The sequence below is a fragment of the Anas platyrhynchos genome, chromosome 2, assembly GCF_047663525.1.
Source record: "Anas platyrhynchos isolate ZD024472 breed Pekin duck chromosome 2, IASCAAS_PekinDuck_T2T, whole genome shotgun sequence".
Taxonomy (NCBI): Eukaryota; Metazoa; Chordata; class Aves; order Anseriformes; family Anatidae; genus Anas; species Anas platyrhynchos.
In genome coordinates, this window is record NC_092588.1 from 93,086,680 (window position 1) to 93,567,230 (window position 480,551).

At 38.6% G+C, this 480,551-nt stretch overlaps 9 protein-coding genes and 3 long non-coding RNA genes across 76 annotated transcripts; 4 read left to right on the plus strand and 8 right to left on the minus strand.

Annotated features, from left to right (window-relative positions):
• Nucleotides 1-750: 750 nt before the first annotated feature.
• On the minus strand, nt 751-50,289 carry TRANK1 (tetratricopeptide repeat and ankyrin repeat containing 1). Of its 2 annotated transcripts, XM_038174567.1 has the most exons (25): nt 50,042-50,289; nt 47,691-47,760; nt 38,048-38,182; nt 36,388-36,511; nt 35,644-35,794; nt 34,494-34,612; nt 31,817-31,900; nt 29,840-29,978; nt 29,117-29,248; nt 27,023-27,193; nt 23,943-24,095; nt 23,316-23,567; nt 22,367-22,543; nt 18,004-20,871; nt 17,251-17,450; nt 16,727-16,864; nt 13,738-13,881; nt 12,951-13,107; nt 12,281-12,369; nt 10,594-10,697; nt 10,097-10,229; nt 8,998-9,143; nt 4,142-7,215; nt 2,870-2,968; nt 751-1,655 (listed from the first exon to the last, which is right to left on the minus strand). In XM_038174567.1, the coding sequence occupies exons 3-25, from the start codon at nt 38,179-38,181 to the stop codon at nt 1,543-1,545; spliced, it is 8,901 nt and encodes a 2,966-aa protein (XP_038030495.1). In that variant the 5' UTR covers nt 38,182; nt 47,691-47,760; nt 50,042-50,289; the 3' UTR covers nt 751-1,542. The 2 variants fall into 2 exon arrangements, with proteins under 2 accessions (XP_038030495.1, XP_038030493.1); XM_038174565.2 differs by lacking the exon at nt 47,691-47,760.
• An 11,290-nt stretch (nt 50,290-61,579) lies between these two features.
• TRIP13 (thyroid hormone receptor interactor 13) lies at nt 61,580-77,446 on the minus strand. 2 transcript variants are annotated; one of them, XM_027451534.3, is made up of 14 exons: nt 77,307-77,446; nt 76,780-76,882; nt 74,861-75,026; nt 73,942-74,071; nt 72,019-72,074; nt 69,231-69,321; nt 67,355-67,427; nt 66,441-66,504; nt 66,082-66,168; nt 65,186-65,292; nt 63,959-64,112; nt 63,616-63,728; nt 62,385-62,454; nt 61,580-61,847 (listed from the first exon to the last, which is right to left on the minus strand). In XM_027451534.3, exons 2-14 carry the CDS (start codon nt 76,869-76,871, stop codon nt 61,752-61,754), a joined length of 1,299 nt encoding a protein of 432 aa, XP_027307335.1. In that variant the 5' UTR covers nt 76,872-76,882; nt 77,307-77,446; the 3' UTR covers nt 61,580-61,751. The 2 variants fall into 2 exon arrangements, with proteins under 2 accessions (XP_027307335.1, XP_038030346.1); XM_038174418.2 differs by having other exon boundaries at nt 77,146-77,391.
• On the plus strand, nt 77,407-103,815 carry BRD9 (bromodomain containing 9). 5 transcript variants are annotated; one of them, XR_011806799.1, is made up of 17 exons: nt 77,407-77,568; nt 78,503-78,723; nt 80,448-80,580; nt 82,341-82,401; nt 83,334-83,478; nt 84,625-84,735; nt 85,497-85,672; nt 88,703-88,835; nt 91,048-91,123; nt 92,898-92,993; nt 93,829-93,961; nt 94,712-94,823; nt 96,480-96,518; nt 97,133-97,212; nt 98,878-98,980; nt 100,516-100,683; nt 102,311-103,815. XR_011806799.1 is itself a non-coding variant. In XM_013102504.5 (17 exons), exons 1-17 carry the CDS (start codon nt 77,496-77,498, stop codon nt 102,409-102,411), a joined length of 1,953 nt encoding a protein of 650 aa, XP_012957958.1. In that variant the 5' UTR covers nt 77,407-77,495; the 3' UTR covers nt 102,412-103,815. The 5 variants fall into 5 exon arrangements, 4 of the variants coding, with proteins under 4 accessions (XP_012957958.1, XP_012957959.1, XP_012957960.1 ...); XM_013102504.5 differs by having other exon boundaries at nt 97,133-97,204; XM_013102505.5 differs by having other exon boundaries at nt 85,557-85,672; nt 97,133-97,204.
• Nucleotides 103,816-112,700: 8,885 nt separating this feature from the next.
• Nucleotides 112,701-180,443, plus strand: TPPP (tubulin polymerization promoting protein). Of its 2 annotated transcripts, XM_038174420.2 has the most exons (5): nt 112,701-113,000; nt 122,581-122,638; nt 135,378-135,692; nt 162,878-163,031; nt 171,342-180,443. In XM_038174420.2, exons 3-5 carry the CDS (start codon nt 135,382-135,384, stop codon nt 171,534-171,536), a joined length of 660 nt encoding a protein of 219 aa, XP_038030348.1. In that variant the 5' UTR covers nt 112,701-113,000; nt 122,581-122,638; nt 135,378-135,381; the 3' UTR covers nt 171,537-180,443. The 2 variants fall into 2 exon arrangements, with proteins under 2 accessions (XP_038030348.1, XP_038030347.1); XM_038174419.2 differs by lacking the exon at nt 122,581-122,638 and having other exon boundaries at nt 112,708-113,000.
• LOC119715799 (uncharacterized) lies at nt 145,691-199,141 on the minus strand. Of its 4 annotated transcripts, none has more exons than XM_072033188.1 (4): nt 193,486-199,141; nt 180,796-180,937; nt 175,483-175,540; nt 145,691-148,720 (listed from the first exon to the last, which is right to left on the minus strand). In XM_072033188.1, exons 1-4 carry the CDS (start codon nt 193,605-193,607, stop codon nt 148,641-148,643), a joined length of 402 nt encoding a protein of 133 aa, XP_071889289.1. In that variant the 5' UTR covers nt 193,608-199,141; the 3' UTR covers nt 145,691-148,640. The 4 variants fall into 4 exon arrangements, with proteins under 4 accessions (XP_071889289.1, XP_071889290.1, XP_071889292.1 ...); XM_072033189.1 differs by lacking the exon at nt 145,691-148,720 and adding an exon at nt 163,025-167,808; XM_072033191.1 differs by lacking the exon at nt 145,691-148,720 and adding an exon at nt 172,806-172,943.
• LOC140001529 (uncharacterized) lies at nt 187,274-199,370 on the minus strand. Of its 7 annotated transcripts, none has more exons than XM_072033186.1 (2): nt 199,233-199,370; nt 187,274-193,769 (listed from the first exon to the last, which is right to left on the minus strand). In XM_072033186.1, exon 2 carries the CDS (start codon nt 192,169-192,171, stop codon nt 190,951-190,953), a length of 1,221 nt encoding a protein of 406 aa, XP_071889287.1. In that variant the 5' UTR covers nt 192,172-193,769; nt 199,233-199,370; the 3' UTR covers nt 187,274-190,950. The 7 variants fall into 7 exon arrangements, with proteins under 7 accessions (XP_071889287.1, XP_071889286.1, XP_071889285.1 ...); XM_072033185.1 differs by having other exon boundaries at nt 187,274-194,140; XM_072033184.1 differs by having other exon boundaries at nt 187,274-196,325; nt 199,233-199,361.
• Nucleotides 199,140-369,676, plus strand: CLASP2 (cytoplasmic linker associated protein 2). Of its 41 annotated transcripts, XM_072033162.1 has the most exons (44): nt 199,225-199,428; nt 208,252-208,501; nt 217,390-217,638; nt 239,233-239,311; nt 244,642-244,745; nt 248,480-248,571; nt 248,889-248,964; nt 250,119-250,216; nt 256,428-256,498; nt 274,198-274,344; nt 292,636-292,715; nt 298,561-298,653; nt 299,420-299,565; nt 301,442-301,577; nt 303,850-303,920; nt 305,912-305,971; nt 308,160-308,237; nt 308,840-309,007; nt 310,907-310,962; nt 312,069-312,239; nt 317,188-317,211; nt 320,075-320,092; nt 322,061-322,162; nt 322,309-322,335; nt 327,324-327,494; nt 328,408-328,515; nt 332,562-332,624; nt 333,336-333,442; nt 336,031-336,054; nt 336,502-336,746; nt 337,386-337,449; nt 343,396-343,559; nt 345,996-346,074; nt 346,215-346,265; nt 350,859-351,002; nt 354,263-354,406; nt 354,853-354,959; nt 355,638-355,791; nt 356,547-356,775; nt 361,754-361,947; nt 362,514-362,642; nt 363,672-363,878; nt 364,879-364,995; nt 366,109-369,676. In XM_072033162.1, exons 3-44 carry the CDS (start codon nt 217,612-217,614, stop codon nt 366,193-366,195), a joined length of 4,512 nt encoding a protein of 1,503 aa, XP_071889263.1. In that variant the 5' UTR covers nt 199,225-199,428; nt 208,252-208,501; nt 217,390-217,611; the 3' UTR covers nt 366,196-369,676. The 41 variants fall into 41 exon arrangements, with proteins under 41 accessions (XP_071889264.1, XP_071889263.1, XP_071889248.1 ...); XM_072033163.1 differs by lacking the exon at nt 208,252-208,501 and having other exon boundaries at nt 199,140-199,428; nt 217,530-217,638; XM_072033147.1 differs by lacking the exons at nt 199,225-199,428; nt 208,252-208,501; nt 217,390-217,638 and adding an exon at nt 232,653-232,970.
• On the minus strand, nt 254,123-259,534 carry LOC140001530 (uncharacterized). Its single transcript, XR_011806801.1, has 3 exons — nt 259,300-259,534; nt 257,459-257,619; nt 254,123-254,304 (listed from the first exon to the last, which is right to left on the minus strand). It is a non-coding gene; the product is annotated as an uncharacterized lncRNA (long non-coding RNA).
• On the plus strand, nt 366,911-419,937 carry UBP1 (upstream binding protein 1). Of its 5 annotated transcripts, none has more exons than XM_038174527.2 (17): nt 366,911-367,051; nt 375,877-375,990; nt 391,524-391,675; nt 398,212-398,288; nt 400,952-401,057; nt 401,653-401,759; nt 403,399-403,551; nt 403,703-403,813; nt 404,352-404,459; nt 411,434-411,537; nt 412,285-412,339; nt 412,566-412,659; nt 413,744-413,834; nt 414,421-414,530; nt 415,145-415,287; nt 415,833-415,884; nt 418,078-419,937. In XM_038174527.2, exons 1-17 carry the CDS (start codon nt 366,972-366,974, stop codon nt 418,113-418,115), a joined length of 1,695 nt encoding a protein of 564 aa, XP_038030455.1. In that variant the 5' UTR covers nt 366,911-366,971; the 3' UTR covers nt 418,116-419,937. The 5 variants fall into 5 exon arrangements, with proteins under 5 accessions (XP_038030455.1, XP_038030456.1, XP_038030457.1 ...); XM_038174528.2 differs by having other exon boundaries at nt 412,569-412,659; XM_038174529.2 differs by lacking the exon at nt 404,352-404,459.
• LOC140001531 (uncharacterized) lies at nt 378,768-381,329 on the minus strand. Its single transcript, XR_011806802.1, has 3 exons — nt 380,849-381,329; nt 379,195-379,253; nt 378,768-378,922 (listed from the first exon to the last, which is right to left on the minus strand). It is a non-coding gene; the product is annotated as an uncharacterized lncRNA (long non-coding RNA).
• Nucleotides 391,934-397,031, minus strand: LOC106015396 (uncharacterized). Its single transcript, XR_002399683.4, has 2 exons — nt 394,978-397,031; nt 391,934-394,893 (listed from the first exon to the last, which is right to left on the minus strand). It is a non-coding gene; the product is annotated as an uncharacterized lncRNA (long non-coding RNA).
• Nucleotides 419,938-420,135: 198 nt separating the features above from the next.
• Nucleotides 420,136-473,601, minus strand: FBXL2 (F-box and leucine rich repeat protein 2). Of its 5 annotated transcripts, none has more exons than XM_038174531.2 (15): nt 473,469-473,601; nt 460,266-460,327; nt 449,819-449,873; nt 448,252-448,326; nt 444,752-444,846; nt 441,651-441,719; nt 441,469-441,564; nt 441,021-441,147; nt 440,750-440,824; nt 436,062-436,192; nt 429,376-429,436; nt 427,836-427,880; nt 427,173-427,229; nt 422,876-423,088; nt 420,136-422,079 (listed from the first exon to the last, which is right to left on the minus strand). In XM_038174531.2, exons 1-15 carry the CDS (start codon nt 473,469-473,471, stop codon nt 421,972-421,974), a joined length of 1,272 nt encoding a protein of 423 aa, XP_038030459.2. In that variant the 5' UTR covers nt 473,472-473,601; the 3' UTR covers nt 420,136-421,971. The 5 variants fall into 5 exon arrangements, 4 of the variants coding, with proteins under 4 accessions (XP_038030459.2, XP_021124533.1, XP_038030463.1 ...); XM_072033179.1 differs by having other exon boundaries at nt 421,914-422,079; nt 422,817-423,088; XR_003495402.3 differs by lacking the exon at nt 420,136-422,079 and adding an exon at nt 423,660-423,862 and having other exon boundaries at nt 423,029-423,088.
• Nucleotides 473,602-480,551: the final 6,950 nt, after the last annotated feature.

A 480,551-nucleotide genomic window follows, 5' to 3' on the forward strand; every position in this document is an offset into this window, starting at 1 on the left:
CTCCCACGCGAGGGCCTCTAGGTCCTGGTGGTTCCTGCAGCTGCTCTGAGTGGCTTCAATGCCGCAAAAAAGCTCTGCCCGCCTCGATTTCCCGCTCCGAGAATACTCAAATACTCAAGTCAAGGAATTTCTCAGAAAAGTTTCCAGGAGTAATTTCAAATGCAAAATACACATCATTATAGAAAATATAACCAATTAAGGTACATCAACGCTCTAACTTTCCTAATCCTTGATTTTTATGCAATGCAAGTGACTAGCACTGCATTTTATCAATGTATATTTTTAAACCGTTTTATAGGTGATTGCTTAAGCAACAAGACTTCTTTAATAAGCAGCACTTAGTAAGAGTCTTCTGGCAGACAACAGCAATTACAATGCAATATATAACCATTACTGCTGCCCACGTTGCTCTGTTCTGCAGCAGAATTTCATTTTTATCCATAGAAAGTGTCCCACTTCCAAACCATTGAGCATACTAACACGTTACTAAGGTTTTGGCAAAAGGTAATTATTATAACAGTTTGTTATGTATACAAAGCAGTTCCCTTTTCAAGGCAAACTATTTCAACAAGTAAATAGTATACTAACTACGTTGCTAAACGAGACTAGAGTATGCTGGAGATACTGAAGTCCCAGAAGTAAAATAGTGCCAGTATGAACTGGTACTCTGGCCCAACTTGTAACCCTACTCATGTAATCAGTCACCTGTGGCTTTCATTAAAAACATTCAAAATAAGACAAAAAGTCACATTACTTTAAACATCTTACAAATTTTATAAAGTGTTATTATACATTACAAAAAGGCTTTCATCAATTAAAATCTATAAAACACAATGTATAATACTCTTTAAATAAAGATTATCTATATTTCAATCTGTACAGGTAACAGCTTATATCAAAACTTTATCAAATAGAAGAAAGCTCATAATTTTCATACCTATCTAATTATAAGTATGTACATTGTCACAAAAACATTTGTGTGTTTAGAAATGACTATTCTTGTCTACAGAAATATAAAGAGATACTCCAAGTACCTCCCCTGATGACTCAAAGAGTTGCTGACTCAGGAGAGAGTAGGTTTACAATGGTAATTTAAAAACACCAATTAAAACCTCTTAAAATCAGAGAAACCGTGTTCTTATTTTTCTGAGTATTCCAGCTCAGAAGAATGACAATGTAAATTAACAGGGAAAAAGAAAATGAAGACTGGATAGAAAAATATCCCTGAGATAAGGCATAAACACAATTACTCTTCCTACTTGCTTGTTTCTTTGGCTTTTGATTACTTTCAAGATACCACGTAGTTTGAAAGGAAGTTTGTCCTGTCATAGGTTTTATCAATTACACCATCACAAGACTGGTAATTATTCTGACACAATACAAGTGATGAAAAACAATAGCATAAGTTCCTCTTTTTCTTCACCCTTTTCCCATTTGACCCCATCCCTTTATTCTTCTTAATAATTGTAGAATTTTATTCTAAAATTAGACAGCTAGAGGATAGAAGAGCTACCTGCATATTATTTCTAATTTCCCATATCTTTACAATTTCCCGTATCTTCCTTTTTTTCTTGATATTTTTTTCCAGGCAAGTTCTTCAAAAGCCATTCTTTCATCTTCTACTTCATCTTCCAAGTCTCTATCATGTACAAAGTCTGTACAAAAAAACCCAAGAAATTAATGCCAAATTGAAAAATGTGACATCTTGTTCTCTTAACAGCAGAACAAGCTACATCACTACAATTTTATATTTCAGTGTAATATCTTCATATGTGTATAATCATGTTTAAGAAGCATTAGGTGTATCATTAATTAATATACTTAGGAACACTGCTAGAAAGGAGTGACTCCTAAGCCCCTTGCTGCATTACATTGCCCTTGTTACATTGAACATCTGTTTCTATTGTCACGGTTTTTGATTTTTTATTTTTTTTAAGAACGTCTTCCTCTCTCAAGGTTCAATTTCAGCACACAATACATTTGCTTATTGACTTCAGAAGAGGGAAAGAGCATACAGTTACTTGTAAGACTGTGAGAGCACTCCCATGCAGTCTTAACTATGTCTTTCTTGGAATAGGAAGGTGTTAACACTTTTTATGCAATTTTTGCAATTCTATACCACTTAAATATGTGCTAAACCTTAAATATACTGGAGGGCAAAATGAAGCTTTAAACTTGTCCTCAAAGAATGTAATAGATTGCACCCAAGTATGTTGCTTTGTTTTACACCAAAAGTGAAATGACTAAAAAAAAAAGAAATCCAACAGCATGTATTATTATTATTATTATTATTATTATTATTATTATTATTATTATTATTATTATTATTATTATTATTATTATTATTATTTATCCTCCACATAAATCTTAAAAAGCAAGTTAGTTTTATTAGGAAGCTGATTTTCAAGAACTTGGGACCACAATGTTAACTGCCAATAAATGCACTCTTGCAGCATAGTTGGGGAACAGCACTAACTTACTAGGAAAGATGAAGATAGCTTCTCTTCTGTTCCCTGGCCAAGTTTCTATCCTGAAGACTGCACCTGAACCATAGGTACATGTACCTCTGTATGCACACACACATGCACATACTTCGTGCACACTCAGATCCGCTGTGTGCCAGGAGAGGGGGCTTGCTCCATTTGGGCCACCCTGCAGCCAGGTGTAAGTCTCCTACTCTTTTATAAAGAGCTGCTGAGGGAAGTCCAGATAACTCGTGTCTTTGCAGAGTTCACCTATGAAGTCTCTTGTTGCCTAGAGGGTGAACATTCACAACACCGCTGACCCGGAGATTAAAGTGATGCTAAGAGACCATTACCAAACAGTGACCTCTAGGGGGCACAGAAGTCTGTGTAATTTGAAAACATACCTTCCTTAATCCTATGCAAATCCATTTTCTTCAGCCATTTATGAGCCTCATCAATTACAGCAAACAATTTGTTGGCACGTTTGGTTATTATTTCTTCAGCTGAAATGAAGCAAAGTTAGCATTCTGTAGGAACACTAGCTGAGAGATTGACAGCCAAACATGGTGACACAGAGACATGCATGATGCTGATGCAAAGCTAGAAGTCCCAGGTTCCAGTGATTTCATGTACAGAAAAAATTCACTACCATGCATAAAGATGCATGGCACTCCCCAAAATAATCAACATTAATAGCACTATAAGGATGGAGAGATGAGCTTCTCCTGTCATGCTGTCCCTTTTTGGGGAAATAAAATTCCTGGCTTTCATTATCCTTCTGAAATTCCACATGTCAAAGAAACACAAGGACCCAAGATGTTGCAATCCTTTTTCAACAGCACCATTAAGGACATGAAAAGCACTCTTTATAAAATGAGGGAAAACTAGTCTCAATGGCAAATCATTTCTGTAAATATACTTCTACTGAGTGGAAAAACAAGGCAGCATTCAAAGAACTGTCATAAAGAAATCAACTATTACTCAATTCAATCTACTACATCCATTATATCATCCATTATACCAGTGAACTGCCATGGTTCACTGAGCAGAAACCTAGCTAAGTAATAAGAAAACTTTATTCATATAAAAAACCCTGTCCATTAGGAGTAAAGAGAAAGCTTGAACATTAATGTAAAGACCACAACTTAATGGTCAGTTACAAACATAACATATTGCACTGATCAGAGCTGAAGAATATTAAATACTCTAGTTTTTCATTACTGTCAGCCATCATGGGCAACGTGACAACTTGACAGGGTTGGTGGATTTCTACAACTAAAGCCAGTAACAATATTTTGATTTAAGATGTCACTTTCCCACAGCAAGCACCCTAAACAATTCTGCTCCTAGGCTACTCATTCAGTGATTCAATTTCACTTGAAAAAATTATCATAGAATAATGCTTTCAGCATGTGAGAAAGAAATCATATATCAAAATAATGATAAATAAATACAATATATGTATTTGCTAAGTACCATAACTTACTGAACTTAGTAACACTAGTTTTTCCTTTTAAATATTTTCTTACGGTCTCAGTACCTTTCCCCCTCAGCTACCTGACATAGCACTTTCTTGTTTCTTTCTACCACATGAAGATTTTTGAATGGAGCTTTGTCTAAAAGGCTGGCCACAGATGGCATATTAAATTGTTTAAAAGAAAACTGATAAATCCTACCTTCAGCCCAGGCTTTTCTCTCATAGATTTCCTCTACCGCATCTGAAATCATCTTAATATTCTCTTTTATTTTTCTCTGGTGTAATTTGGGGCCTTCTTTATATGCTAGATGTTCTTGGGTACAAGCCTTTTCTGTAATGGCCTCTACTATTTCCAGTCCATCTTGTATTTTTGGATCTATTTCTCTTCTGAAAAAGTCAGCATAGTTTCTGTAGGCAGTGCTATTATTTTTGTGTGCATCCGTGTTTCTGTGCTCTATATAACTTTCACTGGCCACGATAACTGCATTTCTCTCCACCTGCAACTTTTCTTCCCCGCTGATGTCTGTTGGTGTCACGCTTCCAGGAGCGTCTGCTTCCATGTTTTCTGTTTGGCTGAAGTAGTTCTCAGCGCTCTGGATAAATCTGACTCCACAGAGGTCACACTGGGTTTGGTCAATATCTGCTTTTCTGAAGACTGCTGATAGAAAATTCTCTCTTCCCATGGCAACAGGCTCAGCTTTGGAGCAGGCCTTCCTTTTCCACTTCATGTACATAGACACAAAATGGAAAACATGGCGCAGCTGGCGCTGAGCAGATGCTTTCTGCTCTTGCTTCTGTTGCTTGCTGAGTGCAATCACTTCCAGGGGATCCTTTTGGTCATCTAAGCACTGATTGCTTTCAAGTTCCTTTTCTATCTCATCAGCATATTCTGTCTTATCCAAAGAGGTTATAAACCTGTCAAGGTTTACAGTTTCATACAGAATACCTCGTGTGGGTGGATGCCCCTGAGCGTACACAGAGTCCCACTTCCATCGGCAGTCAACTAAGTACTCTTCATCTCGCTCTGTCAGAAGCTCTTGCAGGCCTACAGCAATTTCTCTTACATGTGTAGCACCAGCCACTTGTTCCACTACTTTTAGCAATCTTTTAGGCACTTTAGAGGGAAAGTTTTTTCTCATTGATTTCAGCATTTTCTTTATTTCAGGGAAGTGTTGGTATAAGAGATATTTACACGTAGAATTCTGCACCTGGTCAGCATTCAGTATCATCACTAAGCACAGCACTATAGTTCGCTCAGCTTCCCCTGAAGTTATGCACTCAGGATCCTCAAAAGCATCCAGAATGACATGGAACCTCCCATGAACTCCACATAAAATTTTTGCTAGATAACAGAGATGAAATCTGAAATCCTGTTCAGCTGTATATATGTCCTTTGGTCTATACTCTTGTATAATGGAAAATGTCTCTGTAAATTCTTTTTTATAGTCCTTGCTTCTGAACAAAAAATCCCAGTAATGAATAAGAGCAATGTAACTCTTTGGAAAGCACAGAGTAACGTTCTTGTTGAGACGCATCAGGACAGCACAACAGAGAATGTACTGGAACTCCAACATCATCACCGTATTTCCTATGCTTGGAATCAGGAATCTTGTGCATTTCTTGACCAGGACATTCATAAAACGGAAAAACAGTCTTTTACAGTTTTCTGGGTTCTTATGAACATAAAATTGCTCAAATGAATTTTCAAGAAGTCTAATGAAGCACAAGTGTGTTCCTGTATTTTCTGTATTTTTGTCAGGTAGCAACATTCCATGTCTGCCATCTATTCCTTTGATCTCTCCTCTGTGATGTTTGCACTTTGGGGAGTCTTTTGCCTTTGACAAAGCAAGGTTTAGCTCTCTGTTATAATCATCCTCTTCCTCAAAAAGAAGTTTCTCAAATTCTTCAGGATATCCTGAAGATAAGAGAAAAACCTTCATGGCACTTAACCACAAGTCACTTGACTCTCTTCTTGCCCTTGCATCTTCATTTTGAAATTTAAATGTAATATACTCATTCAACACTGCTCTACAGGGTTTGGAAACAATGTTACTGAACACCAGTATTTCTTTGCATGCCTTTGGGTTTTCTGACAGTATTCTCAAATGAAAATGATTAGGAAAAAACATTTCTAGGAGGGCTTTACATGATGCATATTTGTCAGGAGTCAAAAAGTCGAAGCTTTTGCACTGACTCAGTAGCTCTTCAGGGAAAGTGCGTGTGGCTTCCAAGAGCAGTCCATTTATTGCTGCCAGATGCATTTTACATTGAAATACTGTCCTTGCTTCATGGCGCAACAAGGGCGTATGTAAATCCTCACAGGTTTCACCTTCACAGTTCAAGCCAACAATGAACTTGCTACAAATACCAGGGTAATGCTTCTTCCGTAACTCACGGATGATAGAACACAACCTGCTTAGCAAGTGCTGCTTCAAAGCTGATTTTACATCCTCTGTGCTTACTGAGAAATTACCTTTTGTCTTCCTCTCTTTTAGACTTGACTTGTCTGACAAAAACTTTAGGATGGGTTCACCTTCATTTTGAGACACCTGGCAACAACTGTCACCTGTTGGAACAATCCCAAAATAGGCGAAGCATGATTTCACCATATCTTTCTCTGCATTGGTGGCTGCTTTCTTCAAACTTTTAACCAGACCTAGAAGAGCTATTAAGCCACGTGTTGCCTTAAAGAGGATGTCCTGACTTGGAGCATTGCAGCGAGATAACACAAAGAGAACTTCAACTGCACCAGCAGAATGATTCAGAGATAGAAACTGACAGTATGCGCTGTTCAGCTTTGCAAAGTCTCCCTTCAGAGCTCCCTGCAAAAATACAGCTTCAGCAATCCCAGACTTCTGCTTAGTTTCTTCACAAAGCTCAAGGGCTTCTCTTAGCATGCCCTCTCTGTCTGCCATGTCCAATTCCGAACAGTGAGTCATATCAGCACGGGCTGCAGCAAGCAAGCAAGATGCACGGAACTCTTTTATAGTTGTGAGGTTGGCTGCTTCCCGAGCAAACCCGTGTTGTTTCATTAGCTTTGCAGCTTCTTCCTGCCGACCTTCTCTTTTCAGTAAGTCTGCTGTTTGGCGCAAGCATCCACGAGATTTCAGAAACTCAAGCTGATCCTCTATATCAAGTTTTGAGAGGACCCGCATCATTTCCTCAGTTTTGTTCATACTTAGGTACTTTGCAGCTGCTTCCAAATACAGCTGGTTTGCTGTACATGGAAGTTTGGAAACCATTTGTCCTCTTGTATTCAAGATCTCTTCATATCTGAAATAAAACATACATCAATTTACTACCATGGATGATGAACCTAGAATGATTAACCTAGGTTAGACACGGAATAACTATTATTTTTTATTTTTTTGTTAAGTCCCCCAAACATGAAACAAATAGCTGTCCCAAGAAGCCCTTCTTTTTTAAAAGGCCAACTATTTCAAGCACCATGCCTGTCAAGCAAAAACCAATCACATCATCCTAAAAGACCTACAAAAAGAATTTAGTGACAACATAAGGATGCCTGAAACAAGATCATTAAAATTTCTGGTATGACCAAGATTGCAAGGTTTACAGCATTAGTGAATCTTTATCCATGCTGTCATAATACTACTTCCAATTATTTTAACCACATTTTGCCAGTGATAATCTTCCATTTGTTAAAGTAAGCTTCAATGTTGAGTTGTTCTTTGTATGAATAGAAGCCAGAATTAAATAAAACAGAATATCAATAAATTCTCCACAGGCCAACATAGATAATACCCTGTAAAACTTACATAAACCAGTCAGTTTAGAGAACTGTTTCAATTTTGTTGTATGTCGCTACATATACTTTGCTACCTACCCAGTGCCTGTACAGAGTACCTAGCTGCATCTTTCAAAACATACACTTTAAAGCACTCAGCTATTAATTATTTTTGTCTGAAGCCAAATTATTAAGATACACCCTAAGCCACTCTTTCAAAAGGGTTCTCTCCTGCATGCTGAGAATGAGTAATTTTTTCCTCATGGGTAAGTAAATTGTTATAAGCCTATAATTACTATTTTCTGATGATAGTGATGGGAGTGCAGATTTTAGTACCTTTACTGATAAATTTGCATGAATGATTTGGGGAGGATGATTTTAAAAAATCATTAGTTGGTAAGGTGAGTTTAATGCTTGAAGTTTTGGACCAAACTATCTCTACATATTAAACTAGCTTTAGTCCTCTAAAAAAAGTTGCCATAGCATAGGAATTATTAAATATACATCACAAAGGATCTCAGTGAATGTGTGTACTTATTGTAGGCCTTGCTGAAAGTCTAACTGGTGTATATATTAGTAAAATGTCATCAAGTTATTTGTAATGAAACGTGTGGCCAATTAATGAACTGTTTGCATAAGAGTGTTCCAATGAGGTCACAAGGATGCTGCCAGATGCAAAGTTCTGTCAAAAAGATACTAATAAAATCAGTTTATCACGAACAGTGTGAAATGGTTCTTAATTGTCCTGAGTGACCATGGCAGAGTTGGTAGCTCATCCCAGAGACTGCAACCGACATTCATCTTAGAGAGGCAGTATGAGTTGGTCATTTACTTCTTTGCTCTAAGTTAAAAGATTTTGAGAAGCAAATAGCTCAATTGCCACAATGACTACTGTATTACATACCACATATCTAATGGTTATACACCTGCAGAAGTCAGCGACAAAGTGACTAAGTCCATGAAGTATTAGAAAAGTAGTATTTAATTTCTGTTAAACATTTTGATATACTTAAAAAAAGGACTGGCCAAAAAAATGTGCATGACTAGTAATACAGAATTGGAAAAATAGTGTAGTTTTCCTACGAGGCTAGGAAAATTAAGCTAGTCACTGCTCAAGCAGTGACTATAGTGGAATGCTTTGCCCATGTTATCAGGACCCCAGTGAGAATTCAGACAAAGTTAATTTAACTTCATACGAAACCAATCACCAGCCAAAACTCTTATTAAAATTTTATGGAAAGCCAGCTGCATTATGCCGAAGTTGGAGATAGAAGATAGAGAATTATTTTCAATGCAGTCTTGAAAGGTACCTTTCAACTGCCTTTGCTGCTTCTTCATAGAGCTCCTCCTGACAATACATCTTAATTGCCAGACCAAACTCCTCAATTTGTTCATAACATTCAGACGCTTCTTTGTAGCACTGGATTTTCTGATAGTATACTGCAGCTTCTTTCATCTGCAATGCAGAAGTCAATAAGGAAACTGAAGTACTCGAAATATCCAAAACTACACAGATAGAATAAATTTAGTAATTCCATCATGTAGGTGTTTTATACAAAAGCACACTCTAATAAAATGTACTCTAAGTTTTTAATGTAATCAAATACTTAAAGTAACCATTATTAAAACTGAACAGATTTGAAAAAAGCCTTCAAAATAATTGTGTTGGAAAAACTAGAACATAAAATTAAATATATTACAGGATTTCCAAAGTACTTGCTATCCTCTGCCTGCTATTAAAAAAAACACTACACATGCTTCTGTTGACTTGCAAATTGCTCAAAATTCAACAGTATTAAATTAAAACAGTTCTATCTGCAGAAAGGGAACCTTCATCTTGCATCTCAAATATTTTGGAAAAATTACTTTATATTACACTTTGTCTTTTGGTGGAAATGCACTGCAGACAGAAAAATTTAAATACCCGCACAAGCTTAGAAAATTTTTGTGAGTACATTGCTTAACCCTTGCAAGTTTCAGGGTTTCATTTAGGTGGCTGTAATCAGCATAGCTACAATATCAGAGTATTATATGAATGAAGTAGCAGGTAAAATTTCATGAATCAATCCGTAATCGGCTTTCAACTGCAAAGCAGAAATGACTGGTGACATTTGAGGAAAGCCAAAGAAATAAACTTAGACTATATAATTGCATCATCCTCCGATTCATTGCTATTACAGCTGTTCCATGACAAATGCTTCCTTCTTGAACATGTTTCTCTTGAATGGCCCAGCTTAAAGAGATGTTTTAGTTCTACTACCATACCACAGAAAGATGCTATTATCTTATGAATTCTGAAAGAGATCACCTTTACAAATTCTATAAACATGTACAAATGCCAAATCGGAGGGAAAAGATCTGTAGCAAAATGAAAAGGGATAAGGAGAGGATAGGGTAAGGATTTAATACCTTTCCTAACTTTTTACACAGTTCTGCACAAAGTCGGAACTCCTTCGACTGAAGCAGGCATTTTAGTGATAGCTTTGGTTCTCCACACTCCAAATAAGTTTTTGCCAATGTTATATATTCCATCTGCTTTTCCCTGCAGAAAGTAAAAAAAGAAGTTAGTTACAGTAATTTTAAATGATATTTAAAAAATACGGGACCTGTCACTGAATCTAACCATATAACCATTCTATCATCATATGTTTTTCCCACTTAAACTGAGGAGGTAAAGCAAATAAGCAGTGGGATTAACTGGAGTTGAGCACTGCTGATGGCATATGCTATCCTATCTATATCCAAGAAAAAAAGCCTCTTGAGGTAAAGCAAATCATGTTGCATCTCTCTGACATAACCAGAGAGCTGACATAACCACAGGACATCTTTTCCCTGGGTATCTTCCCCCCACGCACCCATGAGGTGGCACCTTAGAATGACACCCACTGACATGCATTTATACTTACCTGGGGCTGCTTTTCTTCAAATGCACTTTGAGAACAGCATCATGTGCCAGGGCCAGCTTTGACTTCTCCGATGCTCCTCCCTTTTGGTAACATTTGGCTGCCACCTGGGTGAGATCATACACAGCATTCACACACGTGCATCCAACTCATGGCTTATCACATATATGCAACACTTAATTTTACAGTCACTGTAACAGAAAACAAAGACTGGCAGAGTGCCTAGAAGAAGGAAAAGGAAAAAGGTAGCAGAATATTTTTAGGACAAAAGGAAAAGCTATGAAGTCAGTCCACATGTGGCTATATCATAATTAGAGTTTTAATTAAAATGTTTTATGAAGTGATAAAAACAAAATACCTGGTAGGCTGATGGCACAAATAGTGGTTTGGACAATTATCCAAAATGCATGTTGCATGTGTGCTAACTGGTAAGTCACTAGGCACACCTGCCACGTAACAGTATTAATAAAAGCTAGGAAAACCAATGCATGCAAGGTTAAATCAGAGAACGTGGAAAATTTACTCATGTTTTTAGCTTACCATGCCCCTTCTGTAATACATTAAAGAGAATCACTGAAAGTTAGCCAGGTTCCAAGCAACCACTGCTTAATTATCATCTTCCTCATTTTGCCACACTGTATTTCTTTATTGTATCCGTTAATTTCATACTTCTATTTGGAAATCCCATATTGCAAGCCACTCTTACAGCAGCAAAATTCCCCAGATTATTTCTTTTTATGTAGCAATGATACACAAAGATCAGATTATGAAGAAAACAGAACAGCAGATAATATAGCTACTACATTTCAGTTTTTTTTTTCAATTGTGTGCTTATTATCTAAACCACTTTCTGTCCACATAGGAAACTTTCCCTCCCATCCCCCCCAAGGAGAGAAAAAGACTGTCTGTATAGTGGCAACTCAATAATCTTTGCCTTCTTATAAATATTTTCCGTAGAAAAAAAATGTGCTGCTTACATCAAAAAAAGGAATCTTTCCTTTTGCTATCAAAAATAGTATCCAAAAATTTTATTTGCTTCCACTCCATTAGCTATCATGCCAAATTTGGACTGCATAAACTACAAAGTCAGCAAATAAAAGTGTGTAAAATATCAATGTTCTTTAAGTAATAAGGGAATTAAACATAATTTTGCTACACATTGTCCATAATTCTTAATGTAGCAAACTCCCTCGGTCTTACATGCTGTTCCTTAGTAAGTGTTTTGTATCCATCCCTAATTACCGACCAAAAAAACACAGAAGGCTCTGAGATCGTCACCCAAGTCAATATACTTCAAATAGATGCCTATGGTAATGTGTAATGGTAGTGCCAAGAATGTGGTTTAAATTCACAAGTTCCAGTCAATTCATATTGTTGCCAATAACTGTTTTTCCCAGTCATCTTTGATCTGTACATATTAAAACTTTTTCTCCCTCACAGGACTGCAAATTTCTGGGTTGTGAATTTAGGATTACAGACAATAGCCTTGCTCTCCCCACTTCTTCCAAGTTGTTTCCAGGTTGTCTGTAGATACCTACAGAACTATAAGCCACAAAATACAAAAATAATAGAAAAGCTTGCTACAGAGCCAGTAAAGATTTACAGACAGTGTTATAGAAGTAAAGAAAATAAGAAGGTTTCAAAATAGGCAAGAATCCTTATTTCAGCATATGCTATCACATGTTCCTACCTCCCAGAACTGATGTTTAGCATAGTAGTCTCCCTGTGCAATCCATTCTTCTGGGGATGAAGTTTTAGCAAACATGCTGTCATCTAAGTCTAGGACAGTGGAGGAAATCATTTTATGTTAGAATAGATAGAAAACAGTAACCACCTGCTATGGACAGAAGCTAAGCATCAATATCTCCTAATATTCCAAATTCTGTATGGTTTGTGCTCACACCAGTAATGGTAACTGTGAGTACATCTTATACCTCCCAACCAGCACTGGAAATAAACAAGTTAGGTCTAGTTTTGAAAAGCCTCTAAAAACAGTGTTTATTTTTTGGACAAAACTTTTGAGTAAATCCACTGTCTTTCTAGAAACCAAGTCCTCTTATTTGATTAAACCCCCTTCAGCTGGCATGGTATGACAAGAACCACCTTTATTACTGTGAAGGAAAAAAAAAAAATCAATGAATTAGCAATGAATTTATTTATTAACATATACAATTAATCTTCAGAGCCCAAACAAATAAAACCCACTAAAACAAGTGGAAATTTGCAAGCGTGTTATCAATGCATACTGTTAGAAGGACCAAAGAGCTTAACATTCTTTATTACACAGCCTGAAATCAAGACAGCATTCAGTAGGTTGTCCTGTTTCAGAGTCTTTTAAGGAAGTTTTATGATGCCTTTACCTTTATTTTCATCTGTTTTGACAACCTGAACAAGTCCCCTTTTGATGAAGTACTTAAAAGCTGGAGCCCGTTTTTCACTATTTTCGTCAAATATCCAAAGATTGACCCTGGCTCTTGTAATGGCAGTATACAATTGCTTCAGTTCTCCATTCAGCATCTGAAGCAGAACAAGAACAACAAAATCAAAATAAAGTAGAATAAATACCAGATGAGTTAAATTATTAGAAAGCGACACACTTTGCAGTTTTAAGAAAACAGCGAATATATACAGTGAATAACAAAAAATGTATCTTTAAGCAAGTCTAAATATTAAATATGTGACTTTTAAACTACATAAGCAATTGTCCAGATAATTTGCAAACTACTGCTACAGCAAACCTAGCAGCAGTAGGTCTGACTGTCCATCTTGTTTTGAATCACTTGCACATGCAATCACTTTTTTTTTTATTTTACATTACAATTCTGAAAATATCTGACTCAATTGATCCTAAAAAGTTTCCTTAATTTTAAGGGGATGACAGTGATCTGAAACCAAACTAAAATAATAATAAATAGCAAACCAGCTTGTCATTGTTTAACTATGGTAAAAATACCTAAAAGTCTAATGAGTTGACTTCGTTTCTTAACAAATTACATTCACAAAAAAGATCTTTCAAAAAAATCTTTAAACTACCGAAAAGATAAAACAACCTCAATAAACATGTAAATACAGGATGAAAGTATTTCTTGAAGAAATATCTCTATTTCTAGGAGTAGATTCCTATTCACCATGTTATGAAAAACTCACCTTGTACATTTTTACATTAAAAGGAGAAGGTCTCTTTTGCAAATCAGTAGCATCCTCTAAAGGCACTTCAATTAGCAATTTGCTTCCTACTTGCATATCTGAATCCGGAACATAAGAAGAAATGATCTTCCATTCTTTGCCAGCCTAAAATGTTAAAAGAACTAGATTACTTGTATACAGTAATCACTACTGCCCATATATGCAAAAGACAAGGTCATACATAGGTTGTGACCGACAAACACAGCCCCAGCTTAAAAATGGCTTAAAGGAGACAAGCAAGAAAAATTAATGATCTCAGGGAAGAACCTAAAGAAAGACCATCAACTGCCATCAAGAAGGCTAACTTCATAACTTTTGAGATACAAATCTGTACCAGGTGGCCATCAGGCTGAAAACACAGAACAAATTAAGAAGAGGTACATCTGGGACTTTATCTTCGGCAAACAAATCATCACTAGTGTTCGTGTAAATGATGATAGGGTGGAGCCCATAAACAAAACAAAGGGGTTGAAGCTGTGGAGGTGGATCTATCAGTATGACACACAGGCCTATTTCTCACCACGACTGTAAACCGGCAAGAGAGCTCATCAGTTATATGATTAATTTATTGAGCTCACAGTGCAACAGCAGTGGTCAGTAGTGCTGGTCTGAGCCAGGGGGTAGAGTATAACTGACCAACACACACTGCTACTTATAAGAAGGCCCAGAAATGACCAAAAAAATATTTGTGTGGGATAAAAGAGCCTGGTCATACTGCATTGGACTCCAGCATATGTATCTGTGAGTAATATCTCTGGAAGTGCACAAACATGCTTAAATGTTTCAGTGTGGTAGCAGATTTGTGTTGTACACTCTCAAGCCATGCAACAAGCATCAGCTCCTAATCACACCTTTCTGAAGGTTTCTGATCCCCCCACAAAACTAACAACACAGAAAATTCTAAGTACATTTTAAATTGTTATGCTAATTTTATTCCCTTTCAGACATTTTATGGAAAAATGATTACAAAGTGCCAAGTTTGTGCCAGAAACTGAAAAATACTCTTATTACGGCTAAATAAGCTATTTTTTACCCCTGTAGTTCAGAGACTCAAGCAACCCGATACAAGTTAGTCTTCTTTGTGAGAAAAAATACAGAAAACTTGCAAAGTGTATTTTGCAGTTCTGATTGCAATAAATCATCAAAACATTCCTAAGCCTGTTATGGATTACAAAAAGATCAATTTGGTCAATGGTTTGCTGGATTTTAAGGATTTGGCATTTTTTCTTTTTAGTTTCTTCATTGAAATTTGTCTCTTAAAACAAGACTCATTCTAAACCTCATTTCAAACCCAATAAAGACCAAATCAAATGAGTTACAAAAAGCTACGTATGCTGTCTTTACAACAGTTCAGAGATTCTCCTCCTCAAACCAGAAAACTTCAGTGTGAGCGTCTTCCTTGCCTGCTTGTTTGACTCCTCAAATCAACTCATTAACTCATGACTCACATGAGGATGGAAGATTTATATGAAAGTATTTCTCCAGGCTTGGCATGTATTAGCCTAGCTAAGTTAAAATACTCAACACACTTAACTCTGTTTTCTGCTATTAGTTCATTGTTTTTCTGAGCACAGCTCGCATCACCAAAAACACATCGACTTTGAGAAATCTATCATGACAACCAGTATTGCACTGTGCCTGAATCACAGTAAGCCACATTCAGTGTCACTTAAAGCAAGCACCTTCATTGTCCCTTCACCTCACTGTGTCTACTAGCCTCTATGAAAAGCCACCAGCAATTTGCTCTAGTTTTCTTTTATACAACTGTGGTTTTCAGTTGCTGAAAGCCACATCCGAGACACTGTTTTGAGGGCTAGAGGCAGAGGGCACCTGCAAGAGATGTTCACACTAAATGTGAAGTTACCCAACAAGGCAATTGTGGGAGTGTACAAGTCTCTGTAGGCATGCTCAGTAAGGATACTGCCTATTACCTGGCCAGGATGGGTCAGTGATGATCCAGCAACACTGGGGCTGCTGTGCCTGACAGCTCTTTGTGAGAAGCCTTGAGGACTGTATTCCCCCTGACTGACCACTCTCTCAGACATATGTTTTGATTTTTGGGTGTTCCTGCGGGGAGGCAGGAGTTGAATTCAGTCCTTGTTGGTCCCTTCCAACTCAGGATATTCTATGATTCTATGATCCCCACCAGTTCCAGAGCTACCTCAACCTCCGGAGGGGCAGGGTCTGAGCTACCTGGAGAACTACAAAGGGGGAAAAGGGAATAGATAAAAGCGACAACACCTCCAGGAAGGAAAGCCTTCTTCATTCAAGGTCATACTAGGGAAGATGGTCTCTGTCATAGACTCTGAGACCCTTCCAAGTTTCCTAACAACTCCTGAGCTAGACCAGAGTGAGTTTTCTGGAATTAAGCTGTGTATGGCTATAGAGCATGCTTCCCTCATCACACACATGCACACACTACTTGCTTCTAAACATAGTTGTTTTACTAAGCTTTTAATTTAAAAAAAAAATCCATTTCAACTTATCTGGGGCTGGCAAATGATTTCAAGTCTACACACTAAAAAAACTGCACTGTGAACATGCAAAGCAGGGGGTCTAAGGTGATTTTTTCAGGACCCAGCACCCCAGTATAAGGTAAAAAGTATGCAAGAATGGTGGACTGTCACACTTATTTCTCTGACCTGAACAGAGACCAGGAGGGACATGTTGCAAGCTAACAGAATATGTGGCAGAAGTATGCATGCACACCTGCTGTTCTGTGAACCCCAAGGCTCTCCCTGAATTGGCAAGAGACAATCTGAAGGAAAATGTAGCACTAAGGGAAGACAGGTTCTCACTTCATAAACCTATGAACTATATTTTTTACTGTGATGAAGCCACCTGCCTTAAGAGGAAACTGAATCCTTTTCCAGCGGGAAAGACAATTAGATCACATGTAAAATCAACACATTAAGGAAAAAAATGTAGAATATGGATAAGAATTAAATACCTCTGAGTCTGTGAAAAAGTTGTAAAGGAGTACGTCATCAAATTCCAAGCCCTTGGCTTCATAAACTGTCAGTACAAGTGCTAAACTGAGTTCCTTCGGTATTTTCTCCTTTGCTGTTTCGTTTGCAACTAATATTACCTAACATAAAATATATTAATAAAAGGATGTGTTAGAAAGCAAAAAATAACAGCCACAGGCAGAAAAAATAAATATGTCAAGATAAAGCAAGAGGTTTCTCAAAACCAGACAGGATTTAACACAGACATTTCAGCACACTACGCAAAGCTGCCCCTAGAAGACTGACAAATGCATGGTACAATGGGACAGATGCAGATCTGGTGTATGAAAATTTGGAGTTAGATAAGAATTGGACCAAAAAAATCATCTGATGCAATGAAGAGCAGGAAGAGCACGCATTAAGAAAGAATATATAGGACTGTCCATAATGTCTTTTAAAGTGATCATTTAATTAGCAACAGAGCTAGAAGAATCTGCGAAAAGCTGTATACCTAAGAAAACCAAACCTGATGTGCTCCAAATTCAATCGGTTGTGTTTTCCTTTTATTGCCCCTCAGCAGAATTGCTAGGTCACTAAAACTGCAGGACTCCAACACTGTAGGTTTGGGTCCATCAAAGAGACCACAGTCCTTTGGAAGCCGATCAAAAGATTCTGGGAAATAGCACTGAAGCAAATCAACCACTCCAGATGCTAGACGGAGAATACCTACAACAAGCAGAATATAGATTTTAAACTTCAGTCAGGCTGCCTCATACTCACTTGCAAACACACTAAAAAGACTGTTAGATTTTTGAAAATCAAGAAATATGACAAAAAACTACTAGTCAGAGAAAAAAGAAGCTGTAAGGTCCACCTTGTTTCTACTTAGGCCTGCATAGATCTAAAACATGCTACAAATACTTAGCAGTGTCCTCAATAAAACGAAGGTCATAAACAAAACTAATATGAAAAACAGAAGTAGCTCAATCCTGCAAGATCTAGCAACTTGAGGATGGAGCCAAAAAAGCATGCATGATTACTTTCTGTTAGGTTTTCATTTACATCAGATATAGACAAAACATGCAGTAAGCATGAGTGTTTGAGAAGTTACTATTTTTCAAGTGTTCATTTTTGGTTTTCCAGTTGAGATGTCACAAAAAGCTAATCATCTAAAAAAAAAAAAGCCCGCTTAAAGATGCTTTGAATTAGCCAGTAGAAAACTTCAATAATTTGTGACATCTGAAAAGCACTGGCTGAGATAATAAATTTGTTACTCTACCTGAATGGGACCTGTAGTTCTGGTACAATTGATATATCCTTTTTGGTTTTCTAACACGCTGCTTCTTGTTTATGGAGTTCTTGCTTGCATAATGGAACAGTGACCTCAGATCACTAAAACGAAAAGCAACTCCTTTCATTATGCTCTGGGCAGTGTCACCAGTTAGAAACATGGCATTAGGATCATTGATGCATTTCATTAACAGCACTAGCTCAGCTTGGGTGAAATCCTGAATCTCATCACCATAAAACTCATGGATGGACCATGGCAGCTCACTGAGCTTTGACAGTCTTTGAGATAAATTATATAGCAAGTCTTCTTCATCAAAGTAGCTTCTCTGAGACCTTATTTGCTGATAAAGATCGAAGAGGCGATAGATTTCACTCCTGTCTTCTGTGAAGTTTGGTGATCTCTTCAGACCTAGCTTTTTGTACCCCTCCTCAGTGAGCTTACCCCCAGTGCAATTCAGCGCCTCAAAAGAGCCTTTCAGAAATGATTTTATTTCTTTCCAAACCAGTGCAGGATTGTACAAGCTTTTACCTTTCACCATTTTTGGCCATATTTCATTTGCAAATACATCGTAAGTCACAAAAGTACGAGGGTCACTTTCCCTAGAGTGTGCATCTGCAGCTCCTTCCTCATCACCATGTTCCACTTCAGCATTACCTTCTTCATTCTCATCTTGCCAATTTGGCACCACCAACTCTTCCTGGGGACTCCAACCAACAATGGTTCTTTTAAGGCTTCCATCTTCATTCCTTGGAAAAAATGGGTCAGGCATGGATGCATCCAGTAACAGCAACAACTGCTTGGAGGTGACAAACAGTGGGAAATTTTCATCTTTAATATCTTGTAGCCTATGAACACTTGGTTCCAGAGGCCTGAAATGACTGGTTATCTTAGATGATTTGCTAAGTTCAATGAAATTCTTCTGAACTTCCTGGCACAAGACAGGATTTTTTGTCACAAAGATCTGGTGCAGGTGCTCCAGGCTGTTCAGTGTTTCTGCACTACACACATGGTCTTCATGGTCATCACATAGATTTGTGTCTCCACCAGTTGTGTCCACAGGAACCTTTTCATCCTCACTGCCTTGCACATCACTCACCTGCTCCTCACTGGAATCATCACTGTCTTGTTTTTCTCCATGCTCTTCCTTCTCTAACCTCACTTTTTCAGCTTCACTGCACTGCTTCTGCCGCCAAGTTTGCCTTGCCAGCAGAGGACTATTTGCCATGGTGGATCTTTCCCAGTACAAATAGAATTTCTTCCAAAGCCTATACAAGCAGCAAGTTGTTTTCCCTGTCCCACTTCGCCCAATTAAAATGATTGGTTCTATGGGCTTTGGATTGAGGTTAATCACTGCATGCTCCAATTCCCCCACTCGGAATGGGTATTCAACAGCAAAATGTACATCATTTATAATGTTAAGTGCCATGTTAGTACTGAAGCTGTGGAATTTCATTATATTGTATTCCATTTCTGCAGCACTGGCTGGAGGGAAATATTCAGGGAAAGTATGTTCTTTTGATTTTTCTGCTTCCAGATCTTCAATGTAACAACGCGGAACATGCTTTTTTACTGTCCTGTTGTAGCTCTGATGTCCTTTATTGATGCCCTTGAGCTTCTTCCTTAAGATGCAGGATAAACCCCGATTGTAGGATATACATATGTTATCTAAGACACGTTTCAGCTTGCAGTGGTCAAGAACAATGGCCCAAATTCTGATAATTTCTGTGTAAACTCTTCCTGATTTTTCTGGAAGACCTTTTGTCTGTTCTGTCTCCATAATCTTTTCTGCACTCTCACTGCAACGAGGAGAAAAGTCAATCGCAAGTTCCCATAGCATTCTTGCACCTTTGCCCAATTTGGCTTCATAGAGCTGGATATCAGCTTTCAAATGTTTCAGTGGCTTCTGAAGAACCTTAGTCCATTCCCCATTGCCAAGATGCTTAATCGTCATTATAGTTTTAGTTTTCAGATAAGGAGGTACAGCTTTGCTGCTCAACGTCTTCAACGTTTCAGGAGTGCACTCTATTTCCCAGGTCATGTTATCAAACTCCTGCACATGTGCCTCTATATCCAGAATATCTCCTTCCTCTTCCTCTGGTTCTTCCTTCTCTCCATTAGAGAGGTCCATACTAAATTCTTGTGTTTCCATCTTTTTCTTCCAGTCATCCCCTTTTCCTTCAGGATTAATCACATTTCCACAAGGTTGTGATGATTCCTTTTTTCCCTCTTCCATAGTAGTCTGGGCTGAAAATGGCTTTTGTAACAGAGAATTATTGTTTCTCAATGTGTCACCTAATTTTAATTGCTGAATTAAAGCTCTGATTTCCTGCACTAGACTTTCCTGCAGAGTTAAGGGGTTCTTTATTTTTTCCATTTCCTGCTTCACCAACTGATCATTTTTTGTCTTTACAGAACATGAGGTTTTCACATCGTTATGTGTTGTGTTTCCAGATGGTGCTTTTAATAATGACCCAGATGAAGAACGTCCTGAGCTCTTCGTCTGTGATATGTCAGAGACAGGAGCAGACTTAGGTGTTTTAACTGACTGTCCTGCTATATTCTGCCGGTACTTCTTCTCTGACACAGCAGTTTTCCAAGCAAGTAGCAGTGGGTCATTTTTTTTAATTCTGTGCCTCACATCTCTTCCTAGTTTGTTTTTTATATTGAAGTTAATATCAAATTTTGCCAATGAATCCATTATTTTCTTAGTTTGCTTTAAAAATCCTCTCTGAAAAATAACATGCATCACTGTATCCCCATTCTTATCTTGTATGTTTGGATTAAGATATGGAAAGTCAGAAGGTCTTGAAGCAAAGAGATCAAGCAGATAGTTCAGAATGTTTAAACCAATGACATCTGGAAATGACAAAAAAAAAACAACAGTTGCTTTACAATGCTGCTTTGTAGGCCAACAAATTTTAATACCTTTTTTTTTCCTACAGTTACTAAACAAAAATCAATTTGCTTTCAAAATACAAATTCTACATTATATGTTTGTAAAATGTACCTGGTTGAAATATCTCAAAACAGCTTTTTCAATATTCAGGAAAAACAATACAGTGGCAGCAAAGCTCTAAAAATCTCTAGTGTTGCAACTGCTCCTGTAGCATCAGTCAATTTAATTCCTTATTCTAACATCCAGGTGCAGACATTCATTCATCTTCCAGCATCAGTTACCAAAAGCTGGTGGTTGTGGTCATGTAGACAAGCGGAAGCTCTGTGTACTGCTCTGGGGTCATCTGGTTCACTTTAATATGCTACCCTGAAGGAATCTGAAGCAGATAGCTTAGAGTTACTAAACTAACCTGTGGCAAATCCCAACTATTTCCTGATATCTGAGGGTCCCAGTGCAATTTCCTACAGGATAGAATTAGTCCAATAACTCCCTGAATAAAAAAATAAAGAATTCTACAGCTTTCTGATTATCATCCAGATAATATAAGTTATTTAATCCTGATAATACATGTGAAACATTTCTTTCCTAATAAAATTAGTGACTCAAAATCACTAGAGGAATTTCACCTCAACTCTGCACAATAAAAAAAATTAAAAGATACCACGTTTAGACTTCTAACTCTTCTGATTTAAAATCTATAGTTGGCAGTACCTACGTTTTCAATCTCTCTGAGGCCATTTAAATGAAATGTGTTTAAAAGTGAACAAATAGTGTTTTAAAATTTAAAATGCCTTTTTTCTTAACTTAAAGAAAAATCAAACCTGACTTTGGGGCTTAATTTGACAGTCGCTCTGAATTTCTTACATTTACATGTAAGCCCTACAGTTCTGCCACTCACTCCTCTGAACAAAACTTTGCTTGAATTACAACTGAAAAAACGGGAAAGAATTTCAGATATCACTGTCAGATTTCCTTCAAGGTACGCTGCCATCACCCTGCCTTTATATCCTAGATCCTTCATATTTACATCATTCTCACCTAGAACAAATTTTACAGGGTTTCAAAGAATTGTCTTTTCAAAATCAGCTCAAGTAAACAAGAATACAGTCACAAAAAAACAGTAAGTGATTACATTACAGCTGTCTGAATCCCACTGGTCACCTGAGCTGCCATTAACTTTCCTCATAGCCCCAGCCCCAGCAAACAAAATGTAGAACATCAGATTAATAAAGACTGGTGCGTATCCTCTGGTCTGCAAAGTTTGGGGGCTGAGACATGGCCAAACAGCCTGGTCTGCTGCCTCTACTATCACATCAAAAAAAAAAGCAGTGAAAGTGGCAGTGGACTAGACAGGGAAGAAATAAGATGTCTTCAACAGTTGTTGTGAAAAAAAGAATGATGCAAATCTGCTCGAGACATTTGTGTGCCCTAGACCCAGGCACACAAAAGCCTTACCTTTTTTATCAAAATAAATGTAAACTGCAGCATGCAAGGGAGTATCTCCTTGTGCAATGGAGATATTCTTAGGATCTGCACCCTTAATCAACAGCAAATGCACCAGTTCAAAATAATTCTTTTCCAGGCATATTTGCAATGGTATTTCAGAGTTGGCTCCAATCCCATCTGGCAGAGCTGGTATGAAGGACATGAAAATATCAGGGGTTAAATCTGATACAACAGATCTGCAAACTACAGAACATGCTAATCAGAAGATACATACTGATTGCAGAGCAGGCTTTTTTTTTTTTTAACATCAACCTTTTATGTGTGTCTGTTAAAGAGCTTTTGTCTATGAAAGTCTTCAAACCTCTGATCTTCCAATAATCTGAGCAACCAGTCCTTCCATTGCAATAGGAAGACAGACAGGCCAGAACATATCTTCAAGAAAGTCAGTGACTGAGTCAAACAAAGAGCTTCTTTGCAACTTCAGCCACTCACAAGGCTGTAGCAGGAATGTATGCCTGCAATTTATGGCTAGCATGAAGTTGAAGTGAAAGAGGGCAGAGTAATCCTAGAAATAAGCCTCAGGCAAAACAAGAAAAACGATGGCCACACTGACTACAAAAAAGTTATCTGATCATGCCCCCTAAATAACTGAAGTAGCCAATTACTTGTAACATGACAATGGACTGAACCCAAAGACCGTGGCTCACAGTTTCTACCAGGATAATATTGTGGCTTAAGACAGGGAAATTAAAACCCAAGAGAACTACAAGAAAAATGACCAACAATAATCCTTGGCCTTTTTACTTCCAAATCCAACTCTGACAGCCAAATTTCACTCGAAAAACAGGTTAACACTTATACAGAGCCACAAAACCATGCCTTTGTAGTTCTGGAACTATGTTGCTTCAAACATGCATAACAAAATATCTTTTAAGACATTAGTATTGCAGCTTTTCACCTCCATTTTCGATCAAGCATCTTATGAGGTATATTTGCTCATTCAATCCATCACACTGCTGGATAACGCTGCCAATGTCAACGTCTGAAAGACTGCAGGTTTTGAAGAGTCCTCCACCTAAGGTCTCTTCCCCACTGGCTTTCCCTGTTAGCAACAGCAAAACTTCATGCCACATTTGCTTCTTCAACAACTGTTTTATAAAGCTGTTAGCACAGGCTTGGGAGATGTTGCAAACCGCTCCTTTAGGGATTTCTGCAAGACAGTCAAGACAACATAACTTGGTTAAAACCTGACAAAATACATATCCACGTAAACAAATTTCAGATGATGAGCTCATTAAATTCAAAGCACACAATAGCAAAATTCTACATTCGCATCCTTTTGTCTTGATGCTAACAGACAAGTAAGTTTGAACACTTTGATTCATGATACTCATTTTTTTGTGCATATTCTGGTGGGTTTTAGATGTGAAACACAACAGTAAAAATAAGGAAATGCATATTGTTCCAGTAATATCAGTTGCATAAACAGGGAAGCAAAGGAAGAGTAACAACAGAACCTGCACATTAGCATCAAATACATTTTTCACAACAATGAAAGAAGGGGAGAAATGGGAACTCACTGTACCTTTCACAGAAGAAAGCAGTTTCAGAAATCCCTGAACCTCATCTTTCTTCAATACATTTGTGTTATGTATCCCATTTTCACAACTGCAGAACTTGACAAACTGTTCAAGAGCATCCAGGAACGAGTCAACTACAGCTCTGCTTTTATCTTCTTCTGCAAAACATTACAGAAATTGAAAACATGGTTCCTTGATGTCATGTGTTTAGCAGAGGACTGTAATACATTATTATACTTCATATCCCAAAGCATATTTGATACACTCAAATACTCTTTACATTAGTACCTCAGGCTGAAAATTGCAATAGTTCCTAAGTTGACCTGCATGCAGGCAAGACATTGCTACCTCACAGTGGCAAGACTTTTTAAAGTGACTAAGAACAGTGGCTTTCCAGCATACAATTTTGATCAGATGTCCTGAATTTGTCTGAATCCTTGCTGGCATTTAAGAAATAAGGCCAAAAAATAATTTGCCCATTTAATACTCAAAAAAACAAACAACTAAACAACAACAACACACAAACACACAGCAGAATGACAGCTATAAGTTTAAGAGATACTGAGATACTCAGGTAATGGACAATGGCAGATTTTAACACACATCTTAATAATAACAGTCCTCTTAAATGAAAACTAAGACTTGGTTTGACTTTCCTAAAATCTCTGAGGAATGTAGGTACATCAAAGATCAAACAAAACAGTAGCTTTACGCCTTAGAGCAAAAAAATAAACAGGGCTGGTCATCTTTTTAGCAACCAGGATTAACCCCTGGTGTAAAGCAGCACTTCATTCTCCAGCCTCTTGCTTTGCTTTAAGACCTACAAAGCTCCTGGGAGCTGTGCACTGCAGAAAGTAAATTGACCACAAAAGACACGCAGAGCTACCCAGAACACCAACTAAAGCAGTTACCACCACAGCAGCAGCAGCAATGCAAACTTCCTGAGAACCACTACGCTAGGACCTTCTCCAGGAAAAGGACAAGAGACCTCTACAGTAAAGAAACAAGAACTGTGGGAATCTGCTTGCCAGGCTCCTGAAGGTTCAAGTGCAATGAAATCCAGTGCTTTCAAGTGTATTTTGCACATAAGCCTACTGCAAACCAGAGAGATGGTCTAAAAGCTTTGCTTTTAGACAAGTTTGACCTGCCTGTGCAGTCTTTTGCTCCACTTGACATCTGCACAATAGGAGGAAGTTCTAGTTTGAAAAGGTTACGCTTTGGGCTAACACAGTAGAGTCCTGCTAATACAGATATTACTTTAAAGCTCTGGTTGGCTACTGCCAGGGAAAAAAAGATCAGGCACCAAGCCATCTCAGAAAGGTTATACTGAAGAAATGGTTTCAAGATGAACAAACATCTTGCTTGGGACTTACAGACCTTGTTTTAAACTGAAGTCTAAACCAGGACTTATCAAGGTCAGCTGCAGGACCTGCCTCCTGTTTCTGAACCTGAAACTCCTGCAGGAACATCTTGTCTAACTGGCAAGTCAGTTCTCACGTGGATGCTCACAAGTGCTTCTCCAAACAGCCTCCTAGAACTGGATCCTCTGCTGGAAATGTCTGTGGCACAAATACAGTCTCTTTTAGAGTTGTAAGAATCTACCAAGCTATAGTGCCATACTGCTAAGAAAGCACCTTCTTTCTGCAGGGACCCTTCATCCTTTGGGTAAGGAGTTCCTCATCTCCCATCTCAAAACAGGTCAGCATTTTTTCATACATGTTCATCATTTCAGGGCTTCTCTTTTTGGTCAGCATTTTAAAATATACTACAAATACTTTTACCAAGTGTTTCATTTGCCAAAAACTAAGGTGAAAAGGTCAAAACGGAAAAAGCATCAAAAAGATGAAGTTTCTATCAGAATCACAGAATCATCAAAGTTGCAGAAGACCTCCAAGATCATCTGGGAGGTCCAACCACCTTACCATCCCCCATTCCCCTACCGCCAATATCACCCACTAAGCCATGTCCCTAAGCACCATGTCCAACCATTCCTTGAACACCTCCAGGTATGGTGATGCCACCATCTCCCCGGGCAGCCCGTTCCAATGACTACTCTTTCTGAGAAGATGTGTCTCAGAATTTCCAACCTCATTTCTGTCCTGGTTTCAGCTAGGACAGAGTTAATTTTCCTCCTAGTAGCTGGTATGGTGTTATGTTTGGGATTTAGGACGAGAATAACGTTGACACCACACTGATGTTTTAGTTGTTGCAGACCAGTGCTTACACCAAGTCAAGGACTTTCAGCTTCTCCCACTGTCCTGCCAGCAGGCAGGCTGGGGGTGCAGCAGCTGGGAGGGGACAGAACCGGGACAATTTCCTCCCCTGGTGCAACTTGAAGCCATTCCCTCTAGTCCTATTATTAGTTATCTGCGAGAAGAAGCCAACCCCAGCTCCCCACATCTTCCTTTCAGGTAGTTGTAGAGAGCAATAAGGTCTCCTCCCTGAGCACCCTCTTCTCCAGACTAAACAACCCCCGTTCCCTCAGAGGTTCCTCACAGGACTTGTGTTCCAGGCCCTTCACTAGCTTCATAGTTCTTCTCTGGATACATTCTGGGGCCTCGATGCTCTTCTTATAGTGAGAAAGGGGGACGATCACCTCTCTGGTCCTGCTGGCTCCACTATTCCAGAAACAAGCCAGGATGCAACTGGTCTTCTTGGCCTCCTGGCACTGCCAGCTCATGTTCAGCACCCCCAGATACTTTTCCTCTGCACAGCTTTCCATCCACTGCCCCAAGCCTGCAGCATTGCATGAGGTTGCTGTGATCAAAGTGCAGGACCTGGCACTTAGCCATGGGGGGGGAGGGAGGTGGAGCCTTGTGCTAAGGGAAAAAAAACACCAGCAGCTTATAGATACTTGATACAACTTGTAGTTAGTTACTTATTACATGACTGCATGGTAAGTAAAGAACATAGTTGGACAGCAGACACCTTCAGACAAGGACAAAGTGTTCACCATTGACTTAGTGTGATGACTCATACAGAGGGTTACATAAAACCCACCTGATATTACCAATTACAAATGAAACAATTTTGTACCTAAAACACATAATTTAAAAACAGGAAAAGTACAGAATCCATGCAGTACCTTCCAATTCCACAGAGGAAGAAGTGTGTTTCTCAGTGTGATCTCTGACTGCTTTGACAGCATTAAAGTTTTTATTCTTTTTCAAGATATCTATGACGTATCTTGACCGTGCATCTGGAATGGTAGGATCAACCCCAAAGCTCAGGAGCATGAGCACATCTTCTGTTTGACCTAAAATTAAAAGGAAAAGCATTAGAAGAGTAACTCCCATTGTTCGGGTTCTTTGTTTGTTTTAAAGACCATGACATAGTTACAACATAATTTTATTTAAAAAATAGTTATCTTATTTTTTCCAGTGTCATAAGAATGTTATGTAGGTATTATCCACAAAAGTATTGTTAGGTATTGTCCCAAGAAGAAACCAAAGAGCTGTTAAAAAAAATCGAAACCCTATCTTCATTAGCGTAAGTTGGGAAAAGGGAACAAAAACAAAGCAACTTGATCCCTCAAGAGCATATCACGGGCCAGAGGCAGCAGGTGGAATACATCTCCTCCCTTTATGCCCCAGTCCTGTTCTCCAGTCTCTAGGCAAACTGCTTGGTATATAAATAAATAAATAAGGAGGATTTTCTATTGGTTATAAGATAACTTAACAAAACAAAGTCTCTTACATATTCATGTTTGAATATATATAGCTAGGTACTGATTCTCTTTCCTTTGCAGCATGAAACACATTTTTGTGGTAATAAAGCCTTGTAACAAAGCTTTCTACTTTGACTAGGCAGGTACCATTGTTTTCAATGGAAATTACTATACTTGTTTTGAAACTGATTACAGATAAAACATATATACAGTACATATAACAGTGATTTAAGGTCTTGACACAGTATTTAATATTCTGGAAGATGACATGCTCTCTTACTGTGTCACACTGCACTATCAGGGGCGCTTCACAGCTCTGCAAGCAGTTGCCTGTATTCATCTCAAAGAGCTGCTTATTTGCTATAAGCCATGCCAACAGAACAGCTGAAGGAGCACAGGAACACCAAAATACCAAGTCATGCAGGAGAATGCTGAGCAATGCTGCACAAAGAAGTGTTAGACCACTACGCTTCCCCCAGGCACAGCACCACAACACATAGTCTGTTATATGTGCTGAAAGCAAGACCTGGATAAGAGTGATGCAAGCTAACACAACTGTTGTGCTTTGTGTGTCTAAGGCAGACCATTCAAGCTACTTTAGGGGTTATTTTTTGTAAGTGGAGGGATGCAAGTGTTTTTTTTTAATTGTTTTTGTTTGTTTGTTTTTTATGTATCTATAAATATATATATATATGGTTTCTTCTGGAAACACGGGAGTCTTATAGCAACAGATGGAACTGCTGTAATAGAAGTGTGGCTCCTTTCTAGTAAAGGTAATTAATTAGATATAGGCTGTGTGCATCTCATTCATACTATAAAGAGAACCACCAGAATTTCATTGCATTCAGTGACTGTGAAGCGTGGAGTTATCTTGGTTCTGATGCTTGTTTCCTCTTGCCAACCTAGTGTACAGAGTAAGAAATACAAGGAAAAAAGCCAGGCTAAGTTAGAAGTAGTATCACAGAAAATGTGAACAAAAAAGCATTTCATTTTTCACCTCTGATAATGTGCACTGCTAATTAGATATTAAAGTTTCACCTAGCTAAAACAAACAAAAACAAACAAACAAACAAACAAACAAAAACAAAAAAAAAAAAAAAAACAAAAACAAAAACAAAAAAAAACACCAAGAACCAACACTCAGGACAGGTTTCCTAAAGGCCTCATATGATTTTACAGGCACATCAAGATTTAAAAGGTAACTAAAAACTAAAGCATACTTATGGGAAAAATCAAAACGAGTCAAATCAAGGAGCAAAGCAGGTGGTCACCAAATCAGGTATACAGCTTTAGAAGGGAATTGCTGAAATGTTTAATCATTGGTTACTACTATAAAAGTCTGTATCTAGATAACAGGGCTGTCTCGTTTTCTTCCCTAGCCCAAAATAGTAAACACTACAGTCTGAAGTTTTCTTCTGTTCTTCACTTTTCCATATGAAAACAAACACACCAATACAAAAAAAAAAATATATATATATATATCACTAATAGGAATAAAAAGAAGGTATTTACTGTGTTTCCGGGAGTATTCACTGGAAGATGCCACAATATGCAGGAGGGTGCATCCGTCTCTGTCTTGCTGGTTTATTGTATCCCTCAAGTCTGGCTTCTGAGTCAATAACCACCTAAAAATATGGTTCCTTCCTGAAATAATCAAGAAAATTATTCTTTATAAGTAGTAGACAGATATAACAGAATTAGATTTTTTTGGTTTTTACACCTCCCCCCCACTGTAAAGTGGGAAGATGCACCTGTATGAAACCTTTTCTCAAGCATTGTAAGAGACAAGAATACATAAAAGAAATCATGGTAACAGCCAGTTGCACTATGGGAGACACGATGCTCCACTCTCACTGACTCGCAGCATGTGCCACTCAGGAAGACTTATGACCTTAGCACATAGAGAAATTGTTGCTCCACACTGAGATGGCAAGAAGAAATACTGTATTTTCATCAAAGCTGACACATTTAGGTTCTGGAAGACCCATATCAAGCACTCTTACAATCCAAACCACAAAAGAGAACATCCATATTAAATTTGTATCACTATCAAGCACAGATGATCAAGAGTAGTTTAAAACACTTTAAGAATGTGTTTCATTGATACATGCAAGGTCATACCGATATGATCTGATCTCATTAGATTTACTTTTTAAAACAAACAAAAACAAAACAAAAAAACCCCTGTCACTTCTCTGAAGATAACACTTGACTTTAACAGTGGATGTAACTTACTTGCTTTGATACATAGTCTGATAACAGCATGAAGAGGATAAACTCCAATGGTTTCAACTTTTGCCCCAATGGAAATTAGCCATTTGACTAATTCTGCTACGTCTTGCATCTTCCCATCACATCCATATGACTCAAAAGTCTGATTAAGAGAATAACAACACATTATTTTACATATCCAGAAGACAGTGTTTTTTTAAATCGTATTTCCATGTTTTTTTATAGACAGGAATAGGCGGAAGAGTAACAACCATACCATATCCGTTGTTAAAATCAAGCATTTATTACATATGTACAGTTTCAGTAGAAGCTCAAAACAAGTATGTTTCTCCTATGACATGTTCACGAGTTTTGAAAGAATCTTGTCATGCTCTGAAAAGCACTGAAACTGAAGTCTATTTTATAATACCTATTTCTGTTTTTCTTCAGTGCAGTTGAGAGTAACTTTCTGCCTTATACAGCTATTGAATGTTACTGCATCTCACTGTACCTGTTGTTGTAACTAGGAATTGCACTTTCTTAGCTCAGATGAGGCAGCTTATGAAGACAGTTACCCTAAAGCAAGAAAAGACTGAAGAAATACATGAAACTGGAAAAAGGGAGCAATTGTCTGAGAGAAGGAGGCATAGGGAATTCAGGTAACGTCTCCATATACGGGTCAGGAGCACCATGGATGGAAAAAACAGGACAAGGCACTGCTCTCTCATCCAGCTCAGGAATCATCTAGACATTAAGATCATTAAGACAGCAATGATAGTATGATTGCTCACATAAAGAAAAGGTGTTAAGCCTTTAGGAGACAGATTTTAGGCCAAATACATCCCTAGAAGGTGATCTGATAGAAGTATAGATTTTACAGGAGAATTTATACACCAAGATCAAGAGCACAGACTGAGCAGAAGGCAGCTGAACCAAAAAAAAAAAAAGAGTGTTTCAGCAAGGACTTAATGAACACGAAGTATAGTCTACAAGCAAGGGGGGCTGCAATACAGGAGCTCTGGAGGTAGGCAGAGGAAGCTCAGAGGGGAATTGAGACAATATACCAGAAGGATCTAGACACGAGGGGGTGCTCAAAAAACAGTATTCAGACAATTTCTCCATTTGTGCATTTTACTGCTACAGATGCCATCTGCTCCTGCACACGCACAAGGCAAGCACAGCCAGGCAGCAGCAACAGTTAAAAGACACATAAGCGTGGCAGTTTCTGACAGCTGGAAGGTTTTCTTTCAACACTACCCCTTCCTCCCTCCATAACAACAGAAAGCTTTGGAGGTTCCCAAACGTCACAGAACAAGAGGAATCACAACATAAACTAAAGCAAGAAAGATGGAATTCCACTGCAGATGTCGTCACCTCAGCAAAACGCATTACAAGTCTACTTGGTCTATGAGGACTTGTTTCTGTCTTGCCCAGGTTCCCTAAATCATCTGGGAAGTGTCAAAACCTTCAGCAAGACAGTTCAGCAGGTGCTGCCTGCATCTAAGCAGTGTACCAAAAATCTGCGGCACCAAAAGAAGAGAAAATTCCAACAGTACCGAGCTCAGTCTCCCGTAATCATACTCAGCATCATGAAGTGGGCCAGAGGCAGGCTGGCAAAGCATGGTAATACTCTATCCCAGGAATACTGGGGGCTATCCTGGTTGGAAAACAAACCAACTTAACAGATGTTAAACACTTTTTCTACTTTAAATGTAGTGTCAGGTTCCAGGTCTGACATGAATGTATTTTGCTGTATTTGAGAGGAAGACGTCTTGTGATTAATTAAATGAAATATTAAATTACCTAGAGAAGCTATACAAATTAAGGATTTTTTTTAATGATTAAATGAAAACAGACAAAAGAGATGATTTAATATAATGAAGTCCATATATTAGTTTCCATATTATTTTCCTTTCTTCTGTTTTACAAGCCTTGCCCACAAGATGGAAAATCTTTTACTCTAAAGAAAGAAGAAACAAGAAAAAAAGGATGATACATTACCTCTAAGAGATTTTTCAGTGATAACTGGTTGACTCTGAGATTGGCGGGTAATTCTTTCTTCTTGGACAACAATAATAAAAAAGACTAGAAAAAAAATGTGATCTTATAAGCACATTTAGAAACTTTATTTTCCACTGCCTCACTGGACGTCATAGGAGAGCAAAACAAGGACTAACAACATTTCAGATTTTTTTTTTTTTAAGATAAATGGAAAGGGAGATCGAGCAATACATTATCAAATGAATTAATGTAATACACATTATTTAATGTAATATACAAATTAAAACAATATAGTAGTCTGTGGGAAGCTATGATCAATGAAAATTTAATCAGAAATAGAAACTACATAGAAAGATCAGATGCTAAAAGTCTCTCCAGTACACTTCCAGTAAAGACCCTTTTCAAGAAGGGTGAGAAAGTTGACCTTGGTAATCACAGGCCTGTCAGACTCACTTCAGTGCCTGGTCAAATTAAGGAAAAGATTATTCTGGGAGTTATTGGAAAACATCTGAAGGACAACGAGGTCACTGGTCATAGACAACACGGGCTCATGACAGAAAAGTTCCATTTAACTAGATTAATTTCCTTTTATGACAAGCTTACCCATCTAGTTGACCAAGGGAATTTGATGTAATCTTTTTGGATTTCAGCAAAGCTTTCGATACTGTCTCTGGACAAAACGTCCAGCATACAGCTAGACAAGAAAATAATACGATGAACAACTGGCTGACAGGTTTGGCTCAAAGGGTTATAGTAAATGGGGTTACATCTGGTCAGTAGCCAGTCATTAGTGGGGTTCCCTAAGGCTCCATTTTAGGGCCAATTCTCTTCAATGTTTTAATCAGTGATCTGCATGCAGTACTAAATGCATACTAAGTAAGCTTGTAGATGATACTAAATTAAAAGGAGCTGCTGACTTCCTTGAAGGCAGAGAGGCCTTGCAGAGAGATCTCCACAAGTTAGAGGACTGGGCAATTACCAACAATTGGAAGTTTAACAAGTGCTGAACTCTGCACCTGTGATGGGGGAACCCTTTTGGTGTACACGAAGTACAGCACCACTAGCTGGTTGAAGGAAGTGACTGTCCCACTCTGATCTGTGCTGGTGTGGCCTCAGCTCAAGTACTGTGTGCAGTTTTGGGCACCACAATGTAAGAAACACATAAAACTACAGAGAGTGTCCAAAGAAGGGCTACAAAGATAGTGAAGGGTCTAGAGGGCAAGATGTATGAGGAGCAGCTTAAGTCAATTGGATTGTTCAGCTTGGAGAAAAACAGACTGAGGGGAGGCCTCATGGCAGCCTGCAGCTCCCTCATGATGGGAGCAGAGGGGATGGCGCTGAGCTCTGCTCTCTGGGGACAGCAACAGGACCCAAGGGGACAGCATGGAGCTGGGACAGGAGAGGTGTTAGGAAAAGGTTCTGCACCAAGAGGTGGTTGGGCATTGGAACAGGCTCCCCGGGGAAGCAGTCACAGCTCTGAGCCTGTTGGGAGTTCAAGAAACATTTGGACAATGCTCTCAGACATAAGGTTTGATTTTGGGGTGGTCGTGCAAAGAGTCAGGAGCTGAACTTGATCATCCTTGTGGGTCCTGACAATTTGGAATATTCTATGATTCTATAATTCTATGCTGTGATTTGGTTTGGCAAATGACCTTTAACGTTCATGGGGATGAGACTCCCCGTGTATACCAACCTCCTGAACAGAAAGCAAGAAATGGCCATGCAACATTTTGCCCTTTCTTAGCTAAGTTTCCCCAACATGTCCAGCCATGGCTGCTGGGCCCTGCTGTGTCCTGTCTGCAGTCAGACAATCAGAGTTGGCTAGAACTGACTGTGTCTGCACAGAACTGCCCCAGCCTTGTCTCATCACAGGAGCCCAGCAGCCCCCTGACAGCACCTCACCAATACCTCATAATTGTGATGATGATCCATTTTTCATACAGACATACGTAATGGTCAAAGTTGGAAGGGATCTCTGAAGGATCATCTAGAGCACATTGCACAGGATAGCATCCAGGCAGGTTTTGAATACCTCTAGAGAAGGAGACTCCGCAACCTCTCTGGGCAACTTGTACCAGTGCTCTGTCACCCCCACATTGAAGAAATACCCTCTCATATTGAGCCAGAATCTCCCGTGCTTCAATTTGTGCCCCTTGCCTCTCATCCCCTCACTAGGCACAACTAAAAAGAGACTGGCTATATCCTCTTGAGACAGTCAATACAAGATAATAGGATTAAAATAAATTATCCTTCTGATTTTCTTAAATACTCTGGCTTTAACAACTGTATACTTCCACTGAGATGCTCCTCTATTTGTAGGTCTTTCACAGGCAGCTTCAAAAATCCACCTAGCCACACAACAAAAGGACACCACTAATAAACACATATTTCTCCCCTTAACATCTTTCAAGAATAAACACCCCTAGATAGCACAATTACATAGACAACAGCAAGAGATGAGCAGGACCCTTGGTTAATTTATCCTTTTGAGAAATTATTTTCAGGAGTTATTTAGCACTAGGAGTATTTCTGAAGTCTAAAAATCAAGCATTTGAATGAGGAAATACTTTTTTTTCTTTTCAATTTAAAAGTAACACAAGCTTACCCTGAACAGGTACCAAATGAGTGCCTATTACACAGCAATACATAACACTTGTTTTCACAGGGACAGACTTACCCGCCACTTTCCTTTCTGGGCCAACTTTTCCATCACTGCTTGCCAAATCAGTGCATTAAACCTTGCACTGAAAATATAATCATATGCATGGTGAAAAGTTGGTGGAAAGACTCGTTCATCTGCAAGAAGAAGCATTTATGGAAAGTTTTTAATATATACACAGCTTTTAAAGTTGCTGTCTACAACTAAATTAGTTCGCTGCACGTGGACAGTTTTAGTACTGATTAGTGCCCAGAAGAATGCCAATAGGGAACACAAATCTGACTTATTTAACACTACATGCCTTGGCGACTCAACTGAAATGGTGCCTTGTTACCAGCAGCTGGTCTTCATTAAACACAGAAAAAAATAAAACCTGCCCTCAAGAAACACCCCTAAGTTCCACAACATTGTAAACTTCATGGTGATATTGCCACTAGTAGATGCTGCTAAGCTAATCAACATCCTTAATATGGGGCTGAGTTCAGGTGAATGCAGCACAGGCACAACACAAAACCTTTTGGCACACCTCCAGGTCCCATCAAACAAAGCTTGCAAGCCAAACAAAAAAAAGCAAACAAGAAGAAACTGAGGAGAGAAGGGAGACATACAGCAAACATTACTTGAAAAAAAGCACATAATGGCAGAGAAAGGTCAAATTCTGTCTTCCCATTGGTGTCCTTTATTAGCTGAGGGACAGTCCCCCACAGGAATACACTACAATATGAGCTTAAATTTAAGCTATCTTCTAATTATTTTCAAATCTACTTAGCTAAAAGGAAAAGCAGAATGGTTTGCAGAAAAACTAAATGAACAGAAAATTCACTAAAGCCTTAGAGATCTGGAGCTCCGCATACCCAGCTTTGGCTCCCTGGCTCTGAATTTTAACCTTTTCTAACTGCTCTACAACTGATGTCTTCATGCAAGTTAACACATTTTCCCGCACAGTGATTTGGAATCACTGATATTTGCTGTATGCAAATGTAACAAGTTTATTCCATCCTTTTAATTAAGCTACTCAACATATTCATAATTTCCAAGCAGACCTGTGGTGCTGAGGGCCAATTAAATGATCAACAAGGATGCTCTACAAAGGACTTGTGTTGTCCCCACCACTACTGAAAGGCTTAAAGTTTTAGGCTCTAAGATGAAGGTTTTAACCAGAGCTTACCGTTGACACTTGTGAATATTCCTGCTATAAAATCAGCAACCTGAGATTGATCTACAGAAGCATTCAGAAGTATCAAACCCTTATGAAACATAGAAATTGCCTCAAAAGAGTTTGACAACATGATCAATGAGTGGCCAGCTCTGTAATAAGCCTGAGGGGAAAAAAAAAAAGAAAACCACACCACTGTTAGGAAAATACTCAGATCTTGATCACATTAGATCAAGAATGTTCAATTCAATTATTCAATATTGAATAATAATAATAATTCAATAATTACGCTATAAAATGGCATGTACTACTATTTTCACAGCTTCTCAAACATATCCAAAAAATGCAATCAAATCCCTTGTAATTCACCATCTGCTATTGATGTCATTGCAAATACTACAAAAATGATAAATATTATCTATTATATCTAGATAAATATTATTTACTATACCTAGATAACTAGAGTAATAGAAAAATTGGAAAATAACTAAAAGATGAGAAGATATACTATTAGCAATTATGGACTTTTTTGTTGGGATCCAGAAAGAAACAGCAAGCAAAAGAGAGCTGCTTCATTTTATTAGAAGTACTACTACATTAATAATTCTGATGTTCACGTGGCAGAGCCACACACTGATTCTATGATTTTATGCTGTATTTGCTTAGCACATCTTAAAAACAAAACAAGAAGCAGATACTGACACTTGTTTTAAAATGTAAGGCAGGCAAAAAAAGACAGCTTAAACATCTGAATACCTTAACATACTCTGGATTCCAGCGTAAGCTCTCAAAAGCTGAAAACATTGCTTCTCTCCATTTACCAAGATTGTACAAGGCAGTTGATTTGTTGCAGTATAACACAGCTATGTCCTCAGAACACCTGAAAATACGTTACCAGCATAACTGCTTATTCAATTAAAAAAGGATGCAAGACACTTTACAGATAGCAACAAGAAATAAAACCATCACCCACCTAACAAAATTGGAGAGAAAAAACAGCTGTAGCAAGTAAAGATCATTTGAACATCAGCTATAAAATCTTAGTGACATTCTAAATGATATTTAAGCGATACCCTGGTCCCCTTTGAAGCAGAAGACCAACCCACTGAAATACCACAGTATAAGCTGAACTCAATGATCCATGTGCATACCTTCCAACATGGTATATTCTATGTTTCTAGAAGGATTTAGAGACAGCTTAGACCATCTAGATATACCTAGATACTCTGTTAGGTTTGTGGCCAAGAATAGGAGAAAACAGACATACGAAAGGTAGAACAAATGCTAAATATAGTTAGATCCAACAAAATACAAAAGCTATTTTACTGTATCAGAAGCTGATGAAGTTAACAGAACTATTTACATTTATGCCAGTTAACAAAATAAATGTATTTTGGAGAACAGAATATACTAAAGTACATGCATTTGAATGCGAGAGAGTTTCTGGAAACAGCTGCCCAAAACTTACAGAACTACAGACCACAGGGTACTGGGAAGCCTGAGAAGCCTATCTTGCCTGAACTTAAAACAGTATGTAGCATGGTGCTGCATCCTCCACGTTATTCTTATCTACTAACATGCACTCAAAAAAGTTGTTTCAACTTCACCAGACATGTTCAGAGCACACTCCCGCACATGAGTAAATCCAGCCAAAGCAACCTATGGCAAAGAGAAGCCCAGGAGCAAAACATGCGAGAAGACAAGTTATTGCTTCTTGGAAAGTGGAGATGGCTTCCTAAGCTCTGTCCTTGCTTGGTCCCACTCCCCCCATACGCTCTAGGCTGTGTTTTACCACCCTGAATCTAAGGGCAAACAGTCAAACTGGCTGGTGTTAAATAGGATAAACATCAGTGCTAATACATGGCAGCAATGAATATTTAATAGTTAACAATACGCAGTTATTTAACCACTAATAATGTTAGCAACTGATGTTTACTGATGACAACAAGCACTTACCATTTGGAAAGAAACATCCAAAGAACTCTTTGGCTAAAAAGTTTGAACAGATCTTAGAATACTAAGAAAGTCCAAACAAAAAAGTAACCTGCATTAATTGTTTTAAAAATAATTCATGACCCGTGGACATGACCAGTACCTCGTAGAACAACAGCAACATCAATCCACAATATCAGCTTCAAACAGAAGTAATTTAACACAAACCAACAAGGATATGGAAAATTAATTTGAGTTTTAATTATACTCATTTATAATTAACATTTATATAAAAGCATTCAGATATTGCTAACTTATCTACCACATACACATCAAAAACAATTCCTCTTTAATGATAAAACTGCAATACCAAAGAGTGTGACAAAAAATACAAGAACGTCAAGTGTCAGGGGAAAGGAACGGTTTTCAGTTAATTGTAGTACTGTACCCAATGGTTCACATCTGGTAATCAAAGAATACTTACAGGATCCATTGCCTTATCTGAATAAGCATATGCAGAGCTTGATCATACTTTCTGATGGCCAAAGAGTAACTTCCATTTTTAAAATCCTCGTTCCCAGCTTTTTTCATAAACTGTGCATATTGCATGGCATCCATGCTAATTGTGAAAGAGAAAAAAAATAAAATCAAACAGCATTGATTTGAGACACTTCTGTTCCCAAAATCCATTTAAACTTTTGCCTTAGGAATTGCATATTTGAAAAGGAAGACAAAAAAAACAACTTTTTGTTGCAGTTGGAATAATAAAACGCAACTCATGTGCTAACCTCATCTTCGCTGTTGATATCAATTTCCCAGCTATTTTTTAAACAACGTCAGGCAACCAAATCTATTACTGGAACACATTTTTTTTTTTTTTTGTTTAAGTCTTGCGCTCTTTTTAAAATTAAGATTCAAAATTATTTACGTGTGTAAATATACGTTAAATGCTGGAGGAAGAATCTGAGATAGAGTTCATATATTTCAGAAACATATGAAGCTATGTAAGTTATTTACTTTTTATTTATCTTTATGAGTTTTCCTTTGTCTGGCCTCTCTGCCTAGACATTTAATAATCCAGTCCATACAAGACTGCTTTGAAACTTGATTACTACAATATATATTAATAGTGCATGAAGACCTTCAATCGAATTTTAAAAAGTTATTAATAGAACCTGGAGAAATTAAAGGTCGGAACACGCATCAACTGCAACTGACTGAGAAAAATATTTCATAATTAAAATTGTAATGCCAGGTTCCTCATAAAAGTAATCACATTTTCCAGTAGCTGGGTAAACAAATACAAATGGAAAAGTAGCTACATGTATGTGGAGAAAACGTCAAGAAAACAGGTGATAAAATAGAATGCTAAGGCCTTGAATAGAATCATTTGTCACAACTGGATTTTATGTTTAAACGCCACTTCCATTACCTTTGAATGGCTCTATTAATCTCACAAATCTCAGTATTAGCAAGTAAGATTAAATCCCCAAGAAGGAATGCACAGGTTTATTTATTATCCAAGTACTAACAGGTGCAGAACAAAACCAGTATCAATCTGTAAACCACTAACAGAACCTGTAAAATCTCTTCATGTAAACCAAACTAGACGTGTCTTAATATATGAGCCTGTAGACAAACCAAAAAATAATACTGACATTTTCTCTACAGCACTTCTCAATGAAGTGAATGAGGACACAGAATCCAGGATAGTCGAGACCTGGAGACCTTTTATTGTTCCAATCCCGATCTTATATAGCTTCTGACCCAGCTACACGTGCTGCACGTGGCTAGCACGCATTGTTACAAACTTCTGATTGGTGCATTCCTTTTGATCACGCGTAGCCCACTATACGCCTGTCCGAGCCTAGCAACTTCTTCTTATTGGTTCCCACTCCCTCTCATTCTGCCTGGTTACCACTCTATGCCCTTGAGTAACCTTCTTCTTAACCCTTAGTGCACCGCCATATCAATCAGCTCCAGGTTATCATCCAATGGGTCACCCATAATTCCCCCTTTTTTTTTGTTTCTACAAGCCAAATCGTGCACAACAAGTCATTAATCATTTTTTTCAAACAGTGCAACAGGCATGGTATAACTAGTATAACTGCAACAAATAAGATAAGCAAAATAATCGCACCTTTTACCAACTCCGTTAGCCACCTGGTTATTCCTAATCCCTTTAGCCAGGACTCTAGTCCCAGTGAGCTTGTTGTTAGCTTATCAGACAACTCATTCATTTTTTTACTGTTGACCAAAGCTACAAGCTTTGTTTGTTTGTAATTTATCTGGTAACAGAATCCCAACCAAGCAGGTCATGAACAGATTGTCTGTGCTGGCCATCGAGAGACACATGTGGTCCTGTCCCATCATGTTGGCAAGGGTGACCCAAATGTTTCATCTGAGCTGGATTGAGACCCAAGAGGCATCAAAACTGCAGAGCTGAAGGAGGGCAGTGATCTCAACCAAGGCCACACACCACGGGCTGGCACCCATCATGATCACTGTCTTGTAGAGGCACAAGCATAAGCTTATCCCCAAGTTATTAGGTGGTATGGTTCTTCCCCCCCCCCGCTATCCAAGTTCGCATCATAACCATCACCTTTCATGTTTTAACTGATGTTAGTTCTGATTCCATTGTTTTAAAATGCTTAATAAGGGGTGGTACATCTTCATGTTGAAACATAGATTACTTTAGCTAACTTATTCTGTGGTGTCTCTTGAGTCTCCCCATTTTTGTTTTGCTAGCAGGTCCTTTATCGTGCTGTGGACTCATTCTACTATGGCTTGTCCTGTGGGTGAGTGTGGGATACCTGTCTTGTGCATGATACCCCAAGTGTGGAAAAACACCGTTGTAGAGTGGCTGACATATGCAGGTCCCTTATCTGTTTTTATTTCTTTTGGGATGCCAAGGGCAGCAAAGGCTGCACAAAAATGTGCTTGGATGTGACAGCCAGTCTTGCCTGCTGTTGCTGTGGCCCAGGTTGCATGTGAAGAGGTGTCTATGGATACGTGAACATATTTTAACCTTCTGAATTCAGGAATGTGATTAACGTCAGTTTGCCAAATCTATAGGGAGGAGAGGCCCCTAGGATTCATGGTAGTCAGTGGGCCTGTCTGCCATTGACAATCTGGGCAGGTTTGGACTATGAGTTTTGCCTTTCCTATAGGGATGGCAAATTGTCTGTACAATACTTTCACTGCCTGGTGAAAGAATTGATGTGACAAACAAGCCTGAGATAGTGTATTTGGTACTGGTACTTACAATGCTATATTAGCTAGCTGGTCGGCTCAGGCATTCCCCTTACACCCGGTAAAATGGTGTGACTCCTAATATGAATTATGCAGTATGGATAGGCACATTGCTCAACAAGGAATAGCATTTCCTTGAATGCTGCAAATAATGCTTCATTCTGAATGTTCCTAATTTAAGATTAATTCATTGTAACATTCCCACCGCATATTGTGAATCTAACACAATATTCACTGGGAGCCGATGCCATTGTTTAAATGCCAATATTAGTGCATGTAATTCTACTATTTGTGGGAAGCCTTGAATGTTTTCTATTACGTGATTCGTCTGGCCCCCTTGTTCCCATGTAACTACAGCTTTTCCATTTGCCCCAACCCATTAGTGAAAAGAGTTTGTCCTTGGACAGGGTGCCATCTATATAGGGGTTTAACCTCGAGTTGTACATTGTTATAAAAGGTGAACATTTTATGAGATGGGAGGTGCATATCTAATTGACCATCAAAACCCGAAAGGGCTGCTTGCAGCTCAATGCTATTCTGGAGGCACCATTTGAGGCAGTCCTTAACTATCAGAATAACAATGCTTTTTGGTTCCTCTCCAGCTATCTCTACGGTACATTCTCTGCCCTTCTTAATTAAGGCTGCAAACATTTCAATATAAGTTGTGAACGTCTTAGTAGGTTGATGAGGTAAGAACACCCATTCTAGTAACAATAGTGGATTCACTGCAGCAGGATCCCATTGCATGATGATAGCTAAAGGTTGTGGATTCTGGTTGTATATGTAGAACTGAATGGGTAAATTTTCTGCATGTGCTTGGCATTGTTGGGCTGAAAATTTTCCTCAACGTTGCTTAAAGCTATTCTGGCCACATTAGTCATCTTTCGGGGCACATTAGTGTCCATATCCCCCTTCAAAAGTTCAAACAATGGTGCTAAGATTTGATTATATAATTGGTCTGTATTTCCTATAAGCTTCTGGACATCATTCAGCATGCGGATTTTCACTGTGATGGCTACATTTTGGGGTTTAATACTCTGTTGTAATATCTTCCAGCCTAAATATTTCCAAGGCGCCTCCATCTGGATTTTTTCTGGCACAATTTGTAACCTTCTTTGTTGCAACTTCTGCTGTAGAACAAGCAGCACTTCTTGCACTAAGCTCTCGGATGGGCCAGAGAGCAATGTATCATCCATATAGTGATAAATGTACACGTGAGGGAATTGCCTTCACACAGGGCTCAAAGCTTCTGCAACGTATGTCTGGCATATAGTTGGGGACTTTTTCATCCCGTGGGGTAGTACAGTCCAACAATATCTGTCCATGGGTTCACTCATGTTGATTTTCAGGACTGAAAAAGCAAATCAGGGAGCATCTTCAGAGTGAAGTGGTATAGTAAAAAAAAAAAAACAATCCTTTAAGTCAATAATTAGTATATTCCAATTTCGAGGGAGCATAGTAAGTGAAGGCAATCCAGGCTGGAGAGCTCCCACATCTTCCATGACATTGTTTATCTGGCACAGGTCATGGAGCAGTCGCCATTTCCCACTTTTCTTTTTGATCACAAATAGTGGTGAGTTCCAAGGACTAGTTGTGTGGGTGATATGTCCTAATTCCAATTGCTCTCTAATAAGCTCTTGGAGTGTAGTGACCTCTTCTGCTGAAAATGGCCATTGATCCACCCACACTGGCTTCTCAGTTTTCCAGGTGAGTTTCATGAGTGGTCACTTGTCAACAGCCGCTATTGAAAATTTTCCGGAAAGCTCAGGGTGAAATTGCCCTGCCCCCTCACATCTCTTCCCAGGAGGCTGACAAGTATTGGGGCAGCATATGGCTGAACATGGTATGCCAAGCCTTGGTGAGACTTAATGGTAAGCATATATTTACTCTGTTAAGTTTTGGAAACACCACCCACCCCCATTAAGGCCTTTTGGGGTTGAATCCAATGACCATCCAGTGGGCCAGTCCTTTAGGGCTATTACTGTTACATCTGCCCCTGTAACCATTAACACCATGACTGGGGCACCTGGGGGGGGTTGGCAGTCGGGTAATGTAGCATTACTGCCAATATAGGTCTTTTAGTGGCAATGGTTGAGGCCTCTGTTGACCCAAAGCCCCCATCACATTGCTTGCACTGTTCTGCTTAGGGAACAGTTGCTTTAAATATTAACTGGTCGATTCTGGTACCCTTTGGCACAAGCACCGGTGGCAAGGGAGTCCACGCCATGGCTTGTATGACCCCCTCATAATCAACATCAATAACTCCAGGCAGTACAAAAAGTCCTGTTAAGGTGGTGCTTGACCGTCCCCACAGGAGCACGCTATATCCTTTACCTATTGGTCCCGTAACATTCAGCATTATTTTGCACATCCGAGTGTCTCAAAGGATGCAGTTCTCTACTGTGGAGACATCCAAACTGGCACTTCCTTGGGTTTTGACAGTGAGGTAGTCCACTGTAATATATTCGGCAAGGCCACTGGAGTGGTGCTCTGCTGTTGTTGTGGTCCGGGTGTCATCATTACTTGAGGCGGGTCCCATGAAGGCAGCCCACCCACAGCTGAGGACCAGGGCACTTGTGTCATTGCATGGCCCTGCCCCGCACTCCGCCTCCCGTTTCCCTGCCACAGTTGCAGGGACTGTCTGAGCCTAGCAACTTCTTATTGGTTCCCACTCCCTCTAATTCCACTGGTTACCACTCTATGCCCTTGAGTAACCTTCTTAACCCTTAGTGCACCGCTGTATCAACCAGCTGTGTTGTGTTTTTTTATTTTTTAAATCACCAAACGGGTCACCCATACCTCAAGAAGAACCTGAAGCATTGCAAATCACTACTGTATCGTTAACACAGAGGTATTAAGAGGCGTTCTGTGGATGACACTGCCTCATCTGCACATCTGCTCAGCTGGATGAAATACACTACAATTAGGGGAAAAGCAGCACACACCTCTGAAGAGGCAACAGCAGAAGAACCATGTGCTGTGCCAAAGCTCAAATCAAGATTGCTTCAGGAAAAAGGTCAGTCAGAAGTTAGATCTTGCTATTTAAAGAAACAAATACTCTGTGATGATGTCTGCAATGCAAACATTTTTGCATTTACATTACTAAATTTCCAAGGAAGCAGGAAAAACTGAGGAAAATTAAATACACAAATCAAATAATCACCTCATTGAGCAATGCACATGCAATACCTAGTTTAAAAATATTACTTATTGAGACAGCAAATTGAGTGTACTCAACTGTACCTGTCCAACCCATCAGCTGCCAGTTTCTCCAGGAGAATACCGTGGGAGACTGTGCTAAATGCCTTGCTGAAGTCTAGGTAGACTACAACAGGCTTTCCTTCATCTACCAGGCAGGTCACCCAGTCATAGGAGATGAGGTTGGTCAGTCAGGACTTGCCTTCCATGAATCCATGCTGACTGAGCCTGATCCCCCAGTTGTCCCATATACACTGCATGATTGCATTAAAGGCAACCTGCTCCATCACCTTTCCTGAAACCAAGGTTAGGCTGACAGGTCTGTAGTTCCCTGGGTACTCTTTACAAACCTTCTTATAGATGGGCATCACATTAGCAAGTCTCCAGTCATCTGGGACCTCTCCCCATTATTTTTTTATTTGTTTTTTAAATCATAGTTGAATTTCAACCCTGTTCTTTCAAGAAAAGTTATGCTCCTCCTTAGGGTAAGGTTTGTTGTTTTGTTTTTTTTTTTTTAAACCTAGAATTATATTTAAGTAGACGATAAAGAAAAGCAAGATAAAGAACAATTAAAAATAAAAAGGTATCTAAAGGAAATTTAAAGGATTCTTTTCTCCACAATACAGCAAAAAGGCCCCCAGTTGCAATACACATTTTAAAAGGCCTTTTAAAGGCTTCATGCGATGAGACATTTTGGATCTGAGCTCCACGTTTTGATTCAGGAGGTCAAATTCCCCCCAGCCCCTCCCATGTGGAGCAGCAGGATTTCCAGATCACAAATTCCTGTGCTTTTCCAACATTAGTTTGCCAGCCAAAACCTGAAACCATAAGTCATTTAAATAACCAGGATGCCTACTGTAGGCTTTAGCAACTACAGCTAATTTTGCAGACCCAAGAGATATACAGGTAAGCAAGTCTGACATCTAAATTAATTATCCAAAAGAATCACTGTACTGATTAGCACAGCATGACTTGCTGTTGCCTAACATCTTCCTGTAGCGTAAACATTTTTAATCCCAAATCCCAAACCAGTATACTAAGTAAGACCTATTACATTAAAGTCTGTTGAATGTGGCCAGCATTAAAAAACACATGACCTATTACTCTGCCTTCAGTTGGTACAAGGTCAACTGCCCAGACCACAAGTCCATCTGAATATAACAGATACATATATTTTGTGTGTGTATGTGAACACACATGAATAACAGATATTTTGAAAAAAATCAGACAAGATTATCTACTTTGTTGACTTATTTTTACAGCTCCTGAAGCCACCAGCACAACTCTGGCAGCAAAATGAAGCACATCCATTTATACCTGAAGAATTACAACACAAGATTATGCAGTTAAGTCAGAAACACTCTATTCTAGTTCATATTGCTATGTCCTGGTTTTGGCTGGGATAAAGTTAATTGTCTTCCCAGTAACTGGTCTGGTGATGTTTTCTGGACTTAGGATGAGAACAACACTGATAACACAACAGTCTTGCAGTTGCTGCAGAACAGTGCTTGCACAGAGCAAGGAGTTTCAGTTTCTGGTGTTGTCCTGCCAGTGAGGAGGCTAGGGGTACACCAGGCAGGGATGCAACCAGGACAGCTGGCACATACTGCCCACAGGTATGTCCCACACCATACTACATTGCTGTGCTCAGCAGTAAAACTGGGGGGTGGCTGCCACTGCTCAGGGAATGACTGGGCATCAGTGTAGTTTTTCAACTACCTGCTGACTGAGCATCATTTGCTTTGTTTATTTTTTTTCCTTCCCCTCATTCCTGGAGTGTGTGGGGGGGGGGGTTAGTAAATATCTGTCATGTTTTGCTGCCTCCTGGGTTAAACCACAAAATGTTGCCAGTGGGCAAAATTCCTATGTACTTCAGGTGCTGCCAACTCTTAAGTTATTGCAATGGTTGGTGTTCCAAACTGGTTCGGTCAGACTGCCCTCACAAGCAGGACAATTCCAGGGGGTTACAATGCTACTCTTTGAGTCTCATTGATTCAGCTGATAAGCTTGAAAACCCAAATAGAGACTGCCCACAATCCCATGCCATTTTCGAAAAACACTGTGCTCTGTACACCAATCATCGATCCCAAGAGGCAAGCTTGTGCTTTCTGAACATCTGAAGTTGACAATACTGAAAACTTCATAAAACTGAGAGCAAACCTGAGCAGACTGTTTGTTTTATCTGTGTCCAGTTAATGTACTTTAATAAAGAAACTACATAAAGCCTCTGTAAGCCCCCTTCTCTCCCTTTTTACTGCTGAGCCTGATGTGGTATGGCATGGTATCTGTTTCAGGTCACCTGCCTGCTTGTGTCCCCTCCCAAGTTCTTGCACACCTCCAGTCTATTGGCTGGGAAGGGGCAGAGTGAGAAACAGAGACGGCCTTGAGGCTTTGCAAACATTGCTCAGCAAAGGCTAAAACATCAGTTTGTTATCAGAATTGTTTTGGTCACAAATCTAAAACACAGCACCATGCAGTTGTTACAAATCCCAACCAGACCCAGGATAACTGCTTGTTCCCAGAGAAGGAGCTAGGGTTGTTACATAGCCTTACAGCTTAGCTTTCAGTATCAACAACAAAAGTCTGGCTTCAATCCTGTGGCATTACCCAATGGTAGAATAACAGTTTTATTGTTGAGGAACAGTAGCTTTCCATAATGGAAGCAAAAAGTGAAATAATGCTATCTGGGGAGTTCTGCATCTGAATTAAAGTAGTGGTTAAAAAGAGCATCCTTTCTTTTCTAGGAAACCCAACTTCTAAAGACTGTGCATTCCTCTTTTAGTAATGCAGAGGAATAAATGATTCTTACTCTTTCCACCCTAACCTAACAGGCAGACACTACCAACTGGCAACAGGCAGGGAGGAAAAAAAGAGGGGAAAAAAGACCAGCAGTAAAGCAAACAAGCTAGATTTATGTGATAAGCATTCGGTTTATTCATGTTTTCTCAACAGGCCTTGGGGCTCACATTAGCTATTACCTGACAAGAGCAGGCTGGCTGTGAGAGCACAGTGCCACCACGAAGGCATCGCCATGTCACACTTTACTGCCACATGCCCACGACTGACACTCTATGTCCAAGTGTCCATCACCCAGATAAAGGATGACACATACACTATGTCCTGGTATAGATGCATGCAAATGTCAGGGCAGGCCCCCCCAAAAAAGAAGAAAAACAAAGGGTGAGAAGGCTATACCTTGAGAAGTCTATGCTCTACCTGCTTGCCAGTTTTATTAACCTTTCTGACAACAGCAGCTACCAAATCCATATTTACAGAAATTTCCCATGAACACATACAGGCATAAACCCAACAGTGAAAAGCAGAAAAAAAAAAATATATACTTCTTACAGGATCTTCCATTTTTCATCAGATGCAGAAGCGATGCACAAAAAAACATCTTGAAACTGCCTGTGCTTTGAGAAGAGGCCTTGAAAGAATGGCAGATAAAAGAATACAATTTCTGCAATCAGTATGAATGGGTTAGTGCTGACCAGCCATAACTTGACATGTTAAAGAGACCTCATGCAGAAGGAGGGAAAGAAGTTGAGATTTTTAGCATTGCCATCCTCAAGTATCCGTTTGGTCTGGAGAAGTCATACTGATGCTTGTGAATATCCAAATATGTTAATATGCCTCACAAAGACTGTTTTAAACTCTTGCAGCATACATCGGCTCACCTTGGAGAAGCTGGTCATCCACAAACCAAAAGCCTATCAATAAGAAAGCAAAGCGCTTCCTCATTCTGCCCTGCAAAACAACAACAAAAACTTGTGACTCATTACCTTTACAGATCACCATCAGTTCTGGAGGAACCCTACCACCTTTCCATCCTTCCAGCAGCCACGAGCACAACACAGTACTGAGCCCTATACCAAGCCAGGGCATACCACAGGACAAAACACGTCTTGCTCAGGGACCCAATTTCACATCCCACACCCAAGTGCTGCACCTGTGGTTGAAAAGTCAGCTGTAAGACTTCTCACTTCTGTGGTTTTGCTTACTAGAAACACACAAAGCGGCTGAAAAGATGAAACGTCTGACTGTGCTCTAGCTGAGCTTTCTCCTGGAAACCAGCACAGTAGTAAAGCGCTGGCTGCAGGGCACAGGCATGGTCAGAAACAAGACATCCTAATTGACATTCAGCACACACTCCCCACATACCATTCAAGATATTAACAGAGCATTGAGGCTCCTGAGCTAATCATATCCTGGTACGTACAAGGCAGATAAGGAGATGTACAGTCTGGGTGAAACAAGTGGAGCAAGTGTAATACAAGCACGGGAAAACTCCCGCTGTGACCAAGGGCCCTTCTCTGGGCAGGGTTGGCCTAAATGACCTCCTCAGGTCCTCCTTGTCCAGATAACCACCATGCACTGGTTTCTATTTAAGCAAGCTATTATAAAGCAATTATTACTCATAACTACACCCAGCTGCCTGACATCCCCAACCCCTCACACACCAAACACACATGTAGCTGACCCCGCCTAGCAGCCCAGTTCCTCTTCAGAGGATGACCAGTAACAAGATAACAGAAGTGGGACCCAAGTCCAGTCAGTAGCACTGGGTCAGCCCTGTCAGCTTGCAGCAATCCAAGAAAAACCTCAAGACAAGGATGCCACTAAAACATTACCAATAAATCCTCCAGAGGATGGATCTGTGGTCATTTTGCCTGCAGATGAGGTGCTAAGGCCAGGAAGCAATATGGCAAGGCAATGGAAATCATAAGCACGTCACAAGAACAAGACAAACTTCCCAGATCCCATCCCAGGGAAGGAAAGCAGTGCGCACATGCCAAGACAGCAGCATGGTACCTGCTTTAGACCCTGAGCGCCCACTGTGAAACCATAGCTTTACACCCATGAGCTGTGCAATAGAAACCTGAAAGACTGGATTGTTACAGACTCCTCGGAACTTCCCGAGCTCATCCTTCATTACATAGGGTGCCTTCATGTCATCGAGACTACATCCCATTTTGGTAAGGCTCTCTGGAAAAGCTACAAGAAAAAATAACACTACTGAAAGATGGAGAATCACAGCTCCCTGTTTATAGGCAAGACCTCAATGCATCACTAATCAATTCAGTTTCACAGGTCCTGAGAAAAGGCCATGATACACCATCCTGGATTTAACGTACTATCTCTTAACACCCTTCCTCCTTCCCTTGCAGGCTGAAGTCACACCCAGCACATGGGGATTTGCTTTCCTTGAAGACTGCTCCACATCTTGTACTGGCAACAGTTTTGGCCTTGCTCCCCAGCATATCCTGTTTTGCTAAGGGAAAATAAACAAGCTGTTTCTTTCAGTTTCAAATTACCTTCCCCTCTTTGGAACATATCAGTAAGAAGGTACACCTCAGGGAAACAATGGTCAAAGCAAGTATGGAGTTATATTTTCAAGAAAAACATTGTGTAAGCATACGTGTACTTACAAAGCAGCACCGCTTCTTTATGAAACGTAAAAAGGACTGGCATCTCCCATTTTGTGGGGGAGAAAAAGTGATGCAAAGGAAACATGTTCAAGATTCTATCTAGAAAGTGCCATTACTAGTTTATAAAAAATAAAAGTCACCACCACAAACCCCTCACAAAACAGCAGAAACTGTTAATCCTGCTTCCTATCACCTGAACCAACAATGGTCTTGAAATCCCTCATCTAGCTGAGCAGTCCAAACCCTAACCCCTATCCCAGCAAGATGTATTTACACTGCTGCAGCTGTTTACTCATCCTGTCAAGGCTCCTGTCATCAAACAGCAGTGACCCTATAAGAAAGCAAAGGGAACAAGTAGTCTCAGTATTTGCTTTGTATAGGTTAGCTCAGGATGATGTGACATCTGGAATAGAGAATTTTAAAAAAAAAAAAAGGATCTCCTAACACCAATGTTTCCAAGCTCATGCACAGACTGCAGCCACCACTTGCCAAGTTTTGCTGCATGCAGGTATGAACAGCAGTAAGAAACACTGCTTTTTGCACGTTTTCCCTGAAAACGCAAAGCCCCTTCCCAGGCGAGTTAAACCCATTCTACCAACCTGAAACTCATCTCCCGCGAACCAAGCGATAAACGCAGCAGCTGAGAAAGCTCTTCTTCCCTCGGCAGCACGCCCAGCCCCCTTTTCCAACACAGAAACCTGGCAGCAACCCTGCTTTGCAGGGCGAGGGGAGCAGCTCATCCCAGCTCCCTTCCACTGCTCGGGCACCGCCGTACGGCACCGTGCCCGCAATGCCCCCCAGCGTAATAGCGCTCCACCGCCCGCTTCTAAGCGCAATGGCTCCGCCCGCGACCCCGCCCTGCAGCGTCACCCGGCGCAGGCCGAGCGGAGTCCAGGCCTCACCCCCGTGCTGCCCCTTCCAAGGCCTGGCTGCCCTCTCTGTGAGGAAATCCTGACACCCAGCCCAACCCCCCTGATGCAGCCCGGGGCTGTCACCTCGCGTCCTGTCGCTTGTCATCTGAGCACGGAGAGCGACACACTGCTCCTGGCTGCAGCCTCCTGTCAGGCAGCTATGGAGAGCAGGGAGCTCTGCCCTCAGCCTCCCTCCCCTCCAGACCGAACAGCCCCAGGTCCCCCAGCCGCTCCTCACACCTCTTGTATTCTCACCTCTTGTATTTCTCACCTGGGGGGGGCGGAAACGGCCACACTGAGCACAGTACTCAAGGTGCAGCCTCACCAGAGATCAGTCAATAATTCACTTTCCTGTGTAACCAAGTGTCACAACTCCTTAAATAACACTACAGCCACAGTTGCTGTTTCAGAGCTGCATGGGTATGGGGTGGGAAAACTGCATGCTCCCCAGCATTGCTTACTGACCGACCTAACACCAAGCCCACTGGTAGGATTTTGCAGCTTTTGCCCAGGCAAAGGCGTTTGCACGAGTCAGAGGAATACAAATGTTGGGAGAGACAACTGATTGATGGTCACCAAAGCAGCCAGCATTTCCCTTAACCCCCAACCTCCCTCTGGTTGTTATCAAGGGGACATTTTGCTTCAGAAAGCATAGAGGGCCAGCCCTCCCCCCCCCCCCCCCCCCTCCCCCACCTAGTTCTGCTGCAAAAAGACAGAAACCCTGCTTTTCAGCTCAGGAGGGTCTCTGGTCGAAACGCTCTCACAACAAACAGCCATGGTGACGTCTGTTTGCCTGCCATGGGCGTGTTTTGTCAACATCGTCACAAGACAGAAATCGAAACTTGGGTTTTTAAACTCAGCTGTAGAAACGAAACTTGGCAGCTTGTAAGCTTTCTCCCGTGTGCACTGGGGTGTTTTCCTTCTGTGAAGAGCAAAGTAACTTCCCAAAGCTGCATCCCTGCCATGTACACACATTGCCAACAAGCATCTGAGTCAGAAAATTATGGCATTTCCTGATTCTGCATAAGCATGGAAGGAATAGAAACTAGAGAGTGTGGTCCTATTTTGGGAGGCAATTTTGTATATCTGAGTGCGCAGGCACTTGGGCATGGATGCTATTAGGCATACAGCATGATACAGGTGCTTCAGCACAGAACAGGGTGCTCTGGGTGGAGGTGCTCATGAAGTACTGCAAGGCAGTGTGTAATGATGTGTAAAGCTTTTTCTACCCAGCTTCTACACCCCTTCTGTTGCAGTTGTAGAAAAGCATCAGTGTGGGGACATTTCCAAGGGAAAACATTTCTTTTGTCATTTCTTTTGGGACAGTGAGTAACGGATCACTCCACAAATCACTCTTGACACGGCAGATCTCACGACAGAGATGCATGCAATGCATGGAAAGGATGGGCCTCAGCACAAGCCTTCTGAGCCTGAGCTTGAAGAAGGTTGTGCTGACACCCACAGCACTTGGGGCTTGTGCTGATAACCCCCAGCACTTGCTTTCCTGAGGGCATCTCCTGGCTCCTAAGAGCACTGTGCCACGCCTGGGGTAGATGTTACTGCATCTTACCAAAGATCTGCACCTGGATTGAACTCCCAGCAGCAATCACTGCGTTCGCTGTAGTGGCAACATGCACCTGCCACTGGTACAACCTCAGCTGGTAAATTGATATTGTTCCTGTTTTGAATGTGTTTTATCCTCCTCTGGACCAGCAAATTAGACCACATGTCAGGGCACTAGGGATGCCAATTATGGATACTGTCTGGGGATGCCCCTGCTCAGCCTGTCCCGTGAGGATCCCCCATGTTACCCCATCCCACCCACACCCACAGAAACGGTTGCTTTTCCTGGTGTTTTTCTAGTGCCCCACACTAGAGGCTTCCATCAGCGAAAGGACACAAAAAAGGTCATAAATGATGTCTCTGGTTATTGCAACTATGAGGGCAAAGGTTTGCAGCGTAGGTGCAGTTTCCTGAAGATATCCATGCTGCAGCTTCGATCAGTGGGACTGTTTCAGGATGTTTGGGGTGCTTGTTCGACTTTACAATAATATCTTCAAACTAACATAGCAATACTCCTGATGAACTTGTGTGTACCCTATTTTATTTATGAGGTCAAGAAATTTTTCCCAGAGAAATCAGGTACTTCAGAGTAATAGCATTACAAGAACTTTTACTGGAATCTTATGCACATAATCAATAAAGGAAAATGCAACACAGACAATGGCAAAAACAATATATTTAATTGCTTTGCTTCTAGTTGGCCTAATGCTGAAAAATCTCTTCAAATCAAGGCTCTCTAATGTTACTTACCTATTATTTTCCTATTCTTTTCCTCTGCTACTCCATCTCATAAAGGCCTGAATGGTTAACATAACCTGTGTCATTATCACTAAGCCTAAGCCTAAGCCTAAACCTAACCCTAACCCTAACCCTAACCCTAACCATAACCATAACCATAACAGCCATAAACCCTAACACTAACAACAGTGGCCATAACAATAACCCAAATCCTAAAGACCCTAACCCTAATGGCTCTAAACTATAACCCTAATGGTTCTAAACACTAACTTTAACTCTAACCCCAATAGCCCTAACCCTGACACAAACTCTAACTCTAACAGCCCTAATCCTAACAGCCCTAACCTTAACCTGAACCCAAACCCTAACCCTTGCAAACTGTCTGAAAGTGTACTAAGGCACCAAGACCTCTTGGTTTATGTTACTGTGTAAGCAGTTGTCTATGATCCACACACAGTTGCACTTTGCACGACAAGACTTTTTGTTCCTCCCTGTGTGTGCCACAGCCCACAGCAATTTCCTGGTTATTCTTTATACACGTAAAACAGTTGTGGCACAGCATGTCCCGAGTTAGGACTAGAGTCCTGTAACAGCAAAAACTGTGTATCTTGTTAAGAAAGCAATATAATCTCTACACCAATGCCTGTTGTACATGGAAAGACTTCTCTAGAGATGTCTTTTAGCTGGACTTTAGCCTGGATATTAATAGCATCATTAAAACCACTGCAGCATAAAACTCATAAAAGCATAAAGTATCACAAAAATAGTTATCTAATAGATATATTATTTCCTTCACTGATGTTTTTTGTTTGTTTGTTTGTTTGTTTTTGTTTTTGTTTTTGTTTTTGTTTTTGTTTTGAGAGAGAGAGAGAGAGAATCTCCTTTTATGGCTGCTAAATGATCTGGAACACCCTATGTGGGAATATAAATGTTGTTTTTGCAGAGTTACATTGTTTAGAAGGAGGGAATGTGGTACTGAGATATGCTTACAGTGATAAGAAAGTTTAGCAGGCAATCTAGTAAAATGCAGACAACCAGACTCCTTAGGACAATTAGGTGAAAATCACGGTGTCAAGTCAAGTCAGATAAGTGAAGAAACATTACCACTTCAAGCAGTAAAAATGTCAAAAGAAATTTGAAATTTAACAAGCTGGCAACTGAAGGCCATGCATTGTTTGTGAAGCATCAGATAGATTGTGAACCTGGATTACCCACTCAGTGGGGAAACAGGGGAGGGTCCTGTCATCAAAAAGTATATAAACTGTGTTTTGGAACTAGTAGATGCGCTCTCTCCTGCTTGTGGGGCGCCCGCCATTGCAATCGCGAATAAATTACTACTTCACTGAGATCCTCGCCTGAGCCTAAGTTATTGGCTACGGAGTGTTTCTCACACCTAGCATGGTCAAGAGTGTTTACATGAAGTATGGTCACTCCTGTCCGTGCTCAGACTGATTATTAGGAAAAGGTTCTTCACTGAGAGGGTGGTTGGGCACTGGGACAAACTTCCCGGGGAAGTGGACATGGCAATAAGCTTGTCAGAGTTCTGAGAGGAGGCTGAAAGAATTTTAGTAGATAAGATAGGCTAATGAACATGTGAAAGGAAGCCAAAAGGATTTCAGTAAATAAGACAGGTAAAGGAAAACCTTCTGGTACCTATTGTGCATGTGATATACGCCATAATAATTCATGTCAAGAAGATGGTTGATATTAATAAAAAAGAGAGAGATGTGGGAGTGTGGCCATGGGGGTCGGCAAGCCCCGTGGTTGATGATAACATCAGGCTCTTAACGATGAGGCCATCAGGAATGTAAAAGAGTTTAGAGGGAACAAAGAAGGGTGATTCAGGAGACTCCATGCAGTCTGGGGTTGCTTGTTCTCCAGATGGTTCTCTTGTTCTCCAGCTGTTAAGGCATGGATGTTTCTGGGTGTTTGCTGCTGTTGTTACATTCAAAGTTGTTTGACCAATGAAAAGTTGTTTTGAAAAGAACTGCTGTGGAGAGAAGGTATAAGAGGGGAGCCTGCCCTCAAGAAAGGAGAAGAAAAGAAAAAGAAAAAGAAAAAGAAAAAGAAAGAAAAAGAAAAAGAAAAAGAAAAAGAAAAAGAAAAGGAAAAGGAAAAGGAAAAGGAAAAGGAAAAGGAAAAGGAAAAGGAAAAGGAAAAGGAAAAGGAAAAGGAAAAGGAAAAGGAAAAGGAAAAGGAAAAGGAAAAGGAAAAGGAAAAAGAAAAAGAAAAAGAAAAAGAAAAAGAAAAAGAAAAAGAAAAAGAAAAAGAAAAAAAAAGGCAACACGATGAAATTACATCAATAAAGAAGCAGGAAAAAGGAGTGAAGAGGAACAGGCTGGCAGAATGGAGATCAGGACGGGAACAGGCACATTGAATGCCTCATGAGGATAGGTTCGGCCAAACTCAGCAAACCGCTCAGAGATGTGATTAAGGAGGTATTGGGGAGTCAAGGACAATCCCCAGACAAGGACTGTATATCTCAAAACAAGACACTGGAACTCATGATAAGGAAGCGGCAGACAGACAGAGAAACAAATGTAAGGACTATAAATCTCAAAACTGGACATTGGAATTCATTATAAAGATACAACAAATGGAAGAATTAGCAACAACCAGCTCTTGCAATTAAGAAACATGCCAACTCAGCAGATTCCTGGCCAAAGGTGAAAAGAACACTGTGAGTAAGACTTGGGGTCTTCCTCCCAAAGACCCCTGCCCACGTCCCAAAGACCCCTGCCCACAATTCTTGGGAGGCTGTACGCAGGCGCAAGGTGCCAAAAGGCTAATTAGCATGAGAAGCGAGGGAAGGCGGGGATAGGTAATGAATATGTATAGGCGCTTGTAGAATATTGATAGATTGATTGTATAAATTCAAGACTGCTTTCCGCTTTGGGTATGCACGATAGGTGGAGAGATCCCCCGTGCATCCAGTGCTGCAATAAAGATTATACTACTTAAAGGAATTTCGGTTTCGATCTTTGAATCAGAAGCTCGTACAGAAAGTCACTGGAAATGGGCGCACTGGAGCTGGAAAGAAGCTCAAGCTGAGAGAAGCGGACCTGTGCACACAACTGCCTCTCGCTGGTAAGCAGTTGCGCATTATGAAGAATCATACGTCCTTAGGAACAAAGACTGTCCTGGTAACCTTACAGTTCATTCTCCTTCTTAACAATCGGACAGTTTATGAGCCTCAAATATGGGACCAAACTGAGGTCCAGGTGTGGGACTCTGCAACTAAAAACGACAAGGTTGCAGTGGGATTGCTTGGCACCTGGAGAGCAATCTCTGAGGCCTTAAAGAGCCATGTGGAGCCACAATCACAAATCACAGAATCACAGAATTTCTAGGTTGGAAGAGACCTCAAGATCATCGAGTCCAACCTCTGACCTAACACGAACAGTCCCCACTAAACCATATCCCTAAGCTCTACATCTAAACGTCTTTTAAAGACATCCAGGGATGGTGACTCCACCACTTCCCTGGGCAGCCTATTCCAGTGTCTAACAACCCTTTCAGTAAAGAAGTTCTTCCTAACATCTAACCTAAAACTCCCCTGGCGCAACTTAAGCCCAGTCCCCCTTGTCCTGTCACCAGGCACGGGGGAGAAGAGACCAACCCCCACCTCACTACAGCCTACTTTAGTGAGGGAGCTACGGGCTCCTTTACTGATCCTTCGGCTACGCCATCGGCCCCCCCACCGCTACAGCCATCACAGGCCTTTGCTGTTACGCCCCCTGGTGACCTGGACGTGCCTTTTGACCCAGGCCTATTGGCCTTGAAAAGGAGATGGATATGCTTTTCTTCCACCTGGGAAGAATGGGATATGTAAGGCCCAAAGACCGAGTTGCTTGACAACTTAAAGCGAGACATACTGTTCAAAAGGAATGGAAAATGGAGACTTGTTAGTAATCAAGAAAAGGAATGAAAAATGGAGACTGTTAAGTCATGGAACTTAAAGGATTGTTTGTTACCTTTCCTGATTGTACATATGTATAGGTGTACTCTGGTTTAGTATGTAAAGCAATGTTCTGTATATTTAGAATGTTTGATGTTTGTGTGTGCGTGTTCGTGGAGCGTAGACTCCCCGCTCACCCAGCGCTGTTTACTTGCCTTTAATACCTTTTATAGCTTTTATACCTTTTAGAAATGTCTGTTTTATAAATATTACAAAATTCAGATTGAGTTGAGACCTCATTTATAACAAAAACTTGTTTTTGAAAAGGACTGCTATGGGGTGAAGGGTATAAGAGGGGAACCTGTCCTCAAGATAAAAAGGCAACACAATATAATGAAGTTATGTCATCAATAAAGAAGTAGAAAGAAGGAATGAAAAGGAACAGGTTAGCAGAACAGAGACCAGGATGGAAACAGGCACATTGATCGCCTCATGAAGATAGGTTCAGCCAAACTCAGCAAACTGCTCAGAGAAGCTGATACAGAAAATCACTGGAAACAGGCGCACCGGAGCTGGGAAGAAGCTCAACCTGAGAGAAGCGGACCTGTGCACACAACTGCCTCTCGCTGGTAAGCAGTTGTGCATTATGGGGAATCATAAGTCCTTAGAAACAAAGACTGTCCTGGTAACCTTACAGCTTATTCTCCTCATTAACAATCCATCAGTTTATGGGAGCAAATTGAGGTCAAGGTGTAGGACTCTGCAACTAAAAACAACAAGGTTGCGGTGGGATTGCTCAGCACCTGGCGAGCAATCTCTGAGGCCTTAAAAAGCCATGTGGGACCACAGTCAGAAACATGTGGCTTGCCAGATAGTGAGGGAGCTGCAGGTTCGTCCACTGATCCTTCTGCTACACCATTGGCCCTCCCGCCGCTACAGCCATCGCAGACCTTTGCTTTTATGCCCCCTGGTGACCTGGATGTGCCTTTTGACCCAGGTCCTATTGGCCTTGAAAAGGAGATGGATATGCTTTTCTTTGATCTGGGAAGAACGGGATACATAAGGCCTGAAGGCTGAGTTGCTTAACAGCTTGAAGCGAGGGATATTGTTCCCACGACTAGCCCTGGAACTCTCCAGTGTTTGTAGTCAAGAAAAGGAATGGAAAATGGAGACTGTTATATTATCTGAGAAAAATTAATGAAGCCATGGAAGATATGGGAGCACTTCAACCAGAATTCCCAACTCCATCTATGCTCCCCCAGTCATGGACATTAATAGTAGTAGACTTAAAGGATTGTTTGTTAGTTAAACACTTGCCAGAATTTGGAAAACTTAGCCATATTTACCTTTTCTGATTGTACATATGTATAGAATCATAGAATCATAGAATATCCTGAGTTGGAAGGGACCCTTAAGGATCATCAAGTCCAACTCTTGACACCGCACAGGTCTACCCAAAAGTTCAGACCATGTGACTAAGCGCACAGTCCAATCTCTTCTTAAATTCAGTCAGGCTCGGTAGGCATACTCTGGTTTAATATGTAAAAGCAATGTTCTGTATATTTAGAAAGTTCGATGTTAGTGTGTGTGTGGTGGTAGAGCATACACTCCCTGCACACCCAGCACTGTTTACTTGCTTTTTATGAATAATACTAAATTCATATTGAGTTGTATCTTCATTTATAACAATCCCCAAGTCTCCCTCGGGCACCCACTCCCCGCAGCCATTCCCCATCCTTCTGTCCTCTCCCATCTGCAGCTGACATCCCCAAACGAAATTGTAGAGTGGCAGTGGACTGCATTCAGCCCCCTCCATATGATGTCACACCAATGACTGCAGGCAGAGGCTTTGAAAAATAATACAGTAATTTATTAACAATAATTGTGGTTGCCGCCACCAGCCCGGCCCCAGGTGTATTTTGGCCAATATTTGGGTCCATGGATGTGAGAAACACTCCGTAGCCAACAACTTAGGCTCAGGCGAGGATCTCAGTGAAGTAGTAATTTATTCGCGATTGCAATGGCAGGCGCCCCACAAGCATCTACTAGTTCCAAAACACAGTTTATATACTTTTTGATGACAGGACCCTCCCCTGTTTCCCCACTGAGTGGGTAATCCAGGTTCACAATCTACCTGATGCTTCACAAACAATGCGTGGCCTTCAGTTGCCAGCTTGTTAAATTTCAAATTTCTTTTGACATTTTTACTGCTTGAAGTGGTAATGTTTCTTCACTTACCTGACTTAACACCGCGATTTTCACCTAATTGTCCTAAGGAGTCTGGTTGTCTGCATTTTATAAGGTCGCCTGCTAAGCTTTCTTACCACTGTAAGCATATCTCAGTACCACATTCCTTCCTTCTAAACAATGTAACTCTGCAAAAACAACATTTATATTCCCACACTGGACACTGTTGGTGCACTTCTGACAGTTTCCCAGCCCTCCCTCACCACACCTTAAAGGCACTCATGGTGTAAGTCATAGGCAACCTTGTTTTTCATCACATAAACTTACAGTGACATAGATCTCAGGTTTTTCAAGACCTACCTCCCTGTGAATGAGATGCTTAAACTTCCATACCAAGTAACTTCTGCCATGTTGGGTAAACTTTTTCAACTTTGAATGAAGTTCTGCAACAACTTATTTTCATCAAAATTCTGTAATTACAGTGCTTTTATGGGCATTTTTTGAAACATTCTATAACCCATTGAGACAGGGAACAAGATAAAGGATGTTGATTCTGTAGGTCTTAGCTACTGTAATTGTATGTTAACCACAAGGACAGGATGACTCCAAAGATAAGGGAGTAAAAGACTATATGCATAGATAATGGAACCAGCAAGAATTGGCTTGACTGCTGAAGTCTATCAAAGACAGGAAAGGTCAGAAGATTAGCAGTGAGGAAGACTTCTGGCCTTCAACAAAAAAAACACCAGAGTGTGCCGGAAGACCACCCAAAAACTCCAGTATGCATGCAAATAGGGGTGAGAACCTATGTTAATGATACTTCAGAGACCTTATAAATATGCAAGAGACTTACAGGAAATTTGTCCTACTAATATAAGCACACTGCCAGTAACCCTTGGTGTGTGTGTTAGGCATAATGATTCCCCTCTCCTACCCCCAGCACCCTAATAAAGAATACCTGCTTAATAACTTCGGTTATTGAGTTTTCACTGCGTCACCATAATATCCCTTTCTCTAAGGCTAAGTCTAAAGATTTAAGTTGTTACAATACATTAAAATTACCACTTTAAATATGATATTTTCACTGCAGCCAGCTCTTGCTCATTTTGGCTTTTAAGAGTTTCAGTCAGCATTTAGATGACTGCTAAAATTTAAGGATTCATGCTTTGCCATCTAGTGTCCTTAAGATTTAGAAGCAAGCTCTCTATATAGGATCATAGAATCCTAATCATTAAGGTTCAGAAAGACCTCCAAGATCATCTGGTCCAGCCCTCCCCCTACCACCAATATCACCACTAAACTGATACTAAGTCAGAAGAACATAAGGTTCTTGATGCACTGAAAACTCAATGAAAATAGCTCATGACCAAATCTTTCATCTTATAAAAGTATACTGTAACATTGACTTTAAAAGATATAAAAGTAAGGAAACATAGCATCATTAGAATATTTCTAATACTAATGGTTAGGAGGTGTGCATTAACTGCATAGCATCTACTTAAACCTCACTATTTTATCTCTGTTTAAAGGAAATTCAGCTACTACTCTGGAAACTCCCTTCCATTTCATTCTTTCAACTGACTGAAGATGAAATGCTTATAATAGTAAAAGAAAATGAAGAATTGTCAGTTTTGTAATCAGTATTATATATGATATGTAATTACTACATAAAAGTTGTCTCTGGCCCTTTAGAGACTAGATACTTTTTTTTCCCACTACAAACTATTTACTACTCCACAGACAATTTGTAACTTTTGATATTGTATAAACTCACTTTAGGATAGAATAAATCTTGTGGTTAAAAATTAATGAGAACAAAATATACAACATCTTGTTATCTGTCGACCTTCTGTTATGTTAAGCATCTTGTTAATTGAAACATCCCGTGATCTGTTGACCCTCAGTTAGGCTGAAACTTGAGATAACTTCAGCCAACTTGGCATTCTTTAGCAAAAGGTGAAAAGTACATCATGAGGACATAGGGCTTCCTCCCAAAGACCACTGCCCACATCCCGAAGACCCCGGCCCACAGTTCTTGGGAGGCTTTGCGCAAGCGCAAGGACTGATAAGCTAATTAGCATATGAAGTGAGAGTAAGTGGGTTTAGGTAATGAATATGTATAGGTGTTAATAGAATATTCATTGTTTTGCTGTATAAATATGAGATAGTTTGTTACTTCAGACATGCACATTAGGTGGAAGGATCCCCCGTGCATCCAGCACTGACAATAAAGGATACTTCATCACTTAGAAATTTCGGCTTCGATCTTTGAATAACTTTGATGTCATATCTACATTTTAAAAAAAAACAAACAAACCAAGCAAACAAAAAAGAACCTTCATTCATTTAGAAGAAACTTTGTTACACATTTTAGCTGCCTTTCAGTGAGTGATGGTCTATTTGCCCCAACACAAAAAAGCAGTATTGTAAAAATCCAGTTAAATGATCTCTTGAGCTTAAACTTCTGAAGCCGGTATAAATAATAATAATTAAAACAAACAAACAAACAAACAAAAAAAACACTTGATATATTAAGTTTCAGGGTAAAAACACGCCAGTATAAAAGGGCTGGACTACCAAGTGAGCACTTCAGGTTTTTTCTAGTTTCATTATTATTTCAGTAGTAATTATCAGTGCATTAGTGCACACATCAAACACTGAATTTCTGTTCTTTTAGAATTTGAAATAAACTGGAAATAAAAGAACTGATGCACGCACAGAAAGTTAAGAAATGAGAAACGGAATTCTGCTCACTTTTAATAACTGCAAGTAACATAACAACTCTTCCTGAAAGTCAGCCTCCAACTGTCTCACTGCATTTGAAATAAAAGTGCAAAGTGTGCTGTAAAAATTGTTTATTAATGAATGTTTTGAAAAACTAGATTAGGCATTCCAGTTTTTTTAAGGTGTTGACAATCTGTTTTACATATGCATAACAACTGCACTGTTTCTTTGTAATAAGTATGTACATTTCAAAGGTAATAATGCAGAAAAGTATAGAACACTGAACTATCACACAGAGTCTGTAAGTTTCCTTCTTTCGTCAAATTGCTTGTCTACTACAAGTGAAAGAGCCTGAAGAAATGTTTTCATTGTAACACTGGGGGACTGGAAAACAAAACAAAACAAGACACATTCTGTTAGACCCACCACAGCAATAGGAATGCATAAAAATTTACATACAAAGCACAGCATTTGAAAGGGAACTATTTGACTTCCATGGTACAAAATGCTCAAATTTTTAAAAAATAAAAACCTGAAGTTTTGTTTTAAACCAGCTAGCATTCTACAAAGTCAAGCTATGCAAAGTCCTGAGTCAATCAATATTACTGTGGATTTACCTCTAATGTTTGAACAAATATCCATTATTTATGAAGACAGGGTTTTATTTTAGTAACAAAGCCTCAGAGAAGAAATATCAGTGTACTATCACAACATATCAGTTGTGAAATCAGTCTTCTTTGATCTCCTTTTAAATTATGGGCTGCACAAACTATTTCATTCTAGAACTTGGTAGAAATAGTGTCCTTTAGATTAGCAAAATGTTTTAGGACCAATCTTTTACTTCAGACTAGTGTCCAAAGGTCTTCCCACCTGCCTCCAAATCAAACCCAAAACAAGATATACAGAGTAGAATAGACTTACTTGAATATAAAGTGCATGTGCTAGGAAAGGAAGTTTTCTCAGGACACGGCCACTAAGACCTTCACTTCTTCTATAATAAAACAGACACAAGCACTGCTTAAATGCTACATATCTACTCTTAAAAGATGAAGTTTCCTTTATTTGTGCTTGCCCCATAAGTTCCTCTAAATAAACTCAAATCAAAATACCTAGTAATAAGGAGCTCGATTGCAGGTTTTTTAGCAGAAGCTGGACATGAACAGACAAACGTGTGGGAGGCCACATTGTACAAAGAAGCAAACAAGGATAGAGAAATATCCTTTATTTGCCTGCCTAAAGCTTACATCATAGTGATGGGAAAAGCATGATGTATCTCATGAATATGGGGGGGAATATCTACACTGAAAGCGTATAGTATAGATATAACCTTCCATACACACTCGGAAAGACTTGATAAATTTATTTTAAAGGTTGGACCTCACTGCTAATGCAGTCCATTGATTCCCACAATTTACATACACGTTCTACTTCACCTACTTGATATAAGTCTCAAGTCTCTCTCCTCCTAGCACCCCTCTGTGTATGTAGAACCCAATTTAAGTAGAAATTACACATACTTCAGGAATAGAAAGGGGAAGAACAAAAACAATTTTTGACTTGAATGTTATTTTACTTGGTTCACAGAGACCAGCACTTTGGAAAAAAATATTGCTCAATATTGTGAATATAGTTTTATAGTTTCAAGAATTGCTATGCTGCAGAGAAAACATTTGCTTTACTAGCATACTCAGATAACTGTAACACTCTCTGCTTACACTTCATTCCCTTTTTTTCTGACCACTTAAATCTTGCTGCCTACTGGATTGCAAGGTATTCCAAGACACTTTCTTGGCAGGAAATAAGGCCAAGGCTATTTCCAATAAATTGCATTACAAATCACAATATCCACCAAAACCTCAGGAATCTCATTAATTCAGGCAGCAATTTAAAGAACTTAAAGAGTAGAGCAGAAATCAGAAGCAGCACTAAGTCAAGCCAGGTTTGAGGCCAAAAAATGTTTGCCAATCCTGATTGCTTTCACTTATTGTCTGCTGGAAGTTTTTTCTAACCCCCAAAATATTAAAAATAAATAAATAAATAAACCACAACTGAGATGTTTCAGAAATCTAGCTATTATCTAATTCAATTATTTTGAGATATAATTCCACAACTCCTTTATATATATATCAAGCAGAATTTCAAAAAATATTACCTTGAGATTTCTTTTAGTAGAAGGCTTAACCTTGACACATTATTTTCTACGAAGCCAATCATCTCTAACTCTCTGAGCGTCAAGAGCTGCTGTCTAGGGTATATTATTTGACACTAGAAAACAAAATTACACACTGTTGTTTTTTTATTTATATATATATATATATATATATATATTTTTTTTTTTTTTTTTACTTTAAAATACATTCATAATTAAATTCTACAATAAGAGTGGTAATACAGAGAAGGAATCATTTTTTTGTGGTTTTGTTATTAGGAAGGTTGATGCATATATTAACTTTACCAAAATATGATGTTTTACAGTTCTGCTTTCAAAATATTACCTTCATCAGCTCTTCCAAGCAAGAAAGATATATTCTGAATATTGCTGCAGTGGATGGAGGGCCAATATATTGCTTTATGTCAGCCCTGTCTACAAAGGCCATGTCAATTTTCTCCGTAATATTTGAAGTAGTCAGGATAACTACATTGGGATACCTTCAAGATAAAAGCAGATTTTTAGGTTACATGCTCAATAATTATCTCCTCTTGGCACTGGCAAATTGATGCCATCCTTCTTACAACTCAAGCCATCTCGTGCAATAAGCAGTCACATCACTTTTGTCAGCAAGCAATTACATTAAATGATACAATGGTCTCAAGTCAGTCACTAATCTATTTCAATGCATTGTCTCTTTCTTTCAGCTATTTCTCAAGCATCCATAGTTTTTAACCTTGCTTTAGAAGTGATATAACTATTAGTGATAGAACTATTTATTATGAAGAGAGTCTACCAGTATAGTTTCTGCCATGAATAGGTTCACAAAACAAAGGCTTGTAAATTTGAATCTCTTATCTATATGTTCTTGATTTCAATTCAGTAGAAAGTATTTAGTTTAACGGCTAACGTGATACATTCTACTGTGTATGACGTTAGAATGAGCTTCAACTGAAGTAACAACTCACTCTAACAAATACCGAAACAAAAATTTTAATCACAGCTATATTCAGATGAAGCCTGTGAACTGTATGGCTGAATAAGCCACTTGCTTTTAATTAGCAGCAAGACAGGGCAAAAAATACCAGGGCACCTTTCTTTCTGCAAACAGAGCCAAGTATGCCCACGAAGTAAAGGAAGTGGCAGGAAAAAAACAAGAGATGTGCTGCACTAAATCCAGCACATGAAGTGGACCAAGTACCGTTAGTGATTGATTCTAAGCCAAATGCTGTACACATCTGCTTGAGACTAACATCTAGGAGCTGTTACTGATGAATACATTTTTCATTGATCTTATTCTTATCCCTCCGAAGCAGTTACTATGACCATCTGTGCTATATCTCTCCCCAGCTTTAATGGAATTATATTATCTGCAGATTATCAAATCCACATTTGTTCACCTATTCACATGCAAAATATTCTAGTGGATTACTCTAATTTCTTTTCATAATTAGCACCATTAACGAATTGTTTCATTAACCAATTAGGATTAGTATTCTAACTGGAAATTAAGATTTAGCAGGAATCATGAAGTTGTCAGTTACCTTTTGCTGTTGTAATAACATAAATTTACCTTTTAATCTGATCTATTTGTGTCAGTACAGCATTCACCACACGAATAGCATCTGAAGGCTCTGTGCCAGCCTTGAAGGCACTGCGAGCTGCTGTGAGGCTTTCCACCTACAAAACCAAAACAAACAAAAAAAAGCACCCACACAAAACATTGCGTATCTGGAATGCTGGCAGCAATCAAATAATACAATACATCTCCAGGTTCTTGAAAATAGTATCTGAAATTTTGCCTTCAAAATCTTTTGTTAAGTAGGAATTTAGGGAAAGAGAGAAAAGAATGTCAAGGAAGAAAAATGTAGTAAGTGAAATCCCTGTTCTGATAGCAAGGTCTGTTTCAGTAAATTAAGTAAATGAAAAATTAGTTTTCAGCAATTTAATTTCTGGGAAATAAAAAGAACAAAACAAATAAATCAAATTTAAAACAAGCTTCCCCATAGGAACTCCAACACAAAAAAGCTAATAAAGTACACATAAGCAATTTAATACATAAGTACAAGACCGTGCAGAGAAATGAGACAATTAACTGAAATCAAATGAATTCTTTTTAGAACTTCACAACTCTAGTAAGTGCACTGTTAATACAAATCCAAGCTATTTAGAAGCTTAAAACAATATTCAATTTATAAAGACACAGCAGCAAGATAAATGGCACCAAAAAAGGTTTTGCTTAATTTTCAACTGGAATTTGTCTGTTAAATCACATCATGTCCTTCCCAAATCTCTCAAATCCGCCAGCTGAGATTAAAATTTACCCCTCTGCACAAAATTATGTAACTTATTTAAAAAAAAAAAAAGCCTAAATATGATTTTATTACACTTCGAGAATTATCACACTTTCCTTCCCATAATTTACTTTCTGCTAAGTTTTAGTGTACGTCAATACTATTAGAATCATACCTCATCGATTAGTACAAATACAAGAGCATCTTTGTCATCAATTAACTCTTGAATCTTCTGGAACATCTTGGTTACGAGCTTGCCACTCTAGAAAGAGACCATATACATATGTTTAACTAATCCCATACCACATCACTTTCCAAGTCTTTCCAAATTTAAGAATGGAAAACTCTGTAGGCTTTTTATTATTGTTCTTCTAAGTAAGACACTATCATAGCTTCTATTTAAGTGTTTTCAAACACATTAAGTATCCCGAATAACTTCTGGTGCAAAAACCTATTTTACGAACCAAACTCAACAGATTACAGTGTAGCTTATAATAAAACAGAGTCCACTTAATACGCTAAATCAATACCTACCTCAGAAAACCATTTAGAGAAAAGGCTATGGCTGTTTATCTCAATTAACTGTCCATACTTATACCTAAATTAGGAAGGCAAAAAGAAGCATCAATTCTGTTGCATTGTAAATAAAAGTCAGTGATATCAGTAACTTCTGTAAGTCTCACTCTCTCCATTTCAAGTCTGGAATTTTGTGAATTAGTAGTTTAAATTACTTAGTTCTAAAAACATAACACCCGTTTTGTTTTTAATTATAACTTCCAGAAACATGTCGCACTAGAATTTTTCACATTAAACTGCTATCGGGATTCCTTCATTAGAAGGGTTTTGGTTGCTATTTCCATATAGTTTAGGAAACCATTTCCATGTTACTGGCATCATTCTTGTAAGATTTTGTTTAGTATAGCAAGTAAGAGCATGTATAAAAGCATGAAACTTATTTACCATGTGAAGCATTTTTATTTAGCTATTCGTTGCAAAGAAGCTTACGGTTAACTACTCTACTTGTCTGATATATAGACTGACCTCTGCTGACTGTGGCATTCAGACAGTTCAAGTATGAAACAAACTGGCACCAAAATCACTACCTATTAAAATCAAGTTTTATTAATCGTGAAGATTCAAATAGCAGGCATAATAACCTGTGATCCTTTATTCTTCACAAATGTACAATACTAGCATGAAGAAATTACAATACTGCCATTTGAATTTGTTTTTTCTAACTTGGCTCAAATAATTGGACATTTTAAAAGGATTTATAACCCCATAGATAGTCTTTTTTTTATATCAGATTAATTTTATTGCCAAGCTAGAGCTACGAACCTTAGCACTTGGCACCAGTTACTTGAAATCAAGTATTAAGCATCTTTGGGCTATTAAAAAATAACATTTAAAAACAATAAATTAAAGTGAAGAATTTCCAAAAAGATCACCTGTACGACAATCGTATTGTCAGCTTCTGAGCCAATGCTTTACAGAGAGAGGTCTTGCCAGTTCCAGGAGGGCCTGAATTCAAATCAAATTCATATAATATATTACACAGAATCTGCAACAGGTTATTAATGACACCTAACATCTTTTTAATTACTGTATTTCATTACAACACTAATTGCAGCATTACCGGAGACAGGATTGGGAACATCAGGGTCTTTTGAGAACTTTGCTTACTCACTACAATTTTAGAGCTGTGCTCCGTTGTCAGCTTTTAATTTTTATGTTGTAAATTATGATTATGTATAACATGCTATGTATATGATATGTATAACACCTTGTACACAGACACCATAGAATTAAAATAATCAAATTCTACAAGAGAAAAGTGTTTCACCCTAGCAAGGCTTATGCTTATTAACATTCTCAAAAAATCTGTGCTTTGCTTAAACTTCCTAAAACATACCCTTCTAACATGCAAAAACAGAAATTCACTATGCCCAGTTTGATCAGCTGTTCACTTTACCAGAATCTACATACTGGGGTAGCCCAGAGCATCTTAGGAAGTGTGCTACAGGACAAACCTTTTGGATATAGCTTGAGGCCCTATAGAAGAGCCATACAGATTTCTCCAAGCAGACAAACATATTTAAACAGAACATGAATGTATGGAGATTGATTTGTGGATGCTAAACAAATGGATGACAGCAACCAGCTGACAGTATTTCCATTCAAAGTCAGTAACACCATTATATCATAAATGTTGTATTTTGCACTACAAGAGTTTTAGGTTTCCCAGTATTAACTTCTTTGTGATCACAATAAAGAGCTCATTACCAACATTAAATATATCTATTATAGATATATTGTCAACAGTCTAAAATAAATAGCTTTCCAAACAAAGACATCCTGCATCTTCTAAATTAATAAATAACCAAGGAAGAAAATCTTGATTTTAAATAGTTCATTGAACTAGATGTGTTAAATATTATAACTTAAGTAGAATTACAACAAATACACTCATAAACAAATACACTCATAACAAACATTTCCACTATGACCTTTAGTTTTTTGAATACCAGTCTGGATGACAAAATTGCAATTAATCATAGAATCATAGAATATCCTGAGTTGGAAGGGACCCTTAAGGATCATCAAGTCCAACTCTTGACACCGCACAGGTCTACCCAAGTTCAGACCATGTGACTAAGTGCACAGTCCAATCTCTTCTTAAATTCAGTCAGGCCCGGTGCAGTGACCACTTCCCTGGGGAGCCTGTTCAATAACATGCTGCAATTTGCAACAAAATGAATTCAGCTGATGTCCATCTCATTTATGGTATCACTTCCACAGTAAAGTAGGAGTGATTGAACACTACAACTTAAATAGTGCTAACGAAATAAGTGAAGGTACTGCCTTTATACTGGACAATATAATATACTGTTAGAACACTTGGATCAATGTTGCAGTTTCCTCAAAAGTATTTGTAATAAAGCCATAATTAATGAATTTTAATATTGCGGAAGAACTGTAACTACACTTGTTCCTAATGTGCTCAGTAGCTACAACATTTTTTGCACTTTATACAAAAGCAGTAGTAACACTTAAAAATAAAAATTAAAAACATGAACTATAAAATTTATAATGTGTCAACGAAGTTCCTGCAAAACCTAGTAGATGTGAATACTAATTTGATTATGACATCACTTTTCTTCTAAATTTGTACTGCATTATAATGCATCTAAAAGCACAGCTGCTATAACACAAGAACACGTATATAATTTTGCTAAACATAAGAACTGCTATACAAGTTCTTCAGAAGGAAAATATAAACAGATGGCCAATGAATCAACTTGTTTTAAGACAGATAATTCTTACCATGCAGCAAAACAACTCTGTTCCATGATATCAGGTTGCTGTCAACATTTCTGTCAGAAAATAGTAATGTTGTTGTCACATAATCAAGTAACTAATTGAAGACCAGGGTTGGGGGGGGGAAAAAAAGACACAAATTAGAGATGTGTCAGCAAATACAATTACAAAAGGACAGTCTCCTAGTTATCTCTATCATGTACTCAAACAGAAACAAAAACAACACAAAACAAAACAAAAATAATTCATTGAGTTTAAATCTCTCAGACCAAGTCCCAGTTTCCTTCTGCGAAGGTTGGAAATTCATTTCCTCCATGCCCTTGTGAAAAAGAATAGCATTTACTGAGCACAAATGGAGTCTAGAGATTTTACATGAATAAATTAAATGCTTTTATAGAAGTTAAATTATTTTCATTTTCCACTCTCCCACTTCAAGTGTGTGCTTAATTCACGAGCTGCCCAAGCACAGAGGGTAAGAGAATCAGACTCTGGTTTCTGTTTAACTTTTATTACAGGTACACATCTGTTTAGTGTGCTGTAGTCTACCCATCAAACAAAGCATTTGCTGTCAAATTTAGTTGCTTTCTATTGAAGCATTTGTATCAGCTACTGTAAGTAATGTGTAGATTGGTTTGTAGGTTCTAAAAAAGCAAAGTTGCATGTACCTTCCTTGAATGTTTATTTCTAAATACAAAATTACTTCATTATCTACAGTAAGCCAGTAGAGAGCTCTTTCCATTAAATGAACATGAACCTGAGGTGTGAATGAATACTGATTATTACCTCTAACACCTGATATCATTTTATTTTGTATTATCATTACCTGTATTGTGCTCCATTTAACATACATAAGACAATAAATAGTATTCCTGAAATAACCCATGCCACAGAATGGAACAATTAAGGAGCAGAAACAAAACAAAACAACAACCAAAAACACCCTGAACTTCACTCAGCATATTTGCCAATAGCATCAATCTGTCAATGTAATTTAAAATGTCAATTTAAAACCTAACAGGAATCATTTCAGTCTGCAAAGTCCAACCATAACCAGCCAGTTCCACAGTTTAAGTGACAATTCATCACAGCAACTTCTACAGAAGTTAACTAGTTCCAGTTTTAGTCATTGAAAACTAGCACTTCTTGTTCTACCAACATACCCTTACAGTCAGTGTTCTACTCAGTTATTTATTACATCAGTAAGTCTATAGAGTCTTGTCATTTCTCAGATGAATTGGAAAGCAGTTCCATAAATCAGACAAACGCTGATATGTTCATTGATGTTTACCTTACAAATGAACAAGCACTAAAATGTTTTGTTACAGAGTTTATGATTATAAAGCTTTAAGTGAAAATACTGTATCTGTGGTATTATAAACAAGCTAATAAATTAGTTACATGTGTCCAAAAACTTGACATAGAAGCATTTTTTTCTTTTAAATAGGCATAATAAACAATTTATGAAATGCTGTCATAAGAGCAACTGAATCACTTGTGACTTTTACTCACATCACAATTATTTAATTTCAGGTTACAGTTCTACAAATTCTTGTAGTTATCATCACAACCTCTAATGAAAGCACAGAATCTTCAAGCTAGAAAATGACCCCACGGAACAGTTTTGTTTCTTCTGGATCCCTTACCACCACTCGAATGGGAGTACACTCGCTCTAGTCAAATCATTCAATGTGCATTTGTATGAACAGTAACACTGCAGATTCACATTACAACTAAACCAATCGGCTCGCTGCTGCCAGAAGCACACAGACGAACTCCCATTTTCCTCCACCTAACTGCACCTACCAGTTTTGTTGCACTGAAACAATTCCTGGGACAAAAACAGGTGGCAATCAGCCCATCACACAGTAAGTTGGACGTTTTGTGTTTGTGTTTCCTCAATTAGTTAACTCCAAGGGTAACAAGAATGCCAGTAGAAGGGAAGCACCAAGAATATAGCTGAGAGAAACACTATTCCCTTTTAGTGATAGCAAGCCACCAAATTTCCTTATCATTAAAAAACTCACACCTGTTATACAACAGATCTCTTAGGACCTTCACAATACAGAACTGATTTCAAAGAATGCTGCATACGTTTTTCTAGGCCTCTTTGGAGTTAATTTTTCCACCAATTTTCTTCTCCCCTTCTAGGAAAGCATACGATTAATCAGCCTTTTGAAAATGTGCAGTATTATAATCAAGTGAATTTCTACTCCCATTACAGAGAACATTCATTACTTTCTTCGAGGCAGGATGCTTAACATGTCTAAAGCAAAAGTGAAATTATTCTAAGAATTTGTAAGTAGCTACCAAAACAACACCTCCAGAGGTTAAACTTCTGATTTTAACTGTTTTGTTTTGTTTTAAATAAGCTAACATATCTGAAGAAGTTAATTCTAATTTGTGTAATGGCCTTCACTGAAGCTTTTAACATGGAAACTGAGAATATTTTTTTTTGCAAAGCAGACTTTACAGTCATACCTACTCATACACCTCTTGAGATATGATGTTTAGTCTCAAAACATCAGTTCCATCTTCCTTTGTTAAGGATACATCAGAAAAGCACGGAAGTACCAAAAACTACACAGAAATTTTTGACAACAATGTAAAGCTTTGCAAAATGGCTAACACTACACTACCCTTCATAATGTAGAACTGTAATAAGCAGACATAAGAAATCTTTCTCAAGTTTGCTATTTCCAAATAACTTTTCTAAAGAATGTAACAACTTCAGTCTACACTTAAACTCTTATTTCTTATTTCAAGCAATTTTAATTGTTATTAATTTTCAACTTACATGTGATTTTACTTCAGTGTCATATATAAGACTTTCCCAAAGGCCATGAAATTCAGCTGTGGAAGCAATACATTACACATCCGTTTAAGGTAAATCAATCCAAAAACTTGTAATCTATCATTGCAGCGCAAAGCAGTTTTCAAATTATTCTCAGCTAAAATTAAGGATCAAGAACAGATCTATGAGAACAACGAAAGTATATGGAAAAAAATGTATGTATGATTTTTCTCAAAAAGCAAACTCTACTTTTTAACAGACAAATTGAGCTTGTAGTTCCTTGAATACTGTAGTTCCTTGAATAATTGTGAATGGAAATTATTCTTCTTCAACCTTCTATCAGTTTTCTATAAAACCTTGACAAGAAAGAAAAAAATCAGTATTTCATTTTGTCTATTCAAATATTTATTTCCATCCTGAACTGGAGAGGTAGCTGGCTATATTTTCCCAAGTTAAAGAGCTGCAAAAAGTTGGGCTGGGAGAAGGTTTTACTCCCAAAGTTATACTCAGCTATTTATTTATGTATTTTACATGAGCATGTAAAGGAAGAAAATAAAGAAGCACGTAGTTGAATAATGTATAAAAAATTAGTTGTGATTTTGGGGTATTAATCATTTCTAGCAATTCGCTAGAAATTTGTTTTCTTCTTACAGCAGCATTTGTTTTCTTACCTTACAGCAGAAGAAAACAAAAAAAAAAAAGACCATGATGAATTATAAACCACAATAATATGAGAATTATGTCAAAGTACCAGACAGAATTCTTCCCAAAGAGAAACATTCTGAATACTTTGGCTATCCACAACATAAAAGGAGCAAGAAATGTCACAGAATCACTCCTCGAACTCAAGCTCACACTTGTACTTCTCTTTCCGGATACAGAAGGCAACTTGCCCAAGCATCAGGCAGCACTAAAAGGCAGGCCATGCTTTGTTGCAGTGGAAGGCCTTATTCTTCTTTCCAGAAAACACTTCGAGGACTCTAAATCTCTTCAGCTTCTTTGTTCCTATCTAGGGGAAAAGCATACTTCATATACGTGAAGTAAGCTTCACGTTTCCCTCTCTAGGAAAGTTATTTTCTTTAGGGACAGAGAAAAATAATCTGCAAATTTACTGAAAACATGATACAGTTGCTGACAGTAGCACCAACAGTATTAGGATAACTACATATCTAAACAAAAACTTGTGATTTTCATTGCAATAGGTTGATAGTATGAAACTTTATGAACAGTTGTATTAAGTTCTCAAAAGAAATTCAAGATAGTATTATTTGTTTAAAAGCTCAGGTTTTTTCCCCAGACTACATGGTTTTCAATACAAGCACATAGAAAGCACACTAAAATTATTTCAAACATCAATTTTCACAGGGGGGAAAAAAAAAAAAAAAAAAAAGAAAAGCAATAGATGAAAGAATCAGACACCTGGAAAGAATCAAGTTCAAAGTCACTTCCATTCCTGTGCCTGTTCTGTTGCGTTTCCAGTACAGCTTTTGTACAGACACTGAAGTCTGAAAATTTAAGAGCATCACTGTCTTGGAGGCTGGAAGCCTGTAATGGGCTTTGGAAAGCCAGTATTTAAAATTAGGAGTTTCTTGCAGGTATACAAATGAAAGTTTGGAATGCTGCCCATAGGGGCATCTGCATGCTTGTGATTTTGACTGTATGTTTTCAGGATTTATTTCACAAGATCAGTGACTTCCAACCACAAATATTGCATAATTGACATTTTGTGGAACCACCTGTAGCTCAGTCAAAACCATAAAAAAAGAAAGGCCATATTTATCGGCTCCACCCATAAAGGAAAAAGTTACTACAGCTGATACACATAATACCTTTAAATGGTAGCCCTATAAACACTTTTAGCCTTTCCAAGATTTTATTTCATTGTAATTTCTCTGGACCTTCCAGAATTATCAGATGGGTGGGTACCTGCAGGTAGCACCCAGTGGTTAGCTGCAATGATATCTTCATTATCTTCTTCCAGGTTTTCAGAGCTTGGCCCTTCTTCATTCAGATGAAAAATGTGAATGGAAAGACTGCTTTTGCTCAAGTCAATAGGCTAGAATAGATATAAAAAGACTTTTAATAAAATCATATTACTGTGTTCAGCTGAGTTCATACTGTGTTCACCATAAGGACATGGACTTGTTCAAGAAAGTCCAGAGGGTCATGAGGATGATGAGAGCTGGAGCACCTCTGCTATGAAGACAGGCTGAAGATGTTGGGTTTGTTCAGCCTGGAGAAGAGGAGGCTCCAGGGAGAACTTATAATGGCCTTCCAGTACCTAAGAGTGTCTTATAGGAAAGCTAGAGAAGGATTCTTTATCAGGGGGTGTAGTGTTAGGACAAGGAATAACAGCTTTAAACTAAGAAGAAATTCTTTACTCAGAGGGTGTTGAGGCACTGAAACAGGTTGCCCAGGGAAGCTGTGGATATTTCATCCTGGGAAGTATTAAAGGTCAGGCTGGATAGGTCTTTGAGAAGCCTAGTCTAGAAGATGTCCCTGCCCATGGCAGGAGGGTTGGAACCAGGTGATCGTTAAGGGCTGCTTACGACCCAAACCATTCTATGATTCCACAATTGTATGATATTTCTCACTTCAAAGTGAATTAGAACATAAATTAACAGTACTCAGCTGGCATTCAGCTTTGAAGCCTATTGTTTCTTCCTACTATGGGGTGTAAGCCAAAAAACATAGCTACTTTTTCCCATTTATACCTGTTGGTCTAGTAAAAGATATTCTTCCTACAGACCTTGCTTATGGAATATGACCTTGCTTAGACAATCACAAGTCTACCTACCATTTCACATACCTATGAACAAGGCTGTACATTCTTGATTGTAAATACCTGTCTTTCTTTTAGCTTCAGCTCTGTATCCACAATCGACACAGACTGCACATTGCTGTTAAGGAAACCATCATCAAACTCTGTCCACTTGTAATCCCCAAACACGATGTTATGTCTGTTCAACAGTTTTAGGACACTCATTCTGATATCTTCTTTCTTTGCCGTGCTAATAAGAAAGAAACAGCATTATTTATAACACTGACATTTATAAGGCAACTAATATCACAATGCTTTATTTATTAGTTTATTTAATAAACTAAGCCTACACAGAAAACAGCCTCCATTTAAAAACAAACACCCACCACTATAACAGAAACAAATTATCAGATTCAGTTTGTTTGCACAAGCAATGAGCTTGATACCTTTGCATTAAAAGGCACATGCGAGGGAAGAGTATTTGATCTGCTTGCAATCATATCAAGGGACCTGGAATGACAAAACTAAAAGCTTTCGAGAACAGAAATCAGTTACACTGACTGTGTAACTAGGTATACACTAGGGTGTATACACTAGGTATACACTGACTGTGTATTAGGAATAATACTGAAACTCATAGCCAAGCTACTAGACTGAGCTTAGTTAGCTTTCACTTCTAAGGACAACTCTGGGTGCTATATGAAGAACTCCAGTAAAACTAAGGGAAAAGGCATAGCATCTTAAGATTCCAGAACGATGTTACGTTTGCAGCTTCAATGCAATATCTTGTCTTTTCAAGCCTGATGATAGTGGATATTTTATACCTTGACCTTTACAAGGCCTTCAACATACTCACCCATAGTATCCTGATAGCCAAATTAGTAAGATAAGGAGAGGATGAATGGATAACAAGGTGGTTGGACTGTCCTGCTCGGAACAATTAGTAGTCCAAGAGAAGCTGCAAGTAAGTATGTGAGGCAGGAAGGGAGTGAGGTAATTAGGACCAACACTGTTTTCACATCTTCGATAACACCCTGGACAACAGGATAGAATGCAGCTGAAACAAGTTTATGGGTGACACCAGAGCAGGAAGGACTATCAATATGCAAGAGATCAAGGCTGCCATTCAGATAGAGACTTCTGCAGGCTGACGTAATGGCTTGGCACAAACCTCTTGAAGTTCAACAAAAATATATGTGAAATTCTGCCTCTGTATCTATCACCCAGACAGAGGCCAGAACAGAACAGAGGCCAAAGAGATGAAAAGTAGCTTTGCACAAAAGACATGTAGGCACTAGGGGCAACACGTTGGTAGCGAGTCAGTGGTAAACACCTGCCACAAAGAAGGCCAACCTTATTTTAAAACGTTGTGCTACCAAGAGTGCAGACTAAATATTAAGGGAAGAGATTCTTTCCTTCTCTTCGTCTGTCTGTGAGACCGCATCTAGATACAGTGTCTAGTTTTGGGGTCTAATCGTAAAGTAGATAAATATTCTGGAGCAAGTCCAAATAATGGCCACCAACACAACTGTAAGACTTGATCACACGATACACAAAGAAAAGCTGAGAGAAACGGGTTTGTTCAACCTCCAGCTATCTCAGCTGTGGGGAAACTCATGATTGCGTAAAGGGAACACAAAGCAAGACTCTTGTAGGTGCACAGCACAATGACAAAAGGCAACAGACACAAGCTGCAGCAAGCAAAGTTCTAATCAGACAAGAAAATATTCTTCCCAGCATGAGGGAGGTGGGTCAAACACTGGACCAGATGTCAAGAGAGACTGTGTAATCTCAAAACATGATTAACCAAGTCCCTGTATAATCTGATCTAATTGGCCCTGCCTTCAGCAGTAAGCTGGAAAGACAATTTCAGAGATCCTTTCCAACATAGTTCATTCCATTTCAATGTTTCCTTTGCTGTTTTTATGTGCACAGCCTTTTTCCACTACGATTCAAACTAAAAATTCACTATAGGTTGCCAGAGACTAAAGGGCAACAGAGACCTGATTGAATTTTGATGAACTTCCACATGTATTTGAATGTTATCGCACGTGTTTGGGAGCTCTTGTTTCAGATCCCCAGCAGTTTCATCCATCCTTCCCACTCCTAAGGAAAAACAACAAACACAAAAAGCAGACTTTTAGTGACCATTATACGACCAGCGGCACCAGCAGCCCTTCCTCGCACGGGAACACGGTGACTCAACCACGCATCCCCCAGCCCACCGCGGTGACCAGCACCCACAGTCACCAGCACCTCCCTCCGTCTTTCGGCAGATGCCGGTACCGGCCAGGGGACATAAGACACGTCGCGGGCGCAGGCTCCTGCTCCTCCCTTGGCTAGCGTTACAAGCGGGGAAAGGAAATCACCTCACGTCAGGCGGGACCCCGAAAACGGTGCGCTACAGGCAGGGAATATGAGGTCGCAAGAGGAGCAAGAGGACTAAACAGTTTCTCTAGCCCCTCCGTGAGCAGGCCGCTGTGAGGGCTGCGCTTTTGCCACACAAAGAGCAACAGAGCAGAGTACTCACAGAAGAAAAAAACCCGACACGCCAGGCCACCACTACCGCCTTTTTTCAAAACGGCGGGCTAGCGAAAGGAGCTCCGCCTCCTTCCCCTTGACCGGGATCTTCCTTCGCAGAAAGGGGAGGGGGAGAACCCTTCCGCCTCGAGTGCTTCCGGGCAGAAAGGAACCTGCGGTTGGTGGGGTCGGCTCTGCTATGGGCAAGAAGCACAAGAAGCACAAGGCGGAGAAGGCGGAATGGCGCTCGGCCTCTGCCACCACGTACAGCGGTAACAATTCGGGGGGGCGAGGGGGAGCGGTCGAGAGAGGGGGGCGCCCCCTTGTGCTCGAGGACGTGTCTCTGTCCCCGTGGCTGTCGGCAGGGTTCGGCATCCCTTCGTGGGCTGGGTCGCAGCGGAGAAGCCTTCGTTTGCGTGGGTGAGCGCTCCGGGGGCGAGCCGCCGGGCGTGGAGAAACGGCAGTGCTGCGTGGAGCGCTTCCCTGAGAGCAGGGACTCCCCTCAGCGGGAGAGACAGGGCTGAAGCAGATGGCGGCTCGGGAGACGAGCTGAGGACACAGAGCAGGCGCTGGGACACTGGCGTGAAGTGTCACGGTGTGTTTGAGCCCGGGTGTCTTCGTGGTTTGCACGGCTTTTGTTGAGGGATTTTCGTTACTATATCAGTGTTCGAGTGATACGAGTTCTCACCTTGCTCTGACAAGCGTTTGTCATGCTGCGCAACTCAAGGAACATTTTTAGATGTATTTGGGAATCTCGTGCAGCAATTGAAGTTTTACTCTATGGGAGGACGTGTTGAAAGACTAGTCATTTAGCAGATACAAGAAATGCTTCTAGAAAACAGTTCAAATGTTGTCAGGAAAAAAAATCAGTGACATAATTACTATTACTGTTGGTTGTGGCTTCGAAACAGTTTGTGTTTTGCAAGCACTAACACTTGTACTTATAGTAGGATGCCAGAACTACACTTGTATATATGATATTTTTATGGAGAGCCAAGGAGCTAGTTCCTTGTATTTTCTGAGTTTTTGGAAGTCAAGATATTAAATGTATGAACAGCAGCTGCTTAATGCTAGCCTTTGCAATTGCATTTATCTCTGAACGTATTGCATGCTTTTTCAAACCAAAGCAGAGTCTTGTAAACAGCACTTCCAGAAGAAGCATCCCTAATAAGATTTTTCTTTTTCTTTTCTTTTTCTTTTTTTTAGATTACGTGGACAAGCCTTTGGAAAAACCTTTAAAACTGGTACTTAAAGTTGGAGGCAGTGAAGTGACTGAACTTTCTGGGTCAGGGCATGATTCTAGTTACTATGATGACAGATCAGATCATGAGCGAGAACGACATAAAGAGAAGAAGAAAAAAAAGAAAAAAAAGTCTGAGAAAGAAAAGGAAAAGCATCTTGATGATGAAGAAAGAAGAAAGAGAAAGGTAGGCTGTTACTTCTAGAATTCATATATACCTGGATTCAGACATGCTTGCTTATCAGATGTAAAATCTGGTTCAGTGTACAGAAACACTTCTTTTTCTTTTTTTTTTTTTTTTAATTGGTATTGTAGGAAGGTCATTGTTTGGAAACTTCTTCAACCAAAATTAAATCAAAAAATGTTCACACTTCACAACTATAGAAAACCCCTGTATGGGACTTTGTGCATGTCTTCCATTTGGAAGAGTAGTATCTATGTGATGACTTGTTGAATAATGTAAAAGCTTGTTTCTTTTAACTGCTTTTTCTCCTATCCATTTGTTTTCTCTCTAGTTATAAATATTTCTGTTCTTAAATCTGATGTTTCATATTTCACCCAGGTCAGAAACATGCTTTGCTACCCTTTGAAGAGGGTATTTTTGTTCTTTCAAATAAATCCAGAATGAACTTCTGTCCCTAAGATGTTACAAGATATTGGACATTGAAACTTATGTTTACTCAAAACAGCTTTTTAAAATGTGCTCTGTTGAGTACTGTAATACAATAGTCTTACCATCTCTTCTTCAGAATAACTTCTGCATTTGTGGCTTTGGGGCTTTGTTAGTAGAAATTGTGATCGCCTTAGTGATGTCTAAGGACACGATTCATGTTGAGGAGTGAGGTTGAAATTGGCAAGAAGGCACTGACACTACAGTTTTGTTTTAATAATACTGATTTTGTTTACTAATCGTACTTTGACCTCTTTGCTTTCCGAGTTCTATGCTGTCATCTTATTCTCATCTGACAGTTTTTCTGTACTCCTTTGTGTGTGTTTATGGCGAAAGTGTTTTTCAAATTGATTTGTTGGGCTCGGTTTACTTGAAGGTGATGTATTTTTTAGGATTGTTCAGAAGCTCTTGAACACAGCACAGAGAGAGGAGAATGTAATTTGTAGAAATGTTTTCAAATGTTTCAGTTACGTGTAGGTCTGGGAGTTGAAATGTACCAAAAGAACCATGTTTAATGCAAGGGCATTGTGCTTTTTCTTGGGTGTGTGTTTTTGGTGTGTGTGTATGTGTTTTTTATGTTTGTTTGTTTGTTTTGTTGTTTGTTTTTTTTTTTCTCCAGAACTTCATTACTGGTGCATACAAAAGAAACTAATGGTAGATCAGTAATAACACTGTAGTCTAAACAAGGTTAATCAAAGTATGCTTTTCTATGCAAACATGAGTAGTTACTGTAAGAATTACTTGAGCATGTCTTTGCTTTGAAGCTCAGGAAGAGATCAGCAATTGCCACCCCTGCCAGAGCATTTCTTTTGGATCTTTTGTACTGTTACTGAATTATTGCCTATTTTATTGATTCCTGTTTAATGCATCAAGCAACAAAACACACAGATGTGCAGACTGTTCTTTACTGGATCAGCAATTGGCGTTGTTTACTCTATGATGTGGGTATTAACAAGCAGTTTTGCATGGAAATAGCTTCAGAGTTTAACATTCTTTTTTGGAACTAATGAGAGAACAGTAGTGCATTAAATACAAAGAGGAAAAAGGTAAACACTATTGCATAATCAGAGAAATAAAAATTGACAAGAGGCAGTGGAAGTGACACTATTGTTCAAACAGTATTATTACATGCTACGGGTCAGATATACCTTGAATATTCCAAATGAAAAAATACTGTCTTTATCTTCTTTTGTGTATATAGCACATTCCAAGTATATTCTATTTTCTTCTTTCTGTACTAGGAAGAGAAAAAGAGAAAAAGGGAGAAAGAACAGTGTGACACGGAAGGAGAAACTGATGACTTTGATCCTGGAAAAAAAGTGGAGGTTGAACCTCCTCCAGATCGTCCTGTAAGAGCATGCAGAAATCAGCCAGGTGAGCAGTGTGAAAACTTAAATCATCTTGAGTGCTTTTAAAAACGCCAACAACAGAGTAATCAAGCCTTTGCCAAGGTACCAGCATGTAAAATTTCCATGAGAATTTTCTGAACTCTAGAGACTTAACAGAAACTTCTGAATGTTGAAAACACTGCCTGAAAAATCAATATTCCTCTTGATGCTGGTGCATTTTAGTAGGTATGCTTTCATAGATTGAACATGCTGAATACATCTGTTTCAGGCTCCTGTTACTTACGTGGAATAAAGTGTCATTGTGTTCCACAATTCCTCCCCCTTAGCATTTCCTTGGGGTTTGCAGAGCAATGGTCATAATGTCTAAAATTAAGCTTTGCTCAGTTCAAGAGAAAAATCTTGTAGACTGTTTAGCTGTTGTTATAGTCTTTTTTTTATAGTCTATGTGGAGTTTTAAGCATCAAAGTATATTAATATAGTATGTAAGTGTATAAGTATTTAAGTTTTGAACATTACTTTTTTCATCAAAAGTATGGCAGATAAGTTGTGATAGGATGTCTCTAAAGACCATAGTCCCTACAACTCCATACCAGTTTTAAGTCTCATCACTGGCCAACATTTATATCAGTTGCATATGGTAATTACTGCATGTTTAATCCCTTCGGGTTTTCAACACTATTCAGTGGAAGCTTTTTCTTAGAAAGAATGTTCAGGTATATCATGATCTTAGTACATATCTGCCTTGAATTGGGACTTAATAGTAAATGTTATGTCTAGGAATGTATTATTTTGAAAACACTGCCCATTAATAGGTCAAGCCATTTGTTGAGGAATTTTTAATTATGGCTATTACAATTATGACTACTTATAATGACCTCTAATATTAAATTAGGAATTTGTCCATCAAATGTAAAGGTGCCCTGATAGGGGTTACTGACACTTTCTGATCAAAGCTTTATGTCTCTGGATAGTCTCAAGTCTTGAAAAGCTGTCAGGCTAGAAGCTGCCACCTACATTAACTAGGGTTCTCTTTTCATCTGCTCGGAAAAAGACAGGTGTGAAAGCATATAAATTGTCTTAGCTGTTTTGGTTAAGAAGGGAAATGTTTCTCCATTTTAATGATGAAGTCATGATGAAGAGTTGGAGCTGTAATTCTAGATTTCAGGATGCTTCTTTAATTTTTCAAACTTCACACGAGAACCAGTCTCTCTTAAGCATATACATAGACCAGGTAGCTAACATCTGTAGCATTTATCATTTAATCTGTACATTAAGTAATATCTTAATCTATACCTATCTTTCCCGAAAGTCTGCATCTGTGTGTCACTCTTCTTTTTGACTGAAATATTAGACTGAATCTCAGATGTGCTAATTGCATTGGTGTTATGGCAAAGGAGCTATTAAAATTTTACTGGTAAAGCATCAGAATGTGGATTTCCCAAGTGCGCTACTTGAGCAGCAAAGTTTTTTTTCTTTTCTGTAAAAATAGGTAACACCTTATGTTCACTTAATAAAATTTCTTAAAACTAATAAATAGACTTAGCATTGCATCTAATTTAATATCTACTAGTTTTTAATTTATTATGTTTAAAATTGATTAAGCAATAAAGATGAATAAATCATTACTGTATGCTTATAAATAGATTATCTGATGTGATGTATCTTGTTTATCTCTAAACCAGAACAAGTTGCACTTGTAATTACAATTTTGTCTGGCTTTTTTTATTATTATTATTGTTTTCTTTATTTCATTGCACTTATCAATGTTTCCATCTCAAACTGCAGCTGAAAATGAGAGCACACCAATCCAGCAATTACTAGAACACTTCCTTCGCCAGCTTCAAAGGTACTAAGTATATTGTATCTCTAGTTATATTGACAGTGCATAGCACATATGTGTTACTTTAAAACTTATCCTGGTTTTCTGTTTGCAAATAATGCCTAAATGACTGTAGTAGCTATAATATGTTTGGTAACTTGCAACTGCATCAGACTTGTTAGTTTTTAAAGATTAGTTGCTGAATATTGTTACCAACAATGCCTCGGGTTAAACATGGTACGTTTTGGGTGTAGGGTATGTTGCAACTGAAGATTTAGTAAATATTGAGGACAGAATTTAGGGAATTAAAAAAAACAGTTCTGAGTTGTAATAGCTTAAAGATTGAACTGTTCTTAAGAAGTTGTGTTTTATTCTACGTCCTCTGACAAATGCCAGAGCAAATATGTTTTTGATATATTGCTTGCTTGATAATCTTCTGATTTAGAGAAGCTTTTTATTTTATTGTTTGTATGGTTTTTTTTCTTATGTTAACCCTATAGCTCATATTCTGAAAAGAAAATTTAAAAAAAATCTTTGATTTTGCTTTTTTTAATTAAATAGCAAGAAGCTGAGTTTAGAACTAATGTAAAACTGTAAGCACTGCAATTATTTGTAGAGGATCTTATGAACAAGAAGATTGAAGGAGGTGAAGCCTCTTCACACAGTGAATCCAAAAGACCCATTTGGAGTGTAGATAGAGATAGAGAAAGCATGCAAGAAATAATTACGTAATTCAAGAACTAGATGAATCTCTTTCAGAAAGTCTGTGCATGCATAATCAAAATTTTCTCCTGCATCAGGGACCTTTTCAGGTATTTTTCTGTTTTGGGAGAGTGTTTTCAGTCATTTTTAAAAAGACTGCCCATTTTATGCCATTAACATAGTATAGAAACAATGACCATTTTGTTTGCTTATATAAATCCAAAAGTTTTTTGTTTTGTTTTGTTTTTCCCTTTTAGGAAAGATCCTCATGGGTTTTTTGCTTTTCCAGTCACGGATGCCATTGCTCCTGGATATTCCATGATAATAAAGCACCCCATGGATTTTGGTACTATGAAGGAAAAAATTGCAGCAAACGAATACAAATCAGTCACTGAATTCAAGGTGAATTGGTAGAGATTTAGTTATTTCAGAACACGTCAGGGAGAAATTGAAGATTAACTTTAGAGGCCTTTCTTAAATTATTTTATCATGCATATGTTCAGAACTCGGTATATTTTTTGTATTAGACTGGGTTTGTTTTATTTATCACTGTGGAAGTTCTCTATTTCCTAGTTTCCTATTCTACTACAGTCTACTGCAAATTACGGTGGAAACCAAGTACGTATTCTGAAGTTACATAGAATTCATGCTTCTAGATATAAACATGAGTAAGAATATTACAAAGGATTAAGTTGCTTTAAGGAATCTGTAGCTGATCCTTCTCTCTCTCCTCTTTTTCCTTTTCAATTGGGTTAGATTGAATAAATGGCAATTTAAACATCTGCAGGAAAACTGGAGATACTGAAGCATTTTGTGTTAGATACAATAGCAGCTGTGTATTTGCATATAGTTTTCCATATAACTTCATTTGGAATGGTGTTTTGGCAGAACTTGTGTGGCAAAGTTATTGGCAACTTGTCTTAGCTATGTTGGGTATCGGCATTGCTGTAATACTTTATTGAATGCATTGTTGTTTTACAGACAGTACAGTTTGATTATTTGTTTTTTTCATGATGTCAGCTCTTGGAAGGAAAGTTTTATTTAAGCAGTTCATGAAATTCCATCAGCTGCCTTCAATGTTGTTACATCAATACCACTCTAGAAAATAATAGCCTTGGCTGTGAACATGGGCTTGTTTTTCTTTTTTTTTTTTTTTTTCTTCCTTAGAAAAATCCAGCAAAGTGAGTAAAACATGGCTTAGATTTCCTATGAGTGATTTGACAAATAGTAGTTCTTTTACATTTTGTCCGTTTGATATGTCTTTATTAGGAGGAAACATTACATTTGATGTATAGGCAAAACTTGTTTATACACAAAGAAAAACAATTCCAGACAAATCTGAGCATTCTGAGTAAGGGAAAAGAGAAAAAGAGAAAAACATTTACAATTCAGTCTTCCCTTTTGGCTTTCCATGAGTCTTCTGCTTTTGGTGCTAGAATGTTATTGTGGTTAAAGTTTTTGACAGAGCTGCCTTGATGAAATAGTAACTTCCAGTCATTTAACAAAGGAGCTTGAAATTTTAACAGCTTTTCTTTTTGCATTCTACAGGCAGATTTTAAACTTATGTGTGATAATGCAATGACGTACAACAGACCAGATACTGTTTACTACAAGCTAGCCAAGAAGATACTGCACACAGGCTTTAAGATGATGAGCAAAGTAAGAGACCTATTAAAAACAAAGCAGAAATATTTTGTTTTGGGGTTGTTGGTTTTTCAGTCATTCTAAAAAAAAGAACATAATTAATAACAGTGTTGTTATTTCATCCATCTGCCATTAATTGTAGCAGTACCTATTTATGCTGCTGTATTTAGAGGCTTTACAGCATTTGTATTATAAATACACCTTTATTTATCAGCCTCATCTGCACCACTGAAGTCTGTAGGAGTTTATTCCACAAGCGTCAGTGGAAGTGCCTCAAGTCCAACTATAAAACATTGCTTATGGGTTCAGCTTTGAAAATAAGATATTATTTAAGTTTTATTTCTGCCTTTCTTTTTTAAAGGTGGTGGGTGTATGGGAGGTTTCAGGTATTTCACAGATCTGCATGTGCAAACCCACGCATTTTTTTATTCAAATGCAGTTTTTAGTCTGTAAAATTGAATTATTTTTCTGAGCTCCTTTTTGTGTGTGCGTGTGTGTGAACATGTTTGTGTTGCAGGTCTGTTATGGTAAGAATTGTGTAAAATAGGCAGCTGCCTTTGCACATGCATGGGTTTTTGTTTGTTTCCCTCTTGATAGTTGGGCTGCAGAAATTCTGATGCCATGCTACCATGACCAAATCATGTTGCATCACCATTGGAAACGAGGCATTAAGAACAAAATAAGGCCATGGCCATTCCCATCCCATCCCATTATCATAGCATCTTGGCTATGAGGGAAAGGTTAAGTCCCTGCTGCTCTGTCCTTTCTGATTCTAGGAACGGCTGTTAGCTTTGAAGCGCAGCATGTCGTTCATGCAGGACATGGATTTTTCTCAGCAGGCAGCTCTTTTGGGTGATGAAGACGCATCAGTTGAGGAACCTGTCCCTGAAGTTGTTCCTGTACAAGTAGAGACTACCAAGAAATCTAAAAAGCAAAATAAAGAAGTTATTAGGTAAAGGTTTTAACGGGCATGCTTACTGGTCTGTTGCAGTTTTTGTAGTATCAGATAGCAGCAAAGAATTGAGAACAGACTCCTTGTGTCCTTTTTCCTTGTGGTCCGTGGGATAAATGAGCAATTTAATTTATTTATTATTTCTTAGAGGTAGTTTAATAATCCCGTATATTCCAACTTGAAACAAGCAACTCAAAGAATTATTGCATATTCTTTTGAACACTAGCTTACAGTTAATGTGTATATATTCATATTTTATCCTTCTTTACATCTGCAGTAAATAAGTAGGGTTTTTAACATAGACACAAATCTTTCATGTTTTGTCGTAACTTTGATTTTTTTAATTTGATCTTGTGGTATATGTCAAACTTGATGGAAAATCACTGTGTTCATTTTAAAAAGAAAAAAGTGTTGGTGTGTATCAAAATCTAAACAGTAGCTTTGTGAGAGGGAAAGTGGACCAGATCAGTAAATGATTTGTATTTAAAAATGATTTTATTTTAGTTTTTTTCTGGCAGGATACAAGTGTACAAAAGACTATTTCTACAGCAGATGATAACCTCTTCCCAGTGAAATCTTACTAAGCTTCTTTGTAAAATACATTGGTAGTGTAAATAACTGTCTTCTAGCAACAGGTATCTCCTTGTCACAAAATCATGTCTTTACTGCTAAAACCTAATTTTGGACAAATTTAATAGGTTTTTATTTTCTATTTTATGAGGAGATTGTACCAGAAACCCCGATTTAGAAGGAAATTATCTTATCGTTCATCAGATGAATGTCATCTTACGTAGATGTCCTAGGATAGATTGCAGAGCTTTTAGAGATTGATTTTTATACAATTTGTCAATTAAATTCCAGTTGATGGAATCTACAAACTGTAACAGAGCACTGCTAATTATGTAACAAATAATTTGATTATGGAGATATGTCCTGCAGTTGTCTCTCTCAGACATCCATAGGAAAAAAAGTAGTTTCTTACTTCAACTTGATGCTCTCACATTTTTGTTAAAAAGAAGTTCTAGAGTTCTAAACAGTCACATGTTTAGTGTGACAAGAACATTTTTGTAATCCTATTTAATATCTGAGGGAATAAAAGTATTTTGTGGCAATAGGAGACGGCAATATGTATCTCTCAAAATATTTTTAAACTGAGTAATTCTGGGGCTATTCTGAGGTCAGCATACAGGAACACACCTGCTGCTGTATAACAGGCAATGATCAAAGCGTATTGTGTTTAATAGATTACATACAGGAATTAATCGAATGTACCTTTCTGTAAAATGGGACCTCCTACAGATGTGTTGTGTTTTTTTTTTTTATACCATTATTTGGTTTGTATGATACCCAGAACAATAGGTTTCCTTTTCTGATTAGTTCTTCAGTAAACTACCTTATAGAAGTACATTTGTATTTTGCCACTTTTTGTGTGCTTGTCTTCAAATAAAGAGAACTAACAGAAAAGGAAATTGAGACTGCCAAGCAACACTGTACTGCTTTGTCTTTAAAATCAACCTTAATGTGCAATCACATAGTCAAGAATATGTGAAATACATGACTGAATTGTATACTGCTTTCCAGTTTCTTTGGGATCAGATTTGCTATAAATTTACTTTCCTGTTCTTTTCAGTGTTTATGTAATTTTAGTACTCAGAACTATTTCTCTGCTAATTAATTTGACCTTTAAACCAATTGTATTTTGGCATCAGTGTGATAAATATTCTTTTTGATGTACAATAAGAACTTTGGGTAGTGAATCAGACATAGGAGGAGATATTTTTGCCTTCACAATTCACAGCTCAAAGAGCTGAAATCAATGTTTTCAAAATGTGTTAGTTTAGACTTCTGTGCTGTAGTTTAGAACGTGACTTGATTATCTTAATATCTAAACTTTTTTTGAAAATTTTGTCCAGTGTACCTGCCTAACATTCACTTAAAATTCTTGTCCATTATGTGTTCTGTAGAGTGATAGAAAGTATCTGTTCTCGAGGAGTTTCCTGCTGTATGCACCATTTCCTTAAGTTTCAATGGAACAAAAAGCTTTAACACATTTTTCTTATGACCCTATGATCTTTTCACTGTCTTTAATAGCAAAGCTTTCTGTGTATTAGATCTGAATCTCTATACAGAAAGAAAAATCTTAACTAAGCAAATAGAAGAAGGTAACCCGGCACAAGGAAATGGATCTTGTGTAGAGGTGCTCTACATTCACTTACCTAGTACCTAAGGTGTTTGGCCCTTAGTGTGTAATCTCTACGTAATACCCTAAAAGATTTTGATGTGCAAAGGTTTACTTATATATTTAATGAAGACTGCCACATCCTACTGGTACTTCTGCATTCCCTCGTGCAATATTGCCTTTCTCTATTTTTATGTAATAGTGAAGATACTATGTCCTTTTCCATTTAAGGTGTGCTTATTTGTTACGTTTTATTGTCTAGTGCTGTAATGAAGAGTGATCTACTAAAAGATAAACAGGAATGGTGTGACTGAGTATGAACACAGATTGTCAATATTAACAAACGTAGGAGTTAAAAGGAATCTCTGTTTGACTGGGAGCAATGTCCTATTCTTTCTGGGAACTACATGACATAATCCACATAATTGCAGTCTGTTGGTTTTTTTGTTTGTTTGTTTGTATGTTTTCCCCACAGAATTGCAGATTGTCCTTTCCCTCATCATGTAATTTCTTTTCTGCATCTTTCTGTTTGGCATTTGTGGTAATAACATATTTGTCTATGTGGGAGACCAGGGATGCATATAACATTTTTACCTTGTAGTAATGTAAAAAAAATTAATCTCAATTTATGTCTTATGTTCTTCCTTTATTTTCATCAAGGTAGAGAAACAGTTAATAAGCTAGCTTCTGCTGAAAAACTTCGGTTTCATAGTATGATTATAATTCTACAGAAATGCTAAAGTAGACTCTCACTGGGAAAGGAGCGGGACTAATCTGTTTAGCAAACTCAGAATTTTAACCCTTTGTTTTATCTTTTAATTTCTACAACTACTACTCTTTTCTCTCTTTAGTTGCATATTTGAACCTGAGGGAAATGCGTGCAGCCTGACAGACAGCACTGCTGAAGAACATGTCCTGGCACTAGTGGAACATGCAGCAGATGAGGCTCGGGATAGGATCAATCGATATCTTCCCAACAGCAAGGTCTATTTCATGACCAACTTCACTATTCCATGATATGCCTAATTGCATTGTTGCATCTTGGAAAATAGGCTTTAGTGCTGCGGTGAGACTGTAGCATCTAGGAAGGGTAACGTATGCCATGTGTGATTTGTCTATCACTTAATTCCCACTGAAGCCCATTTTAGGGCGTCCTAAACGGATCTCAAGTTGTATCATGCTTCGAACGTCTTTAAAAATTTACCTGCAGAAAGCAGTGAACATTGGTCAGTCTTTGATCTGGTTTCCTTAATTGCAACCTGTAGTATTGAAAGTGATTAAAATAACATGGCACTCTCTTAATGCTGCAACATCAGAAGGAACAGACTTTAGCATAGGTTAAAGGTTTATTAAGATTCCTCCCTGATCCTAACAGAGTTAAGAAGTATTTAAGTATGAACTTGCTGTTTTCAGTGAGAAGTCTGGAACCTCTTTTAGTCTTGTACTTACCGGTAGTGGCTGTCAACTATCACACATTCTTGTGTGATTACAAATACAGACATCCTTCAGTGACCAGGAGAAAATAGCAGTGGGTTATCTGGGTGGGAATTTTGGACAGTGCTTACCACAAGCTTGATCATCTTGGACATAATGCTGTTACCATTCAAAGTATTTGATTTTTTTATGCTATTCCAGGAACTAATAGGAAAAGCTCAGTGATTGTTAGTACGTTTTCTTTAGCACGATCTGTGTATTTTTTCTTATTTTTTCTATATTTTTCTTAGCTGTGTGGTTTTGTTTGTTACTGCCTGCTAGGGTTTGGAGTGAATGCTGAAGGCATTCCCTACATGTCTGTGTTGAGATGTATATGTTACCTTGTCTCCATTACATCATGTGGAGTCTTATTAACACCATTATACTTTGGCCAGATTTCTCATTGTCACATACAGTAGTGACCACTGTGATCAAAAAAAAAAAAAAAAAAAAGGATTCAGGATGCTGCTAAATCCTGCATTTTCAACCTGATCTTTTAACTACTGTTGCATTGAAGCATTAGTGATAGTAATGTGTTTTCCAACTTAAATGTATTTCTTGAACCACGGCTCTTGACTGTAGTCACTGTAGGCTCAGCTGGATTAGGAAGTGAAGCCTCACAGAACAGTGGGAGAAAGTTTAGCTTCTTTAGTGTATTTCTGAAGCTAGGAAGAAGACTCACTAGGACTGAAGGCTATTTGGAAACCTCTAAAGTGAGAGTGGTTCTTCTTTGTTAAAAATAAATAATTAAAATTAAATAATTATAATTATGTATATAATATATATAATTATAATTATAAATTATATATAATATATATAAATAATAATAATTAATTAAAAAAAAAAAAAACAAAAACCAAAAAACAACCCACAATCTTCTGCTACTTGCTACCATTACCAAAAATGCCTTTCATGAAGCAGTCACCTTTGAAGAGAGCAAGCCAGTGCTGTTCAAGGAAGGTATGCAGCTCTTCATATCTGGGCTGTTGATCAGCTAGACAACACACTGCAGACCCCAGTAGGCAACACTGACACATACTTGAAGTTCACCTGTTAACTTTTGCCGTCACTTGAAGGTATTACTCTTGTTCATACCTCCAGCATTGTTGCTTCTTTTTTCTTAAATTCCATCATTAGCTTTGGCATTGTGTACGGACAGAGTTTTCAGCTTTTTAGAGGAAGCAAAAAATTAAAATAAACAAAAAAAAAACCAGCAGAGGTATATTGTTAAACTTAATTGGAAATATTTAAGTAGAATATACATTTCTTTTTGTCTACACTGAGAAGTTACAATATTTTTTGCATGGTTCACGCTTAGTTTGTTGCCTCATTTGTGGCAACAAACAGACCTGTGATCTCACTGACCTGTGATGTTTACAGGTCAGTGTGTTCTATCATCTTTCAGATAGATCTCTTTCTGTCTTCTTACCGTCACGTGTGTGCCCTGATAGGCCTGTCACAGCGCTTCTTCCTTTTTAGGAATTGGATAGTGTGCTCACGATAGTACTTCTTTAATTAGAGAAAGTTGTGGGTGAGATGCATTAAGAAGTATTTCAGTCTAGATTAGAAAATAAGAAGTAAAGTAGACTGCAGATAAAACACTTCTGCAGGATCCGAATACAGCTAAAAATGCTTCTTAAAATTTTCTGTGTAAGCAGGCATCTCCTTTGAGTTTGGGCTGTTTTGAATGATCACATCTATGTCTTTGTGGTTGTATTTACAGATTGGTTATCTAAAAAAAAGAGGAGATGGAACTTTATTATTTAGTGTAGTAAATTCATCTGATCCAGAAGCAGAAGGTAAATGCTGTAATCTTCTAAGCAAACCTTTCTAATATTGAATGTTATAGTAGATTTTGTAGTCTTAAATGTATGTACAGATCCTGTGCAGTACAGATTAATTGTTTTTTTGTTTGTTTCTTTTGTTGTTGGGTTTTGTTTTTGTTTTTAGTAAATTTGTACTCCCATAACAGTTTTCCCCAGCAGCTTACTTTGGAGGTACTAAATTAGAGATGTTTCTCTTTACCTGTCAGGTTTTCGGATGCTCTGTTTTAATGATGCTAACAGTTGGTACAACTTTACAGAGAACTTGGAAGACAGGCTTTTGCTCCAAGTAGCTAGAGTATTAACATAGACAAAATGTGAATGAAAGCACTATACTGGTACATGAATGTGCTATGCACAGATTCAAAACAGGAAAAAGATGATTCAGTATATGCATTTCTGTTCTAAAATATTGGTTTAATTTCTGTTTTAAGTTAATTAAGTTTTGCTATTTTTTTTCTGTAGTTCCTTAATCTTTTCTATGCTTTTTGTTTGTGTTACTACCACAAATTATTTATATTATCTTACACTTTCCACTCTTTTTAGTTTTGAGCTCAAAATACAGAAGTCTTCAAAGTTTGTAATGAATGACATAGCATTGTCTTAATGCTGCCACGTCATGTTGATTTTAGTACTCCTTACTCTGTACATTTTGAGATTGGAATTGATTTACATCTTACCTGTATCAGGAATGCATGAACCCTTTTGGGTAGTCACATTTCAGTTGATTTTTTGATAAGGAGATGCAAACCTGTATTTCCTTTACTGTCTGCATTCTTTTTCATTTGGGATTAAATTGTTTTGGAATGAAATTGAGCATTTTGGCTGCCATCATGCACAAATTTCTGAACAAATGAAATAAAATGAATGGGATTAATACCTCTGAAATCATGCTACTGAAAATTTAGGTAGCGATGGTAATTTTTGGAGAGCAAGTGTTCATTGTGTACTATAAAGTACTGTACTGCTTCCTGATGTTTTTATGTTCCATAGTCTTTCTTGATTGTAGAGTTAATAGTAGTTACACTTAATTTACAGCTAATACTATAATCTGAATTTTTATTGTAGTTTATTTTTTTCTATCCTGCTACGGTTCTAGTGATAAATTTGCTTTCTGTTATTCAGTAACTGAGTATAATTACTGCTCAATTTCATAACATAGTCAGTGAGATTTTAAAGTAACTGGAAGGGTCCTAAATACAAATTAGTTGGTTTTGTTTTATTTATTTATTTATCATGAAAACATATTTCAAATTATTTTAGCCATTTTAATTAAGTAGTTCTCAGAACCTTAGAAAAAAGAATATTGCTGTAGCCATAGTGGTAGTTACGTTAGCAAGGTTTTTTATATTATTTTGGTTTCTATAGGCAAACTACTGATTCATAGTTGCTCTTATTTTATATGTTGTTTTTTATTGCTTTCATAAAATCTGGATGTAGGATGCTTATGAATCAGCTGGCAAAAGAACTTCAGATGATGCTATATGCTTTACAAGTAAAATAACAAGATCTTTGGCTTACTTAGTTAAGTAGGAGATAAAAACATATTTCGCACGTATCTGAAATTTAAATGGAGAACCTAAATTATTCTATGTATGTTTAATAAAAACATAAATCTTAAATGATAATTTTGCTTTTACAGTAACTACAACTTTTTAAAATAGCAACAGCGAAATGTTCACCATAAGTAAGTTTTAAACACGAGATTTAAAAAAAAAATAAATTATCTTCTTTTTAATCAAATTGTTAGAGGAGGAGACTCACCCAGTGGATCTGAGTTCACTGTCAAGCAAATTATTACCTGGCTTCACTACACTGGGCTTTAAAGATGAACGAAGAAACAAAGGTAAATGCCAAAGAATGTTTTGACTTTGTGATGGTTTAGTTGAGCAATTTCTAGATAAAAGATAATTTCAGATTATACCTGTCTTTGAGGGAAAAGTTCACTCAGATATTTGTATAATATATAATTATTCCATTTGCAGCGGAATGCAGTTTTAATTATAATGACTTTTTTGCATATTTAAACATAACTTACTTAAGAGATTATTGATTAATGAAAGTACGATAGAAGCTTTTTTATTAAGGTACACCATTTTCTGTGGAGGAAAACATTTTCTTCCTGAGCAACAGCATTTAGAGCTGAGAAAGAAGATTTTGGCCATTTGCTTTGTTGTATCATATGGCAAGAATTTCACAAACAAGAGCGCTGATCAACTCAAATGTGCATTTTTTTTCCAGCACTGACGTTTCTAATAGTTCCTAACTCACTGTTTTTTAGCACTCTAGTGTCACATAAACCATGCAAGCATTGTTTTTTAAATTTCCTGGGTAAATCTTGATTGAAAAAAATTGCTGAAGAAAAACTTCAGTATTTTTTCAGTGACTTTGCTCTTTTGAAGTGCAGGAATATAAAATTTGGTAAAATTGGGGTTGCTGGTATTAGGGGAAAGAGAGGGACTCAGTTAACTTTTTTATTTTTTAGTGGTAATATGTGCATTTGTTCATTTGGTTAAAATTATTTGTAGAGTTTCCTTTGGATATTGCAGTTGATTTCTGTTGGAAGAAAAAAGCACTGCAATACACTTTTCTGTATGTTTCAGGAAAAAGATGATCTCCTTTTCAAGTAATCTCTTATACTTGCATTAATCATTTATCATCTCTTATTTCTACCTGTCTAGTTACCTTTCTTACCAGTGCTAGTACAGCCCTTTCCATGCAAAACAACTCTGTTTTTCATGATTTGAAATCAGATGAAATGGAACTCCTATACACAGCATATGGTGATGAAACTGGGATACAGTGTGCCTTAAGGTAAACACTTCTTACTAAGAGGTCTAACATTTGAGAGCAATTTTATGACTAAAAGCATTTTGGACTAAATGTGATCGGTGAGCCTCCAAATCCTCTTCCTCTTCTAGCTGTTATCTTTTTTTTATTTTTTTTTGGGGGGGGGGGGATGTTCTAGTATTTTTTACTTATTTTGTAATTTGCACATTTATTTTAAGACTGTTCCAGATCTTGTTGTTATGGGTCTTTGACCACAGGATGTTATTGGTTGCTAGTTGTTTGGCCGTTTGCTTTATACCCAGGAGTAACTGGTTTTGGATATGTAAGTAGTAGATTTCAATGAATTTTAAAAACAAATTACATATTTCTTGTCTCTCCAGGAAGTTTCAAAACAGTCAGAGCTCCCTGAAAAGGAAAATGCCACTTTTCATAAATTGTCAGCCTTGGAGGGAGAGAATTAATCTGAAGTTCGTTTTGTTTTCTTAGATTTTTTGCTGCTGTTGCTGTTTCTTTTTTAAAGGAAGGACATAAATATCTAAACTTGTTTTTCACAATTACCAGCAAATTTTCTCTTGAAATATTATTGGTATTGAGTGGGTTTAAAAAAAAAAAACAAACAACTTGAATGCCTGAATTGCTTTTCTAAAGAAGCATGATTGAGTAAAAGAAGAAGGAAAATGTATGTGTAATGCACCATAGGTTGAGGAAAAACTTACAAGTTACCTTTTATGAAAGTAAACATTTTCTGTAATGATGTATCTCCATTCCTACTAGCTTACAAGAATTTGTGAAGGACGCTGGAAATTACAGCAAGAAAATAGTAGATGATCTTCTGGACCAGATCACTAATGGAGATCATTCCAAAACCGTTTATCAGCTAAAGCAGGTGTGTCCTTGATGCACAGAAATGTCACGGGTTCATGAAAACAAGGATGGGCCTGTATCTGTTTTTTAATATTCTTTTGAGTGGCATTGTTTCCCAGTGTCAATTTAAGCAGTGCAGGCTCAGATGTTCATAGAACCACGTGGTGAACCAAATTACTAACTGAATTAATCAGTAGAGAAGTAATCTTCCTCTACCTTTTCCTCAGCTAGATCAATTCTCCAGTGTGGTTCACCAGGTGACTGCAGAAGGGAGCGAGCAGGGCAGCATAGTGTTGGGGGGCAGACCAACAAACTGAGGCTGTGTGCAGCCTGTCACACAATGTCATGACTTAAGTTTCTGCTTCTGAGTTGTAATGCAAAGGTTTTTTTAAGGATTTTTTTTTTTTTTCATTTACATGCAAAATGTATTCTTTGTGGAAGGGTTAATAATTTGAAGTATTAGAGAATGTATTAATACCACTGTACTGATACCTATTACCTAACAGTGCTAACTTTTAAATTTGCATAGTATGTCTAAAAGAAAAACTTTTAGCTTTTTTCCAAAAGCACTTTACCGTAAAGATCCATACTAAAACTGAAGAGAAAAGTTTCTCAGATACGTGTATAATATCAGTGGAAATACTTGCATTTGGGGATGTTAGTAGGAATGCTAGTCTAAGACAAAATAAACTACAAGAAATTGCAGAATCTTGTTTCATCTTATCTTCACTCATAAAACCACTCTTATTTTGAAATAAATGCCTGCTGGTTAAAATGACAACACTTTGATTCTAGAAGTAAAGAATGGAGAAGGGGAGGAGAGGTGGAAGATATTCAAACTTCCTGACATGGTGAAAATAAAGTTATGGTAAACCTTTGTAACCTTAGAATATAGGATAGGGTGGTTAATTTGGGGGTACAAGGAAAACATAGAAAATATAATGAAAAATATGGAACACCCATCAGCATTTTCTGGGTATTTTTTTTTCAGTACAGACTGGAAAAAAAAGTTTGTATATGAAACCTCCCTAGCAGGAAAAAAAAAAGTAAAGTATTAGTTCAAAAAAAGTCTTCTAAAATAATATTTTAAATATTCTTCTACATGTGGAAACGTGTGTATACAAAGTATGCAACTTTGCTGTAAAATAAAACACACACCTTACCATTTTTGCTACCTTGTTGTATGAATATTGAAAGAATAAATTTTCTGTTAAGAAATTTCAAACAACTGGTCAGTGGCTCTTCACACTAAGAAATACTGTCCAGTTGTGTTGTGAATATGAGGAGGTTTTGTGCAATTAAATGTGTTTCAATAGCAACATGCCATGGTATTTTATGCTTGAGTATTTTGTGCTGCTACATATAATGATTATCTCTGAAAGCGCAGTATTAAGTGATCTGGAATCAGAAGTTACTGAAGTAATGACTAAAATGCTGCACTTGAATATGAAGTTAACAGATAGAAGAAATAGCATAAGGGGACTCCAGGATTGGTTAAAATGCATAATACTAAAATATGTCAAAACAATAAAAGTTATGCTGTAATTTCATTACAGATACTTGAAATACTTGATTCTCACACAAAATAAAGCTAGAAATTTGAATATGCTTGAAGTTGTACAAAAGAGAAGCTTTTGTCTTATGTTGAATAAAAGTTATTCTTGCTATTTCTCTCCAGAGACGAAACATCCCAATAAAACCACTGGATGAAGTTAAAGTAAGTTATACTGATGCCTTTTTTTAATTTAAAAAAATGTCTTGGTCTTTGACGTAGAGAACATGATATTGTCTGGGCTGTGAACATTCGAATTTATTTAATATTCATCTATTCTGTGTAATATAACACTCCATTTATTTCACTCAGTGGGTGCCAAGGCACTGGAACACGTTGCCCATAGAAGTTGTGGATGCCCCATCCTTGGAGGTATTCAAGAACAGGTTGGATGAGGCCCTGGGCAACCTGATCTAGTGGGTAGCATTCCTGCCTATGGCAGGGGGCTTGGAACTAGGTGATCTTTAGGGTCCCTTCCAATCCAAGCCCTTCTATGACCCTTTTTTGTATTGTGAGGAAAAAATGGTCTGTTAGAATCCTGGCTAGTTCTAAATTGTTCACGTGAATGTGTGTGGTCATCCATTAGAGAAGGGCTAGTCTTTATTTATTAATTTCTTTTAGTGGATCTATCCAAACATCACAAAGCAAGACAGTGTTCTGTGTTGTTTTAGGATCTGATTGTGGTAAACCAGTCAATTACACAAGCTAGGAATATTCTTAGGAAACATAAGTATAACCTGTAAAATGCTAAGATCTAAAGTGATTTGGTTTTTTTTTAGGTTCTGCCAGTTCTCATAAAAGAAGAACACAAGTTGCGTAATACCTGCCCAGATTCTTCCAAACAGATCATGGTAAAATGGTTTGTAGAAAATGGGGAGTACAGAGTACATTCATTGTGCTTCAGTGGAAGAACGTGCATGCTCTGAGGTAGAGGTTTAAAATTTCAGTATCTAGAATAAGCTCAGTACTTAAAAAGGATTATCTGACACTGTTTACTTTAGTTAGTGTGTTAGTCCAATTTTTCTCTATTCTCTTGTTAATTAAACAAACACAGTACACATAGCTAAATCCCAATGTCAGAAAGATCACTTAGGAATCCGAAAGATAGTTGATCTGCTGATGATGAATGTTTGAGGTTCAACCTGCCATTAAACTGGAAAAAAAGCAGTATTTATCAATTTTGCCCAATCCATTGAAAATGTAAGTTGGAAAGTAAGGGAAAATAAAGCATATCCTAGGCTATAACAGCTACTAATCAATAAATATTTCTTTAAGTGGTGCTAATGTACTTTCAGTGGTACTAATAGCTCTCTATAAGTACATTAAAGGAGGCTGTAGTGAGGTGGGGTTGGTCTATTCTCCACATGCCTGGTGACAGGACGAGGGGGAATGGGCTAAAGTTGTGCCAGGGGTTTTTGAGGTTGGATATTAGGAAGAACTTCTTTACCAAAAGGGTTGTTAGACATTGGAACGGGCTGCCCAGGGAAGTGGTGGAGTGGTGGAGGTCTTTAAAAGACGTTTAGATGTAGAGCTTAGTGATATGGTTTAGTGGAGGACTTGTTAGTGTTAGGTCAGAGGTTGGACTCGATGATCTTGAGGTCTCTTCCAACCTAGACAATTCTGTGATTCTGTAATTTTATCTTGCAAATTATTTGTAACAACATAAGATATGCATCATATTCCGTGGCAATTCATATTTAAATGATATGGATTACATTATAAGGACTAGTGAAACTTAAGTTTTATGGAAGGGTTTTTATTTATCTAGAAGGTGACTGGCTAGGTTAATTCATAAAACTACTATGTTATCTTTTCTAGAAATACAAAAAGGAAATACCAGGTCGTATATATACCTGCATGTCCTATTCCTCCTGCTGGACCAGGCAACCTCGAAGAATTCTGATGAAATGTATTTTGAAGCTTAATGAGTTTCTTACTTCGATCTCTTGCTTTTTGCCATGTAATAGCAAATAGAAGTCTTGCAGTTGAAACAAAATGCAGGCTCTGTTTCATTATCCAAAAGCATGGAGTGTCCAGCACCAGCTGATACTGTCTAGAATAGAGAGGCATACCTTACAGATTGTATTAGTTAATAAAATTTTCAGTACATCCAGTGTTGCATTGAGGGAAAAGGGGTTCTGGGAGTTGTTTGTGAGGGAGTGGTTCCCCCGGTGTTCTTTTGTGGGACAGGGATGAATTTGGCAAGAAATTCAGTTTGAGATGATCTGATAATACTAGTTTCAACGGTCCTTGATGTTGAGATGAAAGATATTTGAGCTGCCTTGGAGGTTGCTTTCTGGACCTTTTGTGAGGTGTGATTCATTGGACAGGGCCTGTCCTGGTGGTACGTTTGGCTTGTGATGTGAAAGTTTGCCAAGATGGTTATAGAAGTTCCAGTTTCAAGTGTTGATGGTGCACGCTTCTGAGAGTATGGATTAATCTTAAACTCTTAGTTGTTATGAAACTTATCATTACTGTTAGCCTTTTTCATGGTTTTTTTTGTTTGTTTTGTTTTTTAAATTAGGTTGGAGAATCTGCTGGAGATGGTAACACTTCTGACTTGGACTTTCTCTCTATGAAACCATATTCAGATGTATCTCTTGATATTTCCATGTTAAGTTCATTAGGTAAGTAATTAAATATAAGCCATCTATTATGGTTTAGTTGTGCCGTTTAGGCAAAATAACAGCTGGATTTGCTAAGAAGAAAAAGTGCTCTAAAAGTAGTAATAAATCTACAGTTAATGTAGCTAAAAGCCTAGGGCTGGTACAACATAAATGAAACCTTAGTCTGTTTTTCCTTTGAGACATTCATGTGCTAGCAAAGGTGACTTTTCTTGTACCACTGAAGGAAACAAAGTATTTGTACCTCCACATTTTGATAGCTTTACCTGTGGTTTATGTGTGCATAGTAACCAAGTATTGGGAATTAATGTGGAGTTTTGGCTCAGAAAGGTTATTGCTTCAGATGCTGTCTTTTGAAATAACTTCAGAGACAGGTAAGTAAATATACAAGGCTCAAAAATATCACCACTTGGAATGTCCACAAACAAACAAACAAACAAAAAAAACCCTCCAGGTATTGGAAAGACTTTAGCTTCAAATAAGGTGACTATATAAAGTATTAGGATATGATGTCAAATCCGCATATGGCATAGGCATCCTACTTTAAATGCTACTACAAATAATGTTCCCATTTCTGCAGGCTACTGAGGTGGCCAAATGTCTTCAAGAATTTAATCAAAGATAACTTTTGCAGTATGTGAAAGATGTTAAACTACCTATTACAAATCATAAGAAAGGGGATTGAAAGATAAAGGCTACAGATCTGCAGTAGTCTTTGAAAAGCAATAGTAAGCTCGGATTATGTTGTCACACACTAATACTACTGCACTTCAGAAACACAAATAAATACCTGTTTTATAGGTAATGTTTAGGGGTGTCCATTTTGCTATGAATCTCCTGCTGCATTGAAACCTGCTGCTTTAGTCTTTCTTTAAATAATTAAACTTCTTGAGTAAGTAGTTCCTGGAGAGAGATTGACGTATTCTATTTCACATAATTCTTGCAATGTTAGGCAAGGTCTGTGTTGAAGACAGTCCAAAGAGAAGAGAGACTTTATTTTTTAAGTCTTCAGATGAATAGCATGTTTTCTTCATCATAGTTTTCTTTGGCGTCCTGTAAAATGAGTGCAACTGGAGAAGATACCATCCTTAAAACTTTCTGCGATGGGGATTTCTTCACCTCCTTGAATCATTTTCTATTTTAACTGTATTTTAGGTTAAATATTTAAGTTAATCGTACTGGCTTCCCTTCCTTTGGAGCATACTAGATCTATTACTTCCTGTCTGGAGTTTAACAGATCACAAAGACAAATTTAACTCTTAAAGCTGTTTAAATACTAGGAATCACTTCAATTTCCCATGGTTCTTTCCTTCATCCTCCAATATCTCCAAAAGCATTTCAACATGTATGTCTTGAAACTGAAAACTGCAGCTGATGCCTTTTAGAAGTACAGAGGAAAATGCAATATTCAGGTATTTGTGTAATGGAGAACACTTGCATTAGCTTACTTTAGAATTTATTTAGAATGACTTAGTAATTCATGAGTCAGTCCACGTATGCTAATTACAGGTTTTTGGTTGGTAACTGATGGCCCTTAGGGAAAGTGAAGAAGGAACTTGACCATGATGATAACCCTTTACACCTGGATGAAACAACTAAGCTGCTGCAGGACCTTCATGAGGCTCAAGCTGACAGAGTGGGATCTCGGCCTTCATCCAATTTGAGTTCTCTCTCCAATACCTCTGAAAGAGACCAGCATCATCTTGGTAAAGTTAACTGTGTCATAGAAGTTACAGTATTTCTATTATAATTTAAACTAGTTAAAACTTGCCTTTGAATTTACATAGGTCTTTATCATGAAACTACTCTGATAAAATAAAGCGTGCAGACTGCAGGGTAACTTTTTTCTTTTTTTTTTTTTTTTTAAATACGCATGGCAAAGGCAACTGAGAAGACATAGTTCTGGTCTGTAGAATTAAGCACAATAGTTGTAGTTACTTATTTTAGACTTATACTAAGCATGATGGAAATAGTTATGAAGTGTGGTGGCTTAACCTTGGCTGGTTGCCACCTACCTACCAAACTTGTCTCTTTCTCCTTCCTGAGCAGGATGAGGAGAAAACTATGATGAAAGAAACACATTGGTCAAGATACGGACAGGGAGATCACTCAGTAATTACAGTAACAGGCAAAACAGTTGACTCAGTTGAGGAAGGGTAATATTAATTTATTTCCAATTAATAAAAGAGTTGGATAGTGAGAAATAAAACGAAACCTCCCTTTCCCTCTTCTTCAGGGTCAGCTTCACCACCAGTTTTTCCTCATCCCTGCAGAATGGCGTAGGGGGATGGGGAATGGGGGCTGTGGTCAGTCCATGTCTCTGATGCTCCTTTCTCCTCAACTCTTTCCCGTCTTCAGTGCAGAGTCCCTCCCATGAGATACAGTCTTCCAGAAACTGCTCCGACATGGGTCCCTCTCATGGACTGCAGTTCTTCAAGAACTGCTCCAGTGTGGGTCTTTTCCAGGAATCCCCCATGGGCTGCAGTTCCATGCTGGAGCAGGTTTTCTGGCAGGGCTGCAGCTCCTGACAGGAAGGTGCTCTTCTGTGGGACCTTCACAGACTGCAGCTTTCTTCAGGGCATATTCACCTGCTGTGTTGTTGGGTCCTCCATGGCCTGCAGAGGGTCTGGTTCACCATTATCATCTCCTTAGGCTACAGAGGAATCTCTGCTCCAATGCCTGGAGCACCTCCTCCCTCTGCTTCTTCACAGATCTTGATTTCTGAATATCTTTTTTTTTTTCCACATTTTTCTCACTCCTTTCTTCTACAGCTTTTGCACCGCTTTTTTTGCACAGCTACCAAAACCTAGCCACATAAACATAGTATATGAAACAAATTGATGCTGACTGGCAGATGACAATATGCCCTTGCATTTTATGCTCTTAGGAAATACTAATGAATATGTTATATAGTTATATAAATTTATAATGTATAATAAACATAACTGTGGCATATCTATATGCAACAAGTCACAGGTAGGATTTTGCAATAGCCTTCTGTTGTCAACTGAATAATGTAACGATAAGACTATAGGGTAACATACAACAATTTGGTGTCACTTCTAAGAAAGTATGCAACGTAATTTAGTATATCCAAATAACATCTTGTGTAATTCTTCAACTCAAAGTAGTAATAATTGTTTTTTCAAAAAGAATCTAAATTACTAAAGAATCTTGTGGTTTCTTTTTAAAATCTCCCTTTTTAAGTGTCATCTAAATGTCTGTGTTGCTTTAAAAGACTGAAGGCAACATACTAAATAACCATGCTATTTGTTTATGTCATTTTTCTGTACTTCTAAAGGTTTAGATTTTTTTTTTCCCCATTTGCTTCAGGAAGTCCTTCTCATCTGAGTGTTGGAGAACAACAAGACATGGTTCACGATCCTTATGAATTTCTTCAGTCTCCAGAAACCTCAAATGCTACTACTAACTGATCAGTTTTATGTTTTATATATATATATATATAAATATATGTATGTATGTATGAATATTGTTTTTTAATTGTATTATGTTATCATAAAGTTTTTGTACATGGCAGAAACCTCAATTTTGTCCTCTTTCATGTGAGGATTCCTGTATGAAGTTGCCATATATGCTGAATCTTGGTTGAAAAACAGTAAGTAATGTGTTATGGAATTTGTGTTTTATAGAAACTAAACAGCGATCATCATGACAACAATCATGAAATGTTTCCCTTTGAATCATGTACCAGTTTCTGTTCAGGTCTTAAATATTTCTCTTTGAGGATGTTTAAGTTTATTTCAGCAGTGACAAAGCTGAATGAATTGTGATAATTATTAACATTTCCCATTTTCTAACCATAATAATCTGTGGAAGTGGTTTCTGTTTCCCCATATTTGTAAATTCTTGTTTCATGCTTCATTACCCTAGAGAATACTTGATATGAGAGTAACAATACTTGCAGTTGCGTGAAAATGCCCACTACATTAATTCTGGAATTACCCTGGATCTAAAAAAGGTGGATGTTTCTGTGATCCCTTGTGTCTTAAAACTGAAGAAAATATAATACTCATCTTATAATTCAATATTTGCTTGGATGAAAAAAAATACCTGATGAGAAGTGCTTTTTCACTAGTCCTAAAGTAAAACCTTTAGAATTCAGTACTGATGCATTGGAGGGGTTGTACCACTGGTATCTGCAAGCTGGACAAATGCTACAGATTTAAAATGGTTTGTAAATATTAATACAAAAACACATTTTGTTTGCAAATATACGTGGTGAGAATTTGATTCCTCATCTTTCATAAGTCTGAAATACTAGGAGCTTCTGGTCTGAATTTTTGTGCTGTTTTAAAAAGTGTATTTCATGATGCAAAATACAGTTGTAATCAAAATCAACTGTGAGAGCCACTGAGGAAATTTGTCAGGTAGCTGAAATCAAAGCCTTGATAAAGTTTTTATTTAGGAAGGTTTGTTCACTCAAACCAGGATGTCTGTGGTTGGGACTGTTTCCTTTCCCTCTTGATCTCCCTCTGAGATGCCTCCTCCACCCCTTCTGCCATCCTGCTCCTTAGGGATACGTGTTTTCTGTTTGAACATAACACTTAATATTATGTTCAATTTATTACAACTTAAAGGACTTTTGTTACAATTCCTTGTGTAAGGAATTATGGCATTTTCCCCTTTATGGATTAGTAGCATGCTCTTTCTGTTGCCATGAGTCATTTGTGGACTACCATCTGAATTGAATCAAAGACATAATCAATTCTTTTTTGCCCCTCCCCCAGTCAGTTTGGCACAATATTCAAGGGAACAATGTTCTACTTAAAGATTAGAAATAAAAAGTGAGAGTCAGAAAACAGAACTCTCAAAATCAACGTTGTCTGTGAAGCCTTTTCTGTCTTCGTCAGTTATTTTATGAACTCTTGATTGCCGAAGTTCTGACACCTACGATTCTCTGAGTGCAGATCTGCAGCGTACTCGTCACACACAGTGCCAGTGCATTTTTCTGGTGTCTTACCTTAATACTGAAAGGAATCGCTAAGACTGATAAGATATTCACCTGATTTATCAAAGTATCTTACCTAAGTAATTCTTTGGTATAAATATCTTATTTTTGTAATTCATCATGATGTCAAAAGTTTTGGTACCATAGAATGTTTGCTGGCTAATAGCACTATTTATCTGTTAAAATTCAAAAGGTCTGCAAGCTCTTTGACTTCTACAGAGTGCATATATTGTGTTGGACAAAAAAAAGTTGGCATCACAACAGCTAGAATGGGTGGGAGGAGAACAGTTAGAGGTCATATCAGTAACTTGTGATAAATATATTCTCATCTCTGAGGGAAATGATTGTATTTGAGTATATAGTAAACATGTTCCAAAAAGCATGTTTGGTGGGGGAGGATTTATTTTTTCTAACTCAGACAATAGATTTGATATAAAACAATTTGTGGGATGTTTTTGGAAAGTCAAATGAAATGCAAATGTTAATGTATGGTAGGCTTTAAGTAGTAATGGAGATTCAGGTTTGTGAGAAATGTTTTAATTATTAATAATTGGTTATCTTTCAAACACCATCTGTTGTTCACTGTTATGTTACTAGAAGTAACCTATGCCACCAGTCTGATTCCTGGCTTGTGTTATTTAAAAATATTATAGCAAGAAATAAGGAGAATATGAATTCAGCTAATAACATCTTTTGAAGCCAACAGGACCACATTTTACAAGTAGATGATTTCTATCACAATTTCATATTCTTATACCATTTTAAAATTAATTCTTGATTAGCAATAACCTCAGAGAGGAGTATTTAAAAAAAAAAAAAAACTAGCCAAGCTTTTATATATAAACAAACACAATGAGAAATTACATGATCTCCCATTACATGCTGTATTGAGAAAAATTCCTAAGTCTTACCACAAAATCACAAGATGGTATATGTTGCAAGGGACCTCTGGAAGTCATCTGGTCCAGCCAGGGACACCTAGAACTGCTTGTTCAGGACTATGTCCAGATTGCTTTTGAGTAGATCAGAGGAGGGAGACTCCACAACTTCTTTTGGCAACCTGTACGAGTGCCTCCTGATGTTCAGAGGGAACTTCCCATGTTTCAGTCTGTGCCCATTGCCTCTTGTCCTATCACTGGGCACTGCTAAAAAGAGCTTGGTTCTATCCTGTTTGTACCCTCCCTTAAGGTATTCAAATACATTGGCAAAATTCTCCTTTCAGCCTTCTTTTCTCCTGGCTGAATAGCTCTGGGTCTCTCAGCTTTTTCTCACAGAAGCGATGCTCCAGTGGTTTCATGATCTTTGTGGTCCTTCATTGTACTCTCTCCAGTAGTTCCATGTCTTGTACCGGGTAGCCTAGAACAGGAGAAAGTACTCTAGGTGTACCTTCACCAGGACTGAGTAGAGGGGAAGGATCTCTTCCCTCACCTTGCTAGCAATGTGTGCTAATGCAGTGCAGGTTACTCCTGCAGTTTTTTCAAGCAGTAGCACTTTGCTGACTTGTATTCAATTTGGTGTCCACCAGGACATCCAGGTTCTTTTCTGCCAATCTGTTTTCCAGCTGTGTTGGCCATCAGCCTGGGGTTGTTCCTCCCCAGTTGCAGGACTTTGCACTTTTCATTGAAGTGCATGAGACTTGTCAGCCCATTTCTCCGGCCTATCGGATGTCCCTCCAGATGGTAGTATGGAGCACTAGCCATTCCTCCCAGTCACCTTGCAAAGTTCTGGAGGAGCCTGTCATCAGATTACTAATCATTCAGATTACTAATGAAGAAGTTGAAGAGGACTCAGTCAATACTGGGACTCAGTATTGACTAGTATACCACTAGTTACTGACTTCCAACTAGACTTTGATGACAAATATGTTCACAAAAGTGGTTTTTGTTTTTGGTAAAATATACACAGCTGGCAAGAGTTTTTTTGTTGTTTTTGTTTTTGCCACTAAAAAATAAGCTGCAAGAATAAGCACTCAGGCCAAAGCTAATGTGTGGACAAAAGCAGTATCTGAATTATGGAACTGGGATTCGGTGTTTTCTCTACAAGTCAAAATGCTTTCTGTGACTCCACAATGCAAGTTGTATAAAGCCTGAGTAGGCAACCTATTGGATAGGAACCTGATCTGATGCATAACCAGAACTCAGGTACTGTATGTAATACATCACTACTTTTTCTTTCTTTCTCTCTCTCTCTCTTTCTCTCTCTCTCTCTCTTTCTCTCTTTAAGGGAATGAGTGCTACATGAATTAATCTTCTACAGAGACAAAAACGTCTCCCATAAATAATGTTAAATGTTGGTGAGTGGACACAGACTCTTGTGGGATTGCATAGATCTTCACTCTGTTTTACTGTCCAAGTGACATGATCTTATCTCAGAATTTACATCTGCACTATTATAGAAAGTTTTGTTATTGTATTTAAGCTCTTCTTTACACCCACTCCCCCAAATATCTCTGAATACAATATCCTTAACATAGTCGCCTTCTTCAATCAATGTCCCTTTAGTCTACAAACCACACAGGCTGAAAACGGGAGAGTCAGGGTCCTAAGGCCTAGCTTTCCTTTTCCAGAAAGCTGGAAGACCAGAGGTTGCCTGGTTGCCTCTTTTTTTTTTCCTTTTTTTTTTTTTTCTCTCCCAGAAAGTAATTTTTGTTGTATTTGAAACACCTTCAGAACTGCAGAAGGAAAGCTTGAAGTTGGGCCTAGATTCAGTATTGCCATTAACATGCCCCTGTGACATGGTTGTCAGGATAACTGCACTCCCTATTGTCCAGTCAATGGGCACAAATTAGAAGAATCCGTCTCCCTCTTCACTCTGTTCATTAGGTTTTTATACACATTGCTAAGACCACAACCACCCGCCCGAGACATCTTCTCCTCAACCTGGGAACCTCAACCTACCCTAATTATCTTTGTGGCTCTGTGCTAGAATCACTCTAGTAAGACTGTATATCTCCTGTACTGAGGAGCCCAGAATGATACTTCAGCTGTAGCTTCACCAAAGCTTAATAGAGAGGAAGGATCACCTCTCCTGATCTTCTAGCAAAGCTATCCTGAATGCAGCCCAGAATAATAATGGCCGCTTTTGATGAAAGGGTGTATCTTGTGGTTAACTTGGTATCAACCAGGATGCCAAGGGCTTTCACTGCAGAGCTTCTTTCCATCTAGTGGGCTCCCAGCATATAATACTACATGGGGTTGTTCCTCCCCAGGTGCATGACTTTGTTCTTTTTCTTGGAGAATATCATGAGTTTCCTTTCTGCCCATTTCTCTAGCCTGTCCAGATCCCTCTGAATGGCAGGACACTTACCTGGTCTGGCACTCACTCCTCTCATTTTTGTAGCATCTGCAGGCTCTGCTGCATTTTCCAGATCATTAATGAAGATGCTGAACAGCATTGGATCCATCGTTTAGCCCTGAGGTACCATAAGTAACTTGCTTACAACTGGATTTAGCGCCACTGAACATAAACATCTGCTTAGGCCCAGACCTTCAGCCAGTTCTCAGTCCATCTCACTGTCTGCTAAGTATTTGTCGTTGCTCAGGACCCCATTCAAACTCATTCTTCTTATGGGTTACTTGGTAGAGCGGGTTTACAATCAGACTGTAATTTGGAATGTGCATTCTCCAAAACCCCAAAACACCTAGGAAAGTTTGTGTTTCATTTTTGCTAATTGGTAGAGACATAGCTGTTAATTTGGTCCCATGTACCAGGATCATAAGCTGTCCGATTGTTAAGAAGGAGAATAAGCTGTAAGGTTACCAGGACAGTCTTTGTTCCTAAGGACATATGATTCCCCATAATGCGCAACTGCTTACCAGTGAGGGGCAGTTGTGTGCACAGGTCCGCTTCTCTCAGCTCGAGCTTCTTCCCAGCTCCGGTGCGCCTATTTCCAGCAACTTTCTGTATGAGCTTCTCTGAGCAGTTTGCTGAGTTTGGCCGAACCCATCTTCATGAGGCGATCAATGCTCCTGTTCCCGTCCTGGTCTCCATTCTGCTAGCCTGTTCCTTTTCATTCCTTCTTTCTGCTTCTTTATTGATGACATAACTTCATCACATCGCATTGCCTTTTTTTTTTTTATCTTGAGGGCAGGCTCCCCTCTTATACCCTTCTCTCCACAGCAGTTCTTTTCAAAACAACGTTTCATTGATCAAACAACTTTGAATATAACAACTACAGTAAACACCCAGAAGCATCCATGCCTTAACAGCTGGAGAACAAGAGAACCATCTGGAGAACAAGCATGGAGTCTCCTGAATCACCCTTCTTTGTTCTCTCTAAACTCTTTTACATTCCTGATGGCCTTATCATTAAGAGTCTAATGTTATCTCAACCACGGAGCCTTCCAACCCCCGTGGCCACACTCCCAAATCTCCCCCTTCTTTATTAATATCAACCATTTTCTCGTCACGAATTACCACTCCATATATAACAGGCTTAAAAATACAAAACAAAACAAACAAACAAAACACCTTGAACTTTTAAGGGTCATGAAAAAAGTCTGTCAGGTACAAAGCATATCTTACATGAAAGTATTCTCATTGTGCATAACCTCAATATATACTCCATAATCCATCTAACAGTGCTGGAAGGAAATGAGTTCTGAGCAGCTGTTGTCCAACATTTGATTCTACTTGCTAGATTGTCTTGCTGCTACTCCCCGAGACTGCAAGAAGGTAGGGCAGAATGAAGTTCCTCCTCTACATGTTTGAAACAAACAAAACTAGAAAGGGGAAGCATGCATCTCAACAGCTGCCCATTCATGTCCACATCTCTCTACTCACATTTCAGGCTATCTGGACATCTACGTAAAAAACAAAAACAGGGTATCCCTATGCTTCCATTTTGTGCTTGGACTGCGTTCAGCACTATATTGCAGGAGTAACATATGACAATTCAGATACGCTGCCACTATTACTAGGGATTTTTATTACTGGGAATAGAAAACAATGAAACATTCTTTGTACTTAGTGGTTTGTCTTACAAAGAAGCTGAATTATAAGACTGGAGGCTAATTTTGCAGGAGAAAAAGCCTCAGAAGCAGTCTTATGAAGATCAGGATGTCCAGCTCTCTATATGCTTATGAGATGAACTGGACACCTGTTCAATGCATGTGCAGCCAGTTTCTTCAGTGGAATACTGTGGGGAACAATATCAAATGTTTTACTGCAATCCAGGTAGACAACATCTACAGTCTTTACTGAGTCATCTTGTCATAGAAGGAGGTGAAGTTAGTCAGGAAGAACTAACCCATCATAAATCCATGCTGGCTGCATCTGATCAATTGATTTTCCTGTATGTATTGCGTGATGACGTTCAAGCTGATCGATAAGCTTCCCTGGTACTGAGGTCAGACTGACAAGCCCATGGTTCCCTAAATCCTCCTTTCTACTCTTCTTGTAGAGTGGTGTCACATTCACTAACCTCCAGTCAACTGGGACCTCTCCGGTTAGCCAGGACTGTTGGTAAATTATTGAAAGTGGCTTGGTGAGCACTTCTGCCAGCTCCTTCAATACCCTCAAATGAATGCTGTCAGGCCCCATAGACTTGTGAAGGTTCAGATGGTGTAATACGTCACTTCTATATTCCTGTTGGATTGTAGGAGCTTCATCTCATTCCCTGTCACCACCTTCCAACTCGGGGGGCTGTGTACCCTGAGAACAATTGGCCATACTAATAAATACTGAGGCAAAAAAGGCATTTCGTTCCTCAGCCTTATCCTCAGCTTTCATCCCAATCTTTCCCCTCACATCCAATAAAAAGGATGTAGATTCTTCTTGTTCCTCCTTTTGCTGTTAATGTATTTATGAAATGTATGTGGTAATGTGTAAATGTTTAATGTATAATCTACAAAAGCATTTTTGTTGTCTTCTACTGCAGTAGACAAATTGAATTCTAGCTGATCTTTGGACCTCCTAATTCTCTCGCTACACAAGGTGAAGGAGAAAAATCATGGAACTGTAAAAGCATGGCTTTTGTTTGTTTTTAACAGAAAGAACTTCTTTTCCATATTTAAGTTATTATTAAAATGATCTTTGTTAATCTGCTAGTTGTACTCTGTCATAAGACTTTCCTGTGATCAGTTCTATTTTTTTTTGTCGTAGCGTAATAATAATAAAAATACTTTGTCAAATTATATTTCAGTCCAGAAATTAAAGATTTTAGAGCCTCTAGTTGCTGACAGAATTGATGGAGTGCATCAATGAGTTTTAATTTTGTTGATTATACAGTACAGGAGCATTTCAAGATTCTTTAAGGTTTCCTTGCTACACTGCTAGCTATATCTGGGGCTGATATAGACAAATTCTTAAGAAAATAACTTCCAAACAATAAAATGACAATCAATTTAGGTGGGGTGGCAAAAGTCATGATGGATGCTAAGAATCTCACGTAAATGTGTAGCTATAGGTCTTAAGTTAGCATTTCTAATGAAAAGAGATATAGCTAGTAATAAGTTTGCATACAACTGCTTTTAACTTATTAACTTAGTGTTTCACTAATCCTTAAATGAATGAGATTTTGAAATTTGAAAATGAAAGGGAAGGGGAAATTTTTAAAAACTTATACTCATGAATTTCAGAGTATTTTTGCTTTAAGCATTTTCCAGAAAGTAGAAAAAAAGTCCTTGTTCAACTTTAATTTTAGATCAACTACGTTATGTTATTTGACTTAAAAATATTTAGGTATGTTTTAGATAACATTAAGGTCTGCTGTTTATATTTAAATAAAAATGTCAACTTAAAGCAAAGTTCACATTTTATGAATTGTTCTGTCACTCCATTTTCCATCAAATGAAATGCCAGTCTTTTAAACAAATATGCTCCTTCTCTCATTCCCTTAAATTATCAGTTTTCTAAGGTCTAACAGTGAGAAAACTCTATATTTTTCCTGAAGCTCTAGATGGGGAAAGTTGATTTTCCTTGTAGAAATGGTGGAATTTTTGTGAAGTGATAATTTTTAAAATCATTTTTAGATTGTGACACTCTATTACTGTAGTTAAGATTTACAACATGTTTTACCATGAAAATAATTTGTTTTCAAAGCTTGACAAAGGATATGGAGCTTAGCTTTTTTTAATATATATATATTTTTTCTTTAAACTGTGTGCTAAAGGAAAAAGTTATCCCTTAGGAACAAGTAATCTGTATTTTCTTTCTTTTAACCAATGCTGTATTTTGAAAGGAACCCGGTAGGAAACATAATAACTTTGCACAAAACAATAAAGCAATACGTATTTGTAGTAAGATCAGAAAAGTTAATGTGTAAGTTCCTCTCCTTTCCCTGATTTTTTTTCTTTTCCTTTTTTTTTTTTTTTCTTTTTTTTTTCCTTCTTTATCCTGCTGCTATCATGATTCTGAGAAAACTCTAATCAAATCTAATCTATCACAATCAAATTTGGGTAATTCTGATTCTGCATGTCTTCTGCTACTAGAAAGGAACATGGGCTGTGATGAAAAATTCTGTTAAGAGAAACATTATTACAGTCTACACTCTATGAGGTAGGGGAAATACTTGAAAATATTGTAGCATCAGCCGCATATTAAACATTAGGTGAGTATTCTCCACTGGGCTACTTACTACCCCTCATTTTTTGTTAATCTGGATTGCATTCATTTTTGCATTCAAAACTAGTCTCATTTAAAACCGTACCTTTCTTAATCTGTTTTTCAGTTGCAGGGTAGGGAATCTTTCTGAGGCAGCTCAAGTTTCATAAAGGTTAGATTTCCTGTGTCCTCATGGTGAAAGAGAAAACTTGGGATAAAACAACAACAACATGATTTTGGTTTGCCCTCTCAAAAGAGATTACAAATGCCATACCCTACTATAAAACCTATACCTGTACTGCAGCCAAACCCAATCCTAATGTGAAGAGGCCTTACAGCATTTATGCAGTGGTGGGTCATGCCTTAGGATACCAAAATAATGATATAAACTAGTTTAAAAATTATTATTCCAGTGTCTTAATGCAAATGTATACATAGACTTTTAAAAAGTCAGCTATATAACTATCTTGCATTTGAAAGATTGAGGCACCACTGCTCATTAATTCAATCTTATTTCTTTTCTTCCTCATCTCTGCAGAAGGATTATTTTATTTCCAGTACTTTAGCACAGCAATTACCAAGTTATGGTCCACTTAGATATGGTGGACTCTGGTCTGATTGGACTCTGGTTATAAATTCAGAAGTGAGGATGCATGACAGTTCATTAGACTTCTGCCAACTCCTGAGCAGTCTCTTTTTAAATATTTCTGAGTAGATTTCTCACTGGTGCATCTCTACTGTGTCAACCCTAGACCTGGTCCTAACCAGATAGTGAGGTGGGAGACGCAGGGTTTTGTGGAACACCTACTCCACTGCACAATCCAGCCCATTCCTTTCTAGTTAATTATTTTTAATTGTTTATTATTTGTCAACAAGCACAATTTATGACAAAATGGGCAGCCAGGATCAGAAGGATCAGAACCTTACAGAGCCTGGCAGGACACAAGTAACTGATGCTCCTTGGTTTCTTAATTTCCCTCCTGAAGGGAGCATAGGATACGAGGAATGGCAGAAACTGCTACACCTGGCCTCAACTCTCGTACTACCCGATGCAGGTTAACGCACGCACGCCCCCACCCCGTCTCCCTTAGCTCCTAGCCGTGGGAGCGGTAAGGAAGTTACCTCCTCCCGCTCGCGCGGCCTCCTCCCACCTCTCCCTGGCCACCTGCTGCTGAGCACTGGGTAATAAGCAGGGAGGAGAAGAGAAACCCTGCTGGCAATAACCAGCCATTTAAGGCAGCAAAGGCAGAGGCTGCCCCTAGGCTGATTCATTACCTCACGCTTCGGGGAAGGCGCGAGCGGCTGCCAGCTAGACAGCCTGCCTGGCCTATGGAAGAGAGCGGCAGAGGGGGTCGGGCAGGCGGTGCCGAGCGCTCGCCAATGCCTGGACAGCGAGGGCGGGCGTTTGGCTGAGCCGCCGCGCCGGCTTGAGACTGGCTCCCAGTAGCGCCTGAGCCAGGGAGAGAGTTAGGTTAGGCTGGCAGGACTTGCTGCTGCCTCGGAGAGCCGGTGGTAAGTACGTGCTTCTTGCGGGTGAAACAGTCCGGTTCCTCAGCCCTTTCTCCCTCCCCCCTTCTTCTTTTGAGCAGGGATGTTTCTTGCCCCCCACCCCCTGTTCAGCTTGCTGGCTAATTAATTTGCATTCGGTTAATGAGGACCCAAGGGGAGGAGGCGGGAACGCTGGCGTAGCTGCCCAGCGCTGTCTCTTATCGGTGGTGCCGTGGTGGGATCAGAGTCTCTCCCAATAAGGCAGGGGTGCGCAGCCCTGTGCTCCGTGCTGTCGTTATGTAACAGCCTCGGGGGGCCGCGGGCAAGGCGGCGGTTGCTTCTTTCTGCAGTAGCCGCTCCCCCTCTTCTATTTCGTTCATTTTATTTATCAATTCATTTATTTTTCCCACGCGACCCATGTGGAGGGGAGAGGGGCTCTGTGCAAAGCTGCTTTCGTTCCCCTGGCCCGCCGGTCGGGATGCGGCCCCCAGTATCTGGCCGCAGTGGGTTCCTCCCGCTGCGAAGAGACGCGCGATCGCAACCTGTGCGGGGGAGAAAGGGGTTGCTTTCCTGCTCCTCAGGACATTGCAGTAACAGATTAGTGGGTGGGTTGTGCGCGACTGGCTAGCCCAGGTCTAGGTGAAGGTTTCTCCCAAAGAAAAATCCACCTTGCGTGCAGACTAAATAAATTAATGTCTACCTGTGCTTTGGAGCCGATATTCTGTTTTTGGTTATAATTTGGAGACGACAATAAAACCTTAGCCCCTGCAGAGCTACCTTATTGCGTTCTTGTGCAGAGCAAGCAGTCAGTCCCCTTTTGTGAAGATGGATGGGTGGAGAAGCTTTTTTTTTTTTTCTCCCCTGAAATGCCCAAGGGGCTTTGCCAATTAGAACCGCCCCTATATGACGTCCTCCATGAAAACTAGAATCTGGTATCAAAGAGTATTTACGGATTGCAGTATAACACCTGCAGGTATAAAGCTGAGAGCAGTACTCTGGGGTGAAAAACTGGATGAAACAAAATATTGTGAATTAATTGGTTCTCCCCGATCCTGGCTAACTAGTTTGAAAACCAGTAAAAACAAAAACACCAAGTCATCACTGGTTACTAGTATGTCTTAGATTCTGGGTAAAAGCTCTGGTATTCTGGTTGAATTCTTCATTAGTGAAATTGGGTATCTTCTGCAAGATGTCAAATACACAAGTGGAAAATGTGTGTCTGAAACATTGACAGCTTTATATATATTGACAGCAGCAGTAGATGCTGCTGACAAGCATCTTACCTGTTAATGTTTTGCAGGGTCTACATAGACAGGTGTGTGTGTGGTGGGAAGGGGGTGAAATTCTTGCTGATTTTTACAAAGGCTTGTATAACTGCTTATGTCTGTTTAGAAAGAAAAGAAAGGGCCTGGCCCGAAATGAAACACATGATATGAGACCATATGTGTCTATTTTGACTGATTTTTTTTTTTTTTTTTTTTGTCTTCACACTATTTTCTCAACTGGTATCATTAAATAGAATCCTTTAGAAAACTGACAACTGTTAGCATGCTGAACAAGCATTAACATTTGGGGAATTTTTCTGCTAGAGCTGTGAAAACCTGGGGGAAAAATTGAAAGATACGCTTTCAAAGTCTTGGGCTTAAATTAGCATGACTGTTTACCAAATATGTTGAATATATACCATGTATTTATTTTCAGAATAGAAACAGACATTATTAAAATCCTTTAGTGATGTATTGAATGCTTTTGTACCTCTCCTGTGTCACAGTCATATACTTTTAAAAAGTCCATTATTTATAACTGCTGAAGCATGCATCTGTTATTAAGTCATAGTACAGTTCAGTGCTTAGACGGCATGCCATGCAAAGATAAAATTACAGATAAAGTTCATGTGAGAATCTCCTGCAGTGTTTGCACTTGACCCTCGTAAATGTAAGAAAAGGTTTTTATAAAATAAATGGAAACTTAATAATAAATACACATAGTATTTATAATAAATTTAAAATAAAAAATATTACAAAATATACATCCAGCAGGTAATTGTTTCTGCTTGCCTCATTTAAGCTGTGGTTTTTCTATGGTGAAAAATAATGTCTTATTTTTTAATCACAAGTATTAATGCCATTTACTTTCTGTAATCAGCTGTATGTCGGAAATTGTTTTTACATGTACCTTGAGATTGACTGGGGGGGAAAGAAAGGCTCTCAGGAAGGAGAGAGGCAGGCAAGCAGCACTGTCAGTTTGTGTTTTTAAAAAAAAGGTATTCTTAGAATATGTAGAGACAATGAGTTCCATTTGATATTGTATCTAGGAGTGCTTTAGAGAATAAACCATATAATTTTTAAATGTTATCCTGTTTTCCCAGGGCACTCTTGGAGAGACCTGTGACTAATGCTTTGATTTTGGAGGGGATTGTTTTTATTTTTATTTTTTTTAACTAACTGGACTAAATACTGAAGCGTTGAAACAAAAAAAGATCTACAAGATCTACACTGACCCAAAATAAAACATTCTATCTTCTGGCAACTTATGTTTTTATTCTTCCTTAAATTTAAGATCCAGAGTCCCTTTTGTTTTAAAAACTGAATATTCATTTCAGCGCCAAAGAGTGACTTTTTACAGGTATATGACCGTGACCCAGGGAGGTACAAAAGCATTTAATACAGCACATTATTTCAGTTCTGGGGAGAGGAGGAATGTGTGGGGAAAGGATCTGTAAAAACAATTTGAAAAAAAAAGCGACTCATCACTAAAGGCACACCCAAACCTACAAAAACTGTGGAGTAACAAATACACTTCCAACAGAAATAACTTGTCCATACGCAGAAGTGCTGAAAGAATTTCCCGCTGATGTGTAGTCTGAATCCTGGAATGCTTTGACATAGTAGTGAAAGTGGCTGTACTTTGAGAGAATGGTACTGGTAAAATACCCCAATTTAAATACACAGGGCTTGTACACACAGTACAGGTCAAGTATGTGTAGACTGATTAGGTTTCAGGACAGCTTTTCTGACTTTTTCTCAGGTTCTGGATGGAGTAACACAGTCTGATTTTTGTGCTGGTCATTTTTCTTGGGTTGCAGTGATAAATTACATCAACAGATGGGAAATCTTTCTTTTTTGTTAGTTGTTATTTGTTCTGGGTGAGCAATTGAGTTTGCTTCTGCTAAGTGTGTATCTTATCTATGTCAGGGCTCTAAAGTGGAAGTGGAGAAGCCTACGTTTTTCCCTTTGCCAGTTGTCTTAAGGTTCCCTCTTCTATTCTCCTTTGTCTCCTGCCTCATGGTTTTCTTGAGTACGTAATAGGAATTTTACTTTTTCTGGATTAATGCTAGCAACTGAGAGTACACAGATCAAAACTTCATAGCATTAAGTTGCAACAAAAAGATTATTTTTTTAATCTGCAGTACAGCTGGTTTAAATAACCTTAAGAAGTTGGACATTTCACTCAAGTGATTTCAATCACCTGACAAATTACATTGATGGAACTCATTAAATCTCTCAATTTAAAATGTCTTTGTTTGTGGGTTTTGTAGCTCTTATAACATCTCCCCTTCTTGATCATAGGTGATGTTTTTTTGACTTTTAAGTCTTAGAATGCTTTCAAGCCCTGTAAAGTCTCTTAGCTTAATTTTTCTCTGATCAAATGTTATCCTTCTCAATAGCGTCAGCTTGGTTCTCTTGATATTTTTACTTAATGTTACACAAAGCTCCCTGTCTTACTAATGATTGCAATGATCTCCTTGGGATGATGCTTAATGTTGTGGTTTAACCTGGCAGGCAGCTAAGCACCACAGTTACCTTTGCTCACTTCCCCCTTCCCAGTGAGATGGGGGAGACAATTGGGGGTGGGAGGAGGGGAGTACTTGGAGGTTGAAATAAAGATAGTTTAATGGGACAGAAAAGGAAGGGAAATAATAAAGGTAAAGGAATATACAAAACAAGTGATGCACAATGCAATCGCTTATAACCTGCTGACTGATGATGCCCAGCCAGACCCTGTGCAGCACCACCCTGTACTCTCACCCCAGCAAACCACCCCAATTTATTGTTCCACATGACATCATATGGTATGGGATATCCCTTTGACCAGTTTGTGTCAGCTGTCCTGGTTCTGCCCTCTCCCATCTTCTTGCACATCCCCAGTCTCCTTGCTGGATGGGAGGTATGAGAAGCTGAAAAATCCTTGACTTAATGTATGCACTTCTGTGCAACAACTAAAACATTAGTGCGTTATTAGCATTATTCTCATCCTAAATGCAAAGTGCAGCACCATACCAGCAACCCCACAACAGAAGGGTCCTCTGAGAGACCAGGCAAGGTAGACCCCTGTTTAATTTTCTCTTTCTCCAAGGCAGCTATGCCCACCCTTTTACGTCCTTGAAATATCCTCTCCTGAGATAGTCTATGCCAAGGATGCATGGAGCCTTTGGGCCAGTCATAATGGGTTCTCTTCCATTCATTCCCAGTTAGACTCACTTCAGCCTCCAATACAAATAGCTGTTGGGATCCCCCTGTCACTCCAGGGGCTATACAGATGGCATTAGGGTACACTGCACTGGTGTCCACTAGAACCTTATAGCCCTATAGGTCTGATGTGTACTAGGCCACTGAATCCACACAGTCCAATAAATCTGATTGTCCCTTTCCTCCACCAGGCTGGAGGCAGGGCCCCTCTAGTCCTGGTCATAGTATTCATTAGTCTGGAATACTGCCCACTGGAAACTGGAGCAACAATTTTCCTACAAAAAAAAAACCTTTTGTGATTGTTTTTCCTTGCAACTCATGGACTCGTGCCTCCAGGATCAAGGTATTCTATACTTTCTTTGTTTTGGAGTTGGCCAGACAATCCATCATGTGTTCCTCTCTGTCTGTCCAGGTCATTACTGCCAATGAGTTGGCATATGATGATGTTTGGTGCACTCCATACATGTATAGTTGTCTGCCACATGGGTGTCATGTGCATTTGACTTCATCTGGATTTTTGGATATCTGGTCATTGTCTAGGTCATCATGAATCACCTCCAGTGCTAATTCCTTTAGGAACTGGATATCTGTCTCTATGGTCATCCACTGGTCTGGGTGACATATAAAATCTTCTTTGAGAAGGGATACCTTTCCTTCATGCCTGACAGGAGTCACTTCCAGAGGATGAGGGCTTGTGCCCCTTTTGCAATCACTTCGTCAATAACCCCTTCCCTAGAGAGGGATCCTAGCTGCTTAGCTTGCCTGCCCTCTTATTCCATACTGTTGGTCTTGTTATCCCAGCACTGGAGCTGCCAGTTGACAGTGTGCTTACCTGGATGGCAGCTCAAATCTTTTCATGTATCTTGCAGCTCACCCAGGGATGGGGATTGGGTGGTTACTACTGCATTTACAAGTTCTGCCTCTTCATCCTCCTGTTCCTGTGATGGCCCTGCTTTGGAGTAGCCTGCCTCGTCCTCTTCTTCCTCCTTCCCCTTCTTAGCAGAGTTTCTTTCCTTACCAAATAAGTTGATTTTCTTATTCATTGCTTATTCTCTCATTATAGGGGTGACTGATACCTGCGCAAGTTGGTTCAGTGGTCCAGCTGCAGGGCCTATCATGGGGGTTGGAGTAGTGTTGAGTGTAGCTTGTTAGGCATGGGCCAAGCCCCAGCACATTGCAGTGATTTGTGACTCTGGGATTGCCAGGGTTACAGAAGATTTTTTCCAAATATTGTACTAGTTTTTCAAGATTCTGTATTTGTTCAGGGCTGAAGTCCCAAAACTCTGAAGGTGCCCATTGTCCTAGGTACTTGCCCATATCCTCCTAAACACTCCCTGCCACTTGTAGCTATCCTGCCTTAGGACAGACCTCTGGTGGTATTCTTAAATAGTTGTTTAACTGTAAACAAAACCAAAAACACATTTGGGAGACATAGCAAAAGGATATTCAAAATTCTCAAGTGCTCTTGTGGCTAGCTTGGAGGGGAAGAGGATGGTGAAGGAGAAAGGGAAGGTAAAGGAGCAGGGGAAAGTGTCCACCCTTATATTCCCCATTCATCGTCAGTAAGGTTAACTCTCCAAGGAGAAAAGGATGGGGGGGAAAAGGGTAAAACTTGTGGGATGAGATAAAGGCAGTTTAATAGGACAGAGAAGGAAAAGAAAATAATTATAATAATGACGGTAAAGGAATACACAAAACAAGTGATGCACAATGCAGTTTCTTAGCACCCTCTGTCTGATGCCCATCTAGGCTCCGATCAGCGTCCCCCTGCCAACCATCCGGTTTATTATTTCATGTGATGTATGGAGCCAGTTTGTGTCAGCTGTTCTGGTTGTACATGTATTCCATCGCAGCTTCTTGTGTATCCCCAGCCTCCTTGCTGGTAGGGAGGTTCAAGAAGCTGTAAAGTCCTTGACTCAGTGCATGTACTTCTGTGCAACAACTAAAACATTAGTGTGTTATCAGCATTATTCTCATCCCAAATGCAAAGCACAGCACCATACCTTCAACTAGGAAGAAAATTAATCCCATCCCAGCCAAAACCAGAATAAGTATTTAAAGAAATCTGTGGATAGTACATTAAGCTAGATCTATAAATTAATATTTCAAATCAGCCAACTTGCACCTACTTAATCCTACAGTGATAATAGGCCCAGAATGTTATCTGAAAGTTGTATAGCTATTGCAGAAGCAGGTATTGTCTTCCAGTCTTTTTGGATATGTGATTCCCTACTCTTTTCTTGATATGTCATGAAAAACTATTTTATCTAAACAGTTGAGGCTCTTTTGTTATGCTTTAGTCAGCCTGAGTATCTTTATCCCTTTTGAAAAGTGTCATATTTACTCTGTTTGAAGGGTGTTCTAGAGACCATCTTGTATCCTTGCGTGTACATGGAATTGCTGAATATTTGTATACATTTGTGTCCTTATTATTTCTTTGATACCAGTGGCAGTCCAGCAGGACTCAGAGTGAATGTAAGCAGGATTCTCAAATAGAATAGAGTCACATAATGGGGGGGAAAAAAAGGTGTAATAGGTCTCACCAGTGCATAAATATCTGGTGGATGCCTGCACTGATGCTGCTGTAGTTGAAATTTGTGCAAAGTATGTGGTGGTGCTACAAGAGGTCGTAGAACTAGTTAAAGAGTTACTTAGGTAGAGAAAGAATTTTTATGTAGTAGTAAGAGTTATCAGGTGAAACGTGTTCATTAAAAAGAAAAGTTCTAATAGAACTGTTGCTGATAAGGGTATATATATATGCATATACATACTTTATAAATAAAGAGGTGATATATTGTGAAGTGATTCTTTGGAATGGAGAAATGTAGTTTACTAAGAGCAAAACATTGTTTTGTCTCTACATGGTTTTGTAGCAGCAACTATGGAAGTGAGTAGTGATTGTTTTTAGAAATAGAATAGTAACAGGTCAGCAGTGAAAATAATCTCTTCGCTTGATAATGTGTTTTCTAAAGTTGTTTATTTCATGGAATGTATAGCTTCATTGGTGTCTGACATGTTGATTCACTACGGAAAAAGACTGGACAACTTGAATAACCAACTTTTGGTTACTCTTTGTGTTTCCAGCTGAAGAGCTGCTGTTTTCAGACTAATGCAGTTGGATGATGTAGCCAGCTTTACCATTGTCCATAGTGCTAGATACACGTATTTTATTATAGAGAAGTCATGGATTAGCCATGCAGTTCCTCATGAAGCCTGTGAAAGGATTTAATTAAGTAAAGATAGGTAAAAATGTTGATAGGGTTATGTTAGTTATACTTGGTCTGTAGTGTTTGCTGTTTGTTTTTCTTTTTTATGATAGAGAAAATGTCTGTCTCATTATCACATGTGAAGAACATATACCCAGAGCAGAACTCAGAAGAAGAATGTCTTAATTCTGATTGCTACTGATAGCTATAGCTGTGAAGGAAGTTTAAGCCTTAAGAGCATTGTGAAAAACATTACATTTCATTAAGAGGAGCTGCATTTCTCCAGCTGTTCATCCTTTCTTGCGGCTTGAATGTTCATGCAAAGATGTGGGAAAAAGATTCCAGCTGTGGTACTTTGTTTGCTGGATTTATTTGGCATAAATAATTCCAGACAAGAAATAAATGAGAATGCCCTTTACCTGCAATTCCATAACACTTTTAAAATATAGGGGAGATAGATCTAATACTAAAATAGAACAGATGCAAAAATCAGATGCTTTGCAGAGTTTGATAAATGTTTGTGAATCCAATTCACACATAAGCAAATCTAATGCTCTGAAAAATGGCTTTCTTTTTTGCTTGGTTTGGATGGAAGGTTTTAAATTGTAGATGGTACCTATTTATGGTGCACTGTAACTTTCACCAGGGTTGCACAAACAGATTCTGATGAAAAGTATGCCTGAAATAATCATGTTTACCAATTCTTGGTGTGCAGGAAGGATTAGCAGAACTATGGAAGGTAAAAAGAGGTAACAATTAACAGCTCCTAGGTTATGTGCTTGTGGGCAGAATTCTTTGTAATATGTCTGTTTGCTAAAAAAAACAATGGCCTTTCAGGTTTAGGACCATCTAAGAAGTATCTTAGGGAAGGCTAACAGCTTTGCTAGGCCCAGGAGCTTAGAATGTGGGTGTGGAGAAGCTGAGACTCATTTGTAAGAGAATGGGGCAGAAATAGGAAGCTTACTTTCAGGTTGAAACTTAAGTAAAATTGTTAATGTTATGAACGTACAGTTCTTTGTGTTTGTATGTAATTCCATACTTATTTCAACTTTGTGGCTGTGTGAACTGCATTGCAAGGGATCCACCATCTCTATCCTTTTCCCTACTCTATTGTCTTGTTTTCAATAAAATCATCAGACTTCAGCCACTGTTTTCTTGAGTATTTACTCAAATGTTTAATGTAATCAAATACATAAGAAATGCTATGATTGAATGTAGAATCTATTTTTCTTGGCCAAATAAATTGAAAGTTTTCCTTAGTTTGCAGGACTTTTGAAATCATCTAAACCAATTTTTGGTTGGTAAATATTCTAAATAACAAAAAGTTTTGAAGTGTCACTTTAACTGGATTGTTCTTGGGACTGTAATAAGTATCTACTGTAGTTTACAAGTCTTCTGTGTTGTCTTAGACAATACAGTCTTACTCATTTCTGTATCAGTTCATGCTGCAACAAGACTTCCATTAAATTTGTTTTTGTAATACTTGCTGCAAATGAAAATAATTCAACTTACATCAGGTAAGAATGTTCTTAGCAAGCTAGAGTCCAGATGGATAAGCAGATAGGTATATGGCATAGCTATGCACTCTTACTTCTGATAGTTTCCTGTTGATTTTTTTTTTTTTGAAAAGCATTTCTTGGTATGGAGATCGTAAACTGGGTAAACATGTTTCCAGCTAGTGTGACTGTGTATTTCCTCCACAGAGTCAATGAACATTAATTTTTCAGAGCATTCTATACAATCATGTCCCTGCTTTATGTGGCCTAACAATCAGTATGGAGTATGGGACCCAGGGTCCTCATTATGTTCATAACTCTGCCAGTAGAACAGGCATTTTTCTTCATCCCTCTCCTATAGTTTCACTACCTATGACATAGCAGTGATACTAACTCTGTTATAAATACTAAGCTGTCTGCATTTACTGAGCAGATCAACCACTTCTCAGGAACAGAACAGGGAAGATGCCATTGTGAATTCTGAAGTCCAGGTAGGTAGTATGTATAGTTATTCCATAGAGTTGCATAAGCTACTGAAATTGTTGTCAAAAATACTCTGGGTTTTACTAATTCTTTCAGACTGCCTCATTGGTACTTGGAGATGAATCCCTGATAATAGCAGTTCCCTGAAATCTACATCAAAGCTATACTTGTATTCCTGCAATATGTTGCATCCTGGAGACGATGTAGATTAGTGAGAGAGTGTAAATTTACGTAAATCTTTCAGTAGAATTGACGGTTGATCAGTACGGAGGCACTGGGTTTATGTATACATACTTGGTATTCATACAGCTATACAGAATCAGTTGACTGGAATTCACAAAGACAACTATTGGTCCCATGATTTTTGGAAGACTTCAGATCAATAACTGGGTTTTTCTAGAGTTCTCCCAGTTGTCTCTCTGCAGATGACTATGTATTGTAGTCTCTTACCGGCAAAAAGTTTGATGATATGAGAGAAGTTTTTCTAGTGTGTTATAAACGAAGTCTCAACTCAATCTGAATTTAGTAATATTTATAAAAGGCAAGTAAATAGTGCTGGGTGTGCGAGGAGTCTACACTCCACCAACAGGCACACACGAACATCAAACTTTCCAAATATACAGGACATTGCTTTTACATACTAAACCCGAGTACACCCATACATATGTATGCCTATACATATGTACAATCAGAACAATCCTTTTAAGTCTATTACTATCAATGTCCATGTCTGTGGGAGCATAGTTGGAGTTGGTAATCCCGATTGAAGTGTTCCCATATCTTCCATGACTTCACAGTCTCCATTTTCCATTCCTTTTCTTAATTACAAACACCAGAGAATTCCAGGGCTACTCGTGGGAACAATATGTCTCGCTTTAAGTTGTCAAGCAACTCGGCCTTTGGGCCTTATGTATCCTATTCTTCCTGTATCGAAGGGAAACATATCCATCTCCTTTTCAAGGCCAATAGGGCCTGGGTCAAAAGGCACATTCAGATCACCAGGGGGCATAACAGCAAAGGCTTGTGATGGCAGTAGTGGCAGGAGGGCCAATGGAGTAATAATTAATGTCAATAAAATGGTCGATATTAACAAAGAAGGGGGAGATATGGGAGTGTGGCCATGGGGGTCGGCAAGCCCCATGGTTGGTGATAACATCAGACTCTTTAATGATGAGGCTATCAGGAATGTAAGAGACTTTAGAGGGAACAAAGAAGGGTGATTCAGGAGACTCCATGCAGTCTTGGGTTGCTTGTTCTCCAGATGGTAAGGCATGGAAGTTGCTGGGGGGTTTCCTGGTTGGAACTGTTAAAATTTGTTGTTTAATGTTATATGATAATCATATTATTAGTGTGGTTTCAAGGGTTAACGAAACATGGGAAAAGCAATCACATTTTGTTGCTTTCGGGAACCTTGTGGAGGGCAGAGCATGTGCAGAAGAAGAGGGAGGCAGTCGAAGCTACCCTTGCAGTCTGGACAAGATCCAGTAACAAAAGGTTGCTAGTGGTGATTGGGGGGGGGGAACCGTGAGCCTTCATCCCCAGGACCCCGAACTACCACCACAGAGAATTCTAATACGAAGCGGGGATAGGTTATACGTATGTATAGGCGTACTCGGGTTTCTTATGAATATGTAAAAGCAATGTTCTATTTATATTTGGAAAGTTCGACTGTTGAGTGTGCGTATTGGTAGAGCATAGACTCCCCATGCACCCAGCACTATTTACTCACCTTTTATAAATATTACTAAATTCAGATTGAATTGTATCTTCATTTATAACAAATTGGTGACCCCGACGTGATCTTCTTGGAATTTGGATCTGTGACTGGTAAAGGGATGTGCCCCACCTAGTGGCACTTGCCGATAGCGGTGCTAGAGTCCAACAAGATTTTGAATGTAAGAGGCAAGTAAAGAACCAAGAGCTCTCCCTCCGTGACCTGTAATTCTGCCCATGAAGACCCGAACAAAGAGGATTTGTGAGTATACCGTTCAGTTGGGGTGGGATTTGGTTGTGTGACTGTGTGTAAGGGTATGACTGAGACGGAACTTAGTTCCGAAGCGAGTGCGGAGGTCTTCTAACCATGGTTCCGATCTCCTGCGAGGGACTCGGCTGGTGAAGGACCGAAACGATTGGTCTAGGAATTCATGGGTGGGTTAACCACTTGCAAGATACCTCCAGACACAGGCACAGCCAGGGATTCGGAACCTCTTTGAGGGTTCCAGGGATTCAGAATTTATTTGAAGGTTCCAGGATGGGTCAGGAGGAAAGTAGATTCTCAGACCTGAGAGGCTCAAAGAGCCTGGACATTCCACCAGAAAGCCCATTAGGGGTAATGTTAAAATATTGGGATGATTAGGAATTGAGGAAAGGAAAAAAAGAGAAAACGGCTCAATTTTGTATGATAAAATGGCCAAAGGAACCTTTAAGGCCACATGTTTTTTGTCCAGTTTTTGGATCCTTTGTGGATTGGGTATGTCAGGCATTGAACCTCTATGTTAACTCTAAGGAGCCTTTTAACCAAGAAGAAAATGATTATGCGGCTCTACGGATAGGAGCCTCAAACTCATTTCCCCCAACCCAAGTATTGGCTTTAAATATGAGAACTGACAGGGGAATGGAAGAATGGGAGCCTCTGGATAATATACCCCCTCCCTATTCATGGCAACCAGAACCACCACCTGTTGAAAGTTGATTGCCATGGCCCCTGTTCACTCTCCCTCTCCTCCTGCGCAAAGGACTAGAAATAAAAGCCACAGAGAGGGAGGAAAGTGAAACACGAGGTTGGACTGATGATTTAGGAGGTCTTTACACTTTGAGGGAGGTACCCCTTGAGGGGAGTCAGAGGGGAATAGGGTTTGTAGCAGTTCCTTTGAACAGGTCAGATGTAAGAAATTTTAAGAAGGAAATGGGAAGCCTTTTAGATGACCGTTTAGGAATTGCTGAAAGATTAGACCAGTTCTTAGGTCAGAACACTTTTCCATAATTTCCGTCTTACCATCATTTATCAACAGTCCTGGCTATCGGGGGAGGTCCCAGTCGACTGGCGACTAGCAAACATGACGCCCATCTACAAGAAGGGCCAGAGGGTAGACCCGGGGAACTATAGGCCTGTCAGTTTGACCTCAGTGCTAGGGAAGCTCATGGAGGAGATTATCTTGAGAGTCATCACGCAGCACTTGCAGGGCAAGCAGGTGATCAGGCCCAGTCAGCATGGGTTTATGAAAGGCAGGTCCTGCTTGACAAACCTGATCTCCTTCCATGACAAGGTGACGCGCTTAGTGGATGAGGGAAAGGCTGTGGATGTGGTCTACCTTGACTTTGGTAAGGCTTTTGACACTGTTTCCCACAGCATTCTCCTCGAGAAACTATCTGCTCGTGGCTTGGACTGGCGTACGCTTTGTTGGGTTAAAAACTGGCTGGATAGCTGGGCCCAAAGAGTTGTGGTGAATGGAGTCAAATCCAGCTGGAGGATTGGATGACACCAAGTTAGGTGTGTGTGTCGATCTGCTCAAGGGTAGGAAGGCTCTGCAGGAGGATCTGGATAGGCTGGACCGATGGGCTGAGGCCAACTGAATGAAGTTCAACAAGGCCAAGTGCCAGGTCCTGCACCTGGGGCACAATAACCCCAAGCAGAGCTACAGGCTGGGAGAGGAATGGTTGGAGAGCTGCCAGGCAGAGAAGGACCTGGGAGTACTGGTTGATAGTCGGCTGAATATGAGCCAGCAGTGTGCTCAGGTGGCCAAGAAGGCCAACAGCATCCTGTCTTGTATAAGAAGCGGTGTGGCCAGCAGGACTAGGGAAGTGATCGTCCCCCTGTACTCAGCTCTGGTGAGGCCGCACCTCAAGTACTGTGTTCAGTTTTGGGCCCCTCGCTACAAGAAGGACATCAAGGTGCTCGAGCAAGTCCTGAGAAGGGTGACCAAGCTGGTGAGGGGCCTGGAGAACAAGTCTTATGAGGAGTGGCTGAGGGAGCTGGGCTTGTTCAGCCTGGAGGAGAGGAGGCTCAGGGGTGACCTTATCGCTCTCTATAGGTACATTAAGGGAGGCTGTAGTGAGGTGGGGATGGGTCTATTCTCCCATGTGCCTGGTGATAGGACAAGGGAGAACAGGCTAAAGTTGGGCAAGAGGGTAGTTAGGCATTGGAATGGGCTGCCCAGGGAAGTAGTGGAGTCACCATCCCTGGAGGTCTTTAAAAGACGTTTAAATGTAGAGCTTAGTGATATGGTTTAGTGGAGGACTTGTTAGTGTTAGGTCAGAGGTTGGACTAGGTGATCGTGGAGGTCTTTTCCAACCTAGACAATTCTGTTATTCTGTCACATGTATACCTTGGAAGAAATGCAGTCCATATTAGGGATCCTCTTCACTACGGAAGAAAGAGGAATGATCAGGCAAGCAGGAATGAGACTGTGGGAAAAACAAAATCAGGGAGGTCCTCTGGGGGATGTGAAATGGACAAATACCAACCCTAACTGGAATCATCAGGCTGCTCAGGGGAGGAAAATATGGGAGATCTTAGGACCATAATGATACAAGGGATAAAGGAATCAGTTCCAAGGGGACAAAATATAAATAAAGCTTTTAACGAGTATCAGTGTAGAGACAAATCTCCAACGGAATGGTAAGAAAGACTGAGAAAATCCTTCAGATTCAGATGTACTCAGGGATGGATCCTGATTCCCCTGCAGGAGGGGCACAGTTGAGAACCCAGTTTGTAGCAAAATCCTTGGAAGACATCCAAAAGAAATTGGAGAAAATTGATGATTCACATGAATCAAAGGATTAGAATTATTGAGGGAAGTGCCAATGGTCTATGTGAGGAGAGATGGGGGAAAAACAGAAGGCAAAAGCAAAGATTTTTGTGGCAGCAATAAAGGAAAGTCAAAAACCAAGTGGACGGGAAAGCAGGAAAAGATCAGGAAAAAAACAGGGTGAAAGAGAACCAAAGGATTAATGGAAAGGACAACAAGATGGAATCCCTATCTGTTACTATTCTGGCAAAAAGGGTCATCTTCAGAGGAATTGTAGAAAAAAGAAACAGGATGAAGAAATGTTTAAGGAAGAATAGGGGTGTCAGGGGCTATATCATTTGATGACCTGAACATCAAATGAACCCTTGATAAAATTATTAATAGGTCCACAGAGGGAAAAAGTGTATTTTTTCGTAGATACTAGGGCAGAGAAAGAAATCAACTATTAGAAAAGTACCAAAAGAGGTGAAGGAAGGAAGGAGGAATACCATGGTAGTAGGAGTAAAAGGGGAGCCCTTTAAGGTTCCTATATTGGAAAAATATAGAAATAGAATCAGAAAAGAAACTGTCTTAATGACCTATTGCTGGTGCATGAGGCTGCGCACAATCAATTAGGAAGGGACTTAATAATAAGATCAGGGTTGGAAATCAAGAGCCAGAGGGGAGAATTAAAAATTCAGCTGTATACCCTAACCCAAGAAGATGAGGGAGAAATAGACCCTCAGGTATGGTTATCAAGAGGGAGATTCAGGAAAATTAAATATGGAACCCTTGGTAGTAGAAGTAATGGATCCGCAACAGCAAATAAGGATTAGGCAATATTCTATCCCATTGGAGGGAAGAAGAGGACTCAAAGCAGTTCTTAAAAAAAACTTGAAGTATATTGGGGCATAGCTATCCTTTGGATGCTAGTTGTATGTATATTAAAACTTGTATTGATCAGAATATTAGCAATCATTGGAAACTCATATAAAGGCCCTAATGGAAGGTTTTGGGGACCCCAAAGCCCCACAGGGGGAGTGCCACCTCTGGTAGAAATACCCGTGACATCTTACCTTGGTCCTGAAAATTTAAAATAATAAGTGGGAAAACTTACCTAGAGGATTGCTTATCTGCATTGAATCAAGCCCCCACTAACTCATGGAAAAGTTGAATGCAAATAGGAGAACCATCGGGTGTGTAAGCCTGGACCATTTCCTAAGAAGCATCAGGGAGAGGGCAAGACTGGAGAAGGGACTAGTACTGCGGCTCAAGAAGGTTTACCAATGGCTACAACCTTGCAGTCTGGGGTTTCTTGTTCTCCAGATGGTAAGGCAGGAGAACGTGTTTGCTGTTGCCAGGCAAAGTTGTTTGACCAATGAGAAGTTGTTTTTGAAAAGGATTGCTGTGGAGAGAAGGGTATAAGAGGGGAGCCTGCCCTCAAGATAAAAAAAAAAAAAAAAAGGCAACGCGATGTGATGAAGTTATGTCATCAATAAAGAAGTGGGGGGGGGGGGAGGGGGGAAAGAAACAGGCTAGCAGAATGGAGACCAGGATGGGAACAGGTACATTGATTGCCTCATGAAGATAGGTTCAGCCAAACTCATAAAACTGCTCAGAGAAGTTCATAGAGAAAGTTGCTGGAAATGGGCGCACTGGAGCTGGGAAGAAGCTCGAGCTGAGAGAAGGGGACCTGTGCACACAACTGCCCCTTGCTGGTAAGCAGCTGTGCATTATGGGGAATCATACGTCCTTAGAAACAAAGACTGTCCTGGTAACCTTACAGCTTATTCTCCTTATTAACAATCGGACAGCTTATGATCCTGGTACATGGGACCAAACTGACTGAGGTCAAGGTGTGGGACTCTGCAACTAGAAACGACAAGGTTGCAGTGGGATTGCTCAGCACCTGGCAAGCAATCTCTGAGGCCGTAAAGAGCCCTGTGCAACCACAGTCAGAAACGTGTGGTTTGCCAGACAGTGAGGGAGCTGTGGGCTCCTTTACTGACCCGACTGCTACGCAATCGGCCCCCCCACCACTACTGCCTTTGCTGTTACACCCCCTGGTGACCTGGACATGCCTTTTGATCCAGGCCTCATTGGCCTTGAAAAGGAGATGGATGTGCTTTTCTTCGATGCGGGAAGAACAGGATACCTAAGGCCTGAAGACCAAGTTGCTTGACAACTTAAAGCAAGGCATATTATTCAAAAGGAATGGAAAATGGAGTCTGTTAAGTCATGGAACTTAAAGGATTGTTTGTTACCTTTCCTGATTGTATGTATGTATAGGCGTACTCAAGTTTAGTATGTAAAGCAATGTTCTGTATATTTAGAATGTTTGATGTTTGTGTGTGCGTGTTGGTGGAGTGTGGACTCCCCGCACCCCCAGTGCAGTTTACTTACCTTTTATAACTTTTCTATCTTCTGTAAGTATAAATATTACTAAATTCAGATTGAGACTTCATTTATAACAGTCCAGAAAATGTGAGCCCTTTCAAGTGTATAGTGTGATTCAGCTTTTTTTTTTTTTTTATTAAAGAAACTAATGATTTCAAATAAGGAGTTGAAAAGCATTTCTTAAGCAAGGATTTTGTTCATGAGGCATTTAAAAATGTAGGCATGCAGTTAGTTTCTGATTTCAAGTAACAGAGTGGCACATTTTTTGTTTATGGTTTGTAAGCTGTACATTTGATGTATTGTTAATTTATTTGTACTGATTATGGCTCCTTAACAGAATTGCTAAGAACAAGAACGATTTATACCTGAAAATCTCTTGGAAGGTTTAAGTGGTGAAAGATAAAATAACAAAATGGTATGATATATCTTATAATATTGATTCTCCATCTTTTTAGTCCTCTTGCTTATGGAGGTAACTGTCTTTTAATATCTGTGGGAGTGTGTCCGTGGGTGTCGACAAGCCCCACGGTTGGTGATAACATCGGACTCTTAACGATGAGGCCAGGAGGAATGTAAAGTGCTTAGAAGGAACAAAGAAGGGTGATTCAGGAGACACCTTGCTGTTTCGGGTTGCTTGTTCTCCAGTCGTTAAAACGTGGAAGTTGCCGGTCGTTTGTGGTTGGCCGGCAAAGTTATTTGAGAAACACTCTGTAGCCAATAACTTAGGCTCAGGCAAGGATCTCAGTGAAGTAGCAATTTTATTTCCGATTGAGTGGCAGGCGTTCTGCAGGCATGAGCACACCTACTAGTCACACAGTAGTGTTTATATACTTTAGTTCTCGATGACTGGGACCCTCTCGTTTCCCCATTGACTGGGTAATCCAGGTTCACAACCTATCTGGTACTTCACAGACAATACATGGCCTTCAGTTGCTGGCCTGTTAAATTTCAATATTCTTTTGACTCTTTTACTGTTTGAAGTGGTAACGTTTCTTTACTTATCTGACTTGACGCTGTGATTTTCACTTAATTGTTCTAAGGAGTCAGGTTGTCTGCATTTTTACAAGGTCGCCTGCTAAACTTTCTTATCACTGCAAACATATCTCAATACCAGATTATTTACCTATAAACGATGTAACTCTGCAAAAAAAATAAATATACTTTTATTCCCACACAATGAGTAGTTACTGGAAAAGTACTGCTGTAGAGCAAATGGCATAAGAAGGGAGCCTGTCCTCAATAAGAGTGAGTTGAAGTTATATCATCAATAAAGAAGTATCAGTTATTGATCCTAAAAGAATCCTGGTGTCTGTGTGGTTGTTACACCACAAATGGTGCTCGAACAGGGATGTGAAGAAGATTGCAACACAAATATCCTATGCAGCCACTAAAATGTAGATTTTGCTTTTTGCTGGTGTGTACTCTCTAGCCACTTAGTGCTATGTTAGAAACATTCTGATTTAAGTTTCCAGCTCCAGTAGATCTGAAATGGTGCAAACTTGGAGGAGACTTCTACTTTTGAAAGTAAAGCTTTCTAGAGGACAGAAATGGATCATAGATCTTCATGATCTGATTTTTAATGTTGCTCTTTTCAAGCATAGTGTGTTATAAATGAAGTCTCAACTCAATCTGAATTTAGTAATATTTATAAAAGACAAGTAAACACTGCTGGTTGTGCGGGGAGTCTATGCTCTACCAACATGCACACACAAACATCAAACTTTATATACAGAACATTGCTTTTACATACTAAACTTAAGAACGCCTATATATATGTACAATCAGAAAAGGTAACAAACAATACTATCAATGTCCGTGTGTGGGGGAGCATAGTTGGAGTTGGTAATCCTGATTGAAGTGCTCCCATATCTTCCATGACTTCAATAATTTCTCTCATGTCATATAACAGTCTCCATTTTCCATTCCTTTTCTTGATTACAAACACTGGAGAATTCCAGGGCTACTCGTGGGAACAATATGTCTCGCTTTAAGTTGTCAAGCAACTCGGTCTTTGGGCCTTATGTATCCTCTTCTTCCCGGATGGAAGGGAAACACATCCATCTCCTTTTCACTGCCAATAGGGCCTGGGTCAAAAGGCATATCCAGGTCAGCAGGGGGCATAAAAGCAAAGGCCTGTGATGGCAGTAGCGGCAGGAGGGCCAATGGTGTAGCAGAAGGATCGGTGGATGAACCCGCAGCTCCCTCACTATCTGGCAAGCCACACGTTTCTGACTGTGGTCGCACATGACTCTTTAAAGCCTCAGAGATTGTTTGCCAGGTGCTGAGCAATCCCACTGCAACCTTGTCGTTTCTAGTTGCAGAGTCCCACACCTTGACCTCAGTCAGTTTGGTCCCATGTACCAGGATCATAAGCTGTCCGATTGTTAAGAAGGAGAATAAGCTGTAAGGTTACCAGGACAGTCTTTGTTCCTAAGGACATATGATTCTCCATAATGCACAACTGCTTACCAGCGAGAGGCAGTTGTGTGCACAGGTCCCCTTCTCTCAGCTCGAGCTTCTTCCCAGCTCCAGTGCGCCCATTTCCAGCAACTTTCTCTATGAACTTCTCTGAGTAGTTTTATGAGTTTTGCCGAAACGATCTTCATGAGGCAATCAATGTACCTGTTCCCATCCTGGTCTCCATTCTGCTAGCCTGTTCCTTTTCATTCCTTCTTTATTGATGACATAACTTCATCACATCGCGTTGCCTTTTTTTTTTTTTTTTTTATCTTGAGGGCAGGCTCCCCTCTTATACCCTTCTCTCCACAACAGTGGAGAACAGTTGTTCTTTTCAAAACAACTTTTCATTGGTCAAACAATTTTGAATATAACAACAACAGCAAACACACAGAAACTTCCATGCCTTAACGGCTGGAGAACAAGCAACCCCAGACTGCATGGAGTCTCCTGAATCACCCTTCTTTGTTCCCTCTAAACTCTTTTACGTTCCTGGTGGCCTCATCGTTAAGAGCCTGATGTTATCACCAACCATGGGGCTTGCCGAACCCCATGGCCACACTCCCACATCTCCCCCTTCTTTCTTAGTATCAACCATCTTCTTGACACAGATTTACTCCATATATCACAGAGTGTCTCAAGTGTTTTGTTTTCTTCTTATGCATCTACTCTTTTGGTAGCAAAAGAATCTGTGCAGCCTGTTGAAGCAGAGAGTTTAGACTGATCTAGGTATGGTTTTATTGAAAACTTATGCATCTGTAATCGTTGTGCTAGTTTACATTTTAGTCTATATAAATTAATTTATAGTTTCAATAGTGGGAGACTTTCAGAAAAGGTTGAGGTAAAATTACTGTTCTTTGGAGATCAGGCAGGGCACAAAGGAAATAGAAATGGGAAAGAGTTAAACGCTTAGCTTTCCAATGAGCTTTAACACCCTCCCAACCCCTTCCCGCAGTGCATACTTTCATGCATTTCTTTTTATTATTTCAGAGGTACACCTATAGGTCTCAGGTTGGAGTTATTTCTGTCATTAATTTTTAATTTACCATCTGATTTTGTTTGCCAGAATTTTTGTGGACAGTGGAAAAAAAAAAAAGGATCCCCGTGGTTAAGATATAACTAGGTTTTTAAGCATTAACTTGAACATATTCAAAACATGCAGTATTGCTTTGGCCATGTTGCATTTGCTGAAGTTTAAAGGTCAAAGGTCCTTTAACGTAGCTTTAATTAAAAGATTGTTTCTAATCATGACTTATAAGTCTGTTTTCCAGAAATTCAGAATGCTTATCAGACTGTTGTCATTCCTATTTTCATCATAGTTTTCTTTTCAATATAAGTTGATCTTACTTCCTCAAATATGGGTTTATGGCTGTTGCGAATACTGCCAATACAATACTTGTGCTCCCTGAAATTTCTCTGGTCCAGTACCAGTGCTTTATTTTAAATGTGAGTTCTTAAAATGGAGAATGTACCATTGTCAGATTGGAGAGAACATAATAATAGTTTGCTAGAAACTGAATTAAGACAGACTGTTCAAAGAAATATTTGTTATATTCTAGAAAAAATAACAGATCTAAAGGAATTGGATTGGGTTGTTGGAGTTATTGCTTCAAAATTTGGGTTTTGTTTTCTTGTGCATAATGTATGAAACTGACTTGTAGTGTGATGCTTTGGTGTTCAGTATGGATTTTTGTATAGTCCGATCATTTCAAGTTAAAGCCAAAGATTACGAATGTGGAGATTTCTACTTTAGGAGCCTAGTTGCTTCATGCTTAATAAGGTTGGCTTCATGCTTAATAATAAATGCTGCATAGCAAGTATTTATGGTTGGTTCTGCAGTGTGAAGAAAAGGGTATGCCTTGGTTGTTCAAGTAACAGAGGTTACTGGAACGTATATTGGATATGAGGATATATTGGATATGGATATTGAACATGTGATATAAGATATTGGAAGAGGTAGAAGTCTAAAATTGTTTCAGTTGCTGAGGAATTTGTGTCAAAATACAGCATATAAGCCAAAATAAATTCCCATCTGATGCAGAAATTAAACCTTAACTAGAAATATATACCAATCTTTGCGTATATTAGCTGTCTACCATGTACAGCTGTGATTTCAGAAGCATGACAAGGTAAGTATGGAGGGTTTTCTAGCCATTACACCAGTATTTGCCAAAGTTCTGATATCTGAAGCAGCTCCTTATGGATTAAAATTTGTAGCAGCACCACAGATGTGTATCTGAGCAAAAGTCTGCATGTAGTTGTTGGGACAGGCACACTGTGTGTAGACTTTTCAGGATCTCTTCTGTCAAGCTAAGAGTGGATGGGCAGAAGGCACAGACTTCTATGTCATGCTTCTGGTATGTTAGTGGGCTGTAGTGTATATTTCCTTTTTTTACTTGATGACTCCTGAAAATAACCTTATTGTGCTGTTGCTCAGCTTAAAGTTTCTTTTAAAAGGCAAACATATCCCACATGAATATGATGTAATCTGGGTTGTTCTGTGCAGTAGTAACATCTCTTCTCCTTACTCCTGCATCCTGGATGTATTCTTTGTAAAGGAATTCCATAGCTATTGTTCTTTGCACATGAACTTGAGCAATAAGTGGTTTTGTTAACAGGAGAATTTTGTCCAAGAATTTGTGAGGCTTCCTTACTTGTTAGCCCTTTGAAACAGTAACGTTTTTGCTGCATTTTCAAAATACTTAATTTTTCAATTAAAAAAAAAGGAGGTCTGGACTGTGGCTTTTTATTTTTATTTTTTTACTTAAAAATTAAATGTAAATAGTACTGCCTACAATATAAAGGGCATACCTTTATTCAAGTGCAACTGTGATGAATTCAGCTTGTGATTAAGAAAAAAAGGAAACAGTAAGTGTTCTCTTATTATCTGATGGCATGATGGTGAAATTAATTTTGTGTCCCATATTGGAATATTGGTTTCCTGCTTTTTTATAATAGTAGATTTTTTATTTTGATTTTTTTTGGATGGATATAAAGTTACATAGTTCTATGTGTAGACTTGTCTGATGGAGGGTACCAAGTTCTTGCACACTTCCTGGACCACTTACTATTAGTATGTTGTGACATGGACTGTATCCTTTAGTTTTATGCAAAGTAAACTATAGTGTAAAGTAATATAATGAATTTACCCTTCTCTTTCTTGTAGCACAATGGCTGACAGTAAAGCAAAGTCGACCAAACCTGCAAATAAGACTCCTCCAAAATCTCCTTCTGATCCAGCAAAGGACCGAGCAGCAAAAAGGTTATCCTGTGATTCAAACAGCTCCCATGAGGGAGCTGTGGCAGGAGACTTGAGTGCTCTGGAAGAGGCCTTTAGAAAGTTTGCCATACATGGTGATACAAGAGCCACAGGAAAAGAAATGCATGGGAAGAACTGGTCAAAACTGTGCAAGGACTGTCATGTAATAGATGGGAAAAATGTGACAGTCACAGATGTTGACATTGTCTTCAGTAAAATCAAGTAAGTTCCTTTTTGCCATCATTTCTTTGTCTCTCCAATATATTTTGTAGATACCATCTAAATTTATCTTCTGTTGCTCAAGGAGTTTGTAAGCCACTATGCCTTTGTCCCGATTGATATCTTTCAATGTTCCTTTGTGAAACTGTTGCTTTTAGCTTGTGCCTTGCTATATTAAACTGACAGGTGTTACTGTTGTTATGGAGTGCAAAGAGGTATGATATAATCAAGATGGATGCAGGTTATTCCAGGAAACTTCTTTTTGACTGCAGTAAATGCTGTGAATATTTTCTTTAAAAATATCTGGAAAAAGTCAGGATGTAGTCTGGCATCTTGCCAGATGTCAGCCTCAAAGGACTGAGACTAAGGTGGAATATATATTAAGCCACTGTTCTATACACAGTCCTGATGTCCAGCACAACACCTGCTCAAGTTTCAAGTGTAGGGTACTGGCCACACCAAACTGATGGCAAATTTGTGATGCACTGGCTGTGAGTAGTTGATTATTATTATTTCAGTGGCCTCAGTTTATTCTTGTTGAGAAAGTGGAGTTTTACTAAAAGTTTTTCTCCAAATTGATCAAGCATGGCTTTATCCAGAAACTGCTAAAATCAAAGGGAGGAGGACATTCAGCTATTCCAATATATTCTGTATGAAATGCCAAGTGATTTTTTGTTCTCACTTTTTATCTCCCTTTCCCCTTTTGTCTGAATTGGGTCATTTTCATCTTCGTAGGTCCTAATATGGGATCTGATAACCTTGTCTTATCTGTTTTTTGTTACCATAGTGACTATTTAAATTCTCTCACACCTCATTGCATTTAGGGATATGTATTAAAGAAGGTCCCTTTATCATACTTGTAGCTTATGGCAACTTCTATTTAGTTTGTGCTCTCCGCTGTCATGGTGTAATGCTGGAGAGAGGGCATGCAAACTGAGTTGCTTAAAAGAATAGTTGGGAACACTTGCTAGAAGCCCTGACATTTCAGAGTGCATCAAAGCACAAAGTCAGAGAATAAAAGGACCTTCATCTTTACAGGTTGTTCAGTGTAATACGCACAGCTAGCATGACATTACTTTTTATATTTTTCTTATTTTCCTTCTTTAATGAAGGGTCTTATGTGGGTAATTGAAAACACTATATATTGGAATACACCAACCTTCTCATTCTCATGTTAGTCCACTTTTTCTTTGAGGCCCTGTGTGTATTTTTTGGAAGCTGCATGTACTATCAGTGAACTAGCTTATTTGAAATGGATGTTGAGCTTTGAGGGTTGTTTATTTCTTTCTTGACCCGTAATGAACAATGATGGCATTTATTTTCAAGTTCTCTTTGGCTTTCACCAGCTTAAAAATTTCTCTTTCATCACAGAAAATAAATCCTCATTCAAATTTCTTAAACTGATGTCTGGGAAAGGTAGTGATAGTGTAACTCTGTGGTACGTGTTTAAAAAAAATAATTGTGCAAGATTAGCTGATTTAAAGAAGTATTAATTTTGATGTCTGCTGGGGTAGAATGAATCCAATTCAATTCTGCAGGAGTGAATTGTGAGGTGGTAGGGACCTGAGGGTGAAGGGTAATCTCAGTGTATCCCTTTGCCTTTGTTCAGATTTCTCTGCTTAGCTCAGAGGTTCTTGTCTTTGCCTCTGTGCGATATGCCTTTTCAGCAGTTTTTCAGAATCATAGAATCATAGAATATCTGGAGTTGGAAGGGACCCATAAGGATCATCAAGTCCAACTCCTGGCACCACATAGGTCTGCCCAAAAGTTCAGAGCATGTGACTAAGTGCACAGTCCAATCATTTTTTAAATTCAGACAGGGTTGGTGCAGTGACTACGTCCCTGGGGAGCCTGTTCCAGTGTGCAAGCACCCTCTTGGTGAAGAACCTCTTCCTGATGTCCAGCCTAAACTTCCCCTGCCTCAGCTTAACACCATTCCTGTGGGTCCTATCATTGGTGTTTACAGAGAATAGGTCACTTGCCTCTCCACTCCTCCACACGAGGAAGTTGTAGACCGCGATGAGATTCCCCTCAGCCTCCTCTTCTGCAGGCTGAACAGGCCCAGTGCCCTCAGCCGCTCCTCATGTGTCTTTCCTTCTAGTCCCTTCACCATCTTTGTAGCCCTCCTGTGGACACTCTCCAACAGTTTTACATCCTTTTTGTACTGTGGTGCCCAGAACTGCACACAGTACTCGAGGTGAGGCCGCACCAGCGCAGTTTAGATTGGGACAAGCACCTCCCTTGACTGTCTAGCGATGCTGTGCTTGATGCATTCCAGGATATGGTTGGCCTTCCTGGCTGCCATATTTGACTGCTGGCTCATATTCAACTTGCTGCCAACCACAACCCTCAGTTCTCTCTCTGCAGGGCTGCTCTCCAGTGTCTCCTCACCCAGTCTGTACATATAGCCAGGGTTGCCCCGTCCCAGGTGCAGGACCCAGCACTTGCCTTTGTTAAACTTCATGCGGTTGGTGATCACACAGCTCTCCAATCTGTCCAGATCTGTCTGCAAGGCCTTGCCACCCTCATCAGAGTCCACAGCTCCTCCAAGTTTGGTGTCATTGGCAAATTTGCTGAAAACACCTTCTAGTCCTACATGCAAATCATTTATAAAGACATTGAAGAGGACTGGCCCTAAAATGGAGCCTTGAAGGACCCCACTAGTGACCATCCACCAGCCTGATGTGGCCCCATTTACCACAACCCTTTGAGCCCTGCCTGTCAGCCAATTGCTCACCCATTGTATGATGTTTTTTTAAGTTGCATGCTGGACATTTTGTCCAGTAGGATCCTATGGGAAACCGTGTCAAAGAACTTTCTTCAGTGATAACTGTGAAGAGCTGACATTTCTGTCAGAAGAAATATGCTATCTTTTCCTCTCTCCATTCCAGTTAGAAAATAAAAATGCTTTTTCATTTACCTTAATTCTTTATTAATTACTTCTTCTTTCCTTATATGTACACTTACATGTATCAAGTAACTTATATACTTTTATATACTTATATACTTTTTTTTTTAAAAATGAATATTGCATTACTGATCAATGGGGAAGCTGACAATATCTGAGATTTGCTGTATTTGTTAGGATCGTCTCTCTTTTGTTCTTTTTTAAAATTTATGTTCTTAAGAGCATATGTTGGCAATCCTTACTTGAGACCATTTTTTTCCCCATATAGTATTTTAAGTTTTATAAAGGAAAGATTAAATGGATTTAGTTGCTCAAGCAGTGATTAATATGCTGTAACTTAGATGGCTTATAACTATACGCTGAGTATACAGGGTTTCTTGAGAATGCTCAGACAACTACTCTTCTTTTCTTACTCTTTGGCTTCATGTTTAACCCTAAGGTAAAGGATTTTTGGAGTTCATGTTGTGAGCAGGCCTTTTTTGATAAACTCCTTACTTCCATTATGCAAGGTTCTTTTCCACAGCAGAGTACTAGTTTTTTGTTTTGTTTTGTTTTGCTGTTCTTGTTTTCCTTTTGATTTTTTTTTTGACTACACAAGTTGTTTTTTTTTTTTTCTTTTTAACCATCCATGTTGAATGGAGAGCATTAAACATTGTAAAAGAATTTCCAACACGCCAGAAAGGACAGAGTACTGCTTCTCTGCGTCATTAAAATTTATGCTTATGGGTATCTGAAGGTTTTGTGTTTCACTGCTGCTTTTTAGGTTTGTTAGCTACGCTGCATCTGCCAAGATAGACTTTGACCTAGGATTTTTATAGTCAACTGTAGTGGTTCAGTGAGATGATGGTTGTGGATCTTGAAAGTTGTAATCTGGCCAGAGAACACAGTCCATAGATGAGAAGAAATGTTTTGTTATACTAAATTGCTATCTAGCATATGGTAGAATTTCCAAACAGGTTTTCTGTTGGGTCTTAGACTGGGAAAGCAGTGCATTTAGCAGGGCTTATTTTCTAGCCAGCTATAGCTGTAGTGCATGACAGTGACGCATTTTCTTTGAACACTACAAAATAATTAATGTAGTAAAATTTTTCTTTGGATTTATGAAGTACTGTGACTATGTATAAAGCCCCTGTTTGTCATCTTTCTAACTTCCCCAGGCTTAATGTATTATTCTGCTGGCAAAGTAATCGGTAGGAAGAATGTGTTTCTGATAGTGAGGGTAAAGATTATTTCTGGAAATTAGTAACTAATAAGTTTACGTAAGAGTTCCTGAAAGATGTTTTATTCACTAATTGGTAACTTTCTCTGCTGCTGGAGAGATTTTATCAGTTCAGTCCTGAGAAGTAAGGAACATTTTAGCAGATTCAATACCCTGTTCCCCACGACCTGCAAAATAGGTGAAGAAAACTTCTGAAAGTTATCACAAGTCTGTGGTAATACTGTGGTATTTCTGCAAATCTGAGACTGAGTGTCTGTCTTTCAGAACTTAGTTCAATTAAGGTTAAGTTTATATTGTTATAAAGGTTGAGGAAATTCTAATTAATCTTTCTAACAAGTAAGGAAATGAGTGTAGAGTGCTGTTTTCCCTCTGCATGAGCATGTCAGGTCAGAATAAGGTATAATTTGTGTATTTATCTTCCATAAAAGGTCCACCAGAGGCCTTCATATAAGCGCAACATTTGTATATACTTTAGGATAAGAAGAAGGAATGGTCTGGTGCAAAAAATGCAGAATAGTAAACATGAAAGAAAATTTTCTAGAAATGTTGTTTGGTAAGAAGTCAACTGGGTGTAGTTCTGTTTTTTTTCTTCCCCCTAAGTATTTTTGTTTAACAGTAATTTCTATGTTCTTAAGGAACTCAAAAATCCTTCCAGTTTAATGAATTTTAATATAAATTGCTGTGTTTAAAATTGCTTTCAATATATATCTTTTATATCTCCTTCTGCATTTCTGCTTTTTTTTGTTTGTTTGTTTGGTGTTCTATTTTAAAAACTTACTATTGTCAGCTTATAAAACACAAGAAATATTAAGCAGCAGTGAATTTTGCAGTGGAATTACTTGAAGTGAAAAGCCAAAGCCCACTTCAGAGAGTCACCACATGGAAGAATATTTATAAATTGCATTTGTAGAGTTCAGAAGGAAAACACCTATATCTACGTCAAATATTTGGACTGTATTAGTACAGCTGGGGTAATTGCTGTTGTTTAACCCGACAAGCAGCTAAGCATCACATAGCCTTTCACTTACTTCTCCCTTGCAGTGGGCTGGTGGACAGAATTGGGAGGGAGGAAGGAGGGGAGAAGTAAAACTCCTGTGTTGAGATAAAAACAGTTTAATAGGACAGAGAAGGAAGGGAAAATAATAACAACAATAACAAAATAATATACAAACGAGTGATATGCAACAAGTGATACACAATTCAACTGCTCACTGCCCTGACCAACCACTCCCTGCACAGTGGCAGCCCTCCTCCCTGACCAACTCCCCCTACTTTTATTGTTCAACATGATGTCATATGGTATGGAATGGAATATTCCTTTGGCCAGTTTGTGTCAGCTGTCCTGGCTGTGTCCTCTCCCTGCTTCTTGTGCACCCTCAGCTTCATTGCTGGCAGGGAGGTGTGAGAAGCTATAAAGTCCTTGAGTGTAAGAACTGCTTCGCAACAAGTAAAACTTCAGCATGTTATCAGCATTACTCTCATCCTAATGCAAACCACAGCACCATACCAGCAAGTAGGAAGAAAATTAACTATTGTCCTAGTTTTGGCTGGAATGGAATTTGCCTTTTCTATAAGAACTGGAAAACTAGATTATTATTATTAAGGTTATAAAAACATATGATAAAGACATCTCATTGTATAACAGTATTACTTTTCTGTGCATGTTGAACATGCAAAAGCAGAAGAAATTGTGAGGAGTGAATTACAAAGTTTTATTTTGTATAATGGGATGAAATATATTATAGATGCTGCAACAAGAATTTGCATGAATGTAAATACTACTGTGCAGTAAGCTTTCCTCACTGTGTTTTATAGTTTTGTAATCAAAACTTGAGTTGTTGGACTCTTTCTTCGTATGTACATTTGACTGCATAAAACACCAATAGTATGGTTGCAGGCTACATTTCCATTTCAAAGCTATCTTCTTGCTTATGCAAAAGTCTTTTTTGCTGTTTTGTATCAGGATAGTTTTTTAAATGGCAAAAATGAAGTAGCCCCTCTTCTGAGAAACCTGCTCATTAAGAAAAAAAAGCATTAAAATATAGCAAGTAATCTTTTAAAAGGTCTCTAACTTCACTGCCATACATGAAGACAAGAATAATTCACATTCATATTCTATTAGAAGGAAACATTTTACAGATTACTGGATGTGAAATTTTAATGACAGGACCAAAAATAATATTTCACCCTTTTTGTAATGATAACTGCAATTTCCCTATAGATGAGGCTTCTGCAACAATGTATTATAAATATTTTAGTAGTATTAGCGTACTCCAAGCATGCATTTTTCCACATATGTTCATGTCTGAACTTTACATAGAAATCTATTCTTTTTAGTTGGCATATTTGGAGTGATAATGTGATCTGGGTATACTGAATTTGGAGACACAACTCGCAGATATACAGTACCATTTAGAAGTGGATGTTTTTCATGGGAATGGTAATTCCACAATTATTTTTATAGTAGATGAAACTATTCCTGCTATCTTGGAAAATTTCTTCATTAATTGACTGTTTCTTTTATGCTTCTGTTCCAGAGTTGCAAAAGCTTGTAGTCCATGCTTCTTGTAGTGTGCTTGCAATATGGGTTTAGTGAACCTTGGTGCCTAAGAGAAAGCAAGTTCATTGGTGACACAGAAGGACACAGAAAACATCTGCATTTGGTATGAACAACATGTGTCTGCACTCTTGTTAATCTAGCGAGACAGTGAGACACAACACAACAATCTAGGATTTATTTTATTTATTTTATTTTAAGGAAATCAGAATATTCAAGCAGAATAGATGTTACTGATCTCTGACAAGCATTCTAGCATGTTGCTTTAGGAACTTAAATTTCTTTGTTGGTGTCAACAACTGCTCTGGGGAGTTTGGTATGTTAGCTATGCCATACACATATTCCACTTACTGGATGTAGTTAATATGGTAATAGCTATTATATAAATGCCTCTGCTCTTATTTTAGAAGTGTTACCACTCAGCACTGCAAAAAATGGTTTAAGCACTGCATTAAAACTACTAATTCTATGACACTATTAGATAGAAAAATCAAAATATTTCTGTTTATACTGGTATGTTACTATGGTTGCAGGCAGGCCTGGGTGACGTCATTCCTTGGATCCTTTGTGAGCATTTATTTAGGTAGATGTCTCCATGGAAACATTTGTTTGTTTTGATGTTACTATGTGTTAAATCTTAAACAATTTTTTTTTTTAATTTCTGTACTGGATTGTTATTGAAGGTTGGTTAATCTACAGAAGCTCTACAAATATACCTTACTCCCCACCCTCGAAAAATATCTTCAGTAAAAGATCAAGTGGAAGCATAATTGTCCTCTTAGATTCCATTTATAGTTTCTTAGGTTGCTTTGATATGTTTTCTTGTTGCTGAGGAAGCCATGTGTTCTAAAGTCCAGAAAACACTCCTCCATCTTTTTCAGAAAGGAAGTGTTTGTTCCCATGGAGAATCTTCACAACACATTTTATTGTGACCTGACTTCTGAACAGTCCCACCCACATTCTGTGCTTAGTACATCTTGGACAGTCAGCTGTTCGGTCTAGTTCCCACAGTCTGGATCTGTCAGGTCTCTACAGGAGTGCTTCAACCTGAGATCTGTTGAGTCTTAATCAGCAGGAGTTCACCATTGCTGCAAGGCTATAGAAGAATTAATATGGATAACGTTGGCACTAAGCAGATGGCAAGATAACTGTTGGCAAAAATATGTACATACTCCACCATTTGTTGACTATAATATTGTTATATAGCTAATATAATTAATTGTCTCTGTATTTAATGGTGCTGATAATGGTACTGCTTTCTTCACATATTTAAAAGAACTACTACTTGGCACATGCACTCACTCAAAGCAAGTGTCTCTCCTAAAGTAATCTGTATTTAACAGAGATTTTTGATGCCCATTTAAAAAATTATATGTAAATACGTGTGAATTCGTCTTTATATGTAGATGAAGCACATTATAGTTGTAAGTTTTTTTACTGCCATACTGGAAAGATTATTTTAATACTGACGAAGAATCTAAATTGTGTCAGAAGTAGGCAGAATGGTTAACTTGTGTACTGTAAAAGGCCTGCATCAGGAAATAATTTTTAAGTCGCTACAGAATGGTATGCAGAACATTATCCATGCTAATAAATCTCTCCCTTCCAACCAAATTGTGAAGTAATGCAGTTATAAGTAGAAAAATAGGTATGCTACAATAGAAAACAATCTTAACCACATCATTGTATTTTCTTTGTAATTAACATTCAATTTCCTTCTTGTCCAAGAAGCCACAAGTAATGTTGCCTTTTGCAGTTTATCCTTGAGAAGCTTCTTTTAATTTAAAAGCAAAACAGCAGTTCTGCTCCCCCGCCCCAAGAGACATATATTCTGAAAATAGTGATCACTTATAAGAATAAAGAGATGGATTTAGGTTGACTTGTCATTATGCAGCCTTACTATGTGCATGGAAAATGGGTAAGTTTTGTAGACATACTGTTGTATGCTGATAATGATTTTAAGAACACTCTTATGTGTGAGTATATATCACAAGAAAGCCTACAGATACACTAGAGATCTCCTGCTCTACCTGTACTGTCACAAGTCCATGGGGTTATATTGGATCCATCCGAGGGTGATGAGGGAGCTAGCGGACGTGATTGCTGAGCCACTTTGCATCATCTATCAGCAGCTGTGGTCGACTGGAGAGGTCCTGGATGACTGGAGACTTGGTAATGTGATGCCCATCTATAAGAAGTGTAGTAAGGAGGACCTGGGGAACTACAGGCCTGTCACTCTGACCTTGGTGCCAGGAAAGGGGATGGAACAGGCCATCTTGAATGCAATCACACAGCATACATGTATGCGGGATAACCAGGGATCAGGCCTAGTCAACCTGGCTTCATGAAAAGCAAGTCCTGCCTGACCAGCCACATCTCCTTCTATGACTACCTAGACTTCAGCAAAATCTTTGACATGGTCTCCCACATTATTCTTCAGGGCAAGCTGGCAGCCCATGGTTTGGGCAGGTGTACTCTTTGCTGGGTTAAAAACTGGCTGGACAGATAGGCCCAGAGTGGCAGTGAACGGAGTGAAATCCAACCAATGACCGGTCATGAGTGGTGTTCCCCAGCTGTCAGTGTTAGGGCATATCCTCATTAATATCTTTATTGATCGTTTGGATGAGGGAGGTGAATGCACCCTCATTAAGTTTGCAGATGACACCAAGTTGTGGGTAAGTGTCAATCAACCCGAGCGTAGGAAGGCCCTGCAGAGGGATCTGAACGGTCTTGATCAATGGGCAGAGGCCAATGGGATGAGGTTCAACATGGCTAAGTGCCAGGTCCTGCACTTTGGTCACAACAACCCCATGCAATGCTACAGGCTTGGGGCAGAGTGGCTGGAAAACTGTACAGAGGAAAAGGATCTGGGTGTGCTGGTCGATGCTCACCTTAACATGAGACAGCGGTATGCCCAGGTGTCCAAGAAGGCCAGTGGTATCCTGGCTTGTATCAGGAATAGTATAACCAGCAGGACCAGGGAGGTGTTTGTCCTCCTGTACTCTGCTCTAGCGAGGCCACACCTTAAATACTGTATTCAGTTTTGGGCCTATTGCTACAAGAAAGACATTGAGGCCCTAGACCTTGTTCAGAAAAGGACAGCAAAGCTGGTAAAGGGTCTGGGCCATAAGTCTAACAAGGAGCAGCTGAGGGACCTGGGGTTGTTTAGTCTGGAGAAGAGGAGGCTCAGGGGAGACCTTATTGCTCTCTACAACTACCTGAAAGGAAGTTGTGTGGAGCTGGGGGGTTGGCCTCTTCTTCCAGGTAACTAGCAATAGGACAAAAGGGCATGGCCTCAAGTTGCGCCAGGGGAGGTTTAGGTTGGACATTCTGAGACATTTCTTCTCAGAAGGAGTAGTCAGGCATTGGAATGTGTTGCCCAGAGAGGTGATTGAAGGTGTTGGAAGTTGGGGATGTTTAAGGATGTGGTACACAGAGACATGGTTTAGTGGGTGATGTGTAGTAGGGGCAGGGGAATGGTTGGACCAGATCATTTTGGAGGTCTATTCCAAACTTTATATTTTTATGACTAGAGGTGATTCATTTCCAGTTGATACAGAATACTGTGTCATACACAGTGTCATATAGCTACAGTGTGATGCACAGTACCATACAGCTTCATATCTTGTAAAGCAGTTTTAATACATTTATTGCATATGCTAATTGTGAATGACAGAGATTTTTTATTGGTTTAGTGTAGAAGTAGGTCCACACAATTAGGTCCCATTTTGTGGTTGTTTTTTTTTTTCTTTTTTTTCTTCTTGTTTTTGCTAGTCAGACATATTTTAATATGTACTTACAAATGATGGTACAATATATCTGTTACTCACTTATAAAAACAGTTACATGAAATCTGTTAGATACAAAATTAACATCTGTTAGATACAAATTAACATTAGCAAGCAAACATTTACTAGATTGTTAAACATCAGTATAGACTTGTTCTCTTGTTTTCCATGCATTGAAGTAGAAGTTTAAGATGTAAGAGCTGAGACGGCCATTGCTGCAGTAACCAGTTAACCAGAAATTTTAATAACCTGGGAGGAGTGGGCAACATGAACAGCAAAATTACAATCTTGGACTTCAGCAGAAAGGTTTCTGACCTGTTCAGTTTCCTACAGGAAACTGCCCTGCAGGGCAAAGGGGCCCAAGAAAGATGGTTGGTCTTCAAGATTGCTTCCTCAGAGCACAGGAATGGTTCATTCCAATGTGAGGCAACTGAGGAAGCATGGCAACTGGTCAGCATGGATGCATACGGAACTTGTGACTGAGCTCAGACACAGAAAGGAAGTGCACAGGAGGTGGAAGGAGGGAGAGGCTATGTGGGATGAATATAGACTGTGCATGAAGGAATGTGGTGAGGAAAAACAGTTAGCTCTCTATTGTCTTCAGAAGGCCATGGAGACCGGGGGAGGCTTCAATGACTAGAAAAAGACAAAAGTCACACACATCCTCAAGAAAAGCAAGCAGGTAACTGCATCCAGATAACTATAGGCCAGTCAGCATAACCTCAGTCCCTGTGGAGGCTGTGAAACAAATCTTTCTAAACCCACAAAGGACAAGAGGATGATTTGCAGCAGCTAATGTGGCAAGGCCATACTTGCTAAGGGCAAGTCAATGGCTGATTGACCTTGTTGCTTTTTGTGATGAAAGCAATGACTAGCACTGTGGACAAGAGGTGTAGTGTACCCTGATGTTATCGGCAAGGCACAAGGCCTTGGAGCCAGTCTCCTTATCACCAAACTAGGGAGATACAGGCTAGATAAGTGGCCCCTAAGGTGTGTGGGAAATAGGCTGGACTGTTGGGCTCAGGGATGTGATCAGTGGTTCAAAGTCCAGCTGTCAGCCAGTAACTAGTGGTGTCCCCCCAGGAAGGTGGGACAAAGTGCTCTCTCAACGAGTTTGAGACTGATGGATGCCAAACTGGGAGGTGTGGTCAATATACTGGATGACAGAGGTACTATTCAGAGGGACCTTGTCAGACTATAGAAACAGGCAAGAAACAAGCCTTGTGCAGTTGAGCAGAAGTAAATGTGAAGTCCTGGATCTCAGATGGAATAACCCTGTGCAACACAACAGACCAGGGTTTAATAGGCTCTGAAGCAGCTCTGCAGGAAAAGATCTAGAGGTTATGATGGACAGCCAATTGAACAAGAGTCAGCAGCAGTCCTTGCAGCAAGTGAGATTTTGTAGCAAGGAAGGGCAGGTGCATCTTGGGCTGCCTGAGTAAGTGGTATAGCCAGCTGGTCCGTGGAAGTGATTCTTCTCTTCTATTCGTCACTTGTGAGACCGTATCTGGAGTGCTGTGTCCAGTCTGGAGCTCCCTGGTGCAAGAACGTGATTGATATCCTGGAACCGGCCCAGCACAGGGCCACCACAATGGTCAGGGGCCTGGAGCACCTGATACATGAGGAGAGGTGGAGAGAAATGGGCCTGTTCAGCTTGGAGAAAACTACGGGAAGATATTATTGCAGTCTATAGCCACCTGCTTGGAGGATGTGCAGAGTCTGACTCCATCTTTAAGTTGTTGGTTGTTGTGGTGGTTTTGCTCAGCTGTGCAGCTGAGCTCCACCACCACCGCTCTCTTACTCCCCCTCCTCAAAGGGAAAAGGGGAGAAAACATGATGAAAAGGGGCTCAAGAGTTGAGATAAGGACAGGGAGATCACTCAACAATTGTCGTCATGGGCAAAACAGACTCAGCGTAGGGAGCACAATAAAACCAATTGCTAATAAGCTAGAGCAGTGAGGAACAACCAAACAAAAACAAACAAACAAAAAACTTCCCTCCACCCACCCTCTTCCACCTCTTCCCCCTGAGTGGTGCAAGGGAACAAAGGAATGGAGGCTGCAGTCAGTCCATAACACTTTGTTCCTGCTGCTCCTTCATGGTCACTCTCCCCCAGTTCCAACATAGGGTCCCTCCCTCGGGATGCTGTCCTTCCTGAACTGGTCCTCCCACTGGGCTTCCCACAGGCAGCAGGTTTTCAAGAACTGCTCCAGATATGGGTCTATACCACAGGGTCCATCCACCAGGAGCAAACTGCTTCAGCGTGGTTCCCCTCAGTGGGGGGGACTCTCCACAGGCCACAGCTTCCTTCAGGTCAGATCCACATTCTCCACTGTGGGCTCCTCCACAGGCTGCAGCATGAAACTCTGCTCCACCGTGGTGCACCATGGGCTGCAGGGGGACAACCTGCTCTACCATGGTTCTCTTCACAAGCTGCGGGGGAACTTCTGCTCTGGTGCCTGGACCACCTCTTCCTTCTTCACTGACCTTGTCTGCAAGGCTGTTTTTCACTCCTCTTTCCCAGCTGCTGTTGAATGGCATTTCCCATTCTTAAAAATGCTGTCATGGAGGCACAAACAATGTTGCTTATTGGCTTGGCTCTGGGCAGCAGCGGGTCCTGTTTAGAGCCTTATCTATCACAGGGCAGCTTCTGGATTCTTCTAACAGAGGCCACCCCTGCAGCCCTGAACTACCAAAACCTTGCTACATAAACCAAATACATTTGTGGTGGTTGTTTTTACCCTGTGTGTACCGAAATACTGGAATAAGTTGCCCAGAGAGGTGATGGAATCTGCATCTTTGGAAGTGTTCAGGAGTTGACTGGAGAAGTATCTGAGCAAAAGTATCATTAGAGCTTTGCTGTGAGTGAGGGTTTGCACTGGATACAGGCTCATATGCAAATGTTCCTTCCAACTTGAATCGTTGTGTGAATTTATGAATATGAATAAATCGAGCACTGGGCTGTGCTGTAAGAAATCTGATAGTGATTACCTTGTGGGCACAGAATAGGCCTGACTCTGAGCAGGTATCTTGGCTCTCTATTTTGTTGTTGTTTTCTGTGAGATCACTTGTTGTCTAAAGCATTAATTGTTCTGTAGATAAACATGAGTAACTTCCCTATTTAGAAAAGGGAAAATCTTTGCATTGATGTCTCTACTGAAACTGTACAGTAGAATTTCTGGCAGTGGTCATCAGTGTCAATAGGCTGCATGTGATTATTGATTTATTGTTATTATCAATGGACTGTTTATTGCACTTGTATCTAATGTGAACATCCCTGAAAAACTGCTGCTAAAGAAAATTGTATGTAACAATATGGTGGTACAATGTGTATAATGCCGCAATAGACTGTGGCAGCAGAAAATACGTACATTATTTCACGTTCCTGCATAGATGATAGAAATTAACAGCTGTTCTGAAGTTAGAGGGCAAATTTTATGGAAACAAGGTATGTGTGCACGTTTGGCTCATAAAATAAGGACATTAGCTAGAAGTTCTCCATCTCTTAAAGCAGACGAATATACTGTTACTGTTGCAATTAGTACATATTTAATCTGCCTATGTGCCTAAAGCTCCTAAAGGAATTAAGACGTTGTTTGCTTAGGTCAAAGGAGAATGTGATTCTTGTGAAGCATGCAGAATTCAATGTAATTTGTCATCGTCCTTCAACTTTTTTTTTTCTTTTCTCTCTTTTTTTTTTTTTTAGGTTAGTTAATATTATTTTCTAAGCAATGGGCTGACTTAGAAGAGCCCAGTCTTGTGCTTATCTTGAGCTTTAAGGGAACTGTTTTGCAACTGAACTGGAACAAGTCTCATTAGAGACTGGGGAGGAGGATTCACCAACAGCAGAAAAAAAAAAGATTAAAAAAAAAAAGCAGAAAAAGCTTTTTGGGAATGATGACATGTTTGGAACAGTGCTTCGTGGTACCTAATGAGAGTTTGCCACAGACTGTGCTGGTTCTAGAAATGGAAGCAATACAGTTATAATTGTGTGATGTTTCACTGACCTTTTTGTGCAGCCTGTTACATTGTGTCAGGTGAATGCTGCAGGTTTCTTGGTGCATTAGCTGGGTGTTTACATTTCATGCTTAGTTAGAGGGAAATGTTGATAGAAAATGAAGTACACTACATTAGTAGCACTGGGTTTTCCTCCCCCTCCTTTTGCCTCGACCTTATTTTGGTAGGAGGAGTCTTAAATGTATGATATTTTAGTTTTATGCTAAAGTCTTACCTCCTTTCATGTTTGTAGCGCAAACTTCTCAGGATGCTTCTAAGCCTTTGATACCAAAGTTGAGGTAGAAGTCCTGTTGAATTCAGAAAATTCATGCTCCCTTTGCTTTGTTGAAGCATTTTTTCTGTCACAAACAGGCCAAGCCTGTGCAGCAGCATGACTTTCAGTATATGCATTTTTCTTCAGCAAACAGCTATACTCTGTTCTGCAGAAATATTGAGGGAATGTATGTTCTTGATTGTGTGTGTTTGTGCGTGTGCATGTCACTGTTGCCTTTTAACTAGAGTTCTTTTTTGTCTCAGGTATTCTGTTTCTTGAGTGTACTTATGTACCTCATTATCAAAACAGAAGAAATTAATTGTTTAGCCCTTTGAAGTGCTCCTTGCTCTATAAACTGTTCTTTGATTTATCTGTTATCTTGATGTTAGAGGAAAAAAAATTGCCAGAGGTGGCAGACTTTCATAAGAAAGGAGGAATCTTGTTCTCTAGTTAAGCATGTCAGGGTTTAAAAGACTACAGTTTTCACTTCCTGTGTTTGTTCTGAGGGCTGTTATTTTTCCAGGGGAATGGAAATCTGCTGAACGTCAGTAAGATTCTCTGATTGGGTCTCCTTATAGGAGAAGATTCAAGCACTTTGAATATCCTAAGCCCATAAAAGTTATGTATTCTCAAGAAGCCAGAGGAAACCTTTTTCTTATTATCTGCAGGTGTATGTACTTCCAAAAGTCTTCTGGAGTGTTCCTTCCACAGATATAAAAGTAAAAGACTATAGAGTTGGGTAAGCCACCATCACTTGGTGAGAAGAGTTAATCCGGTTGACCTTCTCTTTGTGACTGCTCATATAGCAGTGCATTGTGCCATTTGTGATCATGAGCACCAGCAGCTGCAGAACAGTGGTGATGTTTGGCACCAGGCTGTGACTCTCATGACACATGACAGCACTTGCTTCGTGGCCCAGATGGGTCTTTATTCTGTGCCCTTCAGCTGCAAATATTGTTTAAAAAAAAAAAAAAAGAAAGCTAATGACTGGAGTAGTTGTGCTGTCACTGGCTGTATTTTTAATGCTATGCAAAAGATACAACTGATAGCTTTTATATGATCATAACAAGGATACGTTGTTTTTCTATCAGCTAGCAACAGCTGACACTATAACATGATAGTAGCTCATTCACTGCAACTGAGAAATTGGTATAAGAGACCAAGATAAGACTACAATCAATAAGCACTGACCTAAGTTATATAAGATCTCCAGATAGACTCATTACAATGTACCAGTTAACCCTGGATTTATCTGTATCATGGTATTTGAGGTATTTACTACTTAGTGTGGGGCATTGTTTGTTGAGCTTCTGAAGGGAACTGGCAGCGCTGAGAATGGAGCTTTTAGCTGACTGTGAGACCTAGAGCAGTGTGGGAGTAATATGAGAAGATACTGAAGTGAGGATCAATAGAAGAGACAGTAGGCACTTCATACTCATTGTCACATGCAATTTGTATTTCACAAAAAAGTGTTGTACATTCAAGTCTGTAAGAATGATGCTCTGTGGTATGAGGTGATGAAAAGTGGTGACAACATTGTTTACCACCCTGTCCGATCATTCCCCCTCATGTAATTACTAGTACTGCTGCATGCCAAACTAATTTGTGGTACTAGGAGAACATAATGAACCCTATTTTGATACTCCTTATGCTCAATCTACCATGTGTCTGTTTGGTAGCCTTGACCTTTCTTCCAAATTTAAGCTATTGACATGTTCTTCCTGTGATGGATGCTGTGAGGAAGCAGGTGACGGGACACTTGTAAGCTGGAATCATAGAATCATAGAATGTCCCAAGTTGGAAGGGACCCATAAGGATCATCAAGTCCAACTCCTGGCACCACACAGGTCTATCCAAACATTTAGACCATGTTACCAAGTGCACAGTCCATTCGCTTTTTAAATTCAGACAGGGTTGGTGCAGTGACTATGTCCCTGGGGAGCCTGTTCCAGAGTGCAAGCACCCTCTTGGTGAAGAACCTCTTCCTGATGTCCAGCCTAAACTTCCCCTGCCTCACCTTAACACCATTCCTGTGGGTCCTATCATTGGTGTTTACAGAGAATAGGTCACCTGCGTCTCCAGCTAGATGGAGATCAGTGTGCTGTTGTGGGAAAATGAGTCATACTATTCTCAGTGTGGTGTCAATGGAAGGTTTGGCAGGTTTGTGAGCAGTATGCATAGATTAACATTTACAGCTCTGCACTAGTCTCTAGGAAGAAGGTTATAAGTGGTTCCAAATACATGTTTACAGCCATCTGAAGCATACCTCTATTTCTGGTCTGTGTACTCCTGGGAATTAGGTGATGTGGTATTCTTGAAAGAGATTATAGATATACAAAGGAAGAAGAAAGGGAGTAATTTGGCATATCAGGGGTCTTGTTTTCTTTGTTGTTGTTGTTTTTATCTCAAGCGTTTTGTAAATTAATAGATAAGAGTTTCAAATCTAAGAAAACAATGATAGTTGGACAGGAAGGAGAATGTAGGAAAAGCTGCTGTGGTGAAAGAAAATATGTACCCTATGTGATAGCTGATAGCCACTCTATTATCCACCCTGTTATTATACTTATGCATATCCAAAAGTAAAAAGTTCTGGTACTTTTCAAGCATTTTATTAAAAATAGGTGTTTGATGAAAATGGTGGTGGACTGTTTGTGTTTTTAGTTTAGGTCATTTTTACTGTAACAAACAAAATGATTGGTGTGCGTGCAAATCTGAGAATAATGACTATAATCTAATTAAAAGTTTTTTGCTCCCAATAAGCTGGTACTGTTTTAAAATGAACAGTGAAACATATTCAGTTTAGTATTTCCTTGAAAGGACCAATACGTTTGCCACATATTCTAGCAGGCCATCATTTGTTTACATAGCCACAAATAGCACGATTGGTTTTCTCAGCTTTCATAGTAAAAATAAAGAGAAATTATTTCATTAATTTTTCAGGAGAGCTGAAACTGTGGTATTCTCTTCTAAACAGGTAGTTTTTTCTTTCATCACTTCACCTCAGATCAGAGGAATGGGAAAGCTTCACATTATGCTGAAGTTGGACAGTGTATCTGGCAAATCTGTTGAATCAAAATGTGCAGTCTTAGCTTGATCATATTTTCTGACAACAGACTGCAGCCTATTAGTTCTCTACTAGCCAAATAACGAAAGCTTATAGAAAGGATACTGAGCAGTCAGTTACAGAAGTTGTTCAATTTTCATCCTGTTGTGTTATGAATTCTACTTGCTGATTTAATAGTCCGGTTTTCAGTTTGACTTACAAATCCAACTTGAATCAACACTGGCCATTTTGAATGAATGGAGTTTGTCTGATTTTAATACTTTCTTTTCTGATTTAGTCCTGTGTTTTGTAACCAACACTACAGTAGTAATTCATGAACGCTTGGGAGATTTCTTGGTTCATTTCCTTTTCAGGTGCTACACTGTGTCAACCAGGACATTGCCTTTCCTAGAGTTCTAGCAATACTAAGTAGTAATCCTTCAAATGCATAGTGGGGATGGATATCTGATGTGAAACAATAAATGTTTCAATACTGACTAACGTTTAACAGCTTTGAGTTTGCTGTCATATGCTGTTATTAAAGAAAATGAGGATCAAAAATTGCCTTATTTGCTCACTCCTGAAAGAATTCTGTCCAGCATTTCTGCTCATTATTCTCATTGAGCTCAAATTGAAAATCTGTGAGGCTTTTTGGGACTCTGAAGAGGGTGAGGATTTGATTTTTAATGCCTCTGAAGGGGTGGACACCCTACAAGATAGAAAGGCACAAAAAAATACTATTTTTTTCTGTGGTCACATGGGGCTATTTTGACCTGTGGGGCTAGGAGGTATAGATAAGGTCTTTAGTAGCGCATAAAGCTTGTTTTGGTTTTCTACCCTACCAGACTTTGTTTAGTAGTTGAAGTAGAGCATTAACCTGAAGCAGTTGCTGGCTTTGCTGTGAGAAATTAACTGTAATTACATGGATCAAATGCACTAATTTTAAATTAACTAGTTATATAAACATACCTAAAATAGAGTTTTGAGGATAAAACAGGCTACCATGTAATCCTGTAAAGATGTTCATCCATTGCTTGTAATGGGAGGTTTCCACACTAGATATGCATGGGGCAACAAAGATGGTAAAGGGTTGAGAGGGGAAGACATGCGAGGAGTGGCTGAAGTCACTTGGATTGTTCAGCCTGGAAGAGACTGAGGGGAGATCTCATCACAGTCTACAACTTCCTCATGAGGTGGAGCAGAGAGGTGTAGGCGCTGATCTCTTCTCTCTGAAGACCAGCGATAGGACCCAAGGAAACAAATTGAAGTTGCGACAGGGGAGGTTCAGGCTGGCTATCAAGAAAAGGCTCTTCACTGAGAAGGTGGTTGGGCACTGGAACCAGGCTCCCCTGGGAAGTGGTCATGGCACTGAATCTGCTAGAATCCAAGAAGCACATGGACCATGCTCTCAGACATATGATTTGATTTTTTTGGGGGGATGGAGGGGTGGGGAGGGAGGAACATAGGAGTTAGACTTGATGATCCTTGTGGGCCCCTTCCAACTCAGATATTCTGTAATTCTGTGGTATATACTGTGCAGTACATAGAGATTTACATTGCTATATATATGCGGCATGGTATTAATTCATTGTTTTTATGTTGTACTGTTTTCTTGCAAGAGTCAATTTGCAGTTCTGTTATATAGGTTGTGAGGATATACTCAACTTACTTCTAAAACAGCAATTTACCCTACAGCTGGTGCTAGCAGACTGTGAGAGACTAGATGTTGAATTGGCTTTCATGGAAAATTATCAGCAGTCTTCACTGAGAAGATTTTTGTGTCCTAAATAAATATGTATATAAAAAATATATAAGTAAGATTCTATTCATCTTGCACTGGAATAAGAGCAAAGAATTCCAATATTAAATACACAATTAACTGGCCACAATTTAGAAAATTTAGCCTTATACCAAACACTGCATTTATGGATATTAGCATATTGAACATCACTCTTGCCCTGAGATACCATGTTGTCAGCAAGTGACAGTTTGGAGAAGTACTTACTTTTTGCTTCAACTGGTAAAATCAGTGGCGTCAAGCAAAATGTCAGCATCGTAACTGTGATAGTAATTCAGGAAAAAATGTGTAAAGACTAATTTTTTGAGTATAAAAAAAAAAAGAGTTGCTAGATATTGCTAATGTAAAGATGTAATGATTTGTATTTGGAAATCAAACAGAAAGGGCCTTTTTGTATAAAGCTGTAATCAAGAGGGCAGTACATATTTAGTAGTTTGTACTCAAAAACTGGAGAGTTATAACCTGACAAAAAGGGGAAAAGAAATGCAAAAAAAGGGATTTTATATTCCTTTTCCAGAAGGTTTTTGATTTTCAGTATAGCTTGTTATGTCGCAAGTTTGTTTTGGAAGTACAAACTTCTAAGGTGTTTCACCTTATTAAACACTGCTAACTGCTTAGTGGTATCTGATCACAGAAACATCATTCAACTAGACTTGTCTAAAGAGAGTTTCAGTTTCATCCTGGCATCCAGGGGGGTTCTGTGCCCTGATGGATTTTGCAGCAGATACAAGAGGCTAAATTTGACAGAAATTTCTCCTCATAGTTCAGTAAACACTGAACTATTAAGTTACTTCGGAAAACTCCAAAATTGTAGGAACCTTCCCACCACTGGCTTGTTATCTTCCTTCAGTAGCTGCTGTGAGAATTAAAATTGTGTTTTTGCAGTGGAAAATTCCACTGACCTTGCATATTCAAAAGTGATTATGCAGGCATAACAGTAGGGGAGGGTGGTATGTTAAGCAGATACGGGGATAGTGGAAGGCTCCACTGTCCCAAAATAAGGAGGGTGGAAAACAAGACAAGCAGTTGTGGAATCAGAAAAAAAAAAAATAATAATAATCATGGGCCCCTCCAGTCACAAGAGAAGAAGAAAAATGGGGCAAAAGGAGAAATTAAAGGTTGGTGAAATAAAATTGTACATATATGGTATAGTAACAAGCATTGAGTAGGTTGTATACCTGTAACACTCAGCCAATGAGAAAGCATGTATTCCCTCATGATGGTATCTTCCCTGACATACCCTCTCAGGCCAATTTATATTATTTTCTATCTCTGCCTTATGTTTGTCTCACTCAGTAATGAGATATATAGCACCTGGAGGGGAATTGGCACTTCCAGATTCAGTTCCTGGATAAATGATGTGTGTTCTCTGTTGTCTGAAAAAGTAAATCCTTTTACCTGGGTGCAATAAGCCAGTTCAGGAGAAGGGACTGCTTTTATTCAGGCCTGGGTGCTCGGTAAAAGTCAAACACACCCATTGCCAGCTTCTACATTACATTTATACAGTAAATTCATGCATCCTCTACTACATAAATGATACTTTATTATAAGGATGCTCAATTAAACATAGACAATAACACTTCTCTTCCAAGGGAGAGTTTGTTACAACTATCTCCCCCCTTTTTGAGGCTTAATCATGGTTTTTCTTTAAAAAACCCTAAGTCTCAAGCCAGTCCTTCACATCTCCTTGGGATGGAAAGAGGTATACATTCAACCAAGCAACAGGTAATCATCAAGATGACTTGTGGTGTCTTGATGTCAACATGACCATTTCAGTATCTAAGTTCTGCCCCTTGATTGGGTAGGAGTCTCTGATGCAGGGTGATACCTCAAGTTTTCTCTTCTCTATTGTTTCTTTTACTACCACCTTTCTTTGGAGGTATTAGATAGTACTGTTCAAAGAACCTAATAGAGTTGTATTGCAGTATCTTTCCTTCTCCCCTCACCTTCAGCTATATTTTTGTCAAATTTTTACAAAGTCCCTGCTTGGGGTTAGATATGCACTATTTATATTTTCTCAGGAAACTGTCTTCTCTTCTTGGAAGTTTTCTGCATTCTATGTCTTAAATTTCACAATTTCATTCTTGAATGAAACTTGGCAATATAAATAAATAAATAAATAAATAAGTAAATCTTCACAGGATATGCAATTATTCCCATTAGATTGCAGGATTCCAGCAGCCTGGTTAACCTATCTGAGGACCTCACTTTAGTTTGGGATTTTTTTTGGTTGTGACTTGGGGGTCTAAATACTGAACTGTTTAGCCCAAAGAGGGATGAAAGTGAAAATTGTAAACCATCGTAAACCATCTTGGAAATGCAAATGTTTCCCTTTAGCAGAGGTTAGTACAAACCTTTGTTACTTCAAGCAAGTTTTGTGTGGTACCTTTTTGCTGTCAACCTATACCACACAAATATCTCTAACCATTGCTATTAATGTACATTATGTTCACAGACTACATCAATAAGACTTTGTGTATTATTACAAGAGGTAAGAAAAGAAATGTCAGTTTTACTAAATGAACAGGAGGAATTAGTGATTTGGGAAATACTACAGTAATGATGATAAAGCTGCTGCTGTTATTGAAGTTATATTTGCAAATTGAAAATTCTATTGATAAATGAAAATTAAGGAGCTTTAGCTGTAGTGAGTTTACAGTGTAGCAGACTGCTACTTAAAAAAAAATCCGTGTGTGTTTTTTTAATGTTAAAAGAAATAAATGTTTTAGAAGAAACATCTCTCTCTCTCACTCTTTCTCTTGCTCTCTCATTATGGTATTGTTTGTTAAACAGCCACACGTTTCTCACTTCAAAATTTATATTATTTTTTGTGTTTAATATAGAGCAGAAACAGACAAAGTTTGAAGTCAGAACTTTACTTGACTCTTACATGGGTGTGAGAGCAGGAGTGGCAAAACAGAAGTTGCCTGAGTAACTGTACTGTGCCAGTAAGTCAAAAACCATGGCAGATAAGCCACTCAGGCATTCTGTTACCAGATCAATCCTTCATTTTTGTCTTCTGAATGTGTGAAAATTTTTTGGAGGAAAGTAAATATAGGGAGTATTCAAAATTGAGGTTGTTCTGATATACAAGAGAGAATGTGGTCAAGTTTTAAGTGACATCTAGGTTGACTGAGACACCCAAGTCCATGGGAATTTAGAGCAAATAAACCTTACAAACAAAATTTATCAGACAAGAGTTTAAGCAAAACCGTTTGTTGGGCTCCAACCTCTAGTTATGTTGCCAGATCAAAACTTTTGGTAAGATCACAACTTCCACTGCAAAACAGTCTTGGTTAGTTTATACGGATGTAATCCCTCCTGGAATGCTAGCAAGAATAGAAGCTTCTCTGACTGTTTTTACATTACCTTTCACCTCTTCAATCTAAAAAAATTGAAAAGAAATGTGACCATTGGAACAGGATGATTTTGGGTAACTCAGAGATTAAGACAGAAAACGATTACGTCGGAGGCTATGCTGTGTTAACACAACTGTGTTAACAGTGCTATGGAGAAAAAGATTTCTAATATTGTTCAAGAATGTTGTGTATACATTATGTGGAGTGTATTTGTCTATTTTTTTTAGCTAAATTTATAGAAAATTGTTAGTCCAAATAGTATACAAGTCCAAATAATATAGAAGTACTCATTTGCAGCATTAAGTTTTCACATTGCACTGTTCTAATCTTGTGATCACAAGACAATGTTAATGGTACTACTTGCAAATGAATACTTTATTACTTGCTATTACAATTTGCTTTAGGCTAGAACTTGTTCTTTTATACTTTTTATATTCATTATGCTGATGTTCAGGTACAGAACTGATGATGCTTTCACATATGTGAACCTGGGTTCCAAAGAGCAAACTGAGGAATGAAAGCTTGAGTTCAGAATCTTCCCGCTTTGTAGTGGTCACATGTGAAGTGACCCATCAAGGAAGGAGAAGTGATGGGAAGCTTCCAAATATTTTTCTGAGTATCATCAATCTGTTCCCAAAGGTAGAGATAGATAGAAGCAAAATTTCATGTGTACCACTTCAGTTTCTTCCACTGAGGATGATGCATTTGAGTAATTATGTTTGTTGTGATAAACATGGCTTAAAACAAATGTAAGGCCGTATAGTTCCTAAAGGTTTCTTAACCATAAAAGTTATAATAAAGCATGGGGCTTTAAAATATATTATTAATGCTTCTCATACATATTTTTCTCTTTTCATTGAGGTAGCCACCCTTATGACATGTGTCTTAATAAAAGCCTTCTTTTTCCGCATTCCCTCTATTGTTACTGTTTTCCATTCCTCCCACCCCCATTCCTGTTTAATTTCAGGTACTTTTATGCGGGATATAGCTCAAAAAATCATGTAATGGCAATCGTACTTTTAGTTTTACTCTAATTACCATTTTTGCTGGTGAAGAATAGCTGCCATGGTGCACATTTCTTTTTCTCTTGTGTCTACCAGCAATAGAGCATTGCTTACATATGTATCAAATTTGTGTTTATACCTTAAATTGGAGGGAGAAAAACTCATCCCCTTTCCCCACATTGTTGTGACAAGGAAAAGAACAAATGTGAGAGGCAGGAATAGCCATGTCTCATGTGGGGAGGGCAGAGGTGGGAAAGATAATCACAGAATCACAGAATTGTCTAGGTTGGAAGAGACCTCAAGATCATCAAGTCCAGCCTCTGACCTAACACTAACAAGTCCTCCACTAAACCATATACCGAAGTTCAACATCTAAACGTCTTTTAAAGACCTCCAGGGATGGTGACTCAACCACTTCCCTTGGCAGCCTATTCCAATGCCTCACAACCCTTTCAGTAAAGAAGTTCTTCCTAATATCCAACCTAATACACCCCTGGCCCAACTTCAGCCCATTCCCCTTTGTCCTATCACCAGGCACATGGGAGAATAGACCAATCCCCACCTCACTACAGCCTCCCTTAATGTACCTATAGAGAGCTCCAGATGAGCTTTGGCCTTTCTAATTTTGTCTCTGCACAGCCTCACAACATCCTTATAGTCCTCCTGAGTGGCCCACCCTCTTTTCCAAAGATCATAAACCCTCTTTTTTTCTCCTAAGCTCAAGCTCAATTCTTTGTTCAGCCAGGCCGGTCTTCTTCCACGCTGGCTTGTCTTTGGGCACATGGGGACAGACCGCTCCTGTGCCATTAAGATTTCCTTCTTGAAGAGTCCCAGCCTTCCCGGACTCCTCTGCCCTTCCAAACTGCCTCCCAAGGGACTCTACCAACCAGTGTCCTGAACAGCTCAAAGTCAGCCCTCCGGAAGTTCAATACAGCAGTTTTACTGGTCCCCTTCCTGGCTTCGCCAAAAATAGAGAACTCTACCATTTTGTGGTCACTCTGCCCAAGACAGATCCCAACCACCACATCTCCCACCAGTCCTTCTCTGTTTGTGAAGAGAAGGTCTAGTGGGGCACCTCCCCTGGTAGGCTCACTAACCAGCTACGTGAGGAAGCTATCTTCCACACTCTCCAGAAACCTCCTAGACTGCTTTCTCTGGGCTGTGTTGTGCTTCCAGGATATGTCTGGGAAGTTGAAGGCCCCCCACGAGAACAAGCGCTGATGTTTTTGCAGCTTCTGTCAGCTGCCTGTAGAACTCCTCATCCGAAAATAAATGTCTATATTCTATCTTATAAGTGCAAACGCAAACCCAAATGTTTTAAATGGGTTAATAAAAGAGCTGGTAGTGTGAGGGAGGGACAGAAAAACAAACATGACAACAGTGACAACAATGAAAACAGTACACTTGCATATAATGCTTTTGGTAAGGAGTCATTGTTAACTACAAAAGTTTCTGCTGGAATTGGTAAGGCTTTTCCCATTGTGGTCCTGAATGATGATCCAAGTTAAACTGTAGCAGTCCTGATTGGAGACTACCAGGTAACCACTATGCTTCAGAAAAACCCATTTGAAAGGTCTGTATGTTAGATTTGACTGTGAGTCTATACTGAACAAGGGCCTTATTGTGGTCTTGGGCTGAATCTTTATGATGATTGTCAGTGCAATGTTTTTTTAAATGAGAGGCAAATCAAAATGCAGTCTTGACCTCTTGAGCTAGTTAAAAATCCTTGGACATGTTTTATCAGAAGAGGGATGTTAATCCTACTAATGAGAGTCCTGGACAACTTCCAAGTAGTTAATTGCAGTATGTGTGATGTGTTTTTCTGTTTAATGAAAAGTTGGATTATATTCTTCACTTCCATTGTCACCGTGTTTTTCTACTAGCTAATTCCATAACAAACTCCCACATATGCTTCACCTAAAAGTGACAAGTAGTCACAGACAGCAAAATTTGGTCAAAATAAAAAGTTTATTTTTGGTTAAAATTGGGAGAGCGATGGATGTAAGGATTTCCTACATGTTGGACCGTGGTGGAGACAGAGTATGCTAGTAATGAACTGGTATGTAGAGGGTTGTGTTTGTGTTGACATTTTGTTGTGAATAACCAATTTCTACTTGTTTTAAAACATTAAGATGCAACTTCGTTTCACATTTAGTCAATTGACATAGGATTCACTTCCTAACTGTTGGTGCCTAAAACAGAGAGATCTTGCATCCTCCTTTTGTTAGTGGAGGCACTTTAAAATTTGAGTGTGATTTGACTTCTGAACATGTCTAAGATGAGATCAAAGACAGATAACTTACACTTAGCAGTGGCTTTCTGAGGTACCTGAAGTCAAATTCAATTTCTATGTGTAACTTTTTTTTTCTAGTCAGAAGTCTCTGTTGTCTTAATGTCTCTGTGCTTGGATCTATCATTTTTTTTCCTCTGTAAACAACTGTCACTGTCAAAAGGACTGGTCTTTTTTTTTTTTTTTTTTTTTTTTCTGATTTACTAGAGACACTATTTAAATAAGAAGAAATGCTTAGGCTGCAAACAGAACTAATGTAGTAGCATGCTTCTCAGCAAACAACAGGGCTCAAATGTTTGTTTATTTTATTAATTAATTTATTTGTTTTTAGTTTGAGGTTTTCCTAATGGAAACAATCAAAACCATCTTCTATTACTCTGGTGCAACCCTAATTAGTACTATGTTTAATGTCAGAGCATCTTTTTGGAAGGTTTTCTATTGAATTTTAGTTTTAAACTTATGCCCACATTTTAGTGTGTAAATTCCTGTTCTAAAGATCAACAACACTGTAAAGAAAAGGTGTGTTAGCAAAAATCTTTACCACTCGAAGTAAACATAAGTAAATACTGACCTATGAATAGCATGTCATAACCAGTTATTCGAAGAGGAATAAAAAATAACAAAACACCAAGGCTCTTCTACTCCTGTGTTTTATGGATGCAGGCTTTATGGGTGATCAACCACGTGAGACTATATCTTGCACAGACCTAAAGATGTTTTGATAGCAGGACAGTTTCCACTAGTTCCTCTTTATTTCTTAACCTTCATCCAGGAAAGTTTCTTAAGAAATTGATGTTTTAATGGGCTGGGAAATGTTTTCATCGGGTGAATGGCTTTCTTTCCTGTTATGGTTTTCTGTTGTTCACTGTGGCAAACTAAAAACTTTCTGCTATTCTTGGAATGCTTGTTGTGCTCTCTTGTAATTTCTTTCAATTTCTGTGTGTTTTGACAGGGGAAAGTCTTCTAGAACTATTACTTTTGACCAGTTTAAAGAAGCTCTTCAGGAACTCTCCAAGAAACGATTTAAAGACAAGAGTGATGAAGAAGCAGTTCAAGAAATATATAAACTAATTGAAGGAAAAGCCCCAGTTATATCTGGAGTAACGGTATGTTACTGGTAGATTTAAAGGATGGATTGTTCTAGCTGTCTTTTGTTCTATCCCAGTGTTGTTATATTCATCTGCTTCCTTCTACAATCCACAAATCCAAGTAGTATGCTTCCGGGGCTGGAGGCAACAACGGTGCTAAATGAAAGATTATGCAACACCTGAATATTGCACTACTGTGTATGCTTGGGTGGCAGTGTCATTGCTTCTCTTGGGAATTGTAGTACCACCTAGCAGGGTGGTCAGAAAAAATGAACAAGATAGTGTGTGACTGAAATACAGAAATGTTTATTAAGAGCAGTATACTCAAACAAAAAATAGTGAATTTAGAACTTCATCAAACAGTTCTAAGGTGATGTGTGAAATACCACAAAGACTGAAGTAAAGAAATCTTAAAATCTACTATGTGAATACAAGAAATCTGGAAATAATTATCAAGTAGTCTGATCTTTGGTTTCTGTTTTTTCCAAGTCTGTCAGAACTATAATGTTTGTTTTGTCCTTGGTTTGGTTATTGATTTTGTGTTGTTTTGTTTGTTTTTTTAATGTTGGCAGGGTATTATTAAAGTTTATATATGAAAAAGAAGTTATAATGCCTAGTGTATTTAGGTTTGGTCGTCCTTTTCAAATGGGCAGCTCGGACAAGTTTTTACCATGTAGTTCAGTAGTTACTGGAGCATTCAGCATGAACTTAAATACTCTTGTCAATTTAGTTCCTCTGCTTAAAGTTTGCGGTCTCCCTGAGTTTACTCTGTAGAGCTGTGAATGAAAATCTAATTTCCAGAAAACTAATCTTTCCAGAAATTGGTCTTGTACAAATGAACAGTGGAAAATTCAAGTGGATAAATCTCTTTTGAGTTGTATAGTTTGATAGATTTGTACAAGATTTCATTCTACTGACTCTTGTGCTTTCATTTGAAAGAAGTGGTAGTTTTATTACAGGCTTAAAATGATGAGCCTTTCTTTTTGTCCTGTCCATCTGTCCAGGGTTTCTCCCTTGGAATTATGCATATTCTTTTAGGCCTCGCTTCTGATTCCTATATATTTTTGGTATTTCAGCACACAGGTACTGAACTGATCAACAGCTGCTAATGGGGAAAGTCTCCATATGTGTGAAAGGCAGGGTGTTGAGAGCTTTGCAGCTGCATGGAAGTATTGTGTAGGTGCTGCAAATGTATATGAATGTGACTGCAGCACAGGGAGAGTAATAGAGTGGGAATATAAACTCATGGAATCTTTTAGGTTGAAAAAGACCTTCAAGTCCAGCTGTCAAACTGATCTAGTGAATCCTATAACTAAACCATGTCCCTTAGTGCCATGTCTGCATGTCCAGGTGTGTCCATGTCCACAAATACCTCCAGTCCTTACCTGAGCAACCCATTCCAATGCTTGACCACCCTCTCCATGAAGAAATTCTCCCTATTTATTTAAACCTCCCCTGGCACAACTTGAGACCATTTGCTCATGTCCTATCACCTGTCACTTGAGAGAAGGGACCGAACCATCCTCGCAGCAACCTCCTTTTAAGGAGTAGTAGACAGCAATGACATCATGTTTTCTAGTCCCTTCACCAATTTCATTGCTCTTCTCTGCACACTCTTGAGCAACTTAGTAACCCTGTAGGGAGGGGCCCAAAACTGAACTCAGTACTCTAGGTGTGGTCACACCAGTGCCACATAGAAAGGAACAACTGCTTCGCTAGTATAATTGGCCACACTATTTCTGATGGAGGTCAGGATGCCATTGGCCTTCTTGGACACTGTTGCATTAAAGGCTAAAGAAGTTTGGCAGGATCTAAACACCTTGCGTGCCAGCTTGTCCTCAGATATCAGAGGGGCTGAAGGCAGCTGGGCTTAGATTCTGGGTGATGCCCAATTCAGCACTAGAGTCTGGTAACATTCAATATACTGAATTACCAAAATCACAAATGCACAAATAGTGCAATATACCTTCAGTCTAGTAGATTAATGACTGGTGTAGCGTTTTGAAGCAACAGCAATACAGGTTCTTTTAGACTGCTGGTGATAAATACAGTCTGAAAAGCGTGTGCAAATACCAAGAATATGACTAATACAACTAACTACATATAAGTTAATTTATGAAACAACTCTATAGAGAATGTTAGGTTTTCTGGGGAAGCACTCAGTATAACCAAGAGTTCAAATCTCACTCAATAGTTCTCCCTATGGGGGGGAAAGAGAGGCTCAGTCTGTCAGCTGATCCCAGAAGTCAGTGATGTCCTCCTGACTTGTCAGCAATGGTGTCTTCCCTAACATTTTTCGTCTCTTGAGCCGTTTTTATACTATTTTCTTATTTTTAGATGGAGCTTGAGTGACTAGTCATACATACATGTATCTTTGTTATGATTGGTATAAAATTTTCTTTTATTTACTTTAAAGGTATAAGCTCAGAGAAATTCAGAGTGCATACTCAGTGAGGAGTGGTTGCACTTTGGAGATGGGTAGCCCTTGGGATGGAGGTGTGTTTTGGTGTTATAATGAGATTATAACGAGCAAAGTTCACTCAGAGGACATAATTTGTTTATTGGTTTGATCCAGGGCTGGCTGTGAAGTCTATCAGTTCTGTAGTTACCAGTTACCTCCCTCTGCGGTGATATTGCAGAGTCTGGCCATGGTGTCTCCACTCCATCCCAACGCTCCATGCTATTTCTCTAAGAGTCAGCTCACCAAGCTCCCCTGGTGTCGTCTAAGGTTGCAGGCTATGTTGCCAAGGGGACTAACATGGAACAGATTCCTTGCATATATGCCACATCTCACCCTGGAAGTTTCTTCAATGCTGAACCTTCTCTTAATGTGGACATACCTTTATTCTCAATAAGCAACTCCATCCACTATGATACTTCAAATCCAGTCATCCTGCCAGTTTTTCAGTAAGTGATCTGGACACCTGTTCAAGCCATGAGCAGCGAGTTTCTCCAGTAGAATACTGTGAGAAACAGTGTCAAATGTTTTACTGCAATACAGGTAGACAAAATTTACAGTCTTTCCCTCATTTACTAACTGAGTCATCTTGTCATAGAAGGAGGTGAAGTTGGTCAGGAAGAACTAACCCATCGTAAATCCATGCTGGCTGCATCTGATTAATTGAACTCCTGTATGTATTGCGTGATGACGTTCAAGCTGATCGATAAGCTTCCCTGGTACTGAGGTCAGACTGACAAGCCCATGGTTCCCTAAATCCTCCTTTCTACTCTTCTTGTACAGTGGTGTCACATTCACTAACCTCCAGTCAACTGGGACCTCCCCAGTTAGCCAGGACTGATGGCAAATTATTGAAAGTGGCTTGGTGAAAATATTGTTGAAAAATAGCTAATAGCTAATATTGTAGAAAATAGCTAATATTACAGGGGAGAAAAAAAGGGTCGTTTGTAAATGCCCTCACAGAGGCCACCCCTGCAGCCCTGAACTACCAAAACCTTGCTACATAAACCAAATACATTTGTGGTGGTTGTTTTTACCCTGTGTGTACCGAAATACTGGAATAAGTTGCCCAGAGAGGTGATGGAATCTGCATCTTTGGAAGTGTTCAGGAGTTGACTGGAGAAGTATCTGAGCAAAAGTATCATTAGAGCTTTGCTGTGAGTGAGGGTTTGCACTGGATACAGGCTCATATGCAAATGTTCCTTCCAACTTGAATCGTTGTGTGAATTTATGAATATGAATAAATCGAGCACTGGGCTGTGCTGTAAGAAATCTGATAGTGATTACCTTGTGGGCACAGAATAGGCCTGACTCTGAGCAGGTATCTTGGCTCTCTATTTTGTTGTTGTTTTCTGTGAGATCACTTGTTGTCTAAAGCATTAATTGTTCTGTAGATAAACATGAGTAACTTCCCTATTTAGAAAAGGGAAAATCTTTGCATTGATGTCTCTACTGAAACTGTACAGTAGAATTTCTGGCAGTGGTCATCAGTGTCAATAGGCTGCATGTGATTATTGATTTATTGTTATTATCAATGGACTGTTTATTGCACTTGTATCTAATGTGAACATCCCTGAAAAACTGCTGCTAAAGAAAATTGTATGTAACAATATGGTGGTACAATGTGTATAATGCCGCAATAGACTGTGGCAGCAGAAAATACGTACATTATTTCACGTTCCTGCATAGATGATAGAAATTAACAGCTGTTCTGAAGTTAGAGGGCAAATTTTATGGAAACAAGGTATGTGTGCACGTTTGGCTCATAAAATAAGGACATTAGCTAGAAGTTCTCCATCTCTTAAAGCAGACGAATATACTGTTACTGTTGCAATTAGTACATATTTAATCTGCCTATGTGCCTAAAGCTCCTAAAGGAATTAAGACGTTGTTTGCTTAGGTCAAAGGAGAATGTGATTCTTGTGAAGCATGCAGAATTCAATGTAATTTGTCATCGTCCTTCAACTTTTTTTTTTCTTTTCTCTCTTTTTTTTTTTTTTAGGTTAGTTAATATTATTTTCTAAGCAATGGGCTGACTTAGAAGAGCCCAGTCTTGTGCTTATCTTGAGCTTTAAGGGAACTGTTTTGCAACTGAACTGGAGCAAGTCTCATTAGAGACTGGGGAGGAGGATTCACCAAAAGCCCATCTTGGAACAAAAACAAACAAAAACAATGAGAGTGTGTACTGTTTCATCTTTATCCCCAATACGACTGTAGAGCTCTTTCTCAGAGAAGTGCTGGCACATAGTTTTTGACGTTGTCATGGTAATCAGGCTACTAGATCCCACAGTTTGTGGACGCTTGGAGTCTTGAAATCGTTGGGAGCTGGAGCTAGAGCTAATATTACAGGGGAGGAAAAAAGGTCATGTGTAAATGCTGAGTATGCAACATATGATTTGCTCCTTAAGTTGGGCACTATACAATCTTACATTGAGGTTGCTAGATCTGGGCCAAGCAGGTACTGTTTAACTTGAAATTGTTCGTGGAGGTGATGTCACAAACAAGGTACCTTCCTTAATGAATTTTGGTGAAGTTCTAGTGGGAATACTAATCAGTGGGAAGTTGGGGGTGATCTGTATAGAGTTAAGACTTGTGGTATTAGAACACCCAACTGGTGTTAACTGGGGATTATTCCTTCAAAAGTTCTCACCCTGACTTTATTAAAATGGTGTTACTACTGTCTGGCTCTATTGGAGTTAGTTACCACTTTCTTTTCTTTTTGTGTGCTAAGCAGAAGCAGCACGAGTGAAATCCAAATTTTTTGTTCAAGTTTGATCTGTGTTCCTGACTTCCAGCATTTATTTGTTTTTAACACATATGCATGCTTTCCCATGAATTGAAACAGCGCGCACACACACACACACATCAAGAAACATCTTTTTCTCCCCAGTATGCACTTGCAAACTGGCTCTGTTTTCTTCTAGAACCTCCTCCCCCCCATGCACACTTTGGGGCTCAACAAATCCTCTTCTCTCAGCTTCTCACTGCGTATGCCACATGTTCCAAGCTCCTTACTATCTTAGAAGCTCTTCTCTATAGACACTGACACAAAGGGGTAAAAAGTAGCAAGTTTGTACATGATCGTTTCAAATCAGTAAATCTACTGGTATAAAAACAATTCCTTTTTACTTCCTCTAGCTTTTTCTGAGACTGTGGCCTGTTCTGATCTTCTCAGTGAGGTTTTAGTGTGAGCGGAGATTCAGTTGAAGGGGTGGGGGGGCAGGGCATGCATATCTTTTCTGACTCCTCTAAGATGTTTCCACCAACCTGGAGGTCAGGTAACCACATCTTTGGGTTGGAGGCCCATAGTTAAGAAGCAATATATCATGTGATTAGTTATGTACTGTTATTTTTATATATCCATACATATTAATTTATTAAGGAGAGAACAATGTTCCAGGAAAATACCAGTAAAAATATTGGTGAATGAACAGGTCCATTGTCAGTAATCTTCCCTATTATGCTTCTGGCTTGTGTTAATGAAAACAACTGAGTAAATGGGAGAACAGCCAGCCTTGGAGGGCAGAAGTTTTGGTATTTTGGAAAATACCATTGGCTGATTCATCTGGTGTTCCCAACCAGTTTATACATTCATTATATTTAAGTCTCTTTTGCAAAGTAAAACTTTTCTCATAATGATAGGTTTAAAAAAAAAGGGGGGGGTAAAAAGCCAAGTTCATGTGGATCTTCTGTGATATGCACACTTTTTGGTTAGCTGTATTTCCAGACAGAGAAGAAAAATTGAGGCTTCTGTGAGTTCACAGAAAGGAAAGAAGAAAGTTGCTCCAAGTGGTTTGCTGCCTCTAGAAAAATATAAGTAGGCAGGTATAGCTCAGTCTATAGTAGGTAGATAAGTAGTAGGTATAACTTATCGCAGATAGTAAGCAGTCAAGCACTTGGAGATTGGAAGCAGAATTACTGTATGGCAAGAGAGAAAATTTGTCTGTGATGCACTGTTAAAAAGAAGGTGGAGTGCTTACTTGCTTTTAGATGGGAATTGTCCTGATTTAGCTCTTTGTGCAGTTCACAGTATTTCTTCTTGCATTTTTCCTGCTGATGAGGGGTAGTCAGCTCTTTCCCTTCCCACTTTTTTTTTTTCCCTTTTTTTCCCCCCCTGTGAAATTGGTAATGAACACCTAGGTGGCACAGAAGAAGGAGCTCCCAGCTACTGTGTTAAATTGTGTTGCCCTTTTCTCTGTTGACAGTTTAGTCTCTGGTTACAAATATTCAGGATGTTACCAGCAAATAATTAAAACCAACCAAACAAACAACAAGAACAAAAACAACAATGAAAAAAACCTTGCAAAGATTACTAATTGGTACTGTGTCTGAAATCTCCCAGAACATCTTGGCTACGTAAACAAATCTATGTGGCAAACTTTTCTAGGGAGAAATGGCATTAAATACTATAAGGGCGTGCTTGAGGGAGCAAATAAAGCCATTCAGTTTCAATGAAGAATTAAAGAAGGATGATTACAGTTGACAGTTACTGTAGCCTGGTAGACCATTGCAAAAAATGTGTCCTGTTTGAGTAAGGAGTAATATTTGCATCTTACCTAACAGTCCTCATTTGAGCATTTTCAGCAGCATTAACCACTCCCAGTGCTCTGATTCTCTTCTATGCAGAAATACTGTTACTGAGTTACTGCTGAGTTACTGGTTATTTTGAAGAGCAATACTGTTTCTTGAATAGCCAGCACTGCCTTTTGCAGCTCTCCCATCAGAGAATCAGTAACTTACCAGGAGTTGAGAAAAGATGTCTGATTTCAAAAAGAAGTACTGTGGAGGATGTGGCTTCCATGGTGGACGGGCCTCAGTTACAGCATTCATTCCCATTCTTTTGGTACAGATTCGAGTATGTTTTCCAAGTATAGCATGAGAAGATATTCAAGCTACACTGTTGTGTAGAAGAGCTTCGTGTAACTCTGAAAGCCTGTTTGTTAGGTGTCATTAATAAGTGCTTGTTTAATCCAAAGATGGGTAGAGATGGAATGACGTTTTTGATGGAAGATGCTTTGGGAAACTTTTTTACTTCACTACAGGGAAGTCATTTTTGTCTCTAAAATACACCCTAACATATGGTAGCATGCATAATGACACCCAAAGTGCATCAATATTCGTTCATGTCATCATCATTTCCACTAGGACACAAATATCTTGTTTTATTTTTTTCTTTTAGTGCCCTTTTTCTCCTGATTTTCAAATGTAAACTTAATTTTTCTCACTCCAATCATGCAGGTTGGCATGTTCCTGTATTGTTCTGTGACATACTGTTTTCATTCCATTTGCATAGTGACATTTTCTCAATGATCGTAAAACTTTAAGTAGCCTTATATGACTCAGTGGAAATAATTTAGGAGAAAGTTTTTGCACAAAGCCATAGATGACTAATTTGGTAACAATGAAAGTAACTTTCAATTCTTATAGTTTTTTACTTCTATCTTAATTCTAGTGTTTAGAATAAATTTTAGTCTCTCGTACTAAGGAATTCTACTTGTATTGGTTTGCTGGTGGAGGAATTGGAGTAATTGGTTACATTGGTGGAGCTGGGCTTTTATGTTTGGATGTTGAGCTAACAGGTTTTGAACATGGCAATTCCTGTCTTTGGTGTTTAAAACTTGATTGTTAATCAAAAGTATCTCATATTGAAAGTCTCTTGAAAAACTTTTGATATAAGTTGCACTTTTTTATTCTTGGCTATATTATTATTGTAATTCTATGTAATGGCAAAGAACAAATTTTTCCTTTTGCTGAAAGCGAGTAGATATTTACATAGTATCCATCATTAGCATCAGTACCATGTACAATGCCTGTACTGAAAGTAACATTTCTGATGTGTGTTTTTGTATGTCTTTTCTTTCTTCCAATAGAAAGCCATTTCATCTCCAACTGTATCACGCCTTACAGATACATCAAAATTCACGGGTTCTCACAAAGAGAGGTTTGATCCCAGTGGGAAAGGAAAAGGCAGAGCTGGCCGAGAAGATCTGGTGGATGCTTCAGGATATGTATCTGGCTATAAGCATGCAGGCACATATGATCATAAAGTACAAGGAAGCAAGTAAGACTGAGGGTTTACAACACAGATGGAGAAAGAGAGGGGGAAAGAGAATATATTTTTAAGAATGACATAGATGAGTCCTATGTTTCAGTTGTTGTGAATGCTGAGGCTATGTTGTCAAGAAGTTTTCAGGAACTGGAACTGATTTCAACATCTGATGAGCTACTTGCAGCACAATGCCACTTCATTACATTCCTCATGCACACATTGGCAAAAATAACTGTATCAGTTAAAAAAAAAGACATCATTATGTTCAGCGCTTTAGACAAAAAAAGTCAAGAGCTGTTATATTACTCTTCGTCAATTTGAGCAAAAAATTTCAAACATTCCTAAATGTCCTGAGGATGTAGAAGAAAACCTCCTGAAAAGAGGCTCTTTCATAGCAGCATTTCTGAAAAATATCCCATTATTTATGCAGATTGATTTGACTACTGTTTGTGGGCTTTTTCAAAAATGTCTTATGTGCAATCTGGAACTTTCCTTAAAAGATTCAGCAGTGTATTACTGCGGAATAATTAGTTGTAATATACAGGGTGCTACCATGTAAATTTCACACAACATTTATGAAAAATTAAATTAAGAAAAAAGATCTACTCTGGGACAATACAAGTTCTAACATATTTATGTCAGCAGAAAAAGGTGGAGAATACCAACCCCTTACTTTCCTCCTGTCTATACTTTTTGCTTTGTTATTGTGTGTACTGTGTAGCATGGTATGCCTAGCTGATTTGTATGAAGCTAATTTACTAACCTGAGAGGTGAGGAACAAGACGTTACTAAGAAAGTCTACTAAAGCTTTTTGTAGTCCATTTTCAAGTTTGTACTCCCTCACATTTGAAATGAAGGGGGCATTAAAATAATAATGCTTTAAAATATTGATTTTGACTAAACCTTGCAAATCAGCGCTAATAAGTGAATGTTATTATGCACATATCCCATTTAAGCTATAACATATGTAAGGAAGGTTATGACCCCCTTTATTAAGGACATTTAATATTAATATTCATGTAACTAATTGCAACTTGCACAGAAGAATATACTATTATACTTGTGCTACATGTTCTGTTAGTTTTGTTTGAAGCCAAAGGACTTGATTCTCTGTTTAGTTGTGCCGCCTTATTTGGGAGTAATTTTATTGATGGGAATGGCTTTCTGTTGCTATAGAAGAACCAATTCCACATGTTTAAGGTACAGGCAGCTGAATGTGACCTGCCTGTGGCCCAGATCGCCCAAACAGGTTAATAAGAATAAAAGTCACTCTTTTTTATTTTTATTTTTATTTTATTTTATTTTATTTTGTAATATATATATGTATACATACACACATACATGCACTGGTTAAAAGGGAGAGAAAAGGCTGGTCCACTTTTCCACAAGAGCTGAAGAAGTACTCTAATGTATTACTCTGGTCCTATAAAATTATGAAAGACAATTTTTTGAGTGTTTAAATGCAGCTCCTAACTGCTTTGCTTTGCTTTCTTTTTAAAAAAGCTCAAGCACTCATTTTAATGTTTGTCTGTGGATAAAGGTTAATAACTTCACTGTTTTCTTCCTAGCATTATCAGCATCAGCATCCCACTCAGAGTACATAAAATTCAGTGAGCTTCATGGTCTGTCACATGCCATGCGGGCTAACAGTCTGTATTTGGCCCATGTCCAAAAACAGAGAGCTGGTTTTCAGTCCTTTCACATTTTGTGTTTTCCTTTTCTGACACTGAATGGCCTTTCTTGTAACTTTGCCTCAAATGACCCTTTAAGCCCATACATCAGCCTGAAACCACAACAATAACACATAAAGGCAAGGAGTTCATCATAGATTTGAAGATTTTTATTTGTTTGTTTATAACTTGTATTGGTTTTTATTTTGAGGAGGGAGAGAAGTTTACTAAAACTTAGTACATGTTCTTGTCAGGTTTTAAGTATCTTTTTGCTGTGATTAGCTCTGGTTATCTGGGAAGACTTTTGATATATCCAGGGATGCTCAGGTTGAGAAGCCTTCACCTTTGTGTGAGTCTTTCCAAGATTTACTCTTTGTTCTTGAAGACAAATTTACAGGGAATGAAGGATTATACAATCCTTTCTTGCATTGGTGACCTGTCACACTGAGGCAGCAAGTAGCATACTGTGATACAAGCAATGGCTAAATTATTCCAGCATGGCAGTAAACTGGCTAACTGCAGAGAACCCTCTTCTTTATGATATATCACTGGTGCCTGTGCACCTGAAGGTTAGTATTTTTTATTTTGTTATTTTATTATTTTATTTTATTTTATTTTATTTTATTTTATTTTATTTTATTTTATTTTATTTATTTTATTTTATTTTTTTATTTTATTTTATTTTATTTTATTTTATTTTATTTTATTTTATTTTATTTTATTTTATTTTATTTTATTTTATTTTATTTTATTTTATTTTATTTTATTTTATTTTATTTTATTCTCCTTATAAACAAAATGGCTAAGCCTCCCTTGACAAATCCTTAGCTAAGTTAAAGGCAAGATTAATGTCCCTGTTCTTCTCATTGACTTTAAGACTTGTCTGATAGCTCACTGGTAGCTGAAAAGATCTGGACCCTGCCTGAATGAAAGGTAAAATGAAAGTCCAGTCTAATGAAAAGATGAACGAAAGTTCAGTCTATTGTAGAGCCCTTCCAACACTTTGTTAATCTTGCCATTTGTTGCTAGCTAGTGGTCTTGTCTGGCATACTAGGTGATGCCTAACCTAAAGTTACCAAGTGAAGGCTTTCTGAAGTATGCAAATACTGAGTGCAAGTAATGATATAATAGAGTAATGGTATAATGGAGTAATGTTTGGTTAGGAAGTTTTTAAGGTCATATTAAGTTTTAAGTTGCTAGTCCACAGCATGAGAGAGATCAGCACACTCATAAGCCAGAAGGCATGCAAAATAATTGTGAATGGGGACAGATCCAGGCTGACACTGACAAGAAATGGTGAAGAAGAAACTACACCAACTTTGCATTACAGTATGAAACCTGTGCCAGAACTAAAGCACTTTGTACAGACCTGATTCAAAGTTGTATAAAATGTTCAGTGACATAGTAAACTTTGGATCAGGGCCTGAAAAGATGCTTTAGATAGCAATATTTTATTTTGAGGAACATTCTTTGTTTCTTCTTCTGCTTTGCAGTTGGATAGTTTAAAAACACAATCATACAAATGCATGAAAAGAAATCATTCTGATATGACAGTGAAAAATGGAAGTTGTGGCTGGAAAGGTAATACTTCGGAAGGATTTTTCCCTTTTACTACACTTGATATGGAAGACATGGAAGATAGAAGTTATGAACAAAAGCACCACATACATTTTTGTATCAGTGGTTCAGCCACTTACTGAAGCTCTTACTTTCTCACTCATTTCTGTGGGAAATTAAAAGCCTAAATACTAGCTTGTTAACCATAATGTTAATTAATTAATTAAATACTAGCTTGTTAACCATATTTCTAAAAGTTCAGGCCTGTTTGGGAATGAGGCAAAGTGGTGTAACCACTTCTGTTGTTTGTTCACCTGCTGTTCTCAGGAAATCAAGTACAGCTTGTAACTCAGAGATGATGGAAAGGGATATCTTGGGAGGTGGCGTAGAGGATATATACTCATCGTGTATACCACTACTCTACATAAATGGCATGCCTGAAGTGAGGACATGGTGTGTACCCAATAAGGTTTATACTCATCTCTGGTTTTTGGCCATCTAAACTCATTCCATCAGACTTTCCAGTCTGATTTCTCATCTGCAATGCTCTTGTCTATAAAAACCTATTATTCCTAATTACCTTTGCTTTCAGTGAACATACTGTTGAGGTAAATGTGATCAGAAAGTTCATGTAGCTTTTAGCAATAATTACCTATAAGAACAAACTCCAATTTGTTCTTTTCACTGTTCATTTAAAATTAAACCCTTAAATACTATGACAGTACCCAGTCTTACCTGCATCTCCAGTCTGACTGTCGAACCTTTGCAAGATTGAGGACAAGAAACAAAAATCCTAAGGCAGAAGAATAATCTTATTAAATATATATATATAATTCAAAATGTGCAGAAGAAAAATGAGGTTTATTATCAGTGCTTGTTTAATAAATTTATTACTCTCTGTGCTTTAGTTACTTGTTGAGAGTTTTCCAACAATCATATCTATATGGAAATTTCAGGAAAAAATATTGTCCTGCTCTTCGTGGCTATCAAAGCTATCACAATAGTGTTACTGAATAACAGACATTAAATAATATATCTTTTTCAACAGTCCTATATGAACAGTTGTGACTAGTTGTAATAAAGTATTTGGAAGACCAAAAGAAAAGCTGAACATTGGACAATGGACAATGTCTGGCCTGTTTGTGTTTTTGCATGTGTGTGTATGTGTGTTACGTTTTTAAAAACACACCGTATTTCTTACCAATGACACGAGTATCTTTTTTACTTTAGGGAAAGGAGAGGGAAATTTCCAACCTACTCATATGTCACACTTTGTGTTTTTCATCACTATAGAGACTCTCCTTCAAAGATACTTTGGATTAAAATGTGATATTTCCCCTGTATTTTACTGACTTTACCTGAATTAAAAATTCCTCTGGCAACTTTTTGAAATTATAGAATTCATGGGTTACCATTTCAGTCATGTTTTTCCTCTGTTGGCTGAGTTAATATAATTTTCATGGCAGATGGAATTTGTTGGTAAGCCAGAACTAAACGGTAAATGACTACTATGGATTTGCAAGTGGGAGGTATAGAGAGAAAGTGCTTGTGTTTCCTTCTCCAAAACCAAAACTTTAAAGTAACTGTAATTGTGTTATTTTTTTAAGTGATGTCAGTTAAAATAAACTTTCTTTGTGCCTGCTTGTATGATAATTATCAGCTGTTCAAAATATAACCTTACCTTACAGTAATGCATGTATATTGGGGGCATGTGTTTGTCATCCATAAGAATTATGTTTGCACTCACCAAGTAACAAACCATTTACTTTCATGATAAAATGTAATGTGTTGCACTAGTACATATCCTTTAAACTCTGACTGTTGGCCTTGTGTGTGTGCTAAAATGATTGCACCTTTGTGTATATTTTTTGTACTGTGAATATTATGTTCTGTCTGTTAGTTGGTAGTTGGTAATGTAATACATAGGACTTGTGCTGGTTTGTGTGTGTGTGTGCACATAATTTTTGAATCCAGCTAAGTAATTAAACCATGTAAGTGCTGGCTTAAACCTTAAATCTTAAAAGGCAAAGCTCTAGTCCTGCAGCCTGAGCTATTCAGCATGGCCAGTAGTTGGTAATGCTGCCATTCTACCTCCATAGTACAAGAGTAGAGATCTAGAATTTTCATGTTTTGACACATATGTCTATTCTGTTCCTATTTCTGGAGGAAAACACTCTCCAGTGATTCAAGCATGGATTTATAATGGCAAAAAGAGTTCCTCCTTAGTGAGCAAGTAGAAAAGAAAGAGTCAACAGTTTCTCTGAGTGCTCCCAGGAGATAATTTAAAATTATGCCCTGTGTGGGCCCTGTATTTTATTTTGCCCCAACTTTGTGAAGCAAGTTGACACTTACAATGTATGCACGCAGTTCTTCATTAGTCAGGTAAGCACAAAATCATGGTATAGTGGGGGCAAGAACAGGGAACAGGAGACTGTCTTACAATGCCTGTGAACTTTTACAAAATGAAATACCTGAAGCATAATGACAAAATCTCAAACTTGTGTGAAATTCTCAGTTTGGAGTGCATCAACTTGATACATGTGTACCTCCTATATTTGGAGTTTTGCCCATAAAATAACATTTAGACATTAAGTTATTAATTTTGTGCACCCAAGTGCCCATCTAGCTACCAGATATAAGCTGGAAATGAAGGACTGAGCTATTCCTTTTAAGTGTTCAGAGTCCTAAAACTAGTGAGAGACCTTTAGTTGCATTCCTGCTTGCTCATTAAACTCAAAAACAGTGCTTTGTCTCAACTAAGAATGGTGCCTCAGGAGACTAAAGAATATTGCAGGTAGATGCTCCAAATCTTAACTGTCTGAGCAATTTGTTTTTCCACATACAAATAATTGTTATATGCTTTTTTTTTTTTTTTAGTACTATTTATTTAATGTTTTTCAGTATATTACCTGAGCTATATTGTTTCAAAATCTGTATAGAGATGGTGGATTTCACAAGTTTTAAGATATAGCTGTTTTCTTATATTTCTCAGAAAACATTTAAATTTAGTTGTTTCATTCAAACTAACTGATCTAATTGATCACCCACTGTAGGTAGACTTTGGCAAGAGCAAACCTGATAATAAACAAAAGGAAAAAAAAAAAAACACAAACCAACACGGTGTATTTGCTGAGTATTCTTGAAAGAGATTTACAATACTGATTGTCTGAAATGACTTTAAAAAAAAAAAATCTCCTTTGTAATCATGCGTGTGCAAATGTCCACTACTTTGAGGCATGTGAGACTACAGAAGAGATTTTTTGTTTTGTTGGTTTGAGATTCTTCTATACTTTACATTTGCAAATTGACATTGAAGTGCCCCATGCGCAAACCTGACCTGATCTGGAAAAGTATTAAACACCTACCACATTCCATTGCAGGTAACGATACAATTAATTAATTTTCAAATATATTTATAAAGCTTCTCTTTTGTGAGTAAAGTTTCTGACACTTGAACAAAGTGTTTTTTTGTTGTAAGCAATTTTAGAGGCCTGCAAGATAACCTTCACTAAAGGTAGTTTGCCCTTACCTTCAAATATCTTTATGCAATATTTTTCTATGACTTTACACATTTTTCAGTACAGGTCACAAACTTGAATAAAGTCACATCCAAGTTAATTAAAAATATAGTCTTAAAAATATACCCATATGCTTCATCCATCTTTACATTTTAATCAGAAGCTATGTTGTTGTTGATCAACACAAAGAAGAATAAAGGAAGAATGACAATCTGCATCCCAACAATCGTGAATCGTTTTAAGCTCCAGTTTACATCAGATGAGTTTCTGCATGGTTGCATTTGCTCAAATGTTATTTTTAAACAAAGCAATGAAACAATGCAGCCTGTGGTCTGTTGAGTTACGTTAATGCAACAGTAAAATGCCGTGTATCAGTAATATTCATGCTAAATACACACTACTTCTTTACAAAGGCTTTGTGAAAGGACAGTTAACGTACAAACTATAAAAATCTGTTGGCAAACTACTTTTGTTAGTACTATATTGCATGAAATGGCCAGGTCATCAACAAAAACAAGTTACCGGATGCAATTAGTGTATTTGTCTTTGTGCTGGGCTTAGAATTATCAGCTTTGGCAAACTATTGCAGTACAGATGTCTGTATAATGCTTATAATACAAAGTAATTGTCTTTATATTCTGTAAATCAGAGAAATAGTTGATGTTGCGTAAGTATATTGATGTTTATTCTTTGCAAGGTTTTATACATCAGATTTAAATGTTGGAGGAGAAATTTATTTATACAGAAGTATAATTTTTGAATCTTCAAAGTTGGTTTTCTTCAGCCATGAACCATTTATTTATGCACATCATGCTTTATTCCTTTGCTAGATTGTTTATCTCTATGTGTTCCAACATACATTTCTTTTTTTGCTTTAGACAGTTTGATTCTTTATTTGGACAAATGTGGGTGTGCATGCTGTCAGGACCTGATCATAAAGTGGAGAGGTGAAAGAAACTGTTTTGTCTTTGATTACCTAGATCACTAAAAAATCTAACTGTTAAATAGTTGATATGAAGGTGGATCTTGACATAGTCTTCCTTGGAGCACTATCCAGCATGATAAAAACCTTCAGTGAATTTTACTATTTCTTGCTTATTTTGATTTGTCTTTCATCTTGGGCCCCAAAAAACAGGAAGCTGCTGTGTGCTAATAGTTACCTGCAATATTTATAACTGTCAACATTGAAAACATTAATGTTCAGCTGTACTAGCATACTGTGAAATTTTAACACAATTAAAACTTTACAAGATCATTTAACCTTACAAGTTTACTTTTTTCTTACTAATTTATCACTGAACCTTTTTTCATTATCACAAATGGACAACTTCAGCATAGAATTTCTTAATCTTAACTGTAATAGGTCAACATATGCTAAGCAAATATTTTTAACCACTTGATGAAGGGGTCACAGAATTACAGAATTAGGGATTGGAAGGAACCTTGAAAGGTCATCTAGTCCAATCTCCCTGCTGGAGCAGGGTCCAGGCACTGTCCAGTGTAAAGAACACTGGGTAAAATTTTATCCCCACTGCAGTCACTGCTGGAATTCTAACTGGCATTAGCAAAAAGGGAGTCACCATTCTGAAGGGGTTAATAGGCCTTGTAAACATGACAAGAAGTTATGGGGGGAGCACAACATTGATTCTCCATTTCCATACCTTTGTTTCTGTTAATTTAAAACTACTACTATACAATCTTTAAAATAAATAAAAGAAACTTGAAAGGAGATCATATACTACTAGCCTGTACTAGTTTTTTGTTTTGTTTTTGAGGAAAGGGAAACAAATTTTTATATATATATATATATATATGCAATATATTTTTACACTATTAATGCTAAAAAGTATTAAATGTATCACATTATCAGTATGAGTGTTAATGGCAATGTTCTGGACGTTTTAAACTTTTCAAAGTTGTGTTAAATTCTAAAAAAAAAATAACAATGGAAAAGGTACTTTGTCTACTATGTTATTGTCAAAGTTTAAAGGAAAAAGTTAAAGTACAGCAGTTATTTGAATAGCACTGTAAAAGCTTGGCTTGAAAAGCTATAGTGAAATCTGTATTGTAAACACCATTTTTTAAAGCATAGCTTCTCATAAAGTATGGTACTGCTGTTGACTGTAAAAATTTGTATGTTTAATTGGCAAAGTAATCAATAAATGTGTTACTACATCAGTTTCTGGTTTCCTCCAAGTAAATGGTGTTTGCAGTTAAACTCTGTTGCCAACAATTATTTTACAGTTTAGCTGATAAGCAAATGGCTAATGAATGTATTAATTACATTAAAATGCTCTCCGAAAAGCCCATTCTCTGGCTCTGAACAGAATAGGTTTATTTTTTACAATTTCTTTTCCTACTTTTGAGTAAAGCTAGCCTTTACCATCATGGCTACACAGCAATCATACTAGAGTTCTCAAAATGTAAAAGTGATCCACCAAATGAAAATTGTCAGCAACTAAACAATTTCTTCTTAGGTAGCTGTGTAACATAAATTGGACTTCGATCTCAAAAGCTTGAGCTCACTCACATTCTGAATGTTCCAACACCTTTCCAGGGACAGAGGTGAGACTGGCCTGTAGTTTCCCGGATCCTCCTTCTTGCCCTTCATGAAGACTGGAGTGACATTGGCTATCCTTGAGTCTTCAAGCACCTCTCCTGTTCTCCAAGACCTTTCAAAGATGATAGAGAGCAGTTCGGCAATCACCTCTGCTAACTCCCTCAGCACACGTGGATGCATCCCATTGGGGCCCATGGATTAATGTGCGTTGATCCCACTCAGATGCTCCTGAACCACTCCCTCATCAACCGGGGGAAGATATCCATTTCCCAGACTCTGGCCTCCAGGGTCCAGGAGTCCCGGTGGTAGGGGGGTGTCTTTGAAGCAAAGAAGGCATTCAGTATCTCTGCCTTCTCCGCATCCCCTGTTACCAGGACACCTGCCTTGTTCAGCAGGGGACCCACATTATTTTTAGTCTTCCTTTTACTGTTTACATACTTGAAAAAAACTTTTTATTATCCTTTATCTCTTTTGCAAGCTTCATCTCCAGGTGGGCTTTAGCCTTCCTCATTGCATCCCTGCAAACACTCCTATACTCCCAGGAGGACAGGCCCTTTTTCCACATTTCATAGCCCTTCCTCTTCTTTTGATCTTGTTGATGAGCTCCTTGCTCATCCATGCAGGTCTCCTGCCCGCCCTTCCCCGATTTCCTACTCTTAGGGATGCACCGATCCTGAGCTTGGAAGAAGTGCTGTTTAAATGTTGCTCAGCTCTCACAAGCACCCTTGCCTTCTAACAATCTAGCCCATGAGATACCTTTAAGTAGATCCTGGAAGAGGTTGAAGTTGGCTCTCCAAAAATCCAGGGTAGCTATCCTACTTTTTGCCTTACTTCTTCCACCAAGTTCCATCTTGAACTCCACCATCTCATGGTCACTGCATCCCAAGCTGCCCCAACCATCACATTGCTAACAAGCCCATCCCTGTTGGTAAGAGCAAGGTCCAGAAACACCCCCCCGCCTCATTAGCTCCTCCATCACGTGTCAGAAAATTATCTTTGGTTATCTTCAGCGCATTGAAGGAACCATTTGGACTGCGTGTGCTTGACCAAGTTGGTTACTCAACAGATGTCTGGATAATTGAAGTCCCCCATGAGAACCAGTACCTAGGATCACAAGGCTACTTCCCTCTGCTTGTGGAAGGCCTCGTTGACCTCCTCCTCCTGATATGGTGACCTGTACTACACCCCCACAACAGTATCACCCATACCAGCCCACTCCTTAATTCTCACCCACAAGCTCTCCACTCCTTCTTCACTGTCCCCCAGGTGGAGCTGGGTACATTCTAGTTGCTCCCTCACATAAAGGGCATCTCCTCCCCCTCACTTCCCCAGACTGTCTTTCCTAAAAAGGACATAGCCCTCCATGAGAGTGTTCCAGTCATGTGCACTGTCTCACCAATGTGTTTTCAGGTATTTGGTGACAATACGCATTTTCATGTGTGTTCAGGCATCTTGTGATGAAATGCATTTTCACGTTTTCAGTCATACCATGACAACATGCGTGTTAATGCATGCTCTCATGTCTTGTGACAAAAAACATTTTCAAGCATTTTCAGGCATTTTGTTACTACATGCATGGTCACGCCTGGTCATCCATAATCACATGTGTTGTGACAAAACACATTTTCACACACTTTCAGGCATAGGATGAAAACATGTGCGTTCATGTGTGTTCACCCGTGCTTAGCTATGTTGTGAAGAAACACATTTAAATGCATTTTCAGGAATTTGGAGACAACATGTGTGTTCACCTGTGTTACAAAAAGCATTTACAAGCGTTTTTGGTTGTAAGGTGATATCATGGCATGGTCACAAGTGCTAATGTGTTTGGTGAGAAAATGCATTTCCACACGTTCTTTAGATATTCACGTGTGTTCATGCTTCCAGATACAAAACGCATTTTCAGGTGTTTTCAGGTATTGGGTGACAACACGCATGTTCACGTGTTTGGTGACAAAACCATGTCTTTCAGGTATTGGCTGACAACATGCGTGTTCACATGTGTGGTGACGAAACATATTTCCACATGTTTTTCAGGTATTGGTTGACAAAATGCATGTTCGTGTGTTTGGTGATGAAAGGCATTTCCACAAGCACTTCGGGTATTGGGTGACAACACATGTCTTCACGTGTGTGGTGACGAAACGCATTTCCACACGTTTTTCAGGAATTGGGTGACAACACGCGTGTCCATGCATATTCACGTTTGTTGCAGAAATGCATTTCCACGTGTTTTTCAGGTACTGGGAGACAACAAGCATGTTCAAGCGTGTTCATGTGTTTGTTAACTATATGCATTTCCACATGCTTTTCAGGTATTGGGTGACAACACGCATCTTCACTTGTATTCATGTTTTCTGAGGAAATGCATTCCCACGTGCCTTTCAGGTATTGGCTGACAACATGCATGTTCACTTGCTTGTTGACGAAACGCACTTCCACGTGTTTTCCGGGTATTGGGTGACAACACTCCTGTTCATACATGTTCACGTGTTTCATGACAAAATTCATTTCCATGTGCTTTTCAGTTATTGGGTGACAACACGCATGGTCACATGTTTGGTGAGGAAACGCATTTCCATGTGCTTGTCAGGTATTGGGTGTCAACACACTTCTTCACGTGTGTTTACGTGTGTGGTGACGAAACACATTTCCAAGTGTTTTTCAGGTATTGGTTGACAACACGCGTGTTCAGGCATCTTCACGTGTTGTAGAAACGCATTTACACATGTTTTTCAGGTATTGGGTGACAACACCCGTGTTTACTTGTGTTCAGCCGCGCTATGATGAACCGCATTTTGAAGCGTTTTCAGTAATTGTTGGCCACACATGTGTTCACCCGTGTTCAGGTATGTTATGAAAAAATGCATTTGAATGTGTGTTCAGGCACCTGGGGACAACACACGTATTCAAGTATTTGGTGACGAAATGCATTTTCACGCACTTTCAGGCATTTGGTGACAACATGTGTTCACGTGTGGTGATGAAAGGCATTTCTAAGCGTTTTCAGTCATAATGTTACAACACTTGTGCTCAAAAATGTTCACGTCTGTGGTGACAAAATGCATTTTATGCCAGCTTAGCTATTGTGATTAATCACATTTTCACATTTTTTAGTGATTTTGCTTCAAAACGTGTGTTCATGCATATTCAACCGTGTTCAGATGAAATGCATTTCAAGCACTTTCTGTCATATGCTGACAACACGTGTGTTCAGACATGTTGACAAAATGCATTTAACCTCCTGTTCAGGAAAGTTGTGACGAAAAGCATCCTCAGGTGTTTTCAGGTATTGGGTGACAACACATGTGTTCACGTGTCTGGTGATGAAAGGCATTTCCACGCATTTTTCAGAAACTGGGTGACAACACGTGTGTCCATGCATATTCGCATGTTTGTTGCAGAAACACATTTCCACGTGTTTTTCAGGTGCTGGGAGACAACACGTGTGTTCAAGCATGTTCATGTGTTTGTTAACTAAAGGCATTTCCACATGTTTTTCAGGTATTGGGTGACAACATGCGTGTTCATGTGTTTAGTAACGAATTGCATCTCCAGGTGTTTTTTAGGTATTGGCAGACAACATGCATTTTCACGTGTTCGGTGAGGAAACGCTATTCCACGTGTTTTTCAGGTATTGTTTGACACCACACATGTTCAGGCGTGTTCACGTGTCTGGTGACAAAACACATTTCCACGTGCTTTTCAGGTATTGGGTGACAAAACACATGTTCCTGTGTTTGGTGATGAAATGCATTTCCACAAGCACTTCAGGTATTGTGTGACAACATGTGTGTTCACATGTTTGCTGACAAAACGCATTTCCACGTTTTTTCCAGGTGTTGGGTGATAACATGTGTGTTTACGTGTTTGATGACTAAAATGCATTTCCACATGTTTTTCAGGTATTGGTTGACAAAACGCATGTTCATGTGTTTGGTGATGAAATGCATTTCCACAAGCACTTCGAGTACTGGGTAACAACACGCGTCTTCAGGAGTGTTCACGTATTTGCTGACAAAGCACATTTCTACCTGTTTTTCAGGTATTGGGTGACAACACACGTCTTCATGTGTGTTCATGTGCTTGCTGAGGAAACTTATTTCCATGTGTCTTTCAGGTACTGAGTGACAACACGCGTGTTCTTGCATTTCATAATGAAACGCATTTCCACGTGTCTTTCAGGTACTGAGTGACAACGCATGTGTTCTTGCGTTTCATAATGAAACGCATTTCCACGTGTCTTTCAGGTACTGAGTGACAACGCATGTGTTCTTGCGTTTCATAATGAAACGCATTTCCACATGTTTTCTGGTATTGGTTGACAACACGCATGTTCATGTGTTTGGTGTTGAAAGGCATTTCCACGCATTTTTCAGGAATTGGGTGACAACACGTGTGTCCATGCATATTCACGTTTGTTGCGGAAATGCATTTCCACGTGTTTTTCAGGTACTAGGAGACAACATGTGTGTTCATGCATGTTCACGTGTTTGGTGACATAATGCATTTTTGTGTTTTTCAGGTATTGGGAGACAACACACCTGTTCACAGATGTGCATTTCTTCAGTAACGAAACGAATTTCCATGCACTTTACAGATACTGGCTGACAAGACACATATTCATGTGTTTATTGATGACATGCATTTCCACGTGCTTTTCAGGTATTGAGAGACAGCATGCCTGTTCACACATGTTCAGGTGTTTGTTAACTGAATGCATTTCCATGTGTTACTCAGGTATTGGCTGACAACACGCGTGTCCATCTGTTTAGTGATGAAATGCATTTCCATGTGTTTTTCAGGTATTGGGTGACAACACGCATCTTCACTTGTATTCATGTTTTCTGAGGAAACGCATTCCCACATGCCTTTCAGGTATTGGCTGACAACATGCATGTTCACTTGCTTGTTGACGAAATGCATTTCCACGTGTTTTCCAGATACTGGGTGACAACACTCCTGTTCATACATGTTCACATGTTTCATGACAAAATTCATTTCCATGTGCTTTTCAGTTATTGGGTGACAACACGTGTGGTCACATGTTTGGTGAGGAAACGCATTTCCATGCGCTTGTCAGGTATTGGGTGTCAACACACTTCTTCACGTGTGTTTACGTGTGTGGTGACGAAACACATTTCCAAGTGTTTTTCAGGTATTGGTTGACAACACGCGTGTTCAGGCATCTTCACGTGTTGTAGAAACGCATTTACACATGTTTTTCAGGTATTGGGTGACAACACCTGTGTTTACGTGTGTTCAGCTGCTCTATGATGAACCGCATTTTGAAGCATTTTCAGTAATTGTTGGGCATACACGTGTTCACCCGTGTTCAGGTATGTTATGAAGAAATGCATTTGAATGTGTGTTCAGGCACTTGGGGACAACACACGTGTTCAAGTATTTGGTGACGAAACGCATTTTCACGCACTTTCAGGCATTTGGTGACAACACATGTGTTCACGTGTCTGGTGATGAAAGGCATTTCCACGCGTTTTTCATAAATTGGGTGACAACACGCGTGTCCATGCATATTCACGTTTGTTGCGGAAATGCATTTCCACGTGTTTTTCAGGTGCTGGGAGACAACACGTGTGTTCAAGCGTGTTCATGTGTTTGTTAACTAAAGGCACTTCCACATGTTTTTCAGGTATTGGGTGACAACATGCGTGTTCATGTGTTTAGTAACGAATCGCATCTCCAGGTGTTTTTCAGGTATTGGCAGACAACATGCATTTTCACGTGTTCGGTGAGGAAACGCTATTCCACGTGTTTTTCAGGTATTGTTTGACACCACAAATGTTCAGGCATGTTCACGTGTCTGGTGACAAAATACATTTCCATGTGCTTTTCAGGTATTGGGTGACAACACGCGTCTTCACTTGTGTTCATGTGTTTTCTGAGGAAACGTGTTTCCACATGTCTTTCAGGTACTGGGTGACAACACACGTGTTCACACGTGCTCACGCGTGTTCAGGTATGTTGTGAAGAAACACATTTGAACACGTTTTCAGGCATTTGGGGACAACACCCGTGTTCACGCATGATCAAGTTTCTGGTGATGAAACTCATTTTTTTGTGTGATGGCCATGTGCTTGTTCATGGATATGTCAGCAGCATGATTCCACCTGTGGCAGTAACACAAGTGTCCATTTTCACACGTGTTCAGGCATTTGGTGACAACGTGCATGTTCACATGTATTCAGGCATACTGTGAACATATGTGTTGTCATCAAAGCCCTGAAGTTATAAACTCGTGTTGTCACCATATGCCTGAAAACGCATCTACTCACGTTTCATCACAACGTGCATAAACATGCTTGTACACACCTGTTGCCACCAAATGCCTAATAACACGTGAAGATGTTTTTTCTTTGGAATAGAACAGGAAACTACAGAGATGTTGCAGGAAGAACGGCTGAAAACACGACAGGCACTAGTATGGTCAGATCACGCTCTTCTTCATTATTACCCAAATAGCCTGACTTTTATAGCAAACTTAACAAGGGCAGATAGTGTCTCACACAAGATTATTGGTCAAAAGCACTCAGACAAACAACTGAAAGAAAACAACCCCACCTGCAAGAAAACAACCCCCTTGTGATTAGCAGTCACGTAGATCCCGTTCTTGAAGTCAGCTGCTGGCAACAATATTTTTCTAAATTCCTCAATCGGGCGATGTGGGAACACCGTCATGGGAACTTCTCATAGTCGTCCTGGTAGCTTGGTTTGCTCAGCTGCAGCAAGTCATGGCCTCCTGGCTGTTTCAAAAATCCCTCAACAATTTCCCCTTTTTCTTTTTGAGCAAACCAAGCCTGATGTAACAGTTTTGCAAGTAACCCTTTAACCACATTTATAACAATACAACACACAATGATGATTAACACCACAACAAACAGAATCCTTAATCCCTCTTTGACTAATCCCAGTAACCATCTATGCATCGTTCCAAACAAATCAGTGAGCCACTGATCGAAAGGATTGATATCATATTGAATCTTTCTCATGGGTTCTTTCAGGAAAGTAATAAATTTGTGAATTGACTCATTATGATCAGAAAGGTTCAAACAGCACGTTTCCTCAAAGTCCTCACACCCATGCACTTGAGCCAAAAGCAAGAAGTCAACAGCAGCTCGAGCCTGTAAGAGTGTATGTCGCAGACTATTTTGATCTGGTAACATCTCCTCAAGTATCTCTGTCATGGCATGGGCTTGCTTATTGGCCCAGCATACCAATTTTTCTAAGTTGTTAAGTGCAGCCAAAGATGCCACTCCTGGCACTAAACTTGCCAATGCCATTCTAGCTGCAACACCAAGCAATTCAACATTATCATTGCAATCCGGTGTGAGCAATGCCCGTTTATGTCTGGTGATCTCACGCAACTGCGACAAGCTAGGAGCAAATATAGTGAGTTTATCTAAGTAACATATAAATAAAATAGTAATAAATAAATAAATAAGTAACATAAATAAATAGCATTTGCAGGGATGCTGTGCCAGGCCCTATCTCCGCAAATCAGAAAAACATCAGGAGGTAAGGCCATAGCTGTATGATTGTTCCAAACACTATAGTTGTTACTCCTTGTCTCTGTGCCATAAGCCCCTAAACCTGCCTAGCAGTGTCATTGTAATCACAGGTGTTATTTGTATTTCTGTACCTGTATGGCCCTTCCAAGTTCCTGTAGCCCTGTAGCAGGATCTCAGTAATTCATTCTTATTTGTGGTAACACCTTTGGTGCTGCTATATTTATTGTTTGAAAATGAATACTCGCAGGAGGGTCCTCTTGGTCACTAGTCAAACATAAGTGAATCAAGACAAACAATGCCTTGGACAATCGCTCATCAATGTCCTTGATTTCTTTTAATCTTGCTAATTTGTTCCTTTAAAATCTGATGTGACCGTTCGACCATTGCTTGGCCTGTGGGAGAACATGGAATACCTATGATATGCTTTACTCCCCACATTTTCATAAATTTTCTAACCCTTTTGCTAACATACGATGGACCATTGTCCATCTTGATCTGCTGTGGTACTCTCATAATGGCAAAACACACCACCAGATATCTACACACAAGGTGTGCTTTTTCTCCCCCCTGCGCCATTGCCCATATGAATCTTGAGAAGGTATCAATACTCACACGCACGTATCTTTTAGTACCAAATTCCGGCACATGCGTTACATCCATTTGCCATACCTCAAGTGCCTTAACACCCTGTGGATTAATACCCAAACCTAACCCTGGTCCATGATGACTACAGGAAGGGCACACTCTTACTATTCCTTTTGCTTCTGTCCAAGTAAATCCAAGCATTCTCCAAAGACTCTTTGCATGCTGATGGAACATTTCATGTGACACTCACGCATATGCAAAATCACTCTCAGGCCTCTTTGCGACTATACTCACCAACCTGTCTGCTTGTGAATTACCTTCTGCTAACCCAATTGAGAACTGATGACTACGTATATGGATAACACAGTAAGGTGCAGTTCTTCCCTGAATGGCATCTTGCAGCTGCAGAAATAATCCGTCCCTCTTAGTGTGCCGTATCAAGGCCATCGTCTATCCATTTTACCACGTTGACAACATACAGAGAGCCTGAGACTAAATTAATCGGCTCATGCATCCAGCACTGACAAGCCCAAACAACTGCAGACAATGCCAATGTTTGTAATGAATTCCCTGTCTCCTCCAAAATTATGTATTTCTCCGAACTTCCGTTCTCGTACCACAAACACACAGCCTTCCTACTTGCCACACCTGTATCAGTGTATACAGTGCGACCCACCACTGGTCAGGATGAAAGACGTCATACTATCTGCCATTTATATGATCTTATAATTTGCCAGAGGCCCCTTTGGAGTTCGGGAATGTACCAATCCCGGGTAACCTAACACAGCTTCTTGTAGGGTATGGATTGCTGTAAACACCATTCCAAATGATCCTGAGTAGATCCTGGCAGATCTCCTGGTTTCTGCCCGCTGATCTCAATACTCCGAGAGCAACCCTCATGTACTAACTCTGCGATAGCTTCTGCCCATGTTTGAACACTTGTTTTTGGCTGAATCTGTAGGAAAATCCATTCCAGAACTCGAAAATGCTGCCCCATCATTCCACCCTTGCCATCACCTGTGTTGCTTATGCTACTCATATTACCCTTGCTATTGGTGTCAGTGGTATCCTCCTGATACCGTTTCTGTCTTTGTCACCCCTTACTCTCCCCCTTTTCTTTTTGCCACTGACCAAGCACTGCAAATGGATGAGACACATGATTGCTAATTAGGAAAGAGAGTGCAACTTGTGCTATATGTCTGCAAGCAGAGCCAGCTGCAACCTTAGAAGCTGTTTACCTCGAGTACTGTGTTCAGTTTTTGGCCCCTCGCTACAAGAGGGACATTGAGGTGCTTGAGCGGGTCCAGAGAAGGGCGACGAAGCTGGTGAGGGGCCTGGAGAACAAGTCCTACAAGGAGCGGCTGAAGGAGCTGGGCTTGTTCAGCCTGGAGAAGAGGAGGCTCAGTGGTGACCTTATTGCTCTTTACAGATACCTTAAAGGAGGATATAGAGAGGTGGGGGTTGGTCTATTCTCCCATGTGCCTGGTGACAGGACGAGGGGGAACGGGCTAAAGTTGCGCCAGGGGAGTTTTAGGTTAGATGTTAGGAAGAACTTCTTTACTGAAAGGGTTGTGAGGCACTGGAACGGGCTGCCCAGGGAGGTGGTGGAGTCACCATCCCTGGAAGTCTTTAAAAGATGTTTAGATGTAGAGCTTAGGGATATGGTTTAGTGGGGACTGTTAGCATTAGGTCAGAGGTTGGACTAGATGATCTTGAGGTCTCTTCCAACCTAGAAATTCTGTGATTCTGTGTGATTCTGTGATATTTATGAAAGAGCCTGCCGGTGGTCATTTGTTAGTGTAATCTGCGGCTCCGCACTCCTGCACTGCAGTAAAGGTAGTAATATAGCTAAGTCGTCATTAGTAATCCATACAATGTGGCAAGCCCACTGAATATTATCCAGGAACATTTGTACATCTGTCAAAGTATGTAACACCGTAGTTATATCACCTTTCTGGGGATGAATAGTAGAGGCTGATATTTTTCATCCTAAGTATAGCCATGGCTGTTTCTATTGAACCTTCTGTGGGGCTATCTTCAACCCTTTTGCTTCCAAAGTATCCTGAATAAACTTTAAATCTGAATCCTGGAAGCATTCTGGCCTACCAAACCAAAAGTTATCCATATAATGGTAAATAATTACATCACACCACACTGTCCGAATTGATTGTAATGCCCAGGCCACATATAATTGACATAATGTAGGGGAATTCCCCATCCCCTGTGGAAGCACTAGCCATTCATAGCACTTTGCCGGGGCTTGTTTGTTAATGGGGGATACCGTAAAAGCAAACCCCTGGCAGTCCTGTGCCACCACATCTGGTTGCCTGGACTGATCAGCTCTCTGTACCAACATGTCCTCTACTGGTGCAGTTCTCAGCAGTGTAACTAAGATGTTTTGAGTTTTTGGGTTTGCATTATCAAATGCAAGCATTTTAAACACACTGCCTTTAGGCTCCACTGTTAGATCAGGATGATCAGGAATTGCTGCCCACAACCAATTGATAAATTTAGCATATGGTTCCCCAGCGGCCTGTTCTACAGATGTGAATGGAGGTGCTTTCTTTTCCCCTGGGAGACCAAGAAGAGCCCTCAGTGTGAGCTGTACAGCTGTTTGGTGAATAATTGCAGGGAACTGCAACTCAATCTGGGTATTAAGGTAAGAACCCATCCCCATTAACATCTCTGCAGTAATCCCATACAGAGGGTCCCCTGGTTGATGCATTTGACCTGCTTCCCCCTGTGCTAACCGCAACCATTCCCTTTCAAACAATAATAATTGGGAAGGAGTTAACAATAAGTGCACCAAGTTTTGACAGTCAAGTGGACACATTAGTTCTGCCTGGAAAATCCACTGAATTATCTGCCAAGCCGCCTGGGATTGTAAACCGTAGTCCATAACCGTTTTTTGAGCTCGTTGTAAAAGCTTGCAGTCATGCGTCTGCCACAACCCAGTGCCTTGCACAGGGTTGATAATAATAGGGCAGGCCAAGCATGTAGCATGACAATGCCCCTCTATGATGGCATCACGTATGACGTCGGAGCACCTGTCCCTCCTTGGTGCCGACGGTGTTGTAGCGACAGGTAATGAGGGAGTCTGCTCCGGTGGGGCAGACGAGAGAGGAGGCTCCTCCGAATCTGTAATTTTTAAGTTCTCGAATTTCACTAGCAGTTCTTGGAACAACTCCTCCAGTGAAGGTCGATTTTCACAAGCTGCTGCTGCACCTCTCATTGGCAAAGCATCCCAAGTGGATTATTGCTGCCTGGCAGCGGCACAGATGCTGGCAGCGCAGCTTTATCAAGATTTTCCGGCGCGCGGAGGGCAGCCCCCACTCCCCATCAGCATGACTATCTCTGAGCAGACTATCTCTGCTCAGATAGTCCCTTAGTTATTTCTGCCACTGATTGCTTTACTGGAGAGGTCATACCCCGAACCAGGGTGGGTGCAGGAACTGACAATAAAGATCATAGAATCATAGAATATCCTGATGTTGGAAGGGACCCTTAAGGATCATCAAGTCCAACTCTTGACACCGCACAGGTCTACCCAAAAGTTCAGACCATGTGACTAAGTGCACAGTCCAATCTCTTCTTAAATTCAGACAGGCTCGGTGCAGTGACCACTTCCCTGGGGAGCCTGTTCCAGTGTGCAACCACTCTCTCTGTGAAGAACCCCCTCCTGATGTCAAGCCTAAATTTCCCCTGCTTCAGCTTAACCCCGTTCCTGCGGGTCCTGTCGCTGGTGTTAATGGAGAAAAGGTCTCCTGCCTCTCGACACCCCCTTACGAGGAAGTTGTAGACTGTGATGAGGTCTCCCCTCAGCCTCCTCTTCTCCAGGCTGAACAGGCCCAGTGACCTCATCCGTTCCTTGTATGTCTTCCCCTCCAGGCCTTTCACCATCTTCGTAGCCCTCCTCTGGACACTCTCCAACAGTTTCATGTCCTTTTTATACTGTGGTGCCCAGAACTGCACATGCCGTGCTTGATGCACCCCAGGACACGGTTGGCCCTCCTGGCTGCCAGGGCACACTGCTGGCTCATATTCAACTTGCTGTCTACCATGACCCCCAGATCCCTCTCTTCTAGGCTGCTCTCCAGCGTCTCATGGCCCAGTCTGTACGTGCAGCCAAGATCATGTCAGCCGCATTCCTGAGGTCTCAGGTTTTGTACTCGGCGGTCTGTCAGTCCCAGACGATACTGACAAGGCTTGCACCGCCACCATAGCAAGCTGCTGTTCAGTTTTCATACTGCACAGCACATTAATCACATCCCACTTACATCTTTATCTAGCTTTCCACTTGAGATGGCTTTATCCCATAAGCGATCTCTTACATGCCGCCACTCAGCTGGACTAAACATTAGAGGGATTCCCTTCAGAAAACCCTCCTTCTGAGCCCAGTGCACCAAGGATTCGATCTTTGTTTTACATTGCAAGATATGCCTGTCTTAGAATGCTAGAGAAGCTGGATAACTGCTTCCTTCTCCATGGTTATGTCAGACGACCTGCAGGGTCGTGATCTCCACCCCTCTGCTGTGTGCCAACTCACCACACGATGGCGGTCGTCTGCCGTTTCCACTGACACCTCCGATCTCCCGTAGCAACTCGGCCCCGGATGTCCCGCGTCTCACCGCAATACATCACTTTTCCGCGTCTCACCGCGATCTCCATCTATCTCCATAATCTCTGTATCTATCTCTGCATCTCACCGCGATCTCTGTATCTATCTCCGTGTCTCACCACGATCTCTCTGTTCAGGTCTGTGCTCGGAGTCTCAGCATCTCTCAGGTCTCTCAGCGTCTCTCTGGTCTCTCAGCATCTGTGGGTCTCAGCCTGTTCGGGCGCCATATGTTGCAGGAAAAATGGCCAAAAACACAGCAGACACTAGTATGGTCAGATCACGCTCTTCTTCATTATTACCCAAATAGCCTGACTTTTATAGCAAACTTAACAAGGGCAGATAGTGTCTCACACAAGATTATTGGTCAAAAGCACTCAGACAAACAACTGCAAGAAAACAACCCCCTTGTGATTAGCAGTCACGTAGATCCCGTTCTTGAAGCCAGCTGCTGGCAACAATATCTTTCTAAATTCCTCAATCGGGCGATGTGGGAACGCTGTCATGGGAACTTCTCATAGTCGTCCTGGTAGCTTGGTTTGCTCAGCTGCAGCAAGTCATGGCCTCCTCGCTGTTTCAAAAATCCCTCAACACAGAGATATTGTAAAACATGATCAGCACAGTCACAGCTTTTATAGTCCAAACACCCAGTGAGGGCTTGATAAACCCTCAAGAAAATAAAAAGGAGTAATGTGTATTACAAGTCTTCTCTTCAGCGTCACTGAGTTCTTTTCCATTCCTCTTAACTTTATAATAATTATAATCAAATTCTAGTGGTGAACATCAAACATTTGTACATGTTCATGATAACATTACAGGAGCATGTCAAGTTTATGGTTGGCATTTCTCTCTACCCTAAGAAACCCACCTACTTTTATTTTTCTGAAAAAAAATTGTTAGGCGGGCAATGGAAGCAGGTTCCTGCTCAGGGTGGTAGGGGAGCCCTGTCCCTCCCTGCCCACCTCACCTTCCCACCTACCCTTATATAACAGGTATGAAGCTCTAGAATATGACAGTCAAAACAATAATGTAGGTGAAAGCACGTCCCAGTTGGAGAGGGTGCCTAAGGCAAGGCAACATACCCCATGCATTGCTACATCTTTTGTCTAGAAAGAAAGATTATTGTCATGGGGAACTCCCTTTTGAAAGGGACAGAGGGCCCAATATGCCAACCAGACCCAACCCACAGGGAAGTCTGTTGCATCCCTGGGGCTCGGGTGAGAGTCATTGCTAGGAAAGTCACTTGCCTAGTAAGGCCTACCAACTACTACCCATTACTGGTCTTTCAAGCTGGTAATGACAAGGTAGCAAAGAGAAGTCCAAGAGTGATCAAAAGGGTCTTCAGGGCTTTAGGGCAACTAGTTAAAGGTTCAGAGGTGCAGGTTGTGTTTCCCTCTGTCCTTCCAACAGTGGGGATTGATGCTGACAAGCAGACTCGTCACATTAATACATGGCTTTGGGACTGGTGCAACCGGCAGAACTTTGGGTTTGTTAATCATGGCAAGGCCTATGCAACAATGGGCCTGCTGGTACCAGATGGGATGCGCCTCTCTCAGAGAGGGAAAAGGATTTTTGCTCAGGAGTTAGCAGGGCTGACAGGGCTTTAAACTAGAGTCAAAGGGGGAAAGGGATAAAACCAGGCACACCAGCGATAAGCTAAGGGATGTTGAGCTAGAACCAGAGGGTCTGTGTGCTAGTGAGGTCCTTCAGTCTGCTCCACAAGGTACTGCATGCAGGGAGGCATTGAAGTGTTTCTACACAAATGCACACAGTATGAGGAATAAAATGGATAAGCTAGAAGTCTTGGCCCAGTCGCACAGCTATGATATCATCGGCATAAGTGAAACCTGGTGGGATGAGTCCTGTGGCTTGTGTGTCACAATAGATGGTTACAGGCTCTTCAGGAGGGACAGGCAGAGTAAGCAAGGTGGAGGGATGGCAATGTACGTGAAGCAGGGGCTGGACTGTGTGGAACTTCAAGTTGGTGATGGCAAAGTTGAGAGCCTCTGGGTAAGGATTAAGGGATGAACAAATAAAGGGGATGTTGTTGTGGGAATCTATTAAAGACCAGTTGGCCAGGACGACAATGCTGATGAATTTATTTGCGGAACTAAGAGATGCCTCAAGATCAACTCTCCTTGTCCTTATGGGGGACTTCAACTTGCCAGACATCAGCTGGGATCACCACATGGCCGACATGAGCAAGTCCAGGAGGTTCATAAAGCACCTAGATAATAACTTCTTGGTGCAGGTGCTAAGGGAGCCAAATAGGAAAGGTGTCCTCCTTGATCTGTTGCTGGAAAACAGAGAGGGTCTTGTGGGGGATGTGCCAATTGGCAGCCATCTCGGCCATAATGACCATGAAGTGGTTGAGTTTAAAATTTATGGCAACAGAAGGAAAACTGCCACCAAAACTTCAGCCCTGGATATGGGGAAAGCAGACTTCAGGCTGCTCAGGGAACTAGTCAGCAAGGTCCCCTGGGAAACTGCTTTTGAAGGCACTGGCGTCCATCAATGCTGGTCAGTCTCTAAGCACTGCCTCCTAAAAGCACAGGATCAGGCAATTCCAAAATATTTGAAGTCAAGCAGGCGGGGCAGAAGGTCAACCTGGCTGACCTGGGATTTTCTACTGGAGCTTAGGCAAAAAGAGAAAATGTACGGCTGCTGGAAGGAGGATCAGGATTTGTGGAAGGAATACAGGGACGCTGTTCACGTTTGCAGTGAGAAAATTCATGTGGCCAAAGCCCAATTAGAGTTGAAGCTGGCCATGTCTGTGGGAAACAATAAAAAGGGTTTTATAGATATGTTAACAGAAAAAGGAAAACCAAAGAAAACACAGGTCTGCTACTTGATGGGGAAGGTCACCTCATAGACAAGGACATAGACAAAGCAGAGACATTTAATGCCTTCTTCACCTCCGTCTTCAATATTGATGATGGGTTTCGGGACCCAGGGTGCCCTGAGCTGGAGGACCATGACAGTGGGAATGACAAACTCCCAACTGACCCTGAACATGTGCGGTATTTGCTGCTGCACATGGATCCATACACGTCCATGGGTCCGGATGGGATTCATCTCAGGGTGCTTAAAGAGCTGGCTGATGTCATCATGGGACCTCTCTCAATTATGTTTCAATAGTCTTGGGAATCTGGAGAGGTTCCAGTAGACTGTAAACTGGCCAATGTGCCAGTTTCCAAGAAGGGCAAGAAGACCCTAGTAATTACAGGCCTGTCAGTCTCATGTCAGTGCCTGATGAAATTGTGGAGATGATCCGTGAAATTATCGAAGCGCACCTGGAGGACAATGCAGTCATTGGTCCCAGCCAACATGGGTTCATGAGGGGTAGGTCCTACCCAAAAAATTTGATTTCCTTTTATAATAAGATCACCCAGCTAGTCAACCAAGGGAAAGCAGCTGATGTGATCTTTTTGGACTTCAGCAAAGCTTTTGAGTTTCCCATAGGATCCTACTGGACAAAATGTCCAGCATACAACTTAACAAGAACATCATTCAATGGGTGAGCAATTGGCTGACGGGCAGGGCTCAAAGGGTTGTGGTTAATGGGGCCACATCAGGCTGGCGAATGGTCACTAGTGGGGTCCCGCAAGGCTCCATTTTAGGGCCAGTCCTCTTCAACGTTTTTATAAACGATTTGGATGTAGGACTAGAAAGTGTTCAGCAAATTTGCCAATGACACCAAACTTGGAGGAGCTGTGGACTCTGATGAGGGTGGCAAGGCCTTGCAGACAGATCTGGACAGATTGGAGAGCTGTGCGATCACCAACCGCATGAAGTTTAACAAAGGCAAGTGCTGGGTCCTGCACCTGGGACGGGGCAACCCTGGCTATATGTACAGACTAGGTGACAAGACACTGGAGAGCAGCCCTGCAGAGAGGGATCTGGGGGTTGTGGTTGACAGCAAGTTGAATATGAGCCAGCAGCCAAATATGGCAGCCAGGAGGGCCAACCGTATCCCAGGGTGTATCAAGCACAGCATTACTAATTGGTCAAGGGAAGTCATTGTCCCACTCTACTCTACGCTGGTGCGGCCTCACCTCGAGTACTGTGTGCAGTTCTGGGCACCACAATACAAAAAGGATGTAAAACTGTTGGAGAGTGTCCACAGGAGGGCTACAAAGATGGTGAAGGGACTAGAGCGGAAGACATGAGGAGCGGCTGAGGGCACTGGGCCTGTTCAGCCTGAAGAAGAGGAGGCTGAGGGGAGACCTCATCACAGTCTACAGCTTCCTCATGAGGGGGAGTGGAGGGACAGGCGCCGATCTATACTCTTTAGTGACCAGTAATAAGACCCGCAGGAATGGTGTTAAGCTGAGGCAGGGGAGGTTTAGGCTAGACATATTTTGGTACTGCAAATTTTTGATTCCAACTTTGCAAAGTGATGTCTGTACCAGGGGGTTCATTCACTAGGTTAATCACAGTGAATTCAGTGATTTAAGCTATGATGGGCTTGAAATGTTTCCCACCCAGAGAAAAAGAATGGGACTAACACAGTAGACCAAGGCTGCAAACCATTAATGTAACAGAGATGGGAAAGAAGGTATGTTTTTGTAGATGATGGGGCAGTTATTCCGACAGCGGTAGCCTTGGTGCAGTTCAACAAGCAGAAGGCTTAGCCTCACCTTCTGCTCACTTAACCTCTGGCAGTCCCTGCAGGAGGAAGGCACTACCCAAACTCCCTTCACCACAGTAAGTTTAGCGGAAATACCAACGTGACCATGCAAAATCATCACAGTGCCAGTGCATGCTGAAGGAAGGTGTGAAAGCTGGGGGGGGCTGAAGGAAAAATGGCCAGCCCCTTGACTTCTACACAGAACTGAGAGATGGAGCTAAGAGAATCATATCAAGTAGAGACAGAGGGCTGACAGCATTAAACTAGGATGCTACTTAGTGTCTTTGCTAACTATGGTGCATTGTGCAAATTAACTAAAGCAAGAAGCCTTGGGCCCCTTACCAAGGTCGGTCCCCTAATAAGAGTGTGCGCCTATCTTAAGAAGCTGGTAGAAACTGGCCCTGCGGATGGACAAGAGCCAAAGAGCAATTGAGTCTGCACAAAGACAAGAGGTCAACTAGCTGTGATGAGGAAGAGTCATCAATCTTCATCCCCACAACCCCCAACAACCACCACCAGAACACACTGTGCAAGCGCAGATGGGAGGAGTTTATGGAAATGACTCCTTGGAACTAATTATAATATAAAGCGGGGACAGGTTATGAATATGTATAGGCGTATTGTGAAACTTCATGCATATGTAACTCCGCTGCATATAACCATGGCAAATTGCTGCATCAGGCGCACGTGACTTTGCTGGGACTATCCCCTGTGCTTCCCAGAGCTGAATAAACATACCTACTTTACAACCTTATTGATTGTGGAATCCGTTTTCCCCAAGTCAGAACCAAGGGTAACCAGTATGCTGGAGGCACTCGAAAAGGAAAGTTGGTGTGGTGGCACCCTCCTCCTCGTTCTCTTCTTCCTCCGCTTCCTCGTGCTCCTCCTCCTTCTCTTCTTCTTCCTCCACATCCTCCTCCTCTTCTTCTTCCTCTGCTTCCTCCTCCCTCCCCCCCCCCGAGCCCTCCCTCTCTCTCGGCCCTGCCCCGAGGCCGGCGAGCGGCCCCCCGAGGCGGGTCGTGCCGTGCCGTGCCGTGCCGTGCCGTACCTGAGGAGGGTGTCGAGGCAGGCATCGTGCTTGTCGAGCGGGCGGCCCAGCGCGTTCTTGCGGAGCTTACTGAGCTCCTCGGCAGCGCGGCAGTGCTCGGCCTGGGCGTCGCCGCCCGGGTAGCTCTGCTGGATGAACTTGCACAGCGGCTTGGCCAAGTCTACCTCCGAGGCCTTCTTCAGCTGCACCGAGATAAGTTCGTCATGGCCGGGCGGCTCAGGGAGGCGGGGGGCGGGGAGGAGTGGAGGGGAGCGGGAGGGAGCAGAGGGGAAGGGTGCGCGACCTAAGGCGGCTCCAGCTACCGCTGCTCCGCTACCGCCACCCCACGCTTCCGGGATTGCTGCAAGCGCTCCCGATGCAGCGTGGGCACGCAGCCCTCCCCCATCTCCCCCCGCGTATCTTCCCTGCGCATGCGGAACGAACCGCTGCCGGGATGAGGGGAGGGATAGGGTTCTATGTACAACTCGCGCTGAAAACTGTCTTTTTAAATAAATTCATACATTAGTTCTCTGTAGGGAGTGCTGGAGTCGCTCCAAAAGGGTCGTGGGATCACTCACTAAAAAAAAATAAAATCATCAAAGGACGCTGGAAGCATTTGTCGAAAGGGTGGTGGAGGTGGGGAAGGGACGGGAGCACCTCTGCAGTCAGGGAGACTGAGTCAGGGAGCTGCTTTGCCTGGGTGAAAGGAGGCTCGGGGGGATATAAATACCTCCAGGGGGATCTCACCAATAAATAGTTGAAAGGAGGGTGCAAAGAGGATGGAGTCAGGCTCTTGTCAGTGGTGCCCAGTGCCAGGACAAGAGGCAGTGGGCACAAAGGAACAAAGAAGGCTCCTCTGAACATCAGGAACACTTTTTCACTGTGCAGGTGGCAGAGCTTTGTCACAGGCTGCCCAGAGAGATTGTGGAGCCTCCTTGAAGATCTTCAAAAGCCTTTTGGACATGGTCCTGGGCAAGCAGCTCCAGGTGTCCCTGCTTGAGCAGAGAGCTTGGACATGGTGGCCTCCAGAGGCCCATTCCCACCTCAAGCCATCAACATTCCATGAAATCTTGTGCTGAAGGGCATTTTCATGTGTTTCCGTGGCTGAGGGTATGTCATGCACATTGTGCTCACTTTCTGCTGAATCAGCCCTGTGTGGCTCAAATACGCAAGGCAGGCAGACCGTGAGGCTTCCTCGAATGACGGTTGAAAAGGAATGTTTGATCTTTTTTCTTGTTCCACATTTCTTGTTTCAGACAGCTAAAGTTGTGAGCCTGCTATTTTCTTACTGCTTAAGCCATGAGTAATGATACCAAAAAAGGGAGTGGTAAAAGTATTTTTAAAATGGGGTTAAAGGGTTTGCTCTGCATCTCACATTTTGCTACAAACTGATCACAAGTTCTGCTATAAAATCAGTGATTGTTTCCTATTTGGAGGTGAACCCGATACAACTCAATCTGAATTTAGTGATATTTATAAAAGGCAAGTAAACAGTGCTGGGTGCGTGGGGAGTCTATGCTCTACTGACACGCACACCCAACCGTCGAACTTTCTAAATATATATAGAACATTGCTTTCACATATTCATAAGAAACCCCAGTATGCCTATACATATGTATGACCTATCCCCACTTTGTATTATAATTATTTTCACAAACTCCTCCTTTTGGAGCCTGCACAGTGTCTCTTGGTAGTGCTCATTGGGGTCGTAGGGATGAAGGCTTATGGTTCCCCTCCATCACCACTAGCAACCGTTTGTTTCTGGATCTCGTCCAGACCGCAGGGGCGGCTTCGACGGCCTCTCTCTTCTTCTGCACATGGTCTGCCCTCCACAAAGTTCCCGAAAGCAACAAAACGTGATCAACACAAACCCATGCGAGGCCGTCTTTTCCCGCATTTCGTTAACCCTTGAAACCACACTAATAATATGATTATCATATAACATTAAAAAACAAATTTTGACAGTTTCAACCAGCAAACCCCCCAGAAACTTCCGTGCCTTAACGGCGGGAGAACAAGCAACCCAAGACGGCAAGGCATGACCTTAATCACCTTTCTTTGCTTCCTCTAAACTCTTTACATTCCTGATGGCCTCATCCCTAAGAATCTGATGTTATCACCAAACATGGGGCTTGTCGACCCCCATGGCCACACTCCCACATCTCCCCCTTCTTTATCAACCATCTTCTTGACACGAATTATTACTCCATATATCATAAACCCAAGGAGGGTGACTTCTTTGTTATCTGATGAATGTCAGAGAAAGAGGGTAGAGCCTGGGAAGTCTGCCCTAGCTGCTGCTGTTGCCACTGGGTTGGTCAGCTTCTCCAGCATTAGCAGCTGCTGTACACAGTCCAGAGCTGCAGGTCACTGGCATGGGGGGGAGGAGATGAGGTCATCTTCCTGCTGCTGCCTGCACGGGCCTGAGTGGTGAGCCAGGTATTTACAGCCTTGCCAACTTGCTTCTGCTGCAAACCTTTACTGCATTCACAAAATAAATAAATAAAAAATAAAAATATATGTCAACATATGTTATATCTGGTATATTTTCATATATTTGTGTTGGTGCCCCACACGGAGTAAACACCTCAATCAATTTCTCATAGCTGAATCCAAAACACATAGTAGTTGACTTGATTTTACATTAAAAAAAAAAAAAAAAAGAGGAATTTTAAGGAATTTTATCATTCAATGAATACAGCAAGTAAGCTGTCCCACCTTAGTCATATCTTGGTATGTGACTTCCTCACTGCTTTTTTTCCCCAGGTTTTATTGCCCCATAAGTATTCAGTCTCTGCACTTGTAAGCATTCGGTCTCTAAGCCTGAGTCAGACTTGCCCTGATAGCATTTTCCAGTCCCAGGAAACACCTCCACCCTCACAAGCTCAGATCCTGATCAGCCTCAAGATAGAGTTAGCCAGGTTGTTGCCTCCCTGTTTCCAGCATCAACACCTTATGGGGTATAGTTAGCCTACACATCATTACACAATGCACACATTACACAATGCACAGCTGCTTATATATGGGAGACAGCTGCCTATACATGACAGATAGGCTATTAATACTTCCCAGCATAACAGTCATAAACACAGAAAGGGTGTGAACAGGGAAGGGCAAAAACTGCAGCCATGAGATCATAGTTTTACTTTGGAGCCCCGATGACCTTTAGATGATGTTGCTTAGTACATTCAACCACTGATATTTTGCATTCCTAAACCATCCACCAACACAGCACAGAAATTTCACTTTGTTTCTAAGTTACCAGAATTTCAAACAGACAGGTAATTTGCTTCTTTCCCATGGATTTCTTGTCCGTAGTCGTCCCCTAATGCACTTATTCTGATTATTACAATCATTATAAGCTTTAATGACTTGTCTCCTTGTTACCTCTGCCCAGTTAAGTACTATTTCCCAATTTAGTGTGAAGAAGCCACATTGTCAGTAGTTAGCAGTGCAGGGTGCATAATCTACATCTTCTGAGTCCTGTGCTTTAAACAACAGACCATACTTCCTTCTTCAACAGATTTATGCTAGTGTCTAAAGGAACCAGTTTAAAATGGCTTTCCCCTAAAATGTTTGAAATAATGAAGCATAAACAAGCTAGCTGTATTTAAGTAGTACCAAGGTCACTGATATATTTAATTTTGGTGTAGACAGATGCCTCCTGGGAGGCATGGGCTCCTCAAGTGCCTTACTAACTGCCACAATGCTAACACTGTGCTGGGACCTGTGCTGTGCACCCGCTCATGTCTGAGCTCAGAACTAGTAGATAGACACAGACTGCTAGCTTTTGGTCAAAGGGAATGTTCCTTTTGAGAGGATAATTTTCTTAGTCATGTTAGCATTCACAAAGACACATAACCACAAAGTGATTATATGAAAGTGCTTTTATTTGGTGCCAGAAGTTAGGGGCATGTCTGCCCAAATCTAACTTCATTCGATTTGCTCACACAACAAACATTTATGCAATTTAGAAACATACATTTGCATAATATACTCGTAATCATCAGTTATCTTCATATTCATTGGATAAATGTCTATTCCATCTTCTATAATCACAGCCCCTTTATTAATCTGATTGGTCCCTTTACTTATCTCTATTTACCTTTTTCAGTTACTTAGATACTTTACAGATTACATTGGATTTCAATGGTATTTACCTTAGTTTCCAAACTATTCATTCACCTAGCAATAATCTCCCAGATACCCATAATATTTATCCTAACTATCTCTTGTTTAGATCAAATAAGTATTTATGGTATGCATTGCTAGTAGCAATACTGGTTTCACTACCAAGACACCTGTTGCTATGTTAACATTTACCAACAGTCAGACCTCTCAAATCTTAATAATTTTTCCACCACACTCAAGATCTGCCAATGAAATTTCTCCATAATCAGGACATGGAAACATTCTTACCCCTTCCTTCAAATTCAACACTCCTTTACCTTTTATGTCAAAATGTAGAGGATCAGTCCCATTTTTCCTGAATTTTGATTTATTAGGGTTTTATATTTCTCAAAGGTGAGGAGAGACCTGAAACAGAAGATAAACTGATAGCAAACTCTGTCAGCCAGAGACCATGCTCGTTGTTGTGCTTGCAGAGCCATGCTCACAAGAAAGTTCTAAATACCACCTTCCTGCTGTTCCAGCACTGAATAAGAAAAACACATCTTCAGTTGAAATTCCAAGCCTGATACAGGTCAGGAAGAAGTGAAAGAATGGAGAACAGGGAAAACAGGTCTAAATCAGTACTGTCAGTGCTCTTACTTAGGCTAAACAGTGTTGTATCATGGCACCGAGCCTGTCTGAATTTAAGAAGAGATTGGACTGTGCACTTAGTCACATGGTCTGAACTTTTGGGTAGACCTGTGCGGTGTCAAGAGTTGGACTTGATGATCCTTAAGGGTCCCTTCCAACTCAGGATATTCTATGATCCTATGATTCTATGGTGATTCCAACGAAGTTGTATTTCAAGCACAAACTAAATAAAGATAATAAGTATGTCTTTTACTTGAAAAGAGAGTTCTGGCATAATGAAATAGAATAAAAAGAGCATCAAATGCGTAGCTGGTGGCAAGGAAAATAAGCTAGTGGATGAAACAAATATCAAGCAGGAGCAAAAGCAGGCATCAGAGAAGGTTGAAGATAGAGGTGAAGTAATATTAACTTAGATTGGTTATGAAAGATAGAGAAGTTATGCAAGGCCTGGAAATTGTTGACCTAGGTAAATAATTTTACATGATGCATTGTAGATGGTCTAGAGTGGATCAAGCAGGGAATTCAACCAGCATTAATACAGTATTTTTAATAAGTGCTTACAAAATGTTAGCTACTAGGCCAATTAGAGTGCAGCTTACCTAGAGTTTTCTTCAAGTCTCAGCAGGCTTCAGAAATATGCCATATTACCGATCACATAAAATAACACCTGTGTTTGTTAGTCAAATACACCACATTAACAAGAAGAAATAGTTTTTAACTGTCCCACATCATGTTATGTGGTATTAGGTCCTCATAATAAGCACCAAAATCATTGCTAAACTATATATCCTATTAAAAAATGTGGTAGAATCATGTTCCACTCAAAAGATTTATAATCCTATAAGATTTTTAAAACATGGTTGTTTTTTCCTGCTTACATTATTCATATCACTGTGGTTTTAGAAGATTTACAATGCAAAACAGCTTGTAGAAGGCAGCAGCAACATACATTACTAAACAGTTGAGAGGCTATTAGAACATCTCACAGAAGCTGAAGGTCAGGATTAGCACAAGACATGTCAATATAAGCGTAAAATGCTGCTTGCAATGCACTGAATAAAACTGCTTTCTGTTTACTTATATTGTCATAGTCCTATATACTTTATACTAAGGTAAAGTCACACTCTGCCTCCAGATACACACTTTCTACTTAAAAAGATGAAATGTTTGTATAGGAAATTATCTTGATACTAGGCAAAGCATAAATGTGCACTGCTATAGATACACTGATACAAGTCAGTATATCTGTGTTTATAAAGATACTTACCTTGCGGGGCAGTTATGCATAAGGAAAGGCAATATCATTGTGATTTGATGCTGGACATATGCACAGCCGTTTACTGAGTCCAACCTTACATATAATTTTCTGAAAAATCCAAAGTCATGCATGATTATTTGACTTGGACTTTGGCATGAAACTCTGTAGCCAACAATTCGGTGCAGTGTTTATGGTGTGTGTTTTGAAAAATGTCCACAGCCTTCCTCTGAAAGTTTGTTGAAAGAAGAAAAAGATTTGTTCTATCTTTGATTAGCATTGATGTTACCCAGTAAACTGTTAATTCCATTTTGCATGTGTAAATTACATGTTTTAAAATAATTTTTATCCCTAGGAATGTAAAACAAGGTACCTGTTGTATTGCTTTAGAAGCAGGTGAAAAATCGAATGTCTGCTCTTTGTGATAATGGGCTAAATTTTGCATTACATTGCACTTATTCTTGCTATGAATATTTCCTTGAATTGTCATAGGATTTCAGAAACCCCAACAGGAGATGGATAACATTCTTATGTTATCACATCTTTAATTAAAAGTTAAAAGAATAAAGTATTAATGACCTCAAAACAGAAGCTCTTCCTATACATCATTCCCCTAATTGTGCTGTGGTTTTACTGCTTCCAATTTTAAAATAAGAAACAAATTAAAATTAAATATGTGTTTTTAATTCATGCCAGAATAGAGATGAGTTTTTGATTTTACAAATTGCTCTTACAAAATTTGGCCAATTAAGCTTCCCCTTAAGATCTGAAAGCCAGGAAGTTTTCACTTAAATCTTTTTTTCAATTAAAAATTAAGTCAATAATGGGAAGTAAGACAATAGATGAAAGATAGCTGGGTAACTTTCAGTCTTTTAATTATTGCAATACAGGGTGTACCTAAAGTGACAACTTTGTTTTATTCCTAGTAAAATATTGCTTTCTTTATTTAAAACATTTTATTTAATGTTTTATTTAAAAAATTGTCTGAATTCATGGTAAATCTAATTCAAATATTTTTGCATCAAAGTAGCCCTCAAAGAAGCAGAAAATAATATTTTCCTTTGTTGGTGTTTTACAATGTGTGATTAAATTTTATACTGTTTTTGCCTGTATATTTAATGGAAAAAAAATGCCTTTTCCTGTTTACAACATGACAAGTACAAAGTTAGACTAGAAAACACCATGTTTAATTTGAAGACCAGGAGGTTTATTACATTGAAGATATGAAAGAAATTACATCTGCTTAATTGAGGAAGATCCTTTATAAGTCATCTTTCACTTAGCATTTATTTTAATAGTATTTTCTATTTGAAGTATTTCTTATGCTGAAACATCTTATAAAATATTCAATTAGAAAACACTTCACATTGCTTGAAATAGATCTGGAATGGATGTAGGTAGTTAGGCAGTCAGTCATTACACAGCAACATATGCACTAGCATAGAGAGATCACATCTTGCTGTGTGGAGCAAGTGAGACGGTAAATAAGATCTTGACAGAAATACCTTCACTTGAAGTTCACCCAAAAAGCACTGCTGAAATTCGGATCTGTGGTTGTAAGGTCTCTTTTTATGGTGAGTGGGAGGTTCACACCACTAAGCTGCACACTAGCCCTCTGTACAGACAGCAAAGGATTATATTTTCAGCACTTCAAGTGGGGAAGAACCTGTAGTAAGTCACACTCCAAATATTGTCAGGTGCCTCACTGCACAAGGCAGCCTTCTATTTTGAGAAGACCATAATCACCGTTGTTCCTCCAACGGAGACAAGCCTGTCGCTCATGTGTGAGGCAGGAAGCGTCTGTCCTCTAGCTGGGGGCATCTGCCTTTGCTACTGCACCAGCTGCCACGACCGGCCAAATGTGTAGTACAGCTCCTCCCCTGTTGCTGTGTCACCTACATGTTGAGACAAGCAACACGAGGCTGTGCTCCACCTACTCAGTAAAGCTGCAGGGTTTTACAAGTGTGGTGTTAAATCTAAAACCAGACCCACTTTTGAGCATGCTCCTATGGATCTGTCCTCTGCGTCCCTGCCCATGCACATTGCCATTGGCACTGTGTGGATGAAATCTGTTACACAGAAAGGAGCTCACAGTCAGAGGGTAGAGCCTGGCATACTGCTGGGGCAGTATTCAGAGACAGCAGCAGGGGCCAAGGCCTAATTCAACGTCCAAGGATGGTGGCAAGGATGCAAAGAGGAAAGAAAGAACCTGATTTTAAAGCTGTAAATATCAAGGTTTCTCCATCTAGCATGTGAGTTGAATGAACTGCTCCCCACAAATGCAGTAGAGGAAAAACAGGAATGTGGGCCCAATTTGGTGGAAACAACTCCACAACAGTCTGAGATCTTGAAAAAATGGCAAAGATCAAACAAACAAAGAAGACCCTGAGAGCATGGCTGTTCGATAGCCCATGCAGGGACGGGTTTGTGCTTTTTCCCAGTTCAAGACATCTCATTAATGCCCGCACTGCCGGTCTTACAAAGAGCCACCACTAATAACAATACAGGGAATCAACTTCTGAAAGCAGTAAAGATCATTGTATCCTGCTGTTAAACTTAACATAATATTAGGTTTTTATCTTACACATTCCAAAAGTAATGAATCAGAACAAAGTTTCTGTTACATAATGTAACGAAAGCCAGTATAGACAACTCTTTTGCAAAGTTTATGCAGCCACAAAAACCCACGGATGGCAACAGGATTTGCCAACAACACTGCCAGAGGATTCCTCCTAAGAATTCTTGCTTTGCAATGTTTGAAGGACAAAGGATATTCAAGCTCAGACTGGCATAGACTTCAAAAGTAAAATGCAAAAAATGTGGTTTAATCTATTTGATTGTTCTACTGGCCATACATGGACATTTGTGGTGCAGGCAGGCAACAAAATACAGCATTAGCAGCATGCTTGAATTGCATGGAAAAAGTGAAGGGGAGGATGGTTTGATCAAGAGCATTTTTATAGTACGAGTCTTTTTCTAAATCTTTGTTTTTCTTTTTTTTTTTTTTTTTTTTCATGAAAGCAGATAAGTGTGACTAGAGTTGCTTTTCATCGTGGTAGGACATCCACAGGACATCACAGAGTCTGACTCAGACATTAAAGGAGAGAGTTTGAGAGACACTGGATGAGCCAGCTTGCGTTAGGGGACTGCACTTCAGCCAACAATGCCTTTGAAGAAGTCATATAAATTAGGGCAGATTCCAGTCCGCTGGTTGTCACATATCTGATTCATCTTGGCATGACATATCTGGACATACCTTGATTAATACCAGCAGGTAAAATGTTACTGTAAGGAATTCATCATGCAAATTATGCTCTGCAAAACTCAGGAGATTATCCCTAGTGCTCACCTCTTGAATTCCCAGGTTTGTCTGCTTCGCATTCTCTCTGATGTTCCTGGAAGTTCTTAATGGCATGTGGGCAAACAGAAATGTGTGTAATGAGTCACTTTTAGAGGAAAAAAAAAAAAAAAAAAAAAAGTTTCTTAACTGTGATATTTTGCTCTGTGAAATCAGACATGTTCATTTGATTTGTGTATGCAACATTTCTTTCATTCACGCTGATTGGTATAAACTGTGATGTAGCATTCCTTTCAAACTAGTAAGCCTGGCAGCTTAAAACTGTTTACTTTACTTCCAGATACAGAGATGTTGACGTGCACAAATAAGATATTTCAAGAAATACAGGACAGTATATTTCTGCTTCAAATATTATGTCTAAATGAATGTTTAATTAACATCCATTCTTCGTGCACATATGACAGGTTTATCAATAGCCACTTTTGTGATCAGCCAGCGTTAGCTACAAGCTACTTAGCTAGGCATTTGACAATGACTAGGCATAACTGATATAAAATTGTCCTTGGAGTCACTCTGGGACAGCAAACGAATTTCACAGTGTCAACAGCTTATTTACCAGGAGAATCCTTCACGTTTCTGAAACTCCAGTAACACCAGATGTACATGCATCTGTCTACTTTCAGGCTTGTGTTTTTGTATATTCTGTCTCTACCTCTATGTCTACATTTATTTCTAGTATCTGCGTCTTCCACTTTTAACAGAGCTTAGACTACACTCAGATTGGTTAGCTGAATGTGAGTCATCATAGCAGGTCAGTTCATTTTCCCATGGCATGTTTTGCTCTGTCCCATGACTGTCATTTTTTCCATTTCAATCTCACCAGTATTACCTGTTTGGCATAGTAGTTTATCAGTCATTAATGAGGTACCTATTTTCAGGGATGAAACAGCTGAAGAATTTTTTTCTTTACTATGTAGATGATTCAATATGATTTTCATTCAACACACCTAGTGCTTATATGCTAATTATTTAAATGCTCTCTTTTATTGCCCAGAAGTGTGCACAGTGATTCAATGCTAACCACACCTGTTTATACAGAACTCTCTTAAGGTCTAAATACATATGCATTGTGTCCAAAAAACAGCTCAGTGAGAGAGAGGAGAAATTTTACTTGTGATGTACTGTTTGTTAAGAGGAAAGATAGAAGCTGAAGGGGAAGCCTTCAGGCTTCTTTCAAAAGTGCTGCAACTGTACCCAGTAATTTATATTCTCAGGCTGGAGTAGCATGCCAACACCGTATCTCGTCATGAGCAAACACAAAGTTTGCTCCAACTTGCTTCCCTTCCTGTTTCCTCTTGTACTCACACAATAATAAAACTTGTCTGAGAATGGCACATTAGCCAGATTACATGCAGATAAACAGAAGAATTAGAAATGTTGTCACTTTAGGAAATGGCAAAGGGAATGATGCAAAGAATGAAGGACTGTTGGGCAATCGTTGCAAGCTGAGGTAATGACTCAGAATACTTATGAAAAAGCATCACATTCTGGGTGTCCCAATTAAATCATTTTTTTTTTTTTTTTCCAGCTTTTACTTGCTCAGTGAGGGACATTGAGGATGTGGTTGTATTTCTGTAATACCTGTTATTACTATAGTTATTTGTATGGGTGTCTGCAAAGATTTAGGAACACTTTGTAAATGCTACTTAAACTAGGCAATAATTGAAGCAATTACACACTAATAGACATGTCTTAAATATAGGACAGAAGTGATTTGCTGGAAGAACGTTCATTCCAGGCCCAGGAGAAGAACTAGAGATTTTTGTTTTAGTAGATTTCATTAATACATCATGGCTGTCACCGTCTCTCCCCTTTCACTTCTCTTCACATTCCTGAAAAAAAACTGTACCACAAGAGGTTTTCCTAACTAATGAAGAAATGACTAGTCTGGTAGTATTTGCTAAGTACCTTTCAGTGAGTAAGCCAGCATGAAAGCAGTCTGAGGTGTGGCAAAGATGTTCTTCACTACTTCTTGTGCATACTGCTGACAAATCCTATGGGAAACAGCAATTATGGTACAAGTTAGGGCAACTCTTAGGGTGGCTGGAATGTTTCCAGGGACCAAACAGGCCTATGGCAACTTCAGAATGGAGATAACTACATATTTCTTATATCTGACAGGATCTAACCTGCCTGACATTGTCTATGTTTTCCTGTGTTTTGTCTTACTGTGCTGCAGAGAAGACTCAGTCATGGGACACAAGGCTGCTGCTTGAAGTACAGTACATGCAAATTAAAAACAAAACAAAACAAAACAAAACAAAACAAAAAACAACTGTCTGAAACAACACACAGTGGCAAAGAGTCAGTAGACGAAGATAGGCAGAAAGGTCCAAGGTTACTTACCTAACACACCATGCAGACTCCTGACATAGCCCCACCGGAACTAGTTTCCAAACTAGAAACCTGTACAAGCACAGCCCCAAGCCAATTCATTTTGTATCTCAGCATAGTCTATGGAGGGTTACAGTGCATAGATAGATTTAATGCCACATTGTGCAATCCACAATTCTGTTACTGTCTGTGAACAAAATGCACTTTTTCCCTTCTATCTTAAAAAATCATTTATAGGAGAGAATGGAAAAGTTTTTAAAGAACATTACCATGTAAATGTTTCCACCCTCACCCTCAGCACTGCCTAAATGAATAGGGTGTACTAATAAAAGTGACAGGAAGCTCATTTTTTTCTAGCCACAAAATAAAGATAAAAGTAATTATATTCATGCCAGGCTTTAGATTTATTTCCTGAGAGGGGTAGTGTATATTATGAATCTGCTACCAATTGCAAATGCCATGGTGACAAAATTCACCTCAGAGTAAAGAGATTACACAGTATTAAACTATGGTATATTAATTTAATATCTGATTTTTTTCCTTGTTGTAGGATCAACTCTCTACTTATGACTACTGACATATGAAATAAAAATATACAGTGACCAGAAGTTATTTGAAATTAAGCCAGATTTTATTGTATAATGGACTTTTATCAGTGTGGGAGAAAAACAGGGCTCTTAAAACCAACTGCTAGTTAGTGGTTATGGAAAGAAAGTCAATCTGCAATTAAACTACAATGGTGGTACATTAAATAAGACTGAGCAATGGCAGTTAAACTTAATTAAAGCTAGAAGATATTTAAACTATCAGTAACAGTTTTATGCTGAAACCATATGACAAGTTTTGACTTAATTACTCTCAGAATGCCCACAGTTGTACAACTCTTCAGGCAAAACACCTGCTGAGATCCATATGCTGGTAAAGAGAGACTACAGACATGTTTTGAACTCAGTAAAGACAGTCTGGATTCAAGCAAGGATTACGTAGCCACTGCATAGTTCTGTGTGATATAGTCCACATTCTCTTTTGATGGGGGGTGCATCTTCATGGAAAAAATATTGTTTGGATTAAGTATTTGTTTACACGGAGTTCTGGAAACAATTGCAGCTCAGGAATTTTTTTTCTGATAATTCTGTTCTTGAATTTTCATGCAATGAACACGTCTTGGCAGGGAAGGTGTGGAGTCTTCCTGCAACTATATTTTGTGGTACAGGTTCTGTGGTCTGAGCTGCATCACGTAATCACACTGTGCACTACCAGAAGCCCTGACTCCCCACTGTTCACTGTTTCTGTTACAGTCCAAGGCATTGAGAGAGAGTAACCCAGTGAAACCAGCACAGCATCCTTCTGGCAACGCCCACCAGTATGCACAGCCAGGAGATCTAGGCCAATCTGGTCTCAAGAGCACTGCTGCTGGGACAATGTATGGCAACAGAACCATGCCACAGCCTGCACCACCAGCACATACCTTCACCTGTGGTGTGCTTCTTCACATTTTCTACCACACAGATGGGGCATTCCCCCTCATTTACTGTGCTGACCACACCATCCATGAGACACAAGAGAGGACCTCATTCCACATACCAGCTCCAGAAGGTCTAAGTGCTTGGCGACTGCTGGATGCAGAGTCTGCCTTGCGCCTATGATAACAAGCAAAAAGCCACGCTGGTGGCAGACAATCACAACCACAGCAGCTATACCTATGCTTTCATTCTGGCTTTCACCCTGGCTTTCACCCATGGCTGCAGATCTTCCTCCAGCAATGCCAGCTGACTGACTACCAAACCCTGGGATGCCAAGCACTGCCTAGCAAGATGCTGCTGCAGAGCCTGCAGCAGTAGCACGGTGTGCCTGGGTGTTTTGTTTAACACACACACGGGTGGCCAGCTGGCTGATAGGTGCCAGATTTCTAAGTATCTGCAAGATACTCTAAAACTGGACAGTGGGAGGCATAACTGAGTGCACCCTCAGTAAGTTTGCAGATGACACCAAGCTAGGTGCGTGTGTCGATCTGCTCGAGGGTAGGAAGGCTCTGCAGGAGGATCTGGATAGGCTGCACCGATGGGCTGAGGTCAACTGCATGAAGTTCAACAAGGCCAAGTGCCGGGTTCTGCACCTGGGGCGCAATAACCCCAAGCAGAACTACAGGCTGGGAGAGGAATGGTTGGAGAGCTGCCAGGCAGAGAAGGACCTGGGAGTGATGGTGGACAGTCGGCTGAATATGAGGCAGCAGTGTGCTCAGGTGGCCAAGAAGGCCAACGGCATCCTGGCTTGTATCAGAAAGAGTGTGACCAGCAGGGCTAGGGAGGTGATCGTCCCCCTGTACTCGGCTCTGGTGAGGCCGCACCTCGAGTACTGTGTTCAGTTTTGGGCCCCTCGCTACAAGAAGGACATCGAGGTGCTTGAGCGGGTCCAAAGAAGGGCGACGAAGCTGATGAGGGGTCTGGAGAACAAGTCTTATGATGAGCAGCTGAGGGAGCCGGGTCTGTTCAGCCTGGAGAAGAGGAGGCTCAGGGGTGACCTTATTGCTCTGTATAAGTACATTAAAGGAGGCTGTAGAGAGGTGGGGGTTGGCCTGTTCTCCCATGTGCCTGGTGACAGGACGAGGGGGAATGGGCTAAAGTTACGCCAGGGGAGTTTTAGGTTAGATGTTAGGAAGAATTTCTTTACTGAAAGGGTTGTGAGGCACTGGAACGGGCTGCCCAGGGAGGTGGTGGAGTCACCATCCCTGGAAGTCTTCAAAAGACGTTTAGATGTAGAGCTTAGGGATATGGTTTAGTGGGGACTGTTAGTGTTAGGTTAGAGGTTGGACTCGATGATCTTGAGGTCTCTTCCAACCTAGAAATTCTGTGATTCTGTGATTCTGTGATAATTTAGGTTTTGGGTGGTTTCTGAAGAATGAGGGACCAAATCAATGCAGCATTGCTCTCTAGAGCTGACTGTGATAGCCTCTGTGTGGGTATAGCTTATGCTAGTAAGGACAGCAAAAGCACTTTTTTCTTGAAAAATACTTGCTTTTGGGCCTGACCAGGAACTTGTTCACAAAACCACATAAATCTCATGTTTCCAGAAATGGTGCCTTGGAGGCAGCTTCTGTTGTGCATGCTCTCACATCTTGAAATGCATGAGGTTGCATAAATACTCCAAAAATGCTTTCAAAACCCAAAGATGTGTCATCTTTTTTTGACATACCTGTAGCGTTTCCTTATGTGTGGACATTCCTATAATAGTCTGGAAGCACTCTGCAGCATGAACATCGATAGAATAACCTCAAACACAGTGTAGGCAGAGCCAACATACCTGTTTCATATCTGTCTCTCAAAGCAGCATCAAGATATCAATTACATTGCACCAAAGAGGGAAAATATCACCCTTCTAGTCTGACCACTGAAACCCAGAGAGCACGGTCCTTGTGAAATTCCTAGAATCCCAGAGAAAAGAAGGGAGTGCTGCAAAATGCCAGGAATGTTGCAGCTTCCATAAAAGCCTGCTCAAATAGCAAGATCTGATTGACTGAAGTCTTTGCTTGAAGAAATAAAATGGATGATCCAGAAGTGGTTTCCTTTCATTGTATGTACTTCAGGCAAATTGGACTGGGAGAATAACACATTCTTATCCTCTGTTGAAGAATGTCTTGATTTTTTTTCCAAAAATACATATAACTGGATGCTAGTTCTGAAAATGTCACCATGCCCTAGGATTGCTTGAATAAATAAGGGGAACTGTAGCTATTGCCAAGATGTTCTTCATTTCTATTTTTGGGCATACTTCTGAAATTCATTCTTAAGCAACACTCACTGCAATCAAGGGAAGTTGTGCTTAGGTAAGGACTGACACTCAGCCTCATCACAGCAGGATTTGCTGGGTTTGTGATTTTCAGCCCAAGTCTACAACTCAAGTCATGAAGTTGCTCCTTACACTTAAAATGGTAAAACCAGGGAGATGAGCAAAAGTGATATGTTGGTGGAAAAATCTATGTTGAAATTTTAGATGTTGTCATTCAGATCAATCTCAAAATTAATCAGTAGTTTGGGTGAACTGGTTCTACTGCTCTTACTCCTCCTCTATCACATAGCTCTGGGACTCAACTGGGATACAAGTGATCATAATTTTATCAATACCAGGAACTTAAACCATTTAAGACAAAGCAATACTGCCATTCTTGTACATGTAAAGAAGCATGTCTTTTTACACTCAAGGACAAAAAAAAAAAAAAAAAAAAAAAAGGGAGAGAGAGAGAGAAAGAGATAAAGTATATATTTGGGAAATAAATTAGCTTGTTTTAATTACGGACAAAGAACCAAAGACTCCAAATTTGCCACTAAATCCACAGGGGCCTGACTGCTGGCACTGGAGGCCGGCACTGATGGGATGTAGCTGTGTCATTTTGGGTTAGACAGCTGTGAGGAAACACGGTGAGTGCTTTCTTCTCCCCTTCTCTTGGAAGAGGCATTTCAGCTCCAGCTCTCACCCCCAGCTGTGCTTGCACTCCAGTTGTGTACCTGCACCAGCTAACTGGCTTGACCTCAGACCTGCTTTGTGACTACAGACTTGTCTGGCTGTGGATGTCCCTGGGTGCTGCCATGGGACGTGCTCTGCTTGCCCTGCTCCATCACGTGGGCCTGCATGGCTTCACCAGTGGTGAACCTGGAGGAACATCTGCTTGGTAGGAGGATGCTTGGTATGTTATTGAGACTTAAAAATGGAAAAATAAAATTAATTAAAATTAACGTGGAGAATTAAAAAATGGTTTATTACACAAAACTGGCCACTGTCACCAAATTCCCATTACTTTAGCTTAGGCTTTGCAGTCTTTTCCTTCCCAAAGGATTGGCCTGTAGACTGCTATGTATACTAGTGTAAAATCAGCCGATGCATTTAAAACAAGCAGGTATCTAAACTGGGTGAAGTCTGTGGTTATAGATGGTGGTTGGCTAATCATTCCCATTTTCATAAAACCTCAATTCTTTTTGAGTGCCTGGCATGACATCAGTGAGAATGAATAGGCTGGAAGATTTAGGCATCTGCTGCAAAGGTGGACATGCAGTGTGCTGGAGACAGACAGTGCTGCGTATCTGTTGACATTCTGACAACTGATATGCCCATGCTCACTTAAGCACTGGGCATGTGTTCTGGAAAATCCAGAGCATACAGGATACATTGACATGCAGAAATACTCATATGCAGAAAATTTTATTTCCATAGGAATTTACTTCTTTAGAAGTAAATAGTCCGGTTACTGTGTTTAAACACTAGCAATGAATACAAGAATGTTTCTGCTATGAATCATAAAATATTAAAAAGAGACAAAAGTTATTTTTTCATTGAGGCATCACAGACACTATGGTTACTCAATTAAAGCAGATTATAAAGAGTCTACTTCTGCTGCCATGAGTTTGTATGATATTACTTGGGATTTTACACAAAAAGTAATATAATATATTTTTCTTGATTTGTCTATAATAAAATAATCTCCCAGCCCTGGAGTGAGGACAAGTGAGTTTTCTCAATGGAAAGATAGAGGCTCTAAAAGAGGTACAGAAACCTTATTCGTAATTTGACTTTAAGAAATCTTGTTTGCTCGAAGTGCCTATGTATCAAATCTGTATCTTCACTTCTCTTATCATTTCCATTCTAGATTATAGGAATTGTAAAATACCTAAAATTATTATTAAAATACAGCTAAATTGACATCTAAATGTTGTTTTATGAATCTCAGAACTGCAAATTTATGGATTAAGGTAAATGAATATCAAATTCCTTATATGTGGGTGTCAAAAGGCATCTGTAAACATCAAATGAATTAGTGGTTATAGAATTTACTGGAAAGTAAACTAAGTATCTGCATGGATTCAGAAAATTTCAAAGAAAAGTCAGAAGTTGTTTTTAACAGTTATTTGAAACAGCTTGTTTTTAAGGTAATTTGCATGTGTATGTAAAAAATGTATCACTAAAGTTCTGAAATTTATATTACTCTTACTCATTTTTGTTATTTCAATTAATTAGTGTTTGTACACACTTTCATTAAAAAGTCACATAAGCACATAATACAACAGTACCTCAACCTCTTCTAAAAAAGATTAGCAAAGTAAGAAGTCCAAATCCTGATAATGTTCAGCACCATAGGATCTGAATCCAACCCTAGTTTTCAAAAATTGCCTGAATCTGCGTTGCTTGGATTCAAGTATTCTGTTACCTGTTCCTGATGGTATGTGACTAAATATTTTATTTTATTGATAAAGCAAGCTATCTGTTGATCATTGCAACTCTATGAGTCCAACTATATTTAAACAGTCTATTTCAGAATGCATAAGACATGTATACACAAAACCAACCTTACTATTTTCACTTGTAACCCACCTTACTTTTCTGACTATTTTACCTAATTCATGGTACTGTTACTTTATAACTGCATTTATGGCAATTACCTCATTTTAATTTTCATTCTGAAACAGTATGATTCACTTTAGCTTAGGAGACCTGGACAAGCCATCTTCAGCCTTTTAACTTCAACCACAGGAAATCAGTGCACCGGCTGTATGTTTAGAAGCAACCTCCACACTCTCTTGGTGCAGAGGTACCAAAAAGTGTGACTCAGCCTCTCTCCTAGGAGACATAAAGAGCTGGTTCCAGTGACTCCACCACGTTGCAAAAGCGGTTTGCAGGATTTATGGTTGCTGCTTCAGTCCTTGATGCTGCAGAACTGCATCTTTTCACAGGTGAGAAACAGAAGGTAGGGACTTGGGGGAAGGATGTTCTGAACTTCTTTTTTCAAGCCATTTGTACTCCTCCTGCAGTGTGGGAGACAACCTGAGTTCTGAACTGTAAAGTGATTTAGTAAAAACACACCCTTCTATTGCTCAGATCCTTCATATCATGCATTTGGTCAGAGCAAATGAACATTTTTTTTCTACTACACAGGTGAGTGCTAAAATTTTTTCTCATGCAGGCTCATTTACAGATATCCCCAAAAAATACCAATTTATATTTGCATCTATGCACACCTAATAAGTTTCTATGTGAGAAGGGTGAACAGACAAGCGAAAAATATTTCTAGCAACTGCTATCGTGGCTTCTTCCTTTTTCTGCACAGTATTATCGGTAACAGATAGGGTAAGTAAAGTTTCAACTACGTGCCTCTGGACAGGAATGCTTGCCAAGATCTCCCAGGAATATTCACCACTAGAGGGAGCTCTCCAGCAATCAGACAAGTTTTTTCAACCTACTAAAAAAGCCTATTAAAATTCTGCAACTGCCAAAAAATTCATCTAGCTCACATTCGTTCCAAAATCTAAATGCATACAATTCCTTCTGAATTCATACAATTCCTTATTGATCGATTCTTGTAATGGAGGAATTACTCAAGTAATAAATGATTGCTGAATCTGTTTCTACTTATAGCAGGACTTGCACCATGGGAAAAAAAAAGGGGGGGAGGGAGTAGTGTAAGAAAACCAAAGCAGAAAACATTTTGTTTGTTTTCTTTTTGTTTGTTTGTTTGTTTGTTTTTGGTTTGTTTTTTCCTCTTTCTCTTCTAATTCCTATGCAGTGAGAAGTGGTTGCTTTCTGTAAATGTGAGCACAGTCTGCAGATGTGTTGGTGTCATCAGGATGAGTGTCAACACACTATTTTTTTCATATTGTTTAGCACATTTGCTGTCTTGCAAGTTTCATGTAGATAATAAAAATGCCACGACTTATTTTGCAAGAATAGAGATTTTGCCATTCCAAGGCCAAAATATACCCAGCTACATATGTCCCTTGATACTGCTGTGCAGTACACTGTGTGCTGGCTACTTTTCGCTTTTCAAGTCAGATGAATCAAGTGCTTTGGATCCTTTTCCAGTTCTTTCGTACTGCTGTCAAAACAGTAATATTTCAGTATTAAGGTAATTGCATCTATTTGAAATAGCTCTTGTAAATATTTTAACTGAAAGTTTAATTAATTTCCTTAGTTTAACAAGATAGAAAATTTTATATTGATGGACTACTGTGATGAGCTATTGCATCACAATTTTTTCCAGCAACTACTATAGAGCAACATTACACAAATGTATTAGACACAGCAGAGGCATGGTGACAAACAACTCTTGACAAACAACAGTTAGGTATCTCTACCACTAGAGACAAATATCTTTGCCACTGTACAGAAAGGACATACAGTTATGAGTTATGTAGCAGTACTTTGGATAATTACAGAAGATGTCACAGACTGACACAATAATAGAGAAATGGCCACTTACAGCCTAACTCTGACACTATTATCTTGATCTATGTTATTATTTTTTTCATTACCTGTGTCTTTTAATTTATTCTTCCTTCTCTGTATCACAAATATCTAGAAAATTAGCAAATGAATCATAGAAGATTTATCAGGTGGAATTATATAATTGCAGCATCTACGTGTTAAAACATATTTGACAAAAGGGAACAAATTAATGCCTTCGGGAAATCCAATAATCAGGCATCAGTCTGCATGTCCTCACCTCCTATTTCTGCAATCAAATTGACTTAGGATATATAAGAAAAATACCAGACTTCTGGTTGCAACTTCTGACTCTTTCATAAACAGGCAAATGAAAATGATTTATACTAAATGTGTAATTTCGAAAACATCTGTGGCACAGGCCAAAATGTAGCAAAATGGGCTGAGGTCAACTGCATGAAGTTCAACAAGGCCAAGTGCCGGGTTCTGCACCTGGGGCGCAATAACCCCAAGCAGAGCTACAGGCTGGGAGACGAATGGTTGGAGAGCTGCCAGGCAGAGAAGGACCTGGGAGTATTGGTTGCTAGTCGGCTGAATATGAGCCAGCAGTGTGCTCAGGTGGCCAAGAAGGCCAACGGCATCCTGGCTTGTATCAGAAAGAGTGTGACCAGCAGGGCTAGGGAAGTGATCGTCCCCCCTGTACTTGGCTCTGGTGAGGCCACACCTCGAGTACTGTGTTCAGTTTTGGGCCCCTCGCTACAAGAAGGACATCGAGGTGCTCGAGTGAATCCAGAGAAGGGCAACAAAGCTGGTGAGGGGTCTGGAGAACAAGTCTTATGATGAGCAGCTGAGGGAGCCGGGTCTGTTCAGCCTGGAGAGGAGGAGGCTCAGGGGTGACCTTATTGCTCTCTACAGGTACCTTAAAGGAGGCTGTAGAGAGGTGGGGGTTGGCCTGTTCTCCCACGTGCCTGGTGACAGGATGAGGGGGAATGGGCTAAAGTTGCGCCAGGGGAGTTTTAGGTTGGATGTTAGGAAGAACTTCTTTACTGAAAGGGTTGTGAGGCATTGGAACAGGCTGCCCAGGGAGGTGGTGGAGTCACCATCCCTGGAAGTCTTCAAAAGATGTTTAGATGTAGAGCTTAGGGATATGGTTTAGTGGGGACTGTTAGTGTTAGGTCACTGGTTGGACTTGATGATCTTGAGGTCTCTTCCAACCTAGAAATTCTGTGATTCTGTGAAAAGTTAGAAGGCACTGAATACAGTTTTAGCACAGATACAACTAATTTCATCATTAAGGCCTTATGACAAAAATGGGCTTTAATACTTTAACTAGCTTGCTACAGATATGGCATCACAAGAAGAACTTTCCATAGTGCATTGATTGAATGGTATTCAGAAGATACTTATTACTTTATTATTCTGATATTCTTCATCTTGGAGGGGGGAATTCAAATGATTCTTAAAAGTAATCAACAGTGATAAATTCACCTTTAAAATAACACATCATCATTTTAAAATTAATGTAAGAAAAGGTGCAAAATAAATACCTGTACAACATGGACAGCAAAAAATGACATATTTGAGATTCGAAGTGCACAATATGGCACTGTTTTACCTCCTGAGAACACTAAGACAAACCTCGATTAAATGATCTCTGACCTATACACAGGTAAAAGCATGTGGTGGCTCCAGAATACATCCACTAAGAGAAGGGAGTTTACAATGAAAGGACTCCACTCAAGACCCAATCCCAACTACGACCTCAAGCCTCCCGGGGCTGGAACATGCAGAAGCTCTATCACAGCTGCTGACGAATCTGCCAGGAATGTAAGGACAACTTTCTCATAGACTTATTCAGTGCAAACTGAGGCCACGTCAACTGTAATTTACAGGAACTTTTTCAATGACTCATATTTAAATTTACTCTATTTTTATTATTATGGCCTGCACTTCCTATTTTTGACAGAGACCTTTAAATCACAGGGATTTTCAAGGGATTTTTATGGTTCTTTCACTGATGGGATTACATCTTCTGTATAGGAATGGTTTTTCAGAAGATGTCAGTGCATGGAAGTAGCTTGACTGTCAGAATGACCGACAGGCACACAAAAGGAGTTCAACAACTGGCTTGCACAAGGTCCTGGCCCGTTGAAGCTACTGCTAGAAAAAGAAAAGGCAGAGACAGACTATGAGATACACTTTCTTATCAGCCAAAGGAATGAAGAGCACAGTGCTCTTCCTTCTCAGCCTATTTCTCTGAATAATTCTTGCCCTTTTCAGAACAGTACATTACATGCAATAATTGTGCAGCATGCTTGTATGAGGTGGGGGCGTAGAAACAGGTTTGGTGTGCAATTCAGGTTGGAAATGTGCCTCAGTGAATTAGTGTCATTTACCTCAGCTCCCGGTGTAATTGCTCTTGTTGCTAGCCAGTCATACTCAGAAGATTGAAATAAATTTCGATTCAGCATTCAGTTACGGGGCTTAATTGCTTTACAAAATATTATGCATTGTTACAAATACACCAGAATAGTGGAGTTACCCTCACATGCTTGCATATCAAAAAGAAGATTGCATTCCAAAAGAAGCAATCCCCTTAACTGCAAATAAGAGGCTTTAAAAGATCTTTGGCTTGAATGAAAAAAATGCCTTCTTCTTGGAGCCTAGCCCACATCCCTGTGTATAAAGTCCACTAGGACTTTGTGAGAACATCAAACAACAAAACCATGTTCTTTGTCCAATGTGGAGTTCTGCTCTAGATGCAGAGTTAGAGTGCTACTCGTGCCTTGCCAAAAAAGCAAATGCGTACCAGAAGCAAAACCAGAAGTTCTATTGAAAATACCATTTGTTTGCAGAGAAAGATATGAACCAACATTTTTTGTTCCCCCCACCCACCAATAAATAAATAAATAAATAAATCTGTCCAATGTTTGGGTTTTGTGAGAAACACTCCGTAGCCAATAACTTAGGCTCAGGCGAGGATCTCAGTGAAGTAGTAATTTATTCGCGATTGCAATGGCGGGCGCCCCACAAGCAGGAGAGAGCGCATCTACTAGTTCCAAAACACAGTTTATATACCTTTTGATGGCAGGACCCTCCCCTGTTTCCCCACTGAGTGGGTAATCCAGGTTCACAATCTATCTGATGCTTCACAAACAATGCATGGCCTTCAGTTGCCGGCCTGTTAAATTTCAAATTTCTTTTGACATTTTTACTGTTTGAAGTGGTAATGTTTCTTCACTTATCTGACTTGACTTGACACCGTGATTTTCACCTAATTGTCCTAAGGAGACTGGTTGTCTGCATTTTACTAGGTCGCCTGCTAAACTTTCTTATCACTGTAAGCATATCTCAGTACCACATTCCCTCCTTCTAAACAATGTAACTCTGCAAAAACAACATTTCTATTCCCACAATTCCCCCCTTTTCTTTTTTTTTATAAACTGTTGATTTTTGCAAAACCTTTCTCTAAGGTGCAATTTGATAGACTTCTTCTTCTTTGCTTTCCATCTCCTCATTATCTCCTTATCTGAGTAAGGTGGTAGCTCCATGGTCATTTGTTTCAATAGTGCGGTTTCAGTTAACCACTGTACTAGTCCTCTTACACAGGGGATAATGCAGCAACCAATGGCTGTCAAAACTCCTACAACTACGATCAATGTTGCAAATATGCCTATTTTTTTTTTTTATTTTTATTTTTATTTTTTTTTTGCCAATTCACTGGCAAGGGTGGTAAGCCCTTGCAATGCTCTTGTTACCGAGCCATCTGGGACACTATTGTTGGGTATAAGAGTGCAACAATGGTTGCTCAGTATTACACACACAAACACACCTCCTTCCTCTGCGAGCATCATATCTAATGCTATCCTGTTTTCCCAAGCCATTTTGCTGATGGCATCTAGTTGTTCAGCGATTCCTCTCGTTGCATCCTTGGTATAATTGATGAATCTCTGCTGATTATAATAGAAATAATTAATCCAATCCGCATTTTTATTGATTGTTACCCACCAGAACAGTGACTCAAACCCTGCAGCAATTTGATTTCTGGCTTTATGTTCATCTGCAACTCCTCTAGGTACCCCCATAGAATCTATGTATACTCTATCATCAAATGATATTCCTAAGCCTCTTTTACTTCCTCTGGGTATTTGTGATGTTTCTCTTTCAAATGCCAGGGTGAAGGGTATAGCTAATTGAACAAGTGCACAAGTGCCTTCCCAATTAGATGGTAGGGTGGACCGTAAGATCTTCCCTCCACCGTACCACCAGAGATCTGCCCTGGGGATCTCTAGTCTTGAGCAGTTTCCCATCAAGTCCTTGGTAGCACAAGGCAAATTCTCCCAGATGCCAGGTAGCACTCACACCCTGCCGTGAGAGGCAAGCTGTATGGCTACCTATAGCTGTAGAGAATGCAGGGGGAACCGTGATATTGTTATCATGCAAGGAACAGCAAAGAGAGACTTACAGGCCTCATTTCCCCAGGCAGTCTTTTCTTGGTACAATGCAGTCATACATCGCATCCCTTGGGAGTCTTCGGTCCACCCCCATGGGAAGGGCACTATCTGGGCAATCAGTCATCCCGAGGCACAAGCATAGCAGTTGCTACGGTTGAGACTCTGGACAGTATATTTGACCCATTCTATCCAGGCATTCACATCCCCATACCCTGTTTGAATCTCAAATGTTTGAACTGCCACATTTCAGAGGGCCTCCTGTTTTCTCTCCTGTTTTCTCCTTGAGTTTCTCCCTTTCTCTGATGGCAATAGAGGATAGTTTCCATACAGCTATTCTCAATCTGGCTGTTGGGTCTCTCCCAGTTATTTGTTCTCTCTGCTCAATTGTCGTTGGGCATTTAAATCTCCACAAGCTAACACCTCACAAACATCAAACGTGACAGATTGTGGTACATAAACCTCTGTCACAGTCACCCATATTTTGATGGGGTATCCCGTTTTTGCTATTATCTGGTCATGCCTTTTCCAAGTTGCCAATTGACCAAGGCCTTCTCTGAGGCCTAGAATCACTAAAAACAAAATTAGTAATCAATTTTTCCCTGTCATCATTTTTAAACCTTAGGTTTCCAAATAATTATTGATACAAAAAGTAAGATGTACACTACTACTATAACAACCCCCCCTTGGGAGCACTGCAATTCACTATAGGTCTGTTCTTTCTCTCAATCACAAGTCACAGTCGTTAGTTACCTGTGAAAATAAAAGGTTAGTTTACAATTGTAAGCTCTTATCTTGCTCAGAGTCCACTATGAGATTTTTCAATTTCAACTTCCAACAAGTCTTTTGTAGGAACAGCTTCCCAGGTACTAGCGTCAACGGATGCCTTCACTCGAGTATAGTGAGTCGAACCTTTTTCCACAGTTCTTGCAGCTGTTTCAGTGGTTAGTAATTGTCCTTCCCATTCAGGCCGGGGTTGACTCTTTCCAGGTCCAAACCAGGACCCGGTTTCCTGGGTGATGGTGGTGAATGGGGAATTCCAAAGGTGGGGTTTGAGCCAACAACCCACAGGTCCTGAGAAATGACAAAGAAGAGGACAACCCCAGAATACAGTTCTTAAGAAAACTCTCTTGTTTTGAATTGTGGTATCTCATCCCTTCTGCCCAGATAGGGCAATCTGAACAGCATCTCATATGGTAAAATTCCTGTATCCTTTCTTGGTGCTGTTTAAACCTGTAGGAGTAAGCATTTTACCCAAGGAAGTTGGGTTTCTAACACTAGTTTAGTTAATTGCTTCTTTAATGTCTGATTCATTCGTTCCACCTTCCCAGAAGAGGAGGGGTGCCAGGGGCTGTGAAAATCCCACTCAATCTCTAAGGCCTGCTTTAACCCTTGCAGTAAAGCTTTACACCCATCCAGTCACATGGTCAATTAGAACAAACAAGTAACTCAGTAAAGTCTACCTGTATATTTTGGAAAGGTCAAAGCCCTGGCTCCCGTCCCCCTCTAGATGGGTTACAGAAGACCTTTTTATTTACCTTTTGACATGTGGTACATCCTCTACATATGTGCTTCCCTAAAGTGTATATTCCTACACAGACATACTTTCTTAGCACAACATCACACATTGCTTGCACTTCCCAATGACTCTTTTGATGTAAAACAGTTAATATTTGCCTCATTATCACTTTATTCAGCATTTCTCTCCCATTAGGGAGTATCCATTTTCCTTCAGACTTCATGGCTCCTGATTCCTTAAAAAAAATCTTTTTAAAACTTTTAGTTCTTTCTTAATTTTCAACAATTCCCTGAATCCTCTCTGCATTTATTCTGTTTTCTTTCAGACATTAGATGCCTTAAATACCTGATTTCTCTTTCTCCATATTGTACTTTATTATTATTATTTATTTTTTTTTTAATACTCCCAAGCCCTGCTTTCCCAGAAAGTTGAATAGCTTGTTAGTAGCTTTCTTCACAACTCTTTTCTCCTGTCCTGACAATAGAAAATGATCCACATATTTGTTAACATTAATACCTCCTTGGGAGGTTATAATTGCTCCAAAATATATATATATATATATATATATATATATATTTAGAACTTACCCAAATAGATAGGTGGCCCTGTAAACCCCTGAGGTAAAATTGTCCACCTATATTGTTGCTTCCGCCCCCATTTCAGGGTCTTTCTAGTAAGAGGTGAATATACATGTATGTTTGCTCTCAGGGCCTGCGAGCACTCCATTAATAACACTGTTATTCCAGTCTAACAATTTACTATTTGAATGCCCAATTTAATCATCAAATCCCTTCTCAACAAGTTAGTCCCTGCCTTGGGTACATACAATAATTACCCAGTGATCATTTTATCCCCTGGTCTCAGCTTGGTATCCCCCAAAAGTGGCACTGTTATCCCAGCCCCTTCTGCCCCCATCACTTTTTAGGGTTTCATTAGTTAATTTAATCCCTGATACTTTACAAGTCAGTAATGACCTAGCTGTTCCCCAGTGTATTGGGTTTGATGGCAAGGTTCGGGGGGGTGTGAGAGGTGTGGGGGTGGGAAACTGCAGTGGCAGCCCCCGTGAGAAAAACCCAGAAGCCTCCCCGTGGCAGGTAAGAGACAATTTCATCTGGCCCCAAAGGGGCCCACTGCTGCCCAGAGCCAAGCCATGAGCAATACAGTCCCTGCCTCTGTGAGAGCACATCCACGAAAACAAACAAACAAAGAAACAAACAAAAACCTGCTGCTCAACAGCAGTTGGGAGAGCGAGAAACCCCCCCGCAGACACCAAAGTCAGTGCAGAAGGAGGGGGGAGGAGGCGCTCCAGGCGCTGGAGCCGAAGCCCCCCTGCGGCCGCTGGAGAGGCCCCTGGTGGAGCAGGCTGTTCCCCCCTCCCCGATGCTTGGGAAACTGAACAAACACCACAGCAAATATACCAAAACTTCTAGACTGTTACTTAGATAATGCCTACATCACCTTTCCCTGCTCATTCAACTTCAAACAGCTCTGTTAAGTACTACATGCCACACCTTTAACACCTTCAGCAACCCTTTTAACACTTCCTTTATCTTTCTCCAGCCTGTACTTTTCTAATACCAGCACCAAAGGCTCAGTCAGGGTCCAACTTAATTCCATACCTTTTCCCTCCAAGATAAACAACATATCAATATAGCGTATTTCATCCAATTTTCCTTCTTTCTTCCTTCTTCCACTCCAGATATTCCTATTCGAAGTGGCCAGCCTGGCCACACTTAAAACATCTTATCAAAGCCTGTCTCTGCTAGGACTCAGGCCACAACACAGGCAGCCTTCTTTGCCTGCCATTCCTTCATCTCTCTTCCTCTCCTTTCCATCCTGGCCCTGACTCCCCCTGAAGATTTTCTTCCTCTTTCTCCAACGCTCTGCCTCACTACCCGCTGCACTGTCAATACCATTGTTTCGCTCTCCTTTTTTTTTTTTTTTTTTTTTTTTTTTTTCCTTCTTATCTCCCCTCCGGACACACACCTCCAGGGCCTCCCGCAGGAGTTCACTACATCCCCCCACCTTCTGAAACATTTTCTGCATATTTTGCCAGGCTTTAATCACACAATGAACTTTCAAGAGCCCTTGGGATACTGGGTCCTCAGGTCTCATCCCCAAGTACTTTCTCATTCTGACCCCAAGTCTCTCATATGATTTCTGTGTTGCACACTATTATTATTCCAGCCAGGATTGGCAAGTGGGTATTTCTGCCCTGCCGGTATTACCCCTGGTCCTGGAGGATGAGCTCTTTCCCATTCTTGTATAGCAGCTCTCCTCCTGATCATTCCCATTTCTTTCCCTGTAAACAACATACTTATAGACATAATTCCCTCCCCCAAGAGTATAAGTCAGGTCGTAGGAACTGGTCTAATTGTTCAACTAGGCTGTTGGGGTCCTTGAATAAAGACTTCCTCTCCTTCTTAAAAGTTCTAACCTCTCTGCTGGTAAGGAGGGGGGGGGGGTAGTTCACCTAAGAGGATACACAGTTATTGTTAGTACTGTTAGTATCAGGGAAGGCAAAATTCTCAATATCTCTTCTACCTTGTTCTAATTCTTGCCAGAACCTAGAGTACGATCCTTCTTTAGGGACAGTGTTAATTACAGCCCCTGTCTCCCTTCCTGGAGTGACTGCTGCTGTCACCAGTTCAATATTAAGATTATAGGGAGCATAACTTGGCTCCTTCTCTGAAAAAGGAATCTTCTTGTTTACACATAAATTTAAAGCCTGAATTTTCATCAGACCCGTATTTTGGCCAAAATACTGCTGTTTCCTTAATTGGTTCTTTTGTCCAGACTGATACACAATATTTAACCTTTTTTTTAAAAAAAAAAATTATTTTTCTTTTACACTTTTACAACCCCTCTAATTTTGGGATTATGTTTCCAATTTCTTATAATTCTTCAGGAAGAACTATTAGTAGGCACTCCCCCAGGGATATCTCCCTGTCCCCTGGAACTCATATTTTCCCATTTTTCCTAACCCTCGCCAGTATGTGCTACAGAAATTTCCCTTCTGCAGTGTACCACACACCAACGTACTGAAAAATGGGGGTGTACCGCCGAGCACTTCCCCGTGCCAGCGTTACCGCACACCTATGAGTTTACCAGATTCCCTGGAACTCGTGCTTCCCATCTTTCCTAACCCTCGCCAGTATGTGCTACAGAATTTTCCCTTCTGCAGTGTACCACACACCAACGTACTGAAAGATGGGGGTGTACCGCCAAGCACTTCCCCGTGCCAGCGTTACCGCACACCTGAGTTTACCAGATTCCCTGGTGTACTTCCAAGCACTTCCCCGTGCAAGGATTACCGTACACCAGATTCCCCTGGTGTAGTGCCAGCACTTCCCCGTGCAAGGGCTTACCATACACCAGATACCCGACCCCCAAGGCAATACTTAATATTTCTTACCTTGGTCTGTGCACAGAGTTACCGGATCGATTCCTAAAAACCCGGAGTGCCTACCTTCTTCCTTTCCCCACTACTTCACGGATCCTGCCTCTTTAACCAGTCTCGGGCCCTCTGTCAGCTTTCTGCAGAACCGCCACCGTCGATGCACAGGACCGCTGAAATCAGCGGGGCATGCCTTCCTGCTGCTGCGGCGGTGGGGCTCCCCAGTAGGTGACTGGCTCCCGGACGAGCCCCCAAATTGTGAGAAACACTCCGTAGCCAATAACTTAGGCTCAGGCGAGGATCTCAGTGAAGTAGTAATTTATTCGCGATTGCAATGGCGGGCGCCCCACAAGCAGGAGAGAGCGCATCTACTAGTTCCAAAACACAGTTTATATACCTTTTGATGGCAGGACCCTCCCCTGTTTCCCCACTGAGTGGGTAATCCAGGTTCACAATCTATCTGATGCTTCACAAACAATGCATGGCCTTCAGTTGCCGGCCTGTTAAATTTCAAATTTCTTTTGACATTTTTACTGTTTGAAGTGGTAATGTTTCTTCACTTATCTGACTTGACTTGACACCGTGATTTTCACCTAATTGTCCTAAGGAGACTGGTTGTCTGCATTTTACTAGGTCGCCTGCTAAACTTTCTTATCACTGTAAGCATATCTCAGTACCACATTCCCTCCTTCTAAACAATGTAACTCTGCAAAAACAACATTTCTATTCCCACAGTTTGTGAGAAACACTCCGTAGCCAATAACTTAGGCTCAGGCGAGGATCTCAGTGAAGTAGTAATTTATTCGTGATTGCAATGGCGGGCGCCCCACAAGCAGGAGAGTACGCCTACTAGTTCCAAAACACAGTTTATATACTTTTTGATGACAGGACCCTCCCCTGTTTCCCCACTGAGTGGGTAATCCAGGTTCACAATCTATCTGATGCTTCACAGACAATGCATGGCCTTTAGTTGCTGGCCTGTTAAATTTCAAATTTATTTTGACACTTTTACAGTTTAAAGTGGTAATGTTTCTTCACTAATCTGACTTAACACCGCGATTTTCACCTAATTGTCCTATGTCTGCATTTTACAAGGTCGCCTGCTAAGCTTTCTTATCACTGTAAGCATATCTCAGTACCACATTCCTTCCTTTTAAATGTAACTCTGCAAAAGCAACATTTATATTCCCACAGGTTTCAAAGGAAAATGTCAGAATTGTACCAGAACACCTCAGCAGTAAAAGGGCTACCATTTTTCATGTGTTATACCAACATCCATCCAGTATCTAAAGGCATGAGTGCTGTCAGGATAAAATACAGTAGTTTAATCTTCTGATTTTACAGCAAGGCTGTAAAAGTTATTTCCTCTTGTGTTTTCTAAAAAAGTTCTTGTGACATAAAATGGAGAAAACAAAAAAAAGCCACATATCCCAGCATGGCTTTTTACCCTTAACATAAATGTGCGATGTTGTCTTTGGTCTGACGAAATAGTTTCAACGTTTCAAGTGTGTACCTGATTATACTTTATCCTTCCCCTCAGCTTCAGTGCCATTCACAGATTATTAGATTATCTAATCAATTTATTTGCTTTGAATCAAGAGAACTTCAGAGAAGCTACTGCCATGAGCTTTCCACCACTTTTTTTGGTCAGGATTTTCTATCTTAAGAGACTGACATTAACTTGGACGACAAGAAAGGGTTTTTGTTTGTTTGTTTGTTTGTTTTTGGGGGGAGGGGGGCATTTTGTTGTTTTCACTGTTTTTCTGCAAAGTTCATCTGGTGGACTGAAACTGTTTACAGCTCTTGATATTCTAAGAGGCCAGTATAATCTATTCAGTTATTTTCTGTTTAGTTAAGCTTATTAGATCGGCAGTTACTTTTGAAAATCACAGTGAGAAAGTTACTCTTTAAACTGACGATACCGCAGAATCAGATTTCTAATGCAGTGAAAAAAAAAAAAGACAATACAGACATTTATTCTTTGCTGTTTGTTTTTATATTTCTATTTGTTTCATAGGTCACATTTTCAATAAAAGAAATTCATAAATATATGCAAACATTTTACAGCCCTTCTTAGAAAATGGCATTGCACACACAAGACAAGAACTATTCAGTTGCATCCAAAATTGTAGTTCTTTATATGTGCATAGGGAAATCCAGCTGTGAAAACAAACTGAGAGACTGATAATCTTTTGGTGTAATTACAATAGGCTCAAAGCATAACACATACATTTCTGTTTTAAATGTATCTACTATTTCAATGCCTTCATCTTTATTATTTCAATGCCTAGGGTCCAATCAGGGAAGGGATCCCAAATGTGCTAGATCGCACCAAAATCAGCAAAGTGTTGCTTGCTTGTAGTCTTGCCTTCTGTTGTGCTTGTGGATGTAGATCTCTATTGTGTGAGGTCACGCAGATGTCAGCGCATGGGACAGAACAGATGTGCAACATCCTGAAAATGGGATTTGTGAGATGCAAGCAAGTGGGACCACTGTAGCACCAATTTAGTTTGGTTTAAACTGCTGTGAAACTGCAGCTTGGAGATGTGGCTCCTCAGCTTGGAGGTGTGGTTGCTATAAACTTGTTTTTTACCTGTCTAAATCCTGCAGCCAAATGAAGGGAGTACCTTGTTTTCCTGCAGTCTCACCCATCCCCAGTATTAGCACTAATGAGGCAAGCTAGACAGCCAGACTGTGTTGTCTTGAAACTAAGTTGGGCTTTCATGACACAACGACTATCATTGAAAAAGGAAAATATTACTTCCCTGACCTTGTTTACGTAAGGCCAAATAAACACCAACTGGGGTATAAAAACAAGGGAAGGACCTTATATGTGATAGCACGGGAAGAAAAGGATGGCCTATACAAACAGCAGCTTGCATTTTAGTGTAATGTGATGTCTCCAAGCGCTGGAGGGATGGCATCACCCTTTTCTGCCACTGAAGGGAGTTGCTCTACTTCCAACCTACTGAGTCTTCTGCTTTTGCCCTCAGGACTTGTGGCCAGCCCAGCTCACTGGCACCAATGGTCACTCAGCTTGTTAATTCCACCTATTAATTAATCCTGTCTGTAAGTGCAGGAGCTGGCATAGGCTACAGACTGGGCCTAAGCAGAACAACACTGGTGGGATCTAGACCCTGAACTCTGCTCTGGTGAGGCTGCTCCTTGAGTACTTTGTTCACCTTTGGGCCCCTCACTACAAGAAGGACATGGAGGCCCTGGTGCATGTCCAGAGAAGGGCTAAGAGGCTGGTGAAGGGCGTAGAACACAAGTCCTATGAGGAGTATCTGAGGGATACAGTTCAGTCTGGAGGAGGCTCAGGGAAAACCTCATCGCTCTCTACAACTACCTGAAAGGAAGGTGTGGGGAGCTGGGGGTCAGCCTCTTCTCAAAGATAACTAGCAATAGGACTAGAAGGAATGGCCTCAAGTTGTGCCAGGGGAAGTTTAGGTTGGAAATCAGGAAACATTTATTCTCCGAAAGAGCAGAGCAGTCAGGCATTGGAACAGGTTGCCCAGGGAGGTGGTGGCGTCACTGTCCCTGGGGGTGTTCAAGGAAAGGTCGGACGTGGTGCTTAGGGACATGGTTTAGTGCGTGACAGTGGTGGGAGGGTGATGGTTGGACTAGGCAACCTTGGAGGTCTTTTGCAAGCTTTACGGTTCTGTGGGTCTGTGATTTAAAACTGACACCGGAACAGCAATTCCAGCCGCTACGGACCTTACGGCACCCAACCCACAGGCGGGCTCCGCGCACCCTCCCTGAGCCCCCCGCCCCCCTTGCGGCCGCCAAACCCCCTCAGAGCCCCGGGCCCCTCCCCTCAGCGCCTCGGGGACAGCGGGGCGGGCGGGCTGCGCATGCGCCTCCTCCGGCGGGCCACAACCCGCGTGGAGGCGGTGGGCGGGGCGGGAGAGGGCGGCCTTGCTGAGGGGGCGGGGCTATGAGGAGCCCCCGCCCCGTGCCGGGCCCCGCCCCGTGCCGGGCCCCGCCCCGTCAGTCCGGCGCCGGCCCGCGGCGGGGCCGCAAGTTGCCCGGGACGGCGGCGGGGGCGGCTCCGCGAGGCTCGGTTCGGCCCGGCCCGGCCCGCGGGGAGAGGGGGACGGCCGTTGGCACGGAGCTCCCCCGCGGAGGGGACCGGGGGCTGCCGAGGCTGCCGGGGTCCGAGGGGATGCGAGCTGCGGGCCGGCCCCGCCGCGGCGTGGCGCGGGGGAGGTCGGGCCGGGCCCTGCGGCGCTGAGGAGCTGGAGCCCCGTCCCGTCCCGTCCCGTCCCGTCCCGTCCCGCCGGCCCGGAGCCTTCCGGGATGGATCATTTCTGTCAGCAGGTGCAGCAGAAGGACGTGGGCCGCAGGCTGCAGGTCGGGCAGGAGCTGCTCGAGTACCTGCGCGACCCCGCGGCGTCCCCGGACGTGGAGCAGGACCCGCAGCGGCTCGACAAAGTGATCGACGAGCTGGCGGCGTGGGTCAACTCCAGCAACTTCAAGGTGCGGGGCGGGGAGGGGCCGGGGCGCTCCTTGGCCACACGGACAGGCCGGCGTCTGGCCCGGCCTCCTGCCCTTCCTCCCCCGGAGACTCGGGAATCTGGCCTGGCTTTGGCTAACACTTCTCGCTTTCTGTTCCTTTTATCGTTGCCTGAACATTGCAGCACATTCCCTCTTGGGGGACACCCCCCCAACTGTTTCCTTAGCCTGACATAGCATGGCTATAACATAGCTAGTAATTCTTTTTTTGCTACCCCTCCCATTCCCTTCCCGTGCTGGGCTCTCTGCGCTTGGTGTAATGTTTCCTGGGACTCCCAGGATTTCCTGCAGGCCCTAAAGAGTCTTTTTCACTGTGTTCGTATTTCTCTCTGTTTAATGACTGAATTGCTTCCTCGGGTTCCAGTTGTAAATTTAAAGTTTTTCTATCGCTTTTAGGTGGCTTTTCCGTAGACGAGAAGTTACACGGTATTTTTATAGGTACCCGATGATGACTCATGTTTGGCTTTTTTTCCTGGTGCGCTTTTGGCTGACATACAGGAAAACAGTATTTACGGTGGACACGTGGGGAAGTAATATTTGTCAAATTTTCTGCTGTTGGTCAGCCGATAACGACAGACAATGTAGCTTTATTACCAAGCGCGATCGCATTCGTCTTAGCGCTTTATTTTATTTTATTTTATTTTCCTGCTGTATGTAACTGTCGCTGGTCTGCACTCCCGTCATCTGGTGGCGGTGTTGATCTGTACTGCTGAGCTCAGGTCTGGCAGCAGGGCAAGAGCCGCCCTTCCTGCTGCGCAGAGTCCAGAGTTGCTGTCTTGTCTCCTAAGACACTTGTCCTTAGGACCTCTGGACTTAGTGCATGGAGGTTATGGTATTTTTTTTTTCCTATTTCTGTAATCTATGGAGGAAAACATAGGAACACCTTGCAAAGGCAGTGTGTTTGTGAAATACTTACTTTTACTCCTTAGGTTTGACAATGCTGTGTACTTGGCTGTGTTTGCACATAGCACTTCTAAGTTTGAGGCCTGAAAATGATCAGGCTCAGCTGTATTTGCATGTATCTCGCTTTTTTTTTTTTTTTTGAGCAAATTTGTTCCTAAAGGTCGGGTTAGTTACAGGGAGTAATGTGGGTTGGATAAAGATGATTTACTTGTTTTTGAATTCTTAATCTGAGGATAGTTGTTGGCAGTTGATAAATGTCAAAGTTAGGCAAGTTATTTTTAAAACATGTAGGATAACATAAAAGTTGTTTCCTAAACTTCTAAATTGATGAAATTGGGAATTGAAAAGGAAATTTCAAGGTGTTGTGGTGGTTGTTTCTTTTTATCTTTATAAAGCAAGTCACAAGTCATTCTGCTCGCTGTTGATGTAAGGTGACAGTGATGTTGGCTGTTAGGACTGTACAACAAAAGAGGAATGTACTGTAGGCCAGATAACCTTCCCAAGCCTCAATCAAAATATGAGGTTATTATAAAATCTTATAATTACTAATTATAATTCTTACTATATTATAATATGACAATTATAATTCTATAAGTAGATTTCTATAAATTATGATGATTATCATAATTCTTACTATATTTTTACAGTCTCCTTTTCTGTGTGTCACCTATTGGTGGCTCTTTATACATAAAAAAAACTGCATTTCAAAGCATATTGTACATGCAGTATTAATGGCAACAGCACAAGGTCTTGGGTGTTTTGTTTGCAATCAGTTCCAGTGTCCCTGTCTATGATGGTGTTGGTTGGCATCTGATGTTTCCAAATGAAAATAAGGAACATTCTGGAGAATTGTGGTTGGCATCTAAAATTCATATTTCATCTTAAACAAGCATGGATGTTACATGCAGTGAGACTTGATCTTCATAGCTCCCTTCCAAGTGAAGTATCCTGTCCGATGTTTAACTGCTAGGTCTTAGTTTGTTGGTAAGCTCGGGGCCTGAATGATGACAGAAGATAATGAGTGTCACAGGCTTGTATGTATTCTCGAGACAAGTATTTCAGTAAACTTTGTTTTTAATTATGGTATTTATATTGATTTGTTGGGTGCCTTTTTTTTCTGCTGAGGAGTGAATATTCCTAGAAATTCCTACTTAACATCTTTTTTTTTTTTTAATGTCCTATTGAAGGTCTTCAAAGTCCTGAAGCAATTAATCCCTCCCAGTTGGCATGGCAGTTTAATTGGGCGATGATATTGGCTGGCAATTGGCCTATTTGTCAGAACTGCTGAGCTAGATGAACTGGAGTTACAAGCAGGGGATATTTAGAGAAAGTTACAAGAGGGTGCATTATTTTCTTGGAGGTGACAGGTATGGATGAGGCAGTAACTAACATAACTTGCCCTGGACGCGCTGTATTTGTTCCCACTCTACTGAGTGTGAAATTTCAGTTCTTCTACATGAAGTGCTCCATCTGAACATCCTGAAAAAGAAGAGGAGAGATCTGTGAGCTCTTGGTTCTTCTCTGTGCAATGTCTGAAGACATGACATCCTATGACAGTTTCTGCCTCAAATAAACATGAGGAGAGGAACTGGAGGAAATAGGAACAGAAGGGCTGATTTGGCAGACTTGGTAACGAATGAAAAGAGATGAGGGGTTAAGTAACCAAGTGTGGACTTGTTATCAGCAGGGTTGAATTAAGAGGTCAAAATCTTTTTGCCACAAGTTTAATAGTGTTTTTACTTTTTGAAAGTTTGCAGCTTGTACTGGGTCTGGCTGGGATGTTAACTTGTTAACTGCAGCAGCCCACACAGTGCTGTGCTCTGCGCTTGTAGCTAGAACAGCAGTGGTATCACACCAGTGTTGTGTCTGCTGCTGAGCAGTGCTGGCACAGCATCAGGACTCTCTTTAACCCTCCTAGGGGGTGGACAAAAAGAAGTGAGAAAAGAAACATCACCAGGGCAGCTAACCTAAACCAACCAAAGGGATATTCCATACCATATGATGTCACGCTCCACAATAAAAGGTGGAAAAAGGAAGAAGAGGGGAGGGGTGGGCTCTCGTGAAAATATCGGTCCTCCTCACGAAAACCGGCTACATGCATTGAGGCCCTGCTTCAAGGACGTGGTCAAGCATTGCTCATTTGTGGGAAGTAGAGAGTAATTTCTTTCCTCTGCACTTCCACATAATCTTTATTTGAGGTTTTATCTCAACCTGTGAGTTGTTCTTTACTTTACTTTTTGCCCCCTTCATCTAAGGAGGGGGACTGAGAGAGTGGTTGTGGTGTTTAGCTGCCTAGCACGGTAAAAACACCACGCAGCTATTCATAGCAGTTTAATTAGCAAAACTCAGCCAGTAGTTCCAAACTATGAAAGCATTCTCCTCAAGAAACTGGCTGCTCTTGACTTGGACTGGCACACGCTTCGTTGGGTTAGAAACTGGCTGGATAGCTGGGCCCAAAGAGTCATGGTGAATGGAGTCAAGTCCAGTTGGAGGCCAGTCACTAGTGGCGTCCCCCAGGGCTCAGTGCTGGGGCCGGTCCTCTTTAATATCTTCATCAATGATCTGGACGAGGGCATTGAGTGCACCCTCAGTAAGTTTGTAGATGACACCAAGCTATGCGCATGTGTCGATCTGCTTGAGGGTAGGAAAGCTCTGCAGGAGGATCTGGATAGGCTGCACCGATGGGCTGAGGTTAACTGCATGAAGTTCAACAAGGCCAAGTGCCGGGTCCTGCACCTGGGGCGCAATAACCCCAAGCAGAGCTACAGGCTGGGAGATGAGTGGTTGGAAAGCTGCCAGGCAGAGAAGGACCTAGGAGTGATGGTGGACAGTCGGCTGAATATGAGCCAGCAGTGTGCTCAGGTGGCCAAGAAGGCCAACGGCATCCTGGCTTGTATCAGAAAGAGTGTGACCAGCAGGGCTGGGGAGGTGATCGTCCCCCGTACTCGGCTCTGGTGAGGCCACACCTCGAGTACTGTGTTCAGTTTTGGGCCCCTCGCTACAAGAAGGACATCGAGGTGCTCGAGTGAATCCAGAGAAGGGCAACAAAGCTGGTGAGGGGTCTGGAGAACAAGTCTTATGATGAGCAGCTGAGGGAGCCGGGTCTGTTCAGCCTGGAGAGGAGGAGGCTCAGGGGCGACCTTATTGCTCTCTACAGGTACCTTAAAGAAGTCTGTAGTGAGGTGGGGGTTGGTCTGTTCTCCCACGTGCCTGGTGACAGGACTAGGGGGAACGGGCTGAAGTTGTGCCAGGGTAGTTTTAGGTTGGATGTTAGGAAGAACTTCTTTACCGAAAGGGTTGTTAGACATTGGAACAGGCTGCCCAGGGAAGTGGTGGAGTCACCATCCCTGGAAGTCTTTAAAAGACGTTTAGATGTAGAGCTTAGGGATATGGTTTAGTGGGGACTGTTAGTGTTAGGTCACTGGTTGGACTTGATGATCTTGAGGTCTCTTCCAACCTAGAAATTCTGTGATTCTGTGTGATAGGAAAACATTATGTATATTCAAAAACAATTTCTTATTTCAGGCATCACGTTTTATACTGAGATTTTGTTTCAAGTCTTGTGTAGCTTTAGAATCAGGAAAAGAACATTAATGGAAAGCCTTAATGTTACCATAAAAGCTGATTTATATGTTAAGTTATCAATTACAGTATTTTGCTTTCTCATTCTACTATGTTTCAGCTGCAGTTACTTGTTAGCAACATAGTAATTTAAGCCAGGGATACTCTTCTGTGTTAGTATGTAATAAAAACGAGTAAATTTCCAAGTAAATTGTACTTAATTTTCTATCTCCTGTTTAAATGGAGATCTACTAATATTAAATTCATTAAAATATTTTTAATTTTATGGTTGCTTCAGATCCTATTTTTTATGGAGAGCTTAGTTGTCTAGTTTCCTGTGGAATCAAGAATCATACAGTACTGTGTACGTAGGCCACTCTTCCTCATATTCATCCCCAGTCAAATTACTTTTGGCCTCTCCTCTAGTGTGGACAATTGTTACGGATGAGGATTTTAAGAGAACATTGTTCTTGAAGAAAATGTGGTTCCAAATTTTATGAAAATAAATAGCTAGTAGGAGGGAGTAATTCTGTTTGTGTATTTGTGGGGAAAATTACAAACGCCAAAGTTTCAGGAGGTCTTGGGCATTTGCCTCTTCATGGGCAGCAGCTTGCATTAACCATGAGGTTCAACAACATAGGTTTTTGTGTTCATAATGAACAGTTACAGGAAATTGAGAATGAAGTCTTGGAACAGTATACAGGATAATACAGGGGGAGAAGAAGTGTCCTCACCAGAATTATTTAGCTGATCATTTCTGACTACGTTTTTGTTTCTAGATAAATGGATATTGTCGTCTCATCTACTTTCTGTTGGTATATGGGAATTGCACAGAATTCCAGTAGCATTTTGTACTTTATTTTGTTTTTTGAATTTTGAACAAGACCAAGTGAAAAGAAATAACACTTCTATATTTTACGAAGCAGGTAGACAAATGCTGTGGTCTGAATTGCTAGGGAAGATAACATTAGCTTCTCTGAGTTGTTCTCTTGGGAGTTTGGTAAAAGATGCAATCACTTCAGTGGATGATCTAGGTTAACCAGATTGAGACAAGCACATAACATCTGGGCTTTATTTTTTTTTTTGTGTTAAGCTGTTTGCTTTTTCTGAGTCTGGGAACTGCTCCTCATCCATTCTCTCTTCCCCCCCCCCCCCCCCCCCCCCTCTGTTTTTTTTGTAAGGCTTTCTGTTTTATTTTTCTTTCAGCAGCTTAGGTGCCTGGTAGAGGAGGTAAGGCCTAAAGCAATATGGCTGTCCTGGTGCTGGTCCCTGTTTAAAAGGGATTTTGATTTTCAGTTTATACTGTGATAAACAATATCTGGCAGTTATTTTTTAAAGAAAGGGGGAATGGAATTGCAGTCCTCATACACAATCCAGAGAGAAAAATGAAGAGAATGAAGAGCTTCTTCCAGCTCCTTAGTCCTCTTCATTCATCATTTAAATTTTAATAATTCCAAGTTGCAAATAGTAAAACATTGATTTTCTAACATTTAATTTCTTCCTGTTTTAAGAGAAGTAATACAAAATCTGAACTGATGTAGTATATGTAAATGTAATTGATCCAAACATATGCTGATAACTTTGTCTTAATGAAAGCTTTTAAGAAATTATCAGCTCTCTAATTGGAACTTTCATTTTTTTATTTGTTTAAGATATAGTGGTCCAGCTTGTTTGCATACAGAAGTCTGTAATTTCTTTAAAGTATATTCTAAAGAAATCTCTAGTCTTCTGTTCTGTGTATCTCATGCTTTTGTGTTGACAGGTGTCGTTACTGGGATTAGATGTTTTAGGTGCCTTTGTCAACAGACTATCAGGACGTTTTAAATCCTATATAGGAACCGGTAAGTGAAAAGTAACTTTCTTTTCCTTAAGACCAAAAGGTAGTATATAGTATGTTGCCCATCCACCTCCAGCAGTGGTACCTGAACATGTAGGAAGCTTTCTGAGCTAATCATAGTTTAAAACAATGTCTGGGGATGTAAATGTATAGGTATGTCATTGCTTAGTCTCATAAGTCTCTCAGTAAACACTGTGTTGGATGTGTGCTGTAGGAAATATTCAACAAAACGTTGAATATTTCTTTTTTTGTTTATTTGCATGGTTGCTTTTGTTTGTTTGTTTTGTTTTTAGAAAAGGCTGCAAAAGGAGACTCAATTATTTGTATTTTTTTCCCCAGAATAGATGTTTTGAATTGTGTTTATATTTCTGAATTTCACAAAAAGATGAAATTCCTGCAACACCTCAGAAAATTCTTTAATTTCCTTTAGTTCCCTTTATGGTTAATGATCATACGTAATGGTCAGAGCTGTTCTAAGCTGTGACTTTTCTTGTCTTGGTGACAGATTCTCTAAAGCTGTAAAAAAAAAAAAAAAAAAAAGCAACAACAACACAACCCCTACAATGTTTAAAGCTCTTTACATCCTGTTGAGCTGTCTGGAACCTTTGTGGTTGCAACTCCAGTAGAGTTGACAGGGACTCTCTGAAAGTGGTTCACAGAAAGGGGTAGACAGGAGAAGGTATATGCAAGAAGGGCACTTAAAAAGAGCAGTGGTCAATAGAGAGGGAATAATGGGGAGTTGTGAGCAATGATGCACACTGAAAAACTCCATATTTGTGTTGTAAAAGAAGGAACTCTTGTTAAAGTTTAACAAACGAAAATTGTTTGTGCTACCTGTGGTGTTCTTTGCTTCAGGGGATCATACAGTAAAGCTGCTCAGAATTTTTAAAAATAAACAGGGTGCCACTCTAGGCGCTGAATTCTGTGATTTACTTGTTTCTCATCTTCTGTCCTTGTAGAGGAAATAATTGTTTAATCTCTCAAGGCTCTACTCTGACTCTCCAGGCTGTTCTTGGCTCTAAATCTCGCATTATTGTCAAACCAGTAGTGCTAAAATAATTATGTGAATTCGTATAAATGAAGATTTATTTATTTTTACCAAGCCAAGAAAAGGAAGACAAACAACAGAGAAGAAACTAATTGGGCAACAAGCTCTGTTAGGGATGTAATACAAACCTAACCATGTATGCAGTTAGAAAGGAAAAAGAATAAATATCAGGTCAGATGTAGATAGCAGGTCAGTTGGAGGTAGACCAGGTACAATTAATGGGTGCTATACAGCATGCTTACTAACACCTTTAAGATTTCTTCACAGAAGAAAATTATAATATCTTTGTATAACTATGCTGACATATTAACAGGAAAACCTGTGGAATGGCTCATAGTGATAGGAGACTGACAATATGCTAAAATGTGGTGCGAGGGCAGATAGAATGGGGTACAGGTCTTTGTGGCTCTGCAAAGAATAATTCTGCATTATCAGCAGAAATTAATAAAAGAAAGAAAGTTGTAAAACATTACTGGGTTTTCCAAATCCATTTGAAATAAATTAAAGAAACCAGGCAATGGAAGAAGTAAGCTCAGCAAGATTAATATAAAACAGTAGGGATATGTGAATCCATACTGTATGTGACAGATAATATACTTCACTGGATAAGTTGGGATACTACTGCCTTGAATAGTGCCTTTATAGATGATGCTACTTCTTCATCCTCACATTTGTGTAACTCCAACGTCTATTTGAGACTGTTTAGCTAGCAGACTGATGGCAGAAACAACCAAATGGAGCACTTGCACAGCAGCATAGAGAAGGACATCAGTTTGATAATGATGGTGAGAAAGCATATAAAACATAAAGGAGAACTACCAGCCAAAATAATTGTTCCGTTATATTTAGAATAAAGTTGGGGGATAAAAGTGATATAAAAGTTCTTAGTGATATGTTTTCAGGTCACTTGTTCTTTGGGAAGTAATAGCACTAATCTTCTAGAGCAGGAACTCCAATTCTGGTGCAGGGTGCCCTTGTACTGCAACTATGACTTACGCTTTTCTTGGTAAGGATAGAAACCTGCCTAAAGGTGGCCAAGTTAAAAAATCTTTTAATGAACTCTTAGTGCACAAATACCCAGTATATACTTCCTAAGGTGACAAAAAATCTCCTAGCTTGTGGACTCAGTTCCAACATATCTCTTAGCTCCTGCCTTTGATGGACACATAGGTGTCTTATTGATGGAAGGCCCCAGTATGTCCTCAGGTCTGCTTGTAAACAGACAAATACTGGTACAAGGGCTGGGTTGAGCTGGGAGAGGGAAACGGTGTCTGGGGTGGTGAGTGGGCAAAGCTGCTGTTTTCTAGTAGTAGCGTTGGCTTGTCTTGATGTAGAGTGTGTTGTACTGTAGTTGCTGAAGCTAAGCTGTAATGGCTGCTTTGAGCTTAGGACTTCTTTTAAGGGCTTCTTCTAAGAACTCAAAATTTCTTGTGCTATGTGGCCTTGGGTTGGACAGAACTAGAGTGGAGCAAGAGGCCAGGAGGCACTGAATGCAAGCTAGGCAAGGATGCTTAGAGTAGGGGAAAAGAGAGGGGTATTAGCAAAACAGGATGCTAAAGAGGACCCAAGCATCTTAAAAATGGTCTAGGAATTTTTGGGTAGGGAGATGTTTTTCCCATTTGCTGTAGAAAGGCTAGCTAACACTATCTGGCTATTTTTCATCACCAATGCAGAAAAAGCAATAATCAAAGTAGTTCTTACTATAAACATGACGTTTGCAAAACAAGTGATGAAAACATTAGGAGTTCAAGTTGAAATATGTTTGGTGGCAATCCCCTTCTAGTTGATCACTTTGGAATTTTATTGATAGGCAACCAACTTAAAATCATTTCCTACTGGAGCTTACTCTGACAGAAAAGATGAACTACCAAGCTGATAACCAGCTGATGGTTGCCAGCACTCAACAGCTGTATTCCTTTGTCTTATGCAATTATGTCTAATATGTCTATTGCCATATATTTGCACTTAAAACAACTTGCGATTTAGGGAGAAAACAAGTCAAGGCTGCAGACAGGCAGGCCCTTGAGCAGCTGCCGCAACAGGTAGTCCCTGTGTCAGAGCTCCCAGAGTGACAAAGGCTGGCATGTTTAGTAATCCACAGGCTGTGTCATAGCTTAGTGCAACACAGTGACCTCATCTCTGTTCAGCATTTTCTAGTAGCTGTTCTCTGTGCTTGCCTTCGTGATTACAGCAAAGCCCTGGTATCTACAGCTCCATGAACTGACTCAGCCTGCTAATGAGTCACAAAAGAGTGGTGTTCAGCAGGACAGGCATTCACTGTGCTGCCCTCCCTTGGAACAACTTCTCAGTGTTTATTTTTGTTTTGTGACTGGAAGTTTAGGAGGGGTGAGCTGTGTACTCCCAAAATTGACTTCTGAGGTTCTGGACGTTTCTTTGGTGTTCACAAAATGGGGAGGGGGAGGACACGGGGGGACACCCTTTCTTTTCACAGTGTATAATGAAGACAGCTATAATAACTTATTCAGAGCAGAAAGGGAAGAAAAAATAGATGAAAAATGCAAAAGCTTGATAGTGATAGCTAAAGACGTCAGTGGAATATCCAGAGCCAGTTGAATTAAGTGTTTAGATTGCAACAATTAGAAAGTAGTCAGATACAGTAAGAGGAAAAAATCAGAGTTCAGCAATGTATTTGTCCAGCAGTTATCACACTACAGAAACAGCTGGGGGGTTTAATACTGTTATGTAGAAGCAGAGGACTGAGGAGACCTCCTGAATTACATATTCTTTTCCCTTTCTTTTGCTGGCACCACTACTGGTTAGTTATCATTGTCATTATAATCATCAAGTTCTATTACAATTCTTTCAGGTTTCCCTTTCAAAATGCAGGGTGATAGAGTTATTTCTTCTGTGAGCTGAATAGCAGTCAGAAGCTGAGAGAGGGACCAAACAAAAAGTAACTGTCAACTACTCTCATGTGTTCAGAAATGTAACACCATAAGCAGTAAAAGGTGATTTTAGCTGTAACTTCTTTAGCTGGTGGTGGAATATGAGAGAGTCCCCAAAAGATTCCTGGTAAATGTTAGGAATGTTAGACTACTTTTAAAGCTTGAAGTAAATGGCATGGTAATTACAAACTTGGCCCCTGCTTGACTAGAATACTAATTTGGAGGAGAACTACAGGCTGGGTGTCATGATCTGCGTTGAGTAAGAGTTCCAGCTAGAATTACCTTTCTGATACTTTCAGCTCTTAGAAATCTGTGAATCAGATCAGAAACAAAAGCTCATACAAAAGGCTGAGCTGTTAAGAGGTAAATGTTACCGTTAGCCTGTGACACTGATTTTTCCAAGTGGTGTTTCAGGTACTGATAGTGACTGTAAAAGCACTGTCCCATGGGAGATAAGTGGGAGATGACATCGCCATCAGTTTCCCATTAGTTGTAATCCCTGTCAAAAAGCAGTGTGCTCAGTGTCATTGCTGCTTGTTTTCAAGAAGTTGTACTGAAAGCACTGTGGGGAAGAATCTCACAAAGTGTGCATGTAGGCGCCATACAGAGAACCGGGAACCAGTATAGCAAGATGTCTTGCACAATGCTGATCTCAGCATTCATTCAGATAGCTTTCCTAGAGATCATATAGCGTTAATTTGTTTATCAGCTGCAATTAAAAACTTTTCTCTGTGGATAAGCAAATCAAAGATTTGGCAAGTCCTTTCATTTTTAGTGAGTTCTAATCTCTAGGATGTGAAGTCATCGACTCTTGAATAATTTTAGTTAAATAGTATTTGAGGGCACTTGTTTTGAAATTGTAACTTTTACTGAAGGAAGGACAAGTTTCCACAAGATACAGTGAGTGAACAGGAAGATTTAAAACATTTAAAATTTTTGTAATTAAATAGCAAAATCCCAATGATTTGAAAGTAGTTCTTTGTCCTATCCTATTCTTTACTTCTCCCCACTGCTCCCCAGGTTTTAGCATTATTTTTCAGAAAAGCCAGACATTCAGAAGCTGCTGGCATAGTTTTTGAAGATTAAATGGTAGTCATTCATACAGTTTTTTAAGACAGAAAGCTTTATTTTTTTAAGCCTGTTGGAAATGCTGTGTTCTTTAATTTCAGTTCAATGCATTTGTTGTTCTTTTTGTAACATATTCAGAAATACATTTCAGAGTTGCAAATGTTTTGACCATCTTACAGTCAGCTTTTTTTTTTTTTTTTTTAATAAGGTATATTTCAAATGTGTTTAAGGAACTGTCCTTCAGTATTACAAAATCTTTACTGGGTAAGTGTTTCATCTTTTTTTTTTTTTTTTTTTTTCTCTCTCCTGTAGTGCTCCTGCCTTTGATAGATCGCTTGGGAGATGCCAAAGACCAAGTTCGAGAGCAAGCACAGAATCTCATATTGAAATTGATGGATGAGGCAGCTACACCCATGGTATGCTTTCACTTTATAGAGATTCAGATATAGGCCTCCATTGAGCTTTTTACTTATGCATGAGCTTGACTTTGAATACGTCACAATGTTATGGTGACTGTTAATAGTGTATATGTTAAAGGTATTCTTAATGGATTAACACTGATGCATTGTTCAGCTGAAGATAAAAACCTGGCACAGCACAATTCTGCAGGTTTTGAATATCATACCTGAATTTTGTCACGTCATGTCTTGTGGCAGGACTTTGTTAATTAAAGGATGCTTGAAACAACCTACTGGATCTGTGATAGCATAATGAGAATAAGTAAGTTTATTTTGCTCAGAATTTATTTTAAAACGTACTTTGTGCCTGACACTTAGTAGTCCAACAGTTGAGATAGTGCATTTTAACACAGAAAATCTGGCTTTCTAAATGTATGACAAACATATGTGTGAACCTTTGACAAACTGAGATGGGGATAAATTCCCCTCTGCTTTATTTCTTATGTTGAAGTTCGAATTAAGCAAACCTTTTAACAGTTCTTAGGACTGGGTGGCTTCCAAGTGCTAAATATAGATATATCTACTCATAAGATTGTTTAACAGGACTTCACTGTTTGAGGACCGATATAACGTGGAACTCTGGGGAGCCTGGTTGTCAGTAAGAAGTGTTCTTTGAGTTCTTAATTTCTTAAAAAAAATCTTTCTGAGTTTAAATGCAGAAGTTAATAGGGAGTGTCTGTTTGTTCTTTTGCTTGCTAGTTCCTGGCTTTGTTTATTCATAGATAAAATTTGAATGTTTGAGCACAAGGAATATGGTTTTGCAAACTTCATTTGCAGTTAGAAAATTGTTTGTGGTTGCTTTGTTTGCCTGCTAGTAAAAACAGGTTGCATTTTAAGCAAGTATAGAAACTTACAGATACGAGTGGGATTTAGGCATCAGCGCATCATCCATAAAGCCTAGCCTTTATCTGTTGATGAGTTGCAGTTTTGATCGTATTCATTGACAAGAGATATGTCATTTATTTCATGCCTAAGTGCCAGTCACTCACAAGTGACATGTTCATGTACCAAGATGCTCTGAAGTACCTTGCTTACAGACCTGAATCTACACCTACCTCTACAGTAACAGCCTTCAGATAAATGCATAGCATCTTGGAGACACCTTTCTTAAAACAATCACTGATAAAGAAACTGGTGATTCTTTGTGATAGGCCGATAGGTCCTCCTTGCAAATGAGCTCTGGATTAGTGGTGCATTTTTCAGTTTCTGAAGAGAGCCTTTGTTGTGAGGCTGCACTTCAGCTTCAGGAAGAGGAGGCTGAGGGGAGGCCTCATGGCAGCCTGCAGTTCCCTCATGAGGGGAGCGGAGGGGCAGGCACTGAACTCTGCTCTCTGGGGACAGCGACAGGACCTGAGGGAACGGCATGGAGCTGGGGCAGTGGATGGTCAGGCTGGGGGTTAGGGAAAGGTTTTTCACCCAGAGGGTGGTTGGGCACTGGGACAGGCTCCCCAGGGCAGTGGTCATGGCACTGAGGCTGTCAGAGTTGAAGTGTTTGGACAACACTCTCAGACATAGGGTTTGATTTTGGGATGGTTCTGTGTGGAGTCAGGAGCTCGAGTCTGTGATCCTTAAGGGTCCCTCACAACTCAGAATACTCTGTGATTCAGTGATTCTATGATAGAAAGAAGCTTTCATCCCCTTTGAAGCTTTCCTGCAGTGTTGGAAAAAATACAAGATTCATGGGGTCCAAGGAACAGCATGCATAAAGAGAAGGTATGGTTTTTCTGGTAATTCCCCTAGGGTGGGGGAAACCCAGCTTCAGGTGTCTGTCTCAAGACAGCTTATGTATCATGAAAAAATTGGATGAAAAGCCTCTATCATCCTCACAGCTGGGACCAAAACAGAGAAGTCTTTCCTGTGCCTCCAGCACTGAAATACAGAGTTTTAGGCTTCCTTTGCTGCAGAGAAACATCCCTTTGGAAGAGCTGGGTGGAATCTTTTTTTGGGGATAAGACTTGTAAGTTTCTTCCTGATCATCTCCTCTGGTCTGTTCCAGTGTGTTTTTGAATAGTACTTAATTTGTCCTGTTGTCATTTCCTTTTTCTTGTTTTAAATGTGTTTGGGTTTTTCTTGTTGTTGTGTTGTTTAGTTGTTTTTTGTTTTAAGAGCCAGACATAGCTGTCCATGGGCAGAAACCCTTCAAAATATGAATAGAGCTGGTATAAGTGCATGAATAGGATAAAAGAAGGTTGGCATCAACTGTTGCTAGTGAGACATGAGTGCTGAAATTTCTGAGAAGCCATTTGAATTTCTCTGTTTAGATGAATTCAGGCTTAATTTGGTGAAAGATTAAATTTCTTTTCAGCCTGCTTTGTTTATTTCCATACTCTGCAGTTGCCTCTCTGGTGGTATTTTTGTACACCTACTGTGGCTATTTCCTTTTTTCACATTTGTCCTGAAGTGGAGGGATGTTTTCTTCCATAAGATCGTGTTCTTTATTGTTAAGCTATGTAATTTCAGCAAGCTATATTCTATTTATCTGAGGCTTGTTTCCTCTGAATGTAATGTAGTATAAGACAAACAAGAAATCACAGATGAGTCGAAGTGATCAAGTAGGCTCTAGCTGGAAAATCTTACGTCTGCTGTGAAGTGTGCTCCCTCTTTAATAAAGAGGATGCAGTGTTCCCTGCTCCTAATGCTGCCTGCCTTGTTGATCAGTAGCTGTTTGTGTGCGTTTTTTTTTTCTTTCGGCAAGCCAAAGACAGTTGCAATCATTTGTATCTGAAAGATTTTAAGTAGTCGCTATACATCGCAATTGCAGCACTCCCGGGGTAGGAAGGAGGGTGGTGCCTGCGCTGCTGCGAACTGTGCCATTGCCAGTGTGCAGCCATTGCTAAGCAACGCGCCCCTTGGATGCTCTGCTCGAGAGCTGACGGAGGCTGTAATGGCAGCGGTGTAGCTGGGGGAGTTGCAGTTTGAGTCTGTGCATCTGCTCTGAGACACCACTGAGAATCCCAAGTCTCGTAAGTTTCGTGTTTACACTCTTTACACTCTATTCAGCTAGAGAACGACAAGGAAATGGAAAGGTAAAAGGATAAATGGTACAGTGAAAGGGTAAAGGCAGGCAATGGAAAACAAAGATGCAAGAAGGTAAACGAGGGTTTAGCGAGCCAGAGAATCATACTACAGGAAGCAACACCAGCACAAAAGGAGAAATGAAATCATAATGGAAATGGAAGCAAAGAAACTAGAATGAATTGGCAAGAAATAACTGAAAAATGAAGAAGTAAATTAAAAGTAGGAGAGAAGTAGACAGCAGGAGTATGGATAAGCAGGAGCTAAAATGGATGAGAGGAAATTTTGGCAGGGAAACAATATGAAGCCAAAACAATATAGCAACTTCTGCTTCGGTCAGTAGTTTGAAAATGTTAATATTTGCTTTGTGTTTATTAACTGTACCAATTCTGCATTTTTTTAAAGCCATTTCTCATGCAATAAAAATACATAGCTAGATTTGTGATGAACATTTTAGAAATTGTTTTGGCATAACAATAATCTGTATTGTGTTTCATGCTGTACATTTTATAACTTAATTTTATCTGCAAAGTGCCTTTACTTTTCCAGTGGACCTGTCTTATGTTTTTTTTTTTTTTTTTTTTTTTGTAACTGTTATTAATGTAGTTATAGAAAACGAGTAGAATTACATCATATTGTGCTCCTGGTAATGAAAGACAATTATTTCTGTTTTATAGTACATTTGGGAACGCCTTGCTGTTGGTTTTAAACACAAGAATTACCGATCCCGAGAAGGAGTGTGTTTGTGTCTTATTGCAACCTTAAACATGTAAGCTTTTTGTTTCTATGGAGACATAAGGATTCTATTCTTTTTCTGAATTTCCTATTTGTCTGAAACTAATACTTTAGGAAGTCTGATTCAATTAAAATAATAAATAGGAAAAGTTGAACAACTTTACCTGCAAGCTTTCGTAAAGAAGGACTAAAGGTATAATATTTGTGTCTGATTTAAAAATAGACGAAGGACTATTAAGAGAGAGATAAAGCTTGATTAATATGTTTGTATTTTATCAATGACAAGCTAAAAGTTCATTTTCTGATTTTCTGTCAGAAAAAGAATTTTTTTCTTTTTTTTTTTCTTTTCAGTTATGGGGCACAATCATTAAGCCTCAGCAAGTTAGTACCACATCTGTGTGCAGCGTTTGGTGACTTGAATAGCCAGGTAAGCATTCCGCTACTTCCTGGTGCTTCAGCAACTGCAGTTTGAGAGAACTGAATGCAAAATAAATGTGGGCATTTAAGAAAAGCTGATAGGCTTGCTTGTATACAACAGATCATTTTTTTCTATAGGACTGTAGTTAAAAAATTGCTTAAATAAGCAAAAACATCTGAAGTGAAAATCAAGATATAGTTGTAATGGTTACATATGTTGAGCTTCAGAAAACTGTTGAATGGAAATAGTCTCTTGATTTTTCTAAAGCTGAGTTGGAGAAAGAATACTAAGAATACAGAAAGGAAGAAGGCAGCAGTGGTAGGAGATGGGCAAGTAAACCGAAGAGGTCTTTATGCTTATTTTCTTGGTGCAGCAACATCCTTGTCTCCTCTATGTACCATAGCATTGCTCTATTCTGGAGAAAATCAGTTAAGAATTTGTCTTGTTTGTTGGTTATTAGTGAAGATGTAGTTCATATCTTGATAGAGTGGTTGTGGTTTTACCGCAGACTGTTACAAAGAAAAATACCAAAATAATTCCAGAAATTCTTTATAGAGAATAATGGCATTTACTAACATGCATTTTTGGCACTTTTTGTTGTGATGACTATGCTTTATATTTTTGTAAAAGGCAAGCTGTCTCTTTGCTTTAGCTATTCTTAACCCTTACCCTATCTCGTCTTATTCCTATTCTTGTGCTTATGTGATACCACCTAATTGCTTATGGTAATTGCTTGTGAAGGAAGTACAGGAAATGTTGGTCACTTTGACCCACTCTTGTGGGCAGTCAGATACCTAGTTTTACAGAATTGCCTCGCTGTTTGTAGAAAGAGATGAAGGCAAGATGAAGCGTCAAGACTGAGTGCAGGGACTAACTTTTGGAAGTGTCGCCTAGTGTGATAGGGTCCTAAATACAGCACATTCTTGATATTCGTATTCTTATTTCATGTCATTCCCAGAAATTCCCTCTAGAGCTGTTATTTCTAGGATTTTTAATTTACCATCTTGAACTAACAGTTGTGTTTCCTTTCCATTTTCACTGTTTCAACTGTTTTGTGAAATGAGTTGGTGTGCAGGCCAATTGGAAGATTAGTGAGCTGTCAGCAAAATGCTGTTCAGGTTTCTGTAATCTGGAAATGAATAATTTAAATTTGGCATTCACAGGTGAGAGATGCTGCCATACTAGCCATTGTAGAGATTTACAGACATGTGGGAGAGAAAGTACGAATAGATCTTACAAAGAGAGGAATTCCTCCTGGAAGGTGAGTTAGTTGTTTTCATTTTATTATCCTGAGCCATTCTGTTACTGGTTTTTATCAGAACTTAAAACTTACTAAAAACCTAGTGATGTTACTAATGTTTCTGACTTTCTTTTGATACTGTCTTTCCTGCTTGGAAGAGGCATGCGTTTATAGCGCAATGCAGTCTAATATTCACCAGTTTAAATACCCTGGTTTTAAGAGAAGCTGAGAGCTGGTGAATAGTAGAAAAATGTTTCAAAATTATGCAAATATATACTGCATGTTGTGGAGAGTTACAGTGAACACTGGGGAAGTAATTGGAAAATATTTGAACGTATGCATCTTGTTCCTTATTCTAGAGTTGGTGTTTAGCCCGAATGTATAGAGTTACAACTGAGTAGCTTAAATCAATCCTTTTCATGCGTTGTGTATGTGTGAAAGAGAAGTGTGCCTACATGCGTGAGAGTGAAAGTATGGCAAATATGCAACAAGCTATTACTTTCTTGAAGATAGTTATAATAAAGAAATATCCTCTCTTGCTTCTTGCTAATTACCCTTTCCACAATAGAGGTTTGCTTATGGGCCACAGTTAAATAAGAGAGAGCTGCTTTTTAGTGTACCTGCTTTCCAATTCTGAAACTGAAATTTCTGGGATTTGCTGAGAAAGGAGTATTCAAAAGGAGTATAAGCTGGTCTCATACACATGCTGTCACAGGACACTGGATATTTCTTGCAAAAGGTGAAATAAAAATTTGAAAATGCTTATTTCATCAGTAGTTCTTCTTTCTGAAGAGCAATTCTTTAAAGGCTGGTCTGTGTTGTCTTCTTTCTACTCTTGTAAAGATTTGTTTCTTTAAGTAAACTAGGTAGAGCTTGAACTTGTACTTGTTAGGAAAGACTGCTTATACAATAAATCTTTAAAATTCCTTATTAAAATTATTTACACTTCTTAAAAATGTTAGCTTATTACAAACTAACATAACATTTTACTCTGAGTCTTCAGCATGTTTCTTGGTTTTGAGAAAGCTGAATGTATCTATTGCGTGGGGTTAGACAGAATATCAGAATGGATTCTGTGACTTGTGAGACCCCTCTAAAATTATTAGCCTTAGTTTTTAATGATAATTTTTAGGGTACTGAAATACTGTAATAGGAGAATGGTGTTGAATTTACTATTTCACGTGCCAGGCAGAGTTAAGCCTCTGATCAAATGCTTTCCCTGCCTCTAGGAATGAGACGTCATACATACACATTCCTTTCTATTTAATGGTTGTCACAGTTATGTAGTGTGAAATGTCTATGTGGTTACCACAGAAGTTTAAGCAATATTAATAGTACAATTTCAAAAATTCAGTTCTACAGCAGATAATTATATCAGAGAAAGTCATGATATATCAGAGCAGAAGAATGCAGATAACAAAAGCTTTTGTCTGTCCTAAGAGTGTTGGGTCTGATCATACATTTAGGTTCAGCACTTATCCTGTTCACATTTCCATGTGATACAAAGTAAGTAAATCTTGGGATCCAAATAGGATTAAACACCATGGGAGATTTGTCTCCTCAGGGTAATCAATAGCTTCTAATTTACTTGCAGTAGTGGTCAACTTCTTATTCCTACTACCTGAATCATTTGAGTACACAATTCCCCGTGCTCTGAAAGCAAGCACAGTTTCATCATTTTCATTTACATAAACAAGCAAGGCTGTTACTTGATGCATGTCAAACTGGTTCTTGTCACTGAATCTCAGCAGTTTCACACCTGACATCAAGGCCAGTGTAAGATAATACATGAGCTGAGGCTCAGTGCTGTGTCCTTTAAAGTAGTCTTCAGGCTGGGAGGAAGGAGGGAGATAAGATGTACTTGAGTTGTTGCACAAAGCTACAAGTCTCCATCCCTAGCACTGTCATAAAGCAGAAGTCCTTTAGTCTCTTCCTTCTTCTTAATACTTCTTAAAAAAGTAACAAAGTACTTGACAAATCTCAGGAAAGACAGATTAGCTCTGTCTCAGACTGTTGCTCCTTCACAGGCAGACCCAATTTAAGAGGTTTCTTCCCCATTGTCTGTCAGAAGTTCTCCCTTCACTTAGATGCATTAAACTTTTTGTGTGGATATGCAGGAGCTATGGTGTGTGAAGCAACTTGATTTAGGGCATCATCTTAACTGTTCTGAGGGGAATTTATGTTCGTATTCGTGTGTCTGGGTAGGTTTTAAGGATTTTAAGTATTACAGATAATCTGTAGTTCGGACACAGCTGCTTTCAGTTCTTCAGGTCAACCCTAACCAAACTGCAGCTCTTTCACTGTGACAGTGCATTAAAATGGCGCATAAATGTAAATATTAGCACCATTACTTCAGTATTTGGTACATGTGATTTAATAGAATGTAGGTTTGTACAGTTTACATAACAACTGACACATGAGAAGTCTGTCTGTTGCTGCTTGAGTGCACTCTGCCTTAAAGCTCTGAAAATAAGAGCTCATGACTTTCCTTCCTTTCAGCAGACATCAAGCATTGTTTACAAAAATCAGTCAATTTCCTTAAATATGCAAATAGGGTAAGCATGTTGTGTCTATATAAAGCCAGATGTGGCTAGTAGTTTAATAATACTAGGTTAAAAAGGCTTTATAATTTGCACCTGGTAAATGTGCCTTTGTGGAAAATATTGGATTTTCTAGAGAAGGATAACTGGACCTGTATAGGAGTCTAGATGGTCAAAAAAAGAAGAGGGAGTTGCACTTCTGTATTTCAACTCTACTTGCTACTATTTCTATTTTTCTTCAGTGCATTCTTATTCTCTCATAGAGATTAATTTGTGAATTTCTGTTTGTGACTGAAACCAGTGAGTTCCTCTTTCCATGTATTGTTTTTCAACTTGTAAATCTCGGAACAATATCTTAATTTTGGCCTGAAGCACATTGCTCAAAAAATCAGTATCAAATCAGTGGCTGGAGATTTGGATGTTGTGTTTCACTTTTAGTTAAAGTTGCTGCCAAAGAGGATTGACAGTCTTTGGTACGGGGCCTGTATTAGTGTTAATATATTTGTGAATACTGAAAGTGCATATTGTATTTCTTGTTCTAAGAGCCAAGAATATTGAACAGTTTTTTTTTCTGTTTGAGCCAAGTGGAATTTCCTACAGTACAGAACGTGTGTAGCTGATCTTCCATGAATATAAATAGTACATGTGGATCTGGAAGAGAGCAGCAGTTGCTAGGTCTGACTGTTAAAAGCCTTTTAAGAGTTTTCAGGAAGTCATCTGACAGCTTTTCCCACCATTGCTTGAGAAACATAAATGTATAAAAACACATTTATTTGTTTAGAGAGCTCTTGTGTCTAAGGCCACAGCTTGATATTTTGATATGTTATGTACTTTACAGGATGCATTTATGAATGCTACATTTGGTGTGGTATGCACATTCTACTTGTCTGTCTAGTTCATACTGTAGATAAGGTCCATCTGTGTGTCCAGATGTAGACACGCGTCTGCGAGATCTTTTTTTTTTTTTTTCAAAGGAGGAAGTAAAGGGAAATGTATGCCAGCTCAGCTGTGTCTACACTATAATGTGTCTGTCTGAAGTCAGAAAGATGTGGTTGTAAGCTTTCAGGAGTGGCAGTACCACAGTGTTCTCCAGCCTGCACCACTGACTGCGTAGCTTTGAGTGTTGACAAAGCTGTCACTGAATGCTCCTGGTTACTACATTGTCAGATATTTTGCCCAGAGTGAGAAGCAATTTATGTATTATTATAATGTATTCATAAGAAGGCATTTCATTTTTCTCTTAAATTTAAAATGCTCATTAAAGTATTTTTTGATAACTAAGGTCAAAAGAGCAGGAAATGCTTTTTCTTTTAAATCCTCCAAAGTGGGGTGGAGGGTGTGTGGGTGTGTGTATACACGTACGCAGCATGCCATCAGTGTAACAGGATATAGAAAAACAAGGGCAAATTTTAATGGAAATCTCTTCATCTCTATAGTGTTGATGTTCAGTTTCTCTCAAGATAACAGCTTCAGTGTTTCGCACGTAGCATTAAGTCCTTACTAACTGGGCAGACTGGTAATGCAGCGTTCTGTATGGAATCCAGTAGTGTTGAGGTGAACTCGCAGTCCCTGGTAAACAGTAAAAATACTTAATTTTGCACATATGTAGCAATTGCATTTATTTCCTTTTAAGAAAGTAAGATGGCATAATACATTACTATGTGTATTGTCTGATCCTAGTGTTAAACTTTTCACTTCATACAGTTGGAAGCATGTTGTATGTTAATGGGTTTCCATATGTGATTAGTGAATACTGGTACCCAGAAAGCACTTAAAGCAATAGCTGTAGTTTTACTTTTTGAAGTCTAAATGCAAAAAATACATTACAGTATAACTTGCTTTTGCTTTACAAATCAACCTTTTAATGAAAAGACTCAGGTTTAATATTAAGGCAGTGTAGTCTGACATTTATGAATTGCTGCTATTTCAGATGGTTTGCTGTGGCTGCAATGGTTGTAAATGCAACTGTGGCTCAAAAGGGAGAGGTTCCAAGGAGAAGATTGACAAGTACATTAGGAGAAGATTATGCAAACTACTATGGAGTTATAAATAGTTTTGAGATAAGCTGAAATGGTAGAGTAACTGCTGGTTTGTGTTATGGATTATTCAATTACACCATTAATTTTTGTTTGTTTGTTTGTTTAGACATTTGAAATAAGGTAGGCCTTCCTATGGAATTCTCAGCTAATGTGATATTCTGGTTGTGGGCCTGAATACATGACAAAGTCTGCTCTCCAGCAAATTGCTTTCAAATATTTGGAAAGTAAAACTAACATGTTGAGAGCACTGAAGCATCTGAAAGTGTGAGGAAATGCTGAGGCTTTTCATATTGTTTTCTGGCTGCATTTCATGATTTTATAATAAACTTTGTTATTAGATAAAGGAGTTTCAGGTGAGTGAAAGAGGTATGCATTGTTGGTTGATGGTTGGACTTGGTGATTTTAAGGGTGTTGTCCAACCTAAACAATTCTGTGGTTCTATGATTCTTTGACTTTTCTCCTTTCTGTGCAAAGAGAATTTTTATACCCAAGCGCGGTTCTTTTCTGTTTTTCCCAATTTGTCTTAAAATAGTTTGGATTGTGAGCTCTAAACAGAGCCATTCAATATTTGTCCTTTTAGCAAATTTTGAATCAGATAATATAGCTTCTAGTCCTCATAATGTAGCTGAGCTATATCCACTTGGAGAGTTGCAGACCGTTATGTGGTTTATAGCTGATAACTATGTCCTTAAGGTCAGGATTCAATCCTCCTAGTTTTGCATCTAAAAATTCACATGCATGTTAGATGTTACTGTATGCTGAGTAGCCTAAGATGCAGAAAAGACTTTGGAGAAATGTTAGGAAGTATTCTCAATTGTTTGCAGCTGAACAACTTACTATGTTAGTACAAACCCACTGCTAGTCTGTTGGTCAAATTTTTGTCTGTGAGACACTACTTTTACTGCATTTTCTGCAGAAGTGATGAGAAATAGCTGTTCAGGTTTGGCCAGCTTTCTTGCTTGAATAGCATTTTTTACCATGTGGGACCAGACTGAAAATGTGGATATTTTTTATTTTATTTGTTTATTTAATTATTTTTCTATTTACATTCAGCTAAGCACTTGCAGTATGTTTTTTATTGTGTTTAAATCAGCGGTAAGTGTTGAACATAACTAAAGTGTTTAGTGTACCTTAAGTTTAGAAAAAAGCCTCTTCTCTTTTTTTTAGTGGAGGCACGAGCCACTTCAAAAATATTTTCATAACAAAGCTGAGATCTTGATAAAATTTATAATTGTCATGGAACAAATTAAATAGTAATCTCTATTTTGTTCACTTATGCATTCTATAGTTCAAATTGTTTCCTTACAGTATTGTGTATAAATAGGGTAATATCACTGCCATTCTGAAGTCACTGTGTAATACTACTGAACCTGTACTTCAGAATTTTCATTATATTTAATAATGTTAATAATGACGCTCGGTTTTATTCTTCACTGACTTGGCTTAGCTTTATGTGCATTTGCGAGAAGATGCTCAACTAACTTAAGAAGAAGAGTCCTTTGGAAATTGTTTCTACATATTCATAATCCCTTGTATTTTCTGTGTTACTGTTTTATATATAATAAACTAAGTTCTGTTTTTACCAGTAACCCGGGAGATTTCAGAGATGTAAATATACACATGCACATACATATAATTTGTTCTTCTTTACAGGTTGCAAACAATCTTTACAAAATTTGATGAAATAAGAAACTCTGGAACTATGATTTTAAGTAGCATCAGTGGTGAGTATAAAGGAACATGTGTTTATAATCAGTTTTATATTAACACAAGATAAATATTTAAACACTAGCATTAACAATGTGAAATGGATGACTAGAAACATATATAAGACTACTAAGAAAATCAGTTCATAGTGAAACAAACTTACATTAGAAAAAGTGGTTTTGGGACTGTCAGAATACAGGAAAAGGTTTTGAAACTGCATGGAAAGCAGCAGAGAATCTTTAACAAGTTTTGCATCCACTCAGTAGAGGACACAGGAATGCTGCAGAGTATTCATGCACGGAAAAAAAATCAAATGAGCCTTTTTCCTATCTTAAGAGCATTTCTAAAAGAAAAGGGTAATCAAGTGATGAATGTATTATGTGATTTTTTTTCTCAGTTTGAAGTGTTGAATAATGATTGTAATACATAAAATACATAAAAATAAAATACATAAAATATATAAAATTCTCAATTGAAGATAGGTGATTGCAGCATTCAAAGACACTTCAATGTTTAAGTTAAGACTTCCTTTTAAAATTCCCCTCTAATGTACCGAGTTTAAGCTCTTTTTTTGGTGCATTTCACGAAAACAAAACCTGTTGTGCAAAGAATCCTTGTTTCTTCCTACTGCATTCCTGAGTTAGTATTTTATAGTAGGAAAGAGCAAAACCAGCATTCTTTCCCACTTAAAAGTATACTTTAAGAAAAAAGGTTGCATAATATCACAAGGGCGGTGGTGTAGCAGTGGCTTTAATACGGTTGGATTTGAAAGCTTCCTTATCTTTCTTCTGTAAGCAATCAGCGGCTTTTGATTTATAGGGGAGTGTTTTCAGATACTCATTTTTGTTGAAACCAGTTATTTTGACCGAAAACAGGCTCTGCTAGATGTAAGAAGTAACTGTGCAAGAGTTTTTTTTTCTATGATTTTGAGGAATGCATGTGATGGAAATGCACTTTTTCATTTTGAATGTTCTTACCTTTCTCTTGTTTGTGTAAAAATTGAAGAGATTGTAGGTTTGAAGAAATGTGTTTTCAAATCTTTTCCTTGAGCTAATAGAGTTTTATGTTGCATTCCGGTTTGAAGTAAAACATTGCTATTCTTGAACACCTGAAGAGTAGAATAGTAGATCTGTAAGGACTGATAGAAAAAAGAGAAGAAAATATGTGTTAATTTTGGAGGAAAATGTTTTACATAACTGTTCTGTTAGAGTGTAGATTTATTCCTTTTGGAAGGGTAAACCATTGGTTTTTACATTTAAAGTTCATGCTACCGCATAGGTTTGAGCTGTTCAAAGATACATGTTACATGTGTGTTTTCTGTTGGCAGTTCTCAGGAGAACTGAGAAAGTTAGAGGAAGGAATAAAAATGTGTTGAAATAATTTATATGTATATGAAAATATAAATACAACATAATTATTGCTGGACTAGTTTACATAGCACTTAAGAACTTTTGGTCTGTATCTTATGAGAGTAGACAACGTTTCTTTTTCTTTAAGCCATTTTATCTCATCTGTACAATGCAGGTGTTAGTGCTCATCTACAGTGGTATAAATGTCTTGTAGGTGGCAAATTCTGTGCAAAAGTTACTATGAGTCCATCTGTTTCAGTCCCAGAGACAGAATCCCTGTAGTACATTTGTTTCAGTATTTTTCGTTGAACTGCATTTATCTGTTGAATCCATCTATACTGTTATTTTTAAAATGTTACTGAAAAGAGATTCTTCTATTAGTTAGTGCTTTAGCTTGGCTTTGTCTTTCATTTGATGAAGCTTTCATTTAAAGGAGCTTCAAAAGCCAACAGGCAAGAAACATGGAAGGCACTGTGCCTAATGAGGGGACTGGGCAAGAGTCTTGGTGCTGTTGCTTAATGAGTTATTACAAACTTAAATACTATCATACAAATAACTTGTCTCTCTGGCTGACCTTTGATTCCCTCTCTCCTTTCTTGATTCCAGCATCTTCCCTTGCAGTTGGCTGTGGCTAGTGAAAACCAACATAGTTTCTTTACCGTGAATTATGTGAATGAGTTAGCCACTATGGAAAACCTTGTGTTTTGTCTACATTCATAACAATGCAGCATATCACGAGAATTATATCAGGATGTGTTTGTCTGTCATGCCAAGCCTTGCATGTAGTGCTTGTCATGCCCTTCCACTCCAACAGAAATGTTCATACCCCTGCAAACCGGGAAGGTTCTTTAAAGCACCTCCCCATTTCGCAGCAAATGAATCTTAATTTCTATGGAAACAGACCCAGCAGCCAATCTCAAAGCTGCAAAAGCACACACATTTCTGCTGGCTGGGGTTTGTAAATACTGTTTTCACTAAGAGAATTTAAACCAACTCCAGTATTGGGTAGTAGTGTAAATTTTGAGACATAGAATTAAAAGTAGGGAAAATAATAACACTGAGCTCTACACTTTGCTCCATTCAGTAGACAGAATGATCTGAGCTGAATGTAAATTTTATGCCTCTATTCAACCCATGCAATTTTCCTATTTAAATGCTATGTGTTATAGCGTTAGTTTCGTAAATATGTGATAGGATACAGCGATTTTAGTATCACAGTTACGGGGGAACTATGTTGCAGGTGATAAAGATGCAGTCAAGTTATTATGTTCTCCTAAAAAACCGGGCAAGAAAAATCCATTGAACTAGTATGTATCTGTTTTGCCATATTATGTTTTTTGTTGGTGGTGTGTTTTTTTTTGTATTTCCCTATGTTGGTTTCTTTGTGGAAACAGAGTTTCTATGGAGACAGTGACATTATATTCTGGCTTAAATTTTAAATTTCAGCTGTTACCCGTGGTAGCTAGTACCTTGAAATATGAAAATTTGCGGAGCAGCAAAGTAGTACTTTCAGTTTGATTGTGTTTGAAAGTCGAGGACGGGCGCAGGCTGATGCACACAACGTTTTTTAAGGCCCTTGTGCATGTTTCTAGGACCTTCCCCAACTGAGCACCCACCCTGCTACAGGTGAGCGGTTTACAGGCGCTGCCAGCTCCCTGCCTCTCCCAGCGACAACCCCTGCCAAACTTGAAACTCAGCCTTGGACAAGAGGCAACAAATCGCGAGGAAACACTTTGTTATTATTTAACCCCAGCGATGGCGTCGCGCCCCAGGCGCGATGCGGGGCCGAGGCAGGAGCAGGCCGCTAGTAGCCATTGCCCGGAGGCCGCCTCCGTCAGCCCCGGGTGCCAGGAGGGTGGCTCCCTGATGGGGCGAGGCGGGCCCGGGGCGGAGCGCTGTAAGAGTCGGGGCCGGGCCGGGCCGGGCCGCGCCGCGCAGGGCTGCTATTTTGAAGCGGGGCGGTGGCTGTGGTGGCTGGGAGCCGCGCTATGATGGCGGTGGGGGACGGTGAGTAACGGCGCCATCATAGGGTACTCTCCTTCCTTATCCTCCTCTTCTTCTTTCCCCGCGATGCGGGCGGGCAGGAGGGGGCTCGCTGCGGGAGCCGGGCTGTGTGTGGGGTGAAGGCGTCGGTCGCGGCTGGGCATGGTGCCTCGTTACACAAACCCCTGGAAGTAGGTCAGTGAAGCACCGCAGGATCCATGCTTCTGTCTTTCTCAAAACTGGACGTATGTCCCGTTTCCTGGCGGCCGTAGTTTCCTCTGTACCCCTTGTTGTTTTCAGAGAAACTTGACGAGCTGCCTTTGAGCTTGAAGCAAGTTTTAGGATGAACGAAGAGGGCTTTTGCGTTTGCATTTACATCCCTAAATAATATTTAAATCCCTCCTTTTACAAAGTTTAAGCACTTAAATTAAGGCGAAAAGCTTCTCTCACAAAGTTTAACTACTTCAATTAAGGTGAATCTTTTATCTGAATTTGCTAAGACATCAGCAGTAGGAATCCTAGAGAAGACCTCTTCTAAAGCGTCTTGAAATCTACATTCACCACTTAGTTCTTTGACTGTGTGGAGCTGAAACAGAGGGAGCAGAGCAGCAAATGCAAGGTTGTGCTGCAGTGTTCAAAATATTCAGGCATTTTTCTGGTGTTTGTTTTTATTTGTCATTGGCAAGCTGCAAGGGAAGTCAGGCTAAGTAAGGTCTTTGTTGCTCATTTCTTTCCTAAGAATGTTTTCCTTAGTGTTTGTTTCCCATGAAGCAGCCTGGTTCTCTGTGATGTAAACATGGATTGTGGTAACTTGCAGATTAAGGGTGCAAGCTGTAGCCTGTTAAGGAATAACTGTATTCCCTAGGCAAAGCCATGGGATTTTTGTGGTTCTGTAATGGTCGAGGCTTATAAAGTGAGGGTGGTTGTGGAGCTCTCCCCTGTATGATTAGATTTGTCATTAACAAAGGCACTAAGAACAAAGTACTGTTCAGGCAGTCAGCTGATGTTCTGTGTGGGAGCTTTGAGCAATAATGCCAGATACAATTAAGAGTGTGTAGGATGATTATGTAACTGCTGGTCTCTCTTAAAACTATTGCTTACCACATTTACAAGGAATTCAGTCTTTTGACATTGTGCTATGAAGTTGTTAGGGAAAACAAAATCCTAGCAACTATTAAGAGAACTTTTTGACTTCTATTTCTGAATTGATATGCCGGTTTAGCTCTCATTTTCTGTTTTGTGAGTGTCCTGCATATCCTGCAACGTAGCAGAAACAATTTGTTCAAATGTTAGTGATTCAGTAGCCTTTGAGGATTGTCTTTCTTGACAAAATGGCACTTCACTGTGGCCAGTGTGTATGTTTGACTTACTGCTTGTGAAGATGGGCTGATGTTTGGAAGGCTGCTGTGCAGGTAGGCCAGAGAACAGAAATGTTAGTTTATTTCATTTGGTTTGCATAGATATGCTGTAAAACTGCATGGAGTATGTTTGGAAGTACTATATAGAGGTCATAATTTCAACATTTTGTCCTGAGTGCAAGACACTGGCTTATTCTAACTTCCTGCATTCTTTCAGTTTTCTTGAGCACAAGCAGAAATGTAAATAAAACGTGGTGCTTAGTTGTTGGATCTTAATCTGATTTCTCAAGTGAAGATTAAAGGGAAGAGGCAAGTCTTCTGTTTATCCCTCTGTTAACTGTCTCAGGCTCTCCAATTTTTTGTTTGGAGCATGTAGAGGAAGAAAACAGTATTGTTTGTGGTCCAGCAAACAATTGAATTGTTACTTCCACTGTGCTGAATGCATGCCAATGAGAAAGCATTCAGTGCCTTGATTTAAAGGCATTTCACATACTTCTGTGAATGTAGGCCTGTTTGTACTGCAAGTTGTTGAGGAAGACTAGTCAAGAACTGTTTCTCACTCTGGATTTCTTGTTTCTTGGAGAGGATGTTGCATTTCTGACCTTATCTGTTGATAAACAGATTAGGGTGTTAAGGAGGTAGGAAAGGTATTTGCAGGGTGGCACGTTGCATTGTACATTCCCTTGGTGGCCTGTAGTTCAGTGGCTTCCATCTGCCCTTTGTCACATTGTCACTGACTTCATTGTGCTACTCTGCTATTTTGTAGGTAAGGGACTGTCCTGCTCTCAGTTCAACAAAATAATTGAAATAAGGAAAAGATTATCTGCTTAAAATTTGGGGCAGGGAGAAGAGGCATGAAAGGGAGATTAGGCAGAAGTTTTGTTCAGATGCAGTAAACATTGCAGTTCCAGACATAAGGTATTTGAGAGCTATCTGAAAGCATCTAATCAGCTTTGTAAGCAGATGTATTTGGTGCCAACGCTTGCCTGATTAGCATATATTAAGTGTTATATTTTGGATCATACAGATGAAAGAAAGAAATGTATTTATTGGATTTATTTTTATGTCATGATGTTTCATGACTTAAAGTACTTGTCATGTTTCAAATGATAAAGTACATGTAACTGATTTAGTTGTGTATTCTAGTAACTATATGTAAATATAGTAAGAATCATCCTTATATCTCACTACATATGCATATCAAATTACGAGTTTTGTCTTCTTTCAAAATACCTCATTAATGTATGCATGGTCCTAGAGTACAAGAACAATCTTCTATTCTCTGATGTTCTACTGAGCGGAAGGCTGTCTTCCTAAGTCTTTAATCTGATTAGTACTTTCTGTAAAATGTGGGTGCTGTCCAGCTTTAATATTTTACTTTCAACTGAAAAAAAAAAGGGCATATTAAACGTACAGAAACTGTAGCTGTGGTTCAGATAATAGATTGCTTTCAAATACATAAAATTGCCATGTATTTGCATTTTTAGATGTTTATATATGACTTTATCTTAATTTGGTGCGAGGGTGGGGGGTTTTTAAACCCACGTGGTCCTGTGGATGATGGTAATAAATTTTGTTGTTCAGTTGGTCTAGAAAATGGACAGGATGTAGCTGTGATGCTTTCTACTGTCCCAAGCCGTTTCCTGAAACAAATATTTTAGACCCTAATAGAGGGAGGTACTGGGAAATAGAAATGCATCACTTGCTCCCTTTTCTGTTCTTTGGGGCTGTTTCTAAGCATACTAACTGCCTGCACTGGCTCCCTTCCCTCTAATTGCTGTGCACTCCTCCTCTTCCATTGTTAGCAGCTGGTAGGCACATTGGTTTGAGAAATGGCTTTACTTTCTGTGCTTAAGAGATGAAGGACAGATGCTGTAAGTTGGAAGTTGGTAGCTGTTCTGAATCAAACCAGTTGAAAGCTTCTTTTCACTGTAAAGTCATATGGTACTCTCACTGATTAGCATAGATTCTGAGTAGCGTTTTGTCTATAAAGTGTGCATACCATTGCTAGTAGCTGTAAAAGAACACTGGAACAGTGAAACAACTAAGTGGGAGAGGGAGGGAATGTGTAAAGCAGCCAAGGGCTGTATGAAAAGGAACCATTTCTGCTCATCGAACGGATGAACACAGCAAGGTTCAACACTGGTATGAATTTAAAAAAGCTTCCAGTAAGAAATAAGCAGCTCTGTTTCCTTGATAACAAATGCTCGGAGTTGCAAACATGAAAACATACACTTAGTTTCTCAAAACACCCATGGATTCTAGAGTGATAATTACACTTCATATATATATATATATATATATGATTTCTAAATGAAATTTGTTAAGTCTAAAGGAACTTTAGGTATTCAGTTTCAAGAAGCTTGTGTATGGATGTTTCATTTTTGTTTTGTTTTGTGGGGGAGGTTGTTTTTTTCCTTAAGCATGACAGTTCACTGAAAAGGTTTCCAGGTATGCCTGATTTGGCACCTGGAAGTGTTAGTTGCCTTTGGGGAGTATGTTTCCATTTTTTTTTTTTAGGAATAAGTTATATTGAGGGAAAAAACCTTGGTATTTCAATTAATATCCTGTTTTTTGAAACATCTTTGATTAATCCAGACTATGGTTTATATATTATAATATTACATATGTATATAACATATATACATTTTAAATATGTGTTTGTATATACATATTAAAAAATGTAAATTTTGAAATGAGTGTTAGGATTGCCAACAGCCCAAGGAGAAATTTATAGTCTACTAAGCATTTTCTTTGACAGATTCTTTCACATTACTAATCGGATATTTGCCCTACTGGGTAATGTTCATCTTTGTTATCTATGAAATATGAAGAGTTACTGTTTCTATGTCATTTTTAATGAAGTATAGCTGTTGTAAATACTGAAAAGAAAGTAAGCCATAAATGGATCATTTCAGATTATGTTCTTCAGAAGGATTCTGCTATAGCGTCCATCTGAGTCAGATTCCACTCTGTATATTGTGTTTATAAATGTACCTTAGTTTCAAAGACTTGTGTTCATGGTTTGTGAATCCTTTCCTTTCTCAACTCTTATGAAAATATGCTTCTATAGGGAAACAGGAAAGGGCCTTCTAGTGCTTTTGAAAACCAGCTATATCTTTAGATGCTTACAAGAAGTAGCTGTAATTTAAAATTCAAAGGAGTTGTACAGTTGTATGGAATATAGGCAATGGAATTTTTGTAGTTACCAGTTTAATGGTATAGGTTCACATGTATTTAATTGATTGTAAAAATCCTGCTCTTCAGCTGTGAAACATTTCAAAGCCTTCAGAACTGTAGATGGTTGGAGCCTCAGGGAAGGTGAGGAGAAGGGATGAGGATGCAGAGAAAAACTTTTAACAGCCTTGAGGAGAAACTCATTGTCTTAAAATTAGATATTTTTGCTTTGGTGGAATGCCAGAACTCTGAAGTTTCTTGGCCACCCAAGCAATTAACCTAAGTAGATCTATTTTTGCCAAAATACCCTTTTACCATCAATGATCATTTTGTGTGTAGAACTGGTAAAAGTCTCTAAAGCAGTTGACTTCTGAAATACAAGGTTTGCTATTGAACTTCAGGGTCAAAAGCACTTCTGCATAGATTTTTTTGGTCTAAAATCAGTCTAAAATTTTTGGTCTAAATTTCAGCATAGACTAAATTTATATATTTTTTATAAACTCCTTAGAAACATTGAGGAGAGCATGTAAAATGTTTAATTTGGGGATTAGGTATGTTCTTACAGAAGAAAAATGGCATCTACTAAAACTGTCTAGCTGCATGCCAGACACTTCTGATTTTTCAGATCTGATGTGAGGTTTTTTCATTTTCTATATGAAGTTAAGTGGAGTCTATGGTAATAAAACCACAGGTTTTTTTCACCTACAGTAAAGCTGCAGCATTGAGAATAAATAGAAGGTAATTTGGCATAATTTCTTAATCTCCAGTCCTGAGTATGTCAGGTAGAGAACAGGTTGGCTAGTGAGCTCAAAGGCCATTAACAACCCCTTTTATTCTGTGCTGTGTTATGCATGTTTTCATGTTCAGATAAATGTTATTTTCTAATTCCTGAACTATATGCATTTAGAGTAAAATTAGAAATAATAAATTTCTTTACTGCTGTGTGTTCATATTAAAGCTATACGCTTGCTCCACCTTTAGGAGCTGTGTTTTATTTTTGAATCTGTCTTGCTGTTTTCCATTTCCAACATGCAAATATAGTTTAATACACAGAAATTGGATAAGCTAAGAAGTAATGTAAGCTTTTTCTGCTCAAGTAATTTCTATGATGTTAAATCTATCATTGTCAACCTTTAATAGTAAATCACAATTTGAGCTCTATGTAAGTGTTCTTACTGATACTACGTGATATATATCACACATATATGTGATAATGAAGGGGCATATCATACATTTCAAAGGTGAATGAACGTGGTCCTTAAATCTGCCTCTCACCTTTGTGGTGATATATTCCTAATTAATATTTTGAAATTTAAATATTCATACAAACATTTGAATTTAACTGAACTAGGTACTGGAACTACTGCAAACAATTCCTTCCTCAATGGGTGCCAGTTGCTTGACTGACTTAGCTACAAGTACAAAGGCAATGGTCCTTTTTTCTCACTTTTCTGAACTACAGTACCCCATGTTGTAATTCATGCATAGTGGATTCTAACCAAATGTAATGTGTTTTCATATTAAATATTGTTGTTTTAAAATAGGTTAATGGATTTGCTGTACATACTGAAGCTACTGAGAGTAGATACTCAGTGTACAAAGGAAACTTGTGAAGAAGACTTAAGGAGCCTATGTAATGAGACCAGGCCTACTGAACAAAGAGCAGCTCTGAAGTTGTAGAATATTTTAAAGATGAATAGCACAGGCTTATACTTCAAGAAAGTAGTTTTACCTTCAAAAAAGCTATTGGTATCTTTAGCAGCTGGAGTGAGGTATTTCTCCAACAATCAGGTCTTCAGTAAGCAGGCTACAACAGTTAAATAAATCATAGCCAAGTCCTTTTTTGTAGCTCATAGATTTACCAGCCATGAAGAAGTAAAAATCCTCTTCAAACCTTTTATTTCTTTTTGGCTATTACTATTTTAAGTGAACTACCCAGTTTCATTACAATCACTGTCTGGGCAGAGAGACTTTATATGGGAGTATTCATATTTATTTGCCACAGGTCTTGATTGTTTCAGACGTTCCTGCCTCTCTCATTTTCCTTCCAAGATTTCATAGAAGGGTACCCACCTCAGTACAGGTGTTTAAAATTTTACTTTGTGCTGGAGCAGAGGAGTACTCCCATCAGTTACTGCGATACAGGTACCGAATCAACCTATGCTGATTTATTAGAAATTATCAGAAATTACCTATTTGTCATTTCCTCTACAAATAATGTCTCTCTTCTTTCTACGCTTATTTTTTTGATTGTTATTCCCACAACACTATGTTAATATGTTAGCACTGAGTGTAGTGTGGCCTTTAAGCAACAGCATCCTAGAAATGTTGAGGAAAAATGGAACTAAGTATGTACTTTCTTCATTTTTAATTGTGAATCCTGCTGTAGATGGTGCCTTGTCATGAATTCTACAAATCCTGGCTGTCCTTTTCTTCCCCCTCCCTCTTCCCTTTACTGACTAAATCATTCTTTAGTTACTGGTAGGCCATAGACTGCCAGGTGTTGATTTAGGAGACTATTCAATGCACCTGAGGAAAGCTGTGAATAAAGCTGTTGACTTTCAAAGTACGGAAATACTGAATGCATCTTCACTATGGAGTAACATTTGGGAAATGCATAACAAAGGAAAGCCCAATTGGAAGGTAAATAATTTAAAACTGACTAAAGGAAATAGTTCTGCAAATGCAACTGGACATGGAAATCATTTTACAGGTGCTGCAAATGTAAAAGATAGATCCAGATTTGCAAAATCCTTCCCTTAATTGTAGTAGCTAATGATTAAAATGAGAAAATCACTTCAGTTTGAGGAAGATATTTCAGAACTAGAGACTGGGACAAAGCTTGGCTTGGATGGGCAAAAAAGCTCAGCTGCTTGTTTTGGCTTTTTGCAGCTTTGTTTGAAACTTTGTCTTCTAAATCATGTCTTTCAGACAGACAATAGAGTTTATGGAGTGTAAGACTAGCTTTTATTTGGGGTGAGGAAAATACTATTGGAATATTTTATATTTTCACTGAATTAAGTCTTCTCTGAAGATAATCTTTCATGAAACTATTGAGGGAAATGGATAAATTATTAGTATAATAGTATAATTCTTATATAATTATTACAATATCAATATATAATATACAATAAAATAATTATAATTATATAAGTATAATAATGCATTTATAATTATTAATTATATTTTAAAATAGTTATTAATTTGCTTATTTATTAATTATACATTATTATATAATAATAATTTATTATTATTATATATAAGTATTATATAATTATAGTATAATTCTTAGGCTTTAAGAAATGGGAATAATTGTTGTGGCAAGTGCCATTGCCATCCCTAAACATTTATTTTCTGAATGTCTCTCTCAGGTTTAGTTTCTTTACAGTTTTCCCCTCTTCTCTTGCCGCATTCATTTAGATTCTTGGTATTATGTTTTTCTTTTTTTGTTTTGTTTGTTTCAAGGCACATCTGGCATGGACCTATTTCACTGTGCTGTAGTGATCAGTGGAGGGTGGTAGAGCCATGCTCCACCTTGCAATCTTACTGGAAAGTTAGGGGAACATAATGCTGTTGATCCAATTAAAAAATTGTGATACATTTAGCTGATTCGTTTGCCCCGTTCCTGTTACTGTTTGGGGTTTCCTGTGCTTGTGTTTTTTCATTATTTTAAGATGCTGTAGTCCACTAGAACTGCCTGAAAAAAGCGGCACGTTAAGTGAATTTGGCTTCAGAATTGGTTGCAATACGTAGTGTTTCTTTATTTGTTTTATTTTCTGTGCTTTATTGTTTATTTTGCTGTTGTTTGGTGTTTTTTTTTTCTTTTACCTTCATTGGCACAGGGATAATGACTGGGAATTCTGCCTTTATGTTTGGTCTAAAGCATCTTGGGCGTGCTTCAGCTGCCTAAACTTAGGCAGGTAGTGCCTTTTAAAATGCTCTGCAACTTCCAGCTGAGCCACTTATCCTTTGACATGTCTGAATAATTTTTAAAAAAGGTAATACATATGTATAATCTGGCCACCGAAGGTAGTGCTACAAGACAGAAAGATATCCTTTTATCTTTTAGTTACTTTTAATTCAAATTGCATAGTGCATTACTTAAGAATTTTAGTATTTGAACCTTTGCTGTGGTTCACAAATCTGGTTTCTGTTTCTAGTAGAACAGCTGTGTCTGGATTTAATCTTCAAATAACTTTATCAAATTTACAATTTACCAAACTCTAGAGCCTAATCCGTTGGTCAAGTTGGTTGGTTTGTTTGTTTTACTAGAAACACTCTATTGACTCTTCTGAAACATTTTGTAGAAATCTGCCTGAACTCCTGGATACCTGTTCACTTGCTACAGAGCCCTTGTACAACACATGCCGACTTTGCAGAGCTCTCATTACTATAGAGGAGAAAACTTGTAATGCTGGAACTTGTGTTGCTAGCTTTATGAATATAACAACCTTTTTTGGTACTTTTCTAGTTGGAAGTTCTTCATCTGGAAGTTGTACCAGAGTGAGAACCTTTGGTGCTCTCTAGGTTTCTTCAGGAGCTTTTGGCAATGCTAGATTCCAGGCTTTCTGTGGGGAAGTACTTAGCACCAATACCCTTACTATCCATTGAGATTTAGAATGAAAGTACTGAGTACAAGGACAGTCTTAGGAGATTTAACTGAGATGTGGTCTCTTTCGTTGTGTTCTTCCTTTCACATGTTTTGTACATTGCTAGCAATAAATGCTGCTAGGAGAATGTTCTTTCAGCTGTCAGGTATATTTGCAAATGTTCAATTAGATATGCTGAAAGTGTTTGGCCTAGTAAATTATCTTAATACATTTTAAATTGCTTTTAGTTGTTTTTATCAAAGTCATTCTAGATTGAAAACATGTTTGCATCCTTCAGATGGACTTGATTTGAAACTTTCAATTATATTTAGTCTTTTATGGCTTCCATTGGAGAAAATAACTTCATTTGCAGACTAAACAAAACTACTGTTACAGTCATAGCTGGGTGCTGTCAGTACAACCATCATCATGCTGCACACGGGGAGTGAGGAGCTTCAGCCCTCTTACGGGAGCTAACTGGGGGCATGTAGTAAATTGTCTCAGTTCTTCTGGCTTTTGTAGACCCACACCTTGCTTCTGCCTTGTGGATTAACAGTTGTACCTTGAGCCAGAGGTCTGGGCACTGGGCTACGTGGAAGTGCTTTTGTGAAAGAGGCAAACTAGTGTCATGGCACTCAAGTGAGAACGCATGGAAAGCACGTCTTCATGGAAGATTGCAGGTTTCAGGTATTCACAAATACTTCTAGGGGTCTTTCTGAAAATGAAGTGTTTCTAAAGATAAATTGGTATTACGCTGTTAATAAAGCCTAGGGAAATAAAGCTGTGACGGCCCAAACAGGTGGAGAAAAACTTCAGGTTCCTGTGAAAGATGGTACAAAATTTTCCTGTTTTTCTTTATTAAAAAAAAAAATACACCTCAACACTTACTACTTCAGCCTTAAAACTTAAAATTAAGACGGTAATGTGCTGTAACTTGTGGTGACTGTACTTCTTTTTTTTTTTTTTTTTTTTAACATAAATCATGAAAAAGACCAGTTAAGAATGTCTATGTGTCAGTGGTCAAGGTGAGTTCTATGATTCAAAAAATCCTTTTGCATTTGAAGGGGTGGGGAAAAAAGAAATGTAAAAAATGGCTTTTTAAAGGCTAGGTTTTGGGGGGAAACTCAGTTACAAGAGATAGGGAAAAGGCGGAGGTGCTTAATGCCTTCTTTGCCTCAGTCTTTAGCGGCAATACCGGTTGTTCTCTGGATACCCAGTACCCTGAGCTGGTGGAAGGGGATGGAGAGCAGGACGTGGCCCTCACTATCCACAAAGAACTGGTTGGTGACCTGGTACGGCACTTGGATGTGCACAAGTCAATGGGGCCAGATGGGATCCACCCAAGGGTACTGAGAGAACTGGCAGAGGAGCTGGCCAAGCCCCTATCCATCATTTATCAAGAGTCCTGGCTATCAGGGGAGGTCCCAGTTGACTGGTGGCTAGCAAACGTGACGCCCATCTACAAGAAGGGCCGGAGGGCAGACCTGGGAAACTACAGGCCTGTCAGTTTGACCTCAGTTCCAGGGAAGCTCATGGAGCAGATCCTCTTGAGTCATCATACAGCACTTGTAGGGCAAGCAGGAGATCAGGCCCAGTCAGCATGGGTTTATGAAAGGCAGGTCCTGCTTGACGAACCTGATCTCCTTCTATGACAAAGTGACGCGCTGGGTGGACGAGGGAAAGGCTGTGGATGTGGTCTACCTTGACTTCAGCAAGGCTTTTGACACCGTCTCCCACAGCATTCTCCTCAAGAAACTGGCTGCTCTTGACTTCGACTGGCACACACTTCGTTGGGTTAGAAACTGGCTGGATAGCTGGGCCCAAAGAGTCATGGTGAATGGAGTCAAGTCCAGTTGGAGGCCAGTCACTAGTGGCGTCCCCCAGGGCTCGGTGCTGGGGCCGGTCCTCTTTAATATCTTCATCGATGATCTGGACGAGGGCATTGAGTGCACCCTCAATAAGTTTGCAGATGACACCAAGTTAGGTGCGTGTGTCGATCTGCTCGAGGGTAGGAAGGCTCTGCAGGAGGATCTGGATAGGCTGCACCGATGGGCTGAGGTCAACTGCATGAAGTTCAACAAGGCCAAGTGCCGGGTCCTGCACCTGGGGCACAATAAACCCAAGCAGCGCTACAGGCGGGGAGATGAGTGGTTGGAAAGCTGCCAGGCAGAGAAGGACCTGGGAGTACTGGTTGATAGTCAGCTGAATATGAGCGAGCATTGTGCTCAGGTGGCCAAGAAGGCCAATGGCATCCTGGCTTGCATCAGAAAGAGTGTGACAAGCAGGGCTAGGGAGGTGATCGTCCCCCATACTCAGCTCTGGTGAGGCTGCACCTCGAGTACTGTGTTCAGTTTTGGGCCCCTTGCTACAAGAAGGACATCGAGGTGCTTGAGCGGGTCCAGAGAAGGGCGACGAAGCTGGTGAGGGGCCTGGAGAACAAGTCCTACGAGGAGCAGCTGAGGGAGCTGGGCTTGTTCAGCCTAGAGAAGAGGAGGCTCAGGGGCGACCTTATTGCTCTCTACAGGTACCTTAAAGGATTATGTAGAGAGGTGGGGATTGGTCTATTCTCCCACGTGCCTGGTGACAGGACGAGGGGGAATGGGCTTAAGTTGCGCCAGGGGAGTTTTAGGTTAGATGTTAGGAAGAACTTCTTTACCGAAAGGGTTGTTAGACACTGGAACAGGCTGCCCAGGGAAGTGGTGGAGTCACCATCCCTGGAAGTCTTTAAAAGACGTTTAGATGTAGAGCTTAGGGATATGGTTTAGTGGGGACTGTTAGCGTTGGGTCAGAGGTTGGACTCGATGATCTTGAGGTCTCTTCCAACCTAGAAATTCTGTGATTCTGTGATTCTGTTTTTCTGCGGACAGAATAAGTGTAAAACTATTTCATAGGTAGGTTTTTTAATCCAGTGTTAACAATGTTTGGTGTATAAAACAAGTCTTTGAGGTTTAGAAATATGACTATATTATCCAGAGCATTGTTTAATATATGGGCCCCTAATTATCCAACATGTCAGTAACTAGGAATGCTTGCTTCCCAGAGTACAGCCTTGTTTGGGGTTGTTCAGTTTCTGTTGTTAGGTGTTTTGTTGTTTGTTTGTTTGTTTTTGGTGGTTTCTTTTGATTAGGAGATTTTGCTTAAATGCTCACTTCATATTTTTAACGTTGTGGTGTAAATAAATTCTTTTTTTTTTTTTTTCAAAGGTCTGTTGTGTGACATTTGCATATCAGTGCTGCATTGTTGTGCAGTTTTGTAGCATGAAATGTAGCGTGTTTCATTTTGAATGGTAAAAATCAAAAATGTTTTTGTTGCTTTATTTTAGTATTTACATTTGGTCAGTTTTCACAATAGCATATTGATGTGTCAGTCTGTTCAGGCTGCTTAAAAGTTTGCAAGATATTACCTAATGCTGTTCTAAAATTACCTGTAGCGTTGCAGGCATCCTAGACTTTAACAATCATCATTTGCGTCCCTATTACAGTATGACACTTATTACATTCAACCTGGCATCGGTTTGGTGGCGTTCCCTGTTCAAAACCGTGACGCCTGGCTCTTTTTGTGCTGCTGGGAGCACAAGTAGCAGGGATGGGAATGCATCTGCCTCCCCAGCCCTAGGGCTGTGCAGCCCCATGCTGCTCCCACAGCAATGTGGGGCCAGGGGGTGATGCCATGGCCCCATACCTGGCAGATCTGCACCCCAGTGAGCATGGGGAGCTTCTCTCACAAGCTGGTGTTTGTGAGAGAGGAGAGGGCGGGATGATCGCCATGCAAGCTGTCACTGTGTGTCCAGAGGTTTCTTGTGCCTTTTTTTTTTTTTTTTGCTGTTTCTTCAATCATCAAGATTTTTTTAGTGCAGTACACAGTTTTTTGCTAGTGCTAGGAAAATGCCTTCACTACAGGACCAGTGATCTCTGACACGTTAAATGTGGGTTGTTCTAACGTTAGGTTTTGTTGCGAATGCTGCAGAGAGGGGAAGAGCCTTGCTTTACCATTTTAATGAAAGCTGCTTCCCTTTGGGAGGCTTTATTATTAAATATAGTTGATAATTTGCTGGAAACAAGCTCTGGATAAGCAATGGGTAAATAGTCGTCCTTCCAGAGATAACAAGGGTTTGCAATTAATTTTATTTTTTTAGACGTGACAGGTTTTAGAGAAGGCAATGTGCTAAATTGATCTTCTATTACTGTAGTGCTGCTGGGGCTCAGCATGGCCCATTTTAGTTACTATGAGAATATTTTCCATGTCGATGCTTAGACAAATCCTTCCTCCACTAAGTGGGTTGATAAACGGTTGTGTTCTGCTGCAGGTTTTGTTTTCTGAGGCACTGAGGCTGCTTTACCTAGCGACTAGAGATTAATCCCTTCCTCGCTTAGATGTTAACAAAACTGTGCTCATGGGAGGAGCACAAACCCCGAAGTGCAGTGGGCAGGCAGTCTGATGGCTTGAACGCAGGATGGCAATTGTGGCGGACACAGCGTGTGGGAACGCATTTATTTGCAGGAAGGATTCCCACCTTCTCCTTGCCGATGATGTCACCTCGCAGCCCATTGGTTCTGCCGGCACCTAGTGCAGGGAAGGCAGAGAAAGATGCCGGCACAAACCTCAGCGGAGGATGTAGGGTGTTTGCGAGCAGGTTCCCATTACATCTTCGCTTAGGGTTGAGAATTCACTGCGTTGCGGCCATGTGAAGTGCTGGGTCTGTCCTAGAGCAAGGGGATTTAAGAGCTATCAGAGGAATGAGGCGGCTGATTTGCAAGCGGATCTGCGATTGTAAGTTGAAAAATCAGTGTGGAAGGAAGGAGGTAGGGAGTGCTGGTAGACACATTGTGGGAGGATGTGCAGCAGAAAAATGCATGCGTGAGTAAAAGGGAGAAAAGGGAGAAGCAGTAGACTGCAATGATAAAAATCATATTAAGGGCTGTCCTTTGGGGAAAATATTCAGAAATGGGCAAAAAAATCAATCTGTGCAAAGATATTTTCCCTTTGTGGGAATGAATGTGTAGGATTCATTTTCTGCATGCAATTTTAGAGTGGTTAATTAAGGAGGCAAAAGAATGTTTTATAAGCACTGCTGTGTAGAAAATGTTATTTACCATTGTCATTTTATTCCCAGGTCACAGACAGAGGACGAAGTGATAAATCCTTTTTTTATTTATGCATTTTGTGAATCTCTGTGAATTGTGAAACAAAATAGCAGATCAGCAAATAAATATACCTTCATTTTAATGGTTTTATTCTTATTTAATGTATCCTTTTCCAGACAAAAGCTTTGATGATGACGAGTCGGTGGATGGAAATAGGCCATCATCAGCTGCTTCAGCCTTTAAGGTTCCTGCACCTAAAAAGCCAGGAAATCCTTCCAACAGTACAAGAAAGCCGGGTTCGGCTGGTGGGCCTAAGGTTGGAGGTAATGTAAACCTATTCAAGTCCCTAATAGGTGTTCCCAGAAACCTTGCTAAGAGAGAGTACAGAATGGAACTTTGGGAGGTGATGTTTAATTCATGACTGCAGTATTCTTTGCAGAGCTGGAAACAGTAAGGGACCATCTTTTATGTAATTAGTTGTATGTAAAGGTGTGTGCATGTCTGTCTGGCATTTTGGATGTACATTTAGCTTATAGAGGCCTCTGATAAATGAAACTAACATCTGGAGGTGGTAATTGTGTTGGTAAAATGAGTATATGGGTGCTTCTTTGATGGAATCCACACATGACTTAATATATAAATGAATGTATTGTCAATTTCTGGAGTAGCTCTGTGTAGGTGAGATTTTTGCTCTAAGGCCTACACCATTTCACATGGCTAGAAAGGGCAAGCCATCAATTGTGTACCTCAACAGAGGTATGTAGTGCAGCTCAGTGACTTCTCTTACTCCTTAAACTGTCAAAAGTAATGTGAAAGTGGTTGTAGAAGACAAAAAAGAAGGCCAAAACACTTGCCAGATTTTTTTGCATGGTAGACTTCAAAGCAGGGTAATGATGATGCTGACTAATTGTAACTGTTGAATGTGGACATCCTCCCCCCTTCTTTTTTTTTTTTTCCTTTTTTATAGTGAGGAGGGGCAGAATCTAACAAGCAACTGTTTACTGCTCTAAAAAAAAGTAATAGCTTTTTTGATGGTTCATATACACATTCAGAAAAATACATAATTAAGTGGAAGTATACCATGCTTCAGGTATGGCATTTTATGAAAAATTGATTTTTTTATTAAGGGATTTTTTGAGTCATTTTTTTCCAGAGCCTATTCATGAAACATCCTCTTATATGAACTCCAAAGCAAAGAAAAAAATTGAACTAAGGTATGCATGCCAAACCAGCTGCCTTATGCGTTTGCTTGTCAATAAGATATAGCTCATGTTTTGACAATTTATTGCATCTCTTATGTGATCTTCAGACTTCCTGATATATTGAAAAGATTCCCATAGGGTGGGATGAACGGTGCTGTAGTACAACTTGTGCTTACAACTCAGTGAATCATGAAGCACCACTTAAAAGATTTCATAAAGGAACCTGTCTCTTGGAAGTAACTATTAGTATTTTTTGTTGTGTACCTCCTGTAAGTTAAAGCATGGTTGGTTTGTTTGTTTTTACATGCAAAATGTAGTACCAGAACTGAACACTTCGGATTCCTGTTTCAATATAATATAAGTATAATTGATATTGCCTAATATTAAGTATAGATGTTTGTTAATGAGGAATTGCTTTTACATTTGGACTTGTGAAAAACCTTTTCAATAAAAGCCTGAATGTAAGAGAACAGGGAAAGGGAAATAAGATCAGAATAAACACTTAACTGGTTAATCACTTTATCTAGAAATTTGATAGATAGAGTTAATTAAAAAAATGTTGGTTTTCCTCCCTTTCCTATATTGCCAATCTTTTAAAGATAATAAAATGGAGAAGAAAAAAAGCATGGAATAAGGACAACATTTAAGCATGCCAAAAATAGAGCATTTGGGTTGTTCCTTGCTTTATACCTTCTCCTTTCGACTTCAATATTCTTCACGAAATGTCTAGAAGGTAGAAATGTGCCTTCTGGTCTTCAGTTCAGTGCTGAAACTACTTTTGTCTAGTAACCAGCTTGCTAGCAGATAGAAATGTTAAATGTCTGCATTTAGAGGGCCTTACCCTTCTGAATAGTATTTACGAATCCTGCATCTTCTAGCCTATCAAAAAGCATTAGTGGAGGTGCCATTTTTATTTCTAAGTCAAGTTATCTTCCAGAAGTAAAGAGTTTCCTCTAACTTTATTCATATGAACAGCGGACCTAGTTTAGATTAGAGGTCTATGTATAGCCTACTACCCTGTCTGACAGGAGTCAGAATTGGTTGCTAGATGAATGCACATGAACAAGGCAAGTGTCCAGAAGCACATGGTCTTTACCAGACAAAAGCACTGGGTTTAGAGAGCTTCACTCCACAGGTAACTGTGGGCTTCAAGGAGTCCAGTTAGAGCATCTTATTGTGCTTATCTTGAGACTTCCTGGTTCTTGTTGCATGCGAACAAACCTGATCTCTTTTGTATCCACTTTCTGTCTGGGTCTGCTTTACAAGCATCTAAAGGCACACCTAAGATTTTTTTTTTCAGCCCCCAAATTACCTTCTTTGTTGGCAATCTGTGGTTCTAGCAGTTGTCTGCTCTTGCTGATTCAGTAGGGCTCTACCACATAGTGCAGCCCTGAATCCTGCTCACTACTGCATTACGAGCCTGTAAACAGTGGGGATGTTGTTGGCTCACCTTTCTCTCCTAAGCACTGGCTTCAGGTATTTCAGGACTCTAATGCTTGCTTCGCCATTCTGCCACATGCGGGTCCTGCTTACTTAAGTTGTCTCTGACTCTGTGCATGTGAGTGTGCAAGTACATGTATATATACATATCTAGAATTTACATTTCAGCCTTAGAGGAAGAAGCCACAGCAGTTCCCGTATCTGTGTTGCTTTTTTTTTTTTATTTTTAACAAAGTTCTTACAGGTCATCTCAGTGACCCGCAGCTGAAACAATCCTTCTGTGCAGATTCTTCTCTTTAAGCTTGTGTGACCAGATAGAACTGTCAGTGCAGGTGGAAATTATGCTGAGCATAGGCTGAGATTGCTAGAAGTTGATTTACTTAAAACTAGTTATTGCATTCCAGAGATCCTTTTTCCCTGATGATGTTACTTTAAAAGACATTTTTCCTCCCCTCCCCAATTCCAAAGGGAAGTGGAGGTGAGTCTGGCTTAAGGCTAAGAAAATTAAACCTAAAACTTATTAAAAGAAAATTAAACCATGTTGCTCGACTTCTTTTATGGAGATATCTCTTGAATTGGGTGTATGCTTGGCTTTTCATTACATACATTATGGAGATATTTCTTATTTAAGAAATTGATTGCTTCCCAGATGCTCTGTTTGAGTGCAATGACCCATCCAGGAAAAAAAGATTTTCAGTAATTTAAGTGCCCACCACACTGTAGGAAATACATTTTGGTGGCACTGGAAATGCAAAATCATTGTCCAGGGAAGGCAGTTGAAGCATGTATGTACATTAGCAATAGCAATGCCCTACGGGGGGATTGTATCTCCTAGAGCTAGGAATTATTATTCAAGATATCTTCCTGCCCACAGTAGGGATGGGAGGGATTGTAGACTCGTACATATGATGGCAGGTGCAATTAAGTCTGTTGAAGGTAGCTTGCCAGAAAAGTATCAGAGTGGGCAGCATTATCAGGGTACCACTCTGCATGTAAGAAATCCAGCAGTCCGTTTCTCATCTGATTTTAGTGCTTGGAGGTTTTCAGACCCTAACCTTCTTGCTTGTGAAGAATTAGAAGTATTGGATCTTCAATTTAATGGGTTAATATTTTGTCTGGCATATTTCTTATTCCATGGTTGATACACTTCCCCAAACTAGTCATTTGCCACAATATGCAGTGTCCCACACAGCTGATCTATTTATTTCTGACGCAGTTGTTTTCAGCTATTCACTGGAGTGACAGAGCCTCTCTCCAAGGCCGCCTCCTTGAGAATGCACACAGTGTGCATTCTGCACTCCAAGAAATGGATGCTCACAGGTTCTTGGCAGTATGGCATGCCATGTTTCAATTGAAAGAGACACCATTATTTAAAGTAGGAATTGGCTTAAGTTGCGTAGTTGAGTATGTTAGCCAAATGAACTATATTCTTGTCTCTGTGTTCTTCAAGATCTCTTGGAGGGCTGTGGCAGGTTTTCTTGCCAATGCGAACTCCTTTCCAAGACTTTGAGGGAATTGTTCCTTTTTTTCCTATTCAGAAGTTTTATGGTGTGTAGATGTTAACAGGAAAGCTCAGTCTGCACCTTGACAGGAAGACTAGACTCCTTTCTTTTCCCAAAATGTCAGTTTAGGTCAGCAGTGTTTAACATGGATTAAGTGTAGGAATGCTGGTATTTCAATAGAGTGGTGTGATATTTGAAAGAAAAGCTTGCTGAGTAAAAAAGAAAAATCAGGACAGGAATGTGTATTAACTTTCTATTGTATGTTTATGAGAACCTCTGTAGGGCCAGAACATATATGGAATCATATTGAATCATACAGAATGGCCTGGGTTGAAAGGGACCTTAAAGACCATCTAGTTTCAACCTTCCTGCTCTGGGCAAGGTTGATAACCACTAGAGCAAGCTGCCCAGAGTTGCATCAAGCCTGGCCTTAAATGCCTCTAGGGACAGGACATCCACAACCTGTCTGGGCAACCCATTCCAGTGACTTACCACCCTCTGAGTGAAAAACTTTTTCTTAATTTCCAACCTAAATCTCCCCTGTCTTAGTTTAAAACCATTCCCCCTTGTCCTATCACTACCAACACATGTGAACGGGCGTTCCCCCTTCTGTTCATATGCTCCCTTCAAGTACTGGAAGGCCGCAATGAGGTCTCCCCAGAGCCTTCTCTTCTCCAAGCTGAACAATCCCAGTTCCCTTAACCTTTCTGCATAGGAGAGGTGCTCCAGCCCTCTGATCATCTTAGTGGCTCTCCTCTGGACCTGTCCCAAGAGCTTCACATCCTTCTTGTGTTGGGGGCCCCAGGACTGCATGGTGGACACCATGAACCCCACATTCTAGGTGGGGTCTCAAAAGAGCAGAGTAGAGGGGGACAATCACCTCCCTCTCCCTGCTGGTCACCCCTTTTTTAATGCAGCCCAGGACATAGTTGGCCTTCTGGGCTGCAAGCACGCACTGCCAGCTCATATCCAGCTTCTCATCCATCAGGACCCCCAAGTACTTCTCCACAGGGCTGCTCTCAAGTTCTTCTCCCAGTCTATATAAATAATACCTAGGATTGCTCCAGCCCATGTGCAACACCTTGCACTTGGCCTTGTTGAACCTCATTAGGTTCTCATGGGCCCACTTCTCCAACCTGTCCATGTCCCTCTGGATGGCACCCCTTCCCTCTATTGTATTGACTGCACCACTCAGCTTGGTGTCATCTGCAAACTTGCTGAGGGTGCACTCAATTCTGTCATCTGTGTCGTTGATAAAGATGTTGAAGAGCACCAGTCCTGAGACTGACCCCTGAGGGATACCACTTGTGACCAGACTCCACCCAAACATAGAACCATTGACCGCAACCCTTTGTCTGTGACCAGCCAAACAATTCTTATCCACCTAACAGTCCATCCTTCAAATCCATACCTCTCCCAGTTTAGGGAGAAGAATGTGGTGAGGGACCATATCAAAGGCTTTGCTCAAGTCCAGGTAGAACATAATTCTTAGTGTTATTTAAAATCATTTAAAATGACTTAGTGTAATTTAAAACAATAAGGTAGACTTTCCACTTTTTGTAGTTGTCTTCAGTGGGAAGATAACACATAAAGTATTTTTATCTGTTTTTTTTTTCTTTTATTAATGTAGTGCATTAGCCCAGTAGCATTATCTTATATTGCTTCCCTATTGTTTAGCCCTAATAATGTTGTAACACTTTTTGAAACAACCTATATTGCTTCTGGATGAATCATCCCATGGCAAACCAGAAGAATGAATGTTATTAATGTAAGTATAAGAATTATTCTGAGTGCCATTTTAGAAGATATTTTGGAGTAAGAATGTTGTTGATGCCAAGCATGAAGAATATGAAGTAAAACCCCAAGGACATTATGTTTTCTCATTTTTTCCCCTCAATTAAAAAATATGTACGCACCCTCAATTAAAAAATATGTACGCACCCTCAATTAAAAAATATGTACGCACCCTCAATTAAAAAATATGTATACATACAAAAAGCTTATTTTTCTTCCATGTTTAAAAAAAAAAAGTGATACTGCCTTTTGTTCAAGTGTTCAAAGGCTCTGGTCCTCAGTGAAGACTGCCTTTGTGCCAGTCTGAAGTTTCATGCTGGCATAATTTAAAATAACCCCCAGTCTTAGGATGGTCTTAATTTTTTGACATAAAAGCCTCCAAAGGTTTGATGATGGCTCAGAAAACATTAAGAATAATTTATTTTAGGTAGAAATAAAGTAACTGGAAAATTTGGATGAACAAGGTAAACAGTTCTGGCAAAAAGGCAGCTGTGAGGACAGTAATAACACAGTACACTTTGATAATTAAAGGAACACAATCTTAACTGTAAAAAGCTATTCTCAACCTTAGGAAATTTAAGTTTAGGTTGTGTATCTGTCTGTAGTGAGTTCTGTTAGCATAGTAGTGCTTTTTTTTTCCTTGCTGAATCATGGGAACACAGCTCTTTGAGATGCATGAAAATGCTGCTGATTGGCTGCTCTCAGCTCGTATTTTCTAGCACAAAAAGATTTCCAAGTGTTTAGAGGCTTCCATATGGGACAGTTTAAATGAAAAAGTTCTGCCTAAAATAAATGTACTGAAAAATGGATACTTTTGAAACCTGCTTAGTCTGGTTAAGTTAAAACTACATACTGTAGTTAAGAAATGTATTTTTAAAAATGGACTTTATAATTGTGGAACTGTAAATATAAATTGTTAGTGAATGGGCTTTAAACAAGGATAAATGCTTTGCTTGCTGTATTGATCATCTTGAGACTGATGAAGACAGCTCTGAGTTTAACACCCAAAAAAGGCTTCAGATTAATCAGTACTCAAATTATTTTAAACTTATGAATTGTTAATGCTGTGCAATAGTCTTTTCTCTGTTATTTGCTTGGCCTTCATTACGTGATTTCCAAATTGCTGTAGTTGTCACGTAAAATAAACTAGATATTTTTTCATAGTTATGTATCGACCCTTTGTGAGATACAAAACTGCTCAGAGATAATTTTGGCAGTCAAAGCATCACTGATACTCTGTGGCAGTTGCCGCCTTGGCTTACAGGTTGCTGTGAATTTCAAGGATTTTTCTTCTGAAATCAGACGTTTTTGGTCTTTCTGAGCACCCTTTAAGATCTGTCTTGGGTATCAGAGAGTGAATCAGGAATTTTTACAAAAGGCTTGTTTTTGCTTCACTGTTCTTACAGGGAATGTCAGTTACCTTCCTTCCTGACACGGCCTTGCCCATGAAGTGACTGGGTTGCAATCATGCAGTCATGAACTGCGTTAACCTAACCCAAAGTTCAGGGAAACAGGACGACTTCTAGCTTTCCAGGTTCACCTACAGTTGTTGGGGTTTGTTGCTGTTAAGTCCCCTGAATAGGACTTAAGATGGTTTTCTCTCATGTGATCAGTAGTCTGTTCTCCTTGGCTATTATATATTCTTCTCCAGCCATGGGGGTTTACTTCCCTGTAACATTTTTTCCTTTGCATCTAGTCAGGTGAATTAAATGCACCTGCATTTATCATAGAATCATAGAATATCCTGAGTTGGAAGGGACCCTTAAGGATCATCAAGTCCAACTCTTGGCACTGCACAGGTCTACCCAAAAGTTCAGACCATGTGACTAAGTGCACAGTCCAATCTCTTCTTAGATTCAGACAGGATTAAATGATGCATTAAATGATGCACTTGCTGCATCAGCAGGTAAATTAAAAGATCAGCCTCAGTGACGAAACTGAGTTGAATATATTTTCAGTTCATATGCACATACAAATATGCACATTCACAGCATATATGAATATATATTCATAACTGGTGTTTATTAGGCTCCCTTTTTAATGTGTGTCATCCTAGGACAGTTGGCAGATAGTTTGTGCTACTTCAGTTTGTTTTGCACTGATTTCTAGAAGCTTCAACTAGATTGTAGGATTTATTATGTTGGTTTAAGCATGGACTGTATCCAGTAGTCTTCTCCAAAAAAGCTCATAGCCTAGAAGGTAGCTTACTAATGGATAAAATAAGACTAACACCGGAGCAGTAATTAATAAGTCTGGAGATAAGAGCTTACAGCACTGTCCAACATTCTTTTGATATCCCTACTCTGTGTTACAGTCCCAAACATCCTACTAGCAGACATAGTACTAGGAAGTGGCAAGAGTAAGAAAGACAAGCCAGGCCGCTGTTTATTTTGCTAACATTAAATAGTGATTTTCTTTTTCAAGTAGCGAGAAGGAGGGAGGCAATTTCTTTGTTTTCATATGGCTGAATCCAGAAGGAAAAAGAAAGGAGGCAGAAAGAAGTGGAACAGAAGTCAGCTGACCCTGCTGCCACTTTGAGTCCTCTCAAATAAAGAGGCAGAGAAAGCGGAAACATAAGATGCAAATTATTTTTATAACACAAGTAGAGGAATTTCAGCAAAGGTACAAGTATCACTTGCCACCACATAAATGAGATGTCCTTAAAAATACAGGAGAACAACCATACATTAAAATCAAATCACTTTGACCTTTTGTTTTGTACTAGTGAACTTCTAGAACTAAAAGATAAAAAAAGCCTTGTCAGTGATAGGACCCGTGGGAATGGTGTTAAGCTGAGGCAGGGGAAGTTTAGGCTGGACATCAGGAAGAGGTTCTTCACCGAGAGGGTGGTCACACACTGGAACAGGCTCCCCAGTGAAGTAGTCACTGCACCAAGCCTGTCTGAATTTAAGAAGCATTTGAACTGTGCACTTAGTCACGTGGTCTAAACTTTTGGGTAGACCTGTGTGGTGCCAGGAGTTGGACTTGATGATCCTTATGGGTCCCTTCCGACTTGGGATATTCTATGATTCTATGATTCTATGATATCTTAAAAAAATATATAAAATAAAATAAATGCATTGTTTATGATGACAGGCAGTGTTAGTTCTAATTGTTCTTAATAGAATATCAGTTTGAATTCTTCCAGGAAAGACTGCACAGTTGAAGAGAAGTGGTAACAGTAATGAAAATGCCTTTTTTTCTGAAACCATTGCATCAAAACAACCCCCCATACAGTTGTGTAATCCCAACTGAGTCTATTTTGCAACACAAACTATAGGTGATACAAATTATTTGTTTGTGTTCCAGGTTGTTCTCTGCAACAATTTCAGTAATGTAAAATAATTAGTGTGTTTTTTTCGCTATTCAGGTGTAAGACGAGGAACAAATTAAAATAAAAACTATATTAGCTTATTAGGAAGCTATACTAAAACTGAAAAGAAGACTAATTTGCATAAAATTAGCATAACTTAAAAAAAACAACTGTTGAAACTTGGCAAATGAGCCAGGGTCTCAAAATGTTCTTTTAAGTATTTGTGAAAATTGATTGCTGAGTTGAGAAAAGAAACACATGAGCGCTTTGACAAATTACAGCGTGAGCATGAACACTGCTTTATTTGGAAGATTACCATGTGAGCTTACACTTCAGTATAACCAAATGTGAGATAAGCCCAAATGAAGTCAGGTATCTGTGTTCTTTCTGCTCATGGAACTACTTTTTTTCCCTGCTATCCCCCACCCTGGTTATGCCCTTATCTACTGTATGCTATCCAAGCCTTTAACTACATTAATTTTGTTCTCGTGTAGTCATACTTTCTGCATGCTTCACAAATGCTTGCAAAATGATTTACATAGCATGCCTGTGGAAATAAGAGGTTCTAGTATTAATCTTCTGTACAGTATTATTAATCTTTTGTACCTGTGAAATTATGCTGCATAGGAATTGAGGCCAGAGTTATTGAAACTGTGCATTTAGTATTGGGTAAAAGCTTCAAATATCGTTGATTAAGTCTGCCAGGAATACAATATTTTGTAGCCCTTGCATTCTATACACAATTCCAAAGGACTCTTAAGAACAGCTCCAAAATTAAGACTAAGCATGCTAGATCTTCACAGTTAGTTTGTGCTTCCTCCTAGCACACAAGTCCTGGGACAAGTTCTATATGTGTAGTTCACACTATGATTGCTCCTGAACTGCTGTGGCACACCTTAAGGGTTGAAACGTGCTGTTTCAATAGTTATGTTCCATTTTCCTGCCACCTTCTTCCTTGTAAGCATAACTTGCTTCTAGTACCTTCTTATCACACCTGCTCCTTTTCTTTCCTGCAGTGAGTAATTGCATGGAGAGTTCTACTTAGCATCTCAGTCCTGAGAGGCAACATACTCAATTATTGCATAGAAAGTGGTGTTCATGCACAATGTCTTTGGCATGTGGGAGGAATGTTTTAATGAAGCAGGCACAGCACCACAGGTGGAATTTCCAGGGAAGTTCTGTAACCATGTCTGCCAACTTCCTAATTTAGGTAGAAAAAACAAATAAGGAATAGGACTTACTTTGAAAGTATTTGAAGGTGTTTTGCTCTTTTGTTTGTGCAGATATTTTGGCTTGAATGACTGTTTCTGGATGCCTTGGGGACAAAGACTTCTGGTATTGGAGGAGTTCAGGTGGACAACTTGGCATGAAGAATGTCAGTCACGGGGCTGAATTTAACAATTCATTTGTTAGTTTCCATAAACTGGGCTTTCTAGTGAAGACTTCTTTACTCTGTAAAGTCACTGTGCTGTCTTCTAAGCTGGTTTCAAAAAGCACAAAGCCATATTAAGTAAAGTTTCTGGCAAAAATGGCTTATTTGACATTAGTGTTGTCTGATGATTAAAAAGTATATTCAATTTCTTAAATTTATCACCAAAAGATCTGGTTGTGTTGGGCCAGCCAAAGAGGTTTACTGATCCTAATTAATGCCCAGTGTCTTTGTCAAAGGCACTTCAGGCCATTACTGGTTTTAGTGTAAGTTCATAAATCACCAACTGCAATGGCTTGAGGGATTGGTATCTGGACTTTCTGCTGTTCCTCTCCTTCATTTCTGCAATCTGTGCAGGTGCCAACTGCCATCAGACAGATGTGAGCAACCCACTAGGGTAATCTCCTAATATTTTTCCAGCATAAATTGTCAGTCTGTTTACTGGAGGCCTATGTTCTATTCACGAGGTTTCTCAGGTAGGCAAGGCATGTTCTAAAAGCTGTGAAAGTATAGCGAAGTTTATAGGAACCAGAGGGATTTTTGAGGATGGAAAGTTATTTATTGTTCTACAAATTGAATTGTTCTTTATCTTGGAAAAAAGACAAAAGGCAACTGGATTTTTGCCAATAAAATTTTCGTCCAGAGTATGGTCACTACAGCATTATTGTTTGGTCTTCCCCTAAGTTGTACTAGCAGAGCTGAAGCAGTTAGTAATGTAACCTGTTCGTTAATTTGTATAGCAAAGCCAGTAAGTGGTGCTAACTGTTATACTAGAATGATTATGCTTTGGCTAGTACAGTTTATGCTGTGAGTGAAACTTGGGACACGTTACTATACTAACAGAATTATGTTATTATTATTTTAAATTAGTCTAATTATATCCACCCTAAAGGATACTGTTGGTATTATTCTACCAGTGTAACTATCTTCAAGTAAATCTGCTTTGTTTATAAAGTGCACCTTGTCTAACGTTGGCTAGAGTGGTTATTTTTATTAGAGCAAATGCTATTTGTTCCTCTCAGATATTTTCTTAAGCTGGCAACCCAAAGGCATCTATGCTAAATGACTTCTAGGAACCCAGTGGAAAAATACTTTGTGCTTTATCCAGATGCTTGAGACAGAAGAATAGTTCTTTGCTTGTCTTTTGATTAATTTTTTTTTTTTAAATTAAAATCCAAAGGTCAGTCTTTCAAACATGGAAATAAGAACATTGGTGGTCTTACATCAGTTCTATCAATGTTTCCTATATTCTGTTAATATGTTAGGCTATGCATATACAGCCTATCAAAATGCTTGAGATGACCTAGTGATTTAAAGCAGGAAAGGAATTTCCAGAGACTTTCAACTTCCAAACATTTGCTTCGTGTTTTCCAGAAGCAGAGTTCTGACAAGTGCATAAGAAAAGGTATTATTCAGGACTGTTGTATTAATCGTACCAGTAACCATATGGTGTCTGGAAGACAGATTGCTTACTGAGCCACTGAAATTGTCTATCTGCAGAGCTTTATCAGAATCATTATCTTAAAAATCACCACTGCAATCTCAGAGGGGGTAATTCAGCTCATGAAGCATTGTTAACTTCTCTCCACAACAAACACCATTTTAAAAGGGAACTGTCAGTGTTGTCAAACTGTAATAAGGGCTGGCCCAAGGATAAACGAGTAGATTTCTGGAAGACTGGACTAGGCTGTAGGTAGTTACAGAAGATTCAGGAAAACTCACTGTGTCAGAGACTAACAAACAGCAGAACATATATTCAGAGAGAGTTAAACGTTGCCATTACCTACCCACCTGCTAGGACTGGGAACACAATTTGGTTATTGATCAGTAACCAAATATTGGCCAAGCACTGTCTCTATTGCCAGTACTGTGCTAAAGAACTCATCTCACAGAATTAGGTTTTGTGTCATTGAAAGGGATTCCAAAAATTGGTGATAGCAAGAATCGGTTGCAGTAATCTATAGGAAGCATCTTCTAATTTCTGTAATTTATTTGTAGCTCATGTGGGTGTGTTTGCATCCTGTATCAGTGTTTTCCATAAACTTTTTTCCCCTTCCTGTGTAGTGAGATAGGCTGTCCGTTTCACTGTGTTGCCTTTGCAATTGTCTTTGCTTGAATTTATTTTGAGTATGACTGTACTCTCTTCAGACTATAATTAGGTTTTCAGCAGCTGTGCTGTTTAAGCTGCCTGTAATCATTTCCTTCCCTGTCTCTACTCATTCATTTCTATCCCATGTTATCCATTGTATTGTGCTAGCACTGTGTTTATATGGCCCCACAGTGAAGCAGACTAGGGCACTTGTCTCATTGAAGCCATTCTTCTTGTCCAGTGTATTTCATTCTCTGCTTAGTCTTTTGCTTTTGTGATTTATTTGCATGTACTAGTGATAGAATGAGGCAGCTCGGGAGGAAGAATGAGTGAGAGGTGCCAGTTAACCTATTGTATAAGATAAGTATTTTTTATTTTTAGGCTAATGCTTGTATACTTTATTAAACATAAAGCGTAAGCACGCTTTGAATTTGCAGTTCTTTGTTTCAAAACAAAAATGTATTTCTTCTTATGTATTTCTTCCATATACTGTTGACCCCTTGTTTTGTCATCCCATCATGTATAGCTTTGTGGGTACTTGCGGAGAGATCATGAAGGTGGCAGAGCAAGTTAGTGGTCTCAAGTCCTTTTGAAGCGATGGAAAGATTCCAACTGTCAGAAGAAGAAAATTATTATAGGAATTAATTCCTTAGTGAGAAAACTGTTTTTTGGGGGGGGGGGGGGGAAGAGTAATTTCTGCATTTGCATTCAGAACCCTTTCTGGTATTGAGCTTTTCAGAATGCTGAACTTGTAACTGGATAAAGATTATCTGGGTAAAAGAGGAGGGGGAAAAAATCTCCTGGAGCCTCACAAAGTGATAGAAACCCTTTCATTTAACTTAAGAAGATGTCGTCTCTCTTAGTGCTTTGCATGAAGGAAGACGTTAATTTCCTTTGCTTCCATCTCCAGACATCAAACCTAATTCAAAAATAAACAATAAAAAACACCATAAAGCCTGGGGATGCTTAAGCTGCTGTAATCTACTTCCATATCAAGTGGATTTTCTATGTTAGGTAGATTCTCACCAGCTTCTTGAAGAGGTCTCTGTGTGGGTTTGTCTAACCATGATGCTTGAAGGATAGGAGGAGGTAAAGATTATGTATGAAAACAAGAGAGTGAAATTTCTATATAAATGTCTTACATGGCTTGTTCTCCTCCTTCAGGTGAATTTCTCTTCTGGGTGTCAGCTAAGTGAATCCAAAAGCAATGTAAATTGCTCTCATGTAAGAAAAAGCTGGTGGTTGAGGCTCTGGAATTTAATTATCTGCTGGACACTTACAAATATTAAATGTGGTGTGTTTGCAGACCCTTCAGACCCTTAAAATTGTTTCTAGTTTCCTTACCATCAAGAATGCAGTAGTTAACATGTCTGCACCTGGTCAAAGGAATATGTGTTCTGTGGCTAAAGTTAATAATATGCATTATTCAGTGGAATGCGTTAATGCTCAAGAGACACTTCTAAGAATTTATAATCACAGCTTGGTCTGGGAAGGTAAGCACCAACAGTAACAAAACAGCTTATCAAAACATGTCTGTTCTGTCAGATCTGTCAGTTTTAAGTTTGAAGGCAGAACTGTCTGAAATTAGAATTTTGTAAAGCTCTGGTGTTGCTTTTGTGGAGGGAAGTCAAGCTTTACAACTGCATAAGAAGTTCTTTGAAGGCATCTTCATGTGCAGGACTATTAAATCTCATTAGCAGGGTAAAAGACCTCAGCTGGGAAATGGCAGGTTGATTTCTGTCGTGTTTTGTTAGTCTCCACAGAAACAGTGACTAAACGAATTGGTAAACATAACTACTAAGAGATCGAGGAGAGAGAGGATGGACAGTATTTTTCCTCATGTGTTATAGACTTCTGACTTCAATACAATATAAGCAGGGGCTGTTATTTCACACTTTATTTTGGTATGCATACATGATCAGAGCAGAGGAGGAGAAAGTTTAGTGAAGTAGAAGCAAATGTGCTTATAAAAGGTGTGCTTTTTTTTTTTTTAAAGTGTCACCTGCCTAAAAACGCATAATCGTTTCTATTACCAGGCGAAGAGGCAGCAACACAATTTTCTGGGAGCAATAATTTAAAAGAATAGCGGTCTGTAGAAGTTAACTAGTTGAAGCCATGTCACTGGGCTATGTCAAATGTATTTTAAATAGAAGTCTGTTCTTCCTCTTTCTCTCTCCAAAGTCATGATTTGTTATCCATTAAGTAAAGGATATTCTTTCATTCAAAATGCATTATTGAATGAGGTTAAGGTGCTCGAAAACCCTATAGCTAATTTTTGTAATTTCCTGATCTTTGAATTGATATTTTCAGGCAGGGCAAGGACTATAATACCTAATTATTTAGCAAAGGCAACTTCATCCTCTCTTGAGCTCTGTTTTATAGTGTATAGAAGTGTACTGTGGATATCTTAATTACTTAAATCTAAAGATTTACCATGCCTTTGTGTTCATGACATTTTCCAATGTTTGGTTTCTGTAAGTCTATTCTCTTGTCAGAAAATTGATAAGTAACGGATTTGTAAAAGTAACAGTAAACAGTAACAGTAAAACTCTTTGTGCTTTAATAATGGTGTTCAGGTATTTATATAATCAAGGAATTATACAGAACTCATATAAACTGTTAAATGCAGGTGTTTCTTGCGTCTAGGGTCACAGGATCACTGCAGTCTTGAGCAGTATTTTATCAGGTTGCAAAGAATCATATAGTATGAGCTTTGTAGGTGTTCACTGTTTTGCAGCTGACACAGTTATCTGACTAAAACAATGTTGGTGATGAGAACAGAAACCTTGTATAAACTGTTGCTTATAACTTTAAACATTTTTAAAAAGGAACAAGTCCTTTGACCAGATGAAAACTATGTTTTAACCTTTAAAACTTAAGCAACCTTTTGGCTATTCAAACTATTTTTGCATTTACCTTTCCTGAGCACTATGTTTTGGTTGACTGTGTTAGTACTATGACAATTCCTTAAATGTCAGCATATTTTGGTAGAGACAAATGGAGTTATGAATTGAACTTCAGATGGCTGTGTTGACCAGCTAGTTTAGCATGATGCTCCTGTACCAAATTCTTTCTTTCAAGGTTTCTCTCAACAAAATTTCTGCTCTTAGCAGGGCTCCCTCCCTCTTAGGAGCTGTACAGGTTCATGTGGCAGAAAGGAAAAGGGGTTCTACAGCTGTTTTTTTAGTCGCATGAAAAAGCAGACTTGTATGTCTCGTACTCAAAATATTCTTCTTATTTACAAGGTTAAGTACACATTAGTGGGTACAACCTCTTACCTCAAAGCAAAAGTTTGAGTTGCCGTTCTCATACTTGAGGGCACTCTCACACTGCACATCATTCACAGAAATTGCATGATTCGTGGTTATCAAGAATTTCTGCAAAACAATGTTTCTATTTGATGTCTCACTTGGCCTCAAGGGTCTCCTCTTGTGGTTTGCATCAAGGAGATCTACACTGTGGCTTATCTGCTTGACTAGCTAGTAAAAGATGTGTGCTCACAGATTATTGACTTAAAAATGTAGGCATACAGCAAAATCTGAAATGGGAGTTTACAGGCAACCTCATGTTTCTTATTCTCTGCCCTCTTTGAAATAGAGGCCAATGCTCACTGATGGTCTAGTAGCTGCAATTAGAGCTTGTGTGTGTCACACTGCTTCTTAGATGTATGCTGAAGATCACTTAGAAAGATGTGTCCAGTATGTAAACTTGATCTTTCCCTTTCCATTTCGTGGCCAGTTAGGTCCTCATGCAATTTGTCAAAGAACTCATACCCTCTACGCTCTGGAGGGAGAAGAAATAAGTGGTTACAATTTCTTCTTTCCCTTTGACTGCCATTGGCATTTGTGACAGATGCTGTAGGAGATGCACGCATAGAAGAGCTCTGTGTGCAGCATCTCTTCACAACATTCTTGAGCTTAGGCATTCAAAATTTGCTGCCTGCAGTACAATACAGGAACATAGGGTGACAAAGATGGTGAAGGGCCTAGAGAGGAAGACATATGAGGAGCAGCTGAGGGCACTGGGCCTGTTCAGCCTGGAGAAGATGAGGCTGAGGGGAGACCCCATCGCAGTCTACAACTTCCTCGTGAGGGGGAGTGTCCAAATTCTGCTCAGTGTCACTTCACTGTTCTTACATTAAGCAACCACAGAGGAGTAGGATAGGGTTTGTTCTGCATAGGGTTGTTCCAATCTAGTAAGTCTGTCATATGAATCATAGTGGTAGCAGACCATCTCATTCCAAACTACGCAAGTGTACAATCACAGCAGACCTAATTCCCTCCTCTATAAATAGGAGATGAGGGACTGTGAAGTATGAAAAGTTGTTGAAGAGTGTAACCACCAAGAGTTCCTGTTGTCCTAGCTTTTTGACCCCTTAGCCTTAACTTGTTTTACTGATAGTTTTTAATTATCCTATAGTTAGTGAGATACACTTCTCTGGCTGATGCCTCCATTTCAGCTGCACTCTATGTTGGGCAGGATGTCGTGCTATCTAATGTGTTGGTCTCACTGTATCCGAAAGAGTTCAGAGAAGATCCTTGTTCCTGAGTTCTCATTTCCTGTAGGGCCTGTTCTATTTTTTTCCTTCAAGAAGGAAATACTGTACTGGACTTACTACATCGATGCAGTAACCTGTCCTTCTCTATTGTATGCCTGTCTTAATTACTGAAGATGCATGAAGTTTCTGCCAAGCTCTACCTTTTAATTGGAGTTTTAGGTTTTTAGCACAGCCTGCATCTGATGAATTTGCTCTTTGATTCGGGGGAAATGTTAGTCCTTTACTTTAGACACCGTTTTTCTTGGCAACTGTAATTTTTGCAAGACATTGAAATCCAGGAACTCATTTTAAGTTATTTTCTGTTTTAGAATTTTCCTTAGTTTCTATTCAAGATTGTTATGAAACTTAGCAGCTATATACTGCCATGGGACCAATAAATTACATGTTAGTATTCTTCCTTGATCTTTTTGCCATGGAATTTGGGGCATTACATGTGAATAGTTCCATCAGTCACCTTGCACAGATTCAGCTGTACTATATACTCATGTAGCCGTCATGGAAGCTTTTGGAGAAGGAAAATTTTTTGGTATGATCGTTTTCCAGTAACATATCATGAAGGTTCTTGGAGACTTCCTCTATGTGACACGATCCTGGAGCTTCACAGAGGAACATGCATAGAGATGAGTGTGCTGAGATTTTTGTCCCAACACTGCATTCCATTTACCATGTCCTTGCTTTCTGTCTTGAAGCTCTTGGAGCTTTGAGATTGAGAAATGCACCTCACACTTCCTAGCTCAACAGGAGGCTTATGGGAAATACAAGGTACTAAGACTCATGTAGGGTCGTATACAAGATTTTAAAAAATAAAGAAACAAAACACAAGCTAGGGCTGATTGCTCATAGAATGTGTGTTAATGTGAAAAACTGATCTTGAGGAACTTCCTTTAATGATAAGTAACTCCTGCTTTATTAAGTAATTTTAAATTCTGTGCTTCATTTAGGAGCATTTACATTAACAGGATGCAAGTCTCAAAATTCTGTACAAATGGCTAGTAGAGGGTTGTTGTGCTAAGTACATCTTCAACTAAACACAAATAAAAACAATAAAATGAAACCATTATCTTTGTAATTGGAAACAGCTCAAAATTTTTCATTTTTTGGGGAAAAATGTTTTAATTATTTGAGGTGAAATCAATGCTCAGGGTCTTGCAATTTTAGACAGTTTTTTCAGGCTTTTTGTGAGTTTTATTAAATGTTTGAAAATAGGTATTGTGAAAGACAGTTATTTCATTTTGAAAACCTTGATATACATTAGATACTGTTTAACAGTATTTTATGTTTATGTAGGTTCCTCTAAAGAAGGAGGAGCTGGAGCTGTTGATGAAGATGATTTTATTAAGGCATTTACAGATGTTCCTACTGTACAGGTAAGATGTTGTATATACTAGCTTTTGTTTTCAGGAATGTGCTATTTACATCGTCTTAGCTTACACTTTTTTTTCTTTTATATATAATTTTGTAGTCTCTTAACTGAGTGTCATTACTTTTCCTTCTTTCTGAAAATTTAGTCTCCACGGAAAGCTGCATTTTTTTTCCTGGTGTTAGTTACAAAACTAACCTTTTAAAATTGTCCTACTAATTATAATTACTTTGTGTTTCAGGTAGAATCCGTTATTACTTTGTTTAATCTTTTCCAAGGAGCTAGTGAAAATAATTGCATGTTTCAGTTTTGATAAGAAAAAGATTTCCATAGGTGTTGGAAAACCTAGGAACTAACGATAATTCAGGCAAATAATTTAAAAACCAAGAATTATATTTTAAAAATCTGTCTGAATTGTAATGATGCATGTCTGGCATATATGTTTATATGTTCCCATCTGTAGCAGCACTTCAAAAAAAAAAAAACAAAAAACAAATCTAGTGACTTATTTGAAAGTTAATGAACTTAAAAGATAAGATATTAATTTCTATTCCTTAAGTGTGGGAATTGCTTATACTTGGTACTTTCACACAAGGTTGGGTCACCTAACATGTTTGTATCTTCAATTTTGAATAAGTTTTCTTTGAGGGACTGAGGAGTGGAAGATGACCAAAAACTCAGGCACAGTTTCTGAACGCCAGAAGGATTTTGAATCTCTTGATAGGTACTTTTGTTCTATTTCTATTTCAGAAGACGATGGTATTCTATTGGTTGGTGGATCTCCTTTTGTAGGCAGAATTACTCTGCTTTTATGAAGGAACACTTTATCTCCATGGTTCCTGTCATATCAAGCAAATCTTATACTGTAGGACCTTTGTATTTCTTCTTTGCTTCTCTGAACTGTTCAGAATTCTTTGGAGGGCAAAACCATGGAACTTCTGATACTATTTATCTTCATTATGCTGAACAGAGTAATTTTCAACAGCACTGAAAACGTTCTGCCTCTAATTTTTTACTTTAATGTTTGAGGTCCCAAGCGGAGTTCTCTAATTACTTAAATTGGTTAATAACACTAGGCAATAAAAAGTGGTATGACTATATGTCATTGACCAGTAGGTGTGATTTTTCTGTCTGACTGTACTGGATGATTCACTTTTCCTTACTAATGTCACCTGAATTGAGGTGGGGAGTAACAGGAGATGTTTCTTTGACCCTAAAATAAATTATTGGGTTCACAAATGAGAATGTAAGGCCAGGGAAAAATAAATAAATAAATTGTATCCTTAAGAATAATGACTTCCTGCTGTCCCAACTTCAGGTTTCTGATTGTGGACAATCTCATGCTTCTTTTAAAAAAATAAAAATAAAAATAAAAAATCCCATATTCTGCGATTGTGTTGATTACTATGGAAGAGATAATTTTCTGTAATAGAATTTATGGAGAATGTTCATGACCTGCATTTTGCCATGTTAATCTAAAAGTGAAGGAAACTTGTCAGACAAAATGGGGAAAGGGAGTTAGTTGTTTGTGTGTTACTGTGTCTGCCTGTCTTTTCATTACGTTTGTGTGGGTTTTAGTAGTGGATTCAGTGATGGTAATGGAGGGAACTACATTATGGAAATGGGTCTAATTTTGAATCAATTTTGTGCTTCTGGACTAATCAAATAAATTCAGATTTACTGTATATGTTTGACATGATCTTAAAAGCCTCCACTGGTGGATCTGCTTCAATAGTAACCTGTCTCAGTGACTGCTCATCATTAATCCTCTAGTAATGTCACATAATTTACTTCTATCTATGGCAATTTGTAATTCCCATATTGAAAATAGTTTCTGTTTATATAGTTACTGCTCTAATTTGTGTTTGAGCTTTTAAGTTTTCAGTCTTTGATGTTGCAGTTGCTGTTACTGATATATGTGCATGTTGCCCTCTGATGGATAACTGCAGTTTATGAAGATAGCTTATTTTGAGATATAGTATGATGGCTTTTTGCTAACAAGTGTCCTTTGCTCGTTGTACTGTGATGACAGGATTGTACCTGCATATTTAGATTACAAACATAATAATTTTACGCCTCTTTTTTTTCACTTGTGTTTAAATTGAAGAGGAAACTTCAGTATTCAGATTAGAAATAACTCCCATTATTAGCTAGATTTATTTTCAAAACAAATTTGTTTGTATTTATGTCTGACTTAGAAACTTACAAACAAAAAATGTATTTTCATTGCCTGAACACAAAACTGCATGTTGGCTTTCTAAAAGCATAATTAATCAAGGGCAGAGAAAAAAAATAAAATATTAAAATATTACTTTTTACTTCTCTGAAACTGATGTAAGTATGGAGAAACTTAGTACTTTGAGATTTTTGGTGGAAAAGTTTTAATTTCATGTCAATCAAAATTATGCCACTTATTAAATTCCTCATTAAAATGTCAATTTGAATAGTAGAAATTGCATATATTTGTGCTGGGCAATTAAAGGAAAAAAAGTTCTTAGCCTAGGCATGCATGTGGCGCTAACTTAAAGCTATTTGTATGTTGCTTCTGTGTTTGACTATTGAATTGGGAAGAACAGGGCAAGGTGGATGATGGTAAAGGGGGAAACCTGAGAAGGTTGAATTATTGCAGGTTCTGATGACATTATGGTCACCAAAAATGTAAAATTGCATCTTTACTTGACCAGTGACCACTTTTAGAAGTCATATAAGGATTTCCGTATGATGACATGCAATTTAATCAAATGAAATTTTCATTGAGACACATAGGGTATTTATTCCGAACAATATAGTTGGTACCTGTGTTACAGTGTTACAGTGAATGTGTTTTCTAATAAGTATTATACACTACCAGTATACACAAGTTGTGTATTAAATGGTGATACAGAACTCAAGTTCAGTCTTTATGAGTAGTGGAATAGGAAGTCTGTTATGCTTGAATCGACTTTCTTCATTAAATTCTTCACCCTTTTAAAATAAGTTCTGCATCAGATTGCTGTAGACTTCTAGGTATGAAGAAAGATGTAATCATGAAGAATAGCATTTGTTTTTATGGTTGCAGTCATGTCTCCTGTGTAGATAGAATTGCTAGTTTGTTTCCACACGTGTACCTTGAAGAAAAAAAGGCTTACATAGCTGTGTGGTAATTGAAATGTTAATTCTGTTGTTAAAGCATATTCAGACAGTGTTTTCTGCGCGAAGCTGGTGTAGGTGTGCTAACTCATCCATTTATGAAGTGATTCCTACCCTGTTTATCAGACAAACTAAATATGCAGATGGTCTAGAGCATGGATGTCTTCCATGAAATAGAGGCCTCCATAACTGTGTTCTGTTACTAAAGCATTAGATCAAAAGTAGAAATCATTGGTGAGTCCAAGTCCTGTATCTACTGCAAGAATTTGTTCAGTATGCTCAAGAACTTGGAAAGCTAGTCTTTATTTCAAACAACTCTTGTAGTAATTTGCATAGGGAAATAAAATATTTTATGGAAAATATGCCCGACGGAGAAGGACCTGGGAGTATTGGTTGATAGTCAGCTGAATATGAGCCAGCAGTGTGCTCCGGTGGCCAAGAAGGCCAACAGCATCCTGGCTTGTATCAGAAACAGTGTGGCCAGCAGGGCTAGGGAAGTGATTGTCCCCCTGTACTCAGCTCTGGTGAGGCCGTACCTTGAGTACTGTGTTCAGATTTGGGCCCGTCACTACAAGAAGGACATGGAGGTGCTCAAGTGAGTCCAGAGAAGGGCAGTGAAGCTGGTGAGGGGTCTAGAAAACAAGTCTTAGGGGGAGCAGCTGAGGGAGCTGGGCTTGTTCAGCCTGGAGAAGAGGAGGCTCAGGGGCGACCTTATTGCTCTTTATAAGTACCTTAAAGGAGGATGTAGTGAGGTGGGGGTTGGTCTATTCTCCCATGTGCCTGATGACAGGACGAGGGGGAATGGGCTAAAGTTGTGCCAGGGGAGTTTTAGGTTGGATATTAGGAAGAACTTCTTTACCGAAAGGGTTGTTAGACATTGGAACGGGCTGCCCAGGGAAGTGGTGGAGTCACCATCCCTGGAGGTTTTTAGAAGATGTTTAGATGTAGAGCTTAGGGATATGGTTTAGTGGAGGACTTGTTAAGTGTTAGGTAAGAGGTTGAACTCGATGATGTTGAGGTCTCTTCCAACCTAGACAATTCTGTGGTTCTGTGATACGGTTACAGCTCAACTGTAGAACAGGATAGAGACACATTCCTAAATCTTTCTCCAGTAAGATAAAAGGTGCGGGTATATGCACGGAACAGTGTGTTCAAGAGACTAGCATCAAGGCTCTTCAGCAAACCAAGGTCTTCATAACCATTGGTCCTTGCCTCCCCCAACATGCTCTGTGCTCTAGAACATAGAAAAACTACGTTTTGGACTTGAATAGATAGAGTGACTATCAGCTACTACTATTCAGGTGCTATGTAAGTTATTATGCTGGCTTCCAGCTTACGCTTGGTAAAGGCATGGGTCTCCTTGAAGCCCTGTGTTACATCTGCCAGCCCGGTCTGGATGCCTCAGATGGCACCAGCTGCCTGTGTGTGGGCAACTGAATGTAGCCCAATATGTGTTTGTAAAGAATTGTAGAATTGTTTGGGTTGGAAAAGACCTCTAAGATCATTTAATCCATTTTTTAACCTAGTACTAAAGTCCTCCACTACACCATGCTAAGTTCTATATCTAAGTGTTTCTTGAAGGGCTTCAGGGATGGTGACTCAACCACTTCCCTGGGCAGCCTGTTCCAATGCTAAGCAACCCTTTTCAGTAAAGAAATGTCTCCTAATATCCAACCTAAACCTCTGCTGGCACAACCTGAGAATTTAGGATCCCAGGGATTAGTAATCTCTAGTTGAAAGTATGTTGCTGAAAAAAAAAAATCAGTGTTCTGGTTAGTAATCTGTTTCATATCCTTTTCATATAATTTTTTTTCAAGCTGGGGGAAGAAGAAGAAAAAAATTATATTTTGCATGGACAGTGCAAAGCAAAGTGGAAGCAGAATAGAATGTTCCGTGCCTTATGTCTATGAGAATCAAAGGGAAGTCAGTTTATTTCTGTGAAAATGTATTAACACTTTTTTCTTGTTTAGAAATTCACTGTTACACTTGCAGTTATCAATAAATTAATTAATTCATGTATTGCCAAATAGTGACTGATGTATGATTAGGTTGTCAGGTTTCAATTTTGCTGGAATTAGTATGTAGAGAACAGAGGAGTCTGAAGGCTGCTCTTTATATTTACTTGCTGATTCTGTGAGTTAATAAGTGATAGGTGTGGAATAGTAATAAATATAGAAGCTATGGAAGCTTTTATTTTTTCAGACACATTTTATTTTAGTGTTGACTAACAGCCCAGTTAGTTCCTTGTAGTATCACAACTTTTTAATGAGGAAGAGAGTCCCTTGCCCCAAGAGAGTTTCATTGGGTTATAATCAGTTGGTTGAGTAATTAGTACCCATTATAATAGTGGGTATGAAAATGAAATTGTATTGCAATAACATTGCAACAGAGTGTTTTTTAGATTACAATTCAATATGAGTGGAAATTTTAGACAAACGTGAACATAATGAAATTCTAGTTAAGTTGTCACAGAGATGGAAGGTGAAGTCTTGAGGAAGATGTTCATTCTTCAGTTCTTCTGTTAATGAATGAATATTCACTGCTGAGTGAATTTAGATTTGCCTTAAAACACTTTCTACCTTTTGCGTAGTTCTCTGGAACAAGATAAGAGGGGCAAGATTTTCACAATTATAATTGAATTTCTAGTCTTCTCAAGCTAGATTCCTTCATCAGGTTAACCAAAATGCTAACAATACAAGTTTTCTATGCTTTTAATGTTTCAGATCTATTCTAGTCGAGAACTTGAAGAAACGTTGAACAAAATCAGGGAAATCCTCTCAGATGACAAGCATGATTGGGATCAACGAACTAATGCGGTAAACTTTTTATCTGATTTTAATTGTGGGGTGAATGTATTTCATATAACACAGATGACTGGATATTTTAAAAAAATGTTCTTAGTGATTACATTCCTGAAAATCAAAGCCACTTTAATTTTAGATTCCAAAACCTTCAGTTTCCATGTATCAAATCATTTCTGAATAAGATTTTGCAAGGATTTTAAGAGGCTGAAATGCATTTTCTTGACTTCGAAGTGAAAACTTTTCCAAAAGCTATCGTGTATGGTGTTTGTTGTTGTTTTTTTTTTTTTGCATATTCTGCATGTAAACTGCTAACATTTGTAATTCTTATGTATGGCTATAAGTTTGATTTAAGGATTTAAGAATTAAAATGTTTCCTTTTGTATGTGGCATATATGTGTCTTTTGATCTAGTTTATGATATCTTAGTAGGTGTTTAGAAAAGGGTACATGAACAGAATTGTGTTTGTATATTTGTGGACTGGGATCTGTGACTTCAGCTCTAGAATTTCAGCAGTAGTTTTTTCTTCTTAACAGTTTCAAATTATTACCTTACACTTCAAAATGATTTGCTTGAAGTTATGTTCTTCTTCTATGGAATTACACTTTTATGGAAACAGTTGCACTCTTAATACATTTAGCATGGTTGTCTCAAGACTTATCTTATGCATGTCTCTAGTTTCAAAATGTTTATGTACAATTTTGCAGTAAATTAATACTTTTTTTATCTTTAGAAATACATATTAGTAGTGTGCAAAATGAAATGCTTTAAATTTTTTTAGCTGAAGAAAGTTCGGTCATTGCTTGTTGCTGGAGCTGCACAGTATGATGGATTTTTCCAGCACTTACGGTTGTTGGATGGTGCGTTCAAGCTGTCAGCCAAGGATCTTAGATCCCAGGTGGTTAGAGAAGCATGCATTACTGTAGCGTAAGTATAGTTTACGTGTGTTTGTGTACATTGCTAGACTTCAGTGTGAAATCGACTGTTGTAAGGTGCTTTACCAGTGTTGCAGGAAAGATTGTACAGTAGTCCAACAAGACGCTATTACTGACAGAGTCAAGATCTGAAGCCGTAGAGAAAATATCAAAGAAACATTTCAGAGGAATTTGTTCTTTTAGTTGATAAATACAGTCGATAATCCTCTAAAAGATTCTGTCTGAAGAACAAGTTAACATCACTAGACTAAGTACAAACAACTGTAAGTACTGCTGTAATATTGGGAACTAATATTAGAAGTACTTAAGTTTGGGTGATTGGCACAGGACTTCACTGTGACTATTTATAATAATAAAAAGAGCTCTCTGGTTTTTACAGCCCTTCCACTTGACTTTCATTGCTGGACATGCAATGTAAAAAGGAAAAAATTAAGTGAAAGTTTAAACAAACATGCTATGGTCTGATGGTCTGATATCTTTAATTTCCATGGCAATCTTAGAAGCCTTGGCTAACAGAAATAAGACCTGCACCCTTGTTATCTTGTGGGGTAAATTCAAGGGGGTTGAAGGGGAAGCCTTTTTTTTTCTTTTTCCTTTTTTTTTTTTTCATCAGAGCATTATTTCCCATTTCTATCTCCTCCCCCTTCTGTAAAGGCATTAATGTAGCCAGTAATATTTAGTGGCTATGTGAGACAGGTATGGCCCAGAATTCACCCTTGCTCTTCTAGCTTTCAGCTGAATGGATCGTGGAGGCCTATTGGAGCATAAAGCAATCCTTGACAGGGAAATTCAGGGCTTGAGAAAATAATCCAAAATCTTCCTAAGATGAAGTCAGTAGTAGCATAAGTATGTTGTGCAAATGTCCTCATCCTGGCCTAAAAATTTGGAATATTTCATGAGACCTAAAACATAGATGCATTTGATGTAATTTTCAGTAGGCTGTATTTTTTTAATACATGTATATGTAGTCTCTTTGCATGGCAGAAGTGTTTAATTGAAATCGTAATTTGAATAAATGAGGGAGATAGTTTTTATGGATGGCTAATCACAATAAACTCAGTAGTTTTGCCAGCATTGTAATTGAGAATATTAGCTTTTCAAGTTGCAGTATTGATTTTTCATTATGAAATAAAGTTATATAGTTAAGCCTTCTAATATGTCTGCTAAGCAACAGAAGTATTCTGCAAATCATAAAATCCTAGGATGGTTTGGGATGGAAGGGACCTTAAAGACCATGTAATTCCAACCTCCTGCCATGGGCAGGGACACCTCCAACGAGACCATGTTGCCCAAAGCCCCATCCAGCCTGGCCTTGAACATCTCCAGGGATGGGGCATCCATATCTTCTCCAGGCAACCTGTGCCAGTGCCTCACCACCCTCGCAGTGAGGAATTTCTTCCTTCTGTGTAATCTAAATCTACCCTCTTTTAGTTTAAAGTCATTGCTCCGTGCCCTATCACTACACACCCTGGCAAATAGTCCCTCCCCTGCTGTCCTGTAGCCCCCTTTAGGTACTGGAAGGCTGTTATGAGGTCTCCCTGGAGCCTTCTCTTCTTCAGGCTGAATAACCCCAATTGCCTCAGCCTATACTCAGGATAGGTTCTACAGCCCTTAATCAACTTCATGGCCCTCCTCTGGACTTGTTCTAATGCTTCCATGTCCTTCTGGTGCTGGAGGCCCCAGAACTGAACATAGTGCTCCAAGGAACTATGAAATCCTGTTTTTCCAATAAGGCAAGGTCTTGGAAATAATGAAATTAAGAAATGCTGTTGTTCGTAGAGAGATGTTTAAAATAACAAAGTTTATTGTACATTAAAAAATTAAAAGTACTGATTTTTATTAACTGATTTTCTTTCTTTCCTACATAGCCATCTTTCAACTGTTTTGGGAAACAAGTTCGATCATGGCGCTGAAGCTATTGTGCCTACTCTTTTTAATCTGGTTCCCAACAGTGCCAAAGTGATGGCAACATCAGGGTGTGCAGCCATTAGGTTCATTATTCGGGTAAGTGTTACTAGTTCAATTTTTTTGCTAGAAATGTTGACGTACCTGCTCTTACCAGAGATATGACTAGTTTGGAAATATTAGGATTATATAAACATTCTTTAAAATTCTAAAGTTTTTATTAAACAATGAAAAGATATTTTTATATGGTTGGACAATATTATTTATCACTAGCACAGCAATGTTACGGTAAAGGTAGTAGTAGTAGTATACGTTTTGAAAGCAAGTCTGTTTTCATGATTCTTATAGGAAAATCAAAGACTACTAGAAAGCAACATGAAATAAAAAAAAAATACCAAATTATATTATCTATTTGTTCAGTTCGGGTGAAGATGAGTGTACACATCAGCAATAGCTGCCGTGATTTTGTTAAAACTTCTGTTATTTTTAGCTGTAATTTAACATAGTAGATAAGAGGCATGGAGTTCATGCAGTGCATTCAAATTCCCAACAAGTAAGTGGTATATGCATTTTATTCTGACTGTCATACGATTCAGGCTTTAGTGGAAGAAGGAAAATGAATCAGTCTGGCAAAACACAGTCCCCACACTCTCCATGGATTTCTTTCCTTTGGGTTAAATGAGAGTAGTTGAAGGAAAGTGTATGATCAGTTTCATATTTAGATCCCAAGCCATTACAGCTTTTGGAGCCTGAGCTGTGCCTAAAAACTCAAACCAGAAAAGACTTAGAGCCATTTCGTATGTTGGTGCTTTAATATGGAGCTGCTGTGAGAGCAAGTCCACAATAAAAAGAGGGTGGTGGTATATTCATGTATGTATATTCAGCATTTTCCCAGTTATTTTGAAGAGCTCTGTCTCATCTTTGCCCCTTTATTGGACTTCATGTTTCATCTCCAGATAGTTCTTATGGTGTGGTCTTATTTCTTTTTAGACTTTTTTTTTTCAAATTACTGATTTAAATTGTGTATATTAAAAAAAGAAAAGAAAAAAAAAAGTTTTGATGAGACTGCATGGTGTTGGAAAATGTTTTCCAGTGGGAGGTGAGATTTAGGTTGGGCAATTGAGCTGCCAAGTGGGTTGGGAGGAAGGATATATCAGTGCAGCTTCAAAGGGGTATTGTAGGAAATGTGCAGTCTTAAAAACAAGCTTAAGCGCTTGAGTCCCTTGCCAAATATTTTCCAGAAAGTACACTGTTGATATGGATTTGGAACATACGAGTTTCTTCATACATTAAACCATTTTATTGTTTCCCTGCAACATTGCTTATTGTTCCCTGTCTAGCAGTGATATGCCAGTTAAATTTGAAAGCTATGCAAAGAAAAAAAAACTGTTTACAAATATATCAGTAGGAACAAATGCAACTGCTAGGCTTTACTGGGTTTTTGGACTCACTCCCTGCTAATTCTGAAGTTGGCAGTACTGGGAGAACTGCTAATTCTCTCTACTTTCTTGGTTTGTGTGTTTATACTCTGTAACAAGGAGAAAGGCTGATATATGCAGTGCATGGAATTGTTCTGAACTATAGTTTTTAAGCATTTTTTACAGCTACAATTTCACACTATAATGGAGGCTGTACGGATGTGTTGAATTATGTTACTCTTACTTGGGTTTAAAAAGGTAATACTTTACATCTACAATTAATTAAGATTAGCTGAAGGAAGCCTGCTTTAATTCTGGATGGAAGTATTGAATACAAGTTTAATGTAGTTTATTTTACCCACTTTAAGTGTTCAAGGGTTTTCCCGTGAGGATGGTAGGTGCTTCTGTATGGATTATGTATGTAAGTTTGCTTGGATTACATGACATATGTTATTTTATTGACATATTTTGCATTAAAAGGAATTCAGTGTTTTTAGCACTAACCATATTGATCCGTAAAAAGATGCCCATAGTTTCAGGTTGGTAATTGGCTTTTTGCTCCACAACTCTGATTTTAAGACTATGTCTATCATTCATTTATTTGTGTTTTCCCAATGGAAAGCTAATATAAGGACAGTTTAGAACTCCTCTGAGGAGATGGTTACATTTGAGCCTTCAGATATGACTTCTGACAGCTAAATATTGCATATTGTGATGTAGTTATTGATGGTATTGAAAGTGGTTTTTGCTTGATATTGGGGGGTGGAGGGAGGGGCGGTAGTTGATTCATACAGCAGCAACAGTCTCCCACTTAATACTGTTCTACATGTAGCTTCAGTATTTTAAAGTGATCAGTTGCTATTTTTATGACATTTCTAATTCTGTTCAATTACAACAACACAAATTCAGGAATGCCTTTGTCATTAACTGCTTTGTTATGATTTTTTTTTCAGCATACCCATGTGCCCCGACTCATACCTTTAATAACAAGCAACTGTACCTCAAAATCAGTTGCAGTTAGAAGGTCAGTATATTACAATATTCTCAAACAGCAAAATATTCAAGCTGTTGCTTTTTAAATACAATGATTGTATGTTGAAAATAAAAAGCTTTGAAGATGGATCGCTATCAGTCCTGAATACAAGAAACAATTATCTAATAAACAATAAAAATGAATTTCATCAAAGTTACTGAGGCATCGTGAAGGAAGGGTACTTTCTGACGAATTCAGGAACATACACTGTATCCTTCTGCAGAATTAATTCTAATTTAAAGTTTTCATAACACTTGTAAAAAGTACCTACTAATTTAAAACCATAAAGGTGGGAGGAGAAAGGTTGAATCTGTGGTGCTTAGGCTAGTAAGAAATCAAAACAGGTTTGAGAGGCATTGTGAGAGCATAAAACAGGTGTGCATGTCCTTGCAAAGAACCAGCCTGAGCCTGTTAATTGCAGTTTGAGGCACTAAGCCTGGCAGGCCTACTGTAGATGCACTCCTGCATATGGTGTTTGCCAGCACGTTGCTCTCTTGTTTCCAGGAGGACCTGATAAATCTTGTGCAATGCGGTGTGAATCCTTGGAACTAGGCTATGGCTGGCTCACACTGTGCCCAAATTAATAAGTCCACTATGCTGTGGGGTGAGGTTTGAGACACTGGTTGTTAGGTTAGATAGCACATGATAGATCTATCTGGTAGCATATTTAACTGCTGAGGTGCATCTTTTTAGCATGTTGTTTTTCCAAGAAAATGGTACTTAAAGATTTTGACTGGATCTTGAGGAAATTAATTGGATTCTGATAGAGTGTCGCTTTCTGCACAGAATCTCACAAAAGCAGTTAATGCTGTTTCTAGACCCACATTAACCATGAAAGCTGTGTAGCTGTGTATGTGCCAGAAATTGCCTGAGCGTCTAAACTGTTTACTCTGTTTAACCTGCCTTTGCACACAAAGCAAGTGTTGTATCAGCCCAGATTATTGATGTGTTTTAACTTCAGGTTTGACTGCAAAATAATTCCCATTGCTTCCACTTAATGTAGCCTTCTGAGGAGCACTAGCTGGCTTTTGGTCCTGCGGTACATAATCTGGTGATGATCAACAAAGGACCAAAATCGCATCATGTACCAACTTTGTTACTTTATAAAGAAAAACGAAATAAGTTACAGTAATGAGAAGACTTTGTAAGCCTTTCAGGGCTTTTTGCCATGTCTTACAGGTGCCCAAAAGATTTGGACAGAACAAAAATGAAATCTTTTCCTTCAGAACAGGTTAAAGTTGCAACATAACCAGAGAAAAAAAGTTCCCAGCAATAGAGTGCGCTACCTTTTGGAAGTCTCAGTTAACTGCACCTTCCTAATGTTTATCAGTTTAATTTATTCACCAGCATGTAGCTTCAAATGTATTTTAAAGTATGCCATTTGCTAATAGATATCTGCTAAGTTGTCAAAAATTCTAAATTAATAATAAATGCGGTTACATAACTTAGTGTGTACAGTGTCAGCAAACATTTAGGAGTGCTTTCTGTATGCATGTCCCTGTGTTAATGGTGTCATGTTTTCCTTCATGCTACACACTCAGTAATGATACGTGAAAGGGTGGGAGTGGTGTATGGGACAGAAGTACAATGCTGTATAAACATTAAGGTATAACTTAATAGCTGAATTCTTAGAGTACTCATTTTTATATTTAGATTTTATATTTTGAACAGTTTTTTAAGCTTTATTTGCCTCTTACTATAGGGCTAATAAAACGAACAGCATATGTGTAATAGCATTACTTGAACAACAGATGGCTAATTGAACCACATATATTTCTGAAATTTAGGGTTAGTTAGCTTTCATGTTTTCTTTGTATACCAATTATTTTAACTTTCCAGTAAGCAGACCAATGTCGTGATTTAACAGATCCACACATTTTTAGGTATTCCTTTCCCTCAGGGGGAAAGAATAAAGCTACTGGTTATTCTACAAGCAAACTGGAGGAAAGGAGTCTTAATTACAACTTATTCTGTCTTCTTAGGCGTTCCTTTGAATTCTTAGACCTGTTGTTACAAGAGTGGCAAACACATTCATTGGAAAGGTATGAGCTAATATTCTTTTTTTCCCCAATAATAAACTGCTAACAATTTTTTAAACGGGTCTTTTAATGGAATCCTTGAATTGGATTATGTTTTTTAATATTGGCCAGCTGTTGTAGCCTATACAGCCTTTCTAGGACAGGTGGTTACACGGCTTATTTAGGTGTCAGGGATGAAAGGTCTGTGTTCCAACTTGTCTTACTGCTGCCTTCCCTCCTTATCCTCCTTATCTCCCCTTTTCTCCTATACCCCGTGAGTAATGCATACAATGCTTTTCTAAGAGTCTCACTTCTTTAATGTATCCTAGGCAGTGATGTTGCTTGGGTAAGTGACTCTTTTCTCCTGGAAGGAGGGAATTTTTTTGTCTGCCATAAAAAGGGCAAGTGGGATTAGTCTGCAGGACTTTTTCCAGTAACAATGATTAAGAGCATATTGTAGCTCCTCCAAATAGATAGGAGTATACAGCAGCAGTGCAGCGTGTGTACTGTAAACATGGAGTAGAACCAGAGGAGGCTCTGAAGAGCTCATCCAGTTCCAGGGTTACCTTTTGTTCTGGTGAGGTCACTTGATTTATTTCAGTGTGTGTCTGTGTACAGATTTAAAAAAAAAAAAAAAAAAAGTTAAAATCTGTTCATCACTGCAATTTTTATTTGCTCTGACTGGGGTGTTTTGGTGTTCTTAGAGCATGTTCTGATGTTAGAAGTCCTATGCAAAAAGCTTTCAGAGATAGATTTCCAGGAAAGCAAACTTAGTTATCTCCCCCCGCCCCTTTCTCTTGCTATTGATGTATTAGGGAAAATATTTTTTCAATTTCAGTAAAGTTATTGTCTTTTAAAATAATATTTTTGGGGGAACTTTGAAATGCTATAGGTGCACGTGTCTGAAAAGTAGATTATAATTCTTTTCAGTGGAATGTGGAAGTGATTTGGAAGTGATTAGTCTTGGTGTGTCCTCTTCTTCCCTGTTCCCATTAATTATTGTGGGTATCACCATCATTTTAATAAGGTTTTTGATTAAAAACTTAAGATGGTTGTCATACTGATTTTTTTTCTTTTTCCTGATGACCAAAAAGTATTTAGATTCTTTACAACACATGCAGCATAGTGTAGCAGTTTAACACCTTTAATTAAATAAAATAAAAAAGGTGATACCTTGGCATTACTGGTACTGCTTTAACAAGGTGATATTGTGATTGCTTAAAATAATTTAAGGGAAATAGGGAAACTATTGTCTAACTAAAAAAATCATTGGGACTTTGTCCAAATGAGTCAGTCAGCTTTGAGACTTTGTTATGACCGTATCTTCATTTCTGTAAACCTATGTGTAAGATAACTGAGTGACTTAAATTGATTTGCCACAAAGTCAAGTTCATGTTTCATATTGGTGCATGATTTCCAGTTAAACTCTGTGGTGTCTAACCCTGCACACTTGTGCGAGTTCTTGTGTTGTTTTTTTTTTTCCCTTTCCTGGGATACTTGTAATGTCTTGTAAAGAGAAGTGTATTATCACTAATTCACACATGAAGACATGAAGTGATTCATAAGCCATCACAGTCTGTGGCAGAGCTTGGAATTGAACTGAGCTATCTTATAACTGTATGGCAACATAGATCGTAGATTGTTCTTACCTAATGTTGCAATTATACTCTATAGGTGGTACACAGACTTTTTTTAATTTACCACTACTAGGACCATGTTTTGAGTAAATAGTCATTCTGGAAACATTGTTACATTTTATATTGTATTGTTGTATTGCTTCTTTTAATGCCTGGTTGATGCAAATAAATGCACTATTAAAATGTGTGGTTACATGTATTCAGAATTTCAAAGAACAAGCTTAAGAGGCATTTCAACTTTTTATTTGTTGAAGAAAATGAAAAGTATGCCTTGGTTTGTTTTGTGTTTTTTTTTTTAATTTTTAAATTATTTTTTAACTTCTGCTTGCCATGATCACAGGTTTTTTACTTCTTCAGAAGATATAGATGCTACCTTCAGATGAGGAAATTGCTAGAAGCTTACTTAAGCCTCTACAGAAGGTGCACGTCAATGTTGTACTTAAGCATTTGTTTATTTCATACCTTAGAACTACTCTCTCAGCGATTATTTTATTTAGTATTTCTCTTAAGTAAATCTTCTATTTCAAATTGAATTTGTAGAAGCAAAATTAGTACAAAGAATGTCCATCTTCTAGGCATGCTGCAGTCTTAGTTGAAACGATCAAGAAGGGCATTCACGATGCTGATGCAGAAGCAAGAGTGGAGGCAAGAAAGTAAGTTTTGACTACTTTTTGTTCTGAAAATTTGGCAGTTTTACATGAGGGATAGAAGAGTCTAAATAATACAGTATGTATCAGCCATATTTGGCTGATCACCTCTGAAGAAGAGGGAACAAGTTAGGTTGAAAAGTGACATTTCTTTTCTTGGAGTCTTGAATTGATACCCATTTTCTGTCACACACACACACAAAAAAATGTTCTAAAAGTTGAGGAAATTACTACCCTCTTACAGCATTTGAGGATTCTCCTGAAACAGGAGTGATAAAAGTTGATATTGCTGTATAATCATTCCTTTCTTCTGTGAATGAACTCCATCAATAAACTGCAGTGCTTTGACTGGTTGGGTGGACTAGAGAATTTTTCTTGGTTACCCTTGGAACCAGTAAGTGAACCTGAGAGTTTCAGAGGATAGAGTTACTTTAAAAATATTAATTCAGTCAATATTTCATGCTTTTTTATGATTTGGTGAGCAAAGTTGTACGTATTACATATTTTCGATCTGAGTTCCTTTCCTGAAAGACTTGTCATCTTTTACTTTCTGACTATATTTTGAAGAAAATAGAGCCATTATATTTGGTTATTCTCTTATTTTGCAGGGCTTACCTGGGTCTTAGAAATCACTTTCCTAGTGAAGCAGAAACTCTATACAACTCTCTTGAACCACCTTATCAAAGAAGCCTCCAGACCTACTTGAAGAACTCTGGCAGTATAGCATCTCTTCCTCAGTCAGACAGGTCATCCTCCAGCTCTCAGGAGAGCCTCAAGTAAGAGTCACGCAACTATTTCTGAATCTAAACAAATAAAAGCTTTCTCAAATGAAAAAAAAAAAATTTATTCAAAGACCAATTGCTCTTACTTAAATTAATCTATGTTGCCTATCTGAAAATCAGGGTATCGTTAACAATTTACTAATAATGAAATATTAAAAACTAAGTTACAGAGAAATTGGAATCTTAATATTCTTAAATTCTCAGGTAAGTGTTACTTCCTCTATTGCAGGATATTCAAGTTGCCAATTGTTTGAACATAAACAATACAGAAAGGAAGGGGTAAAATGAGAACTAAGAGAAAATAAGATATTGGAAATACATTTTAATTGAGTTTTCAGTAATTTTGCATTAAGATGCATGTTATTTTACCCATTTAACACAGTTAAATTTCTAGCTTCTAATATAGTTACTGAGTTCTCCCTGCATTTGCTAACTTATGGGTGTGGTTTTGCTAAAAGTCTGATCCTTCATGATTTTTGAACCCCTGTACTTAGAAATTTTCTTGATCGTGGATTGACAATAATTTTAAATTGAATTATGGGATGAGGAAGTTTGGCTACTTCTTACAAAACCAGCTCTACCTATATGAAACTGATTTAATGAAATGTCAGTCACAGTAGATTGTGTAAGTGCTGAAATTGTAACAATTGTCTGTGTCTTCTATTTGGAGCTCCTTGTAAGGATGTATGCAGGATTTACTTGCAGCAGAGTATCTCCAAAACAGCAGTTATTAATGTCAGGAAAGCATGGATAGTTTATATTAAGCTGCAAAAACTTGATATTTCATGAAGTGTTACCAAACAATTCTGACTTCCATATTACCTTTGAGCACCTGAGCTAGTAACTCGGGTAAATGTACAGTATTATGCAACACCCAACACCACCCCCAATATTAAATTTAGAATGGCTTTTTTTTCCCATTTTTTTTTCTCTTGCCTGACTTAAAACTGAGATTCTAGACTGCATGGTTTTAGTTTGACTATTGATGAAATGACTACAGACCTTCCCAAGGAGATATTTAGATGGCTATAGATGAATCAACAAATAAAGTATCATGCCACTCACTGTTTTGCTCATCTATCTGCTACTTTGTTCTGTTAGACTTCTGCCTTTCTCTGTTCCTGCTGGCTGCATTTCAGCATTTTGAACCAGGCAACTGGAAGGGCTCACAGTTTAACTTAAGTAGTCTGAACGATTATGCTTTGCCAACTACCAGCTTTTACAGTAAAAGTTAAGGGGGAAAATGGAGAGAAAACAGAGGAAGAGGCATGCTTTTTTTTTTTTTTTTTCTTTAATGAACCATGGGAACCTCTAGCAGTCAAACAAGGAGAATTCAATCTAGCTGCTTTGTGGTTCCAGCATATTTCTTCTTAATTTGTAACTGAATTCTAAGCTATGGGACTGGAGAAGGCTTACAAATGATTCACCTCTTTTCACTGTTACTGCAGACACAACATAATTTCTTTCATACATCAATCTTTTTGTTTAGCTCCCAATATTTTTGTATGATGGATGATTTAGAAGATCAAGCCTGTGGTTAAAACAATGTAGTGGTTACCTTAAATGTTTCTGTGACTGGAACTTTGTATTAGCAAAGTATGCTTAGTATTTATCAAAGGATGAATGCTTTATGATGAAGATGTAAGTCTATAAAATGTAAAAGATAATCTAATAAGATGATTGTGTTTACCTTAGCAGTCTGTATGTAATGTTTCTCCAAATTATTCAGAAAAAGTAGAAGGGAAAGAGGGGAAAAAAAAAAAAAAAAACACAACAGAACACATTGTGTTTTCCCTCTCAGTTCACTGTGTGTTGTTGCTTTTTGGATCTGATATACCAGACACATTTTTAAAAGCCCTTACTAACTGGGTTTATTGAATTTTTTTCTTCCAGTCGTCCTCTATCTTCTAAATGGTCTGCAGCCAGCCCAGCAAGCCTTGCAGGCAGAGGTAAACCTATGCTATACAAGCACGCAACACTTGTTCTTTAAAATTCTTTGAATTATAAGTTTAAAATGCAACTTAAATTTTTTGATGTGTTTTATGGTTTTTATGCTCAGATTTTATGTATTTTTCAGTTTTTGAAAGTAAGAAATATAATTTGCTCTGTATTGGAACCATTCATTAATAATCTTTTAGAGTTGTCATGGAGTTGTCATTCTCAAAGAAACGAAGCATTATTCTGTTGTCCATTTGTTATAATCAGGCTTATCACAATTGGATCTGAAGGACTCCTTATATCTTTCATTTATTCCCAAGTAGCTGCTGTTCTTTATAGAGAAGGGATTCTAAAAAAAATAATAAAAATAAAAACCACCACATAAAAAAAACGTAGATTGAAACAGTTCAATTTTTGTCTTGAGTTCTCAGAGTTGAATCTTTGTTCTGTTATTACAGGATGTCTTTGTAATTCTAGCCAAGGAAATCATAGAACTCAATTACTGGCCACTTGTAAAAATGAGAGTGCTTGTTTTCTGAATACTGAAACAATTATGGGGGAGAAACCAATGAAAGTTAACTTAAGAGAGTAGTTAACTTTTGACACGTAACAGGAAGTGAATAAAAAACATTTTACAAAAGATTAAGCCCAAAGTAACTCATAGTATTCATTCAGCTTGCACAAGGCTTTACTTTAGCTGGTGTGGAAATGTTATCTTCTCTCAGTATCACAAAGGATGCTGTGAATTTTGTTACATTTGTGAACAATTTAGTAATGTAACAACACTCAGAAATGTCCATTATTACCTCATTTACATTGGGGGGGGGGGGAGGAGCACATACTGTTAAAAGATAATATTTTGTCCTTAAGATTTTTAATAATGTAAAATGAACTGTTCTTTATCTGCACTTCATGGCTAAAATTCTAGTATTTTGCTACCTCTTGGGCACATTTTTTTTGCTTAGTGTCTTTTTAATCCTGTGTTTATATTGACTTGACTTACATTATATGACATTGCTTTCTGTAATTTTTGCAGGTATTATGTGGCAGTAGAAAACACTAACCTTGCAAATAAAATTCATTCTATTTCTTACCAGCTAATTTGCTTGTTTGTTAGTTTCAGGCAGCAACAAGAATGTTCCAAGCCCAGGAACCCTGCAGAGGTCTCGCAGTGACATTGATGTTAATGCTGCTGCAGGTGCAAAGGCTCGCCATGCTGCTGGACAGACAGCTGGAGCTGGGCGCTTGTCAGCAGCTGGTCTACCTCCAGGATCTTACGCTTCACTAGGTGAGAGAAACATCTTTACTACACTGTGAAATATTTTTTGAGGCTTTACATTAAGAAGCTATGGGAAGATGCTGCTTTTTTTGAAAAACTGTCACTGTTAGTTTTGTTGGAATGTTGCACAAGAAGATGTCTTCTTGTGTAAGTTGCTGATTTTGCTGGATTTTTTTTCTTGTGCTGGAAGAATGCTGATGTAAAACATATCTGTACTATGATCTTTAAATGTGTTAATCTGGAATTATACTAAGCATTGGACAGTGATAGCTTCAGTTAACAGCAGGTGGTGATCATGGCTTTTTTTGCTTCCAGAAGTAATCAGGAAGTCGATGTCAGAACTCTTCCTGTTTTTTCTCAACTCTTTAGCGTTGTTGTAAAATAGTCAGCTAATGAGACATCTTTGTGTTAAGTAGTGGCTGCTTCGTGTAATACAAGAGTAGTTTTACACAACAGTATACAATGCTGATTTCAGAGGAATCTTCTGAAGCATGTTCATGAAACAGCATGCAAGTTTTTATCTACGTGATAATCTTCATTGATAGGAATGCTTGCTGTTAGAAAGTTCTAAAGATTACAAGCTAGTGGGAAAACACTTCTGGTAGTGGTGGTTTTTAGATACTAGAACTTCCAAGATTAAATTAAATCAGCCTGTGGGGAGAATAAAAGAACATGAGGCATGTCACTGAGAGGGTAGTTGGGTGCTGGAACAGGCTCCCCAGGAATGTGGTCACAGCAGTGAGCATGTCAGGGTTCAAGAAGCATTTGGACAATGCTCTCAGACGTAGGGTTTGATTTGTGGGTGGTCCTATGTGGAGCCAGGAGTTAGACTCACAAGGATTACTGAGTCCCTTCCAACTCGGGAGATTCTATTATTCTATGTTTCTGTTTTTGTTTTTTGTTTTTCTTTAGGCTATCCATAGTATAGGGGAGAAGTTCAGTGTTTAAAAAAAAAAAAAACACAACTGTCTAGTTTTTCTTCTGAACATGTATACCTGCTAAATTGCCAAGGGTGCAAGTTCTAATAGCTGTATTGTCAAGCATGATCACAGGAGAGGCAGAGGAGTTCATATATATATTATAAACAAAAATTTTTGAATGTAACCTTTTCAAAAATTTTTAACCTTTACTTTTCAATTGATGTTGTGTTTTGGTAGATGATAGTATACGCTTAACCTATGTTTTTCATTTTGGTTGTGTTCTTTAATTATAATTATAGTTAAAAACTATTTTAAATGAGTTCACAGAATTGAAGGGGTTGGAAGTGACCTTGAAATATCATTGGGTCCAACCCTCCTGCCAAAGCAGGTTCCCTAGAGCAGGGTGCCCATGTAGGCATCCAGACTGGCCTTGTATATCTCCACAGAAGGAGACTCCACAACCTCCCTGGGCAGCCTGTTTCAGTGCTCCATCACTCTCACCATGAAGAAGTTCTTTCGCATGTTGGTGCGGAACTTCCTGTGCTCTATCTTGTGACCATTACTCCTTGTCCTATCCCTTCAAACCACTGAAAAGAGGTTGGCCAAATCCCTCTGTCCCCCACACCTCAGGTATTTATACACACTGATGAGATCCCCTCTCAGTCTTCTTTTCTCCAGGCTGAACAGACCCAGGTCTCTCAGCCTTTCCTTATAAGGAAGATGCTCCAGGCCCCATATCATCTTTGTGGCCCTCTGCTGGACTCTTTCCAGGAGATCCCTGTCTTTTTTTGTACCGGGGAGCCCAGAACTGGACACAGTACTCCAGGTGAGGCCTGACCAGGGCAGAGTAGAGGGGGGAGGATCACCTCCCTTGACCTGCTGGCCATGCTCCTTCTAATGCACGCCAGGATCCCATTGGCCCTCTTGGTCACGAGGGCATGCTGTTGGCTCATGGTCAACCTGTCGTCCAGCAGGACCCCCAGGTCCTTCTCCTTAGAGCTCCTCTCCAGCAGGTCATCCCCCAGCCTGTACTGATACATGCAGTTGTTCCTTCCCAGGTGCAGGACTCTACACTTGCTCTTATTAAACCTCGTTTGAATTTCTTCCTGCCCATCTCTCCAGCCTGTCCAGGTCTTGCTGAATGGCAGCACAGCCTTCTGGTGTGTCAGCCACTCCTCCCAGCTTTGTGCCATCGGCGTACTTGCTGAGGGCAGACACTATTCCCTCATCAAGGTCGCCGATGAAGATGTCGAACAAAACTGGACCTAGCACTGACCCCTGGGGAACACTGCTAGTCACAGGTCTCCAGCCGGACTCTGAGCCGCTGATCACCACCCTCTGAGCTCGACTAGTCAGCCAGTTCTCAACCCACCTTGCTGTCCACTCATCTGTCCCACACTTTCTCAGCTTTGCTATCAGGATGTCCTGGGAGACAGTATCGAAAGCCTTGCTAAAGTCAAGGTAGATGACATCCACTGCTCTCCCCTCATCCACCCAGCTGGTGATGCCATCAAAGGAGGCAATGATGTTGGTCAAGCACAACTTCCCCGTGGTGAATCCATGCTGACTACTCCTCATAACCTTTTTCTCTTCCAATTGCTTGGAGATGGCATCTAGAACAAGCTGCTCCAATACCTTTCCATGGACAGAGGTGAGACTGACTAGCCTGTAGTTTCCCGGATCCTCCTTCTTGCCCTTCTTGAAGACCGGAGTGACATTGGCTATCCTTCAATCTTCAGGCACCTCTCCTGTTCTCCAGGACCTTTCAGAGATGATAGGGAGCAGTTCGGCAGTCACCTCTGCCATCTCCCTTAGTACACGTGGATGCATCCCATCGGGAGCCATGGATTTGTGGGCATTGAGCCCACTCAGATGCTACTGAACCACTCCCTCATCAACAAGGGGGGAGATTTCCACTTCCCAGACTCTTCCTCTTCCCTCCAGGACCAAGGAGTCCCGGTGGGGAGTCCTTGAAGCAAAGAAAGCATTCAGTATCTCTGCCTTCTTGGTGTCTCCCATTGCCTGGAGACCCCCCTCGTTCAGTAAGGGACCCACATTATCCCTAGTCTTCCTTTTACTGTTTACATACTTTAAAAAAAAAACCTTCTTATTATCTTTTATCTCTTTTGTAAGCCTCATCTCTAGGTGGGTTTTAGCCTTCATTGTCGCATCCCTGCAGGCCCTGACAACACTTCTATACTCCTCCCAACGTTGATTGTTTTGTCATCGATTCCTACTTGAAGTGGTCTAAACTTCACTGATTTTAGGACCAAGTTTGAGTATTGGCAGTGCTGCTGAATAGTCTCCTTAAAACAGGCCTTTAACATAGGAGTGTGGGCTCCCTCTAGTGCCCACGGTGTGAATCAGAACCTGCTGGGAAGAAGACGGACATCAAAGTTAGGCTGCTCAGTTTGCTTGGTGGAGGAGATAGGCTTGTTGTCGTTATCACTTGAGGGCATTCTCAGTTCCTCCCAACGTAATCTCTAAAAGTCGGAAATAGGTGGGATGATTATTCTTCAAGTTGAGAGTGTTGCTTAGTTTGTTTTGGAGTGCAACAGGATGTATTCTGAGTCATAGATGAAGCTGAAGTTGACTTATCATAGGAAAATATAAGTGACAAGGAACATAGTAGCAGAAGGAAGAGTAGGATGGAGAAATGTCAAGCAGAAAACAGGGACTGCTTCATTCTTAGAAGTTTCACAGAAATTTAGCTCTTAGAATATTTTTTGTTGTTGTTTGTTTTTTTCATAGTGTCCTGGGCAATGTGTGGTTTATGCCAATAATTTCAGAAGCAGGGGTTGAGAAAAGCACAGAGGTTTTCAAGGAAGTAAATGGTGGTGGTGTTATTCAGGGAAATAATCGAGATAAAGAAACAGCATATTCTTGTTGTGGTTTGTAGATGGGGAGTGGTGAATACATGGGCAGTAAGTCCAAGTCAGCTTTTTCTTGACGGATTTGAATAGCTGGAAAGATTTGTCTTTCTGGCAGATGGAGTCCGGAAAGATGTAGAAAAGAATACAGTGTTGAATTGAAGTGATAACATAATGTGATACTAGCAATAGAAAGAAGAAAAGTTAAATCCTATTATGGATGGTATGAGGGTAGTAATAGTGAAGGAGACAAAGGTTTATTTAGAACCACGCAAAAGGAGTACTTTTCAATTTCATCCTGACACATTCTCATGCTTATTTAAAGAGAAACATCTACCTGTTGATTAAACCACTGAAAATTGTAGAGCCTCAGACAACGAGTTCATAAGCATAATTGCAATTGTCTCCACTTACCCCTTCCCACTTTATTATTAATAGAGTAATTCTTATTTGTATCTGTATGCTCTTGTAGTTTTTATTTTGTTGTTGTTGTTTAAGACCTGTTCTAGAAGCAGGAGGACATTCTCTACTTTAGAAATTCTGAATGTTAAGGATAGCAAAGCTAGTCAATTATTAATGTCCTTTTTAAGGAGACTTGAGCCATAATTGTGTATCTCACATTAAATATTTTAATTCTGATTTTTACTGTCAGAGTATGCACTGCACTCCCACTGAACTGGTAAATCTTTAATGCTTTAAACTAGAGTGGAACTTTCTCCCATTTTGCCTTTGTCTTTATTGTGATGTTTATTGCTGTTCTGCCCCTTACCCAATGAAGGGACTTCATGTGAAGTACCAAGATTTGTAGAAAATGAAAATATTGTAGTTCTGTAATGGCATAAACGTATATTGATATTTCAGTAGCTGTTGAACACCAAGCAAGAAACAGTTGATTAATATCTTAATATAAGGGCTTGCTCAAATCTGGGTAATACAGAGAAGATTCAGTATCCCTTGCAGGGTACTTTTACCCCATTCTGTAATACCTTGGGCTGAGGGAAACCGATTTTACTTAAGTTAGCTTATACATGCACAAATTAGATAGACATGTCTGCTGATTTAATATTAATGTATTTTCCTTAATTAATATTTTATGACTCTGCTGTGAACACCTTTATTCTAACACACTAAGTTTTCCGTGTTTCTTTGCCTACTTTTTCAACAAAGAGGATACTTCTGACAAGATGGATGGTAAGAAATTATTTAGTCTGCCTTCTAATTCTATTAATTATTTTAGTCTTTTATGTGAAATATTTGATGTTTACTGCATGTCTGTTGATTAACAAATACTGTAGTATTTCACTAATGCCTATGCAATCTTTGTCTTAATATGTATGTTGTATATATGTATTTGTTGTTTTGAACGATCTGTATAAGCAACAGAAACTTTATCAGAAATTGGATATTACTCCCATTTAAAAAAAATAAATAAAAGCTCTGTTAATTACGGATCAATTCTGTAATGAATAAATGCCTTAACTAGCTCTAGTTTCATTATGTTCTTCCATAGCTTCACCTTTAAAGTCTTTTTTTTTGACTTTTTGGCAGAACAGCAGAAGAGGCAGATAATTATGTGCTTTTAAAACAAAAGTAAAATCTTACTTTTAAAAATACTCCATCAGAATCTGTTTTAACCACATAATTTTAAGTATCTGTAAGTCATATAATCCTATGTAATTCTATTCAGTAATAGTTTATTAAGAGGAACTACCTGTTTAAATTGTTTACCAAGTATTCCAGCTAAACTTGAGTGCTAACTTTCTTAAAACTCATGGAAGGAGTTGGCATATGTTTTTATCCTAACTGCAAAACCACAGAGAATCAGGTTTCTTATAGCGCTCATTGTACTATTTCAGGTGTGTGCAAGTATTACTTTCCATATAATGAAGTGACAGAGTCCCAGCTTGAGGCTTGATAATTCTGATTGTAATTTATTGCTGGGGAACACTTTATAAGTCAACTATGTTTGCTAATTAATTCATAATTTTTGGCATATGTTATTTTAACAATATATGCTTTGAAGAACGAGCAATTTACTGGAAGCAAGGCAGGTATTGTTTTCCTTTTCTTAGATTACTGAGTCTCCTGAGGAAATAATTGTACAAAATACGCATAGAAATGAAAACAGTAGGAAGGTAGACCTCTGAAAACCCTGAATCCCAAGCGATATGAAAGTGCAGATCTTCAGTTTCAAGAGCTACGTTGGGAAAGAATTTTAACCATTTAGGAGTATTGCAAATGGCCAGCATACTTTAATAAGATATGATTTTTCTCGTGCAGTGTTGTAGTGTCTTTCTCACTTGCTTCCATATCAGATTTCCTTGTATTGCATTAGATTTAGTAGTGTCTTTCTCACTTACTTCCATATCAGATTTCCTTGTATTGCATTAGATTTAGGCTGTATGTGCCAAATGTTTATTTACTTTTATTAGTTTTTGCACATTTTCACCAGGAGTAAAATTTCTGATGGACACGTGTATAGGCTTTTTCTTTTATTGAGACCAGTAGTCACACCTAGTGGCAGGTGTCCCGCACATCTGTTTAGAAGTAGGGAAAGTGCTACGCAGTTGATCAGAGCAACATTTTTTTTTCTGTAGGATAATCTGTAGAGATGACATGCAAGACAAAATCAACACACCTTGACTCTCAAACTGTGGTTTATGGTCTGATCTAACCTGCAAGAAATAATTGTTTTTCCTTCTGCCACTAATCTTTCACTAGTTCTTCGTAATACTCTGTTATGAACCACTGGAGCTGAACAAACTCTGGAAAACTCATTACATAAAGCAGAAATGAATAGTACATTTTGCTGTGTTTGTTGTTGTTGTTATTGTTTGTTTTTTTTTTTTTTTTTTTTTTTTTCTTTTAGCTCTTGGAACTGACAGTGATCTTTCAGCTGTCAGCTGTCTAAACCAGGCACAAAGACAGAGAAAGGAGAAGCAGAACTACCCCTTCTAGGACAAGCTAGCTCTGTTAGTCTGGCTTAGGTGTTGCTGAGAACAGTTTTCCAAGATGCAGCTGTAGAAGAATGTTATTTTTTGGTGGTTGTTGTTGTTTTTGTTTGGTTAGTTTTTGTTTTGTTTCTTAAGGCAGACAAACAAATTTGATTTAGGAAAACTGAGGATCACCTGCATAAATATTTCTGTAACTGATTTTGTGAAGAAGGATCAAAATTTACACCAAGCAACATTTTAGAGGGAGTGGCTCAAGGATACTATAATATGAGTAAGTCAGTGCTAGGAAGATTCAAGATAGCAGAAGGTATTAATCATTAGAGTTCTCCTAAAAGGCAAGAGCAGTATAGAATTCCCAAAAATGGGATTACCCTTTTGATTTTTAATCCATTTTTATCACTGATAGTGTATATACATTTTTCATAATAAGCAGATCTATTTCAAGAGACCTTAGAGTTCAGATAGTTTCTCATAAATTCATATGTACTGATGTCAGATTTGTCTGGCTCATTTTGTCACTCTACCCTTGTTAAACATGGCATACTTCTTCAAGTGTGATCTGGTTACAGCATGCTCAGTTTATATCTAATCACTTCTCTGGGCAAAACTTGATATCATATATGTAGATTTTTAGAATAGTCACAGAATTAATTCATAGTAATACTCCTTCACTTTTTATTGAAATATCACTGTCCAGTGTGGGAAACGCTGTTCTTTTGGTATTTTTCTCAGAGATGATTTAAAACAGTATGTCTTATTTTTTCAAAAGAGCTGGTACTAGAATATTTGTAATGTCTGTTTTGATCAGGATCTCATTTAATTGGCTTTGTTTTTTTTCCCCCTATTTTTGTTTCCCATGTTTTTGTGACAAATTTGGAAGGTGGTGCTATGTATTAACTTACTGTAAAACACTAAAAGTGTAGTATGGATGTTTCTTGATAATTCTGCTTCAGTTCAATAATGGAGTTGCAACACAAGCTTTGGAGTTCTTCCTGACTTGATAAAATTTCTCCAGATTCATGACATTAATCTCAAAAAAGGAATTGAAGACACAGTACTGTTTTGAATATCATGTATTTTATTATTTTTTTTCTGTTTAGGAACAGCTTCTGAAGATGGTAAGAAAATATTTTGTTAGAACAGCTAATATTTTCAGCTTCATATTTCCATTGATACAAATTAAGCTTTGAAAGTAGAATGTGGTCTTTCTGGGGCTTTGTGGAGATTCATAACTTCAGATAGCTTATGCATCTAATACTTGGTTGTCATAGTATTTTAAAAATTCTTTTGCTTTTATTTTAATTCTGAAGTACTCATCTGCAATAGAAGTGTAATTGCTTAACATTTTCAGTGTGAAAATATAGGAGCTTTATAGGTCTTTATTTTTTTTTAAAGCAAATTCTGTCACAAAAATTCATCAAATGTGCTTATGCTCTGGGAAGCAAGTGCTGCTATTCCTCATTTCGTAGAGACTTGGTAATTAATTTTCAATGTGATGTTAATGTTTAAACCTGTCATTAGTGAATGGATGGAGAGATTCGATGTGAGTGAACTCTTTTGCCTTACAAATGCAAAAATTGTTGTTTTTACTTTGAAATTGAACCGGGTTACAATTGGTAATTTCACATAGCAGTGAAATAGTGGCACTCTGTATTCCCATGTTTTTGGGCCAAATTCTGAACAAAGTTACATGCCTTGCAGTCTCAGCATTTCGTGGGAAAACATTACCATTGCATGGGGATAACTAGTAGAGTTTGGACTAGTTCGTTTAACTAGTCTTGCTAACAGATTGTTTTCTAGTAGTTTAGTGAATAACCTCCTTTATCCTGATTCTCTTCTTATAGACTCTCATCTATGGCTATTCCCTCTACTTGGATGAATATTATTAACTTGGTTGGTCTCCAAATTCTGGTGTGGAAAGCTTAAAGAGGCTAGAACTAAATAACAGTCTGTCAACCTAATTATTATGGGTCAAACATTGACTCTCTGTGTCTAGAAAACATTTTAATTATGCCGTTTGTAAAAGTGGATTACTTGCTGAGCTAGATCCATTTTGCACAAGCTTTTTGGGTTTCATTTATGAAACTTTGAAGAAGTATGGTTAGCATTGTGTGTTTGTTTTCTTTTTGTTTGTTTTTTTTTTTTTTACTGTTTTGAGAGGTTGGCATAGGAAACAGTACAGAACTCTACTAGGTGTTTTTTTCCTTTTTTTTTTTTTTTATGAATAATCCTTTGGTTTCTTATAACTCATATAACTCATCCAACAAGGGTCTTCCTAACCTTGTTAATTCCACCAGACTCACTAAACATAGTGGAATATGGCTAAAAATGCAGAAAGATTTAACCCTGAGATAAGATCGTTTGGCATACTGGAGAGAAGTGAATTCATTGTTTTAGTTGTTCTTCCTCAGCTCTTCTATCTGTTGAGAGGAGTAGTATTCTTTATATCATGCTGACACTTATATGTACTTAAATGTACTTAGACTTTGCAAATTGCTGTAAACAAATGGATTGGAAAATCCAGCAGAAGTCACTATGACCAAAGCCAAGAAGACAGTAGAATCCCCAGTAATAGGAAAGCTAGTATTCAGGTTTATAAAAAGAATACTGAAGCTAAGAAGAAGCCTGAGAACCCTATTTGACAGATATCAAATGAATCTTGACAGATGATCAAGATTCATTTTGTGGTTGATGATAGCAAAAGTAGAATTACAGCCAAAAGTAATTATGAGAGGACTGTATCTGCTACATTAGTGGATATATTGCCTATTGTATTTCACGCTTTTCCCTTTTTATAATGTAATCAACGTATTTATACAGGAATCGAGATCTAATTCAGCACGTTTAAATGGTAATGTGTAAATTGTTTACTGAAGCATGTAGCATTAGAAGTATTTTGATCCCTCAACTCTGAAGTCTTTCAAGGTGTTCAAATATCTACTAATTATCCCAAGTGAACTTTCACCAGTTATGTTGTGCTTTGTTTTTATGTACAGAAACATAAGAAAATATTAGTAAATGCTACCAATGCTTTGCTTTCTACATTGCTGTGGAAAAACTCATTTAATGCAAATTTTATTTTATAGGTCGTGTACGAACAAAGCTTTCAACACCGTCTGTTGGTATTGGAAACTCTAAAACAGATTCCAGAGGACGGAGTAGAACCAAAGTGGTCTCTCAGTCTCAGCGTATGTATTTTCTGTTTCTCAGATATATTTGATAAAGAGGCCAAATGCTTAAGCATATATTCATTGACCAATGGCTACAGTCAAAGTTTAAAAAAAAAACAAAACAAAAAAAAAGCTACATACTGAGTTGTTGTTCTATGCCTTAGGTTCTTCATCGCCAGAGAAAAATGAAGGTATTTTTTCAGTGTTTTGGGTCAGTGGTATTTGCATGCTTTTCTGATTCATGTTGTTTTTCTCTGGGCAAAATACTAGGCTAGGTCTTAGTTTGCCAGTTCAATTAGATAAAGTAACAGGAAATGAAACTCTGTCCTCAATTATAACTTCTCAACATTCTTCCCTCCTTCCCACCCCCCTGCCACCCAACGCACAATACCAGTAAACATCTGTGTCAGTTACATATTCTACATTGACAAGTAATACAGAAAATTGGGTAGGCTGAATGGTGCCTTCAATGTTAGCTTTAAAACCTAATCTTTCATTTTTCAAAAAGTCTTACTTATTCAGCCAGAAATGCCAGTTTTTATTTTAGGCTAGGCTCTAGCTCTTGGGTGTATACTCATTTTTGGTATTGCAGACATTACCTATACTTAATTATTCTTTGGAGTAAAAAACACTAAACCCTGACTTCATAATCGATTCTTTAGCTTGCATTGAAATAAGAAGTTTGAAACAAACACCATATTGTACATCAGCTGATCCACAACAGTTTTCTGTGTGTGCTTAGAAACCAAACCAAATGCAAAATTTCTGATCTAGTTGAGCAGTCTGTTGTTAATTAAAAAGACCCGACTGCTTCACATTCTTTGGTGCTGGCTGACCTATAGTAATCTGTTCATGTTATCTGATGTCTGCAGCAGATGTCTTCTGACTAACCTACCTGTAGTTTTCAGACTTCCTTCATCTCATTTAGTGAAATGCATTGAGCATCTTTTAATTAAATGAAATGCAATGTAATCAATGAAAGAAAAAGAAACTAATGATAAAATTTAAGTAAATTAACCAATCCTATAGTTTGACAAGACAAATGTTATAAAGCTAGTAAGTTATATGGGCTTTGAATTTTGTAATTATTTTTGCCATGACTAACAATATCAACTTTACTTTAATAAACCCCCTTAATTCTGTGTTTAATGGCAGAAATGTTTATGTTAGAGTACTTCCCATTCAGTTTTGCATTATAGACTTCGTTTTCCATAAATTACAGTTGGATTAAATCTGCTCCAATGCTTGCATTTTTTGTGAAATAAAATTTTCGGAAAATCTGAACTATTAAGTATAAAACAACAAAACAATTTCCAGTAACAGAAATTCTCCTTAAGTAAACTTCTGCACAGTTATCTAATCCCACAATTGTTTGTAGGATGAGAGCTTGAAAATAAAACTTAGTTATTACCTGTAACAAAGGTTGTGAAAGACTTGTTTTATTTCAGGATTAAGATAACTAAACCATATCATAAGCGAAGAATATTTGAATTAATAATGTAGGGACCAAGAAGGCTGGAAGTCTTATTAAATCCCATTAGGAAAAGTAGTGAGCAATACCTGCAATGCTCTTTTTGTTGGGATTAAGAAAGATGGGAAATAAGCTTTTTGAAAATATACTTGTAGTTTGAAGAAATTTGATAAATTCTTAAGGTATTTGATAAACTGTTGGTGGGGGCAGATGTTACATTTATCATACGAGAAGTTTTAGGTTACTATTTAAATGTCGTGTCACATTAAACTAACTTTTGATCAGGGAAGCAACCTGAAGCTTTCCTTTTTTTTTTTTTTTTTTTTTTTTTAAGAAAATTCATTTTTCCACAGTATCAGTGTCTAAAGAGATAAGCTGAATTGATATTGAAATAACTAGGTGTGTGTGTGTCTACGTAGATGATGATGTGTAAAGTTAAATATATGAATAGAGCTCTTTTAATTCAGAGCATTTTGTCACTGCTTCTGTTCAGAACGGATGCCTTCAGTTTAGCTCATTATAACCTGTAAGTGGGGGAGAACAAAATTCTGAGATGTTTTAAGGAAGATAAACAGGGCAAATACAAACGGACAGGTGAGGAGAATTGTCAGGCACTGTATACCTGCTTATACCTGCTGTTTGGGTGTTGCTTCTTTATGTAAATGAAAAATTTAACGGCATTTTGGGGAGCAAGATTCATGATGATTCCATACACACACACGGGATTATTTTTTCTCCTCTACTTATAGTAGGAGAACAATTTCATATTAGATTTAAGCTTATATTTCTTAAACAAACAAAAAGCTACTGTCACACAGACCCTTATATAAAATTAGGGTTAAAACTATTCCGTGTTTTTGTTCAAAGGTCGTTAAGTGAAAGACTTGCAAATCAGAATGATTTGCAGAAGATACTTTTTGTAACAGAAAATAAATGTGCATACAATATGTATTCCATAATTTTAACTTTATCCATGGAAAAAATTGTTCAATTTTTTCCTTCCTATTTTCTGTTTGCTTGCCAGGTAATTCAGCAAGGCATGCTAAAATTTTATTACAGTCTTCATTCAGAAAAAGAATGAAATTTCTGAATGGAAACATTCTTTCTTTTAGACATCAAATAAATTATGAGAGAGGAAAACCCAGAATTATATGCAAGTCTTTTTCAGATGTGCCATTGTGAAAGTTTTTTTTTTTTTTGTCATCAACGTCACTTGTAACTCAGCTCTTTTACTGTCTGTCTTAAAAATACGTTTTGGCCTTGTTGTGTATTTTTTGTTCAGCGGTTGAATTTTTTGAACTTCTTTGGCAACTTAGTATTCTTTTAAAGTAACTTGAAGGCTACATTTTCATGTTTAATTGAAATGTAATTCTTCAGTATTACCCAGTTATTGATTAGAAAGCTGAAGAATTGTAATTTGCTTGTGCAGCTTTGCTTCATCTGCTTTGTACATAGCATCTGAGCTTAGTTCTTCAATTGTGGAAGCTACTTAAAAGCACTGCTTTAGCATAACTCCCTTGCAGCTTTTTTTCCTGTCTGAAATGACTAAAGCTTTCTTATTTCCATTTGCCATCCATTTTAAAATCTGCTGTGCTCCCTCCCTCTTCATGGATTATAAACCCCTACCCTAATCCTGCCTTTACACTTGTTCAGGATCACAGTCTGCTAACCCCATTGGTGGTAAGAGTCTACAGAATTTGTGTATAAATCATTGTTTGATCACCTGTTTTATGTATCTCATTTTAAGGACCCTATTCAGCAGAAATTCTTGCTTGCTTTTTTCCATATGCTGCTCTTATCTAATGTGATGCAATTTTTATTTAGAAGGCAGTAGGGTTGGAAGGGTTTTGTCATTTTGTAATTCCATTTTAGAAGCTGTGCTTTTTATAGTTAGCTTTAATTTTTTTAGATCCACTGTTGATGGTAATATTGACAACAGTATGCCAATGCAGTTGTTGTTAGAATAATGTTTTCAGGTTATTTTCATGTGTTTTCATATGTTTCAGCTGTATTTGGTTTACGTAGGCAGTAGTGGTACACTTTGCAAGTCAGATTTTAAACAAAAGGTGGAATAATGAAAGTTTGCATTCCATCAGCATATTTTGACAAGAGCAAGTTTTCAAATTTCTGACCTATCAAAGAAAATCTTCTAAAAGTCTCTGGGACAGTGGAAACTTTATCTAATGGTTTCATTGGATTAGAGATAAGTATTGGTGAGTGAGAAGAAGGCATAATAGTTTGAAGTTCAAGTTTCATAAAGAAACTGCCAGACCCTTAACTTTTGCAGACCATGGCAATTTTATAGATTTTTGTTGTTGTTGTTGTTCAGGATAGAAGCTATGCTTGATTTTCCCAGGCTGTATAAAACTTTATCGTTTCTGCTGAATAGGTCCATAGCTTGGAAAAGGACATTTTGCTAAATAACCACATTGAGTTTGAATTCAAACAATGAATCTGAAAGTATATGCATGGTATCTTGTTCTAGTTTTCTCCCTTCCACCCAGCATATGTTTTGTTTTGTTTGGGATTTTGTTTCATTTCCCGTATAGTTAAGCTTTAACAAACTTGTACCTTTTTTTTTTTAAACATGCCTCATAAGAAGTATCCTGTGAAATTTACTTGAGATTGTTGCGTGTTAAAATTACAGATTTGATAGCATAGCTGTAGTCATATGGTTGGATTATGTGATTATTTTTAAAAGTTGAATGGAATGTTTGTATGTAATTAAACTTTGGTTAAAATTACGTTTCGATATGTCTATTTGGTCAGACTTAAATACCGCAGCTGGATATATGAGTACATTTATATCAACTTGTTGTATAAATTGGTCAAAGAAGAATGGATTGTTCGTTAGGGCTTAGAACTGAAATTTTCTGCAACTGAAATACCAAAGGATGGAGATAACCTAGGGGTCATTGACCAGTTTCTCATAGTGGGTATGCTATGTTGAAGTAAATAATTACAGTACTTCAGAATGTACAATTTTGATAAACTGTAAGCTATAAAAAAAAAAACAAACACAAGTGCTTAAATAGAATGTTTTGATCAATTTTTTTAGCTTGTTTTAGCTTAGTTAACAGTTTTCTTTGAATTTGTGGAGTAACCTCCACAGAAATCAACGTGAATATTTCAATTGTCTTCAGGGACATTTTAGTTAGCTTCTCAAAGAGTAGTGCTTGAAGAACACGTGCTTTTAAGAAGCATGGAAGAAAAGCTTATATGTTAAGAAAATTATACCTATTTTTATTAAAGTACTGTTGGTATTGGAAAAGCTGGAATAATGATGAAGTCACTGGTTTAAAGTTGTTCCCTTTAGCCTTCTAGATGTTCTTTTTATTTTTAATAGAAAATGTGATTAGTGAGACCATGCAACTTAAAAAATAAATAAAATAAAAATACACCAATGTACATGTCAGGGACATTGGAACTATTAACAAAAATAGAAAATAATGTTTGTGGTTTTTTGAGCATACCTATTGATAATTGTGTCTACTTTGTATGTAGTGCTATAAGAATTTGTCCAGGGGGACCAGGATTTTATATTTCACATTTTTACCTTGTAAGTTTTGTCAGACCATTTCAGTATACCACCACTTCCCTGCTAATGTGTGTTTTGTTTTTGTTTGTTTGTTTTTTTTTAAATCTTGGGTGTTTGTTTGTTTTTTTATCTTTTATGCTGTTACTTACATTCATTCATTTTACCTTCAGCTGGCAGTAGATCTGGATCTCCTGGAAGAGTTTTGACAACAACCACACTTTCTACTATGAACACAGGGGTTCAGAGAGTGTTAGTGAATCCTGCAACCGCACAAAAACGAAGCAAAATCCCACGAAGTCAGGGATGCAGTAGAGAAGCTAGTCCTTCTCGATTGTCAGTAGGTAAGAATTGATAAATAACTTGTTTTCTTCATAGACCTTTTTGCTTTACGTGCTAGATAACTACAGCTTGCATTTAATTACGGGTAGTTGGTAAAATTAGAATACATATAGACAAAAACGTAAAACATGCATGGATGCTGAGACTAGTAATTGATACACAAGACAGTTTTTAAAATTTAAGCTGAGAGTTTTGTGCTGTCAAAATGCAGTAGTTACTCTCTTTCTCCTCAATTTCTTCCTTCTCTCTTTCGTCTCCTTTCTTCTTAATTCCCTCTCCCCAAAGTATTACATCCTCTAAATGAAAGTGCTACCATTTTGAAAAGATTTTCTTTACAACTTCTGTGTCCTCTGGATATGTGTGCATGTGTATATACTTTCATGGTACAAAAATTAATGTCATGCTTCCTAACTCTCACAGTATAGCCTGATTGCACTTTAATACACTTTATTGAAAAACATTTTTTGATTTCAGAGGTATTGCTGCTGTTCTTTATTTTTATCTTGTGTTTTTTGTTTGTTTGTTTTTTTTACCCCAGCTATAATGTCTTTACATTTTTCATCTTAAGAAAGCTGAAGTTTTCATTTGCATTACTGTTGATTGGATTATTTTTCATTGCTTATTTACTCTGACTTTTTTGAGGTGTTTCAACCATTCTGTAAAGAGTTGGGAAATCCACTTTTTTAGCTGTACAAAGAAATAGTTTAATTGAACTGGCTATGCTTAATGTTAATTTAGCACAATTAAGAAAGTGTGTGGAAACAGTTAATACCTAAATGCAACATAATCATAAGTGCCTTTTCTTAGAAATACATCTTTGATCTTTCTGGAAAACAGAATTGCATTAAAACTGCAACTTTTCTTATGTCTTCTCCCTTCTGTGCTGCTGTTTGTCTGTACCCTGAATCATACTAGCACGAGGCAGCCGCATTCCTCGGCCTAGTGTGAGTCAGGGGTGCAGTCGGGAGGCCAGCCGTGAAAGTAGCAGGGACACAAGTCCTGTCCGCTCTTTTCCACCCCTTGGTAAGTACTAAGAGCCCCTTGTTGTGCATGGCTGCCTTTGCACTTCATTATTTGCACCTAATGAATCCACGCCTCCTCCATTAGCCTGTAACGGGCCACCATGATTTTCCATTCTTTTGGCTCGCTCACCATTTACTTTGATGGAGAATTGACCGATGTGTGAATGGGTTGTACACCTCAAAATTAAATGCTTTGCTGGTATTAGCCTTACCTTAAATCAAAGAGCTTGGAAAGATGTGTGATTTATAGCACTTAGGTTTTTTTTGAAAGGTCATTTTTGCTTTTGGAAAGTTTTTTGAAATTGTTTCTCTTTGTTAGAGTATTTATTGTTTGGATACAGTTAAAGGACTTGACCAACTAGAATACAATTTGGCTGTCATCTTCCACCTTTCCCTGCATCAACAAGTAGGATCTGTTAATGCTCAAAACTACTCCCTAGTCAATGAACTGTCTTGGTGCATATGAAGAAAATCTGCTTCATTTTATGTTGTCCTAGCAATACTATCATCACAGTATTCTGTAGGGGAAAAATTAAAATTACACTTTATTTTGCTTATAGAGTGAGTAAATGTAGTGATGCAGGTAAGGGACCATTCTGCTGAAGAGTTGTGTTCTAAGGCTGCTTTTAGTTTCCTAAAAAGGAACAGGGCAAGTAGTGAAGTCCTTATCCAAGCAGATGAACCAAAGTACAGTTCTGCAGTCTATTTTTAATCAGAGTAGAAAAAGTGCTAAGTAATTGAACCATGTTGCTATATAGGGAAGAAAAGAGGACTTGTAAACTTCTAACATTCATGCACACAATATAGCTATTTTTTGTCTTCATTCCTAGAGCTGCTGTAAGCAAAAGTTTTCTTTACAGTTAAGTGCTTCAGTTTATTGGCCTGATACTTAAAAGGTTTTGTAGACCTGTCATGCTGGCGTCCATTTCTGAAACATGAATAGGCATGGGAAAGTTTTAACATGCTTCTGACTGAAGATTAGGGAAACCTCTCATCTCCATGTATTTTTGTCCAGGTTGCTGCAAAATTCATAGCAAACTTTTGATGAAAGTATTTTAAGTGCTAGATTTTTTTTTTATTGTTTCAGTAATACAGAACTCTGTTTCCGAAACTGATCTTTTTTCTTATTGATGTTACCTTTCATTTAATCTTAAATATGAATCCTTTTTTTCAAGTGAAGTTTGCGGTTTAGGGTGTAACGATTCCAGTCTTTAAGTTTATTCTGAAACAAGTGAATCTTAGGTTTTTATCTCAAATTTAAGCACCTGACTGTCCTCTTAATTAGCATTGGATATCTTTATGTAAAGGCAGCATGCTTCCTGTCAGCCATAGTTTCACTGGAAAAGCATGGGTTAATTGAATGAAGGCTGTTTCAAGAACTAATGCTGATTTACCCAGATGCTATTTATTTGGGAAATTCAATTAAAAGTAGATGTTTTGCAGGATCCATTAACAAATCTATCTTTTACTAAAGCACAGCTGCTGCACTGTAGTGCAGAACACATGCACTACAGAAACGGATCTTTCCTTGCTACTTTTGCTACCCTACAGCTTGAATTCAATTTCATGCATGTGACATCTGATTTACATTAGATTTTTCTGATCAAATACTGTTAATAAATAAATAAATCTGTATCAAACATAATAGTGTTAGCTAATGGGTCATTGGGATGGATGCTACTTGAGATTTTATTTTTATAGATGGAATTTAATTTTTGTGTTAGATATCAGAACAAGTACTTGTACAAATACAATATGTTGAATTGTCTGATAACATAGAGAATACAAAGGAGTAACTATATGAGTTCAGAGCTCAAAATAAAATAAAAAGCTATATCTGGAACAAATGATTCTATCTACTTAATGGATTTCAAATTCCATTCAGTGTTTTGTTGGACTGGTTTTGTCTTATGGGATATTATTGATTTCTGTAAAAGAAAAAAAAATATTTTCAAGAGTACAAGTAGAAGATGAAAAAAGCAAATTCAACTCAGTATCTGTAGCTGGAAACAGTTGCATAAAGCAAATTCAACTCAGTATCTGTAGCTGGAAACAGTTGCATGTAGAATTGGAGGGGAGGAAATGTCACCTGTATTGTCTGTTTCTCAGGATTTTTTTTATTAGAAATGCTAAGCCCTTTGGAGCATTGTTATCTAGTTGCTTTTCTGTCTGAAGTGTTTCTATAATCTCACATCTTAATATAGGACTACAAAGTGAGAGATAACAGCCACTCGTGAGAAGCGAGGGATTGGTAATTTATATGGAAGTACCAGTTTTCTCGTACATCTGGCAGATATTAAACACCAGGCCAGTAAAAATTCGATATTGTAGTCAAGAAATAAACTGTTATTTTGAGTCCTATTATTGGTTCATCTTAAAATAAAATTTAAAAGTAAATACTTCCACAGTTTCTGGTGTTTGAGAGGTACAAAGAGTATTCTTGAAAATTTTCTTTGGAAAGAGATAATTTGATCCAGTAGAGCTTCATAGCAATGTCTTAAAAATTTGCCTAGCATAATTCAAATGCGTATGGAGACAAGATCATCTTGAATTATTTGCTTATTATTTTTTAATTGTACCTTTTATTTTCAGAGCTTGTTGATGGGAAAATAAGGGAAAGGTTTATCCCATTGTTGCTTGTACTTCAAACTCTATCAGTCTTGATGCATTTGTTTTTATATGCTCTGTCCTGTCTCCTTTTCCATGCTGAGATGTATGTTTTAAAGAACCAAGTACTCTATAAAGTGTTATTTGCAAAATGAAGTTCCCCAGCTAAACAACTGCATGCAGGCTTAGCTTGGCATAAGATACATTTCTATACTTTTATATAAGAAGCTGGGAACTTAAAGAGAAAAAAGCAGTGTTGTTTGTGGGACCTTTACACGGCTCAGAATCAATTTGTAGTTCACTCAAATTAAAAGTATGTGCTTTCCCAAATGTGATTTGGTCCGTGTCAGGGTTTTCTGATTCAAATCAGAGACTTTTATTAAATTGTGTATGTTAATCAGAGTAAAGGATGATTCATTGAATTCCTGGTTTCTATTTTCACTACTTTATGTATCCAGAAGGCATAAAATATTTGCATTTACAGTTCTTTATTAAATTGTTATATCTGGGGTTTGTGTCATTTTGGTTGGACACTTGAATTCTGTTAAATTTTGCAAAGCAAATTTCATTTATGTGATAGTGAAGTTCTAACTTAAGTGAACTGAATAAAGAAGATGACTTGTTTAAAAACGTTAATTTTGCTTGGTTTAAGAAAAAACATTAGCAATAGTGATTCAACTTTTTTAGAATCTGTAAAAGGCCATTTTTATTCAAGTGTCAGAAGAAAAAGGGTTCTTCGTTGTATTCAGAAGTTATTAAGGATCTTTGATTCCAACTTTCCATAACTTCAAAGAATTGTCTTGAGCCATACTAACTAACATTTCAATTTCACATTTTACTTAAAAGAAAACAAATGTAAAATGTTAATTACATTACATTTAAAATTTTAATTAAAATTGAATCATTTTAACTTTCATCTGCAAATTGGTGATTTTTAACTGAGGCTGGCTTATCTGCACATATGCAAGAACTCAAGCTAGTACCAATTGTCAACTGCCAGCAAGTTTGTGTGGTAGTCACTCATTGTGGATTACATTGTTTGATATATGAGTTCTCTCTCTCTAACTTGAACATGTAGAATTGAGTTACTTCTGCAATGGAAAAACGATATCAGTGGAACTTTTTAGGTATTCCTGAAGAATCTGATAGTGTGTGTGTGTGTGAGTGTGTACCTACACATTTTTTTCTTTGAACTTAAATATACTTTTGATCTGCTTTGAATCATTTAAAAAATGCATTAAATGTCCAACATACATAAATTTATCTGTACTACGTAATTGAAGAACTTTTCTGAAGCTTTCTTTCCTTCTGTGTAATGCTCAGTTTCTTGTTCTAAAGCTGAATATATTTGAAAAATACTCTTTTATTCTTTTAAGCAAGTATTGCAGCACTTTGATTCCATGGTAATAGATAGGGTTTTATATGATCCTGTTATTGCAGCTTCCAGACATCACTCCAGATCCACTGGTGCCCTCTACACTCCTGATGTTTATGGGGCTACAGGTGAAGGATGAGTACATTTTGCTATCATCTGTGCAGTCATCCTGGATGTTTTTTCCCCACCCACTTGGTTATGTTCATAGTTCAGTTTTAAAAAGCATATAATTTACATTAATTTGATTTCTGTGGTTTTAATAATCCAGATAGATGTATATGTGCTGCTAGATTTTCTCTCCACCTCCATGACCCAATGTTAATTCTTTTCTTCCCTAACAACAATCACTTTATTTTTACTTGCAGGATTTCTAATTTTCCATTTATTTTTTTTTCAGTATTTGTAGAGCATCCTTTGTGCATGTAGTTTTCTAATCAGTATTCTTTGTAGCCTCTCTATTGTAATTGCTTTCTTTTTAAATGAAAATAAAAACCCAAAATGAAGATGTTCAACAAACAAAAAATACCAAAATGGCCAGCACCAGATTATTTTAGTTAAAACCACTGGCTTGTCATGTTTTTGCTTCTGTGATATTGGAATAGAATCTTCATGTATGACTCTTGGTTTTTATTTCATTCGTACATTTTGCTGATATCTTTAGGGGTGCAGAATTAAAATAGCTAGTATTTTAGCCTATACATAATTAATAGAAGCATAAACCAAATGCTTTTCTTCTGCTTGGGTTTTTTTTTGTTGTTGTTTTTTTTGTGGTGTTAATATTCTGTGTTCCAATTCTAACTGAAATGTTTATATATTCATTTTTGTTGTTGTTATAACAGGTACCAGCTTTGGAATTAGTCAGTCGAGTAGATTGTCATCATCAGTTAGTGCTATGCGAGTTCTGAACACAGGTTCTGATGTGGAAGAGGCAGTAGCAGATGCCTTGGTAAGAATCTTGCACTTACCTTGTGTAGGATACACTGTTAAAATAATTGGTGTCTGTATGCTGAAGCATGCAAAAGAACTTTGTTATTTTATTGCCTTTAAGTGTGTGGGGTGAGGAAGGAGGGAGGGGAAGAAACAGAATTGCTAGAGATGCAAAGTATTGGAATTTTTATTCCATACAAAAATTTTTATTCCATCTAGTCTTAGAAAAGTCTTTTGAGAAACATGACTTTTCCATGGCAGGCAGGAAATGGTCTTGGGCTGTTCTATTGGAGTAGCTTAAGAAGCCACTCGTGCAGGAAGCCCTAATAAGCAGTATCCCACAACAGCTACACGAACTTCTGTATATGTTGAAGTTGGTAGGCTTCTCAGAGCTGGGGATGATGAGAGCTAAAAGTACACTGGAATTCCATTTAAAGTTGTTCTGATAACATAACAAGGTTTGGTTTCTGTTTTCAAAATGTTGCTGAGAATTTCAAGCTAGTTATGTCATTCTCAGTCTTAATGTTACTGTTTTTCAAAGGGATCTCTTTAGCTCCTTCTTCACCTCCTTGTCCCAGTTAGCCTAAGTGGAAGCATGTCATGTATCTTGTTTTTCTGATAACGACACCAGCAAGCTGAAATCTTCAAATAATTTAAAATATTGATGCTTTGAATTCTCTACTTTTTTATCGTGTATTGTTTGCTATTTGCATGGCATTATACATACATACGTACCTGTTACAAAGCTTCCAGAATTCTTTAAGGAATTTGTTGTTGCTCTATTATAATAGAAAGATTATTTGGAACATCAGTGGGGAAAAAAACTACAAATTAGACTCTAATGAATGTAAGTGTTGCAGGCAGGTATGATTGGACTTAGAGAGAAAATTTGAAGGGAAAAAGAATCTGAAGAACTCAGTCATGTTCACAGTCTGCCAGTTTGTTGATTTCCTGGCTAATACTGTCGTCTTGACACATTAGCTTAAAATTTGTGTGCCTTCACAGGCAGAGAGATCTGTGAAATCTTGGTCATGGCCACAAGTCACGGTGTATTTGATCAATGGAGTTTACCCTTTTTGATAGCATGAACTTGAAAAACATTTTCAGCAGAGATCTAGAATGCTAATTACTGAACTGGAACTCATTCTAGATTGTCTAGATTTTTTGTTGTTGTTGTTTTTTAAGGGTGCAATGAAGAAGAAATCTATGGGATATTTAATGTTTCTAGCTACAATTAGAAAAATCTATGTAAGATTTATCCACGTTGATGTTACATGATGAGTATCTGTAGTACTTTCAGGAGTTCATAGCTTATTCAGATTTAGCTTGATGAAGAATATAGTAGGAAATCAGTAATAAATTGAGGAGAAACTCATGATTCTAATGACTGCTCTTGAGACTTGAATGTGCCTTGCTTGGAAGCAATGAGGTCTGTTCACAGAAACTTGTTTGTATTACCTGGATGCAGAATAGCATGATGCTTATAGACGTGCTAGAGGAAAATTAGTTTAGGTATATGTGTTTTAGCTAGAATCTAGGAAGGATCAAGACGAGCAAAATTAGATTACTGTAGTATTATCATGGCTGGTTGCCTGTAATACTCTACATATACAAGTTGTCCTGTGCAAATGGTTCCATTTAGACGGAAAACTGGTTATGAAAATGTACCTCTTGTTTAGACTAAAGCTCCTGTTCAGAGTTCTGTTTTTAAAATATATCTGTCAGGATGCTATAATCTACAGTATAAAAATCAAAGATTCTGGATTGCTTTGGTACTTGTGATTTTTATCCCTTTATTTATTCTCTTATGCGTATATGGATACATGCATTGTTGACAGTAAGCTTACATAAACAGTATGTATTGAGGTATCCTTTAAGCTATTCAGCCAGCAAAAGTAACCCAGTGCAAATGGTAATTAAGGGGAAAATGACCAGTATTACTTCTGCTTCTTTGAACATGTAATGGGATTGGATTTTTAACTACTTGCTTCAACTTCAGAGTTTGAATGGCAGAGTTACTTTGCTGTGGTTTGTGTTTTTCATTTTAGGATGAACAGTATGTTTTTCCTCTGGCCTTTGTTTTATGTTTAGTTTTGTTGGCTTGTTCTTGTTTTTAAAGTGTTTGGGACTTTGCATTATACAATTAAATTGTGTAGGACATTTTCAAAACTTATTTCTGTAGTTATTGTTGCAATGACAACTTAAATATTTTAGATATCAATGCTAAACATAAAGAGATGGAGCAGTATACGGAAATACAAAGTTTAAATGAAAGTTTCATGATTAGCAGTTGGCTGAAAGTTTCATGATTAGCAGTTGGCTGTACATGTCAAGTCTTCATGCTCAGATATTACTGCATAAGAGAAAGATTTTGACAGAGAAGTCTTTGTGAACAACAAGAGGATGATATGAAATATTTTCCTGGAAATTGAATCTTAGCAAAGTTTTTATTGATAATGTATGATACACCAATCAGATATGGCGAGCAGAGTCAAATTTGCAAAAGATTATGTTTTCCAATGCAGCTAGTTTAATAGTCACAGTGCTGCTGTGCCTTACCTTCCTGTTCTCAATTTCTGTTTCTTTTCAATAATTTACTGCTGTCAGCTCTTAGGAGACATGCGGACTAAGGTATAGAAATTATTTTCCTTCTTCAGTAGTTTAATTTTACTATTAACATGTTCGATTCAAAAGTAAGTTAAAATGAGAAAATATGGTTTTAGACCTGATTCTTACATTTACATGTGTAAAGTTAAGCGCAATAACTAACTTTCAATACAACCTTTTTGTCATCCTATCATGCAATTTTATGGATTTTCACAAATAAACTTTAAGCTGAACGTTTCATCAAATGTATGTCTTCTTTCCATTTGCTTTGCTTTTGTATTTGGAATTCTACACAAGCCTTACCCTGTTAAAATGTTTTTATTATCTTGCTTTGAACTGCTGGACAGTTGGAGTCATTTGTCAGTGCAGGGCTTGTACTGATTATTGAAAGTGTAGGTGTTCCTGCTGATAAATGTATATGTATAATTTCTTTGAAAATCAGTATTAATGTGGGGTCTTTCTGAACAATAGAAGAAGCCTGTGCGAAGAAGATATGAGTCTTACGGGATGTACTCAGATGATGATGCCAACAGTGATGCATCAAGTGCCTGTTCAGAAAGGTCCTACAGCTCTAGGAATGGAAGCATACCAACATATATGAGACAGACAGAAGATGTGGCTGAAGTTCTAAATCGCTGTGCTAGCTCCAACTGGTCAGAGAGGAAAGAAGGCCTTCTAGGCCTGCAAAATTTATTAAAGAACCAGAGAACTTTAAGGTAAGAAAACGTATTAGTAGAAAAATCTTTATTTTGAAGTTGATGAAAGGCAAGGAAGGTAAAAGAGGAGGCTAATGTTCTGAGGAATGTGGAAAGTTGGGAAGAGGGGAAGAAGGGTATCTTACTCTCAGGAAGTCTGAGAGTAAGAATGGGGGAGAAAGGAGGAAACTGGTGTCCATTCTTGGTTACTAGGGCATGGAATCTGTTTAAAAAGCTTAGCTTAAGAAAGGGAATTAAAAACCAATAGAGTTCTTACAACACAGAAGATTTTCAAAGTGGTTGCATCTAGTAGTGATGACAGACGTCTTATTCAGTAGGTTATTTATTCAGAAGAAACTGTTACTGGCTAGCTACTAAGAATGTCTTTTTCATGACCTCCTCTGTTACAGTAGTCAGGAGTGCGAATTCAAAATGACCTTTGCTCTGTTTTAGTATGTGAATTAGATTGATGAGAGATTTTTAGGTTGAAAGTCTATTTTAGACAAAATCATTACATTTTTATTTGTCTTAGAGAAAGTGTTTTTTCTACTTCATTTACTAGATTTTGATCCAGTATTGTTGAATTCACTGATTGCTATGCATTAGTGTACCAGTAGTAGTAGCAGCAGAGTTGACTATTGTATTTTGTCACTTTGACAGCCGTGTTGAATTGAAAAGGCTGTGTGAAATCTTCACAAGAATGTTTGCTGATCCTCACAGTAAGGTATGTTTAGGTTTTCCTTTCTTGCAGTAAAAGTTTGAAAACCTACAGAAGACCAGCTTCAGTAAAATGTCAGCAGCACTTGCACATGTAAAAATTTAACAAACTGTATTCTGTAAGCAGTTAATGGTATCGGATCTGAAACCACTTCATTTGCAGTTTTGATCAAGATAATTTCCACCTTTTGTTGCAAGACAATTGAAATAAAGTGAAGGTTTGTTTCATTAGTTTGGCAGTTTGTGCTCAAAATTTGTAATTTTTTTTAGGAAGTCTTGGTGTTTTTAATGGCAATTTCAATGTAACTAGTGGTTCCCTCTGAAATAGAACACCTAGCTGTAGTAATTTAAAACATAAAGTAGTCTAAATCATATGTGATGAATCTGAACTGTACCAAATATTTTCTTATTTCTTTTTCAAGGTATATATTTTGCTTTGTCATAACTGATAATGTGTTCCTCGAGTTTCACAGATTAGGCTGGCATTTGACACTTGAATAATTTTTTACATCATTGATAATATTGAATATAAGATGGAGCGTATACTGGTGTTTAAAAGAAAATACAATAATTTATTCATTTTACAGTGGTGAAGACCCAGTACAGATGATACAAGGAGTGGAATATGTAGAAAACTTCTGTTTTCTAAAAGCATTTTAAATATTTTTAACTGAGTTACTGCTCTTTGTTTTGTTTTGTTTTACAATTTTTTGTGGGAGATGGGTTACTGTTGCAGCTTGATATATATGTATATAATCTATTGCAATAATTTCCCCTAGCAAAAGGACTGCAAGTGAATATGGAGTTGAACAAAGTTAAAATGATACCATGTAGAAAACAGGCAACTTCATGTTTAGTTTGACGTAGAGGCTTGTATGGAAGAAACCTTATCTTTATGTTGAGTAGAACATATGGCACTTCATGTCCATATTTCAAAACTGATAAAATATTGAAGTTAGAGCCAGAGTAGTTATATCCAAACCATTGGCTTTTCTCAACAGAATCCTGAAAAACAGCTTTGCAATACATATGTTTCAGTCTTCAAGATTCCTCTGATAGAAAACTAAATTCAGAGAGATACAAAATCTTGACAGGTTAACTTAATATTCACCTGCCCGTATTTCTCCTGCTGGAAAATCTGTGACACAGTATATTTTGAAGAAAATCATATTGTGCATAGGAACATAGTATTAAATTGCTCACATACTGCAGAAATCCAGGAGAAACAACTAAAGCCAAGTTGAGGAGTAACCAAAGAAAACACTCCCTTAAAAAGAGTAAAGAAAACTAAATATTGAAATGCTGGCTTCTAAATGAAGTGTAACAAAATTGTGAATAGCACCTTGTCTTGATTTTGGTTGTTTGTTCTTTTGTTAATTAATATAGTAGTTATGCATCTATGAGAACTACCCTGGAGATACTGTTGGGATTACAATATGGGAAGGAGAATGAGAGTGCTCCAAAATACAGTTGTACGTTTCTGAAGAGCACTTTAAATTTTTCATTGGGCCTTTATGAACTATTGCATTCCAGCTGATATTTTTGTTAGTTGGTCATTTTGACATAATATTGCTTTGAGTTCTAAGTTTTGGCCAAGGTGATATTACAGGTGTTAGCACCTATTCTAGTCACTGAAAGCATGCCTGCTTTTTGATGTTGCAAAACCAATAATAATTCATGAATATTATTATCAGGAGGACACCTCCAGTATTAGAGTTCATGAGCTTGTGGATTTTTATTATCACAGAATCATCGCGGTTGGAAGAGACCTCCAAGATCACCTAGTCCAACCTCTGACCTAATGCTAACGAGTCCTCCGCTAAACCATATCACTAAGCTCTACATCTAAACGTCTTTTAAAGACCTCCAGGGATGGTGACTCCACCACTTACATTCCACCACAGCCCATTCCAATGCCTAACAACCCTTTCCATAAAGAAGTTCTTCCTAATATCCAACCTAAACCTCCCCTGATGCAACTTTAGCCCATTCCCCCTCATCCTATCACTAGGCACGTGGGAGAACAGACCAACCCCCACCTCGCTACAGCCTCCTCTAGGGAGTGATAAGGATGCCCCTGAGCCTTCTTTTCTACAGGCTGAACAATCCCAGCTCCCTCAGCCACTCCTCATAAGACTTGTTCTCCAGATCCCTCAGCAGCTTCGTTGCCTTTCTCTGGACTCACTCAAGCACTTCCATGTCCTTCTTGTAGTGAGGAGCCCAAAACTGAACGCAGTACTCGCCAAAACTGAACACAGTACTCGAGATGCGGCCTCACCAGAGCTGAGTACAGGGGACAAATTGCTTCCCAAGCCCTGCTGGCCACACTGTTTCTGATACAAGCCAGGATGCTGTTGGCCTTCTTGGCCACCTGAGCACACTGCTGGCTCATATTCAGCCGACTATCAACCAATACTCCCAGGTCCTTCTCTGCCTGGCAGCTTTCCAACCTTTCATCTCCCAGCCTGTAGCTCTGCTTGGGGTTATTGCGCCCATGGTGTGCAGGACCTGACACTTGGCCTTGTGGAACTTCATGCAGTTGGCCTCAGCCCATCGGTGCAGCCTATCCAGATCCTCCTGCAGAGCCCTCCTGCCCTCGAGCAGATCGACACACACACCTAACTTGGTGTCATCTGCAAACTTACTGAGGGTGCACTCGATCTGCTCATCCAGATCATCGATAAAGATATTAAAGAGAACTGGCCCCAGTACTGAGCCCTGGGGGATGCCACTGGTGACCGGCCTCCAACTGGGTTTAACTCCATTCACCACAACTCTTTGGGCCCGGCTATCCAGCCAGTTTTTAACCCAACGAAGTGTACGCTAGTCCATGCCATGAGCAGCCAACACACACATTGCTGCACAAATTCAATTTTAGAATCCTTTAAAATCTTGTCGTCAGTTGTCCATAGAAAGTATTCTTTCATCATGTCTGTGGTTTTTGTTTGTGTTTGTTTTTGATTTCTTTTTTGCTTTTGTTTCTTTTTAAAGGTTTCTTTTAACATGATAGGTAGACGTAGGGAATTGCTTGGAAAAAGTCATGTAATTTGTGAGAGAGAATGGGAAAATGATTTGAAGGACATACCAAGTACTTATAAAATAGTTCCAATATCCCAATAAAATTACTAAATTTGTTATAAAAGCTTTGAAATACCTTGTTTTGTTTTGTTTTATATTCCATACAGGAACTTTGTATTGATGGCCACTAATTTGTGTGTTTTTATCTTTTTCCCTTTTTTTGTTTTTGTTCTGTTGTTTTGTTTTGTTTTGCATGCTGTCCCCTGTGTTGGAACTCTCTTTAGAGAGTAAGTTGGTTCAGTATTTGTTGGAAGCCTAACCTTATTTGCATGAATGTGCAATTAACCCTTTTTCTCTATTTTTCTTTCCCAAAGAGTTCATGCAGTGTCAAGCCTTTTGCAATCATAAAATGCTATATACAATTATGTAAACTGTGTGGTAAAGTTTTGAGATGTGCTTTATCTACTAATTAACTGACATGGTTTGGTTATGCATTCCTGCTTTATATTGTTGTGGTGGTTGGCACATCTGAAATAATTCTCTTTAATAGTAGATAGTTACAATTATTTTCATATCTGTTTATTCCACTATCAAATTATTTATTAAGAGCTCGAGCTTTAGATGCTTGATTTAAGTTTTAAGTTGCATCATAAAAAATGAAAACTGCAAAAATCATAGTACCTCCATACACTGTTCAGAGTATAGGCAGTTGAGTTCCATTTTCCATTCCAAATTCATCTGTCACCTTAAATGCTCTTACGGCATTTTGTATTCTTCATGCTTTGGCTGAGATAAAAAGCCATGATTCAGGTTGGTGTGGTGTTTTTATACAGCACAATGATTTGCTTCATTTCACTTTTCTGCTGGCAATCATTGTGGTAAACCTAACATCAAATGAAATTTGAAAAGAAAATTGAGTCGTCAGTTATGAGTATTTTTACCACCAAAAACATCAGCACAAGATCTTTAGGGTACTTTTGCCGTAGTGATTCATAATTCACTACCTAATGATTTCACTTGAAACCACTTTACTTGTTTAAAGTATCATAGGGAGTCTACATTACACCATCAAATAGGATGTTGTAACAGGTTTGTTCAGCTTACACATTTCAATGAAATTGGTGTGTGCATTGCAGTATGCAAACTTTAAGATACAGGTACAGTTTCTAAGTTCTGCGAAGCTAAATAATTTAAATAAAATTGGAAGACTTCCAGGGTAATCTTTATGCTACCAGATCTTTTTGTTTCCCTGAATTCTGTATGTTTTCCCAAAATTTTAGGACTGTTAAATCCAAAGACAGTCATAACAAAATACAGAAGGTACTCTTTGCTTTGGTTTTACCTAGCTCTTATAATTGTACCTGCTGCTTGTTTGTCCACAAAGTGGTATATAGTTTCAGTTCAGCCAAAGGCCAATCATGATGGGCTCTATATTGGATAGGGTTTGTATTGTTTTGTTTCTAATACATTTTTACAGCTTTTAAGGTGTCTATAGATTTCCTCTGATCTTTTCAGATTCTCTCAGGATCGTGTATTTATTACTCTTCTAATGTAAAATTTGAGGCACTTTTTAAGATAACTCTGTTGATTTTGATTTTCCAATTTGGGTGAGTTTACTTACTCTGGAAGTTACTTACATTGGAAGTTAGATCTAATTCCCTCAGTGATGAAGGCATGCAGCAGCATGTTTCATCCCCTCAAGTCAGTGTTGTGGTGTCTGCAGCCATGTGAGCTGCGATCACAGTTGGGGATTGTCTACTCTTATGAACAGCAGCAGAATATGGCCATGCCACAAGCCAGATAAGCTGCAGGAGGATGTGGTGTTCCAGTCCTTCCTCTGCAGCAGCTATTTCCAGTCTTGAACCTATGTCAAATATACTCGAGGCAATATGTCTCCAGCCTTCTTTGTATCGTAACAATAGCGTTGCTTCTGTGCCCAGCTATTTGCTGGAGCAAGAGCGTAAGTCAGTTGCAAAGACACCATTTCCAGCCCAAACACCTGTTTTTTGTGTCAGAGAAGTGGGAGTCATGGACTACACTGGTATAGAGCAATACACATCCTGATCTCACCATAAATCTAGGGCATAAAAAAAAACAAACAAAAGAACATGAAATTAGTGAGAGATACTAAAAAGGCTTTTGAAACAAAGTTGTCTATTATGCCTTTCTTCACCACTTCACTCTTAAAAAGCTCTTCATCATCATCTCATTGATGAAACTGCTATAGACGTTAATACACATCTTTTTTTTTCTTTTCTTTTTTTTTTAAACTGAATACTTTTCAGTTTTGTTTGTTGGAAAGAATACAACACACGATGTTTCTGGAAGACTGTAGCATTTAAACACCTGTCAAGCCAAAATCTGTTATGGCTTTTTTCCCAACTCTGGTGAACAGTTTTGTGTTTGGATATCCACAGTAGCAAGAGATTTTTGTTCTTTTTCACAAATGTTTTATGTCAAGGAATTGGACAGCTTTCATGATCTTGCAGTATTTAGCAATGCAGATATTTGCAATGAAGATTCTGTTAAAACACTATAGCAGCTTTTTTGGTTTTAGACGGAAAGTGTTTTTGTAGTCTTTGAGGAGTATCCACTTAATGATAAAACTTGAAGGTTAAACAAAAAAAAAAAGAGAAGTTTTACTGAAAAAAATGAGGTTGCGCCAGCCATCACAGTAAGCATTTCTTTTCTTGACAATACTGCATGGAATACCTAATTGTCAAACTTCTACAGAAGTCGGCTAATGTTTCCAATGTACTTTTGTATCCAATTAAAAAGCAAAACAGATTTTTTTTTTCCTGCTTGGCTGCAAAGCACTGCCTTTCTCTGCCTCTGATTCCGTTACTGCTGCTTCTTTGTTTGTAAGGTCAGCATATGTCTGTCTTTTCCTCTTTTGCCCCATCCTACCCTCTTTCCTTCTTCTTCTACCTTGTAGGTGTTCAGTATGTTTTTGGAGACACTGGTGGACTTCATCCAGGTCCATAAAGAAGATCTGCAGGACTGGCTATTTGTACTGCTTACACAGCTATTGAAGAAAATGGGTGCTGATTTGCTTGGGTCTGTACAAGCAAAAGTTCAGAAGGCACTTGATGTCACAAGGTAATGAGTTCAGAAGGAGAAAAAAAAGCAGGGGGAGGAACCCACCTCAGGCTATTCCCAACATGGTTTGTCTGTATGTACATGCATGTACATTCTGTGTCATTCTTGGAAATATACGGAGCTAACAACAGATCATGAAACCTCAGTAAACATTGCTGCTGAAGTGTTTTGGTTTCCTAAATGTGTATTAACTCAAAGGATTTGATCCTTTAATGCTCAGTAATTAACATGATACTACTTGTCTGATTCCAAAATGTGCATCGTGTATGTTTATTGTCTTGCTTGTTTAGTTATGCACTGATAGCTTTCGAATTATTATTTTTTCATTTTGATACTAAAATATTTTTTGCAGTATTCAGGCATTTAAGGATTTAGCAAATCCATTATTGCCATGTTCTCCCTTCACTTTCCCCAAAATTTTCTAACGTTCAAAGCATTCTGAAGTGATTTTGGGGGCCATCAAGCAGCTTATCCTAGTCCAGCTTTATTCCCAAATTTAAGTTTCATTTTTAACTAGAATTGGCAAAGATCTGGAAGCTACTTCTCATCCTTTATTCTCTGAAGAATGGGACAGTCTGAACCTCTGCTGAACCTATTCATATGGCAGATTTCCTGTGCAATCTGACAAAGGTTATGGTGGGCATTGAATAGAGAGAGAAAGTATGATCTTTTTTGCTGCTGCAGCAGAGGCCTAGAAGGTAATACCAGAGTGAGGAATGGTGGAGAGCAGAGGCAGATAGAAGGGGAGGATGGTTCGCAGAAGCATACAGGAGGAGTGTTGTGTAAATGCTAACAGTACTAGTGCGTTATAGTTTTGGGATTGTTGGAATTGCATACATTTGGAATCAGAATTCTGCAGGATCATCCCTTATTACTTGCCTTACATGGTCTGTTCTGAAAGTAGTAGGACTGGCTTTTTCCTGGGTGAACAGGCAGACGAGAGGCGGTCTGCGCACACAGGATCAGTGGAGGGGGATATTGGGAACGCTGGGAAAAATCGGCAGTTGGCTGTCGGCCCTTGAAGAGAGCAGGTCGCTTGTACTGTGAACACCTGTTGAAACGCCTCGTCACGGAGAATCATGGAGTGTTTAATGGAGCAGCGATACGTGATCAGATTTTGTGTAAAGCTTGGTAAAACGGGCAAAGAGACTCATGACATGATTAAGGAGGCCTATGGTGATGCTGCCATGGGTAGATCAGGTGTTTTTGAGTGGCACAAGCTGTTCTGAGAAGGTAGGGAAAGAGTGGAAGACGACGACCACTCCGGACGCTCTTCGACCAGCAAAACCAACGAAAACGTGTTGTGAGTGAAAAATTTACTGAACCATGATCACAGGATGAGTATCAGAATGAGTGCTGATGACTTGAGCATTCCTCAAACCCAAGTTTTTGAGATGGTGAAAGAAAACTTAGCCATGAGGAAAGTGTGCGCGAAGTTTGTGCTGCGAGTGTTGTCAGAGGAGCAAAAGGCCAACCGGAAAGCGATCTGCCAGGATCTTCTTCATTATGTGAATGAGGAGCCTGACTTTTTGGACAATGTAGTAACCGGTGATGACACATGGGTGTTTGAATACGACCTGGAGAGTAAGCGGCAGAGTACAGAACGGCACACCCCTGCTTCCCCACACCCCAAGAAAGCACGAATAAACAAATCCAAGCATAAGTCCATGCTCATTTGCTTTTTTGATCAACACGGAGTCATCCACAAAGAGTTTGTACCACCCGGACAAACAGTTAATGCAGTTTTTTATGTGGAAGTGCTCACAAGACTGTGAAAACACATTGCTCATGTCCGCCCAGCCATCGTCAACAATTGGCGGCTGCATCATGACAACGCACTGAGCCACACAGCATTCCGTGTAGTGGAGTATCTTGCCCAGCACAAGGTGGCAACGCTGCCTCAGCCCCCCTACAGCCCTGACTTGGCCCTGCCAGACTTTTTCCTACTCCCAAGAATAAAATCAATACTCAAGGGGAATCATCACACATTGGTAGAGGCGCTTCAAGAGGCCGTGACGAGGGAGCTAAACAGCATTCCGGTCCAGGCGTTCCTGGAAAACTCGTTGGCAGCAGTGTGTAGATGCGGAAGGGTGCTACTTTGAAAAATTCTAATCGTTCTATTCTCATGAATAAATTTTTTTCACAAAAAATGAGTCCTCCTACTTTCAGAACAGACCATGTACATATATTCTAACTACAAGAGCTTCAAAGCAGTATTTCTTTCGTAATATCATCCTTTACTTTTTAGGAAAATGTTTCTGGAAGTCAGATATAAAATCAACAAAATTGATAGAAATTTTTTCTTTCAGAAAGAGTAAAGGTGTGTTTGGTTTTTTTTTTGACTCAGAAGAGCAAGGGCATATTTTTTGCCTCTCAACAGGTATTAAAAGAAAAATTCACGTTAACTGATATAACTTGATTTTATTTATTTTATAGGGAATCTTTTCCAAATGATCTTCAGTTCAGTATTTTAATGAGATTTACTGTTGACCAGACCCAAACGCCTAGTTTGAAGGTAAGAATTTTCAGGCTTACAAAACAAACAAAATCTTGATAGACATTTGATTGTCTTATTATTTACCTTTGGATTGTTTGATTTGTTTTAAACAAAAACAAGGTTTTCAATTAGTGGATTTTGTTTTTGTAAAATTTCAGACAGTCAAGCCAGCACTACAGGACCAGCTTCGCTCTTTTTGGAGCTCAAAGGTTTTTGTCTGAATTACTGTCTTTGTTCTTAACTCTATGTCAAACTCCTACAGTTTTTGTGAATACTTCTTTCTTGAATGCATTCATTTGCTGCTACTAACCTTTGCGAGAAACTTTAAGCATGCAGATGTTCAATTTTAAACATTATACTACTGTGGAAGTGTTTGCTGAGAGTTCTAATAAAACCACAGTATGGTAAAAATGAGCAACAAAAATGTGGCTGCCTAACATCAAGCTGGTTATGCAAACTCATTCTGTTAAGTCTTTTATAATTTTATGTTTGTGATTTCCCAATCTTCTTTTCCTAGTTTGTATATAAGTTTTCCTGTGTTTAGACTGATAGGTCTTGAATTCATTTAAATAATTTTAACGATAACATAAGCTGTTATATTAAAAAGAAGCTCCCTTTATGGTACCTTTTACTTTTCTGAAAGCAGTGTGTAGCTTTATACATACACACTTCTATGTAATAAAAATCTTTAACCTGTAGACCTGACAAAACAAATGAAAATATAAAATAATTTTGTAGTATATTTACAGTTACAAAAAGTTAATTTTAGTATATGTGCATCAAATCTGAAGACTTACTAGTCAGATAAATGGGGAAATAACAAGCATATAACTGGCATTTTCTGCTCTATCCTGCACGAAATATTTTTACACTGTTTGATACTGCACAAGAATATTATTTTTTCCAAATTGTTTTGAACCTAAAGTCACATGAATATGCCTTTTTTTTTTTTGTCTACAATACAGTAAAACTTACATTTTTAAGCTTTTGAGGACAGTTGATACGTTGACCACTGTTGCTTCGTAGAGCTGTGTTAAAAAGGGACTGCTGTCATTTATTGAAGACAGCAAATGAGGTAGTAAAAATCAGTTTGTTTAAATAAATCCTTGGAACAAATTGGGCTTGATTTTCTTTTACTTGTTTTTCCTCACCAGATAGGTGAATTTGATGGTTGAGTTGTTTTTTTTTTTTCAATATAGGAGAATAACAGCTGGTATTATTAGTAGTAGAATAATAGCTGGCATATTTACAACATTTCAAATTTTAAACTGTAAATTTGAAATAGAACAGACTCCTACTAGACTAAGTTGGACCTAAGTTCAAGAATATTCAAGAATGTTCCAGGTGTGCAACCTAGAAAGGATTAAGAAGTCTGGAAACAACAGAAAAGCATTTGAGAAATACTTCAGAAAACAAGATGCCAGTAAAAGCTACCTCCACAGAAGAACAGGTGGTGATTTGAAGTAAAATCAAGAGTATTTAAAGTGAAGCTGTGGGCCAGTAAAGTATGTAACTGAGAAGTATGTAAAAGAGAGAAAAAGATTTTTTTGAAAAAATGGTACATACCCCCTACTTCCATCTTACTTAGGTAACTACAGCTTCAGGATCCAGACAGTAAAGTTACTGAACATAAATTGCAAAATTATCTGTTGAATATCCACGTTCTTGAATACTTCACCTAAATTCTGTCCTCAGTGCACCCAGATGTTTAACAGAATAACTGATAATCCTAAAGGACTGCTTCATTCCTTGAGATCTTCAGCTTTTTTTCCTTCTCTGAAGAATGATTATTTTGATTCAGGATGTGGTTTTGGGCTAGATACAGTAAAAAAACCCCTACATTCTCTAAAGAATACTATCAAAGAAAGGAGAGAGTCAGATATAAGAAGGGATGTTAGATCAGAAATACTCTCCATGGAAGGATTCCCTTCTACAAATGACACTTCCTTTATGGTTTTCATGTGGTAGTAGTAATTGTGATCCTTTGGAGTAAACTGCCATTGTCATCATTAACATTTACACACAGCAAAGCCTTGGATTATAAAAGTCAAGCTGTAAGAGTGTCCGCAAGAGGTAGATTTGGAATGATAGCCAGTAAGAGGACCAAACTGAGAAGATACTATGCTAATGGTGTAATCTGTGCAGGATGCAGCACAGTATCATGCCCCATCTTAGTTTTTCACATTAAATTTACATGTATTTGTGGTGAACTGCTGAAATACAGTTTAGAGGTATCAGGTGTGTGTATCTGTTTTGGTTAAATTTATGGATGGTCATAGGAGTCAAATTTTCTGGAGAGGATATAATCTATTAAGCTTATTTTTGCAGGTGCAGAGCATATGCTTTCCTGCGGATGAGTGTTGTCCTGAAAAATACTTCAAAGCATCACTTTCATTTTTCTCAGGTTGAATACAGAGTGGCTTACACACAGTGAGGAACAGTTTTAAGCATTGTAGCCAGGTCTTATTAGAAACTTCTGAACCCTTCTTTCCCTTGAAAATGCTGACTTACTAGAATGAAAGTCTTTTGCTGCAGTCAATGAGAAGATTTTTCTAAGTCCATTTAAAAAATTGGTATTAAAATGAACAGACATTCACAGAGGTAATCAAGCCTTTTAACATTTCATCTTTAGCAGATATTTTAATCATTTAGAGAAATCGTGGCAGAGGCAGTTGCTCCTGAGCATCTAGTAACATAGGGATTAGCACAGACATCTGGGATGTGGCAATCTGAAAATAGCTTTTCATGATTGCACTTCATGTTAGTAAAGCAGAGTTGAGTCTTTTGCACCCCAGGAAAACTGTAAGAGACGGACTTGTCTTCTTTAAGTAAAGCAGTTTCTATAACATATTTCTATGTCTTATCCTGATGAAGCAACTTTGTGAATCTCAACTTTTTCACAGGATAGGATAGCAGTTTGCCTTCTGGCACTGACTGTGTAGCATCCTTGCAGTATTTTGTGAATCTATGCAGATGAGTTGCACAGGATATTTTTGTGTAGGAATTTCTCATCTGTGGAAGATGTTTATGAAGCATTTTGATTACATTTATCTTTTTTTTTTTTAGTGAGTAATAGTGCTAATTGTAGCTTCCTTCATATTTCAGTTCACTTACTACAATACTATTCTTAAACAAAATGTGTGTGTGTTTTGTGCTGTACAGGAAAAAAGTTTACTGTCTCAGGGTTTGTTATAGCCCAGCAAAATATGGGAAATTCAGCCTACGGGGTACAAAGAAAGTCAAGGCAGTATTAAACACCTTCCTAGACAGTGGTTTCAGATTAACAGCAAATACTCGTTTTAAGAAATCCTGAAACTACTTCCATTGCAGTAAAAAAAAAAAAAAAAAAAAAAAAATTATCTCAGGTCCTGTAGAGGTGAAATGGGTTGCTAAAGAGCATTATGTCAGGTCTTTTATTTCTGAACCTCAACTCTGTACTTAACTTGTTTGAAGCAGTGACAAAAATGCATCACAAGTAGATTTGTTGCTGTTACGGGGTTTACTTCAGGGTGTTTTTGATCTGTAATATTATTGCCTCATTATATGGATTTTTGTGTTTGGTTCCTCCAGCCCCAGAAAGAATATAGCAGATGGTATTTTTTATACTGCATATGTTGGTATTGACTTGCTTAATGTGAAAACCTCCAGCTGTTGGTTGTTGCATAACTTCAGAGAAGTCAAGTTTTAACAACTGCTGTGAATACAAAGTATTATTTTTTTTAATTTACATGCATCAGCTATTAGTAATATCTGTGTCACTCGGTGTATCTTGGGTGTTAAAAGTTTTGACCAATTCATATTTCTAAATAGCTTTGTTTGGAACAGTTTTAGTACAAGGCACATATAATTAAAAATAAACCTAGAGCTTTTTTTTTTTTTTCTGCTTATGATGGTCATTAGGTCTTTTCCATCCTAGTAGGTATTCCTAGCTCAGGATGATTATTAGTGCTAAGTTAAGTAGGTTGTATAAATAAATGTTGACCACTTTTTTTGATGGGTTGCATGTCAGTTATCTCTGGGGCTGCAGGAACCAAGGAGAGAATGTTTAAGGGAGTTACAGGCATAATAGCCCTTCTACTAAAGTTGTGCAGTGATGTCATTTTGGAGGGGCTGCAATCTGGGATATCTAAAACTGTAATTCTGCATTAGGGAAGTAGGACAATGATGCTTGGGCAATTGAGAGCATAAAAAAGCTTTTCTATCCTCCTGGTAAACCCACATCTATCTTCTCAATATCTTAAAAGGAAAAATGTGTTATGTGACCCCTTCTAAGTATTGAGTAGAAATTCTATTCCATACGTTTTTAAAAATAAGAAGAATCATACACCCTAACCCTAAAGATCCTGACTGCTGAACTCTGGTTTTCATAAAAGGGTGCTGTGTGTTAACTATATCTTATTCTAATACAAACTGATCATTAGTTCATCAGATAGCGTCTGCTTATCATTTTGGTACTTGAAAAAAGTTCTCAATAATTCTGAAAATTCTTATATGTTCCAAGTACTTTGGTTTTCTGTTTGTTAAACATAAACTTCTGCATATACAATGATTTGTCTGTCTCCTAGCTGCTACTAATGAAATCTAAGTTTTCTATTAGTTTTTAATTTCTGTGGAAGATCTTCCTTCTTGAAATGTTGTACCCATCTGTAAATTCAGCGTTTAGGTTTTTATATACCAACACTGAAAAAATGTTTAGGTTAATTAGAAAAAAGTATTTTAGAGAATGTACATTCTAATCTGTATATGCTCTTGTTCTTGGAGCACAGTTTTTATTGTCCATCTGACTCTATTTCTCTTTTCAGGTCAAAGTTGCAATCCTTAAGTATATAGAGACTCTTGCACAACAGATGGATCCAGGAGACTTTGTAAATTCAAGTGAAACTAGGTTAGCAGTGTCCCGAATCATCACCTGGACCACAGAACCTAAAAGTTCAGATGTTAGGAAGGTATGTTTGTTAATGTGCACTTACCATTGGAATCCATTCCAAGTATGTTCAATGAAGCTGTTGACTTTTCATGTCTCAACAGAAAAAAAAGATTTTTTTCTTTAAAAACAATTAATTGTTCCATGGAGAAAAGATACTTTTATATGCTTGTCAGCAAACACAGCTAATAGTTGGTGCTGAGGAATCAAAATTGCCAAAGTAAAACATTCAGGTGGTATCAAAGAATTGTTCTTGTCATGCTACAGTTCCAGTGCAAAAATCCCTTCTCCAATAAAAAAGAAATTTTTCTTTCTCTTGGGAAGAAAAATTAATATTTGTGGGTACTCAGGTGCCAGGGGTACAGAACAACCATGAAAAAGTGTACTGGTGCTGTCTTGAGAAAGGAGTTCTAAATAGTTCCTGCAATTAGAGAGGAAAAAAAATTGATTTTATTTGCACATAGATGGAATAGAGTAATTTCTAGCTTGAATTTTGGTAATTTCTAGCTTGAATTTTGGTAATTTCTGGGAACATGACCAAAACTCATTTCCTTTAGGAGGGATGTTTTGTGTCAGTCAATTGATAGAAAATAGTGGGGAGCTGTCTCACAAAGTAATGCCAAGAGAACAATAAAATAAACTTTTATCACTTCTTGATATATTGAACGTTTATAATATTTCACCACGAGACATTTTATACTGGAGATTGTTTGTTTGTTTTATTATGAGCTTTCAATTCTAAGATAACTTTGAGGAAGTAGTAACAGATCATATCCTATGGACTTTTCTTGCCTGGTTACTGTGTCCTAGTGACATACCTAAGTCCATAAAGCAGGAAGGGAATTGAAGCAGCACTATCTTCTAAATCAGTAAAGTTTTAGTACTGAGACACGTGGCAAGCTGTCTTATCTGATAGTTCATATCTCTAATAAGCATTTTTATGCCAGTAAGTAACTGAATTGTGGAAAGAATTGCTGGTGAGTTTTATCATCTGGAACCCCTTAATTATATTTTCTTTCCATAACAGATTTGTTAGAGGTTGCTAATTTCCAAAAACCTTTTATAAGTCTTGAAAATAAAAGTTTATCAATAGGTAGTCAAAAAAGTTATTTTAATGGTTTAAAATCTCTTGTTCTCTTAATGGGCTTGAAGACAGCCACATATACAATCACAGAAATCCACTTTTTTTTAAAAAGATTATAATAACATAACATTTTGAGTGCTTTATTTTGATTATTTTTTGCCACCTGTATTTCTGTGCAAATAATGCTGTTTTTGTTGTTGTGTGTTGTTTTTTTTCCCATAAAAACATTTCCAGTGCTAAATACTATTAAAAAAAAAAATCATTTTTCCTTTGTTGATGTTGAAATGGGTATGCTTAGTTTAGTTCAGTGACATGGATCTTTCTGGAGGGTAAAATTCTAAGTTTCCACTTTAGTTTCTTATAAGATTCTATTTCTCCTCAGAAGAATTTTAATCTTCTTAGAGTTCTTCTAAGATCAATAAAAAACAAATTTCTAATCCATATTGCATACTTTTAAAAATGTGATCTGTGACTGGATTTGAAAATCTCATGAGAGTGATCTTATGGTGACAAGGGGAAAAAATTCTAATAGTCTTAACAAGCTTTTTTCACTAATTGTTTAGTAAAACCCTTCTCTGAGTCTATTTCCATTTTGATACTTCAGGTTGAGCTTCATTCTGGGCAGACCTGGTGGTGTCAGTTTCTTTCATGATATGACCCTGGGTTGTCTGTTCTGTTATTTTATTGGTAGCTTAAACAGACACAGTGTTTTGGAGTGGAGATATGGGTAACAGGACAGAAAAAAAGGAAGTGGTAACTTCCAAACCTTTGTTCAGCTGCAGGATTTGTTTTAACACAATTTGATAAATATAAAAACAAAAGACAGACTATAGTAAGTTAAAGACGAGCACTGAAGGAAGACGGGTCGTAGAGGGTACTTGGGGTGTTCACTTGAAAGGAAGGAAGACAATATATTGAGGGAGAAGGGAATAAAAGTTCAAGAAAACAGCTAATCACAAGTGCACCAAGACAGTTTATGGCAATCTAACATGTTAGTATTTTCATCATTAGATTTAATACTAAGATGTGTATTGGTATGTGTGCTCATACCTTGGCTTTCCACTTTTAATTAAAAAGTGCTACAGTTCATTGCTCTGGAAGCAAAAGGAGGGAAATAAATGTCTAAAAGAATTTTCTAAACTACTTGCTTGAAGTATTATGGTGCTTAAACAAGCTGCCCGTCATTCTGTGTAGCATGAGGCACTGGTTCTCTCCAGTGCGTGGCAGACCTTGATGGTGAGTCACTTTTATGGAAACTAGACATAGTTGGTTAATCTTAACTAATCTTAATCCAGCTAAACATAGTTGGTTAATCAGAGTTTCATACTGCACAGAAACTGTTAAAAAGTTCTGGAGAACTTAATAATTTCTAGCCTTTCATTGTATGTGATAGCTTAGTTGCAATGCTGGCAGGTTTGTTAGCCCATCCAGTGCATGTTCATCAAAGTAAGTCATGCAGTCAACATTTCTTTAGCAGAGGGAATCCAACAGGAAGCCCAGTGCTCTGTAACGTGCTGTCTTGCTTTGTCAGTAAAGATCTGTGGTTTTCTTGATTCAGATATATTCATTGTATGTATGTATGAATAAAAGCATACTCTAGGATGAGGATGCCATTGAAGATAAAACACTAAAATGTGAGTTGTGGAATTGAGTAGACTAGAAACTCCGATACTTAAGAGCTTTCATCTTTAGAATATGTAGGCAACTAAATAATTCCTCTTGATGTTTGAAAGTTAGTCTATCAGTTATCACCTGTAGAATCAGCACTTGCAGAATTCAGAAGGAATTGCCAAGTTTGTTGCTGTTTTGGTGTGTTCAGGTGTGTTTTTTTTTGTTGTTGTTCAACTTGCCAAACCCTTCAGAAGCAATTTTTAGCAGCAATTTTTTTAGTAGCAATTTCACTGCTTCCTTCAGGCCTTCATTTAGTGAGAAGGGTTGAGGATAATCATGTTTCAGAAAGACTGCTTGTTAGGATGATGGTGCAAAGTGTAAGCTCATTGGTATGTGCCTGGAATATTTGAACTTTAAGCTCGCTTACCAGCAAATAGGAATTGTTTGTTCACATCTGTTAGTATCTTTAATCAAATTTGTTTAATACTTATATCACCTTTTGTGATTCTCCCTCATTGTAGTATCTCTTACTGATAAAATTACTGCAGAAACGCAATTAAATGCCTTCAATCTGTATTTTCTTCTAGGCTGCACAGGCAGTGCTAATTTCCCTTTTTGAACTCAATACTCCAGAGTTTACAATGCTGTTGGGTGCTTTACCAAAAACATTTCAGGATGGAGCCACAAAGCTTCTCCATAATCATCTCCGGAATACAGGCAACAGTGGTCAGGTATCTATACCTCTTATATTATTCCTTCTGAAGTTACTGCTGTTTTGAATATAAGTCCGTTTCAGTAGAGTTATGTGTGAGAGCAAGATTGGTAGAGGCAACACAAGTATTCTGTAGAGGCCTTAGCAGGAAATAGCACTCTTTATGGAATGAGTTTTCTTTTCCTCCACAGATTGATACTTTCTCAGTGTATGTTGATTCCAAATAAAGTGATGTACTAAGTTTAAAAGTACTTTTTAAGAGTAGTTTGTTTCTTACTTCCATTATTTTAAAATGGTTGAAAAAATTTGGTTGAAGTTATTGTCATTAGTCAGACAATCCAAGAAATTAAGTAGAAGCTCTTTAAATTTTTCTGGTCACTAGAAAATAAATACAATGATAAGGCAAAGGGGAAGCTGAAGTCTTGAGTTCTACTGGAGTAACTCATGTCATCTCTCCTCTTCCAGGGATCAATGGGAAGTCCTTTAACAAGACCTACTCCACGCTCCCCAGCATGCTGGTCAAGTCCTCTCACTTCCCCAACCAATACATCGCAGAACACTTTGTCACCAAGGTAATGTTGGCCATTGTTGCTGCAATTCTGCATCTAAGTCTTCACTACATGTTCTCCAAAATTGTAATCCCAACTGTGAACAAGTGTAGTGAGTTTTGCACAGTCACAGATGTTGAAAAATAATTCCCCTTCCTCCACAGAAAGACAGTACAGTGAAGTGCTCCACCTCCCTGAAGTGTCTGACAAGAGCCAGGGATGGCTTAAGGTGGGAAAGGGCTGTACACCTCACAGTACAAACGGCATATTAACAGAAGAAAGGTTTATGTTTAATGTCTAGAAAACGTTAGACTAACTCAGGTCATCAAGCCAGATAGGGAAATGAAAAAAAAGTAGTAAATTGCATTGTTACCAAATGCTGTCAGTAAAGTGGATTTTGTAACTTTGCTTTTGGCAATCAACTGATATATTAATCACTCCCCGTTACTGTGAAACTTTTCTCATAAAGACAAAATGGTATAAAAGTTCCTTTTGTACTTCCAGGAGAAAAATGGAGCAGAAGTGTGTTTCTTGAGGCAGATGCTGCTGCATGATGTCGCCCTTTCCTTGTCTAGCCACTCCCAGTGCTTAATCGTATTAATATTTCCTGAGGGTCTATAGTTCCATGTTGGTGTTATTTAGAAGTATGGGGTCAGAAAGTAAATCCATCTTACTCTGTATGTCCTTCTCCATGGCCCACAGTGCTTTCGACTATGATACGGAAAATATGAATTCTGAAGATATTTACAGCTCTCTTCGTGGAGTCACTGAAGCCATTCAGAATTTCAGTTTCCGTAGTCAAGAAGATATGAATGAGCCTGTAAAACGAGATTCAAAAAAAGAGGAAGTTGATTCAGTGAGTAAACTCTGTGCATCTTGGTATTGGCAAGCCAAGCCCAATACCTGATTTACTACAAAGATAACACCTTTTTAAGTAAGTTTTTGTATTGTAATTTCTGAAATGGGACATCCCTCCTAACTTTAGTGTCAGAGTTTTTTAAAAAAAAAAAAAAAAAAAAAAAGTTCCTAGTCTTGAAGCACCTTTTCGAAATGTAAATGCTAATTTTAAGTGGCATTAGCTATTTGTTTATTTAAAATGTTAACAATTTAGAAATATTTTATCTCATAAAACAACTTGAGTTTAGTTTTTGAGTGATCTGTACCCTTATATATTTTTTCCAGAGTTTTTATTAATATCCATACAAAACCTGCAGGTTTTTTTAGCGCTATATGTGTCCTGTTCTGAGCTTCTGTTTGTGTGGAGCTTCAGCTTTTAGGTTTGTTGAACATGCCCAAAGTGTATGTACTTAAACATCATTTTAATTACTTGGCATCATACTACAGAGATGAAGTGCTGACAGCCACTTCTAATCATGAACTTCAAAGTATACATGCTCCAGAAGACTTTTTTGTACTTTTTTGACAAAAGGAAATTCAGGGACCTCTAGCTAAGACCTCTTATCTGAAGCCCAGCTTAATGTCTATTTAGGAATGTTTAGGAAACTTTTTGATATTTGTAAGTTCTTGTTATGTAGGTGAATTAGTGAAGTAGTTAACTGAAAAGTGTAAGTGTATCTTGTATATGCTTGTATGATATTTCTTTTTCTGCAGATCTGTAGTGCTTCTGGAATAGTAGACCTACGAGCAGGAAGTGGTGTGAGTGATACAGCCCGAACAGCTCTCGATAACAAAACATCATTACTCAACACAATGCCTCCTCATTCTTCACCACGTTCAAGAGATTATAACCCATATAATTATTCTGATAGTATCAGTTCATTCAATAAATCTGCTTTGAAGGAAGCCATGTTTGATGATGATGCAGAGCAATTTCCTGATGGTAAGCTTCAGATTGCGTTCTGTGCTAGAATGAAAATGGTGAGATTTTTCATCTTTTTCATTTGACTCTGTGAATTTATCATTAACAGGACATGTATTACCAGTGCCACTTTGAGAGGTTTTATAAATAATATATGTCAAATTAGTTTGTTAGTAATCTTTCTGAGTGACATTTTTGGATTGGTTGATACTTGTGGAGATTAGGGGGTGAAAATGAGATAATTACTGAACTGTATGGTATACTTCCAGCAGCATGTTCTATAGCAGGATTGTCAATATAGATTTACTTAGCAGATTGCTCTGTTGTTGAGATTTAAAAAGCTTTACAGCCAGGGAGTAAAACTGGATCAAATCAGTTTGGGAATTAGGTGAAATATTAAGTATTTTGTTAGTAAAATATATGCATTTGAAATGTGACATTGGCATTTTCTATTGAGTAAACACTTTTTTTTTTTTAAAAAAAAGGCTTTTACTTGGAAGTTGGTTCATTTAGCCAATGTAAATGAAAGAACTTGGGTTGTTGTTTTGTAGGCTTCAAAATCTTCCTTTTACTATTTCTCAGTATATTTTTGGGAGCTTTTTATAGCTAAATGTTGGGGGAGGTTTGGGTAGTGATTATAGTGATACTGTGGAAACATAGCAGGTATTTTTCATGTTGTGGTTTTCATTCATGTCTTGATATTTCATATTCATTTATAGAATAAACTCAGTTTTTAATTAAACAAAGGTCTTAATAGTGAAGTATAAGTAAGTATTCCCTCCCCCCCCTTCTGTTTTACCTCTGACATTCAGCAATGATGTGTTAAAGTGCTGAAAAACAAAACTTATGTTCTGGCATTGTGTTTTATTCAGCTATCTTATGAGTTGGCTTCAAGTTTACATTACATTTAAAAAAAAAAAATAATAATCTAAGGTGTATTCCTCTTTGCCTTCTCTTCTGCTTAGTAAAGAGGCACATGGTTAGTTATTAAATTCTAAAAAAAGATTTAAGAGAAAGCAAATTTTTACAGATTATTTCATGTAAATATGAATAATTAAATACCTTTGTCATCCTCACATGAAATATTTATGAGCAAAACTCTGCATTACGGTGATGCTGTTGTTACATGGGATCGGTCTCTATAGCTTCTGATAATGTATTTCTTGACATCACATTAAAGTAAATGATAAAAGCTATTGAACATATGGGAGGGACTTTCTGGGAAATACCTTTCTTGCAGTCAAATGCACTCTGTTCTAGCAACGTGTTGTCAAATAATTATTATTTATTCAACATTTATTTATTTTCTTTATTGACTTGTCTTTTGGAGCTATTTTGGTATAATAGCAGTTGTGCAGAAGAGAGAAATCTTTTCTTCGTGAACATTTTCATGAAGACGTACCAAAATAAAGCTTGATTATATATAAAAAAATAAATAGAATTTATATATATTTATAGTTTTTGTTAAGATTTCTTTATGAATCACATTCTGATGTTCTCATCTCATTTTCCTGTAAAATCTGAAATTTCTCAAGTTATACTTTATGTTGTTTTTTATTTGCTGCTAACTGCTAGTCTCTGTTGAAAAATCTTGAATTTTTCTTCCTTATGTCAAAAGTAGCTTGGATTTTTAAATGTTTAGAAATGTTCCTGGGACCATCTTCTCACTGTGTGTATGGTCTGTGGTGTTTGCTCTCTCAAGTTCCATTGCTAGTTGAGGTAATTACAGTAATCACTGTCACACTGTCAGAGAACCTTACAGTGTAGTTCCATCTGAAGCTTTGAAGCTTATGGAGTATCCTTTCATAAGAATGTGCTAAATTAACAGAAGGTGGTAAGGTTTTTTTCTTTTTTTTTCTTTTTTTTTAGATTCCATGAACTTAAGCAATCTGTGCTCTAGCAGCAGCGTCTGTTTTTTTAAAATTTTATGAGTGGATGGAATGAAGCATCCCCATCCAGTAGTGGTTTGTCCTTGCTGGAGTTAGTAGTACAAAGTATTTAGTAAGGACTGCTCTTTAATTAACAATTCAAAAAAAAAAAAAACAAAAAAAAAACACCTTGCATTTATTCCTGTATGCAGGAATACACTCTTAGTTTTTAGTAGCACCATGTGTATTGTCATTACTTTTAGAATTACATCCGAGATGATTTTGAAAAAGTTGGCATGGGAGAAAAAAAAAGACACATTTATACATATGGCAAAATATTTATGCATGCAGTTTCTCACTTAGGAATTGCGTGCTTTTCCCATAAACCCAAAGTGCTTGTTGAACGCTAGTTTATACTTTTTAGCAACTTCACTGTGTTTATGACACACAGTTCCTGTTTTTATCGGATTCCGATGTATCTTCTCATCTGTTACTGGGAGAAGACATAGATATAAAGGGCTGGATGGGGAGATCTTGGCTGCTCATTTGTGCAATCAACAGCACTGAGGCACAAACATGTATTTTGTAGACTGACTGTTCATCTAACACTTAAAAAAAAAAAACTCCTTTAGAGGAGATGCCATGATGTACCCCCCAAATGTGCATTTGAGTGTTTTACCACTTTTGTAGTAAAAGGTTTTCATAGGAACAGTCTAAATCTTCAAAGCACTAGCACTCTTTCCATGGCATGTGCCCTTTATTAGAAGTATAGGGGAATGTGGTTTTCTAAGGCACTTACTAGACTTCTTAAAAGCATTCAGCAGCTCCTGTTTGAAATCCAGTGTTCCCTTCCAAAGCATGTCCCTCTCATTTTTTTCAGTGTACTTCCATAGATCATGTTTTCCAAGTTTCTGCCTTTTTAACTGACACCATCATTTGTATCCTTCCAGATAAATAGAAAGCCATTTATAATCCAGTCATTTTGCAGGTGTTTCATCCAAGGTTTGTACCCACCTTGTTGGCATTTTTGGCCATGTTTCAGGCAGTAGGAAAATCTTTACTTAATTCAGAACATACCTTAATTTCCTTCTTACCCCCCAACACTGTATAGCCTGTCAAAAGGTTATTATTTGATTGGTTTGAGAACAGATGTTCTTTAACAAATATTTATATGCATAATATTAATACATACATGTTTAAGGTACATTTTAATTTATTCAAATGAACCTCCTTCTCCTCATTTCTGTTTTTTCTTTTCAGACAAAAAGTTGTGAGTAGACTTGAATATGACAATGTATTTCTCCTTTCTTATCTGGAGAATGTTTAGGAATGAAACACTGGGTGCTAAATCATATCCAGGAATGGGAATTTCAGGCTGTCAAGGCATGTGCACCCACACACATGGTTTTGTACAATTTATTTATTTATTTATTTATTTAAGGAAATCTATTTCCTCAGCTAATAGAGCTCCCCCTTATTCCTGTATGGATATGGCTGGTACCTTCACTCTTTGGCCCATTCCCCCCATACGTTAAAGTTGCCACTTCTTTCATTCTGGTATTTCCACAATAGAAATAGCTTTATTCAAGCATATATAGGTTGCTTTGCTAATTATATTTTGATGTACATTCCCCAAAATAGGATTTACTATGGATGTAAACATGACAGTTTGGTAGAACAAGCATAATAGTCCTAGTAATACAAGTAATGCCCTTGCTTCCATAAAATGGATCGTCCATTCTGCTCATCTGTACTAAATAATTACTCACATAATGCACCTACAGAATGCAATTCGAGCTTGTCCTTTAGACAAACAATAATGATCAATTTGGAGAATTTGCAAATCATGCATTAATAAAGAGGCAGTGGAAGTGGTTGCAGAAAAAAAGGTTTCTGCTTTCAGGTGTTAGTGAGTTGATTATTCATGCAAAACAATGCAAAAAGAAATGTTGGGTACAAAAACAGTGTGTTTTTGTTTGTTTTTTGATCCTTGATATGTGATATTCAGCTTTTACTTTTTGTTTCTTTGTACATTATTTATAAGTTACAATACTGAATACAACAATATAAGATGTTAGAGGGCTGTGCTTCCTCTGCATATGACCTAATAAATTTGTTAGGGAAAATGTATTTTATCTATTAAGGAAGTGAAATAATTTTAGGATAGATGCAGTTGCAGGAATGCTTGCATTTTATATTGTTTACTCTTTGAAAGAAGAATGTATGTCAATGCTCTCAGACTTTTCCAAGGAAAAAAAAGTTTGTTAATTCACCCCAGTTTTGGTGCAAAGGTAGAAGCTATATGCATTTCTTTCTTAAATTGGTCTTTCTTTCTGAATTGGTCTTGATAATGGAGTAAAGGCAACAGTTCAATATTTAATTGTCATTAATACCACATACAAGGGCTTGTTTTTTTGTTTTTTTTTTTTGGCTGTTTGCAGATCTCCATGTTTGCAGTCCAGTGTTTCCAAATATGAGTTGTTACTGGTGCTTTTTTTCCATCATCATGGAATTCTCTCTGTTAATCAAAGCTGAAATCCAGAGCTGTCTCGTAGTGACAGTTACTGAGATAGCAGTCATTCCCTGCAATCTCTGTGGGGTTAATGGCTCTACTCTTGCGCAGTTTTTTACTGTTTCCATTAACATACTAGCCATTGCTGTGGAACGGTGGCTTACAAAAGTCTAAGCAGTTCGGTAATATCATACTATCGGTAATATCATACTAAAGGAGAATATGCAAGTTTATCTTCTTGGACAGAAGTGTTACATGGGAAAGCTGGCCCTTAGTGTATACATCAGATTTAAAAGGGTAGAGGAACCTACCGCTTTTTGTCTTGCAAGAGTAAAAACTACTGCAGTAAACTGTACCAGTGATGTTTGTTGTTGTTGTTTTGTGGTATCATTGTTTATTGTGATTGTAAGCTTGTTTAGGAATGTTGTCTGCACTGAAAATGAAATACTGAAATTGTAATTTTAGCTAAGTTGGGTGGAAAATATAAAAGTATGCTAGAAAGTCAGCTATCTACCCCAGTAGATATCTTACAGTAGTGCATCAGGCACTAATGTTTATTTGCAGTAATATTTATTTGCAACAATCTGAAAATTGTGTTTGTGTATTCATTTTTTGGTAGAGCCTCCCATGGATCATTCTGATCTGGTCGCAGAGTTACTAAAAGAGTTATCAAACCATAATGAGAGAGTTGAGGAAAGAAAGACTGCCCTCTATGAGCTCATGAAATTAACTCAAGAAGAGTCTTTTGGTGTTTGGGATGAGCACTTCAAAACAATACTGCTTTTGCTGCTTGAAACACTTGGAGACAAAGAGGTAAATTTAGATAATTTCTACTAAGAATGTTAACAAAGCACATGGTTTACTTTCAGTGTCTTTGAAAGTCATAAGGGAAGGGCACAAATCACTATATGTTTCTATAAATAAGTAATGCTTATCGTGGAAACTCTTGAATTCTATGTAATTGTTCCCTGTAAGTGCCACGTTTTTAAATTGCTGAGGTTCAGAATGACACTAATACCTGTTCTGAATTAAATAAATAATTACTTGTCAATGTGTTTTCAAAAATAATGCATTTGTGTGATGCTAAAAGTTTTATCAACATTTGTGAAGGGTAAAATTGTATGCAACGTAGCAGCTCTTGGGTAGCACAAATAACTCCGGATGGCAGCATATTTGTGATATACAACCTGAACTAATTGCAGAAAGAGAAGAATGAATTACTGAACAATTTTTTAGCTGAATTTATTAATACAATATTTGTATTACATATATGCATAGAAAATCGGATATATTATCAAAAGCTTTCATGTTGAACGAATATTAAAACAAATATCTATTTAAAGATGCATAACTAATTTATTTTAATATTTAATCTTTAGTATGCGATTAGAGCTTTGGCATTGAAAGTTCTAAGAGAAATTCTCAGAAACCAGCCAGCAAGGTTTAAGAACTATGCAGAGCTCACAATAATGAAGACATTAGAAGCTCATAAGGACCCCCATAAGGAGGTTAGTAATAAGTTACTGTTTGTTTGAGGTTATGACAAAATATTACAAAATGAAATAGCTATGTGTATGTCCATAAAGTGTTTGACAAATCAGTTAGATCTTACTGAGGAAGTAATTCGTGTAATAAACAAGCATTCAGCTCTTGCTAGTTAACATAGGTATGCAAAAAAAAAAAAAAAATGAACTGTGGTTTTGTAAGTTCTGAAATGGTTAATGTCAGCCCTGATAGCAGTTGCTTTGGGTGCTGCCCAAGAGGACACAGAGCCATAACCAATGATCACAGCTCATCAAAGAATAACTGAAGGTGGTTTTTCATTGTATGACATCTTAAGCCAGGTACCCTGGAGTTCTGATGCAATGTTTTGGATTTCATTAACATACATGGTTGAGAGATGGGACTGAACAGGGCAAGGAAATAATCAGCCTTTTCCGTTTCCAGACAGCTCTGCACCATTCAAGAGCATGTGTTTGAATATTTTTTTTTCAGGAGAGAAAGGACTGTAAGATATCAACAAGAAGATTTGCCTGTGGCTGAGAATAGAGAGGGGATTCAGAAGTAGGAGGCTAACTGTAATCTTGCTCAGAAATTTTTGTGATGTGAGCACACACAGCAAAGGATAACGCACGTAGATACAAGAAGCAAATACAGTAGCCACCCAAACATTAAACAGTTTACATCAGTGTCACTGATGGTAGGAGAAGAATACAGATTTGTTATTAGATGAATACATCTCCCTGCCTTCCCTATGCTCCAATGCTCCCCATGCAAAGACTTCTTTATATGGGACTTGTCAGTGATCAAAGGCCAAACAAGTAGTAAGTAATGCAAGTAATATAGGTAGTATAAGTAATATAAGTAGTAATAATAATAATAGTAATACATTTTCAAAGTCCTGTAATGTACATATTTTTACAATATAATGGAGCTGTGGTTAAGAGAAGTTTATGTTCAAGACCAGTACTGACAGAGAACAGATCACAGCAATTCAATTGTACATCATTTTTCCATGTCTTTTTTCCTTTCAATAGGTGGTGAGATCTGCTGAAGAAGCTGCTTCCATGCTGGCTACTTCCATTAGCCCAGATCAGTGCATCAAAGTTCTTTGTCCAATTATTCAAACTGCAGATTACCCCATTAATCTGGCTGCAATCAAAATGCAGACGAAAGTCATTGAGAGAGTATCTAAAGAAACTCTTACTCAGCTTTTACCAGAGATTGTGCCAGGTCTAATACAGGTAAAACAAAGAAACAAACAAAAACCCTCTGCATATAAAAGAATTGCAATTATATATATGTATTTTTTTTTCAAGCAGTACCGCCTGGTTCTCATGAAAGATTTTTTGTTTTAGCTGATGGCTGCTTTGACCCAAAATAACTCATAGTGGGAACAATCTTTGAGATTGTCAACTAGTTGAATTGTAATTGTTGTTAGGACTCAAAATCTAGTTCTGATTGTTTGTTCTGAAATTGGACATGTTGTATGTATATATAACTGTAGGGTTTTATAACCTGGGATTTGGGGGAGGCAAGTGGAAAAAAGCAGTTAACTGGGGTAAGTTTAATAAGATAAGAATATCAGAGGTTTCTGTTTCTTTGTCCATTTTTAATTATATCCCACCTTATAACAAGACAAAATACATTAATTTACATGTGCTGGATGAAGACTTCAGAATTCGACAGCTGTGTTCTGCAGATTTCTGTCTTTATTGCTTGTGGTCAAGTCACACATCTGCAGGAAGGTAGAGGCAGTGCAGGGGCCTTCTGAGAGGAGGGTGTGAGACAGGCATGAGAAACAAAAAGCATTAAATAACGGGGTGAGAGATAAGAAAAGAATCTTTCCCTGCTAAGAAGTAGGTTCTTTCAGAGTATGGAAGTGATAAGTTTAATAGTCTTCTGCTTTAAATAAACGTGTATAATCCAGAACAGTTTTCCTTGTGTTCTTCCTTAATGCATTTCAATCCAGAGCATGACAGCAGCTCTGTTTTCAACATAAATTATGAACAAGAATGTGTAAGGTTTTATCAGTATGGAAAATAACTGTCAAAACAGCCTGCCTTTTAAGTGCATGCTCTGTATTTGCTTTTTTTTTTTTTCCTTGGAATGCTTCAATGGGCTCCTTTAACATTCACATAATGTAGATTTTAATGTATTTATTATAAGAAGAAGTAAACAGCTTTCTGAGGCTTTTTAATCATTAACTGATAAGCTATTAATGTTAATTTTATTGCTTTCTAGGGCTATGATAATTCAGAGAGTAGTGTTCGTAAGGCATGTGTTTTCTGCCTTGTTGCCATTCATGCAGTAATTGGTGATGAACTAAAACCACATCTCAGTCAACTCACTGGCAGTAAAGTAAGTAAAAGATTACAATTAAATATATCTTGGATCATAATTGCATGTACACATTTGTATTTCCATTGCAATTACCAGAAAGTTTCATAAAAGTATGTATCTGAATGAAACTTCCAGGGCTTATGAAGCTCTCAGAAGATCAATGTAACTTTGGCATAAAAGGTTCAAAACTAGGAATCCATAGATCTGTAAATACTTAGGGACTTGCACAAACTTCAGCAATGTAAAAAATAAGTTGTTTCTTGCTGCTATTTAGTAGATCTAGTTGCATACTGTCAGTGGCTGAAAAAAAAGTTAGAAAATATATTTTTAACATTTTGAACATTCTTGAGTACACTGTCAGACTTATTATTCTGAAATAGTGATAATGGCTATATTCAGCGTGGGTTTTTCTACCTGTGTTTCTTGTCATATTTTTATGCAGTTGGAAAGCATTAAATGTCAAGTGCAAATGTTATATTCCACAGTTTATTTTCCCTCCTTATTGTTTTGCATTCATTAGACCTTTCAGTATCACGAATTTGGGGGCAGGGGAAACCCTTTGTTCCTTTTTGGTTCAGGAAGGTTAGGGTTTTATTGACATCTTGTACATACTGTTGTTTACATGCAAACAGGTGTTTTGAGAGTCTGTCCTTGGGAATAAAACGGGACAATTAATTTTGTGTATCTTTGCATAAGACAGTTGCATCTTAAGAATACTCTCTGGCAGTGATGGCACTGAGTGTATTTCTAGGCAGTACTGGAAGATTTAGTAGGTACAAGAAAATCAAATGTAACTAGAGGCTTAAAACCTCAACATTCGCCTAAGGTAGTTTTTTTTCCTCCTTCATTTCAGAACAGCATTGTAATTCGGGGAAAATAATCCACCCATTTGAATTTAGCTAACTTAGATCACTTTATTTACATCCCTAATGATGCTTGACCTGTTTCCTTGTGAGAAATTTTGCTGTGTTTAATATTTTTATTGTTAAGTATGTTACCTTCCAGTTAATTATGTAACATAAACCATTTTTTTCCTGAAAGCAAAATTAATGTTTACTTTGGTGTGTCATTCCTGTAGTGTGTACAGTTTGTAAATACTAACTAAAGCAAATTTCTGGCTTAAATTTGCAGATGAAATTACTGAACCTTTACATCAAGCGTGCACAAACAGGCTCTGGACCAGGGGATGCAACAGCAGATATGTCTGGACAAAGCTAATGAAGCTGACAGGAGTTAACCGGGTCTCTTAAAGCAAGGGCCAGGCCCTCTTCAAGTGCAAGGAAAAATCTTACGACATTTGGAACCATTTTTTTTTCTCATTTTCCTCCCTTTTTTTTCTTTAACCATTGGCTGTCTTCAGCCTGCATGTGACTGTTGCAATAGAATGATTCCAAATCCAAGGAAAAAACAGTATTAACATCGTTGATCAAAGCAAAATAAAATTTATAAATAATCTAATAACATCATTTATCCTGTTCACAATCCTCTGTGTCTTCCCGTTAACTTTTGCCAGTGTTACTGTATTAAAAACATTTTTTACCCTAATTAAACAGGTATGCTTTAAGCTTCAGAAGTTAAAATATAAGTTCCACTGCTTTTACTCAGCTGCAGATAACATTGTTTTTATTGCTGTTTTGTTTGAGTATCATGTCCTTCACTAGAAACAAGAAGTGATGTGAAACAAGGCAGAACTAGTCTGAACTGCAGTGAGACTCGGTCACTGTTGGTGGTTCATCATCTTATTTACGGCTTGTTCAGGATATTCTGGAGATTGAGAAATATGCCTATAAAAAAGCTGGCTTGATCCAGTTCTGTAAAAGTGATGTTGTTCATTGGTTGTATGTTTGTTGCATAAATAAGAATTTAGTGTGCGCAGCAGAGGGCTGGTACAACCAGTACCTCTTAGTGTGGAAGACAGCCCTTTCAGGGTAGCACTGCCAACCCAGTGATAGTGTGGCAGTCCGCTTTTTAGCAGCGGAGTTAATGGTCACTTGATGGACGTGAACCATCCTTGTCACCTTTCGTTCTTCAAGCAGGATGCTTCAGAATGGAGTGCTCTGCCCAAGCATGCTCAGTATGTATTTATCTATCACTAGAATGTTTCCTTTCAACCTAATTGCTGGAACCAGTAGTCGTGTATTGTAACTCACATGGGATTTTATGACAATAGTGCAGAAGACTATTTATTTGTTACCTTCCTAAAAGCACCAAGATTTTCTGCATTGAATTTAAATAGGGGGGAATTTAAAAAGAGGGGAGGGGGAATAGTCATAAATGCTATGGATCTTGCCACCTTTTAATTTTAAAAATTATATATTTTGGATGAGGTGGGAAAGCTGCACCAGACTATTTGCATGGTTTTCTTGAATAGCATCCTCAAGACCCATCTGGATTAAGGTGTGGAAATATTTCCAGGGTTTGTTTTTCCATTTTTGAAAAAGAGTTAGTTTATTGTGAATAATGGTTCTTTGTATTTATGAACTTAATAATGGAAAGAGAGCAAGGATCGAGTAAATGTGTCCCTCAATGTTGTCTTTTTTCTTTTCTTTTTTTTTTTTTTTATTGTCTTGGATATAAGCAACAAGTTAATTAACTGAGAACTGGGATGAAGTAGAACCCTTCCCAGAAATGGTGGTAATTTTTTTCCCTAGCTTCTTTTCCCTTTGACTGTTGTGTTATCTAGTTGTAGGAAGTGTATCATGATAAGAGAGAAAATAGTAGTGCCAAGGATGATGATCTATACTAGGCTAAAATTCTCTCTACCTCTTCAGTGAGCTGCTGCTTATAGCACCCAGTAGAAGAACTATCTACAAGATTTTTTTTTTCCCCAAATTATGACTTAATGCATATTCAAAACTCTATTCTTCAACATGAAGCCAAATATTATAAGAAACTAATTATAAGCTTTATTTGCTAGGTATCCTGAAAAACAAAACTGAATAAAAATTGTCAGATGCTTGTAGTTACACAAAAGATTGTTTTCACTTAAGATTGAAGTGAATCTGATAGAAAAAGCTGAGATGTTGTTAAAGAAGCAGTGCCATTGCAGAGATTTATTTGGAGGAAAAGTTATAGAAATATATGGGAAGAGCAGGAAAAAAAAAGAGACTGTCGTAAGTCATCACTAGCCCTTTTTAACACCTACACCAGGAAGATAGCATCTCCTCTTTCTTTCCTCTGTTATGTGTAACATTTCTTGTTGTTTTCTACTGTTTAATTGCATTGTGTATTTATAGTTCTATGCTTACCATTGTGCATATACTGGCAATAAAATGTACATAACATTACTTTAAAAAAAAAAAATAATGTATACATTCTGGTTTTCTGTTTCATTTGATCACACGCTACAAGAAAGATTATAAAGGTGACAGAAACAAGATTGGTTTTAAAACAATAATCTTCATGTTTTGTGTGTCCAAATGATGTTCCTTTAGATACTCTGTTAGTAAATTGACTTAGCATTTGAGAATATGGTGTGAATATAGGTATGCTAGACAAAAATGGTTTTTGGAAGTTGCATATTATCTTTAATGGACACCACGTTTCCTTCATTTCAGCAGGCTTCTTGTTTACTATTTCATTTATTTGTACACTATTGCATTGCTTGCATTTTATTTTTTTTAATATGTCACATATTTTTAGTTAAAGATCTTGTAGTTTACATTTTGATTACACATCAGAACATTTAAAAAAAAGCACACACTTTCTAAGTTTAGTAGTTCCATATATTATTCCTGCTTTTTCTATAGGTAATATTTATTTCAAATGATCATTTCACAATGACTTTGCTCTGTCATCTTTTTGAAGATGTTATTTCATACTGAAAAATAAGTTTATTGAAACATACCATATATATTCTGGATGAACATAACTTTTTATCTGTAAAAAAAAAAATGTTGGTAAGAAAAAAATGTTTTTTTCCCCTATGACTGAAAAATTTTGTTCCAGGGGGAGGAGAGGAGATATTTTCACAAAGTTTGTCCCTCAGTTATGCTTCTAAGACATCTTTAAACGTTCTAAGTGTGATATCCCATGTACTGAAAATCTAAATGCAATATATTTAAATGAATATTTTAGTTACAATACAACTAGTTCTGTTTCCAACAAAGATGGGACCACTGTATGTGGATAGAACGTGTTTGTATTACATGAAGCCAGAAGAATTTGCAACAAAATGTTCTCCACTGCGGCCAGTTACCAGATTCACCGCATTGTTTTTTGCCTTCATTTCCTATACCCCAAATAGACAATAGCTCAATTAAAATTGAGCTATGATTAGTCATGCCTTATGTTTGTACTGGAGGTGGTTTATCTTAAAAAAAAAAAAAAAAAAAAAAAAAAAAAAAAGGCATAAAGACCTGTGAAAAAATTAGGACAATTAGTATTGTTCTTTTTCAAAAAGGCTGTCTTAATATTCTGTAATGATAGATCATTGCAATGGTTTGTGTACTGAAATGTGATTCTTAAAGGCTGGTTTCAGGCTTTAAAAAAAAAAGGAAAGAAAACTATATGCAGAATCAGAATAGGAAATGCACATCTTGAATGTCTTGGACTTGGATGTCATTTGCTTTAGATAATTTTGGGTAACATCTGTTCAGCTGAAATTGGGATAGTAAATGTAAATTGGAAGAGAATTGATCATGTAAATTTTCCTGAGTTTGGTTGCTTGTTTGTTTTTAAAGATAAAGACTGGAACAGATTGAGTCATGTTTATTATTTGTGGTCTGAGTTCCAGAGTGAAAAGAACACACACTTTTATCCTTAAATACTTGTACATTCTTAGCATCTTAAATGTTTAAATGTTCGAGTAAATTCACAAACTCATCAATGTAGAAAGTGTTTAGAGATTCAAGGCCTGACGTGCTCACAGTTAATTGTCAGCAAAAGAATTCAGATTTTGAATATATCATTGTCCCTTTGAAAATAATCATAAAAGATAAAATGAGGAATAAATGTGAATTATGCTACAGTTAATCCCTCTGACAGGTTAGAAAGTATGGTTTGGTTGGCTGTGCTAGGCTGAGATTTAGCAAACAGAAGCATGGAATACAGTAAAAATAAGATGAGGATAGATAGGCAGTTTGGGAACGGGAGGATTATCTGGAGAAATAAAACATGCTTTTTCCCAACTGAACTGGTAAACTGATTAATATTAGTATTCATACTATGTTCTCTAAAGAAAACTTCTTACATTGTTCCCATCTAAATTTTGTAATCATGCCTTCTGCATTTGTAGAAGCATGTGCTTTTAAGTATGTATCTTATATAACAAATATTCTCTTAAGTGAATCTTTGTTGTTAGAACATGGATGGTTTTCAGTAATTTGGGAAGTTTGGGAAGTTGTGGTAGTCTGGCAAGTGCAAAAAAAAAAAAAAAAAACTGAACTTAATTTGCCTTTTTTCTATACATCTTGTTTACCCATGTATACTGAAATATTTTAAGACTTCAGGGTTCCCAGACTGTGCAGCTTGGGTTACCCCCAACTACTGAAGTTGCGTCATTTATCAATAGGATTTTAGGGTAATGAGCATGTTTACTTAGAATTACATACTATGACTCAGACACAATCACAACTTCATTTGTAAATGGCTGTTAAACAGTAACTCTTGGAAACTTTGAAATGCTATTTGGCAAGCAGTCTTGAATAACATGACTTCTATCAAAAATGAAATTAATGATGTATTTTAAGCAGATGCAAGTGATCCTGATAAAGCATATTTTGAGGGAGTAAGATTGAGAATAATGCTGGGTAGAGATATATGGGAAATACCTTTCTTCAGTGGAAAAAACAGCATTATCTACATGAGATATCGAGACATGTTACTATCACCAGGAGGTAGAAAGGTAATTAAACTTTATATTAGGCATCAAAGATTCATAAGTCTTTCATTTTATTTTGCTTCCTTTTCTAGATCTTGCTTTTATCCACCAACAGAAATCTTCGTACCTCCATAAACTCCTACTGAAATCAATACTCCAGTCAGCTCTGTTAACTGTGTCAAGATCAGTTCAAAGGTTGCCCCTGTCTTGCCAAGGAGGATATATACCAGTAAAAACAAAAATGTACATGTACATCAGGCAGCAGACAGACATCAAAAGTCAACTAGGCTGATTAGTAGGTATTCCCTCACAATCCTTTCATCTCTGTCTGTTGCAGACAAATCAGACTGGGGAATGATCTCAGACTGGTTCTCTGGCAGCACTCTGGGATCAGAAACTTATGCCAGAGATGTTGGCTAAGGTCAATGTCCCAGGCCTTGAGTGACCCCCTTTATGGGGGGTGAGGATGACTAAAAAAAGACATCTAGTATCTAGTTTATTAAGTATCTAGTATATATCTTTATACTATATGCGTTTAGATTGATATTTATATCTAGTATGTGTTAAAATTTCAGGGAAGATGAGGAAAAACTAATTTTAACTTGATTTAAATAGTTGAAATACATGTTTGTGTCTGTGGGGGAACTGGATATGTCTGTTTCAATTGAAGATTAGCATGTTTTAAATTGCTTGTAGCACACTGCTAGAAAACGTTAGACCTGGCTGGGTACCACAGATTCCTCAGGTAGAAGGGATCCTGTCCATTAGGAATTAGAAGGAGCTGAACCATCTCTTCTGTGCATGGTGTCAGATCACGTAGCAAGCTGGCATTGCCACAGCAGTCTTCAAATCCAAATACTAGTATTTCAAGCAGAACTAAAAGTCATCACTTGACAGCAAAAACTTTCTTGAAAAAAAGATCCTCAGAATATATCCGTAGTCTGTGAGATTACGATGTTTTATGTGGTGCTGAATTTAATTTTTTCATGCAGTGTTGTCTGTGGAATATTTTTTTTACTTGCCAAAAACAAATATCAAGGAGGACATTCTGCATATGTAAACAATTTTAATAAAATTGTCATTTGCTGTAGTTCACAGAAGGGTAGTCACAAAGTTAAGTGAGGACACCAATTGCTCTCTCTCTCTATATATAAAAAAAAAAAAAGATTACTGAGGCATCATTTGATTTGCTACTTAGATGTCAGTTTGGATGCTGCTCATGGAAAAATCCAATAAAACTTTTCAGGCACCGTATGTTGAAGTACTTAGCACAGATACACCTGTTAGTAAAACATTAGCCTCCCCACCTCAAATTTCAGCTTGGACCTTGCATGCTATACACAAGCCTTGAAGCAAGAGATGTTTTAAATAAATAGTCTCTTGTTGTTTGTGTATACAATGCTCCTTTGCTGAAACCTGCTTAGTACTTATGGGGCAGATTATAAACCAAGAAACAAAAATAACCCCTTAACAATAAACAGTACAGTGCTAAAAACTCACCTTATTTGTCCCCAAACTTGCACAACTAGGTAACTACATACCTTTATGTCTAGAGGTTAGTCAAGGGCAGCAGGTGTGGGTGTGGGGAATACACAGTACTTCACAAAGCAAAATGCCGGAATTGAATGTGGGAAGTTAGCCTGATGTAAAAAAAAAAAATGAAGTTATACTGTAGTTGAAATTTTATCCCCATATACTGCTTGCAAGGAAGATCAGTCAAAATACAAGACCATGAAGTACTAATTGCTGAGTGGATTTTTTTTTATGTTTAATTTCAGTTTTAATAGTAATGTTTTCTTAACACTTTCTGCATGCTCTGTCTAGTGCTTTCCTTACGAGGAACTCAAAGCTTCTATGAGTGAAGAATCAAGCCCCTTGCCAACCCATAGTAGGGGGAGAAAAGCAAATTTTCTACAAAAGAGGAAGGTAACCTGGTGAAATATACCTTGATTTGAGCCAGGTATTCTGAATTCCAGGCACTGTGTAGTATGCGTGATATCATGCTGCTATGTTAGCGTGTATTTATGTATTTTATATTTCAAGCTACAAATGCCTGCAATTGAATTGATGAAGAGGGACTCAGAAAGATGTCTTAAAAGATATGGTGGGATAGATAGTTTCAGGAAGTTGAGCTTCTTTGCAATGGCAAATGCCTACCTCCACCCAAGCCATCTTTCCTGATAAAATGTTTAAGTTGTATTTGTTGATGACCAAGGATTGAGGAAACGATGACTTTTGTGTTTCCAAAGCTGGAGGATGGTAGTGGCTTCTGCAAAGTAGGAGAAACTTGCAACAGTCACCTTTTAAACTGTGACGTGCCTACTTGTGCAACTGCACCATAAAGCCTTTTAAATATTAGAATATGCAACTCCAATTAAATGGACTGGTGTAGCTGTCACCCTACTGAATTAGCAACGTGTTTTTTTCATGACAGTCCACAAGCTTCAGTCTTGCTTTGCCTCTATGCCACCAGGAGCAGTGGTTGCAGTGGGGTACGATGGCCAGTAGTGGCAGCCACACAAAAGTTTGAAATAGTTTGCACACTCCGAGGGGTACCCTTAACACAGGCCTTGAACTTCCACATTTTAGAAGAAGCAGGGCCTTAGAAACTAAGCTGGACACAGTACATATGATCAGAATAGTCTTCATCATCACACCCTCTACTAATAAATACCTCTTCTCCTTGAGACAGCAGCTTCTTTAGATAGAAGCAGTGGCTCCGTTATTTTTAGTCAGTATAAGCATAACTCTTGAAAAATCAAATGAAGCTGACACTGAATGGGCACATTTGTTGTGATGCTCCTGTTGTGTTTTTCTGATTAAGCTCCTGCTCACTGTCTGCCCTCAAACAGCCTAAACCCAGGCCTGCAGCCTAATCTGCACCTGCCAGCCTGGACTCCCATTACAGCATTAGTTATTTTCAGCCACAACAGGCTGTCTTGAGGTCAGTACAGATCTAGAACTTCTGATATGTCGTGTTTGTGTTATTATTTGTGTTTCCACATACATTTTGCTAAATCAACATCTGTCAAAAAAAGCAACAGACTAATTTTGGGGGGAATAAAGTGCCTGATGATTCAAAGCCACGCGTACCCTTTGGGGTACAGTTAGAAGTGGGAGCCACCCTGCTACGGACTCAAAGTCCTTCAAGATAAGGAGAACTTCTGTTAGTACTCTTTCCTTTCAAGAGAAATACAAGTCACAGAACAAAACAGGTGCCCTCTTGTGAGAGGTCATGGGAAGCTCACAACATCCCCAATGGAAGATTGTGAATGTTTCTGGAATGTGTAATCCTTACTAATAATCAGTGCAAAGGGAAAATGAGGCTTCCAAATAAAATGTGCTGTACGCATGTAACACACAGTGATTGTGTTTTACAACTTGACGATAGATGAAGCAAACTGAATACCAGGATATCTACTGTTTCTGAAGTCAAATTTAATTATTAGAAAATGCAGAAGCGATCAGTGAAAACAGGAGTTTGTGCAGCCCTTTATACTTGTTCAAAGATGCTCGTTCACACACAGAGTTGTAAGTGGAAAAACTAACCTTGAAAATATTTATCCAGCTCTCATCCTTGCTGGAGAAAAGATCAACTCATGTATGCAAGTGCAACTGTGTCCTGAGAGCCCTCCTTGAGGTACCTTCATTCCTCATGGAGAACAATCTCAGAATCACCAAAACAGCAGTCACAATTCTTGTTATCTTTTCTAGACAGCATCACATGTGACTGTTTCTTTCTCTTCCTGTATTTACAGTTCCTCTTTTATTGTTATTCTTGTGTTTGCATCATGTTTGCATTGTTTGATGTTGAATAAAAATGGTAAGGTAAAAGGGGGAACTGCCTCATTATGAAAAAACAAAGAACTATCACCAAAAAGAGGAAAAACATAACTTATTTGTCTGAAGTATTTTGACTGCTGTTTATTGCTAGCCCTCTAATAATTCCTTTTATTTTTTCCCCAGAGCCTTGCTCCTTGTTATACTAATTTTCATATCGGAGTGTTTTCACAATATTGCAATAACTTCTTGAAGTATCTTTTATAGAATGAACTGCAGTGACCAAGCAATGCTGGGGGGGGGAGGGGGGGAGGAGGAGGAGGAGGAGATGTTAAAAAAAATAAAATAAAATAAAGGCAAACTATTACTATTTTTCAATAGTCCTTTCTATTTCAAGCAGAGTGGGCACCCTCTGCAGGTAACTATCTTCAGCTGCATTTTTTGGATGTGTGCCCTCAACTCTGAGTGCTAAAGTCTTAGCAGGATCAGTACTATTTTGTTTGTTTTAAAGTTCATACTACCATCCTAGCTGCAATCCTGGGCAAGCAAATGGCCGTGAGACATGGGTGCACCGAGCAGTTGGTTTGCATCTGAATATGATTTTTCCCCAGAGTGCGTGTGTGGCTGGGGGCATGAGGGGGAGTTGTAGTAAATATTTTCCTTGCAGTTTGACAGTGTTCTGTCGGTTTTTTATTTTGTATTTTTAATGACAAGAAAATAACTGTAAGGTATACTATATTGTAATCTGGCACTTGAACAGATGTACAGAATGAAAAGGTAAAAGGGATACAGTCTAAACACAGGTGCAAAACTATTTTGCTTGTCTTAAAGACATCAATGCATATTCCCCCTTCTTAATTTTTTAGCTCCAGTCATGCCTACACACATTGTTTTTTGTGTGCTTCAAGTGGACTGTGTGTAGAGAAAGCCGTCTGCCTCTCTGGGGCAGCAGTGCTGCGGAATTGCTCTTTCTCCTGGCTCTGTCATGTGCAGTTCTGCACAGTGATGGTGTGGGAGAGGGGAGGAGAGAAAGGGCAATGCTGGTCAAGTCTGGGCTGCACCCGACATCACACCAGTTGGCAATAAAGCCCTGCAGCTGAGCAGCAGCTGACAAGGCAGCAAGGCTGGGAAGCAGGAGAGGAGGTGGGAACCAGGCAAGACTTTAGCTGTTTGTCTCTTCTGGAGAGGGTGACACCTGCAAACTTGGTGGCAGAGGCTAAATATAAAGGTGTGAGAGGAACCAACTGCAACTTTAATTTGAATGTGTGTATTTATTTTCTTTTTTCCCATCACTGCAGTGACCATCTCTTTGAGCACAACGCCTCATCTCATCCCAAAATGCTTTTCTGGCACAACCAGCCTGAACATTATCACCATCACCAGTATCCCACCAGTAACAGCAGCTACCTGCGGTAAGAAAAAAAATGATTGGGGTGACTTTAATGATAATAATTGAAATGGTCTAACACAATAACGTAGACTACAGAGCCTTTGCTAATTCACAAGTTCAAGCCTTCTAACAGAGTTGGTGGTCACAGACCCACTGACAAAAGGTTGTGCAGTGGAGTCACTACAGTGGAGATTTGCTTTAAAGCATTTTCATGATCTTCACAACTCTGCCACCATAAGTATGTGCAACAAAATGTGTTCATGTGATATTCATAAATGTGTTAAATGTTTCTCTTTCAAATTTTGTTTGTAGTCTAAAAGTAAAACTCTGTATGAAGTCATACAGACTTATTGACACCTTGGTGGTTCGTATCTACGTTGAAAAATGCATTTTGTCTATTGAAGCTGCATATCGATATGCAGGATCAGGAATACGGGCCACTTCTAGTCTCAGGCCAGATATACTGGTTGAACACTTACCATTGAAATTCTGATGCAATATATAGCTTATTGCATCAGCATATCCCTATGAACTTACTTCACCTCTTCATGACTAAAATATCTGTGTACACTATTCAAAATTTTTCATATAATTAAAATGATTATGCTTTGACAAGAGATACATAGATTCCAGATTATCTTGATGTTGAGTTTCAATTTATAACACTCTCTGTATTAAACTTTAGCTTATTACTTTTTCACTAATTACAATGTGTGTAAACATGATAGTGTTTAATAATACATGTATATTTTGATATGGGTATTTACTTGTTGGTAGTCTCACGCCTAGTACCATATCACAATATTACTTCTGGTCTTGTAGAATTGTCGAGGAGCATGTTTTTGTCAGAAATACGCCAAATTTTGTTTTAAAAATGCAAGGAAATTAAGTGATACATGGGTTCTGATAACCAAAAATGTTAAACTAATGACATTTTTCAGTGGAGTTTTACCTCATCAGTCTATTTCAATGCAAGGGTCAGGGTGATGTGAAATTTGGATTGGCTAACACAAATATGTAGCAAACATAGTGCTGTTTCTATTGACTCGGACAGTAAACCAGACATGAAGAATAGGTGCAGGAGTTTCCTGACAGAGTCCTGCTTGCAGGTAACATGAATAGCTCTGTAAAAGGAGCCAAATAGCAACGGTAAGTGAGGACTTCCATGCACAGCTCCATTCCCACTCCCTTCTTCAGTGCTGTTCAGCACAGAGGAGGTGTCTCCTCTTGCTTTTGTTTCAGAACCTCATTCACTTAGGGCCCATTTTCACCGTGTCCTTGTCTGTCTTTGTTGCTACCCCTGTATTTGCTTCTGTTGCCCACCACCACACTTATCTCAAGATCTGCCATTCCAAGTCCCTTTGAAGTTACTCTTCCCACACACATTTGAACTGTAGATTTGGGTGGCAGTGTGCATCTGTGTTTGGTATTGAAATACAACATAGGGAGGGATACTTCCATAAATTATGGGTTGCGTATAGTAACTAAGAAGATTAGCCCTCGAGGCTGATGACCTTAAGCAGAATGGAATAAAAACCTGTTTAGGCACTAGGTTTCAATCTGGCCATAACCATAAAGTTGTTTGGTTCCATCACATCCTCTGCCATGCTGCAGTCCCACATCTGGACATCAGTAAAGTTTACTCAGAAACTGCAATTGACTTGAGCTGAGCATGCTGGTCAGTATTAGTGGAGAGCAGATAAAGAAAGGGACATATCAGGATCCCTTCTTCCCCCTTCTGCCTTCTCCCACATCCCAGTAATAAAACCATTCTTGAGACACATCTACACAGATATATTTGCGTAACCAGGCTCCTACTGTATGCGCCTACCCTCTGTTATATCAGTTCTTCAAGTACAATTGGTGGGTGTGGGCTCAGGGTATCTTCCTATCAAGCCCTTCCTGGGAATATAGTTGGAAGAGTTTTTTGAGGAAGCTCATTTGTGTTAAGAAAGAGATTTGCTCTGAAGTCACAAGTCCTGCTGAAATGGTGATAGGGATGTGTAGAAATGGAATGGGAAGGCCACACGGAATATCATTAATGAGAAGTCAGGCTTCTGGATTTAACTTGCTTGAAGGGTTACATAAGCAATTTGAGATCTCAGAATGCTTAAGTCTTGTTTTAGACCATTTCACTAGGCATGGCAAAAGGTTTGAATGATGTTTATGCAGGCAAAGCTTGGGAAGGAATCAGGAGGAAAAAAATATTATTTTATAAGGTATACAGAGTCTTCCGTTCCACAACCTCTGCTCTCAGCCTTACTGATGAGCATATGTTTATGAGTAAGGCACAAATTCTGCAATCTAATCCTCAAAAAATGTTCAGGTGCCTAACTTGTGAGACTCCACATGGGGTTTATATTGCTTGAGTTGCAGAATAGGGATTTTATGTCACAACTTAATTTTCCCAGTCAGGACTGATTATTGCTTATGAAGAAAAAGAGTAATTTTACTTTGGCAATAGGCATCTGTTTTCTTTATTTGCTTGGATTTAAAGATATCTTGAACTCTCCTTACCCTCAGTATAAGGCCAATATAAATGTTTTGGAAGAAATTATTCTGAAAGTGAAATTATGGGAAGAGTAACAGAAAGATTAGGATTAAGAAAAAGCTATGGAAGCACCTACCATTCATACTACAATATGCAGAATGTCAACTGTAGGCGTTAAAAAATCACAAGACTAGTTAGCTAGTTAAAGTGAAATGAATAGAAAAGATGTTTTTGAGGTTTTTGTTTGTACTTGCTATCCATCTAAAGATATTTTAAATTGTTTTGCCAAAAGCTGAGAAGGCTGCATGGTAATTACACAGAGATTTAAATTGGGTACCTGAGCTGATTTGCACTGTAGGTACAACTCTGTACGCTGGAGTTAGTTAGATCTGGCTGGGAAGTGGTGCTTGTATGCATGGTTGATCCTCAGCAGATGATCTGAGAAAGGGACTGAGCCAGGAACCTTCCCCAAAGAAATCAAACACATCAAAGGCCTGTACTTTAAAAGCAACAAAACCCACAAACATAGACTGAAAACCTCCAGTGAAAACTTGTAAATAATCCAGGGATAGACATAATGCTAAAGAAAATAATGTTTGCATTACAATAACCATCATTTAATCGAACAAGTTACTTTACATCCTCAAATAACAAAGGATAACAGAAATATTAACACTCAGTTGGCTTATTATGGGCAAACTTTTGAAGGCTGAACTGCAAGAGAATGGGTCTTACTGTATCTGCTCACGTTATCTGCAGTAGAGATTGGAATTTGTGTCAGAAGAAACCAACACCTATTAAAAAAAATAATATAAATTTATGTCTTATAACGACTATGTAGCTTAATTACATTACTATGTAATGTAAGTAGATAAACCACTTTTGCTATGCATAAGTCAAACTGGATCTGGTTTATCTGGTCTTGGATTCTGCTCTTAACTTATCTCTAACCGTCAGAAGCAGAAAGTTCACTGCTCTTACTTTTCTGCAAACTCCCAATATCTTATGTATCACTTAGAAAAGTAGGCTTTGGTGTTATGTATGCCACCTTTGATTTTACAGCCCATGTTATGTCTATAAATGTCTGCCTAAGGTAAGGTTTGAGGTCTCAATTAAAAGTCTAATTCTTCAGTGATAGGAATTTAAGCTAACTTGTACCACGACTGTTGCATGCTGAATAGCAACTACCAGTTTGGTAATTTAACAGTCACTGGAATTAGTAATGCTATTTTTGGCCTGTTACCCATCTTCAGAAATAAATAAAATAAATCCATCACAGAAATAATTGCTTAATTTTTGCCAGGCTTAAGAGAGGTATTTTGCCAGCAATATTTTCAGTATTTTCAATTCTGACTAAAAGCTGTAGTAGCTTGATAGTTATTGCCTATGTTAGAGACTTGGGCACCCGCTTGTGCCTTTCTCATAAATGTACCTTTTTTGAATGTCCGTCTTACGTGGAGACAAACTGTTTATCTACCCAGAGGCAGGCAGGGAACACTTAAATCAATTACAGCAGCAAAAATACCAGTACCATTTTCATAGAATCAGGGAATCATTTAGGTTAGAAAAGATCTCTAATATCATCAAGTCTAACCTTTAACCCAGCGCTGCCAAGTCCACCACTAAACCATGTCCCACAGTTCTTGAAGACCTCCAGGGATGGTGACTCAACCACTTCCCTGGGTAGCCTGTTCCAATGCCTCACAACCCTTTCCGTAAATAAAAATTTCCAAATATCCAACCTCAGCCTCCGCTGGCACAACTTGAGGCCATTTCCATTTACCTTATTGCTTGGCACTTGGGAAAAGAGACTGACACCCATGCTGCTACAGCTTTCTTTGAGGTAATTCTCTGCAGAAACTGGTAGGTTAGTCTTAAGTTACTGATCTCTTTAGAAAGCATAAATAATGGACTGCACGTTTCTCTTTATCTTTGAGGCTGTCATATAAATATTTTGAATAACAGCTAACATTTTATTTCTAGTGAAATTAGGGCCTCCCTATCTTGTAGCTTTTGAAAAAAAAAAAAAAAAGCAATTTTACTTGCAGCATGTTCCTATGTGATCAAAATGTAATTTATAGTCTAAAATTTTCTATACTTTGCTTACTAGGTGAATCATTTGAATGAAATGTCTCATAACATTAACTATATAATCCCCTGAATGATTAAAATATGTTTTTTTGTTTTTTTTTTTTTTTTTTGTAGAGGATCTAGTTATGGGTTAGGATTAAGTTACAGGTTATTCACCCTATTAGCACCCTTCATTGGACCAAGTATTTTAGGATCAGAGGGAACATGATTAAAGTATAACCCACTAGCCTGTCCTGTTGTTCCTTGCATCCCTCCTTGTATTCTCTAACTGCTAGGCAATATAACTGTAATTATTTACCTATAGCTTAGCTGTCTCTTGGACTATCTCCTTGGAGAATATAAACTAATTAGAAAAGAAGCATAAAATAAAGATATTTTATTTTTACAAAATAGATTTATATTACAGAAAGGGAAATTCAATGCTACTTCAACACACTAGGCTTTAATTTGTTTCAGCCTGTTAAAAGAGAGAAAAACAGCCTCTTACTGCATCTGGAAACCTACAAACGGGACTTAAGTCCAAGGATACGGGCCGTGAACCAAGTCAAAGGCCCGAGGGTAACCAAAAGCCAACGCTTGGCAGCGCGCACGTTGCAAGCACTGCGCTAACAGCCTCACGCAGCCCCGCGGGCGCGGCCAGCCCCTCAAGGTAACGGCCGCCCTGTCGCCACTTCCTGCCCGCTCCCCTTTCCGCCTTCAGCAGCACTCTCCCAGCGTGCCTCTCTCCGCGCAACATGGAGGGCGGAGCTTCGCATCCGAAGCCCCGCCCCCCGGGAAACCTCCCCTAGGGTTGGCTGCACCGCCCTTCTCCCCTCTCCTCCCTCTTCCGATTGGCCGAGAGCCGGTCAGTGGGCGGTGCCGGGCGGAGGGGAGGTGAGGCCGTTCCCTGGCGGCGGCGGCCGCCATGTTGTCGTGAGCGGCGGGCGCAGCGTGAGGTGGAGGAAGAGCAGGCAGGGGGCGGCGCGGGGGCAGCCGTTCCTGGTCGGGCGGCGGCAGCGGCAGCAGCAGCAGCAGCAGAGCGGGGGCCTCCCCGCCGCCGCCGCCTCCTTCTCCCTGCCCGCTGAATGATGCGGCGCGAGGCGCCGCTCAGCTGGCTCGGGGCTCGAGCGGCGGCGAGCGGCGGCGAGGCGGAGGAGGAGGAGGAGGAGGAAGAAGCGGTGGCGGCCGGCGGCCCCCCAGCCCCTCCGGGGATGCTGACGGGGCCCCCTAGGGGCTGAGCCCCGTCCCCCGGCGCTGCCGCTGCCAGTTGCGGGTCCCCCCTTCCCGCGTCCCCTCTTTTCCCTTCCCTCTCCCGCCGTGCCCCGGCGGCCCCTCCCCGTCCGGCCCCTCCCGCGGGGCGGCGGAAGATGGCGTGGGTGCTGAAGATGGACGAGGCGATCGAGTCCGGGCTGGTGCACGACTTCGACGCCAGCCTCTCCGGCATCGGGCAGGAGCTGGGAGCCGGCGCCTACAGCATGAGGTACGGCAAGGGAGGGGAGGGGTGCCGTGCCGTGCCGTGCCGCCCGCCCCTCTCCCGCTTCGCCCGCCCTGTGGCGGCCCTTCCGGTCCCCTCCCTAATTCTGCATTTTTTTTTTAATTTTGTTTTATTTTTCGCTCCCCGGCGAGCGGGCACATGGTGAAGGGAGGCTCTGGTGTGCTCCTTCTGCAGCCCAGGGCCTCTGCTGGGGCTTCCCCGGTGTGCTGTCAGCCTGCCTGCCGCCTGCACGCGGCATCCTTCCTAACTGCACCTGCCCGCCTGGACCTCCTGTACTAGAAAATTGTCCTCCTGCACCTAACAAACACAACCCGGTTCATAACAAACAGTAGCCATTTTCTGTCAGGTGTCTTTAGAAAGTTATTTCATGAACAAGCAAATACTGTGCTTGTTAGTACGGTAGTAATGCAATTGTACTTTCATCACTCTCAATATTTATGTATAGAATGGGTCTTTAGCGGCCTCCTTTCATGGTTTTTTTTTTGTTGTTTTTGTTTTTCTTTTTTTCCCACAATGTAGCTCTTTCTGTTCTTAATCACCTTGACAGTATTTTCACCTCTCAATTGTTTTCCAGCTTTTGCAATAAAAGTGTTTAAATAGTCTTTGGGTGTGCTTTTTCAAAGTTAAGATAAAACTGTACTTAGAAATAAGTATGTTTTACCTCAGTTACAGGCAAAGCGTTTAGATTCTTAAGTGACTTCTTAGTGCAAAGAGAGAAACTACTTTTGAGATTTACGATTTGTGGGAATTGTTTTACTCTATGGTCTTTTGACAGTTGCTCAGTGTTTAGTGATTGCTTAGTCTCTAATAGAGATATGTAAAATGCTGGCAGTTAATAGTTTTCGCGGCCGTATGGAAGGTGTGTTTTCTCTCTGGATTTCCTGAATCTTGAAGGCCACCATGAGCTGCAGCTAGCAGGTATGTTTTAAGGAAATGCTTCTCAGGTGAAGTGCTGTATCTGCAAGATGCTTGTTTTAAGTTATAAATCGGGGTTTCACTTGAACAGAAGCGAGGACTAATTTTCCTAGCTTTTGGGATTGTGAACTCAGTAGGCCTGCTTGAGATATATAAGCATATTCTTAATTGAAAATACCCTTGAGAATTTGTCAATTCAGAGAACAAAGTGATTTATCTCCTTTAGTGAGGATATTCATGATTTTATATTCAGCTCATCTGGACTATTATTTTACTTCTGTCTCATTTCTCTTTCTCAAGTGAACGTTCATCCCACAAAGTGGTGTGCTGGCTGGGTTTTGCAGGCTGCATGGCGAGTGGCTGGATGCTTTGAACATTTGGCTTCTGGTTTATCTTTTCCTCATGCAAACAGTATTTGATAATTCATACTCTTGTGTTTGAGAAGCATGCTTTATTCTTTACCGTGGTCCAGTTCTTTCTAGGATGTTTTAGAGTAGAAATTCTTAGTTTTGAATGGGAAGGCTTATTAAAGACTTCCCTTTCTGTTTGTAGACTGCATTTCTCCCCCCAGTGATGCACACTGTTCAGTTTCAAGAAACTTTGAACATTTTAATCTTTGTTGTTGTATAGATTGTTTATATCATACTTTTCACAGTGGGCAGCAGTCCTAAGCTTTATTATTATTATTATTTTATTTTAGTTGATTGTACTTTCCCATTTGGATACTTTGCATTACCACAAGAAGAGTTCTAGCACTTAGAAGTAGCTCACAAAAAAACAATGTTGGGTAAGCAAAGCTGTAAATTGGCATTAAACTTGACATTGCACACTTTGAATTTTTGACAAGGCGCGTGCAAGTGTTCTGGGAACGTGTACTAACATGGCAACTTCAATCTTTGAATGCATAATTAAAGGGGTGACCTAATTGATTGCAATTAGTGTTTGCTGGACTCGAAGTGATTTCAGCAAGTGAATTAGTTACTTTATGTGCTGTATATAGTTCTACTTAAGGGAAATCATGGCCTGTTTACTTGGTGGTGATGGCAGGCTGGGAAACTAAGAGGAGTGGCATAACATGGAGAGTGAAGATACTCCTCTGCTGCTGTTCTGGGTGCCAGTGGAAACTAATTACTTGTCACTTGCTAAAATGTGATAGAAAAGTGTTTTCCTAAGAATACTGAGAGGTCCCATAGCTATATGGCCCAGCATTTTTTAAGGAGCACTTAAAGCATTTTTTAAGGAGCATGTGACCCCTTAACGTATTTAGGGTGTATGTAATATAGCTGATGTTTCCTTGAGTTGACAGCTGTGTCCTGAGGTAGAATATTTGATGTTATTCCTGTTTTGTTGGTTTTTTTTTCCATACTGAGAAAACTGCTCATGTCCATTGATCAGTAATTGCAGATTTCTGTAAAGGAAGCTGACAGGACCAAATTCCTCTGAAGATTCATCTTTAAACAGTACTCAGCATTTCTTTACAATCTTGAAACCCAGTTTTTCTGCTTTCTCTTATAACATCTTTTCAGGCAATGAGAAACTGCCTGTAAACAGGAATTTCAGTGCAAATTAGAATAGTTATTGTCAGATGTATCAAGTACCCCCCACTCCCAAAAAACAAACAAACAAACAACAACAACAAAAAAAACCTACATAGAACTATAGTAGAATCACAGAATTTCTAGGTTGGAAGAGACCTCAAGATCATCGAGTCCAACCTCTGACCTAACACTGACAGTCCCAACTAAACCATATCCCTAAGCTCTACATCTAAACGTCTTTTAAAGACTTCCAGGGATGGTGACTCCACCACGTCCCTGGGCAGCCTGTTCCAGTGTCTAACAACCCTTTCAGTAAAGAAGTTCTTCCTAACATCTAACCTAAAACTCCCCTGGTGCAACTTAAGCCCATTCTCCCTCGTCCTGTCACCAGGCAGATGGGAGAACAGACCGACCCCCACCTCACTACAGCCTCCTTTAAGGTATCTGTAGAGAGCAATAAGGTCGCCCCTGAGCCTCCTTTTCTCCAGGCTGAACAAGCCCAGCTCCCTCAGCCGCTCCTCGTAGGACTTGTTCTCCAGACCCCTCACCAGCTTTGTCGCCCTTCTCTGGACCCGCTCAAGCACCTCAGTGTCTTTCTTGTAGTGAGGGGCCCAAAACTGAACATAGTACTCGAGGTGCGGCCTCACCAGAGCCAAGTACAGGGGGACGATCACCTCCCCAGCCCTGCTGGTCACACTGTTTCTGATACAAGCCAGGATGCTGTTGGCCTTCTTGGCCACCTGAGCACACTGCTGGCTCATGTTCAGCCAACTATCAACCATCACTCCCAGGTCCTTCTCTGCCAGGCAGCTTTCCAACCACTCATCTCCCAGCCTGTAGCTCTGCTTGGGGTTATTGTGCCCCAGGTGCAGGACCCGGCACTTGGCCTTGTTGAACTTCATGCAGTTGACCTCAGCCCATCGGTGCAGCCTATCCAGATCCTCCTGCAGAGCTTTCCTACCCTCAAGCAGATCGACACACGCACCTAACTTGGTGTTATATACAAACTTACTGAGGGTGCACTCACTTTAACCTCAATGAGTTTTGAGTATTGCTGTTAACTCAGGTTGATAATGATGCTGATGTATAGAATTAGGACTCTGACAGTGATTTCTTACAGATCTGGCATAATATGCATGACCAAAGACAGTATCTTCATAATGCAGAAAGAATTATGTAATTTTGGGGACCGCTCATTTTTGGTATGAGCTATTAAAAATGCAAGCTGTTTCACTGACAAGGTAACTTCGAGGAGCTACATTGCCTTTTCTCTAGCAAAATTCCGTATTTTGTATAATTAATGATTTTATTAATGAATGAATGAAGTTAAATGAATATTCATATGAGGACAAGTACCTTAGTATTTGTGAATTAATTTTCATGTACAATCTGGAAGCTTAGTATATGGCTTTCTTTAAGTGCTTGCAGTTCCAGTGGTATTTCTAATGTTGAAATTAAGGCCTGTCCTTGGGGAAGCTGATTATTTTCAGAAGTAGCTATTCTGGTATATATTTCTGGATTAAAAACCAAAGCTTATTAAGTGAAATAAAAGAAGATAACTCTCATACAAAAGGTTAATACATTTTAAAATACAGACAGTCCTCCATTTTTGGAGAGTCAGGTCTGTGTGACTTTACTGCTTCCTCTGAAAGCTTGGCATGTCTTTGGAGACTTGAGCCGGCTATGGCTTTGGCTGGAAAGAAGGAAACCCTACTGCAGTTGGTCTTCTTGTCTCACTGTGCTGTGGAGAGCTGCCTGTGGGCTTCAGTGGTACGGCAACTTTGTGCATCAGCTGTCCTCCAAAGCTGAAGCTAAAGCAACTGTTAAGGCGCTAAAGCAACTGTTAAGGCTGCCTGCCCAGCATTCAGGGAACCATTGTCTTACAGCTCCTGGTTTTGCTGTCAAGTGAAGAAGAGAAGGTATTGTCTTCATCTTACAATTTTGGGGTCCCTGACATCCTTTTCTTGACTTATGTTTAACAAGACTGGGTCACAACAGTTACTGTCTTTAATGTCATTTGATGTCATTGTGCAAAAAAATATAAAAAATGGAGTTATGTCATTCAGGCCCTGTTTTCCTTGTGGCTGCTGTTATTTTCTGACAGGATGACTGTTTTTGCTTTCCTTAACACCACCCACTCTTCTGAGACTCTGCCATGGGTTATATATTCCTTTTTAAAAAGGATAACTTAAGGTAACTTGAAAAGGGTTTTTATTTTTCTCAAATGTAAGCATTATTTCTGCATAATAAATGTAAAAGCTACCTTTTTACTAGTCTCGACTACTTTAATGTATTCCACTGCAGAAAAAGTAAGTTTTACTGACCTGTGGACTCTGTAAAATAAAATTCCATGCGCTGGTTGGATTTGGAGCCAGATCGTATGTGCAGACACAAGTATGTAAATACCTGTCTGGAAATAGGCATTTGGGGAAAAGGAAAATCCCCAAACCTCCTGCCTTTCTTACCACGCATAAAGCATGGTTGCACTTAGTTCAGTGGCCATGTTGAAAGGTAAACCTCATGTTTGACATCACTGGCATTGATCCCCCTCCCCAATTAGATGCGTGAATACATTTCCAAAGGTCAAGGAGGACTTACATAGCTGTATTCTGTGTACACCTCCCATGATGTGGGATGGAGAACAGGGCAGCAGGTTTACCATCACTTAGGCTTTTTGGATTATTCCAGTTTAGCAATCCCTATATGACAGTTGCCTGACTCCCTGTGTTGGAGGAGTGGATGGAGAACCAAAGATTTGTGACTGTAAGCAAATGCTATTCTTACACCTTTTCCTTGGTCCTGTCATGAGTTTAGGAATATGGAGGTTTTGGCGGTGGAATTTTGGCGTGTGTGTTTTTCTTTTGCCAGGCCTGCCATAAATTGAGGCCTTTAACCAGTTCGCATTAGGATGGTTTGTGGGATTCCCAGGCTTGGCATTACATATACATCTGTTTTCTAGTTCATCTTGCATTACTTCAGAGAAGGCTGTTTTCCAGCAGCTCCTTCTGGTGGTCTCATCTCGTGTTGAGCTTGCTTATGTGGACACAGGGAAAGTGTTAGGAAGTATCAGCTCTTTGCGTTTTCCTATTGGTTGTTCCAACACCTTAACAGTGTAGAGTATAATTCCAAATCCTAACTTCAATTCAAATCCTGTTCAAGAAGCATTTTTCCCAAGGTATTTGCCCTTGTAAACCATGGTTTAAAGTTTCAAAAGACCTGCGTGTTCTTGGATGGTTGAGTACTCTCACACCCAGAAGTATACAACCCAGAAGGGCAGGTAAGGCAATGATTGATGGAGTGTCACTTTGAATTTTGATGACATGCCAGTTCCTGGTTTTGTAAGGACAGGAGGTTCTTCATTTATTTTATGACCATGTTATCAGTAGGCAAGTTCTTTTCTTAATGCTTCAGAGAAAGTGCTCTGAAGAGGGGTTTGAATTTGGAAGAAAGGTGATCTTGTGGTTGAAGAAGACATTTCACAAACATGGGAAGGAGTTAACTCGTAATTTTTGTTGTCTTTCTGGACTTCACTCATGTAGGCTATTTAAAATAGGGTAGCTTAACACATGTGCTCCATCTAACTGGATGCTGGGGTTCAAGTTGTAACCTGCACCTTGCTTGCTATTGTATGCCTTCCTGCTACTCTTCTAAAGTCGTTCATTTACGCACTTCTGTAGCACAGATAGTTAAACTGGGTGTTGCAGATGTGTTTACAGCATACTTTTGTTGTGTAATGAAGATTGTTTCTGTTTTGGGGGAGGAAAGAATGCTTTCACGTGGTATCCTACTCTTAATTGTGAGTGTGCTTGACATCAATTCTTCAAGTGCGCAATGAATTCTTGTTGTAGAAAACATTTGTCACAATGAAATTTAGATGGTCCCTATGTGAGTTACCGTAAGGATAAGCAGCAAGGTTTTTTGGCCTTTAAGAGCTGGGAGCCATGCAGTTTGTGTTCCAGTGTTTCTCAGTGCTGCGTGCTTACGATGATTTCCCAGGTTAGCATAGACATTAGCTGATTTCATTGCTCCTGTTACTAAACATGAGGAGGGAAATGGACTTAACCCATTGTGCCTGCCCTCAAAGTCACACAGGATAGGACAGGGGGTTCTCCACACCAAGATTTTTATCACCTTGTTTCTTCTAGCCTCGGTTGTGTAGCTGTGTGTTGGGCTGTGCTATGAACTGACAGAGATCCCTACGTAAAAGCCCTGCAGAATATTTTGAGGGGAAAGGGTGGGGAGGGTGCACGCTATGCAGCAGGAATTCGTTGTGCTAGTTTTGCCCAAAAAACCCTGAACTGGTGAACCATAGGCTCCTGGGTATGGAACAGAGCTGGTCACATTTGGGTACCATAAAACTGTGACTGAAGGGTAGACAGAGCAGTTGTTCCGTAGCAGCTTCACTGCTGAAGGTCAGAAAGATTTCTCAGTACTTTTGTTAAGAGGAATTAATGGTTTGAAATCAGCACGTGTTTATTTATCGCTGACACATCTAAAACCTCAATTTGAAATACTTTATGAATACCTTACTGACTCTCTTTAATTGCCTGCAGGTTTTTTCTGTTTTCAGATGGGAACACATTTAAGTGACACTGCCATGCAATTCTTTGCATGAACAAACCTTAAATGTTAATTAAATGATGTTCAAGTAAAGATTTCTAAGAAACAGTTTTGAATTGCAATGGTTCCTCTTTTTATTTGGAATGTACTGGTACCTAGAAGACTGTTTCTTTTATCAGAAAAATATGTGGTTTTATGTGGGAAAATCCGTGAAGATTCTTAGAATGCACAAGGCAAATATTATATTTGCCTTCTGGAGCTTTTTTTTTTTTTTTTTTTTTTTTTGGAATGGTGGCTTTTAAGAATGTGCATTGTGCTCTCTACGGCTAAATTGTAGGGTTGAGGAGCTGGATATGTTCTTTCCCCTGCAGTAGCCCAGTTAGTCATTACCACTTTGTGTGTATTAGACAAAGCAGGTTTAAAGTTGACTAAATTTGTCTTTTTTGTTGGCTTCAAGTGCCTTAAGTTGTTAATTTAACAACTTCATTAACCACTACACACATTTTAAGATAGACCAGATGTATTTCTGTCGGTAAACCTTAGGTGGAAAATGAAGGCTTGAAAGATATTTTTCATAAGTAGATGAGACTTTTAATTTTGCATGTTCCGTGAAAGCAAGTACTGCAGAAAGTAGTAAAGGACTAAGGGTTATTTATTTGGTGAGGTGCTTTGCGTATCTGCTTTATTGCACTTCTACTCTTCTGTGTATATTTTAAACATTGTATTTGTTGCCATGTTCTTTCAGTTTTAGAGTTCCTCTTAAAAACATCAACCAGTGTTCTGTGTGCTGATGAAGTGTGTCACAGGCAAAGCCTCCTAAGGCTGTCCCAAGTCCTGTCTTGGGACATCGCTTCTCTCTGAGGAGGAATGGTCTGTCGCAGTGCTCCCTCTTGCATTGGGCTGCCCTGCTGACTGGCAAGAAGGCCTGAAGCACCTGGGTGGTTCTTAGTCATCCTCAAGTAGTAGTGAAGTTTTCTGTCCTACCTCTGTATGTGTGGCTACTTTTGTCTATATAAACAGATTCTTTTCTTTTATATATTATACTCTCTGTATACATATAGGAGAGTTCTATTATATGGGTGTTTCTTATCCTCCTTTATTGCTAGTTAAGAAATATAGCCTCTTCAGGGTTCCAGTCTGGGAACCTGGCATCACCAGTGGCTATGGTATGGTCCAGCAGGGCTCTTGTGCTTTTGGGACAGCTTCCTGCCTTCATGCTTGTTTGTAGCATCTCCTGTGGTTCCCTCCTAGTGGAAAGGAACCCATGAGGATGTCTTTTTTTTTTTTTTTTTTTCTTTTAATTCTAGTTATTACTTTTGGGAGAGAAAGTGAAGCCTGTACAAGATACAAACTTCTTAGACTTGTTCACCATTCAGAAGTGTTTCCTCTTTCAGGTCAGTGTAGCTTCTTCCAGATCCCAGGGTAGTGGTATATGATGTGGCTGGGCTTTACCTCACTGCATGTGGCATGTGCTCTGAAAGAAATGTTGGGGTGCCCCAGCTGCACTTCTAATACCTCGTATTTATTAAGACCAAGACTATACTGTAGTCGTCTTTGATACAAATGTATTGGCTGGAATTTCACTTCTTAAAATTATTATACTGATACTTTCTGAGTCTCCAGGTATGAGTTGAAAATCGAGAGCAATTGCAGAATTCCCTTCCTATAAAACAACCTGAGTTTGTTTTATCTCTGACTGTGATAAATGGAAAGGAAGTAAACAGAAAAAGTACCTTTAGATTAAAACTGAGCAAGTGAGGTTGCGTGAGAAATCTTACTTCAATTTAGAAACTAATTTTCAGAGAAGAGTTAACGGAGCTGCATATACGAATTTCATCATGAACAAAAATTACAAGCTAGAACACTGTCATGGAGTAGAACGCACTAATGTCTGAGGTTTTATTTTTGATATTTTACTGTTTACAAGGAAGACAAAACAGCAGCCTGGATTGCTCTTGTAACCTCAGAAAGTTTGCAGATTGAAAGTTTTGCTGGTCTCATTTTCTGAAGTAAGTGAAGCAGATCTTGGTGTATACTCTCTGTAACTTATGTTTTGTGAATCTGCTTAATCATTCTCAGCATGATAAGATGTACTAACAACTAAGATTGAAAAAATATTCAGTGTCATACATTAAATAAAATTATATGAAATAGGGAGAAGAATTTTCAGTATAATTTACTTCAGGGAAAATATTTCAAAGGAGAAAGTACATGCATTGCTCTCAACTATGTGTACATCAGGCAAGCTTGCATGTATAGACAGGTGAAAAGTTAGAAATAAACTTTTTTACAGTGGAGACAGGAACTAAAGATAAATCTTTCAGAGGCTCAGCACAACTGTATTTATTGTCTACTTAGATCATAGAGCGTCGTTTATGTATTCTAACCTAAAACATTAGAAGAAGGTAAGTCACTTTTTTTTTTTTTTTAACTTCAGGCAAAGCAGGGCCAATGGTCTCACAGAGTTATTTCTTTTTTCTTTTCAGTGATGTTTTGGCACTGCCTATTTTCAAACAGGAGGATTCCAGCCTTCCTCCAGAAAATGAGACCAAACATCCACCCTTCCAGTACGTTATGTGTGCTGCGACATCTCCAGCAGTAAAATTATATGATGAAACTCTTACATACTTGAATCAAGGTTGGTATGCATATGTTGCAGGAATAGCTACGGTGAAAGCAGCTTATGATACAAATCTTAAAACTAGATTTGTTTCATATCTTGAAAAAATGAGTTTGGATATCTTGTTTACTCATCTTGTTTTGTCCATGTGGCACATTCATAGCTATAGTTTATCATTATTCTGTTCACATAGGCTGTTTCATTTTTTTATGTTCTGTGTCTTCCCTGCTTCATCCTCTTTTCCCCAGCCCCTCAGTAAAATCAAACAAACATAACTTATTTTTAGGAGTATACGACTTCTCAAACCTAGGTAAGACAACACAAAAACTTCAGGTAGTAATAATTACTTAAAACACAAAAACAATTTTGCATTCCTGTTTAAACTTAAATAATAATAAATTAATTGGATGACATTTGCATATTGTGTTTTTCTGATGTTTTTTCCACTCAAACGCCCTCAAAAGTCATAGTTAATGCTCATATGTCCATTCCTAAACAAAAAGTTTTGTGTAACAAAGGCCATTGTGATCTCTCTCAAATTAGCTGTAGATGCCTGCCCGGAACAGTCTCATGTTTGGAAAAAAAAGTGCAGGTACCTTTGTGGTTACCTTTGCTGTTCATGTGTATTACACTTTTGTCTGTATACATTTATCAGAATTAAGCAGATAAATATCTCATGTGAGTTTTACTCTTTTTTTTTTTTTTTTCCCCCCTCATAGCCTGTGGCTGACTTGCATGAAAAATGCTTCTTCTTCTACAGATAGCCCTGACTGCTGAATAAAATAATCTGAATATAGCCATTGCTATATGATAATACCTCCCTTGCCTCTGGAAATGTCCTTGCACTGAAGTCCTAAGCTGAGTCAGCTAGTGTTCTGAACTCAACTCTGATTCATTTCACATTTTTTTTTCACATTTTATGGACTATACTGATGGGCTCTGTATACTCTTCCCTACCTACCCCAGCTCTAATGCTGTAGGTTCACTGTTTCTATGTTTTTGGTTTTGCTTTTTCTTTTCTTTGTGTACTTGGACCTAAAAATCTCTTAATAGACAGCACTATAATTAGAAGGCATCATTCTGCAGCTTTAAACATTACTTGATTTGTCTCCTAATGAGAGTATTGTAAGTTTGTTAGGCTGTTAATAGTTCGTTGCAAACCTTATGATTGTATAGTTCAGCAATTTGTTTAGTCAGGTTTACCTTATTTTTTGTTACTCCTTGTACCCTGCATCCTCCATTTAGGAAAAAACAGTGCAATTGCAGCACTATGCTGGACCAGCAATTTGCACTATTTACAAAGCTTGAAAGTTTTGTATCTGTAGAGATATCTGTAGAGATATCCTTTGTTTCTTTCAGTGTCAGGATCCAACCTCCCTGACCAAACATAGAGCTTCAAGGTCAGCTCAGCCTGCTGCAGAACCAGCACAAGATGGCAAGCTGATGAATCTTTTTTGTTTGTTTTTTTTTTTTTAAAAAAAAAGGTGTTATCTGGCTTCTGAGAAGAGCTTGCTATTTAAGTAGCGCTGTCTGAATTAACTGTAATTGTTTCATCAGGCCTTGAAAATCTCTTCTAATATAAAAGTTTCTTTTGCAAAGTTCTTTTGCTGTTTTTCAGTGTCCTAGGTAACTTTTTGTGATGTTGAAAAATAAAGGCATCAGTATATCCTTTTTCAAAATAAATTCGGAAACAAACACTTATCCAACTTCTCTTTTATGCCAATACTTCAGATAGAAAGACAAATACTTCTGCTGCCTAGATTGTTGTTTTGTTTGTGTTTTTTTTTTCTAACAGTTTCTCTCTTAGCTGTTAGTACAAACCTTAAGTACTAAAATATTAATCATGGGATAGTTTTGAGAGATTATATCTTTCACACTGACTTCAGTGTGAAATAGGGATCTGAATAGTTCTGGTCATATTTTGTAGTTTACATTACTCCGTGTTATACTGATACAGATGTCAGTGTAATAAGTTGGATTAAATCATCTAGAAAAGGAGTGGTTTTAATCCCGGTCACCTCACTTTTCTGTTTTCTAGTTCAGCCCCATTATCAGACAGTCTCTTGCTTAAATCATTTTCAAGAGGATTGTGAGTAGGGGGAGTACCATAGAGACCTGATAGCCTCTTCAACTTCATCAGCAGTTGTCTTAGTGTATTCTGAGTGGAAATTCCAGAGGCAAAGGGAACGTTTGCCCTGTCTGTTAAGATAAGACTTTTCCTAACGGAATACTTAGGTAAGCTCTGATTTTACCCTCTGCCAGTAAGAATTTAAATTGGAATAGCTAATAGAATATTTTAAGCGATTAGGTTTTCAGTTAAAGCTGATTCTAGAAGTTCAGATCTTGGAGTGATGATGGGTGGTTGCTCAGGGGTTTGCAAGGTTCTTATTAACTAAGACTTGTTAAATGAGTCTGTGGAGAATATGTTTTGTAGGTGTTAGGTCAGTGTTCTAAGCTGGCTGCTGTTATGCTAGATGTGTGTATCCTCAAAGAGCTGGAGTGGCGTGGAAGAGAATTGTTAAAGCGGAAGTGTGTAGGTAAGGAGAGCTCTAGCTAGGAATGATGGGAGAGGGAAAGTTACAAGCAGCTCTATGAGGGAGTGATGGACAGTGTTGATGAGCAAAGTGCCTGGAGTGATGTGAGTAAAAGGGAACAAAAAATGAACAAAACAAGGCTGTCATAAACAGGGTATTTGCAGTATTTCTCCAGTATCTGCATGGAGAAAGGAAATGTTTACAAAGCACAGTTATGGGGAAACCCCAAACCCTTTCTGGAAAATTGGCATGGTAGGATGCCTTTCTGAAGTGCATGGGCACTAATGCATGCAGCAGATGTGATAGATTAGAAATCTTTGTGCAATTTTAGGGCTATGATCCTGTTGGGATCACAGAGACAGGGTAGGATGGCTTGTAATGCAACGATACACACTCTTTAGGAAAGACAGGGCAGGGAGGTGAGAAGATGCTGTTTCCATTTATGTGGAGGAATAATTGGAATGCCTGAAGAATGGGGACAGATGATGAGCCACCTGAGAGTTTATGGATAAGGATAAACATCAGACATTGTAGTGAGTGCCTGCTACAGGCCACCTGAGCAGGAAGAACAAGTAGATGAGGCCCTCTGTAGCAGCCAGAAGTAGTCTTATGTTCACAGGCCTTGATCCTCATGAGGGACTTCAACCAACCTGGTATCTTTCTGCTTGAGGGCACAGCAGGGCATAACAATCCAGGAGGTTCCTGGAGAACATCAATAACAACTTAGTGATACAAGTGACAGACAAGCTAGTAAGGGGAGGTGCTCAGCTAAGAGCTCATACTCACAATAAGGAAGGGCTTGTTGAGGATGCAAAGGCTGAAGATAAACTTGGCTGCAGTGACCCTGGGATGGTGGAGTTCAGGATCCTGAGAGGAGCAGAGTAGAAAGCAAGATCACATCACTGGACTTCAGAAGAGCAGACTTGGGCCTCTTCAAGGATCTTCTTGGTAGAGTTCCATGGGATAAGGCCTTGGAGGAAACAGGGGGTCAAGAAAGCCAGTTAATGTGCAAGGGTCATTGCCTCCCACCTCAACAGCAGTCAATCCCAACATGCAGGAAGTCAGGCAAAAAGGCCAGGAGGCCTGCATGGATGAACAAGGAGCTCCTGGCCAAACTCAAACATGAAAAGGAAGTACACAGCAGGTGGGAACAGGAACGGGTAACCTAGGAGGAATACAGAGACGCTGTCTGAGCATGCAGGGATGAAGTTGAGGAAAGCTTAATCCCAGCTGGAATTCAGTCTGGGCAGTAATGACAAAGGCAACAAGAAGAGCTGTTGTATGTGGCAAAAGGAAGACTAGAGAAAACAGAAAAAAGTAAAGGACAGGGGCCCTGATGACATAAAACATGGAAGTAGAAGACATGGCCAATATTGGGTCCATTCCTGTCTAACATCTTCATTAATGACTTGGATGCTGGGGCAGAGTTCACCCTCAGTGGGTTTTCAGGTGACACAAACTGGGAGGAGTGGCTGATATAGCAGAAGATCATGCTGCCATCCAGAGGCATCTCGTCAGGCTGGAAAAACAGGCTGACAGCAACCTTCAGAAGTTCAACAAGCACAAGTGTCAAGTCCTGCACCTGTGGGGGGAACAACTTCGTGCACCAGTACATTCTGGGGGCCACCCAACTGGAAAGGAGCTTGACAGAAAAAGACTTGGGGGCCCTGGCAGGCACCAAATTGAACAACAGCCAGCAAGGTGTTCCTGTAACAGAAGTGGCAAATAGTGTCGTGGTCTTCATTAGGCAAAGTATTGTCAGCAGGTCATGGGAGGTGATCCTTCCCCTCTATTCAGCATGAGTGAGGCCAGACTGGAAGTTCTTTGTCCTTTTATGGGTTCCCCTGTGCAAGAGAGATATGTACATACTGGAAAGAGTCCAGAGAAGGACCACAAAGATGATGGAGGCACTGGAGCAGCTCTCTGATGAAGAAAAGCCGAGGGAGCTGAGAGAAGAGAAGGCTCGGAGGGGTCTTATGTACAGATGCTTCAAGGGAGGGTGCAAAGAGAATGAAGCTGTGCTCTTTTCAGTTTTGGCTAGTGACAGGACAAGAAGCAGTGGGCACAAACTGAAACACAGGTTCCCTTTGAATGTTGGGAAGCTCCTCTTTACGTTGTGGATAATGGGGCACTGGCACAGGTCACCCAGAGAGGTTATAGAGTCCCCATCTATGGAGGTAATTTGAAAGTTGTTTGGACTTGGTCCTGGGCAACCAGCTCTAGGTGTCCCTGCTTGAACAGAAAGGTTGGACCAGATGACCTCCAGAGGTCTCTTTCAACCTTAACTATTCTGTGATTATGTTATTTTTGTGAAAGAGGGTATTACCACAGTTCCAGTGTTAAACTCAGCAGTTAAACTTCCTAGTGCCCTGTGTTGTATTGCTCCTGTGACTACTTTTGAGGAAAGAGCAGAGTGCTCAGCATTGAAATGACTAGAATAATCAGTGCTGTACTGCTTTTCATACTTTAAAATCTGCTATGTGTCCAAAACTCCAGAATGGAATGTATCTTTCCCTTTGTCTCAAAAACTCACTAATACCATTTTTGCATTTTTGAGTCTCTCATACTTTTTGATTATTGCCTTCATCAAATCTTCCTTAATGCCATTTTGTACCTAAAATTTTACAAAAGAGAAAGGTTAGCAACACTTCTAGAGCAAGTGATCCGGTTGATTTTTTCTTATTTGCCCTTTCAAAACAGTGGTGGAGGAGAACAGAGAAAGTTTTGCAGGAGTTTTATTAGTAGTGCTGAATTTAAAAAAATCCATATGCTATGTATACACTCAGATGGGCTTGCATGTGTTATATTTCCATGTGAATAAAATAACACCAGTAATTGAATAAATCTTGATGACAGGAAAAAATAGTCCTTATAAATATAGGAGTTGAAATAATCTGATGCTTTGCTCAGCTGCACTAGGTACATTTAATTTTTATATAGATTTATGTTACCAATATTCAGATGTTGCTGGAGTAAAAAATGCCTGCAGGTATATAGTGCAGGTACATAAATGGGCTAAGTGTGTTACAGCAAAACCAAAAGCCCCTGGGTCGTAGTTGTAGGTAACACCAATTGATGGAGCTGTGAAAGGAGTTGAAGAAATCATTTGCTTATTCGCAGAGGAAAAACAGCTGATTCTTTACCTTGTAGGGCAGGCCAATAAATAAATGTAGGAAATAATAGAATGTAAAGACTGTTTGGAGGGTAATACAGAAGGCAATGTATGTACTGCACGTGATCTCAGTGAATCTCTTGAAGTATTATTTTATCCTGTATTTTAGTAAGGGAAGCATGATTTTGCAAATGAGTATGTGCTGCGCACATTGGAAGAAAAAGTCACTGTAGTTAAGATACATTCTAGCCTTCTCTGTTTTGAACACAACAGTTTGTCATATTGACTAGAAAAATGGGTTCACTCATATGAAATAATTGGTAACAAGCTCTTATGCTTGTGCTTATAGTTGGTAACAAGCTTATGCTTATAAGCTTATGCTTATAATTGGTAACAAGCTCTTATGCTAAATGCTTATTTCTGAAATCATACAAAGCCTGAAGATCATACAAAGGTAACAAGTACATGGACAAAATTAAACATGGGAGAGCAGTATGTTTTGTATGAACAGTATAAAAACTCACTTCATATATTCAGCATTGTTTCAGAAGACTAGGCTGTGGTTCTCGGTATGTTGCCTTTCATCAATTTCAAAAATGACAGAATTCAGCTTTTATGGTGAACTTTTTTCTGGAGGAAAGAAAAACAAAACCAGGAACGCACCATAAAAAAATACTTGCACTGAATGTAAAATGAAATGCTTAAGCTTTGGAAATATCTGTAGTTTGATATGAATCAAAAAAAATTGTTGTTGCACCAATTCCTGTGCTGTAAAGTGAACCTTCAGGTTCAAGTTCAGGCGTGAACTTTCAGGTACTGATATTCTTGTGTACCATGTATGAACCAATTAAACACAAAATGGCTTTGTGATCTGACTGTTCTGTTCATACAAATTTTTTTCTTTATAGGTCAGTCCTATGAAATACGGATGCTAGATAATCGTAAAGCTGGAGACATACCAGAAATCAATGGAAAACTGGTGAAGGTGAGAAGTTCTCTAGATAGTGTTACTAACAAACCTCTACTGATTGCATATGTAGAGAGCAGTATTTTAACCTGTTATTGTACACTGACTCATGGAACGTGATGGACTAGCTGATCTGACCAATAAAAGTAGTCACAGAAGATCCTAGTGCTTAGTTTTGTTGGGTTTTGGTTTCAGGTTTACTACAAATTAAAAGATTATATATGTATGCATTTCCCCTTTTATGAATGAGTTCATTTCATGTATCTTTAGAAAACTGAAGGTAAGGTATCACTTCATTTAGCCTTTGTGCAGTGTGCAGTCTGATCTGCTTTAAGGTGGGATGAATCTCCACTAAATGTACCTGTGTGTTTCTGCGCAGTAAAACGAGACTGTGGTAACAGTGTTGAACTCATAAATATCTGAAGTTAGGTTAGATAAATCCAATACAGAGGCTGTATATTTTATGATTGTGTTTTTTGTTTTTTTTTTTTTTTCTGCCAACGCTAGCTACTTGTTGAGTGACTGTTGACCAGTAGTATTAAAAGAAAAAAATCCAGTGCATAGAGTGCTTGTGTGTAGTGAAGGCAGCTTTTTTTTTTTTTTTTTCATGTTAGGCTTGATACCTACTTGTCTGTAGATTTGTATCCAATGTCTTCTGAGCCATCTCTTTTTCCAGTTCATTAGGAAGTGTGGAAGGAAGCTAGAGGGTAACTCAGAAAGAAGAAGCGTAGTGAGCATGTTTATTAATACATGTAATGGAAAATGCACGTAGCCCAACCTGTGGTTTTTGGAACAGTGAGATATTGACATGTAGGAGATTAATTCATAGGAACTCCATGGACCTCTCTTATTTTGCTGCTCAATAAACAGTTTGTCCTGTAGCTGAACTCCTGTACTTAATCCATATTTGTTTCCTTATGCTTTAATATTATCAGAAGGATACTGTGAATCAGAGGTATTGCACAAAGTATAAGAATTGAGGCACAGTGAAAAATGTCCAATTCATGGTACAAATTATTAAAATAATTACTGGGGGGGAGAGATTGGATTTTTCCCTTAAGCATCTGACGACTTCTATCAAATTTTCCAAAAAAAAAAAAAAACCAAAGAATCATATTCATGTTTTTTATTGGGGGAAGAAAGAAACATCTTTTCAATAAAGTTACTTTGACAGTGGTACTGCAAAATTACATCAGAATGGTGTGTCTGTGGGAGACTGAGTCTTTACCTGTGAGCTTTGGTCTATATCATTGGTGAAATTTGGCTGGCTTGTGTAGTCCTATGCTGTGCTCTTACTTGTCCGTGGGATGCTTGTTCAGTGATAATTTCAAGAAGTTCTAAGCACAAGCATAAAGTTGGGATTTGTGAGCTCTACAATTAAAACTTTACAGCCTGGCATTTTGACTTGATGTAATAAGCCTGCTGCATATTTTGCCCCCTTAGGTGCTATTTCAATATATTTGGAGAATCGGTCTGCTGCCATATGATAGGTTCATATATTAGTTATGAATCATTTGTTAGGTAGAATGGGACAAAGCAATGTAAGAGTTGAAAAAAGGAAACTTTCTTACAGCAAGGTGTTGTGGTGCTGCATCAGAAAAAAAAAAATTCACTTAGGAAACTTAAATATTGGAATCCCAGAACTTGAACAAAGAAGACATTTCATGGTGGTGAACGTGGCTCCAGATACTTTGAAGCTTCATAGCTGTCAAACAGTGCAGTGAAAAAGGGGCAGTGTGTTTGTGTTTATGCATATGCACTTTCTGTTACCTTTAAAATAAAACTAAGGAAATGTATCGTGAAGAAAAGGCACTTCATTTAAAAGTTGTACGTTTGGTTTTGTTTTTACCAATTTTGTCCACTATTAATATGACTGTAGAAATGAAAGAAAATACTTCAAAAAATTTGTCTAAGTTTTGTTCATTCAGTATTAATTCATAAATACAACATATATATTTTTTCTTCTGTGCAACAAATTGCTTTGTATATGCATTCATACAGCAGAACAGAAATTTATTTAATATGGTTAAGAGCACAGTTGTAGCAGAACTGGTCACAAAAATAGGTATTGCTGGATAATTGCTTCTAGCTGATTAAAGTTAATCAAATCCTAGTATCTTTAAATGAATATTTTAGGTAGAAAAGCTCAAATAGTTTGGAAGTTGTTTATTATTCCTTGCTATTAACTAAAATAATAGATTTATTGTAAATATGTTTATAAGTACTAGGAAGATTTTTTTATTAATTTCATTTCTTAAAACTTTCTGCAGTATTTCACAAAATTGCCCATTAAAAAATGGTCAAACTGTATTCACCCCTTTTCAGAATAAATGAAGGCTTTTGCTTTCTAAACAAGTTTTCTAAAACAAGTGTATGTAGCATACAGAATTGATACTGTGCTGTCAGTGTTGCTCTGTTTGCTGTGCATAACTTATAGTGACATTAGAATATGCAATAAGATGTAAATTTTTTTGCACTTTTTCCAAGTTTTCCTGCTGTTCAGTTTTATTTCTGTATTCTAGAATACTTCGGCATACTGATGGTTGTGAACTGTTTTGTTGTTGTTTTTGTTAATACCTATTTGTTAGCAGTATGGCTGTTTCAGAGTGCTTTAGTGGTCTATCTTCAGGCTATTTCTAATAGTAATGTTGTGGCTCATCCAATGTTTTCTTCTTCATTAGAGTATTATAAGAGTTGTGTTCCATGATAGAAGGTTGCAATATACAGAACACCAGCAGCTAGAAGGATGGAAATGGAACCGCCCTGGGGACAGACTTCTTGACTTAGGTATAATTGTTTCTATCTGTTGGAGTTATATTAGATTAAATACCCACATTTAAATTGAACATGGTCGTATTTCTGGTACCACTGATGAAAAAAACGCAGACCAGTTTTCTGTGTGCCACTTTGTCTTAATGTATTTTAAACAAAAATGTTCTTACCACTTTCATATTCTTTTAAAACCTTTAAGTGTTGCAGAGGTAAGATTGCAATTCTGCAACTTTATATACTTAGTACTCTTTGTAATTTTGATTCCTAAATATTATAGTTATTAGGAGAACACAGATACAAGCAGACTGTGGAAATGGCTCCAACATGGTTTCTTTATTTTGCATAACTCTATAGTATTTGGTGCATAAGTTGTAGGTGGATGGGTGGGCGGGCTGGCAGGGGAGGAGCTCCCAAATGTTGAGCACTTTGTATGTTAAGTCTACTAAGATTCTTCAGATCAGTCCAGAGAAACTGTTTATGTTTAAGCTGGCAAAGCCCACATTTTCTCCCTTAACCGCATGTGCTCATGGTAACCTTGTATTACAGTGTACTTCTAGTATTTTCTTGGAATATTATAATTTTAAAATATATACTACTTATTTTAATACAGATATTCCAATGTCTGTTGGAGTCATTGATATCAAGACAAATCCAAGCCAGCTCAATGCAGTTGAATTTTTGTGGGATCCAACAAAATGTACATCTGCTTTTATTCAGGTTTGAAACTTTACTTGACTGATGTCTGTGTTTGGTGCCTTACAGGTCACAAACAACAGTATATTTGCATAAGTTGCATATTTGTGTATGTAAGTTTCTTGTTTGTTATTTGTGAGATAGTCATTAAATATCAGCTTTTTAAGAAACACAGGTTCATAGCAACTAATCTATAATGGTTCCATGTTAGGTTTTTCAGCTTAATTTGATCTTATAAAAGCAGCTTTTACAAACAAAAGGTTTTCAAAAAGCTTTTTGAAGAAAGATTTCATGGTAAAAATATTTAGTTATATGGAGTATTAAAATTCATTTATCCTAAATAACTGTCACTATCACATTATTTTAGTTGGGAGACCCACTGTCCTATTGATGAGCTTCAACAGAAGCTTGGCTTGAGGATACAAAATGTTAATGTGCTACAAATAAGGTCTTTAAACATTCAGATAAGTTTCTTGTATCAGTAGGCTTCCTCGTAGTAGGATTTTTGCTGTTTATTTTTTGATTTGGTATTTAGGACAATTGAAGGTGCTTTTCTTGGAATTTGCTTAGAATGTTTAGTTTTGCATTCAAATTTTTAGCCTACTTTTGTATCAGACTTGTTTTTATTATGGAGAAATAGTATAAAGTTTGAGGTAGCAATTTTTCTTACTGAGGCTGCCATAGCTTAAATGCAGCATTGTCAATAAATTAACTTTGATCTGGTGCAATCAAAGACATTTTTTCTGTTGACAATTATATGATTACTAAAACATAGTGTTTTGTGAAGAAGTGTGAGATAAATTGGTTCTGATTATACAAGTATAATTGCAGCATAGCAATAAGCTGCCCTGGCTATGCTTCAGTTTCCAATTTGTGGTTCTCTGTTGTTGAAGGCCATAGAAAGCAGAATAGTACTGCACATGGTTTTTGGCAGTGTAAGGTATGCTTCTGTCCATGATGTTTAACTTGCCTAATATTCCAGAAGCAACCAAAAAATCAGGAGCACTGTCCAGTGAGATTCATTACAGCTCTTGCAGTTGCACTGATTTTTTTATTAGGTATGTTTTATGGTTATTTCTAGCTGATAAATGCAGTCTTTAGGCTGATGTAGTTTCAAAAGCATTTGAGGCAATTATATACTGGTTAAAAATCTGTTGACTTTTACTGGAAGTTGGGCATATTTGAAAATACCTTGTGTTCACGTGAGATGAAAAACTCTTCCAGTCAGGGACCTTCTGTAGTTCTGGTAGCATTTATTACAAGTAACTCTCAAATTTACTGTAGGTATAATGCCTTTGACAGTAGTATGTTGAAAAGTTTTTGTTATATTCATGATAGATACAGTAGTTATGCGCATACATTTTTCTTAAGATCTAATGTGACAGCTTAAAATTTCTCATTTAATAAGAATCTATAATGCCTTCTGGTTTTTGGAGCAATTTCAGTCACACACTTGTTTCCCTTCTTCCCTGCCAGCTCAAGTATAATGTTTTTGGCTTTGTTTGCAAATGGGCAGGAAAAAAAGATAGTCATGCAGCTTGGTCCTCAGATAGGCTGGGTCATGTTACTTGTCCTTAAAAATGTACTTGCTGTTGCTAACACCTAGTGAAATTCATGTATAGGACACTTTTGAGGGTGTTATTTGTGTGCTTATTTTTTTCAGGTACATTGTATCAGCACTGAATTTACCCCTCGTAAACACGGAGGAGAGAAAGGAGTTCCTTTTAGGATTCAGGTTGACACATTTAAACAGACAGAAAATGGAGAATATACAGACCATCTGCATTCGGCCAGCTGTCAAATTAAAGTTTTTAAGGTAACGGTAGAAAACAGATACTTAATAAGTCTCTCAGAAGCTCTCATAAAGATGGGAGACGTCTTTGTTACTGCTTGACTTCTGTGATCAGATTTCAGTTATAAAGCTGTTTTACACCCGCTTTCTTATTCATGTAACTGTTCATTTTTAGCCAAAAGGAGCAGACAGGAAACAGAAGACAGACAGAGAAAAGATGGAAAAACGAACTGCACACGAAAAAGAAAAGTATCAGCCTTCATATGACACCACAATTCTCACAGAGGTAACAAAAAAGAATTGTATCTGCTGAGGAGAAAATATATAGATGCAGTCTTGGAAAGGTTGGGGAAGAAGGAGTTCTACACAAAGATAGGCTCTTCATTTGACAAACTTGTCCAATGGACAGCAACATTAAATTTAAAGATTCTGTTTAGTAAACTTCATTTAGATTATAGATGCTTGTATTAACATACTCTAAGAACAAACACTGTATGAGTGACTGCATTGCATCCTAAAGCAAGTCTTTTGGTACAGATCTAAAAAGCTTGCAGCTGAAAAGCCTTTTAAAAAAAAAGGGGAGGGGGAATCTAGAATTTAATTATCTGCTAAGTTTGAGCTTCAAACTGTGGTGTTGTTTTTTTTTTTGTAGATTATGTAATATAAGGCCAGAGCCTCAATAGGTTTTTGCATTTTCTTTTTATTTAAACACCAGTGAGTTCTATAGAGTTTTCTAAAGATTTCAGAAGTTTTTAAAAGGATTTTAGATCTTTCCTCGCTGTATAATGAAAAGAAATTGACCCAAATCTTTGGTGTTTGTCCAGATGAGGCTTGAGCCTATAATTGAAGATGCAGTTGAACATGAGCAGAAAAAGTCCAGCAAGCGGACTTTGCCAGCAGACTACGGTGATTCTCTGGCAAAGCGAGGCAGTGTAAGGGACTTCTGCTTATCTTTTCATTGTGCAAGATACCTTGTGCAGTGTTAGATATAGGAGAAACTTCCATTATATAAAGTAAAAATATTTTGATTGCTGTGCCTTAATTTTATTCACTGTTATGTATGCCAATTGCTCCATGTTGGTTTTTAGCAAAGGAATCCTTCCTAAATCTAACACTTAAGATAAATTGTTGCAGAGAGACTGTGTGACTTTCAAAAGTAAAGAGCTTTCAGTTTACGCAACTTTGAAGTGAAATAGCTTTTTGCTTTCCTGTATGTATGTAATTAGTGGAAATAAGAACAGTGAAATTTAGTCAAAATGTTTTGTCCCATAATTCTGTTTACATTCAATCTAAGTTTCCATGTACATCATTATTTTTAAAAAGACATGCAGTGTTGCAGCTTTTTACCGATTTTTCCTTTCACCATCTACATCTTGTGCTCCAAGCAGGTTTAATGCAGTTCAGAGCAGTCAGTCACTGTGTGTGTGCACTAACCCTGGGGGGGGAGCAGTATTAAGTAATATGGGTTCCTTGGGGGATTCCCTTCCACCCCCTCCCCAGAACTACTTTAAGGAAAGAGCTGTCTTGAATTTACCTGCTAGTATTCTTGGCTGTGGGTCTTGTTTTGTTTTGTTGTTTTCTATCTTTTAAGATGCACCTTTAGGATTCTTTGGCAGCGCAGGCATGCAGATGGCCTGAGGTGGTGGGGAGAGGTATAGACAGGAGAAAACAGGATTTTAGCACTTCTGCTTCTAAAGAAAGTCTGAAGCGTTTCTTGATCCTGCTCCTTGGAGAGATTTTTACTCTTTTCTTTCCTCCCTTGCTTTCATCTCTTCTTGTTGTCTTCATTGAAATAATTATTGCTTATAGGAAGGATAGAAGGTACTTTACAGAGTTGTGACAAATCAGTTGTCGCAATTAAGACAAACTATAGCCAAACAATTCTTGAAAGTTGTCTAAACTTCTTAACAACCTCTGTACAAAACTCTTGAAATATGAAGTTAAAGTGTTACATTAATCACAGTGAAGAAAAATTGAGCTAGGGCAGCTAGTACTGGACTTGTGATGAATATTAAGAGTGTATTTCTTCACTTCCTGCATTTACAGAATAGTCATCTTCCTTAAGGCTTTGCTTCTCTTAAGCTTTGAGCAACCTGATTTTCTTAATATCTCCCCCCACTTCCAGTAGTATTTTGTGATGATGCCTGTGATCAAGCATCTTTTTTCTGTTCTGTATGCTGTGCCGTGTTCCATGTCATTTTTGCTCCATGGTACCTAAAACTGAGCACAGCTTAAGCCTTGCCAGTGTCAAGAGAATTGGAAAGCTTACTTGGTTTGTGGGTCATGTAATGCTGTATCAAAATTAGTTGGCTGAATATGAGCCAGCAGTGTGCTCAGGTGGCCAAAAAGGCCAACAGCATCCTGGCTTGCATAAGAAACAGTGTGGTCAGCAGGGCTAGGGAAGTGATTGTCCCCCTGTATTCGGCTCTGGTGAGGCCGCACCTCGAGTACTGTGTTCAGTTTTGGGCCCCTCACTACAAGAAGGACATCGAGGCGCTCGAGTGTGTCCAGAGCAGGGTGACGAAGCTGGTGAGGGGTCTGGAGAACAAGTCCTGCGAGGAACGGCTGAGGGAGCTGGGCTTGTTCAGCCTGGAGAAAAGGAGGCTCAGGGGCGACCTTATTGCTCTCTACAGATACCTCAAAGGAGGCTGTAGTGAGGTGGGGGTTGGTCTGTTCTCCCATCTGCCTGGTGACAGGACGAGGGAGAATGGGCTTAAGTTGCGCCACGGGAGTTTTAGATTGGATGTTAGGAAGAACTTCTTTACTGAAAGGGTTGTTAGGCATTGGAATCGGCTGCCCAGGGAAGTGGTTGAGTCACCATCCCCGGAGGTCTTTAAAAGACGTTTAGATGTAGCACTTAGTGATATGGTTTAGTGGAGGACTTGTTAGTGTTCAGTCAGAGGTTGGACTCGATGATCTTGAGGTCTCTTCCAACCTTGAAATTCTGTGATTCTGTGAAAATTGCTTGCTTTTTCTGTGGTGTTGTCATACATGTTGATTCACGTATGAATTGGGTGAGCAATGACCCACAGGCTATTGTGGAGTAACAGCTACTTAATGCTTTTCAGTTCTCATAATTCTGCAGCTTACTCTTCCTGTTTTGCATTTGCCCTTAATAAAATTCTGCCTTGAGATCACTTGTTCAGTTTGTTGAGGCCATTTTGAACTTCATTCCCGTATGATGAAACACTTTCAGCTTTGCTAATTTGATTTAATCTGCAAATATAACACATGGTCTGTTCCATCACACCAAATAACACTGTTTTTGCTGTACTCTTAGTAAAACCTTAGTAATTACTACAAAGTTACTATTATTTTTAACTCTTAGTATACAACTTGCTTGCTAGGGAAGGAGTAACTATTCTACAGCTAGAAGGACGCTTCATCAGACTTCTGTCACCAGGCAGGCTTGACTTTGTAGGCCTTGTAAATATGGACAGGGAATAGATCAGTTCTGGCCTTGGAAATCCTTTTTCCCAGATCTAGCCATTTACTAAATCAGAAGGTGTGCCTGTATCTGACTTGCCTCATATATGCAGATCAGATATATGCAGATGCATGTGCTGTTTAAACTATCACAGAGAAAAACTAGAGGCCTCTTTTGTTAAGGTATGAGGATTCACACTTGCATACATATTATGGTCTTTATATATGAGGGTTCTTGTACTACATGTGTCAAAGGAACTGTAGCTCCATTACGGAAGGAAAACGAGATTGCTTGGAATGCTTTCCCTGACAAATGTGTGTTGGCTGTTACTTAGCATGCACTTCTTCCTAGATGCTCAGAAATAAGTTTTTGTTGCCTCTTCATGAATTGTAGAAATTTAGCTCAGTCCACTCTGTAGTTCTCTTCCTTTCTCAAAGCTGGGTATTGTTATCTTCCTCCTACACCTCACCTACTCTATAGGCTGTCTTTTTTTGTTCCTTGCATTTTGCATCTCTTTTTACATGTTTGTCGTTTTATTGTGCCCCTCCAAGATTCTACTGTTTGCTGGTTATATCTAATTTTGTTCCTTTATTCCTGTATTTCTTCCAGCTCAGCCACAATCCCAGCTGGACAAATTGGTCTCTTCACGATTTAATTTGTGATTCTAACACAACACTGTACAAAGAGTTGGGAAACTTCCTTTCTGAACGGGTGCTTGCTTTCTGAGTGGTCGCTCCACTCTGCTCTTCTCATATCCTTTCCTAGGATCTAGAGGCTTTGTCTATTACTGTCATATGTCTTTCCCCTCTCGTTCATTTTCATAAGAATGTGCTTTTCCATTATTCATTTTTTTTCCACCTCATGTTTCAAAATTCAGTGCAGTCACCACAATTTCTTCAGTGTTTATCATAGTATTTTCAAAACAGACACGTATAATTAAACTACTTGTTAAGACTGTCTTGTACTATGGACAGTTTACTTTTTCCATAGAGGTAAAAGGCTACAAACTTAACACTGCCTTTTTGACCTCAGAGCAGATGTTTATGGACAGGTGACTTTCATCCAGGGGCCATCTTATGAAAGAGGTGCCCTATATTTTTGTCTTTTAAATATATAGAACCTAGAGTTTATCTAACAAAGAAGGAAAAAAAAAAATAACAACAACAACAAAACCAAACAAAAACAGGATCTTTTTCCTGGTTTGAATTTGAAAAAGCAGTATCTTGATTGATTGTTATATTAGTATACAATGAATTATATGTCACAAGATAGAATGTATAAAACTACAATTTGATTAAACTTGGTCAAAATGTAAATACAGTTGACTATAAAATACATGTGGAAGTTGGAAGACTTCCAGGTATAGGCCTTGAAATGAATTGGAGCATTAAGTTTTGGATGTGAAAGATTGGTGCAGAAGTTAAATATTTTCTATAAGCAACTTAAATGTAGAATATGGGACCTTCTCGAGGCCATATGAGTCTGAAAGTAGAGCTGGGACAAAACTGATGTAGCAACAAAAACATACAGTACTGCTTGTTTGTTTCTCTTTACCTCTGTACTTCATATAGTGGCATACAGGATACGTTATGTGGGTGACTTTACATTTTGGGAATAACTTCTTTACTTCTGCTTTCAGAATAATTAAGTCTGTATGAGTAGAAGTTTTTCACTTTGGACAAGAAGGACTGCAGCTGCTTGGGGCAAGAACCCTTTATTTTATAGGTTTCTTGAAAAAGCTCTATGTAATAAAATTGCTGCCCTGTACTCCAAAGATGATGCTATGGGCCTTGGTTTTGTGATGATTTGGTATTTGAATATAGTATGGACTTCTTTGCCAAAGTTCATTTTTACTCTCTCATAAAGCATGAATTTGGGCGTACTCTAATAGACTGGAAGTAGGAAGGGAAAGGACAGTAAACAGTGGCTTAGAAAAACTTGAATTTTTGCAGCTCTTCAAAAGTTAAGAACATTGAGTTTGAATGACGCATATCCCAAGTCTGAAAAGTCATACTTGGAAAGAAAGTCTTCCATTTTAGCTCAGTAAAACCATGAGTTAAATTTATAACTTCATTCGTATCCCATACAGAAGGATGTTAAAGATAGGAAACCAATATAATTTTCTCTTTATCAAGAACTAATCAGTGTTCAGAGATTAGGGCATAATTTCTGGAGTACAATTGTATCAGTGGTATTGTGTAAGTGTACTAGTAATGGAGGGCAGTTAGTACTGAGACCTTTGGTTACCTCAGTTTTGGGTGTAAGAATGTAAGAAATATCCTGTTGGATCAGATCACAAGTCTGTAAAGAAAGTCCTGTGCTCTGTCTCTGGCAGGGGCAATTTGTAGATGATGTTTTGTGAGAGCCCTCAGCAGGGAAGTCTTGGCACTTTTTGTGGTCCCCTCCCCTCATAACTCTCCGTGTCCAGTGGGATATTAGGAAGCACCTCTTTGCTGAGTCTTTTCAGTGACTGTTAATGGATTTGATACCCAAACATTTGTCTAAACCTTTTTCTGAATCTGATAGGATTATGAAGTGTGGGACAGTTGTACATGTGAATGGTTCCAAAAACCTTAAGCAGATTGAGTTAGTTGCTGTAAGACACTTGAAGAATATATGCTGTAGCCATTTTTATTTTTACTTTTTATTTTTCACGCTAGGCTTTTTTGTACCTTGAAACTTACAGAATTAAGTATCTCAATGCTCAAACGTTCTTTTTTTTCCCTCCACAACCTATGTGACAGAAGAACTGAGCCAATGGACGTGTTGCAGGATTAGTATTATCACTACTTTTTTTTTTTTTTTTTTTTTTTTTTTTTTTTTTTTAAACCAACAGATTCAGTGTTGGTAGATAATATTTTTGCAGGAAGAGGAGTCGAGAACAGGGCGTTAAGTGTGTGTATAGGAGAAGGAAGGCTACTCTCTTCTGGTTGGGATCTTTTTTCTGAAATGTGTTGTTTTTTTTTCCTGTGTTTAAACTCAGGCTGTTGTGAACAACTTAACTAATTTTGAAGGAAAGCAACATTAACTGCAGTACGTGACTTGGAAATGTTCAAAGCCTGTTCTCTTGACACTGATGCATTCTGCCTTGCCCCTGAAGTGAAATAAATGTTTAACCCTATCTTCGAAGGAGTAGTAGTTAAGGATGTACAACTTGAAACTGTGCGTCCAGATAAACAACTCACATTGATATTTAGTCAGCGAATCTCAGAAAATTATGGAAAATGCATTTAACTTCAAAAATATTTCAGCAGAACAAAGCTAATAATATTATGTTGAGCTTCTATTTTACAATTATGTTTGTGGAGTGTGTAATTATTTGAGGTGAAATTTAAACTTAGCTTGAAGAGAAACAACAGAAGGGAAATGCACAGAATAGAAGGAATCATGAGTAACACTATAAGGCCACGGAAGAGCTTGCTTTGTAGGGACGGCACTGTTTGTAGTTGAAATGCTGTTAACTGTTTTACAGAAGATTACAGCCAGCATTAGGCTTACTTATGGTTTCCCTCAGCTAGCGAAAGGATCTTTCAATGGAAAATTGTTGAAAAATGTTTCTATGAAGTCATACTTGTTTCTACCTCCCCTCCCTCTGCACTGCTATGATACAACTCTGGAAACTTCCCTACAGGGTGTTTATTTAGTTGATTTATATATTAGAAATCTTTGTTGTTTTAACAGGCATGGTCTTAGCTTACTTTATCTTGGGCAGCTTGGTTGTTTTAATACTGTCTTTGAACATATTAAAATCTGTTTGTTTTTTGGTTTTATTTAAAGCAATGAATTTGCAAGGGTATTAGAAACACTAAAAGCTAGTGTCAAAGAGCTTTTATGATAATGGTTTAAAAACTATCCAAAAGACTTTAAATTAGATAGCTGGTTCATTATACACTTGTTATGGCATAAATTTGCGCATAACAATTCCAGTTTAGAAAAAGCAGTACATGTAGCATAATTTTAGTCCAGCAGTAAATTAATATATATATTTTTTACTATTTAACAACATTTCTACTGAAAATTCTAGCTGTATTTAATTGCTTCCAGGGCAGCTTTGTTAGATTTACCAGCAATGTGAAATGTAGCTTCAAAGTTCTTACTCTTGCTGAACTGCTGTTTTGTACCTGGAGTTTGAACAGTCCTTTCATGCAAAGATGAAGGGATGTGTTTGAGCAGATGGCTTGGGGTTAGTTGGTTTGGTTTAAACTGAGTAATCTATGCAGGTTCTCTGTCAGTTCCACCACTAATACCTTCACTGTGTTAACTGTGAAGGTATATATTTAAGTCTTCTTGAAAAAACAAGTTAAAATTGATTCTTGCCTGGAGTATCTGCATGTAATGTGTGGGATGGAGGGAATCTTTATTTACAGAGCAAAAGTCTGAGTGGGAAAAAAAATAAATGTGGGTTTAAGTGGAAGAACTATGCATCAGAATAAAAACTGTATTGTTAAAGAATTAAATCCAAATTTCTCTTACCTTCAGTGCTCACCATGGCCTGATACTCCTACGACATTTGTAAACAACAGTCCTACTCCTGCTCCAACCTTTACCTCTGCTCAACATAATACCTACAGTGTCCCAGACAGGTCAGTTTCTTTTTCTGCAACTGAGATTGCATTTTTAAATCAGGCATATTCAAAAGTGCTTTCTGAGTGAGTGCAGAAGCTTGCTACTGTTTCCTGATTCCACTGAGGAATGAGAGAGATTTTATTGTTTTGTCTTACGTATTTATTTTAGAGTGTGACACATGCATTGTGTGATTCAATTATAATGTCACTTATTTTGCTTTAACATTTTTCTTCCATGCTGTTCACTGCTGGAAACTTTTCTTCTCATCCTTTGGCATATAGCAAATACTTGACCTTTTAACTATACCAATTTAGGTCTTGTCAGTGTATGGAAACTATTCAGCTTTTTTTCAGTAAGAACAGTCTCCCGTTTCCCTCATACAGGTAATACAATATGAAGGAAAAAAAAATCTTTACCAGCTTTATAACAGAAATTGTATTAGTAAAAATGTGTTGCATTGAGGTATTGATTAAACTGGGGTGATCAAGGAATAATTTACAGTGGTATTGTCTATATTCTTTTGTTTAGTATGCCTTGTATTTTACTACCTCTTCTTCAGTCATCCTATAAGACAACTAAATGACCACATATCCTCCCGTGACTGTTGGTAAAGCTGCTTCTCCAGTTGATAAAGAATACACAGATATGAACCAGATGATTTGCATATCAAAGTGTAATGATCGTTCTCTTGATTTTAACTTTAATACTCCCAGACTATGCAGCATTTAATTTATCTTAATACTTTTTTTTTCTGTCCTCTGTAGTAATTCCTCCTCTCCAAATCATCAAGGAGATGGAACCTCTCAAGGATGTGGAGATGTGAGTGTTTGCTTTCTGCTATAGACACTGGCTCTATTTGCACAAAGGCAGATATTTGTGTTAGTATATTTGATTTATACATGCCTAGACATTAATAGGTATTCAGGAAAAGTGTTTAACTGAGGTTTCTTTTTTTCATTATTTTGGGGTGTTTTATCTGTATTTCATTTCTTTTTTTTTTTTTTTTTCCAATAAAAATTATCACATCCAATCTTGTTTCTTACAGCAGCTTCATCCTTCAGCCACAATCCAGGAAACTCAGCAATGGTTGCTCAAGCATAGGTTCTCTACTTATACAAGGCTTTTTTCAAATTTCTCAGGTATCTAAAACTTATTTATTTAGAGTCTTTGTGCTAATGAGCAAGTTTTGTGTGGAAAATTGCTCTCTAAAAATAAAATGGAACCAATATGTATTGTAGCTTATTGTGTATAATTTGCTTGTTAAGTGTTTAATTTTCAATGACAAAGACCTGTGGAGGAAATCCTTAAACCAGTTCTTTTTGATTATAGTCTTCATATGTTCATGAAAGTCTAATACTAGCTGTCTGATACATTTCCTTTGAAGCAGTAGACCCATTTTAGTTCTTATTATAGTACTTCAACTTTTATTATTATTATTACAATAGTATTTACAGGTAATGATAACAAAACATTCTTGCTGTTTTTTCATCTATGTATTCCTAGATCATCTGTGGATTGCTTCCATAATAAAAGCTGTCTTTTTTTTTTTTTTTTTTTTAATCTATTACAATTACTAATTTTCCAGACTGTTGTTTTCTTTGTTGACACCCATGCTGCTTCTAAGAAACACGTTTCCTTCCATTTTGTGTTTAAAACTGCTTAATATCATTTATTGAAGCTTCCTTTTCTGAAGTAAGTGTTCTGGGAAGTAGTTGTTTTCACAGCTCACTTATTCCCAGGATCATTTCAAAAAGAACTGCTTTTATATGGAAATATCCCACAGGATGTTGATTTACTGATTTGACTATGCTGATTTAGTTATGCCACCCTTTAGCAGCATCTCCTATATACGAGCACAACGTAGTAACTTAAGTGCATGCAGGGTAGGTATTAGTTTGAGTAATGAGTATATTTGAGTAATTTAAGCTGTTGTCTGGATAGAAAACGAATACCTATATCTCTACTAAAACTGTGTGTCTTTCAGATTCTGTACTTCTAAAATGTGTACACCATCATGAAAAAATAGTCACCTTTAGAAAATCGGTCATTTTTTCATAGTGCTAGCTAGGTAGTGCCTATTAAAAATGTTGCTTGCTTGTTCATGTTTGCAGGATTCCACTTTTATGGTTGAATTTGTTATCCTGGTTTAAATGAATTTACAATTTCTTTTTAAAAGCAGAAATATTCTAAAACAAATTTAGTAAAATCCTTGTGTTTCTCCAGGTGCTGATTTATTAAAGCTGACAAGAGAAGATCTGGTACAAATCTGTGGTCCAGCCGATGGAATTCGGCTATACAATGCACTGAAATCCAGGTAAAACCTTGAATGTGTCGCTGATTGGGTTTTGTTGTATCACACACTGGAAGAGCACTCCCTTCCTTGGAGCAGGAGGTTGGGAAGCCAGTGCTCAGTGGCTGGATGAGCGTTTGTGCCTGCGTGAGCTTCCCCAGAATCTGGCAGATCCTTTCACATTTAAAAAGCAACTCCGTGTCCTGGGCAGACCGCAGGTGAGATGCAGGTGCTGATGGGTTCAGAAGTAAACTGTAAGACTAGCACCAGTGCAGTTGGGCAGTGCCAATTTCTTGAAGACATGAATTTGTTGCCATAACACAAAACCTCTCATTTAGGTGAACTCAGAACAACCTGAGGCTTGACTACTAAAAAGTTGACTACTAAGACATACAGCATCCCAACTATCTGTCTGATTCTGACTGAAATGGGTATACAGTTCCTTTGTGGGACTTGTTGCTATTCAGCTATGTTCCAGGATTCCAAAAAGCATTTCAAGTATACTTCTCTATGCTGTTAACATAGCAAAAAAACCTACCTTTGCAAATTGGTTTCCATATTTCCAGGGCAAGCAAGCTTTTGTGTAAACCGTGATTTGTTTGACTTACAGGTCTGTTAGGCCCCGTTTAACAATCTATGTCTGTCAGGAGCCATTAAGGAGCGTACAACTGGAAAGACAAGATGCAGGCAACGGTGATAGCAGCAATGGTGCAATATATGGTATGGTACATCAGGGTCTTCAGAATGACACAGCTGTCCAGTAACATTGTAGGACCTTAAAAGCTTTCAAGGTTAAATTATTGATTTTTCAGTCCACTGATAAAACTAACTGTAGTTAATTGGATAGTTAATTAAGAAATACTCAAATTAGCTGTGCTGTGTTGTACAGCCAAGGTATTAACTAGATGCATGTAGATGAATATAAAAGTGAAAGCAAATTAAAGACTTAATGTTCTTAGCAATGTTTAATTATGTTTCCATGTTATTTTCTGTGCAACTGAGCTAAAACTGGTACAGCTTTGACAAGTAAAACAGCCAAGCAGTGTACAAGTTTATGGTTATTAGCACAGGGGTACCATGTTAGTTTCCGGGAACTAGCGGTTGTTTCAACATACATGGGACCTTAATGTTTAATTGTAAATTTGTGTAAATCATACAATTAAGGGACTGCAACTACCTGCTTGTTAGGCAAGTACACAGGGAGAGTGGACATAAGGCATTTAGGTTTTAAGATTTTTGAGAGCCAGGGATATACACAATTTCCATTTTTTTTTCATGTAATAACTTGTTCCTAATTAGCACACTGTCTGTCTATATGCTTTTTTCCCTCGTAGTTTATCATGCAATCTACTTAGAAGAAATGGCAGCCTCAGAAGTCACACGCAAGCTTGCTTTGGCATTTAATATTCCTTTGCATCAGATCAACCAGGTTTACAGACAGGGTCCCACTGGCATCCACATTCTTGTTAGTGATCAGGTAAGAGAAATTTTATTTTCTTAAAAAATGCTTTATTTATGAATTCATGAGAATGAAGACTTTTCTTATGCTTGCTTCTTTATTACTATGTTTTCTGTTTGGTAATGCAACATAGTATTTTTTTTTTTCTCTTGTACCCTGTAAGGAGCCTTTAACTACCTTTAAATGTCAATTCTTCTACCTGAATAATCTCAAACTACGAGAAGAGAAGGACTTCTGAGTCCCTAGTTCTGAGATGATGCAGTAATTACTTAGTGTGTATTTATTTTGTATATGCCCAAAGGCACATTAAGTACTGTTGACTATGGCTTACTCGAGCATCTGCTACATATATTTAGACTTCAAAAACAGCCAACAGTAATAGGTTCCTAACTGGTTGTCACATGATTAACAAGCAGTACTTACGACAGAAATATGTTTAAATTTAATTTGGTATATGCTTGTCACAGCTGAATAAAACTAAAAGTATGCACTTGCTTATAAAAGGCTTTGTTTAGTATCTGATGTAATTATCTTCTGCATAATAAAAATGTGATTTTTTTCAGATGGTTCAAAACTTTCAAGATGAGAGTTGTTTCTTATTCACCACAATAAAAGGTACAGTGTCTTTTAATGACAGCTAAAAACAAAAATGTTTATTCCACTAAGGAGTTTTGCTTAAAGCAGAGTACTGTTCTAGTAACTTCAATGAGCAAAGAGAAATGGCAGTTCCAGTAAAGGCAGACTTGCCAAAACTACATGCAGTAGTGGCAGAAAGTGTACATGAGTTACTCCTCTCTTAGCCAGACCTTTCAGTCCCTATGTAGCGCTGCAGTTCTACCAAGCTTTTAGTACAGACCAGTGCAGTGCTCAGTAATAAGTCTCTTAAAATTCAGTTAGCTGTTACTGACTAGTGCTTGCTGTTCATAAGTGTTGAGAAAGGTTTCAAAATTAAAAAAAGAGAGAGAAAGGAAGGGAAGGAAAAAGTGAGAAAGAGAAAGCAAAAGAAGAAAGGAGAGCAAAAGAAAGAGGAAGAGAGATAGAAAGAAGTAAGGAAAGAGGGAGAAAGATCAAAAGAGAAAGAAAAAAGAAAGAGTAAGAGAAGGGAAAAGAAAGGAAGAGGAAGGAAGGAAAAAAGGAGAAAGGAAGAAAAAGGAAAAAGATGGAAAGAAAGGATGAAGAAAGGTAAGGAAGAAAAAGGAAAAGCATCAGAGGGAGATTGAAAAAGGAAGGAAAGAAGAAAAGGAAAATAGAAAAAGATGGGGAGAGAAAGAAAGGGAAAGAAGGAACATGAAAAGGAGAAGAGAAAGGGAAGGAGGGAGAAAGAAGAAAAGGACAGATGAAGTTAAAGAAGAAAGGAGAAAAAAACAGGAAGAAAAGAGAGGGTAAAAGATTGAAAGAGGAAAAGCAAGAAATAAAAAGGAAAAAAGGAAGAGAGCAAGCAAGAGAGAAAGGAAGGAAGAAAGGAGAAAAGAAAGAAGAAAAAGAGGGAGAGGGAAAAAGCAGAAGAGGAAGAAAAAAGGAAGGAGAAAGATGGAAAGAAATGAGTAAGAAAAAGGAAAAGAAGCATAAAAAGAAAGTGAAAAGAAATAAAAGGAGAAACAGAGAAAAAGAAAAGCGAAAGAAAGGAGGAAGGGAGAGAAAAGAGAAAGGGGGAAGGAAAAAGAAGGAGGGAAAAGAAGAAAAAGCAAACAAAGGAAAAGAGACACAGCAAAAGAGAATGAGAAGGAGACAGAAGGAGAGGAGAGGAGGAGGAAAGAAAAGTACAGAGAAAGGAATTTAGAAAAATTACAGAAGAAAAAGAAGAAAGAAAAAGAAGGAGAGGGAGGGAGAAAATTGAAAGAAAGGAAGAAAAAAGAAAAAGACCAAGCAAGAAAGAGGAAGGGAGGAAGAGAAAGAACAAAAGAGAGGAAGGTAGCAGAAAAGAGAAAGAAAAAGTGGAAAAGGGAGAAAGGGAAGAAAGAAAGAAGAGTGGAAGAAGAGAAAAAAAAGCCATGAGAAGAGGGGAAGAGGAAGAAAGTAAGGAGAAAAAGAGGAAGAAGAGAGAACGAAAGACAGAATAGAAAAGAGTGTTCATTAAGATGAATGCCATGCTTCCTTAGAATCCAATTTATTTCTGGTAAAACTTACCACAAAATTGACATAATCAATGGACAAGGTTGACTGTGATTTTACCTACAGAAACTGACCCAATTTTTAAGAGCCAGTTACGAATTGTTAATCGTAACATCTTTGCTTCAGCGTAAGGAAAAAAAAAAGTTTACTGTAGATGAGCTGGATGTCTTCTTCACTTTACAAGCATTCTAGTTTGAAACCCATTGTTTTGTAGAATAAAATCTATTCCTGTCACTAATGATTGTTAGAGACTTGTTTTTCTCAGTTGTTAATAAGCCTTTCAGTGGTACTGCTAGCTTCTAAACAAAGTCCACAGGATTCCAACACAGGTCCCATTTTGGCTTTATCGTTCAGGGCTGAGCATCAGAAAACAGATGATTGAAAAATTACACTAACACTGATTTATTGGTCTTGCAGAAGTTCTTCCTTCCGTCTCTGATTTTAGCTGTCCCCGTCAAATTATGTGGTTTTAATGTGCAACAGGAAGAGTTAAGAAACAAATGCAAACAAAATCATTATTAAGCATTTAGTTTGAATAGCAAGTTACCAGTGTTTTATGAGTTTCAAGCTTAATAATTCATAGCAGTAACAAGCTACTTCCATACAGTAAAAACCAAGTTCGTTCCTTGATATTTTGTTGCACTGGCTAGTACATTTATGGTCTATTTACTGACTGACACTTCTCTCTTTTTTTAGCTGAAAATGGTGAAGGCTTCCATATAATTTTGAAATGATGTCACATGATTGCTAGACATATTCCAATGCAGAATGAAGTCCTGCCTAAAGATTATGATCATCCAAAAACTTCGGATCTAACTTCACTGTATAAGATGTTTCATATTGAAAACACAAGATGACCTACCTTTCAAATGAGCTGTTTGATAAGTGAACTTCCTTATCACTGCCATAGCTAAGTGTCCTCATGAGAGGTATAATGCCATGACAGCTTATGTACAGGCATGGAAGACAATGTAAGCAAAGGTGCTTGCCCTTTACTGAAATAAGGCAAATTATGGCCAGTAGATACAGTTTCTAGAAGTGAAGCACTATTGCTTTTCTATTACCTGTATCCAGTTGGAGATGAATGTAAACTTATCTGAGGGCATTTACCTTTCTGTGCCAGTTTGTCTATTACTTGCTTGTACCTTATGCTGACTTTATTTTTATTTTTTGATGTTAGCAGAGCACATATTAATCTGTGTGGAAATGAGTAGTTAAGCTGATAGTGATCAGGTTGTTGGGTCTTTGAGAACAAAGCTGTCAAAACAGCTTCCATGTAAATTGTTTATAAGAGTGTATGTAAGAAGTGTAAATGCCAGAATAGGGCTTTTAAGAAGTCCTAGACAGATGCAATATATGCATGCAGCTAACTGCATTATCAGTAGTACCTTATTGGACAGGTTAATATAAATCCTATGGGGTACCAAGTAATTGTGTTTTGCTTTAACAAATTTAATGGAAAAGAATTGCCTATGCATCCTTTATTTTTAGTTTCCTAGATTCTCTGCAGAGCACTGCTGCAGTTTAACTCTTTACTTGTAACATTGTGGGTTTAAAAATACTAGCAGAGAGAGGTGGATTTGTAGGACTTATGGTATTACGCTCTTGAGGGAACTTGACCCACTGGCACCAAGGGGCTATCATCGCTTTCTGCATCAAGTAAATTGCTTAAGAAACACTAAATAATGCACCCTTTAAGTCTCCTTACCAGCAGGTAAAACCTTGCTGAAGTCACTATTATGAACAAGTATCTTACCTTTTCTGTTGACTCTTTGCCCTCAGATGCATACTGTAAAACTGTTACAGTGCCTCTACCATATGACCAAATATTTACTTTACTTTGAACAAGGCAATGTGTTTTTTCAATATTTTGGATATTTCTAGTAAAGATATGGCACAGCATTTCCTATGTTAACATTGTTTCAACTGTTCTAGGTACTCAAAAGGGGAATACTTCAAAAGGTATTAAGTGACAGTTTCATATCTGTCATTTTGTGCCTCTGAAAGTTTCCACCTTGATCTCTGGCTTGCAAGCTTGGGAATAGTTTGCTTTTTATGCTGCAGTGTTCATTGTGAACAGCTACTACAGCATGTAAAAAAGCAGCTTAGATTTTTCATTCCCTCTTTCATAACTGGCTCAAATGCTTAGAAGAAAAGCTTCTTAAACCTGTAGCATTTTGAAAATTTAAATTCATCAAAGCTAGAGTTTCTTTCTTATTTTTATGTTTTTCTGCACTGAAAGTAACATTTTCTGTACTTAAACATTTCTGCCTATAAGTTGTTCATACTTGGGTATTGTTTGGTCCTAGTATTTTCTTGAACTGACAATTGTGTCTTTTCAGCTCATACCATATTCAAATCCAAATGTTTTATGAAAGATTGATTGGAAAGTATCCAAATATCTAATTTTAAAGAATATTGAAAGTTGTACAGTAGTTTGTCCAGCTCACTTGAAATTGGAATTAAATTATGGCACCAGCAAATTGCTTTTGTTTTTTAATAAGATGTACACATTTCAATTTAAGTATAATAAATGTTTTTCAATAATTTTGTAAACGTTCTTTTCATTTCTTTTAACATCTTGGAAATACTTCTGTTGTTAAGAGTTAGACTGTGAAGTTTATCCTAGCAGTTAACGGTTGGTAAAAGTAAATAATTGAAGCAAACCAGCTCTGTAGTTTATCCTGCACCCAACACATGCCCAACTGCTGCTTCCAATAGAAAACTTACTTAAATAATTCAAAGAAATCAGAATTTGACATCAGCTTATTGTTTATTTGTGTCCTATATCAGAGTAGGTTCCATTTGTTTTTGTACATCTTTTATGCAATAGACTTACTTACAATGTTCATTATGTTCTTAGAAAAAATGAGCCAACAAAAGGCAACATATTTTGACATACTGGTACTTGCCACTGACTTTCCTGGTACAGTTGAGAATAAAATCTGCTTTAAACTCTATTATAGCTTTATCTTAATGGAAATCTGATTGTAACAACACTCCGCTACCACTGTGCAAAACAAGCCTTAATTGACTTATTTTGTAGTAGTAAAGAAATCCATGTACTGCACTACAATCTGTTTTTTATCCATAAAGTTGTTATCTTCATTTACCATCCCCATCACCTGAGAATGTGTGAAGCATGAACACAACACAGCTGTTGTTACCCATCAAAGTCTCTTAATGTTCGCATTCACTTTCAAAACCTCATTCTAAATTGCTGGGGAGGCTGCAGTACTACCCAATAGGAGCTTCTCCAACTGCTTTTTAATGAAGCCAATATTTCTGTTAGGTTTCAGTAAACACACAGGCCCTGAACTCTTAAAACATACACACACACAATCAATCTTACACAGAAAAGCTTTCTGAACTGTTGAGTAGTTTATCTCAGATAATTAGGTTGCTTAATATAAAAGAGTTGATTTATCTAACCCTCTAGCACTGGAAAACTAAGGATGAAAGCATGGCCTTAAGAGTTAATACTTAGATTTTTTCATTATTATTACTTAGAGGTTGACAGCTTCTTCAACAACCCAAATGTGAAGAGTTTGGCTTTCTACACTTGAAAACCACAGGGTAGGTCTGGTTCAACTGCCTATGGATCTACTTGCCTATCTGCTTGCTGCATCCCTAAAATGCATAGGACAAACAGCTTGAATCAAAGTCCTCACTCCATCAAAGTTCCTGCAACTTTGCCTAGGTTCCATCATCCGTAGAAAAACACGAGTAGCACACCCCTCTTCCTGGAGCTGCTGCATCCTTCTCTTACAAAACCAAGGAGATAATCGAGGACACGCAGTAACAGCATTACAGTAAGCACCATGTATGATTGTGGCAGCCAATTACAGTAGAGTGCACAAGCTCTACCACAGTGGATTTCTAACCTCTTTTAAGGCTGATGGCATTGGGCATAAAATGTGCTTCAGTGATGGGCAAGCTGTCAACAAACACGTAGTTTAACTGAACCAAGTTCAAAACTTTGAAAATTATTTATATAGTTACCATGAGGTACTAGCTTACCATTGGATATTACCTATTACGTTCTATTATGTAATTAAATATGAAGCTGAATCATGAAAAAGTATAAGCTGTTTTGCTGTAACAGCTCATGATTACCTTGCATTTTTGGTCGTTTGCTAAAGCTGATTTGTCCTTAAACCTGATATTTAATCTGCCACATATATTACAGAACAGCAGGTTCAGTTTCTTTGTGTGACTGACTTGAGCCCCCAACTTCACCTTACAACTTCACACCGAATAGTGCTTAGAAATGCAAAGTAAATTCCAAGTTTAGTGAATATTCACCAAATAGCCACTATGCTGAAACGCTCCCATTTTACAAGATACTTCAGTTCTCATGCCAACAGAAGGAAGGAGTTGCTAATACAAACCAAAGCATCACCAACCAACTTAATCCGCATCTGAACATTATGTTAAGATTTTTACCTGGAAAAAGGTGTTTTTTCTTGTCACAAAACTGGATGACCAAACACCATCATTATAACTGTCAAGAAACTGACTCCCTCCACTGACTTTCAGTCCAATTCTTTTCTTCACCAAAAAAAAAAATATGTGTGGTTGCACTTACTGTCAAAGAATAATACAGCATCTGCAGAGGCGCTGTCCGCTCCCTCCTACTGAAGGAGGGGGAGTTACTGGAGCAAAGTAAGCATGAACTTTCACATGAGGTAGATGAGCCTGTGGATGAAAAGCCTGGATATTAATGGCAGAGAAATACGCATAACTAGCAAAGAAGCAGTACACCTCAAGTACTGCCAATGTGTGTTCTCGTTAAGGTTGAGTTAGCTAAAAAGTATCTGTACATCTGAAACCCCCCAAGCTGCCTTCTGACACGTAATTCCTGTGCTCCATCTGGCTCAGGCACACTGATGCCTGGCCACACTTACGTGGTCAGGGTTCCCCCTTTTTTCCCAGCACAGCACTCATCAGCCAAAGAGCTTTCTACCAAAAGAAGCATGTATCTTGCCACAGAGGAGAGATGGACTTCAAGCTATTGAACAAAGACTAGTCTGTACCTTGTCTCCCATATTCTCTGTTTCTCTCATCCTGGAAAGCAACAGGAAATAGAACAGGGCATCTGCCCTCACCAGTCACTATCAGGGACAAGCTTTCCATTTGCAAGAGTATTTGGACAAAACTCTGTGTGATACTAAGCTGCAGGTGACTCTAACAGTAAGGCTAAATGCTGTCCCACCTCCTCCCCCCACTCTGTTATGCAGTCTCTGACTTAACAGGGCTGGTCATTGAAGAAAAGAGCTTGTGACCAGATTCCAAGACCTAACTGCCCTACAACACATTCAGTGAAATTGCCATGCAGATGTTTTACTATTGGCTCTGTATAGTAAGAGTGTATATTCTGGGAGAATTAAAAAAAGTCACTAAATCCTAAAACCATAGAAACATATTTAACATACATAGAGAAAGCAGAAGGCTCCTTTGCCTGAGACATCAAGCAAGTCAGCACAACACGTACTCGGATTCTTTTGATTCCAGCCCGCGTGACTTGCTGACAGTCATACAGCTCGATTCTCTCCAAGTTGTGGCAGTTCTCCAGGTGTTCCAGAGTTACATCAGTGATGAGAAGACAGTTATCAAGCTCCAGCACTTGGAGCCTCTCCTGACCACACGTACTGTTGCTCAGATGAAGAATCCCATCATCAGTGATCAATTCACAGTGAGATAAGCTCTAAAACAGAGAGGCAAACAGTTAACATCACTCAGTTCAAAACTACTCAATCCTCTAAATACCAGCAGTCTTCCTCAACCTCTTCCTATTGGTTAAAGGTCTACAAAGAATATAAAGCTTATTTCCAAAGCAGTAACAAAAGAATCAGTTGAAGTTAACAAAAGAGGAGCTGTATTTAATTTTTAATTTTGCTTCAAAAAGAGTACTTGAGCTGACAGTACCAAAAGATGCATCACTGGCAAACTCCTCAACCCCCTCTGCTCTTGATGATTGTGAGAGTTTAGTGTTGTGCACCTCAGTCACAGCAAGGCCTAAACGGCTATTCAGCATGCCAGAAACAGAAGCCAACTTCAAAAGTTGATCAAGAACATACAGGAATAGATAGGGATCTACTGACAGCAGTAACTTCCACAGCTACCACTATATGGTCACTTTTCATACACACCACTGGGACCAAGCAAGTGCAGGTCCACACAGATAAAGAAGTCCAGACTGATTTGCCAAATAAAGGTTTCAGGAAAACCATGAGTGTTTAGCACCTCAGGCTGCACATAAAAGGAGTAACAAATACCTTGCAGAGCTGCAGGAGCAGGTCTCCTCTGCAACAGCCAGCATAGTAAACCAAAAAATTCCACTCCTCTTCAGCGTACTTCTTTACTCCCTTGCATTTCAAGAGCATGGAAAAACTTGCATCACCTCAGGCAGTAGCACCACATAAAGCAGTTTCCTGCTTCCTTTAGGTAATTCATGACTTTTGGAGAAGCTCATGAAGCTCTGATAATGATGATAAGAAACAGCGTTCCTCAGAGGAGGCTTAAAAACTCCATTGTCAATGAAATGAACACTCTCAAGACTTCTGCACTGGGGACGTACAAAATCTACACACTCTTCTCACTGGGTCCTCACAGCTAGCTCTATGCTCTCTGCCCTGCCCTCTGCTTTGTATCTTGTATCTAAGCCTAATAGTGACTGGTTTTGAAGCGGCACTTCCTTGCTGCAAGTATTTTTCAGACAGCAACTGATGAAGAAATGCTTGCAGCAATCCAAAAGTACTTTTTAACTCAGCACAAGCAAACAACAGCACTAAGCAGTCCCTCTTGCCAATCACCTGAATCAAATATGTAATCCTTCCCTTCTTCTCTCCATATGTTGCATCTATCATCTTTTATCTGACAGGGAAGTCTGAGGACTGCCAGCTCTGGCTTACCCTTATTTTACCTCAGATAGAGTAATGAGCAGTTCTTGCCTGTTATCAGTGACACAGAACAACTCACCCTGCCCTTCAGAACAACTCACCTCTCAACTTTCTTTTTTCTCCTTTGCTCACCAGCATGAAGGATGAGTGAGTAACCACAGAAGAGAATGCGAGACAAGTCCACAACTATCTTCTTTCCTGCATCTCCAGCTGGTTCAATTTTATTCACTTATCAAGTGTAAGCAGACAGCAACGATGAGCAACACCACAACTAGTGCATACTGTCTCCAAAAGGCCAAAGAAATTAAAAACTTGACCCTATCAACAGCATTTTATCTTATATGATTACATTCTGTGAGTCTATTAACTCTTTAAATATTTAAGTTTTCTCTCCTATACCTACTTTCTTTTAGGATGTTTTGAGCATTTGAATTGGCTTACAGCCTGGAAACAATCAGCAATTTCAGGGTTAAAGATCATTTATAACAGACCTGCTGTTTCGAGGAAGGACAGAAGGTTATGTGAAGCTGTTGGCTATAGCAGCAGCTTGCTAGCTAATTAAGAGTTTTCCATCCCAGGAAGTAAGCAGCTTATAAAATTTCAGCTTTCCCGAGACACTGTATTTGGTACTGAAAGGACAATACAGGATGTGCAGCTGAGTTCACAAAACTTTGTAAAACAAATATGCAAAACATGTAATTTTTCTGACCTCATAAACTTGTTAAAAACTGTAAGTTTGACCTTACGAAGATTTTTGCTTGAAATATTTAGAATAAAGTGATAGGATCAAATTAATTTTTATTAATACATATTAAAGGCTGTGTGTATATCAAATATGGCGTGATATACCATGACAGTAAGAAACAGTATGATAAACTGAAGAATTCAACTGTCCTCATCACTAGGAATATCAAAAGAGTGTTTCACAGTTTCTCTAAAAATCTGAATGCACAAATGTTAAACACATGCACCAGAAATTACTTAAGCCCAGTAAGTAGTAAAGCATTTGTGTACTTTGACACCAATGAAGGTGTTAACAGTTGGTTATAATTGGTTTAACACTGCTTTTGCTTATTTCCACTGTCTACCAAGTCTCTGAACACCAAGGAATGCATTCAAAATTGTTTTATTCAACTTCAAAATACTTGTTTAAACTGCAAATACACCTAAACGTATATTAAACCACAGCCACATAACAGTTTACAGAACTATCAACAATTTCAAATCTAAAGTATCAAGATTAATTCATGTAGGTGACCCTGTTTTTTTAATGTCCCTATAATTCTCACCCATCACTGTTCATTCACAGTCTTCAAGTATTACTATACATAGGATATACACCTCAACAAAAATTTTAATTTTTACAGGTCCCCTAGAAAACCGTGTTATTTTACCACTGCCATACTTTGCTGTCTGTGGACTAACACACAAACAAAGGTATTCAGTGGTGCCAGCAAACAGAAGCAGGTTAATAAATGAAAATTATTAGTTTTTATGACCTCTCTGGTGAAGCACTGGCAGAAGTGGTACAAAAGATCTCTTGCATGTACTGATGACAATTGGGACTACAATACAAAAAGAAATACTCATTGCAAAAGAACAGACAGTGTCCCATATAAATGACTCCATATCTCTTGTCAACCCTTGTTTGGATTAGCATTACGAATTATGGGACATAAATGAGGTGGGACAATGAGCAAACAAAAATAAAAAAGCAACAACAACAAATTGTTGGACTTGATGATCCTTATGGGTCCCTTCCAACTTGGGATATTCTAAGATTCTATGAAATAATGAATAAGGCTCCCTTGTAAAAGTAATCTCTCCTCATGTTGCTACCTTAGTAACACTGAGCTGGAAAAGCCAATCATAAGACAATTCAATTAATGAAGCAGCAAACCTTCCTCTAATCCCATCTAAGAGCAGATTATAAAGATACCTGTTCTCACAAGTACATTCACAGTAGCATATCACAAATCTACACTTACGGTCAACTGGCCCTAAATGCAGGAGCTCCTACTCTATGGATGGTCTAGCAATATTGGTGTACCTTTAAAGAATAGACAATTTTAAGCCACCTGACATTTTAATGTTCTGAAAAATCTAACCAACCACTCCCTAAAAAACAGTTCTTTGAAATATGGTAAGTAGAGTACCCCACTGAAGGCATCTCAATCCTCTCCAGTTACTTCTGAAACGTCAAAAAAAAGTTCCACAATTTACTAGGTAAACTTAGACCTTGGTTAGAACTGCTTACATGCAAAACTGATTACAGAATGGGATTTGGATTTATCTTTACTTGATGATTTTATTTTTTTTAGTTTTTGTTTATTCAGTATTTGACTTGCTTCAGTCTGTAACTTGAAGTTTCATACTCCCTAAAAAAAAACTTTAGTAAACACACAAGAGTATCTGAGTACATTAAATTGCCTATATTTTGTTTGAATTAAGGAATCACATATGAAGGATGTTAACCATAAAATATAAGCTTTCTGGTTATTACTCACTGTAATAGCCAGAGGAAATGATTTTTATCACATAATTATAAATATTATGGACTATATGATACATAAATTATTATATACAATTTTTTTATAACAAATAATTACATTTTTAATTTATTTTATCACAATTTATTTAACCAAAGGTAATGATTTTTATCACATAATTTATTTAATTATTTCAGTAGTAATCTGCTTCTTTTAGAACACTTGTGAAACCTGCCTATTTTTTGAATAGTATAATTCTACTTCAGGAAACATATATATACAGAGTGGATAGCCTGTTTTTTATGTCACAGACACACAGCTATGTCATATGTCATCGCAGTCCAGTATACATACAGTTTGGGGTTGTGTGTTAAATTTCATGTACAGAAATTAAACTTACCAATGCTTGTAGTTTAGGACAGTGTATTGAAAGTTGTATCAATGTGCTGTCAGTTATCTAGGGAAAACAAAAACATAAGTTACTGACAGTGGTGAGGGCAACACTCAAGTAAGATATCCCTTTCTGTAACAGATGAAAGCTGTTTTATCTCTGTCATGCACTTTTCTGAAAAACACACAATCACCTCTTGGTGATCACCTCATGGCCTCAAGTTGCGCCAGGGGAGGCTTAGGTTGGCAATTAGGAGACACTGGTTCTCAGAAAGAGTATTCAGGCATTGGAACTGGTTGTCCAGGGAAGTGGTGGCATCACCATCCCTGGAGGTGTTCAAGGAAAGGTTGAACCTTGTGCTTAGGAACATAGTTTAGTGGGTGACATTGGTGCATGGTGATGGCTAGACCAGATGATCTTGAAGGTCTTTTCCAACCTTAATGATTCTATTTCCTTGTATAGAATTTCCCAATAGTTATATTTTTACTCTCAATACCACAGCACTCAGAAAAAAAAAACAAAAACAAACCAACAAACAAACAAACAAACAAACAAACAAACAAAAAAACACCAAAACCGCCACAGGATATTTATCTCAAAGTGCTGATGTTCTTATTGGCATTACATCCTTACACTGAATGTTTGATATTTCCTTTTCCTATTAAATCTCACCAAAACACATTCTTCCAAGTCCATTTTCTCCAGCTCATGACAATTCTAAAATTGAAAAAAAATAATAAAAGGATAAATAGAAGATGAAATAGAACATATAGCTGTGAGATCATGCACAGGGCTAGTGACATGGGAAAGAACAAACTTCAAGAAGAAATTGAGAGCTAAATCCCTATAAGTATTAGACAACCAAAGGACAATTATTAATAATAATAAAAAAAAATACAAAAAACATAAGCAATACACCCCCCACCACCTGCTATGCTTTTGGTCTGTTCTCTTACTAAGGGATGTTTCTCCTATTTGCCCTGTGAGGTTTGCAATAGTATGTGAACAGAATTGAACTATCCTTGCTTTCTTCCCTCCTCTTGAGGTCAACTTCAATTCAATCCTATAGTATTTATTGCATCTCTATTAAAGTTAACTAATCTGCATACAGATGAATCCAACTTCTGTGTACATCAACCTGCATCAAACTAATCTGAAAGACACTTAAGCCTGTAAAACCTCTATTTATCACCATGCTTTTAGAATGAAGCCTTAAAACAATTTGTTTTGATACTGAATGACAAAAATATTAAAATAAGGTCTACTTTAAGGCTGGGAGAAAGCTGCACTTCACTTTTTCTTTTGTTCCCAGTAATAATACAAGCAATTTTCCCAGTATTCCAATGTTCTTAGAGATCTCTAGCAAACTTTTAGAAGTACTTTCAATAGCTGATCATGACTAATTTCAAGAAAATTATGTAACCTTGTGACCTCATAGCAGACCACTGTCCCACTGCTCAGACCTACCCCCAGCCCTTATTGTTAGCAGGCACAGGAAGAAACGGTTTAATAGCAGCTCCTAGAAGCAGGCTTCAGGTGACTACTGGAAGACCAGGGCTGTACTGGTGAATGATTAGAAAACCACCTTGTTTAACCACTGTGGTTGGAAAGACTCTCATTCATGCTAAATATCATTAGTATAAATTAATCCTGTCTACAGAGTATTATTATTTTTGTGTCCAGATTTCTCAAACCAGCAAGCATACAAGTATAACTTTAAGCACTTGATATAATCAGTATGTTTACTTATGTACAGCATGAATCCCGGCACAAGTCCTTACAGTTTACAATACGTGGCTAATAGTTGTTGGTTTTTTTTGTAGCTTGAAAGTATGGTCTGAATAACCTATTCTATGATGATTTCAGGTCTAAACATGACAAGGTATGTGTCGTGTTTATATGAGAAATTTGGCTAGAATGAGTAATGCGATTTTAGAATTGTTATGCTAAGCATAACAAATCCAACTTAAATATACCAAAAAAAAAAAGAGAAAAAAAGTGAAAACAAGTAGAGAAGTATAGCAAAACAGATCGAATCACAGCTCTAAGTACAATAACGAAATAAAATAAATTTTTGTCCCCTCCTCCACTGGATTCTTTGTCCTCTATTTTTCTTCTTCTCATATTCATTCCCAGCAGGACTACATCAATTCACAGCTGCTCAGCAGCAATGAAAACAAAGTAGGCTCTAACTTTCTGAAATGGCTCTTACCCGTGCTAAAAGGGTAAAACCAGCGTCTGTAAGATGTGAACATCTTGCAGCTTCCAAAATCCTGAAAAAGTTTTCAATATTAAAGAAAACATTAATACAGAGGAAAGCAAATGTATTTGAGACATACATCTGCCTTATAAAATTTAAAATAAATAAATACTTATCTGTATCTTATATCTTAATAGCAAACACACATGCCTATTTTTCACAGTGATTTGCAATTAAGAAGCACTAGGCAGATTTGGATCCAGTTTATAAGAAGAGTCTAATAATTACAGTGCAGATGAAATTTAATACTCAAATTTTCTCAATATTTAGTGAAAAGAAGTATGCATAATTGTAGGTATTTTCACGTCTTGTTTCAGTAAGACAGCAAAATTCTTATGTTTTCTCAAGTGTTACCTTAGCAACTATATGCAAGAATACACCCTGAGTCAAGAAAAACACAGACAAAAGCTGCATCTAAAACACGTCATTTAAACACAGGAAGTTGGGAAGCCACAGAACTAAGAAACCGCGTACTAGAAATTTGTCCTCAGAGCCTGTGCACAAAGCACTGTGAAACTAGTCAACAGAAAGCAAAGAGCTTAAACTATCAAAGGCCAAAGCAAAACCAGTAACTACTGCTGCAGGAAGAACGGCAGAAAACATGACATGCCAATATGGTCAGATCATGCTCTTCCTTTATTACCCGAATAGCCTGACTTTTATAGCAAATTTAGCAGGGGCAGATAGTGTCTCACACAAGATTATTGGTCAAAAGCACTCAGACAAACAACTGCAAGAAAAGAACCCCCTTGTGATTAGCAGTCATGTAGATCTTGTCCTTGAAGCCAGCTGCTGGCAATAATATTTCTAATTCCTCAATCGGGCAATAAGGGAACATCGTAATGGCAACTCCTTGTAGTCGTCCTGGTAGCTTGGTTTGCTCAGATGCAGCAAGGCATGGCCTCCTTGCTGTTTCAAAGATTTCTCAACAATCCCCCCTTTTTGAGCAAACCAAGCCCAATGTTAACAGTTTTGCAAGTAACCTTTTAACCACATTACAATACAACACGCAATGATGATTAACACCACAATAAACAGAATCCTTAATCCCTCTTTGATTAATCCCAGTAACCATCTAGGCATCGTCCCAAACAAATCAGTAAGCCATTGATCAAAAGGATTAATATTGTATTGAATCTTTCCCATGTGCTCTTTCAGGAAAGTAATAGATTTGTGAACTGACTCACTATAATCAGAAAGGTTCAAACAGCACATTCCCTCAAAGTCCTCACACCCATGCCCTTGAGCCAAGAGCAAGAAGTCAATAGCAGTTTGAGCCTGTAAAAGCACATGTAGCAGACTATTTTGATCTGGTAACATCTCCTCAAGTATTTTTGTCGTGGCATTGGCTTGCTTCTTGGCCCAGCACGCCAATTTTTCTAAATTATGGCATGCAGCCGCAGCTGCTGCTCCTGGCATGAAAATTGCTAATGCCGCTCTAGCCGCAACACCAAGCAACTCAACATTATCATTGCAATCTGGTGTGAGCACTGTCCATTTATGTCTAGTGATCTTACGCAATTGTGACAAGCTAGGAACAAATATAGTAAGTTTATCTAAGTAACAGCATGTAGCAGCATGGACTCCTGCAAACACCATTCCAAATGATCCTGAGCCATCAGCATACTAGTATCTCCTGGTTCCTGCCTGCTCATCTCAATACTCTGGGAACGACCCTTACATACTAACTCCACGATAGCTTCTGCCCGTGTTTGAACACTCGTTTTTGGCTGAATCGGTAGAAAAATTCACTCCAGGACTCAAAAATCCTGTCCTATCATTCCACTCTTGCTATCTCCTGTTTCACTTTTGCTATTCCTATTACCAGTGCTGTTAGTGTCAGTGGCATCCTCCTGACACTGTTTCTTTGTTGCCCCTTACTCTCCGCCTTTCTTTTTGCCACTGACCAAGCACCACAAATGGATGAGACACATGATTGCTAACTAGTAAGGAGAGTGCAACTTCTGCTATACGTGTGCAAGCAGCGCCAGCTGCAACCTTAGAAACTATTTGTGAAAGAGCCTGCCATTGCTCATTGGCTAATTTAACCTCTTGCTCTGTGCTTCTTCCTCACAATAAAGGTAACAATATAGCTAAGTTGTCATTAGTAATCCCTACAATGTGCCGAACCCATCGAATATTACCCAAGAATGTTTGTACATCCGTCAAATTATGTAACACCGTAGATGTATCAACTTTCTGTGGACAAATAGTAGAGTCTGTTATTTTCCATCCCAAGTATAGCCATGGCTTTTTCCGCTGAACCTTCTCTGGGGCTATCGTCAACCCTTTTGCTTCCAACGTATTCTGAATAAACTTCAAATCTGAATCCTGGAAGCACTCTGGTCTACAAAACAGAATGTCACCCATATAATGGTAAATAATTATGTCACACCACGCTGTCTGAATTGGTTCTAATGCCCAGGCCACATATAATTGACATAATGTAGGGGAATTCTTCATCCCCTGCAGAAGCACTAGCCATTCATAGCACATTGCCGGTGCTTGTTTGTTAATGGGGGGTACTGTAAAAGTAAACCTCTGGCAGTCCTTTACAGCCTGTGCCACCACAGATGCTTGCCTGGACTGATCAGCGCTCTCTATCCTTTCCAACATATCCTCTACCAGTGCAGTTCTCAGCAGTGTAACTAAGATATTTTGAGTTTTGGGGTTTGCATTATCAAATGCAACCATTTTAAACACACTGCTTTTAGGCTCCGCTGTTAGATCAGGATGATCAGGAATTGCTGCCCACAACCGGTCGATAAATTTAGCATATGATTCCCCAGGGGCCTGTTGTACTGATGCGAATGGAGGTGCTTTATTTTCTCCTGGGAGACCAAGAAGAGCCATAATTAGCATAATTCAGGTCACATTTGTTACCCCTCTTACTCCTTTCATCATTCACTTGCTTTTAACCCCATCTACTCTGAAAACCATTAGATTCCCTACACTTCTGACTTTAAAGGGGAAAAATAATGATACCTACAGTGGGCGTATCAGTGGGGATGCTACTTACAGCACAGCCAGTTGAAAAATTCTGAAGAACAATGAAGCAGGGGATAAGAGACCAGAAGACTAGCAGCTCTACCCTTCCTGAAACTGGGTGAGCAGTCAGTTGGAAGAGCAGAACGGGGAGAATGAGCTACATACCGGCACACTGCGTCAGGTCCCAGTATGAAAAACCAGTAGAATGGCGCTGGTCTGCACAGAAATGAGTGATTTTTAATATTTGCTTCATTTTAGTGACTGTATTTAATTTTAGAGGGCTCCAGGGATTTTTTTTTTTTTTTTTTTTTTTCCCCAGATACTGCTGGCCTCTATTTCTTATCCACTGATTTGTGTCAAAGTATTTAGCATAGGAGCTGAATAGGCAAATTATACCCCAGAGTGGATTCCCTATTCCTATAAATGAGTGTTCTCTGAGACAGACCTCACAGCAGCACTCATCATCTACAGATGTCTTTTGGGCACACCTGGAGCATCCCCCTGCACAGCGCCTCTCCTTATTGTTTGTGATTTAGCAGCAGGTGTGCAACATTGGTGGTGCTAACAGCAACATGATCCTAATTTTCACAGCCATATCTAGACAAAGATATTCTGGAAGCAGCAGTGTTCACAGGTGCTTTTCTCAATAAGCCTCACCAAAAAAACTACCAGTATTTTAACACTAAAAAAGTTTAAAAAAAAAATAGAAAAAAGGTATCTAGCACTTACAGTAGATTTTACAAAAGCTATCAGGAGACTGCCATATCTTGACATGGGGTAAAAAAACAGCTGAAGGGAGTTGGTCAAGTTTAGTATTTGTTTTCCAGAAGAGTGGTAACAGCTGCAGAGCACAGCACTATCCCAGAAAAAAAAAAAAAACATAGTAGGACATCGAAAACCCCAAAGTCAAGTGAGAGTGGCACAACACTGAAAGCGTTCAAAAGTTTCCTAGCACAGCCAGCATGTCCAACAGCTGCATGAGAGTTAGGTTCTTGCAAGTTTTCTTTCATACTCAACACTAAAATACTCAGAAGGCATGAACAAGTCTGGAATTACATTACTGTTCGATTTCCAAGTTGTTTTTTTGTTTTGTTTTGCTTTGTTTTAAATCAAGTATTTTCAACACACGATCCCAAAGGCCTAGATCTACCACCCATCTTTCCACCACAGGCTCCTTGGCAGTCATCACTGCAAAGGGTCAATTTCCTTTCCTTATACTTTACCTCTTTACAGGAGGAAAACAGCAGAAGCCTTCCCGCTTGTTGCCCAGACAGGGACTAACAGGTTTCATAACAAATGCAGGCTTGCCTGCATGAATGACTATTTCCTATTTATAAGATATTAAATATTCTTCTAAAGAAAAATGATTCTTGCTAAGCTTGTACTCCCCCTAGAAAGAACTGTGCAACACTTTAGACTTCCTTTAATTTCCCATGTAAGCTGTGCATTGAGATAATTGGAGCGATCACATAAGAAGACCAGTAATAACAGCACAACTTCCTAAGGAATACAGTTAAGTGTGACAAAAGTTTCCTAAGCCCCCAACATAGGAATACATAAGCTCTTGTGAGTATGAATGGTTATGCGAAGGAGACCATCACTTTATAGTTGTCTTAAGGAAAGGTTTCCTAAAGTGACAAAAGCTCTTTTTAATTCAGACAGATACTCTGATCTTCAGCATACTGCACACTGGCATCTGAATGTAGTTTCCCCTAATTTTTATAAACTTTGTTTTGCTCCATTAATTTGTGATTTGTGAATAAAAAGTGGCAATTCCTGCATGTTCCTGTCAGAAATAGCAATTTAGTGTCATCCAAAGATCTTTTGTTTTGACTTTGTTTATATTAAAATTAGACCTTACAATTCATATTACTTGCCTCTTCAACTAGACCTGCTGCACAACTGAACTTCATTATTAACGCTGAAACTTTCCCCACTTCAGAGAATACCACCATAATATACATGAAAATACAAACTGTATCAATGTATCAATCTGCCAGGCAGAGAAGGACCTGGGAGTGATGGTGGATAGTCGGCTGAATATGAGGCAGCAGTGTGCTCAGGTGGCCAAAAAGGCCAACAGCATCCTGGCTTGTATCAGAAACAGTGTGACCAGCAGGGCTAGGGAGGTGATCGTTCCCCTGTACTCAGCTCTGGTGAGGCCGCACCTCGAGTACTGTGTTCAGTTTTGGGCCCCTCGCTACAAGAAGGACATCGAGGTGCTTGAGCGGGTCCAGAGAAGGGCGACGAAGCTGGTGAGGGGCCTGGAGAACAAGTCCTACGAGGAGCGGCTAAAGGAGCTGGGCTTGTTCAGCCTGGAGAAGAGGAGGCTCAGGGGCGACCTTATTGCTCTCTACAGATACCTTAAAGGAGGCTTTAGCGAGGTGGGGGTTGGTCTATTTTCCCATCTGCCTGGTGACAGGACGAGGGGGAATGGGCTTAAGTTGCACCAGGGGAGTTTTAGGTTAGATGTTAGGAAGAACTTCTTTACCGAAAGGGTTGTTAGACACTGGAACAGGCTGCCCAGGGAAGTGGTGGAGTCACCATCCCTGGAAGTCTTTAAAAGACGTTTAGATGTAGAGCTTAGGGATATGGTTTAGTGGGGACTGTTAGCGTTAGGTCAGAGGTTGGACTCGATGATCTTGAGGTCTCTTCTAACCTAGAAATTCTGTGATTCTGTGATTCTGTAATGTGAACGTTTATATTATTTTTAATTGACAGATAATTCACATATGTTAATGACATAATAAAGCCATGGCTGCTTTCCTTCTCCCAGCCCTTTTGTGCTGCTGAGGGGGAGGGAAGCCAAATGCAAACATCCCTCAAGCAGCATGATTCCCTGCTCTGGGGGAGGCTCCAATTAAAACTAACTTCAGTGCTATCCCACTGACAGATCCAGCCCCTGGAATGTGCAAGATGGAGACAAAGCCAATACCTTAACTCCACATTGTAATTTGCTGTTTTAAAAGTATATTAGCACTTGCCCTAACAGATACTAACAAAAAGGTTGGAGAAGAACCAGCCTCAGATGACAAGAATTCCAACCAGTTTTTGAGCCCGATACACAAAATTTATCCCAGAAACACAAGTCCTCAGTGCTTACAGTGGCATTAGTGCACTCCATGTCATTGTTTAAGAATACCAGGATACATATTACTACAGAGCATATTAAAAATGCATTTATAACAAAATCTGTAAATACAATACTTAAGTATAACTTTTTATACTTTATAATGTTATTTTTTTCAAGACAAATCATATAAAACCACATTAAAAATATCACAAGACAACTACAGATACTTTTACCTTAAAAAATAGGCTTTAGATCTTCTTTCATCTGGCTCATAATAAGTACACAACATTCAGCTAAAAGCACAGAATTGAACCGCTAGGTTCAAGATGGTTTATTTGTCTTTTTTTTTTTTCTTATATACAGTAGACTACATTCATATGATAGCTACACTGAGAACCAGCCCTCTAGTTTAGATTCAGCTGGTACCTCTAACTTAATGTTTTGATTGTAAAGGTAATCAGAACAACACAAAACTAAATCAAACCTGCAGATATCTGCCATTATCTTCAGAAGTGAATTTCTTAGATTAGGCCAGAAATAACATGACATACATATGACGTGCTCATGACATACTCACTTCAGCCTTGGGCAGTTTAGACCAAGTGCTGTGAGAGAAGCATCTGTAAGGTTGCTACAGCCAGAAACACACAGTGACTGAAGTCTATGGCATCCTCTACAGATTTTTACAATACCCTCATCTGAAATTTGCTGCAACACAGAAAAAGGCTGAAGTTATCAAGTCATCTGTCAAGAACAAAAATCAAGTCATATTACTGAACTTTGTGTCACATTGTATATAACCATGGCAACTTGTGGCTTTTCAACCACAACATAACATCATGATACCATGTTCACTGATAACACTGAAGATAATCAACACAGGAGTTTCCTACTTATGCATTTTTCCACAGACCTGGAGAACTGCTCAAAGGCAGCCTGAAGAACAGAGGAAGTTTTTTTTTTAATTTGTATTTGCTTTATAATTTTCACATAACGCTTTTTTTTATTTTTTCTCCAAATTGTAGTTATCATCATGTCAAGTATCTTATTTCTTATACACCTGTAGAGTTCAGGTCTTTCATTCCAATGACTCTGCAGGTAAGTTTATTAACAATGCAAAAGAGAGCTTAAAATCTCAATGCAGGACAGGGAACTACCTATTTTACATTGGAGCTATAAGACCCATGGATAAAAATCCTTCACTTACAGTTTGATTCAAAGAACTAGGTTTTTCATTTGTCAGGAGTGTTCTGTACTAGATATTCTTAAAAAAAGTAAATCTCAAACTGGGAGACAAATAAAAAAATTCTCTCGGAAACAGATGCTGTAATAAATAGCCCCAATGCAGCTGCACACAAAACAGCAATAGGAACTAGATTATTGGATATGTGTGTGCAAATATTTATTTATATGCACTCTATTCTGGAAGGTGTTCTTCCCTCCTCCCACTCCTACTCCAAGAAATTTAATTTTTCTGCTGAATGGACTGATCCTTCACAGTGAGATAAGCCTATTTTATTTCCTGAACTAGTATTACTCTTGCAACAGTAGCAAAGCCTGCTAGCATCTTCCAAATTAAAGTACACATTCCTTTTATAAGCCACCCATCTAGGTATGCTAACACCACTATAGCATATTTCTGAGGCTAACCATTACCACAAACATTACATTTTGTAGAAGAAAACAGGATGAGAAATCATATTTCAGCACAAAGGGACATCACCTTATGATCCCCTCAAAACATCATTTTTTAATAGCAGCAGTTTGAATTTGCAAATTGTTCTGTCATATAAAAATTATTCCAGACAGAAAGCTAGAAATCCTGTCTTCTTTTTGTGGATCCATAAGGACTTGCATTAGCTATAGAAGCTAAGCTTTTATTAATAATATTTATTGTTATTAAAAGTCGAATGTAAATCAAGCATTTTCTGGCTTTGACTCAAAATTTGCTATTTTCGGGATTTTTTGTTTCGTTTTGTTTGAGAGAGATTCATGACATTATTATTGGGAAAATGAACTATTTTATAGGTAGGGACTACATAAAACTCTATGCTGCTGCTGCAGATGGGCAAAACGTTCAAGTAATATATAGAAATGCTCTTATTCTGAAATTACTTGTGATTTCAATGCCTATATCCCTCTCAGGAAAGAAAAGTGGCCAAAAACGTCTACAAGCTTCTACACTCTAAAGATGGTACCTTTCAGATGAACAGTTTCCACAAGTATTTGGAATTTATCAGTATTTGGAACAGAGAGCTTGTGGATGCCCCATCCCTGGAGATTTTCAAGACCAGGTTGGACAAGGCCCTGGACAACTTGACCTAGTGGCAACCCTGCACATTACCAGGAGGCTTGGGACTAGATGATCCCTAAGGTCCCTTCCAACCCAAGCCGTACTGTAATTCTATGACAATCAGTGGACAACTTGGTGAGTAAGGAATTGGCAGGATGGTTGCACTCAAAGAGTTGCAGTCAATGGCTCAACGTCAAAGGGCTCAACGTCAAATGGCTCAAGTGGAGATCAATAACAAGTGGTGTTCCTCAGCAGTTAGTAAGGGGACCAGAGCTGTTTAACATCTTTGTTGATGACATGGACTGTAGGATCAAGTGCACCCTCAGAAAATTTGCTGATGATACCAAGCTGTCTGGTGTGGTTGACACACTTGGAGGGAAGGGATGACATCCAGAGGGATCTGGGCAGGCCTGAGAGGTGGGCCTGTGCAAACCTTATGAGGTTCAACAAGGCCAAGTGCAAGGTCCTGCTTCTGGATCAGGGTAATCCCAAGCACAAACACAGGCTAGGAAGAGAATGTATTGAGAGTGGCCTGAGGAGAAGGACCTGAGGGTGTTCCCTGATGAGAAGCTGAACATGAGCCGGTGATGTGCGCTTGCAGCCCAGTAAGCCAACCATGTCCTGACCTACATCAAAAGCAGTGTGGCCATCAAGGCGAGGGAAGTGATTGTTCCCCTCTGCTCCGTTCTCGTGAGATCCCACCTGGAACACTGCACTCTGGGGCCCCCACCACAAGAAGGACATAGATGTATTAGGATGAGTCCAGAGGAGGGCCACAAGGATGCTCAGAGGGCTGGAGCATGTCTCCTATGCAGAAAGACTGAGGGAGTTGGGATTGTTCAGCCTGGAGAAGAGAAGGCTCCAGGAAGACCTTACAGTGGCCTTCCAGCACCTAAAGGGGACCTGCAGGACAGCTGGGGAGGTACTCTTTGACAGGGAGTATAGCGATAGGACAAGGAGCAATGGCTTTAGACTTAAAAAGAGTAGATTTGGATTAGGTATTAGAAATAAATTCTTTATTCAGAGAGCGGTGAGGCACTGGAAAAGGTTGCCCAGAGAAGTTGTGGATGCCCCATCCCTGGAAGTGTTTAAGGCCAGGTTGGATGGGGCTTTGGGCAACCTGGTCTGGTGGGAGGTGTCCCTGCCTGTGGCAGGGAAATTGGAATTTGATGCTCTTTAAGGTCCCTTCCAACCCAAACCTTTGATTCTATAAGTTAATTTCACAGAAACTGGAGCTGGCCTACCATTTAAAAAAGATCATAAAACAGATCCACTAGAATTAAAGTGTGGATCATATGAAGCACATGGAGACCTGCTGTGTAAAAATCAATGCTAGCCCTTTGATAACAAAGAGCCTAAATGCTTCCGGAAGTATGCTTCTAAGGACAGCAAGTTCTCTAGTGAAATAGAGCTTCAAAGCACACACAACTAGGTAGTACATACAAACTATCAACTCAAACAATTCAAAAGGAAAAACACTAACTTTTTTTTTTTTTTGAAGTTAATCCTACATGACAACTAATGGAAATTGAGCCAATGGAAATGGCCCAATTGAAAACTCCAGTACACTTCTATGCCAATGCCCCTTTTAGGTGGCAGAGATCAGAACTGAGTATTATCAGACTTCAAGAGCCTCCTGCAAAAAAACTCATAAAAGGCTGCAACCTGCTATCATGAGACCCTGGTAAAACACAACAGAAAAAGAAGCTATGAGGAGGAGGACAAAATGAAGAGTGAAAAGAAAGGAAATTATGGCCTACCTTTTTTTTTTGTATTTGTGGTTCTGACCAAAAATAAGGAAATTCTATTCATTTCCATTATCATTATGTTACAACTGCAGTTTCCTTTTCTTTTTTTTTTTTCTGAGAAAGTTAAAGGTTTGAAACAAATTTCAGATTGAAAAATCTGAGAATTTTCTTTCCTTAGACGTGCCTCATTGAAGCTTAACATTTGTATTCATATTGTTCCTAATTTCTTCAAAATTTAAGGTAACTTGTAATAATCCCTAATACTTCAAAATAATCAAAACTTTTTTTTAGTCTATTAATTTAATCAAAAATTTCCATCAAATCTTAAGAAAAAATGGTCCCATGCCACATTAATTGAGGAAACAGATTTCAATGTTTGAGCCCAAGCAGATTTTATGACACAATAAATTAGCAATAAAGCTGTAGAAAATTTTCCAAAAGCAAAAAAAAGAAAAAAACATTTGAAGTTGTATGACTGAAAAACTGAAACTTTAATTTATTTCAAACTTTACTAAGGATTTACTAAGAGTGACTTAAATACATTTCAAGCCTAAAAAGATCTCTCTCCACTCCTAAAAAGTCACATCAGGAACAACAACAAAAAAGGCAAACATAAACCACAGCAAATTTAATTTTTGTGTATTCTTTAAGTAGAATTAAACAAACATGCATGATTCCCAGTTATTTCATTACAAATCAATGTATTCTTTCATTAATGCTGAAAAAAAACCCATGCCCTTCTGCTACTTAGATGGTTCTGAATCATCCTGTTATGATGACATTGCATTTTATTCTCCATTATGTAGCCCACAATATGGCTTCTGCTCCATTAGAAACCTTAAAACTATGAACAGAGCAAAATGTTTGACCTTAACATACGGGAGAATATGAACTACATCTGTAAAACTGTATGTTTTAATACATACATAAATCATCTGAGTTGAATGAACAGTTAATTCATACTCTGGAGCTTGCTAGAGTGAAGGTGGAATGAGGAAAAATAACCCAACACTCCAAATCTACATTCAGCTGTGGAATAGACAGTTCATTTTAGATATCTATTATCTAAATTATCTAAATTTAGATATCTATTCCACATAAAATTCTGCAAACTGCAGAGATGTACAATTTGAATTATTTAAGTATGCAACAACTAAATTCATTAGCATTTGAAAATGGTTTAGATTTTTAGATAATATACCTTTTAAAGTTTCAAATACTTACTGTGCAGGACTGCAAATTCAGGATTGAAAGTTCATGACAGTGATTTTGAATGTGTTTCAGTGCTTCATCTTCTAACTGTATTAGCAATTAAATTGGACATAGGAAAAGAAACAAGAAATTAAAAGCAAACCAAACTAGACAAAGGAGTGCACACATCTTGTAATATTGAACAAAAGATTGTAACAAAAACCAATATTTTTTAATTCATGAAGATTTCAAAAAGCCGAAAGAAAAAATGTATTTCTAAAGGATCACCCAAGCAGTTATGTACCTGTGTGCAACCTCTAAGAAATAGTGCTTTTAGTCCACTACACCCTTTCACCAGTGCTTCAATACCATCCTTTGTAATCTGATCACACCAGGAAAGATTCAAATGTTCCAGATTTCTGCAACCCTCACTGGGAGAATTAAAAAAATACATAAAGTTAAATCCAGCCTTCAAATAGTCATAACAGTGGGAAACCCAAATTAAACACACTGTTAGAAGTTAATGATAGCCAGTGGACTGTGCCAGGCCTCTACAGAAAAGCCATGAGAAAAGACCACACACAAACATCATTGTCCACACCCAAGAAGTGCTAGATACAAGATACAGTCAGTGCTGATGCACAATATTAAGGCTCAGCACTGTGTTGTTTTTTTTTAAAAAAACAACTTTATTATATATTGAACAGCTCTTTCAATTATTTTCTTTAATACAAAACACTAAATCTTCTTACCTTAAACCTTTCAAAGCGCTGTTTGTGATGGCTACACAAGATGTCAGATCCAGATGTTTCAGCTTGGAACAGAATCTGCTAAGACTGTAACATGTACTGCAAAACAGCAGACACACTAAAAATACCTTCAGCTACTTCTTCTTCCAAATTCCACTAACAAACAAAAAAACTCTTTGACTTACCTGTCAGTGATTTTTGTGCACCCATTTAGATTTAAGTGTTCAATGTTTCTACAGTTCTGTGCAAAGGTCCTAAAAGAGCAACAAAAAGCTAGAGAATTACTGTTATGCCTAGTGACTGAATTACTGTTATAATTTAGTTGAGTGCACTCTGTCCCCTAATGAATTCCATCTCAGGGAAAAAGCTTGCTCTTCAACCCATAGAGTAAAACATCTGGTTCAGTGGCTGCTTTTTCATTTTGCTATTGCAAGTTCTGTCTTGAGTAACTCTAAAACCAAGTGTTCTTCCTCTCTCAAATACTGCTTGAGCAAGGTGCTTATTTCTGTCATTGAACAGAACGGATTTGCTTCAAACGCCATAACTAAAATCATTAAGGGAATGAACACAAGGGTTGAAATATCACATCAGTTAAATACTAAGCATACTTAAGCTTCTGGGGAGAGTTTTCATATATCTTGTTACTGAAATTTCTGTAGGTCTTATTAAGGAGCTGACTCCCACATCAAATGCAAATGCAGGAATGTAGCCTGCACAACACAGAATTGGGCTTTAAGTCGCCTGGACTACTAAGGGAAAGCCCTGGGAATTGCAAATTGGTTATTTATTATGTTAAAAATTAAAATGCATCTGTATGCATTACTGTGTATGTACACTAAAGATGATTGGAGCTATTACACCACTAAAAGCCTGTATATATCATTATACTAATTACCCAGAAGAAATGTATCAACTTCCTTTTCATCTTTACAGAGCAATATTTACAGCTGCACTGCATTTCAGAGCACTGTTTTTATGCCCATGTTTCCTCCAACTGCATGGATTTTATTGGCAGTGATGGAGGAAACACACAAAACAGTTTTGTCTGGAGGCTTGCCGTGGTTAGCAGATCCAACTACACACTCAGCGGGCAACAACTTCCTGGCTCTCCAGTGTGGATTGAAAACAATGGGGAAAAATAAATAAATAAAACAGCAAGCAGTTATACTGGTGATAGTTTCCACGTGAATTCTCAAAACAGCTATTCCAAAATTCACGTAGTGGAGTGAGATTTATAATCGAGACTTTTTTCAAATCAGTTGGAAAGATGCTACACTCTGTAATAATTTGCAGGAACGGTAAACAGACTTTGAGATTCAACTGTGGGGCATGTCCTGACAGAGCCACAAACATTCAGTACTTGTATAGCCAATATAACCGACTTTGATGACTGCCTTTTTTTAAACTAAAGGCGGATGTAGAGGAAGGATAAAATGAGAAATTAGTACCAGCCCCAAAACTAATGGATCAGTGCAAAACTGATAGGTAAAGCTTCTTTCAGAACAAATACCCCAAAATTAAAGCCATTTCTCATATTACTGTTTTGAAAGTCTTAAAGTTCACAGCTTTATCATTCATTGGGTAATTCCAGTATCATCTGATTACATTTCAGGGGTAAAGCATCATCTTTCCTAAAGTTTCTCAGACACTACCATCTGCACTAGTTAGTAATTATGGATGCACTTATGCGTACTGCTAGCAGTACAGTAGCTGGTCTCAGCCAACCCTGTCCATTTTCTTATTTGCATCAATCTACACATGCTACATACCGAACAACTACAAAAATATCTCTTTACTAAATATATCACTATTCACAAATATTGTAAATCATGCCATCTTCCTCCTCTCATACACCACTAATATCTGAACCCATTTGAATTCTTTGGTTCTGGCCACAACCCCCACTGCAGTCCCCTAGCCTTAGTGTTCTGAACAGCAGTCATGAGCATAGAGTGAATACAAAAACTGAATTAATCGGGAGGAAAACTGTTGCCTACCTGTCCTCTTTCCTCCAACACCCGTATTTCCTTCCCAGCTACCTTCTTAGTTCCCACGTCTCTCAGTGCCTGCCTTCCCCAACTCCTCCATTTCAGCCCTGACTTCCACTACTGAGAACACAGGGACCATATGCACAAATGCTCTGGGAGCTTGGAGGATTTATGTGGATTATTATTATTTTTATTTTAAATTTTTAAAAGGGCTCTTCTAGCAACACCCAAAAAAATCTGGAAAGAGTAAGAAAAAATAAAAACAAATAATTTAGAATAGCTTAACATTTCTATTTGTTTTTGTTTTTAACCAAATTTCTAGTTTTTTGTGTTTTTTTTTTTTTGTTATTGTTATTGTTTTTTGTTGTTGTTGTTTGTTTTTAAGCCTTAAAACCTCAAAGGGGAAAACATGCTCTGGCTTTTACTCATGGAAGTCAGATTACACATCAAAAATGCTCATTAATTTATTCTGGAGACAAATTAAATGAATGAGACTTGCTTGTAAATCTTAGGAAGAGCTAAAGATCATGAGACACTAACCTAATGCCCACTGCTGAACAAAAATCTTTGTGCTTGTATCTAGGTCAGACTGAACATCATCTAGCCCACTCTGCTTTGACAGTCAAGCAAAGTGTAATGACTGCAAGTTATCTTCTGAGCCTGCCTCCAAACATGCTTTGAGCCCTGTAGTATTTGTCATGTAGGGACCCTTCAGCTGCAGGTTAAGATCTTTGGGTTTAAATAAGGAAAGAAACATCCACAGAGGAATCTGGATTAACCAATTTGCATTTAGCAAAAGCTTACAGGGATTCAATGTATCTTGCAGGAACAAGTTGCACATTTCAATTTATACATATCTTAAAGGACTCTGCTAAGACTCCTGAGATGCTCCTGTTGCCTGTTTGCTCCTACATTACAACAAGAGGAGAATCTCACACCTTTCCCAATTCTGTAGACACTGAACTGCATCAGTCTTTACTATTCATTCCCTTGCTAGGGTCACCTCTTGTCCAAACAAAAAGATTAACTATAAACTGACAATCTTGATGAAAGTATACTTAAAGTACAAGTCTGAAAACATTTTATATGTTTGGAAGATGAGAGAAAAAAAAAAAAAAGAAAAAAAAGTAGCTATATTTTGATCTCAAACTGACGGCTCATTTGGTCATTGCTAAGGTACTTAAGCATCCCATTTTGTTCATTAGACAGTACTTAGAAACCCAAACAAATGTAACAATAATTGCTTTTGGTCTGGATACTAGGAAGTATGTGATGTCTCAATCTAGGACTTTACTTACTTTAAAGAGGAGTCTCCAACACCAAGACATCCTCTCAGACTGAGTTGTCTCAGGAACCCACCACACCTTTTCGATATATTTTCCACAACACGACCCTTAAACCAAATAAAAGGAAGATTTTGTTGAGTTTTATTCTGACATAACATTCTAACCAAATTAAAAATGCCAGGACTGAAAATCAGTCCCAGTTAAATCCTACCAGAACCATACCTCATTGAATTTCTTTTCCTGCTTTAAGGAAAAACGGGTTACCTGATGAGAGAAGTTCTGCTCAATTCAATTTTTAGATCGCTCTTCCTTTTTCAGTCTGTGATATGTGGCCTGATTTTTGTCTGAGCAAAACCCTATCCATTAAAATTGCTAAAATGATCTTCAGGATCTGTCAGATTTGCAGGCAATCTGAAGAACTGCCCAGAGGCAGAACAGAAGGCATCCTGCTCCTCAAGGACTACAGTTATTACTACAGCATACAACTTTAAATTATCCCTGAAGGCGTGCTTAGGCTAGTATTTTAATCTCAACTATAGCCCCTTGTAAGTCCTATTTTACAGTCCCTGCTATAGCGATGGTTACTTCTGAAACAGGAAGGTATTGGACACCTGGTGGGAGCAGCCACTTCAACTCCAGAAGACTTGCAAGAGCCTACCTCCCAGTCTTCAAAGTCAGATATATTTGAGAGTCTGTTCCTAACACCTGGAAATGCCCAGGGACTTCTCAGACTATGGAACTTACTGACATTATACCTCATTATTTGTGAAAAGTTGGAGCACAGTTTAAAAACAAAACTTCCCATTTGACCTTGTGCTTGTTACAAGATGCTATTCATTTACACCCTGAAAGCATTTACTCCCTGAAAGGAATAAGCAGAATAGAATAGTACTTCTAGTGCTCCAAGCTAGTATTATGAAAAATGTTATTTCAACTATGAAATACTTTTATTTTATTTCTTCATAGTAAAAACAGAATAATATATCAAAAAGCAGGTAAACACTGCAACAACTGACTACTCATCACATTGTGTCTAATTTTAGGAAGACAAAGTAAAAAGAAATCAACACTGATCTTGTAACAAATAGGACAAATATATACCTAACTGCACCTTTTATTTTCTTCTCTCTTTTATTCTAAATAAACAATACTCATAAATTACAGGGCAGTGCATTTTTAAATTTCCTCTCTGTATGCAATGGCAGCAATTTTACTGAAACAATAAAACATTTCTTGGATTTTGTTGTTCACCTGTTATATTAAAGTCCCAGCTAAAACTATGTGAAAATATCAGAGCTTATTTGTTAGTCTGTGAGTAACATATTATCTCCTATCTCAAATTCTCAAATATTTTTACTTCAAAACAAACTGAAGGCAACTATACACTTCATGAAATGACATACTTTTTAGAGCTTTCTTATCACTTCGAATTATTTCCCAGCAGAGGCTAAATACCTTTACTGTAAGAATAAAGTCTTCTCAATGAATTACATATAATGCAGATTCAATCTACATAGGGGAAAAAAGCCAAAACCTAATGTATTATTCAAAGAAAATAATGAAACAAATAATAAGATACATTTTTCCATACCCATTTATTACTTTAAGCATGTTAAAAAAACACCAAACCAGCATATTCAAAAAGACAACATTAAGTGCATTCAAATGTATTTAGCTGTTTGAATAATTCAATGTCACTCAAAATCCTGTTCTTCAGACTATCCCAGCTTATGCTTGGTGCCACATACCAACAAATTCTAAGGCACACTTCAAGATCTTCACACATCTTTGCATTAGAAAAGAACATTTTTCCTTTATAGCATGTACTTTTTTCTCAGTTTATTCAGTATCATATAAGATCTTGAATAGGAAAAATTTCATAACAAAACTGATTTTCCATTATCTGATAGTCTCAGATCAAGTACCGCTTGATGTTATGTGCAATATCATCAGATAATGCAATATTGATCTGAGCAAAAAGTTGCCAAATAACAATTAGCAGCTTTTACCTGTCTTAAATCTAGACAGAAAAAAAAATAATAAAACAGTTTAAGGAAAAAACAAGACACTGAATGTGAACACATTTCTCATCCAGAACTGATTTCTGTAGTACTCGTTCATTTAACTTGCACTTAGGAATAAATTTAACACATATACATTACAAAAGTACTTAAATGTAATACACTGAAGTAATTGAATTGCTCAAAATCACAGTATCTCCTTATAGAAAAAGAGGACCATAGCTTAATTTCATTCATTCTCATTAACACCAGACTACAAATACGTCTGAAAGGGCAACACCACTAGGAACAACATAAGACAAACTCTGCAAAAATGTAAAAGCCCAACACTGTTCCTAAATAACAGAAAAGTTTCAGTCACAAAAAAGGCTGACCAAGAGAATGTCCACAGATCTGGTAGGGTTTGTTTATTATTTTTTAGCAAATGAGAGACACCAGCTTTTTTAGAGGCAAGTGAAAAAATGAAATGAGACCTCCAAGACTTCTTAGACACATTGAGATATTTGAAGATGCCAAAATCTTTTTCCTACCTCCACGATATTCTTGTATTTGACATCAGTATAGCAGAGGAGTTGGCATTAAATTTTTTATAGAACGGTGAGAAAATTTACTCTATGTTGCTGTAAAGCTTAAGGAACAGCTTGAACCACAGTTGGCAAAATATACCAAATGATCCCCATCTGGATTTTATTCATGCAACTAAGACGCTTAACATAAAATCCAGAAGCAAATTAGTTATTGTATTCTAAATTTATTTTATATTATCAAACACAAATTATAAACTAGTTCAGTTACAATTAAGGACTTGTATTTTTCTATGGATTTTTGTCTTCATTTTCCAACATCAAATTTTATTCTGTTATACACATCTATGATAGCATTAATACATTTTTTTCTTATGAAACATAAGACTGCCGTAATCCTTTTGTTATATGCTGAAAAGGACTTTAATCTACATGTACATGCATCTCAGGCAAGATTAAAGCCCTAGGAAACAAATGTTCATAAAGTGGTAATAATATATACATCAAATCCAGGCCAAGCCAGCAGTAAGAAGAGTTGGTTAGCATTTTGTTGTTTCAGTCTCCAAGTTCTGGGGCCAAGTGTCCAGGGAGCATTCAGCACTAGATGGCACTCTCACAGAGACAAGCAACAAAATTCCTCTAGGTTGTGAAAGTGACTCAGCATCTCAATCGAGAGGCACCGTTTACATCTTTGTTTTCTGGAAATGATCAGTTCTTAATTTATAGAGCCTTGTATGTATACAATATTTGCAAATTAGCTGACACACTGCCAACAACCAGAACTCTAAAACTCATCCGGTGTAAAAAAGTCAAATATAGTGCCATCTTTCTACATGCTCCTTCTCTGTTTTAGTATTTTGAACTTTAACCTTTAAAATGTGAGAACTCAAGCACAGCCTATAGAGTACTCAAAACGGGCTATGCACTTAAACATCACCATAGGAATGAAATAAACAAAGACACTAACCTCTATATCTGTCTGAAAGTTAAAAAGGTCTATTCTTTGCCAATTGCTTCCATCCAGAGCTAAAACATTCCATGCCTGCAGAAAACAAATAAGAGATTATATACCTCCACTGCCTGCTCCCTTCATTTTTGTCTCAGAAATTCAAATACAACAAACTCTGAAATACAGTAAAATAGACGTTTTTAGGTAGCAGTTTTTAAAAAACAAATGTAATTGTAGATATTAGCAATCCTAAAACATTAACTGGTTAAAACCAGGGCATTTGTGGAAATTAAATACAGATCTAAAAGAATTACACTTCAGAGATTTGTCTTATGCCCATAAAACATGCATTAGAGGAAGAAATTAAATAAAATATATGAACATAGCAATATTCAATGGTCAATTTTTAAAAAGAGCTTTTGTAAATTTGTCTAATAAGTTATTCTTGTTAGATGTATATGGAGAGAAGTGACTGCATTTGAGAGTCCTTCCAATAAAACCACAGTTCCTCAGCCTCAGTAGTTACTATTCTGAGAGGAACAGAAACAGAAGCCTTTCAGAAAACTGCTGACTTTCCACTGTTAGAATCAGGCCTTTCCATGTGCTGAGTAACATATATGTGTCTGAGAATCTGTCTGCTACTATTGACGTAACAGATGACAGTTTTTTAAAGTAGAACAAAGTAAAAAAAGTGAGAGAAAAAAAAATATTTAGAAAAACTGAAAGAAAATCACAAACAACCGACAAGAGGCAGCTTTGAGAGAAAAAATTTTGATTGTTTTATCACCTTGGTTTTCTTCTGATGTATTCAAGACTACCTGAAAGTTCTAACAAAGCCTGATGTTAGTTAGCTCAAAAAACTTATTGAAGTTGTGGACCAAAATGGTACGGGTATAGAAATGAAACAGTTACACAATTATATAATAAAACAAGGAAACAAACAAAAAAAAATAAAAATGGAGAAAAGCATGAAATTAGAAAGTTAATTCATGTTGTATAAGAATATGTCTCATTGTACACACTTCATGTAGGACCAGAATATTTTTCGTTTTAATGAAAAAAAAAAAGACTAGCTAAACATAAAAGCTTACTTTGCATGCTTTCTCTATTATCTTCTGTGTGCCTTTTTCCTCTACTAGTAGTCCATTTATTTAACATAATTTGTGCTTGACAAGCTAATGATGGATGAACTTCTTAGACACATGGTGCACATTAACTGAACTACATGGAATTTTAAGCAGAATATGCATTTGAAAAATAGTGTTATATGGCCGCATGCTTTATAAAAAGCAAATGCCATTATGCCAAAATGGGCTTAATCCTTTCTCCAGATATAGAGCATACACTACTGGGTATCTTTTCTATAGCCTTTAAACAGAATTCTAACATAGCAACTATGAATCTGAATGCAATTGTGGACCCACTGTTTATTTGTTTTAATGAACAGTAAGGGTATATTTGATTTTTTTTTCTTTCAATTTTAGACAGGAAGGAGATTGCCTTAAAGCCCATGATTTGCAAGTAATTAAGTGAAAGCTTTCCAAAGAACAACAAGAACAAAAAGAAGCACAATAGAAATACATACCTTGGAAACCTGTGCACATCGACACAAAGTAACTATGTCCAAGAAAGAAAAAATTCTAGAAAAAATTAAAGAATAAAAATTAAAATATTTTATTACGAGTTCAGACTAACATCTGAATTCACTTCTGTAGTTCTATGGAAAGATAACCAGTTACACAACAAGCAAGCTAAATGAAATACAAGTGTTTCACTACATTATTTTGCTTAATGAGTAATACCATGGCCATCTTCTTAAGATAGTCAACTCCTGCATAGTAGGAAACAGGTGCTGCTACAGATAATCTATTTTACAACTCTCACTCCTCATTACCCATTTGTGTATGAATAACAATTTTTTTAATATTATTATTTTTAATTCAGAGAAACTGGTTTGTAAACCTTTAATTGCGATGCTATTAAAGAAATAACTTACACAAATATATGTGAAGATTTTGGAGACTGGTGAAGTATAAGAAATGGGAAATAACACACAGATAAATCCAAATTTGAGAAAATAAGTACAAACACAAAGCATGATAACCCATATTTCTAAAGGGGCATCACAATGACTACCAAGTCTATCACAGTCAACATCTTTTTTTTTGAATTTGCTCTAAAAGAAACAATTACACTTCAAAATTTAGCATTACAATTCAGATCACTGTAACAATTCTTCAAGGATGGTGACTTTTTGTAGTTTTCTAAACTAAATTTTTCACTGTCAAAATGAATTTTGCTAAATACCATTTAAAAACAACAATGAAACCAATTCAAAGAAAATTCTCAGGGAATAAAATATATTAAAATAAGCATAAAATATAGATCCCATTCCCAAATCAGTTTCTATTACAAACAGTTAAAGATATGAAATACATGAAAGATGTTCCTGCAGTTCATTTATAAAGTATCACCTCTCACCAATGAACCTTTTCAGTTATCCAAACAATGAACAGTGATAATAATATTGTGTGCAACATGGCATTTTTGGCACTAAGGAGCAAACTCAACTGGAAAGAGATGTTGAATTCTATATGTAAAATTCTGATTACAATTTTCTAAGTGGAAACCTGAAGCTAGAGCTCTAAATGGATGCCTAAATCCTAAGGGCTGTGGTTTTTAGCCGTGGTAACAGTAATGCAATGGAACTTAATGGACGTACTTATTAAACATTAAGGCCCTTCTGGACATTTAGTACGATCTATTAGTTATTAGTTTTGAGTTATTAGTATTGAACAGTTATTATTTTTCCAATATTTCATCAACATATGAAAATACTTTTTTTACTGTACACTAATATATTTCTAAAAAAAAAAAAAATCTCAAAAGGCAAACAGACAATTTACAAAACAATGCAGATAACATTCATTTTGATAGCATCTATTTTGTCATTTGAACATCCATTCTAAGGTCTGTTGCCCCCCTTAAGAAACTTAGCAGTGCTTTACACACAAACTGCACACTGCATGAACAGTCCAACAATCTTGCTGAACACAGATGAGTAAAGAAAGCGCTCTCTCTTTGAAGAGCAGCATTTATCCCAGTGACCTGCCTCGAACCCTCTCTGTAGTCACCTCTCCTCCCTTCCCAAGAGGGGAGCAGCAGAAGGTGAGGAAGGGGATATAACACTGGAGAGCTGTAAAAGCCACCTGGCTTGTAGAAGCTTCCTTGTAATAATGATGTATGAGGGGAATCACAGGTTTATCTTAGATTTGCAGAAGCCAAAGCATAAAAGACACATTTCTAAATTATTTCTAATGAAGACATGAAAGATGGTGACAAACTATTTCATGACAATATTCTTGCCTAAATGAAGCATAGGACATGCTTTGGAAGTGATTCATCCAGTTCCACTGAAAGTAAGAAATAACAGAAGGAATTCAAGACGTTGAAGAAAAGCTATTTTCTATACTCCAACTACTGAGTTGTCTAGCAGTCTCTCTTCATGTTTGACTGTTTATTACTGTTACGAGATTTATGTTAATGTATGATTTCCGCTGAAAAGAATTAAAACCAAATGCAGAACAGACATATTTATTTTTGCTCCATTCTGTATGAAGAGACTTTTTAAGAAGTCAAAAACTGAAAGTGGTTATTTTATGTTAAAAGGAAAACTATTTTAATAAGTGAAAACATCCATGATGTTTTTAGATTTCCAGTTTTGTTCTAACAAAGGAACTGTCTTGAAAGGCAGCTCAACCTGTCTCCATGAAAATAGGTAACTTAAAATGAGATTAGGATGCATTCTAACAGACCAAAATCAGAATCATTACTCAATTAAATATTATCATAGGTACCAGTAAATTATTTTACAATTGCTAAAAGTTATTTTGCCAACTTGCTTGGAACTGTTTTTTCCATGCTCTTCTATTTGTTTACTCTCTATAGTACAGTATTATGGGCAAACCGCTAAAGACAACAGCTTCTCTACTTGCAGCCCCACAGAACTACTAGCAAATCCTTATCAGTCAGGGAAAATAGCCAGCAAGACACAAGACTTAAGGTTTTAAGGCTTTAAAACCCAATCAAAGAATGGAGAAAGAGATGGCAACTCTGACATTGTCTGGCACATTGGCAAAGGGACTATGTCAGCAAGCACTTGTAATTTTAAAAAGTGGAAAAGATTACCATATAGGTCAGACGATGGTTGTATAACACATCTGTCCTCTATGACCATAACTACATAGATGGAAGTTAATGCAGCTGGCCACAGGATTAATTTCCACTTAGGTCTTTGGCACAATTTAGTACAGGGAAACTGGAAATTTGTAGAACCACAGTAATGTTTACTAATAATCTGTTCTAACTTCCTGTATCCCAGGCTATCAATTTTTCCTTAGTTAGCCTGTACTGAGCCCGAGAAGGACAATCTGCTTAGTAATAATGAGAGTTCATCAAGACTTCTTGTCCCTAGGCACACACCAGTCTGGACATACATATGCCTCATGAGCTTGCTCTTGGAGATCTTTCAATGTTAACAGTACCAGCAGTACGCATGAGTGTCATGCCAAAGGCATAGAGTTGTACAAGCTCACAGTTCCTCAACTCCTTTAAGGTAAACTACTATTTGGCTAAAGCCTAAATTCCAGAAAATGATCTATTCTTGATTTGAAAGCCTTCAAGGGGTGGAAAGTCACCACCTTCTCTGGTAGTTTGTTCTACTGGTTAATCATGCTGTTATAATATTTGCCTTATTTCCAAGGTGAACATCTGACTTTCAGCTTCATGCTTTCCTCTACTTTTCTTCACCAAATTCAAGAGTGCTTTAGCAGTTAGTACTTCCTTCTCACATAGTTTTAAAGCCACTTATGTCATCTTTAATTCTTTTTACTTTAGCTCTTTAAATCTCATCTTCTGTGCACATTCTTCTTTCCCAGTATGTTTCTGCAAATGTACACATTAGAAGCACATGAAGTGTTAAAAACCTTATTAGTACCAACAAAGCTGCACACAGCCGGAGACTTTAACAGCCTTTTTGATACAGCAACAGACAAGATACTTACAGGATCTTACACATTTCACTCCAACATCCTCTTCAGGGATGACATATCCCAGGCTACAGCTCTTCGTGTGACCTTCCCTAATCCATGTAAAAATTCATCATGTAAAATTTATCTTGTTTGAATGTCCCTTCATTTAATATGTCATTCAGATGTCCTTGGGAGTGCTTTGTCTTCGCAGTAATTTACCACTGCATTTCTTTTAGAGTCATCTAGAACTCTTATCTCAAGAGACTTCTTAAAATGTCATTTTCATAACATGGAATAGAAAACAAAAAGAAAAAAAATGCTATTTGGTCTACCTGCCAGTTGCTGCAACAACTGTTAAGCAACTCTGAATCCTTTTAACACGAACCAATGTACTGTACAGTGCTACTTCTTAATCGAAAGTTCAAATGTTAAAGTCAAATGCCTGAGTAAATTCACGTAATTTGGGTCGGTAGAACTGATTGTTTAACCCCAGATTGATATCGTCCAACCACTTTTTTCCCCACTAAAACACAACTGCTGGTTATATTTCTCTCTCTCAGTTTTTTATCAAACATACATATAGTGAGTTTTTCCAGTGCATATTGAATAGGAGGCTGAGTTTTCTTGTATTCTTCCATATATTTCCATTTCCATACAGAGTTCATTACTCCCTTGTGCTATGAACAGACGTGTTTTTCAAAACACAGAAATGAGTGATGTCACTTCTATTATTTTGTTTCCCTCTCTGTAGAACCACAGAAAGAAACAGCTATTTCTCAGAACCCCAACACTGCATGGAGCATCACCTACAGAATAAGAAACAAAACCATGCAAGAGTCAAACTGCCTTTCTCATCTTTCTAAGGCCTTTGCCAACCTAATCACATAAGGAACAAGCTTTTGCAGTTGCACCTTGATAATTACTCTTTTTTAAGTATTGTGATACAATACTACATGGCCTGATTACAAGCAGATAACAAAATACATACAGTAATGCATACACGCATACTGAACTGTGACTTCCTGGAATTTTTGGCTTGGCAAACTCAATGTTGGTATCTGCCAAGTATGACAGAAATGCCTGATAATTTCTAAAGACACTTAGCAATAAAATAAGATTTTTAAAACTGCTTTAAGAACGGAATGCTATTTCAAAACTTTTATTTTTCACATCTTTTCAATTCACAGTGCTGTTGCACACAAAGAATGATGTCAAAGTATACAGAAATATATAGTTGGATGGATGGAATATATGGATTCCCCATCCCTAGAAGTGCTCAAGGCCAGGCTGGATGGGGCTTTGGGCAACCTGTTCTAGCAGGAGGTGTCTTAGCCCACAGCAAGGGAGGTTGGAATTAGATGGTCTTCAAGGTCCTCTCCAACCCAACTCATTCTGTGATTCTACATTTCTATGAAATGGAAGTCATAATAATAGATGAGAAATGCATGACCTTTAAGAAGTCAAGTTGAAGACTTGAACACAAAACATGTATAAAAGGTATAGGGCAAAATCTCAACCCATGAAACAGTTTATCTCATGTCTTCCAAAAGGTCAGATACACGCTATAATCAGTTTTAGCACCCTTACTTAGCTTTGTTTCACTCAAAATAGCCAGTGTGACCTAACATTTTAGGGCAATCACTTCATTACATTGGTTATCCTGATTCATCTAATAGAAAAATATGAGAATTTCAAGAAGAAAAACCAACAATGGTTATTAGAAAACAACATTATATAATATTAGCATCATTTTGTCTTCAGTAGTACTGGGAATCCCACTGCAATGTTTCCAAAAGTGAAGCTAAAGTTTAACCTTTCACTTTTTTTTTTTTCCTTCACTATTTTTTTTTCTTTTTCATCATCTTTCTCCCTTCCCAAGATCAAACACCTTTCAAACTAAATGCCAAACCAAGTCCTGTGCTTTACCTAAAATGAAGCAATAGAGGACCTGCAGGCCAAGGGAGAAGAGCTAAGACAACTCCCAGCCATGCCACCTCTACTTCCTGTGCTCCCAAATCAATCACGCCTTCCTAAAATTGGAATAGTTGCAGAGGAGGATGATCCATATTTCTAACCTTAAAAGCCTCATCAATTGTCCAGTTTAATAATTTTCTGTAAGGGCTGGATGACCCACAAGGTTCTGCAGTTTCTAAAATTGAGCATGCTGCAACTGATGACTCCCTAGTTTCATTAGCTAGATTTTTGTCAAAGTCTCAGCTATTTACTCCAGCTACAACGTTTTCTTTTTAAGGCATCAAACCAGGAGAAAGAATTCCATAAGGATCAAAAACAATGAAATATTTTTTATTTTATTTTTTACAGAAAAGCATATGATAAATGAAAACGTAATTACTTTGGGGCAGATGGGAATCCCTGAAAGGGGATACAAACCAGGGAGGAACACCTCATGCACCCATTACAAGCTGGGGCTGATCAAATGGGAAGCAGCTCTGCAGAAAAGGAGCTGAGTTCCTGCTGAACACCATGAGATGGATATGTCTCAAAGCAGAAGGCTTTGGAAGCAACTTTCCAATGTGTATGAATATCTGATGGGAGTGAAGATAACAGACTCTTCTCAGTAGTGCCCAGGACTAGACAGGAAAAGAGGCAACGGATGTAAACTGAAATACAATAAATTCCACTTAAATAGAAGAAAAAAACACCTTTATTTTTACTGTTAGCGTTGTCAAATACTGAACCAGGTTGACTTGAGGGTTTTTGGAGTCCCTATCCTTGGAGATAGTCAAAACTCAACAGGACAATGCCAAAAAATGTCTCTTCTAGCTGACACTGCTTTCAGCTGCAGGTTAGACTAGATGATCTCCAGAGTTCACTTCCAACCTTAGCTAGTCAATTTTATGAATACAAAATTCATTTCCATTAAATGATTTTATGAAGTACAAATTTGGCAACTAGAAAGCATCTTCCTAAAACCAGTTAGCCTAATGATTATTCCAGAGAGGTTTAGCTGGCAGACCATAGTGCCAACCCAACCTGCTGGTCATTCCAATTCTTCCCATGAGAGAAGGTATTATACAAACAGGGCACCAAAGAGCCAAAACCAAACATGCCCATTCTACATGCTGCTGGCTTGATAAAAATGTGAAGGAAAAAAAACAAACAACACAAACATGATGCTCTGGTGGTATGCAGCCTAGGAATATTCCATAAACCACGATTCTTACAGACATAAATGTTATGGAAACTTCAGTTAGTCTTTGGACTAGTATTTGGTACACTTGATCCAATCTGCTCTTCTACTGGCCTGGAAAATAACTTTGAAAAACAGATTTCTCATCCTGATGCCTATGCCTGCATCAGGAAGACAGAGATATGAAAGCTCACCTCTACTGTAAATGCTTCATAAATTACTGACAAAAACAAACAAAAAAAAGAGCACAGTATAGGTGCTTGACATTGTTATTTAAACTCTTTAACATCACTACTGAACAAAATAAAAACAATGTTCTGTGCTTTTTTTATTTTTGTTTTGTTTTTGGTAGAGAGTTGGAGTATCCTTTGAATTGCCTTTGTGTTTTGCTGGCACTTCTAGCATGGGAATGAGAAAGGAAAAAACAACCATTTTGGAGTGCATGTGTGTGAGAATTCCATATGAAAGGAATGACTTCTTTATATCACTGATACTTCTGAACATTTGGCTTTGGTAACTTGTTAATCAAGAGACTGAGTTTAAATAAGGCTCCAGTTTCAAAGTAAATAAAGCTCCAAATGGAATTAGGCCTTGATTAATTAAATAACAGATTCTAAAGAGAAGCTTGAAAGCATATAAAAAAACAAAAGGAAACAAATGGTAATGCATGGATCTGAGACTTATGTAAGTTGCTGTTACATCAACTTTAGCTGTTATTCCTGCTGCTTTAAACGCTTATTTACTTTTGTTTATTCCAGAACGACAAATCTTTTGTCACAAGTGTGTTTTTACTAAGAGATAACTCTGTTCTAACTGAAACCAGGACACATCCATCCTTGAAGTAGGTAATGCTGAAGCAGTCCATTTGTAAGAAAGTCCTAATTCTTCAAGAAGAAACATTAAACAAATAATTTCCTTTTCATAATTCCCAAATTTTACTCAGCACCTTGGCAAAAAACAAACAAACAAAAAAAAAAAACCACACAACTTCCATTCCCAAATCGCTCCTTCTGCATTAACAGTGTACAAATGCACCCATAGAATTTTCTGCTTGTGTTCTTACAGACTCTCACTCACAGTTTTAAAAGGAATTCCATTTGAAACATCTCTGCCCCAAACTTCTAAGCTTATACTTGTGTTTGTTTATGAAAAAAAAAAACAAAAAAAAAACATTTAAACAAGTAGAGGATGGCAGATACCTCCTCCGGTTACAAAAGGCCAAGTTTACTAAACAACAACAATTGTTTTCACATGTTCAGCAATCACCTCATACAAAGAATTCAGAAAACGCATACAGAATAACCAAGTCATAAGTCAAAGAACTGAAAAATATGAACTTGCATCTGGAACAGATCTTAGTTGGTAACAATTTCATAAGCAGACAAACAGTACGTGTATATTGAAGACAAAAAAAAAATGTCGTTTGAAACATGCCTCATTTTCCCCACTTCATTTGTATAATTAAATACTGCAGCATTTCACCTTGAGTAGCAAAGACTGCTGTTTTATATTTAATAATCTCAGGAAAACATTTCAATTTTATAATGCACATGCAATCACTTACTTTGATTTTATACCACATTTTGCCTTTCTGGCTACTACAATAGAGGACTTCAACCAATTACAATGTAGCTATTTAGAATCACAAACAACCAAATTGATACATCAACTGTATTAATACAGATTATTAATCTATTCGATTGTATAGGAGTTGATTATGAAAGTAAAACACATTTCCTTTAATTTCAGAATGTAAACACAAATCTATGGTTTCAGTAAAGGGAAGTCTAATCATGTCTTCTGCGGGTAGCTTTCATTAAGCAAAGTAAGTTCTGTGATTTGACATGTCTGAAATATGTCTAAGCAAGGAATTAGTGCAGAGCAGCTGCAATACTCCAAGCTCATGTTAATTTCCCAATAGAGAAAGCTCCTCTATATAAAGATACGGGCAATACATTCATTAACCAGAAGCATGGAGACTAACAATGATAGGAAACAAAACAAAAAAAAAGAGACTTATAACAGCATAATATCAAAACCAGACTCTCGTCTGCAGTCATATACCCATTTCCAGTGGTCCTTAACTCCAAAGAAGTGATTAGAAAACCAACCAAACAGGCAATTAGAACAAATCACAGGCACGTGTCATGGAGCAGATAAAGCTTCTGGAAAGTGATTAGATATTTTCATTTTCAGCCAATGGGAAACAGAAACAAAATTATTAGGAACAAGATTTAACAGATTTATTATTATTAAATTCTTATGTGCTTTAGCAACAATTGATAAGTAGTATCACACTAGAAGTACCATTTTTATTTAACATCATTTGCCCAATTGTACATAAATAGTCATTGTACCTTCAGTCTTCAAGGTAGCATACCTAACCTCAAATAAACACTGAGGATAAAACAAGTTGAAATTTTCTGATTAATCAGCTTTTGCTAGAAAATTTTCCAATTACTGTTAAGTGGGAATGGGCTTTAAAACTTTCCAGTGATTTAACTCAAATTCAGGACAGAATCAATAGGTTAGTGGTCAGTGGGTAGAACATTCCCTGCAGAATATTCCATATTCCCTTAGAATCTGGAAAATGTCTCATGTTGACCTTTATATACAATGAAACAAAGCCAAGTTATTAGAATTTGTATTCAGGGCATCATTCAGTGATGCTTTTTCATTTAATCACATTTTCTAAATAGTTCTACAAGCCTAATTTACATCATCACCACAACATGGAATGAGTATATCTGAACAAAAATGAAAATCTTTTAAAAATGCTATTCCTTTTAACAAAAGACTGTTTCTTTAGTACCACCAAGAGAACATTGTTATAGTACAGACACTAAAAAGTAATAACATTTTAAGAACACTTTCTTAATACACAAGATAGCAAACTACCATTGTTTCAGACAGGAAGCAGTGACATATAAGATAACCAAAGCAACTCTTTAGAGTATCAAGAACAAATCATTAGCTCAATTTTATTAACACCATCACTAAAAATTATACTTGCACAATTATACATGGACATTTCTTTTTACACAAAGAGTGGGCTGCAATGAAAACTATAGGCAGCTGGAGAAGAAGTCACTGGGCCGATTCAGTTTCCCCCATGAAGCGGTTACATCCAGTTGAGCAGTACCTCCACATTCTGGAATTGACATTTTGCTTGAAATCAACTTTCAACACAAGCATGTGAAGACTTCCACCAGTGTCTCAACCATGGGCTAAACTTACTTATCCTGATGTTGTAACTAACTCCTGTGAAGGTGTTCTACTCACACAGGTTTGATGAAATGCCGAATGATTCCAGTACGTAAAAACTTCCTGATGGTTCTACCGTATATAACACGGACCAACAGTAAAAGGTGACGGTCTGTGCTTTTTGCCACAGTGATTTTTGGAAAGCTCTGAAGTTGTTTTTATATTTGTTATAACAAATTTCATAAGAAAAAGAATTTGAGTATTCATTGTAGGGAATTACATAAGAGATGGATCTTACACTCTACAGACAGATAAAACATTGTGCAATGTGGAAAAGAGTTAACTACATATACTACAGCTATTTGGACATTTTATTTCACTTTTTCTAATATGCACAAAAAAGATCACTACTAAACTATATTATCTACAGTATAGTGTAATTTGAACACTAAAACAAATCAAGACCAATCAAAACAAAACAGGTTAAAGAATTCAAAGATTTAAAACAGTCATGTTACTATTTATTTCAAGATATTTAAGAATTAATAGTAATCTTAATAGTTTAAGAATTAATTTGTAGTCTATAAGCCACATAAGCAATGCATTATCCTCAGATTTTTATTCCTTAACACGTTATCGCGAATTACCTTAACAGAAGTTCTTTGGGTAATTTTTTGTTAATAAGGCCTTCATCATTATTTGAGAAAACCTGGAAACAGAAGGAAAAAAGTCATTTAAAAAGACCAACAAAAGAAAAACAGCTTTTAGAGACCCTTTTAACCTTCTGTTTAGGTGTTTAACTCCTAAATTACCATTAGCACCATGTTTTCAACATGCTATTTGGTATCCCTATAAATTATTTTAATATGCACAATGCAGCCACACCCACTCATACACTTGAGTCTTTCCTAGTGCTGAGATTTAGCCACACAAAGCATGTGGAACCATTTTGTAATCATTAAATAAACACTAAGAAACACACCCCAGGAAGTATTTTCAGTAGCAGTAAAAGTTCTAGCAACAGCAAGACACATACAAATATGCACTGGTTGCACAGTTCTAAAAATGTCCTATTACAGCGTACGTACATTGTAAATTCCATGGCCCAGGTACATGAAACTGCAATAATCTAACGATTTAAAGAATTTACTGCCACCTATGGCAGTGGTCTGAAAGCAAGAGAAGCACCTCAAGAAATGCTACAAGAAAAACAGGAAATGTGTCTCACCTAGGCCATCTTATTACCAACATATCTCCCAACAAGAGATTCCATTCCATCAACACGTATCACATACTTGGTAACTATCAGGTGTGCTCCTTGGTTAAAAAAAGGAAAGCTCAATAACAGGTGGTTCTGAAAAAGGTACATCGAAAAAGCCAAATGCAAGCATAACTCTGTCCATAAAAAAAAGGGAAGTCAGCAAAAAGTACATGCCTGGGAATTCTAAAATATCTCCCCCCAAATACTGTAAGATTAGAAAACTGGAATTCCCTTCTAGCTACCATAAGAACCTTTTTTTCTCTCCCAGTATGTTCTAGGCTGATGACAGGTCTAACTGCACACCACCGGTTCTCAGTTTTGTATTGCAGCACAAGCCACTTTTTGCACCTCCGACCTCTGGGCAACAAACAGTATACACATCTACGAACAGTAAAACCGTAAACTTTCAACAGGACCAGCAAGATTAATCAGGCTTCCTTTTCCTGCAACTGGAGCAACACAATTATTAACAAACCAATGGCTGTAGAGTTTCAAAGTTTACAGCATATATGCATATGTGCTTCAATAGGACAACTCTACTTCCCCCTGAAAAGAAAAGATACGTGCTTGGTTTTAAGCAGTTCCATGTGGCTGAACACAGGTACAGGTTAGCACTGGTTTTACTTTACACCAATAGTCATTACTCCTATTTTCAGCCTTCGTGCTCTTATTGGAGCACTCATTCAGAAAAAGGAGGCATGCCATCCTCACAGAGCTTAAGATCACCAAATTGTTGGAGGTGAGGGTGATATACTTGTGCATTACAGGCAAATATAAGCCACAAAAACAGAAGTTACCTCCATAAGCAGTCTGTGGTAAAACAGACAGGAGAACTTACATCTCATTAATTCTGGTCCAATATCTGAACATTTAGTATCACAGACCACTAAAAATCCTTAATCATTCAACATAATCATTCTGCAGTTGCAGAAGCTTCCTCAGAAGTTTTGATATCCATCTAGAACATACTTTCCATTTATATGCATAAAAAAAAATATATATATAAAAAGCTAATTTGCAGACTGTTACTAGCTTTTGCCGTTAAAGACAATAAAAAATCTTTTTACAAATACATCAACACAAAATGGAGGACTAAGGAGAATCTCCATCCTTTACTGGATGCGGGGGGAAACCTTGTTACAAAAGATGAGGAAAAGGCGGAGGTGCTTAATGCCTTCTTTGCCTCAGTCTTTAGTGGCAATACCGGTTGTTCTCTGGATACCCAGTACCCTGAGCTGGTGGAAGGGGATAGGGAGCAGAATGTGGCCCTCACTATCCATGAGGAAATGGTTGGCGACATGCTACGGCACTTGGATGTACGCAAGTCGATGGGGCCGGATGGGATCCACCCAAGGGTACTGAGAGAACTGGCAGAGGAGCTGGCCAAGCCACTTACCATCATTTATCAACAGTCCTGGCTATCGGGGGAGGTCCCAGCTGACTGACGGCTAGCAAACATGACGCCCATCTACAAGAAGGGCCGGAGGGCAGACCTGGAGAACTATAGGCCTGTCAGTTTGACCTCAGTTCCAGAGAAGCTCATGGAGCAGATTATCTTGAGTGTCATCACGTGGCACTTACAGGGCAAGCAGGTGATCAGGCCCAGTCAGCATGGGTTTATGAAAGGCAGGTCCTGCTTGACGAACCTGATCTCCTTCCATGACAAAGTGACGCGCTTAGTGGATGAGGGAAAGGCTGTGGATGGTATTGGTCTTGTGGATGGTATTGAAGTCAAGGCTACCTTGACTTAAGTAAGGCTTTTGACACCATTTCCCACAACATTCTCCTCAAGAAACTGGCTGCTTTTGGCTTGGACTGGAGTACGCTTCATTGAGTTAGAAATTGGCTGGGTAGCCAGGCCCAAAGAGTCGTGGTGAATGGAGTTAAATCCAGTTGGAGGCCGGTCACTAGTAGAGTCCCCCAGGGCTCAGTACTAGGGCCATTCTCTTTAATATCTTGATCAGTAATCTAGATGAGCGGATTGAGTGCACCCTCAGTAAGTTTGCAGATGACACCAAGTTAGGTGCGTGTGTCGATCTGCTCGAGGGTAGGAAGGCTCTGCAGGAGGATCTGGATAGGCTGGACCCATCGGCTGAGGCCAACTGTATGAAGTTCAACAAGGCCAAGTAGCAGGTCCTACACCTTGGGCCCAACAACCCCAAGCAGCGCTACAGGCTGGGAGATGAGTGGTTGGAGAGCTGCCAGGCATAGAAGGACCTGGGAGTATTGGTTGATAGTCAGCTGAATAGGAGCCAGCAGTGTGCTCAAGTGGCCAAGAAGGCCAACAGCATCCTGGATTGTACAAGAAGCTGTGTGGCCAGCAGGACTAGGGAAGTGATTGTCCCCCTGTACTCAGCTCTGGTGAGGCTGCACCTCGAGTACTGTGTTCAGTTTTGGGCCCCTCACTACAATAAGGACGTGGAGGTGCTCGAGTGAGTCCAGAGAAAGGCAACAAAGCTGGTGAGGGGTCTGGAGAGCAAGTCCTATGAGGAACAGCTGAGGGAGCTGGGTTTGTTCAGCCTGGAGAAGAGGAGGCTCAGGGGCAACCTTATTGTTCTCTACAGGTACCTTAAAGAAGGCTGTCGCGAGGTGCGGGTTGGTCTATTCTCCCATGTGCCTGGTGACAGGACGATGGGGAACAGGCTAAAGTTGCACCAGGGGAGGTTTAGGTTGGATATTAGGAAGAACTTCTTCACCGAAAGGGTTGTTAGACATTGGAACAGGCTGCCCAGGGAAGTGGTAGAGTCACTATCCCTGGAGGTCTTTAAAAAATGTTTAGATATGGAGCTTAGGGATATGGTTTAGTGGAGGACTTGTTAGTGTTAGGTCAGAGGTTGGACTCGATGATCTTGAGGTCTCTTCCAACCTAGAAATTCTGTGATTCTGTGAAGTATGCCATAGCTTTGCCAGTGCAAAATCTATTATTATACTACTTTTATTTATTCTGTAGACTCCCATATGTACAATAACATGGACATATGCTCACTATATGAAGATGACACAGCATTTAAATTCATAAGACATGAGGTATTTAATACAATACTATTTAATACAAACAGATAAAATGTGTGCTCAAGACTACTGGTATTTCCAGCTACTTAACTCCTGCATTAAAAAGCTAAAGCACTACATAACATAGCACAGATTTTTGGGACTAGTAAGTATTTTCCTCTTGTGGCCAGGGTGAAAATCTAAACCTACAACCAATCTATATTTCTGGCGGCTCTTATGGGAAAAAGACTTATCTCTGTTTATGAAAGGTATCTTTAGAATTTAAATCAAACCTAGACTGACTTGCAGACTGTGGTAAATAAATGACAGTAGACATGACCCGTATGCTTGCATTTAGAAATCCAAGTTAAACTGAAGAAAATGCAGCTTTTACTACTGCTTATGAGAAGCATGCGACTTGCCCTCCATACAAAGTACCATACATACAAAACAAGTTGCAGATGAGGCAAGAAACAGGTTCAAAGCTGTTTTTTAGTGACATGGACAGTGGGATCAAGTGTACCCTCAACAAGTCTGCAGGTGACACCAAGCTGAGTGGTGCAGTTAATACCCCAAAAAGAAGGGATGCCATCCAAAGGGAGCTGGACAAGCTAGAAAAGCGGGCCTATGTGAACCTAAAGTTCAACTATTCCAGGTTCGAGGTGCTGCACCTGGGCTGGGGCAATGCCAGACATGAGGACAGAGACATGAGGACTCATTCAGAGCAGCCTTGCAGAGAAGGACTTGGGGGTTCTGGAAGATGAAAAGCTAGACATGAGCTGGAAGTGAGTGCTTGCAACCCAGAAGGCCAACTGCATCCTGGGCTGCATTGACAGAGGGGTGGCCAGCATATGGAAGGAAGTGATCATGCCCCTCTGCTCTGCCCTTGTGAGGCTCCACCTAGAGCGCTGCATCCAGGTCTGGGGTCCCCAGCACATGAAGGATGTGGGGTTGTTAGAGTGGGTCCAGAGGAGGGCCACAAAGTTGCTCAGAGGCCTGAAGCACCTCTGCTACAAAAAGAGGCTGAGAGAGCTGGGGCTGTTCAGCCTGGAGAAGACTCAAGGAAGGCTTTATAGTGGCTTCTCAGTAGTACTTAGAGGGAGCTTATAAAAAAGATGGAGAGCGACTTTTTACTCAGGCAGATAGTGATAGAAAGGTTTTAGTTCTCATTTTAAACTAGAAGAGGGGAGACTTAAATAAGATGTTAGGAACAAATTCTTCACTCCAAGGGTAATGAGGCACTGGCATAGGTTGCCCAGAGAAGCTGTGGATGTCCCATCCCTGGAAGTGTTCCAGACCAGATTGGAGGAGGCCCCGATCAATCTGGGAGGTATCTCTGCCCATGGCAGGGGGTTGGAACTGGATGATCTTTAGAGTGCTTTCCAACCCAAGCCATTCTGTGATTCTCTCAGTTATATGTGCTGGTGTATACACTAGCTATAGTTATCATATCAAAATATTCTTATGGAATATTTAAATAAATGAAAAAACCTTTACTTCTTTACTCTGAAAAAGTAGATCAGCCTCTAGAATGATCCTGCATTTGAATCTCGGAAGAGAGGGAACCCTTTAAGGCTCTTCAGTTTCATTTTTTTTGCCAAATCAACAGCAGACATGGCATAATGGAGGCTGTCGTCTTCTAGACAGAACATAAGGGGGCTGATTGTGTGCAACTGGTGTCAAAAAGAGAAGGTCAATATATTGGACAATCTATTCCTTTTTTGAGGATTTCCTGATTATCTGAGACTGCCATTAATCACAGAATTCATTAGTGAAGTAATTACCCTGGGTACATATATCTATCACCTCTTTGAAGTAATAGGACTGTGCTATTTATTTTTTTGCTTGACTTTTGTATCTTGACTTGCTAATTTTCTATTTTAAAAAAATAAAGCCAGTCAAGGAAGTGTTCATCAACTGTTGTGAAAATATTCTAATAACCTTGAAAAATATGACTTCCTCTTCTTTAGTCAGACAGTGCTGACAACAACACACCCTCAAAATACCTGTCCAGTGTTACAAAATAACTGTGGATGCAGAAATAATATTTCTTCTTTCTTTGCTTTCACATTTGATAGCAAGTTTGCCTGTGTTAATGACAGGGTACACAAAAACCACAGAAAAGCATGTTTCAAATTGTACAAAAACATGAAATACAACAGAAAAATCAGTTCAGAATGAAAAAAGAGAGGTAACATTGAACATACGTAACAGAATATTACTCTAAAACCAGCTCTGGATTTCCTGTAAGCATAAGAGATACAGGAAATGTCTACATTCTGACAGGAGTTCGGGAAACAAACAGAACAAATTATGCAAGGGAAAACTAACGGTGCTCTACCAAAGCCTGTTTTCCACAGCTAGTTGGTTATTACTTCAATTCTGGGCCATTTCTCATATTCCTTAACTGACCTCTTGCTTTAGTATCTTCACTTCACTTTTCTAAGACTGGTTACAGTAAGGTAAAGGCTGAAGATTTCCTTAAAATATTACCTGATATTTACTTTCACTAAATTTCTTACATAACTATCGCTTTTTTCATTTTATAAAATGTAGTATGTACATATACACATTGTGTCACATCTTTTTGCTTCCTCTTCCACATTATTAAATATAATGACTACCTTTAGTCCTAGAACATAACTTTCTGATACATCACAGCTAGCTTGTCACCATATTATTCTCTTCTGGTCTAACAGTTAACTCTCCTGTTTATAACAGAATTAGTGAAGTGAAGACACATTTTTTGATGGAGTTATGCACACATGTTTTTGTACACAAATTGACAAGGAACTGCAGCATGCTCAAAGAAGTTAATTTTCCTCTGTGAAGAAACAAATATTCATCCTGATCTATCATGCTCATCTAAGCCATTTAGAAATTCTATTTTATTATTATGTTCAGCATCAAAATAAGGTTATACTACTCATTTTGTTGATAGTCACTTTTTTTAGATGATGCGATTTCAGTCATCATTTAGTCCTCTATTGAACAGGACCATTTTCTTAATATGTGTAACCATTTTGTTAGCAACTCAGCTATAATGGCTCAATTCCAGAGATACTTATGGATCTCATTTCCAGTGATATCAGAGTAGATGAGGACATTCAACCTGCTAACTTTTCAAATCAAGTTGTTTTTGAGATTATGTTTTTTAATAACTTTGCTCATTAGAGTGCTAAAGTAAGCATTTTTTAGTAAACGTGGGTTTGACAAAGAGGAAATCTTGAGACCCCAAACGACACCAGCGAAAAGAGAAGACAAACTGTTAGCAGGGTTGAGTTATTTACCAAGTCAGTAACAAAACCAAAGGGTGGGTCACTGTCACCAAAGGAGACAGCAGTTTAGAATTAAATCCATTCATTTCCCTTCTCCTGGTGTTGACACAGCAGACATCCTAGCTAAGCTGTAAGTATTGCCATATGTAAAAAGCATAGAATCTTTCAGGTTTCTACTGGCAAGAACAGGATTTATTTAGTATTATTTATGCAGTAATAGGCATCATAAGAACAAGATGCTTTAAAGGAAAATCTTGTCAAAATTAAAATTGAGGTTTTACTCAGGTCCCTGATATGCAGATTTGTGCTACCCAACACAAAACCCACCAACTCGCTACACATCTCTGCTCCTCTGTGGGAACGCCCAACTATTGCCTGAGCCATTTCACCTTCACCATGCAGCTGAAATTGCCTCTTGCTACAGCAGAAGAAAAGCCAGATCAGAGTGCTCAAACTGCTCTGGGTAGCAGAACTGCAGTCATCAAATGGAGAACTTTTAGCATGCCATTAACTACAGGAGAAAAATAGAGGATGAAGAAGAAAAGCAAAAATCTTCCCTGACTAACGATTAAGGATTACCTCATGTTATACTACAAAATGTTTTTCAATGGTTAGGGAATTGCTGCTAACTGGTGCTTCCTCTAGAAACATGCAATTAATGCACTGGAAATGGCAGACGAGCAGACTCATTTAACACTGAGCAAGCAGCAAAACGTAACTGTATCTAGGCAACAAAAGCAGGAGAATGGATGTGCACTGCTAACGGGACTGAAACAAAGGATATCAAACACAACAAAATTGAATCTCAAAAGGTGATGCCATCTCAGACCATGCACATCTACAGTGGCAACAAACTGGCAGTATTTTATATGAACATGCAGATGCTGTCTGCCACCCAGGCTCTTGCTCCCATGCTCTGCCTCAGGCTTTGGCTCTGAGCACTTGGAAATCCCAGCCATGCTGCTCTGTCGTGGCAGCTAACCACCTTTTCCCCTGGAACCCACTACCTGAGCCCAGCAAGCTGCCTTCAGCAGGCTTTCAGCTCCCTCAGCACTTCCAGATATCTACTGTATCTTTCCTCTTCCAGCACTGTGACAAACTGATGGATCAAAAGCCACTGACACCTCACATGAAAGCCTTTTGCTCTTGTGTTGGTATTATAAACCATCACAGCTCACCTTCAGAAAAGATCAAACACACCCAGGAATCTCTTTCCACCTTTCCAAAATGCCTCACTGACCTAGGGCTGCCCATAAAGGCCATACTGTCTTTAAAGTCTCCCCACAGCGAGCTCTGTCCGAGATAAAACCTGCCAGGCAGAAGCAGCTGGCCACACTGCCCATTTTGCTGTTTGGTTTGCTTCCAGAAAAGCCATCTTTCTTGTTTTGCCAGCACTGGTATTCAGAGCACATCATTCACATTTTACTGGAGGGCATCAGTCTGGCTCTGCAAGGCCCCACTCTCACTTGGCGACAGATGAAGGTCACTCACAAACATCAGTGCTCACCTCTGCAGCCATGCAGCTCTACCTTGGCACCTTCAGCCACTTCAGCTCAGCTGCCCCTTCAAGCAGACCCGGGGGTGCCTGGGGTTGCCCCATCCACCCATTCGCAGTTGGCCAAGTAGCTGACAGCACCCTTTCCCCTTTAGCTTTCAGAAGTGCAGACACTTTCTGCCAGCTGTACTTGGAAAACACCAATCAAGTTTTCTTCAGAGTATGGCTTTTCAACTGCAGGTAGCCAGGTTATTAAGGCCCAACAAGTTAGTGAAACTTACTAGCTGAGCTGTCCATCCTTGTAAGCGAGACTCACCTTCTCTCCTACAAAGTCACCAGAGAGAGCAGTCAGGGAAAGAAAAGTGCTTGAACAGCAACAAATTTGGAAAAAGTTGTTAATTGCATGTCTAAACATTCTTCAAGTATATATAAAGAGACAGCTGAAAAAATGGGATTGATAAGGTTTTATCCTCATCTGCTAAAGCATAGTTCTACCTCTTAGACATATACTGAGTAGTAAACCTTCTTTTAGGTGTTTTTTTGTTATTGGTTGCCCACACACAAAAAAAGTTTTAATGACTACATATTTCCTTTTGTTCATTTGTCCATATATTTGTCCATAACTTCTCTTTTAAGGTCATGATCTTCCAAACAAAAACAGCATACAATGAAGCATTTATAGATTATTGCTTAAAAAATAGAATAAAGCCTTCAACTGAAGTAATCTGTAGATTTGATAGTTCAAGTGGAACACAGGGAAACCTGTACCGTCTACTCCACTGGTTTCAAGAGCAACAGACCTATGGCAGAAAATTAAAGTTGAATGGATCAAGCACTTGTTGACTGCAGCCCATCAGAAAGCTAGAGGATGCATCTTTCAGATTCTGTATCCTTCAGAAGTGGTGCCTTTTTTTTCTTGAGCAAGAATGTAACAAATCCCTTCTCAAGCATCAAACAGGCTCAAATACAGTTTGCAAAAGCCTAAATTCAAAATACTTGAGAAAGAAATTTCCCTTGGTGCATTCACATAACTTTGACATTCTAAACAGAAAGCTTGAAATGAATTCTTAGGCAGCTTTCTCCTCAACATCATCCACAGGGACTGTTTACTCATTAAAATTCATCTCGTGACAAAAATCTATTTGGTTTCACACAGCCTTCACAGATTCATATTATAATAAACATTTAGACATTCAGACTGTGATATATTTTTGGAAAATCACAAAGAAAAGCTGGTATCCATTTGCTTGAATGCATGAGTATTTGGTTATGGAAAGCCATTCTGTTTCAGCCATCCAAATTTAATCCACATCACAGATTCATCAGAGCCCTTAGGAGTACACCTTTCAAAATTCCAGCTCTGAATCATTGTGTCAATATATAATTGTAGTGCTACACATATGACTAGTTTTATTCCCAGTCTCCAGTATACTAGCCTGCAGACACACTGATGTCAGTACCAACTCTCCTAACGTGCAAACCTAGAAATTCTTCTGCAGGTCCATTTCTCCAGGAATTTCCGCTATTCTAAGTTGGACTGATGCAGCCCTTTCTCCAAACACACTACCCATATACAGAAGGTCAATTATTTTTTCCTATTATGCTAGCTCAAACTGTAACTGAAATTATGGCTTAAGTCCTGATTGCATGGTTGAAGCTGAATCCCTTCCTCTGACCACCTGAGAGACAGATTTTGAATACTGGTTTCTTTCCCCAAAGACAACTGCTCTTCAGAATTATATAGAATTATATAGAAGATATAGTTCATTACAGAAATGAAGCTAAAGCTTCTCCAAAGCTGTTTTAAAGCAGCGCTTGATCTGCACTGCAAACAATGTCAGAACCGATGTTTTTCTTACCACTGAGTGTGAAATTTTTGCCTAGTGGAGGTTTGCTCTTTGGAACAATCTCCCCCAAGAATGAACCAGAAAACAAACATGACAAGATCTGTGTTGCCACTGCACACACGATATAAGTGTTGTATGATTAATAAAAGCTTTCAGTTACAAGAGACAAAATTATGTCTTCATGATTACATGCAGCAATTATGTCTGACTTCAAAGGAAATAGCATTACAGTAGCATTTCCAAAATACTTTTTTAAACTGCTTCAGGAAAGGTAAAAGGTTAAGACTTAAAGAAGCTGGACATTCACTTAACTGTTAGTATTTCCCAAAGCTTACAGTCCTTGAATTTCTGTAGAAATAAAATATCCTCAATACTTTTGTTTAGGAAGTATGTTATAGACATGTTCAGTACTACTTGTATGCTCAGACATTTTGGCCCTTAATATTTGAATAACTACTACATAATATTAAGCAATGATCCAGAAAGGCCTTTGCTCAGTGAAGCTCTGACCTCAATTTTAGCATCTGAGGACCAAAAAAACTTGACATACTGGTAGAGTTTCACATTTATGTAGACTTGATGATGTCTCAGCTCCTTGATTTAAATTTACAAAATATACTGGTTAACCAATTGAAAAGTAACCGAACCCAATGAAAACAGAGCTTCCTATTTCCTTCTGCCTGAAGAAGAGCAGAGGAAAACACTGACAGAAAAAGAGTATACCTTGAAGTGTAGCCAACATTTTAAAGTTTGGTATCAGTCTGTTGCCATTAAGCTCTTGTGGACTGTACAGCAACAGCTCGTGGTTTTAAGAATGCAGGCCCAGAAAGGGGCATGTTTCCAGCTCCAGGCCTCATCTCGCATGAGTGCAGTGTTTCTCCAAAGCAAAGATAATAACCCAGATGGAATCACTCAAAGAGATTTGAAGGGTATTGAAGGGACAGCAATGGGGCTGCCAAAAGGATGCACCTTACAGACGCCAGGCTTTCTTTTCTTGGGCAGGTTAAACAACATGTCCTTCCTTAAGCACCAGAGACTCAGACTGCATTTGCAGAAGTCTAAGTTCAAAACACCTGAAAAAGGTACTTCCCTTTGACCATTCAACTAACTCTGATCAAAAACACTGAAACTGATTCCACAGCAGCTGTCACCACAACATCATTCACAGGGACCGTTCATCTCATCACAGAAATAATCCATTTGGTTCCAAGCAGTCTTGCAGTAACACACTATATGCACAGATTTTCAGACATTTATAGCATGGCATACTTTTGGAAAAATCAGTCTGAGAGAAGAGTTTTATCTTTAACAAACCATCAGTAAAAAATGCTCAAGAATAACTAGTTTAAACTTTTAAGGAAGTATGTAAGTAACTTCTTGATCCTGAAAAATAAACATGGGTTTGACAGAGAAGAAACCATTACGCTGTGAATTTGAAGTCCACCATTGTATTCCTGTAATGCCTGATATATATCTTTTGTAACAGTGGATTCAGACATACTGCATTTTAAAGAACACAAGTCTGACCTGCAACATTTAGAAGTTATTCTTTGCTTCTTCACAGAAGCTTTACAAACAAATAAAATATCCCACCACATGTTACAAAATTCAAGTGGGAAAGCTGTTTTGCAAAAGCTGACAGAACACTGGACTCCAACCCTATCACAATCAAGTCACTCAATATACCTTGTCCACATATGTCCAGATAACAGTGTAACCATTTTTGTATTGTGCTAAAATGATAAATGAAAGAAGAAGAAGAAATTTATGAAGTATACAGATCACCTTCCCAAAACGTTTATTAGAAAGAATACAAATGAATGTTGTGCCTGTTGTCTAAATTAGCTCCAGGCTGCTGTCTGAACAAGGAGAGAAAACTCTTCGATTACACAGTTTCATATGGTTTTGTCATACTTAGCATATCCCTTTTAAGTGCATGTCTGATTGGGGAAAAAATACTACTAGGACTATCAGGCAAGTTGATAATTTATATGAAACTGATGCTGTTATTCTGACTCCTAATTGACAAAACAGTTGAAGTACTGTTAATGTATAGCCTTCTGCTGGCATTCAGATCAATATTGTCACCGTGCCAAGATTAGTACTACTTTTCTACACTAACCTAAAAATAGTTGCTATGCTTCAGTGAAAATCTGACTTTTCGTTTCAACTTTCCACATCTGCTAGCCCCACATTCTCTCTAATTTTAACTGAGATCACTAAATATTTCAGTCTGCTGTCAGAATAAGTGAGCAATAAGCCAACAACATTTCAGATTTGTAGAAATGCTGACACTTCATATATTAAACACTGCATGTTAAGTGCGTGAAATCAATTCCTTCTTCATCTTCCTCTGAGTAAGTGGAAAATATTCACTTATGTTTGTGATACACTCCATAAAAGCCATTTAGTTTGCTGTTTTTCAGTCTGCCATTTTCCCTAACGTTAGCCCAGGAGATAAATTCATTTCTACTTGGTTTACTTCTCAGATACTCCCCATCCCAGAAGCTCCACCAAGACGTGTGGTGGCATACCAGTGAAAAGTAGGGCACATCACTAAGTTGCACCGTAACCACCTCACCAACACCACCCCACCCGCAGCCACGCTGCTGTTTACTCACCCTTGTAGCAGCAGTAGCAATTTCCCAAACCTCTGCCTGGCAAATCCCTCCACCCCAAAAACACGGTATGACACAGTAGCACACCCACCCTTTTGATTCCACCTCTAATTAGCTATCAAGGCTGTTTTCTGTTTTGCTCAGGTTCAAAATACCTGGGCTAGAAGCGCAGGGAGCCCAACCAAGCCTTTACACAGAGGCAGCAGAGAGGCGGCAGTACCTCAGGGGCCCCCTTCTTCCCCCCTAAGGTCTGGCCCCCGCACCCGCCGCAGGAACCCTCCCGCTCCCCCCTCGAAGCCCTAACCGCCATCCTCTCCCTCAGGGCACGGCGGCAGCCCACCCCTTTACCCCCGGACTCACCATGGCGGCGGCGGCGGCGGCGAGGCCCCGTCGTCCTGACGACGCTGAGCCCCGAGGACGACGCCAGGTGCAACGGCCGCGCGCGCGCACCCCCTCCCTCCCTGCTCGTCGTCGCCGCCGCCGCCACCGCCTCCCCGACCTGGGGCGGGGCGGGGCCGCCGCCGCCAGTAGGAGCCCCCCACGTGACTGCCGCTGCCACCGCCCCTGCGCCCTGAGCCCGGGCCGCCCCGCCCTGGTGGCTTGCTCCTCCCTCCCCCTACAGGCCCAGGTGGCGGGCGGAGGGGGGCGCGAGATGGCGGGCGTTGCGGTGGATGGGGAGGGCGGGTGCCTCATGGGGTGAAATCCCATAGAAAATAGGAGAGGGAGGGTTGGTGCAGCTGTCTGGTAGCGCTGCTGGACATGTCCGCGCTGTCTGCTTTCCTCCAGGTGCCCCCTGCTCTTCCAGTTTGTGGGTTGGGATGTGAAATGGCTGCTGGAAACATGTTTGGTCCCAGGTGGTAAAGGTCCCAGGTGCGTGTTTGCTTACCTTGCAGCCACGTGCGTGGAAAGCTGAAGGTGATAACTGCAGTACAATCCACAAAGTCTCATCTGTCAGCCAAGTGCTTTAAAGTAATGCATGCGCTCAGTTGCCTCTATGAGCATTGCATAAAACCACTATCAGAGCCAAATTAATATTGTTAATAGCACTCTTACAGGTTACATCTGTTCAGCGGTCACAATACCACATACAAAATTGAGGAGATGGGCAAAATTGAGGAGAAAAACCTCTCCCAGCAGGTAATGTCTGATGTTGATGCAGTTCTGTTGAAACAGAAGTGGCCACGGTAGGAAAAACACAATTTTGCTGTTTGGAATGAAATGCATTAATTCCTTTAAAGATGAAACCTTCTGGTTTGATTAACAGTAAAAATGGTTTCTTATGAAAGAGTCCTTTCTCAGAACCCACAGGTAAACAGCCAGTACATGCACATACCATTTGTTGGCACTTCTCTGAATCAACTGTCTCACTCTCCAGATTTTGGAGAATGACCTGGTTCATGCATACATTTGGTCTGGTTTGTATAGGAGGGAAGAAAGCCTCAGAAATGTGAAATATGTATAAACAATTTGGGCATGTTCAGCTGAATTGCGGAAGGCCTAGACTAGCAGTTTCTAAATTCCATTGGTTCACATTCAAAAATAAATAAATAAATAAGATTATCACATGATTTCTTATATTTTTTTAGTTCAGTGTGAAATTCTGCACTCTGTTATAAAGATGGGGATAGATCATCCTATCACTGCAGTGAAAAGAAAGCAATTTTGGAATCAGAGTTGCAGCAACCTGAAGAAAAAAAAATATTTTACAAAAAATAAGTGGTATTGCAGGATAATATTATTTTTTTCTTAATGAAGAGGAGTTCAGAATAATTAGCCCAATAGGGATCTGTTTAAGGCAATATGAGAGGCAAATGTGGAGTGGACTTTCCATGGCCCAATATCAGTTCTTATTTGATAAAAAACATGGGAAGGAATGGAACAATACAGAATAAATTTGAACCAATATTTTTTGTATAAAAGGCTGTAAGAAAGAAAGTTCCATGTTTCATCCCTCAGGGAAGAGGAGGCAGCTGTGTCTTTGCCACCTGTGTATTTGCTTAAGATGTAGAAGGCTGAAATCTGTATCTTTTGATGGAGGCCAGCTAATGATAATATAATGCTTCACCTACTGACTTTCTGGACTGCTTTTTTCCTTCTTGTCTGTATCGTGGCACAACTTGAAAATTCAATCCAAGAAAAGCTCACTCAGAAAATCCTCTAGACAGCTTTCAGTTTTGACAAATAAGCAATCAGTTGTGGAAAGACTTCAGAGATGTGTATACAACGTGGTCTCTCTTCTCCATTTGCCATCTGTGGAATGTCTCAGTATACACATTTGAAGTGTTAAGAGAATATATCCATGCATAGTGTCCTGTTTTCAACTGAGCCACTGCGTGATGAACAAGGTTTTATTTAAAAATTCACATCCAGCTCTAACATTAGCATTCTTTTAAAATTATTAGATTTTTACTTTGCACTGGTCATTCTAGAATGACTGGTTAACTAAGTTATTACTGATACTTTCTGATATTTTTTAAGCTGCAAACCTACATTCAATAGCTTGACCTTTTAACTTAACTGTCTGAAGTTTCTCCTAATTGTTCTAGACTCTCATTGAATGCTGACCAAATTCTCTTCTTACCTTTTCAACAAACTTAAAAGAAATGAAAAACAGTTCAAGTACTTGTCAGAGAAAATGAGCAAGTGCCAGCTATAGAAGGGTGGGTTAGTGCGCAGAAATGAGTAAGATCTTGCAGAAAAGGGGGCCAGTTCTGGAAGTCGTTACTCTTCCTAAACAGCAGCTTTGAGGCCTCTGAGCTGTTATGTCCTGCATTAGGTCCTATGGCTCAGAAGAGACTTTCAGATTCCAGAAGGTCATTGCAGAGACTGAGTAGCCCAGTGTTGCAAACTCAGTTTTATTTCCAGATTCCTGCCTCTTCACTTATGCTTTCCCCAAATTCACTAGAAACCACTATGGGTTTCTCCATGCGTGTTGTTTCCCAACTTTGCCAGACTGCAGTAACAGAGTATTTAGAGTTCAGGAGGAAACTTGCCATACAGTAGTTTCCTCTGCAGTGGTCTTTTGATTGCTGGACTCCATTGCGTCTAGAAGTGCCTTGGTATTCTTTGCAGTGGCCTTGTGCCCACAATGCCCATCTCTGCAGAAATCTTTCCAGGAATTGTCCCTTATTAGCTGAAGGAATTGGGTTTGAAACTAGCTAATTATTTGACCTTACTTTACCTTTCCTTCTTTTCCCCCCCTCCCCCATCTCCCTTTATGCTAGTCAAATGAAAATAGGTTCTAGAGAATCACAGAATCACAGAACTGTAGGGTTGGAAGGGACCTTGAAAGATCATCGGGTCCACCCCCCCAGCAAAGCAGGTTCCTCAGAGCAGGCTGCCCAGGTAGGCGTCCAGACAGGCCTTGAATATCTCCAGAGAAGGAGACTCCACAACCTCCCTAGGCAGCCTGTTCCAATGCTCCGTCACCCTCACCATGAAGTTCTTTCACATGTCAGTGCAGAACTTCCTGTGTTCTAACTTGCAGCCGTTGCCCCTTGTCCTATCCCCACAAACCACTGAGAAGAGGTTGGCTACATCCTTCTGTGAGAAACACTCCATAGCCAATAACTTAGGCTCAGGCGAGGATCTCAGTGAAGTAGTAATTTATTTGCGATTGCAATGGCGGGCACCCCACAAGCAGGAGAGAGTGCATCTACTAGTTCCAAAACACAGTTTATATACTTTTTGATGACAGGACCCTCCCCTGTTTCCCCACTGAGTGGGTAATCCAGGTTCACAATCTATCCAATGCTTCACAAACAATGCATGGCCTTCAGTAGCCGGCCTGGTAAATTTCAAATTTCTTTTGACATTTTTACTGCTTGAAGTGGTAATGTTTCTTCACTTATCTGACTTGACACCGTGATTTTCACCTAATTGTCCTAAGGAGTCTGGTTGTCTGCATTTTACCAGGTCGCCTGCTAAGCTTTCTTATCACTGTAAGCATATCTCAGTACGACATTCCCTCCTTCTAAACAATGTAACTCTGCAAAAACAACATTTCTATTCCTACAGTTCCCCCCTTTTCTTTTTTTATAAACTGTTGATTTTTGCAAAACCTTTCTCTAAGGTGTAATTTGGTAGATTTCTTCTTCTTCTTTGCTTTCTATCTCCTCATTATCACCTTATCTGAGTAAGGTGGTAGCTCCATGGTCATTTGTTTCAATAGTTCGGTTTCAGTTAACCACTGTACTAGTCCTCTTACACAGGGGATAATGCAGCAACCAATGGCTGTCAAAACTCCTGCAACTACGATCAAGGATGTAAATATGCCTACTTTTTCTGCCAATTCACTGGCAAGGGTGGTAAACCCTTACAATGCTCTAGTTACTGAGCCATCTGGGACAGTATTGTTAGGTATAAGAGTGCAACAATGGTTGCTCTGTATCACACACACACACACACACCTCCTTCCTCCACGGGCGTCATATCTAATGCTATCCCTGTTTTCCCAAGCCATTTTCCTGGTGGCATCTAGTTGTTCAGCGATTCCTCTCATCGCATCCCTAGTGTTATTGATGAATCTCTGCTGATTATAAAAGATATAATTAATCCAATCCACATTTTTATTGATTGTTACCCACCAGAACAGTGACTCAAACCCTACAGCAATTTGGTTTCTGGCTTTATGTTCATCCGGAACTCCTCTAGGTACCCCAATAGAATCTATGTATACTCTACCATCAAATGATATTCCTAAGCCTCTTTTACTTCTTCTGGGTATTTGTGATGTTTCTCTCTCAAATGCCAGGGTGAAGGGTATAGCTAATTGAACAAGTGCACAAGTGCCTTCCCAATTAGATGGTAGGGTGGACCGTAAGATCTTCCCTCCACCATACCACCAGAGATCTGCCCTGGAGATCTCTAGTCTTGAGCAGTTTCCCATCAAGTCCTTGGTAGCACAAGGCAAATTCTCCCAGATGCTGGGTAGCACTCACACCCTGCTGTGAAAGGCAAGCTGTATGGTTACCTATAGCTGTAGAGAATGCAGGGGGAACCGCGATATTGCTATCATGCAAGGAACAGCAAAAAGAGACTTACAGGCCTCATTTCCCCAGGCAGTCTTTTCTTGGTACAATGCAATCATACATCGCATCCCTTGGGAGTCTTCAGTCCACCCCCATGGGAAGGGCACTATCTGGGCATTTGGTCATCCCGAGGCACAAGCATAGCAGTTGCTACGGTTGAGACTCTGGACAGTATATTTGACCCATTCTATCCAGGCATTCACATCCCAATACCTTGTTTGAACTGACACATTTCAGAGGGCCTCCTGTTTTCTCTCCTGTTTTCTCCTTGAGTTTCTCCCTTTCTCTGATTGCAATAGAGGATTGTTTCCATACAGCTATTCTCAATCTGGCTGTTGGGTCTCTCCCAGTTATTTGTTCTCTCTGTTCAATTGTCGTTGGGCATTTAAATCTCCACAAGCTAACACCTCACAAGCATCAAACGTGACAGATTGTGGTATATAACCCTGTCACAGTCACCCATATTTTGATGGGGTATCCCGTTTTTGCTATTATCTGGTCATGCCTTTTCCAAGTTGCCAATTGACCGAGGCCTTCTCTGAGGCCTAGAATCACTAAAAACAAAATTAGTAATCGATTTTTCCCTGTCATTATTTTTAAACCTTAGGTTTCCAAATAATTATCAATACAAAGAATAAGATGTACACTACTACTATAACAACCCCCCCCACCTTGGGAGCACTGCAATTCACTATAGGTCTGTCCTTTCTCTCAATCACAAGTCACAGTCGTTAGTTACCTGTGAAAATAAAAGGTTAGTTTACAATTGTAAGCTTTTATCATACTCAGAGTCCACTATAAGATTTTTCTCTTCAATTTCAACTTCCAACAAGTCTTCTGTAGTAACAGCTTCCCAGATACTAGGGTCGACGGATGCCTTCACTCGAGTATAGTGAGTCCAACATTTTTCCGCAGTTCTTACGGCTGTTTCAGTGGTTAGTAATTGTCCTTCCCATTCAGGCCGGAGTTGACTCTTTCCAGGTCCGAATCAGGACCCGGTTTCCTGGGTGATGGTGGTGATTGGGGAATTCCAAAGGTGGGATTTGAGCCAACAACCCACAGGTCCTGAGAGATGACAAAGAAGAGGACAACCCCAGAATATAGTTCTCAAGGAAACTGTCTTGTTTTGAATTGTGGTATCTCATCCCTTCTGCCCAAATAGGACAATCTGAACAGTATCTCATATGGTGAAATTCCTATATCCTTTCTTGGTGCTGTTTAAACCTGTAGGAGTAAGCATTTTACCCAAGGAAGTTGGGTTTCTAACACTAATTTAGTTAATTGCTTCTTTAATGTCTGGTTCATTCGCTCCACCTTCCCAGAAGAGGAGGGGTGCCAGGGGCTGTGAAAATCCCACTCAATCTCTAAGGCCTGCTTGAACCCTTGCAGTAAAGCTTTACACCCATCCAGTCACATGGTCAATTAGGACGAACAAGTAACTCAGTAAACTTTACCTGTATACTTTGGAAAGGTCAAATCCCTGGTTCCCGTCCCCCTCTAGATGGGTTACAGAAGACCTTTTTATTTACCTTTTGACATATAGTACATCCTCTGCATATGTGCTTCTGTGTATATTCCTACACAGACATACTTTCTTAGCACAACATCACACATTGCTTGCACCTCCCAATGACTCTTCTGATGTAAAACAGTTAATATTTGCCTCATTATCACTTTATTCAGCATTTCTCTCCCATCAGGGAGTATCCATTTTCCTTCAGACTTCATAGCTCCTGATTCCTTAAAAAAATCGTTCTTTTAAAACTTTTTAGTTCTTTCTTAATTTTCAACAATTCCCTGAATCCTCTCTGGATTTATTATTTGTTTTCCCTCAGACATTAGATGCCTTATATACCTGACTTCTCTTTCTCCATATTGTAATTTATTTGTATTTATTAATATATTTATTTTATAATTTATTAATATATTAACATATATTGTTAATATTGTTAATTTATTAATATATTAACATATATTGTAATTCAGAGGTGAATATATGTTTGCTCACAGGGCCTGAGAGCACTCCATTAATAACACTGTTATTCCAGTCTAACAATTTACTATTTGAATGCCCAATTTCATCATCAAATCCCTTCCCAACAAGTTAGTCCCTGCCTTGGGTACATACAATAATTGCCCGGTGATCTTTTTATCCCCTAGTCTCAGCTTGGTATCCCCCAAAACTGGCACTGTTTTCCCAGCCCCTTCTACCCCCATCACTTTTAGGGTTTCATTAGTTAATTTAATCCGTGATGCTTTACAGGCCACTAATGACCTACCTACACCAGTGTACTGGGTTCACATGGCAAGGTCCTGGGCAGGCTGCAGTGGTAGCCCCTGTGAGGAGAATCCAGAAGCCTCCCCATGGCAGATAAGGGACAGTTTCAGCCGGCCCCAAAGGGGCCCACCACTG

Bases quoted from the DNA above. Each gene is read 5' to 3' on its own strand.
- TRANK1 (XM_038174565.2), bottom strand. The intron at 34,613-35,643 runs GTAAGCTCTGGT...TTCTTCTTGCAG, and splicing joins AATATTCACAAGTGTCAACG to ATGAACGAGTCTTTCCACCA. The intron at 31,901-34,493 runs GTAAGTCTGTCC...TTTTTTTTCTAG, and splicing joins CCCAGAAAGGAAAGTGGCGG to TCTTTTTTATTATTGTTGTC.
- TRIP13 (XM_027451534.3), bottom strand. From the start codon at position 76,871: ATGGATGAAACTGCTGGGGATCTGAAACAAGAGCTCCCAAACACGTGC. The intron at 74,072-74,860 runs GTATTTACAATC...TATCTATTCTAG, and splicing joins TGAAGCTAAAAGAAAGACAG to CCTATTGACTTGAGCAAAAG. The intron at 66,169-66,440 runs GTAGGTATTGAT...GTCTCTTTCTAG, and splicing joins TCTCTAAATGGTTTTCTGAG to AGTGGCAAGCTCGTAACCAA.
- BRD9 (XM_013102504.5), top strand. From the start codon at position 77,496: ATGGGCAAGAAGCACAAGAAGCACAAGGCGGAGAAGGCGGAATGGCGC. The intron at 78,724-80,447 runs GTAGGCTGTTAC...TTTCTGTACTAG, and splicing joins AAGAAAGAAGAAAGAGAAAG to GAAGAGAAAAAGAGAAAAAG. The intron at 93,962-94,711 runs GTAAACACTTCT...CATTCCTACTAG, and splicing joins GGGATACAGTGTGCCTTAAG to CTTACAAGAATTTGTGAAGG.
- TPPP (XM_038174420.2), top strand. From the start codon at position 135,382: ATGGCTGACAGTAAAGCAAAGTCGACCAAACCTGCAAATAAGACTCCT. The intron at 135,693-162,877 runs GTAAGTTCCTTT...GTGTTTTGACAG, and splicing joins ATTGTCTTCAGTAAAATCAA to GGGAAAGTCTTCTAGAACTA. The intron at 163,032-171,341 runs GTATGTTACTGG...TTCTTCCAATAG, and splicing joins CAGTTATATCTGGAGTAACG to AAAGCCATTTCATCTCCAAC.
- LOC140001529 (XM_072033186.1), bottom strand. From the start codon at position 192,171: ATGAGAGGTGCAGCAGCAGCTTGTGAAAATCGACCTTCACTGGAGGAG.
- LOC119715799 (XM_072033187.1), bottom strand. From the start codon at position 193,607: ATGGAGATCGCGGTGAGACGCGGAAAAGTGATGTATTGCGGTGAGACG. The intron at 188,221-193,485 runs GTGAGTTGGCAC...ATTTGCTCCTAG, and splicing joins CAGACGACCGCCATCGTGTG to CTTGTCGCAGTTGCGTGAGA.
- CLASP2 (XM_072033147.1), top strand. From the start codon at position 232,791: ATGGATCATTTCTGTCAGCAGGTGCAGCAGAAGGACGTGGGCCGCAGG. The intron at 301,578-303,849 runs GTAAGTGTTACT...TTTTTTTTTCAG, and splicing joins CCATTAGGTTCATTATTCGG to CATACCCATGTGCCCCGACT. The intron at 346,266-350,858 runs GTTTTTGTCTGA...TTCTCTTTTCAG, and splicing joins GCTCTTTTTGGAGCTCAAAG to GTCAAAGTTGCAATCCTTAA.
- UBP1 (XM_038174527.2), top strand. From the start codon at position 366,972: ATGGACGTGAACCATCCTTGTCACCTTTCGTTCTTCAAGCAGGATGCT. The intron at 398,289-400,951 runs GTGAGAAGTTCT...CTTCTTCATTAG, and splicing joins TCAATGGAAAACTGGTGAAG to AGTATTATAAGAGTTGTGTT. The intron at 401,760-403,398 runs GTTTGAAACTTT...TATTTTTTTCAG, and splicing joins GTACATCTGCTTTTATTCAG to GTACATTGTATCAGCACTGA.
- FBXL2 (XM_038174531.2), bottom strand. The intron at 449,874-460,265 runs GTAATTCGCGAT...AATTTTTTCTAG, and splicing joins CCCAAAGAACTTCTGTTAAG to AATTTTTTCTTTCTTGGACA. The intron at 444,847-448,251 runs GTTAGTGTCTTT...ATTTGGTTTAAG, and splicing joins ACTTTCAGACAGATATAGAG to GGTCGTGTTGTGGAAAATAT.